The sequence below is a fragment of the Lontra canadensis genome, unplaced genomic scaffold (genome assembly GCF_010015895.1).
Source record: "Lontra canadensis isolate GAN:19392208 unplaced genomic scaffold, GSC_riverotter_1.0 scaffold26, whole genome shotgun sequence".
In the NCBI taxonomy this organism is placed as follows: Eukaryota; Metazoa; Chordata; class Mammalia; order Carnivora; family Mustelidae; genus Lontra; species Lontra canadensis.
The window spans coordinates 463,279-935,317 of NW_022631020.1; the positions used below are offsets into that span (position 1 = coordinate 463,279).

Below are 472,039 nucleotides of genomic sequence, written 5' to 3' on the forward strand. Positions count from 1 at the left end.
GGACGCCCGGCGCGTTCCACGCATGCTCAGTCTTTCTGGGCAGCCCCCTGAAGCTCGCTCCCCAGAGGACTGTTGACAGTAACTATCCGGGGTTCTGGTTCCCCCCCCCCCCCCCACGGTGCGAGAGGCCGCTCAGTCGTCGAGAGCTACGCCGTCCAGCCCTTTCCTGCGTCGATCCCTTGCGGAATCCCCTGAGGCGGCTTGAATCGTGCTCCCGGGACCCCACCCTTCCGCACCGCGCCGGCAGGTGGTCAGATCCCAGGGGAGGCGAGTCTATGGCTGAGCGACCTTGTTCCCCAAACTTCTGCCTTAGCGGCCTTCCAGACCGAGGCATTTCATTTTTTTCCCCCTCGCAAAATGAGATTAATCTTTACTAAGGCAAAGTCATGTTTTTTTTTAAATGAGTTTGAGCCTGAGAACTTTAATTTTATATTATGTAGTTATTAAAGAATACGTATTGTAGGGAAATCAACCAACTAGAAGGCTAAATGAAAAGGACAGGCTACACAGCTGTATGGCATACTTTGAAAAGAAAATACTTTTGGAGTGTTTGTAAGGGCCAGGCACTGAGTGAGCTAAATCTGGAATTTGTGGATCAATAAAACACAGTTCCTGCCTTGAAGGAGAGGAGGGAGTTACCCAAAATTTTATCACTGATTTATTGCTAGAGGACAAAAGCATAAGTGACTTATTTTCCTTAGGCTTTTATTTGTTTTACAGAAGCTATTGGTTGGCAACAAAACCCTTAGCCAACATAGGTCACTGGTTCTCAAAGTAGATGTGGCTACCCCACCCCAGTTTAGGGATTCCAGAAGGCCAGAACTATTTTCATAATTGTAGTGAGATATTTTTTTTAATACTTTATTAATTTATTTGACACAGATCACAAGTGAGGACTCCTCACTGGTGCCAAGACCAACGTTAATGATGCCCCCGTGCCCCAGCCAGTAGATTCCAGCCTCTCCTTTTATTTTTTTTTTTAAAGAATTTATTTACTTATTTGACAGAGATCACAAGTAGGCAGAGAGGCAGGCAGAGAGCGAGGGGGAAGCAGGCTCCCTGCTGAGCAGAGAGCCCGATGCGGGACTCGGGACTCGATTCCAGGACCCTGAGATCATGACCTGAGCCTAAGGCAGAGGCTTAACCCACTGAGCCACCCAGGCGCCCCCTAAGACATTTTTCTTTACTCTTATTCACTCAGGAAAATATAATGGAGTTTCCCTCTGTGCATTTGGAAGGGCTGTATAACTTAGTGAACCAACATTCTCCACTTGATCAGTGCATCCTGTTACAAAATCATGGGTGGGTAAGATCAATGCAGACTGCAAGATACACTGATAACCTTTTAGTGTAACAGTACAAAAAGCTCATTGATAGGGCTTCAGATTTCTCTTCCCAACTAATCTTTAAGAAACTACTGCTTGTTAAGTTATGCTGTAGTATCAGAAAAAAGTCCATATTATCTGAAATGACTATTAAGAAGCTTCCTTTTCCAACAACAAAATCCTGTGAGGCCAGATTTTCTTCATGTATTTCAATTGAAACAATGTATCACAACAGACTGAAAGCAGAAGCCAATAGGAGGATCCAGCTGTCTTCTATAAAGCCAGATCTTAGACATTTGCAAAAAAATGTGCAATAATGCTATTTTCCTCCATAATTTTTTGCTTGGGAATGTGCCACAATTTTCACAAAAATATATTAGTTATATTAATGTGCAGTGGGTCTGTTATTTTTAAATGAATTCCAAACAGTTTTTAAATTTTTCTGTCTCAATTAATTTCTGTTTCTAATAGATATTACTCATGTTAGCAAAAGCTCTGTAGTTCTCGATTATCTTTAAGAATGCTAAAGAAATCCCAAGATAAAATGTTGGAGAACTGCTGAAATAGGAGATAAAGCACTTTGAAGTTTAGAAAAAGACAAAAAAAAACCCATTCACTTATTTATATTCAATTCTGCAACGTTCTTAACTAATTGCACAGTAATTTAATACGGTACGCAGACCTTGCTTGAGAGTATTTTCAGGAATCTGTACCTTGAGTGTACTCTGCACTCGGAACCTGGACATATCAACTGGTAGAAAGCTGTAGGTTTGTCTTCTAAGAAGCAAGTATTGTCCTTGCATGGGCAGCCTCGGCTTCATCTGGGATCTTGTTTGGACTAGAAAGTGCCAAGCCCTATTCCCAAACTTATTAAAGCAGCATTTAGCAAGACCTTCAGGTGATTTGTATGCAAAAGTCTGAGAAGCACTAGTGCAGTGATTCTCAACAGGGGGCAGTCTGGGGACTCCAGAGGACACTTGCCAATATTTGGAGACATTTTTGGTGTTACAGTTATGAGAGGGGCCCACTAATGGCATCTAATGGGTAGATGGGATGCTGGTAAACATCCTACAAATACACAGGGCCGCCTCCCACAATGAAGACTTCTCCTGTGCATCTGAGTGGCCCAGTGGGTTACATATCTGATGCTTGATCTCAGCTCAGGTCTTGATCTCAGTACAAGTCCCACATTCAAGCCCAGTGTAGAGCCTACTTTAAAAAAAAAACAAACAAACTGGGCGCCTGGGTGGCTCAGTTGGTTGAGCAACTGCCTTCAGCTCAGGTCATGATCCCGGACTTCCAGGATCGAGTCCCGCATTGGGCTCCCAGCTCCTTGGGGAGTCTTCTTCTCCCTCTGACCTTCTCCTCTCTCATGCTCTCTCTCACTCATTCTCCCTCAAATAAGTAAATAAAATCTTTAAAAAAAAAAAACAACTGCCCAAAATATCAATAGCGTAAGGTTGAGAACTCCTATACTTGTGTGATTTAGCCAACGATTATCACACAATCCCAGAATGCTCAGTGTTTATCATTTCTAAAGTCCTTACCTGTGTTTCCACCTTGTCTCTTCTCTAGATTGTATTTTGGAGAACTAATTCTGTCAGTTACTAGGAATCATCATTTGCCTTGCCAAGTCTTGCTGAATCTGCTTTCTACATTGGGGTAGTAGTGGTAAGTTTGAAAGAGTAACCCGTAGCGGGCAGGGAATGTGTCTTACCAGATGTTGTTTCCTACCCATTTTGAGTCTACTGGTGTGAAGACATTGTCTTCCTTTCCTAAAATAAAACATAGCTTCTCTAAGGTTTTAGCATTAGAAAGCAGATCTCCAGAGGAGTCCTGGGGGAAGGTTGCTGACCAAGCATCCCTGACACAGCTTTTCCGGTAGATTTCAGCTTGCCTTTAGCACCATGTTTCTTTCATAGAGCAGAGCTAGAAAGAATTTTTCCTAAAGATTACTAACAGTAGAGGGGGCCAAGCACAACCAAATTAAGAACCGCAGACTTCCAAAGTACCAAGTTCTGATCATATGACAGCTATAGTACCCTTACCTTGTAAACCACATCCTGTTTCCATATTCTGGCTGAGGACCCCCTTTCCAAATTAGCAGGGATTGTAGTCAGCAGGAATCAGTAGATAATGACTAGGGTTGATGGTCAGTCCTTGGGTAAAGTAGCCTTTACACTGCATCAAATGCATTGTTAGCATATAATATCTACGAAACTAATAGTTATGAGGAAATAGGTCTGGAGGGTTTTTTTAGAGTACTTGCATCTTTGTACTCATTCAGTAATACTCATTATAGATATCTACCGAGCAGGGAGCATTTTGGAAATCTGTTAAGTGTATTTGGGGTTGTCACAATGAATTCAAGGAGCCTGCGTGGTGTCCAGTAAATGCCAGACGCAATCCTTTTACCAAAAAAATTTAATCGTTCTCTTTTCTAACTTGTGTTTTACTCTCCAACCTCATGTTTCTTATGTAGGTAAAAGTCTATTTGCATTTTTCTGAATCTAGAACCAATTTCATTTTACATGTAAACATGTACCTGGCAGAGTTTTAATTCATGCTGAATTTGCCAGGAATGCAACTAGTTACTGTTTCAGTTGTTATTTGGAACTTAATCAAGAGTTGTTCACCAGTTCAAAACACCATTCCACATGCAACAACTCTGCTTGTCTTTTTGAAGTCACCATCCCAATTTACACATGGGAACGATGCACTTAGTGATTCTGTATCTTTAAAAAAGATGTATAAACCTAGCCCTTATTGTAAAAAATACTATATATAATGTGAATATTAAGAAAAGGTGTTGAGACCCTGCCTCCGGCTCTCTGCTCAGTGGGGAGCCTGCTTCCCTCTCTCTCTGCCTGCCTCTCTGCCTACTTGTGATCTCTCTGTGTCAAATAAATAAATAAAATCTGAAAAAAAGAAAGAAAGAAAGAAAGAAAGAAAGGAAAAGAAAAAAGAAAAGGTGTTGAGAATACTCCGTTGAATATTTGAAAATATCCATATGCACAACATAGTTTTTTTTTCCAATTCATTTAGATGAATGAGCAAGGACCAATCCAATCCAATCCAATCCACCAAGATTAAGTGAATATTATATAAGGACACAGAGTTGGCAAAGGTAGAAACTTCAGAGAGAAAATTGTTTTAAAATACTTTGTTCTTTGATACTAACATGCAATTTTTGTTTCAATCAATGAGAAATACTGATATTGGAACATTACAAAGTGATTTGACATAGATATCATATGTACCAGAAATGTTTAAATGAAGCCTTTAAACTATAAATCAGTAAGATTAGGATTACTAAAGAAGAAGGAAGTATCATTTTTCAACAAACGTAGGTCATTTTAAGAGATGCTTTCTTGCCCAGAATTTTCACAGTTCCCGTATCTGTAGCAGATAAGACCAGGTAGGTCTAAAAGCTGGTTTGGGACTGTATTGCTAATGTTCATGCTATTTAAAAACGTAATGGTTAAGTCTAGAGATCAGTGTGGATTTTTAATATCAAATTAGGTGATTAATTCACTTGAAAATGATGCCACATATTAGCCAATTTGCAGGAAATGTTAATTGAACTAAAACATGATTTAGGGGGAACATCCTTCTTTAAGATTATAATATCAGAGTGTTCCCAACTGCATATTTAGATGCAAAGGGTTTCAGTGCAGTGGAACAATTCCTGCAGAAGCAGCAAAATGTAACAACATTTGAGATTTCTTTTAATAGAATTAGAACCTCAGTAAGTTTCATCAATTAATTAAAAAAATATTTCAGATGATCCCCATCTGTTTTAGCTTGGGTCTCACCCAAACAGACTTTGGGACAAAGTTTCAAGTTGTCTGGAAGCTGTCCTAGGAAAGACCAGTGAGAGAATGCGGAATGAGACAGGGAAAGGAGAGGCAGAAGCCAACAGAGGTGAGTTATCAAACAGATTAGCACTGTGGGCAAATGGAGCCTGTGCCCCCAAGTCATCCCACTGGAGGGGCAGGCGGACGGGGGGGCGGTGTCTTTCTTCACGACTCCCATTGGTCCCAGAGGGCCACCCGTGAGCAGTGCAATTTGTCCACACTTGTAGACCACCCCTGTGAGTGAGCAGGGCAAGACTACATGCTAAGAGCTGCATCTGGGGAGCAGGGGAGTGCCTGAGTGGCTCAGTGGGTGGAGCATCTGCCTTTGGCTCAGGTCAAGATCCCAGGGTGCTGGGATGGAGCCTGCATCTGGATCCTTGCTCAGTGGGGAGCCTACCTCTCCCTCTCCCCTCTACCCCTCCCCCTTATTCATGCTCCCAATCTCTCAAATAAATAATTAAAATCTTTTTTTAAAAAAGCTGCATTTGGGAAGTAAGACTCCACGGGGGCGGTGGGGGAGTAAGTCTTGAGCCATAGGGCTGATACCTTTCTGCCCGTAGGCTTCATGTTTTCGTGGCACACTCCTAAGAAAGCTGGGCTGAGAAATTTTCGTATGGAAATTATGGTGGGGGAGGTTAGGAAATGATAGGGTTGGTTTGCCTTTTACTTCTGGTCTTCCTCCAGTACCCACCCTAGTCTACTACCTTATTTCTCTAGAGCTTTTTCTTTTTCTGATTCAGCTCTGTTTCCCATCACATATCAAAGCATGGGGCCCTCTGGATCTGAGTTCTAGAGATGGAGTGCAGGCCCTAACGTGTGGTGGGATTTCAGAATAGGAGATCAGTTTTCTGTTGCTTCATCACTACCCATAAGGAAGTATTTTTAAATCATTCATATAGAACCTGTCACATTTGTGAGACTGTCACACTTCCTCATCTTCTCCACCCAGACCATCTGCTCTTTCTCGGAGGCTAAGTTAAGGTTACTTCTCTTGTGTCCATACAAACATGTCCCATCTGTTCATACCAGACAGGCACTTGCTTGTCCTGCTCTAGTTTTTACTCTGCTCTGCAGCGTCCTTCTGCCCTCTCATTCTTCTCTGCACCCTGCCTGGCATCACTTCTGACCTCCTTACTTCCATATACCACACAAACTAACATATTTATAGGTGGATGCAATCACTGTGCCTCTGAATGGACAGAGAAGATATATTTGGGACACCAGCAGCATCCACTAAAAGTGGGGAAAAGGAAGTGAGACCAAATTGCCAATTCCCATTACCCTATCACCTCTGATCTCAGCATAGGTCATTTTCATAGGGCCAACATTTTCCTCCTTTTAATGGATATGGCTACTGATTGGTACTATATAAGTGACTCCTCTCGGGGTAGCTGCCCTAAATCCTTGCCAAAGTGCAAGCTGGATTTTAGGACATCATCAAAACAGGAAGGATATGGGGTGCCTGGGTGGCTCAGTGGGTTAAAGCCTCTGCCTTCAGCTCAGGTCATGATCCCAGGGTCCTGGGATCAAGCCCCACATCGGGCTTTCTGCTTGGCGGGGAGCCTGCTTCCTCCTCTCTCTCTGCCTGCCTCTCTGCCTACTTGTGATCTCTGTCTGTCAGGTAAATAAATAAAATCTTTTAATAAAAAAAAAAAAAAACAGGAAGGATATGCAAAACATCATAATTCCATCCCCTGACCAGGCTGTGTCCTCTTCCCAAACCGCCCAGATGTCTCCTGCCCATCAAAGCAAGGCCAAAACCCACAGATCTCCTTCCCCCAGGGTTGTTTCAACAAAAGTGGGAGCCTATATCTCACTTGCTCACTTTTAAGACCTACTCAGAGATGTGAGAGATTATCAGCATCAATGTTGCATCTTGCTTGCTTGTCCATCTTTATGGCTGGTTCATGCTGACCAGTAGCACCTTGATTCAAACTGATTCAAACTCATGTATTCAACATAATGTTCCAAAGCAAAAGGCATCCATTTGATCTTTTATTTCTCCTTTTTCCAAGGTGAGATAATCACGAGAATATTATGTAGGAAATTTTTTATCATTCTTATTTCCATTATTGGCAGTATTTATTATTGTAAATCTGTAGAAATGCAACTGAACTGTGCATACGCAGGAAGAGTGTCACTACCACAGCAGCCAGTGAAAAAAGAACACATGAAAATATTTCAGAATTTCAGAATATAAGCTAGAAATACAAAGTGAAGTACTGAAAACTGATGTGACAATTCTATGCCACTTAATTTTGCTTATTGATGAGAGAGACAGCATGAACAGAGAGAGGGAGAAGCAGATTACCTGCTGAGCAGGGAACCCCAAAATGGGGTTCAGTCCCAAGGCTCCAAGATCATGACCTGAGCCAAAGGCAGACACACAACCAACTGAGCCACCCAGGCACCCCTGATTTTAGCCTTTCTATTTTTTATGGAGAAAGAAGCCCGGGGCTCTCTTTTATCCTCCTCAGTGTTATTAGCTGAATTGTGTAACCAAAAAAAATATATTGAGGTTGTACCCCTAGTGCCTCTGAATGTGGCCTTCTTTGCAAATAGGGTCATTGCAGATGTAACTGGTTATGATGAGGTCATTATGGAGTAGGGTAGGAGCTAATTCCATATGACTGCTCTCCTTAGACCCTTACAGACCCAGGGACATCACACTGTGACAACGGAAGCAGAAATCGCAGTGCTGTCCCCACCAGCCAAGGAACACCAAGGATGGCCAGCAAATACCAGAAGCTGGAAAAGGCAAGAAACAGTCCTGCCCTCCAGGTTTCCATGGGAGCACGGCCCTGCTGACCCCTGGATTTGGGACTGACAGCTTCTGGGACTGTGAGGCAGGGAAGTTCTATTGTTTTAAGTCCCCCAGTTTGTGTACTTTTTATGGCAATCCTAGGTGATCCTCGGCTTTCCTCTTTAATTCATATTTTAAAATTTCCTCTTCTATCTGCCATTCACCTGTTTCCTTTTGCATTTTCTTAATTTCTACCTAGGTCAAAGCTATATTGAGATTTTACTTCTGCCCAGCAACCATAGGGACTCGATTAATGGTGTTGTGAACCCCACTGTCCCAAAGGTGAAAATTGGTCCCAAAGGTAACAATTGATCTCCTATGTCATGTACTTGATGATAAGATAGGAACCAAAAAACTGCACCGGTAAAATCTTCCCACCCATTGTGTCCACCAAATTTAAAATTGCTCTGTTAAGGCTGTGGGTTTTGGTCCACCCAGCATCAAGGAGAAACTATCACTCGCTCACTCACCTGGCTCCAATCTCCTACTTCTCCCTGTACCAATCTCTTTCACAGTCATGACTCACTTTGTACTCCCTCTGTAGATTAATCTGTGGTCCAGTCACTCAGACCAATTCTGAAAGAAACCTGAGAAGTTCAGGTCTATTGCTCTGTGATGGCGGCTGAATTCCACACCCTTGGGCTCATTTTGCACGTTGTACATTGCATTCCTTTATCAAAGTGAATCTGCTCTACTTGTAGGTCATTGTCTAATCGCCTGTCTCCTCCACACAACTGCAAGCAGGACCTGTCTTTCATCTTTGTTTCCCCAAGGCTTAGCATGGTGATTGGCACATCGTAGGCCTCCTAGATATATATATTCAATTGAATGAGAGGAATGAGGGAAAGGCAGCATCAAGCCATCCTTGCTGCTTCCCCCTCTTTTAATTGGATGGCTTCAGATTGTCCAGCTATCCAGCATCTACATGTAAGTATAGACAAAGGATTTCCAAAACCACTACAAGATAAATTATGTTCTAGGGCACCTGGCTGGCTCAGTCGGAAAAGCATGCTATGCTTGAATTTGGGGTCGTGAGTTCAAGCCCCACACTGGGTGTAGACACGACTAAAAATAAATCAGTAAACTTAAAAAAAAAAGATAAGTTAGGTTCTAGGGAAGTTTCAGAAACTGCTGGTAGAACCACATAAACAAGGGGATTTAACATTCCTCTTTATGTTGTTTCAGTGCAATTATGTATGTGTAGGAACTGGGGTTGGTTCAAAGGTTAAAGTGAGGTGATTGTTCTGAATTGGCAATTATTTATGTCCTTCTGGACATAACTATGGGATTGGAATATTTATTTATAAGGGATTAATCAGCAGTGAGCACCCCACCAGGGGCCAAAAAGATATGAAAGAATAACAACCTGAGTTTCCTGAGCCAGCAAATAGTAGTCTGTCCTCATGTGCAGGCCAAGGAGGTTCTACCTCTGCAAACACACCAACCAACTTGGACTCAGATGGACCCTGAGTGAGCAAGCCTGACTCCAAGGAGGAAGGAACACTCGTAGAAGTGGTGGGATCCTGAGACTAACTTTGGATAATCCCTAGAACCCTATGTTCGTCTCGCTGAGTGTCCTTTAATAGACCCTGACTTGGTGCTCTTCCGTTCTTCCCATGAAAACATGCCTATTGTAGGTTACAATCCTGATCTCTGGTGCTGATACCTCTCCTTTACTCCATTACAGTTGATCTGCATAGTATCCGCAACCAAACCTGCTCCACCAGACACCAGATGAATCGAACATCTGTTGAGGATCTTCCTGATGTGTTATTCATCCCAGAAGTGAGTTTTTCAAACACCTTTAGCCTTCTTTTCTCCAGACTAAATATTTCCAGGAACTTTTCAACCCTTTGATTATTTTTTTTTAATTCTCTCCAATTTTCCATGTGTTCTTACACCATGAAGTTTAAATGGTGTATGAGAATCCACATACAAAATAGAGGCATCCAATAACGATCGTGACATATTTGTGATGATAACTGACGAGGCCTAATCTCTTATTCCAGACTTCCTAAAGGAAAGGAAAAGAGCTTCTAACACAGTCAGCTGATAAACCATTGAGCTGCACGGATAAGAGAAACAATTCACCTGATTTCTTAAGATAAAGTGTCATCATTTAAAAAATTATTCCATGCTCATTAAGAACAGAATGACTTTTATTCCTGGTAGTTCATATAAATGCCAGCTTACAGTCCATCATACCAAATATGAAAAGATCGGGGCCTCTTAGCAACAATTCTATTTAAAAGAAATGATCTGTATACTGTTACCAGACGTCACATGGAACTGTTGTGAAATGTGAACACAAGTATGTACATAAAATAGAGGTAGTTATGTTTCCTATGTTTTTTATGGCACCTTGCCATACTTCAAGTAAGACTCTTGGGAGAGCCGGAATTACGTGAGAGCCCGAGCCTGGCTTCAAATCCCAGTTCCATTCTCAACTACTTGTAGATGCCCGGACAGGCCCCCTTCACTCCCTTTCGTCTGCGAAGAGGGAAAGATGGTAATAATAACACCTGCCTCTAGGGGGCTTCTGGGCATTGAATAACTTAATACATTAAAACATAACTTTAAACATTAAAAAGAAAACTCTCTTAGAACAGGTCTTGCCCATAGTAAGTTCCTGCAGTGATTATCATTATAATTCCATAATTATACTCTGAACACGGGCAAGGAGGCTAAAACAGTTGTCCAAATCGAGCCCGTCTGTTTGTGCCAGAACTCTTAGGAGACAGTTCGTTCCTCAAGTATTAATTAGAAATGTAGGATGAGAACAGTGTACTCACGCCATTTGACAAAGGCCCCAGGAATTCAGGTTCTGGCTTCGCTTAGCTGCTCTCCCCATGGTGTTCCCAGGATGTGTGAATAGCACACAGGGGGAGAGGAGACCATCCTCCCCTTCCTCCTTCCTCCAGGACCCACCTTTGGCCCATTTATCACTGTGGCATCTCTCGCAGGCCTGAGATGAGGCCTCAGATGTCCACAGGGGCCCTCACGGAGAGAGGCAGCTGGGCAACCAACAGACACACTTTGCAGGTGCATTACTCACACGAGGACCATTCTCCCACTGACAGGAACAAAACCATTCTGCCTGTTTTTAAAGACATAGGCTCACTCGATTTATCTTTCATGTTCCCTCTTTTGATAGTGACCCAGATACGGAGAACTGTTTTGGGGGGGTTTGTTTTGTTTTGTTTTGTTTTCATAAAGAAGTTGACAATACGAGCATGTTAATAACAGCCCCTGAAAAGAGTTCGGAACAACAGGGAGTGATAGAGTCACGTAGAGCTGACCAACATGTGTCCCATCTAAGGAGTTGAGCCACTCCTAAGCTCTGCTTGGGATGTCATGAGGGACTGGGGGAAACAGAAATGCAGCCCAGAGCTTTGGACTTTCATAAAGAATTTCTCAGCTGTTAAACACTGGCTCGCAGTAACACATGTAGACGGATCAAAACAATGGTGTGGAGAGGTGATGGGTGCAGGGTGTCTGCTCCACGGTGCCTTGGGGTGCCACTAACATTATGAATTGGACACGATATCAAGGGTGACCCTGGAGCTGTGCAACACGGTGGCATGGATCCAAACCACAGTTAGCAAGGGACCTCTCTGTCTCTGAGCAGAGTCTCTAAGACCCTGGTGTCTAGACTTGAGCGTGCATGAAACCAGTGAGATGTGTGCTTCCAATGCGGAGCGCTGAGGCTCATTCCCTGAGCTTTTGAGGGGAGGCCCAGGAATTTGAATTAAGAAAATTTTTTTTAGTCATCTTCATTTTTTAGAAAAGCTTACAGGAAAATTGGGAAGATAGCACGAAGGAGTCCCATAAACCCTACATCTGCCTTCCTGTTATAACATTCTACATTGCTGTGGTCTACTGGTCACAATTAGGAAACCAGTTCCATCATGGTGAACTAAAGTCCGTACTTTATTTAGATAGCTTTAGTTTTTACCTACTGTCCCTTTTCTGTTCCAGGATCCCATCCAGGATGCCCCATTACATTGAGCATCATGTCTCCTTAGGCTCTTTTTGGCTGTGACGGTTTTATGACTTTTCTTGTTTTCCATGACCTTGACAGTTTTGAGGAGTACTGTTCAGGAAATGTGCAGGGTATCGCTTTATTGGAACTTGCCTGATGTTCTTCTCATGAGAAGACTGAAGCTATAGATTGTTTGGGAAAATACCCCCAAAGGTAAAATGCTATTTCATCACACATGATGTCGTACGTATATGTCAAGTATACGTACGATGAACCTGACTCATCAGTGCTTATGTTGACCCTGATCACCTGGTTGAAGCTGTTGTCAGTCACGTTTCTCCACTGGAAAATTACCTGCCACCCCTTTCATACCGTCCTGCCTAGAAGGAAGTCACTACGGGCAGCCCACCCTGGGCAGGCAGTTGTTCCACTTCTTTGAGGATATGGTATGTATATAAATTATTTGAAATTCTTCTGTACAGGAGATTTGTCTCTCCTCCCCCATTATTTATTCAACCATTTATTTATTTCAGTATAGACTCATGGAAATTTATTTTATAAATTATAAATTTTATAATTTGGGTTATCCCTTCATTCGTTTTGTTGCTCAGGTTATTTCAAGTTTGGTCTCTGGGAGCTCTTTCAGTTAGCTCCTGTTTCGCACTGACCTACCCCAATCAATGTGGGTTTTAAGCCAGCATTTTCTTTTTTTTTTTTTCTCTCTTTTTTAAAAAAAGATTTTATCTATTCATTTATTTGAGAGACAGCATGAAAGAGAGAGAGATCACAAGTAGAGGGGAAGGTAGAGGGAGAAGCAGACTGCCCGCTGATCAGGAAGCCCAAAGCAGGACTTGATCCCAGGACCCCAGGATCATGAGCTGAGCTGAAGGCAGATGCTTAACCAACTAAGCCACCCACTCACGCTTGAGTCAGCATTTTCAAAAAGGTCCCAAGTGATTCTGGTGCTGGTGGTCCAAGGACTGCGCACCGAGAAACGTGACTTGAGGGTGTGCTATGAGCTCTGCTAACCACAGAATCCCACCCATCCATTGATACCTTCAGCACCTCTCTACTGACCCATTCAGCGAACACAGGCTATTGTCCCCTGCCTCCTCCCTGCCAGGCACTGTGCTGGATTCTGGGAATGCAGAGCTTGTCCGTGAACTCAGACTTGGGTGGACATTCTATGGGGGGAAGTATGGATGTGGTTCACAAAAGAGGAAAAGGGTTCCTGCCAACGTTTTGACCCATCCTTAGCTTCCCAGACAGCTTTTCTAGAGAAAAGAACGTATTAAGAATTGAGAGAAAAACTGAGAGAAAGTACAAGGGATAGAGCAGAACAGGGGACGTTGGAGGGGTTGGGCTCAAAAACACCCATGCAAGAACAGAAAGAAATGCTTTATCCTCTGAGCCTGAGAAAAAGCAGTTGGCTCTAGAAATTTTTATAGATTGGCTGGTGTTGGGGGAGACATGTTTGAGGCCACCTAAATGACTTTAATTTTCTTTCTTCTTAAAGAATGATTTGTTTGTTTTAGAGAGACAGAGAGCTCGCACAAGCAGAGGGAGAGGGAGAAGCAGACTCCCTGCTGAGCAAGGAGCCAGATGCGGGACTAGATCCCAGGACCCCGAGGTCATGACCTGAGCCAAAGTCAGAGCCTAACTGAATGAGCCACCCAGGCACAGCTTTAATTTTCTGAGTGAAACAGGAGGCCAGGTCATCCTTACTAGAGGAAGGGGCCTGGAAACACAGAGGCTGGAAGGCATTAAAGTTTTGAAATAGTGGTTGGGGCTGCATCAGTTAGAATCAAGCCAGGAGACAAAACTACAATAATAACTATTGCGACAGTGATAACTACAGTAATAACTTGAAAAGAGAATTAAACACAAAGAATTGTTAATCTACTCCAGGACAACCCCAAGACACCACAGAGGAGGCAGCTACCACCTCTTGGGATAGGCAAACAAAGGGAAATGTCTGGAATAGTTAAAATATTTCAACTTAGAAGAGTGTTCCCCTGGGACTGGGACCCAGTCATCAGGGGACGGAGTGCTGGCCGGTTGGTGAAGGTCAGGAGCAAGATGTTGCGGATCTGCAAGTGCGGGACCACGTAGACACAGGGTTCGGCTCCTACTGCAGGAAGGCCCTGCCTCTCCTGGGGGGAGAGGCATTGCTGGGGTGTTGCTCAGAGGAATCACAAGCAGAAAGGAGGTCCCAAGGCCCTTGTTCTTCCTCCAGGCTTGTAGCCTTCCTGCGGCACCCAAACTGGTAGAGCCCGATGCGTGGTTTGCCAGGTCTCAGCCTAGCACCACAAAGCTAAGTAGAGAAGCATAGGTTTGGGATGGAGAGACGATGACGGTCACCTCTCAACCGTGTGAGTGACATTTAGGGACTAAATACACTTGCAGGTCTGTATACTGGCTGAATTTCTTTCCTCCCTCGTTGGCAAATCATTTCTTGTTCTCCTACGCCTCCACCATATTGGAGATTTCTTCTCATTTCCAGGGTCAACCGCTGATTCCCTTGGTTGTTTAATCCCTTCCAGAAAGTCTTGATGGACCATCTGGTTGAAAAGGAACCAAAGGGTTCCCCTCATCGACCCAACAAATGGAAAAACAAAAATGTGGTATATACATGTGAGGGGTTATTATAATCCAGCCATAAAAATGAAGGAAATTCCGACACGTGCTACAACGTGAATGAACCATGAGGAGGACATTACAGAAGCCAGTCATAAAAAGAGAAAGACTATATGCTTCTGCTTCTATGGAGGCAGCTAGAGTAGTCACATTTATAAAGACAAAGAATAGAATGTGGTTGGCAGGGCACGGTGGGGAGGGGAAATGGGGAGTTCATGTTGAATGGGTACCGAGTTTCAGTTTTGCAAGATTAAGAACGATCTCTAGGTGGTGGTGGGGGAGGCTTACTCAACAGTATGAAAGTACCTGATGCCATGACTGTATGCTGAGAAATGATTAAGATGGTGAATTTTGTATTATATGCATTTTACCACAATGAAAAAAAAATTTTTTTAAAAAGGACCAAAAACAAGGTTACAGCTGGAGGGAATGGGTGGGTGGCCCCTGGCCTGGTGGGTCACGTGTCTCTATTTGGTGAGCGGCTTTTTCCAGGCCTTGCTTCATAAGTTCCAATGAGCTTGTGTACTGCTTTGCTCTGCTGCACACACACCCCCGGATGTGTAAGCACAGAAGCAGGCCTCTCCCCTTGTCCCAGTGGCTGATACTACAAGCTAATACATATATTTTTAACCCAAATTGTCTTTTTTTTCTTAGAATTTTTTTCTAAGATTTTGTTTTGCAGGAATCTCTGCACCCAACTGGGGCTCGAACTCACAACCCCAAGATCAGGAGCTGTGCACTCCACCAACTGAGGCAGGCAGGCGGCCCCTAGTAGCTAATATTAACTGAGTATTTACAGTATGCCAGTCATGTGTACTAACCAGAACAAACTTCCGTTGTAGACAGTGTTCTCATCTCCATATTACAGATGGATGAGGAAACCAAAGCTCTGAGAGGTTGTGACTCGCCTCAGGTCACCAACTGTTAAGTGGAGAAGCCAGGACTGATCCCGGGGCCCAGGCAGAGCCTGCACCGCAACCACTGTACTCTACCGCCCCCTAGTGGGCCCTGGTCTCGCGGTGTTACCCCAACACAGCACTCAGGTAGGAGCCCCCCTGTGTCCCTCCCCACTGGGCAAGAAGGCATTTTGCAGTCCCTCCTCTCAGCCCTGGCACCACACTGGTTGTGTATGGCCAGGGGTAGCCCTGTAGCCCTGGCCTCAGGCACTCACCACCAAGAAGCAGCCGTGGGTGGGGTGCTTGTGATGAGTTGGTTACAATGTTTCATCCCTTCCTGCAGGAGCCTCTCTGATGTTAAGGTTTCCCTAAGTCTCTTTGGTTGTGTTGATCCTTGCAACCATGAGGAAACTCCTAGATTTCTAGATCCCAGCTATACAAAGTATTTTCCAAAGTCGACAACTCTCCCAGCGTCTCTCCTGATCTGAGTGGCACATGTGGGGTTGTGAGAGGGGGATCTACCCTTGGAGAAGCGCCTTTTCCACTGCACATAAGCCCTTGGGGGTGTCTTCGGGATTTCGGGCCAGGAAGTCCTGGTCCATTGGGCGACACCGATACCATTTGTTGTTTGATCCAGGATTCACACATCGCATTTGGTGGTTCTGTATCTTTAGTCTCTTTTAACCTAGAATAATCCTCCCTCCCACCTGATAGATGATTGTTTTGTCTCATGGAACTTTTTGGGGAGTCCTGGTGAGTTGTTGTAGAGTAGATGGTCTCCACATTTGTCTAATAGTTTCTTCATGGTTGGATTCAGGTTAAATATTTCTGGCAAGAATACTTTGTAGATGACGTTTTATACCTACTGTCTTTTATACTTACTGTCTTATATTGCGAGGCACAAAAAAAACCCTCATTTGGGAATGACACACTCAACAAGTATATATCGATGGCGTGTTGCATGGGGGTCGAGAACTCTGCTGGGCAATGAGGATGCCTGGGTGCTGCTGATAAGATTATGAGGGAAGAGATAACAAAACAAAGCAAAACAAAACCCCACAGGGGCAGGCTTACCAATTGGGAATCAGCTTGGCTACACAGAACAGAAAACTCAACTCACAGTAGGTAAACCAAACAGAGGTTAGGGTTTTGTTTTTGGTTTTAATTTTGTATTTTGTATCCTAGCAACCACAGGTCCGGCACTGATAACAATAGCTTCACCGTATTCTCTTTCTCTCTTTCTAATCTGCCATCATTAGGGAATTGCTTTAGTTCCCACGGATCCATGGCTTCTGACCGGCCACCCCGGACATTTGATCTTCCAGGGAGGAAGGAGAAAAGGGGCATGCCTACTGCCTGCTCAGCTTTGAAGTAGTTTTCCCAAAAGCAGGACCCGGTAATTCTGCCCACATCTCATGGGTTAGGACTGTGTCGCATGGTGAACCGGGAACAGGGCCATCCTTCACAAAAACAGGACTCCTGCCCCTGGTCGCTCAGCGGTTAAGAGTCTGTCTTGGGCTCAGATCAGGATCCCAGGGTCCACAGATCAAGTCTGGGATGGGGCTCCCTGCTCAGTGGGGGAAATCTGCTTCTCCCTCTGCCCTTGCCCCATGTGCGCACGCGCACTCTCTCTCTCTCTCTCCCTCTCAATTTCTCTCTCCCTCAAATAAACAAATAAATAAAATCTTTTTTTTTGTTTTGTTTTTGTTTTGTTTTGTTTTTAATTTTATTTTTTATAAACATATATTTTTTTTCCCCAGGGGTACAGGTCTGTGAATTGCCAGGTTTACACACTTCACAGCACTCACCATAGCAAATAAATAAAATCTTTAAAAAAAAACCAAAAAACAAAAACAGGGCTCTATTAGTAAGGAAGAAAAAGAGGATAGATATTAGGTAGGCAATTGGCAGTCTTTGTCATGGAGGATAACAAAGAGTTTTAATGGCTGGAGAGATAGCTACACAGATTAATCATGAAAATTGAAAAGTTCCCACCAATTTAGGGAAAACCTGATGGTTCTGTAGCCATGATAACAAGTAACCACTAGAACCGGTTTTATATCCATTCAGTCGATCAATGACTTCTTCTCCCAGTGAACCTGCTTTTACAAGTTAACCAATTAGTTCAACCCCTAGCTTATGAAAACAAGCCAATCAGAGATTGGCTCACTTTAATAAACATACCTGATTCCCAACCGATTGACAAGAGCTCAGCCAGCAACCACACTTCTCCAGCTGATGGTAACCCACTCTTGCCTCAGAAAGGCTCCCAACCCAGAGCTCACGTTCCCAGAACCCTATGTAAGTCAACATGGGCTCCGCACGGAGAGACTGAGTCTAGCCAGCATAGCACTTCCCCATTATATAAGCAATGTGCTCAGCTTTGTTTTATTTCACGTTTCAAGTGTGGTCCTGTTATAATAAAACCAGAATCGTATTCTTAAATTTGTCTGTGTCCTCCATGGAGGACGCATTCCCCAAGCAAAGCCTTTAAACATCTCCATCCATAGCCTCAGTGGACAGGGCTCCAAAGCCAGCAGACACGTCTGCAAACATCCAGCTGCACAGGATGACGGAGAAAGACAAAACAAAGACCCAGAGCACCTGGTATAGAGGAACCATCCAGATGGTTGACAGTTACAGGTGATCTGTTTACAGCACACCTCTCGCTTACTGTCAGGAAATAGAGGATGGAAGCAGGACACTAACTCAAAAGTTTAGAGCAGGAGTAGGAACGCTAGGGTCTATGTGCCAGTTGACCTCCCCTCCTCCCCACCCGCACCCCAGCGCCAGCGGTGTATTTAATATTTTTAAATGGTTTCATTTGGGGAAGAAGAATAGCCTTTTTGATGTGGTGGTTAGGGTAGCAAATGACACCTAACATAAAATTTACCGTTTTGACAGTGTTCATGTGTGCAGCTCAGTGGCATTAAGTCCGTTAGCAGTGCCGTGTGACAATCACCACGATCCACTTCCAGGACTTTTTCATCATCGTCTACAGAACTCTGTCCCCATTAAACAACAACTCTCCATTCCTCCCTCCCTCCAGCCCGTGGTAACTACTGTTCTACTTTCTGTCTCTGCCGATTTGCCTGTTCTAAGTAATTCGTATAAGCAGAATAACACAATACTTGCCTCTTTGTGTCTGGCTTGAGACACTTGGCCTAAAATATTATTTCAAGATTTATCCATGTTGTAGCATGTGTCAGACTTTCCTTCCTCTTAAGGCTGCATAATATTCCGTTGCATGGATATACCACACTTTGTTTATCCGTTTGTCTTATTGGGGAACACGGGTTGTTTTCACCTTTTGGCTACTGTGAATAATGCCGCTAGGAACACTGGTCCACAGGCAGAGGTGTTATGTTTTAAATTTATATTAGCAACTACATAATACTCTCTCTTGCTTGCCTCTTGGCAGTTCAAGTCTAACATAGCTACTATCTGGCACTCAGCAGGAGAAGCTTGCCCACCCCCAGTTTAAGGGAGGGCTTCAGGACAGAGAGTGATCCTGGCAGAAGTCCATTCATAGTGGCTTGTCGAATGAGGAGGAAGGAAGAGTTGGTATTTACTGAGAATGAATGTGTGGGGCTTGCATTTTTTTTTGTTAGGACTGCCCTAACAAAGTACCGGGTGGTGTGAAACAACAAAAATTTATGTCTTCACGGTTCTGGAGGCTGGAAGTCCGAAATCAAGGGGTCAGCAGGATTGGTTTCTTCAGGGACCTCTCTCCCTCCTTGGTTTGTAGATGATTGTTTGCTCCCTGTATCTTCACATGGTCTTCCCTGTGAGTTCCCGTGTCTTAATCTCCTGTTCTTACAAGGACACCGATCATCCCATTAAGGTGGGATTACGGCCCACCAGAATGACCTTATTCAGCCTCAATTACATCTCGGAGAGACCTATCTCCAAATATAGTAACATTCTGAGCCGCTGGATGGAGGTTACAGCTTCAACACGAAAATTTCGAGGGAACACAATGCAGCCTGTAACAGCCCACACTCCACCTGGGAGGTACCAGGCCTTTCAAAGACCAACAAATTCTTAACGCAACCTGGTAGTGATGGTGTTGGAAGTGAGGAAATAGACTGATATGCTCTTGCCTTCATAAATATTGGCTCAGAAACTGGGTAGGTCTGAGTCTGCTGGCGGAGAAACCTCACCACCATAGGGCTTGCTGAGGACAAGCGCAAAGGACTTCCTTTTTGACAGAATGTATTTTTGTAGCATTTCCTAGGTTTTTTTTTCTTGTGACAATAAAGAGTACAAAAAAAAAAAAAGAGAGAGAGAGAGAGAGAAAGAAAACCCATTATAATTTTAGCAGCAATTAACCTGAATTCGCGTAGGAGTGCTTCTGCTCCTCTGCAAGCCGCCTCTGCTGCGAAGGTGTCCAGCCCAGGTTTTCTGTTGGGAATCCTGCCCCCACACCCTTCTCTGCCCTGAGAACATTGTTACCACCGTCACCCCTACCCACAGTTATTTCTTCTCTATTTCAAAGAAGAAAAAAAAAAAGTCATGGCTGGAGGACACTTTAAAGGAACATGACCAGATAGACTTTGGGACCCAGAAGCGACCTGCCACTCATTGGACAGGTGGGGCCAAAGTCATGTCACATTTTTCTTTCTTCTCTTTGGCTCAGAGGCAAAAAATACTACAGTTTCTGACCTATGACAGGAAAAAGGAAAAAAAAAATAAAAGAAAGAAAAGAAATGAAACCCAGCCCACAGGTCCCCACACTTCAATCCCCCCACGGACAGAGCAAGAATAGACACTTTGAAATGTTTAGAACAAAAATTTTCACACGGACCGACCTTGTTTCATTGGAGGACACCGGAGCCGATTCCAGTCAGATGAATTGAAAGCAGCAGCAGTGATAAAAGATACAGTTGCAAGAATTAGCTTCATAAAACAATCCTTTTGAAATACCATGAAGCCAGCAAATAGTTCTAGTGCCCCCAAAAGTGGTTTGGAAAATGTAGAATGGTTTGTTTAAGGTAGTGCTTCTTGACATAAGGGAAGGAGCTACTTACTTCTGATCTAGATTTAAGCACAGTGGGTTAGATATTAAAAATAAAAGACTCAGGGGCGCCTGGCTGGCTTGGTTGGAAGAGCACGTGACTCTTGGTCTCTGGGTCCTGAGTTCGAGCCCCTTGTTGGGTGTAGAGATTCCCTAAATAAATCAATACAAATAAACTTAAAAAAAAAAAACATGAAAGATTGAGGCAACCAGTATATACTTTCAGACACTCGATGCCACTAGCAGACTGTGTGTTCTCCTTGGATGTGCAACACCCTCCTTTCCAGAATATCCTGTATTCTTTGTTCCCTGTAACTGCTGTTTTCAGCAGCATTTCCTTTGACTACATTTCCTTGGACTCTTCTGCTCCCACCAGTTTTTCCTTGTTCAGACCTCATTTGCTTCTCTCAACTTCCAGATTCTATATCATCTCCTATTTGAACCTCACATCCCCTGTGGAAGGAAGTACCAATGCCCCCAAAACTGAGTCCTAGACTTAGAGGCTGGTACATTGCTGTGGCTCATCTAGGTCCGACCCACAGAGAGGTCGCTCCCTTTGTCAGGTGACTTTATGCAATGTCCGTCATGTAGTTTGGATCTGTGCTCAGTACAGTTAGATTCCATTATTGCAGAAACAGACTAGCTCTAGCAAGACTTTAGAGGGTGGCAGTGGAGGTGAACGGGTATGTGCATCTCCAAGTCTATTAGGAAACACCAACTTGCTCCCAAATTGCCCCACAGCAGTTTACCAATTTATACACCCCCGAGCAGTAAGTGATATTGCCCATGATATACTTGTCAATAGTTGGCATTGTCAGATTTTTAGATTTATGCCAGTCTGGTGGGTATAAAATGGTATCTTTTGCAGATTAAAATTTACATTTGTCTAAATTACTGATGAAGTTGAACATCTTTTCATATGTTTATTGCTCATTCAGTCTTCCTCTAATGAGAAATGTCTATTTATTTCACCTGGTGATTTTTCTACTGGTCATGTGTCTTTCTCTTACTAATCTGTAGGAGCATGTGTATATATATATATATATATATATATATATATATATACACACATACACACACACACATACACACACACACATACACACACACATACAGGAGTGTCCTTCTTCTCTTATCTATCTAGATTTCTCTCAACATTCCCTTTCTAGATAATCTCATCCAAGTCCGTGGCTATAAATAACATCTGGATGTAGAACACCACCAACTACTTATCTTTACCCTCTTCATATCTCCACATGGCTCACTCCTTCTCATCTCTCGGGGTCCCCATCAATGTCACCTCCATAGAGACCATCTGATGCAAAATATCAGTACCTGTAACTCTCTATACATTTACCTTGCTTTATTTTATATCGAAACATCATCAGTCACCAGTCGTCTCCTGACCTTATATTAGAAATCTATTCTATATTGTTTGTCCAACACTCAAACATATATGGCATGGACTTTGAATTGTTTGCTGATGCATCTAAGTGACTAAGTACAGTGGCCGATGTATCCTAGATGCACCATAAACATTTGTAGTAAAAGAAGCAATGATAACCATCATTTAATGTAACACTCGATAGCCTCTAAAAATCCTTTATATGCATTATGTTTCTCCTAGCATCAATTTAATCCTCAGAGGCATGATTTTTTAAAAGATTTTATTTATTTGAGAGAAAGAGAGAGAAAGCACATGTGTGTACATTTGCGTGTGCACGTGCACGCAAGCCTAAGGTGGGGGGTGGAGAGAGAGAGGGAGAAGCAGGCTCCCCACTGAGCAGGGAGCGTGATGCAGGGCTCAATCCCAGGACCCTGGGATCATGACCTGAGCAGAAAGCAGACCCTTAACCAACTGAACCACCCAGGTAATCCCTCAGAGGCATGATTTTGCCTATATTTGTGAATATCCACAATAATATCTCTTCCTATGGAGGTCTCTTAAAATGTTTTACTCAGAACGCACGTTATTCCCAGTTCTATGCAGTATTAAGCATGTGACTGTCCCTTGAGGAGATTAAACTGTAACATCTCTTAGATGACTTCAGGCCATGACCTCTGTCATTCAGTTGTCCATATAAAAGGGATATAGTTGTGAGAATGCAACAAGCAATTCAAATGAGTATACCTTCGAAGGTATTTGAATGTTAAATCTCAAAAATTCCAGGGCTATTAGATGAGTGGTTCTCAAACATTTCTTTTCAGCCAGAATACAAACCCACGGGCTACTCCTTTATACAACCATAAACATTTTTTGTTGGAAGCAAAATACTAGAGTATTGGGATAATACTAGAACACATTTTTATTCACCGTAACTGCCAGAGTCCCATTCCCCATTGACATAGGGTTATCTAACAGACATGGTCTTTGCTTCAGAACCCCTCCAGGAGATATACAGACATTATCCAGACCTCTACCCACCTTACGTTACTGCTAAGCCAGTGAATCTATGTAGCTGAATCATAAAAGTACACATTTGGTGAGTCAGAGCCACCAGAGAAATGTACTCGCTTACTATGCCTACTGAGAGTTTTTGAACCTAATACACATGAATTTGGTCACTTCAGTCAAATTACTAGCACTCTGGCTCATTCCACAACACAAACAGAATGAATTTGTGCATATCTCTCCCTGAGGACATAAACAGGGAACTTGAGGCTGACATTAAAATAGATTTCTCATTCTCTTAGAACTCAGTGGGCTGTTTGTGTTATCGAAAGTTCTGGCCCCATGGGTCAGGCTCTCCTGGGTGCTGACAGCGGACAATCTTCAAAGCACACATTCAAGACAATGTGGGAAAGATTCTGGCACTTTGCAGAGAGGCAGCGAGGCTCTAAGGCCTGCTGACAGAGCTGTTGAAGGCGGGTGGCAAACTGTAAAGCAGGGAGCCCAGAACAGTCAAAGCTTCTTATCAGCGACACAGCTAACTGTCCTCACAGAAATCTCCTGCAGAGGTGGTTAGACTTAATGACACTGATAATGAAACAGAAACTGGATCAAGAGGAGTGCTTTGCCCTGGGGGCTACAAAAGCACAACACTAATCTTAAATAAATTCGAAAACAGTAGCTGTATCTAGTGCTCTGGATATTCAGGGTTTAGACTCGAGATACCTGTCACCTAGAAAGTCCCAGGAACTTTACCAGATTCTCAGAGGTATGATGTACATTAGTCAGGAGAGTCTCACTGCCATAACATGTAATAGGCAAATCTAACTGGCTTAACCAAGGATGAGTCACAATCCAAGATGGCAGGTATGGGGCAAAGAGCTCTGCTCCACATGGTCATTCAGTGACTAAGGCTTCACTTACGTGGGTCCTTCCATCTTCTGGAGCCCTAGACTACTCAGAAGATCGTCTGCATCCAACCAACAGACAAGGGAGAAGGGCTCTTGGAGAATCCAAGGAGAGATTAGGGACCACATTCTACTGGCCAAGACTAGTTACATGACCACCTCTACACAGTGGGGACTTGGGCGGTGCAGTCTAGCTGTGTAGCTGGTTACCAGTGAGCACCAGCAGCCTCGTTACACACGTTCGACGAATGAAAAGAATGAAACTCAGTTTTCCTTTTATTTTTTTAAAATATTTTATTTATTTATTTGACAGACAGAGATCACGAGTAGGCAGAGAGGCAGGCAGAGAGAGAGAGAGGAGGATGCAGGCTCCTTGATGAGCCGAGAGCCCGATGCGGGGCTCAATCCCAGGACCCTGAGATCATGATCTGAGCTGAAGGCAGAGGCTTTAACCCACTGAGTCATCCAGGTGCCCCTGAAACTCAGTTTTGAAAACAAACTTGTTAGCGGTGCCTTGGTGGCTCAGTCAAGTAAGTGTCTGACTCTTGATTTCAGCTCAGGTCATGATTTCAGGGTCGTGAGATGGAGGGCTCTGCACTCAGCACAGAGTCTGCTTGTCCCTCTCCCTCTGCTCTTTTCCCCCATTCTCTCTCAAATAAATAAATAAATGAAATCAAAAAGAGAAAGAAAGAAAGGAAGAAAGGAAGAAAGGAAGAAAGGAAGAAAGAAAGAAAGAAAGAGAAAGAAAGAGAAAGAGAGAGAGGAAGGAAGGAAGAAAGAAGGAAGGAAAGAAGGAAGGAAGGAAGGAAAAGAGAAAAGAAAAGATAAAAGAAAACAGATTTGTTAAATGCCTTCCTGGTCACACAGCTAGACTGTACCTCCCAAGTCTTTTTTGAGAAAAGCCAAAAAGGACTGAACTTCAAAGCAGATTCTTTAAAAGGTCATGTATTTAATTCAAGTAGTGCTATCTCTTTTCAAAAATGTTCTTTGGGCCCCCACTTTTGGAATTGCCTCCAGAAACAGCACAGAAGCTCAATTCCACATTGTCATCCTGGTTTAGGCCAATCCTCAAAAGACTTGAATTTATCCATCCTATGAATGATACCCCTCACTGATAGCCATCAATTTAATATTTGCGTCTAATGAAAATGCCTTCAATTGCTCAGATTTTACATAGCCGGAAAGTATAAATAAAATAATTCTCTGCAAGGTACGAATGAATAAAGATAGATTAATCTTCCCAGAATTAATCTGTATTCTTTGCGGCGATGTCAACAACATGGTGAAGTAGTCTTCTGCTGTCTTCTTTGGAAGGAACTCTGATTTTGACAGTGGCCCACGGATGAGAGTGCTTTTGGGGAAGTCTAGGAGTTCAGCAGAGAAGCTCTAGCACATCATTGAAGAAAAAAAATCAGGACTGGACACATGAAAATGGTAAGAGGAACAGTTTTCTTTTACCCACATTGCTCCTCTGCCAAAGGGGCACAGCTCAGTGACAAGAGAGACCCTGCCAGCTGGCTGGCAACTTCTCCCAGGGGGGAAAGTGAAGAACTATGTGGGTGAACGCCTGGCTTCCCCAGCTCTGTGGAGAGACCCGCTTCTGTCTCCCTCCACCCAGAACGCTGAGGTGAGCTGCACGACTGGGAAAGGCTAGGAGAACAGCAGCCTGGGCTCTCGGAGTGCAGCAGAGGGACAGGGATCCTACTAAGCCTACTAACTGCTTCTAGAAGTCCATCAGGAAGCTCACCCAGGAGCCACTGGGGACACCTCCCCTGCAGATCCGTACAGATACGGCAGCAAGGCCAAGATCGTTTCAAGTACTGCTGGTGTACAAAAAGCACCGGACTTCAAGTCCGAAAACCAAGGGTTAGCTCAGTCCTAAGGGACGCCAAGACCCACACCTGTGAAATGAGACCTAACCATTTCCTTTATTTCAACACAGCACATGCACAATGCTTGCAGATCAGTCATCCCCAAACTTCTTCAAGCCATGTTCTTTCACGTACAGGCTCCTTCAAGGGGTCCCTTTCCCTCAGAATCGGAGATCTCTATGCTCTGTTCCTCATCAGCCTTTCCAGGCTGAGCTCCAGGAACTCTCCTGCCATGTCCTGTGTTCAAATATACCTGATACTCTCTTTCTGTGCTCAGTCCTCACCGTCTGCCTCTGTGCTCTCCCTCCTCCCTCCTCCGAGAATGAACCTCACCACCCTCTCTCACATTCACCAAAGTCCTATCTATCCCTCAACGTCCAGGAAAAAGGCCTCTTCCTCTGTGAAAATTCCCCTGATCTGTCTGAATCTCCCTAACACTTGGGGACCCTCCCTTCTGCCATGTACTTCCTTACTTACGTTCTTTGTTTTCTCTGTAACCTTAGAAGAAGTGATGTTTCTCTTAATGCTGTTATGTATCTCCTTCAACTTTCTGTTCCCCCATACAGCCTAAGAAGATGACTTTTACCTAGGGAAAATATAGTAAGGATTTACATGGACTTAAAATGAAGCAAGTTAATGATATCATTATTTGTCAACAGAAAACAACTTTCACTTATAACACTATGTTTTAGACTCTGTTTTAAGAACTTTTCATGTATTATGTCATATAATTGTCATGTAGATATTTCTATATAAATAACATATATTTTCAGTTTGCTTGACTATTTAAAACTTTTATATTTGGCTACTGTAGGTATAAATTAATAACTCATCAACTTGTCACGTAGAAGTTGCCAAATTAAAATAAATTATCAGGGGCATGGGTGGCTCAGTAAGTTAAGCATCTGCCTTCGGCTCAGGTCATGATCCCGGGTCATGGGTTCAAGCCCATGTTGGGCTCCCTGCTCTGCATGGAGCCTGCTTCTCCCTCTCTCTTTGCCCCTCCCAACTGCTCATGCTTGCTTGATCTCTCTCTCTCTCAAATAAATAAATAAAATATTTTTTAAAAAATAAAATAAAATCAATTATCAGAGCAAGTACAATATAAACTTTCCCATTTAGGTAGGCCCACGTTTAGGAATTTCATATTTTTTTGGTTAAAAAAGGCTTTTTTTAAAATATTTTATTTATTTTGAGTGAGAGAGAGCAGACAAGCAGGGGGAGAGAGAATCCCAAGCAGATTTTACGCTGAGTGCAGGGCCAACATGTGGGGCCGATCCCACAACCCTGAGATTATGACTTGAGGTGAAATCAAGAGTTGGATGCTTAACTAACTGAGCCACCCAGGGGCCCCTGATTTAAGAAGGCTTTCATTAAAAAGTACATTGGTAGTGGGGCGCCGGGCTGGCTCAGTGGGTAGACACACGACACTTGATCTCTGGGTCAGAGTACGAGCCCCACATTGGGTGTAGAGTTTACTTGAAAAAGAAACAATACATTGGTTGTTAAAAGAATCAGTGTATATTAATCAAATGATAACACATAGGAGAGGGGTGACAATAAAATCAAGGAATGGATTTTTTGTGGATTGTACTCATAACAACAACAACAAAACCCAGTATTTTTTTTCATTAGATCATGACTATCCACTATTTTTTTAAAAGTGGCTTTTAAAGAAAAATTGTAGTGAATTCCTGCTCGTGAGAAGAATTCTTTTCCTGCCCTATGCTTCCCATTGCTAACATAGGGCACAGGCCAAATTTTTGACCTCTTGCCCTCGAAAGCATTCTCTTAATCACATTCTTAGTTATTCTGTCTGCAAGTCAGAAAATGGATTTCTATTTTATCATGCAAGCCACGGCAATACTCCTTGAAACTGTTGATTTTTATAGTCAGTCAGGCCTAATCACCAAGTTCACTGTCTGGTCATCGCCAAGGAGGTGGTGTAACCCCCTTGCTCACTCATTATGGCTAAATTTCTGCAGTAAATATTTCTTTTATTGTGGAAAAATATAGATGACAAAAAATTTACATACTAATCATTTCTAGGTGTACAATTTAGTGGCAGTAAGTACATTGGTGGATGGTTCTCCAACCATCACCGCCATCCACCCCCACGACATTTTCATCAGCCCAGACCCTGTATACCCATTAACCAATAACTCTGCATTTCTCCCTCCCATTAGGGAGCAACCTGGCACCCCCCATTCAACTGTGTGTCTCTGTGAATTTGACTATATAGGTACCTCACATAAGTAGAATCAAGCACTAAATATTTTTAAATGATCTCCTTCCTTAAAAACAAAATAAAAAACCCTCCCCAAAATGAAAAGCTGCATGTGTTACATAAATCTTAAGCATCTTTGATTATACCTACTTGGATTATACAGACTGGCTGAGTTTATTGAAAAGCCTAAATAAATCCCCTCTGGCCTGGGGCTTGTGGGCGGCTCAGTCCTTTGAGCATCCAACTCTTGGTTTCAGCTCAGGTCCGGTGGGTCCCGGGATCAAGCCCCACGCTGGGCTCTGCACTCAGCAGGAGTCTGTTTGGGTATTCTCTCCCTCTGCCCCCTCTGCCACACGTGCGCTCTCTCTCTCAAATAAATAAAATATTAAAAAAAAATTTCCTCCATCCCTCAAAATAGGATTTCGGATGAGGGATTAGTGAACCTATATGTGTACCAAAGCTTCATCAATGTAGGCTAGAGCTGCTTGGGGTTTCTAGAGAGGGTTCCCTTCCCCGTCCTAGGGGAGATAATCTCAGGAATTCTGGGATTTCCCCAATCTCTAGGAAAGAAGTTGATGCTTTTTAATTGTGAGAGTAAAAAGTTTTGGTTTTGTTTTTTCCCATCCATCCAATTTGGGAGAATATTTGCTGAGGGGAACATATTTTTTTCCCTCACATCAAATCAAATGAGTAAAGCTAACTGGTTAAAATTTCAGTGTTTTGTTTTTTTTTTTTAAAGGGATAACCCAGTTTTACTAAAAATAAATGATTGGTTTTTCTCAAAAATGTCATTAGAAAATGCGCAGTTATTTCCCTTATTTTATGGAACAACTGTTGGGATACAGGCTACCTTTTAGTTTCTAAATGTAAAGTTAGACAAAGGGAGCTATTTATTTCAGTTCGAACACCTTTTTTTTTTTTCTTCAGTGTTGAAAAAGAAAGCATTCTGTGCAGTTATCTGGGAGGCCTCATGAACTTGGCCCGACATCTTAGCTGTCCTTGACCTCCGAAGCCATTGCCCCAGAAACCAGCTGGCTTCCCGCAGCTGAGAACCGGCAGCCCCTGCCTCAGCTCCCCTCAGTGCTTCTTGTTTTCTGCTCTGAAAATGTCTCCTTGAAACTCAGGTGTGTGCAACCTGAAAGCATGGGGGGTGCCAGGGGTGATTTTCTATGTCAGTTGGTGGGACACCATAGTCCCTGATACTTGATCAAACGTTATTCCAAATGTTTCCATGAAGGTGTTGTCTGATGCAATGAACATGGGAAGCAGTGGACTTTGAGGAAAGCACATGGTTCTCCCTAATGTGGGTGGCGCTCCTCCAGTCCATTGAAAGCTTCAAGGAAAAAAGGCGGACTCTGCTCCATGTAAGAGGGAGTTCCGCCAGTTGGTGGTCCTGTAGGGGCCTCTCTTCCTAAGTCTCCACGCCAGCCTACCTCGCCAGCTTTCAGATCTGCTAAGTCTCCACAGTGTCGTGAGCCAGCTTCTTAAAACAAATCTGTCCATCTGTTGACCAGCCAGCTAGCTAGCTCCTGCTTCTGCTTCTCCAGAATCCGAAGAAAGGTGGGGAAGAGAAGTTAGCCCCTCATGGGCCATCCCTTGATCCAGCGGGAAACTGGAGCCTGGATAAATGCTCCCCCCTTATAAATGACTCCGAGGTGGTCAGTGTGGCTGCTTAGAAGTTCGCAGAGAGATCTAGCCTCGGTTGGTCACGAATGTGACCAGTAGAACAGCTTCCAGTTGGTTCTGCCTTCTCCCTGATTTCAGTCTTCTTAGTTGCTTGCTCTTGCCTGGGGGTCACTTCCCAGGACAAACCACCCTCACACAAACCCTTGCAGAGGGGCCATCTGTGTCTCTCGGTGTGTCTCTCTGTACTTCTTCGTGTCTCTGTCTCTCCCTCCCTGTCAGTCTCTCACACACATGCACACCTCTCCACTCCTCTTTCCTCTCTGCTGGTTTTACTCTTCGGTAGCTTAAGCTCACCTCTGCTGGAGTCAAGACACCCACAATTTTAGGCTTGTGTCTTCCTAACTTAGCAAGCCCCGAGTCAAGGTGAGCGTGTTGCCCCCAGTAGTGTGAGCAACATTTCTGGCTTGAGGCTTCCTGATTCTGATTCGCCGAGCATAAGTAGCGACCCTGCTCTGAACCAGTCGCTGGCTTCAGGAGCCCTGTGATGAGATCAGCCCCTCCCAACCCATGGACACTGAGAGCAGGAGAGGTATGCCCACCCAAGGGGGTCCATACTGGAAAGCAAATCCACAGACTGTGGACATTTTGTTCCCTTCAGCCTCCTCTCTACCTAAATTCATTCCCTCTTCCCCTCAAGACAGCCAGGAAGCATCCTCTTTCTCTCCTGATCACCTCCTGACTTAGCACCAGGGGCCAGTGGACACCGGATGTGGGCAGCTCTCTTACCTAAGTAGTAAGTGTTGGACTTCATCAAAACGGCTCCTTCCCCTCCATTGCATTACAAGCATAGGATTTCAGAACGATGGTGGCCCACTCAGTTCCCCCTCCCTTGTCATCACCCCGCTCTTCCTCTGACCCTTTGTTTCCCAACACCAACTGAGTGTCCTACAAGTCATTTCTGACACCAACTACCTAGAGTTAGCACAGACCCCACACATTAAGAAGGGCTCTATCCTACAAGACTGCTCCCACTTCAGACACCAGCTTGAGGTCTTGGGGGGCCCACTTGAATTTATGTCCAACTCAGCTACAAATTCAGGGGTTCTCATAATCCCCCCTCATGTTTGCTAATGTACTAGAACAACTCACAGAGCTCAGGGAAGTACTAGACTTGTAATTACCATTTTAGTATAAAGGATTCCAGTAAGCAACCAGGTGAATGGGGTACACAGGGTGAAGTCTGGAGGGGTCCAGAGTGCAGGAGCTTCTGTCCCTGTAGAGTTGGGAGATGCCTCCCAGCTGGTATGTAAATTGCTCACCATCCAGGAAGCTCCTCTACACCTTTGTGTTCAGAGTTTTTTAAATCAAGGTTTTCCTCTGTAGGCACAATCGATTACATCATTGACTATTGGTGATAGTCAAAGAGCCCTTCTCCCCTCCCCAGCTCAAAGTTCTGTCTAATCCTCTGCTTGGGTTTTCCAGTGGCAGCCCCCATTCTGGAGCTGTCTAGCTCCCACACCCACCCCAGTCACGTCATGAGCATAGCAAGGGCACACTGAGCTCTCAGGAAATTCCAAAGGTTTCTGAAGCTCTGTGCCAGAAACCAGGGACAAAGACCAAGTCTTATTTTCAGTATACCACACTCTTCCGTCAGGACTGCCTGCCTAGGGGCCCACCACTTACCATCTGGAGGAAGATTCTGGCTGCAGAGGGATGGGGCTGGTGAGTGCTGACTCTTGTATTGGGACCTCCGTTTTCGACCAGTGATCAATGTAATGATTTCCTTTCTTAAGGTGAATAAGCAGACACACTCATCAAAGTAAGCATTAGTCTTAGAAGCAGAAAGATGTTCATCTTTAGCCCAAAAGGCTGACCTGTAACCCGTATAATTTTCCATGAGGGTGAAGTAGGTGCTGGTTGCTACATTCTTAAATGATCTCATGACATCCTGTATGTCTTCTCCATAGTTCGTGTCAAACTGAATGATAAGTCCCAGAGAAGTCTCGCAGCAGTGGTTTTATGAGTAGAAATTGGAAGAAACATTTACGGTCTAATACTCTGTGCATGTCCCCTCGTCCTTGATCACTAAGCAGATGTCCACCAGCTTCATACAGGGGAAGTACCACTCTTTCCGCCCCCTGGTTCCTGTCTCCGTGCTACTTAAACTTACTAAGTTGCACCGTGGAACGGCTCAAGGATTCTTTCTTGACTGTTGCACTCAACGATCCCGGGCATTACTGACTTTATTACATGCATAAAAGAGAAGTATATTCTCATTAATGTGAGTTTGAGCTTGGTCACCCCTTTGTGCTAAACAGGAAGAGTCAAAGCCTCCTTCTACCACTTCAAGGAAGGACTTGATGCCCAGATGTGGGAAGTAGAGTCAGCAAGCAGCTTCTGTTAGTGTCTGTCTCGAGCACAGAGGGTCACCTCACCTCACTCGGCGCCACACCCTTCCTGGGCAGCTCCCAGCCAGTGATGAGTAACGTGACAATAAAGTCCCCGTCATTTTGGCTCAATGTAAGACAACTCTAATGGGCGGCATTCACTCCAGAGCCACTTGTCAGGTTGGCCAACGCCAAGGTTTTGATGGGTCTACGCTGCATTTCAACTTCTTCCTTCCCTTCCACCTGACCCGATTTTTTTCTCCTTGGAAGAGGTGTCAGACATACCTTGTCCCCCAGACTCCATCTCAGCATCTCCTTCTGGAGGACCAACCCTATGACACCTTTGTAGACCCTAAACTTGGTATACTAGTGCATCCTTCCCGACACTGGTTTCAAAGTGATTGAAATAACTGGAATGGCTCTGTCCTCACCATCTGGAGTTGGTGATCTCAGGTCCAATTACATTACTGTTGACCCCCAATGTTCTCCTTGGTTAGGATGAAACCACTCGAGATCATTGCCATTCTCTATAACCAGGATAATCTTGAATGGTTTTCCTTCCTTTGAATGGCTCTCCTTTCTTTTCCTACCCAATGTAGAGTTGCTTTTGAGGAAACCGGGTTCTTTTTTTGTTTGTTTGTTTTTAAATGATCAATTTAAAGGATTATAGTCTCCCCACAAACAAAAGTTTTTGGGGAGGTGTTTTCCTTGGAGACCTTCTCTTCCTTGGTTTCCCCTCTCACCTAAACACAGAAGCTCTTCATTCTAAAACTCTTGCCCTGGGTTACCTGGGTAGCTTAGTTGGTTAAGCGTCTGACTCTTGATTTTGGCTCAGGTCATGATCTCAGGAATGTGAGATCGAACCCCATGTTGGGCACTAGACTCAGCAAGGAGTCGCTTGAAATTCTCTCTCTCCTTCTGCCCTTCCCCCGTCCCATAAATAAATAAATAAATAAATAAATCTATCTATCTATCTCTTGCCCTAACCTTTGAAGCTCTTCAATCTAAAACTCTCGCTCTAATCTTTCTCGATAGGCAGTTGGCCTGTTAATCAAGGTCCATCTCCAACGTCATCACCTGTGGCACACGCATGTGCATTCTGTGTTCCAGCCAAGCCCATCTCTTTGATCTTTGAGCATTAGGCACATTTCTAAAACTTTACCTATATCCTGTGCTCCTCCCCAGGCTGCTTCTCTGCCTGGCCGCACTCGCTTGTCTTTTCCTCCCCACGTCTAGTCCCCTGCCCTCTGTGAAGGTTCCCGGCTTCACTTCTTCCTTTGGGCCCTAAACACCTATACTTAGGAGTCATGCAACCTTGAACTCTGTGTTACTCTTTCATGTAAATGAACTTTCTCCCCATCTCAACTGCATGCATACGCCTGTCTTCCCGAGAGTCTTAGGCTCACTATGAGTTTGTCACTTTGTCCGACTTCCTGCATCACCCTCATGGCAGATGTGTCCATCATTATTGCCGCATAGTGAGCCATCCACAGTCCTGCGGTTTGAGCTCAACAGGAAGTTCTCACGTAAGGTTTCTCCTGGCGGTGCAATCAGATAATCAGCTGAGGTCTGGGCCACCTGAGGTCCCCAGTCCCCATCTCCCCTGAATTGCAGCCTTCAGGAGATCCCTTGCCTGGTCTGCCTGCGGTAGGGCTTGCTGCCCGTGGTCACCCCTGCGAGTCACATGGCTACTCTTCTACGCAGTCTCGCTTCAGAGGCCAGCACATTTGATCAGCATGTCAGGAAGTGAAATGGGCTTCATGAGAACAACCAGGGACCAGGCAGAGCTGGCAATTCACTGTAGTCCTTGAATCTGGTTCTAGTTGCCTGCTGCTCTTTCTTGTGTCTGATAATGCCATGCACTAATTTTACTGTCAGAGGGATACATGAAAAAGACAAATTAAAAGACTCTCAGAGATTTCCTTAAGATCGGCTTAAATTCCCAGAGGAGATTGTTCTGTTTTCTTCCTTTCAGTGACATTTTCTTCCCATTGTACGCCGACACCCATCATGTGGCATAGAAGTGTTAATCATCCATGTGGAATTTTTATGTTTTCAAAGTCTCTGGAAAAAAACCAACCCTCTACCCTGCCCCCATCAACTGAGCTCACAGGCCATGGCCCTCTGGACATGCTCAAACCAGTCTGATTTTGATTTTTGTTTTGTTTTGTTTTGTTTTGTTTTGCTATTGGGTTACCAGCCAAGTTGCTAAACTGACTCGACTTGTTGGTTAAATGCCTGTGAATTCAGGGAAAACCAGTCAAACACATTTAGATCAACCCGAGACACAGAGTATGTCTATGTATGTATGTATGTATTGCATAGTGTGTGCTGAGGTCCCCAGCGGAGAGGACAAGCAGACGCTGGGTGAGGCGATGACATCGCAGGTATTATGTTAGTGCTCTGGGTCTCTAAGTCAGTACCTGTGAAAATATGCAGCGCGGTGATGACTGTTTCAGACTCGCCAAGTATATAGTTTGACTCAGCATTTCACTTTAATGGGAAGAACCTCAGAGGACAATGAATGGACAAGACTTGAATGTGTATCATGTTATGAAACGAGGCATGTGAAAGCATGTTTCCAAAACTGGTTAGAGACTTGCTCCCCCTACGATCTCGTCCGTCTCAGTATGCGGCATCACTGTCCATCCAGTTACTCAGGCCAAAGCCTCAGAGTCAACATCTCTTCCCCTCACCATACCCACCCCACGCCAGCTCCGCCGCCATATTTGCTGTATCTGCCAAGCTCTATCTTCACAATTCCTGTCCTCGCAAACCTACCACTCATCACCACATCCACTAACATCGTCACACCAGCTCAAGCCAGCAGGCCCTCCTACTTGAACAACTGCAGTAGGTTTCTACCTTATTCATAGATTCAACCAAAAAATACTTCTTAAATTTCTGCAAGACAAAAAAAAAAAAAAGTATCAAAATCGATCACAAATGACTAACAAGGAAAAAACCCTCTCCCCCACCAAAACCAACTTTAGATTCCTTAGTATATAACGAGTTAATACAGTTTATTATTATTATTTTAAAACATAGTTCATTACTTAAAAGTAATTATTTAAATAGAAAAATGGGCAAATTATTTGAGTACTTTGTAATAAAGGAAATATAAATAATTCATAAATAAATAAGATGCTCAGTCATATCCTAACAAGTAAAATGAAATTCAGTTTGATGAGATCCTGTTGACGCTTATAAGATCAGAAAAATTCAAAAAATTTATTAATGCCCTGATGCTGATGGAGGAACTGACGGTGGTAGGAGAGTAAATTGGTCCATTCTCTTTGGAGGACAATCTAAAAATGATAGCAAATTTTCACATGCATTTACTTTTTTTTGACCTTGCAATGCTACACCTAGAAATTTATTTTAGGGGTACCTGGGTGGCTTAGTTGGTTAAGTGACTGCCTTTGGCTCAGGTCATGATCTGGGGGTCCTGGGATCGAACCCCACATCAGGCTCCCTGCTTAGTGGAAAGCCTACTTCTCCCTCTCCCTCTGCCTGCTGCTCTGTCTACTTGTACTCTCTCTGTATCTCTGTCAAATAAATAAATAAAAATCTTTTTAAAAAATGCCAGGGACCTGAACCACCAGGTGAACCTAATCTCTCTGGGCTTCAGGTTCTTCATCTTAAAAAATAATAATAAAAAAATGTGTCTTACAGATATGTTTGCACATGAGCTTAAAAATGCAAATACACATTGCAGAAACAAAAAAACCCAGCCAAATGCCCACTGGTAGGAACCTGGTTGAATAAGTTGTGGCCTATCCATGGAGTGGAATACTATGCAACTGTGAAAAAGAATAAAACAAAATGACTTGGTATTGATAAGAGAAAATTTCCTAGAAATATTAAATTATAAAAAGCAATGTGCAAAAAAAGCAATATGCAGAAGAGCATACATAATATGCTATCATGTCTTCAAATATTGTGGGAAAATAAACACACATATTTTTCTTGCATATGCATAGACTGTTTCTGGAAGGATATATAAGACAGTGGTAACAGTGGTTGCCTCTGGAAATATAATCAGAGAATTAGGGGTAAGGGAGAGGAGACTTGCTTTTTACTCTTATTTACTTTATGACATTTGAATTTTTACTACATTAGATTACCTATTTTTCAAAAAACCATAATATATCATTTAAAATTTTTCCCATAAAAGTTTAAATAATAATTTTATTTTGGTAATATAAAATTACATTCTGAAAGATAAAGAGAAAACAACAGGTTTTATTCTGTCATTTTAAAAACATTAGCAATATTTTCTGGAAAAGTGTGAGATTTTACCTAGAGAAATAATATGAAATTTCACTTCTATTATGTCTTTCTGTTCTCAGAATTACTATGTATAAACTAATACTTCAGACAAAATAATAGCTAATATTAATACTGTTTACTGTGAGCAAATGCTGTGGGAAGTGCTTCAAAATTACAGTACTGGTTTCATCTCCCTGTTATAGATGAAGGACTGAAAGCTCAGAGAAATGAAATAACTAGCCTAAGGTCACAGCGCTAGGAAGTTACAGAGCTGATGCAAACCTACACAGTCTGACACCAGAGCCCACATTCTTAATCACTGTACAGTTTATTTATTGTGTTATTAATGACTCATTTGCTTCACACAAAACAACACTTAAGGGTACATAATTTCCAATTCAAAACAAATACTTATCTGAAAAAAGAATCTAGGGTTGCCTGGGTGGCTCAGTCGGTTAGGCGTCTGCCTTCAGCTCATGTCATGATCCCAGGATCCTGGGATCCAGCCCTATATTGGGCTGCCTGCTCAGTGGGAAGCCTGCTTCTCCCTCTCCCTCTGCCTGCCGCTCTGCCTACTTGTGCTCTCTCTCTCTCTCTGTCAAGTAAACAAACACAACCTTAAAAAAAAAAGCATCTAAACTTGACCAGGGACTAAAAACACAAGTGTTGTAAATTCATAAGTCCCATAAGTAAAGCCATAATATTGTTTCTGATTGTATGGTCAATGATTCAGAAAAATAAAAATTTCATATTTTAGGATGCTTGAATAACAAGTGGGAAATATGACAGCTGGGTTATACATACAGTACACATGATTTTTGAGTTTATATTCTTTTTTTGTTTTTAAGATTTTATTTATTTGAGACAGAGAAAGCAGGAGACAGAGCATGAGTGGAGGGAGAGGGGCAGAGGGAGAGGGAGAAGCGGACTCCCAGCTGAGCAGGGATCCCAGGACCCAGAGATCATGACCTGAGCAGAAGGCAGATGCTTGACTGACTCAGCCACCCAGATGTCCCTGTGTTTATATTCTTGACCTTCATGAAACCTTTTGTTTTTATTTTAGTTTGAGTTACTATTAATTTGTATCAATGTAATATTAGTTTCAGGTGTGCAGTATAGTGATTCAACAATTCATGCATCATCCAGTGCTCATCCCAAGCTCACTCCCTCATCCCCGCCATCTGTCTCACCCACCCCCCACACCCCCGCCCTCCGGTAACCATCAGCTTGTTCTCTACAGATAAGAGTCTGTTTCTTGGTTTCTCTCTCTTTCTCTCTTTTTCCCCCTTTGCTTATTTGTTTTGTTTCTCATGAAATCTGAAAGTAACAAAGAAAATGTTTTCGGTCAGTGTTAAGGATTGACTTGTGCTCCCCCCCACCTCCCATACAAGATATGTTGAAGTCCTAACGTCCTATTATAGGTTGAATTATGTTCCCTCAAAATTCTTATATTGAAGTCCTAATTCCTATTACTTCAGAATGTGACAGCATATAGGGAAAGGATCTTTATAGAAGTAATCAACTTGGGGTGGGTGTTAATCCAATATGACTAATACCCTTATAAAAAGAGGAAATAGGACACAGAGACAGATATGCACAGAGGGAGGATGCTATGAAAAGACACGAGGAGAAGACGGCCATCTACAAGCTCAGGAAAGCCTGAAACTGATTCTTCCTTCACGGCCCTAAGCAGACACTAGCCTCCCCGACCCATGAATGGGACCAAATTTGGAAACAGGACCTTTGCGGATATAGTCAAGTTAAAATAAGGCCATGTTAATTAGGCTCCCGATCCTATGACTGCTGTCCTCTTATGAACAAGAGATGACACAGACACGGGAGAACCCCTCGTGAAGTCAGAGGTGGAGACTGGAGCGATGTGTTTGCGAATCAAAGACTGATGAGGATTTCTGGCAACCCCAGAAGCAACGAGAAAGGTGTGGAGCAGATGGTCTCCTAGACCCTTCCGAGGGAGCCTCCACCTGCCCGGCTCCTTGGTGCAGACCTCTGGGCTCCAAAACTGTGAGAGAATTCACTTCCATCGTATGATGTCCCCCTGCCCCTGGGGGACTCTGGATTGTAACCAGTGCCTTAGGGTGAGCTCACCCTCGACAAGGGGGTCTTGAGTTCCTGTCCAAAACCCTACCAGGCACAGGTTTCAGACCACCCCCAAGGGACTTCACCTGGAGACACTTGGGATCCAGGAACAACGAAGGAATTCTCCATAAAAGCATGGCACGTGTTGCTTGTTGAGATCAGAAGCACCCCCAAAAAGGGGAAGAAAAAATGCAGTAAACAGGAATTCCAGGGGATCCAGGAAGAGCAACAACGTCATCCAACCTCTTGAATGATCTGCCCATGTTCTCTGGAGTCCAGAAGGCTAGCTGCTGACGTCCAGTCCTGCTATTCACTTGGGTAACTTTGACGCATACATTGGCATCTTGGATGTTAGTCGACTTTACAATTATTTTTTCATAACATGTTTGCTCTTCGGGGCTGATATTCAGATGGTGTAGCTACATTTTGGTTGCTAAAATATGAATGGTTCTGTATTGGGGGATAGCCACTCTCCTTACTACTTTGGTCCCCTCCCTGGAACCTCTTGGATTTCCCTACAACCCAGCAATGAAAATGCTGGTGCAGCTGGCCATCTCCCCAACATTATGGTTAGTGTTCTTTCTAATTAGTTGGCTGTTAAAGATTTTGACTGTTATCCCCAGATCAAACACTTGCTGTGTATCCAGTGATCGCAACTGTGGGAGATAGAAAAGAATTAGACCATCTCTGCCTTCAAAAAGTTTAAACTTGGGGTGCTTGACTGGCTCAGTTGGAAGAGCATGTGACTGTTGATCTTAGAGAGTATTTAAAAATAAAACCTTAAGGGGCACCTGGATGGCTCAGTGGGTTAAAGCCTCTGCCTTTGGCTCAGGTCATGATCCTAGGGTCCTGGGATCGAGCCCCACATCAGGCTCTCTGCTCAGCGGGGAACCTGCTTTCCCCATTCTCTCTGCCTGCCTCTCTGCCTACTGGTGATCCCTCTCTCTGTCAAATAAATAAGAATAAATAAAATCTTTAAAAAAATAAATAAAAATAAAAATAAAACCTTAAAAAAAGGTTACACTTAATTGAATTGGGAACAAACAGTGTTTAAATAATTAGGAATAAGTACATGCCAAGCTCTGTGTTTTCATCCGTGTGGGCTCCTATAATGAAAACACAATTGACTGGGTGGCTTAAACAATTATTTCTCATAATTCTAGAGACTGGAAAGTTCAAGGTCAAGACCTCAGCAGATCCAGAGACTGGTGAGAACCTGCTTCCAGGTTAATAGAAGGTTATCTTCTCACCATGTCCCCGCACAGTGGAAGGGGTGGGGTTGCCTTGGGTGGTTTGGGGGGGTCTCTTTTATAGGGGCACGAATCCTGGTCATGAGAGCAGAAGCTTCACCTCCCCAGGGCCTCACATCTTAATGCCATCACACTGGGCATCTGAACATAAACAGGTGAATTTTGGAGAGATGCATTCAGTCCACAGTATTTTGCAATTCTGACATAAAAAAGTGAACACTTTCTGGAAGAAAAAAATTGTCAAAACACAATGCAAGGGCACAGTATTCCTCTCCAACTTTCCCGACTGGTTGAGTCTAGCCATGACCCTCAGCTTTCAGTAAGGTTCCAGGATACTCAGATTAAAAATTCCTCCAGTCAGTGGTTTTGTTAATGCAGTTTCCATCACTTTTATTACATTTTTCACAAACTAATGAGCTCTTCTCACCATGTGTATATTGACACAGCCAGACTGAATACACAAGGAACCTGTAAAATTCTGTAACCAATGTTTTCTGTAACAGGATCTGTGGCACGTTACTTTCCAGCAGAAAGAAGCTTTCTCAGAGGGAATCTAAAATAGGCAGTGCAAAGACACCTGTGATTTCTCTCAGCGTATTCCGAGCCACACGGGTGCAAAAGGGGAAAGAAGATGACAGAAGATCCACCATCTTCCCAGGGCACGGCTTTGAAATGCAAATTCTTTTCCACTTGACCACAGACCAAGAAGGTGAGTGTCTGATGACACCACAGTGACTGACCATCTGGGCTGTGTTTGGTCCAAGTCCTCACCTCAGCTTCGGTTTTCTGAGATACAAAATATGACCCAACCCCCCCCCATGAACATTGCCTGACTGGTAGAGTTCTCAAGGCCTAGTGAGAACCAAAGATGGCAATTAGAGCCAGAGAGTGATGAGTTAGAGTCCAGGACCCTTCTGTTCTCCTTCTTGGTATTTTGAATAGGATTTGGAAAATAATTTGAGAAGACTATGAGCCTCTTCACATAATTTAATGTTGAGGTCTAATTGTTTCATCATAAATCTGACATTTCTGGAACATTATAAATACTGAATATTAGATTTTTTAAAATATTAAAATATTCTCAAATCATCACATCACTCACTTGAATAAACACAATGGAATCTAAGTGCCATAGCAATCTCATAATCACATCATTCATTTAAAAACACAGATCGTCTTTACAGCTGAACAATTCTCATTACTTCTGGTTGCCCTTCAAATTTCTTTCTTTTCTACCTCTTCCTTAGTAGTTTACCTTAATGTAATTTTTAAAAAGATTTTATTCATTCATTCATTCATATATTTTAGAGAGAGAGCATGACGTGGGGAGTTGGGGGAGAGGCAGAGGGGGACGGAGAAGGTGAGGGAGAAGGAAAGGGAGAGAGAATCTGAAGCAGATTCTGCACTGAGTGTGGAGCCTGATGTGGGGCTCGATCCCAGGACCCAAGGAGATCACAACCTGAGTGAAAACCCAAGAGTCAGATGCTTAACTGACTAAGCCACCCAGGCACCCCTTAATGTAATTTTTTACACTTGAAAGTTTTTCTGTTGCTCACTCTTTCATGGTGCTTTGCAATAAAAATATGTATGTAAATTTATTTATTTATGTATTTATTTTGAGAGAGAGAGAGAGAGAGAGAGATTGAACTGCACAGGGGTGGGGAGGGGAGGGCAGGGGCAGAGAAAGAGGGAGAGAGAAAATCTTAAGCAGGCGCCACACTCAGTGCAGAGCCCACCGCAGGGCTCAGCTTCATGACCCTGAGATCATGACCTAAGCCTAAATCAAGAGTCAGATGCTTAACCAGCTGAACCATAAAATTGAAAGTAATAAGAATTTCTTTTGTATTGAGTTGATATTATAATTACTTAGCCCACAATTGATTAATAGAAAAAAATATATCATACACTTTGACAAATGATCATTAAAGCACAGTTTTATTGAAAATGTTGCTCAAAACTGGAAACAGCCTAGACGACCATCGATAGAAGAACAGATCGACCAACCAACTGTAGTATATTTGTGCAATGGAATCTTACTTGGGAATAGAGAAGGACAAACTACTTATTCACGAAACAACACAGATGAATCTTGAAAGCCTTATTTTAAGAGAATCTAGACACACGAGAGGATGGGTTATATGACTGGCATTTATAGGAAGTTCTGAAACAGGCAAAACTAATCTACGATCAAGGAGCATCAGAACACTGGTTGCCTCCGGGGCAGATTTGGGGCAGGGACGGGCAAGGAGATGATATCAGGGAACTTTCTGGGTGATGATAAGGCTCTGTGTCTTGACAGGATTTGAGTGACACATGTATATGCATTTGTTGAAACCCTGAACATGGTTTCCTAAAGATCTGAGCATCTCATTGTATGTTTATTTTGCCTCAAAAGAAAAGGAAACAACTGCCAACAAGTATTGAATTCTAACCAATGACATGTATGCCGAAGAATTTCAGATGAGAATTTGGTGGTACCTGCAATTTACTTTGAAACACATCTGGATTGATAAATGGGTGGAGGGAAGGAAAGATGGAGAGATTCGTGATTTAGCAAGCTGAGCAAAATAATTCTAGAACCTAGGCAATGGGTATATGTACATTTACTGCAAAATTCTTTCAACTTTTCTATATGTTTGAAAATTTTTGTAGCAAAATATTGGAAAAAATTAATTGAAAATGCACCTCTTACTGAGCTGGGTGTAATATCTTTACCCATCTCTTCCCCTTCACGTCTCCAGGGAATATTAACTCTTGCGAGAATTAACACTACCTTTAGCATCTGCTTCATGCATATAATCCTCTTTTTTTTTTAAGGTTTTATTTATTTATTTAGAGAGACTGAGTGAGAGAGAGAGAGAGAGAGAGTACACAAGCAGGGGCAGAGGGAGAGGGAGAAGCAGGCTACCCGCTGAGCAGGGAGCCTGATGTGGGGTTTGATGCAAGTCCCCTGGGACATGACCTGAGCCCAAGGCAGATGCTTAACTGACTGAGCCACCCGGTGCCTCCATATTTTCTTTGTTTTAAAATGTAAGCACTATGAAAATATGTAAGTAGATGGGAAAATGGAGGCAGGTGGAGAGAAGGCATCCAGTTGAGAACAAAGAGGGTCTGACCAATGTTGGTTGCATGAAAGGGGAACCCTGATATTAGAGACACTGAAGAGGTAGAATCACATGGACTTAGGGCCAACAGAATGATCCAGAATCAGCGACCAAGTGCCTGTTTAGGGAGAGAAGGCCAAGCTGTTTTAGAATTTTCTAACCCCAGGGACAGTAAACTTGAAGATCCCAGCAGTGAAAGTAGAAAATACATTCTGGGAGCAGAGAGAAGTCATCTCTGAACATTTGTATCTTCAGGCACCAGAGGGATCCCCAGAGGGAGAGTCCGAGCAGGAATTCAGAAGTGTGTGTATGAACTTCAGAAGCAAGTTCGGGGACAAAGAAGTCGATTTGCACGATGGCTGTGTAGCTGATGTCACTGCTCTGGGGACCCAGCTCACGCTCACGAGGCATGGGGAGCAGATGGGGACTGTTGGCGTCACAGCATCACCTGCGGGCCCAGGAGGGAGGAGCTCAGGGGCAGCAGGCTCGGAGTCAGAGGAGATCAGCACCAAACCGAGAGAGTCTAGGATTCTACCTACGTGAGGGATGATTGACAAAGAGTAGACAGTGGAGAGGGAGGAGAATCAGAATAAAGCCTCAGTGAAGCTGAGAGAAGGAAGGGTTTACAAAAGGGAGGGGTGGTCAGATGATGACGTTAGATGCTGTACAGGTTAACTAGCAAGAGCCCTGAGACTGGGCCCCCACATGTTACCAAGACAACAGTGTCTGTCTCTCACACCTGGGAGGATGGTGGTCCCGGCATCTTTGTGGGGGGCACCCAGGGTTGCTTCTGAACATCCTGCAATGCATGGGACAGCCCTTCCTGTGACAAAGACTTGCTTTACCCCAAATATCGACAGTGCAGAGGGGGAAATCCCTGCAGATACCGCAGCCCCGTTGTCCAGATTTTCTGGGGTTAATCCATTTTCAGACATTCGTATCACAGCATTGTCTCAAATACAGGCCTTGAAGACGTGTTCCCCAGTGTGGGGAACCTTGAGGGGAGCCATCCCTTGAATTTTAGCCAGAAGGGTGAGACCTGTGTTCTACTTTATTTTGGAGCTCATATCCCATTGGCCGGCCTCTTCTCCACTCTCATTTCTTAAACTCTTAGCCTGATGCTCGAGAATGATTTGTAATCATCCATGATCTCCAGGGAACCGTGCTGCATCCTGTTTTCTACCTTTGCATGAAAACTCTTATGTACATACTTCTACACACACACGCACACACAGGTGTGTGCCATTTTGTACACATCCTTATCCTCCCTGATGTACCTAATTTCTCCTACTCATTGGGCTGGTCTAGTTGTTGCCACTTCCCTGCTCCTTCCCACCCCACGCTCCACACTCAGGAGCCACTGGTGTCCCACATATTCTAAGGTTTGAAAATTATGTGCCAGCTCCAACTCCTTGATGAGAATCGGAGTTGACAGTTTTCTGGAAAACAAACAAAATTCATTCCTTCTCACCTGGTCCTCTGTATCTCCTCCCCATAGGACCTTTCCAATGAATTTCTAAACTCGTTAAAATCTACCTGACTCAATTCCATATTCTTCACAGTGCTGACCTTTCTCTTTCACAGAATTCACTTTCCCGCTTTGGCTATGAGACCAGAGAGTCACACAACAATTTTAAAAATGAAAGACTGACATTAAATATCTCTCCCTTCTTATTACACTCCATGGCATGTCTTCATTTCCCCCCTTCCTCCACCCACCAGTTTCTATTGGCCAGAAAATCTCCCCTGCTTTTTGGCTCCAAGGCTTTGACTCTGCAGCTTTATTCAGAGTTGTTCTCATTCCGAGTTTTCCAGGGAATTAGGGGAAATAAGGTGCTGGTGGCCGCAGGTCAATTCTCCCCTGACCAATGTATCACACATACACTCTGAGTCTCCTTTGGTTTGAGAGCTAGGGGAACTGAACTTTTTATAATCATATGTTTATATGATTTATATACTTATATAAATTATATTGTATAATTATATATTATATATTTTATAATTATATATACATATATGTATGTATACACACACATATGTACATATACATATAATTATAAACCTGGCAAAAAGTACAGCAACAGTTTCTTGGGGACTTCTTATATGTTACAGTTTACCAAATCGATTTCCTTCCTCTGAAAATGCTCGAGAAAATAAAACAACAGTAACAACTGATTTTTTTCCAAACTGCTTTTGGAGACCTCAATCTGTTACTTGTAAGTTCACTTCCTGCTCTTCTTGTTACTACTTGAATGAGTTTGTGTTGATCAGATCAGTAAGGACTACATTTTTAATGATGGATATTTTATCGCCGGTCTCCTAGTGTGGTCAGCTTTAATTTTTAATCTACTGGTTTATTTATTTAGACATTGGCTGTTGGATTGTTTGTGTATTTGGTCTGTGACTCATTTCTCTGAGGCTGGTTTCTCGTAAAATGCTGAAGCACAAAGAAGGATAGTTATGTAATCAAGTGATGCTTTGATAACAGGCACAATGGGCATCGGCAGTGAAGGAGGCGTTCAGAGATCTGGCAGCAAGAAAGGGGAAAAGTGGACTGAAAATAAAAGTGTGCAGAGCTTCCGGGACCCGTGGGACAACGGCCATCTAACATTCGTGTCCCTGGAGCCCCCAGCCTTTGGCCAGGGAGAGACAGGACACCAAGGGGAACTGGAGAGGAAATTCCACTCCTTCCAGAAGCCTTTCTGAAATGCAGTAGTTTATATCCTGCCTGAACACATTCTGCAAGGCTAGTCTTTCCGCTTGTGCTGTTCATGAAGCTGAGCCCGCTCTGCATCCGCCCCTTTGTGACCGCTCTCCCTCCGTCCTGCCTCGCTCCTGCTTCTCTTCCGGTGCCTTCCCGGAGCACGCATCTCATCAGCACGTTAGCACAGGTTTGATTCTATTTTCTAGCAAACCCCTATCTTTTTATCCTTCTGGAATCCTGTTATTTCTGTTATTTCTCCTAGCTATGTCTTCCAAGTTTTTAATTTCTCTCGCGCGCGATTTCTATTTCTTTGTAGATTTACTCTGTCTTTTAATCTTTTTTCTTTCTTTTTTTAGAAAGTAAGAGAGAGTGAGTGTGCATGTTGGGGGAGGGTAGGGAGGAGGGAAGAGAATCTTAAGTAGACTCCGAGCCCAGCCCAGAATCCAACCCGGGGGCTCAGTCTCAGATCGTGAGATGAGATGGTGATCTGAGCCTAAACCAAGAGTCAGATACTTAACTGACTGAGCCACCCAGGTGTCCCTACGCTTTTTTTTTTTTTTTAAGATTTTATTTATTTATTTAGCAGAGATCACAAGCAGGCAGAGAGGCAGGCAGAGAGACAGGGAGGTAGCAGTCCCACTGCTGAGCAGAGAGCCCGATGTGGGGCTCGATCCCAGGACCCTGAGACCATGACCTGAGCCGAATACAGAGGCTTTAACCCACTGAACCACCCAGGCGCCCCCCAAGCTTGCTTGCTTGCTTGCTTGCTTTCTTTCTTTCTTTCGCCTTCCCTATCACCAAGTTGGGTCTTAACAGTGACTATTCTATCATTTATTTATTTATTAAAGATTTATTTATTTACTCGAGAGAGAGAGAGAGCATGAGTGGAAGGCACAGAGGGAGAGAGAGACAGACAGACAGAATCTCAGGCAGACTCCCCACTGAGCACAGAGCCTGACACGGGGCTCCATCCCATGACCCCGAGATCACAACCCGACCTGAAACCAAGGGTCAGCACTCAAGCAGCTCTGCCACCCAGGCGCCCAACAGTGACTATTTAATCTTTTAATATTTTCATTAAAAATGTTTTTAGTTCCAAAAAGTTTATGTTCATGTGCGCATGTGCTGTGATGCCCGGAATCTTCTTATTTTAATTCAGCTTTTGTCTGACTCCTCCAACAATTTTTTTCTCTATTTCTTTCTCTATTACTAGTATTCTTTCTTTTTTTTTTTTTTTTAAGAGTTGCTTATTTATTTGAGAGAATGCAAGTGCATGAGCAGGGGAAGGGGCAGAAGGAAAGGGAGAGAGAGAATCTTAAACAGACTTGTGGCTGAGTGTGGAGCTTGACACAGGACTCGATCTCACAACCCTACGATCATGACCTGAGCTGAAATCCAGAGTCAGACACTTTACTGACTGAGCCAGCCAGGTGCCTCCCTATCGTGAGTGTTCTGATAATTATTTCTCTGAGACCACCTGGTCGCTTTAAGGTACTGTATTAGCTTCTTACTGCTGCTGTAGCAAATTAGCCCATTACCATGTGGCTTGACAAGACCCAGATATATTGTCTTACAGTTCTGGAGGTCAGAGGTCTGAAATCAAGATGTCAGTGAACTTCATGACTTCTGGAGGCTCTAGGGAAAAATTCATTTCCATGTTTCCTGCTTCTAGAGCTGCTTAGTATTCCTTGACTTGTGGCTCCATCCTCCATCTTCTGTGATCATGTTACCTTCTCTGGCTCTGGCCCCCTGCCTCCTCTTATAAGGGTTTTTCTGATTATATTGGGCCCAGTGGATAATCCAAGATCATCCCCCTCTCAAGATCCTTAATCACGTCTGCAAAGTCCCTTTTGCCATGTAAGGTCATATATATCCCCAGGTTCCAGGGACTAGGACGTACATGTCTTTGAAGGGATATTATTCTGTCTACCACCTTACTTAAATGAAGCCACTCTGTGAATGAGGGAAACAAAATGGTGCCTGCCCCTGTGGGCCTGCAAGGGTGGCAGCGGACATGTCATCAGTTCTCTGTTATAACACTGGGAGGAAGGCTCCCTGACCCCTCCTCTTCTCAGCTACTCGGACTTATATGTTCTGGCCTTTGCATAAAAGACACATTTACCTCCCTTCCTCCTCTGCAGCTTCTTGGAACTCAGGAAGACCAGTAGGTTCCTACCAAAGTACCATAAGGGACCAGAATTACCCTCCCCCTGGGTTTCTATGATAGTTAATCTTATGTACCAACCTGACTAGGCCATGGAACCTTCACATTTGATTAAACTCCAGTCTACACGTTGATCTGAAGGTATTTTTCAGGTGAAATTACATCTAAAACAGTAGACTTTGAGTGAAGCAAAGTACCTTCCATAGTGTGGGTGGGTCTCATCTAATCCATTGAAGGCCTTAAGAGCAAAAGACTGAGGTCCCTCAAGAAAGAGGAAATTCTGCCTCTAGGCTGCCTTCAGACTCAAGCTGCAGCATCAGATCTTTCCGGGGTCTTCAGCTTGCTGGCCTGCCCCGCAGATTTTAGATTTACCAGACCCACGATGGTGTGCGTCAATTCCTTAAAATCAGTCAGTCAATTAATCAATCTCTTTCTGTATATTCATACACACACACACACACACACACACACACACACACACACACACACCTTATCAGTTCCTTTTCTCTGAAGAACTCTGACTACTCCAGGTCCATAGATCTCTACAGGCCAAGCCCTCTCCAAGAAGACTTCTCCAACCTTATTGTAGGATTGGTTGTGGGTCCCACAGCCCCTCTCTTATCCGATGTGGGAGGCTCGCGTGGGCCGACTCTCTCTGAGAGAGAGCCCAGAGGTCTCCTTCCACCTTCCAGGTTCCCCCAGAATTGTTTGGAGTTGGGAGAGGAGCAGACCATGGGGACATTTAAGATAACATTTTCCCAAAATTTTGTCAGGATTCTTTTTTAGCCTCATTTTATATCCAGACTTCTGTTAGCTTACCAGAATTTTATCATTCTCTTATTGGATTACTATGTATCTTATGTCTTGATCTAAGACACTGATAAAAACATAAAACAGAGGAGAACCAAAGATACCCATCCCAGAAACTCTCTCTTTAGGATCCAATTATTTTTTCATTTAATCCCTCATTCTTCTCAGACTCTGTTTTTAGGAATTAAGTTTACTTTTGTTCTCATTTTTGTGTGGGGAACTTGGTAGTCTTGTATCAGAGGTCCCAAGTTTAACTGTTGTTAAAGTCCCAAGTTGATTCCCTCTTAGGAATCAATGTTTTCCTTCCTGGGGATTACTTGCAGTGTGGCCTCCCAGATCCCCTGCCTTGGCTCCTGCCCCCCCAACCCTGCCTCCTAATGGACTAACAATCCCTTGCTAAGCTCAGTAAACAACTTCAAACCTTCCACTCTCAGCTCTGAAGCCAACCCTGCCTCTAGCTGTGGGGCATTTCAAAAGTGAAAGTCAATAGATCAAGTGAGTCCTGATAAAGTCTAATACGTTGCTGGGTGTTCTTGAACTGGCCCTTGTTCTAGAAGCCAAGTTCATTGCTACCACCTAGAACTCAGTTCCAGTGTTTCTGTCTCTCTGTCTTTTTAAAAAGATTTATTTATTAATTTTGGAGAGAGCTAGAGCGAGTGTGGGGAGGGGGAGGCGCAGAGGGAGAGGGAGAGAGAGCCAGAAATTTATGCAGACCCCATACAGAGCAGTGAGCCTGGGGGGCTCAATCCTAGGATCCTGAGATCACCAGGCGAAATTGAGTCCTACGTGAACCCACGGCACCACCCAGGTGTCCCTCCAGTGGCTCTTCACTTCTTAGTTTGTAGCCTGACAACCAGCAATCCCTTCAGTGGGTCCTGCGGCTGCCAGACTTGTGGGACGTTACTGCTTGTCCCTTTGGATCATCAGGTGCTACCCTCTCCCCACCTCCTGGTCTCAGGGGTCTGCACAGCACCCGGGTCTGCCTTCTTCTCTGGACTGCTGCGGTGCTAATCCCCACGCAGGCCGTTGCCAGCCACAGTCCTCTTGGCAGGGGATGCCCTGCCTGCTGGTGGATCCCCTTCCTCCCAGCATCTGTCTTTGCCTCATGACCGAGCCTAGACTTCTGACGCACACCCCTCCTGCCGTCCTGGCCCACCCACCCACCCTCCCCAACCCCAAGCTTCCATTCTGGTAGAAAAGATATGGAATTTGGAGACTCCCCAGCAGGGCAGCTGCTCCTTGGAGATGGGAGCAGGTGTGGCTGGGGTGGGGCGGGGTGGGACCTCATTTTGTCCGTGTTCAACTGTATTAAGCTCTGAGTTGTTATAAAAAAAAAATTGATTTTGCTTAATCCTATTAGACTCTTGATTGTTAAGGACAAAATGTGATTTTCACATTCTCATTGTACCTCCCCAAATATATAATATAATATATTAAATTGCCCTTCACCAACAGCTCTCCTATAGCTCACGAACTATAAGGTTTGGTTCTCTTATAAAGCTGGATGGGGAAGATGTGAGAGTGTGCGGCCGTGTTGAAAACCCCGTGTTAGCCTGAGCATAGGAAAAGAATGGTCAGGAACATTTTCTTCCAGCTCTTCTCAGACAGCAGCCGAGGAGCCTTAGCACGTTTTTGTTTTTTTTTACACTTTGGTGACTCATTTCCTCACTTGTAACACAGAAATCCTGAGGCAGTGCCAACCAGCCATAAAATGCTGTTATGAAAATTCCAGTCGTGGAGTAATTAAAACGTCGTTTCATATATGATTTTGACGTTATGCCTTTATAATACAATACTCCAGGGTTTGACTATCTGACATTATTTCTGGCTCTGCTTGTTGTGACTAGAAACTGTGAACTCTAGAGACCGGGATGGAAAATCACTCTCTGCCCAGCACCCCGGACCACGGTGTCCATAAAAGGCAATGTGCTGGCTCGAGAAATCACACGATTTCATAACAAACCTGTGATCCCCGCTGCCCCCTTCACATCCGAAAGCACACTGGCAGAGAATGGAGAAAATTCTCATTTTTTCACATGCTTCCAGCTCCTAGCTCCTTGCCCGAGTCTTGAGGTTAAAAAGACATTTATTTCCCTGTAGACCTATTATCGCTTCTGGAGGAAGAATATTCCATAGTCCTACGCGGTAGCCTCTCTCCTAATGCAGAAATCCCATCTACAAGATTCATAGATGACCTGCCAAGGTCAATTCATTCATTCATTCATGCCTCAAGTGCTTCCTGCATTGCTAGACATGGAGCTAGGGCCCCCCACCCCGCCGCCCAGCATCGGCAAAGACTGAGATGAACATTCATTCACGTGCGAGTAGTTTATTTGAGAGAGGGTCCTAGGAGATACAGGACGTGGTGACTGTGTGACAAGGAAGGGGAGGAAGGTGACAGAGCATCCATTACTGAGTAAGTTACCACTGTGGGCAAATAGAGCACAGTCCTACCAAGGAACCTGAAAACTGTGGCTCCAGAATTCACCCATCCGAGGGACAAGGGAGCTGGGCTGTTTATTCACCAGGTCTCTGTTTGTCGTCATGCTTTCAGGGGAATTAATTGTCCAACACATCTGACTTCCCTGGGTGCACATCCCAAGGCCAGAAAAAAACTTCAAGTGGATATTTTCAGGAGTCAGTGGTAAGTAGCCTTTGACTTCAGACGTGAACACCGAGGGGGTTGGCGTGGGGGGACACCCATAGCTTCTGCTATGTACAGGCAGACAGAATTCAGATCCCCTCTTTACCTCCCTCCTTTTGACCTGAAGGAGGGAACATGACATGGGCTCCTTGAACCCAGTAGCCCAGGATAGGGAGGGCTAGAAGGGAATAGCGGGGAACACCAGAGTAATGGGCGTAATAAGTCTGAGGGAACATATGCCCAATTCGAGTCAAATTGTGGTGAAGATGGGCAGTGAGAAGAGCCACAGCTTGAGATGACATCAGGCCATGACTGGTTGCCAGTTGTGCAAAGGATGAGACTGTCTGGAATGACACGGAAATACTAGCTTTCCCACAGCGTCAGGTGGTGCCCCGGGGGGAGAAAAACCTGGATACAGAGGGAGATCTTAGGCAGAGGGGTTGGAAGGAAGCAGGCGAGCTGGACAAGACCTCTAGCTCTAGTGGGCGGGGCAGGCTCACCAGGGGCATGGAAGGTGCAAAACTGGATGTTCGTGCTCTCACTGGACCTGTGCCATTTCCTGCCAGTCACCTGGGCAATGCAGGGAATGCCAAGACTGGCCCAAGCCCACCGGCTTGCTGTGAGGACTAACAAAAATCCAGCAGAGCTATAAGCTGTTTTGGCTGTGTGACATGGGAGGGGAGCTCCTGGATGCTGGGCCAAGTGGGGTTGATTTTCCAAGGTAAGGCAGCTTGGAGTGAAGCACTCTAATTTTTAGGATGTTTTCCTCTGGGTTGGACTGAAATTTGCCTTCTTTGAGCTTTTCCCTGGTCCTCATGCCCCCTTTTGGAATTCCTTGATCAGTCCCAAGGAAGTTTGTGTCAACACCATTCTGGGCCCATGGCAGCCAATAATAAGCCCCCTTTGGGCAGGTGCTTATGCTTTGTGAGATATCAGGAAGGTTATGGCAAAAACGTGCCTAATAGCGCTTCCCCTGGTTTCAGCTAGCCTGTTCTATATCAGATATTTCCATGGAAAGCAACCCTGCCGGGGATGCAGGTAGGGTCTGTAGTACTTTACCACCAAGCTCCTCATCCCCAAACTTCTGTGTCCCTTCTCAAGCTCGCAATTCAAGGCACTATCTCAAACAGCAATGTCCTTCTCCTTTCCTTTGGTCTGGCCTTATAAACCCATCGCTGGGATTTCTCTCCATTGTGGTGTTCATCCTCTTGCAGAATTTTAAACATACTGAACATGTGTTTGGATTGTCTCTCATTGAATGAAATATATCTTGCTTCTCTATGAACCTGCCATGTGGATCAGAAGGGCATTAATTTATTTTATGTGAACAGAAACCTAAAGCACAAGGAACTTGGAGATGGAAATGTTTTCTGTGCTAGGTGCCAAAGCAGGGTAACAATAAATAAGGGAGCCATCTCATTCAATCCAAACCAAAAGAAAAACAAAAAAATAACTATCATTGTTCTGGGCAGAGCAGCATCTTTAAGAATGAATAACAATGAAGCACACATATTGGCAAGTCTGCCTGTGGTCACTTTGGCGAATTTGTATAAATGATACTCTTAAGTCCTAACCGGGATTTGAAACATGGCTCCTTTTAAAACGGACACAAGCCTTTTGTTGTTCACTCTGCTTTATAGTAACGCTCAGCTACAGACAGCAAACAGTTGGAATAATCTAGAAGTTATAGAAGGAAATTGGAAAGTTTGGCTAAAAGGGCTTGTGTCTTTTGAGCCAAACACTTCCTATGTCATTGTAGTTGCCTGTTTATGGATTTCTGAGAAATTAAAAATAATGTGCCATTATTACAGCAGGCACTGACACCAAAGAGAAAGGACAAGCCACACCAAAGAGAAAAAGAACAAGCAGGAAAATTGCACAAAAAGGAACTCAGAAAGAGGGGTAGGATTGCTTTTTCTGCCCAACTAAAAATGATCAGAAGAAATGGGGAAATGGGGTTTTCTCAATCTAGAGAATAATCTTTTTTTTTTTTTTTTTTTTTTTTTTTTTTAGTTCACAGCTGGTTATCCCCAATTCTCTTCATTTTACTAGAATTTCTAATCACATTAAATATCTCAGCAGTGGGGAACCTGGGTGGCTCAGCTGGTTAAGCATCTGTGTTCAGCTCAGGTCATGATCCTAAGGTCCTGCGATGGAGCCCTGCTTTGGGTTCCCTGCTCAGCGGGGAGCCTGCTTCTCTCTTTTCCTGCCCCACCCCCACCCACACCACCCTCCTGCCCCGGTCATGCTCTTTCTCAAATAAATATATAAACTCTTTAAAAAAAATCTCAGCAGTGAATTATCATTAACAGTATAGTTTAAAAATTTCTACCTGGAGAATTTCTATACATACACTTACTCCAAGTTTAAGTATATATATTATATAATATTTTTATATTATATATTGTAAATATATTAACAGAAATATAGATATTTGACAAATACTTTTTTCTTTGATGTTATTGATGCTCTATCTGTTCATTTTATGCGAATGTATTTCTTTTACAAACCACCTTTCTTCCTTTAACATTTGAACTGGGAACTCCATTTCCATTAATTCCCATTCTACCAAAAAATAAACCCTTTTTAAAGTCAGGCTAAACATATTTTTTCTTTACTTTTGATCCTCTTAATAACTGACATTCAAGTAGGTTACGTCCTACTTCCAGAAAACGGCCTGTGCACACTGAGAAATACAGAGAACGGAGTTGATTTTTTAAAAAAGTCCTTCGTCATTCTCTATTTTTTAAAGTATTGAAAATATTAAAAATTGTTGCCCACACACGATTTTGCTTCTTCCAGAGTAAAGAAATAGGGATTTATGGTGAAACCTAACTCCTGGAGGAAAGATAATGACGATTTAAAAGGAAAAACAAAGCACAAGCAGAGTGAACTATGATAGCTTTGTAAATGAGGTCAAAAGAGAGAAACCTGTTGTCAGTATTCCTTTAAGGCACCTAGTAAACGTTTCCAAACTAAGGAAGTCTAAATTTTAAAAACTTGCTTTCTGAACTTTCATTGATAGAAGGGAACGAGATTAGAAATCCCAGCAAACCATTCCTGCCTAATATTTTTCCTCATTCTTTTTGGGTAAGGTAAGATTTTTCATTGATTTTCACAACACTGTCAAATAAATTTTACCTAGATTTTCTAAAGTAGGAGTTTAGCAGGGACAGAGGCCCAGAATAGAAGCATCGGGGAGCTTGTAGGAATGTTAATTGCATCAATTAACTCTAAATGCCTCCCAGATAATCCTTTCTTAATTCTTCTGAACAATACTATAAAGCATGTATTATTTTTCTCCCCATTTTACAGAGAAGGAAAAGTGAGCCTACAAGAGATTCAGCAACCTGCTGAAAGCGGAACTGGTGTTCAAACAGAGGTTCCCATGTGTCTAAAGCTAAGTACCAAATGACTCCCATGTGGGGTTGAACAAGCTGCTAGAAAGGTAGAGAACCTGATGAGGAGACAGGGCTGAAAATGGTGCCTTCAGAGTGAAATCTACATTCAGCCCTGGGAAGGGATTGGAACATGGCATTATTCCTTAAACTTCCTTGATGATGAGACTCACCTGGGCAATTGTTGGAAATACCTGGTCCTTCTCAGGTCTGCTGAATCCCTGTCTCCTCACAGAGGAACCTAGAGGAGTCTGATGATCAAAGAAACAGAAGCTCTGGACGCGGGTCACAATTCTGGCTTCCCATTAGAACTGCATGGAGAGAGGTACCTGGCTGGCTTGGTGGGTAGAGTGTGCAACAACTCTTGATCTCCACGTGGTGAGTTCAGTCTCCATGTTGGGAGTAGAGATTACTTAAAAACAAAATCTTGGGCGCCTGGGTGGCTCAGTGGGTTAAGCCTCTGCCTCCGGCTCAGGTCATGATCTCAGTGTCCTGGGATCAAGCCCTACATCGGGCTCTCTGCTCAGCAGGGAGCCTGCTTCCCTTCCTCTCTCTCTGCCTGCCTCTCTGCCTACTTGTGATCTCTGTCAAATAAATTAATAAAAATCTTTTAAAAAACCCATATTTTTTTAAAAAGAGAAAGAAAATCCTATGAAGAGCTCTTTGTAAATACTAATGCCTGGGCCCCACTCCTCAATTAAATTATAATCTGGGACAAGAGTAGGGTATAGGAGTGTGGATTATTAGGCTTAAAAAGGTCCCCCAGGTGATTCCCGTGGGAAGTGAGCGTAGGGGTTCTGGCTGGCTCAGTCAGAACGGTGTGTGACTCTTGATTTTGGGGTGGTGCGCTCAAGCCTCATGTTGGGTGTAAAGATTATTTAAATAGATAAAACTTTTAAAAAAAAGAGGAAGTCAGGGTTGCAATCACAGATACATGGTTAGAGATGAAAATAGATATTTCCCTTTCCTGGATTCATAAAGCTCATCAACGAAACTCTTTTACAGCAGTTTTTGCATGCTACTTGATTTGTAAATATTTGCATTATCTGTTTTGACAATGACATTGCATTGTAGCCTTGAAGGGCAGACACTTATTAACTTTATCACCCACATACTTGGGACTGTGATATTGAATAAACATTTATTTGCTCTGTGCATGTAGATATTCAAAGGATATCCTTGGCAATTCTGTTCAAGGACAAGATAGATTTTATATATATATATATATATATATATATATATATATATATATCATGGACACTACAAATTCACCTGAAGGGGACTCACTTCTCTTTCTGTTCTATGAATCAACAAGAGTCAATGCTTAGCAGTTTGTCCTCTGCCGGCTGTCCGGGGAGATTTGGCCCTCCAGGTCATTGTCGTGGCCAGTGCCAGGAATGGCTTGTGGGTCTTTTCGAACAGCGTCTACCTTGGCTTCCCCTGAGTCCAGGCTGGCCCTTGGTTGTTGTTTGGTCAGTGGAATGTGGCATCTGGGGCCTTCTAGTGCTAGGTCTTGAGAATTCTTGCAGCTGGCTTCTGGAGCTCTGGGACCATTCATGGAGCCTGACAACTGTGAGACCACCATGCTCAAGAGAACGCAGGGAGAGTTCCTGAAATAACAAGAAGAGACATCCGGCCAGCCCCCAATGCATCTCTAGCAAGAAGGTCGAAAGATTCAAAGCCCTCTTTAATTTGCCAAAATGCATTTCAGAAATGTCACTATGATGCCTTATCTATAATATAAAGAAAAATAAAACTTCTTTACAATAAAATAATACGTATTTCAATGTTGAATGCCTCTGGTAAAGCACAGAACCATAGGCAGAAGGAAGAGTGCATGTGGGTATAAAATCACGGAAGAATACAAAGCTGCAAATTCAGGCTCTCACAGGTGTGTGGCGTTGGCAACCGAAATGCCACAGGTAAGATCGATCGCCTTCGGTGGCTTTTGGAAAGAATAAATACAGTTGTGTACAGTTCTAAACAAAGTCAAATGCAATATTTCTTGATTTTTACATGTTAGGTGAATCCCTGGAAAATTCGGTATGTATTTAAAACAGTATTAAACTTGCCTTGGGTTTAGGAGTTCCGGTTTCGGGTAAATGGGATTACGAAAGGCCAGAATTGGAACTACCACCAAACTGCCAGGGAGTTTCCTATTTTTGTCCCTTCCAGTCCCCCTACCCGGACTCAAGGTAGTCTGAAATGTGGACGTGGGCCTCAGTCAGAAAGAGCTCCAGGAAAACCTCTCTAGCTCTGGCTGAAGCAACTGGAAGGGGGATTCCGAAAAGTCAGAATTTTAGGGGGAAACACCCTGTTTTCCTTCTTTCTCCATTCTCTTGAGCCCCAGGCCTCAGGCAAGCCCAGTCACACAGCGGCGGTGTGAGCCTCCCGTCAAGTATCTAACATCTAGGTGGGGGAGTCTTCCTCTGTAATCAGAGAAATTGTGATCCCAAGAGGGGGAGCAAACTTCCAGTGCTTTTTCTCCCTTTTTCCTCCCATCTCTTGGTCGCAGAGTTAGGCACCATTCTGAGAAGCGTGCGGTATAGGGGGTTACATTTGCCTCAGCTTTCAAAATGGAGGACCACAAATGGGAACTGTAGGGAACTAGGAAGTACCAGCATCATGGTGGGAAGGGAACATCTCGGGGGGAAAGTGTGTGAACTGCTGGGCTCCCCTCTGAGCTACACAGGCATGGATCTGACCCTAAACATTGTACTAAAAACTTTGAGAACTGAAATATGGGTTAGAAACCACCTAGGTTGCAGGCCAGCCACTAGGTGATGTATACATAGGACAGATCCAAATAGCACAGCAAAGATTTTGAAAACGGAAACTGACATTGGAAAAACAATGGAAGCAGAAAAAACAATGGAACAAAAAAGAGAGCTAATGAGTAGACTTCCATAAGTATGGTCATTTTCTGCAAAGAAGCAAAGGCAAGTCAATGGAGAAAAGATAGTAAGTGGTATTGGGACAGTTGGTCAGCTGTATGCACCAAAAAATAGAAATAAATAAAAATAACCTAACCTTCCCAACTCAGACAAAAAGTAGCTCAAAATGGATTACAAATCTAAATGTAAAACACAAACCTATGAAAATCTTAGAAGTCAACATAACCTTTGTGATCTGGAGTTAGGCAGAATTCTTTTACATGATGTCAAAAACCATAATCCTTTAAAAAATTAGTAGATTAGACTTCATTAAAATTCTACAAAAGGCCCTTTTAGGAGAAGGAAAACATGAACTGTAGGCTTGGAGGAAATATTTTCAAATTGCACATCTTATAATGGACCTGTATCCAGAATATATAAAGAAAATGAACAGCCCAAATTACACATGTGCCAAAGACTCGAATACTTCACGAAAGAGAATATATGCAGGGGTGCCTGGCTGGCTCAGTGGGTTAAGCCTCTGCCTTTGGCTCAGGTCATGATCCCAGGGTCCTGGGATGGAGCCCCTCACTGGGCTCTCTGCTCAGCGGGGAGCCTGCTTCCTCCTCTCTCTCTGCCTGCTTCTCTGCCTACTTGTGATCTCTGTCTGTCAAATAAATAAGTAAAATCTTAAAAAAAAAAAAACCTAGAGAATATATGCAGATGGCAAATGAGTAGATGAAAACCTATATATGTGTTAAAATTATGCATCCCCCAAATTAAGTTAATGTTAATTTAAAAAATACAATTAAAAAATACTTTGGTGTTTCTATGGAAAACAGAGTTAGAGTCTGGGCTTAGATAATTACAAACTTTGCCTAGTGCCTTTGTGCAGTACAAAAATTAACATGAACACGGGGCAGCTTTGACTCTAGCATCCCCGGCTCGTAACTTCAAAATGCATCCCCATTCCTCATGCCAAACAGACAAATTCAATACTCCATAATTTCCCAAAAAGGTCTTCAAGAGCTGCAGTGGCTTCCCTTAAGAACAACTATCCTAGGGGCACCTGGGTGGCTCAGTGGGTTAGGCCTCCGCCTGCGGCTCAGGTCATGATCTCAGGGTCCTGGGATCGAGCCCCGCGTCTGATTCTCTGCTCAGTGGGGAACCTGCTTTCCCCTCTCTTTGCCTACCTGTGATCTCTGTCAAATAAATAAATAAAATCTTAAAAACAAAACAAAACCAGAACAACTATCCTAGTCCCCTGGGACCTTATGCATAAATAATCACTAAGTCAGAAAGCTATTGCTTGAACTGAATCATGATAAACCTTTCTTTGGGTTACTTGCACTTTACCTGTAAAATACCCAGCTCAGGGCCTGGTACCCAGTGCACTTTCAATAAATAGAGGTTGTAATTATAGCACTAGGACACTGAGATGTTCTACAGGCAAATGGCATTGCCTGAAGAAGTAAAGAGCATTTCAGGCCAGTAGGAGCTAATTTTAAAGAGGCGAGGAGGAGCAGGGGAAGGACCGTCCCACCTCTCTGCAAATTCCATCACCACTTCCTGTAGGGTTGGTTGTACTTCTTTTCCTCTCCTCAATTTCAGAAGTGGCTAGAATCTATTATACACCAGCTTCAAAGGTCAACTCATCTTTGACAAACTGCAGATAATTGAATATTTGATGTACTGGGCCCCAGGGTTGATTTTAATCAAGTGCGTTTAAAGAGATAACATTAAAAAAATTCTCTCTTAGTAAGTTCACTGTAATAGCAACCCCAAATGAAGAAATCTCAGCCCTGTAAATGAATAATGATAACATACGTGTCGTGTAAAATACACATTTATTTATAATTATGTTTGTTACGTGCAATTATTCATAATTATATCTTGGACCCAGCAACACTTTTATTAGTTAAGCTGTAAGCGTTTTATGAAAGACTACATACCTTCTCTCCTTACAAGAGGGAATGCTCCCTGAATGGCTGCGTGTGAGTGTGTGAGAAGGTCCTGCTCCAGGATGCCTTAAAGGATGTTCAACTCATCCACATCATTCATGGTGCCTTAAAAAAAGGCACACTAGACCCAAATAGCCAGAGAAACTACTGAATTGTACATAACCCCACCTCAACATTTTCACAAATCTGAAATGCAAAACTGTCTTAAAATTATTGGCAAAGCGTTCGCAGTGATGGCCATTGTCTTCAAATATGTGACTTTGCTTATTTCTAGTTAAATAACTGGACATCTGCAATCCATGATATTGAGTCAGTAAGCCATTTAAGGTTCGTCTGCACAGGGAATATGAATCCTGGTGTGACCAGAAAATTTTCCATTGATACCGTACCTTATCAAGAAAGTGTCAGCAATGTCTGCATGGAGTGCGGGTTATGAAATTTTCCTTTTATGTATCATGCTTTTGATGTCAAGTATAAAAACTCTGTGCCCAGTCCTAGATCCCAAAGATTTTCTCTCATGTGGTTTCTAAACTTTTGATGGTGTTATGTTTTACATTTGAATCTTTGGTTCATATTGAGTTCATTTTATACGAGGTATGAGACTGAGGATGAAGTTCGTTTTTGACGATGTCCAGTTGCCTGTTCTAACCCTATTTGTTGAAAATACCATCTTTCCACTGAAGTGCTTTTGCTCTTCTGTTAAAAGTCAACTTGGCATATTTGCCTGGGTCTGATTCTGGGTTGACTATATTTCATTGATCTTTTTGTCTATCTTCCCCCAATTCCACAAAGCCTTCATTACTTACCTATATAATAAGTCTAAAAATTGGGTAGACCGATTTCTCCCATTTTATTCCTCTTTTTAAAAATTTGTTTTAGTTATTCTGGTTCCCTTGCATTTCTATCTAATATAGGAGCACCTGAGAGGCTCAGTTGGTTAAGCACGTCTGCCTTCTGCTCAGGTCATGGTCCTGGAGTCCTGGGGTCGAGTCCTGCGTTGGGCTCCCTGCTCAGCGGGGAGTCTACTTCTCCCTCTCCCTCGGCCCCTCCCCTGCTCATGCATGTACATTGTCTCTCTCTCTCATATAAATAAATAAAATCTTAAAAAGAAATCCTAAAATGATCTCATCTGCCTGTACAAAAACTTTTGCTGTTTTTTTTAAATAGGAATTTTATTGACTGTGTATATTGATTTGAGAAGAATTGATATCTTCACTGTATTTGGTCTTCTAGTCCCTGAAAACATTTATTTAGTTCATTTATTTCACTGGCAGTGTGCAGTTTTCAGCTTGAGGCCCTGCACGTGTCTTGTTAGACTTAGACCTAAGTGTTATATCTTTTTTGAGCAATTATAAATTTTTTGAGCAATTATAAATAGTTTTATATTTAAATTATTTTAATATAATATATTTATTATATTATATTATTATATATTATAAATAGTTTTATATTTTAATTTATTTTAATATAGTATATTTATTATATAATATAACAATATGTTATTATATTATATTATTTAATATAATATATTTAATTATTTTAATTTTGGTATCTATGTTTTCATTGCACATAGGAAGCAATACAAATGACTTGGTATATTTATTTTATATTCTGAGACCTTACCAGAATCATTTATTCTAAGGATATATTTGTAAATTCCTTGTAATTTTCTTTCTTTTTTTTTTTTTAAAGATTTTATTTATTTATTTTGACAGACAGAGATCACAAGTAGGCAGAGAAGCAGAGAGAGAGAGAGAGAGGAGGAAGCAGGCTCCCTGCTGAGCAGAGAGCCCGATGCAGGGCTCGATCCCAGGACCCTGGAATCATGACCTGAGCCGAAGGCAGAGGCTTTAACCCACTGAGCCACCCAGGTGCCCCCCTTGTAATTTTCTAAGAAGAAAATTATGGACCATGAAGCAGGGGGAGTTTTGTTTCTTCCTTTCTTATCTGTATGGCTTTTGTTTCCTTTTCTTGCTTTATTGTCCTGGCTAGAGCAACCAGCACCATGCCGAATGAGAGCGCTAAAAGTAGGCATCTTTGCTTGGTTCCCAGTTTTGTAAGGAAAACATTCAGTCTTCTGTCACAAAGTATAATGCTAGCTGTAGCTTTTTTGTCGATGTTCTTTACCAAGTTGAGGAAGTTCCCTTATATTCCTACTCTTATGAGAGTTTTTATCATGAAGGAGTGTTGACTTCTGTCACTTTTTTTTGCATCAAGTGGTACTATCCTGCAATTTTTTTTCTTTTGCATTCTGTTAACGTGACGGATTATATTGAACCATCCCCGGAATAGCCTTCATTTGGTCATGATGTCTCTGGATCCCTTTGCTAATATTTTTTTTCCTAAAGATTTTATTTATTTATTTGAGAGAGACATAGCGAGAGAGGGAACACAAGCAGGGGGAGTGGGAAAGAGAGAAACAGGCTTCCCGCTGAGCAGGGAGCCCAATGTGTTACTGGATCCCAGGATCCTGAGATCATGACTTGAGCCGAAGGCAGAGGCCTAATGACTGAGCCACGTAGGCTAATATTTTTTAAATATTTTGCTAATATTTTTAAAGGTTTCTTATATCTATATCAATGAGAGATAGTATTCTGTAAATTTTTTTTGTAGTGTGTTTATCCATCCTTATGCCAATACCACACAGTCTTGTTTACTCTAGCTTTGTTATTTTCAAGATTATTTTTGTTATCCTGGAGTCTCTGAATTTCCACAAGAGTTTAGGATTAGCTTGTCAATTTCTGCAAAAGCAGTAGCTGTAATTTAGATAAGTATTGTGTTGAAATCTGTACTGCTGCCTGTTTTTATATGGCCCATAAACTTGGAATGGATTATACATTTTGAAAGTTTAAAAAAATGTTATTTATTTATTTGAGAGAGAGAGAGAGATAGCAGGAGCAGGGAGGAGAGGGAGAAGCAGGCTCCCCACTGAGCAGGGAGCTGGATGTGGGGCTTGATCCTGGGACCATGAGATCATGACCTGAGCTGAAGGCAGATGCTTAACTGACTGAGCTACCCAGGCAACCCTGTTTTGAAATTTTTAAAAAGAAGAATAGTACTTCATGTCAAGTGAAAATTATATAAAATTCAAGTATCCAGGTACATAAATAAAGTTTTATTGGAACACAGCCATGCTCATTAATTTACATATTGTCAATGGATGCTTTGGCAATATAATGGCAAAGTTACAACAGAGTCCCTGTGACCTACAAAAGCTAAAACACTTACTGCACAGTTCTTTACCAAAAAACAAAACAAAACAAAACAAAAAAAAACCTGGGGAACTCCTGCTTTATTTCTTTATTTGTTTATTTTGAGATAGACAATGGCAGGAGGGGCAGACAAAGAGAAAGAATCCCAAGCAGGCTCCCGGTTCAGCATGGAGCCCGCCATGGGGATCAATCCCACAACCCTGTGATCATGACCCCAGCAGAAATCAAGAGTCAGAAGCTCAACCCACTGCTTTAGACTACAGCAAAGACTAAATAGTAAATATTGCCTGAAGGTTCCCCAAAAATTGAGGCCTAGGACTACGGCCAGGGGCTGGGATTTCCCATTTCCAAGGATTTTTGTTGAAACATGTCTACACCTGATAGAACTGGGTCTTAAACTTTTTTTTTCTTAATGTGCTATGTAAATACGGAAAGTGAAAGGCCAAGCCCATAGGCAGGAAGAAAGAAAGAAAGGAAAGAAAGAGAGAAAGAAAGAAAAAGAAAGGAAGGAAGGAAGGAAAGAAAGAAAGAAAGATAGAAAGAAAGAAAGAAAGAGAAAGAAAGAAAGAAAGAAAGAAAGAAAGAAAGAAAGAAAGAAAGAAAGAAAGAAAGAAAGAAAGAAATGGAAAGGAGAGGAGAGGACAGGGAAGGGAAAGGAAGGGAAGGAAAGAGAGAAAGATGAAAGACGAACATTCTGGGCATTGATAGAGCTGTATAGAATTCAAATTTGGAGGTGGAGGGACCGTAGTGATTCTCATTTTTACAGGTGAGGACAGTGTGATTCAGGAGGTCTTCCCCCAAATTACACAGCGTCTGATTCCTGCAAAAGACAGTGTGCTCATTTTTCTCCAGAAAACGTTCTGAGCGGACCCGGGGGACATGTGGAAGCTTAAGGAGAGAATAACGACCATCCATGAGCGGACTGCCTTTTGAAACTATCATTCCTGGCATTGCGGGTGCAGGTCTATTTTACACGCGCTGAAAACTGTAATTATGAGGCATTGATAATGCACCTGACAGTTTGGCTGTCGCCTCATTTTAAAGCCTGCGGGCTGCCGAATCTCCCGGTTTACTCTCCCGATTGCTCCGGTGAGCAGCAACGAGAGGTCAAGAGAACAGAGTTTCGATCTGGGGCGTTTGAAGTTGGATTGTTACTTTCATGGGTCAAAATATACTCTTTCTTTGTGTGAACCCAAAGGCGCGGTCCCCCGTTGGCTTTCCGCTGACTGCTCCCCGCGGCCCCGCATCCCACAGACGTCACCGCGGCAGCTCGGGGTCCCTGTGGTCCTGAGCGAAGACTCAGCACCCCGAGAGGATGACAGAGATTCGGCAGCTGCCAAAGGAGGGCCCGAGCATGAAAAACCTTTCCATCAGGCTAATGAAACCTGTCAGCGACAGCAGGGACCCAGATCGTGCTCTCCCAGAATGCACGAGGCGCGCAAGAGCCGCCAGCTGGAGGAAGGAGGGGGAGGCATGGGAAGAAGCAAAGAATTCATCACACCCGGCTCTAGCAGGAGGAGCGGGAGTCTGGGCTGGCTGTCAGGAAACCAGAGAAGATCGAGCTATGGTACAACCATTGGCCAGCTGCCAACTTTGTTGTCTGGTCCTTGCTTCTAGGGTGCCCCTTCTACAGAGAGGGGTGGCAGAAGCGTGTTTGCCTATGTTTCAGGACCCCTCTGTGCCCTGCCCTTTCCAGTGCCTTGGGAAGACCCTAGCAAGGTGTTCATGGGGCCTGAAGGTTTTTGAAACTCGTGGAAGGAGGATCCCTGAATGGCAGTCCATTAAGCCCACTGGGTCTCTCCACCTCGGCTTCCTTCATGGACAGTTTTGGGATTTGCTAAGGGAAGGTTGAGTTAGGAATACACCATATTAACTGCAATTTAGACAGTTGTTTTGGAACATTAAAAAAAAAACACACACACAAGAAACTATAAACTCTTATTTAGATGTCTATAAAGGGTAGCTTATTCTACATTCTTTAAATTCATTTATTTAAAAAAGGAGAGGGTGCCTGGGTGGCTCAGTCGGTTGAGTGTCAGCCTTGGGCTCAGGTCATGATCCCAGGGTCCTGGGATCCAGCCTACATCCGGCTCCCTGCTCAGCAGGGAATCTGCTTCTCCCTCTCCCTCTGTCCTTCCCCTCCCCCCTCATGCTCTCTCTTGCACTGTGTCTCTCAAATAAATAAATAAAATTTTTTAAAAAAATCAAAAAAGGAGAGAAAATTCAGTTAAACATTAATGGAATATGAAACCAGATAATTAAAAGGAGTGATTAAGTCAATAGAAGTTATTCTGACATCAAAAAGGAAAGCATGACTCAAAACTTTCAGTTCATACTGAATCCAGTCACTTGCTATGAGGAAGGGATATTCTACTGAGAGAAATAAATGGCATTTGGATTGAGAATCTGATCAATGAAGAGCTGTGAATTATATGAACTCATTGGAAAATAATTTTAAATTCTTATGTATTAAACATGAAATATTGAGATTGATAAGGAGAACATTAAACTCTTAATACTCCAATACAATGAGGGCACTGATGACAGACTGACTATTGAAGACGATCAGTTCAAAGACCTTGACACAAAGGAACCTTAAAATCCTCTGAAATCTTACAGTGCATGTATGAAAGAAAGTCGGTGCTTCCTCCAAATCTGATGAAATCCCAGAGAGTTCTAAGGCATGACTAATAACTAATTGCAAAGTTCAGAAAGACTTCTCTAAATTATCCATTATAAAAGAATTTCAATGAAGGATAGTTAAGAAAATGCTGAATTTTCTTTCTATTCTTGCTATAAAATATATCACAAAATCATTGCCATTTGAAGAGACTATCCGAGTGTATGAAGACAAAAACTATAGGGGAAAAAAAAGTATTTTAGAGATGCAGGAGGAATTTCATTAAGTGACAACATTGATATTTTTCTGAAATTTGTGATGTTTGTGTGGCATTTGGTAGCTTTTAAAAATAGTCCTTTGGTACCCCTGGGGAAAAAAATATAGTATATGTTTATAAAAAATAAAAATAAATAAATAAATAAAAATAGTCCTTTGTGTGATCCTTCCTTATACTAAATATTCACTCTTTGGCTGACATGATATAAATATAAATATTATATTTATATACCTTGAATATAAATTTATATTTATATAAATATATATAAATATAATTATATTTATATTTATATACAAGGTATATAAATATAATATTTATATTTAATTGTATAATACAAGGTATATAAATATAATATTTATGTTTATATATTATATAATATATATTTTTAATTTTTTTTGTTACATTGTATTCTTTGTTCTTTAGCATAGTTTTTTTGGTAATTAACATATAATGTATTATTTGTTTCAGGTGTACAAGTCTGTGATTCATCAGTCTTACACAACACACAGCTCTCACCACAACGCATAACCTCCCCAATTTTTTCAAGATTTATTTACCCGTTTAGAGAAAGGGAGAGAGAGAGAACATGCATAATCTGGGAAGGGAGGAGTGGAGGGAGAGAGAGAGAAAATCATCAAACAGACTCGCCACTGAGCACAGAGCCCTACAGGGGGCTCGATTCTAGGACCCCGTGATCACAACCCAAGCCGAAGCCAAGAGTCAGCTGCTTAGCCCACTGAGCCACCCAGGTGGCCCCCCCACCCCACCGATATGAAATTTATAATTTTGTATTCTTTTTCTAAAAAAGTACCTCTATAAGTTTCCCATATATATATATTTTTAAATTGTGGTAAGATATACATAACATAAAATGTACCATCTTCAACATTCTTAAACACACCATTCAGCGGCATTAAGTGCGTTCACACTGTTGTATAACCATCACCATACATCTCCAAAAGCCTTTTCATCCCTGCGAACTGAAACTCTGTACCATTAAACACTAACTCCTTATTCCTCCCTTCACCCAGCCCTTGGCCACTACCCTTCTATTTTCTCTGTCTGTGTGGATTTGACTACACATCTTACAAAGTGGAATTATGCAATATTGGCCTTTTTGGGGACTGGTTTATTTCACTTAACATGATGTCCTCAAGGCTCGTCCTGTTGTTACCTGTATCAGAATGTCTTCCCTTTTTAAGGCTGAATTGTATGGATACAGCACATTCTATTAACCCATTCACCTATCATTGGACACCTGAGTTGTTTCCCCTTTTGGCTATTGTGGATAATACTGCTTTGTACCCACGGCGGTACAAATACCTGTTGGAAACCCTGTTTTCCAAGTTTTTGGATATATACCCAGATGTGGAATTGCTGGATCCTAGGGTAGTTCTTTTATTAATTTTTCGAGGAACCACTGGACTGTTTTCCACACAGCTGTCCTACTCCCACCAACAGTACAATGAGGGTTCCGGTTTCCCACATCCTTGCCAACACCTGTTATTTTCTGTGATTTGGACAGTAGCCATCCTAATAGGTGTGAAGCCCTCAATATACTTTTAAGTTCTGGCTGGGATTTGGTTTTGTTGGGCCAACATTTCTATAGCATTATTGTTTCAGTTCTTTTCATTGCCACCGCCACGGTCATGGGTGGAACACAGCTTGGCCAAGCCTCTCAGGATGGCTGCTCGGTGCTTCTGAATAGTCTTGGTTTCTCCTTTTCTCCCTCTTGAAGTTCTCAGCATCCGTTTATTCAAACTTGCCTTTGGGTGATGTCATAGATCCCAGCGTTGTAGGTTTATTGTTTATTTCTGCTTTTAGAATTTACTGTATACACATGCATTTATCTATCCCATGAGTCAAGAGGATCTATTCTTTTCTTTTTTATTAACATATAATGTATTATTTGTTTCAGGGGTGCAGGTGTGTGATTCATCAGTTTTGCACAATACTCAGTGTTCACCACAACATATACCCTGCCCAGTGCCCACCACCCAGCCACCCCATCCCTGCCACCCTCCTCCCCTCCAGCAACCCTCAGTTTGTTTCCTGAGATTAAGAGTCTCCCTTGGTTTGTCTCCCTCTCTGGTTTCGTCTTGTTTCATTTTTTCCTCTCTTCCCCTATGATCCTCTGCCTTGTTTCTCAAATTCCTCATATCAGAGAGATCATATGATAATTGTCTTTCTCTGATTGACTTATTTTGCTCAGCATAATACCCTCTAGTTCCATCCATGTCACTGCAAGATTTTGATTTTTTTAAAAAGATTTTTGTTTATTTATTTATTTGACAGAGAGATCACAAGTAGCAGAGAGGCAGGCAGAGAGAGAGGAGGAAGCGAGCTCTCCACTGAGCAGAGAGTCCAATGTGGAGCTCGATCCCAGGACCCTGAGATCATGACCTGAGCCGAAGGCAGAGGCTTAACCCACTGAGCCACCCAGGTGCCCCAAGAATAGTCTTGATTTTTTGATGGCTGTGTAATAGTTCATTGTATATATATAAAACCCCTTCTTTATCCATTCATCTGTCGATGGACATCTGAGCTCCTTCCATAGTTTGGCCATTGTGGACATTGCTGCCATAAACATTGGGGTGCACATGCCTGTTCAAATCACTACACTTGTATCTTTGGGGTAAATACCCAGTAGTGCAATTGCTGGGTCGTAGGGTAGCTCTATTTTCAACTTTTTGAGGAACTTCCATACTGTTTTCCAGAGTGACTGCACCAGCTGGCATTCCCACCAACAGTGTAGGAGTGTTCCCCTTTCTCCGAGTCAAGAGGATCTATTCTGTGTACTTATTCATTCTACCATGTGCCAGAAGACTTTAAAGTCAGTCTGTCTAGTGTCTCGCTGACATGAAAGCTGGTACAGCTGGTATTAAAGGACCTGGTGCTAAAACATGGAACTTCGCCTTTGCTGGCTGATGAACAGCCGCCACCCGCTAACTCTGAGCCTACGCCTTGGGTCTTCTAAAGGGAAAGGGGCCCTCCAGGACTGTGCTTGGATGGACCCCTGGCTCTTGAAATTCTTTTGGAACAAGAGGCTCCCTATTTTTATTTTCCACTGGGCTCTGTAAACTGGAGCCAGTCCTGAACAGAGTACATGGATGATGGCAAATTGGGCAGCTAGTCCTCAACAGAATCATTGCCCTTTTAGACACTGAGGTTTTTTTCCCAAGTGAAAAAGGAATTTTGCCTTAAGATTTCCTCTGGGTCTAATTCAGGGATGCCACACAAGATTCCCTTTGGCTCTGCTCTTCCACTATTTATCCCAGCCAACATTTGTCCAGAACCCAAGCCTGAAAAAGGCATTTAGAGATCAACATTTTTCTGCTGTGAGAAGAGGTGTATTTTTAAGATACATAATCCTTTCCTAACCCCAATTTTCCTCCGATTCTCACTTATTTTGTTGTTGAAGATGCCCTCCCATCTGTTTAAACTCTGTATTTTTATTCTTACTTTTTTAAAGAATTGTGCAAATTGTGCTAAATTAATCTTTTTTGAGGGAAACTGGCTTTTAGATCCTATCTCCATTCATCAATTCAGGTAGACATTTAAAGATTAAGCAGAATTCCTTCCTTGATTTCTCCTGTTTTAGCTCATTCAAGAGCCTTCTCTATAATGGAAATCATTGAGGACAAAGCTCTAGTTACTTCCTCAGATATGGCCTAGAGACACCAGTCCCATCTTACCTGTTTGCAGAGATAATAAGTCACCTCGGAACACATCCTTATTTGTGTTTATACACTTCATCTGTGACATGAACTTTAACTTACTTATCTTGCAGGAATATTGTGGGAATTCATCTGATAAGGTCAGACTGGGCTTCAGCAACAGCCTTTTTAAACCAAACTAATGGGTATGCATTCACCCTTATTATATATGATCATTACGTGATTCTATCTACTATACCACTAATAGGATGTTGATAGTCAATGATAGTAAAGACAATTTTCATTCAACGTCAGCCACTGACTCTCTTTCATTAAGTGATGACACGAGGGGCTTAGGTGCAGTATGAGCCCTGCAGAGTGTTAATGGTATCCTGGATGACACATTCCAGACCAAGGATGAAATAAACAATGTGTTCCTTTGGCGTCGCTCAGTCATTTAAGATTATCAACAATGTTCACAAATAAAAGCAAAACTGCTGGTGATGAGCAGTTAAAAGAGGATGAAAATCTGAGGCTAATTCAAAGAAAAAATGAGGGACAAGTTACTGATGGAATATCTCCTGAGCCTTGGGTGGGTAGTTTCGCTGCACAATCTAGACCCTCTCTGTGTGTATAGCAGATAGCTCTGGTGACAATTTCTTCGAACACTTCCTAAATATTTAACAGCTAATAACTGTTGATCATTTAGCCCCTCCCTTGCTTTTTTTTTTTTTTTTTAATTACCTCAATACTTGCCTTTGCCAAATAGTCTCCCTTTTTGACTTACTGGACTTCCATATTGACTGTCTCCTGCACTAGAATAAAGGCTCCACAAGGACAGAAATTTTGATCTTTCAAAAATCATGCTATCGGGGCACCTGGGTGGCTCAGTGGGGTAAGCCTCTGCGTTTGGCTCAGGTCATGATCTCAGCTCTCTGCTCAGCAGGGAGCCTGCTTCCCCTCTGTCTCAGCCTGCTGCTCTGCCTACTTGTGATCTCTCTCTTTGTTTCAAATAAATAAATAAAATCTTTAAAAAAAAATCATGCTATCTATCCGGTGCTTAGAATTACACATAGCACATAGTAGATGCGTAATAAATGTTGACTGAATACATTTGTGTCAGTTAAAAACAGATGAGGATAAAGGTAACATTCTACAGAAATAGTTACTTCCTAATGCTATCCCTAATTATCATTTTAAGATTATTTCATACACATGACAATGAAAAGAGTAAACAATTTGTATTTTGATTTAGAAAATGACAGATCATTCTAGATGAACTAAGCAATATTTCAGTAACTCAGAAAAGAGTAAAAAATCAAAATAGGATGAAAGCAAAAAATCTGAAGGAAGAAATCCTACAGGTTGCCCCTTTACAATTTGTAGAAGTTGCTAGAAGAGTCATTTTACTAAAAATTCCTTACATTTTGTTTTTGTGTTATAGGTCAACTTCCTTCACCTTTCATGATAAATTTTTGTTTGTTCAAAAGGCATGTTGATGCAGATGGAATTTTTTTCTCTGTTGGGTGGCAGAAATTGGGATTGGGGTGTCAAGATAAGTGAAGAGAAGGTGTTGGTTAACACTTCCAGAAACCTGTAGTTTTGTGGAGAGAATAGGCTAGGACAAGAAGTTTGTTTATGACACTGATATCTCAGTGTTTTGCTTCCTCCATACCCTCACAATGCAACATAGTGGAGAAGAATTTGTGGGTTTAAAATTTTATAAAGAGAGAAACTACACGAGGTGCCAGATGTGTCACTGGGTCTACCATTGGGTAAACCACTGTGTTGAATGCAAGTACTTCAAAATAAATGTGTTTTAAACATTACAAAATACAACCGGTGGGGCGCCTGGCTGGCTCCGTCCATAGAGCATGTGACTCTTGATCTCGGGGTTGTAATTTTGAGCCCCATGTTGGGTGTAGAGATGACTTAAATATAAAATCTTAGGGGCACCTAGGTGGTGCAGTCAGTTAAACATCAGACTCTTGGTTTTGGCTCAGGTCATGATCTCAGGGTCATCAGATGGAGCCCTGCATTGGGCTCCAAGCTCAGTGTGGAGTCTGCTTCAGATTCTCTCTCCTTCTCCCTGTGCCCCTCCTGCTTGTGCTCACTCTCTCCCTAAAATAAATAAATATTTAAAAATAAACTAAAATAAATCTTAGAAAAATACAAGCGGTAAGATAAAAATATTTGGTCATATTTTCTTTCAAGGTAACACCCCTGTACTTCGCATGGTTACTGAGGTCACTCTAGCAACCAGCTCTATACAAATATTTGGTTGCAAATGGACACAGTCTGGGCAGTTTGACAAATACAACTCTAGCAGTCAGACTGTTCTCTGCAAGGTTCTTTTTCCCATCCTTTATGTAAAATATTCATATTTTCTCATTTGATATATGGAAATTTCTTTCCACACTTTCTTTCTTCCATTGTCTGTAGTGTTTTCACAGTTTGCACTTGTGGACAAAACTAACCCAAGCCCACACTCCTGATTGTCTTTGAAGAGCTAGGAAGCCCCATGTTTCAATGAACTCCGGCAAAAAGCTGCAGCTTTGATATGTAGTCGTGCTTGTAGTCTGTGAAGGGCTCCCACCCTGGAATAATGAACACAGACCAGGGCCCACATCCAGGTCCCCCAGCACGGCAAGGCTTCCTCGCCAGTCAGACCAGCCCCAGAGTTTCAGAAATCAGATAAGTTCACTCCAGTGGAATTCTTCTTTACTATCCACCACCCCCAGAAACACGAGGTACAGTAAATTTGGAGGAGCTGATAATGAACTCTGACTTCTTCTGAGTTCATTTGCCTACCCGAGGCCAGAACCATTTTTTCGTCAGGAAAGAAGAGGAAACTCTAAGCACTCCACAACAAGGTCTCTGCTTCCCTGGGGTCACCAGGATAACCCCCAAGAGCCCTGAACTCAGACTGGATTCATTTCTGATTGTTTATTGTGAAGGTTGAGGGCAGGATGTGGGACTTTTCTCACGATATCAGGGTAATAGATGGTTAAACTTAGGAAAACACATAGTTTGATACACTATTCTGTAAAGAGTGCTATAGAGTATTTTAGGGATTTAGAAGGAAGTCAGATAATATCTCTTGAAACAATTCCTACAGACTTTTAAAAAAAAATGCAATATGGATTCGTTGTCCTAGATAAATAATAGGAAACTATTGATGCTGTCTTTCATTTTATTTTTAAAGATTTATTTATTTTAGAGAGAGAACACACACACACATGCACACACATACGCAGATACACATGCATGAGTGAGGGGAGAGGGAGGAGGTGAAACTCAGACTGTCAGTTGTGTGTGAAGCCTGAGATGGGGCCCGAGGAAGGGGCTGGTGCAGGGTTCCGCCCAGATCCCCATCTTACCACCCATGAGAGCATGACCCATGAGATCATGACCCAGGAGATCGTAATCCATGAGATCACGACCTGAGTGGAAGTCACAAGACAGACGCTTAACTGACCGAGCCACCCAGGCGCCCCTTGATGCTGTCCTTTAAAGAAAGGTAAATAGAATGAATCTGGCTGGTGACAAATTCCGTCTTAAAAACAGGGGTTTTTTCCTTTTTTCTAGCTAATTTAATAGCCCCCTCTTACTTTATTATTAATTTTGTAGCAAAGCAACTATTTACTATAAAAAGAGTAGTTCAAACATGAAACAATGTTCCATGCTATAGTCTAAAACAGTTGAATTATAAATACTAATGATTATGAGAAATATAGGAGACAACTGGATATGGTCATAATAACTCCATATGTGAAAGGATGTTGAATGATATTCTTCTAAGGGTACATTATGTACATTCTGCCGCAATAAAAAAACCTCAGTCTGTTCTCCATCAGATTGTAAGAAGCTTCAGAATTTTATTATTATAAATATTGATCTCAAGTAGTGCCTTGTATACAACAGAGGCCAACATATTTTTTGTAAAATAAAGGACTCGACTTTTGTACGGAAAAAAGTACAACAATAATAGATACTTATTTTAAAAAACTCAATCGATGCAAGGATAAAATAAAAAATGATGCTCTAGGTGCTACAATCCATAGGACTCCCTAGTCTTTACAGTTGCTTTTTATCTATATCCAAAACGGACATGCTTCTTCAAGATGTAAGCAGGAAAAGAGTTTGAACTAATTATGGATCATTAAGGTACCTAGAAATCCTAAAAGCAAACCTAACAAGGGAATGATGCAGTAAGAGGTTATGATCAAAACACGGAAAATGCTTGAATTATAAGGATTTGGGTGTGGTAGTTATTCAGATGCAAATTTTCCAAACCGGCTGCAATTACATTTCATTCCTACTACCTCCTAGTATCATCCTCAACAGAAAGGAAACCTTTCTTCCTATGGCTTCAGAACAACAAACATGGGTCACTTCCTGAAGCTAAAATAGATGGATGTCTCTTCCACGAAACCAATACCAGGCGTCTCCATTCCACGCAGTGCCCTGGCCTGGAGGAGGCACTCACCCTTCTATAAGGGGTGACTCCTCTCTCATGAGAGTTAATGCAGTAGTAAAAACTTAAACAATTCTAGGTCTGCTCTGGTGGGGATTTAAAAAAAAGGAGCCTTGGTAAGTGTATTTATTTATTTATTTATTTATTTTTTGGTCAGTGTATTTATATCCAAGGATGGCCGTAATAAAGAACCACAAACTGGGTAGCTTAGAACAACAGAATGTATTCTCTAGACCTGGAGGCTAGAACTCTAAAATCAAGGTGTCAGCAGGACCGTGCTCTGTCCAAAGGCTCAAGAAAAGAATCCTTCTTTGTCCCCTCCAGCTTCTGGTGGTTGCCAACAATCCTTGGCATTCCTTGGCTTGTAGACGCATCATTCCAATCTCTGCCTCTGTTGTCACAGAGCTTTCTCCTTGTGTGTCTGTGTCTCTCCTCAGAAGGACATCAGTCACTTTGGTCTAGTATGACCTCATTTTAGTTATTTATTCAATTTTTTTTTTTTTTTTTTAGTAATCTCTATACCCAGCGGGGGGCTTAAACTCACAACCCTGAGGTCAGGAATCATGTGTGCCACTGACCAAGCCAGCTAGGCGCCCCCAGTATGACCTCATTTTAACTTGATGACATGCGCAAAGACCCTATTTGCAAATTGAGACCACATCACAGGTAGCAGGGTTAGGATTCCATATGTCTTTTTAGGAGATGCAATTCAACCCAGAACAGTAAGGAACAAGTTTCTGCTCAAACTTAAACATGAGAAATGTCCCGTTTATTAACAACACACTTCACCGGGGGAAAATAAAAGGCTCACCTTTGGGTTGCTGGGAAAAGCCGCATTCCTGGGCTTAGTTCACATAGTCCACGCCTCCTCCTTTGACTGCAAGAACTTGCGTTTGAGGGGCACCTGGCTGGCTCTGTCAGTAGAGCATGTGACTGCTTGCCTTTTTTTTTTTTTCTTTTTTAAAAGATTTTACTTATTCATTTGAGAGCGAATGTGCAAGTGAGAAAGCAAGAGATCACAAGTGACAGAGGGAGAGGGACTGGGAGAGGGAGAAGCAGGCTCCCTTCTTAGCAGAGAGCCCCAGGCAGGGCTGATCCCAGGTGACCTGAACAGAAGGCAGACACTTAACTGACTGAGCCATCCAGGCACCCTGAGCATGTGACTCTCAATCTCAGGGTTGTAGTTTCGAGCCCCATGTTGGGTATACAGATTACTTAAAAATAAAATCCTAAAAAAAAAGAAAAAGAACTTGTACTTGATTAGACATTGGGGCACCTGGGTGGCTCAGTCAGTTAAGCATCTGCCTTCAGCTCAGGTCATGATCCCGGGGATCAAGCCCCATGTCCAGCTCCCTGCTCAGTGGGGACCCTGCTTCTCCTCCCTCTGCTGCTCCCCCATGTTTGTGCTCTCTCTCTCTCTCTCTCAAAGAAATAAAGTTAAAAAATAAAAATAAAAAAGGCACTGTCAGTAACTACTGCCAGCACCTTACACTCTGCTTCCTAAATGAAAATCTGCCCAATCTAGAAGCTAACCAGTTAGTAAGCAAGCATGGAATTTAGAATTGGTAGAGACATGGGTGAAATTAGGAGAAGGTTTGGGGAAACCTTTCACTTTCCGGACATACGTGCTCTCTCTTTTCTTTAACTTACATGTTTCTTAAAACAAAAAGGGAAAGGAAGAAAAAAAGAAAACCTCACAACCGGTATGCTTTTGCTATTGTTTTTAATTAAAAAAAAAATTCATGATCGGTTTGCCTTATATGTTAGTATATACGCTTTAGAGAGCCAAGGTAACACAGTGGGGTAAAGGTTTATGCTGCCTGGGACTACTTCAGGAGTTGAAGCCCGAAGGGAAATCTTAATTTAGGATTCTCAGACCAGGATCTAATAGTTTAGCTAAGAAGGGAGCTGACGTACCCCTGGGCGGCCCAGAGGTGTAAATGCGGAACGTGCCTGGTCACACAAAACAGCGCAAGCACCCCCGAAGGGCAGGGAGATAGGGGCCTGCACCCGCCTCACCGTGTGGGGGTCATCCGGTTCTACGCTAGGAACACGAGAGGGCTGGGAAATGTCTAGGCTATTCCCTTAAATCGCTGAGGAGGAAATGGGTTAGTGTGAATTGTTTTTATTATCATTCATTACTTGTTTCGTGTATCATCCAGCCCGTCAGGCTCACTCAGAGCCACATCCTGCATTCCAACCTACTAAGGAAACAATCCAATCCAGCGAGCTTCTATTGAGCGCTAACTGCATGCCTAACCTCCAGTTGTATTATGCACCAGACCTGCCCGTGAAGGCCTGAACCGCGGTGTTCTGCTTCCTACATGAAGACTGGGTTTCCCCTACCCCTTTAAGATTCCGAGCTAGGCCAGTGTTTGGCTTTCTGGTGGGGTGGCCAGAAATGGGCGTCCTCCTTCCTTGCGGGGGGAAAAAGGCTTCGACGCCTCAGGGAACTTGGGCTGGAGCGGTGGCGGCGATCCCCCCGAAGGCCTGCTTCAAGATACCACCGCGAGCTGCGGAATCCGACCTGGCAGGTGAGGAGCTGTCCATCAGCAGGCAGTAGGCGTGGCCTGCACAGATCGGCCAATCCGCGGAGTCGCCTATCCCCGCCCCGGGAACCCGCCCAAACCCAGACGACTGAGCATGCGCTCGCAGCCCAGCTCAAATTCCTCCCCCCCCCCCCCCCGTACGCCCTCTCCCCGCCCGGGTCAGACTTAGGCTGCTCAGGGTTTCCTCAGAAAAGAGGGGAACAGGGGACAGGGTGGTGGGACCCCGTAGGGATGGGAAAGCGGCAAAGCCTGTGTGAGGAAGTTCCCGAGATGGGTGGCTGTCGCTAGCAGCCGCCAGCTCCTGGGTTGCGTTGGGCTCGCAGGCCGGCGCTTCTGGGTTTCCCGGGCTCCGAGCCTTGCGGTCCTGCCCGGCCGCGGACCGGCGGCAGGAAGGCATGAGGTGTCGCTTCAGCCTCGCGCAGGTTATTATTTTTCCTCAGTTTATAGTAGAAATAGGCGAGGCTCAGAAGTTTCGATCCCGCCCAAGGTGACGCAGCAGGTCGTCGTTGGGGGCCGGGGGTCTGCGTGACTCGCAGCGACTGTCCCGGCCCGCGCCGCTCCTCGCCCGGGGGCGATCCGGAGGCTCCCCGCCATTCGCGCTACGCCGCTGAGGGCTTTTAGGCCGAGAAGCGCCGCTGCGAGAGCTTGTGGCGCTCCCCGCCGGGTCCCGGACAGGGCGCTCCATCCGGCTCCGTGCTCCCTCCGTGCCGCATCAAGTCCACCTTCCCGAAACCCCAGAGCCCCGGCCGCACGGGGGGCGTGGTGCCACCGAGCCCGCTCCCTGCCGCGGAGCGTGGGGTCCCACTATACAGGCGCCGGTTCCGGGGACTTGGTCCCGCTCCAGCGCCAGACCGTGCGCCCTGTCAGCGGCGTGCGCGGCCTTCACCTCGGGTCTTCGGACTAGCGGCCCAGGAAGCAGAGGGGTCGGAGGGGGGCGCCCCACCCGTCCGGTAGCCCGCGTCCCGCCACCTCGCTCCCGCGCCGAGCAGCGCCCGCGGGGCAGACCTGCCGGGCCTTCCGTCCCGCCGCGCCGCCCCTCCTCCTCCTCCCGCCCCGCCCCGCCCCGCCCCGCGCCGGACACCCCGCCCCGAGGAGGCGGCCCGGCGAGCGGCCGCCGAGGGAGACCGGTGGCATGGGGGTGCCGCCACCGCCACACTCACGGTCGCCCCTCGCGAGCCCGGGCGCTACTCTGAGTGCGGGGGACCGCGGACGTCTCCGGGGGCGCCTCGGGGCGTGACACGGTGCGGAGGGCGCGACTCGGGTTGCGCCGCCAGGACGCGCGGCGAGGGGCAGGGGGAGCGGGCGGGCGGCGGCGCCGGGAGCTGCGGGCGGGCCAGGCCGGGCGCTCAGGGCGCACCTGGCGGCGGCGCGGCCGGGCCGGACCGCGGGAGCTGGCGCAGCGGCGGCCGTGACGGCGAGGATGTCGCAGCCGCCGCTGCTCCCTGCCTCGGCGGAGACTCGGAAGTTCACCCGGGCGCTGAGTAAGCCCGGCACGGCGGCCGAGCTGCGGCAGAGCGTGTCGGAGGTGGTGCGTGGCTCGGTGCTTCTGGTGAGTGTGGGACCACGGACGGTGGGAGGCGGGCGGGCGGCCACCTCCTCCACGCTCCTCTAAGTCGGTCGGGCCCAGGCCGAGCTGCACGGCTCTGCTGGGTCTGCAGGATTAAGAGGTGGTGGATGCTGGACAGGAGCGAGGGGAAGATCCTGGAGGGCAGCAACTTCCATATCCCCACCCCGAGTCTGGGGTCTTCTCCCCACTGTTGCCCCTTCCCTCCTGGGAAATTTCCTGGAAGTGAGGGGGTCATCTCCCTCAACTCCGCCCTCCGCCCCCCCCCCCGCAAGTTTACCTTCCTCTGCTAATTGGGGCTTTATACTTCCTTGCCCCCATTCCTCCCGCAGTCCCCGGCTCTTCCGGTATTCTGGAGGGTCTTGGCACCTGTGGTCTTGAGGGCTGCAGGGGAGTGGAGGTGAGGGCTTCTTTTTCCAGTCGGTAACCCGGGTGAGAGGTGGCCCTGCGCACCCTTAGGGTGGGCTGAGCTCCAGAAGGGAAGCGGTTCTGCCCCCTCCCCTTAAACCGGCTTCCTGAGGTTTGGCCTCCTCTTACAAGGGTTAGGGGGCGTGATAGAAACCCTTGGTAATTTCAGCGTTGGTGCAGATTACCAAAAAGTTTGGGGATTTGAAGCAAGTGAAACAAACAGCCCCAAGAGTAACCTGGTCGTAACAGAACATCTTTAAAGAATGGGCCCCTGGGTGTAGGAAGATGAAGTTTTAAATCGACTTTTCTGTAGCCAGGGCTGGCCCTGCTATACTTGGAAACACAGTACACCCAGATCACTTGGAAGGTGCAGGAGAGGAGCGACTTCTGACGGCAGCATGTTCTCTGGGGCAGCTGGAAATTTTTAGTTGCTCCTTGCATTGTTGTTGGTATTTGTTTTCTGGAAAGGGGCTTGTCTGTGGGTGGGAGATTTGTGGTGTTTGTTGGAATGATGCAAGAAGATGGGCCTTGGAAGTGATTCTCTGTGCTTTGGGGTGCTGTGTGTGAGATATTGTCCTGTTGAGTGCAGGGGCCCTTAACACAGGAGCCAAGGCATCATTCTGGTGGCAGATAGATGCCCTTCCTGAGCAGACACAGGATGACATGAATGATGTTTGTGGAGATTGGAGATGAGGCTTTGCTGGTTTCCATATCCAGCTTGCTTAGTTTGATTTTTCTCTCAATTGATAGCTCTGCCAACTCACCCCAGATTCCTTAAACTCCAGTCTGCCAGTAATAAACAGGGATTTTATTTTTTCTTTTCTATTGAACTTGATCAGTTGATGGAAAGAGTAGAGCAGAGTTGGGAATAGACCAGAACCTGGCTTCTCCTCCAAAACTCAAACTGACTTCTCTTCCTTTGGTCCAGGGAGGACTCCCTGCATCTTCTTGACTTTTGCCATTGGGTGTATGTTCAGGATAAGGCCTGCAACATCTGTGATGTCTTTTCTGTTGTTACCTGAAATTCGGTTCTTTTCACCGGGGGGCTAATGTCTTCATCAGGGATTTGAGGCAAAAGAAGAGTAAGAAAGACATGACTATGCCATGATTTCCAAAGTTCTGGCAGGCCTGACCTCAAGAGGAGGTACTGGTTTAATAACCATTAGGCTGGGCACGGAAGTTCCAAAATAGGCACACACTGCAACAGCTGTAGACGTGCAGCATTCCTTGAGTACCTGCCCTTCCTACTGGAGGCGGCCTACTGATAGTGACCTGGTAATGTCCATTCCCATGTATGACACACTTCTGTGTTACCTTATGACACCTTAATAGCACATCTGTTTTTCTTAGACACCTTCCCCATGAACAGTCAGATGCCTGGCTGGTGTCTCAGCTCTTAGTGTTGTCTGTCAGTGGTCACTTCTCTGATGAAACTGGTGATGAAACAACAAAAAAAAAATTGTAGGAAAGCAGGTGTGATCCCTGGGGCATTTGAGGGGCTCCTTGGCAGAGTGGGATGTGCGTGGCAATGGTTCTGCATTGCAGAAGGAGGAATTTGAGATAGCCTACAGATACTAAAAATTACCCGTCAGACAGGTACTCTGCCACCACCTGCTTCTTCTTGCTGCTTCCCAGTGTCCGTCAGGAAGCCACAGCAGGTGCACCTGCCACAGAAGTTCTGGTTTGGCTTTAATCTAGGAGGATATAAGGAGGTCCCCCTGATCCTTGCCGGAGGCCGAACAGCAACCCAGCCAGGGTTTGGAATTCCATGGTCTGTTCTTCCATGTTTGGATGGAAGTATTGCTCTGCTCTGTCTTGGACGACTGGGGTCAATGCTAATACAATGCCTACGTTATAGTAAAAACTCAATAAATATTCTTAACTAGCTGACCAATAAAGCAATTTTGCAGGTGGACTAAAATGAAAAATGAATAGGGTATGAATTTAACGGGCTCTTGACATGCTTCTAGCTTTGGTGAGTGGCTGGTAGTGAGATCAGAAACAACAAAATTAAATAGTTCAGTGGGTAATAAAGGGTACCACTTAAACTTTAAAAGTGAGATGTGCTCATAAATATTTTATTGTTTGATAGCTTCATTTTTCATAGGCTCAGGTTTGTGGGACTTTAAAAATGATTTTGTACTGGGACGCCTGGGTGGCTCAGTTGGTTAAGCAGCTGCCTTCGGCTCAGGTCATGATTCCAGCGTCCTGGGATCGAGTCCCACCTCGGGCTCCTTGCTCGGCGGGGAGCCTGCTTCTCCCTCTGCCTCTGCCTGCCATTCTGTCTGCCTGTGCTCATTCTCTCTCCCTCTCTCTCTCTGACAAATAAATAAAATCTTAAAAAAAAAAAATGATTTTGTACTAATTTGAAGAGCTCGAAAGTAAACATACAAAAAAAAATGGAGAGAATAGTATAATGAACCCTTATAATCCATCACACAGATTCAGTAATTATCGAAATTTTACCCAACTTTGTTTTAAGTGTCCTGTGTGTCTGTGTGTGTGTGTGTGTGTGTACGTGGGACATTGGGAATTCCAGGCCTTTGGTTCTTTTACCCCATATACCTAGTATGTGTTGTTAAAAATAGGGATATTTTGTACAGAAATATAATGCCATTATGATAAAATTAATAAATAATCTGTTGATATACTCTTCAGGTTTCCCAGATTGCTTAAAAAAATCTTTGATAGGTAGTTTGTTCTAATCAGAATTTAAACAAGGTTTGCCGACCCTTTTGAATGTGGTTCGCCCTTTGGTGAGGCTTAGAATTATTTGTTATAGAGAGGACACTCTCTGGGGTCAGGAGTCCTGGATTTTAATCCTAGAGGTTTAGTAGTTTAGACCATGGGCTCTGGAGTCCCATGGGCAGTCTTAGGCACATAGCTTATCCTTGCTGTGCCTCAGTTTCCTCATCTGTGGAGTGGAGATAATTCTGTACTTATTTTTTTTAGGATTAGTTGGGAAGATTAAATGAGTAATACAGATAAAGCTCTTTGACAGTGCCTGGCACATATTCTGCCAGCTACTTAAGTTATACTGGGCTGTCGCTTAACTTCTCTGAGCTTCAAAGTTCTATATATTTTAAAGATTTATTTATTTATTTTAGAGAGTGTGTGAGCAGGGGGAGGGCAGAGGGAAAGAGAGAGAGAGGCAGATTTCCCGCTGAGCACGGAGGAGCCTAAATGGGTCTTGATCTCACGACCCTGAGATCATGACCTGAGCCAAAGTCAAGAGTCAGATGCTTAACCAACTGAGCCATTCTGGTGCTCCAGGCTCTATTATATTAAATGAGGGGCTATACTAGATTGTTCCTAGAGTCCCTTTCCTTATCAGCATGCTTGAATTCTAAGATGCTTTTATGAGAAGTAAAGGTACTGCTACTAGTGTTCTTGACTGTAGGAAAAGTAATTTATGAATTTTTTTTTTTAGATTTTATTTATTTATTTGACGGAGATCACAAGGCAGAGAGGCAGGCAGAGAGAGGGGGGAGCAGGCTCCCCACTGAGCAGATTGCCTGATGTGGGGCTCGATCCCAGGACCCTGAGATCATGACCCGAGCTGAAGGCAGAGGCTTAACCCACTGAGCCACCCAGGTGCCCTAGTAATTTATGATTTTGGGTAATGAAAGAAGTATCCCCACAATTCCAGAATTAGCTTTCCATCATTTAGAATAGTCAGGAGGGCAGCACATTCAAAATAATACGCAAGCTCAGAAGAAAAACTTCCCCGAGCAGGGTTGAATTGTGATTGCTTTTGGAGCTCCCAAAGCATTTTACCTTGGGTCTTTCAGATTCATTAAAGATAGCATCATAATGGCCTAGATCTAACAGTATGTCACCCAAGGCTTAAAAATATCCTTTCTCTAAAAAATTTGTGTGAATATTATAACACAGGCCTTTGCATGGGTTTACCAGCCATATGCACTTGGATGTTGATGCCTAAATCACCTGGCTTCCGACTTCCTTGCTGATCTTAGTATGTTCAGCTTCTAACTCTCCTTCCATGCTCCTTGGAGATCCAGTGGTGTGAAATGAAACGAAACCAAGTTGGGTCACTCAGTTTCCTTTTGTGTTACTGGAGGGGAAGGGACAGAAGGTGTGGGATGATATTCTCCTGGACTACGTGCTTGGGGCCTTCGTCACCCTCCTAGGTCAGTCGGTTCAAGGTTCCAGTGTTATCTGAGACCTAAGTGGTGGTGGTCTTTGAAATCCTCAGGAAGGTACAACCTCATTTTGGCTGTAATTTTAAAATCAGATATGTTAGTAAATCGACAACTGAACTGGCCCGAGCATCACCTCACTGTCTTTCTCCACCCTCTGGTGGAGTCCGAACAAACAGAAATGTCCCAAAACACAGGAAGCCGGGTGGAGGCCCATCTCCAAGTAGATAATCAACAACAGGTTCTGTTTCTTCGGTTTCTGGTCCATTTGAATATTAGGAGATGGGAGGGCATTAGTAATGTCTTGAATTTGAAAAGGGAGGGAAGGAATTGTGAAATCCTGTGGATTGAGGGCCTTCTCTGTGCTAGGACTCTTTGCTGGGTGCTGAGGATGAGGAAAGTCCTTCCTCGCCTTGAGGGTTTATGATCTAAACAGGTGGACAGGTCTGTAGTTTACAAAAAGTTGGGTCACAGTATAAAGAGCACATTTAGAGGGTCAAATGGCTGGCCCCGTGAATAGAGGAAGAGGAGATGACAGAGAACTAGTGTCCGTGGGAAAGTGTTCTGAAGAACTGAATTGGACCTGGAAGATGTGGAGATAAGGGGGACTTTTTTGTTCCAGAAAAGAATAAGAGGTTGAACTAATGCTTAGAATGCCCGGGTAAGCCAAGAAGGAACAGAGCAGCTTGGGCAATGAGGGATAAGTTTTAGGAGGCAGGGAAAGACATTTTGAGAGGTACATTTCCTAACTTGGGGAACAGTTTCAGTGAGTGGCTGCGAGGACACCACAAAATAATTCTTTTTCTTCTCTTTTAAAATTTTTTTTGAGAGGGCGAGAGAAAGAGGGAGGAGGGACAGAGGGAGAGAATCTTAAGAAGGCTCCACACTTAGTGTAGAGCCTGACACGGGGTTTAGTCCCATGACCTTGAGATTATGACCTGAGCCAAATTCGAGAGTCAGATGCTTAACCTACGGAGCCACCCAGGCGCCCCTTCCTTGTCTCTTTGAGACCTATTTTAGGAAAGAGGTTCATAGCAGTCTGTGAATATATACTTCTTAGAGACATCTTCTCCTAAGTATATCTTGGGGGTAAATAATGTAATGAGTTTGTGTCATGTAGGCCCAGTGACAGGGAGAGAAAGGTCTCTGGCATGAAAAGAAAACCCTGAAATAGGCCTCAGTGTGTAAACATTTAGGGTATCATGGGAGGAGTAGTCATACATGGTGGGTGCACACCATTCAGGAAATGCTGCTGCAAAAAACCAGTGTTTATGCTAAAACCCAGCTTTTATACTAAAATAAATTATAACTAAATGTAAGAGTTACATGTGAAATAAATAAAAGAAGCGGGGATGAATAATCACGTAAGGGTGGAGTGGGATTTTTAAAGTGTTAAAGTAAAGGGAGAAACCAGTTTGGTCTGGGGCTTAGGAAGCAAGCTATGGCTTTGCCGCTGGTGAGCTGAGGCCTAGGAGCAGGTTACTTCACTGAAGCCTCAGTTTGCTCATCTGAGAGTTGGGATTATTAAACATTATTATCTTAGAGTTTTTAAAATAAAGATTAAATAGGGTCATGTATTTAAATCACTTAGTAGTTTTTAACAAATTTCAGGTCTTGATTATGTTAATAAAGGAAAAGATTGGTTATCTTGACTCAGTATATCTGGATCCAGGATTCATTGAGCACTTACTGTATCCTAGGACCTGTTTTAGGGCTTCACGCATGGGACAGTAAGTCATCACAAGGTGATACAGCTGTAAATGGAGGGTCTCGGTCTCGGACCACATGTTCCTCACCGTTCTGCCGATTGCCTTCCCATGTAAACCCTCAAACCTCTGTTTATGTGTAACAAGTAGTACCATAAATTTGAAAGTCAACAAATTTAGAAACACTAAGCACTCTATTTGTCTATATCCATATCTCAGTCACAATATTTTTTAAAAATCTATTGAGAGTTCTTACAAATCAATTACAAAAAGAAAAACACTCCCGTAGAATAATGGGAAAGGACGTTAATAGGCAATTTCTCAAAGAAAGGAGTATAATTAGCCAATAGACAGCAGACCAGAATGTTCAACCTTGTTAAAAAGTAGAGAAACATTAATTAAAACAAGCTGCCATCTTTGCCTGGTAAATTTGCAAAGGTAGAAAGGGTCTTTCAAGGATGAGTGAACCGGGCACTCCTGTTTGCAGGACTGCCCACATCCACAACTCCAGGGACTCCCATTTGCATGGCATTTCATGAGAATTGTGTCTCCTGGATTTTATGACATGATGAATGGTATAATCTTTTTGCAGTTGGGCTACATATTAGAAACTTTAACATGCTCCCATTCTTTGGTCCAGTGCTTGTGGGACTTTCTCTGTGGGAATTTCTCCTGAGGATTAATCTGAAATGTGCATGAAGTTCAGTTTCTGAAGTCATACTGCTGACTGTTCAGGGCAGAAAATGTAAAATACTGACCAACTGCAAACTATCCAAAGGTCTTGATAGTAGTCTAAATAAATTGTGGAATGGGGAGTATTTATGATGCCATTATGTTTTGTTTTCGAAGAGTAATGATGAGAAAATTCTTCCATTGCTTTTCTGGAAGGCAGGGGGCTTGTGGTTAAGTTCAGGGGCCTGGGCCTGGCTGTTTGGGTTCTGGTACCTCTTTGCTAGTAACTGCTGTGTGACCTTGGATTGTGCTCTTGCAGCCCGACTTCTGTCCTTGGTCAGGGGTGTCCTGTCAGTCCTCACCCTGTCAGCTTGTTGGTCTGTAGCATTTTAGGCCGTCCAGCTGCTCCAGTCCTCTGTCCCCTTGCTGCCCTCACCACCCAGGGGCATTCCTGAAGGGTCCCTTCTCCACCACTGGCTCGTGGAATTTAATCTCCCCCCTTCACCAAAAAGGAGTGCCACACCTTCTCTGTGATTTCTGAATCTTTACCTCAGTTTCCCTAGCCTAGACTTGCTTGTCCACTAACTTGCCTCACATGTGCACTTGGCTGTCCTGTCAGTCCCTTACGTTCAACATCTATGAAACTTAAATTGCCACTTTTCATCCCAAACCCATCCTTTTTGTGTTCTTTTCTTTACCAATAGGCATCACTGTCATGGCCACTGTCTTTGAAATCGCTCGTTCCTCCTTCCTCTCTTCTGGTTTTCTTTTGCCTTCCTCATTCCGTCATCACTGCATCCCCTATGCTCTGTTTCTGCTTCAGTCATTGTGGGCTGATGACTCCCAGAACCTCGAGGCTCAGAAAGGTTTATGTCCTTCCAGCGCTACCTCTCTGTCAAGGATGGCCGGGACATGTTATTTCACATCCTAGCACCTGGGTTGATGGGACAGCCACCATCTTAATTGTGGTGTGTCCTTGTGGAGGGCAACAGTGTGGAGACTTAGGCTTCCACACAGTCACTTTTGCTTCGGTTCCATTGACAAAAGGCACACCTAGCTCCAAGGGCAGAGAAGTACAGGCTTATCTGTGTTGTCTGCAAGGAAGCTAAAATCTTTGGTGAGCCTCGACCGCGCTCATGACTACAAACCTCTTATCCCTTTCCCTCTGTCTCCTGTCCTTATCAGTCCCTCCTGTCTTCGGTTCTTTGCTGCCTTTCTTTAATAGAGTCAAAGCCTATCCTTAAGGCTTTAATTCTGAAAACTTAACCCACCATTGCTTCCCACTGCCCTTGTAATAGGAACTTCTTCCCTTGGCCTGTAAAGGACTCTCCTTGTCACACACTTCTTGGCTGTTGCTCCCTGGTCTGGCTTTAATGGTCTCTGGATGCCAGGCTGTCTCGTACCCCAGGACCTTGGCAGAAGCTCTTACCTTTGCCTGGGATAATAATCACCTCTTGCCTCCTTCCTCATCTGCCAGGCCACTCCCCTAGGTCTTTGGAACTGTATTTACATGCCCTTGCCTCACAGAGGCCTTACCTATCCACCCAAACTGAAACAGGCCCTGCCTGTTCTCTTCCTCTGTTATGCTTAGCACAGTTTATATCTTTATTTGTGTGTATCTTTGTTTAATGTCTATTTCCCTCACTGAACTGTTTGTTCCCTGCCGTTTCTCCAGTGCCTGGCATATAGCGGGGCCTGGGGAATGGTTTATGGGTGAATGAATGACTACTGAACGTGGCGTCTTACAGTTCCGGTTGTTTATCCTTTTTTGATTCCCCATTGCCCTGAATTTCTCTCCCTGTACCTGGTTCTATTCACTTCATTCTAGCCCAGCTCCCTCTCTCCGATTAGATTTCCTAACCCTCAATTCCGTTTTGTCATTAATTTCTCATTGCCACCTGGTAATTTGGTGATATTCCCGCAGGGAAGAGTGTATCACCTCGGGGCTGGCCGTGTGTTCGCTTTCGTTTAGAAAAAGCTGGTCAGGTTGTCAGTAAATCTGTATGATCTTTGCATAGTTTTTGAAGGCAACCACGCATTTTGGTGCAAGTAAGATTCATTTCCTTTTTAAGGACCATTTGTTTTTATCAACTCTCTAGAGCTTCAGTGTGTAAAATAATACACTGGTCTAGTTCTTGTGTTAGGTATTTGGTAACTAACTCATCTGAAAACAAAATGAAATAAAACAAAAATCCAAACACCATTCAGTTGAATTGTGAGTTTTGCAAACCATCAAGAAGTATGTGGGGGCACCTGGGTGGCTCAGATGGTTAAGTGTCTGCATTCAGCTCAGGTCAGGATTCCAGGGTCCTGGGATCGAGCCCCACATCAGGCTCCCTGCTCAGCGAGGAGTCTGCTTCTCCCTCTCCCTGTGTCTGCTGTGCTGTTCCCCACTGCTTATTTAAAAAAAAAAGTATGTGGGTGGTGAAATTGTTTCTTTTGCTTTTTCTTTTTTTTGAAGTTGTTTCTATTATACATCTCTGTCACTTTTTTTTTTCCCTTCTAGGATTCCCAGAGTCCTTATCAGTGAATAGATAGCAAGGAGACTTACTATCTGATCAGAACTCTGTAATGCCAAATGGTGTGTTTGAATCTCCCCGCCCCCTTTTTTGAATTTGGCAGGGATATATAAAATTAAGATAGTACTTGGGTGTGTCTACTTCAGGACGCTGGCTGGGTTCTGAGCTTATTTTGGAGACTTGCCCATTTATTTATTATAGATTAACATTTATTGGATGTTAACTGGATTTGCTGAGAGTAAATCTAGAAGCAGATATCTATGAACTGCTTAGGGTCTCCATTGACCTCTTTATTCTCAACTTTATTCTGAAACTTTTCTTTCTTAGTTTGAGATTCACATGCTCTATTTTCATACATTTTGTCTTTTTTTTAAAGATTTATTTATTTGAGAGAGAGAAAGAAAGGAAGTCGGGGACGGGGGTAGGGCCAGAGGGAAAGAATCTCCCGCAATCTCCCTGCTGAGCACGGAGCCCTATGCAGGGCCCCATCTGAGGACCCCGAGATCGTGACCCAAGCTGAAGCCAAGAGTCAGACACTTAACTGACTGTGCTACCCAGTCGCCCCTCCATACATTTTGTCTTGACAGAAAATACATGTTCTATTGTGTGGATATTGTAATGTTCTATGGAAAGATATTTACTGTGTTAGGTTAAAAAAGCGATTATAAACAGTATATACAGAATTACTCACTTTTTGAAAAAAGTATAAGCCATATTTTGTTCATGAAAAAGTTTTATGATCTTACAGATGCTATAATAAGTCCTTCTCTCTTGTTTCAGAAATATGTTAAATATCAAATCTTTAGTTCCAGAATTCTAGAACATAGAAAGGATGGTGGTATAACCAAGTTTCTGGTGGTAGGGGGATTGTTCTTTCTAGGGATGGCGGTGGGATATAATGGATACGAACTTGGGTTCTGGACGTTCTTGGTCTGGAACTCCCCTGAGAAATTTTTACCCTGAGAATGGACATTATAATAGCACTTATCTTGTAGCTCTGTGATGATTAAGTGAGCACATGCATATAAAGCACTTAGAATAGGGCTTGGCACGTAGTAAAAACCCAGTAAGTACAAGCTTTTGTTATTTGTGAGAGCAATCTAAAAGAATATCAAATAACTCTTAAAAAAGTGCCACTGAGGGAGAATTTGTAACATGGAAAAATTACAGTTGGGTGAAAAGTAAAATATGGAAATGTGTATGATCACAACTGTAGAAGAAATAGCCTGTAAGAAACGTGTTGGAAGGAAATAGATGAAAAGGTAGGCGTGTATGATTTGTTCTTTATATATTCTGTTTCCTAACTGTTGTATTTTTGTAAGTGGATAGTAATAATCAAGAAAAAGGAAAACAGTGAATATAGGAAGAAAATTTTGGTGCTGCAAAGAAGACATTCAAATGAGGACTCTGAAAATTGTGCCTGTGTATCTTAGTGCTTCTGCAAGCGTGCAATGTGCTCCTGGTGAGGCATACATGCGCATCTTGGTAGCAGGAATATTGTCGATGTGAGATCCCTGCATTAAATGCTCATAGAAGAGGGAGGAGGCCCATGTGAAATAGTGAAACTTGCATTTGACAGCTTTATAAAATTCTTTCAAAAAACTGCCTTGCTTGAGCCTTTGGAGAATCCAGTCAGACAGGAATATATATATATATATTTTTTTTTTGATGAGGAAACTGAAGACTGGAAAATCAAATGACTCACTCAGGGTCATCTGGCTAATATAGCAGTTTTTCCTGAAAGGATAGCAGTAATTGTCTAAATGGTGTAATTTTAAAATTTGAGTTTCTTGGCAACTTTAAAAAAAATTAATTTTTTTTTTTTTTTTTTTAAGTACTCTCTGTGCCCAACATGGGTCTTGAACTCATGACCCCAGGATGATGGGTGGCATGTTCCACTGACTGAGCGAGCCAGGTACCTGGCTAGTTTCTTGGAAACTTTTAATTTGTTAACTTGAATGATTAATCTCCTTTATGGAAAGTACCATAAATTCTCTAGGTTGCTAGAAGTTTGTGATATGGAAATGAAATCATACTGTTTGGGAGGTGAAAGTTATCCTGAGAGGTTATCTGGTAGCAGCTTCCTAATTTTATAGATGAAGAAGATTAAGATCTACCATGGTTAAGCTATTTGTATGTCATCATACAGCTCGTTAGTATTATAGACAAGAAAAAAATTGAGTTTACTGGACTCCTGGTCCAATGTACTTTCCACTGACCACAGGAAGTAATTGAGTTTATTCTGTTTACACTTACATTTCATTGAGTATCTTCACAGACCATGGTAATCAGATAATATCAGAATATGATACATCCATTTGCACCATGGATCTCCTGCTTGTATATTTCATCAGTCCCAGACCAGTTGGTAGGAATTGATATTCGTTTTTCTACAAGCCAAGAATGGAGTTCTACATTTCTGTTTAAGGAGTTAGGAGAAAAGAGAGAAGGAATTAAAAAGCAAGAATTATAAGATTAATCTAAAAAAGATCTCAGTAGAAACTTATTGAGGAATTAAGAATTAACTTAGTAAAATAATGTTATTTAAGGGATGGAAAAATCATGAAAATCATGATTTTATGTGTATTTTGGTTAAAATAATTATGTGGCTTGAGAAAAACCTTTCCTGGGCCTATTAACCTAAAATTCTTTACTGTAGAATAAGCTCTGTTAATCTAGGTCATTTTACCTTCCAGGCTGCATTGCCTTAGCTAAAATAAATATTTAAGCTATAAATGGCAGTTTGGTTCACATTGTATTATTACGGAAAAAGGTGCGTTTCTAAAATTGTTTAGTGAATTTATTTACTCTGTCATTCTAATATATTGCTGTTTTATTAAGTAGAAAGCAGAGTTCCTGTGGTGATAGCAGAGATGCCATAATATTTATAGTATATTAGACTCATTTATAAACTACTACACTAGATAGAATTTGCAGGATATTTAATCTTTTAGGTTAACTTTTTTTCTTCTTATAATATGTTCATTTAGCCATTTTAATTTTCTTTATTCTTTCAAGAAAAACTTCTGAATGTTATTTTTTGTCCGAGAAGATCAGTTAAAACTCCTGCTATATGATTTTTTTTTTTTTTTAAACTGAAGGATGTGCGTGTTTTACTGGCTTCTTTGGAGGTGATTTTGTGAAAAACCAATTAATGTATCAAGTATTTAAAGGAACATAAAACTTAAAAGCACTTCAAACTGAGTGGGGCAAAGATTAGTGACACAGTGTTAGTTACTACATCAGGCTGATTTTAGTAAACACATTGGTATTGAGATTTCCATAACGGGTAAGAGGTAGTGTGGAGAAGAGGGATGACCAGTAGTAGCAGATGATGGTTTTGGGAACTGGGGACAGTCTTATTTTATAAATCACGTATCATGGTCTGGAGTTGCCAAGCTGGAGAGGAGGAATGAAGATTATGGGCTCTGGATACCCCCCAAGTTGGGTGGTGAGGAAGGCTCCTTTGGTAGACTTATGGGGTGCTCCCTCTGAGGAAGGGAATTTCAGAATAGCCTCTAGAATTTGAGAGAATCACAGATGTCTTTTTCCATAGCTTTTGTTAGAAATTGTCAAAAAGAAGCTTGGCTTCTGTCGTTACAATGCGGAGTTTTGGTGTCTTGGAGAGCCTCCACTTGGAAGGAAGCTCCAAGCCAGCCTTACTCCGTAACTTCCCAGTGTGTTCCTGTGAGCGTTATACTTCTTGTCTGGGGAACTAAGTCCTCTCCCTGTGACACTTACTCCTTTGTGTCCTGGCCTAGGGCCTGCCTCGTGTCACCTGTACAGCAGGGGTAGCTCTAACGGGCCCACAGTGGATTTAAGCTGATGGTTTCTGACCAAATCCTTAGGTTTGGAGCCTGGCCTGGTGCAGCCGTGGAGCTCATTTCCATCAGCAGCGACCTTTGAGAAGGGAGGGGCAGGGGCCTGATGGAGCCCAGTCTTTCTTGCGCCAGGTTTCCCTCTGATCTTCCACATTATCAGGCTAGGAGATCTTGCCCTAAAACCTCCTGAGAATTCACTGTCCTCTTGTTTATCTTTTACTCAGGATCTTAGCAGATCTTAAGGCATTTTTTGAGTTCGTAATGATGACATTAGCAGACAAAAATGCAGTGTTAAACTACACATTTTTAAAGCTTATGCTTCTGTTCAGTAGGTCCCCAGTTATTATCGGTTCATTGATGCAGTACATGCTAAAGGATAAACCTTTGATTAAAACACAGACTTCGGGACGCCTGGGGGGCTCAGTGGGTTAAGTGTCTGCCTTCAGCTCAGGTCATGATCCCAGGGTCCTGGGATGGAGCCCCGCATCAGGCTCTCTGCTCAGCAGGGGTCTGCTTCTTTCTCTCTCTCCCTCTGCCTCTCCCCCTGCTTGAGCTCTCTCTCTCTCTGACATAGAGATAAATAAAACCTTACCAAAAAAAGAAAAGACATCGACTTTGTCTTCAAGGAGGGTATAATCTAAAGGGAAAGAGGACCGCAGATGAGACCAGGCACCTTTTGGCTGGTGTTCCCCTTTGGGAGTCCCTTGGCTCTTTGGCGCCTTGAAAGGAAAAAGGAAGGTTGTGATCAGAGCAGATCATGATGGGAAGGTGCTGAAACTGAAGCCAGCTGTGTGGGAAATAGAAACATACCTCGGACTTCCACATCTACTACAGTGCTTTCATGAGACCCAGGAAACTTGAAGCTTATTGCACATGTGCGTGGCAGGCGTGGGGACAGAATGTTTCTCTCATGAAACTGTTGAGGAGGGACGGAGGAAACTCATATCAATGATAAGTCTACAGTGAGAATTGTGGGTCAGGGCTCAGAGGAACAGGCTACAGAGCTGGGAGGGAAGGCCTTTTGTTTTTATGGTAATGTAGCTGTTAACATTTTGCACAGCCCTAAAATTAAGATTTTTAGCTATATACCTGTGATTTACTTTGAAACCAACTAGGGAAAACAGGGCATTTAAGAGATTCATTTCTTTTGGCATCTAGAATGTATCTCCTAGGTGCAAAGACCCCAGATATGCAGGGATTTGGGTCTTGTTTATGTTCTGATCTAACAAGTAACGTGAGATTTAATAACACTATCATATTAGCCTTTCAAACTCACATTAGATAATAGGATAGTATATTATTGTACTTTGTTTTCAGCTATATAGTTGAGGGTGCAGGAACTATAAAACCCCTTCTTTCTTCAGAACTGAAAATGAAACCAATTTTTGTGGAGCTCCAGATTAAAAATAATCTGAATTGATTGTGGGAAGCGTGCATGAAAAGAAAATTCAGTTTTTTATGCAAAATCATCAGGGACTTTAGGCTCCATGGAACACAGATTTGCATGGCACTGTTATCTGGGTTTTTACTGATTGTAAAAGGTACTGAATGCTTAACAGGGGGGGTTTCCGGAAGCAAGGTGACATCCTGCTGATTGCAGTTAGGCTAATGATAGCATAACTGATATGGCACTAGTCCCTGTTTCAAGTGCAAAGAAGTATCTGTTCATAAAATACTAAAATTAGTTCTTACATTAAGGTGCATGCCTTGGTTTAGGCTTGATTTTGGTTTCATTTTATCTTAAATTGATTTTTTTGCTTCCTGCTATTAAGGACAGGTGTGGATCATGTTAATAATCCCCAGGAAAAGAAATGAGCAAGTATTTGATTGACAGGTAAATATGCATGCACATGTATATTATAGATGCTTCCACATCTGTATTTCCACGTGTATCTGAATAGATTTTTAATTTCACACATGCACCAAATTAGTTGAAATCGTTTGTTGAGTCCCCATATGTGCTGAACACTGTGCTAGGTGCTCTGGGAAACCAGGATGAGTAAATCAGGTTGTATCCTATGGTGTCGACAGCCTGATAGGGGAGAGAAGATTGCAAAATAAGCTTTATGCACATTGAAGTAGAAGATTGTATCACTGGAGAGTTATAAGTAAAGCCTTAAAGAGTCCTCAGGAGTTAGAGTACTTACAGTCCAGGGAATCAGAAAAAGCATAATGAAGGAGATGGTGTTTTGAGCTGAAAGTAGACTTGAATTATTATAGTTAGAGGGGTCTGCATGAGTGAAGGCCCCTGGAGAGGAAATTGTGGGGTGTACCTGGGGAGCAGTGAATAGTTAAAACTGGTGAAGTGTAGACAGTTAGGGGTACGCAGATTTGGGTCATGTGGGATGGTTGGGGATGATGAGCAAGGGCCAGGTTGTGGAGTGTTGACTTTTTTCAGAGCTAGAAGATGCCAAAATTAGAGTTCTGCTACAGGAATATGGTGACTGTGGTTGGAGCCTTGTGGGGCTGGGACATGGATGGGTGCAGAGAACTGGGGGTTTAGATACAACTTAGGAGACTTCTGCCATAATTTAGACAAGAAGTAATGAGGAGGGCATAAAATAAAGAGGTGATATGTAAAAAGTATTTTAGGATAAAGTGGATGGGTATTTGAACCTGAGTAGATTAGGTTACTTATTTATTTAGTAAATATTTACCAGTAATCTTTTGCACCACACCACAGTGAGCTTCGTATTCCCTGGCTTGGTGAGATTGTGAAGCTGAAGGTATTAACTATAGCCTTAGGTTTCAGCCCTTGGGAGACCAAGAAGGTGGTGATGCAGAAATCTGAGAACACACCCCTGTTTCACAGGCCTTGAGGGGAGCGTAAATTTATCTGGTCTCCTGCTTTCAGATAAACCATTGCAGACAGATGAGAATCTCCTCTCCCATTATAAGCCACCACCAGAGAAAAGGATTAGCAGTGAGCTGTTAGTGGCCTTCATTTTTTAGAGAGTGTTTAGGATAGAGCAGACAGCTTTAAAAACCATCTATCTACCTAGTCTTCTTTAAAAGACTCAGTCATGATCAGTGCGTGCTTAACCGCGAGACCCCGGCCAGCTGTCTTCTCTGCCACTGTCTGTAAGTCTGACATTCAGACTTTGTATCAGTTTTCTGGAATGACCTTCCCTCTCTCCCCTTTTAAGGGAAAAATTAAAGAAGCCTTTAAAAATGGTAGACTCATAAACAATTACTTTGAGTCAAAATAGGTAGTTAATTTTATTAACTTTTTGTGCACATTTCTATAGTTGTTTTAGGTCAGAGAAAATAAACATGACTTTTTTGTAAAACAGGACCCCAGTTCAGTTTTGGATGTGAGTTTCTCTAGCATTTCCAAATACAAAGTCACTGCATGGATTGATAAATTATAGATGGAAAAGAGCTCTCAGTTTTCCTCTTCTTGGATTTCTTTACTTCCTATGACCCTAGGTCTCTCTTCTTTGAAATTCCATCTTCCTTTGATATCCAAATACTGTTATTGTTACCTGGTTATTAATCATATGGTGACTGGCAATAATAACAACCGTTTTTTTTCTCTCTTTTAACCATTTTCCCATTCAGCTTTCCCCTGCAGTCATCCCCTAGGAGAATGAGTAGCTGATGTTTTCTTCTGTCCACTTTCCACAGAGTTTATCTGCTGTATTTCAGTGACTCATTCCCAGGTCTTTATTTCTAGCCTTGACCAAGAGATTTGTGAGGGTCAAGGGGAAGGCCGTTGGTGAAGCGATATGATAAAAGAAAAAGGAGCAGGGTAAATGAGTATCCCCCCCCCGCCCCCGCCATGGAAGAAGATCTTCAGGTCTCAGTGGGAGGCTTCAGAATAGAGAAGCATAGGAGGAAGGAAAGATGTGAAGGTGTTGGACCTCAGTTTCTTATGGTAAGGCGGTGTGACTTGATGTGAGATCCATAGACAGGGGTTTGTCTGTGAGCTGTTTATAACTGACCTATAAGGAGATATACATACAGAAAATGAAAATAAGGGTTTAGAAACCTTTTATAATTTGATAGGCCGACTTTAAGTCTGTTCAATCTAATAAAAATTTGGCACTTACATTTTCATGTCTTTGTTTTTTTATTTCATTTAACAGTTGTTTTTATAATTTTGTATTTTACAGAAGTACTAGTCCCAAATGGGTTGGGGGAGAAAGCGAACATTCACCACAAGTAGTTTGAGAAGGTCTGTTGTAGGTTTGTGGAGATGGTAGTTGGGGATGTTTTATTCGAAGTGCTTGGTTTGGGCAGCGGGAACGAGGGGTGCATAGGCTGGGAGCAGATGGGTGCTCATCTTAGCACCTGAAGAAAATGGGGCTGAGTGAGACAGAGTCTTGTGACTTTGGGGAGTTGCGGGGTAGAGGGTGGTGTTTGGGCATGGGTGCCCACACTCTAGTGAGGTCCAGCCCCAGCGTTTGGTAGGAATGTACATGTTGCCCTGATGGCTGGGCCTTCTAGGCTGGGCAGGGGTTTCCTGCAGCATGAGTAGGGGCTGTTGGACCATCACCAGTAGTGTCGTCTTTGGTTCATAGGACATAATTAGGGCGATGTCATCTTTGATGTGCTCTAGGCTTGATTTTCACCCTTTGCTCTATTCTCTCCTACCTTGACTCTGCCTAGATAGACATACTGCACAAACCTTAATGTTGATTCTTCTCTGATGTTGCGGAACCTTTAAAATTCTTCTAACATGAAGAATAATTCCTTCTGTTGGTAGTTTTCTCTGGACCCGTTGTATCCTAAACCATATACTTTTCCATAGGCCTTTGCCTAGTGCGGTGGCTTATCTGACAGTGGCAGTGTTTTCTCTTTCTGTGAAAGGTGGTGTCATGGTGGATGCCCAGAACATATTAACACCAGCAAAGCAGATTTTGGGGATCCTGGGCTGGCAACTTTATAATTCTTCCTATCTTTTCCGTCTGCTGTAAGGGACAGGATATTAAACCACTGAACTGGAGTGGTCCTCGGCTGCCTGCCAATGGAATATTTGGGGAAAGAATGGACCAGCTTTTGTTTCTCTTGCCTTCTGTGTAGCCTTGGGGTGGATACTGAGGGGATGTTCCCCCCCGCAGAACTAACCCATTTGGTATTGAGAAAGCAGGAAAGCGAGTTTTCCTGTTACTAGCAGTGAACAAAAAGCAAGCAGCGGATGGAGATATCCTGTCGGAGAAGGCTTGGGGGGAGTGAATGCAGACAAATGCACCTCATACTTTCCGTGTCTTTAAGGAATATGAGGAGATGGGAAGGAAATCAGTCACTCTGCATGCCAAGTCAAATGGTTTTCTTTTTATTTATGGTGCTTAATAAGAAGGCTGTAAGTGTATGCTTTGTGATTTAAAAACTTGTCAGATACAGAGATCTATATAGCACATGACAGATTAGAAAAATGAAACAGGTTTTTTTTTTTTTTTTTTTCGTTTCTCATAAGGTCATTTGAAGTTTCCCTGGAAGGGAACAATGAACTATAAAAGTAAATGTAAACTCTACCCAAGTTTTATTTATTTTTAGATTTAAAAATCACTTAAAAGTGTCAGATTCTTTTTTTTTTTTTTCAAAGATTTTATTCATTTATTTGACAGAGAGAGATCACAAGCAGGCAGAGAGGCAAGCAGAGAGAGAGGAGGAAGCAGGCTCCCTGCTGAGCAGAGAGCCCGATGCGGGGCTCGATCCCAGGACCCTGAGATCATGACCTGAGCCGAAGGCAGCGGCTTAACCCACTGAGCCACCCAGGCGCCCCAAAGTGTCAGATTCTTGATGAATTAGATTTATAAGGAGGTGTTAGGGAATCATTTGTTGGTTCTTTTTAAAAAGAACTAACTTGTCTCTTATTCTAAGGGCAGTACATGTTTATTACAGGAAAATTAGAGAACACATATGGGTGACTGAATGGTACAGGAATGGGCTGGAAAGACTTGGAAATGGAAAATTAGAGCAGTGTGGTGAAGGACAGAAGAGCAAGGTTTTCTGGGAGCTGTGGGGGGTGTGGGGACGTCGTCAGGGAAGGTCTTCCAGGAAACCCTCCATGGAAGCTGTCTTGCCTGCCTGCCACACATTCTACAGTGACTTTTTACCTTTGGGGCTGGCCTGCTCCTCTGCCATGGGTTTAGACCTGATCATTCCAAGTTTTTTTGGAGCTAGAAAACTGTAATGACCAGTTGAGAAGCTGGTCAACTCAGTGCATTTATATTTTGTCAGTCAAGGAGAAGGTGTGCTGGGCAAGTAAGATCTCTGAAGAGAGATTTGTATCAGTGAGTAGTGGTGGGTGCGGGGGAGAGAATATCTTTGAGAAACCTGGTTGTAAGAGAGATACAGATGTAGAAGAATACAATAAATTTTTGAGGGGGTATGGGAGAGGAAATGTACAGTGTTTTTTATTGTCTTCTTGACCTTCTGATTCCCTCCATGTCCTGTCATGTTGGTGAATGCTTAGGTGTTCTGTGGAATGAAGCTTCTTCCTTCATCTCAGTAAACATTTATAGAGCAGCTCTCAGTAGGTCATACTTTTAGTCCATTTTAGCTTATAAAGATAGTGCCAGAAATCCTTATAAGGCATGGGATTAAGTTGTCCTGGGCTTTTTTTTTTTTTTTTTTTTTTAAATCTGTGAAAACATATTTACCATGAAATCTACTGGCCATTTTATTCTGAGTTAGTATTATTACCTGTTACAGGATTTACAGGTAAAATGGAAGGCGTAGAGGCTTGAACTAGATAATCTGTTGATTTTGGTAAATTGTAGAACAGATACTCATTGAGTATTGTTACATAGTAGCCACTGGGCTAGAACTTGGAAAGATTTATATATTGGACAGACACAGCCCTTGATCTCACAGATCTTCCAGTCTGATCAGGACATGAATAGGTAATTAGACAGTTCCAACATAGTGGGATAAGAACTCTGAAAAGAGACATGTAGGATGTCCTGTGATGATGTGGGAGAGGCATCTGTTCTGGACCAGACAGAGTGACATCTGAATGATAAGAAGAAATGAGCCAGTTAAAGGGAGGTATTTTATTCTTTCTTTAGGGAATTGTGTGTGCAAAGGTCTGGAGACAAGAAAAAGCATGGAATCATTCAGGAACTAAAAGCTGATCAAAATGACCAGAGCCTTATAGTTTCAGATGAGGGTGTTGAGAGAAAGCTCCAAAGAGATAGTCTGGGGCCCAACACACAGAGCCTTCTAGGGCATGTGTGAACTTAGGAGTTCAGCAAAGATTCAGGACATAAAATCAATATAAAAAAAATCAGTTGTGTTTGTCTACACTAGCAGTGAACAAACAAAAAATGAAATTAAGAAAACAATTCCATTTAATAATAGCATGAAACAAATTTAACAAAAAATTATAAGATTTGTCTACCAAAAAATTGTTAAAAGAAACAATACTAGGTTAATGGAAAGGCATCCAATGTTCACGGGTTGGGAGACTTAATATTGTTAAGTTGGCCATAGTCCCCAAATCTGTCTACAGATTTGACACAATTTCGGCCAGAATCCTAGCATTCTTTTTTCAGGTATTGACAGGCTGATCCTAAAGTTCATATGGACATGCAAGGAGCTCAGAATAGTGAAAATAATCTTGAAAAAAGAAACACAAAGTTGGAGGACTTCTATTTGCTGCTTAAAACTTCTCATAGAGCTATAGTAATCAAAACAGTATATGATGCTGGCATAGGATAGACATATATATATATCAATGGGCTAGAATTGAGAGTCCAGAAATACATTCATACATTTATAGCCCATTGATTTTCAACAAGAGTGCCAAGCCCATTCAAAGTAGAATAGTCTTTTCAACATATAGTGTTGGGACAACTGGATATCTGAATGCAAAAGAATGAAGTTGGGTCTTTATATCATGCCATATGCAAAAACTAACTTATAATTGATTGTAGACTTAAATGTAAGACCCCAAACTACAAAACTCTTTGAAAAAGAACATAGGTTATAAATCTTCATGACCTTGGATTAGGTATTAATTTCTTGTATATGACATGAAAAGCACAAGCAACAAAAGAAAAATAGATAAATTGGATATTATAAAAATGAAAACTTTTGTGTTTCAGAGGACGCAATGAATAAAGTGAAAAGATAACACACAGAATGAGAGAAAAGATTTTTAAGTCCTATATCTGATAAGGGACTGGCATCTAGAAAGTATAAAGAACTCTTACAACTCAAAAGACAACTCTGTTACAAAATGAGCAAAGAATCAAACATTTCCTTAAAGGAAATATACAAATGGATCTGATCCACACTAGAAATCTGCTCAAGGAAATGTAATTCAAAGCCACAGTGAGATACCACTATATGCATACTAGGATGGCTAAAACATGAAGACAGGCAATAAGACTTCTCTGTTGTTGTTATGATGATGAGGATGTGCAGAGATTTGAGCCCGTATACATTGCTGGTGGGAATGTAAAACGGTGCAGTCATTTTGGAAGGTTTTTTTTTTTTTTTTGAAGATCTTTTTGGCAGGTCTTCAAAATGCTAAATATAGAGTTACTCTGTGACCCAGCCATTCTACTTCTAGGTATATAGCTAGGAGAATTGAGAACATATGTCCACACAAAAATTTTTACATGGATGTATTACTCAGAATTCTCCAGAGAAGCAGAACCAGAGGAGTTTTTCTTTTTTCTTTTCTTTTCTTTTTTTTTTTTTTTTTAAGACTTTATGTATTTATTTGACAGAGAGAGAGCAAGCACAGGCAGGGGAGCAGCAGAGGGAGAGGGAGAAGCAGGCTCATTCTGGAGCAGGGAGCCCTATGTGGTACTCGATTCCAGGACCTTGAGGTCATGAGCTGAGCCAATGGCAGATGCTTAGCTGACTGAGCCACCCAGGTGCCCCCAAAGGAGATTTATTATAAGGAACTGCCTCACAATTATGGAGGCTGAAGCGTCTCACAGTCAGCCATTTGTAGGCTGGAGACCCAGGGAATTCAGTGGTGTAATTCAGTCTAAGTCCGAAGGCCTGAGAACCAGGGGAGCCAACAGTGTAGATTCCAGTCTTCGTCTGAAGACCTGAGAACTAAGAACACTAAGGGTAGAGCAAGATTGATGTCCCAGCTTAAGAAATCAGGCAGGAAGGAGCAAATTCTTCCTTCCTTTGCCTTTTTGTCTTACTCAGGCCTTTAGCGAATTGGAAGATGACCACCCACGTTGGGGAGGGTAAACTGCTTTATTGAGTCCACTGATTGAGCTGCTAATTTTATCCAGAAACACTCTCACAGACACACCCAGGCTTAGTATTTAGCCAAATATCTGGGCATCCAGTGATCTAGTCAATATGACACATAAAATTAGATATCACAATGGATGTTCATAGTGGTGTGATGGATAATGGACCCAAAATAGAGAACCCAAATGTCCATAACTGATGAATAGATACAGAAAATGTAGTATATTAAAAAAAAAAAAAAGAAAAAGAAAATGTAGTATACTCATTCCATGGAATGTTCTTTTTTTTTTTTTAAACCAGTTAAGATACTGCTTTTATTTTATTTTATTTTATTTTATTTTTATTAACATATAATGTATTATTTGCCCCAGGGGTACAGGTCTGTGAATTGTCAGGCTTACACATTTCACAGCACTTAGCATAGCACATACCCTCCCCAATGTCCATAACCCAGCCACCCTATCCCTACCCCTCTACCCCCAGCAACCCTCAGTTTGTTTAGTAAGATTAAGAGTCTCTTATGGTTTGTCTCCCTCCCGATCCCATCTTGTTTCATTTATTCCTTCCCTACCCCCCACAGCCCCTGCCCTGCCTCTCAAATTCCTCATATCAGAGAGGTCATATGATAATTGTCTTTCTCTTATTAACTTATTTTACTCAGCATAATACCCTCTAGTTCCATCCACATCACTGCAAATGGCAAGATTTCATTTTTTTGAAGGCTGCATAGTATTCCATTGTATATATATACCACATCTTCTTTATCCATTCATCTGTTGATGGACATCTGGGCCTTTTCAATAGTTTGGCTATTGTGGACATTGCTACTATAAACATTCGGTTGCATGTGCCCCTTCGGATCACTACATTTGTATCTTTGGCATAAATACCCAGTAGTGCAATTACTGGGTCATAGGGTAGCTCTGTTTTCAACTTTCTGAGGAAAATTCATGCTGTTTTCCGGAGTGGCTGCACCAGCTTGCATTCCCACCAACAGTGTAGGAGGATTCCCCTTTCTCTATATGCTTGCCAACACCTGTCTCAATGGAATGTTCTTTTGCCATAAGAAGAAGTGAGGTACTGATACATTGCCTCGATGTGGATGAACTTTGAGAAACATGCTGAGTGGAAGAAGCCAGACACAGAAGGCTGCATATTGTTTGATTCCATTCTTGGGAAATGTCCAGAATCCACAGGGACAGAAAACAGTGGTTACCAGGGACTGGGGGGAGAGGGGGAAAGGAGAGTGACTGCTAATGGGTACAGGTTAGCTTTTTAGAATGAAGATCAGATTATTACAGTGGTTGCACAACTCTGGATATATTAGCATCACTGAATTGTACTTGTTAAAGGAATTTTGTGGTATGTGAATTACATCTCAGTGTAACATTAAAAAAATGTGAATGTTATCCTGAGGTGGGTTGGGAGTCCCTAAAGGATTTTGAACAAGGTGGTGGACATGGTTGGATCTCTGTTTTTGGAACATGATTCTGGAAGAAGATATTTTTGGAAGATTTGGGGATGGTAGGGAAAGTGGCCCAAAAAGGGCAAGACCAGAGCAGGGATCCCATTGTGAGGCTGGTGGTTTAAACTATGGAAATGGCAGTGCGAATCACAGGAGGTAGAAACTTCAAAGTACAAAGCACAGTGGGGTTTGGTGATTGGTGAGACGAGGGATTGAGGACGATACCTGTATGCCCAACTGAAGCTGTGTGTGGAGGGGGTGGGCAAGAAGGGTGACCTCCGTGTGCTTACAGCTTGACCTGCTGAGATGTCCTGGGACCAGGCCCGTGGAGGTGTCAAGTAGATAGCTGACACAGAGCTCAGAAATCCAAATATTCAGGGTTCTTGTTAAAAGTACAAATTATTGGGCTTCACTTCAGACAGATCATGGTGACCTACCAAGATTTGAGGCTGCTTGGGACGTGCTTGGAAACTGGAAGAGTGACTGGGATTCCCTAGGGAGATGGTATGGCAGAGATGAGAAGTGACCCCCATCGTTATTTACAGGCCCAGTGGTGGAAGAGGAGACCTTCCTCTTCCAGACCAGAGTGGTAAGAGGCATCCAGGAGGCCGGGGGGTATCAGGGAAGCCATGGGAAGAGTGTTTCAAAGTGGGGAGGTGTCCTATGGGGTCCTAAGCTTCTGAGAGGTAAGGTAAGAGATGCAAAGTGTGCTTTGGGTCTGCCAACAAAGTGGCCTTTGGTAAAGGCTGTGGATGGTGGAGTCATGTCTTTAGAGCACGGCTGGTTTTGGGCTGCAACATGGGGCCCATGGGTCCTCCCAGAGGTGGAGTCCCTTGAGCTGCCACCCTGCATCCTTCCCTTGGCTCTGCCCCATTCCACAGTCCCGCTGAAGCACACTTAGTGCTTCCAGAGCCTCCGCTGGGGAGAGCTGGGTGGCGTGCGGGGCACCCTCTGTGAATGGCCTCGGCCTGCAGGACAAGTGGAGCTGGGGCGGGGGAGAAGTGATGTGGGCTCAGGGCTGGGGTTCCTGGCACTGTTGACATGAGCAGATATCTTACCTGGTTCTTCACTTGGCTTAGCAGAGCCCAGTGCTCTGCTCTGTGGCCTGCACTGTGCCCCTGTAAACGTACCAGGTATCTCTGTAGGTCTGAATCGGTGTGGGCAGATTTTTGAAATTGGGGCCTTCCATCCTTTTCTTGGTTTGTGGGTCATCGTACAGTTTTGAGTGGGAGGATGTGTAAATACTTGGAAGTGATCGCCACCCCAGCCCGGATTTTGGCACATCCTTTTTGCTTTTGAAATATCGTCTATTAAAAGTTACGCAGTTCTCGTAGAGTTGTAAATGTTGTCTCAGCAGTTTTCAGTATAATGAATTACTGCGTGCTATCAGTGTAAGAATGATCAGCGTGAATGATAGTATCTTTAAACTCGGTTCAATGCGTGCCAGTCTGCCGTCGGAGTGGAGTGCCTGCGGACCTGTGTGGTCAGCCAGCCTGCCACTCCCAGCCTGCGTATCTGTGCTTTTGAAACTTCTGCACTTGAAGGAAGGCTTAGTCATTGTTTCAAAGAGCGCTAAGGCTGTTCCACTTACAAAGTTACAATGTGCACTTTTAACCTTTAGAAGTGTGGTTGCTTTTTCTTTACTAAAGGCAGCGTGTTAGTGTTAGGGACACATTTAAGTGTTGGAATCACTAGTATTGTTTTATTTGGGGGAATATTGTGCAACCAGCAAGATGTGGAAGTCCCCTAAATGCAAAACTGACTGTGAGTCAGTAGCCTAGTAGGGAAATCTGAGGTGAAATGAAAGCTATTATCCCGCTCAGCCAGGACTTTCCTCTACCTGTGTTTAAAAATTAGGATTTAAAAATATGTTTTGTTTTTTTTTTCTATTCCTTGTTACCTATTTTGTGCTGCAGGATTTCAGAGCCAGTGTGTTAACTCCTCCTGTATGTGTGTACACACACATACACACACACACACACACACACACACACACACATCTTTAAGCAATGGGGAGGGGCAGAGAGACAGGGAGGGAGAGAATCCCAAGCCGACTACCCGCTGAGCAGGGAGTCTGGGATGCGGGGCTCGATCTCACGGACTCCTGAAGTCCTGCCCTGAGCGGAAGTCAGGAGCCCGACGCTGAACCAGCTGAGCCACCGAGGTTCCCCATCACCTCCTCCTATTTTGAGATCACTTCTTTGCTGTGAATGCGAGAAATTCCATGTATTAATTTGGAATGTGGGTTGCAAGTCACAGAGACTGAATTCAAGTGGTTTAGGTAAAAAGCGGGGATGTACTGTAAGGGTGCAGGCTGCCCCCCAGAGCTCAAGGGCAGGGTGCGGCTGGGCATGCTCACGGGTTTCCCAGCCTTTAAGAATCTCTCCCTTACCTCTGCTCTCCTTAAGTTTTTGGGTCTTCCTCTACCTGGAGAAAGAGTTTTTTAAAATTTTTATTACTTACACATACATGTATGTAGGTACGTATGCACTCTTGCTTGCTGGCTCGCTCCCAGTCTCCGTGGTGGGAAATAGCACTCTGGTTGTACAGCTACCTGGCGAGACTGGTCGTCCTCTTAGGCCCCGCTCTAAAACCCCCGGGGTGGGGATCCGGATTGGGTCTGATGTTTATCTTAGAATCCTCCTGTGTGGCCAGCGCTGCAGGTTGTTATAGGAATGTGGCTTTTGGGAGCCCTACGCTATTCCTGTGGCTCCACAGGGCCACCCTCTTTTGTCAGAGCAAGGGACTGCTTCTGGGCCCCAGAGAGGAATGGGCCTGGGCCGCCTTTCAGCCTTTACTAAGTGAAATTTATTTAACTTAGGAAAACAGAATCAGGGAGGCGAGTTTGTTGCTCCCAAACACAGATCCATTCAGAAATAACATTTGGATTGCTCATTTCTTTGTTCTGGGCCACTAGGAGCTGGTTTTTTTCATTCAAAGCCGGAGCCACACCTAGTTGAATCATTATTGACAGAACATCTTTTTTTCCCCCAGAGTTAATAATGTACAAAATAATATTCATTATCTTTTATAGGGATATTAATATATCTTTAGAATACTTCTGAATATTTAGTATTTAAATCTCACCTTGATGTTTTCCCTTAAGATTTATCATTTTAAAAGACACGCTCAGAAACAACTTCATTGGCATCAGTTTTACGCCAGAACAATGCCAAAAATACAGTAACTGGCTGCCCAGGGAAGCTGGACTGCTTGTTGTTAGTGTGTGTGCAAAAACAGGTCTCACAGTTGCATTTTCAGAAGTATTTTTTACGTGTATATTCTAAAAATTACCCCCAAATATGTTTAGCATTAACTTCATCAGGGAAAAAAAACTGAGCAAACCAAAAAATGATTTCCAGGGAGATACTGTGTCCACTAAAGGGAAGAAGACCTTCTGGAATTTGAATTTGTCATCTTCAAAACGTTTGGTACAGACTACAGGAACCACACTAGGTTCTGTTCCATGCAGCTACAAAGGCACTTTGCTAAAATTCCATGTCCCTGTGACGCTAGCATAGCTGATATTTGCTTCTGACAGTGCTTTTGGAAAGTTTGGCTTATTTCGGAAAAAGCCCAGATGCCTTGGGCTAGGAATTTACAATAGGCCTCAGATCCTGGGTCTAGTCTCTGCAGACTTCTCGCGTCTGTTACGAGCTGTATGTGCTATCTGTTTTAATTTAATGCTGGACAGAGGCCGTACAGGCTTTTTACTAGGCGGTCCTGTTGGAAGCCTGGAGAAAAGCTAAGGACTCTGTGCATAGTGGTAATTACTATAATTAATCACATTATTTATGTCACCTATAATTGCATGTAGTCTTCCCAAAAAACCCAAATCAAATTCCTTGTGCTGCTTTTTCTGCTCTACTCTGTTTCTACTGGCCACAGCTGACAGAGGCTTTCCAGGCTTCTTTGTATCCTTGGCATTTATCTAACTGCGCTGAGAAGCCCCAGCTAGCTCTCTCCACCAGGGCAGGATGGCCTGCAGCCGCCTTCCTCCATCACGGGAGCATCCCCAGCCCAAACAAACATTCCATCTCCTAGCCACACCGAGTTTCCTCTTTTGGATTCTCACAGAGTCCAGTTTTCCTGCTTCTTGCTACATGGGGACACAGATTTTGCTGTTGGAAGTTTCTAGAAAGTCCCCCCGCTTTTTAAAAAAGATTTTATTTATTTATATGACAGATAGAGATCACAAGTAGGCAGAGAGGGAGGCAGAGAGAGAGGAGGAAGCAGGCTCCCCACTGAGCAGAGAGTCCAATGTGGGGCTCAATCCCAGAACCCTGGGATCACGACCTGAGCCGAAGGCAGAGGCTTTAACCCACGGAGCCACCCAGGCACCCCTAGAAAGCCCCTTTAATGATGGTCTTCAGTGGAAGGACTCCTACCCCCACAGAGAGGGCAAATTAATAATTTTTTCTGAGTCTGTTTCTGGAGCTTTTATTGAGTTTCAGGCTTACACACAGAAGCAAGAGTAGAATCAGAAAGTTCCATACTCTTTACCCAGATAATCTAGTCGTTGATGTTAGGGCAAATTATTACTTACCGTCTTCCTAAGAGCACATGGAAAAAGCAGGAACTAGATATGATTTCTTCCCTATTCTGAAATTCTATGTACTTTTAGGCCTTCTTTTACTCTGTCTCTTGTTTGTGGACTTATATCAAGCAGTATTTAAAGGTGTGTCCTTTGAAACTCCCAGGGCAGTCCTGGTGAGAACCTAATAACTCATTGAATGCGATTACCGTCTCCACCAAGTTTGGTTTTGCGAACTCAGTCATTCCATAAGTCATTTCTGTGCTTCGTCTGTGCCAGGCTGTAAGAACAGGTGGAGAGATTGTGGAGGGAGTGTCCAGGTGCTGCTTCTCTCCCTTGCTCTGTGTGGCCTGGGGTCAGGAATAGGGAGAAAGCTGAGGCACCTGCAGGTGGGTGAGGGAGACAGCTGGCTTTGCAGCAAGAGTGACAGCTTGCAGGTAGCCAGAGGGTGCTGACCCTCTCTCCTCCATTTGTTTTTCCTTCCATAGCTTTATCGAGGTAGAATTCACATGCCATGCAGTTCACCTATTTAAAGTATACAATTCAATAGTTTCTGACATTAATTTTTAAAAATTGTGCTAAAATATGTATAACACAAAATTTGCTATTTTGGTCATTTTTAAGATTTTTTAAAATTGTGGTAAGATACACAAACTATAACCTTTACTGTCTTAGCCATGTTGAAGTATATAGTTCAGCGACATCAAGTACGTTTACATTATTGGACGCTGTTACCACCATCCATCCGCAGAACTCTTTCCTCCTGCAAAACTGAACCTCTGTACGTGTTAAACAATAACTCCCCATTGTTCCCAACCCCCAGGGCAACCACTGTCTCCACAAATTTGGCTTTTGTACGTCCCTCACACAGGTGAAATCATACAGTATTTGTCCCTTTGTGTCTTGGCCTGTTCAGCAGAATGTCTTCAGGGCCCATCCATGTTGTTGCAGGTGCCAGGATTTCCTTGCTCCCTTTTTCAGGCTGAATAATCTTCCATTATATGTATATACTACCTTTTGTTTCTTCATTCACCTGTCAGACACTTGGGTTGTTCCTTCTGGTGATCAGCTCTTGTGAATAGTGCTGCTGTGGACATCGGATGTACAAATAGATTTTCAGGTCCCTGCTTTCAGTGCTTCTGGGTATATACACACAGAAGTAGACTTGCTGGCTCATGTGATAGTTCTGTTTTTAAATTTTCGAGGATATTTAAACAGTTTTTAAGTGTACACTTCAGTGGTATTAATTATATCCATTATATTCTGCAACCATTATTATTACCCATTTTTACAATTTTTCATTATGCCAGACAGAAACTCTATACCCATTAAATAGTAAGCTCCCCTTCCTCCTTCCCTGCCCCCAATAACCCCTGTTCTGCTTTCTGTATTTATGAATCTACCCATTCTAGGTAGTTCCTAATAAATAGAATCATACATATCTGTCCTTTTGTTTCTGACTTCTAGCATTTACGCACAATGTTTTTAAGGTCCATTCATGTTGTAGCTTGTATCCAGATTTCATTCTTTTGAACGGCTGCCATACCACACTTTCCCCCATTCATTTGTCAGTGGTCTCTTGGATCGTTTCACCTTTTGGCTCTTGTGAATACTGCTGCAGGGCACAAGGGTGTATAAGTATCCATTCCAGTCCTGGCTTTCTGTTCCTTCACGTATGCCTAGACGTGGCAGCTCCTCTTTTAACTCTTGACATGTTTTTTGTGTAAGTTAAACAGAACCAGGTAACTCACTGAACTCTCAAGTACGGAGTAATGGGCCATTCATTCATTCATTCATTCATTCTTCCAAGAAATTTTTATAGCAAAGGGGCACCTGGGTGGCTCAGTTGTTTGAGCATGAGACTCCTGATTTCAGCTCAGGTCATGATTTTAGGATTGTGGGATGGAGCCTCACATCAGGCACAGTGCTGAGTATGGTGCCTGCTTAAGATTCTCTCTCTCTGGGGTGCCTGGGTGGTTCAGTCAGTTGAGTGTCTGCCTCTGGCTCAGATCATGATTCTGGGGTCCTGGGATCAGGCCCCATGTCAGGCTCCCTGCTCAGTTGAGAGTCTGCTTCTGCCTCTGCCCCTCCCCTAGCTCGTGCTCTCTCTCTCTCTCTCTCTCTCTTAAATAATTAAAATCTTTAAAAAAAAGATTCTCTCTCCCTCTGCCCCTCCTCTTTCCCTATTAAAAAAAAGAGAGAAATTTTCATAGCAGAGGCTTTTTAAACAAATGATGAGAAATTTTCTCTCCCTACTTTGTAATAACAAGTCATAACTGTGATTTAGTTTCTCAGTCTGTAAAATGGGTGAGTGGAAACTTCTCTACTCAGCCGGGACCATAAATGGAGAAGGGTTTATATAATTCTGAGAGCATCCTTTTTGTCTTCTCTGTGGGATACTGGTTTTAGAAAGGGGTCATAGTAAAGGCTCAGATGCAAGATGGTTTGCTCTCTCCCTCCTCTCTCCTTCAGCCTCATCCCTTAACTTCAAGACGGTGGCGTCTTTGATGTGCTTGTTCTGTGAGTGGTGACAGTGTACCGCTTTCCCAGCAAAGGAGAGAGAACGTAAGTCACAAAGATAAAAAGAGGAGTGGGTCTTATCAAACTACAGTGCTTAACGCCTGGGGCAAAATAATAGCAACAAAAGTAATTTGGTGTTATCCCATGCCGGTGACTTCTCTCTTAGGTGCCCTCAGACCTCGCTCAACAAACCCAGTAAACGAAAAAAGCTCAGTTTTTAGGCTTGTCACAGTTAGGAATGTAACAGTTTTGTGTGGGTTTGTGTTGTGTCTCCATTTGTTCTGTAAAGTCTGCTTCATCATGATCTGTATCATTTCTGCTATTAGGAGCTCAGTGTCTGTGTCTGGTTTTTAGGATATAGTAAGGTTCTGGGTTCAGCTATCTTGGCCTAGAGCTCTAGGTGGTAGTGGGCCATGTGGGTCCACCGTGTCTCAAATTTTCAGCTAGGCTGGAAGGTAACCCAGAGGAAGCTTAACGGTCTCAGAAAATGCAGAGTGACATTTCTACATTATAATTACCCTAGAACTGAGGCTTCTTTTTTCTAGGTGAGAGCACTTAAATTTGTAAGTTTGCAGCCATTGGGTTATAAATAGATCTGGATAATCCTAATGAACTAGATTTCTGACCAAGCTACCAGAAGAGTAAAATCCTTCCACATGTGGCAAAGCATTGCAACATCTTTTTATGGCAGAAAAGGAAAAAGGTGATGTTAATCTATATAGAAATTCACCCCAGATTTTTACTTTGGCTTCTTCGTGATTCCCCCTTTCTTACTTAATGTGTGGGGCAGATAGTCATTGGGATGTGGTGTTTAAACTCTCAGAGTCCCCTCCCGTTGTGTGTTTTTTCAGTGCAGAATTAACCTTGTTCTCCAAACCACCTGGTGTTTTCTTGGAAGTGGGAAGGTGGCGGCAGGCGGGGGTGGGGGTGTGCATGCGGAGGGCCTGTGCCCGGCTGTCCTTGTTGGATAACTCTTTGGGTCTGTGCTATCTGTTGGGCGCGGGCTGCAGCTTGTGCATCTATCACCGGGACCAGGTAACGGTCGGAGGTTTCTTCATTACAGTAACTGATCCCAACCCTGGGCCCTGGCAGGAAGCAGAATCCTCTAGCAGTTACTGAAACTGGGACCCTGTTTTTATTTCTTTATTCTTTTGTACATGTATCTGAGTTACAGAGGTTTCTGTTTTTCAGAAAAATTCTTACCATTGGCCTTAAATAAAACCAGGTGACTTTCTTGGTTCAAGTGGCTTATAGAAAGAATACCTTTGAAAACAATTTAAATAAATTCATGCAATTACATTCAATTCGGTTGAATTTGGATAATTAAATTTATATTCTAAATTTTTTCTTAAAAGCATAATGTGTTATTTTGGAAATATGTACCGAGGTTGCTAGGGTTTTTCCCCTCTCTTTTTGACTTATGGGAAATTAAAGAACCCATTGCTGCAGTTTTGAACAACGTATGAGTGACAGAATTTTTCTTCTTAACTCTTCTTGCACGTTTTATGGGTGTGGGAATTTTTTTACTTTTTTCATTTAACAAACTCCTTTAATCTGTGTGGGTTAAGTTATTATCAATGTAATGCTTCCATGATTTTATAAGGAAGGATAGTAGGAAAGTGAACACAGTGGAGGCAGGGCAAGGGAGTGGTGGTGATGGCAAGAGTAGGAATCCGTGCAGGGGGAGGGCAGAGAGGGGCTGCTCAGTTGTAGCATTTTCAGGCTAGTTAGGAACGGGCTTCTGGAGACAGCCAAGAAACAGGGTTGTGGAAGGGGTTGGATTGAAGCAGTAATGGGAAAGACCTCACCCCACCAGATAATCCTTCCCAAGACCTGAAAAATCTACCATTCCTGATTCATTTGTTTGTGTTAAGTACCTGCGTTCTTGTGGTCATCTTATGTTGAGTCTCTTGGAGCAATTATGTTTTAATTCATTAATATCTTAGTGTGGATTAGTTTTTCTGTGAGATTTTTTAGCTAAATTTGCTATGAGATAACCCTCCTCCAAACCAGGTGGGGAATAAAAGAGGTAAAGAGCACAGAATAGGAGAGCAGCTCTGTGAGCTTCACCGTGTGGCTCAGGTTGACAGCTGAGTTAGCAGGAAGCCTGGGAAGTTCACGAGCGGGGCGGTTGTTTCTGGCAAGAATGGATCAGCAATGATCCAGGGCACCTTTTATCTGTCATTGATTTTATACTTCAGCCTGGGGGGACGTGAAAGATGATGTGTATCCAAGACCTGGCTTAAGCTTGGACACGTGCTAGGCACTGAATTTAGGAAGCCTCTTACACATAGTATATTATAGGTGCTTGTCAGTATGGTATAGTGATATCGTTTCTTTAACAGCCTTCAGAATGAAAAGCGAAGGCCTTTGAGTTAAAAAAAAAAAGTACAATAAAACCTATACTTTTTCTTTCTTGGCGATTGTGGCAAGAGGGTGAATGGAGAAACTGATACTTGGAAATGTCTTAGGACAGACTGTTTTGCATGTTGATTATGACTCCTTCAAGAGGTCAAGTAAGCTGAGTGCTGGCGTGTGTTGAACATGAGATTCCTCCCTCCTGCTTTGTGTGCACGTGGGTGGTAGGCACAGGTGGGGGTCCCTGCGGAGGAGAGGATGGTGTGCATGCCTTCCTTGGCTGCGTCTCTGCCCCGCCCTCGCAGTTTCCACACGGGCTGTGGTCCGGTGGGTTTGTGCCCATCACTCCCTGTGTTAGTCCTGGTTCTGGTGTTCAAGCATTTCCAGTGAGAAAACAGCCATGCTGAGATGCCAAGAGCTAATGCCTGATGGTTATTAAGGATGTTTTGAATCGGGACGCCTGGGTGGCTCAGTTGGTTGGACAACTGCCTTCGGCCCAGGTCATGATCCCGGAGTCCCAGGATCGAGTCCCGCATCGGGCTCCCAGCTCCACGGGAGTCTGCTTCTCTCTCTGCCCTTCTCCTCACTCATGCTCTCTCTCACTGTCTCTCTCTCAAATAAATAAATAAAATCTTAAAAAAAAAAAAAAAAGGATGTTTTGAATCTTTAAACAGGAATGGTACCTTGGCTGAATATCAATTTGGCTTCTGTTGCTCCTTGAATTTCTTCTCCATTTTCAAAAAGCCAGCTCGTTTCTCTTTCCTATGAGGTATTTCCTGTGGTTCTTGTGTTTTTGTGGGCAAATGTATGATGAGGGAAGTCAGTAAGTAGATTGTGAGTTCCTCCTTTTTTTTTTTTTTTTTTTAAAGCCCCTAGAGCACTGAAACATGTTCTTTATCTCTAAACTGGAAGCATAGTTTCCATTTGTTGGTTTTTGAGAGAATTCTTAGGTACTAAGAATCTACAAGATCATCCTTAGCAGCTTGGGATTGTTTTTGTTTGAGTAGGGTGGTAATTGCAGGGAAAAAGGATGAATATGGTGACGGCGAAAGACTGTCTTCTGTAGCTGGGCCCTCTCTGGGACTGCCTTCCTCATTCCCGTTTCTGTTTTCTTTGAACATAGGGTGCTTAGGAATTGTTGATTGAAGGGGACAGGAGAAGAAGGGAGTCATTCTAGATCATACTATTTCTCAGTGATTCAGGTTTCTGCTCTGATAATTCTGTTGGCGTATCACCCCAAATGAAGCTGTTATGTTTCCTTTTCTCCTATAGCCCTTGAAATGTGGGAGGAACTGTAGGTACTAGATTATAATTAAAGCATTACTGAGGTTTTATCTTCTGCTTTGTGACATATATAAGCTACACATTCCATGTGTATTTTGGTTTTTGGTTTTTACTTGCTGTCTAGTGTTTGAAATTTTAGACAGGATCCAACACGTAATCGGGTGTCATCTTACATTTGGAAATGTAAATATCTTCTATAAACTTTGAAAGCTTCATAGGTCATTTAAAATATATTCATATATTGGGTCACAATTTTTTTTCCCATCTACACCATAACTGTTGGTTGTATTTTTAGGTGTGATGTTCACCTAGTAGAGTGTCTGCAGCATTGATTGTCTTGAAAGATCAGTAAGTTCCTAATGAATTCAATTTTATGTGTTAGGGATGATTACCTGACTATGTAGTACGTGTCATGCCTTCAGAAATTTATCTGTTCCATCAGTAGCCTTTAAGCAGGCCCCTCAAATCAAATTTGCCTTTTCCTAGTATGTCATTATTCCGTGGCTACATTAAGCTTCCTGCGGCTCTGGGCTGGCCAGGGCAATCTCTGCTCTGAGCCTTTATCATGTGTTATCTCCCCTTGAATGCTCTGGGGTTGGAAAATGAGAGGGTGGGTAGAGTATGTAAGTTTGGAGGTATAGTCAACATATTCCGGTGAACTCAGTGTTATTGATGAATTTTTGCTTCTCATGTGGGCTTCACCTCCAAAATCCTTAAGTAATGGGAGAATTGAGTAAGAATAGCTATTGATCACACTGCCAGTGAGAACCAGAGGAGAGAGTGATTGATTGAAGCCCATATAATGCCAAGACATATTTTTAACTCTTCCCCGTCTTTCATTCATTCATCAGCTGATACCAGTGGCAGAGCTGAATTTCAGTGACGGGAATTTTGCTTGTTGGTACTGACATCTGTACCTTACAAAGTGGGAAGTCATGAGAAGCTGTCAGTGATGGACTGACAGAATAAAGTGTATTACTTACACAAGTAACGAAGGAGACCTAAAAGCAGTGACATTGTAAGGTTGGGAGTGTTGTGTATGTGCTGTCCTCATCTCTCATGGCATAGAGGTGATTCAAAATGTTTAGGAAATTTAGGAACTCTGTGTATAGAGATGTGGAGGGAACAACCAGGAGGAGCACAGAAATCACTGGAAGGGTTTGCCTCTGAGGAGCAAGGCTGGGAGTGGAGTAGGTGAGCCAGGCTACGCTTGTTCTTCATTTTAAGCTCTTTGGTTATACTTGTATATATAGTTATGTGCATATGGTACTTTAATAAACACAAAATGCACATTATTAAAAAAATCCATCTTAACCCCCCCGCCCCCATAGTAGGGACCAAGATAGTAGGAGCAGAGTGGTGGAATGACGCAGTGGGAGTGAGGGATGAATTTGGAGACGCGCACAGGCTCACTCCACATTTGCTTCTTTCTCCAAAACTCAGTTTGGTAAAAATCATGCCAGAGCTTTGAACAGTGAAAAAAACAAAGCAAAACAGTAAACTAAGAAACGGACAATGATGAATCATTTTTAACACCATACACAGCTCTTTCCAGCCTCGAAGCGCAGTGGAGCAAATTATCCGTGAGCATCAGCGTTGTGTTAATGCCTCTGCTGCTTTCGTGGTCCCTCGCGCTGCCCCAGGACCGGGGCCCTTGCCAGCCTGGAAATCTGTGTCAGAGCCAATCATTTGCCGAGTAGGAGCTCTGCTGTTGAGGAAACTATACAGAAAAGCAGGAACTGAGTTCCAAATAGGTGAGGAAGAGGAAGGGAGAGCAAAATGTTAATTGAGCTTGTGTCCAGGAAGACTTTGCAGGAAAGGCCGTTGCTTAAGGCTAACGCTTCTTACAGCCACTAATTCTGAGAATACGTGTGACTGTGGAGTTCGTATTTAATTTTTGGTTTGAATACATTCAGGCAGTACTTCAAGAGTGCAAATGCAACAAAAGAACCAAACTGAAAAAGTTTAGAAGTAGAAAAATAATTCCCTCATTCTTGTTGTCTAATTCAAGGGCCTTGCCAGAAACAGAAATGCTCATCTGAAACCTGAGTGTTTGGCTGGCAGGGATGTTCATCCAACCCCGTATTTCTCAGCCTGGCGGCTCTCGGCCCCTTCCAGGGAGCCCTGGTGCAATCACTGACTTGAGTGGAGTTCAAGGACATATACTTTTTGGGGGGTTGGTAGGCCATACTTTACTTCCAGGGTCAACTAGAAAGTGCCTGAACTGGCACATAATCTTGGGAAATGTTGCTGTTGAGGAAAGTGTACTAATGGGCCTGGTTTGTGTTATTTATTTGCCCCCTACATGTGAGTCCAAAACAGCCATCAAGAATGGCACAGACAACTGACTCTTTGTTATTTTTTTAAACAAACATTTTGTTTGTTAATGACTGGGGATATAAGAGATTAAACTTTGACTCATCTGACGTTAGCTCTGTCTTCATATTCGCCCTACGGAAGAGGAAATTTCAAGGTGGATTTTCACTTGAAGCCTAACCTTAGGGAGGGGCCTTTAAGAAACATCCAGAGTTACATTTTGTAGCACCACTGAATGCGTGAGATATTTCTGGGCATATCTTTAGGAGAGCTAGGGGTCAGGAGCTGGATATAGGAATAAAACAAAGTTAAGTGGTGGATTCAGGCAGAGACAGATGCCTGTATCTAAGTCTGAATAAAGCAGGTTTCAAGGGTGCATATGAAATACAGTCAAGGTATTTACCACAGCAGGGACACAGAATGGCTCTCTAACAGCCCCCCCAACCCCCCGCCCGCCATCATGGGCCCTCAGCCCGCCTGTCAGGTGCGTCTCTTAATAACTGGGCAAGTCCTATGGAATGTTTGCTGCCAGAACCAGACCGGAAAGTTGAGCAACCTTTTAATTGCTGTTTTCCAGCGTGTAGAGCAGAGGGGTTTAGCACCCTGGGTGTAAAGTCCTTCCTCCTTTTGAAAACCTCAAAACCAACAGACTACTTCCTCTCTTAATCTCTGATGGGGTGAGTGAGGAGGCTGAGACTTTCCTTATGTAATTAATGTGTGTGGCCCTAGAGGTCAGGATCCTCCTGCTCAGAATACAGGGCCTGCAAGACTTGTGCGCTCCAGTCTCCTGCCTGGCTCTGTGAGTCTGGGGGTGGTCGGTGTCAGAGCAGGAGTTCTGTCTTTTCTGTCTGCTTTAGATATTTTCTGGTTGTTTTAGTGACAGACACTTGACATGTTTATAAAAATGCCAATAAATGTAGTGAGGTGTCTTACGGAATGTCTGTCTACCTGGGTTCCACTAAGTGGTTGGTGGGTGGATATTTTCATGGCTGGAATCCTGTCCCTGGAAAACACAAGAAGAAATAAAGTAGCATGTGTGGTGTAAGCAGCTGTGTTTATAATCAGGGGAGAGTTCTTTTAGTTTTACTTATACCCATGGTTTTAAAAACCGTGTTATAGTTTGAGGGAAATGATGGCTCTTGTCTTCAGCCCATAGTCAATATGGAAACGATTTCTAAGGCAGCCCAAAGTGGTGTCTTTCAAGTTAATCCAGTTGGGTTTGTCCTAAGCTTTTAGATTTCCAAATAATTCCTCCTCTTCCTTCTCCTCCTTCTTCTCCATCTTCTTCTTCAGTGAAATTTACCCTTTCATAAAGGATCAGTGAGTAGTAATTGTGAATTACTTTTAAATAAGGAAGTAGGAAGTAATTCTGGTTTTTGTAAATAATGCTCTGTTGTTCCTTTCCAGTTGGCACCGCATGGTGGTCCTGAGTGGTGTGAGTCCTCTGGGCCCCTCGGCCAGGTGAGGGGACATTTGTCTTCTCTAGAGCTGGAAACATCGCAGCTATAGGAAGCATCTGCTGCTGCAGAAAACCTCACAATAAGCATTTATTGATGTCCTGCTGTGTACGAGGCATCCTGCTGGTTGCGGAGGGGACATGAACTGAGTTGCCTGCAGGGTTCTTGTTTCTTGAGTCAGTGATTGCAGCATGACATTTGCAGGAAGGCCGTCCAGTTGCTTTCAGTGTCTGTGTTTAAGGTCAATTTGTTTAATAAAACTCCGGGCAGTGAACAATCAGGGTTGGCGCTGGCTTTCTACTTGTGAATGTTCAGCAATGTTGCAGGAGCTGTTGAACTTGCTTTGTGACCGGCAAACCCCAAGTGAGTCCTCCTGAGCTATTGTTCGTAGATAACTTTATAGCTGAGTTGATTTGTCATATAAATAAGAATCACAATTGAGTTTACTATAATTAAACATAAATGATAAGTAAGTGCTCACATTTATGCATTCAGCAAACATTTACTAGTGGCCTCTGGTGCCGGGCAGTGTCCTGTGCACTCTCCCCTGCTCTGTAGAGGGATGGTAACACCAGTGCTGTGCATGGGGTAGAGGGGTGGTGACACCCCTGCAGTGCTATGCAGGGTGTCGTAGTCGAGGTACTGGGGCTGGTGGGGCAGAGGTGATTAAACACTGAAATCTGCTGTGTGTGCTCTTGGAGGGCTTCGGAGTGGGCTTGAGCTGAGTGTCAGGGGGCATATGGACAAGGTGATTCTGATAATTCAGTTCTCCATTATTATCACTGCCTGCCTGAAACCCCCAGTTCCCTCTGCGGTACCCTGCGCTCCCCTTCCTCGCTCCTGGTGGGTAAGGGATAGAGATAGCCCCTGGCAGTTATGCTTGTCTGCCTCATCCTGTTCTTGGGTCCTGTTTGTGTACCTGTGTGGCAGCCTCCCTCTCTTCCCCATGTACCTGGTGGGGTCTCTGGATCCCTTGTGCCCATGTTGTTTGTCATAAGCGATGGAAAGCCAGAGGGGCTGACATCTCAGGACATGAGACTGTAGAGAAACGGGACAGATGACCTTTCTACACTTGGGGAGAAGAGAACCTGTCCAGGATTGCTGGGACAGGGGCAGGGGGTCCTGGAGGGAGGTCCCGCAGAGGTCTGTAGACCACAGAGTGATGTGTGTAAGCCCCCGCCAAGGCCGCACACCCCAGGCACCTGTAACTGAGGGTGGGTTGTCCTCAGGCCAGCTCTAAGGGACGTTTGATTTCCAAGGCAAGACAAAGACAGGCTGATTTCCTCCCCAGGTTCTTCCTTTTGCCTCGAAGTCCTGTTGAGGTGACTATAGGAGGTTTAAAGGAATTAGGGAAGGGTGCAACCAGGAGAAGCAGTAGTAACACACAGACTTCATTGGATGGCTCTTGGAAGGGATTGTAAAAAACTAGCCAGAGGCTTACAGAAAGGGGCTGCTACTCAGAGGGAGAGGAGGCCTGGAGACAGCTCAGGTGTCTAGGTGACGTTGCTCAGCTACAGAGAGCTCCCAGGGGCCTCTCAGCATAGAGCCTTAGAATTCTAAGACCTTATCTTTTCAGTATCAGGTGAAGTTCATGAGATATGTAAATTAGGCTAAATGGCTAAACATCTGCTTGCTTGTGTTATTTAATTTTTTTAAAATTTAATTTGTGTTATTTAATTGGATGTGTAAAAATTTGAGTTTTGTGCCTGTGGGCTTTTGAGCTAACTGGTCTCAGCCTGCAGTGAAGAAATAACCTACCTAGGGGTCAGTGTATGGAGGCCATCTTCGGACCATTTATATAACAGTGACAGAGTTTTCTGTTCCACGGTTGAAAGTAAAGTGTCTAAAAATGTAAGCGCTTGGGGAGTAGTAACTCATTGGTGTTAACATATTTCAGTCAAACTTTAAAAATACCTCCAGATTCCTTCCTCATTTGACAGGGGATCTAGAAGTTTGGGAAACATCATTGCCCGGCAGGGCTGAGGGGGTGGGTAACCGATGGGCAGCAGGAGGAGGCTGGGCAGTGTGCAGCACTCCACATGTTTTGGATGGAAGCCGTGGTGATCCAGGAGAAAGACCACATTCAGTGGAGTCCGGGACACAAACTGCTTCTCCACCGTATCTTGCTGCGTAATCTCGAGCAAGTTTGCTTTTGGTGCATCCTGGCGTATTTGTAGAATAGAGAGAACACTTACCTTGGCAGTTTGTTAGAATGATGGACTGTGCGCCATCTTCTTGGAAACCTCTGCGCCATGAAAGCCAAGTGGAGGAAGCGGCGAAGGCATAGGCTGAAGCGTAAAAGAAGAAAGATGGGGCCAAGGTCCAAGCAGACAACTAGCTTGTGCACCCATGGAGCCACAGGAGCAGGAATAAGAAAAGTCAGAGGCCGGGGATGCTGGTACCAATTGTTGGATTGCACGCCTACTTTCTAGAGCTTGATTCAGGGGCTCTAGAACATCTGTCATCACCTGATCGCAGTGACCACCTTTGAGAGACCCACCTTGCTCATGCAGTCCCCCTGGGTCCTTTGCCCTGGACCTGTGACTTTTCGGTGCTCATTCTGTTTTCATTTGCAGCTAAATGTAACATGTGTACAATAAATGTTCTCTTCTGCTGTCTTAGCTGAAAAAAAAAAAAAAAAGAATTACTGGCTACAACAGAAATAAAGGTGCCTGATTGTAGAAGGCCACTAAAAGGTTACCAGGAAATTTTTAAAACCACAGGTTTTCCTGTATTAATCATATTGGTCTCTGTATTTGTTTCTAGGGCTGCCATAACCAATTACCACAAGTTTGGTAGCTTAAAACAACAGTCTCTGCCTCTGTCTTCATGTGGCCTTCCCCTCTATGTCTCTTGTCTTCTGTCTTATCAGGACACTTGTTATTGGATTTATGGTCTTCCTGGGTAACCCAGGTTGATCTCATCTCGGTATCCTTCATTACATCAGCGGGGACTCTTTTTCATAGGTTTTGGGGGATACCTTTCAACCTGTTACACTCTCCATCCGTATCCTGATGATTAGAAAGTGTACTGGGGCACCTCATGGCCTGCACTAGGTGTCCATCTTGGGGAGATGATGCTTTTTAGATATCAAAAAAGTTCATTCTTAGCTTATTATAGAACATTTGAAACTTACAGAAGAATATAAAGAAACCCGAGGTAAAATGCATCTGCTTACCAGAAAATATTCTTTCCATCATAGTGGGAGAAAGTGGCTTATTTTTGCCTGATGTCCTGCTTAAAAACCTTCATGCCTCCCTGTACTTCCTTCAAAGATTCCCTGGGTGCAGATGCTCAGTCCTCCCTGTTATAAGCTAAGATATGTCTCCACGACCCCAAATCCATATTTTGAAGTCCTAAGCTCCAGAACCTCAGAATGTGACTGTACTTGGAGATAAGGTCTTTAAGTCATGAAGTCAAAATGAGGGTATTGTAATGGGCCGTAATCTAACATGATTGGTGTTTTTACAAGAAGAGATCAGGACACAGACACACACAGAAGGAAGACCGTGTGACGATTCAAGAAGACGGCCACGTACATGCTGATGAGAGAGGCCTTGGAAGAAACCAACCCTGCTAACACCTTGATCTTGGACTTCCAGCTTTCAGGATTGGGAGACAGTAATTTCTGTTGTATTGGGCATCCTGTCCATGGTCCTTTGTTACAGCAGCACTAGGGGGCTAATCCCACCCCTCACCCACTGCCACCCAGCAGCCCCACACTCTTGCCTGATGGCAGTTAGATGCCTGTGGGCAGAGGGTTCTGCTGGGCCCACGTTGGGTGTGAGTTGAATGCCTGGGAATAGGAAAACCACCTCTGGATGGATGTCTGTGTGGGTTCCCAGACCAGTTTCCATTCTAGTTAGCCTTAGAGGAGTAAAGCCATCTATTGTTAACACTGCTGGCTTGGGGAAGGTTGTCTCCTGCAGTGATGGCTTGGCTAGGGGTGAGGGAGGACCTGGGAGGAGTAGTGGGGCAGGAAGGGGTTGGTCTCTTCTGATTGGGCCCTTCTTCTCTTTCTTCTCACCCTGTGTCATTATGGGCTCCTTTAGGGCTGGAGCAGGTTTTCCATCCATATATCCTCTCTGGAGCGGAGTCTGGAGCGGAGAAGGAGCTCTCCGTAAATGTTTGGTGAATGACTACTTGAATTCTGAGGATCCATGAATGCTTCCTGCTGTCACTGAGTTTATGGTGCAGTATTTTGGTTGAATTTTGAAGCAGAACACTTTATTTTACACAATCACCATATGTACCTTTTCCTGAAATGTATGTATTTCTGACTATGATATCTTTGGCTTCCCAGAAAGTGCCATCTGAAAAACAATTTCTCCTTCAGGACTCAGAATACTTGAGAGATCCCTCCTGCTGATTGTGCTCTAGAAAGTACTCTGTAGTAATAACGAGTGTTCATGAAGTACTCACTATGCCAAAGGGAGGTCGTGTTATCGTCCCCCATTAACAAATGGGAAAACCAAGCCTTGGAGAGGCTAAGCAACTTGCTCAGGGTTACATGCCAGTGAGACGTGTGGCTGGAACTCCTCATGCCAGGGCTGTCCGAGGCCAGGGCACCTCGGAACTTGAGCACCCTTTCAGGACTGTCTGAAAACTCTCACTCCCATGAGGCAATCCAAGCAGGAGTTTGCAGTCGAAGTATGACTCCTTAACAGTGTTGCTGTGCTGATCATTGAGTGAATATGGAGGAGGAAACCCTTAGAGTATGTTTCTGGGAATGGGCTGGTCTTCCCTCTCGTAGAAAACTTCTGTGCTAGACAGAAACTCTTGTGGGATTGAATTACTTCTCCACTAAATTTCCTCCACCAAGCATAGTGCTTGTTGAATGAACGCTGACCCAATGGCATCATTTGGCAGACTAGCTGTTATGCTTTGTTACTACTATTATCAGGATTCAATTAAAGTATTACATGTATTACTTTCTATTAAGGTTTCTTCTTTGTAACATTTTCCCACAGTTTCATTTAGAGTGGGGTTTTATTTTATTTTAGTAGTTAAAAATAAAGCAATTCCCAAGTGTTAAGAAATGAAAAACATTTTTTTTTCTTCCCATGAGTCATGGTTGACAATAATGTCATTTAAAAGTTAGATTGTACAGGCATTTTAACACCCATAAATTACAGGGCTTATTTTGTGAGCTGGAGATGTTTAAGATCCTGTCTTATGTATTGGAGAGTTTGTTAACATAATTATTATGTATACAAAACAATAAATTTTTTAACTTCAAAAAGTAAAATCTTTTATTCACTAGATCTGCTCAAACATTTTTTTTTTTTAAGATTTTATTTATTTATTTGACAGACAGAGATCACAGGTAGGCAGAGAGGCAGGCAGAGAGAGAGGGGGAAGCAGGCTCCCTGCTGAGCAGAGAGCCGGATGCGGGGCTCGATCCCAGGACCCTGGGATCATGACCTGAGCTGAAGGCAGAGGCTTTAACCCACTGAGCCACCCAGGCACCCCAAACATGTTGTTTTTTAAATAGTACATTATTTACTGGATCTATGGTCCAAACAGATGTTGTTTTTAAAATATGCATTAGGGGTGCCTGGGTGGCCCAGTGGGTTAAGCCTCTGCCTTCAGCTCAGGTCATGATCTCAGGGTCCTGGGATCGAGCCCCACATCAGGCTCTCTGCTCGGCGGGGAGCTGGCTTCCTCCTCTCTCTCTGCCTGTCTCTCTGCCTACTTGTGATCTCTCTCTGTCAAATAAATAAATAAAATCTTTTAAAAAAATAATGCATTAAAATTAATTTATAGAAGATGTTTCCTGAAAGGTTTTAGTACTTCATGCTAGATAAAGCAAATGCAATAGCACAGATTTTTATTTAGAAATAATCTAAGAAAGTAAGTAGATATAAATCGAATGGATTAAAAAGTTAAATTATTTTTGTGTTTTAAGTCATCCAGAGGGTGATGTGAAATAATAATTGTCATGTACCAGATGTGTATAGCTTCCAAGGTCTCCAATAGGTACTGTGTTTGTGAGCCTTTCATTGTGTTTGAGCAGTTCTCATGGTGGAATTAGAACTTTGGTTCATCTATTAATGCTCAGTAATTTCTAGGCACTACTTATCCTTTCCTTTTTTAATCCGCCTTTGAAGAATAGACACATGCACAGGCTTGAGTGTAAATGTGCTTTCCCATGGGAGAAGCCAAAAATGGCACCTGGGAAAACTGAAATCCTCTTAGTTTTCAAAAGACAGAGAGTGTGACATGCATTTTCTTCTTCCCTTTTCTCAGAAGTCAGTTTTGTTTTGAGTTAAAAGTGGCATAACATCAGCTCTTCAGCTTCATAATTAGTAATACCAGGGTATTTTGATAACTTTAGAGCAGAGTCTGAATTGGATTGATTGAAGCTAACAAGAGAGCATACATTTGAGTGAGTGAAAATGTTACCATGAAGACTTTTTGCCTTAAATAGCTTTATTGAGGATAATTGATGTACATTAAACTACACATATTTAAAATGTAAAAGTGGCTAAGTTTTGACATCTGTCAAATCATCACTGTATTCAAGATAATGAACATACCCATCACCCCCAGAATTCTCCTTGTGTCCTTTTGTGACCCATCCCTCTTGTTCTTTCCTTGGTCCTACATAATCTGAGATGTGCTTTCTGTTTCTATAAATTAGGTTTTATAAAAATGCAGTCATTAGTTAAAAACCTTTGTGCTCTAGCATCTTTGAGTCACATAATTATTTTGTAATTTATACATGTTGTGTATATCAATAATTCATGCCTTTTTATTGAGTAACACTTGATTATGTGGATATGCTCTGATTTATTCATTCATCTATCAGTTCCCTGGACATTTGGGTTGTTTCCAGTCTTTGATTTTTACAGTAAAATTGCCATGAATTTAGTGTATAAGCTTTCATACAGATGCATGTTTTAATTTCTCTTGGGTTAATATCCTAGCTGTAGAATGGTTGGGTCATATGGCTGGTGAATGTTTACTTTTAAGAAACTGCCAGAATATTTTCTAAGGTGGTTGTACCATTTTATTTAACCCCAACAGCCTATTTTTGTATTAGAGTTCCTTTCCTCCACATCTGTATCAACACTTGCTGTGGGTCTGTCTTTGATCGTAGCCATTCTAGTAAGCGTGGGTAGGTAGCTCATTGAGCTTTAAAATAATTTTTGCTTATTGCTAACAAAGTCCAGCATCTTTTCATGTACTGCCTTTTGTATTTCTATTATTTTAAGATTTTTACTTATTTATTTGAGAGAGAAAGAGTGAGTGAGAGAGGGAGCATGAATGGGGGGAGGGAGAGGGAGACGCAGGCTCCCTGCTGAGCAGGGAGCCCAAAGTGGGGCTTGATTCCAGGACCCTGGGATTATGACCCCAGCTGAAGGCAGACCTTAACTCACTGAGCCACCCAGATACCCCTGTATATCTTTTTTGGGGAAGTATTTGTACCTTTTGTCTGTTTTTAATTTTTTTCTTGAGTTTTGAAAGTTGTATATCTGGATAAAATTTTTTTATCAGATATATGACTTGAAAACCTTAAATCACTGAGTTAAAATTTGTTTCTTTTGCAGTTTTCTTTTTTGTAAACTTTTTAAATTTATATTTTAACTTTATACTGTATATATTTTTATTTTATTTTATTTTGTATTTGTAAAGTTTACTGTTTAAACATTGTTAAAGTGGGGTGCCTTGGTGGCTCAGTTGTTAGAGCATGAGGTTTTGGGATCATGAGTTTGAGTCCCACATTGGGTGCAGAGATTTCTTATTTTAAATAGAAGTGAAAAAAAGTTGTTTAATTGTATAGTTTGGTGGCACTAAGTACATTCACATTGTCTTCTTCTTTTAATTTTATATTTCAAAGTCTTAAAAAGCCGATTTGAGTGTGAGCTCTTAGAGGGCAGCAACTGTATCTTATTATCAGTTGTATTTCTAGAGTCTGTAATATGCTTGGCTCATAGTAGGTTCCCAGTAAATATTCAATGAATGGACAAAATGTTTTCAAGTTTGTAGTTGTTTCAAGTATTAGTTAAGATTTAACTTTAACAAAAACCAAAAAGCAGTGGCTTGTAAAGTTTAGAAATTAAGTTCTCTTTTACATAATAGTGCAAATATAAACGGTCCAGTCTTGATTGATGACTCTATCATTTTGGGACCCCAGGCTCCTTCTGTCTGGTTGTTGTGCTGTCTCCCACATGATCTTTCTTTTTTTTTTTTTTTTTAAAGATTTTATTTATTTATGAGAGAGAGAGAGCGAGCATAGGCAGACAGAATGGCAGGCAGAGGCAGAGGGAGAAGCAGGCTCCCTGCAGAGCAAGGAGCCCGATGTGGGACTCGATCCCAGGACGCTGGGATCATGACCTGAGCCGAAGGCAGCTGCTTAACCAACTGAGCCACCCAGGCGTCCCCCACATGATCTTTCTTATTGCAGCTTTAGATAGGCACTCCGGCTTCTGCTAACTGAAGAGGTGATGCTGAGGAATGGTATACATTCCTTCCCATTTAAGTCCATGACTTTCAACTTGCTCACATCACAGGGTGCCTGGGTGGCTCAGTTGGTTAGGCGTCCGGCTCTTGATTTCAACTCAGGTCACGATCTCAGGGTCGTGAAATCTAGCCCCAGTTGGGCTCTGCGCTCTGCAGAGAGTCTGCTTGAGATTCTTTCTCTTCATCTTTCTCTGCTTCTCTCTCTCTCCTTCTTTCTCTCGCAAATAAATAAATAAAATCGTTTTTAAAAAGTTGTATGCATCACTTCTGCCTAGATCCCATTAGCCAGAACCTGGTCAGGTAGCCATAGCTCCCTGCAACAAAGGCTGAGAAAGGTAGTCTTTGGCCGAGTGGTCATACGCTTGCAAATATTGCTAATATTAGATTGACAGGGGAGGATAGATACCAGAGTGAGGGAGGCAATCAGCAGTCTGACGGTGCTCATTCCTGTTTTGTGTAAGGTTCTAGTTAATAGTTTAATTGGAATTGAGGGTGTTTACTGCTAATATTAAATATGTTCACTGAAAACTGGGAGATTGAGAATGTATAACACAACAGAGGTTCATAATTGATGTCATTGGACTTGATCTTTCTTCAGCACTGAAACACGCTGTGGTGAGCACATACCTGAAATTTGTCATACAGACTGAAGTTGAGGCAGAAGACAGAAACCTGTATCGCTAGAGCTCTACTTCTTCAGGAAATGGGGTGACTTCAGGTTTTGCAGTGTGGGAAAGTGACAGATTGGGGTCAAGAAAGGATAGTCTGGTGGCTCCCCATTGACTTTTGGATGAAATCCAAACACATTAAACACAGCCTTCTTGCTGTCCCTCAGCTCCCTCAGCATCTGCCTATGTCACCTGGCTTCTAGGTATCCAGCTCCTGGACTGTTCCTTATTATTGTTATGTGTTGTGTATCTTCTAGCACCTCTGCTTTTAAAATAGAAATTTAACATAGAAATACCTTTTTAAAATAGAAATTTGGAGGTGAAGAAAAGGAGAGAAAGGGCCCATAGATTGGAGGAGTGAGCCCACGTAGGTCCACCTGTCGGTCTCTGGCATTTATTAGTGCTCGGTCCTCCGGCAGGTAGCTGAGGTGCTTCTCGCGGGTCACCTCTCCTCGTCCTCACCGCACCTGGCTAGGGATATATTATCCGTATTTTACAGACGAGGAACTGAGCCAGAGCTTAGGTGACTCACTTCAGATTGCAACATTCAGAAACTTGGCAGGACCAGGGATGTTGGCTGACATCTGAGTCTGGGTTTTTCCTGCCACATCTTGTTTTGTTCTTTGAGAGGAAGGTCTGCTCTGGGGCTTGGGATGAGGGTTAGTAACTGCACTAAGACCAAGAGGCTGTGGAATGTCCATGAGCTTCAGAGTCAGGTCTGGGTTACACCTGCTGGGGACGTGCCCACTGAGAGCTTTTACCTTGATTACCCGTGAAATGACCTACCTCCTCACTGGCATATATTGGGAAAAACTGGGGGAGGGAGGAGGGAGAAGGTTTGGAGTACAGTCCTAACGAGTTGGAATGAATTCAGCCTTGATTCCTGCAGATGAATGCTTCAGGGCTGTGTGAATTGAGCAGTATTAAAAATGTGCATTTCCCTCATCCTGAGGATCTTCCATGAATCCACTAGATGGAGCACATGGTTTGAATATATTTCATGATTTGACGTTGGAAGAAAAGATGTGGTCTTCACTTTGGAGCGAGGCTGTAGACCCCTGAAGTTGGCCACACATTTTGATCTGTGGATTTGTTTTTGTTTTATTTCCCATATAAGTATAAACGTTTCTTTTACTTAGTACTTCTGTGGGTCAGGAATGTATGAGGTTCTTTGGGGGCAGAGAGGCGTCGTGGTAGAGTAGGAAGAGGTCTAACCTGCAAGTCTGCAGATGAGGGACAGATACCCAGTACTCTGTGACTTTGGTCATCTTTAATCATCTTTGAGCTTCAGCATCGTCACTTGTAATGTTGTTGCACTAGGTATAATACGGAAGATGTACCTTACAGATGTTGGGTATATGGTGTCTTCCCTGCCATCCCTTTAGGTCACTGGTGTGACCAAAGACACACCAGCCCCCATCCTGCCTGACTCAACTTGCAGTCACAGCCAGTGTCTGTAAAGTGGAGAGCCCATCCTAGTGCAGGACCCAAAGCAGGACCCAAAGCGACCTTTGATGTCATTTGAGTTCAGTTGCCATCACAATGCTTCTGTCACTCACTGGCATTCCTGCTCCTGTGTGAGCGTACCCTGGGGCTAGAGTTTCATTTCCTCCCTGACAGCCTGTTCTATCTCAGGGCAATATTGGAGATGAGAGAATTTTTTACTATCAGTCCTGGTGTCCGTTCCAGAGCAGCCTGGATCTTGTAATCTAATCTGCTTTCCATATTCAGATTTTCTATTTAGAGCCAAGATGGAACATTTGTCTTCACCTTTTCTACTGCTGGGCCTGGCTGAATTAAATGATCTATCTTTAAGAAATAAAAAATATCATCAAAGTGTTTCCTAGTCCTTAGCTCTTACCTGTTGGATAGAAAAGCTGCCATACATATTTCAATTTGTCATCTGTGCCCAGATGTTTTAAAATATCACATGTCCTAAAATTTTTAGCTTTTATAGGGAGGAACTATTCTTTAAGAGTTGTTGACACATTTTTTCCTAAAAGCTAATGATATCTTAGACTACTGGAATCTGCTGTAATGTTTAATGAAGTAAAATGAAAATTTTTCCTTTTAGGCAGCTTTGAAGTTTCTGTGGGAGTGTGCAATTTCACCATTCATAATTTCTGTTAATTTTAAATTCTGCTGAATACAGACTTTCACATGGGTTGACAGTCTTGGTTGCTAAGTACAAAAGTTTGTGTTGTGATCTTTTGAAGCCAACTCTTCAGAATTCCTTTAAAATACAGGTTTGATATCCTCAATGGAGAAGCAACAAAACACCAAGCTCACTTTAATTTATAGCGCCCAAGTGAATATATTTTTATAGTATCTCCCCTTTTGGTTGATAAAAAGGGCATGGCTGCAGTCTTCATTCTCCCAAATAGAGGAGTTTTCAGGGCTCATGTATTTAGATGGGTTTTGGAATTGGTTTTAACATTAGTGTATCCATTGTATCTTCATTGGCACCAATAACCCATTAACTATATATGGCCATCTTCTCATTTACTGGGTAAGAAACTTCCTTGGACTGAGACCACTTAGTATAAGGATATACCTTGATCTCTAGGTGACCTCCAGCCAGTGACCTACATTGGTGACTCTGATGGGTTAAAAGAAGGAAATGCATCATTAGTTTTTCCCAGGAAATATTAAGTCATCAGGACATTTCTTTTGTTACATTATAGATATAATCGCGCTGTTGGTTATTATGAAGTTAAGAAGCATGTCTTCCCAGAAGTGGCCTTGAGTTTGTTTATTTGTGGAAGTCAGAGGCTACTAATCTCTGCTACCCATCAGGGGTGTGTCCTAAGCAGGTGGCTATGACACCAGCTCTTGAATCCTCTGGTTCTTGTCAGGAACAGTAGGAAGGAAGGAATCACCTTCCATACAAGTGAGGGATTTATGTTGTAAGTAGAACATGAAGCAGACCCTTCAAATGGGACGTTCCATTAGCTGTGCATGAAGCACCTTTGCTATTTTAGAAGTTTTGTTTGGGTCCTGGGATAATAAAAATGATATCTGGAGCTTCCTGAGTATCTTCTTGGATGCTCTTTGGGTCTGGAGTATGTACCTCCCCTTTCAGCTGGTGAAAAGGACCAAACCCAGCATCTGCTTTTCCCAAATAGAGGACCAGATCTATTTTAAGTAACGAATGTAACCAAATAAAGCACTAGAAGATATGTGCTTTTTTCAGAGTGTTACATTTGTAAATACCTTATAATTTTAAATTCCTCTGTGTAATCAATGTTATTATTAATTTATTATTATTATTTTTTACAGAGAGAATGTGTGGGAGTGGGGTGGGGAAGGGGTAGAAGGAGAGGGAGAGAGACAGTCTCAAGCAGACTCTACACTTGGTGCAGAGTCCGATGCAGGGCTCAGTCTCAGACCTGAGATCATGACCTGAGCTGAAATCAAGAGTCGGACACTTAACCAGCTGTGCCATCCAGGCACCCCATCAACATTACTCTTAACAGAGTTTGTGACATGCTGGGAAGAGCAGGGACTTAGAAGTCAGGGAGCTTTGGTTCGTATTCTACATACTGGCTGTGTGACTTTGGTCAAGTTAGTTTACTTCTCTGATTCTTGGTCTTACCATCTGTAATGGGAGAGTCACAGAGGCAACTCACTCTTCTGGTTTAATGGGTTCCTAGATAACATTTGAAACAATGTCTGTTAAATTCTGGTTGTATTTGCCTTAAGCACGATATTGCAAATTGGGATTGTATTGAAGAGAATATTTTTATTAAAAATTAATTAAAGCATCAAATATTATGTTTTTAAGTTATAGTAATAGGTATTTTTAAAAACATCAATTATGAAAAAGTATATTTATTTAAAAATCTATGTTATCATTATATTCCCTTTTGAGATATTCTAGATGGATTTTGAGGGAAGAGCCTTCTTAAAATATAAATAACGTGAACTTTGGGCTAAAGAGTAGTTCTTTGTAGCAAGCATAGACAACATCCAGAAATAAACAGATGTGTTCCAAAATCTAAGCCATTCACTTTAAGAAGAATTATTTGCCTGTCCAAATGCCTGGTCTAGTGGAGGGAGTGTTTCTATCTTTAGAAATCCCTTACTTTTACACTGTAATGATACCTGATTTCAAGCACAATTTCAGGGACATACCTAAAGTATTTGGTCGTATTGGTTGCCTATGGTCAGTCTGCTGTTTTGTAATGAGACATCATAAGCCTGTCTTCCTTAGCAATGGCACCATCACTATTAAGAAGCATTCCTTAAAAAAAAAAAAAAATCACATGCGAGAATGTGCTCAGCTTCAGAACAATATCTTCCTTTTTAATGGCATTAGCTACATGTGAATGCTGGTGCTGTCCCACTGGTTCAGTTTGTTTGTTTGTTTGTTTGTTTGTTTGTTTATTTATCTGACAGAGATCACAAGTAGGCAGAGAGGCAGGCAGAGAGAGAGGAAGGGAAGCAGGCTCCCTGCTGAGCAGAGAGCCCAATTGCGGGGCTCGATCCCAGGACCCTGAGATCGTGACCTGAGCGAAGGCAGAGGCTTTAACCCACTGAGCCACCCAGGTGCCCCCCGTTGGTTCAGTTTTGAACAAACCATCCTTCGCTCAAGCTGGGCATACCTTTAATGCTGTATACCAGACCTTTTCGTAAGCATTTGAAAGAAAGCTAATTCTGTTTGCTGAAATGGTTTGGTCCTTAGGCATGCTGTCTTTATCACATGCCATTATATGTGTGTCTAGACACAAAGGTTTCATTTTACTTCTCAGTGCATTGTGGTTTCTTATCATCATTTATGTATCATTTGCCTGTGACACTAGGTTTTCTTCTGATATTTTCCCTAGTCTTTTGTTTCACAGCTTCACTGAGGTATAATTTACATGCCATAAACTTCAGTCTAAATTTTAAATGTTCAGACTGAGGGTTGCTGGAGGGGAGGAGGTGACTGGGTGATGGACCTTAAGGAGGGTACGTGATGTACTGAGCACTGGGTATTGTAGAAGACTGATGAATCACTGAGCTCTACCTCTGAAGCTGATAATATACTATATGTTAATTGAATTTGAATAAAAAATAAATTGTAAATGTTCAACAAGTTTCAGTAAATTTGGACATTTGTGCAATCATCACTGTGGTCTAATTATAGAACATTTCTGTCACCCCCAAAAGAAATCTTCATGTCTATTTCCAGTTCCCACCCCTAGCTCCAAGCAACTACTGATCTACTTTCTGTCTCTATAGATTTACTGTTTCTCAGTAGTTAGAAGTAGAATCATACAATATGTGCCTTTGCGTCTGGCTCCTTTTACTCAGCTAATTATTTTGGAGGTTCAACCGTGCTGTGGAGTGTGTGAGTAATTCCTTCCTTTTTATTGCCAAATAGTATTCCATTCTGTTGTCTGGATAAAACAACATAAAACAACAATTTTGTCTGGATAAAATTTTGTTTCTCCAGGTACCAGTTGATGGACATTTGAGTTGTTTGCACTTCCTGGGTATTGTGAATATTGTTGCTGGGAACATTTGGATACATTTCTGTGTGACCATGTGCTTTTGTTTTTCTTGGGTGGATACTTAGGAGTGGAACTGCTAGGTTAGGTGGTAACTCTTTGTTTCACATTTTTAAGCGCTGTTAAAGTGCTTGCTGCGGTGGTTCTACCAGCCATGGATTAGGGTTCCAATTATTCCACCAGCCTTGTTGATACTCAGTATGGCCGGTCTACAGATTTTAGCCATCCTGTTAGATGTGTAGTGGGATCTCACTGAGTTTTAATTTGCATTTCCCTAATAATGTTGAGCATCTTTTTATGTGCTTATTGGCTCTTCTCATTCTTTGGTGATCCTAGTCTTTTAAAACTGTTCAGAGCCTATCATAGTATAATAGTTAGGGTCCAGCCAGCAAACAGAAATCGTATCAGTTATTTTAACAGAGAGAATTAAATATAAAGAATTGCTGTTAAGTATAAAGTTGTTAAGCTGGGCGAAGCCTGTGTGGCTCAGTCGGTTAAGCCTCTGCCTTTGGCTCAGGTCATGATCCCAGGGTTCTGAGATCGAGTCCTGAATCCAGCACCTTGCTCAGCAGGGAGCCTGCTTCTCCTGGCTGCTGCTCCCCGCTGCTTGTGCTGTCTCTCTCTTTCTCTGTCTGACAAATAAACAAATAAAATATTAAAAAAAAATTGTCAAGTTGGTAATTAAAAAGGTAAAAAGAGAACATTACCGTATCATAGAGGTAGTGGCTGCAGGAAGCAGCCGTGTGCCCTGGGACTGGGGGGATCAGGAGATGAGACTGTGTTACAAAATCTTAGAAACTTGGAGGGGGTGCCCACAGAGCTGAAGCCAAGACCTCTGAGGAGTGGAGGCTGGGCAGCTGGCCATGGTTTCTGAGGGTGGGTGTGATGAAGATGGGTCTGTAAGTGTTAAATGTAAGTGGCAGGCCCGTTTCAGGTGCTGCCTGGGAAGGCGCTGTTCCTACCAGGGTGCAGGAGCATTGCAGCGTGACTTGAGGAACCAAAGCCCCAGGAAGCAGGAACCAAGGAGCAAGCTCCCTTTCCTCCCCAAGCTTTGTAGTCTCCCTCTGGTGCCCCCTAGACGTGAGCCCCACAGGGAGCCAACTGGTAAAGCTTTCAGAATGTGGTGTTCCCAGCTAGCCCCAGGGAGCTGAGTGTGGAAGGCTGCCGCCGGAGCCTGGACACTGTAGCTTAATAACTGGCACCACCCACCCCTTTGACTGCTCTGCAAGCAGACACCCCCCCACCCCGGGATATCTGAACTGCCGTACAGCAAAAAGGACTATGTTTCAGCCTACCAGAACACAGATACCTTCAGTCAGAGGAAGGTGTTCTCACCAGGTCCTGGAGACAAGAAGTCACATATCATTAATCATCATATCTGTCTTTGGGGGGAAGGTCACATTTCCATTTCTGGACTTTGTTTATTAATTCTTAAATTCTTTTGCAATCTTGCAGGAATATATGCTACCTGAAGTCTAAATTGTAGTGTCAAGTTTCAGCAACAGTACTTGTGTAAAATAGAAGGAGAAGAATTTGTCAGCCCCTCTCCCAACCCCCAAGCAGGAGGCAAGAGGGAGATACGCAGTGCTGTTGTAGGGTTTACTTCTCTGACTAGCTGGTTGGCTATAGTTGATATTTATATCTTCATTCTTCTCTTTCTCTTATTACTGCTTCCACATTTCCTTTGTCCCCAGCCAGGATCTCAACTGATTAGAATTCTTCACCTGACTGTCTGAATTCTTGGCGGTCCCACCTTTCTTTTGATTGCTGTGGTTTTTCGTGAGCTTGAACTATTAGAAATAGAATTGCTAGGAGATGCTCTGAAGAACCACCCTGGATTTCTGACTCTTTGGAGGCAGCAACCTAGTTTCCTCTTACCCTGTCCGGTGGAGTCTCCTCTTTTGCTTCTTGGTTCAGTGGCTTAAGGAGCCCCCAAATGGCCTGGTGGCAGTCTGGCCTTCGGGTTCATTGTACACGGTGGTCTCCCTTTATGGAAGCTTTCTTCCCTTTAGAACCAGGATCTCCATACCAGCAGGGATGGAGTGTATTACTAGGGCAGTAGAGTGGGCTCCCTCCGAATTCAATCCCTTGATTCCTAGACCAGTGTCTTATGACCTGGGGAGAGACAGCTGATTGAGAGTGTATGCTGTGTATGTGAGGGAGAACAGCGTCCTTTCAGAGTGCTGTTTTACCAGTGCCCTCTTCAGTAGGCCATTTCGTTCTTCTCATGGGCCGGCTGCTTGTAGGTAAGGAGAGTATGTGGTAAAGCTGGTGAATTCCAAGTGTTGATAAGACCGTACGTAATAACTGATACGTGTGTTTTTTTCCCCCCAAACTGCAGGCCATAAGCCATAGTGGTCCTGAAAACAGTTCAGTGGGCTGTGTCTGGTTTCCTCCCTCCCTCCCTCCCTTCTTCTTTTCCCTCCAATGAGCTAGGATAGACTAGAGAGGCTGGAATAGAAAATAATATAGCACAATACATATTGTATGGGTTCCTGTATTTTTGGGAAAGCTTGGAAAGCTCTTGGTTTAAGGAGACATTTGAACTTGTGGGGTACTTATCTCTAACCCCCCATGGTTTTTCAGCCCTACTCCACATGATGTCAGTGTTGGTTGCAATCCTTCAGGGATCCTGTGAGGATGGGTTTCTGTGGAAATCTTCTTTACTTGTAACAAGGTCAAGGGGTAGCAATTGTGAGTGAGATCACTTATAAAACTTAACTTTTAGAGCTGATCAGAAGGTTAATTGAGACCTCATGACTGAATTCTGTCTCAGTGTCTGGCATGTTGTTAGATGTCCGTCCATGTAACATACCCTGTTAAGGATGTGCCCAATACTCTTTATACAATGTTTTCCTTTAAATTTTACATTAAAATTTACATTTAAAATGTTAGTCTATATAGTTCGAGTGACTAGAATGACCTAAATAGAGCCAACTCCATGGTCTGAATAAAATTTCAGAATCTCCTGTTAATGTTCTGTCAATTTTCATCTCTTTTCTGACTTTTTCTCTAGATGCTATTTTTTCTTGGACTTTTGAGAGCCTGTGGTTAAAGCAGAGATGAAAATTTTGTGGGAAAATATCTGTAAAATAAATTTCTTTATTTTTGGAATAAATGAATTGGGAAAGGTGGCCCAGGCCTCAGACCCAGACCTTGCAACACAATGAATGAGCCAGAGTTAGAGAGCAGACAAAAGGTTTCCCTTAAGTGCTCAGTAAATTTAAAGCAGAATAGCTTGCTTGCTGAAGAAATCATCTTGCCATTATCTTCTGTACTTTTGGGAATTTGTTGTGTTGGGAGTAGTGATACGTTTTGGAAAGATAACTGTGTTAAGGGTAGAGTGCTTTCAAGAGAAATTCAGCTTTTTATAGGTGTGCCCCTGATATGTCCTATGTTTTTTTAAAACAGCTTTATTGAGATACAATTCACTTACCATACAATTCACCCATGTAAAGTATACCATCCAGTGTTTTTCAGTATATTCACAGTGTTGTGTATCCATCACCGTAATTAATTTTAGAAGGCTGTTAGTACCTGCCCCCCGCCCCCATGAAATCCTGTGACCCTCCCATTCTACTTAACTCACTCCCCACCCCCAGGCAAGCACTGATTGCTTTCTGTCTCTGTTGGTTTGCCTGTCCTGGACATTTCATACCAACAGAATCATGTAATACGTGATCCCCATGACTGGCTTCTTTCACTAAGGTACATCCACATTGTAGCATGTATCAGTGCTTCATTTCTTTCTATTACGGAATAATATTCCGTTGTATGGGTAGACCACATCTTGTTTATCCATTTGTTAGTTGGTGGACATTTGGGTTGTGTCCACTTTGGGGCTATTATGAATAATACTGTTAAGAACATTCATGTATGAGTTTTTGTATGGGCATGGTGTTTTCAGCTCTCTTGGATATATAGCTAGGAGTGGAATTGTTGGATTATGCGGTAACTCTGTATTTAACTATTTGAGGAATTCTCAGCTTGGTTTCCCAAGCAGCCTCCCTATTTTACATTCCTACAACAGTGTAGGAACAATCCAGCTTCTCTGCGTCCTTATTGTCTTTATTTTAGCCGTCTTCATAGGTATGAAGAGCTGTCTGCCGAGTTTGATTTTACGCTTTTCTGATGAGTTTTCATTTGCTTATTGGCCATTGATACATCTTCTTTGGGTCCTGTTTTTAGGTGGCATGGAGGCATGGCGATATCTTCGATCTGTCCAATTCTTAGGTGGAAATTAGTTTCCCTGAAAAGTTTCTTGCTTCTCTAAGTGAAATTCATTTACACACCAGGAAGTGTTCTATTCAAAGTAACATTCTTTTAAAACACAGTTACAGTTAAGTCATAATCCAACTAGAGACTGTATATAAAAGTGAATCTTAGGAAGTCCTGAATTTTTTGTCCCTTAAAAAAAAAAGAAAACTCATAAGGGCTCAAAGAGTGGAGTTTTCTGAGTCTTATAAGCAGGGGCACAGACCCAGTCTCTTCTGACTTGACAAGAAGTCTGGACAAAGGAGTACATATTTTATTTTGAGTCTGTTTACTCTGGTTCTTCAAAGCCATAGGAATATTTTGAAAAGTTGTGTTTTCCTTCCTATAATTTGGGGGAGCTAACCATTGCAGTATCTTCATTTCTTATTTGCCTTTTGATTAATCTAACTGAAAGTTCAACTATATTGAGATAGTTTTTAAAATGGCAAACTCAGATTTCATGTTTAATTTTTCCTTTTTACCCTCCAGAAGTTTTTATTCATGTCGGAGGCAGTTTTTCTGCCTTGACACAATGACAGTGAAAGATTAAAAGTATTCAGCTGCTGAGATGTGAGATGCGAGTAATTGAGGTGTGTAGGGTCTGAATTTTAGTCTTTTTCTTCACATGCAAGAACAACTTTCCAACAGCTCTACCTCCATATTTGAAGCACATAAACTGTTTCATGAGTGCATTTGTACACCACTTACACTGTGTGGTGTCTTTTCAGTTGTTTAAATTCGGTATGCCTTGCTTCTGAGTGATCTTCTCAGATGTTGGCCTAAAGTAGAATTTGCCTGGAAGAGGCTGGTGGGGTCCAAGAGGACGTCACTCTGAGTTCTGATTTCCTCGTGCCTGTGTGTTTGCTCGCCTTCCTTGTTTCTCACTCAGTGTCTCGTCTACAGTTGGTTGTTGGTGCTTAGTGCCTGTCCTTTCCGAGTTCTGTCCTTTCCGAGTTCTCTATGAAAGAAGTGGTAGGTCTATGAGCCAAGAATTTGATTTCCCCTCCCTTGTTTCTGTGACAATATGTAGCTGGAAGGGTTTTTCTGTAGGGGTTTTCCATTCCCAAGTGGAATGAGGAAATGAATATAAATATAAAGCCTGTTCCTGGGTTTTTCTGCCCTTTCTGCGGGCCAGGGTCAGACAAGGGAGACAAGTACCCTCCTGACTTTCTGTTATTTCACTTGTTCCTGGAAGTCATAGGAAAGTAGTCTAGTAACTGTGTCGTCACCCCCCCTTTTTAAAAAAATAGTGATAAGATATATATAACATAAAATTAACCATTTTAACTATTTTGTAAATATTCAGTTTAGTGATATTAAGCACATTCAGCACCTGGTTCACCATCCATGTCCGTCATCCATCTCCGGACTATTTTCATCATCCCAAACTGAAACTGTACCTACTGAATAAGAATTCCTCGTTCCCCGTCCCCCCAAGCCCCTGGTAACCACCATTTTGTTCTCCATCTTCATGAATGTATCTATTCTAGCTATGTCATTTAAGTAGAATCATACAGCATTTGTTCTTTTGTGTCTGGCTTATTTCACTGAGCATAATGTCCTCAACGTTTATCATCCATGTTGTAGCAGGTGACAGGATGCCCTTCCTTTTTAATGCTGAATAATACCCCATGCTATGTACATAGCACATTCTGTCTGTCTGTTGGTGGACACTTAGGTTCCTTCCACCTCTGGATAATTTGAATAATGCTGTTATGAACATGGGTATGCAAATATCTCTTCAAAACTCTGCTTTCAGTTCTTTTGGGTATCTACTCAGAAGTGGATCATATAATAATTCTTCCTTTAATTTTGGGAGGAATCACCATACTCTATTTTACAGTGGCTGCACCATTTTATATTCCTACTAGCGAGTTAAGTTCATATTCTTAACCCCAACTCTTCTTCCTTTAGGAGTTCTGTTTTATTTTAAAGGCTTTTTAACCCAGTCTTCTGCCTATAAAAGGAAGATTCTCTAGTTTCGTTTGAGAGACTCTGGTCATCTTGGGAAGACCTCCATGTGCATGCCGGGTGTTCAGAGCGCCTCATGGGGACTGCTTGCCTCCCTGATATTCTACCACCAACATGGAGACACCTGTCTCTGCTCTGTGTCTCTGCTTTGGAGAACATTTAAATACCACTGTTAGCAGCAGACTTGGCTCAAATATTTTATGTAGTTACGACTTTAGAGATACATTTTTAGCAAAATTAGTTTCACCAAGCTCTCTGAGCATGTGTGTGTGTGTCCAAAACTCCCGCCTGTGCCCTGGTCCCCTCGGTCCACCTGCCATCTCTCTACATCTCTAAATGATGGATAAATTTAGATATGCTATAAGTCTGCCTTCTCTCCCACAAATTTTGAGGTTTGTGTTCCTGAAATACACAATGGTAGGAGAGTTTACCTTGTCCTTATTTTTAATAACTTATGTATATAATAACATTATGTATATAATAACATTATGTATATAATGTTATATACATGTATATAATAACATTATTATGTATATAATAACATTAACTTAATTTTCCTTACTTAAAACAAATATACTTTTTCTAATGGTCATTGCGAAAACCTCCACTCCATTCCACACCAACTATCTTAACTCCCTTTTCTTGTTCCGTAACCCTCCCATTTCTCTCTTTGAATCATTTTTTTAACCAATATAAATCATTTGGAGTTTATATTTATTAGATCTTAAATTCTCATACGCTTGGGCTTTGTATAAGAAATGCTTGTATTTTTAGAAGAACTACCTCACTTTATAGTAGGAAAGATAAAAATTTAATTTGGGGAAAGATGGAGGAGACCAACATTTATTGGACATGTGGTATGTCCATGCTAGGCACTCTACTTCCCTTTGATTATACTGATGGAATATATAATGAATTAGGAGTTGACAAGCCAACTTAGATAAGGTTTCTTTGTTCAGCAGAATTCATTGCATTGAGAAACGTAGTATGGACTGTCAGGCATGGAAATAAGACACCCTAATGGCACTTACATAGAATGTGATGTATCATCATCATTATTATTATTATTATTACTATTATTGTGTGAGATCTTCATTTCAGCCACTGCAGAATGGACAGATTTCCACTTATTTCCTGGCCTCCTAAGGGAGGACCCAAGGTCTAACCTAGGTAGAAGACTTGTATATATCTGAGATAGAATATTACTTGCAGTTTGTAGTTCTAGATTTTTTTAGGTGTTACTTCAGATTCTAATTTATGCATACTTTTCTGAGAGAGTATGAAGTAAATCCGCTAGTCAAACTAATTTGGTCCTTAGAACATACTTAAAACAGAAGAACAGTTGGCAAGGAGAAAGCTGCAAATGGGAGTGGCAGCTCTGGATAGATATGCTTTGGGACGTGGAATCAAAGCTTGAGACCTATTTGCTGTCGTCTCTGTGGCCCAATGGCTGAAGTTTGTCATGACCCCTGAGTGGGGCAGCAAGTCACTGTAAACGTACTGTTTGTACAGGTTTCCTGGTGGTTTGTACAGCGAGGGGCCCCTTTCCTAGGTTAAAATGCACACCCCAAGGGCAGCCACAGGTTCTCCCAGGGTCTGTGGTTTGTGTATTCCCATGAAGTGGGCCAGAGCAGCAGTCCAAATTGTAAATTCATTAAGCAAGGTAGCTGTTTCGGAGCTACTCAGTAAGTCCTTTGTGAAGTATAAAACAATAGTTACTGACATGTTTATCGCAATTTCTTGATTGAGTTCTCCCCTGTTACTTTATTTGAACTTGACAAATGGGCAGAGTAAAAGGCTGTCTTCCTCCCCTCTCCCGTTTTTGAAAACAGTGTTATTGAGATATAATTCACTGTTGGGGCCACTCCACAGAAACAGGATGGCCCCTCCTCCTGCCCCCTCATACCTCAAATTTGCTTTGGTTGTTGAGGCTGATGACACCGTACTCATGAGAAGGGTGTGGAGAGGTTAGTTACTCATGTAATGAGTCTCTCTGAGGAGAGCAGGGCAGCTCCCAAACAGGACCTGAGCCTGGTTTGGGATTTCTGTGGTGGTTAGCAGGTGGGGCCAGGGTGAGGGTTCCTGAGTGGTTTGAATTTCCTCCAGGGACCCAGGGAGGGAACCACCTGGAATGTCCTTTCAGTTTGGTCAGATATGGGACAGGAGGGGAAAGAAGCTGGGGAATGCTTAAAACTGTTGGTAGTAAAACATCAATAGTGGAGTCAGGCTCTTTATTCACAAATTGTAGAACTCACCTGTTTAAAATGTCAATCCAGTGGTTTTTAGTGTATTTGCAGACTATACACTGTGTATGGATAGCATATATGTGAGAAACACTGACCATTTTTAGTACTCCTAAAAGAAGTTTTGTGCCCGTTGGCAATCACTTCCCATTCCCTGGCAACTACTGATCTACTTTCTATGTCGGTGGATTTTTTGGACATTTCATTTAAATCGAATCATATAAGATGAGGTCTTTTGTGACTGGCTTCTTTTCATTCTCTGTTAACATTTTGAGGTCCATCCATATTGTAGCATGTGTCACTACTTCCTTCCTTTTTATGGCTTAAAAGTATGACATCGTGTGGACATACCATTCCAGTTTGTTGTATTAAAAGATGATTGATTTGGAACATCTGAGGGTGAGGCGGTGATAGGAGATGCAGGTACCCTTCTTAGCAGGGAGGAAGACATGGGCTTGGGGCTCAAGACGAGTCAAGGGCAGAAATCCAGTCTTGGGAATTGTGAAAATGAGAGGTCACATTTAATAAGAGAGTAAGTGTGATTTCCAGATTGAAATACATACGCGGTAGGTGACTGAACTGGTTGCCAATAGATACCACCCGTCTCCATGTCTTCTGATGGAATTCACGGTAATTATCCTTGTAGACTAATCCAAGATCATTCTGATGCAGAAAAATCAGTGAAACCAAGAAACATTTGAATGATTCATTTTGTCATGCTTCTATTAGCATGAAACCCGTTTCTGGCCTTGTTGACTCCTTTGCTCCAAATATTTTCTGTTGTTTTCCTTGCCCACTAATTTTTTTGCCCACTAATGATTAACATTTAAAATTGATACAAGCTGCTTAAATGCTTGTTAGTAGGTCCCTAGGAAATGTTTCTTTTTTCCTCTGAATGATTGTTAGGAAGTTGTTCCATGCTGTCCCACTGTTTTAAATACTAACTCGGGAGTTTTTAACATAAATAGAATATACTAGCAGCTTCAGATTTTGCTTGGTTATCATTTATAACCCTTTGTAAAGTCCAAACATGATCTTTTGTATTTCAAATGATATTTCCTGGCTTCTGCACCCAGGATGTCTGAAATAGGTAGTAACAATAGTAAATTAAGCTTCAGTTTCTAGGTACCATCTTTATATTCAGTAAACTATTATTTTTTAAGTTGTTTTCCTTGCAGTGCAGAAGTTTAGATGGTGACCTTTCGGAATTCTCAAGATAGATAATTTAACCCATGTGTTGGGTGTTTTGTAGTCTACAGTGTTGTGTTTCCATGTTATTTATCTGCCAGTATTGTGATGTCACATGAAGACTTGGCTCTTCTGATGTCAGGACTTGGGTGTAGTCTTAACACTGTAGCTCTGTTGTAACAGAATTGCTATTCTGAAAGCTGAACACTGTAGACCACAGATAGTTACTCTTTTTTTTTTTCCCCTGTGGCCAGGATCTCTACTCCTTTGATCTCTGTGGCTGTTAGATAAACCTTGCATTAAAAATGCTGGAGAAAGGAGAAGCCTAGGTTTTTGCTTATCTATGGGGCCTAATATGTAAACTCACCATAAGAACCAGAAATTTTGGGGTTAGGTGACTACATGGTGTTCTCTAAAGATCTGCTTTTATTACATTATACAGGTCTCTAGTAAGCAACTCACAGGTACTCAATCATTATAATTCACTCTAACTTCGAAATCTGTAGATAGAAAATGAAAACCATCTGCTGCCTTGTGAAATAAGAAAGAATTCAAAACAGATCTTAAAAGAGCAGTAACTTTTTTCTAGATGCAATTTATGGAGAGGAGGGGTTTTCCTGTGTTCATCATAGTGATTTTATGTAATTTACTTTTCATTTTTTAGAAGGAAAATGCAAGAATCAACTTAGTGTTCTGTCAGTGACATGCTTCCCTATTAGCCCTCACCAAAGACACACAGAGGTAGTAGAGAGTTACTGCGTTCATTCTGCAGTGGAGGGACCTGGATTCCTTCTGCATCCCAAATAATAACCCTGTTGATTGTGGGACTTCAGTGCGTGTTTAGCATCATGTCCTAGAGCCCTGCTTCAGAAGGTGTATGTCCCGCCCGATCAGGTCACCCTTTATGCATGTTCTCATTTGCATCTTTGGGTACCAGAGATGGGAGAATCCTATTAAGCAGTGCAAACTTGCTAGCCCTCTCTCTGGCAGAGTGGAAGTGGGCAGAAGTCAAGATTGACACAGCAATTTTGTGTTCCCCTGGGATTTGCTGTCAGCAAGCTGTTACCCACACATGCAAAAGGTTGTTTGAAGTGGGCTTATACATGTTTCCATAGCAGCAGTCATCTTAGTGATTTCTCTCATTTTGGGGCTTTTTTTCCATTTTGCTTCTCTGTTCCTCATGGATACAGGATTAAACAAACAGCATATTTAGGTCAAGGAAAGAGGTGTTTGCTAATATAGATGCTGGGCTGAGCATTCTGGGAGAGTGATTTCTTGCAGCAGATGAACATTCTTTGTGCCTTCCAGCAGCATCTGCAGCAGGGTGGCTGTCTGGCACCATTTTTCCATTTTGGGCAGGTTCTGAGATTCAGAACAATCCTGAGCAAATCACGGGAGCCGGCAGTTTTCCAGTAACCACATGTAAATCGTCGGCTTGTTTGTTCTTCGGTATTAGCAGGGAAGCAATCTACTGGAAAAACGACTCTTTAAAGATTTTGGTGCATCCGAGGTGTGTCATCTGGTTTTTGCACCACCCCTCCTGTTTGACACTCGGAGCCGGGATTTTTTTTTTTTTTTTTTTTTTTTTTTGTCAGGCAGTTGGGCAGGAGCAGATTCTAGTGCAACAGCTCAGAGCTTCCCTTCTGTTCTGGTGCCGGCAACTGCCTGTCATGAAGATGGTTCAGTGGGAGCCTGCTCAGAAGAGCCAAGGAAGATGATGTGGAGATGGAGTAGAGATTGCTAGAAATCGGAACATCCACACCTTGGGGATGGGTTGCACTACTAGTGTCATTCTGTTTAAAGGCATCCGCACCGTTTTTGAAAGAAACTGTGCTTATATGTGCAAACAGCAAGGAGAGAATAATGCCCTTGACTATACAGCATACCATTGGACAAAAGAAGATTCAGAGCTATTGATCTCCTCCTGTCTGGTAAATGATGTCTTGCTTAATTAACAAGTACTTTGATGGTGTTAGAATAAACTTGTCTTTACTTATAAAGCAATGTATTATTTATTGCAACATGCTTACATATTTCTAGCCTGGGTGCCTGAATGGGTAATTAAGTGGCTTTAAGTTTAATTATGAGGTGCCTGTTTGTATGTGGGAGCATGCCATGCATTCACCAAAGCTTTAGTATGTACAGAGAGAGGAGCCGGAGTAAGCTAATTGATTACAGATTAGTTTTCTAAGTTAGCTTGATGAGCGTCTATGTTCTTGGTATATAGTCTCAGAAATAATGTGTGGCAAAGTGTGTATTTAGGGTTTTCTATACTGAACCCTCTACCAGTGATAGTGAATTATTCAGTACCTTTACGTCTTCATCTTTTCCTTGGCGAAATTTTCTTGCTAATGGCTTGTGGTCAGTCCTCCCATCAGAGGGAGAAATTTAAAGGGAGTCTGAAAGAAAACTGTAATGGGCGTGAGAAAAATATTTATAGTTTTATTGTTTTAAGTCTGGCTATTTATAACGTTTTTGGGTGAAGGCTCTCGAGACCGCAAGGAAGCTTAGCTAACACTTGTGTGTTCTTTGCTCCCCTTATGATGCTCAAGGAGGTGTCAGGTCGCAGCTGGGTGTGCCCATTCGTGGCCTTCTCACGAATACCGAGCTGGTGAGGAAGCTGCATATGGGTCTCCTCTTCCCTCAGGATGCCTTGCCATTTTCCCTTCTGTTCTTATCACAGCTTTTTGTCAAAACGAGTGAGAATAACACACGTGGGAGTTTCTGTGTGTGAGTCTGGCCAGCAGCCACTCGGTATGGTGAGGGCGAGGTGTGTGGAAACCCCGAATCCGTTCCTGGTCGTTAGGCTGCCCTCCGACAGGGCAAGGGGTTGCTGGCGGGCCACAGGCACGCCGGGATCAGATCAGGTCACCCCGGCCTTGCAGGAACCCAAGAGAGGATGCGTTTCGTAGAGGGTCTTCTGTGAGATTAGCTTTCCGAACACTTGGGAGGAAGGGAAAAGAGCATCATTTGAGCAGCAGATGCATTTTGGAAGGCAGTTATAGGTGTGGGTTTGGAACTTAAGTGGGGCTGTATTAACTATTAAATATTTTAGACTCTAATGCATTTTGGAATAGGCTTTTGAGAACAACTGGTGTCAGATTAGAAGGACTAGCTCATTACGGAGTCTGCCCCATTAGGTGTAATCCATAATCCTGACAGCCTCAGGACTGCTGGGCCAGTAATGGCAACATCTCTCCCAGGCCGCCCACTTCTGCTCCCTCAGGTCACACTGACTTGTCTTGGGTTAACCCATCTTTGAGAGACTCTGCTTGTTTTTATTTTGTTGCACGAGGGAGTAATAGCCTGCCAGGGGCTTCGTTGTCATGCCGGGACTGGAATTTGAAGGTGCTCCTGTGGTTGGGTCAGGTGCCCGCTGCCCTTGCCTTCACGCATGTATGTGGCCGAGGCGCTGTGGGTGGAAGGTTGCACCCTCTCCCTCCCACTGCTCTCCCTGCTTCTGTCCTTGACCCTTGACCCTCCCCTCACTCAGCAGACAATGGCCCTTTGAAAAGGAAGGTCTGATGGTCACTCCTGTACTCAGAATCAGATCCAGAATCCTTCGTGTGGCCTCCAGGTCCATCCTCACACCTGTCATCCCTGCCTCTCCTGGCCACCCCCATTAGCTTCTCACCCTCTCCTCATTCCTCATTTCCCTTGCTGTTCTCTCCTGCTGGACCCTCCAGCCAGGCATTACCTGGTACACCTCTGGCCTACTCCAGGGCTAGCTCCAATTTCCCTAACCAGTGAGGCTTCTTTGACCCCTGGTATAATCTTATAGCACCCCCGGCACACCCTTCTCTGGTTCCCTGCCATAGTTTCTTCCTAACATTTATCTCCACCTGACATACAGTTAGTCAAGTAGAGTAATAGTAGTTAGTAGTATTACTTATCATACTTACAGTAAGAATAAGCTTTCTTTTTTTAAAAAATTTCAAACTTTATTTTAAAATAATTTTAGACAATAAAATAGCAAAAATAAAACAGTGGTCTCATATTTCCTTCACAGAGCTTTCCCTAATTTTAACAAATGACAGAACCATAAAGAATAAGCTTTCTGATGGCTGGGATTTTTGTCTGTTTTGTTTGCTGTTCTGCCCCAACAGCTAGAACAGTGTCTGATTTGTATTAAGTGCTCAGTTAATAGGTGAATTCCGATGAAATGGTTTTATGATCCTGAACTTGAGCTTCGAGAAGGTGTTGAGAATTTAGGTTACAATCACTTATCCTAAAACCAAAAGCCTTTTTTCCAAACATTTTTGTCATTCCCCCCAACCAATGACTGGCTCATTTTCAGTAATGTCCACTAGAATTATACTTTTCAACCCTCTGTCCTGCACCTGTACCAAGAAGTTATGTGGTCCAAGGCCATTCCATGGGTTTGATGTGGTCATGACTGACAGTTGATGCTATGATCTTTGGACAGTGTCCAGACTCGTTCTGTTGAGACCTATCCCAGGGCACAGGCATTTCAGGGCCTTCTCATCCTTTGGTTTGAGGGAGCCCAACACTTCTTAAGGGAGCTCTGCCCGATGGTACTCCCATGAGCCCCTCCACCCAAAGGTAGGCTGGCCTGCTCTTCAGGCAGATGTGGGCCTGCCGACCTTGGTTGGTTAATAGGGTGGCTGCTAATTGTCCTTCCTCCAGCTCAGGTGGCTCCCAACCTGTGGCTCTGCTTTACCTGTCCCCAGGTCAGAGCGCTGCTTCACCTGCTCCAAGGGCATAACCCCCAGCCTGGCACCTCAGTGCATGCTAAGTCTTGTTGAGGAAGAGGACTGGTGTCATGAACATTAGGACTTGAGGCCACCCAGTCTTCGAGAGACACTTAAATAGCCCACATGTCTGTCCATGTGTCAGAACCCCACGTGGGCGGACTGCCTCATTTTGGCATCAGTGGAATTGCTGCTCCTCAACTAAGCTTTGTGCTTTCCTCTTGGCCTCATGGAAGGGCATCATAGGAACATCCTTATGAAAGTGATGTCTGCCGTGAGGGTTTTGCTGAGGGCCTCGCTCATTTGCTTTTGGATCAGCCAGCGGCATGGTGGGGGGGTGTAGCGGTTAAGTGTGCTGAGTCTGGGGCACCCAGCTGGCCCAGTCGGTGGAGCATGCCGCACTGGAGGGTTGTGAGCTCGAGCCTCGTGTTGAGTGTAGGGATTACTTAGAAATAAGGTCTTAAAAACAAAGAAAGGGGGCCTTCCCTGGAGCCATCCTGCCAGGCTTAAATCCCAGATCCATGACTTGCTAGCTGTGTGGCTTTGGGCAATTTACTTGACTGCTCTGTTCCTAAGTTTCATTATTAATGAGTAATGAAATGGATCTGCACTTAATGAAAAGCAGATAACAGCAATATTTTCCTCATAGGGTTACTGAATGAGTGAATACATCTAAAGACTTTAGGATAGTGTTTTGTATAGAAGTTAGTGCTAATTATTAGCTATTATCATAATTATTTCTATTTTTTTGGTGTTCTCTCCATGAGGGGCCCAGAAGTAAATTTCTTCTCTCTATACTCTGAATGGTTGTGCTTTTTTTGAGGAACTGCTTTTATGTATTTTATATACATTAAGATTCATGTAACTGATCCCAGCTCCCTCTTCAGTTGACTGTGAGAGAAAGCTTCGATCCAAACATGTGACCCAATCCTAACAGATATATAGGCTCTTTCAAAATTATTTTTTTTTAAAGTTTATTGGGGAGAAGGAGTGAGAAAGTGGGGGGGAGGGCCAGAGGGAGAGAATCTCAAGCAGACTCCCTGCTGAGCCCAGAGCCCTATAGAGGGAGAGGGTCTTGACCTCACGACCCTGAGATCATGACCTGAGCAGAATCCAAGAGTCCGACGCTTAACTGACTGAGCCACCCCGGTGCCATGGTGATTTTTTTTTTTTTATTGCCCTTAAACTTTGCTTCTTACTTTTCTATATTACTATTTTATCACCATCTGCTTTTTCTCATCTGCTTATTAGTTTTTAATTTATTTTTTATATTATTATGTCATTTTAAATCCTTTTGCAACAAGGCAGAGTATGAATTAAGAAGTTAATAGAGACCTTTATAGTGAAGAAAAAGTATTTTTAGGATCACTAAGGTTGGCTCTGAAGCCAAAATCAGATGTCTGTAGTGTAGACTTTAGCTTTGTAAGACTGCAGCTGTGGGATCTTGTACAGGAGGTTCTTTTTATATCTGAACAGCATGAATCAGCCCCATGGTGGGTAGGACACTGGGAAATGGGCTTATCTGGCTTCTTGGGACTGACTGAATTTCAGCTGTACCACACTTAAATATTGACTAGTAATCCTACCACAACGGAGGGCAAGTCTGAGTTAGGATAGTCTCTATTTCCCAAGTATAGATTTTTCCTAACATCTTCTTTTTCTAAGTAACTGAGTGTATCAGTTCATATCATTCCAGACACAACTTTGAATGCTTCTGTGTGCTGAGCACTGGCGTTCGAGGAAGCTCACGTCCCTATCTGGGAAGGGCCCACAGAACTCACAGGGCCTGTTGGGCAGGAAAGGGGGTAGGAAAGCACAGCTCAGCCCAGTCACCTTCCGTGAGGAGGGGCGGCAGGAGCGGACACTAAATCCCCTTTTTCCTAGTCTGTGAGGGTCTGTGATGGGTCCAGCCTTATTGACTAGGACTTGACCTGTTTTACTCAAGCCGGTAATCTAACACTCCCCTTTTTAACATGTCGGTGGAAGACCCGAGGAGCTGTGGGGTTATTGCGTACCCTGCTGTCTTTTTGCCCATTAGAACTACAGTGGAAGAAGTTGCTCAGTCGTAGCCCTGACGGCCGCTGGGACCCTGTCAGCAGCCCCATAGAGAGTGCTCGTGAAGGCAAACTGCCGAAAGTCACAAGGGGAGAAAACACACTTTCTGTCTTCCATTTCTTTGGTGATACGATGGGATATAAGGGATAATTTTACCCATTATAAATTAAAGTTTACTCTTTTTTTTATCTCCTTAAAGCTGTGAAGTTTTTCATTTTTTTTTAATTATAAGATTTGCTATACATCTTCAGTGTGTTTTCAGCCTTTATTACAGTACAGAATTTTATCAGACCACTGCAGTCTCCCCAGGCTAAAGAGTCCTCCCTAACAGAAAATACCTCTCGGCTCTGAAAATCCTCTGATTGATCACATGAGCACTGTGCAGAGAGAATGGAGTTGAGGGTGATAGGTTGTCTCGCTCCGAAGAGCCTGCAGTCCTGCTAGTGCATGTTTGTGTGTCTGGAGGTGGGGGGAGAAGGGGGGACATAAGTTGTGAATCTGTGACAAGTGATAAAAGAAAAATTGTATAATACCTGTCAGCTTGAGGCAGTGGGAAAAGTATAGGCTGGATCTTGATGATTTTAGATGTGCCCTCATAACTTTTTCTTGCACTGTGAGAACAGTCTTGAGGTATAAGAAAGCAGAAACCTGCTTGGTGGCCTTCCAGAACATTCCTTCAGTTCTCAGTCTGATCACTGGACTATGGCTTTGGGTAGGATGTGTTTGCCATCTTATTTCTAATATCCTTTCTAATGATGCACAGTGATTTTGTTTTTGTTGCCTGTTTGGAACATAGCAGTAAATTGGAGATGTTTTCAAGGAACAGTCAGTCTGCTCTGGTTCCTGGATCCATTTCCTGCATCCGCAATTGCACTGCTCTGTTGATGCTGCTTTTTGTGAGTGAAGCCAGCGTGACTAGCGCGAAAGCGTATTGCACCTTTCCCCGATGGCTTATTAAAATTTACTATCTTATTAATATTTATTAAATTTTAAACAGGTAATTAACATTCATTGTAGAAACTAAGCATGCTGATGTTCAGTACATAGAGGTAACCACCGATTTAAACATTTTGAGGCAAAGCCTTCTAGAATTTCATCCATGTACAGCATGGTTCATAAAAAATACATAACTGTTTAGAGTTGCTGTGGACTAAATTGTGCCCCTTCCAAAATTCAAATGTCGAAGCCCTAATCCTCAGTGTGACCGCATCTGGAGATAGGGTCCTTAGGAAGTAATTAAGTTAAATAGAGTCATAAAGGTGGGGCCTCCATCCAACAGGGCTGTGACCTTATAAGAAGAGTCAGAGATTCCTAACTCACTGCCATGTGAGCACACAGCATGAAGGCAAGCTGTCTGCTGCAAGCCAGGACAAGGGTCTTCTCTAGGTACTGACCTTGCTGGTATCCTAAGCTTGGACTTCAGCTTCCAGAACTGTGAGAAAATAAATTCCTATTGAAGCCACCTGGTCTATGCTATTTTGTTAGGGCAACCCAATCCAGTACATGGGTATAATAAGGATGTTGTTTTGTCCCATAGTCTATAACTAGCTTTAGATAATCAGCAATATATCCCGATGTCTTTCCATGTTAATAAGTATACATTTATGTCTCAGTCCTAATGGCGTCATTTCTTTGTGTGAATGTATCTTAGTTCATTTTGGACTGCTGTAATAATATACCATAGACTGGGTGTCTTATAAATAAAAACATTTATTTCTCCAGTTCTGGAGACTGGGAAGTCCAAGAGTCAGGCATCCACAGATTTTCTTTCTGGTAAGGGCCCGTTTCCTGGCTCCTTGAGAGCTGTCTTCTCACTGTCACCTCACATGGAGGAGGACCGTGGATATCTGTGAGGTTTCTTTTATAAGAGCACTATAATTTCTTAGAGATTATAAAACAGCTTTACTTTATTTTTTTTAAGATTTATTTATTTATTTATTTGACAGACAGAGATCACAGGTAGGCAGAGAGGCAGACAGAGAGAGAGGGAAGCAGGCTCCCCACTGAGCAGAGAGCCCAATGCGGGGCTCCATCTCAGGACCCTAGGATCATGACCTGAGCCCAAGGCAGAGGCTTAACCCACTGAGCCACCCAGGCACCCCATAAAACAGCTTTATGAGGGCTGAACCCTCATGACCTAATCACTTCCGAAAGGCCTCACCTCCACATACCATCCCATGTGGAATTAGGTTTCACCATACTCGGTTTGAGGGCACACAGACATTTACAGTGTAGAATGTGACATTTTGTTTAACCAGTACCCACTGTTTTACTTCCCTGGTTTTTTTTTTTTTTTTTATTGTCTTATGTTTTTTCTATCCTTGCATATGTACTTTAAACATTGGTCAAATTGTTTTCTTACCACAGATTTCTAGACCTGGAATAGCTAGGTCACAGTATATTTGGTTTTTTAAAGGGTTTTGATAAATCTTTAGCCAAATTGGACTCTAGAAAGGTTATTTTGAGATTTTTAAAACTTGGAAGACAAGAAAATTTATTATTTTTCCTTGGGATTGCAAGCAGTCTGCCTTTCTTACTGCTCTTTATTAAGCCGCTGATGGCGTTATCTATGAACAAAATAACATCGCCTTCGATTGCTGTATAGTTAGGCCAATAACATGGTTATACAGGGGTTCAAATTAGCACTAATTTTGTCTCAACTGCTGGAAACTGGCGTTCTTACATACCCCAGGGGAATTCTGAAATGTTCCATTGTGGGGGCTGGAATGTATTGTTCTGGGAGGTCTTCACCCTTTCAGAGTTGGTAGCTGTTTCTTAGATATTAAAAGAGGAAAGCAGCAGAAATACTGAGTAGAAACAGATGAGTAAAGCTGTTGTTGCTTTGCACAAGTCTTTTTAGATATTCAAAGCAGCTGATGTACATTTCCTTCATACATTTAGTGAGAAGCAACAACTCTTTTGCTTTTTAAAAGTAACATTGTCTTTCATAGTTAGAATATATAATTATTAGAGAAAATTTAGAGACTACAGAGAGGAAAAAGTAAAGAGGAAAAGAAAAATCAACTATAATCCCACAACCTAGAAATAATTACTGCTTAACATGTACTGTGTGTGTCCTAGTATTTTTCTCTGCTTATGCAGTTATAAAAATGGTATGCCATTTCATAAATAATTCCTGATGCCTTTTTTTTTTTAAGAATTTTTTTTTAAGTAATCTCTATACCCAGCATTTAAACCCTGAGCCCAAGAGTCACATGCTGAAAGCACGCACCGACTGCATCAACTGGGCCAGCCAGGTGCCCTTTCTGATGCTTATTCCACTGATTTTCTTATGACCATTTTCTTATGCCCGTAATGTTCCACTAAAATACTAGTATGTGCTTAATATTCCATTGTACTGTATATTCTAGAATTTATTTAAATGCTTCTTTGTTATTAGTCACTTAGGTTATTATACATTAAAATTACAGAGGACATCTTTACCCAAAAATCTAATATTTTCAGAGGCTAGATTCATGAATATGAATTTACTAAGGCAAGAATGAATTTTTAGAAGTCCCTTTAAGGCATATTTTTTACTGCTTAATGATTGATCGCATTTAACGTTCCAGCAGTAGTGAATATTTGTCTTGTTATTTTTTTTTTTTTTTTTAAGATTTTATTTATTTGAAAGAGAGGGAGAGTGTGTGCTATGTGTGGTAAGGAGCAGAGAGAGAGGGACAAGCAGATTCCACGCAGAGTGTGGAGCCTGGCTCAGCGCTTGATCTCACAACCTTGAGATCATGACCCAGCGGAAATCAAGAGTTGGCTGCTTAATCAACTGAGCCACCCAGGTGCCCCTAGTCTTGTTTTATAAATGATTGCCAGCGTCATTCTCTACCATTTTGAGAGGTAAAGATAGAACTTGAAAGCTCCAAATCCTTTGTCATATTTATTTCAAGTATTTCTCCATTTTGTCATTTCCTTTTGATTACTTTCTTTATACTACTTGTTTTACTAACACAAATTTAAATGTATATGGTAAGCATAATCGTCTTATACTCAATATACTCATCTTATACTCATCTCATACCCATTGCTTTTGTGCTCAGAAATTCTTGCTTATCTCAAATCAGATATTCACTGGTATTTTCTTTTGGAATTATTTGTTTGTTTACTATTTGGCTTTTTTGGTCCAAGGATCCTGTCACCTGTTTTTGTAAATAAAGTTTATTGGCATAACCACACATTTTCATTGTTGTCGATGACTCCTTTCATAGCGTCATGGTTGAGCAGTTGTGACAGAAATCTGTAATAGTCAGTAGCTGGCTTAAAATGCTTATTAGCTGGCCCTTTACAGTTTGCTGACTCCTGGATACATGGTTTAGTTGAGGCCTTCATTTGATTCCCTCCTTACCTCCAACTCTCATTTTTCCCAGTCCTGTTCGTTGAGTTCATTCATTCCTTACTCACTGATTTGTGATACTGCCTTTATTATATTTTATGTTCTTTTATATATTAGCGTTTATTTTGGTACCGCCCTGTGTCTATTACAGAGGGAAAGTTCTTATCCAGCTGCCAGTTCAGTTATAATTTAATAACAATAGAAACAAGGGATTTAGAGGGAGAAACATAGATTCTACATTTTTAAGGTAGAATAAATAGACTGTCCTCTCTAAGTTGCTGAATTAAATAGTCTTATAAAGCATATATTAGTAAAGCTTCAGGAGCGAAGGGTTAAGGTTTGAATGTAGAGTTAAGTATATTTGTAAATCTGTTTCCTTGTGAACCAGCCTGTTCATAAAGCAGATCAGACTTGTCTTTGTAGGGACTCTCTGGTGCATTTTGATGAAAGAAAGATTCCAATGTAGCAGCTGCATCCTCAAGTAACCTTGATTTGAATCTACATATTTTCTATTTCCGGTCTTTGCTAACAAAATGAGTCCCAGCAAAATATAAGCAGAGATACTACTGGAGTTTCCAAAGCAAGTGTATTCGTGTCTACAGGAAATACATCTGTGTCTGAATAGATGGAGAATAGATTCTAGCTTTCTCGTTACATGTTACGTGAATTCTGAAGATAGTTTTCCTCCTTACCCCATGTTACGTGTGTGCAAAGGTTTGGGTATGTATATGGCTGTGTGTGATGTATGTGTGCTTGTGTATTTGTATATGCCTGTGTGTATTTTTTTTTTTAAAGATTTTATTTATTTATTTGACAGAGATCACAAGTAGGCACAGAGGCAGGCAGAGAGAAAGGGGGAAGCAGGCTCCCTGCTGAGCAGAGAGCCCGATGCGGGGCTCGATCCCAGGACCCTGAGATCATGTCCTGAGCTGAAGGCAGAGGCTTAACCCACTGAGCCACCCAAGTGCCCCGCCTGTGTGTATTTTTTTTGTTACCACCATCCTGGGATACTGGATAAAGGAATACTTTACTTTTTTTCAAATGTCAGTGAACAATCAGAGGCTTTATCTGAGGGCACATTTCAATAAACATTGGTTTCTCTGCCAGGGAAACACCCGTATCCTAGGGACTGAGGTAGATGTGACCTGTGAGCTGAAGCGGAGGGAGGATGTGAGCTAGTCGCAGGCTGATGGCTTTCCTCTTCTTTCTGGAGTAGGTTTGGTCCGTGCAGAGTCTCTGTGATGAGAGTTTGCGTACAGAATGGTAAGATATAGAGTTGGTGACAGTCCTGTATAGCATGTAGTTTGCCTTGTGCACGTCTGATGTTCCTTGTGTGTTTTCTAGACGGATGAAGTAGGCGACGGCATCGTCGAAGCCTCCGTGTTACACGCTGCTCTTACTTCTCTCGGCGTCCTTGATGGTGGAAGAGCAGTCAGAGAGAACCCAGAAACCTTTCCTTGTTTCTTCCTTCCCCTGGAAAGAACTATTTCCTCTCCACAACACCTCTGACAACAAATGTGTGCTCCCCCCAGCCCCCCACATTAAACAGTTTGGACACTAACTACCTAGAGTGAGTACAGACTCGGTGTTTGAGGCCGAGTCCCAGAAGACTGCCCCCCTCTCAGTGGCTGGTCTGAAGTCCCAGTTTGTCACCTCTGCATCCAGCTGGCCGGCTGTAAATCTGGGCTTCTCAGGACCCCTTCCTTAGGTTAGATAATTTGCTAGAAATGCTCACAGAACTCAGGGAAATACTGGTTATCACCGGTTAACTAAAAAGGATATAATTGAGGAACAGTCAGATGGAAGTGATGCATAGGGCAACGTATGGTGAGGGGGTGACGGGCTCCCATTCCTTCTCTAGGCCCATCACACTCCCGGCCCTGCCGTGTGTTCACTGACCCAGAGGCTCTCGGAACCTCTCCATTTAGGGTATTAATGGAGGCTCCATTATGTGGGCATGATTGATTAAATAATTGGTCATTGGTTATTGAACTCCATCTCCTGCCCTTCTGTCCCTCTGGGTCAGAGGGCTGGGCTGGAAGATCCAACCCTTTCATCACTTGGTTGGATCCTCTGGCAGCCGGCTTTCACCTTATTAGCATAAAGTCAGATTAGGTTGAATGGGGCTTATTACAAGTAACAAAAGATATTCCTTTGTCACTCTTGAAATTCCAAGAGTTTTAGAAGCTTTGTACCAGGAACAGGAGCAGAGACCAAATATGTTTTCTTTTTTTTTTTCTTTTTTTTTTTTTTAAGATTTTATTTATTTATTTGACAGAGAGAGAGAGATCACAAGTAGGCAGAGAGGCAGGCAGAGAAAGGGAGAAGCAGGCTCCCCACTGAGCAGAGAGCCCGATGTGGGGCTCGATCCCAGGACCCAGAGATCATGACCCGAGCCAAAGGTAGAGGCCTAACCCACTGAGCCACCCAGGCGCCCCCAAATACGTATTTCTTAATTTGTTATGCCTCCTCTTCTTTTCTTTAATTTTCAAACATTCAGCAGATGTCTGGGAATACAGTCTCTGCTTCGAGAGAGCCCGTAGGAGCTCCTAAGCAGGATGCAGGCTGTGATGGGCGGGATGCTGTAGGAGCTCCTAAGCAGTGATGGGCTGAAGCATCCCTACCACACGAAGATCTCTGAGGCACGCCTAGGACAGAGTCAGGGAATGCTCCTGCTGGAGGTGATGTCTAAACTGAATCTTGAAGGAAGAGAAGAATGTACTAGGTGGAGGGGTAGGAGAGGGACATACCGACCAAGGAAGCCAAATCTGGGGAGGGAGAGCCGAGACCTCCCTAGAGCCGCTAGTAATTCCACAAGGCTGGAGGGGCCTTATGGAGCTAGAGGACAACTGTGGGGGTACATTGGTGACCAGTGGGCTAGAGAGGTAAGCAGGGACCAGATCCTGACGGGTCTTTGGGAACTCTATTCCAAATCGGAGGGGAGCTGTTTACTGAAAGTTTTAGACAAGGAAAGACATGGTCAGATCAATGTTTTAGCAAGATCACTCAGACTGCGGAGTGAATGATGGGTTGGAGAAAGGAGGCAGGGTCTGAAGATAGGAACACTGATGAGGCGGGTCCTTGCAGCAGAGTGACAAGTGATATTGGCCTCGTTAAGGTAGATGGTATTAGAGATGGAGAAAAGTATCTGGATTTAAGAGATAGTTAAATCTAGACGAGAGGGGGAGTTGGGGAAGGGTCAGGAGTTTTCAGATGTTTGCCTTGGGCACCTCTGGGCCATCTACTGAGGGGAGAACCATTTTGAGGGAATGAGTCTGAGGGTGTTGGGATGGAGAGGAGGATTTTGGTTTGGGGCATCCCTAGTGTGAGGTTAGACACGTCAGAATGGAGACATCTGTAGATCAGTGGGCCATGACTGTTGAGGCTGGAGGTAGCATGGTGGGTTCCAGCAAGGGAAGGATGGCATGGGAATGGGTGAGGTCCCCTGGTGAGAGGGCCCTGGGAAATGCAAAGGACAAGGAGCTGGAATAGCTCTCCTGAGTTGAGTGGTCGGGGGTGGGGTGGTGGATGATAGCCTGGTTTGCATTTGGAAACAGAGGTATAGCCCTAGATTGAAGAACTTGGCCTGTAGGTGGACCTGCGTGTGCCTGTTGCTTCCCATGCCCCAATAGCATCATCTTTATTATTCCCAGAGGCATGTAGGAGACATGTGCAGTGTCCTTCTCCGCATAGCAGGGTTTCAAGTAAGTATCCCCTCAGCTGTTCGGAAGGGGCTTATACAGTGGAGTGGGACGACAGTGGGTCACTGACTAAAGCCACCCCCCACCCCGGCTGGAAGAGCTGAGACTGAGTATTCCCTGCTTATCAGCCACGCTTCTGAGCTCCTTATGTCTGTTGACTGACTTACTCCCGAGGACAACCCAAGAGGTAGATACTCTTGTCACCTTTATTTTATGGTTGGGGAACTGGAGCCAAGAGAAGGGTAAATATTGTCTAAAGTCACATAAGGAGTAGCACAGCCAGGATTCAGACCAGTCACTTAGTTCCAGAGCCCTGTGTTCCTCGCCGTGAACCAGAGCGTCTTGCCTTTCAGTGTAACAAACATAACTGTTAAGGCAAAGCCATGATGGGATTTGGGAAAGTTCTCAGAGATGAAAGAGCCCCTCGGCGGGAGGGGAGTGAGAAGAAGACGAGGCAAAGATGAACAGGGAGCCCGGGCTAGCTTGGGACACAAAAGTAAACATTAGTGGACAAAAGGGCTAGATTCCACCAGAGTCAAAGGGTGATGTGAACCAGTGACCAGGGTCCGTCAGGAAGGGTGGGGGGTTCCGAGCTTAGCGTGAAGGATGAACCCCAACGGGGTCAGGGTCTAGGCCGGGCTGGGGTGGATCTGTGTTGGTCTGAAGGGAACAGCGCGGTCAGAGGTGTGCAGGGAAGGCAGAGAAGCTCCTCGCTGGGTGTGCGATGAGGTGGCCAGTTCCTGAAGAGCTGCCTCATGTGCCCAGCCCCGCCGCGTTCCGTCTGGAAGCCCGTGGAGCCATTGCTGGGCATTTTAGACCATCCTCATGTCCGAGTGGGGTCAGAGTCAGAAAGGAAGAGGAGAGACGTCGGGGGCCAGGAGTGAAAGTTCTGAGGCCTCAGGCAAACCCTGTGATGGAAGGGGATGGGGGAGAGGGTTAGACTGGAGCGGAATTTTATGGAGCTAGAATTCGCTCGGCCGTTGCGTGCTGGAAGTGGGTGAGGGAGCGGGAATAACACCCGGTCTCCTGACTTGGATGGTGGTGATGCCATTAATCAGACGGCCCCGCAGGGGCGGGGCCAGGTTTCAGCGGGGCTGGTGTGCGAGCCAAGACAGGAGAGATCAGGAGTTCACTTGGGGTCTTGCTGAGTTTCCAGTGCTTGTGGAACCTTCAGTTGAGAGACAGATCCAGCTTTGGGAGGGCCCCGAAGTGCCTGCAGGGTAGAGCCCCTCTCTAAGAAAATGAATAGAAAATTACAAATAACAAGTTAGGTGCAGGACCTTGGGTGGGACCCCTGCCTGCCAGGGAGGGTCCTGAAGCTTAAGCCGTGTTAACTTCTGCAGAGCCTGCTCCTGCTTCATGCAGATATCTGAGGCTCCCTGAGGTCCCCTTCCCTGTCCCTGTCTTCCTGGATGTCAGGAAGTCCCCAGTTCTTCTCTCCAAGCTGTAGGCTGGTTGTCCCATTAAAGTTAATCCAGGGTTTACCTTAATGTGGTGTTTAGGAAGATCCGTGCTGTGCCTTCTGACTTTTCTGCAGAAAATGTACCTGCTTCTCCTGTCTTCCTATCAGAAAGAGACAGAAAGAAAAAGCCACGAAGTGCTTTTATTAGACGAAGGGTTGGATTTATTATCCCTATCCATGACCAAAAGAGGATAACAGTATGAAAATATATTCTACTTGGATTATCAACAGGAGTTCGGAAGCCGCGGAGACAATGACCTGTTAACACTTCCAGCTTTTCCTGCAAAGAAAGAGTTTTGGGGAGCTGTTTTACCTGTAGTCTCTTACTTAGAATAAAACCTTTCAAACAAGTTTATGTGGTTTCCTAATAGGGATTGAAAGTGGTTTCATAATAGCGGGTAAATGTAAGGCATAAGACAGCACATTTAGACAGTTCTCCCAATAATACTTACAAAATGAGTTTGGTAGCAGTAAGATGGGCATGGAGAGCAGAACCCTAGATTCTTTGTTTAGTCTGCGTCTTTGATAAAACTCCAGCTGAAAAAAGCTTTTCCTTGCAGGGAGGTGGTCGGCGACACTGCCAAGGACAAGGTTATATTTGGGCAAAATATTGTCCGCCCTCGCCCTGCTGCACATAGCCTGTGGAACCCCCATGACAGCCCTCATCCTGCGGTGGCCCCTTGCCCACCCTAACTCAGTGTTCCAGAATCCACCCCACTTCCTTTTTCTGTCAGTCTCTGTGTGTGAATGATCTCAGCTAGATGTTGGGCTCTTATCGGATTAAAACATTCACACGTGGTATAAATAGCTAACAATTACATCTGCCAGAGGTATTTGCATTTCAGAGGGGAGTTTGCTCACTGAGGGTGGCACTGGAGGTGATGATGGAAGATTCGGGAGCAGCTTGTCATTTATTTCCAAACTGTGGAGTGAATGGGATTTGGATGCCAGTGAGTCTCAGAGTTTGGGCTTTTGTTTTGATTATAGAAGGAGGGTATTTTCGCCTCATTTTTCTTTCTTTCCCAAGTAGGTGAGTTTTTTGTGTATAGTTATCTAAGAGCAGATTTTATTTATTTATTTAAATGTTTTTATTTCTTTTCAGCGTAACAGTATTCATTGTTTTTTGCACCGCACCCAGTGCTCCATGCAATCTGTGCCCTCTCTAATACCCACCACCGGGTTCCCCCAACCTCCCACCTCCCGCCCCTTCAGAACCCTCAGATTGTTTTTAAATGTTTAATTGGGGAGGGCACGAGATTTTTAGTGGGGGCCTATTTTGCTGTGTGTTGCCACTGGCAAGCCCTCCAGTTCCTCTCCCAAGCTCCCAGAAAGATCAGCTTGGGCACCGAGCATCTCACTTTGGAAAGATTGGCTCCTGTTCTTGTGCACTGAGAGTATCTGCAGATTTCATCATGGGCCTTGTAAAGAAACAGCACTGTGACGTTACTTTCTCATTCGAGTCCATGACCTGCTCCTGCTCTGGGTCTATGTTTAGAACTTAGTGCCACATCTTAAGGAGGACATATCAGGGCAGGAGAAAATCCAGAGAGGGATTATTAAAAGGACCAGTACATATTTATAACAAAGTTGGTGGGTTGCCTCTTCTATGTGTGTTCCCTCCCAGAGCCTTCCGTCAGACCGGGTCATCCTGCTTTTATAAATCTGATACGGGTGTAGGGAATTGGGTGGAATGGGGATCAAAGACGGGCAGAGCCCTGAACGTTTTAGCCAGACCTGGAGAGCGGTCATCATTGTCTGATTTTTGGCTTCTCTTTTCCACCAACCAGAGCAGGATTTCACCAGCGCTTCTCTGCCAAATTGATAAACGCCTTTTCACTTTTCACCCTTAGAATTCAGCCACCTTTTAGAATGGCTGTTGTGGAACAGAAGGACGCAGGCTGCTTGTGACCGGTGTAGTAGAAGAAGCAGAAACTCTGATGGTTTCTGCAGATGCGTGTTTATCAAACATGCTGGGCACTGTCCAGAGGCCGAACAGGCAGTAGTGCTCTTAATTTTGAAAACAACCTGTAGCTGCATCAGAACATTCAAACCTTTTTCATTTTTTATAATTTCTAATCAACCTCTGTTAAGAAAGAAAGGAAGGAAGGAAGGAAGAAATGTAAAGAAACATATTGAGGATAAGCTTTAAGACTGCTTATGTTGTTTGAAGTGCAGTCCCAGACACGTACTTGGCTGGGCCCAGGCAATTAGGAAAGCCACACAGTCTTGAAACAAGCAAGAGAGTTCATCACGTAAGAATTCCTTCTATTGGGAAATGAATTTTTAAAAACGCTTAAAGCTATTTTTGCTTTTCTTATTAAAAAGTGTTGTTTTGTCATCTTCTCTTTGGCCACCTTCTAGCATATGTGTGTATTTATGTGTGTGTGTTCATAAGCTGCTCCTACAAACCTTGTTCCAGGCCGCATACCCACCCTCTGAGTCTGTGAACAACAAGAGTAATGAGTTGGAAAGATTGTTGAAGGAACTCAGGGAATTGCCACATTAGGTTTTCAGAGAGTACTTAGGCCATTTATTTCCAAAATATACAATATAAGAGCTTCTAATGCCAAACTCTGAGTTTGAGGTAGGTCTTCTTATCACAAAAGTGAAAGGGGGAGTTGATGCATGTCTTTCTTTGACTTCCTATCTACCCTGTTTGTTATCTGTGGTTAGATGATTTATATAAAAAAACTGTGATTCCAAGACTGCTTCCCCTTTCCCTCTTTCTTCCCCCTTCCCTCTCCCTCCCTTTTCACTCTCCAGGGACATGGTGGCCGTCTTTCTCTACCACCCACTCACTGTGTGTTTGAGATTATAAACTAATTTTACTAAGAGCCCTGAACATTAATCTGGTTGCTTAGGTTCATGAGCAAATACAGATGGTTTTGGGTTGCCCAACATGATGGACAGTCGGCCCCATCACCTCTCCCCTTGTACTCTTTTGTAGGTAACATAGAGTAGTCTGAATGATCTAAAGGAGTTGTGTGCCCCGAGTTTCACCTGGATTATTAGAAGCCCTGGAACTTCCCTTCTGAGGGTGGTGTTACTGTATTGGGTAAGAGAGAGACTGGGAAGAGCCCATTTGGAAGGGGGTTAGGGAGGTCAGTCTAGAAGGAGGCAGTGCTGACCAAGACCATGTTCTGAATCACACATCTCCCTCCTTTATGGATTTTACCAAGTCTCTTGGGTTGGAAACTCTGAAGTATTTTGGCAGCTGGGCTTGGGACTCTGCCTGCGTGATTCAGATGGAAACCGAGGCCAGGAGAGCTGTAAGTGCATTCGAGGTTAAAAAGGGCCTTCAAGCTCTCATCACATAATTGGTGACAGGCTTTTTCCATTTGTCTGTCTGCCAGGACAAATGATCAGCTCTTAGTTGATACCCTGAGGGGGAGCACACTGCAACCATGAAGGTGGGGCGGTTCCTGCCTTCACGGGCTTCTGCTTCATTTAGTGAGGTGAGACTTGTATGCCAAGGTGTGTGCGTGCCCCGGCCTCGCCACACCCTGGGTGGCTTTTCTCTTCATCCTGTGTGACACGTCCCCTCACCCCTGCCGCGTGGCTCCACCATCCACCCAAGTCCCGTGTTAGCTGTTCTCATCTGTGACTCACTCCCAGGAGGCCAACCGTGTGTGAAGGAAAAGCAGAGTTTGTCAGGGTGGGCACATCCTGGGTGTTTCTGGTGTGCAGCACACCTTGGAAAAGCAGACCGGCATCTGCCTCCCAGCCTGAGAAACTCCTCCCGGACTTTTGCAAAGAGGATTGTGGGGATTTAGCAGGGCTTTGTGGTGTTAGCAGAGGGTGGGCTGGGCGGCCACCACACCCAGGCGGAGCGAAGCCCCGTCTAACTGTGAGGTTGGAAAGTAGTGTGCTTCCCAAATGGACGTCTTTTCTGTGATGGAACGAAGATGCACGGAAAGTATTCCAGACAGCTCAGGACTTGACACTGTGTCCCGCTGAGCTATAGGTCCGCAAAGCACAGGGACAGGGAGAGCGCATTCCCTGGAGGCTGAGTGTGGCCGACGGTGGAAAACTGTAAGGGCAGAGCGGTGGGCCGGGCGGGTGGAGGGCTGAGAGGGTGATGGAGGGTGTCAGAGGAGTGGAAACTGCCTGTGTAACAAGTCAGGAGTGTGGAATCATCTCTGGGGGGCCTCAGCCAAGTGTTGCTCTCTGTTCCCTAAGTTACCCAGACAGGTGGCATCTCAGACAGCATGTGCAGAACCCCACTTCCCCGCCTGAAGCAGGTGTATTCTAGAGTAAGTGCCCCATGTGGGAGCACATGTCTTTCCTTATTTGCTTTCTGTTAAGCCATCTGAGAAATGGGTACAGATTGGGCTTAGCACAGATGGAGTTTTGCTGGGTTTCAGAGCGCTCAAACATTTTTTTGTGGAATATTTGTGCTGTTAGCTTTACCATTGGCAGCGCAGTTTATTTCCAAGTTATTATTATGATAAAACATAAAAAAAACATTTACATTGGAAATTAGGCAGTATGGTCATAGTCATCCGTCTGTAACAAAACAGCCTGTGACCAGCGTGGACAGACCTTGACCAGATGAATGAGCTCCCTTTTCCTCTTGTGGAAAGGAAGATTTGCATTAGATGATCTCTTCCAAGTCAGAAATTCTTTGGTTTTGAAATAGATTGTTGGAATATACATAGATCATTAAGGAACTGTAAAGCACAGTCCAGTTGGAGTACGGGGTAGAACTAGATGTAAAGTTAAATAAATAGGTAATATTAGTCTTGGTCTTCGCTCAGGATGACTTTAGAAGGTAGAAGTCAGCTGTTGGCAAATTGCTTTCAGTACTCACGATCTGGAAGAAGATGTGGGACTACTGTGTAGTGTTGGTTTGCACCATGGACACAGTGTGGGTGAGAAGGGGGTGTGGTGATTGTTACTATCTCCTGTGTTGCTCGAGGCTCGGTCCTGGGGTCCTGGGCGAGCATCTTCTTAGGTGGTGTCGTTCACTTTGATTGTTTTAACTACCATCTGCCGTTTCATGGTCTCCTATCATACCTGCATCTGAAACTCCGTTCTCATCTCCATGCTCCTATGGCCATGTGACATTTTCTGCTTAAAACCCTTTAGTGGTTTCCCATTTAGTTCAGGCTAAAACACAAAATCCTTGATACATCTATCAGTGTATGTGCACTCTGCTTATCCTACCAGGTTCAGCATGTGCTGTTCTCCCCTACACTTCTGCACTAAAACTGAGTGGTTTTCAGCTCCCCAAAAGGGGCAAGCGCTTTAGTGCCCCAGAGCCTTTGCATATACTCTCACCCCCAATTCATACTAATTCAGCCATTCTTTGTTCGAATTCTTTCTTCCTTCTAGCCACAGCTTAAGAGTATCTTCCTTAGAGAAGGCTTTATTGATCCCAGATTGGTTAACCATCTTCTCCTTTCCATCTAGTGTAATTCTGTTGCCAGTTGCTTTCTGGATTGATTCCGTTGTGAGCTTTGTGTATGCTGGGCAGTCAACAGGTTCCCCTGATCTCCTTTCTCTTAGCCTACGTGATGGCATATATGATGAACCCCTGTAATGTTCTCACTTGAAACAGTACCCTGGCATTAGCTTTATATGAATGAATGATGTTAGTATAATGTCCACAGATAAAGGTCCCCCCGGGAAAAGATGTTTTGTCATGGTTGGACTTGGTGTCCTTGATGGTGACCTGCACATTGTCCCCCCATGGTAGATGACCATTGCCCATCTAGTAGATAGACTTCTAACAGCATGATTCAGATTCTAGTGACTTTTTTTTTTCTATGCATACATTTCTTTAGAACACCCTAGGTCGTTTACACAGTTTCCTCTTGGTATAGTGGTAGCAACTATACCTTAATAACTTCTTACCATTTTATACTTGCTTATGATTTAAAGTGAACAGAAACATGAAACAATGTTTAATATTGTTGGGCTTCTAGAATATACTATTCTAAACCATAATAATGATATATTTTTGACACTTAAGAAGACTCAGTTACCATGCATAAGGTCTGGGTTTTTGCTAAGCATGTTCCTAGTTTTTTTCCCAGAAGTCCTGCAAAAGAAGGTATGAAGAGAACAGGGAATAGGAACTACCACTTGATATATAGAAATTAGGCACACAGTTGAGAGGAAGGAACAAAGATCATTAATTGACCTTGATAAGGGACAGAGTTGTCAGTAGTCAGTATTTATGTGAGTGTGTATGTGTGTGTGTGTGTGTATGTATAAAATATACACATGCATATATGATTATAAGTAACCTAATTATGATTGTATGAATATACGGAACTCTTGGGAAACAGGTCTTCTTGTTGCAGAAGGAGGTCTGTCCATTTGAGAAGTAATTCCTCTAAGAGAATTGGTATAGGTTTTTTTTTTTTTTTTTTAAGATTTTATTTATTTGTCAGAGAGAGAGAGAGCGAGCACAGGCAGACAGAATGGCAGGCAGAGGCAGAGGGAGAAGCAGGCTCCCCGCCGAGCAAGGAGCCCGATGTGGGACTCGATCCCAGGACGCTGGGATCATGACCTGAGCCGAAGGCAGCTGCTTAACCAACTGAGCCACCCAGGCGTCCCTGGTATAGGTTTCTTAGTCTCAGCACTTCGAACATTTGGGGCTGGATAAGTCATTGCTGTAGGGGCTGACTTGGGCATTGTAGGGTATTAGGAGAATCCCTGGCCTGTACCGACTGGATTCCAGTATCAAACCCCTTTTCCACAAGGCGTGAGAACCAAAAATGCCTCTGGATTCTGTTGCGTGGCCTCCACAGGAGGGTGAAATTGCCCGCATTTGAGACCCACTAGATTAGAATACCTGATGCTTTGGGTTCAGTCTGTAGTTCGAAGGGTAAGTGCTCCAAACATGCCCGGGATCGGCAGAAGCGGGTGCCTGTCTATATCAGAGTTTCCATCGAGGAGATGGTGAGAGCACCCCAGCTTCTCTCGAGACTCATGCCAACAGCCCTTCACCTGCCTTGGGCATCTCATTTTGGATGTCTCTGAAGTAAATGAAGTCTGGCTCATTGATTTTTCTTTTTAACTTAAGTTTGAAGCACCAATCCAAGTTTTTTTTTAAATTTAAATTTAAATTTTTAAATTATTATTATTTTTTTAAAGATTTTTAAATTTATTTGACACATCACAAGGAGGCAGAGAGGCAGGCAGAGAGAAAGGGGGAGGCAGGCTCCCTGCTGAGCAGAGAGCCCGATGTGGGGCTCCATCCCAGGACTCTGGGATCATGACCTGAGCCGAAGGCAGAGGCTTTAATCCACTGATCCACCCAGGTGCCCCTGAATTTTTATTTTTTTAGAGAGGCCAGGGAGAGGGTGTGAGAGTGGGTGGGGAGGGGCTGAGGGAGAGGGAGAGAAAGAATCTTAATCAAGCTCCACACTGAGCATGGAGCCCATTGTGGGGCTCAGTCCCACAGCTCTGAGATCATGACCTGAGACACAATCAAGAGTCGGATGCTTAATCGACAGAGCCAGCCAGGAGCCCCAGCACCAATGCAATTTTTAATGTGTTTTTTTTTTTTTTTTTTTTTTTTAGTTTTATGTTTATAGGAGCTCTGTGTCAGAAAGGGGACAAAGACCAAATACATATTTCTTATTATAAATAACAGTATCACAGTTGACTCCCTGGGCTTCAAACAAGGAACCCTTGTAAGAAAACATTCATAAAGGTCAAAGGATCCTGGCACATTATTAGAATCTCGTTCAGTCATCAATAACTATCTAGGCCATCAGCATGTCATATGAAATGTCTTCCAGGATGAGGCCACTCAGGTTTGCAGGCCTCTATTCTTGTTACGTTCCAAAAGCAGGAGTGGTGTCAGCAATATATGGCTTCCCCCTTTCCAGCATCTGAACTCAAGAACGGCCAGATGGAAAAGATGTACAGGGTGAGATTATGGGGAAGGACAAGCTACGGGGAAAGGGGCACAGAGCTTCCATGCTGTTCCAGCCTGCCATTCTCTACACTTCTTCACATGTTCACCAGCCCGAAAGCTTCCTTAATTTTACTTTCAGAGCCAACACAAACCCGCCTTCGCAAGGAGCTAGGCGATCACCCATGCAGTCCTATGAGCATTTGTTTGCTTCCCTCATAGGTTCCCAAGTGCCTGGTACTCAGATAATGACAAAGCTGTTTCAGATCTGTGCAGAAATGAGGAAAATGGAGTGAGCTCCTAAAGATTAAAAAAATTTCTTTAAACATGTATTTTTTTATTTTAGAGAGAGAGGGAGAGAGAGAGAGTGCATGAATGTGGGAAGGGGCAAAGGGAAAGGCAGAGAGAGGGAGAAAGAGTATCTCAAGCAGACTCCCCACCGAGTGTGGAGCCCCATGCGGGGCTCTATCTCAGAACCCTGAGATCATGACCTCAGCTCAAACCAAGAGTCGGATACTCAAGCAACTGAGACACCCAGGTACCCCAAGATATAAAAGCTTTTAAAAAAATTCTAAGATTGTGGGGCATCTGGGTGGCTCAGTCGGTTAAGCAGCTGCCTTTGGCTCAGGTCATGGTCTCAGGGTCCTGGGATTAGGCCCTGCACTGGGCCCCCTGCTCAGTGGAAAGCCTGCTTCTCCCTTTCCTCCCGGCTTGTGCTCTCTCTCGCTGTCACTGTCTCTGTCTCTCTCTTTCTCAAATAAGTAAATAAAATCTTAAAAAAAAAAATTCTAAGATTGCCATTTCTAGTTTCAAGTATGTTTGTGTGTGTATTTTAAACAGCTCTTCTTTAGGAAGCATCAGTAGCGATCAATGTTATTTAGGTTTTGTATTTTAGTATTTGTTACCTGGCACAACAGATACTGGAAACCTATGACAGTGCCCTGATAAAAATAAAATTGACAATATATGTGAAACTTCTTTGACAAAGTTGTGAATTAAGGGTGGCAAAAAAGGTTATCTTCTCATTTTGCAGCTTGATGGTATTAAGGAATATTGCTGAAAGTAATACCACACTTTTTTTCTCTTTGAGGTAAAAGCAGTTGACTCCCCTGCAGTTTTGACATAAGCAAATTCCATGTATTATTCATCTAATTCTAACTACAGTGAGAAAACATTTAATAAACTGTTTTTTTTTTAACAAACTGTTTTAATCACTTTCCCCCTCTGAATGATCGCAAAGGGACCATTAGATTTCTATGTTGAGTAAAGAATATATTTAGCTCAAACAGAACTCCTTGCACTGTTAGAAAGAAAAACACTTACTAAAATCTATTCCCCAGCATTCATTTGGATGCAGTACAAACAGTGATTTAAGAGGTTGTCTCTTCCTCCGCCATATTTTATAGCTACTCAGAGGGTGCCAACATCTGGCTTTTAATCCAGTTGAGTGAGTTAGGAACTGTTTTGTTTTGTTGTTGTCTGTCTTAAATATGGAAAGGAGGGCACTCAGAATTGTACTACTGGAGGGCGCCTGGGGCGCTCAGATGGTTAAGCATCTGCCTTTGGCTCAGATCATGATTTCAGGGTCCTGGGATCGAGCCCCATATCGGGATCCCTACTCACCAGCGAGCTTGCTTCTCCCTCTCCCTCTGCCGCTCTCCCTGTGTGTGCTCTCTCTCTCTCTCTCTCTCAAATGAATAAATAAATAAATAAAAATCTTAAGGGGGGCGGGGAGAACCGTGCTACTGGGAAGGATTCCCAGTGAAGTTAATGTTGTTCCTCATGGTCGCTGTCTTCCTCCGTGCTGTTGGTCAGCTCCGGTTGCTTCTCTCCAGGACAGTCATTTGCATCTTACCAGGTTGAGTAGTGCCTGGTTAAAATAATAGACATCTTTTCAGGTAAATTATATACCTTTTCCTAGAACATGTTTTTTGTTTGTTTGTTTGTTTGTTTGTTTTTGTTTTTTTGTTTTTTAAATTCCCACATCTAATCTCGCAAAGGTTTCTGTGAAGTAGGTTGAAGGCAAATGTTCCTCTGCTCATAGCACAACTGCGGCAGCTATCCCGTGGTTATCTCATTTCTTAGGTCACATAGCAAGTTTATAATAACTAGGTGGTTGACCCAAGAATTAGGGTTTTGGAGTTATCACACTTGGCCCACAGTGGTCAACTTACTCTACTGTGCCCCTGTCATTTCCTCGGGAATTTTGTAGGAAATTGAAGTATTAGCAGATACTCATATTTACTTCAGTTATTTTTATTGCTGCATATGCTGTGGGAAGGGAAGTTCTGCTTTATAGTTATCGTGTAGGGAGTATTCAAACTCCTGACTGCGGGATGTAAGTCTCTACTTTTCTAACCCCCCAGCCCTCACTTGTTCCCCAGGTGCTTCCTTTAGGACTCTGGGTTTCAAGGTGTGTCCCCAGACTAGCAGCCAGAGCTGTGGGTGCTCAGACACCCTCCCTACCTGCTGCAGGGGAGGGAGCTGCGGGGCAGGGAGGGGCTGACGCTGACCAGCCCCGCCCCCTTCCTTAACTCCATCCTCCTAGAGAGGATTAAAGAGGCCCGGCAGTCTATACTGCAACCAGCGCTCTGAGTGGTTCTGACCCCATGGAGTGGGAGAACCTGAGGTTTCTGCCCCTTTCGCATGCACCTAACCTCCCAAGCTTATCCTGAGAATTCTTTTTTTTTTTTTTTTTTTTTTAAGATTTTAAAAAATTTACTTGACAGAGAGATATACAGTGAGAGAGGGAACACAAGCAGGGGGAGTGGGAGAGGGAGAAGCAGGCTTCCTGCCAAGCAGGGAGACTGATGTGGGCTTCAATCCCAGGACCCGGGGATCACGACCTGTGCTGAAGACAAACGCTTAACCGACTGAGCCACCCAGGCGCCCCTATCCTGAGAATTCTGGAGCACGTAGTCATCCCTCAACTTTTCCTGTAACCGAATGGCAGTAGCATAATGCTCTAAGTATTTGTACTTGTCACTTGTGGCAAGATCCCGTTGGGTGTACGTTGGGCGGTCTTCTCAGTGACGATTCAGGAATCTGTGGCTCCGCATCCGTGGCTTCCCCGTGGCTTCCCCGTGGCATGGAGCCTCCTTCGGAGTCTGCTCTCAGTGGGCCCACGAGGAGAATGAGCTGGGACGACTGTGCACCTTGTTTCGTGGCGGCACCTAGACTCTGCTCCCTCATATTTCTTACATTCTTTTGGCCAGAACCCAGTCACATTGTTTCCCCCAACTGCTGAGATGGGGAACTGTGGTCTTTGTGTCTGCCCAGCAAGACAACCCCGGACTGGGGCGCATCTAGCCCAGCAGTGTCTGATTAAAATACAGTGCCAGTCACATGTGCAGCTTTACATAAAAAAAAAAAAATCGTAAAAAGAAACAGGTGAAATGAACTTTAATAATATTTTATTTAACCCAGTCTATTCAAAGTATTTTCCAACATGCAATCAGTGAAAACAGGATATTTTACATTCTGTCTTTTCATAGAAAGCCTCTGAAATGCAGTGTTTATTTTATACGTAGAGCTTATCAGTTTGGTCGCATTTCAGATACTCGGTGGCTGCATGGGACTAGGGGCAAGCATGTTGGACAACACGAGGGTTACCTGTTTCTTCTGCCACTCATGGTATTGAAGTTACTTGTTTACAACCTTTCATCTTGGTTCCTCACTGGATTATCTGTTCCTCACCTCTCAGTCCTGCCCTGAGCCCCCTGGTTTTGAAAAATGCCTGCAGAGCATTGATGGAGCAGGCAGGAGAGTTAATGCACGAATCAGCTCGCTCACAAATGGATTAATGAGTAAATACGGAGAGCGTTCCATTAACTACTTTAGTGAATGTTCCTTGGAAGTTCTCTTATGTGGTGACTGCTGGGTCACACAGAATATGACAAATGTGGTGTCACACAGAAGGACAAAGTAAGCCCACTTAGCTGCAGTGGTAACATGCATCACTGAGTTACAGAAAGTTGGAGCCAAAAAGAACTTGACCGTCGATAGTTTGGTGTCCTCATTTGATGAGCACCTGTCCCCGGAACCAGTGGGGACTTGGAGGTGGCCTATCAGGTCTGGGGAGCTGCGTCTGCTGAAACTTTTGGTCGACTTAAATATAGTGCAGTAAATCTAGAAGTTCTGTGTTTCCCCCAAATTAATGTGCTGTAGTTATTTCAAAACGGAATGTTGGGGAAAGTGTTAACGCGGTCTCAATTTAAAACTGTTGTGAAACAAAACTTCTTTAAGATTTTTTGTTTATTTTACTGCCTTCAAGTCTTAAATCAGGGACTGAGAAGGCTCATGAAAGTTGTCATCAATCTCATGTACATATCTGAGTGAGAGATTCTCTTTAAAAGGAAAATAATAGTACATTAAGCCTGTAACTGGGTGAGGAGTATTTTTGTTTTGCATTACTGGCCTAATTGCAGTGAGTTGTGGAGGATACATATGGAGGATGTCACTTTGGCATCTTATTCCTCTTATGGGGTAGGGAGGAGGTTGCCTTTCTCTAAATAGATTGCTTTATTGCTTTTAGTTCTCAATCATAAAGGTCACACATTTGAACTTGAATGAGAGCTTGTAACTGAGCTGGCAAACAAGGTGTTTGTGAAAGGCTTCGAGGCCACAAAGCCCTAGGGTGGGTTTTGTTCTGTATTCTCTTCAGGGAGGTATTGTGCTAAGCAAGTGTTTCAGTATTTGATCACATCTTGAAAGCATTGGAGAGATGTATGAAGCTTGTACTGCTCTGTAGGGCCTTTCTTACTGGCTCGGAATTGAAAGGCATGCCATTTTGGCAGGGATGGGGGGAAAAGGAGAGAGGAAGGTGGGTGATGGTTAATACTGGTAGAAGAATCTACCCACAAAGTTGTATTTTCCCCCAAAGTCCAGCAGTCATTAATGAGTCAAAACCTGCCACAGTGTTTTGATGAGCCTAGAGTGTGTGTTCCGTCCTACAGAGAATATGAAAGTTTTTTGGCCTTATCCTCACACCTCCCCTTACTTGGAGCCAAGTGCGGTTGTCCGCCTCTTACCTTTGCAGAGACCTGTCTGGGAAGCCATCCGTGTTTTCTTGTATTGGATCTGCATTTAAACATCATGGATGTTCTTGTCTCTTTTAAGTTAATAAATTAGGATCAGTGATTCTCAGACATAGATGGATGAGAAAGCCTTTGGCGTAGGTGATGTGGGGAGCAGAAGCAGAGAGAAATGTTGATAAAATTAAATTTCCTTATAACCTGCAGCCCATTGACAAAAACTCAAGGCAGGCAGAGTATAACATTCCTCCAGGAAAACTCCCAACTGTCTTAATGTTAGTGCTTTGCTAGAGGCAAAAACAACATTAGCTTGACAAAAGTCAGGTCTCCTTCCATTGCATCTGTGTTTAAACATTGTGGGTATTCTTGTCTCTTTAAAGTTAATAAATTAGGATCAGTGATTCTCAGACATAGAGGGATGAAAGCCTCTAGCGTAGGTATCATCTGGGTGCTGTGAAAACACAGCGCAAGATTCCAAATGCCGAAGTTTTAGGTGGTTTCTGGAATCTGTATAATACAGAAGTCAGCAGACATTTGACAGGTTAAGATTAGGAGGTGTTAAGGGAACATTCCAGATTAACAGGCAGCATTTCTGGAGGTGTGAGGAGGCAGTACAGACACTCAGTGGTCTTTGTGCTTAAGGTTGGGGCAGGCAGTGGTGAGGAGGGCAGGGGAGACCACGGAGGCCACATGGGGAAGGGGTGTCACTGGGGAGTCATCCCAGTTTAGCCCTGGAGAAACTGCTTTGCTCTGGGAGCTGATCTCCAGGTCATACTGTTTGTTTCTAACTTCCTTCCTGTGGGGAATTAAAATGAGAGGAAAGCCTTTGCCCTCACTCTGTTCCATACTTTGAACCATTAGGAGGTTTCACTTCTATATGAACAATTAAGTAAAATAAAAGAGGTTTTAGTAGAGTGAGGTTTTGGTCCTTTGCCCAAATAGCCTCAGTATTCCTTAGTCATTTTAGGAAGAAGAATGTATGTTGAGCTTGAGTTTAAATCTTTATCTGACAAGCCGGTCACTTGTAGACCTGTTTTAAATATATATTTTTTTAAATTAAATTTGACAGAGAGGGAACGAGAGAGCACAAGCAGGAGGAAAGGCAGTGGGAGAGGGGCTCAATCCCAGAACTGTGGGATCATGACGTGAGCAGAAGTCAGATGCTTAACCAGCTGAGCCACCCAGGCACCCCTGTTTAAACATAGACGTTGACTTATTTTTACAGTGAAGAAAAGTAAAAATTACCTTTTATTAATCTGTTTAAAGTTGTTTAAAGTTGCTTTTCCATGTATCAGTTCTGTGACCTTGGACCAGTTCTGTGACCTTGGACTAATTCCTTAACTTTTGTGCCTCAGTTTCCTCATATGTAAAATAAGAGTAACTGTCTCAGGGTTGACCAAGGAGTAAATATACTGTGTATCGCTGTGCCCGGCACAGAGTAGCGCTTGCTAAGTGGGGCCATATTGGAGCCTGACGCAATCACGTTCTGATCCCATCTGCATTTCAAGTTTTGTTTATAGTGCTTTTTTTAGCATTACTTTTGATTTTTACCTGAGAATTTCATTGAGTATCATCAATCTTGATTGCTGAGTTTTTAGTGCTTTCTTAGATTCTGCTCTGGAATTGTATGCCTCACTAACCTTCCCCCGTCCTGCCCCTGGAGGAGCATGATGCATTACATGATTTTTAAAGATTTCCCAAATACTAATAAAAAAGTTTTAAAATATAAATTTAAAATTTTAAAAAGTTTGAAGATGTATTTAGTTTAAAATAACTCATGCTTATTATGAGGAAAGTTTTAAAAATACAGGTAAGTAGAAAGAAGGGTAAATAAAAGCTTTTGTTCTGTATTTCAGACACAACCGCTATTAACATTAAATTTCGGTGGCTCCCCTAAGATGTGTGTTCAAAAGGGAGATGAAGTTATCTATTTGTTATCAGGTTTAAGATTAATTTTGGAGCATAGTAACAATGCAAACTTAAGTTATTTACCTTAAAAGAACACCAGTTTCTACAAAGAAAAACGCCTAATATAGTGTTACTATTGTAAAGGTTAAATCGAACTGAATTAAATGAGGATATATGTCAAGGGCCGAGCACATAGTAGGGACTCAGGCAATGTTTTCCTTGCCCACCTCTGCCATCTCCCCAAGCCACTCATGCTCTTCCTTTTCCTCCTCTCTTCTGTGTTGAAATTCTTGTGTGACAGTTACAAACTAATAATAAGTGAGTATTGACTTATAGATTTAGGTCTTGGCAAAGCATAAATGGAAGTGTGTGCCTGGAGGGCTCCTAAGTGCTTATTGGAAACCTTGTTTGCTTTGTGTTTATTTTACTTTCTAGTTTTGAATGAACAGAGGGGCTCTAAGATCTGGGCCCTCATTGTGGAGGGGCAGTGGAATATTCACAACCACTGGTGTTCAAGTTTTCAGAGCTTGATGAACTATCACCTTCTCCCTTTTAACTATAACTTTTCCCGGAAGCGTTTTTTCCCCCCTTGTTTGAGAGGGGACAGCTGAAGCCCCTTTGTGCTGCATATATAAAACTTCAGGAATATAACAGAAGTAACAGGACTATTCAGCAACCTCAATAAAGGACCAAAGGTGGCCACAGCTCCATGACCGTCACCACCACCGCCACCACTGGTCTCTAAGGTGGTTGTGTGTGTTTTGATTTGGCAGTGCAGAGGTGGGCGTTTTGTCATTGGCCCTCCCCACGCACTGTGTTTGTATCTCCCGCTCTGGTCCCTTTATTTGTAGCATATCTACGAAGAAATTCATTAAGATGAGTTCCATATTTTTACAAGCTCTCATGGGGGAAAGTTTGACTTGTCAGGATGTGTTGTCCAGGAATAACGTTTGAGCCCCCTACAACTGGCTTTGTTTCCTATTCCTTGGCAATCTCTTACTTTTACATAGGAAATCCATCACAATGAGCTTGGAAGAAGTGGAAGACCAGCTTTAGGTGGCAGGATGAGAAGGGACACATCATCTTCGTTGCTGATGAGTTTATCTTATGGAAGGGACATAATCTACCGCTTTTTAAAAGCAGGGACTTTCCAATCATTGTTGGGGAACAGGGATGATTGTAAATGGTCATTGTCTTTTAAATGCCAGTTTAATTAAGCCAGAAGTCCTAGGGGGTAGTCCGCAACTCTCTTTGCCAGATTTCCTCCTGGTGGACTTCCCCTTGAAGCCTGGGGGTGTTTTCAGTTTTGCCAAAGTAAGTGTCCAGCTTTTGCCTGGAGGTCTGTCATCTCTCCTGCCCCCCCGGGGTAGGTAGCTGATGGCCATGAACTGTGACACCTGGGAGTGACAACCCTGTGCCCCCTGCCAGCTTGCCCCATCTCCATCATCCGTCAGTCACGGGGGTCCACCAGTTTTGTACCGTACCAACACTGATGGAACATGTGTTAAGTAATGTTAACATATACAGAGATTTTACGGAACCCATAAACTTGGAGGGTGGTTATTTGTGGTTTTCATTAGGTTGCTTTGGGAGGTGCACATATGGGGAGAAGTGAAGGAGTGGATATTTGTCTTCTGGTGATAATGGAATGAGGCATTTAATTTAGAAAGAAAAACTTCAGTGCTAAAAAAAAAAAAAATCTTTTGGTTGTTTTTCTCACTATGCATATGTTTCCTAGCCCTTAATCTCAACCGTTTCATGTAGTGAGGAAAGTTAGAAAATCCTTCATTTCAACTCCTGTGAGGCGTGGGTCTATGACAAATCAAACCAGAGTGAGGCAATTTATCATTTATTTTCTAAGCAAGCATTTATGGACTGCTTTCTCTGTACACACCACATACCCCTGCCCATGCTGCAGTGCTTAAAGCTGACAGGGGGAGATCAAATGTGCTGGGATGGCCCCGTCAGGGTGATGCCTTGCTCAGGGTTGACGCTGTGTGGCGGGCGGGGTGTTGGTAACTCAGGCTGGGAGTTTCGTTTCCTGAGAAAAATCGGGCACGTGATGTTTTCCTTTGCCTTTGTAAGTTTCCATCTCTAACACAAATCATTGACATTGTTGGCTGAATTATCATTATCGTGTTTAAAATAAATTGACAGTTTACAGAAAAAAATATTGGTGTGCAGAGCATAAAAGCTCTTTATCCAGACTGCCAGGATCCTAACTCTTAAGTAAATTCATCCAAGAAATATTTTTTAAGCAACTACCCTGTTTTAGGACCTAGGAATAGAGCAGTGAACAAAATAGACAAAAATCTCTGCCCTCACAGAGCATCTTCTCTTTCTCTCTCTTTTTTTAAATTGGGTTTAGACAAATAAGGAAAGTAGAATGCAGAATGCCAGATGGTGATGGAGGCTGTGGAGAAAGGGAAGCAGGGAGAGGGAATGTCTCCGGTTGGGGTGGGGCTGTCTTCAACAGAGAAGCTTCTGGAACATTGTGGCTGCATGCAGTCTGTGTTCCTGCACGACATGGGACATATCCATGATCCACTTGGGTCTTCGGAATGCACAGAATCTAGTTAGAATGGTAATGGTGGACATCTGGTCCCTGTTTTCCAGAGGAGGGACTTGGGGCCCCCAGGTGGTGAAGTCGTTATGCTGAATTCACAAAGCCAGTACCAGGGAGCAGTCTCTAGAAATGGAAGCACTATCCTGTTTTAATTGCTTCACCTGGAAACAGAGCCTTCTTTAGGGCCTGTGCCCTGCTGTCCCAGCACTGTGAGCTTGCTTACCCCAGAGCTGTGTAGAGAGGGCAGCCGGGCTCCCCTTGCTCCCACTCCTCGCCCATAGAACATCCCATAGTCCTTGTCATCTGTCAGCCTCTCAGCTCGGCCCCTGCTCCCCCAGAGGAGGGTCCTCCACATTTCAGACATCTTCCGTTGAGCATCGGACACGTTTAGAAATAGAGCCACTGTTTGGTCTTTGTGGTTTTTTTGTGTGTAGTGGGGAAATGTGATTTTAAAATGTTTATCATTCTGTTGGGGTGGTTTGTTTTCCCCTACATCTCATCAGTAAGGACAGTTTTAGTAGTTCATGTAGACATGTAGAGCTGGAAAGATTTTTAGTGTACGTCCTTCGCTTTATATGTGAAGTTTGTGGGACCCAGAGAGGTCAAGTGTTAGCACACAGCTGTTGAGTTATAGTGGGGGCCAAAACCTTGATGTGAGCTTTTTCTATACCATTATTTTGCAATACAGCATATTTGGGTGATTTTTTTCTGAATATAGAAGTAATAAGTGCTTTTGAAGAAAATTTAGAATGTAAGATTTTAGAGAAAAGTAATTCCTAGTAGTCTCACATACCAGAGTTAATCAGCAGTCACATTTTTTTTTCAGTCTTGTATGTGCATGTTATTGTGGGCATTTTCTTAATGTCATTAAAAGGTCTCAAAAAACACAATTTGTATTGGTTATCGTATTTTCCCTGTTTTGGAGGCAGACTTTCTTGGCCTTGGGTTGTCCATCTGGCATTATGTTTCCTATGATGGCCTGTCGCTGACTTGGCCTTTACTGAACAAAGGAGTAGCTGCAGGTGTTGACACGGCTGATCCCCATCAGTCGGCTTGTTTATTTAACTGGTGCCTGGTGTTTAAATTGCTGTTGTTGCCTCAACTCAAATAGAATTTGAACCTGCTGAAGGGAAGAGCTTCGTATCCTCAAGCTTTGCTTGGCTCTGTAGGTCATTTCTCTGGACCCGTTTCCTTATTCTGTGAGTGGGTGATCTTCCCTTGGCTCCTTCTCTGAGTGCTAAACTCCACCGACCTCTTCCCCCACAAAAAAATCACAAACACACACAACATTTTGAATGTAATTTCAGAGGGTTCACAGACCACTTTCCTCCCAAGTTCAGCCTTGGAGTCTAGGCTCTGAACCACTGGGCTAGATGATAATGCATTTTTCATTTCTGTGATCATTTGATTATTTCTCTGATGACAAGAGAAATAGGGGTGAACATCAGACTTTATGTCAGGTTTTTTTTTTTTTTTATATTAACTATTCAACGAGGCCTCAAGGGTCTAATGCAGAAAACCCCTTCGTTTCTCACTTCTGCCTGCCCCCACACCTATTTCTCTTTTTGTCACAATCTCTCTCCTCTGCTGTAGCTGTTTATCACTTTGCCCTCTGCATCTGTGGCCTCTAATCCTATTCTGTCCTGTTTTGCTACTGCTTGTGCCTTCTGTTTCTCTATGTATGTTTTTCTCAGAAGGCCAGATCATTTTCCTGACACCTCTTCTTTTCTTTGGCTAGCAAGCTGACTAGTAACAAGACACTGTGGAAAATCATTAGTCATTTGTTCCTTTTTGTGATTTTTCTTAATAATTTGTACTTAACTGTTTCACATTTTCCCAGACCAAGAGAAAAGAGATGATCACTTTGTAGTAGATACGTGTTTGTGTGTGTATACAGTTATTTAATATTTAGATACATATATTTAATATATAGTGAAGTCTCTACCTCAGATGGGTGTATGTCTCTATATGTAGAACTTTATTTCAATATGCTTTACATATACTATAAAGGCATATGTGTGTGTGTGTATATATATATAATATATATAAAATTTAAAGTCTCTGATCATATTTATCTATCTATCTATAAAGTTAATTGTTAAGTTTTAAATATCCTTCTGATAATGGTGGGAGTCCCTAATTAGAAGAGTGAAAATTTTGTTGAGGTAATTGATCTTTATTCCTTGTATGGGTTTTAGCTGCAGCAAAATGCAGTTTTAAATTTTATATAATTCCTTGCTAAAAACAATTTTATTTCTACTTCTTCAAGGTTCACTTGTACTGTTTTCAAGTATACCTTTGTCTGAAAAATGTCTAGCAAGTTTTGCAGGATAACATTGTCTTAGCTGGGAGAAAGGAACATTTTAATTATTAGTAAATGGTCCATTGTGTTTCAGTTGATGAACAGTTGAATGCTTCTGCCTTAATTTGGGCCATTAGCAAATGAAAATGTTGGCATATTTCTGCAACTACCAAATTGTATTTTAGAGCTAAAGATAACCAGAGACACAAAACTGACATAAGCATTAAATTCAGCAAATGTGTTTTGAGTGCTTGCAGGACTTAAGATACTGGAGGTGCAAAGGTGGTTAAGATCTAGTTCTTGCCCTCATGAATTTATGGTCTCATCGAGGAGTGTGACACGTACAAACTTAATAAAAGGAGGACTGTGAAAAGATCCAGAATAGAGGTGAATAAAAGAAATACCCAGATGGTTAGCAGAAGAGGAGCTAGTCAATCCTGGCTAGGAGGATCAAGCTAGCATTTACACTGCGTCTTAAGCCACGTGTAGGAGTCCTGGGTCAGAGGGTCTTAAGCTCCTTGTTTTTCAGAATTCGATGGAACTTCATGATGGGGGCCGTAGAGTCTATAGCTAGCCTTCCTTACAGTAAAAAATCGCTCTTGGAAAATTCCGTATTTTTCTATACAGATTTCATGGTTTTGGGTACCCAACCTATATAAGTAATTCGTGTGAATATTAAAACTTGAAAATTGAAACTCATATACAGAAGCATTCATTTCATCCTTCTCCCCTCAAAGGGTTTACTCTATTCTGTTTAAACGGTAAAATTCTGCATATCTTTAATACATGTTAATAGGTGTTTCTGTTATTGTAAGAGTTGTACAAGTTAATGTGTGAAAGAACTTGAGGTTGCTAGACAGTAGGAGCTCAGTAAATGTTGGTGGACTTGAACCCAGAGGTCCAGGAAATACCTTGTTCTTTGAAATGCTGCAAAGGAACCCTTGGCCACCTACTTCCCATCCTTCTAAGATGGCATTTCCTCTTGTGATTGCTCTGGCCAGATGTCCCTCTCATGTTCTCAGACACCGGTCTCACAAACCCTTTAGAGAGTTAAATACTGTACATGTGACTCCCCTAGACTGGCAGACTTCTGAAGGGTTGGTTGTCCAGAGCACTTGACATTGCCTGAGAAGTTCTGTAGCAGGAAAGCTGGCAATGGTATCTCCATTCTTCTCCATCCTGAGAATTTCCTTCTCTCATGAGCTGGACCATTTGAAGCTTGTAGATTACATGATCATCTTGCTCTCAGAATTGCTTTCCTTTATCCAGGATTTAAGTATAATGCTCTCAGATGGTGGTGAGAAAGCAGTGTGAACTTGGCTGTTGCATATCCTGTAAACACGTTGAGAACTAGTACATGAATCAGTCCCTTTTTATGCAAATCTCTGTGTGAGAAATTTAAAAAAATTTGTTTTTCTTTCTTTTTACCTTGGAGTGTTTTCTTCTTTTGGTGATATGAATTAGGGAACCTAACCTCTGTCCTGGCTACCTGGAAGCTCAGAGCCAATTTAAAGTTTTTTCCTCGTTCACAAAAGAAATATCAATTCATTGCTAAGACTTTGAAAAATATAGGAAAACCTTAAGAAGATGCCTGGTTTGTGACATGAATGCAGGGGTTCAAGGTCACTGTTCAAAGGCAGCTATCATAATCAAGCCGCGAACCGGAAAGACCCGTTGTTTTGAAATTGCCGAAGCATTTTGTGGTGTCCTGTCCCATGGTTGGTGGAATTGTCATTGTAGTTCACACAGGCAAAGTCTGGAATTTAAGATAAGGGCCAATTTCTTCAGCTGGGAATAACAAGAACAGTAACAGTAGTTACCTTTTAAATGAATACCTTACTATGGACCTAGCACTGTGCTATGCCATTTTTACCTTTTTACCTCTTCACCAAATTACCTTGATTAAACCCAGACACTGCCTTCACCTTTAGCTGCCGATCAGTAGCTTTTACATACTTTGTATTTTTTAGCAGTTGGCATAATTGGAGCAGATGACTGGTTCATCGAATCATGGTAAAGAGTGTATACACTGGATCCATATTGCCGCTGCCCGCTGTTACCTTTTGCACATGTGTAACCCTTCTGTGCATCAGTTTCTGCATCTGTAAAACGGGGAGAACCATGTTACCTCCTTGGATGCTACAAAGATTATGTAAATTGTCCATGCTGGGCACTTGCAGTCTTCATACAACAAATAACTTTTTAAATTACTTACAGAATGGAAGTTATTTTGACCCAATAAACAGAACAGCATTTCTCTCAAAGTCCTGACCTGCTGGCGACTTAATGAAAATGAGGAATTGAGGAAGAATTGGGATATTTAGAACTTCTCAAGCTATTTCAAGAAGTTGTTCAAATTGTTGGTTATGCTATACTTTACTGAGGCTCAGTCTGTCTGTTTAGTGTGTGGTTTCAGACTTTCTTGCCTCCTCTGATTTATAGGATAATTCTTAAGTTTTGATGTAACTGCTACTTCAATTCTGTATTTATGTAACTGAGGCTCTTTTTTGTTGTTGTTGTTGTTGTTGTTTTTCTTTTTTCTGGTCCGCTTGTAATTTTATGAAGATAGGTTTTTATAATCGATATATCATACTGTTTTAGAACCTAGATTTGGCAAGTGAGTTTATATTTACCCTGAAAGATTACCCAAGGTTCAGAAATGGGCTAGTTTAAAAAAAATTATTGTAGAAACTATTAATTTTTTTAATGGCCTAGTTGAACCCTTGTGACTTATTACACAGTTAATATTCATACCCCGGATTCCTGGTGCTTGAGTGACAGAAGGGAGAGACACTGCCTTACATGTTTACTGCGACCCTCTCAGTATCTCATCCTGGGCTCATTACCGACACACCTATTGATGCATTCACAGTAATATTCTGTTGAATAAGTGCGTTTACTATGATAGGTAGAATCCCATGAGACTGTCAATGACCTTGTCTTCCTGCCATAAAATAGTTGCTAAGTCAAGTTCGTTGTGCTGAGGTCTGTCATCCAGGAAGGGGAGCTTTCCTTATACCTGCACCCGTGAGGTGGGACCCCTCACTCTTTGCCCTTCCCGCTTGGCCCATCAGCCAAGCATTTGGTGTTCTGCCGTCACATGAAGGGAAGCACCCAGAAACTACAGGAATTTTAGAACACCCGGACAACCTCGCTGTCCCTTCAACTCCAGGAGGTTCAGACTTGAAATAATCATGAAAGAGTCTAACTGTGACTGATTTCCTTTAAACACTGCACTATTTGGACTTGGCTCCATTTGGCCCACGCCTTGTGGAACAGACACAATGAGGCCGGTCTCTATCAGAGAGACAGCACACTGTGTATTGTACAGTTTGGGTTTGTTTGCCTTTGGCCGGCGTGTGGGAGCCTCCCATTCTCGGAGCACTAGTAACACCCCTTGGGGCTGGCCCTGGCCTGCATGCCCTCCCACCCCGCCGGCTCCACCGACCCAGCCTTCGGGCTGACCACTTGTGCTCGGGAAGCCGGCTTCCTCTCTGTGCTCCGGCCAGGGGCATGCTTGTGCCTTGCACGGCCAGGAACTTGCAGCTGTGGGGGTTGCAGACTTTCTGACTTGCGTTTTCTGCTGAGAATGCAGGCTGATAAATGCAGGACAAGTAGCAGAAGTGTCAAGAAGGAGCTGGTGATTGAACCCCCCCTGCAACGCAAGGATGCAGCCCAGGGCGAAGAGGAAGCAGAGGGCGCGGGGCCAGTGCTGGTGAGAGCGGTCGCCCACAGCGTTTTGTGGTCTTCTCCACCAAGGGCTTTTATTGTGTGTGTGTGTGCTGAGCGCCTTCTGGCACTCCGGCTTTAAAACTTGCTCTGGCAGTCTCTCATGAGCTCTCCTTTCTTCTGTAGATTCACTTTGGTTCCACTTTGGTTTTTCTTTGGGAGGAAAGAAATGTTGACATTCTGTGGATGACTGTGGTTTCCAGGAGGCTGCTTTGTCTAGCAACAACTTTGTATTGTTCAAAATTCTGTCCCACCTAGCTGCGGTGTTGGCCGGACATGAACCCAGGGAGGCACGTTTCAGTCGCCTTCTCTGGAGCTGGCAAAGAAGTCCTTTGCAAGACGAAAACATTTCTGCATGATGTACTTCTGTTACTGTGAAAAGTAGGATGACACTGGGGGGTTTTAAGGAACAGGACTGTTGAAGTTCCGTGTGTTCTCACTCACTCATTTTAATAGGTTAGCCTTGAACAAAGTAAGAAATAACCTAAACTTTGAACCAGCTGATGGAAATGTTTTCCTTCTTGTCATTAGCTGAGCTCATAGCAGTTGGGATGAATTCAAAGAGCTCTGATAGACTTTGAAAGGGAGGAATGTGAAAAATGGTTGTGTTGTTATCATCGATGAGTAGGTTGTGCTTCTCTCTTGGAATTTCTTTAGTACAATAAAGGCACATAATTTTTTAAGCAAACTGCAAAAAAAACAAACAAACAAAAAAACCACCAACATGCACTACAAAGGGGACAATTGAGCCTTTCAAATGATCTGTTAGAGGGACTGGTAAACTAGTAGTTAGTGATTTTTTTATATAATGATTTCTTTAAAACATAGAGGTTCAGTTGCTATTATAAAGTGGTTAACTAACTTAATTTTTAATTAGTGTCTTTAATAATCTGAACTGAAACTTCCCTATAATGGATTGGATTTGAACTAAATTGTTTTGCTCAGCGACACGTGAGGCTGATTCACATTGTTTTGCCTTCAAAATGATATTGCTACCTGTGAACTGAGAAAGTCTTTAAATATGATGGGCTTTTTCACTGCAGATTTTCATCCGAGTGATTTAGTTTTCTTCCCCCTGGTATATTGTGTAGAGATGTTATTCATTATCTTGGATTCCTTTCTGCTAGCACAATAGTGCATTTATCCATTGAGTAGCTAGAGCCCCTTGCATGCCGTGTAGATTTAACTGGTTTAAGCTCCTCGCTGATGTAACTTAGGATTTCTTGGAGGAAGTTGTGTGGTTTGCGTTCCCTTGTGAATATTCTTAAAAGTCTTTGTCAGTGTTTCTCCAGATGTGTAGAAATATTTATCCAGAGGCTTAAATACACTATAGAAAGATGCTGCGTGATTTTTTTTTTTTTTTTTAAATCACACAAGTGACTTTTAAAATATTTCCTTCTCAGGGTACCTGGTTGCTCAGTTGGTAGTGTAGTGCATGTGACTCTTGTTCTTGGGGTCATGAATTTGAGCCCCACGTTGGGCGTAGAGATTAGTTAAAAAAACAAAACAAAACAAAACTAAACTTCCTTCTCTTTCTACTGCTCAAAACATCAGCTGCTCGCATCCCAGTTATTTGTTTCTGTCAGTCTCACCCCGGGCCGGTCCACGGGGAGTTCCTTTTTCTGCTGTCCTGGTTGAGGCTGTGCTGGCAGCCGCTGTACCCGCTGGTCCAGAAGCTGCATGGGGAGCTCAGGCCCTGAGCATCTGCAGGGACAGGTGTGAGAGAAGGGTGAAGGCAGCAGGGACACACCTGAGAAGCTTTCTCTTTTTCTTTTCTTTCTTTCTTTCTTTCTTTTTTTTTTTTTTTTTTTAAAGATTTATTTATTTATTTATTTATTTATTTGACAGAGGTCACAAGTAGGCAGAGAGGCAGGCAGAGAGAGAGGAAGGGAAACAGGCTCCCTGCCGAGCAGAGAGCCCGACTCCGGGCTTGATCCCAGGGTCCCAGGACCAAGACCCTAGTCAAAGGCAGAGGCCCTAAGCCATGGAGCCACCCAGGCGCCCCCTGAGAAGCTTTTTCTTATCTGATACTGTTTCTCTTCTTCCCCAGGCGGAAGCAAGAGAATACAGAGCTAGTAACGGGTAAGAGAAGCAAGGATATGGCAGCAGGGCCTCTGTCCAGGGCAGATCTTCTTACTTGTGATTATTGCTCCTTACAGCAAATGAGAATCCAATAAACTGCGGGGAAGACAGCCTTTTTTTCCAAGGTGATTTTTAAAAAGTATGCCAGCACAGTCATGAGATCTGTTTGTTAGTGCCGTTCCTTATTATCTCCAGTAGCCCAGGTACTTGGTGAGAGTACGTGTGTAACATTTAAAGGTAAGGAACTTCCTTTATTCAACAGGTAACATTTTAAAGTTAAGTTTGGCTGGTTTTAGTTACGTGCACAGTCCTTGGGGGAAATGTCATATAGTTTAGAAAGCATAAAAATAATAAATGTGTGTAAATATAGTGTAGAAATAGGGAAACATAAAGTGCCCTTACTTTTACTCCAAGTGCCCACAATTAGTTATTTGGTGGATACACTTTCTTTTTTGTTTTGTTTTTATTTTTTTTAAGTAATCGCTACACCCCACATGGGGCTTGAACTCACAACCCTGAGATCAGGCATTGCATGCTTTTCTGACTGAGCCATCCAGGTGCCCCTGGTGTATAGTATACACTTTCAGACTTTGTCCTGTGCATATAAAAATATAACTTCTTGTGACGTCTGTGTTTGGAAAATGTACTGTACTATAGATTTCTGCATTAAATTACTCCTAGAACATATCAAAAACATCTTTCTTTATCACCATAGACTTATGTCATTATTCTTAATGGTTGTGTGATTCTCAGTTTTATGGCAGTATCATAATTTGATGGTTATTTAATGTGTTTCCAATTCTTTGCAATTAGTACAATAGACGGTCATTGAGAAATGCCTTTGTGGGCTGTGGATGACTAACAGTGCACTTACTAGCAACTATAAGTATATCTTAAAGCACTTAATGTAAGCCAGTATTTGTTCTGTAAAACGTCGATCAGAAGTCTCCTCTTGCTGCTTTTCTTGGGCATTTATGTTTCTTTCTCCTCTGCCAGGACAGCGGTTGAGGTCTCCCTGAGCAGCGGCTGATTGTTCTGTGCCAGGGAAAGCTCGTGTGTCTTAGAAAAGTAAGTGGGTGGACGTTCTGAAGTTTCAGGGGCTGCTGGGTTCCACTTACACTTACCTTCATAGATGGGTCTTGTCCCCTCATTTTGATGGTAAGCAGGGGACGCTGTGCCCGGTGAAACTTCTCCATGCCCATCCAGGCTCACTGCCAGCCCCATTGAAAAATGACTTTGTGGGCTGTGAATGACTAATAGGGGAACAATCAGGATATTCTTGACGTCTGCAGGTTAGTTGCCCTGTTTACATTTGAATACCTATTTTTGCCCCCCCCAAACTCTAAATTCCTGGAAATAATTTATTCTAATTGTTATTTCTCAGCAATTTAGAGGAACAGGGTGTGGCCTCAAAGAGTCAGGAGTGGCTGGGGTATATATCGTTCGTGTTGCCCTTTTGTTGGGTTATTTTCAACAGGCATCGGAGAACTGTAGTACAGGCCTTATTTTGGGACTTTGGAAGGTTGAAAGATGTGAAGATAAAAAAGAGGTGAATTTTCATGTGTTAGATATACTCGTTAGATGTTTTTTGAAGAGTTTCTTTATATAAAGATTTGAGAGAGAAAGCAAGCACACGCGTCCGTGAGTGTGAGCAGGGGCAGGGGAGAGGGAGAGAGAACCTCAAGCAGACTCCCTGCTGAGCTCGGACCTAGATGCAGGGCTCGATCTCATGACCCTGAGATCACGGCCTGAGCTGAAATCAAGAGTTGGACACTTAGCCCCGCTGAGCCACCCAGGGGCCCCGAAAAGTTTAGTTTTCGAGACACCATTTCTCTTTGCTATTTTTCTGGGATCTTTAAGTGGTAAAAATTGAGTCTGAATTCTTAGTTTGATAATTTCAATGAACACATGTTTAGCTAAATGGCTACATGGGAGGCAGTACCTGTGGCGACATAGTAACGGGCAGGAGACCTGGCTTCTGGCCGGACAAGGAGGTGCACTGCCTGGGAAAATCTTTTCTCTCTCTGAAGTTCTATTTACTCTAGAAATAGAAAAAGAAGTGAATTAAGACACAAACCCCTAAGTGTAAGGTTATGGGCAATGATCATGTTGTTGTGTAAATCCTATAAAACTTTAGATGACTGTGATTGAGTTAATTAAATTATGCTTATAAAGCCCTTTGGCCTTGCAGATTTTCCGGCATCCCTATAGGCATCTTTCGAAGTAATTAATGATATTAATGACATTGGTGGTATTTAATAAGTAGTTTCTTTGTGTTTTCAAAATACTGAGTGGTGCAGGAAATTTCCTGTAAGCTTTCTAAAGAGACATATTCCCAGGTGATAAAACCAGGAAAATTCATTTATTCAGGTCCATAAATCTTCACTATGCTTGTTGGTTTTCCCCTTGATTTGTTTATTTGTTTTCTTATTCAACCCACGTTTATAAGCACTGAGACTTACCAGACTTACACTTACTAATACCCTTCCTATCCACAAGCAGCCAGGTCTGGCTAATGAAGGGCTCTCATATGGTGTTTATTAGGAACAAGGAGTGCTAATCTCACCCATCCTTTTCCACTTAGGCAGACAACACTTAAATCATAGTTCCAGCAAGGACATGTTTTCTCAAATTTTTAGCGTCCGAAGCAGGCCCAGCCCTGCGTTACAGAAGGCACAAGGACCCCCGACCGTTCATATAAACAGTTTGCGTGAATGAGGCCCCCGAAGGAGCACACGTATTTTGTGATGCTGTCACTGGAAGGAATCTTTGGGGACTGCATGCTTAGATGGGTTGGGGTGAATTGACTAAGCCTGAAGACATGGGAAACTGTCCCAGAGAAGGGACTTCCACAACTGTGTCACTACCCATTACAACCCAGAGCCACTCTCTACTTTCTGGGATTCTTGCTCACATAGAACAGGAAAACGCATCCAGCTCCTGTGTGCTGCTTTCTCCTGTCGTTCATCAGTGGGGAGGTGGGAGGGTTGATCGCTGTTTTTTTTTTTTTTTTTTATGGCAAGATAATGCCAGTTGCTTTCTTTTTTTTTTTTTTTTTTTTTTTGGTTTTTTTTTTTTTTTTTTGGAGTACTACAAAAATATATAGTGCCTTGCTCTGTGCCAGACACTGTTTTAAGCCTGTAAAACAGATCATTTCAATTCTCACAGTTCTAGGAGACAAGTGCTATTATTGTTTCTCTTTTTTACAAATGAGAACACAGCACAGAGAGGTTAGGTAACTTGGTAGAAGTTACATCTTTAGTAAGTGCCAGAGCTGGGGATTTTTGTCTTCCAGCAAGACGATTTTCCAAAATGCGTACCTGGACACTTAACATACAATTCATGAACAAATACGAACATATTTGCTTAGGGTTAGCGTTGGTATTACAAAGATGAAAGAGACATCTTACTCTCTTCCCTAGATGTATTTTTTAATGAATTTACAGACCCAGGATAACCCTGAAATGCTTATTCCCTAACCAGTAACATGGGCACCTTGGTCCCTATTGGGTTTGGAGAAGGCTGCTGTTTGCTCCAAGGGCTCTTTGATGGGTCGTGGCTGGGTACGGGGCAGCTGAGCTATGTCACAGGCGCGGGTGGTGTGGGTGGCCTCACAGAAAGCCCTTTGGAGACCGGAGACATATTTTTGGTCCTAGATCTGCCTTGCAGCCCCTGCTGATCATCCCCCTTTCTTCCCCTCCCCTGCCCTAGCCCCGGCTTCAGCAATTTTCTCATCTGTGAAATGAGAAGCGCGTAGTAAATAATCTGAGTTCTCTTCTGGGGCTAAAGCTCCACGGTTCGGGGTTATTAGCTTTGCTCCCAGAATAACCTGGGATGGAGTCAGGCCAAGAGCCTGCAGTTTTAGTTTCAGGTTCTGTGTTCAGTTTACTCAAAATTTTGTGGGTTTTGAGTTGTAGGAGCTACAAAATAGGGGATATTGGATTGCCCCCCAATGTAGTGGGTAAGACGAGTGAAATGGGTTGGCCAGCCTGGAAGTAGATAGAAGTGGCAGCAGAATTTGGGATTAGCAGGGAGAACCATGCAGGACAGTCACAGGACAAGCCTGCAGATGACGTATCACTGTGAGTATAATTTTAGAAGCAAGAAGGCTTGGAAATTATAGTTTATCCTCCACCTTCCAGAAGTTTGAAATATCCCTGTAATGTGATATAGCTAGTCCTAAGGTTCTCTTAGAGTGACCTTTTGAGGCTTTAGAAGTTTCTAGTGCTCACTTTGCATTCAAGAGTATGCACCACCTCCCAGTGGAACTCTGAGGGTTTTAGCCAGGTTCTCGGGGAGGACCAGGCTGAAGTTCTGTTTTGGGATCTCCTTGCTGTGGAGCAAGGGTGAAGCAGAAGTGACTGATGCAAGGAGCCCGGCGCTCAGGCATAAGACCTGGGTCCTGTGTCTTTTAAACCTACTTGACATTTCCGAGCTAAGTCTGGGCTTCTATCAGATGGAGATAGTAGTAGTGACTGCCCTCCAGTGAGCTTGTCTCCAAATGTTATCTAGACTGCCCCGGTCAACTTACCGCAGTGAATCAATCTTTGCTCTGAGCTGTGCTCGGACATGCTGCCAGACTGCTCTTTCCGAAACCCAGATAAACTCCTTTTCTAACTTTCCTTTGCAGAGAAGGCAAAGCATGACTTACTTGATCCTTGGAGGCCAGCCCTGAACTGGCTTGCTGGCCTCCTCTCTCACACCTTCCAGAATGCATCCCGACCTGGCCCCACAGCTCCTCCTGTGCCTGGCATGCCTCACTACCAGACCGTCCCTGTCTGCCCTTCAAGTCGCAGCTCACGTGCCGGCTCCTCCAGGAAGCCTTCCCTAACCCTCTCCCCAACATTTTCCCACAGGCTGTGTGCTCCTTGTGCTCTGTGTGCTCCATGGTGGCATCACTCTTCTAGAACGTTCAGTTATTATACAGCTCTGCCGCATTGTAACTAAGGCTTATACCCCAGTTTTCCCCACTAATGGCCGGGGTTGCGGGGGGGAGCTTAGGCCCCAGTGGGAACCATGAGTGTTTTGTTTTCTTTGTATTCCATCTCTGACATAATATCAGTGCTCCCCCGCCACTTCTTCTGTTGTTTTTGGCGTGGTCCTGGTCACTCTTTGAGGACTGTATTGGCGAAGAATGGGTTACAGAAAGGACCCTCCAGGAGAGACTGGATCTTCTTCAGCCTTCCCTCTCCCCCTTCAAAGGTTTAGCCACCAATATCCACAGGGGTTGTACTGCCAGAAGTAAAAAGGGCTGCACCTAGAGGAAGCTACTTGACTAAGTAGGCTGTGGGTATTATGCCCTGAAACTCTCCTGTGCTTCTGTTATTTTTGATCTAAAATGCCAACCAGCATTTTATGTGAGTGCTTACTTGAGTACAGAAGTGCACTTTTATATGAACAAAGTCACAACTCTTTTCTGTCTTCCTCTTAGCCAGTACCCTTTTGTTATCTGTACTACTTCCTGTCACCCGTTCACCTTCTATGGTTATAGTACATTTGGAAAAAATCATTGTGTGACCTCAGTACCAGCATCCCATGTCTATATGTGGAAAAGGTAATGGAGACCCATAAGATATGGGGCAAGGAAGATACCTCTTCCTGTGGGAGAAAGACAGGAAAGACAGGAAAGGTGGGGCGTCTTAGCATTAACAGTGCAGGTTGCCTCCTTTACTTGACAAAGATGAGACCTGTCTTGTCTGTAATGCGGGATGGTATTTTTCCAAAATCTTTCTTGTCCCCACAAGTAACAGTTTCAAGAAGTGGTTTGTCCTTTGTTTTGCCTCGAATTTTAAAAAATTACCTGTATGTTAAAGTTTCATGCAGTCTAGAATAGTACTGTTTAATAGAAATACAGCATGGGCTACATATGTAATTTAAAAATTATTGGTAGCCAAATTAAAATTTAAAAATAGGTGTAATTAATTTTAATAATGTACTTTTAACCCATTATTGCCAAAATACTATTTCAGCATTTAATCCTTACAGAAATATCAAGGCATTTTATGTTCTTTTATTCCTGCTAAATCTTTGGAAATTTTATGCCTCTAGTTTTTCTGAATTCAGAATAGCCACATATGGCTGGGGGCTACTGTGTTGAACAGTGTAGGTCTGTAGACTTATGTATTCTGTAGCTTACGTACCTCCAACCAGAAAGATGTTGTTTGGGGCGGGGGGGTGAGTCATTGGATGGGGTACTGTATTTGTGACCCCGTGGAGGGAAAAGGCACGATTTAAGTGTGTAGTTGGGCTTGCCTCATAAAGATGACCCTTGAACTATTTATTGGTTAAGTAGATTAAATACTACCCGATGACATTAACATATGTCCCAGCATTCAAACCTGGTTCTTCAGGAAGACTTAGTATCTTGGGGTATGATTTTTAATATTCTTGAGACTAAAAATGAGTTTTTTTGTTTTTTGTTTTTTTTTTCATGAAAGGACTCTGCCTTTTCTCTTTCCCTTGGTGAAATCATGGAGCAGGGAGGGAGTGTGTGTGTGGGGGGGGCGTTCAGTGCCTAGGACTGGGCGGAAAGCCTCAGACTTCTGTCCTCCCTGGAGATGTGGTGGCTGAGGCATCATAGTGTGCAGTGGTGCTGTGCAGTTGTCAAACAAAGGGAAGTGGAGATATTGGGGAAGCATTTCCTATTCTAGAACACTCACGTTCCATCGTGCTTAACGCAGGTGGGTTATGGGACGGGTCCTGGGCTTGCAGCCAGGAGATCCCAACGGTCACCATCTGTGTGACCTTCACTCATTTATGTAACCCCTCTGAGATTCAGTTTCCTCATCTGTGAAATGCTGATGATACATACTGATTTGGGATGAGGTTTTGTGAGATAATGTGTGTGTGGTCCCGCAAAGGCGTATGTGTTTGGTAGGCACCAAAGTTTTCTGTGTCTGGGTGACGCAACTTTGTATGATCCTCATGACCACCATTTCATTCCTGCCCCGAACAGGTGCTGTATATTGAACCTTTTTTTTTTTTTTAAAGATTTTATTTATTTGACAGAGACCACAAGTAGGCAGAGAGGCAGAGAGAGAGGGTGAAGCAGGCTCCCCGCTGAGCAGAGAGCCCGATGCGGGGCTCGATCCCAGGACCCTGGGATCATGACCTGAGCCGAAGGCAGAGGCTTAACCCACTCAATAACCATGAGATGATGACAGAGAACTTGTTACTTTTCCCATTTTCTGATGTAGATACAGAGATTTAGTAACCTGTCCCAAGGCCACATAGCCAATAAGCAGTTGGAGCTAGGATTTCCTAAAAATACTTTTTAAATATGAAATTCTCAAACATGCATAAAAGTAAACTAGCAGAGGGCTTCTCAAACTTGGTTGAGCCTCAGAATCACCTGGCTTTGTTAAAAACCCAGACTGCTAGGCTCCACCCCCAGAATATCCGATTCAGTAGGCCTGGGATGAGTTTGCATTTCTCACAAGTTCCAGATGATGCTGGAGCTGCTCGTCTGGGGTTGCACCTTGAGACCCCTTGGACCAGTGTAATGTACTCCTATCTGCCCTGTTTTGAAATCTGACTGTATTGGACCTTTTAAAGCCTTTTAGCTTAATTACTTGACCTCTTCAGTTCAGATTTCCAAAAATAGTTTTTATTGACATAGGAGGAATTAAGAATTTCAAGCAAAATGCTAGAAAGAAAAATTGTTGGCTGGAAAAGGATCTGTTGTACAGATTTAAGACAGAATTATTTATACAATTATCTTGGTGCATCTTTTTATTTTTTGCTTTCATTATTCCTTTATGCTTGTGCAAAAATGGCAGGCAGAATTGGAAGCTGGGATGGATGCGTGAGAGGCACACGCTGAGTCCCCCGACAGGCTCTCGGTCTGTTCTCTCTCTCTCTCTCCTCTGTACACCCTCCTTTTCCCTCTCAGTGCACGCCCCGCGTCAGGGGAGAAGACCTTCAGACGCGGTCTTTGCAAGGACGACATCCCCATGCCACTCAGCTCTCTTCTCGTGTGCCTCCTGGGCACCGGGTGTGGAGGAGTCCCCCTCCATCCCTGTCTGGGCTTCTCTGATTACCATTCTCTGCACATCCCCGTTGAGCACAGCTGACTAAATGCAAGGAGCTCTATGGGTTTTCATTAATTGGTCGTATCTTTACTACCTCAGTTTGCATCTTTATGTGTCTCTTAGACCGTTTTCTAGACGTTATTGATTTGGTGGTTTTCACAGAGTCTTTAATTCTGTTTATTTTAGTAATAGGATAATAATTTTTGGAAAACCACAGTTATTTATAAAACTGACAAATACAAAACCCAGACTCTTTTCCTTCCTTCCATCAAACTGATGTTGCGTGTCCCAAGTTTTGCTAATGCTGAGATGCCTCATTAGATAAAATCTTCATTTAGTGACAAGTCCTCTCATTTGAGGGCTTTTTTAAAAGTTCTGTATAAAAAGGGAATTCAGCATCTTATCAGTGTTTATAATATAAAGAATGGTATTCACAAGCGCGTCATTCTTTTAGCCTGCTCTGAGGACAGCACCGCACTTCCATGTGAGAAGTCCATTTAATGTCTGAGGCTTTGGTGTCCGCTATGCAGTCTTCTAAACATTCACCAGTTAATTAACCGTGTGGGAATGCTCAGGTTTGAGCTTGCTTCACAGTCCAAGCTTAGATAAGGTCTCTTTTTCCTCCAGTTCCTTGTATCACGTGCTTGTGCACACGGTTTATTGAAAGTGCAAAAGTCAAAATGTAGAGGCCGCGGGGAAGAGCATGGAGCAGGGGTCAGGAGATCTGGGATCCAGGCCCATGCTTGCCGGCAACTCCCCGTGGGCCTGGGGACAGTCACAAAACTCCCACACTCCTGGGTTTTCCTATCTGTAAAACAAGAAGGAATCTCAGGTTCCGATGTCTGCACATCGTAGTTCTAGTGTTACCAGACCTTCTGCTCCTTTTAAACAAGCATGCTTCTCAAAGCCGCCAAGGCCATTGTTCCCGCACACACTGAGGAACAGTCTGGAGAAGAACATGTGTTATTGGAGGGGACGTGATCATATTTTGATTATATGATCTCCTTAAGTTTTCGAGTCCCAAGTCGAGGGAAGGAAGAGCATGTGTGTGACAAGGCAGTGGGAGGGCGCTTTCCTGGGTGAGCATGGCACGGGACCTGGTTCTGTGCCGCTTAGCCCCTTTCCTCCTGCACCACTTTCCTTCCTCGGGGCCCATCGCAGTCTGGCACACTTGCCACTCTGGCCTCCTCTTCCAGTGGAGGCAGTAGTCCAGGGGTGGTTCAGAGACGTGTGGGCACCCCAGGCCAGCCAGTCATTTGTACCTCCTCAGACAGATGCCATTCAAATTGCTTACTGTTTATTTATGTCTTGTTTGTTTGTTTGTCTGTAGGCGCTGTGCCCAGCACAGAGCCCAGCTCGGGGCTTGAACTCACAACCCCAAGATCAAGCCCTGAGCTGAGTTCACGAGTCAGACACTCAACCTACTGAGCCACCCAGGTGCCCCAGTTGTTTACTATTTTAGATGATGGACAAGTTAATTGAGCTTGTTTAGAGGGTTGCTTGGGGCACAGCCAGTCCTCTCCGACTCCAGCGCTGCCCGCTGGACCAGGGAAAGCAGGGTCCTACAGTTAAGCATTCTGTTTCCCTCGCATGTCCGTTGCAGAGCCCCTTGCTCACCTCGGGTCGCTTACTCCGTGTTCTTGGAGCCACATAGGGTGCCCTTTCAGAAAGGAGTTCTCATAAATGTCATTTCCTCTCTCACGTTGGGTTTCCAGAGATGTTGTGGCATCCCCAGAGACTGGCTTCCCAACCCCTTGGCCTCTTGGCACCTCCGTCCCCTTTATGCACCTCTGCCCGAGCTGTCCTGAAGAGATCGCTGTTTCTGGAACTCACAGTGCTGAGAGGAGGATTTCTCTGGAAGCTAAGGATTCTTGTTTCCAGATTCCTGCCAGGGCCCTGGGAGGGCCTCCAGCAACTTTATATTCAAAATTTTGTATTTTTTTTTAAACCCATTCCCCTTTCAAATATGCAAATTTCAGGCCGCACAAAATCTCGTTCCATCCAGGAACGTGCTCCTTGGTGTCTCCATTTTCTCTGCAAGGACTCCCCAGTCCACTCCGAATCCTGGCTGGCCAACTCCTCTTTTAGACTCGGATCTGAAGCCCCCCACATTGTCAGGTTCCGTCCCTCATCTGACACATATTCATCGGGTGCCCACACTCGGCCAAGCCTTGTTCTAGGTGTTGAGGGAACAGTAAATAAAATGGAAATCTTTGCCTCTGTGGAGCTTGTAATCTAACTGGGGGGGGGGGCAGGTGCAGGGGGAAGCCAGTTCATTCTAAATGGGGTCAAATGCCACATCTGTCTGTCTCCCCTCTGGACTGTGAGCTCCCTAGAATGGGGTCTGTGTCCTTATTATCTTGGCGTCCCAAAGACTTGGCACAATGCGTATGGATAGGGACAGGCTCAGTAAAAGTCTGTGGAGAGAGGGAGCACATAGCTGCTAATAGCATTTGCATGTGAGGAAGGGATGCAACTACTAATTATAGGAAAATGAGGATTTTCCCTTCAGATTTTTTAAAAAAATATTTTATTTATTCATTTGACAGAGAGAGAGATCACAAGTAGGTGGAGTAGCAGGTGGGGGAGGGGGTAAGCAGGTTCCGTTCTGAGCAGAGATCCGATGCGGGGCTCGATCCCAGGACTCTGAGATCATGACCTGAGCCAAAGGCAGACTCTTAATCTACTGAACCAGTCAGGCACCCCTCTCTTCAGATTTAACCACTTCATGAAGTTCCTGGTGGGCAGATGCAGTGAGTCATGTGTAAGAAAGGAGCAACGGGAAGGCTCACTGGGCAGCCCTGATTGACTTCTGGCTTCGGAAGGAGCTTCTCGTTGCAGAGCTCGTTGCTGCGTGCTCCCCTCCCCGGTGACAGTGTTGGGGTCCTGTTGGCAGCGTCAAGAAGTGCACCATTTTGAAAATGGACTAAGTTCCATGAGGAATTTTTATCTCAGCCAATCAAGTAGCTTTTACAGGCATGCAGATAAATCAAGGAAGTTTTAAATTCTTTATAAGCAGAAACAATAAATTTCTCTTTTCTTAAAATAGAAAGCTCCAAGAGTTGCTGTTTCCTCAGTTTGCTATTTCAAGAAGCGGTATTCAGGATTGAGCTTGTGTTAACATTTAATTACCAGAGACACAAAGTCCAGAAATGACTAGAAAGTTCCCAGGAAGCTATCCTGTCAGAGGGAGAAGCAGTGAAATCAGTAAGCCTGTCTGCTGAGCTCTTCCTGTGGTTTTCGAGGCTTCATACATGATTGGCTAAAATTGAGCTCATCTGTGCGCCTGTACTCTCCAGCTATCGTGGATTCCAGAGGAATCTCATTTTCCTGGCATCCAGAGGAGTCCCTAGCTTCTGTTTGCCTGTGGATCTGGAATTTCAATTTGCATGGATGTTTGGCAGCCAGACCCACAGCAACAAATGCTGGAGAAAGGAGTGAGGTCGGAGAGCTTCAAAGGGAGGTTAATGGGGAGGACACTGCGGATCATACCTTTTGGCACCTGTGACAGCCACAGGATCCCATCAGGGGCTCACCATGCTGCCCCTGCTTCCACCAGTGGATGGGGACTGGTGGGGCCGTGGTATCAGGGGCTAACCTGTACCCGTGTTGTTCCTTGAGATGCAGCTCCTTCTTCCCACTGTCCTGATCACATGGCTTTGGCTTCAGACCTTGCCCATAGATCTTCAGCAAGGAAGCCAAGATTTCTATTCATGTTATGAGCATGTCTGTGGGCTCCGGGCCTCCCAGACTCTCCAGCAGTGTCTGCCTCCGCTCCCTGTCCCCTGAAGGGCCACTTAGCCGGCTGTGAGCAGCGCAGCATGGGGCTCACCACCTACCCCTCTCGCTGCCTCTAGAATCTTCAGTCCTGCTGCTCTCATGGCCCTCCCCTAGGGGAGTGGGTCTGAAGTGCTTCTGTCTACACCCGAACCCCCCAACTGTTGTTCTTCTTGGTCTTGCCTGACACAGGCCTCATCAATACTCCATTCAGTTTTTAATGGAAGTGTCTATTGATATTTATTTAGGGCTCAGTCCCTGAATCCCAGTGTCATCGCTATTAGCACACAGTTTCCTCTGTTTGGCCTTTTGTATTTCCTTCTTTGTGCGTGCTCCTACCATTGTTGTCTGTTGAATTACATGTCCTTGGAGCGTGCAGGAAAGTTTTTGTGAACAGATTGGTAAAACTGAATGTCTGTGCAGCCTTCACCACTCCCCTCCCCCACCAAAAAAACAATCACTGTCACGCAGGCAACACTTTTTTTTTAAGATTTTATTTATTTATTTGATAGAGATCACAGTAGACAGAGAGGCAGGCAGAAAGAGAGAGAGAGAGAGAGAGAGAGAGAGGAGGAAGCAGGCTCCCCGCTGAGCAGAGAGCCCGATGCGGGGCTCGATCCCAGGACCCTGAGATCGCGACCTGAGCTGAAGGTTGACACTTAACCCACTGAGCCACCCACGTGCCCCCAGACAACACATTTAATGGTAATAATGCTTATAATAGTGAAAACGACACTTTCATTATTTCAAGATCATTTTATCATTTCAGTAGTGAAAACGACACCATTTATCACGTGCTTCCAGCTTTCGGGCTCTGTCAAGCATTTCACCAGCACGCACCCAGCAGAGCCTGATAACAGTCCCGCACACCTGTGCAGGGAGATCGGTGTTTAGAGGAAGGATTCTGCTAAAATAGGACATTTGTCAACGGCAGCCCACAGGGCTGTAGGCCTGTGACAGGTGCAGAGGTGTGAGCAAGTGACAGGAGCAGGCTGGAGCTCCTGTAACAAGTGGAGCCCCATTGCTTCTGTGCTGGGCCTGGGGGTTAGAGACACAGCGAGAACCCGCATCGCAGCCTCCACAGGACAGCTGCACGTGGGTTAAGGAGTTCAGAACTTTGCCTACCTGAAGAATTCTCAGTCTTCTCCAGCACCTTGAGGCATCACTTCGGTGCTGAAGTGAGGAAACGTTCCTGCCCCTGGGTGGCAGTTGGCTCAGCCTCCTCCCTTAGCTCTGCATTTAACTTCTGCCAGCACCTCCTGCTATATTGAATTATGTTTACAAACCACCTTCTCCCACTGTCCAGAATGTCCTCAGCTCTGTTCCATGGCTACTCTCCAAGGAATGACAGCCTTTCCCAAGAACTGTGTATAAAATTTTGGAAAATAATATGTATACACATTTTGGGGAGAGTGGGCCCAGGTTCTCAGAAGGGTCTATAGCCCTAAAGAGGTTAAAAAGCTCAGCCCTGGGCTTGTTCCTTGTCCCTCTCTGAATATTTAAATTCCAGCCCAGTTCCTGGGACATCAGAATCCCTGAGGGAGCTTGTGCCAACGCAGATACCTAAGTCCTACCCGTAGAGTTTCTGATTCAGTTTACTTTTGTATCAGCTTCTCAGGTGCTGCTGCTTGTTACTGGGACCCCACTTTGAGAACAAGTAGACTTTTGTAAACTGAGAGTACCATGGTCCTCTCCCTGTCTGATTTCACAATAACCTAAGAAGCAAATGTTCATAAATGAGGACATTTAACTTCCACATTGGGGACAAAAGCTAAAGAAGTAGTACACATAGATTGATTTACAGTTTTCCCTTGCTACAGAAGCAACATAATCGCGCCCTGTACAAGTTCAGAATGTCACAGGCTCAAGAGCTGAACAGACCCCCATCGTGCTTAGCGAAACACAGCATCTTTGGCTAAAGTCCAAACCGGTGTATTCTCAGGTTTTCAAAACATGGTGATTCTGATGGCACTGGATTAGCTCCATCTATGACCATGGGTTGATATGGGTAATTCTGGGCTCAGAATCTTGCTTTTGACCATAGAAAATCAAGAACTTGGCTCTTGTACCTGTGTACCCTGGGAAGGATTAAACTTCATTGTGTTGATGGCTTTGAAAACCAAGGTCAGGAGCCAGATCTACCCTAAGCCTCTTTCTACTAAACAGGAAATGGGTACTGGCAGTCTGGTAATTAGCTAATTTCATTTTGCTGTTAGTCATTCCTGTCACCAGTGATGCTATAAGCCAGTCAGTTCCCTACCCTAGTGGGCTGTTCCCCACTCATGTGACCACTTGGAAAAGCTCAGTGATGCTGAAGAACAGTGAACAGCTGTTACCACTGAATCATCCTTTCAAAGAAGAGGAGAAAGTGGGCAGTTAGGCCCTTAACCCCCAGTTGAGTAGGCCCAGAGGTATGACTTCCCACGGGCCCACTGTCCTTTGTTTGTAGCTGCCACTTCAGTCTTTATCTTCCCCCTTGTGTTTCTTCCACTTCTGCGGCTCCTGCCTGTCTTACCCCGGGTGTTGTCCCCTTTGGTCTCTTCCTCCCCCACCTCCACCTTGTCTCTTTTCCTGTTCCCTCACCGGTCTCCATTCTTACCCTTTCTCCTCCTGAGGCCACGTGAGGCATGGTGCGGGTGACTTGTTATTTGTATCTGAAGCAAGAGCTTTTGTCTTGTTCTTAGGTAACAAGTGAGTCACTCCCAGTTGACCCCTTTTCCTTGGGGTCAGTGGTTCTGTCCTGGAAAGCGCTCCCTGCAGCGGCTGAATACGGCTGCTCCGTCAGGGCTCAGTGAGTGATCTAAGGGTCTGTCCATGTGTCAGATCTTCACAGTCCTTGAGACCAAACAAGACATGACATTCTTCCATGAAGATTTCCCTGATACTGAAATCAACCTTGTGGGCTTTCCTGTTTACAGGCATCATCATTCCTTAATAGTACGTTGGCTTAGAAACCCTCCCCATGTTTACTCTGCTTGAGCGCTGGTGCACACAGACCGGTTAAAGGGTGGTCTGGAGAAGGAGTTCTGTGTGACAGAGGCCATGTTCTGACCCAGTCTGTAGGTTACCTGGGACACTTCCGGCTACTTGCTCAACTTGTCATCTACCTCAGTAACACGGAATGATGTTTCCATTCCTTTACCTTATACTGGCTCTAAGTGATGTTAAAAGATAAGCTGAGGTATATTAAAGCATTGGTAGAGTTTGAACAAAAATCATTTTGAATCAGGTGGCACCAAACCGGAAGTTGTTAGGAACAGTTAGGAGCTTGGAGAGACTTACAGAGAGAAAGAGCAGAAGCAAAGGGAGGAATAATTTTGTAACCTTGAGGCATTCCCCAGTTGGATTTTGGTTGGCTTATAGATGCCACCAGGGCAGTCGAGCCCCCTCAATGACGCAGCCTCCTTGTTTAATTAATTTTCCAGTGGATGAAGTGTGATCATCTGTGTGAAGCCTTCCAGCTTACACAGAGGCACCCAAAGCAAGGTAATCCTGACAGCCACAACCTTACATTGAGTCATTAGCTACTTCCAAGATACAGTCAGGGGAAAACAGTAATCCATGCAGTTAACGAAAGCATATCAGAAACAGGCAGAACTGACTTGTGAATATTTTTAGAGTTTTCACTTATAAAATCTTTTAAACAATCTAGGTTTAGTCAAATGGTGAGAGAGAATCATTAAATACATTTAAGAACATGTACACGTTGGGGTGCCTGGGTGGCTCAGTGGGTTAAAGCCTCTGCCTTCAGCTCAGGTCATGATCTCAGGGTCCTGGGATCGAACTTCTCTCTCGATCGGGCTCTCTGCTCTCTGCTCTGCCGGGAGCCTGCTTCCCCCTCTCTGCCTGCCTCTGCCTACTCATGATCTTTGTCTGTCAAATAAACAAATGAAAATCTTAAAAAAAAAAAAGAAGAAGAACGTGTACATGTATTGTGTGTATCAGCCCAGAGACAGGAAACATATCAGTTAATTGGAAATAGAAAATTAATATAAAGAATTATTAAATTGGTAAAAGGGGATTAATTACTAAGGGGTGAAGGAAACTACAGCATAAATCAGCAAACGGTGACTCTTGGGCAGAATCTGGCTGTTGCCTGTTTCTGTAAAGTTTTAACACCACTCTGTCCATTTGTTTATTTATTGTCTGTGGCTGCCTTTGTGCTCAGAGTTTAGTAAACAGTAAGCTGGTGAAGCCTGAGATACTTACAGCTCTTTGCAGGAAAAAGTTTGCCAATCCCTGCTCTAAGAATACAAGAATAGCTACCTAGAGAGCTGTGCTGTAGGAGCAAGGCAAAAACTCCCAAACATCATTGGCTAGGAAAAGACCCTTTCTCAGGAGGTCCCTTCAGCACCCTTTCTGACTAGGGCTGACATTGTAGTACTGTTTTCTGACAAGTAGACTGACCTTGCCTTGTGGCCTGAAGGACTGCACTGGTGGCCCTTGTTGGAAGGTATAGGAAGGGAACACACCCAGGGGTAGCTTTGGAGGTGCCCAGGGCTGGTGTAGAGGACCAGGTCACCCCCTCGGAGCTTACCTAGTCACCGTCATGTGCTGGACAGCGTATGGAATAGGGGAGAATGCAGTGTCCATCTCATCCTGCTGGATCTCTCTCTCTGACCTCTCTCTAATGTAAGTGTAGCTGTCGCTATCTAGAACTCTGTCAGTGTGTAAAGCTATGAGCATCTTTGGGTTTTCTTAGGAATATAGTCCTGATTCCCAGAGACAGTGTTGCTAATCATGACATCGATCCATTCTGCCAACAAACACTTAAGGACTGATTACTGCATGCAATGTAACAAACTAAAGTAAAGAGCACATTATTTAAGTCAAATTAAAGTATTTTGGAGAGTATTTTTATTGGTTTCTGTGGCAATTCTTTCTTTAAAAACACTTTGTGTCAGTCTCTCTCTTTTTTGAACATCTTCTGAATGTAGAAACAGTTCAACATTATGAATATCTTTTAGGAAGAAATTACACTCCTATTAGGATAGCTTTAATTTTTTGTGTATATTTTTATTTCTGTCTGTAAATGTATATTTTGCTAAATTATAACACTGCCCTTGTTTGGTCATTGCATTTCTTTTCTTAGCATGTCCAAACATCTTTGTAGAGTCTACTTTTAAATCAGGCAATTGAAGTTAAAATAGGCATTTGTATGTATGTTAGCTGGAGTAAGCCGACAACCGCTTTAAACAACTCCAGAATCTCAGTGGTTAACACAGTAGGTGCTTTTGCTCCTGCTCACGGATATTTTGGCACCTGTTTTCAGGAAGCAGCCTTCCGTTCGGTGGTTCATCTCCTCAGGCCTCCTGAGTCCTGTACATGATCCTGGCAGGGGGGAGAAGGGAGGGAGGCTGTATCAGTCACTTAGGGCAGCTGGCACAGAATATAAGCAAGCGGTGGGGGGGGTGATTAAACAACATATTTATTTCTCACAGTTCTAGGGGCTGGGAAGTCAAGATCAAGGCACCAGCCAGCTTGGGGTCTGGAGAGAGCCCACTTCCTGGTTCATAGATGGCTTTCTCCTCACAGTGTCCTCACACGGCAGAAGGGAGTTCCCAGGGGTCTGTTTTATAAGATTGCTAATCAATTCATAAAGCCTCTACCTTCATGACTTAATTGCCTCCCAAAGCCCCCACTTCCTAAAACCATCACACTGGGGATTAGGTTTCAGCATGCGAATTTTGGAAGGAATACATCATTCAGTCTCTGGCAGAGAACTTTTACGGTCCAGGCTTGGCAGTGGCCATACTCCTTCCCCTCACCTGCCATTGACTCAAGACACATGGCCATGCCTAACCCCGGGGAGGCTGGGAGAGGTGGTCCCACTGTACCTAGAAGGAGAGGAGAAGTTTGGGGAACACGTAGCAGCCTCAGCCACAATTCCCAATGTGATGTGACGAACCGGATGTCTTTCATATGTTTCATTTGTATTGTCATTTGAATAGACATAAAATGTTGAGATTATGTAATCAGATGATTTTTATTAATAGTTTCAAAAATAATTTTGTAGGAACTATTGATATTATGGACTTAGCTACCTCTGAGAATGTGTGTGTGTGTGTGTGCGCACGTGCACACTCACGTGCATGGTGCCTGTTTTATTACTTGGCATACTGCGATATAGGTGTCTTTCTCCTTGATCTAGCCCACGTAGTGCCTTCCGTGTGGGTAGTGATTAGTAAACACCATGGCAATGCCTGGCAATAGATAGAAGAGATTTTTACTGAGAAAGAGATTTTTACTGAGAAGGCTAACTTTGGAAATAGTCAAACAAAGCATATTCTCTCATTTCTTTTCCCGCTTGCTTGTTGCCTCTTACTTCTGCTCAGTGCATGGTAGGGATGGTCTTTCCTACCTGCTGAGGTTCATGCACAAGCCCTGGTTTAGGTGATACCATTCTCTCACTCCTCATAGCTCACATTTTTGTGTGTTTCAGTATTATATAATGAGTATGTAGACATTTCAGGAGACAGGGAGATATTTTGATACTCTGAGAAGAGTTCTGTGGAGTCTTATATGAAATAGTGAGCCCTGTGGATGCTTTAATCCTGGGCCAAGAAGGGTGCCACTGTTGGCATCCAGCCCTCACTACCAGCCCACAGTTGGACGTCTACACAGGGCAGTTCTGGAAGAGCCCGAGGCTTAGATGGGGACTGACCTAGCCAGGGGTGACCCAGGACACGACTGGACATTCTGCCAGACTTTGTAGCCTCCTTTGCGCTTTCGTAACTAAAAAAGCAGAATCGTAGACAGAGTACCAGGAAGCGTCTTCTGTTCCTTTGAAAATAACTTTTCTGTCTTGTTTCTGATTCTCCTTATAGTAAAATTGACATAATGTCACTGAAGAAAAGTTGGAAAATGCAAAAATAGTACAAAGTTTTAATCATTTATCTATAAGAGTGTTTCAGTTACTTTTTTTTTTACCTTTTAGGCGAAGCCAAAGCTGATTGAACCACTCGACTATGAAAATGTCATCGTCCAGAAGAAGACACAGATCCTGAATGATTGTTTAAGGGAGATGCTGCTCTTCCCTTATGATGACTTTCAGGTAGTTAACTTTCAAATAGAGCCATGTGGTTGGTCTTTACAAATAATTGTTTTTAATCTACTGATTTATTATTTGATTATTTAATTTTAGGATTTTTAAAAGATGAAGATGTTATTTAAGAGAGAGAAGTTACATCGTTGCATTTTTCCATGCATTCCTTTATGGGTTGATTTTTAAAAATGGTATTTTTGCATATAAATACATACAGGTATGAATATGTGTTATATATGTTTATATATGCATATAGGCATATGCATGCCTATGCATACATACACACATGCATGTAATACACGTAGGACATAAGTATTTTTTGTGTGTGTTATACTTTTAATAAAAGTGCTATACTCTGGGTGGATTTAATGGACACAAGCACCTCCTGTGTCTTACGAGCTTCATTTGAAGAGAGATTTACGGTTTCTGCCCGTGCCTCGGTGCTAAGGAGAGCATTTGCTGGGGAGCACTGGAGGAATTTGTCGTGTGTCCTTTCAGGGTCACATTTTGGGAAGCCACCACGAGAGAACCCCTGAACCGCGTGTGGGCTCCCAGGGAAGGGTTGGGGTAACCAGGAATGTTCTGACGTCTGCCTCTCTGGTGAGCGACACATGCTGTTCCTTGGATCTCGGGGTGGGGGCTGCCAGTGGACCCCTTGGCCCGCCTTCTGCTGGGAGCTGCTCTGAAGATTGTTGCTTCCGGTCTCAGGTCGCGAGAGCCTGTGGCCGAGCCACCCACAAAGAGCTGTGAGGGCAGTGAGGAGTGATAGTGGGACCCCCGTGGTGTTAGAGGCCTGGCCGCCTGCGGTCCCTGCGGGCTGTGTGCAGGTTTGGGTTACTCTCCTTGCTCTCTGGAACCTGCCTCGTTGTGTGCTTCTTATCTGCCTCGAAGCTTCTTTACCTGGTGCTGTTATCATCCAACGCCCTGTTTTCTATGAATTGAGCTGTTTTTTTTTTTTTTTTAAAGCTTCATTCTTTGTGGGATAATTTGAAAAGTGCTATGGGAGCACCAGGGTGGTGCAGTCGGTTGAGCCTCCAACTGTTGATCTAGCTCAGGTCCTGATCTCAGGGTCATGAGTTCAAGCCCTGGTTTGGGCTCCACACTGGCTGTGGAACCTACTTAGAAATGAAAGTAAATTAAAAAGTAAAATAAAAAGCACTACCTACTTGGGACACCTGGGTGGCTCAGTTGGTTGGACAACTGCTTTCAGCTCAGGTCATGATCTCGGAGTCCCGGGATCGAGTCCCGCATCGGGCTCCCAGCTCCACGGGGAGTCTGCTTCTCCCTCTGACCTCCTCGCTCATGCTCTCTCTCACTGCCTCTCTTTCAAATAAATAAATAAAATCTTTAAAAAAAAAAAAAAAAAGCACTACCTACTTGTAAAACAAAACAGAATAGATGCTGTTGAAATACCTGATGTTGGGCGCCTGTGTGGCTCAGTGGGTTAAAGCCTCTGCCTTCTGCTCAGGTCATGATCCCAGGGTCCTGGGATCGAGCCCCACATCGGGCTCTCTGCTCATCAGGAAGCCTGCTTCTCCCTCTCTCTCTCTCTGCCTGCCTCTCTGCCTACTTGTGATCTCTGTCTGCCAAATAAATAAATAAAATCTTAAAAAAAATAAAAAGAAAAAGAAATACCTGATGTTAAAAGCATTCCCCCACCATTTTCTTTTAATCCCACTGCCTTAAACATAACCTACCACATACAGTTCTGTGCCTACTGCATTGTCTTTAGAAACTTCCATGTTGATAACAATTTTTATATTCTTTGAAGTTTTTTTTCCCACCAAATTTCTACCAGTTTACAACAAAGCTGGGAATTCTCACAAATGTTCACTTTTTTTTTTAAACTTCTAAGAGGTACATGTGAAGAAAATGATTACTCTTTAATTCCTTCCTGAAAAATAAGGAATGCTGTGGAAGTGGCATTGGCCCTGAGTGTGATTCTGCTGCCCAAGTACCTTCCACTGATAAGTGGTTTCAGATCATGCCTCAAAATAGGATGTTTTTGAAAACGTCGTTGCATAGTAGACTACTCACCTAAAACATAATGGAAGCCTCAGAATGATTTCTTTTGCCTGTGATTTTGGCAATAAGTTTATCAGCATGAGAAGTTAAATCAGGTGATTACAAATTAGGCTTCATGTTGACACATGTTTCCTGTAGTGTGCTCCGAGGAAACTAAAGGTTATCTCAAGTTTCTCTGAGCATGAAGTATATGTATTCTTCTTGGTATAGTAATAAAGTTATCCCAGTGTTTGCAACCTGGAATGCAAAGTTGTGTTTGCAGCCCGAGATAAAATTACTCACGATGCAAACAAACCAAAGAAACAAGATACAGTTAATTTAGTATCATCTTTTACCCCAGGGACAAGGAACCTGGGTGTTTAAGCAGTTGTAGAACCAGATGATTGAAACTCTGAGAAAAACTCCTTTGTCCCCTTTTCTTGTAACGATTTCCGTGGAGACACCAGGCATAAGTTTTCTAGGAAAGGCAAAGAACTCACTGACATTTTGCTGGCCAAGATTGAATAAGGAAGTTATTTTCTGTTTTCGGGAAGTTTTTCCCAAAGATTGAGGAGCTTGAATTTCAGCTTTGATCCCCATCACAGCAATTATCCTGGGCTCCATTTAAATTTGGAAGCTGTTATGTGTTTTCCTGGAGATTCTTATGTTCTAGGTAAGGCCATTTACACTGTGCTTTCTTGTTAGATTGTCTTGGTGATTTTAATAACTGTCTACTTAGTTGAATGAGCAAAATGTCTTAGAAGTGTCACAGATTCCCTCTGTCCCTCTATTTTTAGGCAGAATAGAATTCCTTCTATTATTAGAGGCAGAGGGAAGAATTAGATCAGGGAAAAGTATTTCATATGGAAAAAAACCAGCAAGATGGTTAGGAAGTGGGTCAAATTGTGAGCAAAATGCATGCTGGGAGTTAATTTGCAGGATCATGCTTACTAGTTAAACAGTATTAGTTAACTGTTAAAGTAATAGAACTTTGTGCAAAGCTCTGTCAAATGCATTCGCAGTGATAATTGACTAAAATCTAAGTATGGATAGTGATGAAACAATTGTACGGTTTTAGAGCAGGACATACGTTAATCTTGGTCAGGGTTTTTTTTTTTTCCCCTTAAGATTTATTCACTTATTTTAGGGGGATGAGAGTCTGAAGGAGACTTCTGCAAGTGTGGTGCCTGATGCCTGGTTCGATCTCACAACCCTTAGATCACAACCTGAGCCCAAACCACGGCTGGATGCTTAACTGAGTGCGCCATCTGGGTGCCCTATAGCGATCAGCTTTCAAGGACACCTGTGTTCTCTGAACACGAGTCTTATGTATAGAAAATTTTTTTGGTCAAATGTATTTGCTGAGGGGTGGGAGAAGAGTTTTTAAAAGAAACAGGCATTTGGGTGGCGCAGTTGGTAAGCATCTGCCTTCGGCTCAGGTCATGATCCCAGGGTCCTGGGATAGGGTTTTGCATCAGCTGGGAGCCTACTTCTCCCTCTGTCTGCTGCTCCCCCTGCTTGAGTGCACGCTCCCCATGTCACATAAATAAATAAAATAGAAAAAAAAATAAACAGACAAAATAACCTGAGAGACATGGAGTCACTGTGGATTTTAAAAAAGGCAGAAGGGGCGTACCTGGGTGGCTCAGTGGGTTAAAGCCCCTGCCTTCGGCTCGGGTCATGGTCCCAGAGTCCTGGGATCGAGCCCCACGTCGGGCTCTCTGCTTAGCGGGGAGCCTGCTTCCTCCTCTCTCTCTGCCTGCTTCTCCGCCTACTTGTGATCTCCATCTGTCAAATAAATAAAATCTTTAAAAAAATAATAATAAAGAAATAAAAAAGGCAGAAGGATAGTTCTCGTACTCAGAATATTTATGAAGTTGAGTTTTATCTGCCGCGGGTGGGGGGCAGGGGTGTGAGGCTCATGCATCCCTCACTGGCTGACTGCGCTCCTTTTTCAGAATTAGCCCCCTGCTTTGGGGTCTGTTCTCTTCTGTCTCTGTGTTGGCTTCATGGTTCTCCTTGTTGGCGATACCTTCTTTTCTCTTCCATCCTTCTAGAATCTTCTTACCCTTCTGAGGCCACTTCACATCCCATGTCCTCTGAAGATGTTCAAGTCCACAGGATTTTTTCCCCCATTCTCTTAATCCCTTTAATACTTACTGTTCACACTGTAAGTATTAAGTTATTAGATGTAACTTACAGCTAATTTATGGTTTTACATTTACATCTAAGTACATTGTCTTGGGCTTTTCCCTAACGGTTTCTTACACCTTTTGTGGTCCTGGGTCACCCACCACCTGCGCTGTGGCCAGGATGAAGGCTCAGGCCTTGTGTGTGTGTGTGTGAATCTCTGTCCTCCCACCCACCTCACACCCACCTAATCTCTTTACTGTTAGAATGTTTTAGATCAAGAAATGTAAGTTGACTTTTGCTGAAGAAATGACACATCTATGCACGACTGAAAATAATGTCCAGGATTGCTCCCCTTCTCGTCAGACACATAGAGCCTGATGTGGGTCTGGCCATTGACTTCCAGTCACGGTTCTCCTTCAGGCAGAAGTCCTTTATTGGGTGATGCTGGTAGTTTGACATTATTATTTTTTTTTAAGATTTTTTTTTTTATTTATTTGTGTGAGAGAGAGAGGAGTAGGAGAGAAAGAAGAGTACAGAGAGCAGAGTAGGGGGAAGAACTGAGGGAGAAGCAGGCTTCCTGCTTCGGGAGCCTGAGGCAGGGCTCAATCCCAGGACTCTGGGATCATGACCTGAGCTGAAGTCAGATGCTTAACCGACTGAGCCATCCAGGTGCCCCATGATTTGATGTACTTAACTGTTGCCATTACTCCGCTGAATCTGTAGCTTGCTTTGGAGCTCCGTGTACCACGTACCCTTGTGCCCTGGCTTGTTGCATTGCTTACTAATGTGTGTGCAGCTCTGTAAAGTGGTAGAATATGGGAAAGGTAGTAATTAGTCAGAAACGATGCTGGTGGCAGTTTATGGATATCATGTATATATCACAAAAACTAGTGTTTGGTGTGTGATATAAACTAACAAGGATAGAATTTGTATGGAAGAGCAGAAAAGAGCGTATCGTGTTTCGCTCCCAGAGATGTCCCTAAAGGAGTCGAAAGCAGAGACTTAGAGACACTTGTGCCCCCATGTTCATGGCAGTGTTAGTCACAACAGCCAAAAGACGGAAACAACCCCAGTATGCACCAGTGGATGAATGGGTAAACCAGATGTGGTCTTTCCATAAAATGGGATGTTTTTCAACCTTCAAAGGGAAGGAAATTCAGCCGTGGACCACAACGTGGGTGAGCCTTGAGCATATTATGCTAAGTGAAATGTGACATTTGGAAAGGACAAATTTTGTATGATTCCCTTAGAAGAGGTACTTAGATTAGTCACATTTATGGAGACAGGAAGTAGAATGGTGGTGGTCAGGCGCCCGGGGAATGGGGCGTTAGTGTTCGAAAGGTACAGAGTTTCGGTTTTGCAGGATGATAAGAGTTCTGTGGGTGGATGGTGGTGATGGCTGCAGCACAATGAGAGTGTTCTTAAGGCTCCTGGGCTGTACACTTAAACATGGTTTAAATGGTAAACTTTATGTTATGGACATTTTACCACAATTTGGTGCGGGGGGGTGGTGGGAAAGAGCACATGGTTGCAGGATTTCTGTGCTCCATGGATGTGAAATGGCTGTATCCTTAAAGTTGTTCCAAGTCAGGGTGAGGAGTAATTTCTCCAGTGTTCTTCCTGCATATTTCATGGTTTAGTATCTTCATGTTCCCTAGCAAGAGAATTTAAAAGGAAAGACAGGCACACCAAGGAAAGATTATTAGGAATGAGCAATCCTAGAAATTTTCATTTTTGGCAGTGTTTAGATACAGGAGAATCCTAGAGTGTTCTCAGCATTGTATAGAAAAATGTGGTTAATCCATTTCCCTTTAAATAACATCCTGATTTTTATTTTCCCCCTGTTTCTTTTCCTCTTCTACTTAACATGAGACTGATAGTGATCTATAAACCAGTGACCTGAAAAGGAAGCCAGGCCCTGTTGCTTACAAAGGGCCTGGAAGTCCCTGATCTCATTTCCCATCTGTCCTTTTGAAAAGAAAAAATTCTTTCCACACTGTTTTGTCCTCACTTTTTATTATATGCTGCCAAAAAAATAACCTCAGTACTTTGTTTTGAGCTTTTTATTGAAAAATGTTCTTTTGATAAATTCCTCGAAATTTTTATCAGAGGGAATTCAGTGGCCAACAGTGTAACTTTCTGTGAACATTGTGGTTTCTGGGATATTAGTTCATGTCTAGGACTGAACCCACCTCAATAAAATCTGGATAAGTAATATTTTGAAATTGAAATTGGCCAGACCTTCAGGACATGAGAATTTTAATTCTAGTTAAAGTAATGACTTTTACAGAAAACGGGGATAGATCATATTTTTATGATCAAATATGTCTTAAAAGCTTATATTTTGGATGGAACCGATCAGCTCAATTGAAAAGTATATTTGTTTAACTTGAAATTGATAGTTTTAATCCTTGTGCAATGGGGTGCAGCCTAGTGAGATGCTTAGAACAGGAGACCCGGCTCTTGCTTTCAAATTGCTCAAAATTTAGAAGAGATAATGACCTAAGGTTTCTAAAAAGAAGGAGAATGTGACTATTAGCATGAGAGAGATTGAGTCCTATGGGAGTTTATCCTATTAAGTTGGAGATAGTGGGACATCCAGGTGCTGAGAATCCTTGAAGTGGTTGGAAATGCAGAAGTTCAGTCTGAGAGAGGGGCAGGGGTTATTGAACTGGGCTCACCCATAGCAATGTGAGCCAGTAGCCCGGAGGCCTAGAGCATGGGGGTACCTCCATGGGGACTGGATCTTGGGTGTGCCTTCACTGAGGAAGGAGGGAGGTAGGAAGCAAAGACAGACAGCTGGGAAAGAACCAGGAAACTGCAGGGTCCTGGAAGACAGTGAGAGGACTTTGAAGAGGATAGGCAGAAAGGGCAGACAGTCTTGTGCTCCTCCTGATGGGGTGGGGGAGTTGATACCGAGGATGTCTTGACCAGTGCAGATAGTTTCTGGCCAGGGCTGCCGTGAGCAGGTGGGTACAGAGGTTAGTATTACATGGTAGTAGAGAGAAGGCATCATTGTGGCTCAGAGTAAGAACAAGAGGCTTTAACAGGATTGGGAAAACGAGAGAATGAGCTAAGAAGGGAAATCCAGGAATGGGGAAGACATGAAAGATGCCAGTGTTATAGGGATGTGGTTTGAAACAGGCTCTTCTCGGGGGCACCTGGGTGGCTCAGTTAAGCGTCTGATTCTTGGTTTCAGCTCATGTCATGATCCCAGGGTCATGAGAGCGATCCCTGCATCAGGCTCCACGCTCAGTGGGAAGTCTGCTGGAGAGTCTTTTCCTCTCCCTCCTCCTCTGTGTCCCCCTCCCTAAGCTCTCTCTCACAAATTAATAAATAATTTTTAAAAAATAGATTTTATTCATTTATTGGATAGAGCAAGAGAGCACAAGCAGGGGGAGCAGCAGAGGGAGAGGGAGAAGCAGGCTCCCTGCCGAGCAGGGGCCTGATGCAGGGCTCAATCCCCAGACCCTGAGATCATGGCCTGAGCTGAAGGCAGACGCTTAACCCACTGAGCCACGCAGGTGCCCCATAAATAAAATTTAAAAAAAGAAAAGAAAAAAGAAACAGGGCTCTTTGGGGATCTTGGGGATTGGGGGAAGAAGGAGGAGAGGGAGTTCCATCTCTGAACAGTGAGAGGATTGGCTATTGAGAAATTTAGAGTGGATTGGGCTGAGGGACTAGTGACTGGCTCATTGGTGGGGTGCTGTGAGAAGGGTTTGGAAACCTAGAGAATAGGATGAAGAGGGGGTGACAGTAAGAATCATTGATTGATTAATTCCTCCACTGCTGTAACCGTGGCCACAGCCCTCACCCTTTCATGTCATGCTGTGGTTAATGCACGAGCCTCCTGTCAAGTCTTCTGGATCCTATTCTGAATGCCTTTCAGTTTATTCTAACAGAGTAGCCAGAGTTATTGTTTAAAAATAAGTTTAAAAGGTAGGTCAGATGGTATCACCCCTGTGTTCAGAGCCCTTGGGTGAAGACCTTATCACGACCTCTCTGACTGTCTTCCTACTCTCAGCGGCAGCCACACTGGCCTCTGCAGGGCGCCTCCTTCCCTCCGGGCCGTCTCCTGCCTTAGGGCCCTTTCTCAGGCTTTCCCCTGTGCCAGTGAATTCTTTACCCAGCTGTCTCCCACCTCCTACAAGCCTTTTGCCAAATCTTACCTTCTCAGTGAGGTCCTCGCCCACTGCCGTGCTGCCCGACCCCCTCTGGCCTTCTTGGCCCCATTTACGTTTCATTTTTCTCTCACCACATTGCTTATCCACTTCCAGCGTACTTACTGGTTTAATCGTGAGCTGTGTGGGGGCAGCGGTCTTGGTCTTATGCACTGATGTTTCCAAGCACCTGGAAACACATGGCACAGGGCAGGAATTCACTAATACTTGCTGAGTGGGATGAATGAGTGAGAGGGAGAGAGAAAATGAGAAGGTATGAATCACCAACCAAGAGTGGGCCCTTCCATCTAACATTTTGGTGAAAACAGCCTTTTTGGGAATGTCAGTACTGGAGAACTGAGAAGAGAAAACGGGATGTGGGTTGTAGTGGCAAGATGGTGTGTGGAGGTGGGGAGTAGCGGCAGGCCCCAGACTGAGGTGCTTGAGGTCCTGACATGGCCTCCCATGGACTGTTGGCCGTGTGTGGAGGCCCTAGAGGTGGATGTTGGGCTGAGGACCTCGTGGATGAATGAGCAGAAATGCTTGACTTGGACATAAAGTTGGAGGGATATAAAGTAGCCCTTGGAGAAGGGGCGTTTTCATGTTTGCATCACACAGGGGGTCGTTTGCTAGGCAGCATGGATCACCGGGAAGGGTAGGGAAGGGAAGTAGCCTTTTTTCACTGAGGCAGATCTGTATTATTACATGATTTTTATTAGAAATACTGCACAGTGGGACATGTGGGTCACTCAGTCAGTTAAGTGTCTGCCTTTGGTTCAGGTCATGATCTTGGGGTCCTGGGATCACGCCCCATGTTGGGCTCTCTGCTCAGCAGGGATTCTGCTTCTCCCTCTCCCTTTGCCTGTGCCCCCCCGCACTTTGGACTTGCTCTCTCTCTCAAATAGATAAATAAAATCTTAAAAAAGAAAGAAATACTTCACGCTGCTGAGGAAAACTTACGATCAAGTAGGGAGTTGAGATTAACTACATAAATAACTAGATGAAATAGAACACACACACACACAATCATCTGCATCGATGGATCTAAGATTTGATTCTCTTATGTTGAGTAAAAGATACTGGATAAATCTCATAGTCCAGCACTGTATGCATGTGCTCCCCGCCTCAGGCCACACTCCCTCCCTCCCTCCCTTCCTTCCTCAGGTCTTTTTCTTTGCTTTTTTAGAAAAAATAATGTTTAGCTCACATTTTAAATAGGTCAGAGAGAAGGGTAAATGTCCCACAGTTGGTAAAAAGGTATAAGCACAGACCATCCTTGTAAGCACTGAGGGGTAGGAGGACAGTTTTTTGTATGCGATTAATGTATTTGTCTTAGGTTATTAAATATGAATAACAGACATGCATAGACGAAGTTCTAAGTGAAGGTAATATCTTAAGACCATGTAAGCACATGGAGATTTATTTATACTGTATCTCTACATTCATTGACTATCCAGTCAATCTTTATAATTGTTCGTAACTATAAAACTGTCTCAAGGGGGAGACCAGGGGAGTAGAAGAAAGGAGATAGCGTAGGATTGCATGCAAAAACAAGAACACAGAGTCCTTAAAGAGAAAATCTAGGTTTTGGCCTCAGAATCACCAGATGTCATTGAACGTATTAGTAAGTTCAAAATCTCTGTGGTTGCTGCAACCTGAAAGGTTCCTGCTGTGTCCATTGCTCCACCTCTTCCTGCCAGGGCCGCCTGGCAGAGTGTGTCCTGCTCGGAGTGTCTGACCGCGACCTGAGTGCGTGTGTGCGTGAGATCCAGAGAGGACAGAGGAAAGAGGTTCAGTGAAGTCCCTTGATGCTAGAGGTCCTCGAGTCAGGACTTCCCCATCTGCTTAGCGTTTTGTCAGCAGAGCAGAGTCTCAGCTCCGCCGTGTTTAAAATAAGACTTTGGATGTCCTCCCAGGAGCTGATGTGCTGAGGCCCGATGGTCTGGGAAGACCAGTGTGGCGGTGGTGTTGCCGGCAAATGCATGGAGGGATTTGAGGGCAGTTGCCCTTGGTGCGTGACTGAAACTGCTCCTGAGTGATGAGGAGAACCTGAGGGAGTGAGCCTTCCTGGGAGGGAAGCTCAGCAGGATGTTGGAATATCTAAATAATGGCCATGGTGTAACACGAAGTGTATTCACCATGCTAGGTGTTCATGCAAAGGTATGGTCTTTTTGGCAACTGAAATTACATTCTAGAGAAAGACATATGGAGCCACACGCAGAGAAGTAGAAAACAAAAGAAACTGTGCTTGCTTATATCTTCTTCAAGGTTTTGTTACCAAATGGAACGTAAATCAACCAGAGGGAAGATAGGCACTCTAGACCCAAGATTTAGTCACGTGGCCAGAAGTTTAGGCCCTGGTCTCTCTGTTACTAATCTGGGTGTTGGGGTAAGTGAGAAGCCTTCTTAAAACTCTTTTCTTAATTTATAGTTCAGAGATAACATTTGCCCTAAAATTTGGGTTCTTGTAGATGTGCAAGAATCCAAAGCGACATTGCATGCAGGAAAGCTCTTTGTAGCCCTGGCTGATATCCCTCAGTTGGCAGGGAGGGAGCTGAGGGTCTAGGAAGCAGCCTCTTTCCTCTTGAGGGAACATCCGTTCATTTCTGAGGATTTGCAGAGTCATGTGATGTAGAGCAACTTGTGGGGAAGCTGGACCTGCCACTTGTCCCCCAAATGACCAAAGGCTACTCCTCGTTTTCTGGATCCCCCTACCCCACGCTGTTTTCTCTTGTGAAGTGGTATTTAAGAGTGACTAAAACCAAGCTTCGTTGTAACACCAAACCCAACATAAACCAAACAAAATCTCTAAAAACTGAACTTAATCGATGAGTCTGGTTATGAAGGGTTGTGAACATGAACTTATTTATAGTTTACTGCATTTGGAAAGCTATGTAATGTATGATTTGGGGTGTTAGCAGCATGAAATCGTTATGACTCTCAAAGGTCTACTGACACCTATAAATGCATGTGACATTTTAGGAAGCAGGACATGATGTGGTGACAGAGGCTACCTGAAGGCTCACCAGCTCTGAGACACTGTCTCATCTGGAACGCTGAATGATCTTACAGTTGAGTAAAAGCATCCCCATTTTAAAATCTCAACCACCCATTCACTCAACAAACATTTATGTTGTGCCATGTGTTTTGCTGGGTGTTGGAAAAGCAAAGACGAGCAGGAGAGTCGACGTGTCTCGAGGCTGGTTGGGGACATGGGTGGTGGGAGCAGCCCGGCAGTCAGGTGGATGGCCTGGTGCATGAGGGAGTCACAAGTCCCCGTGTGCTGGGGGGCTGAAGATGGCCAGGGGAGTCCAGAGAAGTCATGAGTGCTGCTCAGCCAAGGTCTTTGGTTGTGGTAAGGAGCTTGGACTGTGTTCTGGTGGAAATGAGGAGTCATGGAAAGGATTTAAGCTGAAGCCTGATGCTAGCAGATGAAACTTTGAGAGATGACTGGCAGAGAAGAGGTAAGAGGGACGAAAGAGGGGAGCTGGGCATACCAGCGTGGGTGCCACTCTGGGCTGCACGCAGGTGCATGGGGACGCCCAGCAAGGAGACAGCGATGTCACACAGGGCGGGACTCTGAGCAAACAGAAGAGGATGGTGCGGGAGGGGAGCCTGGGAATGGAAGCCTGGGGGAGCTCATAGGGGCTGAGGAAGAGGAGCTGTGTGGGACAGGTGGCTGCCAGCATGGCTTTAACAGGTTCCTTGAGAGTTATATTTTGTAAAACCCCTCCAGAAACCTAAATGGGATTCCTTCTCTAAACGTGTAACCTGTCCCATGCCTTGTCCATTTTTTTTTTTTTTTTTAGATTTTTTTTTATTATTATTTATTTGTCAGAGAGAGAGAGAGAGAGAGAGATCACAAGTAGGCAGAGAGGCAGGCAGAGACAGAGGGAGAAGCAGGTTCCCTGCCGAGCAAGGAGCCCGATGTGGGACTCGATCCCAGGACGCTGGGATCATGACCTGAGCCGAAGGCAGCCGCTTAACCAACTGAGCCACCCAGGCGTCCCGCCTTGTCCATTTTTGTAATTATCACTGAATTCGACATGGAGAGCTCTCAGGACACAGGAAATGGGATCTTCTGATGTTAATAGAACCCCATGGGTCAGTCTCCAAGACATGATCTCCGCAAGGAGATGTGGGAAACAGCCAGTTTCCAGCCTGGCTTGGGACTGAATCCTCCCAAAGCAAGTCAGCTGTTCTGGAACAAATGCCACTGCCAGACGTTTGGAAAGGTTCCACTATGCTGTGCTCGAGAAGTCACAGTCGAGTCCCTAGAGTTTCTTGTAGTAATGTTTCGGGCGCAGACAAAGGCAACCAAGGCCGGGGTCCAGCACATGCTATAAGGGGACCTAGCTCCACAGACACGTGAGGTTCCCTGCAGTTTGGCTCAGGCCTAGAGACGAAAGGAAGGAGGTGTCGAGAGCTGCCCAAGAGGGAATAGTTGAAAATCCAAGATAACTTTAGAACACTGGAGTGGACTCTGTCCATCTGGCCCAGCGGAGCACAATATAAATTCAGCCCAGGGTTTGCTTGCTTAGTAACAGAGGTGGGCCAGGCTGAGGGACGCCAGCCCCAAGAGCTGTCTTCCCCCAACCGCCTGGGCTTTGATTTCTGGCGGCATCTACTTCCCTCCCCTCACTGAATGCTGGCCTCCTCCTACCATACCTCAAGGTTGTCCTTCTCCTGAAGGATCAAAGTACTCTTTCTCTGCAAGTGCACTGAGCCCTCAAAAGTCTGAAGGCAGTTCTACTACGTGAATTAAAACAAACACAAAAATGAACACAAGTGCAGGATGCTCTGTATGGAATTACAGACGGGTGGGGGTTGACTGCTAAGCAGAGGGTGTCCACACTTTTGCCTCAGGGTAGATGGGAGCTGACCCTTGCCCTGAGACCTGGTGGGCATCCCTGTCCAGCCGGCCACGGGCATCTTGGGCCCTCTTCTCTGACTTCAGGCCCTCCGCAGGCCTCAGAGCCCATCTTAGAGGTCTGGTGGCACCGGGGACATTTCCCTCACTCTTCCACATTCTGCAGCCGCGTGCCTAACTGAGCGGTGACCGCCTCCAGAAGACCTTCTTCACCTGTTGTAACTCAGTGTCTCAGCCGCTGTAGGGTGGCCTCCCCTCTCTTCAGAGCTGTTCCGTGTAGAACGCCAGCGGAGCCGTCTCTTCCTGTTTCAAGGCCTGCCCTCCCTTCTGGGCTGCTTGTGATGTTTGTTTTTCCATCTCAGGGAGGACACTCCCAGCCCTGGGCTCCTTTGAACAGGAGAGATGGGGAGACGTCTGTGAGGGCTGCATTCAGCTGGCTCCCAGGCAGCCCACCCACCTCTCTGGGATCCTGTCTCTCCCTCATTGTTCTTACGGCCCCCGGGGGGAAGGGTGGGCCTTTTGTCTCAGTCTTTTAATTAAAATCTTATAAAATAGGATATTTTAAACAGCAGTGGCTATGCATGCTTCCCTCTAGGAATTAAGACGGTTGTTTTGTTACAGTTTTAATGCCCATTGTAAAGTGATTAATAAAAAGTCCCATACCGTATGGGTTGAGAGGGTTAGAACAGTAAAGAAACAATGACACGAAAGCACGTCTGTTACTACTCACCCTACCTTTATTTAAGTCTACAAAGCGACTCTTCCCTCCCTCAAATCCTAAGATTCCTTTCCTAAAAAAACAAATGGGGTAATCAATCAAAGCAACCTAGTATTCCTCTTCTTTTTTTTTTGGATGTCCTTTAGTCTCTCTCAAAGCACCTCATAGCACTCAGATAATAAGCCATTTGAGAGCGATAGACTTAGAATTCCATGTTCACAGAACTGTGGAATTTTTAAATGACACAGGAAGCCTGGAGATCCTTAGAAAACTCTCTGTTTTAAAAATGTGGAAAGTTAAAACTTTCCTTCAAGATCACACAGCTCATTAGAGGCCACGCTCACATGAGAACTCAGGTTTCTTGGCTCTGCATTCAAACCCCTTTCCAATATCAGTCCTCAGATTCTTCCATAGAAAGTTGAATTAAATTATTCACCTCACATTTCTTGCGGTTTGAAACATGAGCTTCTCGGTATCCCGCTTCAGTGGGGTCAGGATGGCGGGTTGGCCGGCGCTGACGGAGAGAAGTCAGAGCCAGGCTGGGGTCAGGAATTCCATGCGTAGAGAGAGATTCCAAGTTGAAGGTGAAGACCATCAGAGGAACAGCTGTGAGCAATGAAGAGGAGGGCCAGGGAATGCAGGAAGCCCAGGACTGGCCCGTATGGGGAGACCTGCTGTATGGTACATCTGTCTGTCCCTTCAGGTGACCCACAGCCCTGCCTCCCTGGGCCAGCCGCCCTGGGCGATGGCTCATAGGTGCTGAAGTGACCCCTGTCTTTGGGGGGAATAATTTCAACCAAGAGAGAAAAAAGTTTTTAAAATAAGAGAGCATCTATTTGAAATTTGTCCTTCCAGATTAGACTTGGAGGTAGTTACAAGTTCTGCTGTTTCTATTCAGGTCTGAGGTGATCTGAACTCCTTCAACTCATTCCATTAAAAAAAAAAAAAAAAAAAGTCTCCTGAAGATTGACGTGGGCTCTCATGTGTCCTTGTATCATCTTCTGAGCCCTTTGGGTGAGGGCTTCACCCCTTTCTCTTCCTGTAGCAGTTCTAAATGTTTCTTTTCAGGAACTCCTGACATTTTTTGGACTTCCTTGTAAGACTCCTGTCCATAGTTGGCCAAGGTAATTAAGGATCTCTTTGTGTCAAAGACTACCAGCGTTTAACCTAAATAACAGTAACTGAAAATAATTTAGACTGTTGTAGTAGCTAGAAGAGGGCATTTATTATTATTTTTTTAAGATTTTTTTTTATTTATTTGAGAGCGAGAGAGACGGTGGGGGAGGGGTAAGGAGAGGAATGGAGGGAGAGGGACAAGCAGACTCTACTGAGTGCAGAGCCCGATGTGGGGCTCAGCCTCACAACCCCGAGATCATGACCTGAGCCAAAATCAAGACTCAGCTGACTGAGCCACACAGGTGCCCCTAAGGCTTTTATTTTTAAGCTGTGCTTTGTGCTATGAGATTTCTATCCGAAGTGGTTGTCATGCTAGCTGCATTTATATTTAATTTGCAGATCTTACCACACTTCACAGTGTGAAATGTTTCTTCCCTTCCCCTTGCAAATGCAGAAAGCTACTTAGAGACTCTGCCACTAAGCTTTCTTAGTAGAATGGAAATAATTTATTTCTAAACACAGGAATGGGACAGACATTCTTTGAATGTCCATCTTGATGTTGATTTATATAAAGTGGATACAGACCCATTTTTTAGCAGGGATATGATTTTAACTGATAGAAAAGTAGAAGAGAATACCACAGCCCTGAAAAAAAAAATTAAGTTTGCTTTTGAGGAGCACTTTCGTGTTCATTGAGTATAAATCTCCAGGTATTGATTGGGGCTCTGTTACAAGCCAGATCAATAAAACTGCAGAAATTTAATGTGAATCGATTTGGCGTACACAGTAGACTATCACCCAAATATGACTTTTAGTAAACAAAATCTATGGAGAAATTAAAGTAGAGCACTCACTCGTGCTGTAGTCTTCAAGGGAAGACTTCAGTTTTTATAATGGACCAGAGAACTCTTTGTAAGAACAGAGAAGAAATTATATACAAGTAATGGATGATTATTGGTGGAGTCCTGTTTCTGTGCCCCTTGGCTATTTTATTCATTCATTTTTGAAACATTTCTTGGGTACTTAGCACAGAGATACAGATAGGGGGATATGTCTCCTGCTCTCGGAGGAATCCACAGTCCGATAGGAGAAAGTGGGATGTGTTTTGGATAATGGAGTCGCAGAGTGACCAGCTGCTATCAGACAGGGCCTCATGGGCTGTGGTTTATAAGTCACCAAGGTCTGGGATCAGATCTTAGCTTTGCAAGTCCAGAAACTGAGTTTCTTCAGTGTGACCAGAGTTGTTTGGGCTCAGAGAACTGACTTGCAATAGGCAACCCCACGAGAGAACAAACCAAATGCCATTTAATAACGGGCATTGAGAACTAGAATTGATAAGCAGATCAGAATACATTCATTGACTGTGTCTGCGCTCTCTCATTAGGAAAGACTAAGTGGGAATCACATTTTAAATGAGTGAATTGGTGAGGCTGGACTCAGCAGTGAGTGGGAAGACCTTGGGAACTGAGGACATCAAGTGAGGACTCCTCACTGGTGCCAAGTCCAATGTTAATGATGCCCCAGTGGCCTAGCCAGTAGATTCCAGCCTCTCCTTTTATTTTATTTTTTTTAAAGATTTTATTTATTTATTTGACAGACAGAGATCACAAGTAGGCAGAGAGGCAGGCAGAGAGAGAAAGGGGGAAGCAGGCTCCCTGCTAAGCCGAGAGCCCAATTTGGGGCTCTATCCCAGGACCCTGGGATCATGACCTGAGCCAAAGCCAGAGACTTAACCCACTGAGCCACCCAGGCACCCCCCAGCCTTTCCTTTTAAATGAGGATAAAGACACTGACAAAATTGCTCTGCTTATGCAAGACCTGTTTTTTCTGTTGGCTCATTCTTTCCCCAGATGAGTTAAAACCGTTGATAAGGCTGTAGGTTGGTGGGGTTTTTCATTCCTCAGTGTTTTTTTAATTCAAGTGTAATTAGAGTTCTGGGCAGTTTTTCCTTTGGCGTAGATTATATTTGTAGTTCTAGGATTTAATGGGTCTCTTTTGTGTGTGCAAAGAGCTAATCTAATTCATTATGTTTTGATTTTGCTCTTTTAACTCGAGTTTCTGCTCCCTTTGTACTGAATACAACTTGTGCTCAACCTGTACAATTTACTTAAGTGTCTTTGCCTTGGTGCACATCTTCTTGATGTCCTTTTTCCCTCCCAGTTGGATTTAGATTCCTCTATTCTTTCCTCTCATGTCAGCCTGTGCTTCTATGCCCCTTTCTCTCATACTCTTCTGTAGTACCTGTAGCACTCCGATAATTTATTTCCTCCTCTTCCTCTGTCATCAGACTATAAGCTTTACAGGAGTAGCAGGTACACGTTATTAAACTTGGTGTCTCCAGCTGCTACTTCTGTGTCTGGTGGTGGAAAGTAGTGACTCAGTGAATGGATGGCTGGATAGACGTGTGAAATGAAAATGATATTTATGCTGAGCCCTAAAATGATCAGTACAGTGATCTGGGGGAAGAAAAGCTATTGATATCTATTCTTAAGGTGCAACAGACATTTTTCTCTATCTTACTTGTCCACTTTTAGGACACTGACAGATGTCCTAGGAAAGGTGAATATGGAAATCAGATTGCAGCTCAGTGTGTCTCCTTAATGCTTCTGTCCTAACTCTATATTGTGATTAGTACTTGAAAACATGTTCATGAAAACAGCAGTATTCCTCAGTACACGTTAATTAGGACATGCTCCTAATCTCTTACAGTCTTGTTACAGTTATTTATTGCTGAGTAACAAACCACTCCAAAGCCTAGTAATTTAGGGCAATAATACATCATTCTCCCAAATCTGAAATCTGATGAAGGCTCGGCTAGGTAGTTCTGATTGACTCGCTATGTGCAGGGGCTGGAATGCTTTCCCATTTACACTGGGGCGCCTCTACCAGGTTGGCTAGAACCAGCTGTGGGCTGGTGGGGCATCTTTCTATATCTGGCCTTTCCAGATGGCTAGTTTGGACTTATAGCAAAGGGGTCTCCGGTAGTAGAACTTTTTATGTGTCATTGTCTTCCAAGAAGGAAGAACAGAGCTGCTAGTTTGCTAAGTTCAAAACTGGCAGAATGCCACTCCCACCTCATTGGATTGGTCAAAGCCAGCCTAGATTCAAGGACAGGGAAATCATCTCGATCTCTTGGTGTGAGGAACAGCGTGCATATGTAGGGAAGGATAGCAGCCATCTAGCTAAAAGAGATCATCTAAAACATCCAATTTTATATACAATAAGAAATAGACCTAAAAACAACATTGCAGCTAGATATGTAGTACAGAAGTATGTCTCATTTAAGTGAATGGTTTTTAAGAAATGCATTAAGTTTCTTTGGATAACATCTCCAGGGGAGCGAAGGGCTCTTGTTGGAAAACTACGCTTGGTCAAAATTGGATCTAAGACTTGATTAGTTAGTGGACTCAAACCTAGTACTCTGGTCCTGGTGGGTAGTAAATAACCACACAGATGGTTGTTTAATTATGCCAGTGCTGTCTTATCTGTTAAGGGTCATGTCTCTCTTTAATGATTAAAGTTGCTTTCTTCTTAAAGTGAGAGCATACCAGCACTCACTCTGATCTACAAGAATCAAAAAGATCTGGATCTTGTTTCTCTCGCCTTAGAGGCGTTTGGAAAAGTGTCACATAATTAAAGTTTCTTGATAGTAATTCTACTGGGAAAATGTAATAAATTTTCTCTTTTGACTGTGCTGTGATAGGAAATGGGCTGGAAATGCCTCTAATAGTCCCATTTCTAGACGTGAGCATTTCCTGAACATTTTGAAATTATAATAATTAGTTTCAAAAATCTTGATAAACCCAAATACATCAAGATAAGTAGGGCTGTAGAGTGAATCCTTCCTTGAAACATACACAGTTTCTTGAACAAGTCCCCTTTTCTTATATTACTGATTTTTAATAGTTTTGACAACCTCTTAGAATCACTTAATACTTAGAAACTTTTTGAATAGATTTGCCTCTTCAGTGCTTATTGTCATATATCTCTGTGGTATTTCATGGGAACAGGTGGAAAATAAGGGTTACCATTTGTGATATTTGTAAAGAAACCAAGAGCAAGGGCCTACAAAGCCCTTTTGGAGACTGAATGAATTAGTAATTCACCCATGAAGGCCTTCAGTGGAATCACAAAAGACCCTAAGTAGCCGAAGAGATCCTGAGAAAGAACAAAGCAGAAGGCATCACATACCCTGTTTCAAGCTCTACTTACAAAATTGTAGTCATCAAAACGGTGTGGTACCAGGTAAAAACAGACACAGGCCAATGGAACAGATCCTAGAGCCCAAAATAAACCCAAGCATATTGCAGTCAATACTTGACAAAGGAGCCAAGAACACTGAATGTAGAAGAGATGGTATATGGTGCTGGGATAATGGGCTGTTTCCATGGGAAAGAAATGAAACTGGCCCCATGTCTTAACACTACTCATGAAGATGAATTCAAAATGGATGAAAGACTTAAACGAAGACCTGAAATCATAGAACTCCTAGACGAAAACACTGGAATAAAGCTCCTTAACATGGGTCTTGGTAATGACTGTTTGGGGGGTTCCGATATCTTAAAAAGCAACAAAATAAAAAGTAAACAGGTGACCACACCAAACTCCAAAGCTTCTGCACAATAAAACAAAACATCAATACAGTGAAGAGACAGCCTATTGAATGGGGAAAAAAAATTTGCAAATCATATATCTAGGGGTTAATACCCAAAATATATGAAGAACTCATGGATCTCAGTAACAAAAAAACAAATAACCCACATTGAGAAGGACAGAGGACCCGAGTAGACATTTTTCCAAAGAAGGTATACAAAAAGCCAACAAGTACATGGAAATATGTTCAATAGCACTAATCATTAGGGAAATGCAAATTAGGATCACAATAAGATATCTCTTGGGGCACCTGGGTGGTTCAGTGGGTTAAGCTCTGCCTTCGGCTCAGGTCATGATCTCAGGGTCCTGTGATGGAGCCCCGCATCGGGCTTTCTGCTCAGCGGGGAGTCTGCTTCCTCCTCTCTCTCTGCCTGCCTCTCTGCCTACTTGTGATCTCTCTCTGTCTGTGTCAAATAAATAAATAAAACCTTAAAAAAAATGATATCTCTTGTGTCTGCTAGAATGGCAGTCATCTAAAAGATAAGCGATAACAGAAATGAATAAAGCTATTTGTGTAACATGTTAAGAAAGAAAAAAGAGATAATAGTTGCTGGTATGGATGTGGAGAAAAGGGAACCCTTGTGCATTGTTGGTAGAATTGTAATTTAGTGTAGTCAGTATGGAAAACCGTATGGAGGAGCCTCAAAAAATTAAAAGTAGAACTACCATATGGCCCCCAATAATCCCCCTTCTGGGAATATATCCAAAGGAAATTAAAACATTAATTCAAAAATGTTTATAGCAGCATTATTTACAGTAGCCAAGACATGGAAACAACTTGAGTATCCATTGATAGATGAGTGGATAAAGAAGTTGTGGTATATATTTACAACAGAAAAATATTAAGCCATAAGAAATGAGGAAATCCTGCCATTTGCAGCAACATGATGGACCTTGCTGGCATTTTCTAAGTAAATAAGTCGGACAGAGAAAAGTACTGTGTGATCTCACTTATATGTGGAATAAAACAAAACAAGATATAAGTCATAGAAAAAGAGATCAGACTTGTGTTACCAGAGGTGGAGGGTAGGGGGAGGAAGAATTGGAAAAAGGAGGTCAGAAGGTCCAAACTTTCAGTTATAAGGTAACAACTAGGGGTGTGGTGTACGACACGATGACAGCCGTGAATATAGCTGAATGATAGATGGGAAAGTTCTTGCGAGAGTAAATCCTAGGAGATTTCAAGGATCACAAGGAGAAAGTTCTTTTTACCTTTCCTTTTTCTTTTTATTGTATTTATGTGAGAAAAGTGGATGTTAGCTGAACCTGTCATGGTCCTCATTTCACGAGAGATGTAAAGCAAACCATCATACATACTGTATGCCTTAAACTTACACAGTGATGTCTGTCAATTGTTTCTAAATAAAACTGGAAAAGAATATGTAGATGTGATGAGAGTTGCACAGCAGTGTGAATGTACTTAATGCCCCTGAACTCTACACTGAACATGGTTAAAACAGAGTGCCTGGCTGGCTCAGTCCATGGAGCTCGAGACTCTTGATCTCAGGGTCATGAGTTCGAGCCTATATTGGGTGTAGAGTTTATTAAAAAAAAAAAAGCTTGAAAAAAATGTTAAAATTGTAAATTTTATGATATGTCTGTTTTACACTAGAAAAAGGCGGTTAAGACAAGCAAAAGGCAATGTAGTGGGACTAGATCAAGCACTTGGGGTTGCAGAGTATTAGGGATTCTGAAAGGGACCCTTACTCTTCCTGGTGGGGAGGAGCAGAAGGGCTCCCTGGAGGGGTCACAGGGTCCCCGACCGGGAAAGAAGTGGGGGCCATTGCCCTGCACACAACTCTGAACTTTCTGGTACCCAAAGGGATCTGTTGTATGTGACCCAAGGAGGAGGAAGCACAGGGCTGGCAGAGACCGGAGTGACTGTGTCCCTGTTGGGCCCTGCTGCACCCTGAGGCTGGCTGGCACCTTTCCATCTTGGAGTAACCAAACCCTCTGCCTGCGCTTTCCCCCGTAGACGGCCACTCTGAGAAGACAGGGGCGGTACATGTGCTCCACGGTTCCCGCAGATGCGCAAGAGGAAGCTCAGAGCCTGTTTGTTACCGAGGTAATGCGCCGCAAACGTCACCGTAAAGCCACTTTTTGCTAACACTCCCCGTTCTTTAAATTTCAGTGATATTTTCAAGAAAGTCTCAGAGACATAACTCCATCTGTTTAGTGGAAGTTAAAATAGGAGACTAATATGGGATTTTCAGACCCCGAAGCTTGGACAGAAATGTCAGCACGGGTCATTTCTGACGGCTGTTTAAAACATGAATTCTACAGAACTTACTGGTGTAGAAAAAGGGGTCACTCTTAGGAACTCACTGGAAATCTTTGGCAGAGATTTTGTTACTGAGATGATTTTCAGGGAGACTCAGCACACGTTTATGTATTCATTTACTTCATTTATATGTTTACACTTGTAACTTATTTTCAAGACTAGTTCAGTGTTCATGAAGTGCCAGATGGTCATGAGCAGACCCTGACTATCTCTGGTCAGCGTACGATTATTGTCACTCTTGTTTGAACATGCACATGATGATTATCTTGTTAAAGAGCAAAGAGAAAGCACTGTGTTTAGAATTGCTTTTTCTTCCCCCCCTCTTGAGGTGTTTTTTTTTTTCCCCAGGTGCTTTTAGGTAATATGAACTCATTAAGTCTTATAATTTTGTTTCTCAAAGTGCTCATTCATTTAAAAATAATGAATTTTTATCCCTATTTTTCGATTGAATTTCAGATGATACATAGGCCCATCAATAATTTTGCCTACCACAAGGAAGTTAGGCTTTTAAAAGTGAAGGCCGACTAAAATAACAAGATCATAGTCACAATATTTCGTTTCCATTGACATTTTCGAAAAATTAAATGTGTTTAAAATTGTAAAAGTAATGATCTCTCATCCTTCTGAAAAGAACGTCCTGTCTTTCTTCCTTTGCTACTATATTCGGAAGATCAATTCCAGACAAATAGAGCCAGATATGTTTATATAGTCTTAAATGTTTATTTTAAAGCAGGATGTAGACAAACTGGGACGGACCCATAGGCAATGTCTGGCCTGCAGCCTGTTTTTGTAAATAAAGTTTTATTGTAACACAGCCACACCCCTCTGTTAACAGGACCACTCTCACATTAGAACTCAGAACTGAGCGTTTACAGCAGCGACCCTGTGACCCTCAAAGCTGAAAATACTATCCGGCCTTTTGCCGAAAGAGTTTTGTTGACCCCCTATTTTAAGACATGGAGCACTTGTTGATTACTAATTCAGTTCTCCCAGTTGCTTAAAAAATACGATTTTGGAGGGATAACTCTCCACTTCTGCAGTCAGTGCAGGTTGAGCAGTAACAGCTCCGAGCTCTCCTGCCGGAGCCAATAGAACAAAGGCCTCTGGGGACCCTGGCACTAGGGTGGAGTGAAACAGCACTTCCTCTCCATCCTCTGCTCCAACTGAGAATGACCTCATGACTTTCTTTTTAAAACAACTTCAAAACCCTTTCAGTATTAACTCCAAAATATTATTGAATTTCATGAGTTTGAAAGGGCAGTCACGGAATCAGCCAGTCAGATCTTTCTGGAGTTACAGGTCTCTGGATGTTGATTTCTGATGTAACCTCATCTCCTGGGCTTTCTACATCTCCGGAGGGGTGGGGTTGCTTGCTTTCAGGGGTTCTGTGCTCTCAGCCTTTGAATTTAGCATATCTGCTGTGTGCACTGTCAACGAGGGCTTATTAAATGAATGACTGTCTGGCTATTTAACTGCTTAGCTGTGTTTTTTATAGTTTCTTATAATGCAAAATATTTAAACACAATAATTATCTTTCTTACCCGGTTTACCTACGATACTAAAGATCTGGGCACTCAGGTGTTACATTCATAAATTCACTGCTTATGTACAAGTGTGTGCTTATTTATTTATTTTTTACCTGGGCAGATACATGTCATACTTGAGTGGGTTTAATGTCCTGCTGGAGACTTTGGTGATAGGCTTTTAGTTGCCGTGCTTGTTCAAAAATCTGAACAGAATAGGAGCCCATGCGCAAGCCTGTGTCACACCTGGTCAGACCTGACTTGGCTGTGCTAATGGACCTAGAGAGAATAGTGGGAGAACCCAAACCTATAGGTAATTCTGAAATCACACTTGCTTTGGAATGTAACTTGGAGTGTGGATGTCAGATGTTCTCAACGTGAAAATGCTTTGAAAGTATTTCTGAGAAGCATTTACAAGAATAAAAGAGTATCATTCGTTAGTACCTGGCAAAGAGATTGAAAAGTTGTTCAGCAACCCCATCTGCCTCTGTTCCTAACCCTTCTCTGCTTTCAGAATGTAACATAAAAATCTTACACTGCCTGCCCTTCACGACCTTGCCTGTAGAGGGCTTCGCATAGAGTCTGGCAGGACTTCTAATCTTGAGTCTTCGTACCCCTTAGTGGGTCATCCTGGATAGATGAGTGAAAGACACCATGCTGGTCCGTTGAGTCTGTTGGGTAGCGAGGTAGTTTAATGCAATGTAGGGGATATAGAAACTTACTTTTCTCCCCCCCCCGGGGTTTCTTCTAGTTGGCATAGGAATTAAATTGATATAAGAAATATAAACAGGGAGAAAAAACCCAAAATTTTATTATGTGGACATGGAAGTCCAGTGATGAAACTAAAACCCCAAGAAATGAAGAAGGCAGGCAGTTTTTACACATTTTAGACAAAAAGAGTAAATTTGTGAGGCATTGACAGGATAAAGAAGAGAGGTATTTGGGAGTTTTAATTAATAAGGAATTCTAAGCAGAATTTAGGCTGAAGTAGTAGGTGAGAAAAAAATGAGGAGGCTTATTTCTGTAGCTTTTTCAACTTTCAGGTCTCTACCTCTGATAATAAGGATTTTTTTTTTTTTTTTTTTTTTTTACTTCTTAGTACAGGAGAGACATTTTCATAGGGGAAATTTTTTCTGGTTTTCATGGGGACAGAGGAAGATCTCAGTATCCTTTGAGCGGGTTGACTCCCAAGTAGCTTCAGTTCCTAATAAGCCATATGCTATTGTACGTTTGGGGACAGCCCACTCTGGGCGCCACACCAGTGTGTTATGCTAATGTCAAGGTAGGGGTAAAGCTCCCTACCTTGGTTCGTGCATGTGAGCACGCATGGTGATGTCGTGGTGCCGTTGTGAACTGGAACCTGAATCTTTTCTCCTAATAACCTCACTCTGGCCCTTACAAATAGAAGGAAGAACTGAGGGCAGATTTATATTACACTTAATAACAGAGCTAGCTGTGACGTTAGTAAACACCCCAAAAGGGTCTTTAGGGTCACACTTTCCATCCACTTTCATGTTCTCATAGAGGGCACATGACTTATGAAGAACCCAGGGCTTTGAAGTCAGAAGCCGCACATAGTTTGTTGTGTTAATGCAGCAACTGAGGTGAGGTTTGTCCCCTTGCAAAATCCGCTCTCTGATCATGAATGATGGTCACTTAAAGTGACCTCGTTCCGAAGGGTAATGTTTTAGTGATTTTTAAGCTTTACAGGATCCTCTGACTGTGGAATTTCAGGCACAAGAGGGTTGAGGTGAAAGGATTCTTTTTGATGTTTGTGTGGGTGTGCATTCGTAAACCTTCCCAAACATCCTCCAAAAGCCATCACATATCTTTTTTCTTTTCCTCTTATGCATTTTTTTTTTATCTGCCCCCTCATAGTGCATCAAAACCTATAACTCTGACTGGCATCTTGTGAACTATAAGTTTGAAGATTACTCGGGAGAGTTTCGACAGCTTCCAAAGTGAGTAAATGGTCACACCACACAAGGTGGGGTTATACACATGGGCAACAATTTTTTGCACTTGAAATGCTTAGAGAGGTATATAATATGCAACTTCATATGCAATCAGAGTAATTGGAGAAAATATTTCCAGATGGTTTATATGTATAAAGAATAGCTGTGATTTTCAGGGTATTCAATAGTAGGGCTCAAACCTCACATTCTGGGATTGGTACCTGGTTAAAAAAAACACATGGTTTATTTGTGTCCAGTGGTTCTTTTCAGGATATGGCTGACAAAGCACAGCAGGTAATGTACTGTCAGTGAGAAATAGAAGACCAAGAAAACGTAAATGCTACAGTGTGTTTTATCTTTGAAAGAATATTTTGAAGAGACATAAGCACTTTATAGTGAATAAGTTTTATGTTAAAAAAAAAAAAAAGTAAATCAAAGAGCAAACATTTCCCCCAGACTTTTTTTTCCACATTCTTTAAAGTGTTAACGCGTTCTGGAATACACCAGAAACAAGGGTGTGTGTATAGATTAGTTGTCATTAAAGTGAACCACGGGTAGGTTGGTCTTGCCTTGAGAGATTATGTTACCAAATGGTAAATCGTGAAATGATGCAGTTGGTAAATTTAGGTAGAGCTGATTATGAAACCCGAAATCAAAATCAAATAACGATGGGTTGTATTTCAAAAGTAACCATCGCCAATGAAAATTTTACCTATAATGGAGACCCTATTAATATACGTCTCCTCTTTGTTTTGTGGCATCTATGAGTTTGAACCATTGGAACTATTCCCAGTGGACCCTGCTGTTTGTTTTTCCTATTTGTGTGGTTCAGCCACTCCTTAAGAGTGCTCCGCCAACTTCCTGACGGACTGTTTTTGAACCTCAGCTCAAATCACTCCCTTCCCGCATTATCTTCTCCAGATGGGTATGCTCCTTAGTTCTATACTTACCCAGTACTTACTTGGGGCTTTTTAAGTTCTTTCCATTTGATTGGATAACCTATCTTCCTTGCTAGTCTGGTTCGCACCATTCTCCTGGCTGTTGTAGAACAGACTATGAGATGTAGTGAACTTCCTGGAAGGGACCCTTTCACCACTGGTCGATTTCATCTTTGGCATTAATAATTTTCCAGTTGTGTGGTAAGAAAGAGAGGGAGGATTCTAACAGTTATTAAGAACATAGATTCTGTACTCTGTCTGCATCTTCTGCTCACTCTGCCCTCTGTGAATCTCGGTCTTTTTGTCTATTAAATTGTCATGACACCAGCCCCCATCATGTAAAGGACTGAAGGAGATAGTACATGTGAAGCCCAGTGCTTAGATCATACTGTTTAATACATGCTGGCCACCATTACTGTGCTTTTGTTAACACTGTCGTCATCAAGACAGGGCCTCCCACTCTGAAGGCCATGGCCCCATTTCCCATTTTCTCTTATAAACTTCATTTTGAAAGTAATTCTACTGGGGTGCCTGGCTGGCTTAATCAGTTAAGTGTCTGACTCTTGATTTTTGGCTCAGGCCATGATCTCAGGGTTGTGAGATCAAGCCCCAAGTTGGGCCCTGAGGTCAGCGTGGAGTCTGCTTGAGATTCTCCTTCTCCCCCTTCCCCTGCTCGTGGTCTCTCTCTCTCTCTCTCTCTCAAATAAATAAAATAAATCTTTTAAAAAAAATTTATTCTACCAAGTCTTATTTATTAATAGATTTCAACTTTTTTTTTTTTTTAAGTAGGCTCCATAGAGCCCAACGTGGGGCTTGATCATGACCCCAAGATTAAGACCTGAGCTGAAATCAAGAGTACACACTCAACCAATGGAAACACCCAGATGCCCCTACACTTTCCCATTGTCAGTATATTTATGCCAGCTTTTCTCCATGGCTTTTGGGGGTTTTTTTTATCTCTGGGATCACCCACTTTGCAAAGCAGTAGTGCTGGTTCTTTCTGTTCTTCAACTGAGTGGGCCAGCTTTGGATTTGTTAAATGGTGGTTCCTCTGATGGGGGAAGAAATGCATGGATTATTAAACAAATTTATTTCTTCTCTTTAAAGTAAAGTGGCCAAGTTGGATAAACTTCCAGTTCATGTCTATGAAGTTGATGAGGAGGTTGACAAAGACGAGGTAGGTGATCGCTTGCAGATTTAAAGTTTGATTTTGTTTATAGATTTGCAAGATTGGTTGGAAAATTACCAGCATTTAGCCAAAAGAGGAGTTGGAATGTTTCTTGAAACAGGGGAAGAATTTTTTTTAAATGTATTGTTGGATTGATTGAAATAAAGTCTCCCTTTCAACTTGACTGCTTAGTGGTACAAGTTCTTCTTGTCTTGTTTATTTGTTCTGAGATCATTTTCAAAGGCCTGGATAAGATTTGGCTACATTGTTAAAAAATATCAAGATTACTTAGACCTTAAGTTTAATTTGTTTTTCAACAGAATATCTTGAAACAAACCAGTAGACTTTAAATGGCTTTCTTCAGTAATGGCTTTGAGTGAAGTATATGGTACCAAGAAGCTTTGCTTTTTCTGTCTTTTCTTTAAACAAGCCCACTCCCCCTGCTCTTGGAAAAGTGCATAAAGAGAACTGAGCATTAAGATGACTGAACAAGGGACCTACTAAAAAGTTGATTCAACCTGTTTATCCATTTCTCATTCTCCCCATTAGATGCCTCATTGTGAGTTGGGTGGAGGAGGTGTCCTTATTGATTGATTGATTCATTGATTATCAGCTAAACCATAACACCAGCCATTCAAGAATGTTAAAACATCCATGGTAGCAAATTATTTTAGAAACCACTCACAAAATAATTCTCAGAAGAGTAAGTAGTCATCCAAAATGAAAAGATACCAAAGAAAAAACCAACAAAACTTGATGCTGATTAGTAGTTAAAAAAAAAAAAAAAAAAAAACTTGAACCAATTGAAATAATGCATGTGAGGGCACACAACAAACAGTAAAATCCTGGACAGGTAAGTTATTTCTCTTATTGCTAATAATAAGAACATTAAACCACCAATATTAATATTGAGATGGACTAAAACAAAACCTAAGATGGGTCTTTCTGCAACTGTCTTCCTGATTATAGCAATAAAGATGATTCTTAGAGACTAGTCTTCGGAGGTGTGAGCCAGGTAACGTGACTCTTTGTGGCCCTCTCTTCCCACTGACCGTACTGAAGTGTCCAGTGGCCTCTGCCTTCGAGGGGTGAGGATACCGCAAGGGAGCCTCATGAGAGAGAGTGTGGAGGGCCCTGAGTCGGCATGCAGCAGATTGGCCACACCGTGTGTGTGTACACATGTCATCTGTCTGTCTGATGTACGCGTGAATGCCTTATGTATTTTCAGCAGCACCTGGTGGCCCCACGCTCACCTCCCTACACCAGAGCCCACAGCTCAAGTCAATCTGTAGCAGAGAGTCTCTTTGTTTTTCTAGCTATGTCCCTTTTCTGACCCCTCCTCCCTGTTGTCTCTTTGCCCTCTTGTCTGTCTTTCCTTCCGTGCTGTTGTCCCCTCCCTTTCTTTTATCCCTTCTTTCTCTCTGTTGCCTCCTGTTTCCTTTCTTTCTTCATTCACCTTCCCCTGAACTGAGCCTCTGGGAAGTTTTCCAGGAATTTGCTTTTGTCCTCCAATTATAGGGGAGTATAATTTGAAAACATTTTTCCTGAAACCAGGCGAGACCTTACAACCTGAGTGGTCAAGTATGGTATGTACTTTCTGTGGCTCATTAAATACTTAAAAATTTGGATTGGAGCTAGCTTTGCCTTTTAATGGGCTACAGCTTTTTCAGGAATTTAGGCTTTTCCCTCTCTGACTGCCAAGTGGACTCTAAGGTGACTTGTAGCAGGTGGTGACTCTAGGGAAAGGGCAGGGTGGGGCAGCCTGGCACGGATGGAATGATTTTCCTGTTGACCAAACTCACAGCAAGTAGGATTAGTAGTAGTAGGAGCTTGACTGTGGTTTGCCTTCTCTCCTAGGATGCTGCCTCTCTTGGCTCTCAGAAGGGCGGGATCACCAAGCACGGCTGGTTGTACAAAGGCAACATGAACAGTGCGATAAGCGTGACCATGAGGGTAAGGCGGCCTGTCACCCCGCACTCCCTGCTCATTAAGCCCTTTCTGCTATAGGTCTTGGGAATAAAGCTCAAAACAAATGGGTATGCTGTTCTTCCTGACAACAGTGACACTGGCTGCTTAGTAAGATGCCTTCCTGGTGCTCAACCCCCGTTGGTACTGTCCCATCTCCCCCCACCTCTCTGCTGCCCGCTCCGCCCACCTGCGTGATGAGACCATGATTGGGCTGGTGGGACGGTGCAGTCACCAACATGGGCTTTTTTCCATGGGTGCACAATGAGGGTGTTGCAGGGCTCCTCCAGGCCTGTCACCCAGGGGCTAAACCTAAGCCCTTTGGGGAGTCTACTGTGACAAAGTCAGAAAGGCAAAACTTGAGGAAGGGAAAACCGTTAGATTCGAAGGGGGTTGCAAAGAGAAGTGCAAAAGTGGTATAAAAAGCCACTCAGGAGAGAAGTAGGACCAGAGAAAGACCAGGATAAATCATAAAGAGGGGAGAAATAATGGAAGGGAGGATGGACAGGGAGATGAAAAAGAGTTCACGGGAACTGCTGACCGTGGTGATCCTGAGGCTGGAAAAGCATTCAGTGTCACGAGGCAGAGAAAAGTTCCTGTTCTGTGTGAGCAAGAGACCCTGGGGAGTTGAGAAAGTTTCCATCCTTCTGTGCGGCATCCCAAATTGGAACTCACTGCACTGCTTTTGGGTGGTTATGTAAAAATATCAAATTCTGTGGGTGAGAAAAATGACCCATGCATGTTAAGTGAACCACCGCCTCAGAATTTAAATGTACTGAAATTATTAAATGTGATGGAGAGTCTTAACTCACCATTACCTGGGGCGCTGGCCAGAATTGGGTTGGTTTTGGAGAGAACAGAAGTGGTTTTTACGTATGTATACAGCTGTAAGTTATCGATAGACTTTGGGATTCTTTTCATTTTGGAACAATAGCTGTGTGTGTGTTCTTCTCTCAGTCATTTAAAAGACGGTTTTTCCACCTGCTTCAACTTGGTGACGGATCCTACAATTTGAATTTTTATAAAGATGAAAAGATCTCCAAAGAACCCAAAGGATCGATATTTCTGGATTCCTGTATGGGCGTGATTCAGGTAACTGTGATTAGGGTTCCGTCCTGGAGTTTTCTTATCTGTTAAGAGTGCCATCTGTGAATGCGCAGAGTTAAGCACACGCTTCCAAGAGTGGCAGTGTTTGGGGTGGGAATAAAATAGCTCACTGTCAGGTGAGTAAAGACTTGTTTTTCAACATGATGGAAGCTGGCACAGAAGGCCAGCCGAGTTCTGTTGCAGTGGGCCTAGCGCCCTGGCGTGCGAGTTCCTGTGTTTCAGACGTGGCTCAGCCTCTTTGCAGCTGTGTGACCTGGGACAGGCTGTTACCAAAAGTTTCTTCATATGTAAAATGTGCATAATGATTGTGTGTCCTTAATAGGGTACGTTGAGAGGTCTGGATGAATTAATTCGGAAATAGCCAGAACAGTTCTTAGCCTCTCAGTGGTGACTTTTACCACTACGGTCATTGTACCAAGAGTGGGTGGTCACAAAACACTGGCTTTCAGATAAGACTGGTCAGATCCCTGCTCTACCACTTACCGGCTGTGTCATCTCAGAGACATCATTGATCCTCTCTATGCCTCAGTTTCCTCATTTGTTAAACACGGATAATTGTCAAATACAGTTACTGAGAGGATTAATTAATGTACATAAAGAGCTTTAAAAAAAAAAAAAAGGGACGCTTGGGTGGCTCAGTTGGTTAAGCCACTGCCTTTGGCTTGGGTCATGATCCCAGGGTCCTGGGATCGAGTTCCACATTGGGCTCCTTGCTTGGCGGGGAGCCTGCTTCTCTCTCTGCCTCTGCCTGCTTGTGCACTTGTGCTCTCTCTCTCTCTCTCTGACAAATAAATAAATAAAAATCTTAAATATATATATATATATATATATATAGAGAGAGAGAGAGAGCGAGCTTAGAACAGTGCTGGCACATGGTAAGAATTCAGCCAGTATTAGATATTTTTTTACTACCGCACTAATGCAGTTGTAGGCTTACTCTTTTTTTTTTTTTTTTAAGATTTTATTTATTTATGAGAGAGAGAGAGTGAGCATGAGCAGGGAACCCAACGCGGGGCTGGATCCCAGGAACCTGAGATCACTACCTGAGCCAAAGGCAGACACTTAACCAACTGAGCCACTCAGGCACTCCAATTGTAGAGTCATTCTTAAAATTATTTGTGATCACGCATAATGCACTCCTATTATAATGTACTCATAAAAAAATATCAGACTGTGCAGATAAACTGAAGGTTCCTCCCCATCCCAGTCTCTCCATTTCTCGCAGAGCTGCTGTTACCAGTTTGATATAGGTCCTTCCATACCTAACCGAATTGTCTTTGAAAGCAAGCTGCCAGTTTCCCAATCTGCCCACCCCTCCACCTGCTCCCCGGCCACTTTCCAGGAAGATCTAAGGCAGTAATGTACAAGGATCCATGAAACACAGGATCCTGTGAATTTGAAGTGGGTTTGAAAGCAGGAAGGTGAGTAGGGAGGAGATGAGAGGAATTAGCTAAGAAAAAAAAGCAAAGGTGTTAAAGAGACCTGACACCTGCTGTGGGTGGGTGGCAAACTAGCCTCTGTGTTTTCTCCCTGGGAGACCCGCTTAGCACAGTGCACACAGTTGCAAACAGTCCAATTAGTCAGAAGCTGTCCGAGCCATCCCAGAATGAAGATCATTCAGACATTTCTCATGGGGGCCCTCAGACAGAGGGCTCTGTGCGATTAATGAACAATCTCCTTGACAACTCCTCACAATAGAAGCAGTCACCATTATCAGAGAATTCATCCTAAAAATGACTCAATGTTGGCTGATGACATTGGCCCGAAGCTCGGTTCTATAAGAAAGGTGGTTTTGTGGGGCCAGTGTGATTGAGGTTGGAGACACAGCTGTCTGGTTTGACTCTCTGGTGTGTGTGCTTGTGTATGTACTCACATGTGTAAGATTAAATTGCATTTTTAGCCCAGTAATGCATTCCTCTGGGTCAAACAGTCAAACAGTGCAAAAAGGCAATATGCCGCACCCACTCCTCACTCCCCTGAAATGATCACTTTACCGTTTTTGCTCTTCTTCCTGGGGCTGTGCCTCCTTAATGCGGGATGAGGCACATCTGCTGGTTTTTATTCCACAGTTGTGGACATTTTGTGATGGAAGGTGGCATTTTAGCTCCCGCAGGCCTCCCTCCTGCTCTAATCTAGACTGATTGCTTTCTCAGCCTCTGGAGAGCCGTCATTCTGAACACTCTCTGCCTTCGTCTCTGCATTGGATTCCCTGTTTTCGAGATCCCGTGTCTTCTTCAGTCTTTTTTGACTTTCTTGTTTTGGAGGCACACATCCTCCAAGTAGCTCCAGAGAAATCACGTCTGAGTTGCTGGTATCTTGAGCGTTAACTTACCTGCAAATATTTTTGGTTTTGCGTTCATATTTGATTGAAAGGTGGAAATCCAAGGTGAAATTCACCTTAGAATTTGAAGACACTCCATTATCTTCTGGGTGCTCATGTTCCTTTGGGGGTCTGCTGCTATTCTTAATCCCTATTCTTCTCCATCTTCTCTTTACCGCTAAGGACCTGAAATTTAGGTTAGTTTGTTTCATTTTGATTTTTTTGGTAAACTTTTTTTTGTTAAGGCATAACATGCAAATAGAAAATGTACACGTGATGTATGTGTGCCTCTGTTTGCTACTAAATTGGGGTTTCTTTTGTCTTATGTGCTACGAACTGTGGGAGAGCTCTCATTCTGGAAACTGTGTCCTGTATCTTGGTCTTCTTGAACTCTGGTCTGTCTCATTAACTTGGGGAGACCGCAGGCCTCTTCCAGGTTCCCCCTCCTGGGCCGCAACACGGATACCGCCTCCAGTGGAACGCTGAGGTGCTGCTTGGGCTCACCTCATTTACTTCCCGTCCATCAGGGATCCCCCGCCTGCCCTACCTGTTGTCAGATATCTGAAGACAGTTGTTTTCATCGATTCTGCTCTGTTTTCTCGTAGTTAACGATGGGAGAATAAATCCAGATCCTGTTATGTCATCAGGCCAGCAACAGAAGTTAGGGGTCCAGACTCCGATGTCTGCAGGAGCCAAGCAGGAGAATTAAGTAAAAGGAGAGGCCTGAGTGTAGAGTAAGAGGGAATGCTGAGAGAACCATGACAAACAGGACCACAAATGGCCCCGTCTTGTGGGGCCTGTACCTCTTAGCTGTGGCTGATGCTGCTGGACAGAACTACCAGCTCAAGGTTGCCAAATGATCTGTTTTTTTTTTTTTTTTTTTTTTCCTTGCCCCAAGAAATCCAGAAATATAAAATTTTACTTAAACCCCGGTATTTTTAATTATTGGAAACCAGTTTAAAAACAAAAAACCCAAAACACTACTCAGGAGATACCCCCCTCCAAATGATGGAATCCACGAAGGTGTATTGGGGCCTTAGATCAAGGTGATGGCACCAGATAACAACGTTCACTGAAAATCACCTTTGCGTCAACTGCTCACTGGCACGTGGGTGACTCTCGGCCAGAACCGCCCCCCCCCCCCCCCCCCGCCCCCCCGCCCCCCCGCCCCCGAGCTGAAAGCAGCTTTGGTAGAAACCAGATTGTATCAAAATAGTTTATTCACAGTGTAAAGTAGGCGGTACCAGAGTGAATTGTCAATGACGGTGAATTAACTTGCGTGGGATTTTCAAGTAGGAGTTTCATTTGTATTCTTGAGTTGAGAGACCTTTTAAGTTACTTTTCAGTTAGATCTTCTGGCATTGACTTTTAAAAGAAGTTTAAAACAAACTAAATCTATTAAGAGTTTGGTCACCTGCGTCACGGAGGTTAGGCGATGCGTCCCACATCCCTGGGCCGTCACTCTGTCCTGCCGCGGCCTTTGTAACCTTAGCTTCTGACTTCAGGGGACATCGCTTTCTTCATATGCTTTTTGTAGACGTGGCCAGTGGTGTTTAGTGTTTAATGAATTGTAACCAAGACTTCAGAAATGTTAAGTAATTTGTTTTTTATCCAGATTTGTTTGTAAGCTAAGTTCCAACAGTTTGTGTGTGTGTGTTTAAATTGTTTTCGGACATCGTAATTTTAAAAAAGTAGCTGATGAATGCTGTCGGTCCAAAGAAATGCATAAACTGGAATTTCCCTGAACGAAATCCCAGTGTAGAATCTTAAGGCCTCAAAAGCATTTTCAAACCTTGAAGTTGATTAGACTTATTTTCAGATCAGGATGCTGAGGCTGACGTCTCCCCCACTTTTAACTTATTTTCATGGCTGTGAGTGGAACAGAAAACCCATTTCACAGCCAGACGTTTGACTCCTGTCTGATTCTGGCCCTGACATGAAGGGAGGCGCCCACAGTGGGCAGGCTGTGCAAGGGAGTTTGACCTTGCCTGGTGTGGTATCATGCTGTGTGTGTCTGAGAAGTACGCTTCCAAAGAACACAGCCCGCCTTGGGGAGGGTCAGCCCATCCCTGCCACCTATGCTGAGCAGCCCTAGGGGACTGCAGCTAACCTGTGAGCATCTAGTGGGCCTGGGCTGCTCTGCCCCCTACAGGTTGTCCTCAGTTTGTGCATGCAAGGACCTAATCACAGTCCTGGGCTGAGCTGCCATCTAGTGCTGTCCCTTGGTGGGGTGTGTGTGTGTGTGTGTGTGTGTGTGTGTGTGTGTGTGTGTGATTTTGCTCACCAGGGGAGGTTTGTTACTATCTGGAGACATGTTCTGATCTTCACAACTGGGAATATGCTCCTGGAATGTAGTGGGTAAGGCCAGGGGTGCTGCTAAACATCTTGCAATGCACAGGACAGCTCCCACAGCAAAGAATTATCAGCCCTGAACGTCAGTAGTGCCAAGGTTGAGAAACCCTGACATGAGGCACATGCATTCTCATCATTTAAAGCATGTGGCTTCTGTTTTTGTACTTGGAGCTGGGCATTCTTTTATACATATAAAAACTGGAGGCAAGAGGGAAGGCTGTAGACATGGTATCCAAATACCTTTGGTGACTCAAAAATGATGGGAAAGTTCCAGAAAAGGAAGTCAAGTATATCGATAGATAATGGTTTGTTTTTTTTAAATTGTGGTTCACTTTTAAAAATATACCACACACTGTTTCATCAAAATTTAAAAAAATAAAAGGGAGCTGGAGGAGTTGAAAATTTTCAGTGAAATTTCACTCATTCAATAAATATTTTTTCAAGTGACTGTTGTGTGGCAGACAGTATTCCAGAAATACAGCTGTAGCCTTGAACAAAAGAAATGTCCGTCCTAAGGAGCTCTCGTTCCATTTGAGGAGACAGACAACAGATAAGATAAATATGTAAAATGCATAATGTGCCAAATAGGAAAATAAAATTATGGAGACAGTAAAAGCAGGGAAGGTATAGATGGTGATGGGGTCTGCAGGGAAGGGGTTTGCCCCACATGCCAATGAGGCAGCACCCTCCAGCGAATAATAAAGAGAAAACATTTTAAGGCCATTCCCCTTCTCTTGAAATGTGACTCTTTTACTCCTTTTCAATTCCAGAACAACAAAGTCAGGCGGTTTGCTTTTGAGCTCAAGATGCAGGACAAAAGCAGTTACCTTTTGGCAGCAGACAGTGAAGCAGAAATGGAGGAATGGATCACAATTCTAAACAAGATTCTCCAGCTCAACTTTGAAGCTGCAATACAAGAAAAGCGAAATGGAGACTCTCATGAAGGTACGTAGATGCGCTTTCTCACAACAAAGTTGATGTCTTTAATTTTGTCATAGGGCACAGAAGTAGACATATGCACAGGTACGTGAGCAGTGGGACAGATGGGAGCTCTGCAGAGAGCTTGTCAGTGAGGGTTTTATTACATTGGAATTTACAACCCTGACAACATTTTTATCAGGAAATCATGTAATGGGAAGAACCATGGCTTTGGGGGCAGAAAGGAAGACGGGAGTTCAAATCTCAGCAATACCATTTTTTGGCTCTGAGACCTTGGGCGAGCTACTTCCATATTCTGAGCCTTGGTTTACCCATCTGTGAAATGGGAATAAAATGGAACTTGCTGGTTGATGGGAGGATTTAATAAGATTATGTATCTTGAGTGCCTGGCATAGAGTCAGCACTTAAAATACTAAGTATAGTTATTTCTATTACCGTTAATCTTAACCCTTTAGAATTTTAAAGACAGAGTTAAGATGGGCAATTTGGTGGGAAAAACCTGGCTATGTTCTTGACAATTCGTGTTTTATTTCAAGCCCTTAGACACGTGATTCTCAACCCTGGCTGTACCTTAGAAGTTCCTGGAAACTTCAAAAAAAATTCTGTTTCCTTTGTCCCACCAGAGACTCTGATTCAGTTGGCCTGGGGTGGGACCTGGGCAGGCCTGACTTTTAGTGGCTCTGATGGATGTGGCCATGTGGGCTGGTGCTTTGTTCTTTCTAGACAGTGTCCATATTGTATCAGTTATTAAATGTTTGACTCTCAATCCTGGGCATCAGTATTTTTTTAAAAAGCTCTGAGGTGTTTTTAATTGGTATCCAGAGTTGAAAACTGCTGTGTTCAAGGGTGCAAAGGAGAAGTGGCCTTTGACTTCCTGCTTTAAATAAAATACATTGAATTACAAGTGACTCAAATAATTTGTTTTGCAATTTCAGATGATGAACAAAGCAAATTGGAAGGGTCTGGTTCTGGTTTAGATAGCTACCTGCCTGAACTTGCCAAGGTAATATCATCTGCTTCTTCTGCTCTTTATAGATTGGTATTGAAATATTTCTCATTTCCTGAGTCTGTCCAGGATAGAATCTTTTGAAACGATCAACAGTTACATTGTAGTAAATCATTAAAAAGATGTTGTGCTTTCTATTTTCTGAGCTGAATATGAAGTGAGGTTAAATACTGACCTGAGTCAAATTTTAGTCTGTTTTCCAGAAATTGCCTTATAAATTATTCTCTTTTTATTATTCCTTGTTCCTGCCCCTCCATAATATTTAATACCAAATCACAGGTATTGAAGAAATAACAAAAATGCACAAAGGTTCCCGTGTTTTGTTTTTTAAAGATTTTATTCATTTATTTATTTTAGAGAGTGTGGGGAGGGTGTGGGGAGGGGCAGAGGGAGAGGATCTCAAGCAGACTCTGTGCTGAGCAAGGAACCTGATGTCGGGCTCAATCTCATGACACTGAGATCATGACCTGAACCAAATCAAGAGTCAGACGCTTAACCAACTAAGTCACCCAGGTGCCTCTATTTATTTATTTTAGAGAGAGAGAGTAGGGAGGGGTGGGGGGGCAGAGTGTGAGGGGGAGTCTGTAGATCTCAAGTAGACTCCGCACTGAGCAAGGAGCCTGATGCCGGGCTTGATCCCACGACTCTGAGATCATGGTCTGAGCTGAAACTAAGAGTCAGACGCTTAACCCACTGAGCCACGCAGGTGCCCCAAAGGTTCCCATGTTAACCTGGTACTCACTGTGTTCCTACATGTGCTCCCCTTTTTCAAGTCAGCAGACACACTTCCAAAGAGGATGGTCTGTGGCAGTCTTGCCACTAAACCAAAGAGGGGTTGCCTGAGTTTGAGTTTTATAAATTGCTCCTGGGTCACTCTGAATGAAAAAAAAAGTTATTATTTGTTTTTAATAATTTTGAGAAATGTGGAAGTTACCGAAAAGCACAAAGAAGATCAAAACAACCGTTTGTATTCCCACGACCCAAATTCAATGCTGTTACTCTATTGTCCTTTTAGCTTCCGTATTTTTTAAAGAAATGAAACACCAGTTGTGGTTGAAGTTTTTTTTAAACACCATTCTTCCTCCCCTGCAACCTCAACTGTTGACAGTCACTATTATAAATTTTCTGGGATTACTTCAGTTTTATTGCTTTATCTTCACTAATGTACCTATCATAATGATACATATGGTTGTGTTTCATGTGTTTAAAAATGTCATATGAATGCTAACGTGATGCTGCACGTGCTTTCTAATTCAGCGTTGTGTTTGAGATCCATCAAAACTGGTTATAGACTAGTTCATCCCTTTTCTTGTGCCATGTAAGCATTTCATTTTAGCTGTTCTCTTCCAGTTTTTTCTGTTACGAACAATGCTACAATGAATATCCTTGTATTTGTCTCCTGATACGCATCTATGAATGATTCTCTTTTAAGTGAGAGAAATATCTTTGTTTTCTCTGGCCATTTATATTCTTGCTCTGTTACTGCCATTCTATTCTTTTTCTTTGCGACTACAGTGTAACAGAGACCCTACACACCCACATCTTAAACACTGTAATAGAAAACATGGTTTATCTATATACGATTATAAATAGACTCGCATTCAGCATTGACCTTTACTTTAAGACAACATGGCTATTCTAAAATGTAAAATCTCCCTCCCTGGCTAGGACTTGAGAGTATTGTTTTTCTTCAAGACTTGACTGTTACCGCAGTATCTTTTTAGCACCTGCCTATTAAAGCTAATTTTAGCACCACCATTGTAACCTCCTACTCAGCTGGGAAGGGTTTTGGCCTGTGTGTATGTGTTTTTGTGCTGTGAACTTCTGTGTGTCATATTTTGCATGGAGATTTGCTTTTTTGTTTCTGGATGTTTGGGGGCTCATAATTTCTCAAAAGTGTTTGGACTTGTTTTATGAAGCAGCCGACATATGCACTGCAATCCAGAATTCGAGAAGTAACTTCCTACACTTACTGGTTGAACACAGTGGACACCTAGGAGAAGACTAATGTTGATTAAAAATCTATACTTTTCTTTTCGCCGTGAAGACATACAGGAGTTGTGCCCTCCTTTCTTCTCTCACTTCCTACCTGGGCCTGGTCAGCATAATAATTCAGTATTTCTCAGTCCTAGGACCTAGGAAAGTTTTTAAAGTATATATGAGAGAATATAGAGATAACATACCTACATACGTATTTGGGACTATTTTCAGACTGTGCATAACCACAAAACAGAATCAGTTGGTTAAATCTGTTTAATTGGTTTCAGCCCCCATCTCTTTTTATTTTGTTTTCTTCTTCTTTTTTATTGAAGTAGAACTTATAAGGAGCACTAGTTGTATCACTCAGTGGATTTCACATTTCTGCACCTGCATAACCACCACCCAGGCCCACACATAGCACATTTCTGGCTCCTCAGCCGACGGTCTTTCCCACCTGTCCCAGCTGCTACCCCATTGCTTTCACCTCTGTCTCTGTGGATTAGTTGTGACTGTTCTAGTTCTTCTTATTAGTGGATTGTATAGTACGCGTCAGGCTTCTTTAGCTCAACATTATGTGCGCCAGATATTTTAAATACAAATGGAATAGAACTGAATTTAAAACATTAACTATGCTGCCCTCAATAATGACAGGTACTATTAAAATTTTTTTTTTAATTACGTAATCTTTGTGCCCAGTGGGGGCTCAGATTCACAACCCCAAGATCAAGAGTCAAATGCTCTACCAGCTGAGGCAGCCAGGGAGCCCAGCGATAGATAATATTTTTAAAAACGTACATATGTGGTATGTGTGTATGTATTGGGTTGTGATATAAACGTATTTCTCACTGTGGTCATGGTCAAAGCCCAAAAAAAAGTATTATCAGGGGCTTCACTGTTGTTATTTTCCCCCTTAGCTCTTAAGTGTTTAAAAAAAAACCCCAAAAAACTTCTATTTAAGAAGGTAGATAAAGGGCAGCATGTAACTTTTCAAAGGGAGAAATTAAAAGAATAAAGACACTGAGGACATGCCGTCACGCAGTCCACATGCTGCTGTCCCGCTCGTGATGCTCGGGTGCGTGTGGTAGTGGTGTTGGGGGGCAGCTGGGGAAGCCCCGGCCTGACTCTGCCCCCAGCATAAGGATAATTGTAGCCTAGTTTATAACCCTCTCCAGTGTTTCAGGGTGGGGGCCTTTTGTGCCTGTTAAGGAAGCAGGGAGTTGACTAATAATGGGTCCTCTTAATCTTAGGAGGAACGGTTCCATAGTTGCAGAATCCGAAGTTGACATAGAGGGGGAAGGGAGGGGAAGGAGAGCCTGTGTGCACACCTAGGCAAGGGAGGGCAGTGTAATCGGGATGAAGAGGCAAAGAGGTCAGCACTGGGAATAGAGGGGTAGGGAAGGGTCCAGAGGGAGACGAGAAGTAAGCTGCAGAGAAAGGACTCGAGCCGCGGCAGAGGGCAGGGCATGTTGGTGGTGGGAGTGAGTGGCGGGCTCCTCTCTGCGCAGCCTTCTTTCTGCTTCATTCATCCTGTTGCCCCGGCTTTTGTCTTCCAATGTGACCCAGACAGAACAAACAGGATATGAGTGACAGGAAGTTGTTTTAGTACAAAAATAACTGAGGTCTCATTTTGGAATATAATGGAGGGGCCCTTGACGTATGGCAAGGGCGATATGGGCTTAGGTTTTCAGAATATGTTGTGTATTCTTGGCCCTTGTGTGGCTTGTACATTTGGTAATGAACATCTTTATTGTTTTCTTATTGAAGACCCAGTGTATCTGCCCTGAAACTTGTTCTTTTCCTCCTATTGTCTAATATGGAACCAAATACATGTTCGTTGTAAATGTAACAGCATTTGTAGTATCAGAGCATGTAGTCTTTTTGTTTTGTTTTTTAAGGTTTTATTTATTCATCTGACAGAGAACAAGCAGGGGGAGCGGCAGGCAGAGGGAGAGGGAGAAGCAGGCGCCCGCTGAGCAAGGAGCTCGGGACCCTGAGATTGTGACCTGGGCCGAAGACAGCTGCTTAACCAACTGAGCCACCCAGGCACACCTCAGAGCACATAGTCTTATCAACATTTTTATTAAATACACAAACTGTAAAGTTACCTAATTGGTTTCTTCCCTATATAGTCAAGGGTAATATAATCATGTTGTAAATCCAGTGGCTACTTATCTAGTAATTTCTTTCTGTGGTTATCTTTATATCTTTATACCTGTCTTCGGCACGTATATATCACCTCCTAAGGAAAGTCAGAAGAAAACCCTCGTGCTCCCACTGTCTATTTTCCTTCACAGCTTTTCTCTTTTTGTGCTGTTTGGTACTCAGAGAACAGCAACTCACCTTCCCTTGGCCTCCCCAGGTGGCTCTAAAAGAAGAGCTCTGTTTACTGTTAATGCGAAATTGCTCGTGTTCAGTTAGCTGGTAACTTCTTTTTAGTGAGTGAACTTCTCTTCGAGGTCAGTCGTCCACAGCTGAACACAGGATGGAGTCCTAGTTCTCCAACTTCATAGTCTCACTGAGGTTGCGTGAGGGTGAGGCAGCCAGCCAGTTTCGCAGATACCTTCTCTGACTTTTTTAAGCCACATCTGGAATAGATGCTTCCTTCCCTGTATCCTAATCCAGGCAACGATGTCCTTGTATCATGACACAAGGCCGTTGGCTGGGGCTTGTGCTTGTGAGGTCGGGAGGCATTCCCTCTCTTGGGCCGCCTCCTTTTTTTTTTTTCTTTCTAATTTTTTAAAAAGATTATTTTGAGAGAGAGAGAGAGAGAAAGTGCAATTGGAGGGGAGGGCCAGAGGGAGAAAATCTCCAACCCGATTCTGTACTGAGCGTGCAGCCCGACATGGGGCTCCATCTCACAACCCTGAGACCATGACCTGAGTTGAAACCAAGGGTCCAATGCTTAACTGACTGAGCCACCCAGGCACCCGAGGCCTCCTTATTCTAGATGCTTTATTATTGCTTTGTGAGGCAGAGGAAGAGGTAATGGCTGTGGGGAGTTAGATATCTTGGAAGTAGTAGAAACAAGTCCTGACGGCTCTTTAAATATAGATTCTGGCCTCCAAGGAGTTTGCTAAGTCTTCTTGTTCCAACCCATTATGTTTAACTGAACCAACAGTCAACACAGTGTTTTTCTGATAACTCGTCTTCAAAATAAGATGCTGCTGGCCATGGTTATTGGATTTTAATTGTTTTGCTTGCTCAGAGATAAATTTAAGACACAGAGTATGCAAGCCTACAGCAGTCCTTCTGGAAACCCCTTGAATGCATGGTCCATAATCGCTGCTGCTGCTGCTTTTTAAAAAAGATGTTATTTATTTATTTATTTATTTATTTATTTATTTGCGAGAGAGGAAGAGAGAGGTGTGAGTGAGGGCAGGGAGCAGAGGGAGAGGGACAAGCAGACTCCACGCTGAGTATGGAGTCTGACAAGGGGCTCGATCTCATGATCCTGAGATCATGACCTGAGCTGAGATCAAGAGTTGGACGCTTAACCAACTAAGCCACCCAGGTGCCCCCATAACTGCTTCTTAGACAAGGAAGAAAACATTGTGAGGGTGGGCTGTTAGTGGTTAAACTTAGGGTTCACAGGATTGAGGGGAATAGCCTTTGTTTTAGATGAGTCATTCTCTTTGACTTCTGAGCAAGTACCAGTTTTCACAGAAAACGGCTCTGTCATTGTCCATTTTCTTCATGTTTTCCTTTCTTCTGAACCCATAGTAATTAGATGGGTTGTGAGCAGGACAGCAGTGACAAGGTCTGGGGAAAAGCCAGCCCCATTCTTCCTACCTCCACAACATTGGACTGACCATGGATTATTTTAAGAGCAGAGCTGGTTTCTGTCACTTCAAGAAGCGCTGAACAAGTAGACTGTGGGATAATGTTTTTTTATGGCTATACTTTGTGGGCCCTTAGATTGCGAAAGTACTCATTATAGGAGTTTATTTTATTATCTTTACTAAAATTTAAGTAAAAATAAAGGTGTTTGCTATGATAAGTAAAAATATCCAAAGCTGTATAGAGTTACTCTTTCCCTTCATGGTCCATCCCCACATCCTGGAGAACACAGAGTGTTACTAATCTGTAGTAATTCCTGTTGCATCAAACTGATTGCTCATGGAAATACACACACGTATATGATGGTTTTAGTTTTTTTAAAAAAATGTGCGCATGGTATATACATTACTCTGAAACTTGTTCTGTCACTTAAAAATCTTGTAAAGATGCCCTTTGGGGGCCATAAAGGTCGAGTTTACTTGGTGTTCATAGCTGTATAATATTCTAAATGTGGATATTTTGAACTTTATTTACCTCCTTCATATTCATGAACATTTGGGTTATTTTCCTTTTTAAGCCTCTATAAACAGTACGTAATAAACAACATGACACATTTTTAAAAAGATTTTATGTGTTTATTTGAGAGAGAGAGCATGAGCAGGGGGCAGGGTTAGGGGAGAGAGACTAGCAGATTCCCCACTGAGCAGGGAACCTGACAAGGGACTTCATCGCAGGACCCTGAGATCATGACCTGAGCTGAAGTCAGACACTTAAGCGACTGAGCCACCCAGGCTCCCCACAACATGGCATATCATAAGCTTAAATACTCGTTTTCTTATTTCAATAGGGATGGTCTGCAAAATGGGATCTCTAGGTCAGAGGTCATTGTGTTTTTAATGCTTTAAATATTGCCAGGTTGCTTCCCAGAATGTTATAACAGTTCACATTCCCATTTTTTCTATGTCCTCCCCAGGAGAGTGAGAATGGTATTTCACTGCTTTCATTTGTGTTTTGCTGCTTAATAGTGAGATTTTTCGATTTTCAGATGTTGTGTTTCTTCCTCTCTGACTTGGCTGTTCATATACTTTATTCTTTTTCCTTGTCGAATAGTTGAAGAGTCTGCCTTAACGCCACACAGACTCAGAAGTCAGGCTTCTATTTATTGTGTTGAACTCTTTTTTTTTTTTTTTTCTTATACAACAAAAATTTATTGTCCCACAGTTCTGGAGGCTAGAAGTACAGGATCAAGTTGTGGCTGTTTGTCCCTCTCAGATCTGTCAAAGTTAAAAGATCGTCTTGTGGTTTGCAGGCAATCTTGGGTGTTTTATTGGCTTGTAGATCTCTTCCTCCATCTTTTTTTAAAAAATTTTTTAAATTGTGTTGAATTCCTTTTTTTTTTAATTTAAGATTTTATTTCTTTATTTGACAGAGATCACAAGTAGGCAGAGGGGCAGGCAGAGAGAGAGGGGGAAGCAGGCTCCCTGCTGAGCAGAGAGCCCGATACGGAGCTCGATCCCAGGACCCTGGAATCATGACCTGAGCTGAAGGCAGAGGCTTTAACCCACTGAGCCACCCAGGTGCCCCTATTGTGTTGAATTCTTAAGCAAAGTATTTATCCCTTGTGGCTCAGTTTCTCCCCTTCTTCCTTCCTTCCTTCCTTCCTTCCTTCCTTTCTTTCTTTCTTTCTTTCTTTCTTCCTTTCTTCCTTTCTTTCCTTTTTTTTAAGATTTATTTATTTATTTGACAGAAATCACAACTAGGCAGAGAGGCAGGCAGAGAAAGAGGGGGGAGCAGACTCCCCACTGAGCAGAGAGCCCAATGCGGGGTTCAATCCCAGGACCCTGAGACCACAACCAGAGCCAAAGGCAGAGGCTCAACTACTGAGCCACCACCCAGGCGCCCCATCAGTGTCTCCTTTTCTAAACAGGGATCATACTAGGACCCGCCCCCCGAGGTTGTACAAGTTTTACATGTGCATTTGGGATATTAGCGTGGAGATACTGGCTCTTAGGAATATATATTTGCTTTTTATCATTGTGACCCTTCCAGATAATTGTTATTCCCTGGCTCTGGGGCAAAGCCCTGCCTTTCCTGAGCCACATTTTCTTTCTGCCTATGTTTTACTTGGTGATTCCTTCAAACACTATTTATCAGGCGTCCCCTCTGTTTAATGCATTTGTTGTAAGCCTTGGGAGGAATGGGAGGAACTTTTAAGGAGCTTTGAGTTTGCTTTTAATCAGTGACATAGTGGAGCTGTCAATGTATCTAAGGTAGATGATAGGCTTTTAGGTCATTTTTGCTTCTGACGTTGTCCCTTCTTTCCCATTAAATGGCTTCTCTAGTGAAGAATCTGTCCCTTGGATATTAGTGGCAACATCAGGATGCTTTGAGTCTATTTTGGCTAGTTTTTGTTTTTTTTTTTCTTTTAATATGTCTGCATCCCTGGTTGTCCTCTATTGTACGGACCTCATAGCAGTCATCTGTGCTGTGTTCATTTCTGATCTCAGATACAGTCAGCTTTGACAGGCGTCTTTGAGAAACCCTCTAGGAACTGTATCTGCGTTAAGAATCCATCGCTCTGTTGTACTGTCTGAGATCACAGGATCTGCCTTTGTTGAAGACTCGAGCAGGAATTCAGAAGTAGAATGCGTGACTGGTGGTGGTGGCTTGCAGCACCTAGTACTGACATTTTTGGTAGGAAACATCATGGGTTGTATACAAAGTAGAGCAAATTCTTTGGGTCCAGCTAAGTATATTCTGCACGCACATGTTCGGCTCTTTTGATGTGAAAAGTTAGGAGCGGTGATTGGCAAGATGGAGTCAAAAAGTTGTCCGTCCCGTGTGTGGAGAGAGCCTGCGTCAGCTCATATCGAACGATTTGTAGGAATGTAGGAATGCTCACCTCTAGAAGCCTTAAAGCTCCCGCTGAGAAGATCAAGATAAACTTTGCTGTGCGAAGAGACTCCATCCGTCATCTCATTCAACATTTTTACTTAGAAATGGAAGTGGAGTTCAGAGAGGTTAAGCGGCTTGCTCACGTTCACATAGCTAGGTGACAAGTGAGCTAGAACTAGGACGCAGTTTCTTAGTTGGTATTCTGGTGGTCCTTTCATTTTGCTAGACAGAGACAGCTGGTTTTCAGATCTGGTCGTGGTAGAGTTTGGGTCATTGCTGAGAACCAACCTCTTGTGACAGCTTCATGACTGAGAATTTTAGGAAGCTGCTCAGTTTCTCATGAGCTGAGATCCAGCAATATAATTAATAGATCAAGTTCAGCCACCAGCAGAGAGGACAGGACACCTTCCCCACCCTCCCCACGGATGCGGCAGTGGCTGTCACTGGCGCATCACAGGCTGAGATGTGAGTCGGTCTGTGGGGATAGAACAGGTAAGTGAGGGCATCCTATTCCGAATCTGTGGACTTAACCATGGAGATTGAGGGTAATAGGAACAGGACACAGATTTAGAGGCACCGAGTATGAAAAATAATGTGGTTGGCAATGACTTCCATCTTGTGAATGTCTTCGAAATGTCTTTCTGTTCCCAAATTCCACTTCTCCAGCTCCTGTCTCTGCCTCCCTTTGTCCCACTTCCTCTGTGGCTTCTCTTCTCACCATCCCTTCGGTGTCGGGGCCCCGGGGCTTCTGTCTTCAAACCCCTTCAAATTCTCCCCCAGGGAGTTTCAGCCACTCTGAGGCTTCTCTGTCCCCACCTCTAGACTGATGTTCTCCAAGTCTGTAATTTCAGCCTTCCTCCCTGCCTCATGCTTATGTGCCATTTCTCTGTCCACAGGCATTTATTTCCGTGCTCGGTCACCTCCAAAAACCCCTTCCTCCTGACTTACCGATCTCAGTTAATGGCTACCCACGTGAGGACTAGGCTTTGTTATAGGTGGGCTCTGCTGTGGGATGGGGGGGAGGCAGCTGTGATAAAGAGCCCATTTGGGCCTCTTGGCCTTAACCCTTATAACCCACTGCCTCAGTCCTGCCCAAGGGGTTCTTTTAAAAAGCAGAATCTGGTTATTTTATTCCTTTGCTTAAAAATAGTGCATTTGGATTTTGTGGTTTCTGAAGAAGATCTACAGTCCCCAACCTACAAATCCCAGATTCATTTCTCTTTACTTTTCCCGTCATGCCCCAGCATTCAGTCGTAATAAACAACTTAACCATTGCTCAGGGGAGACTGTAGCTTTGTACCTACAGGAACCTCCTCCCACAACTCCCTTCTTTCCTGCCAGATGTTCTTGGATTTCAAGGTGGGCCTTCTTCTGGAACCTCTTCCCTCACTGCCATCCCCTGGGCCAGGTTAGCACTCACTGTGCCGTATGCTATCTCTGCCATTCTTATCGCCTGTTTATAATCTGTCTTCTTCGCTGGTATTCCTTGGGGATAGTTGCTGTGTTGCATTCATGTTTGTGTCCCTAGTGCCTGACACATTAGAGGTTCTCAGTAAGTCTTTATTGAATGGATCAGCAGTGCCCCCTCCTGCCTGCCGTAGACACCGATGGCAGTCATTCAAGATCTGTCAGTTTCTCTTTCCCACCATTCAAAACATACTCCCTTCTGGGCTTATACCTCAGTCTTCGGTGGACCCAAAATTCTTTCTGCCATCTGGGCTCATTTCCATTCTTTGTCTATCTGTGCTGTGCAGCCTTTTCATTCAGCCCCAAATGCTCATGTTTTCCTAAATTTTGTGCTTCAGAGCCACCCCTTTATTCAGAGACTGTCTCCTCTTCCTTGGCTTTACGGAGCCTTTCGTAATAGTAATGCTTAATTATTCTCTTCCGCTTTCTTTGATTGTTTTTGACCCTCTAGGATCAGGTCTTCTCGTGTGCTGCCCACTTGACAGTCTGTCGCTGTTCCTTGATGTGCCGTTGACTCTCCAGAATGAGAGTGGAGTTGTCTGGTGGCCTCGCTCTTCCCGATGGGACAGATATGTTCAAACACCTCTGTAAGAAGAGGGTTTTTTTTAATGTGATTTTTTTATTTTTTGTTTCTCTTGTTGTCAGAGTACCAGAGAAGCAGAAATCAAACTGAAAAGTGAAAGCAGAGTTAAACTTTTTTACTTGGACCCAGATGCCCAGGTACGAACTATTTTTTAATGTTCACATTTGAAAACTAAGCCAGGGAAAGAAAATGTTTGACAGATGATATGTTTCATTTATTTATGTGTTTGCATGTTTGTTTACTTTGGATTTATAAGCAACATAACAACAATATAGGAAATTCAGGGGAAAAGGGAAAATAAAAAACAACCATAATCTCATCACCATACCACAATGACTGTGAGTGTTTCATATTTAGTAGATTGTTGAAAACTGAGCGATCTATGCAGGATGTCCTCGAGTCCACAAAGAACATATAATTTACCCCATAAAATGACCGTCAGAAAATTATAAGCATCATTGCAGATTCCCTGCAGGCAGTGGTGTTTCCTGACTTGTCCAAGGCACATACGAGCCACATCTGTGACCCCAAAAGTCCAAACCCGGCGTGGTAAGGACCTCCAGAGCTGCCCCCAGGGCATGACGGTTCTGCTGTATTTTTCCCCCTTTTGTTTGCAGTCTTCGTGTCTGGATTATTGAGCGTGGTGTTTTTCAAGGTCCATCCATATTGTAGTGTGTGTCAGAATTTCCTTCCTTTTTAGGGCTAATACTCCACAGTATGGGCAATAAACCAGATTTTGTTTATTTATTTGTTGATGGACACCTAAGTTGTTCATAACCATAATTTCTAAGCTCTGTATAATAACCCATTGAGTAGGCATACCATCATTTATCTAATCATTATTATAAGCTATATAAACTTACAAAACAGTAACACTGTTGTGATTAAATGAGTATGTATATATATGTATATATATATATCTTTTCCATATTTTACAGCATTTCCTTAGGATGTGTTTATTAGGAGTTTTTTTTTAATGTGAGCATAATATATTTTTGTACATTTTCTTTTAAAGAAGCTTGACTTCACATCAGCTGAACCCGAAGTGAAGCCATTTGAAGAGAAGTTTGGGAAGAGAATTCTTGTCAAGTGCAATGATTTATCTTTCAATTTACAATGCTGTGTTGCAGAAAATGAAGAAGGACCCACCACAAATGTAATTTTCCCTTTAAAAAAATTTTTTTTTATTTCTTAAAGATTTTTATTTATTTATTTGACAGACAGAGATCACAAGTAGGCAGAGAGGCGGGCAGAGAGAGAGGAAGGGAAGCAGGCTTCCCGCTGAGCAGAACGCCGGATGCAGGGCTTGATCCTAGGACCCTGGGATCATGACCCAAGCCGAAGGCAGAGGCTTTAACCCACTGAGCCACCCAGGTGCCCCTGTAATTTTTTCCCTTTTAAAAAATAATTTACAAAACTGTTCAGAGGTCACCAATGTGCCGATTGCAGTGTGGTCTGGACCGAAAATCCTAGTTCCTGATGGAGAAATGCAGTGTTTAGGTCAGGATGCCGGGGGTTGTTCAGCCTCAGAGTTGGGATGTTCATGACAAAAGATAGGGACGGAGCCTTTCTCTTTGATAGTGATTTATAGCAACCCTTACAAATAGGTTGAATAATTTCTTCTTCGATAGCAACGCTCTTTTCCCCCGAGAGTTGGAGCCGTAGTGATGGTCTGGATGGTTTTGTTTTGTTCAGGTAGAGCCCTTCTTTGTTACTCTGTCCCTGTTCGACATAAAATACAACCGAAAGATTTCTGCCGATTTCCACGTGGACCTGAACCATTTCTCCGTGAGGCAGATGCTGGCCCCCACGTGCCCGGCTGTGATGAACGGTGGCAGGCAGAGCTCGCCTACCCTTCAGGACATCCTTCATGAAGCCTCCATGCAGTATCCGAAGCAGGTGGGGGACTCGCGCCCAGCAGTGGTCCTGCTGTGACTAACCTCGCACGTGCTGTGAACGCGTGGCGAGACGCTGCAGTGCACAGCTGGGTCGAACGAGACTGTGGGGTTTATTGACTGCGTATGTGATTAGCTGAGAGGACAAGAAATGGCATTTGACTTGTCATTTCTTTTTTTCTAAACTTTCTGCTAGTTGCTCCCCCCGCTGCCATATTGCCTTCTTTTAATTTAATTTTTTTTTTTTACTGGGTTGGGGGAGAGCACAAGCAAGGGGAGCAGCAGGCAGAGGGAGAGGGAGCAGCAGGCCCCCTCTCGCAGCAGGGGGCCTGATGCGGGCCTTGATCCCAGGACCCCGGGATCATGACCTGAGCCCAAGACAGATGCTTCACCGACTGAGCCCCTCAGGCGTCCTGCCAAATCGCCTCTTTGGTCGGACGATGACCTAGTGACAAGCACCAGGTGCCCCTAAGGGGCTGTACTGTGTCCGCCCTCTTTGCTGCTTTAGCAGGTTTAATGTTCAGGGGCTTTGTTTAACGTGGCTGTGACATTGACCCACTAAAGAAAACCGTTTGTTCCCTAGGGGATATTCTCAGTCACGTGTCCTCACCCTGATATATTCCTCGTGGCTAGAATTGAGAAAGTGCTCCAGGGCAGCATCACGCACGGCGCCGAGCCCTACATGAAAAGTTCAGACTCTTCCAAGGTACGGCTGACTTTCACGCTTTGTGATGATGAAGAGCAATTGGAAAAAAGGTCTGTCTGTCAAAACAGAAATGCTTAAAGAAATCAGAGTTGGGCTGTATTTATATTCTGGAAGATGTACTTCCTTACATAGATTTACTTACATAGATTTACTATTCCACCTAACCTGGTGTGTCCAGTTTTCAGTGAAAAGTAGTATGTATATAAAATGTTTCAGTTGCCCAGACATCCTAAAATAATTGCCAAAGCTGTTGATGTGCCTCTTGGATTCTGGAATTCCCTTTGGGTCCGTTTATGCTGAAATGTACATGGAGGCTGCACGAGGGAAGGGTCTGGCGCAGGTGGTCTGGCCAGTAAGGCCAGTGCTTCAGTCCCCTGTATGGTCCTATGGGACAGGTTATGGTGGCAGAGGTGGTGTGACTCCCATAGAAGAGGGAAGGGAAACACGCAAGATGTGTTTTTGGTGTGTTTCCTTTCTTTGGTGTGTGCTTCTTAGTTGGAGAGTGCCTCGCTGTGGACACATGCAGACTTGAATCTCAGAGGTTATCTAGTCCCAGATCTCCTTTCAGGCATCAGAAAACTGGGGTTTACCAAGGTTTAGTTACATGCTCAGTGTCCCACAGCTCTTGTGACCAAAGGCACTTGCCTGTCACCTTCTAGCACATAGAGCTACCTGGTAGAGTGAGCATTTGAGTGCCATCTGTGCTGGTCTGACATTAATTTTTACAAGTGGTCCGTCTGAGAGATGACCCTGCTCTGTTGTCAAGGACTGGTCCACAGCAGGAGGGGACACTCCCCTGGCTCTGAAGGACAATGACCGAGTTGCTTCAGAGCTTCCCCTCTTCCTGTCTGCGGCCCCCCACACAGCACAGGGGTGTCCCCAGGATGGAGGGCGGTTGTTAAAGAGCAGGTTCTAGGAGTCAGAGACCTGGGTCCTGAGTGCTAACAAGGCTGGCTGCTTTGGAGAAGTTGTGTCACCTCTCTGGGCTCTGGTGAGCCATCTGTACTTGAAGGATGATACTGCTCCCCGCTCAGGTCGCTCTCAGGAACAGTTCTGGGACTGCGCAGATAACATATGAGACATTGCCGGCGAGGCTGCAGATCAGTGACATGCACTGGACACCATTATCACTTGTCACCCTCAGCCAGGGAAAGCCCAGCTTCCCGGGCGCACTGCTTCCAACAATATGCCTTTCTGGCTGATGAAAGCTGAGTAAAGTTTAGTCCCTGGAAAGAAGCTATTTTATTTTTTAAATCAAGTTTGTAAAACCTTGCATGAGAAGCTCTTTTAGCTCCTGTGTTTGTTTATTTGTTTTTTTATTATGTTACAGTACATCATTAGTTTTTGATGTCGTGTTCCATGATTCAGTGTTTGCGTAGAACACCCAATGCTCCATGCCACCTGTGCCCTCCTTGATATCCACGACCGGACTCACCCATCCCCTCACCCCCTATACCTTCTGAAACCCTCAGTTTGTTTCCCGGAATCCACTGTCTCTCGTGGTTCGTCTCCCCCTTTGACTTCCCCTGCTTCATTTTTCCCTTCCTTCCCCTAATGTCCTCCATGCTGTGTTTTGGTTAATAAGCAGTGAAGGCCCAAGTAAGGTCTACGCCCCTGTGTATGTAACTCATTTCCAGGGCCTACATGCACCATCTTTGCTCTTCTGCCTGCCACGTGCACAGTTTGAAATTTGGCAGCTCATGTTCCTGCAAAATCACATTCCCTTTGGGCTCAACTTTATGCTCTACTCACGCTTCCCAGTGTCCGTTGAGCATCTGTGCAAGTCTGCTCTTCCTTCTTTACTTACGGAACGGAAAGCTCAGCCATGTGTGCATTATTCCACGCATTCACACCTCCGAAGTATTAAGGCAGAGATTAGCATTTTATATCAGAATAGATTTTGTATCAACCATTTTATATCTGTTTTATATCAGCCATTTTTTATCAGAATAAAAGTTTTGGCAGAGATATTACTGAGGGATGGCTTTCTAATGTGTGTCAAAATTACTTATTCCTGTTTTCCAAGATGGTCTGGAACATCGTTTAGATTAAATTTTGTCTTGGAGGAGGAAACTTTTATGGAAAGTCTCCGTAGGTGTCCGCCATGAATAGATTAAAAGAGAAGAAGGAAGAAAAAGAAAGAAAGAAAGGAAGGAAGAGAGGGAGGAAGGCAGGAAGAGGAGGGAGAGTAGGAAAGGGAGGGAGGGAGGGAGGAAAAAAACCCTAGAGGGCAGAAATGAGTGTTTCAGTCTTTTGCATACCTCATGTTCCATTTGCACCCCCAGTAAGTCTGTGAGCTCAGACCCTGTTTGCTGCAGGGAACAGTGCAACTTACTTGAAGCCTGTGTTTTAGCTTTAAATTTTATGCAAATATTACATTTTACTTCACAGTGTAGTCCGTATTATTAGAACCTAAAAATGATAGTTTCTGTCCGAAAATGTTTGAGTGAAATTACCCCTCCAGGAAGGTAGGCCATTTTACCTATGGCTGTGTACCCCAGATCCCCACAAGAACGTGCCCATTTGGAAGAAGGGGAGGAGCTGGGTGAGCTACGGGCGTGTTTCAATCAGGACACGTTTCTAAGTCACTCATAGGGGCGACGATTCCCACCACACAGTTATGGTGGAATCATGATGTCTGGGAACTGGGAGGGGTAATGAAAAGTATTATGGCCCATGCCCTTCTGTCTTGAGGTGGGGAAAGTGGAGCCCAGAGAGGTTTAATGGCCTGGGGTCCCACAGCAGGTATCAGTTTGACTTCGAGACAAACCGCTCTTTTCTCCTTCCCATCTGGAAGATGAGCCCTCGTCAGAGCTGGTGCGCATGGATCCCGGGGGTCTGCTCAGAATGCAGGTTCTGACCTGGCAGGTCTGCGGTGGGGCCCGAGACTCTGCATTCCTGGCAAGCTCCCTGGTCATGCCGAGAAACAGTCCTCATTCTTTGAACATCACTGCTAACGACTGCATTAAACAGAATGCTCTGGACCTCGTATAAATCCAGCCATATTCATGAGCCGTCACTGTGCTTTTCCAAGCATCTGGTACTCTGATAAGAGCTTGTTTAATGAACATGGGATGATGGCTCTTTAGACCACAGTCCTGGCAGTGGGATGCAGCATCTCATGGCTTGATTCTGATGTCTTCAAGGTTGCTCAGAAAGTGCTGAAGAATGCCAAGCAGGCATGCCAAAGACTAGGCCAGTACAGAATGCCATTTGCGTGGGCAGCAAGGTAAGGACAACATCTTCTATACGTTTGATATAGATACAGATATATGAAGAGAGGTATATAGATCGATAGGTCTATTCTGTTTATTGTTAAGAGACAAAGAGGATTTAAATGTGTAAAACTGAAAAATACAAAAGGCCCCTCCCTATCTGAATAATCCCTTAGTGGAGTCGCAGAGAGGAAAGGTGCTGGCTGGAGGAGAGCTGTGTGGGGACTGGTATCCCGGGCTCCCTCCACATGTCCCGAGGTCAGCTTGGGCAGCGGCCCGGGCGGAGGGAAGGGAGTGGGCTGTTGTGGCGGGGCGGGGTGGGGGGTCGTCCCTGCAGATCATCCTTAATTGTGAGCTCTGCTTCTGAAGCATTTCACTGTGTATGTTGTTCCCTAAGCACGAGCCATATGCTGGAAATGTTTTCTATGTAAATTGAGTTAGTTGTGTTCATCCTCATAAATGTCTTCCGTGTTTTTAGATAATGAAATTTCTGTTAGCTACATACAGCCAATGGAATAATAATTGGTCTTCACGTGGAAACCAAAGTTAAGTTGTGGATTTATTTTGGCCTTTTGGAAACTCACTTAAGAAATGTTGTTTGGCTATTTCAGGACATTGTTTAAGGATGCATCTGGAAACCTTGACAAAAATGCCAGATTCTCTGCTCTTTACAGGCAAGATAGCAATAAGCTCTCCAATGATGACATGCTCAAGTTACTGGCAGACTTCCGGAAGTGAGTCTCAAAGCCTTTCTTGTTATTTTCACACCTGAGAGACAGAAGGTGTTTGGTGGGGATGGGGCGTGGGCTCCGCTTGAACGTCATAGGGCCAGTTGGGGGAGCGTGGAACTTTGCCTCGTGTCCTTGGGAAGGAAGAAGAGATTTAAAATTGAAGGGTATCCTGGTTAATTTGAATTCTTCAAATGATGTTTTTGGTGGTGCTGTGGAGGGTGGCATGAGGGTAGAGGTGAGCCTTCAGAGGAAGGAGACAGTGGAGGGACCACTGGCAAGAGATGGGAAAGGACTTGGCAAAGCTAGGATAAGTGGCAGAGGGAGAAGGGGACTAATTGGGGTCACATCAGGGGACCCACCGTTCCTCTGTCTGGGGTTTCCGATTGGGAGAAGGGTGAAAGGAGAGAGCAGTGGACAGGTAGCAGTCTCAGATAAATAACCCCCAGGTTTCCGACCTGCACAATGGAGTGACTCAGGTACCATTACCTGAGTGGGTGATGGAAGGGAAGGACAGTACCCTACATAGTGCTTCCTGATTACAAGCATTGTTTCAATGCTTTACCTATACCCATGAGCGTGTGAGTTTCCTAGAGCTGCCAAAACAAAGTGCCACAGACTGGGTGGCTTAAACCCACGGAAATGTCTTCCCTCGCAGTTCTGGAGGCTAGCACTCCAAAACCAAGACATTGGCAGGGCTGCACTTGCTCCAAAATCTGTGGGGGGAGGATCCTTCCTTGGTTCCTTCATCTCTGATGACCCCAGGCATTCCTCAGCTTGTGACGGCATCCATCCAGTGACAGCCTCAGGCTCCCCGTGGACACCTTCCTGTGAGTTTCTGGTGTGGTGTCCTTCTTCTAAAGGAATGTGTCATGCTGGATTAGGGCCAACTGCAGTGACTTCATCTTCTCTTGATTACGTCTGGAAAGACCCTGCATCCATAGGTACCAGGGGTTAGGACTTTAGCAGATGTGTTTGGGGATGCCGTTCAGCCCACAGCAAGGTGGAGAAGAGAGGCCAAGCAGTGGCTGGGGCAGCCCGGCTGAGAATCTTCTATCACTGCGCTGTTTAGTGTTCCATCATAATGGGTTCCTTTTGAAACTCACAAAACTGATTTCCTTTGCTAAGGACATTTCCTTTGCGAGGGACATAAAAACTTCGGACGTTTTCTGGGAAAATTCTGTGAATGAGAAAGAACTGAGGGTATTAAAAAATAATGAAATGAAAAGAATGGCCAAGAGCCAGCCTCTAGTTATTCTGTATCAGAGGACCTTTACCATCTTAGTTTTTTATTTGGGGGGGGAAGAAACTCCACGTGTCAAAGTAAAAATGTCACTTTGCTTAGAACTCAGGACTGGCTGTTAGAAGTTCATTTTTGCCTTATTCTTACTTCTCTTCCTTCTGATTTTTCAAAATTCTAAATAGAGCCGTAATTAGCATCTCTTAAAAATGATTACTTACTAATAGTGAGTGTTATCATATACAACATGTCATCATACAGTAATTATTGTCACGTTTCTCCCTTGCTTGTAGAATAAAAAGTCATCTTACTTTGTTTCGCTTTTTGAAAACTTTAGTCACCTTTAGTTAAATAGATGACAGTTTTCTTGCACTGGACTATCATGTAGTTCTTAATAATCACGACGTCGGTCCAAATGTAATCACTTAGGAAGGTGTACACACTATATTGTTAAGGAAGTGAAAGTGTATCTATGTGACGTCATTTTTGAGAAGAAAATATTTTATATATTTCTTTTTGTGTATAAATGAAGAAATTGATAGGCAAATAGCTAGCCAGATGGAAAGAGAGGGATATACACCAAAATGGCAGCCATGGTTGTCTCTGAAGGATGGCTGTATAGGTGGCTTTTCTCTTCTACCATATAGCTTTCTGTGATTTTACTTGGGCTTTTTTTCTTTTTTAACTTTTATTTTCATATTCTGACAAACAAACAATGGAGTTTTTTATGTGTGATGGAGGTTAGAAGCCCTATCAGAAGTTACATCCTACACTGACTAGCTTGAGATGGCCCTGGCCAGTGGTGGTGCTTTGGTGGTAGTCCCAGCTCACAGTTCTGGTCCTCAGTGGAGGACCAGGGTAGGACCCTATGGGGTCTTTAATGAAAGAATGATCTGAGCCAAGAGGCCATAGCCAGGCAGCAAACAGCACAGGCCTTCCCTGGTTCAGGGCCCAGCAGTGTTCTCCCCGGCACTCCGGGCCTTCATGGGCGTGCTCACGAGGAAGGCTCTTGTGGGAGGAGCATGGCCAGTGGGAGACTCAGAAACTGACAAATAGGGGTGTGATGCTATCAGCATCCGAAGGTGCAGCTATCATGGGGGGGGGGGGGGCTTTGTCTTTCCTTCACAGCAAGAATCTGGAGAAATGCCCATGTCCATTCCCTCTGGTTTCCACAGTGGAATTAGGGAACCAGAGGTTTCCTTTTTCTTTTTCCTCTTTTTTTTTTTTTTTTAACCTTAGTATTGCTCTTTTCCTTTCCTATTTATTTATTTATTTTTACAAAGAATAATCCTGTGTCACTGGCCTGGGCACTAGCTTGGGTACAAAGCTATTGTTTGTGTTCCCATGATTGTCTCCAAGTGTCATTTAATAATGGATGGGAAAAATTTTCTCAAGCTGCTCCAGTCTTTAGAAAACAGCTGTCAAATCTCATAAGCCACTTCTCCCTTCCCCTCCCAGTAATTACCAAGGGCTGTGTTCCAAGATTTAGTAAGAAAATGATTCTGTCAGATAAATGGTATTGCTGACATATATGCTTCCAGAAATATTTGTCTAAGAAGAAACACTTGGTATTTTATAATTGACTTGCTCATGGTGGTGCCTTTTCTAACTTCTGCAGGAAATCTGAAGGCATGAAGGTAAAGTATAAAAATAGAACGTTCCTTTTTAAATGTAAACTTTTTTTTTTTTTCTGGTGCGAAAAGGTGTTTTTATTAAAACACAGAGACAGGGCTGTGGGCAAGAAGAGCTGCCTAAGTATAAACATTAGTTAATACTACCATATTGGGTAGTTTAGTTAATAATGTTACTAGGGTTTGTGCATGAGACTTCATATATGTCTTCATCTGTACCTTTGTGTGCTTCGTGTCCAAATTTGACATTCTGACCTCCATTTCCCTCTGGTGACACTGCACTCAAGCCAGGTGGGGCTACTTGCCTTTCTCTTAAGCGACTGGGCACTTTCACCCCACCACACTTTGCCCTCTGCCTAAATCATGTTCTCTTCCACTTTGGCTCTCCGAGGGACCCCTACTCCTCTTTTGGAGTTCAGTATGTAACTCATGTCCATGTCGGGGGACCTGGGGCAGGTCATGCGCCTTCTCAGCTTGAATCTCCTCTTCTTTTTAAGGGGGAACCCTCATAGCCCTTGTAATCCTACAGCTGTGGGGGGAATAAAGGAAAACCGATGGCAGGGTGATTTCTCTCACCGAGAAGACTCACGTCGTCCCTTTCCTTCTCAGTACACTAGACATTGGCCTTCCCATGGAGGTTTGCACACTCTGGATGGAAGTGCTTCTTAACATGTCTTGTTGAGGATGGGAATCATCATACCATGTTTGTGTTCTGTCTGTGGTGCTCAGTTGAGCATGTGTTGTACCACCATAAGCACTTGGTAAATGGTTATTGAACTATCTCATAGACATCAGTTCAGTGATTTCTTTTCAACAAAAATATCTCAAATTTCTTTTAATGGCATATACATTTTTTAAGTGACTCCAAAGCTTTTAGGGACTACGGGAGACCCAAGCACGCCTGTATTGCCGGTCAGTCACTTTAATGAGTCAGGACAGACAGTAGAGAAGGGGGAACCAGGCAGCGGAAACACAGAGGTGAGGACACCCAGCCTGTTGGCATGGGATGACTGCTGGTTTGTAATACTCTCCCTGCCTCTGGGGATTGTCGAGCAGTTGTATGGGCAATGGGAAGAGAAAAAAACCTTTTCTTTTCCTAAGAGCGAGAGTGAGCCTCATTCCTAACTTCATATGTATACAAAAGCAGTTCCCAAATTCCAGATACCCTACATGTGTCTACTGTATACATTTTTTAAATGAAGTTTTAGGATGGGTTTTCATGCTCAAGTATTTTAAGTTTTACATGGAATATATATATACTTTACAGATCTAAACAAAATCTAATCCCAGTCACAAGAGAATCCGCTTTGTGTAACACCCACACACCCACCACCACCACTTTGCAAATGCATGTAAAAAAGGCAGTAGAATTTCTGTTGTTTGTAGGTTTTGATGTCTGATAAGCCACGTTCAATAAAACCCCTAAACTTCTGAAGTAAGTTGAACATTATATTTAAAAAACTAAGCTTCCACAAAGCCCATGTGCCGTGTGGTGTGGAACTAAGCTCAGATCTGTGCTTTCTTGGAAATGCGTGGACATAATGCCTCTGTAGAACTAGCAGCCAGAAGCAGAAGCTCTCGGCAGAGGGAAGAAACCAAATGAGGAATAAGTATAGTCAGACAGAGAAGGAAATAACACATTATACAGAGAGTTCCAGCAAAGATTGTTGAATTGAAATTTGTTGCTTAGCAATCCAGTTATCACAAGTTCATATGAGGATGATGTCAGAGGGATAGAAAGAGTAGTGAAGAAGGTACTGACCCATTTATGGGCGGAAGTAACTGGGAAGGGGTGAGAAAGACGACATCCCTGAATACTCATATTTGGAATATTCTTTGTAATAAACAGAGTACTTGTGACTCGAGGACGCAGCTACAGCTTCAGCGGTATCTCTGAGATTTGTGGGACACCGTGTGTTGTGGTATGTGGGCAGCGTTGAGTTGTTTGGAGGAAGAGGGGGAGCAAGGCAGTATATGTCAGGAAAATTTAACACTGCACAGAAACCCATTGGTCTCAGGGTTGGTGTCCCTTGAGGAGCTTTGTGTAAAGCTGAGAGGGGCTCCGACAGTGTATCATCTGGGGAACATGCAGTGGGTGGGAGACCCGCGACCGCTCCCAGGAAGTTGATTGTCAAAGGCACAGTCTTCCTGCGAGTAGCAAAGAATATTGTGTTTTTGAACAAATCACACAGTGGGCACAGGGGCAAGCTGTAGGGGTGATGCCGGGCTATCCCTGGACATCTTTTGGCCAGAACTCATTTTAACTGAAGGCGGAATGTGTGGGAAGATTGTTGACTTGCCTTCCTGATCGTGATCTCTCTCAGGATTTCAAGGAATTGCTCATTTAAACTCAGATATAAACAAAAGACAAGCGGAAAGGAGAGAAACACTAGGAGAAAGTGATTCTGGAAGTTGGAGCTGGCAGTGGGCAAAGATGAATGAGCTCAGCATGGTCTGTGGTCATAAGGATAAGAATTTAAGACTGTGGGGGGCACCTGGGTGGTGCAGTAAGTTAAGCATTCAGCTCTTGGTTTTCGCTCAGGTCATGATCTCAGGGCTGTGAGGTCAAGCCCTGCATCAGGCTCTGCGCTCAGCGAAGCGTCTGCTTGAGGTTCTCTCTTCCTCTCTCTCTGCCCCTCTGCTCATGCGCATGCTTTCTCCTCTCTAAAATAAATAAATAAATCATAAAAAAAAAAAAGAAAGAAATGAAAGAATTTAAGACTGTTAGGAAGTCCTGGTGCAGGTGAACAATATCCCAGGATAGACAAGACACGTTACCTGTGAGGCTTCTTACCAGGTAACAGGAGCTAGGATCGGAACTTTTCAAAAATAGGAATAAAACGAAATGCAGAATCTGTAGGCCAGTGAGCTTTGATGTTTTCTGGCAGCGTTTAAAAAGACCTCATTAAACAGGTGGCTTACGAAGAACCACGAGGCAGCATTCTGTTTTCTAGGAATAAGCCATGTCATGTTGAACTAGTCGTCCTAACCACATTTCTGCTCTTCTCTTTCTAATTGGGTTGCGGAACTGATACCATAGAGGAGTGCAAAGCCTCTGACAAGTATGTATTATGCTGACGTCCTGGGAACCAGTTAGAGAAGCGTAGCATGCATGAGTGGACAGTTCCACTGCTGGAGTAACCAGATGCCAGGACGGGTGATGAGTGGGCTAGTGGTGAGCTTCTAGAGGCTTGAGAAGGAACCTGTTCTTGGCCGTATTCTGTGCAGTGTCATCCTCAGTGACTTTTTGAGAATGTAACTTGCTGATGAAATGCCTTCATGACATCAAGCTATTAGGAATACCTAATACACGAGATGTTAGAATCTGGACTTAGGAGGGTTTGATCAACTAGACATGGCTCAAATGTAAGAGTGCAATTTCCTCAAGGCAAAAAATCAAATCCTGTTCTGAGTTCCCAAAAAACATAATTGTATGAATTCAGGATGGAGAAAGATAGCATGATAGTAAAGCATATGGAAAAAGATTCTGGGATTTTGGGTGATTTAAATGTAATGTATATCACCAGGGTGGTGTGACTACCACAAAATAATAGTATTTGGCTACATGAGTAGAAGCATGTATTCAAAACCAGACAGCTGCTCAGTCCCCACCTGGTCAGACCTTCCTAGGCCTACTTTGTGCAGTTTGGGCACGTTGATATAAACAGAACATTCTTCTAGGGGGAAATGACATTGGAGGAAGGCCCAAAAGAGCTGGAAAATGGTGGACGTCAGCAAGGTGTGGTTGCTGTTTGTAGATGGTTGAAAGGCGTTACATGGCGAAGTGTAACCAGGTCCCTTGGAGAGGGGAAGTTCCAGAGAGGCGAAGTGAGGAAGAGCAGCCTGGGTGTCAAAATGGCTGTGTCGAAGTCTCCTTCCACCTGGGAAGGGTTGATGCGGTAGGAGTTCTTGTCAGGAGCGTCACAGAGGGCTTTCTGGGACTGGACTGTTAGACCAGATACAAACACCAGCCATTTCCCTGTGCATCTACTTTGTGTCCCGCGTTTCACTGGACACGGGAGCCTAAGACGGCTTCTAGCTCTGTATTGTCACAACTCGAGCCAAGAATGGGGGTGAGGATGGAGTGGTTCACAGAGATGGTAGATCTTGCCCATATTCTTACCTAGATTTGTGCAGCCTAACATGGGAGCCACTGGCCACAGTGGACTACTGAACACAAGAAATACAGCAGCTCCAAACTGAGACGAGCTGTGAGTGTAGAACATTCTGGATTGAGAGAATTAGAATAACGTCTTATACTGATTATCTATTGAAATAGTAACACTTGGGATAAATTGGGTCAAATAAAATATCTTCTTTTTTTTTAAATTAATTTATTTATTTTTAAAATTTTTAAATTTCTCGTCAGTGTACCAGAATTCATTGATTTTCTTAAAACTAATTTTACCTGTTTCTTTTTACCTTTTAAGATGTGGCTTCTAGAAGGTTTAAAATTACTTTTGTGGCTCATGTTATATTTCTCTGGGAAGTGCTGCCCTGGGATTTAGGTTTTAGAGCTAACCTAACTTACAGACATGTGGTTTTTCTCTTCTTTCGCTCCTAGACCTGAGAAGATGGCAAAGCTCCCAGTGATTTTGGGCAATCTAGACATTACGATCGATAATGTTTCCTCAGACTTTCCTAGTAAGTGTAAGTTCTATGTAACAACCAGAGAAAATGTTGCTTGACTTTTACTTCAATTTGTTTGTTTTTAATTTTCCAGATTATGTCAATTCATCGTATATCCCCATGAAGCAATTTGAAACCTGTAGTAAAACTCCAGTAACATTTGAAGTAGAGGAGTTTGTGCCCTGCATACCCAAACACACTCAGCCTTACACCATCTACAACAATCACCTTTATGTTTATCCAAAGTACTTGAAATACGACAGTCAAAAGTCTTTTGCCAAGGTGAGTGCAAAGGTTGAGGTTTCCGTTTTGGTATCAAACTCTCTCGGGTTTTGGCTTCTCCTGTTCTCTTATAAATACATATTCTGGCTTTTTGTTTCATTTTCTTTTTCCTTTTTTCTTTAAATATTGCTGCAGGCCAGAAATATTGCTATTTGCGTTGAATTCAAAGATTCAGATGAGGAAGACTCTCAGCCTCTGAAGGTTTGTTTTTTTATGTATGTTTGCATTTTTCCATTTTATTTTATTTTATTTTATTTTTAAAGATTTTATTTATTTATTTGACAGAGAGAGAGAGAGAGAAAGATCACAGGTAGGCAGAGAGGCAGACAGAGAGAGAGGGGGAAACAGGCTCCCTGCTAAGCAGAGAGCCCAATGCGGGGCTCGATCCCAGGACCCTGAGACCATGACCTGAGCCAAAAGCAGAGGCTTAACCCACTGAGCCACCCAGGCGCCCCCAGTTTTCCATTTTTTAAAAATGGACCTGCATGGTATTGTACAACTAAAGGAATTTAGCACATTATAATCAACAGACATAAAAATATTGTGATTTCACAATATTTAACCACATTGGCTGAACTTTATAGACTGTGGAGTAATTGTGTTCTTGCTCCTCATTGACTGTTTCTGTTTAATTACACTCTTTAGGGATGAAGGTTTCTTATGTATGTTCAGTTCAGTAAACTTATCATGTCTTACTATGAGCCAGGCTTTGTGTGGGTGCTAAGAATTATATTAGTAAGATTGGTAACAGAAATAATAATAAAAATAGATTGATATTTATTATTATAGTATAGTAATAATAATAGTAATAAATCTTTGGTGGTGTTTACTGAATGCTTATTATAGTGCAGTCTCTGAACTTAGAGCCTTATAGGTATTAAACTCCTTTAATTCTCCTAACAGTATTTTTTAGATGAGACTAAAGCACAGAATTTAAATAAGTTGCTTTCGGCGATCCATTAGTGGAAGCACTGTGCAAACCTGGGTAGTCTGGCTCCACGTTCTTAAAGGACTATGTGGAAATGACTTTCCAAGAAGGGAAGGAGACAAAGATGCAAAGAAGAATATAATAATAGTTTTTGCCCTCAAGAAATTCACGGCTTAGGGGGAAAGGTAGTCATGGAGAAAAAGCTCCTGGCACATAGAAATGGTTTGTTGTCCAAACTGAATAATTAGTACAAAAAATGCTGAGGGGACACAGAGGATGGAATTAATCGTTTCTTGATGGACACATGGGAGTTCGGTGCCCACGGAAGGGAAGGTCATTCAGACAGAGGATTGTATGAGTGCGGGTGTGGAGCTGTGAAAGGGACCTGTGGACAGGTTACCACAGGACAGGTGTGTGTGCTGGGGGGAGGGAGGTGGTACTGGCGGGTGGACTGGGGGGTGGGTTGGACCCAGGAGAAAGGGGGCTGAAGGTTCTGGAGTCTCCTAGGTGGAAGAAATCCACAACACGCCAGAGTTTAATTTCTGACTGTGTTCATTAAATACTGGTGTCTTTCTTTGCTAACTCTTACTTTAGTGCATTTATGGCAGACCTGGTGGGCCCGTGTTCACAAGAAGTGCGTTTGCTGCGGTTTTACACCATCACCAAAACCCCGAATTTTATGATGAGGTAAGCGAGGAGGTTTTCAAGGGAAAACCCAGTTAACCAGTCTTAAGGAAAACTCTAAGTTCTTTGCTTAGTAAAGTAAAAAACAAGAGAAAGTGCATACTATACTGAAATTACAATGCTAGAACTAAAGATTGGAGCATTTATTTTGCATCATCTTTTCTAATTACAAATGTAACATTCATTCTAAAAACTTGGAAAATGCAGATAATAGAAAAGAAAAAGTCAATATCTCTGCTCTGTTACTACCACAATTAATATTCTGATGTATTTTCTTACAGATTCATACTTAAGTGTAGTTATGTTTGTCGGACCTGAGAATCTTTCTTTCTCATTATTGGGTTTCTTTATGGTAGAATGATAGGGTAGCTCATTGAAAATAGCCTATGAATCTTTCTTTGAAATGTTCTATCCTGGTTTTTCATTGTGCCTTTGCTGTGTTAAGCTAATGTAGTGGTTGATGTCATGGTTTCCAGTTCTTTCTAGAGTTGAAATACTAACTCTTCCTTCTGTTTCTGGTTGGTGAATGTTTTTGTCTGCTTGGGCTACTGTAACGAAATACCACAGACTGGGTGCATGGTAAACAGCGGATGTTTGCGCTCACGGTCCCGGAGGCTGAAGTTGTAGGTCAGGATGCGAGTGTGGCCAGGTGAGGGCCATCTCCCTCCCGGTCACAGACTTCTCAACTGTACCCTCAAATGGTGGACAGTTGGGGGGTCCTCTGTTGGATCTCTCGTAAGAGCATTCATCCCACTCATGGCCTAATCACCCCAAAGACCCCACCTCCAAATACCATCACCTTGCAGGAGGGGTTAGGATTTCAACATATAAATCAGAGGGGCACACATTCAGCCTGTAACAGTGTATTGTGGATCCATTTCTTTAGCACAGTTTCTGTTCTCTCACTTCTTTAACTGCAAATGTTAGTATCAGTTCGGAAACCAAACCGACGCTTGTGCTTTGGGTGCCATGTGTGGCTGCTTTCATCAAGAATTTTCATTTTAAGATATTAAAAAGGTGGTTATTTTGTCTTCCTTGCAGATTAAAATAGAACTGCCCACCCAGCTGCACGAAAAGCACCACTTGCTGTTCACATTCTTCCATGTCAGCTGTGATAATTCAAGTAAAGGGAGCACAAAGAAGAGGGATGTTGTCGAAACACAAGGTTTGGGATTTCATCATTACCTTGATCATTCATAACTTATGTATTAGGTTCTCAAGTTTTATTTTGATTCTGAGCCCTCATCCTCTTGAGGAATTTTTATTTTTATTTTTATTTTTTTAGGATTTTATTAATTTGAGAGCCAGAGGGAAGAGAGAGAGTCGGGGAAGAGGGAGGGGGAGGGACAAGCAGGCTCCCCACCGAGCACGGAGCCCAGTACAGGACTTCCTCCCAGGACTTGTAGATCTTGACCTGAGCGGATGTCAGACGCTTACTGAGTCACCCAGGGGCTCCCCTTTTCGGAGTTTTTGATGAAGTTTGTGAAGGTAGCGTATATAAATTGTTTTAAAAGATCATTTTAGAATTGTAATCCCAAAAAGGCCGAAGTACATTGTAGACAATGTTCTGCAGAGACTAGTTCAGGGCCTTAAAGATCCGGCAGCTGAGTAGCACTGACTTTCCTTCATACGTTTTCGAATACCTACAGTGAAGTTTCTTGTGCTTTGTTTCAACAGTTGGCTATTCCTGGCTTCCCCTCCTGAAGGATGGAAGAGTGGTAACAAGTGAACAGCAGGTTCCCGTCTCAGCCAATCTCCCGTCCGGCTACCTTGGCTACCAGGAGCTTGGGATGGGCCGGGTATAGGACTTTAAGATTCATTTATCCCACTACTTTCAGAAAACGTGAAAAATCAACGAAAGCAACAGTAACACAAAAAAGCACACAGTGTTTTTGCTGGTCCCAACACTTTGGTTTTAGTTATTCATTTTCAAGTAAACATAGGCCGGTGGAAGGCAGTGCTCTCGAGAGCACAATTTAGAATTACGGCTTGGGCATTGTAGAAGCCCTGAACTAGCAGCATCTCAGCAGGGCAATGGAGATGTGGAGATGCTGGATGACGTAGGAGTTTTTCACTGCAAACTGGCCATGCTCGAACAGGGATGTGTTTTGAGAGTCACGCCAAGTATTAGGAATTGTCTCTAGCTTGGAGGAAGTCAGGGTAGCCCGTTCTGATACATTTCTGATTCAGAAAAGCCTGGATTTTCTTAGATTTCTCTAATTGGTTAGTTGGTTTTGCATTTTTTAAGCCATCTTAAGTTTTATAGACTTCAGTTTTATAACAAGCTTAGGTAAGTTTTCATTTCATTTTAAATGGCTTTTAATGTTTTTCCGCATTTAAGTAGTGCCAAATTTGGGTCCATGTTATGGACAAATCATCAAAATATTCCGAAATCAGGGGAAATCATGTAAACTTCAGTTAAAATTGCTAGTCTGAACAAGAAAAAAATGGAGGTTTCAAAAATCAAAATAAACACACATAGACGATTGGCCCTTTACCCACGTTAGGACTTCTTCTGCTGTCCTATTTGCTGGATGTGCCATCTTCTGCCATCACTTTCATGGTCCTGAGCTCTGGGTTGGCTGAGTCATTGGTGAAATAGGATTCTTTCCCTCTCAAATGGACAGTAATTCGACAGCCGCAACTAAGCAAAAGATAACTTGGAAAATCCAGGAAGGAGGGCAGTGTCTTTGGGGGAAGAAAGTGGGGGGAAATGAGCACTAGTTGCATCTCTGCTGTTAGCCAGCCGTAACTCTTGAGTCACTGATACTGTTTGGGCCTGTGACTCCTCTTCAGACCCGTCCGTGACCATGGTGTTTGAAGCCAAGGTCGCTGATTTGTTGGGATGGTTTTTTTCCCCTTCCCTATCTTTCAGCATTATGGTCCAGAAATTAAATGGGTAGATGGAAGCAAGCCACTGCTGAAAGTTTCAACTCATCTGGTTTCCACAGTGTATACTCAGGTATGTGTTATTCCAGTAGTGTTGGCAGTGATGGCTGAATGAATGAGTTTGCACTATTTTTTGGTAAAATGAAATCCTAATTGATAATGTCATATGGATATATTTTTACTCTAGAGGTCCTTCATTGAAGAAAGTGCATTATAAGGTGCTCTTATGTACTGATATAAATGAATAATATAAGTAACATTTCTCAACAGTTTTCTTCTTTTGTTGGAGGATCTTTGAAATCTTTTTTAAAATTTATTTTTATTTTTATTTCTTTGATATTTTCATTTTTATATGCTCAGTTTCATAGTTTAAATAAAACATGCATGCGGCAAGAAGCAGATACTCCTGTTTCCACAGCATTATGCTAACAGGCTTGCTTTCTTTCTCTCCTTTTTTTTTCCCCCCCAGGATCAGCATTTACATAATTTTTTCCAGTACTGCCAGAAAACTGAATCTGGAGCCCAAGCCTTAGGGAGTGAACTTGTAAAATACCTTAAGGTATCAGGTCACTTTCTTAGTAATCCCTTTTTAATGAGTTTGGGGTAGGTTGGGTTTTCATTTTGGTGGCGAATATTGTTCTTACCCACTTGCGAACCTTGGAAGGATGCTCTCAGCTAGATACTCTCACGTTGATAGTCTGTGTGGTTTTACATGGTGGCAAGAAGTGGACTCAGAAATAGGACAACTCCAGAACACTGTATGTTAACTCTACTGGAATTAAAATTAAAAACTTAATTTAAAAAAAAAAAAAAGAAGAAGAAGCAAAGAAATAGGACAACTCCTGCCTTCATCCTCATCCCACATATACTGTTTTTAGGCCCAACCCAAAACACATTGTTCTCTGCATAGAAAATCACACACTAGCACAGGCTATCAGTTGAGTGCTCCCCAGTACAGAGCACAGTAACAGGCACATAAGAAGCAGTGGCTTTAGTCCCACTGTTAAGTAATTTCTAGTTCACTGTAGGTGATAATGTAACCTTGGAGAATGTGTGCTAAGTGGGGGAACCCCCCCAAAAAAACCCAACCGGAAGAACCAAAGAATGCACATACCCGACCCCAGTGTTGTGCTGGGGTCGGGGTCTCCCAGCTTCCTGGAACAGCGAGAGCAAGGTGGGGTTTATGTAGGGGAGCATTATCCAGAATGTGGTTCCATGGGAATGTTTTTTTAAAAGGAGAGTAGCTAAAAGAGCGCCCTGGGCATGAGGACAAAACATAAGAAATGTGAGAAATGGGGGCACCTGGGTGGCTCAGTCGGTTAAGTGGCCAGCTCTTGATTTCAGGTCAGGTCACAATCTTGGGGCTCTGGGATTGAGCCTTATATCAGCCCCCATGCCCAGCGGGGAGTGGACTTGAGATGCTCCCTCTCGCTCCACCTTCCCCCTGCACGCTCGCGCTCTCTCTCAAATAAATAAATCTTTAAGGAAAAAAAAAAAAGAAATGTGAGAAATGGAGTATGAGTTTGTTTGACTTCAGCAAGGAACGTGGAATGAAGAGTTCTGAAATCACTGCTTGGCCAAGTTTCCTTTCAGGTATCTCACAGAGAGCCTTAGGAGTTTAAGAAGAATCTTTGAATTAGTTTTCTGTTGCTGCTATAACAAATTACCATAAACTCAGGGGCTCCAAACAACACGAATTTATTTTCTTACACTTCCGTAGGTCCGAAGTCAGACACAGGCCTCACTGGGCCCAAATCAAGGTGTTATTAACATGGCTGAGTTCCTTTCTGAAAACTCTGGGAGTGACTCTGTTTCCTTGTCCTTTCCCAGCTTCTGAAGGATGCCCTCATTCCATAGCTAGTGACCTCTTCCTCCATCTCAAAGCCAACAGCGTTCCATCTCTGACCATTCTTTCCTTCGGCACGTCTCCCCTTCTGCCTCCCTCTTCTGACTTTAAGGACCCTTGTGATGATGTTGGGTCCACCTGAATAATCCAGGACAGTCCCCCTACCTTAAGGTCAGCCTTAATTCCCTTTTGCCATGTAACATATTCATAGGTTCTAGGATTAGGATGTGGACATCTTTGTCCCCTATTCTGCCCGCCACTGCCTTCCACTGTTCAGATAGACTTCTTCCATCCTTGTTTGGAACTGATTGGAAATTGCTTGGGGTTAGGCTCTTTTTAAAAAAAAAAAAAAGTTTTTTCCTTTATTTGAGAGAGAGAGAGCAAGTGAGTGTGTGCAGGGTTGGCTGTCTTAAGGTCACACAAGGGCCGTTGCATGTCCGCAGAGCCTGCATGCGATGGAAGGTCACGTGATGATCGCCTTCTTGCCCACCATCCTAAACCAGCTGTTCCGCGTCCTCACCAGAGCCACCCAGGAGGAAGTCGCCGTCAACGTGACACGGTAAGAGGCGGGTAGGTGGATGCCTCCTTTCCTTTCAGTCTGTCCACATCTGGAGCACGGTCATACATATCTGGGATGCTAGTATGTGTTGACCATTATATTTAAGAAGTTTCTTTTGATCCCATGTGTAGGGACCCCCATCTAATTCCTCGTTTCCTTGTTGCCTGTGGTGCCAGTAGCATCATCGTTGTTCTGCAGCTACTATGTAATAATGAAATTTTCTCATTCCCACATTACTATTCATTGCTTTGTTCATTTCTGTGGTGTGTAGGGTCATTATTCATGTGGTTGCCCAGTGCCATGAGGAAGGATTGGAGAGCCACTTGAGGTCATATGTTAAGGTATGTAAAATAAACGGTCCCAGTCATGTAAATCTGTGGCTCTCCAATTTTCCTTCTAAGGACTCATTTTTTTTTTAATCTAGTTATTTTGGGATGAAACTTAATACCTCTGCTTTCTCTTCCATACCTGTAGCCAGTGCCTTGTACCTGAACAAGAGGAAATCCAAAGAGAGGCAGCCATTCATTTATTTACTTAATTTTGTTTTTCAACGTATTTCTTATAATGGGTTTTGCAAATAATAATGACATGGAATTTTAAAGAAGACTTTTAAGTGGCTCTTGGTAGGCCTTTGGTACAGCCCTATTATTTTCATTTTTCTTTTTCACAACTAAAATTTGCAGTAGAACTGTTTCTCCTGAGACAAAAAGGTTAGTGCTAGCCACGATAAATTAGAGAACTATGTGGGACAGCAAGAGATATCACTAGGAGGAATATCAACGGGTTCTTCATTTATGTAACACTATGCCATAGACAGAGTGGCTGTTACCATTCTGAAAAGTTACACACGTGGTGTTTAGTCTTAGACACCTCTATAAATTATAGCTATGGAATCAAGTCACCCAGTGTCGGGTGACACATTCCTTGAAGTCCTTGGGAGGTGGAGTTGTGGGCTGGAGGACCACTGACCTGAGCCAGGTGGTTCCTGAATTGTGATGGGTTCCCTGAAATTATCCTGGGCTCCCTCTTTGTGTCCCCCTTACCCCCTTCTGTTTCTAGACCTTCCTCTCCCACCCCGCACTTGTACCTCAGTCCCTCACCGCCATCCCTTGGAGCCTCTCCTGCTTTCAGCCCATCTTAGATAACCGGGACATTAAAATATTTTTCCCTTTTCTTCAAAGTATGCTTACAAGGCTGAGCCGTACATCGCTTCCGAATACAGGACAGTGCACGAAGAACTGACGAAAGCCATGACCACGATTCTCAAGCCCTCTGCTGACTTCCTCACCAGCAACAAACTACTCAAGGTATGTTGCAGGGCTGAGCAGGGCGGCTTTCCGGCATGGAAATCGGTGAGAGAAAATCCGAATGCCGTAGCCCAATCTGCTCACCCTTCTGTGCACGTTCACAGACCGCCACCACCTCCAGCAAAGGGGTAAAGAGTTAGTTCTTCGGGACCAACTTTGCTGCTTATACTTGTGCTTCTATCAGACCTGTAGAGTATTACTGTATTTAAAATATAACGGGCTCTTAAGTTTTAAGAAGTCATTACATGCGAATGAGTGAAGGACATGGAGGTGGTGATTATAAAGGCGGCATCGGCAGGGGAGGCTCAGTCAAGAGGAAAATCCCAGATGTAATCCAGCGGTGCCGCTTGTTGGCTTGTGCCGTGCCGAGCGTGTGCGCCGAGCTTCTAAGTGGGAGGCCGGAGAACAGCTGCCTTGCATGTACCTCTGGTCCGATGATGTTTTGCCCAGTGGTTGAGCCCTGCTTTGGGGTCACCCCTGTTTCGTGTCTGTAACATTGTCAGCCTAAGAGAGTAAACACCTCGCCTCCTAATTATTGTGTATCTCACCTGGATCCTTTTTTTTTTTTCTTTCAGTATTCATGGTTTTTCTTTGACGTTTTGATAAAATCCATGGCTCAGCATTTGATAGAGAACTCCAAAGTTAAGGTATGTCACTTCCTATCAGGGCTGGGGTGGTGGCTCTTAGGGGAAAGTCTTTTCTGTGCTTTGTCGCTCACATTTATGAACGCTTTCTGTTACCAGTTCCAGCACAGTTCTAGGTGCTTTCCAAGTATGAAAGCATTTTATTTCAAGTACTAACGCCACAGGACTGTCATAAAATACTACCCCGCATTTTATAGAGGAAGAAACTGAGCCCAGAGCGAGTTCCTTGCCGAGGCCGTGCTGCTAGTGAATGGAGGGGGCCGGGTGTTGAGAACAGTCTGGCTCCAAAGCCCACTGTCCCGAAGCATGTGTTACTAAGTCCAAAGAAAACTCTGTTTTCTCCTTTGTATAGCTTGGAAGTCTTCAAGTCTGTTGAAATGAGAGTAACAGTTTAAGCATTTAATTTAAATGTAATTACCGAGTCTTGAACGTTGTAGACCTTTCTCAGGGCCTTAGACGAGAGTGTCTGATGTTACTTCACGTCCTCTGGAGGCAGTGAGGGGACTCTGAGATAGCTCCTTGCTGAGGGGCCTGGGTGTGTGTGACACTGTGGGTCCCCATGCTGAAGGCATCCTAGGGATACCTGTAGCCTGTCCCTTCAGTCCTCTCTGGACCCATTCCTGTCTGGGTGTGACTGGCTACTGCCGGCCATCTGAGGCTCAGTGTAGATACATATTTGTAAGATTCTAATGAGGTGAACACAGCGGTCAAGCGACAAAGCCCCTTTTGAGATATGCATACTCTTGGAGTTGCCATCACGACCCTGAAAGCTCTCTGCATTGCGTTGTGCAGGGTCTTGAGTCTCGTGGAGAGCAGGAGGCCCGAGTGCAGGGAGCAGGTCATGGTACCCAGCAGTCTTTCACAGTGAATCAAGGGAGGACAGGGGAGCCACGGGGAGAGAGGGTAAAGGTCCAGGCTCCCTGCACCGGGGATCGGACTCTGGGAGAAAGCCTTGGGAAAGGCTGCTGGGTTTTGTCAGGTGGAAGGTTAGAAGGTTGGCAGCTCAGAACTGAAAGCCACACTTCCTCTAGTCGAGCGGGTGCCTGACCAGGTGGTTTCCTTTTTCTTTTCTTTTTTTTCTTCTTTTAATTCTGGTTTTAGTGCACAGGCAGATGCCAGATGGAGGTGGGCCCTGCTTTCCACAGAGTAACACGCCATCTAAATCATGCCCAGATAGCCTGCCAAGTGAGAAACCTAGCAGATTATCCACTTGGCAGTATGCAGCTAAGTGTGAGGGCGCGCACACACACACACGCACACACGCGCACACGCATGCGTGCAGGTCACGTGGATGTAGTACTTTCATGTTACAAATGTCATACGCAAGATAAGCTGTGGGCTTGCCTTGGTTCGCTTGGGCTACCACAGCAAGTACCACCGCCTGTTTGGCCTCAACGATTGTGATTTATTTCCACACAATTCTGGAGGCTAGAAGTCTGAGATCAAGGTGTCTTTGGGGTTGGTTTCAAGGCTTCTCTTCTTGGCTGGTAGATGGCTCTCTTCTCCCCGGGTCTGTGCATTGTCTTCCCTCTGGCATTGTCTGTGTCCAAATCTTCTCCTCTTGTAAGGACACCAGTCTTGGTGTCCTTCATGGCCTTGTTTTAACCTGATTACCTCTTTAAAGACTTTGTCTCCAAATATGTTCATATTCTGAGACTGTGGGTTAGGACTTCAACATACGAATTTTAAGGAGACAATTCAGTCCATAACAAGGCCCCAATGGGTTTTTCATTGTTTTTGGCTCTAAATAAATGTAATCACTCCAGAAAGATTGGTGACTTGAATATATTTAAAAATATAACTGTTTGTTCAGAAAGTATTCATTGAGAGCCTTTTATTTATATGCAGGCTCAAGGGTTGCAAAGTTAAATGAGGCATGGTTTGTGCCCTCACAGAGTTTAGGTGGGAAAGTGCATGACTAGACCACAGGAGCAATGGTCAGAGGTAATGAACACTTTCGAAACACCCACAGAAGTCTAAGTATCGGGCTCCTCAGTAGCTCAGTCAGTTAACTGTCTGCCTTCAGCTCCGGTCATGATCTCAGGGTCCTGGGATCAAGTCTCACATTAGGCTCCCTGCTCAGCTGGGAGTCTGCTGCTCCCTCTGCCTGCCACTCCCCGTATTTGTGCACTTGCTCTCTCTCTCACTCTGCCAAAATAAATAAAATCTTTATTAAAAAAAAAAAAAAAGCAAGTATAAGTATCAATAACCTCTCTTTCCGGGAACCATGATAGAAAATTTAAATAGAGTAATTTAACTGCCTGTGTTTTTTTCTCAAGATGCTAAATTAAACCATAAAAATATAGGGATGGTAGGGACCTGAAAGCTCCCTTCTGGTCCAGCTCTGCCCCTGTGCCACAGAGGTCGAGATGGGTATAGACCCGTGAGGTGCCCTGCCCGGGGTCACACAGCAGAGCAGAACCTCGAGGTCATGCTAGAGTCGCAACCGGCTGCTCCCAGGTAATCTGCCCTTTCCAGCCTTATAACTTAACTCTCCAGCACTTCCAACACTTTGTTTTTCGAACTTTTTAGGACAGACTGCTCAAATGCTACCCTGCACAACCTTTTCTGTACGTTAATTACATCTTGGTCCTGAAAGAATATTCAGAGAGTTTTTGGAAGTGGTTTATTTAAAAATTGTTATCCAGCATAAAAAGAAACACTCTAGCATCCAAAAGGAGAAAACTTAGCCATAAGATAATTTACTATAAAAAGAGATTCAAAATACCTACTTGCCACTTTGGAGAGTTTAACATTTCACTTTTAGAGGGCTCCCCTCTGACTTCTTCCGTGTCACCCGACACCGTGCCATGCCTTCCCCGAATCACATTATTGATCTTCTCACATATTTTGAAGGTTTTATTCATTTTGCCTCATATCTTAGGAGTAATGAGTTTTACATGTTTGGGTCAGTTATTTTTAGGTCTGTCTTTATTTACATCTTAGGAAGTATATGTCCTCGTCCCTTATCCCAGGGTCCTGAATTGAGAGAACAAGTTCATATTCACCATTCCTGTGCCATTTGTGATTTCCAAAATCATGATCAAATTCCCTGAGAGTTTTTATACTTTTAGACTGAGGATTATTAGTACATGCAATGTGTTTATAATCTTGACCTTGATTTTTTTCCTCATTGGTGAGTCTTTCTTAAAATGCCATGGCCAGGCACATATCTGTATAGTAGGGGCACCTGGGCCACAGGCTCATGTAAGAGCCATATAATGCTCTCAGTGCAGATGAAAGTGCCCTTTCCAAGACTTTTTAGCATAGACCAACACTTGGAGGCCAGTCTATGTAGAGCTGGGGCCTTGGGTGAACACTCTTGCTGGTAATGGGGTCATTCTGTCTACTGCATATTTATGTAGAAGGAGATGCCCTTGAAGCAGGTGCATGCTGGTAGGTCTATTTCTAATGCTACACTCTTGAACATGGCCACATGTGTCCACCTCCCCATCCCAGCCAGTCCAACTACACTTTGTGCCATTTGCCGAGGAAAGCTGTAAATCACAGTGTCCCTTTGAACTAGCATCTAAAATAAGCAATTTCCTTACTACCGCAGATGGACCTGGAAGTTTGGATTGATTACATGTGATCATGCCAGACCCAAGTGTTTCATAGGTGACATGTGCTTGGAATTTACAATAAGCAGTTTTTGAGGAAAATATAAAACTGACCTTGTCAAGGCCTACTAAGGAGTTCCCAACTCTGAACCCCACTCAGCCTCTATGCTCAACACATTTTAGGTGTTCCCTTTCTATCACTTATATTTAGCAGCTATAATTTCAGCAGACTCTTTTGGAATTTCCTCTCCTCCCACCTTGAGTCAAGCCAAATTGCTAGCATTGCACAGGTGTACGTCTCACAAGCTGGAAAATGTGGCCTAGGATGGGATGAATATATAACCTTAGGTGTTTAGCCATCAACCATTTCCTGACTTAATTGAGCAAGGAAAGAGTGCTCAAATGAAAAGTAGGGAAAGGATGGTATGGTTCATGTTTTAAACGGACTTCCCGTTTAAATGGATTCCCCCCCCTCTACTATAAATGCGTGATGGCAGAACGGGAGCGTCCATACTTCCATCCCTGAGCACCTGTTTGGAACAGTCACTGGCAATGCACAGAGCACGGAGAAGTGATGCAAATGGCATAGATGGTGCATCGCCAGCCCCGAAGCTGATGCCGTCCTGGGGGAGAAGAAGACATTCAGCTGGGCACAGTTAGAGAACAGAGCAGAAGGGGTCTGTGTGAGCTCCAAAGTGAGAAATCAATGTGGAGGTTGGTGGGGAGCTTCCACATTTGGGGAGAAGACAATGAGCACGAAGCAGGAGAAAGGGCTCATAATCCAGGTAAGGCCAGGAAAATGAAGTTTATTAGCTAATAGGCTTATTTATTCTATCTTAGGGAGCTGTAACATAGTCTCAGTGTCCTCTCCTTCGAGCTGGCATGTCTATACTCACCACCCTGGACAGCTGCCCATTATCCTGGATCATTTTCTTTCAATTCAGTGGATAGTAGTCTCCATAACAACATCTAATTATTGTGGTCTTTATCACCTTTAGAGGCGTCTTACCTCACTGTTTTGTTGCCAGATTAGGGCTCCTGATAACGTGTTTGTGATTTCAGTCTTCAAGGCACTGAGCTGACGTCTGATCACAGAGCAGCTTCGTTGCTCCGTTGGTGTGTTAATTATCCACTGTTCTTCACGACGTTTTCTTTCTTTCTAATGAAAGCTAATTATTGCAGGATTTTTTAAATAAACATAAAAGGAAAGAGAAAAGTTGAATGAACCCCATGTTTGAGGCTCTGTCACTCATCTTCCGCAGTTACTGGCATGCTGCCCTTACGACTTCATATGTCCACCATCACACTGTTTTTAGAGCATTTTAAAAGCAATCACTGAAGATTTTATCATTTCATCTGTAAAATCTTGAGTGTGCCCTCTCTAACAGATAAAGCCTTTGAAAGAGATGGAAGCACCATACCATAATGACCCTCAACAAAGTCAGTGGCATCTCTTCGTTACCATTGGCCACACTGTCTGTATTCAGTTTCCCCAGCTGTTTCAGAAATGCCCTTTTACCATTGCCTGGTCCGAGTCAGGACCTAAACACAGTCTGCACATTGCATGTGGTTGATGTGTCTCTGAAGTTTCCTGCATTTTCAAACTGTTCCTTCTCCATTTATTTGTTTTTTAATGCAGTGTATTTGTTGAAATGGGGGGACCATTTGTCCTGCGGAATTTCCCACATCGTAACCTCACAGTGTTACGTGGCATGGTCCTCTGTCCCCCGTGGTTCCCGTAAACTTGTATGATGTTGAAGCTCAGTTCGATTTAGGTTTGGTTTGCTTTGGGGCAAGAATACTTCATAACTGGTGCTGTTGCATCACATCGGGAGTCTTAAAGTATCTGGTTGTTCCACTTTTAGTTTTGATAATAGTGACTAATAGGTTAAGTGGTGCCAACCCCAACCATCCACTTTCATGGTTTAAGCAGCCATCGACTAATTCTGGAGGCGTCAGGTATTTCTGGAGAGACCTTTTTTCAGGAGTAGCCAGCTTAGGTAGCAGGCAGGCATGCCTGGTGGTCTGAGAGGTGGCCTGACCTGGGGTCCAGGAAGAGATCATCTATTGAGGCTGACCCCTCAGGATATAGAGTTAATGGGTTGCATATATAGAACAAAATCCCTTTGGCATTTCTAATTTTACAGTTCTGTTTTTGGAAGTGGGGAAACTTCAAACACTTATTATTATTACTTGATCTTCCTTCACTGGGTTCTTGATTTTGTAAGTTTGCAAAGATCGTTTTATTATTGGTTTAAGAATTGAGATTATTGTAAAGCTGGCATTTCAAAATTCATAATAGGTTCTGATATTTGATGCATGAAATAATGCATGTAGAAATCACTAGATTTCAGTTCTAGTTTTAGAAAATACTGTTTCTTGATATTGGGATATGGGTTTGGCTGTTGTAAAACAGATCAAAATAATGGTTTAAGTAAGACAAAAGGTTCATTTCTCTCTTTCGGAAAATTATAAGCCAGTAGATAGCTCTGAGAGTGGGGGGCTTGTTCCCCAGGATCATTCGAGGACTCAAGCTCCTCTCCAGTTATCCAGCCCAGGTGTCACCCTCATCCACATGGTTAAAAGCTGGCTCACCCCCTGCGCCACATTCCAGGCAGTGGTGAAGAAGACTTGGAAGGCAATCATCCCATGGACAGGGCTGGGAAAAGCATGGTCTTCCTCTTAAAGCCCATTGGCCAGAACTCAGTCACATGGCCTTTCTCTGGCCTCAGGTTAGGCTGGGAAATGTAGTCTCTAGCTGGGCAGCAGCATGCACCTGTGAAACCCAGGGGTTTCACCACTGAAAGGGAGAAGGAAAGTCAGTACTTAGTGAATCTCTCTAAGCTTCAGTTTTCTCATTTGTAAAATGTGGGTGAAGATAGCCCCCTGTTGTGGCTGTTAGAATCACAGGCATGAGTGGATAAATGTCATGGAACATGTAATTCAGCTCCCTTCACGTTTCAGGAGTCCGTAATTTTTCTCATTTATTGGCAGGCCTTGGACTCGGGGTGGATCTGGGTTTGAATCTTTGTTACTTGTTAGGTTTTTTTTGTTTGTTTGTTTGTTTTAATTTTATTTTTAATTTTTTTTAAGATTTTTATTTTATTTATTATTTTTTTAAGATTTTATTTACTTACTTGACAGACAAGAAGGCAGAGAGGCAGGCAGAGACAGAGAGGAGGAAGCAGGCTCCCCGCTGAGCAGAGATCCCGATGCAGGGCTCGATCCCAGGACCCTGGGATCATGACCTGAGCCGAAGGCAGAGGCTTTAACCCACTGAGCCACCCAGGCGCCCCTACTTGTTAGTTCTTGACTAAAGACACATTTACCTGAGCTCTCCAAACACCTGTGAAATGAGGGTCAAACCTTATAAGAATTTAATGGAAAAGCACATAAAAACATGTACCAGTGCAGTGCCTGATGTGTGGAAGATACACCGTCCACGACAGCTAACTTTGAGATCTGTATAATTTCGTAGGTAAGCATTCCTGATGGGGAGAAATTATTATATAAAGTAAATTTGACTGTTTCCTTTTTAAGTATTTTATTTATTTATTTGAGAGAGAGCAGAGGGAAGAGCAGAGGGAGAGGGACAAGCAGACTCCCTGCGGAGCAGGGAGCCCAATGCAGGGCTCGATCCCAGGACCCCAGGATCAGGACCTAAGCTTAACAGATTGAGCCACCCGGGCGCCCCTGAAGAGGACTGTTTTTAAGCAGTTTGAGCCGGTGACATACAGTCTCAGATCTGTGTACTTTCCATTTGAATTCTTGAAGCTTAAACCTGAGCCACTGTTTTCTAAAGAGTTCTCTGAGAGGTACAGGCATTGAGGCCACCAGGAGTATCCAGTAAAAATGCAGCTCTGATGAGAATCTCTGGGAGAAGAGGGACATCTCCACATTTTTACAAGTACCTCCGAGAGCATCTTTCTCAGGCTGAAGTTTGGGGTCTCAGGTCTAATGCACACCACTTACATCAGGTATCAGAATACCTGTACAGCATTTTGAGAGAAGAAAAAAATCATTTCTCTTGTCTCATTTTAGATAAATAAGATTGGAGCTCTGGGTTTTTTAAAAAATGGACTTTAGGAATGAAATTTCCCTCCCCACCCCCCAGAGGGTCACCACTTTAAAAATAACACAGGTTTGTTCTAAATTCTTTTTAGTTATTACGAAACCAGAGATTTCCCGCGTCCTATCATCACGCTGTGGAAACGGTTGTGAATATGCTGATGCCGCACATAACTCAGAAATTTCGAGATAATCCGGAGGCGTCTAAAAACGCAAATCACAGCCTTGCTGTGTTCATCAAGGTAGGGACCTCAGGGCATGCAGGGTGTAAGTCAAGTGGCGAAATGTTCATTGTAGCAGTGACTAGTATACAGTTGGTGCCCAGTCAATGCCAATGGTGCATTTTTATGCTATAGGATAAATTTATGAACAGTAAATGCTGATTTCAACCCAACTTAAAAAAAAGAAAAAATACTGGGGCCTAAGTATTCCCCTTTGTGGCTTGTTTCTCTGCAGAGATGTTTCACCTTCATGGACAGGGGGTTTGTCTTTAAGCAGATCAACAACTACATCAGCTGCTTTGCTCCTGGAGACCCGAAGGTAGCGTGTGTGTTGCACACTGGTTTTTGTCTTCCTGATTGACATCCAGAAACCCGGCTGTTTCTCTGGGCTCATGTCACGGTTTCTTTCTATCCCAGAGGCATTCTTGTCCCCTCTTTTGGAGATACTTGCTAGTACTTGCGTTAATGTGTAAGACATTAGGGATGCAGTAGTTCTGAATGTAAAATAAGCATACTAACTAATTTTCTCATAAATAACTGAAAAGATTTCTCAACTACAAAATTAAAAGTAAATGTGTTGTGAATCATGGTTTATTTAACATGGAGATAGAAGTAACCATGTAGGCTTTCTCTGATAGAATTATCTATCTCCTCCCTAGCATGTCTATTTTAAAGCTCTGCCTTACTCATTTTTTTTTATTGTATTAAGTCTGTGTCTATAATTACAAGCTGCCTGAAATTCTTTTTGAAGTAGGAGGAACATAAATAATAAATGTTCTAAGAGTCAGTGGAGGACATTGTTTGATGAAATGTGTTTCCAGTTTTCAAACAAGTGCCTACAGCCATTCTGAAAATCTGACGTAGTACAGAACATACAGTTGTAGGAGGGTCGACGCTAACAACTGGTTGTATGATTTCTAATAGGTTTTTAGGATGCTGTATAAAATAGTCAGTGAGGCATTTAACTGTCACTAACTGTCGTTTCCTGCAGACCCTCTTTGAATACAAGTTTGAATTTCTCCGTGTGGTGTGCAATCACGAACATTATATACCTTTGAATTTACCGATGCCATTTGGGAAAGGCAGAATTCAGAGATACCAAGGTAACCTATCTTCACATATGTCAATCTGGGTCTTTTCACAAAAAGCCATTCATTTTTAATAAAAGAGAATTGATTGAGATATGACATTAGAATTTTCTGGTTTTTTTTTTTTTTTTGTTGATGAATTCATTTTTTTCTTGTTAAATTTTCATATAAAAAACTACTGCTAAAATGTAGTATAGGAACTTAACTTGTCTGCAAACTTACTAGACTACAGGTCATGTCAGTGTGACTCTTTTTCATTGAAAAATTCCTTTGCTTAAATAGAAATCCATTTTACTTACTGTAGTTTATTTTTATTTGTTTCACTTTTCCTTTTTTCTTATGAATTAGCTTTTCTTTCACCAACTGTGGAGTCAAATGACACTCCTGTAGGTAGGTGTGGGGTGTGATGCTTGCTTTCTTGCATTTTCCTCCTTTAAAAGAAAAAGAATGCAAGTCATTGCTGAAATGCTTACATATGCTCTTCGTTTAGGCATTTGCCATATACTCGGATTCGTTTTTAAGTTCGCGATAAACCAGTGAATTTATTCTCACTGTAGCTAAGATACTGCTGTTAACACCCCTGGGAGGGAGCCGGGTTTTGCTCCTGGGATCTCTATGTCTTCTAGGATATCCCTTTAAAAGGCACAACAGACAGAATGCCCTCCTTTACTCCAAAAATGTATTATTCCACCATTTTCATGGTCCTTGTCTATAGTGGTGGCAGTAACCTAATCACAAGCAACACGGCTTTTCACGTGCATTTTATGTTTGCATGTTGAGTCTTTAACTGTTCTGTATCTTAAAGTTTGAAGAGAGTAAACGCATAGAGATTTCCTTGTCTTCACTAAGTCATACGAATCAAATTAGTGTGTCGGGTCTGTCAGGTAATACTACCGAGGTTAGTGCTGTGTGCGTACACGGGGATTGATTATTTATACTGATAGAAAAAGCAGAAGGACGCCACCAAACTATTAATGACACCCTAAATCAACGGCCTCTGAAACTCAAGAGAGAAACACACAGAGGCATTGGTTCAGAGACACAAATGTCTTTCTCCAGGAGCGACTTGGACTGCCTTTTAAGGAGCCAGAGGGGGATTGGGGCCCTGGAGTTGGCATTCGTGCATTCAACACCTATTTACCTGGCACCAACCGAGTCTGGGCACACGGGACTTTGGGAGGCGGTCGTGGACGACAAGGATGAGAATCCCAGGCTGTTTTCCCTGAGTGAAGTGTGTGCAGTGTTAGCGATGAGGTCTGAGGAGAGAAAACTAAAGTGGGGCACGTAGGGGTATGATAAGAGCAGCAGGGCACGTGGGAGAGGGTAGCCAGGAAAAGCCTCACTGCCAAGTAACTTGGGGGTGATAATGAGATGAAAGCTAGGGATTGAGCATCCTGGGTCGAGGGAATGACTGGGTATTTGGCATCCCGAATCCCACCTGTCTCGTCTTACTCCCCACTGTTGCCCACACTTCAGACATCCCTGCCAGCTCCCAGCATCTCCGTCATGGCGTGCCCACCCCGACTCTCCTCCGCCTCACACAGCACCCCTCTGGGGGAATCGCCCCTTCCTCCCCAGAGAATCAGCGCCTCTTCCATGGAGCCTGCCGCATCTCCTCCTGCCCCCTCCCAGGACCCCAGCGGCGCTCTAAACCTTGTCTCACTCCCCTCACCTTGCAGTCACTAACCCACCTGTACTTGGAGACCGTGACCCTCTTCCTTCCTCCTGTCAGGGTACCGGGGGTCATCCTTTATACCCCGTGGCTGGGCAGCGAATGTGAGCTGATGCCCGCCTTGCCTTACACTCCCTAGGGCCCTGTTGTTTGTCCTGCAGAACGGAGGGACGTGAAATCCTTCAGGTGCCCGGGAGACTCATACACGCTCTCAGTCGACCGTCAGGGTATTTGGCGCCAAGGGGGCCTGCCCTCGGCAGGTGGCTGTGGGTGACCTACGGATAATGTCCTTATGGCACTGATAGGAGTCCGTGTTTGTAGCATTCCCCTCCTCTCCCTTCTTCCCCGTTCCCCCCTTCCCTGCATGCACGCGCATGCACAGTTAAACTGACGGTATCTTCCTAAGGGTTTTGTGTGAATTCAAGCTGTGCGCTGTCCTTAGGGTAAAGAAAGTTTAAAAAACCATTCAGTGGACATGATTATTCTGGAAGGATGAATATTTTCCCTTGCTTCTGCCTAGGACTTGGGGCAGTATTTTGGGTAGGTTGGGAAGTAACTAATAGGGAATCAAAGTCAAAGAAGGTGTCTGTAGATTTTCCTCTAGTGATGGATTCAGTATGATTTCAGATCCCAGCTACGGCTTACTGACAGGCATATTTCAGCTTTGGAGGGATGCGTAGCCGCTTTTACTTTCCCTCCTTCAGTAGATTTTGTGTTTCCTTCAAGCTGTTCTCTGGAAGAGCTTTCCATTTGATCATTCAGCTTGCTGATGATTTACTGGTTTAGTGTGGTGCTTTCAGTATTTCAGTGTTAGTTTATGTTCGTTTTTTTTAACTTGCTTTTAGAGGTGCAGAAGTATTGAGTATATTTTTTTAAATTGTGTTAAGTAAGTTCTTCATTCAGGGACAGCAGAATAGAGGTTATATGCTAACTTGTTCATTTTAAGCACATTGGGTTTTAATGGGAATGTATAGCCTTTCATGACCAGGAAAAGGATTAATGAACTCAAGTAGTAAAGAAAATTTTAATAGACCATGTATATCTATTCTTTGTTAATTACATGCTTGTTATGTACAGATTACTTCTCTAGAGTGTCAGTTAGTAACTTTATTGTTTTGGTAACTTTATTTTTTACCTTCTTGTCAATAACATAATTTCATTTGTAATGTAGCATGTTGTTGTATATTCTAAAAGTTGGTACTAAAAGTATTCACTAACTTAATATTTATGCAAGATGTCGTGTCTTCTAAAATCAAAATCTGGTACAGTTATCTGTATTTAAATTTAAGAGTCTGATGTGGTAAGACATGGAGCAATATTTTAGATAATTGACCTTTGAATTACACTTGAAGCTAAGTCTAATCATCTCTTGACACACAGGGTGGGCTGAATGCAGAGGGTGGTTTTGGCTTTTGTTTTATTCAAAGTGTGTGATGGCCTCTGTAACTAAAGCGGTTTCTATCCTCATTTCAGATCTCCAGCTTGACTATTCATTAACAGACGAGTTCTGCAGAAACCACTTCTTGGTGGGACTGTTACTGAGGGAGGTGGGGACCGCCCTCCAGGAGTTTAGGGAGGTCCGGCTGATTGCCATCAGCGTGCTGAAGAACCTGCTGATAAAGCATTCTTTTGATGACAGATATGCTTCGAGGGTGAGTGGACTCCAATGGAAGGAAATATGGATTGATAAATGTCCTTTATTTTAAGTAATATAAAGAAGGTAACCTGTCAGAAAATTTAGTGGTAGCAGCACTGAGAATCTTCTCTGTTTACACACTAAAATCTAGTAGCGGTATTTATTTATTTATTTTTAAAGATTTTATTTATTTATTTGTCGGAAAGAGAGAGACAAAAGCAGGGGAGCAGCAGAGGGAGAGGGAGAAGCAGGCTCCCCACTGAGCCTGACTCGGGGCTTGATCCCAGGACCCTGGGATCATGACCTGAGCTGAAAGCAGACCCTCAACTGATAGCCACCCAGGTGCCCGCTAATAGCCGTCTTTATAGGAAGGATCCAAATACAGGAGTTGGCCCAGTGCCCACTCGGTCCATCATTAAAGGCTCAGAGCCATGGGATAAACTTGGCCATGTGGGTTTGTTTCAGAGCCATCAAGCAAGGATAGCCACTCTCTACCTGCCTCTGTTCGGTCTCCTGATTGAAAATGTCCAGCGGATCAACGTGAGGGACGTGTCGCCCTTCCCCGTGAACCCCGGCAGTGTACGTAAGCATACACACCTGGCCGCAGCCTGCATGTGTTTCCTGCGGCTGCTGTCACCGAGCAACACAAACGGGGTGGCCAAAACCAACAGATGTTCATTCTCTCGTAGTTGGGAGGACAGAAGTCCACAGTCAAGGTATCCACAGGGTTGGTTCCTTCTGGAGCTCTGTGTGCAAAGTTTGTCCCGTGCCTCTCTCCTAGCTTCCGGTGCTTGCCGCAGATCCTTGCATTCTTTGGCTCGTGGATGCATCATGACAGTCTTGGCCTCTGTCTTTATGCGGCCTTCTTCCTTGTGTGTGTCTTTATCATCTCTGAAGTCGTCTCCTTTTCTTAGAAGAACACTGGTGATTGGACGCAGGGCTCCTAATCCAGGAGGACTTCATTTTGCCTTCTGTCTTAATCACATCTCCAAAGATCCCATTTCCAAATAAGGTCACATTTTGAGGTTCTCAGAGGACATGAATTATGGGGGGGGATACTATTTAACCCAGGACACACCCATCCTTTTTTGTTTGTTTGTTTGTTTGTTTTACCACTAAAACCATAATAATCCATAGTACTCTTGATTAATCGTGTTTCTGGCTAAGATGGGGCCAATCAGTAAACCTTCAACTCTTGGGATAAAAATCATTATTAAAACCATGCTTTTCTGATGGACCATACCTTGTAAGACATAAGGACCATCTCTGAATTCAGCAAAGATTTACAGGGAGAGGAGGTTAAAAAGGAAAGCGTAGTTTTAACCTGTGGACTCTGAGAGCTCAATGCCAGCTTGTTCTCATGGTAACATGCTACGCAGCCTTGGAAGATCCACATCATTGGGCTAAAGTTTCTCTGTGTCTGTAAAATTAGAAAGTCAGACTTGATGTCAGGGAGGCCAGCAGGAGTGATGTACGGCCCCACCTTCAGAAACTGACCACTATAACTTATATCATCTTCATGTAGTCACTGGAGGATGTATTGGAAATTAAGTTGCCTGAAGGATGATCCCAGAAATGATCTCAGTATGTTTGGGGTGGAGACCATCTGCCATTCATTTGCACACGTGCTACCAGTGTAGTAATTTCCTTTTTTCCCTTTTGTTCTGGACCCACGAATGAGCTCGGTTGTTAGTCTTCCCACACTGTGATTGTTGCATACACTTGGGAAATTTTCATGTTGTGTTTCTGTCCCTTTGGCCCCACAGGGATGCATTGTCCTGTTTTTTAATGCTGTCTCTCCACCTCTGAATACATGTCCTAAATAATGTCACACTGAGAAGCGCCTTATGTGTAGAATGTGTTTTGTAGTTCTGAAGGACACTCATCTCACCCCATACAACATTGTATTTCACAAGTGTACTCTCTGAACCTGTCTGCTTTTCTGATCTGACTAAAGAATTCAGGGTATAATGCTACCTCTTTGTACATCTTCAATCCTGAGAAAATCACCAAAGAAAAGCCCCTTTTATGACAGAACTTCAAAATTAACAATTTCTCCACTGCCTGAGAGTACACACGAAGCTGCAAGCTTGGACAGCTTTTCCGTGCTGCTGTTGTAAGTCACTGCTGCTCATTTGGGAGGATTTCTGATGTGAGAGAAAAACCAGTGTTACATTTAGAAAGAGCATGGGAGGCTTTGTCTGAGGGAAAAAACAGTCTGAGGAAATGTTGGACATCCGCGCTGTGGAAGGGGAACATGCTAGACCTTCTGGGGCAACACACAGTGACTTTATGGACCCAGAGTGCTCTGCCCACACACTTGCACCCTGTCCATTCCCCGACCCAGGCCCTCTGTCCTGCTCGCTGAGCTCCCGCATCCCCACGCAGCACATCTGACTGGCCAGGCTCTTGGGTCCTGTGCCCGCACGTCCCCGACCCTTCCAAGGACAGCTGCTGACTCTTTGAAAGTCATCTTCGGTTATCTTTTCTCTCTCTCCCCTTGGACAGACCATGAAGGAGGACTCGCTGCCAGCCACGAACCCGCTGGTGACGCCGCAGAAGCCTGGCCTTGTGCTGGACAACAGCCTGCACAAAGACCTCTTCGGAGCCATCTCCGGCATCGGTAAGGCTCGGCGCTCCGCTCGCCTCCCTCTGCTCCGATTCTGCACTGCCTCCCTCTTGCAGAGTGGGAGCCACGCCGACTCTCACAGGAGGCCCTCGGAGCCTGCGCTTCTGCCTTGCCCGGTCTTTTCCTGCTTTTCATATTTAATGATGGAAACCCTCGACTCGACCCTGAAATACAGACCCCACCCCCCAAATTCTCATGCATTGAAGATTCCAAACGCCTAATCACGCGTTTGTGCTGTTTGCTTTTTGTTATGCTCACATTAATTTTTCATTTTAAATGTCCAAATTGGATTTTCAGGAAAGGAGTTTTTAGAAAAGGAACATCTTTGCAGGAGCATGTTGGGGGATGTGGGTAGGATTTACTTGTGCTGGTGGTGATTTTGATGAAATGTGATCGAGTAATTGCTGAGGAGATGGTGGTCTGTGGCAGGAGTACAGTTCTAAAATTGGTTTTCTAAAATCTTCTTCCCTAGAATATTTTTCTCTCTGACATAATGTAAGAGCAACCTCCATGGGGAAGAAAACAGATGGCAAAAATCAAGATTCAGATTGAGTAATGCTTGGAAGAAAATGCCTGAGAAATGTACTTATTAATATTCTGACTAATTGAGCACTTTGCCAACTGCTTCATAAAGATAGTGGTACAAAAAGAAAGTAGATGTGTCTTCACAGAATTGTCACAAACACTCACAGATTTATTCTGTCTTTATTTCTGTCTTTTACTACATTTCGAATAAATGAAGCATCTGGCTATGCCAAATGCTTGGGACACCCATTGGGTGGACTTAGGTCATGGGGCAGAATAAAGGGCTCTTAGCCTTTTAATTTGCAGGATTATTATTTATTCTGATTGTGTCCTTACCTCCTTGTTTTTCTTAATGTCAAGGTGCTGTTTCACGTAGGTGATGAAAGTGAGCAGAATGTAGAATCAGAAACCCCACACCAGTGTCCACATTTATCCTACAGTACCAGTCTTTAATCATACTTATGCTTACATATATTTTTCAAAGCCATGGTGGTCTCACTAGATATTGTAAAGGTTAAGTGAGTAAATGTGTGCAGAATGCTCAGAGCAGAGACTGGCTTGTGGTGTTCGTATTTGCCTTTCTCCTGGGGCCCTCGTCCTGTCCTCTTTGCCCTGCTCTGCCCACACACCCAGCCACTGCTCCAGGGCGGGAAAGGGACTCTCATGGGAAGATATTGTCTGCAGAGCTCAGAGCTTACAACACTGGCTTTAAGGTCAGACAGAGGTGGTTTGGGATCCAGACTCCATCAGTTACTGACTGCCCTGAGCAGCGTGTCTCTTCTTGTCACCCTCAGTGTCCACATCTCCAAAACAGAGTCAGGGCAAGGAGTGGAAACCTCATACAGTGTGCACAGTGTCCGGCATGGTGACAGTATCTGACTGCCATTATAACAAGCACAATTCTTCAGTGTTATGCATTTCTGTGACGTACTCTCAGTAGCCAATTTCATGACTCTTGGGGCCCAGGAATGTGTAGAAATCATAACTCCCTCACTAGTACTCTGTAGGATTCAAGACTCTGGAAATGATCAAACTAGAACGAGGCAATACTTTGACTCTGACTTTATTTTCCAAATTCTGCAACACCTTGTCAGGGTGTGGGTTGCCTTGAGAACGTAAAGATGAACCGCTGGGTATCATTACCAAGACTCGAATGGCATTAATGACCTTCAGTTGCTCTGTGTTCGTGACGAAGTTATGAAAAGTATCTGAGACTGATTTAATCCCTTTTTGCGCTCTTAAATTTCAAGATCTGAATCCACTTTCCATAGGAATTCACCCTAACAGACCTTCTCTATCCTCCAGCTTTTTCTTTCCTACCCCCATTGAAAGACTTTTTCCCTTGTTTCCTTTTAGGAATGCCTTCCAGAAAAGCCCCCACCCTTGAGTTGGGTTTGCTCGTTTTCTGGTAGCTTGAGCAACTCTTCTTTTATTCACTGAGGAGTTTCCAGTTAACTTGAGTCCTGGTGCTTATCCTTCAAGAGCGGACTTTCTCCTTGCATCTCTATTTAGTAGAAATCTCGTTTTCCCAGAATGTACCTTCAGCATTTTTAAATGCCTTTGGAACATGGTGCATGAAGATTTCTAGAACTGATTTGCTGCCTGGATAAATCTGCTCCAAGATTATGTTTGTTTTTTTAAAAAGCACACATTCTTAAGCCCAGGATTCTCTTTTCCACCTGCTCAGTATTTTGCATTGGGCTGTCTACACAAAGAAGACAGAGGTGAACTGAACTTCTTTTCATTTTACTTAAATGTTGTTTAAGATTTTTAAAATGCACTGGCCTGAGACATTAAGTACAAACACACACACACACACACACACACACACACACACACAATGGGAACCCAGTTCTACTAAACATGTTGATTTTGACTTACTGCATTTCCATCTGTTTGCCTTAGATTAGGATTCTGTTTCTGGAACTGAGCCTAAAACCCTGTCAATTTAAGGTCTAATTTTACTTCACTGAGGACCTCTTTTTCATGATCATTATGTTTTACATTAAATATGAAGTCTGGTTATATTAGGAGGACTATAATTATACTTTGGTCATAAAGTGTGTTTTATCTCTAAGTATAGAAAGAGGCTCATAGTTTTTTCATAGGTTTTTACCTGTTCCCCATGACAATCCATCACACAGTTTCTCTTCTGGAATGAGGCATCCTGGGGCCAGTGGTTTACACGTTCCAGCCATCACTTCCGTTTTCAAATTCCCCTCATGCTTCTTTTCTTAATTTTAATATGCTGATTCAGTTTCAGGGACGTTGGTGGTGGATAAACCTGAGTGTTAGGTAGAGGGAGGAATTAACTTAGAAGTGTTTCAGGGGTGCGTGGGTGGCTCAGTGGGTTGATCATCCAGCTCTTGATTTTGGGTCAGGACGTGATCTCGGGGTGTTGAGATCAAGCCCCGCATTGGGGTCTGTGCTCAGCAAGAGGGGCTTCTGCTTGGGATTCTTTGTCTCCCTCTGCCCCTCCCCACAACACACTAAATGAATAAGTAAGTAAGTAAATAAATAATCTTTTAAAGAGAAAAGAAATGTCTCAGTCCATGGCAGCTGATTTGCATCCTAACATATGAAAATGGTGGCCTGTTCTGAGGTGTTGGGGAATGGCGTCTTCCGTGTGGGTGTGGGAGGCCCTGCTTCCAGCTTGCTGGAGCCCAGACCAAAGACTCTTCAGACAGCGTGCACAGCCAGCCCAGCCTTTCAGCTGGAGGCAAGCCTTGTGGTTCAGCATGGAAGGTACAAGTTTGATGATCGTTTTAAATCATGTAATATACTGAAATCTTACCGAAGCAGGAAGTCAGTCTACTACTTTTACTTTAAAAAATTCCATAGTTCTGGGGCGCCTGGGTGGCTCAGTGGGTTGAGTCTCTGCCTTCAGCTCAGGTCATGATCTCAGGGTCCTGGGATCCAGCCCCGCATGGGGCTCTCTGCTCAGTAGAGAGCCTGCTTCCCCCTCTCTCTCTCTGCCTACTTGTGATCTCTGTCAAATAAATAAATAAATAAATAAATAATAAATAAATAAATAAACCTTATTTTAAAAAAAAAATTCCATAGTTCTGAGGTGAGGGCTGATTCCTGACTTACAGTGCTGCTTTTTCACAGATGTCACACATTTTAAGTTTCTTTTCTGCTCGTAACTCTTTGTAGCAGAGATTCCCAAGCATTCTCCGTTCACAGCACACTTTTGGTCATAGTAATTTGTTCATTGAGTCCCCAGAGTAAACAACCAACTGTTCTGTTTATTAGGTACTTGGAGCCACATAACCTAGGAAGTTCATCTATCTGAACAACTTCATCGGCATTAGAGAAAAATACACATAAATTTAAAGAAAAATTATTTTTAATAACCACACCCATTACCAATGGGATGTGTGCACCTGTTAGACATTGCCCAGCAGCTCAAATTTGGAATCTGATTTCTCACCACCGTCTTCATTTCCCATTCCACAGTGATTTTCACCCAGTACGTGCTTTTTATCATAGCAGCCACCAAAGACCTAGCTTCACAAAGATACAACATCATAGAGAGGAACATAGCATGATCTCACATTGAAACTGCAGTTTTGGCAAATGTTAAGCACCATCGTGTTTTTCTTGAAAATGTAAAATGTCCCGAGAGGCCCCGTGAGTTTCCTAGGGCACCTCAGCATACAGTTTGAATACTGTGGCTCATTGCAGGGTTTCATTTTTTGATTTGATAGTTGTAGGTGGATTTATCTTTTTAATTTTTTAACATCTTTATCGCATTCTGAAATGGTGTGTGTTCCTTTCGTCTGAGAAATCCAAGGTGGCCTCACATAAGTGAATTCACGGTTGTGTCTGAATGTTTCGGATTATGGCGAGGTGGTTGAGTGAAACTTTTGAGCCCATTTCTTAATAACAACAAAAACAAGTGCCATAGAAGCAATTTCCCTTAAAGTTCCATACTGATCTTCATTTTGTTGTATCTCACCAAGTCTTTGGTCTTCGCTTGATTTCTGTTTAGCTTCTCCATATACAACGTCAACTCCGAACATCAATAGTGTGAGAAATGCTGATTCAAGAGGATCCCTCATAAGCACAGATTCGGGGAATAGCCTTCCAGAAAGGAATAGCGAGAAAAGCAATTCCCTGGATAAGGTAATTTCTTTTCATACACCTTAAGTGTTTCTTACAACTAATGGATTTAGCCTAAAGTAAACCGTGCTGCGTGTTCTGGTGTTTGTTAAGGGTAACTATTTTTTTTTTTTAATAACTCAGTTAACCTGGAGTTATTATCAGAGTTGTGATCAGAGTATTGTCTAAGGATGGGGCCCATTTCCTGAAATCTCGCCCATTCTTGTTTCCAAGATTTTACATCAGGGCAGTGTTTACAGTGGAGGACCTTGAGCAAATAGTCTGGGCAGGTGGGACAGGTAGGGACATCAAAATGCCTCTCATTTAGAATCCCCATCGTCTGTACACCAGAGAATACCATGTATACAGTTATCCATGCAAATGGGTGTTGGGTCCAGAGCTTGCTCCAGAAAGATTAATTGATCATCTAGGTGATTCAGGGATGAGACTTTATTTGAAACCAGCTCACACTGGTACCTCCAACACAACACATCCTCCTTATATTTAACATTTTTTTCTTGAAATAATCAAGGGTCAGACTATTTGGAGCTTTGTGGGAATGGCTAAAGCTTGAATTTAAACCTGGAACAATGATAGATTAGTGTTGCCTTGGCCACTGTTTTCCTGAGTTACTTCAAGTTCAAGGCAAGCACACATACCAATCAACAGGTGAACCACTTAGGGATGTATTTCTAGTTCTCCAAAACGTGTAGAATGTCCTTCAGCGGTAGGTTGGTCATCGTACCTTCCTTTCTGTGGCTGACAGTGACACGATTATCCTTCCGTGCGGTTTTGGTAGAGGTGGGAGCGTTTCCATGTGGGTGTGTGTCATGACGTTTTGAACTTTCCCCTTGACCGTGACTTGCCTTCATATGTAGAGCGAGAAGCTGCTCAGGAGGCATTCTGCTTGCATCATACGCAGTGCTGGAGAGGAGGAAGAGAGCTGCCAGTCAGCCAGGAAAAACCGGGTCACTGTGGATTTTTCCCTTCTAACAATCCCACCTTTGCCAGAGGAAACTTTGCATGCTGCACCTTCCCTCCCAGTGCAAGAAGCACTGGGTTCTCCCAGCAGCCCTGGCGAAGTGGGTGGGCAAAATGATGCATTCCACCCTATGGTTTTGCCACTAACTGCACCTGTATTTCTTCTATAATAAAAAACTCATGTATATTATTAATTAAACCTGTTTGTCATATACTTTTTTCAGTTGCTGCCCCCAATACCTTGAATGAAAGATTTTTTTTAAATTGGTCTTTCTGCTTTGATATTTGCCAAAAACATAAAAAATCCTGCTTTTCAATTGGCAATACAACTTTGATGATTTCAAAATCTCCCGTGACTTTTTAAATCAGGAGATGAGATTCTTGTTCTTGTACTTTTTTTTTTTTTTTTTTTAATTTGAACCCCTTGAACATGTAAATGTGCTGTCTAGTGGCAAAACTGCTCTCACCCTGCGCCCTGCACTTTCTGAAGTTTGCGGTGTTGAACTAAGCCGCTGAGGGAATGGTCTCATCGGTTTAGGGTCTTTGAACAAGCTCTGCTGAGGTGTCCCTTTCTGTTCCTGTTGGGTACCTGCCTGTCGTTTTCCCCCCAGCGGTGCCCCACGATGTCAGCTGAATGACAGGGACTCCGCCGCAGGCTTTTGTGGGGCACACAACAGGAGCATGGATTTTATTTCCTCTTTCAGACACTGGCCTTCTCCTGAGGATATGGTCGGTTCTGCAGTGTCTTCGGACTCATCATTTCTCTTTGATCCAAGCCCACATCCCTTTTTTGCATGAGACCGTACTTGGCATTTTAGAACTGAGCTGATAGCTCCAGCTGTGGTTACCCAGTTTGGAAGGTCTATGCCTGCTGGCTTGTCTCTTAGGATAGCAAGCGAAGGAAGCTGACAGAGCTTCTGTGGACTAGGCGCTTGTGTGTGTATTTGGTGAAGGTGTGCCTGTGGTTTTCGACCCATGAGTTATACCTTCCAGTTTGCGTGATTTGACTCAATTCTAAGAATCTTTCTCTTCCAAGGGAGAAAAATGAACCTAATTTTGTTTTACCTGGAATAATGGATTAAAAAAAAATCACCTGTATTTCCTTTTTTTAGCACCAGCAGAGTGGCACTTTGGGAAATTCTGTGGTTCGTTGTGACAAACTTGACCAGTCCGAGATTAAGAGCCTGTTGATGTGTTTCCTCTACATCTTAAAAAGCATGTCTGATGGTAGGTGAAAGTGAAGATGTCGGTTTTACTTTGTTTCAGTATTTGGTTTCTTTTTTAAAACTTGCAATTGCTTGAAAGGATAGAAGGGCTTAAAAAGCTTTTCTTCCTCATTGGAAATACATGTTAATGTACTAAATGTAGCAGAAATAAAAGTCTTAATTTGGAAAAAGGGTTTTTACTAATTGTTCTAAAAAGTGAGTTCTAAAATGTGCATGGGCCATTAAAAAAATTTTTTTTTAATTAAACTCGGAACTACCATCATAATCCAAGAAGACAGAAGCAGATAAATGAGGTAGCCTTTGATTTTTTTTTTCTCTAAAAAAACAATTGCACTTGTCCTAACAAAGTTACTGGCAACTTGCATAATTTTATTAGTCAGACTCTTGAATTGGAATATGTAATGTTGGGGGATCTGAGCATCTCTTCCATTTAGGGTATGTGTGACATTCCTGGCTTTAACTGGAAGTGAGATGTGATTTTTTAGTTTTCTGATGGAGTTAGTGGTATCCTAGTAGATTAAGTTTCTCATAAAGGGTTTGACAACCACATTTTTTAATAGAATAAAGCATGTAAACATCCATGATAAGACACTTCAACCCCAGTTTTGTAATATAAGCAATCATTTGAAATCATGCCATGGTACAATGTCTTGTTTCTTCCTTGATCAGAAATCTTGTCTGACTTGCTGCAACATATCAGAAAGTGTCCTGTGAAGTGTATTGAGTCAAGGCAAAGTCTTCTGAAAACAAAATGCTGAAGGCCTCTCGTGCTGCCTTTGTGTAGTGGCAGTCAGTATGGGCCTTAAACATCCAGTGGAAGGCATTTCTGCCTGAGAATAATGTTTCTTTTATATTAGGCTTCCATATCTGCCTGAGAAGAATGTTTCTTTTGTATTAAGCTTCCATTTCTGCAGCATTAATAGCTAGACCTTAGTACCCAGATGGTAGGAACCACGTACCTGTCCCTAAAATGCTTCAGGACTCGGTTATTTTTTTATTCTGTCAATTTGTTACTTTAAAGTAGCTTTTAAAAACACAACAAACAGAAAATAATTTTCCTTGAGTGATGACCAGATAGCAAAGCACTGGGCACTTACTCAGGTATTAGGGTTATAAAGTTGGAATTCTGCCCTTAATGTCAAAAGTTCTGAACTTTACATCATGGTGGTAAGTTTTAGCCAGCTTTGTAATTCTGTTTTTCCTTTGCTGAAAGTGTTCCTTAAAATATTTTAAGTTTCAAATAATAAATAAGATCTATAACTAGACCATAACTACCTTTTTAGAGACCATAAATATTCCAGAAATTTTGCATCCTAGTTAAAGTTATCCTTTAAAGGCAGCCCTTTGGAAGGCCATGCACATGATTTAAAAATGCAGTGACCTCTTCAAAACAGTTTTAGAGCTTCTCTTTAAAAAAAAAAAAAAAAAAAATTACCTTCAAGGTATCAATTTCCTTCCTTTTGTAATTTGAATTTTTGTGTCATGTTTAAAAAGTCTTCACCTATCCCCAGAGTCATGAAGATACTCTTCTTTATCCTCTTTAAAATAGTATTACTCAAATTTTCACATTTAAATCTTAGTATCTACCTGGACTTGATTCTTGTGTATGGTATGGGGTGGGAGAGAAAATGCCTTCAGAGTAGTTTAGCGGATAGACAACCAAAGTCAACTGTGTAACTGTGTAGCTACTCTTTCCCTTTTCCTACATTCAAGGAGCACCTTCTACGCTTGGGCCCCTCCCTCTCTCATAGAGGTTAATTGTTTTCCCCCCCAACCCCCCAGGTCAGTAACCTCAGCCTCAGCCAATAGCCAAGAGCAAGGAAAGGCAGCTTGGTGCTCGTTGGCTGGCCAGCCGGCTCTGTCTGATTCGTGCTGGGGTGACCACAGATGTCTGCAAGTTGGCCCGGAGAGGTCCTCTCATACTCACTCGGCTCCTTGGGTGCTCACCCCATGAGAATGGCCAGTCTCAAGTAACCCGAGTCTGTTCCTCCGGAATCTAAACTCAGAATTCCTGAAAGATGGAAGCCCACTGACCCACCCATGTTACTGGTCTAATAAACTAAACGTGGCTTTTAAAATCAGGTGTACTTGATTGAAGTCCCCATTCCACCATGATTCTTTAGCCTGATGATGGGGAGAACTGCTTGATTTCTCTGAGCCTTTATTAGCTTATCTATAAATTAGAACACTGTCTCTGATCATGGTGGCGATTAAGATATGACAAGTGTGCAATCGTGAGACTACCTAGCACAGTGCTCACTCATAACAGATTGTCCATGTAGAGCTCATGGCTTCCCCTGCCCCTCACCATTCCGGACAAGCATGGAGTGAAATGTCCATGGCCAAGCACCTTCACGAGCCATTGGCATCACTGCAGACCGCTCTTACTCTCCTCAGGCCCTCGAATTCAGTGGAATTTCTCTCTGAGAGAAATCTCTTCACCGGGTTTTCAACCTCAGTATAAAATATAAGAATGCAAAAATGTTTAACTATCTGGTGGTAGCACTTTTGGGCAAGTCTAAAAGGTTAAGGGTCACACACACAGAATGATTCCTGTAAATGGACTTGGAGGATTTGCCTTTACTGAAAATATGGCCGGTCATCTTGACGCAGAGCAGATGTGCGGGTGACTTCCTCTTGGAGACAGCACCACATCATCACGCTGGGAAACAGGAAGTTGCATACATTGCCTGTTTGGAAGACTATTTGGCAATATCTGTCCATAACATTTGACGTGGCTGTTTCGCTTCTGAGAATATTTGTCCTATAGATGTAGTTGGACAAGTGTGCAAACATCCATATAAAAGGATAGTCTTCAAAGCATAATTTAATAGAGCAGAGCATTAGGGGGGAAAACAAGTAAATGTCTGTCAGTAAGGGACTGGCTGACTCGGTTATACCGCATTCATGGAGAGGAGTATCAGGCATCTTGGAGAAGATTGGAAGAGATGCAAGCTATATTACTGAAATAAAACTCAAAGGAAAAACAGTGTGTGCAGTATGTACGCATCCATTTCTGCGTGTGTGTGTTAAGAAGAGAGGACTTAGGTACATGCAAGAATTTTCAACAGATTCCTTCCTGGAGGGCGATTCTGTATGAGGCAGAGAGAGAGCCTAACTTGAGATTATTTGCCTACTTATATTCTCTGAAATCTCTGAGCCACTTAAGAGCATGTTATATGTAAGTTAAAATTGTACTATCTAGTGTTAGGTGATGCATGATGAAATTAAAGTTCAGGTGTTCAAATGCAGCTTCTTGAAATTGAATATGCACATTGTGTCTGTTACCAATAAAGACTGGTCACTGTGGTTGGTTCTTTGATCAGCTATAAAAGGGTTTGAGGGTTTATTCTCCAAAATCTTTTCCCCATCCCCTGCTGTATATAATGCACATCATGATTCTGACCAAATTAATGTTTACTTTCTAGATGCTTTGTTTACGTATTGGAACAAGGCTTCAACGTCTGAACTTATGGATTTTTTTACAATATCTGAGTGAGTAGTTTTGCTTTGCTCTCTGCCTCTTGATTTTTCTTGGCTAATTAAGAGGTGTGAACAATGCTATGGGGTTGAACTAGGAATGTAGTATATTCACATCCACCGTTTTTAAGCTCTTTCTCCTGGACCTAGCCCCAACACTTGCTCTCGGGAGCACATGACTCAGTGGCCAGTGACCAATCCTAAATTATTAGATATGTGGTTATCATAGATGAGAGCTAACTGCTTATGTGTATAAACTATCTGAATAAAATGACACAGTTTATTAGCTGAATTGGGTGAATGCTGTTTCAAAGATGAGTCTAATGTAGCTTAAGCAGATGTAAATACTGAGACAAAAATAGCTATAATTTTTAAATGTAAGTGAAATCTTACATTTTATCTATATTACCTCCTTGTAGCTCTTCAGTCATTCCTTTAAGCTCTTTGCTTAAAAAAAAAAAAAACAAAAACAAACAAAAAAACAAAACCCACCACGAATCCACAATCCCCTGTAAAATTTGCTAGGGCCAGGGGCACCTGGGTGGCCCAGTCAGTTAAGCATCCAACTCTTGATCTCAGCTCAGGTCTTGATCTCAGGGTTATGAGTTCAAGCCCTGCATTGGGCTCCACCCTGGGCATAGAGCCTACTTAAAAAAAAAAATCGCTGGGGCCAAATGATTTTCCAAATCCAAAATTTTTTAGATTTTTTAGATTTTTAGAAAATTTACATAGAGAATATGTTCTGTAACATCCAGCAAGGTCTTGGACACCCCACAATCAAACACATTATTATTTCTACAGTACTATGATTGTTCATAACAACTGGATAAATTATAACTGTAAATAGCTTTATATCTGGTAATTGGGGTCATGATTTTGCTGTCAAATATATTTTCCTAAACTCAGGCAAAAACCCGTGATCAGAGCTTTTTGCATTTTGAATTACGGTCTTGGTTCCTAGTCATGATCATTCTCTCCGCTAAGTTACAAGTGGGAGAGATTGATGAGATTCCTCACCAGAAGAACTTACTGGACATTATTGTAACAACTTCTTATTAAATACATGATTTTTTTAAAAAATCAACATTGTGGATATATTAAAACCAACCCAAAAATTAGACACTTGATGTCTGTAAGGGACCAGTCCATTTAGAAAAGCCAAAAGAGGGAGCTCCTTTCCCGGATTGAATGAGGACAAATAAACAGCTGGGAGAGTGCCCCAGCCCTGCGCTTTCCCCAGTGCCTGTGCTGAGGCACACTGAGTCAAGGGGCAGTCCCGTTTGTCCCAGGCCTCCCAGTGGCTTCACCGCCCAGCACAGTACCGACAGCCCAGCATGGTACCTCCCCTCTAGGTTAGTGATTTTCTCTGGGTGAGAAAGAGCCTCCTAAGAATTTCTGAATACCAGAAGTAAGAGGCTACTGGTAGATGTAAGAGTTTATTGAATGTGCTATTGCTGATGGGTTGAAATAAAGCAATGTATTGGAAACCATTTTATTTTCCTGTTTCCCTAATAACCTTTCATCCTGTCTGCAGAGTCTGCTTACACCAGTTCCAGTACATGGGGAAGCGATATATAGCCAGGTACTGTGGGGGTTTGGCTCGAATGTGTATCATTCTCTGTATTACTTGGCTCTGAATGTGTGGAAATTGTCATCCGTGATGATTGGCAGTTGGAATTCTCATAAACAGCTGCGATGTCTTTGGACTGCTACCGTCAAATCTGGTGGCATCTTTCGCCTGCATTCCCACATTCCTTCTGTCTCATTTTGCCTCTTGCATATCTCTTGGAAGGATTTCCCTCTGTGGCCTGCTGCTTCACTGGTGTGCTTCCTTCCAAATACGCCCCTGTGTTCTGTTCCTTCCCGTCCGCTTTCTCTTCTCCCAGCTCCCCCAGGTGTGTCTTCTCGCTCTTTTCTCCTCCTCCAGTGGTTTTGCTTCCCCTGTTTGACTTTCAAAGGTCACTTTTTACCATTCCTTCTCCCAGCTACAAAGATAATAATTTCTCACATAACCATTTTTCCTTTCTTCTTCATGAAAGAATGCTTTCAGTCCATCTCAGATTTGTTCAAATTTCTTAAAAACCGTCTCTGCAACGGAGCCTTTTCTCCTTAGTCCAGATAAGCTGTCCATGCCCTGCTCTTATCTGACCAGAACTCTTGATTGAGTTTCATACATCCTCACGGCCCTGCCCCACAACATACTCTCAGATCCATGCTGAGTTCGAGGGGAGCCGGAACCTTATTGCGAGGGGCACTCAAGCCTCTCTTTCTTGGAGGCATTTCTTCAGAGCACATCTTGTCCTTACCACGTTCCCACTCCTGTTCTGCGGCTGCTCTGTTTTGTCTGTGTTATGTGTCCCGTGATAATGTATTTACAGGTTTGGTCTAAGTATCCTATTTTTCCATTGTTATTGTTTATTTATAAGTAAACACATTTATATTTTAGGACAACTTTAAAATTTAGTAGTGATTGAATTTTTTCTCTATAATTCTGTTTTACAACAATGAAACAGGAGAGAAATTTTTAAGATTATTTGAATGTGGAGATTTTTACTTTTTATGTTAACTGTTCTTTTCTTGGGATATTTGAGACATTTGCAGAATTGTGTTTCATGTTCAATAAGAGTTTGTGGGTTTTTTTTTTTTTTAAAGAGTAAATTTAGAGAGTATATTTTACACTTTCATCCTATTCGTATTTATTTTTAACTGAAACGCGGTGGCACTTGAAGTGCTCTCATTTTAACTGTTATTTTTTATCGTAACAGTCAATTATACATTTGCACTTTTGAGTACCAAATGCAAGTATATACAAGGTGACCTTATTGGGTAACACCTCGCAGCCGGACTTTACTCCCTTTGACTCTGCCCTGTGGACATGGGGATGTGGTATATTTGTAACCGGAAGGCACTATGCCCGGCAAGCTTCCCAGCCTTCTCACGGTAATTGTCACCCACAGCACAAGATGGCATTTGGAGAGCGTTGTGCAAATTAGGGTGACGTGCCGCAGAGCTGAACATGGTGCATGTGGGAAGCTGAAGTTTTCTGCCCAACAAAATATTTTAGAATTGGGTCTTGTCTAACTGTGAACTTATTTTTTTTTTAATGGCTATAAATTTAATTAAAAAAAAATCTTCTGACTTTATAAGCACCCTGTATATATTTGCATGTAAAAGTGTGCTTGCTTGGGCCATCCTAAAAAGGGATGGGCATAGGAGGGCAGGAGTGGAAGGTGGTGTTGCTTGTTAGGTGTGTTGTGGAAAGATGTGCCCTGCTTCATAGAAAATTCCTGTGGTTTCTGCTCCATGTGACAAAGATCCCGAGCGGAGTCTGAACGCTGTCGGTGTATGCCCTCCGTGGCAGTCCCGGCTGAGGAATACTGCGTCTTCTCATTGTGTCCCTCTGAAATCACCCAGCAGCATGTTGCCCGATGACAGTCCATGCATGTTCTAGAACTCCTGTTCTCCTGCACACAATAACACAATGAGGGAGACGGTTGGCTACGGGCCGGGGGACAGGTGTCATTCCAGCACGGGTCTCATTTTTCATCTGCTCTGGTGATGGTACACAGTAGGAAGTTAGCTGTATGATTGCTAACCCAGATCACTTTTCTATTTTCTTTACTTGACTGCTGACAAGTTTAACAAAGTGTGTGGCTCTCCTTCCTGCCTGGGTAAGAATAAAGGTGTTAAAACAGCCTCATATAATCCCTCTCATTGCATGTTTGTTCTCTGTTTCTTCCAATGCATTGTTTTCTTTAAAAAAAAATTTTTTTTTTGCTCTTTAATAACGTGTATAATCTGAAAATACTCATGGTGTTTGGCAGTTGTCCAAACGCTAACCTTTAGCGCCACGTCGGACTGATGCCCTGACTTTTAAAAAGCAGCATCTCTAAAGTCCATTCCAAAACTGGAAAGTTCCCTGCTTTAGCTTGCTTTTTGCTTCGTCATCATCAGGTGCTTTGCTATGAACTCAGTTAAGAGCTGCCGCCTGTGTGTGCGTCTCAGGCCACGCTGCTCTGGTCGGCGTGTGGCCGGTCCCCTTGTGCTGTGTCTTGGCCTCACTAACCCTGCTCGTCTCGCTGCAGTGTAACAAGTCTAACTTTTGCTTCTATCCCATTTCACTCATGTTGCAGGAACCAGGAGGGGTTGGGACCCATAGTTCATGATCGAAAATCTCAGACATTGCCTGTTTCCCGTAACAGAACAGGAATGATGCATGCCAGATTGCAGCAGCTGGGCAGCCTGGATAACTCTCTCACTTTTAACCACAGTAAGTCCCATGACATACCATCGTAACAGCCAGCCATCTCATGTGACATCTCAGAGGGGAGAGCCCCAGGCCGCACCACACATCACCAACCTGACTTTTCTTCCAGCTCAGAGCAAGTGGGATGAAGAGCTCATGGCGAAATTCCCTTCTTTGGAGGAGAGTGACACAATGTGGAACGTGGTCAGCTACGGCACCAGACCTAAAAGCCTGGACCCTTTGTCCCGACCCCCTCCCTTCAGTATTTTTAACGTAAACATTTTGACAGCCAAACATTCTCTGATACGTTTAATTGAATATTTGGATTTTCCGTGTGCAAGTCCTGGGGACATCTGGGACAGGTTCCTTTCGTTCTTCCGATGCCATGCGTGTAATTGATCAAGTGTCCACATTTTGACATTCCAGCTTTGAATGTATGTTACTCCTTAAACTGCTGTGAAAACATAAAGCCCATGATTCAATTTGTGAGGGTGTGGAAAAGCCAATAACAAAGTGACTTTTTCTGTGTTTTCAGTGTGAGAAAGATATCAAGTGTGCTTGGAATTTCTGTAGACAATGGTAAGATTTAATCAGGTTGAAGTCTGCTTATGAGGCCGCTTCACTTGCAAACCGAGACCTTTTTGTTCATCTTGCCTTCCTAACTTTGGGGCTTTCTAACTTCACAGTAGAGATTCTACCAAAAAGTGGGGGCATATTTTTAATTTACTTTTTTCGTATCACCAGAGGAGACATGACATCATGTACTGTTTCTAGAAACTTAAGTGTTACATCTCCTTAAAAGTTTTCTCAAAACAGGAAACCTAAAAGATATCAGCCATGCAGCATTTTAAAAACAAATGCCATTATTTATAATAGGTACCATTTCTGTTAGTGTTGTGTTCTCTGAATTGCTTCATCTTTTCTCCAAGCATAACATAGCTAGTTACTATTTTACATATACAATTACTTGTTCTCATGCCAAGTGATGCCTTTAATGTATAGCTATTAATATCTTCTCATCATTTCTAATCATAAGAATTCCACTCACTGTGATCTTCCTACCTCTTTCTTTATATAGGCTGGGAGTAAAGACAATATTCCCAAATGCTTTAAAATGATAATAGTTCCGAGTAAGAAGGCTGAGGCATCAAAATACAGCAGCTGTCTACTCTTCCACCCCAACGTTCAACCTAATGGGTATAGACCCTCTTTATAAAATTCTAAGCTTAATTTAGATCAGTATGACATTTGCCTGCCACACACGAATGTACGTTCGTGACACATCTCGGGCTCCAATACTGGATTTTTCCACATCTTGTCTGTTAGGGCTTCTTCTAGTTCTGCAGGCAAGGGGTTGACACAAAAGAAGTTTTGTTGTTTTTAGTTTTCATTTCCTATTAAGCAAACAGAAATTAAACTCTCATGGTTCTCCAGGACTTGCCCACACTGCCCCTGCCCAGACAGTTTATAACACAGGCATTACCTCTCTGTCAGTTAGCATAAATACCTAAACTTTAAAGCACTTAAAAAAAAAAATCAGTAGACCGAGTCCCCTACTCCAAAGATAATCGTGTAGGAAATAGAAAATAAACAAAAGTGAAATGAGTGATCAACACATGAGTGTATAACCTTAATCCACCAAGACAGACAGCCGCTCCTCCCGCTGCAAACAGATTTTGCGATGGTGGCTTGAACTGGAGGAGAGAGACAGCTGGCTGTGTTTTGCAGCCAAGCAGCATATTGCGAACATGGTTGACTCCCATTCTCTCTTCCGGCTACCCACAGAGAGCCTGTCCTTCCTGCCTCTCTCCTCTTTCATCCTGGAGTTTTTGCTCTAGTCAGTTTTCAGTGACACCATCCTCAATCAGCATTTCTCCTTCTGCCTTCCCGAGAAACAGTGTGTAGCTGATTTCTTTTAGCCTCCTCCTGTCTGCTCATCCCAAATTGGTTCTGGTGTCTCACAGTCCTTGCATCTCCTCCTGGAACTCGGTCTCCATTTATGTCTCTAAGTCTGATGATGTATCTGGGTGGCTTCAGCCTTTTTGAGCTCCAGATTGTCCGTGTGCCCAGAAGCCACAGAGAAGGCATGTATACATACACATGTATGTATACATGTGTATATGTGTGAGCATAGATATGTATGTATACATACGTGATTTCTTTACACCGGTACTGAGGTATTTTATGGGAAATTTGTAGTCATATGTGTCTTTATTAAAAAAGTCCTCTTGAACAATGAATACAGTACCTTCTGTTGGACCAACCAATATGACATAAATCCAGCATGTGAGAGATTTGCAGGTTGCCGGAGTCTAAAATTTATTTGAGAATTTATTTTAGAAAAGAAAAAATATAGGAAGAGGGCCCCCTCCCTATATATACCACCTGCATTTTTTGTTTTGTCTTAGTTTCAGAGGAAAGGCTTTGTCAGGTCTCAGCTTGACCAGCTGGGGGCAGCAGAGGACTGCCAGAAATTTAATCCAGTGGCGTCCAAGTTTCAAGCCCCCATTAGTAGGACAGGGGATATGACACCATGCGCACCTTACATGTGACCATGGCGGGGTCTTACCTTTATTCTTGGATTTTGATAGGAAATAATGAAAATGATAAGTCCCACTGTGTCCAAATAGCCTTCACTATTCAAAAACACTCAGAAGATAGAGGTTCATTATGTTTGGGTCATTACCCAGGCATGTGAAAAGTAAATGTTTACAACATTAAGACATTGACCTTTTTATTGTAAAGTGCATCCTGTTGTGTATCAACAGAAGCTATTTGTGTCAAATGGAATATTGAAAGTGAGAGCTACCTGTAGAATATTTTACATAAACCATGCTGTTGGGAGGGAAGCTAAGTCAGACATGTTTGTAAGTAAGCGATACATGTGCAAAACACATAAAATAACACTTTGCATTTACTTTGCTGTTATATATTGCTCTAGGAATATATTAAATTCATTTGCATGATAATTCCTATTTCCTGCTGGTACCGTAGAGCGAAAAGCCAGACAAGAGGTAGAAACACTTAAAGAAAACCTGCATTTTGTATAATTCAGTATAAGAAAGAGTTCAAGGTCACTGGATTAAGTTGCAGAGAATGCGATTTCAGGTCATTATGGAAAAGCGTTTTCTAACTGAATTGCCCATTAGCTAGTGTGGGCACTGGGAGTTGGAGATGTTGAAACAGACTGGGTGAGGACCCCCGGGGGATATTGTTCAGGTCTCTTAAACATCACATTGGGAGGTGAAGAGTTAGATGAGATGGTTTATAAGACCATATCTAACTCTGAAATTCTTTGCTATCTATGAAGTGCAAGCAAGACAATGAGTATCAGTGATCATTAAATTCCCTTACTGTGTATAATACTGAATTAACAGGAAAAATGCAGAGAACACATGTATTCTTTGAAGTAAAATTACTGTTTTGCAGGTTTTAAGCATGACAATATATCTCTTAAAATGGGTAAAAAATCGACTTAGATGCTTTAAAAAGTATATACTCAAGACAGTAAATGAAATGTTTATGAAGTTCCTTTTTTTTTTTATTCTGAAGCAGGTTTCCTTGATTTAGAAATACATTTTTGCATGTTTCATAGCATTTCAGTTATCAGGCTATAACTCGAAGTTATAACTGACCTACCTCACACATGTGCCTCACATATTCCATCCACTATGACAGGCAGTCATTGGCACTTCTTGCAATTGATGGGGTTTCAGAACTGAGAAAGTCTGGCACGATGCCTCTTTAAAGTCAGGACATGTTTACATTCTTAATAACCTTAAAAAGGACTTTAAATTACAATGCATGCTTAAACCAAGTGTTTCCACAGTCTGGGCTATATATCCCATGCAATGTACTATTTCCAGACACAGCTGAACATTAGATTGAGGTTTTCTTCAGAGAAGAGAAAGCAGATGGCATCACCATTTCCTCAGGTATAAACTCTGAGATTACAGACTCATTCCACAAATCATTTTTGAGCATATTAAGGTTTTTGTATGAGTCAGAGGACAGAAAGCAAATCACATCATTTTTGCCTTGGAATATTATTCCTCATTCTGCGGTCTACTCTTCGCTCATTTGTGAAGAAAATATTTTTAGCAATAAAAGTGGGATGGAGATGAACAAATAGATAATAACGTAGAGGTTGATCAGTCTGATAGTTTGCAAAAGTATATGCAGTTAGTAAAGGCTGACGACCGTGAATTAATATATCTAGAGGACTAGGTCTTCCGTGCTTGGGGCTTTCTTTTAGCAGAAGATTTCATATCATTCAGTAGCATTTACTTTTTTCTCATTTCTCACAAAATGTATTATTTTTCTGGATTCAGATTATGTGGGCCAGAGGAAAAAAAATAATAAAAATAAGGGTAAAGGCATCTGTTGAAAGGAAATGCCTCCTGTTAGAATATGTATCTGACTTCAAGCCCAAACATCCTCTGGCATTTGGAAAAGGCAAGTGTTTTTGTCCCTCCCAGCACATCCCCTCTGATGGTGTGGCAGTGGGGAGTGAGAGACTGTTTACAGATGTGGTCAGCATTATTCAGTCAAACTGTTCTAGTAACAGGAGTTTATTATAAACAGAGTAAGGTTCATTAAGACTAACGTAACAGATGACATTAGAGGGGAAAAAAGTCTCATCCTTTGCCTCTGTGTGTTTAGAAGACTTGGGGATTTTAGAATAAATCATTTATCAGAGTTATAACAGAATGAAAATTGTGTCAATGTGAGCAGTGAATCCCAACGACGCTAAAGCAATCCATGATGTGTGTGCCAAAGATGGCACATCGAGGAAGTCCTCCTCTCTCTGATCAGCCTAGCTGAAGGTAGTCAGTGCCCTGTGCCTCAAGGCACCACGCTTCCGTAGGGGAAATCAATAGGGTTAACACAGCATTCCTTACTTGCCCTGGTGAGAATCTGCTTAATCAGCTTCAAAGAGTTGCTGACCGATACTTGAAGAAATTGCATTTTCTCTTAAGACTCCTTTTTGGATGTACCAAGTCAGTTTCATTTTCCTGGGTTGGCCTGTAACATGGTGACCAAGGACTAAAGCCTTGCCTCGTGCACAACTTAGTTCCAGGCATTGAGACAGGCAGTTTCCATGGGAGTATCCCTCGGTGAACTGTCCATGCGTCTGTGCCACTTAAACAACCTCTCCACGCTGCCCTTTATTTTTAGGGACTTTACTAACACTGGCTCAGGAATATTGCTGACTTTTTTGAGACAGGAGTTTAAGGAGAAGCAAAATTATAGCCAGTTGTGGCTCAACTGGATCATTTCTTTGATTCTTCGATGATTCAGACACAGGCAGACAGATTTCTCTATGAATCTGACTGTGATGCTTAAGGAAATGAGATACACAATGTCGACACTCAGAGAGAGTCTAAGAGCTTGGAGAAATTTTGTCATTGTTACATTTCCATACATATATACATAATTTCATTAAAAACTTCATTAGTGTGGCCATTGATTCTGTGTTTTAAAACAACACATTGCCAAGTTCCAGTCCTGAATGGGTCCAGACCTTCCAGTTGAAATTAAATGGTGTGGAAATTCTTCAGGGTGTAGGCAATTGTGTCTATAATGATCACACCTGCATACATTACCTTTCCAGAAAAAGAAAACGTCAGTTCTTTGCCAAGAAAAATATTAAAATCATCACCAAAACAAGTTCCTTATGTGATTTCCCCTGGCCATAAAACTTCAGCAGCCCCCAAAGGGTCTTTTTGACCTGCGATAATTTTGGTTGGTCTAATAAAAGGTGCTATATTCCCCCACACACCCCCGCCCTGGGTTTGTGATCACTTAGCCATAATTAACAATCTGTTTTCCTCTTTCACCATCTCTGATCTTACCAAGCAAACCATGCCAAACGAGGGGATGCCCTGGCTTACGACGGCAGTGCAGTGAAATTCGTACCAAAGTGCATCCATCTCTCTGTCTCGGGGAGACCTCTTACGAGAGAAGCAAACACAGAAAGAACTAGCATGGCACCGGGTGTTACAGAGCCCCTCTCAAGGCGCACTGACTCTGTTGCAGTGTGAAAATCATGCAGTTCACAGACACAAACCTTCAGAACTGCCCTTGCAGAGCAACACTGGGTGAAAGCACGTGATGGTGTTTTTAGCCTATTTTATGAGCAATGCAGCAGTTTGGAAAACCTCTTTCATAGTCTTCTAAAAATCACTTTGTAACTCTGATGTTTATCAAAGTAAGAATAACATCATGCTAGTTATTTTGTCCTAATAATACGTACTGGGACACAGTGACCTGGATAAGGAATTTGGAGTGTAGTTTCTAGGTTTCTTTGGGCTTTTTTCCACCCCCATTACTGGCCTCAAGAAAATCCTCTAGGTTTTCTCTACTTCATTTTCTTGATCTGTATAGAAAATGTCCTGCTCTTTGGAGTATAAAGAAAATTATCTACATAGTAAGTATTGATTTGTGTTTGCTCCTTGGAGTAGGACATTGTATGACGTTTCATTATATTGCCATCTTTCTTTGTCCTCTAGATCAGTACTGTAACATCTCTGCATCCCTACATGTATTTCTGCTAATGCATATCATTTCATAATTTAATATCTCAAATTGTATGTCACGCTACATTTATGTCCGTACTAAATTGGTTTTTACAGCCACATATAGAAGATATCGGCTTGTATTTAAATTATGATTCTTCAGGTCCTTTCCTTTTCTTAAACATTCCTTTCAGACATGTACTGGCTTTCGTGCTTTTTGATAAAGCAAGTAGAATACTGTTAGCAGTGCAGTCAACTCTTGGTTATTGTTCATTATTCTGGCTGATCGTTTAGATCTTTACGTTATCGATTCACTATTTACACGGCCGTCCACCATGTGCCAGCCGCTATTCTAAGAACTTTCCAGATCTTAACCAATTGCATGCTCACCACAACCCTTTGAGGCAGATGCTATTACTATCCCCATTCTACAGATCAGGGAACTGATGCATAAAGAGGTCAAATAACTTGCCCAAGGTCACACAACTAGCAAGTCGCTGAGCTGGATTCAGGGCCCGGCAGCCTGACTCTGACTCATTTTCTTAAAAAACCTGTGCTGGGCCGCTGCCTCTGTCTCTGTGGGAAGCTTGGGAAATCTCTGCTTCCTTCGCCAGCTCCTCCCATCCTAAGAGCTCAGCCTGGTGACTCAATGGATTGGCTCCCGTCTAGGTGCCTTCCTGGTTCTGCTGTTTACTAACTATGGGACCTAAGACAAGCTGTTCAACCTTTCTGTGCCTCAGTTTCCTTCTCTGCAAAAAGGGTTTAAGAATGTACATGCTTCATAGGGCTGCTGTGGGATTAAATGAGCGAAAACACTGAAAGTTCATAGAATTACGGCTGGCACATAGCCTGCACACAGTAAATGTTTGCTGCTCTTGTTACCCTTCCAGAATTGTTCTAATTGAATGGACACATTATTCATTATGTACCCCCAACCACTGCAAAAGGGAAACAAGACCCCAGAAAAGCCTTCCGTAAATAATCAAAAGTTGACTGCAACTACACTGTGCCGCCAGCCTCTCCGTCTGCGGTTGCTGGGCAGTAACCTTGTGTTGTAATCCACACAGGCTACGGCCACTCGGACGCAGACGTTCTCCACCAGTCGCTGCTGGAAGCCAACATCGCTACCGAGGTGTGCCTCACGGCCCTGGACACACTCTCTCTGTTTACACTGGCATTTAAGGTTCGTACTGAATAGCTGGGCCCGGTCAGAGCTTTACCTTTTAAATTCATTCTGCTTGTTTAGTTGAACCAGCAAGAACTTCCTGTGTTGTATTTTTTAATTTCAGCAACTGTTTTTGCCCCTGTAAAGAAACCACACATCCTCAAAATTCCTTAGTGAAACCATTTCATGGTTAATGACTTGAATTCCTTGAAATAAAATAAAGTTCAGCTGGTCAGGGTGTGCTGCAAATGATGGAAACAGTCCCAGGAGGTGGTTGCCTCTCGGCCAGAGGAAAGCATCCCCCTGGAGAACATGGTATGCTGTGCCCTCGAGGCTGATTAATAATGGGAACCTCATCAGACATTTCTGCCTCGACTATCTGAGAATATCCAAATGTAGCAGCAGTTAAAATTAGCTACTTATATGTAGAAAAGCAGTAACTACAAACACATTCACCTCTTACAATTTTAAAAAAATCTGTTAGTAACTTCAGTGATAGAAGCATTTCAAGGATAGAAAAGAAAAGATTGTTTTGGTCTTATTTTTAGGTTTCAGCAAGTACTGTTCAAGTAAGTGGAAATGGTCTCATAAGGCATTCACTTGATTCTAGGGACCTAACACTTCCCAGGCTTGCTAATTGATTGCTTCCATTTCCAGCATGGAAGAAGGAAATTGAATTAGAGTTGATACATGATGATTATTGAAACAGTGCCTTTGTTTCCAAGGATATTTGGAAAAGATAACCAAAGTCATTTTCTGCTTTACTTATCTTTGATTCTCATAAGGTGCATTTTTTTTTAATTTGGATAAAAACAAGTTACCCTGATATCATGTCACTTGATTGTATACTCTACCTTTATTCTTCTCAGCAGCCATGCTACTCACATCCCCACAAAAAGTCATTGCTGGGAACCCATTGAAGAGATGAAACACAGACCCTAACTGAATGAGCGTGGGGACAGCCGTGTCCTAGTCCACGGAGCCTCCACTCTCGTGGCTCTCAGAGCACAGTCCCCTGGCTGGCAGCAGCTGCAGACCCGGGGAGCTTGTTCGAAGTACATATTCTTAGGCCCTGATCCAGACTGGCTAACGCAGAAAGTCTGGGGATGACCTGAATGCCATGGCTGGAGAACCAGAACCATGTCTGGAACCTCTTTCCATTTTCTTTTCCGCGTTTTTAGTTAAAAAATGTGTTGCAATCGGCAATGACATTTTTTTTTTTAATTAAGATTTTATTTATTTATTTGACAGAGAGAGATCACAAGAAGGCAGAGAGGCAGGCAGAGAGAGGGGGTGGTAAGCAGGGTCCCTGCTGGGCAGAAAGCCCAAGGCGGGGCTCGATCCCAGGACCCTGAGATCATGACCTGAGCCAAAGGCAGAGGCTTAACCCAGCCACCCAGGCGCCCCTCGGCAATGCCTTTTTTTTTTTTTTTTTAAGATTTTATTTATTTATTTGATAGAGATCACAAGTAGGCAGAGAGGCAGGCAGAGAGAGGAGGAAGCAAGCTCCCCGCTGAGCAGAGAGCCCGATGCGGGGCTCCATGGGATCAGGGATCATGACCTGAGCCGAAGGAAGAGGCTTTAACCCACTGAGCCACCCAGGCGCCCCTCGGCAATGACTTTTTAAATGTGACTGCCGTGTGTACCTTTATCACTGCCAGCTGAGAATCAGTAAGTTCAGATCAGGACTGTTCAGAACAGAAGCTTACAGAATCTGTAAGTTCTACCCTCTGCTGCACTCACCTTGCCCGTGCCCCTGAGACCCTGCTGCTACTCGGCAGGCGGAGCCTGGCACACTGGCCAGGCGGGAGGACAGGTGCACCACAGATGTGGTCTGTCGGGTCTGTGAGAATAGTGACAGTCTCTTTACTGTGCAGCCTACGGTTCTCACTTAGCCCCCTGAAAAACACTTGCTTCGTATTAAAGAAGCAACCTGTTCATCAAGGTTCCCAGGTCCCCAGTGTCTGGCCACGCCACAGGCTCTGTCTCTTGAGAAACAACACCTGATGGTGCCTGATTTGTGACATTTATTGTCTTGAAGGTCTTTGAGGAGATTGCTTCATGTCTCTGGACCTAAGATTTCTCATTTGAAGATTAGAAAAAATAGGATCTGCCTCCTGTGGTCAGGGCTATTGGAAGTTTAAAGATGACCTTTGAAAGGACCTGCCGCTTTCCGGGCATAGATGAGACTTTACCTCCCAGCTCCACTAGGAGCCAGATTCTAAGCCTCGGGTGTCAAGCCTGCTTGACATCTGGAAACCCTGATTCCCTTTTCTAGAACATGGTGATTATGCCTGCTATATGATGGACAGATACGAAGTACCCAAAGACATCTACCCTGTGTTCATGCCTTCCTGGTCCTGTAAGAAAGGGTCTAACTCCTGAGACCCAGGGGGAAGGTAGAGCTTGAACGCTGAGGTGATTCTCTGTCAAAGTCCATATGCCTGTGAGCAAAAGCATGTAAAGCCCAGTGCCCCCATGCAGAAGTGGGAAGATGGGCGGGCGTTACAGTGGGACAGATGTCACGCCTGGAGGCAGGCTTACCTGGCCTAGATTACAGGTTCGTGAGGGGCCCTGGCACAGCAGCCACTGGGATCTTCCTTTGCAAATCTTTTACTCAGCTGAGGCATCATTTGGAGCATATCAGAAAAATTAAATTTTTACATTGAGTTAGTGGATGTAATTCGAGAAAAATCAACTTCCACAGATAAAAGCCCCATCGTGATCAAGTCTCTGAGTTGACCACATCTAGTAAATTGCCAAAGGTAGCCAAGAAAACACATTTTTAATGAGAGAAAATGTTTGAAAAGATTTCAGCCCTGCTAGTTATTGAGTGCCTTTCATGCCTCAAGCATTAATCTTCACAACAGCCTGGGCTGGTGGATATTCTTGTACCCCATTTTACAGATGAGGAGACTGAGGCCAAGACAGGGCAGAAAATTTGCCCAGGATCACTGCACACCTGGCCTGCTAAAGCCCTTGTTCTCCATCCACTAAGCCAGGTGTGGTGGGGAGGTGGGACAGAGGAGGAGGGGACGGACAGAGAGAAGAGGTAAGCTGAGGGACGTCAAGGTAGTTGAACGATCCCGTACAGAAAAAAGAGGAGAATATTACCAAGCACTTCCCAGATGCTGGTCCAATGCTGGATGCTTTCGCGTATGTTCTCGCATTTAATGCATAAAAGGGTGTGTTTTATAAACCAAGGTAGTTATATGCAGAAAAATACGGTTCTGGCTATTTTACAATGCCTGTGATTAACACAATCCCAAGTCAACTCTGGCCTTTGCATAGTTGATCATCTTTTTTAATGTGTTTACACGTTTAACCTGAGAATGTATTTTTAGCAATCCCACCTTGTGCCTTTTCTTGATTTGAGCTGCCTGGTGAGAATCTGTATGTGATGGTGAGAATCTGTACGTGACAGAGAAAAGCACTTGGATAATTGGGTTCTTCTAGGGAGTTTGTGCTCATGTAGACCATGAGCCTGGTCTGCAAAAACACATGAAATGAGGTTACCTTAGTGACTGGTAAGCATTTGCAGCTGAAACAGTCCTTCACTAAGGTGGATTCTTGAAGCGATGTCCAAGTAAAACTAAATGCCTTCTGCCCAGGAGAGGTAGATCTGTCTTAAATAGCACAGTTCTAGACATCTCATTTTGGTGCCCAGGATTTTAAGTTCATTGTTATCCTATTCCTAGATCTTTAAAAATTACTGATGTTGTGTCTTCATTCTCTGAAAGGCTCATTTCCCTCAGGAGAATGTGTTACAACAATCAAACCTGCCTGCACACATCAGACACTTCTGAGATGGATTTATAACCTATTCTCCACCTTGTTGCTAGAGAGAAGCTGTGCCTTTCATATTGTTCTAATGTCTCATTTACTTCCCGGAATAAAATTTTCCTTTCCTCACTACAGGTCTACAGGGATAAAAAAGTAGAAATGAGATACACTCTGGTGTTACCTTGGTGACTTCTGAGTGAAGTGAAGGGTGGTTTTGTTTTTGCTTCTTCCTTCTTCCGCCATGAACCTTTCTGAATGTTCAGGATTTTTAAAATATATTTTATTTTTTATGTATTTTTTATATTTAGTGTATATAACTTTTTAATAAATGAAAGAGAGAGAGCAGAGAGGGGGAGAGAAGAAAATTGACTAGAAGATTACAGAAGGCAGCTGGTACAATGGGGTATGTCTGGGGTAAGAGATCCTTTACCCCTTGAAATGAGGGGCTACTTATATCTTAGTGTGAGTGACTTTTAACTGCATTCTTGCAAGCGGGTTTTGGGATCAGAACCCAAGAAGACTAAATCCCGAAAATGGGAAGCGAAGCCTTGACCAGAAAGAGTGAGGCGGGAAAATTTAACTCCTGGGGTAAGAACTTGGAGACAGGCCAGTTCCAACAGCAAGAACAGGGCTCCTGGCAATTTTTGTACACACCGTCTCATCTGCATGTCTCCGGCAGATAGTGCTGAGAGAAGGAAAGCTCATCCAGATCTGTGCAAACCTTAATCTGGCCATAATTAGGGAGAACAGTGCCCCCTGGGAGAAGTAATGTTCACAGACAACAAAAGTAATGTTCACATGCAAGCAGTTCCAAAACACTGGAAACAGCCTTCCCCGCTCTCCCCACCAGTTGGTGAACAGCTGCTCATGGTTGAGAATTATATCATATTCCGTTAATTAAGTCCCATTTTCTGCTCATTAAATGGCTCTCTTTCACATGATGGAATTCAATACTGTGCCTCAGTGTTTCATGTTATAAAGATCCCTGTGAATTCCAGGTGTCCTACCAGCTGTGAGTCACTGGACCTAAGAAAACAAAACTTATTCCTTGAGTAAAATTTTTCTCCAAAAGTAAGATGAGGTAGATCTTAAAACTAATACTCTAGCTGTACTTTGCTGTTTAACAGAATTACTTGGCCATAAGCTATCTCCGGTCATTTGGCACAATGGTAAGATTGGTTTGGGATACTGGCCTCCTGATGTTTTTTTTATTATAATCATTTTTGCCTCGTGCAGAACGCAGATGTGCGCCCTCGCTCTCGCACACACACCTCTGTGTGTCCTTGATGATGTAGCCCTTTAGTGTCAATGCGTGTTTAAACACAATGGCTACATGCTGGCCTCTGGCTCAGCAACACATCTGTCTACTTGTGTGTTAGGCAGTCCGTGAGAGTTTTAGCCATCCAGGTTCACAGGCATTTAGTTAGTATGAATTAACTGCATTTGCGAGAAAGTCTTGCAGAATGGTGAGAAGTAGTCTTGTTTGCTTTGTCGAGTAAAACCCATGACGTGAAAGTCCTGCTAGCCACCACTTACTGAGCCAGACCCACGAATGCATCAGATGCTTTTTGTACTTGACTCATGTGTTCACAGTAGCTGTGCAAGGTCAGGTCCAAGGTCGCCATTTTACAGACGAGAAAATAAGACTCAGTTTACCTGTGCAGATCCGTGCACGTGATAAATGGGGCCTGATCAAAGCCTCTGGGTTTCCCGCCTTACCAAGCTTGTCTGGTTACTCATTGCTTAACAGAGTGCCTGAGAAGCCTGAAAAAAAACAAATTTAATTTTGTTTTTTTATTTTTTTAAAGATTTCATTTATTTGAGAGAGAGCGTGAGCAGGAGCAGAGGGAGGAGCAGAGGGAGAAGCAGACTTCCTTCTGAGCCGGGAGCCTGACACGCACCTCGATCCCAGGACCCTGGGACCATGACCTGAACTGAAGGCAGACATTTAACCGACCGACTGAGCCACCCAGGCGCCCCACAAACTTACTTTTGGAGGATCTCACTTCCTATACCTCACTTCAGTATTTTTTCCAGCTTGTTAATCAGCTGACACCTGTAAGGGCACTTCTTTGTCAGAATTGAGCTATCACAAAGACTGCCTCTGTACTGGTTGCTGGTATACAGTAAAAATAAGTAAATACATAGAAGCCCAATCAGTACTGAGGACCACTAGCCCTTCCAGCCATGCTACAGTTTGCTAGGCCGTTTTATGATTAGTCCCTCCCCTGATAGGAAGAAGCAAGCGGTCCCTGGGTGGCTCAGTCAGGTAAGCATCCAACTCTAGATTTTGGCTCAGGTCATGATCTCTGGTCGTGGGATCGAGCATCCAGTTGGGCTACATGCTCAGCTTGTCTCTTCCTCCCCCGCTGCCCCTCCCCTCCCTCATGCTTGCTTTCGTCTCTCTTAAATAAATAAAATAAATAAACTCTTTAGAAAAGAAAAAAAGCAAAGTCTCCACAGAATTTAGTTATAGGCTTATTTGTACTCCCTGAGGGTTCTCTGCCTTCATGGAGATTGATGGTAGAGTTTGTTTAAATTACAAGTTGTCTTAGTACCTGGGACATTGAACCTTTGAGTCTGAAAACTGGATGCAGCCTCGTAGGGGTGTCTGGTGTGTCTCACTAACCAACCTGTCCTTGTGTGTTTTCAGAACCAGCTCCTGGCTGATCACGGCCATAATCCTCTCATGAAAAAGGTTTTCGACGTCTACCTGTGCTTTCTTCAAAAACATCAGTCTGAAACAGCTTTAAAAAATGTCTTCACTGCCTTAAGGTCATTCATCTATAAGGTAAGAGGCTTCCTCGGGGGAAGCCCTCGCTGATGACCATCCTTGTGTGCTTTGGCCCTGGAGTCGGGGGAGCACTGATGTCCACCTGCCCTGCTCTCTGGTGTTTGCCTAGTTCCCCTCGACGTTCTACGAAGGGAGGGCCGACATGTGTGCCGCTCTGTGCTACGAGGTCCTCAAGTGCTGCAACTCGAAGCTGAGCTCCATCAGAACGGAGGCCTCCCAGCTGCTGTACTTCCTCATGAGGAACAACTTCGACTACACTGGAAAGAAGTCCTTCGTCCGCACACACTTGCAGGTGCGCATGGGTTCGCTCGCCGGCGCTGGTGGTGTGTTCTGTGGGATTCTGTGTTAGCAGCAAGGCTTCGCCACATTTACCGGTTTACCTAGTGTAAGTCGGGCAAGGTCTGGCCTTGAGATGGAGGACTGGAAAGTCACATTTACTGGTCTGGTTTATTTCATTCTCCACGTGCTAAGATTTGGGCCCAAAGTGCATTTCTGTTTGACTCAATATTGGACTGACTGAAATTCCGTTGAGTCATCATCTGCTAGAGTCTGTGAGAGTGAGCGTGACTCACAGCAAATATCTTAGAAAACACAGAAAGTCCAAAGTAATTCTTTTTTAAATTTTTTTAAAGATTCTCTTTATTTATTTGAGAGAGAGTGTGTGTGTGAGAGAGAGCAAAGAGGTAGAGGGAGAAGCAGACTCCCCACTGAGCAGAGAGCCCAAAGCGGGGCCCAATCCCAGGACCTAGAGATCACGACCTGAGCAGAAAGCAGACGTTTAACTGACTGAGCCACCCAGAGGCTCCTGAAGCGGTTCTTTTCTGTCTTCCATCTACTGACACACCTGCCATCTCTCCAGAGTTAAAATGTCCCAAATCCTCTACGCTGGGAGCCATGCAAGATATGGAACAGTCTTATGTATTTTTGTAGGCTCTCTTCTTCCTTGAACTCATGTAGGAGTGTCCTCTCCATCTCCGTATTTATTCCTCTTTTAAACAAATAGTTGCTGTTTGCAAACTATGTGCTAGGATTCACGGGTACAACCATGAACAAAGCACAACCCTCTCCTGGCCCTCACGGAGCGTGTAGTCTGCTGGAAGACACACAGAGCCCAAAGCTCTTCTCCATACACTGTCCCCAGTGCTGTAATAGAGGAACTCGAGTGCCCCGAGGAGGGGAGGGAGGTCTGGCTGGGGCAGGGAGGCTTCTAGAAGCTGTGAAAGATGAATAGGAGATAGCAGGTCTAGAGGCTGAGCATGTTCCAGGTGATGGATGCACAAGGGAAAGGGCCTGTCGGGGAACTGGAGAAGGTCCTTACAGTGAAGTAAAAGAATGTGGGTGAGAACAACTGAGAAGATGTCATGCATATCTGGAGGGATCACCTGGACTAGTGCTGAGAATGGATCAAGGAAATCAAGGCCTTAGCTGGAGAGACTTTGGGGAAACCATGGTCAAATCCAGGCCTGAGAGGATGGTGTCTTGGACCAGGTATGGTGAGGTTAGAAGAAGGAGAGAATGAGTTGACAGTGCTTAGTGATGGATGGCTTCTGGGGTTGGTGAAGGAAAAGGAAGGAAGAAAGATGGAAGCCATGTGTTAGCTTGAGTGACTGGGTAAACGCAGAGCACGACCCAAACCCCAGTAAAGACAGATTCCCCCCACTGCCATTGCATAGTTAACGTGTATATGTTTTAATAAAAAATGCAAAGGACTATCCACTTATTGAAGATTTAGTGCATACACATTCAGACCAGTAACCAAGGAGGTTAAGTGATAAGGTCTCCCTGTTTAGTAGAGAAAGTAAGTGACTATCCAAGGGATAGAGGCTTTATCTGATTCTCATGCCTCTACACTCTCTCAATGAGCATTTTGCTATGCAGACAAAATACTCAACAATAGCAAAATCACCTGAAATGATTCTTGGAAGGGGAAAAGATGACTCAGACAATGTTTCCCACACTGGAATGATCTGTGCTCAAAACTTTGCCCTGTCCTGAAGACAGGAGCCAAGTCTGGGGAGTCATTTGAAGGTGAAATGATTTTCTCGTATTTGTGTGTCCCTAAGGTCATTATTTCCGTCAGTCAGCTGATAGCAGATGTTGTTGGGATCGGGGGAACCAGATTCCAGCAGTCCCTGTCCATCATCAACAACTGTGCCAACAGTGACAGGCTCATCAAGGTGGGTGGCCCCCAAGCCTGCCTCATCATCTAGGACGCATGCAGACAAGGCAGAGCACCGCTGAAAGCCATGTGTCCTTCTCCCACCCTTGTTTTAGCACACTACCTTCTCCTCGGATGTTAAGGACTTGACCAAAAGGATACGCACGGTTCTGATGGCCACCGCCCAGATGAAGGAGCACGAGAATGACCCTGAGATGCTGGTGGACCTTCAGTACAGTCTGGCCAAGTCCTACGCCAGCACTCCCGAGCTCAGGAAGACATGGCTGGACAGCATGGCCAGGATCCATGTCAAGAATGGCGATCTGTCTGAGGTAGCCCAGCAAGCCTCTCCAGCTGGGTTTTGGGGAAAACTAATTATGTCTCACTTAGTAAAAGAAGCCAATTTTAAGAAAAATTTCCCACTAATCAAAAGAAGGGATACTTCATCAGCGTTAGGCTTGGGGTTACTTCACGTCTCTAAGCATCTCAACCGTTTACAACCTGTAAGGGAATGTTTCTGTCACAGGAGAGGATTGTCTGAAAGCCCTTAGAAACCGTCCACAGTCACATAAATGTGCGCTGATTCAAGCACGCTTAGTTTCTGCATCAAAACTCCTCTCTAGTTCTAAAATTCAGCTCTTTGATGATGGAATTTAATGTTCCTGTTATTACAGTAATGATAGGACATCGCTTTTTCCTTTTGGAGGTAGTCCGTTGTCATCTGCGAATGTGGTAAGCCTCAGAGCGCTGCCCGTGTACAGAGGGTGTTTCCATAAGGAGGCAGGGTGTGGGCGGGGGGTCAGGTGTGTGGGCCCCGGACACAGACCAAATCCAACATTTAATCAGTCTGTGACATTGAGCCCATTTTTCACCTCTCTGTGCTTTGTGACATCACCTGTGAAAGGGGAAGATATTAAGGAAAGCAGTAGGCTGTGTGGAAGGCTCTGTGTTCCTCTGAAAATTGTGTTTATAATTTGGACCTAAAGCATTTAGGTATGGTCAACAGTATTACCAAAGAAGCATAATTTTTTACTTTTAAGCTACTGTAATTGCCTAAATTAGTACACTTATATTCTACATCTGAAAATTTTAGGTAACAATTTTTACGTATTGATTATTTAAGAAGTCCATTCTATTTGACCATAAATTTAATCTGAACTACATATTAGCATAATAAAAGTGAATTCCATTTTACTACTAGTAGTAATTTTTCTATCATTCTGACAAAGAATCAGGGGCTCAGGCATCAGAATCAGGTTCATTTCCAACAACTATTTTTTTACACAAAACTGTGGCAACTTCATAAAAAGAAAAGAATTTATTTTGTCTTTATTGACATTAAGTTTTAATTTTGGTTTAGAGTTCTGTGTTGGGAAGCAGTTGCTACATCTTTTTTTAAGTTGAGAGAAAACTGTTAGCTACTGACATTTGAACAAATCTCTCAGAATCTAGAAAGATACATGCCTTTTCTTCAAATGGTCCTCTTTGTACCTTAAGAGAAGTGATACTAGAGTAAGAAAAAAAATGCTTTTTTATCTCTTACATTAAAATTTTGTAATTCTAAACAGAAATGAGACTTACCAAACTTATTACCATTTGTCTCCATTTACAATTTACTTCAAAATTTCAGTTTATATGAATTGTTCTAGTTTTTCTGAAAGGTAAGACAGCAGCTATCAGGAACCCTGTTTTCCTTGAGATCTAATACAAGTCCACACGCTCACTGGAGCTCTGTCCGGAAGCACACCGACGCGCTCTGTACGTGGTCATTCTGAAGTGTGTGTCTTTTATTTTAGGCGGCCATGTGTTATGTCCACGTCACAGCGCTGGTGGCAGAGTATCTCACACGGAAAGGTGAGGAAGGAGTCCTGTGTTTTGTGAAATGAATATAAAACTATACAGAGCAGCAAAGACGAGTGAGAGCCATTCAGAAAGATCTGGAAGTGGGGGAGGGGGATGGATTTGTGTGTGTGTGTGTGTGTGTGTGTGCACTGTGTTCATTGTTTTATTCACTGGTAAGACATTGGCTTGGCTTGGTGGGCATAGCAGAGGCGCCAATATAAAAAATAAAACTAGGTGGCATATTATTGTATAACCTTTAACTAATGGATCTATCTTGCAAAGACTAGTTAATGAGCTTTGCATCTGGGTGTCCTTGAATGGCCTGTGTTGAGCCGACAGAAGATTTATCTTCCTTTAGTTCCCCCGTAACAGTTTTATCAGTCAAATGACAGTTTTAACAGGAGATTATCGGACAACTTTTTTTAAATTTTAGAACCACAGTCCACTTGGCTTTATTATTTGGGTAGGCGGCCTAGCTGGCCAGAAACCTTGCCTCCCCAGGGAAGGAGAGGGCAGGGGCGTGTGAGTGCTGTTCTTTTGTGGATTATATGTTTGTTCCCGGTTGAGCAGATCACGAATCCTTTCATGGGTTCTTTTGGTTAAATACCACTTGCTCGTTTCCATTTCAAAATCGAGAACACCGAGGTTTTTAGAAAAGCTGCTCATGTGTGCCCGTGTCCCGGAGCACAGCAGTACCAGATCTGGCTTCCATGAAGTACATTTACAGAGTGAGAAATGGTATAAAGTCAGATGCCACAGCCGGGGAATTTCTGTATTTCCGGTACAGCTGGCTATTTGGGATGAAATTGAAGGGAACCGAGGCTTGTCCTACATCAGAGCCCCAGAGAAAAAGAAATTAAAGAGGGTTTCCATATTCTCTTGCTACTAGCATGATTTCCTGTTGAGACCTTTTGTCAGGTAATACATTTCCTCGTGTTTAGAAGCAGACATAGCCCTCCGTCCGGAGCTGCCCCTCTTCCCCTCCAGCCACAGCACCAGTCAGAGGAGGCGCCGGGGAGGTGAGCCTGAGGGTGGGCCCAGCCCCCAGAGCCCCAGCTGCCCCATGACCTGACACTTAGCGGTGTGGGGATTTTCCCTTGCAACTCTGCATGGATAGTCTTGGCTCTCCTTCCCTTCCTTCTTTTCCTCTCCAGTTCCATGGCGGTCTGTCCCTGTGCACGGAGGGGAAGCACTTGGGCTGCCCTTGTAGTTACCCTGCTGGAGCTGAGGTGTATATTTTAAATGTGCTCTCTAGCCAGAAGCCTGGGTGGTTGGCTTCTGTAATTTTGCTTTTTTGTATGTTAACCTATCCTCAAGCTCCTAGATTAATACTTGTCATGGGGAAATCTTTTGTCTCAAGGCTTGGAAACCTTGACCATTGGGGAGCTAGAAAAATCTGTGCCTTCACAAATCTACTCTTTCAAGACATGCTTTCAAAATACTCTGTGTTCTTCTTTTTCCCAAAATATGGGAGGTCTCAATTCAAGTTTTGAGTTTCGTTTTGTTTTATTGTAAACAGTGGTCTCAGAATAGAGTAGCAAGATGTTTCAAGGCCTTCTGTACTTGACCATTTTTGCCCAGCTGACAGTGTCCGACTGACATAGGACTTTTCCCCCAGTGACTGCAAGATGAGTGAAGGCCCCAAATGGGCCATTATTGCTTTAAGGAGGGTTATCCTTTTTTTTTTTTTAAAGATTTTATTTATTTATTTGACAGAAAGAGAGAGGGAGCACAAGCAGGGGGAATCCAGGTAGAGGGAGAAGCAGACTCCCCGTGGAGCAGGGAGTCTGATGTGGGACTCGATCCCAGGACCCCAGGATCATGACCTGAGCCAGAGGCAGACACTTAACTGACTGAGCCACTCAGGCGCCCCAGGGGTTTATCCTTATCCAGATTATTTATCCCAGCACCAACCTCACAGCATTTCCCCTAGAGAATCAGAGTGCTTGGACATCTGCAGTATTCATACTACCCGTGCTCCTGGTCTCTGGTGGTGAGGAGGACAGGAGACCCATCCTCACCCCTCAGGCAGCAGATAGGGAACCAGCTAAAACAGCCTCTCAGCTTATGGCTGCGGCTGTTGAGTGACCTCCTGGCAGACTGCTTCGTGAAGGAGAAGAGTGAGTTCTCATCTGAGCTCCGGGTTACCCTCAGCCACAGTGGGGGACATGACGCCTTGAAGGAAACAGTTCTGTTGGAGGCATGTGTTTCTCTTTGATTGGCTTTGGCTTTATTTTTCTTGGTATCTGAGCACGGGTCACCGTACCCACTCAGATTATTGCTGCTATTTTTTAAACTACTGATTTGGACCCAGCCCCTGTTACAGTTTATTTACAGGTTATTTAAAGATTTCATACATTTTAATAAAGGCGGGTAACAAATTAAAAGGATGAGGAAAGAACTGAGGGAGGAGAAGGCTAGGTACGAGGAGGCAAATGAAGAAAAGCACACAGTGGGTCCCTGTGAGAATGGTGGCCTGAGGCATGAGAGACTTCAGAGTCCCTTGTCTCCTTCAAACACAGAAGCATGGCGGGCTGGAAGAACCCTCAAGGTCATCCCACTTAAGGGTTACTGACTGGCTCTCTCCCCTGCTGTGTCCGTTCTAGGCATGTTTAGACAAGGATGCACAGCGTTCAGGGTGATCACCCCAAACATAGACGAGGAGGCCTCCATGATGGAAGACGTCGGGATGCAGGATGTCCATTTCAACGAGGTGAGCGCCGTGCCTGTGGGGGTCTTCAGTCTTCAGTCCGCCAGTGTCTCGGGGACGGCTGTGCTCTGCCTCCACCTCACACGATGGTTTTCTCTCAGCAGCCGCTGCTGCCCACTTCTCTCTGACTAAGCTCATGCTCTAGGCGGCCGAAACAGCAGTGAAAGCTCCGCCAGCCCCCTTTCTAGGAATTCCTCCTTTGCTCTGGAAAGAGAGTTTGAGGAGCTCGTTAGGAGGGAAATGAGGCCAAGAGCTCAAACACGTGTGGGAAAAGGTCCAGCATTTTGACCATAAGGTTTCTCATTCTTTCCAGCCATTAATTTCTCCAGCTCATGGGTTTTATTACTATTTTAATCTTTTAGCATCACACTCTAACCAGCTGAAATGACCAGCCCCTCAGACTTTTAAATCGGTGTGCCCCACGCTGACTTCTCTCCCGTGTCAGCAGACATGCAAAGCCCTGAGCGGCCAGACCGGGCCCAGGGGCTCAGAGCTGCCTGCCTGGCTCCCTCCACTGGTGGGCCTTAGTCCAGATTTTTCTCACCGGTGGTGAAGGAGAATGCCCAGTCCCGCCCCCAGCAGAGATCAGAAGGTTCCGCGTTAGATCACGGTGACAGTTCCTGCTACTTTCTTGTGGAAACAGGATCACCTTGCAGCCACTTACCTGGAACGAGGAAGTTTTAAAATAAAGCTAGGAGTTGGAACAAATGCCAACTTTCTGGCTCTGCCCTTAATTTCCTCTTTGGTCACTGTCTTTTAGAGGGGCTTTCCAAGTGTGCCTGCGTCTCCTCAGCTCAGAGCAGAATGGAACAGTCATGGGGCAGCTTGTCAATCCTGCCTGTCTTTTAAATAAAAATAATATTGTCTGTTTCTTCATGTGGAGAGAAAGAACAGAGAAAGAAGTAAATACCTCTGCCTCTGTTGTACTTGTTTTTATGATGTGGAGGTCCTACAATTAATATTGTGACTTTTAATCACATTCTTGCCAGTAAGTAGGGCCACGAGCACACACCCTCCATGACATTAACCAGTCCCTGAATCAGTTCAAAGTGTGGTCCAGGAAGCCTGGGGATCCCCGAGACCCTTTCAGGAAGTCTTTGAGGTTCCTCCTTTTCCAACCGGATGTCTGTGGAGGGCTGGACTTCCTTTGTTTATATCATCCAAAACAGCATGTCGAACAGATTGAGTGCAGAAGCAGATATGAGAATGTCATTTTCTCCTATGATGTCAGACATTAAAGAAAGCTGCAAAAATTTAAAACAATTCTACTCTTTTCCCTAATTTTTTTTGAAAATGTTTTTTCATTTTAAAATGTTATTTTTTCATTAACATGTAATAGGTTCATTGTTATCTTAATTAAATTAGTAAACCTGTAGCATTTACCAGTTGCCATTCCTAATATTATAAATACTGAGACATAACACCCATATACATGAAAGTTCTCAGTAGTTTTTAGGGAATATTCAATCATTTAAAAAAAAATATATATATATATGTGAATATATATATTCTCAAGCCACCCTAGTTTAAAAACCACTGTCATAAATTGTCTAGCTCAAATGCCCTCCTAAATTAAAAAGTGAACATGAGAAAGAAGGATAATATATTGAGTGCACTTCACATTTAAATATTAAAGTAATTTTAGTCATGATAGATGAAGATTTCTGAAGTCCCAAAGATGGGGGGAGGACCAGTTAGTTATGAAGTGGCATTAACAGTTCAGGTCTCTCTCTACCTTGAAACGCCTGGGCAGATAGTAATTTTTAAGTTTTGCTCTGAAGTTTAAAACCCGTCACTGAGACCATAAGGCTTGCATACTCTTGACCTTGAAGTTTTCCTTCAAGGCAAGCGTAACTGGGTTTTTCTCTGAGAAGAGGATCGAATGTATTGTCTCCTTGCAGAAACCACTCATGTCCAACCCAGCACCTACACGGACCTCCAGAGTACAGGATTTTATTTAGAATTTGATAAGGAAAGTAGTGGTGCCAAGAACAACTAAAGATTTGAAAGTAAACAGTTCTCAGTATCCTGTCCTTCCTCAGAAGATGCAGTTCAGGTTTGCTCATCTGATTAAGGAATAGGCTGGAGTGATCACGGCAGCCTGGGGCATCAGCCTAGGAAATCAAATCAGGCTTTATTGAGGAAATTTGTGAATGGCACCCAGCCTGAGGGATAACTAAACATGTGAGAGGGCAACTTTATCAGTGATTTCCAGAATATGGATTTTCCATCCTGTCCTTGAAGCATAAAGTTGGTAAATGTTTAACAAGGTCTGTAGTATGCGATGACCTGTAACCATTAAGATGTTACATGGTGGGTTTATCAAGTCCTAAGCAACCCCTGCCTGGCAAGATTGAAACTAGCGGGGAGTTGAAAGAGGAGCGTGTTCCAGAAGCCAGGCACCAGAAATTGCCACCTACATTTTTGCTTTGGCTGTCAGGATGTTTCAAGAGAAAGGGGAGTTGAACATCTCTCTCCCAGAAGGAGTTCTGGAGGAAGCTGTTGGGACTAGGGGTATAACACATAGCCTGATAAAAATCATTGCCCTTTTAATCTGCATTATTAGATGTACTTAAATGCCTTGTGCTCTCCTAACATGATTTTCGTGGAGCTGCATAAGAACACACACTTTTCCTAGCAGCAGACCTCAGATGGGTTTTCATTGATAGCGGTTCGTCTTTCCTGGCTCTGATCTAAAGAGCAGACTCCCTCCCGGCTGCTTTTGATTAGATAAAAAGAAACATCCCATCCCTGTTTAAAGTTCTGTTATGCAAGTTGGAGACTGTGCAGACTGAAGAATTTTGAGTCCCTTGTGGTGTCAAAACTCAACATAGAATGGAAGTTTTGCGATCCCTCCTTTAGGATCCTGTGTAGAAACGGGCAGCACACTCAGGACATTGAAGAAAGGCTAATAAAGGGACTATTTTGAAAGCTTGGACAGGGTGTAGGGAAACTGACAAGTAATATTACAGTACCCTTGAGGTTAGCAAGAGCTGGGGTACTACCTCTCACCCTGGGCTAGGAGAGGGGAGAGAGAGCAGCTCCACAGAGGGGCCACCTGAAGATGTAGGGGAGAGCTCAGTCCCGTACCCTGGCAGGAAGGGGCATATGCATAGCCACCCCGTCCTCACTCTCTGCCTGCCCTCCAGGCTCCTGCTGGGCCTTTGACTGGCTGAACTCAGCCAGGAGTCAGAGGACAGGGAGCCCACCCTGCAGGCCAGCAGCCCTGATGCATCAACCTCCCAGCACACAGAGCTAGGAAGGATGGGCCAAGAGGGACCCTGGAAGGGGAAATAGAAAATACAGTTCATCCTCACTACTTGCCCACTTGCTAAAATTTCTTTGTAACCCCAAAATCGACATCCGTGTAGACATTTTTGTAGTCATGCAGGTCATTGCAATAGTGACTAGTGAACTTCGCCCAGGGAGCTACTCTAAATGGTCTCCCCTTGGCTCATACCAGGACATACTGGCCCTCTTCATGTTGCAAATATTTACTGAGCTTCCTTGGCACTGAACTAGGTGCTGGAGATAGAAATGCGAGTGTGATATGGTCTCTGCCCTGGCACACTGTACTGCGTCCAATGCTTTCTTCGCATTGAGGAGAAGCACCAAAACCATTGTCCCTTATAGTCTGAATTGGAAGTTGTCTGACTTTGTGACCTGGAAATTTCTATATTTACGTACATTGATTCATCCCCTAAGCTAGCTGTATGCCGAATGCTGGCTTGGGGATATATAAGTGATGTGTCTGCCTCAGAAGGTGACACCTGGTTCAGTAATCCTCAAATTTCATATGCTTAGTTAGAAATTACTTAGATTCCTGTTACAGATAGATATTTCCAGTCTTCCCGCTCTGCCGGTCCCCCAGGTTGGTTGAGTGTGGTGCCTGGGAATCTGTATTTTAACAAGCATCTCAAATGATTATTTTGCTGCAAAAGGTTCTCTACTCGCTCTTGAAAAACAATAATGTGGTGGATATGTGAATTAAGCCATAAAGTATACCATTCCCCAAGCATTTACGTTTACATTATTATTTTTTTAAAGATCTTATTTATTTATTTAAAGTGAGCACAAGCAGGGGGAATGGCAGGCAGAAGCAGAATCAGGCTCCCTGCTGAGCAAGGAGCCAGATGTGGGACTCGATCCTAGGACCTTGGGATTATGACCTGAGCCAAAGGCAGACACTTAACCAACTAAGCCACTCAGGCATCTGTGTTTCTGTTATTTCTAAATGGCAGATAATAGGGACAACATCTAGCTTCATAATCAATGCTAGATGGAAAAATTGGCATATAAATAAAAATGTTTAAATCCCCTGCACATACATAGGCATTTTTGTGAACACACACCCCCACATACAACATTAGTGTGCTATTTCCACAGACAGGTGCTTAGTGACCTCAGTCGCATGGCTGGGGCACACTTAAAAATTAAACTGGCTGCTGACATTTTAAACAATGGTCTCAGTGGCTCATGAGCTTGGTACACCTGAGATCTTTTTAGGATCAATCTAGTAACGTAAAATGTGAGCTTTGTGGATTAGTTCATTGAGGGTTTTGTTTTTTTTTTCTTCCCCAACCAGTAATTACTTACAGTTCTTGGCATATATTGGCAATTTAGAAAATATATCTTGGCATTTAAATTTTAAGCAAGGTAATAAAACCATCAAGCTTTCTATATAACAACCGTTCAAGGTCATCACTCTCTGACCATTGTCTGGATTAGCTCTGGTTTTCAGGTGCAGTGATTGCTGGAAATTCTAAGTAAATTAATACATGGGATTTCTGCCAAGGGTATCATTCGTATATGCCCCAGAGTTTAGTTACTATGATATCATAATTCCTATGACTCTATAATTTTGTGTTCACACATGGTCCCTCAAGCTGAACTCTTTTTGATTATTGGTTCTTTTCTTTTCTTTCTTTCTTTCCTTCCTTCCTTCCTTCCTTCCTTCCTTCTTTCTTTCTTTCTTTCTTTCTTTCTTTCTTTCTTTCTTTCTTTCTTTCTTTCTTTCTTTTTACTGGTTATTTCTGTTCAAAGAATTATTACTTGATGCACCAGCTCCAAATGTCTAGGTGTATATAGAGTTGACGTTAACCTGAATAATTTACCTTACTAAGTTAAAATTTGGTGTTCAGGAATCCATACTCTACTTTTATGAAAGGCCTTATGTTTTCTTATAGAAGCTATTTTTAGTTTGGGTATTTTTTTTTTCCCCCAGAGATTTGTGTATTTGAGAGGTGGTGGGGAGGGGCAGAGGGAAAGGATCTTCGAGCAGACTCCCTGCTGAGCACAGAGCCCAGTGCAGGGCTCCATCCCACCATCGATAAGATCATGACTTGAGCGAAAACCAAGAGTCTGACACTTAACTGACTAAGCCACCCAGGCGCCCTTAGTATGTTTTTTAGTAAATCTACATAGACATTGATTTTAGTAGTATATATTATCATTTCTTTATATTAATAACTGATGATCAGACTGATAAGCTATAGGTCTGCTCCTGAATCAGAGAAAAAGGTAAAAATAATGTCGAGTAGCATAAAAAAGTTGATGATGTGTTATTTCCTAATTCCTGATTGCCATCAAATTGCAATACTTATTTCAATTATTTACTAAGCTCGATTGGCTTTATCAAATGTTCTCATTTTCCAGCCATTCTGGAGGATTTTCCCTGGTCAGAGTCCATCTTTCTGAACCAAATATGACCGATTTTTCCATAATTAACTGAGTTGCCTATGGTATTGATATGTTACTTGAATTCACGTTACATTGTTATTAAACTTTCCACACGTTTCAGGTTTGACTGAACAAGAGTAAGAATAGTATTCAAATCCTAGACTCCCGGTTTGGGGCATTTGGCCTATGAAGTCTATTTAATATATATTTATTAAGTCCCAAAATCTAGGGCCACTTAAAATATACCTGAAAGGCTGCTGTAAAGATACCTTACATAACTAGACAGAAGATCATTTCAAAATCAAGTAACGTCTTCCTTATAGAATACTTCATCATTGTGGTAGTTGACATATGCCTATATGTATTTTCATATCTCAAAATTATCTACATTTAATTAATTTCTTTTTGACATAAAAAACTTTGAGTATAGCTGGTTAGTCTATTTAAATCCTTTCCACACCATCACCCTGCAGCCTCATACCTTGCCACTCCCTAATTCAGATTTTATACTCTGAATAACCCCTCAGTCTACTTGTAAATTTCTCACCCACCATGCTGCCCTCCCCTCCCGTATCTTTTGCCCATGTCGGTCCCTCTCCCTGGAATGTCTCCCCTCTCTTTCTTCCTACGGCCACCTTTTACCTTCACCTTACTAACTCCTGATCATTTGTAAGACTCAGTCACCACTCTCTAGAACACTCTGCGTCTCTCCTTTCCCACAGCACTAGATGGATACCATTGCTATCTGTATCCCTGATTGCCTACATGTTTCTTTATCAGCACTTACCGCATTTTTTGTAATCTTTTTATGGATCAGTCTTCATACTGGACTCTTTGAGAGCAGGAAGTGCTTTATTCACTGATCATTGGCCTCCCCAGGATTCACCCAGAGACACACTGACTACTGTTAAATAAATAAACCCCTACTGCTCTCAGTTCAGAGCATCTACCCTTGTGACTTGCAGTTTGGGCATGTATTTGGAATCACTGTTTTCCTCGACCATGGTATCTTGACATGTACCTTATGTCTTCCAGTTGGTCATAAGTCTCTAGGACATCAGTTCTAGCTGCTCTGAAGGATAACCTGTGTGTCTTTGAAGGCCGCCTCTTCAAAACAAATGTCCTTTATGTGACATAGCCTAATAAACCATCTAAAATCTGCCTTCCATATTTATAGAAAAATCTATAGAACCATTTTTATAAAATACAGAAACTTAATTTTATTTATATAAATTTGTTTTATAACCCCAGTGTCAAGCACAGTGCCTTGCACATAGTAGATGCTTGGTAAAATGTCTGAGTGAATGAAGGAAAGAATCAGGTTAACAATGCGGTAGTGACTACTCCTAGTTTCCTAAGTCTTTGAAAGGAATTTTCTGTTTTCTGTGAGATTACATTAAAACGACTCCAGATGCTTATTGTGCTGTAAGTACTAGAACATGGAATTAAGAATCTATAGGTCTCTGTGGTCCCATCCACAAACAGGGCATCATCATCATGTATTCACACCTGTAATGTGGATTATCCTATACTAGTGGAACCAGTTATAAGTTTTTACAGAAAGTTTACATTTCTCTTTGAACAAAGCCCAGTATCAAGAAAAGGGGTCAAATGAATAGTCTGTAAATTAAACCTAAGGATAGTTTTAAAATGGGTAAAGTTCCATTTGACCTCCATTATCAGAAGAATGTCTTGGGTGTATAATATTCTCATCCCTGATGGGGAATTGACCCTTCCAGAAGTCTTCCACCTCTACTCATAATCCCTCAGCAACACTGAGAGAGAAGATGCTCAGAAAATACCCAGTAACAATGTCTTTGACCTAAGGTGTGCAAGCAGTGCAAGGCTGTTAGCTCACTTCCTAACAGCAAAGGGCAGCTATGAATAATATTGTTATATTACCAAGGAATATGCAGACTAATTCATTCCTCCAAGAAATTCCCAACTACTGAATATGTGTTAGCACTGTGGGATATTACATAGCCCAGTGGAAGTAAGATACCATTTTTAAAAAATCACTGCGAAGTAAAAAGCAAAGATTGAAATAGGAGAGATTTGCTTAACTGGCCTGTGAATTTAACCTAACACAGCATTTATAGTTTTCAGAGCATTTTGGTGGGTAAAATTTTATTTAATCCCCCTGACCACCAAATTAGATTAGACCTTCATTATACCCCCAGTTTTACTGATATGGAAAGGTAAGTATATTGATACTGACATTATACAGGTTTTATCTAGCTTTTTATAATTAGCGGACAGGGAGAATAATCATAAACATTCGTCATGCTTAGCCTGGGCAGATTCTCTTATTGGAAAAGATTTGAGACAAAACTAAGAAAGATGTACATCTTTATAGTAATATACATGCATGAGGAAAAGAGATGGTATTAGAACCTTTTCTGATTTCTTCTTTGTCTATAGCTGTTATGGTAGTTACTATGTAATGTTTAGTGTTTACACTTAAAAGACCAGCAATAAAAGTATAAGACAACTGGTATACCTCTTTATAAGCTTTGGCTCAGAGTGTAGTCATACTGATGATGATTTTATGATTTGTATGTTGTAAACATGACAGAAGAGTTAAATGCCTTACTTCAAAGATCTTTTTTTTTTTTTTTTTAAGTCAGACAGTATTTTCTGGTAAATTGATTCACAACTGCTTTAGAAATGTTTACTGTTGGGGCGCCTGGGTGGCTCAGCTGGTTAAGCATCTGACTCTTGATCTCACCTCAGGTCTTGATCTCAGGGGCATGAGTTCAAGCTCCGCATTGGGCTCCATGCTGGGTGTTTAGACTACTTAAAAATTCAACATTAGAAAACCAATTAATATAATCCACTCTATTATTAAAACTGATTTACAGATTCAGAGCAGTTCTGATCACACTCCCATCTGGAGTTTTGGTAGAAATTGACAAAATGAATTCTAAAATTTATATGGAAAAGCAAAGGAACTAGACTAGCCAAAACAGTTTTGAAAAAGTTCGAAAAGTCATACTATCTGACTTTTAAGGTTATTATAAAGTGTTGGTTCTCATTGAGATGATTTTGCCCCCATCCCTTGGGGAACTTTTGGTAATGTTTGGAAATGGTTTTTAATGTCACAGTTTGGGGAAAAGGGGAGAGGAGAAGGTACTGATAGTGGTGTCTTGTCGTAGCAGGTAAGGGTGCTGCTAAACATTCTATAGTACATGGGACAGACCACAGGACAAAGAGTTGTGTGGCTCTAGATATTATTAGTGTCACTGTGGAGACACCCTTCTGCAAAGCTGAATCCAGACAGGGTGGTATTGGCACAGGTTAGACATCTCTTATCAACGGAACAAAATAGAGAAGCCAGAAATAGACTCACACACATATGGTTCGGTCGATTTTCTTCCCCAGTCATTCAGATAATACAATTTATTTTCTTTGCTTTAGTAGAACACATAGTATATTTGATACCTAGAGAAGATCATTTTTTAACACTTTTCTTGTCTTTTTTTCTTTTTTCTATTTTTAATTTAAATTCACTTAATTAACACATAGTGTATTATTAGTTTCAGAGGTAGAGTTCAGTGATTCGGTGATCATCAGTCTTATATAATACCCAGTTCTCATTACATCACGTGCCCTCCTTAATGTCCATCATCCAGTTACCCCATCTCCCCCCGCCACCCGCAGGAACCCTCCTATGATTAATTGTAGGTTCAGCTGATTTTTGACAAGGATTCAAAGGCAGTTCAGTGGAGAAAGGATAGCATTCATCAAATGGTATTGGAACAATTGGACATTCATTTAAAAAAAATTGACTCATACTTTACACTATATTCAGAAATTACTCCATGGATCATAGACTTAAATGTAAAACTCCTGGAAGAAAACATAAGGAGAAAATCTTTATGGACTTGTATTAAAGATTTTTCTTAATATGTAAAACACAACCCAGAAAATAAAAACTTGATAAACTTCATCAGAATCAAAAACTTCTGCTCTTCAAAAGACACTGTTAAGAAAATCCAGTCACAAACCACAGACTGGGAGAAAATTACAAACTGTGTGCCTGAAAATGGACTTTTATGCAAAATATGTAAAGAACTCTCAAAACTCAATAAACAACCCTGTGGAAAAGTGAGCCAAAGATTTGAATAAACACTTCACCAAAGCTATAGAGATGACATAGAAGCACATTAAAATGTGCTCAATGACATTGATGAAATCCCACATAAATGGGCTTCAACAATAAAGGTTGAGTAAATTGGCTTCCATTAGGAAATCCCAGAAAGACAGACAGCAATAAGTGTGAATGTTTAACAGAGTTATCCATGGTGCAGCTGCTTTGGGAAGGAGGGGGAGCTCCACTCTGTTAGTAAGGCACATGGGTCCCTGGCTGGCTCTGAGATGGTTGTCGGCCCCAGTCAGGCTCCTTGCTACCTGTTGAGTCTGGGCCAGTGAGAACACTCCTTCCCAGTATTCTGGGACAAGATCCTAAAATTCACCCTGATGGGCCCGTTCAGTTCACATTCCACAGATGATGAAACAATGACTGAGGCCAGGAAGTAGATTCATGCTAATTAGTTTATACCTGAGCCACATGCCCTAACCCCTGAGTCATGGGAAGTGTTAGCTCCTCCCAAAGGTCCTCTCAAGTCCTCCCAAGGACTTTTATAAGAGGCGGGTGACTACCCAAACTTCAGCAGATAGAAACTTCCAAGGAAAGGTTGTTGGTGAGGCTGGCATCACGCCTTCCATGTGCCATCGCCAAATTGTTCCAAGATCCTTGACATGGCTTGAAGTCACACTTAGTAATTTCATGTCTCAGCATTATCATTGTTTCTCAGAAAGGAAAAAATTAAAATTTTTTCTTTTTTTTTTTTTTTAAGATTTATTTATTTACTTTAGAAAGAGAGCAGAGAGGAGAGGAGAGCGAAAGAGAGAATCTCAAGCAGGCTCCCTGCCAAGCGTGGAGCCCAACGGAGGGCTCGATCCCACAGTCCGCAGATCATGATCCAAACCAAAATTAAGAGTCAGACCCCAACCGACTGAATCACCCAGGTGCCCCAGGAGGAAAAAAAAATTCTCTTAATTATAATTTTAAGAAGAGAACCAAACACGGATTGAGAGCCTATGTGAAGCTATCAGTATCCACTTTTTCCCATTGGTATATAACTACTACGCAGGCATATAATGTGACCCTTCATTTCCACTTATAAATGTTTGGAATGTGGCTCATTAAAAAAGAACGTAGTGATGAGCTATTTATTACAAGTGTGGAAGTTAGTGTTTAGAAGTAATGTATTTTGAAATTTTCCTCCTAGCCATCTTAACTGGTTAAGCATTCTGCAAAGAATACAATGTCGTGTTTCCTGTAACACTCTTCTCTGGCCCGTGGCCTTCTTTCTTGATCAGGATGTGCTCATGGAGCTTCTAGAGCAGTGTGCAGATGGACTCTGGAAGGCTGAACGCTATGAGCTCATTGCTGACATCTATAAACTCATCATCCCCATTTACGAGAAACGAAGAGATTTCGAGGTATCAGAGTGGTTTGTTTTTTCCTGTTTGAGAGGACAGTGGGGTGACACATATACCCAAACCTTCTTACATGAAAAGAGAACAAGCAGGCCATGGTCAGAGGTGACCTGTGGTCTCTGACCCTCTGTGTGACGCTGGAGGTCACCACCTGCCGAGCCACTATACATGGCCCACACGGGCCCTGCCTCCGTATGGACCCCAAATCTCAGAAAACAAGGATTGGCAATTGTGGTACCCCAGTTTTGAAAGGTTGCCAAGAACCAAGTTTTACAATCACGAGGTTCCTTCTTCCTCAGAACTCCTCCTTGCTCCCTCCACGCGGGAAGCTATTGTCCCTGCCACCATTCCTGGGCTGGGGAGGTGGTCCAGCTTCTCGTAGCTTATCAAAGAAAGTAGGAAAAGCAAAGACTAAAATCGTGATGTGTAGGACTAATTTACCATCTCTGACATTTGATGTTAACTTGAAAACAGAGGTTGCTTCCTGCAACTTGGAGATTTAATGGATCCTCAATATGCAAAATAGTTCTTTGGGTGGAAAATACTATAATTGGAAAGTGGTCATTACCAATTATGCACTCGAGACACTCTTGTTTTGTTTTTTTGGTTTTTTTTTTTGCATTTTGTTTCTTTTACTCAAGTCCAAGGAATTTTTACCTCTGTGATTTCATTTAATTGTTTTAAATCTGATTCTACTAGTTGCAAGTGGGAGGAAATGGGTTTTGTTCTGCTTTTCAGAGGCTGGCCCATCTGTATGACACACTACACCGGGCCTACAGCAAAGTGACTGAGGTCATGCACTCAGGCCGCAGGCTCCTGGGGACATACTTCCGAGTGGCCTTCTTTGGACAGGTAAGCCCCCTCTCTGTTCTGCAGCTCTCCTAAGTCCTTGTTTTTGTTTTGTTTTTGCTTTTTTAATTCTATGAAGTTATGTTTTATAAATTTTCTATTTTCTATAAATGCTGATTTGATGAATTTGTCATATTTAGTATGATTCTTATCTTCCTTGGCAGTAAACTCTCTGCTTTTTTTTTTCTTCCTGTCTTTTCTTTATTACTTTCTTAAGGCAGCGGTAAGTTCTCCCTCCGTAAGACATTTTTAGCACACCTTTGGTACTTCAGTGTGGTTTGCAAGTTTCCTTTTCCAGTCTGTATGTATATCTGTCCGGTCATTACAAACTCCAAAAAAAAAAAAAATTAACATTTTATTCCATTTACAGAAATAAATCACCTGTTTCCTTATACATCTATACTGCATGTTTTAAAATGAAAATTAAGACTTTTCCAGTTTCCTGTGTTCCATGTGCATCTCTATCTTTTGTAGTATAATATCTCCACAAGTTTATTTACCCTTGTCATAGTTCAGAAACCCTGTGGAAAAGGGTTCATTTAAATTTAACTGCAAGTTTAACCTCCAAGTCTCTAACATGATTAAATGGCATTAAGTTATTATAATTTATTTAGGGCGTGTGGTTTTCTTTGAGCATTATATAACCTTCGATTTACTCTGTTATTGTCTTTTATAACTTTATAGCAATACCAGTTCACAGACAGTGAAACAGATGTGGAGGTAATTATAGTAAATGCTTAAAAAGCAAGTAATGTAGTGAAATTACTGCATCTAAACTTGTAGTTTGATGTGGGTGTTATTTGTCTCATTTAGCCTGCATTTTTTTTCATATACTGTGTATTTTGCACCATTTTCTCTTTTATTTTAGATGAGAAACTTTTTTTTTTCATTTCTTTCAAGTATTAACCCCAATCTGGACTTTAAAATTTTCAACCTTTTTCACTTCCCATGCAATTCTAAGCCTTTTTGTATTCAGACATGATGGGTGCTGAACCACCTGCCAACTGGTGAGAGCGAAACTGTTTTCTGATTATCGTTCCCCAGCCCTTTCATATTTTTCTCATAAATAAAGCAAAACAGAACTTACACACCCTTCAGATAACTTTTGTGGAACCTGCTCCAGACTGGAATGTTTTTTTTATGCCGAAAAGTCCTGTGTAAATGGGGGAGGCCAGTGAGGGGAGAGTATGTGCATTTCCGAGGCCCGCCCGGAGCAGGCTGCCCGGAGCAGGCTGCCGAACCACTCGTTAGTGAGCTCTGCTTCTTGGGAATGTGAAACAGGCTTGAATCCATCATTCGATCCCGAGAAAACAGTCTTGAATCCCTGATCCTCCATTTCTCTCAACACTTAATGACAGCATTCTTGAATGAGTTTGCAGTTCTGTGTTTTCCTTTATCTCTGCAGCCTGACTTCCCATTATTATCATTTTCCTTTCCTCTTCAGAAAGCCTGTTGAAGTAGGATTTTGTTTTAGACTCATCCTCCCCACCCCTGCTTTTTTTTTTTTCTTTTTTTTTTAACCCATATAACACAAGCATCCTTCCTGGATGGTAAACCTAGGGCTTATAGTTGGGACTAGCTCTAATTGTGCTTTATGTCACAGGGATTCTTTGAAGATGAAGATGGAAAAGAGTATATTTACAAAGAACCCAAACTCACGCCTCTGTCAGAAATTTCCCAGAGACTCCTTAAACTTTACTCAGATAAATTTGGTTCTGAAAATGTCAAAATGATACAGGATTCTGGCAAGGTATGACCATGTTTGGGAATATTTTATAGCAATATAATACTGTAGTATTGATGGATTGATGATGCGTGATTGGTCATATGTATTCATAAATGTGTATAGTGGGGGAGAAACAGGAAAAATTAAGAATGGTTGGCCTTGAGTAATAAGTGTAATTTTTTTCTTCTTGACACCTTTCTGTGATTTCTGACGTCCTTCATTAAGTAAAGATTTCATTATTTTAAAAGATTATTTTTTTACAGATGCCTAGGTATCTCAGTCAGGTAAGCATCTGCCTTCGGTTCTGATTATGATCCTAGGGTGCTAGGATTGAGTCCCACATCAGGCTCCTTGCTCGGTGGGGAGTCTGCATCTCCTTCTGCCTACCGCTACCCCTGCTAGTGCTCGCGCACTCTCTCTCTCCCTCTCTGACAAATAAATAAATAAAATATTTAAAAACAAAAGATACCTTTTACAAAGTAACATCTGAAAGGATATACCACTTTCAGCCTGATGATGGACAGATGGACAGACTGACGGACAGACTAAGGAAGGAACTAACTAGCCAGCATGTTTGTAGGAATGAGATCTAGGATTTCTGTTTAAAGCAGGTGTCCTCTGCTGTATCGCTCTTAGGAAGACCTTTTCTGAAATTATACATTTCTCTGTATATTTATGTGTTCCACTGTCTTCGGGACATCTCCAGGAAGTTGGGTATCCCTTTGTTTTCTGAAATTCAGGCCGAGATAGATCTCCTGTTTTTTGCCTTAAAAATGTCCTCCTGCTAAATAAAAAGCCAAACAAATGAATAAACAAACACAAAGCAGAATCCGACTATAAATACAGAGAACAAACCAGTGGTTGCCAGGAGGGAAGGGGGCAGAGCGATGGGCAAAATGGCTGAAGGGGAGTAGGAGATGTGGGCTTCCGGTTAGAAGCACAGCGCCAGGAATGTGGTCAGTGCTACTGTAATAGTGTCACGTGATGACAGACGGTAGCTGCATTTGTGGGGAGCACGGCTTAACGTATAGAAATGTTGAATCACCATGTTGTACACCTGAAACTAACGTAATATTGTGTGTCAGTTACACTTCAGTTTAAAAATAATAAAAATTGGGGCACCTGGTTAGCTCAGTTGGTTAGACATCTGACTCCTGGTTTTGGTTCCGACGATGATCTCATGGGTCATGAGATCAAGCCCTGTGTGGGCCTTTGTGCTCAGTGGGGAGTTGGCTTGAAGATTTTCTCCCTCTGCCCCCCGCCCCCAGCTCATGCATGTACACATGTACTCCCTCTCTCTAAAATAAATAAATCTTTAAAAGAAATAAAATTAAAATAATGTAAATAAATAAATATTAAATATTAAGCAAACAAAAATGTCTTCCTGCTCAGTTTCCAGGAGTGATAAGCTCTACATCCTTCTAAATTCACCCCTTTGGGGAATCCCTAGTTCATTTTCCATCCTGAGCCCTGCTTTGGAAATCCTAGTCTCTGAAATCTGTTTCCTTGAGGCCCTTTTTTTCTCTAGGGAAACATCTTCCAGTTTCCTGCCCAACTGGTAGATTAGGGACAAGGAAACAGGTAATTCTGGATTCTGGATGCAGGACCTGAGCAAGGGTTGAAGGTCCCATGTTCGGTCTGCAAGCTTTGACCTGCTCGCCCTGTGTTCTGCTCTGTACCTTTGCCCCTGCTTTCTGCTGAGACTGGTAAACCCACTTAGACTTTTCCCAGACCAGTTTCTCCAAGGGGCAACCCTCTTCTGTCTTGGGTGGGGATGAGGGAAGGGAACCTGGAGTTTGGCCACTCCAAATAGACTTTGGCCACTCGTCTTGGTTTCCACCTTACTCCTCCCCCAGTCACCCTAATCCTATTGCTGGTCTTTCTAGACATCAGTCCATTCAGGCAGCTGTAACAAACACCAGAGACTGGGCAGCTTATAAACAACAAAAATTGCTCATAGTTGCTGTGGTTGGGAAGTCCACGATAAGGCATCAGCAGATTCTGTGCCTGGTGAGCTGCTTCTTCCTGGTTCACAGACAACCGTCTCCTCTCACTGTGTCCTCACATGGTAGAAGGGGTGAGGAAGCTCTTTGGGGCCCCTAATATAAGGGCATGAATCCCACTCCTGCGGGCATCACCCTCATGACCTAATCACCTCCCACCTGTCAGCACCATCGCATTGAAGGTTAAGATTTCACTCTGAGAATTTGGTGGGAGGATAGAGGGTTAGTCCATAGCAGCAGGCTTCTGAGAGGGGCTCTGACTCACTGGTTACCCCTCTGTGTGGGAACTTAGACTAGAACTTCTATCGTGACTGAGTGCTGTTTTCCTCAGGACTCTTCTTTGTCCCACCTGCATGGGAAAACAGGGACTCTGCCAGGTTGGGTAGCACACCTCCGTGCAAGTGCCTTCTAGAAATTCAGTAAATGCTCTCATCCACTGCTGTCTTCTCTCCTCCTTCTTTGCTCCTCACAGGTTAATTCTGTACTGCATTTGAACAGAGTTGCACGAAGGAAAGGGATAAACACACACTGTTGGTCTGTTTTTAACCAGAAACCTCAACACGATCTTATGAAGACCTCCTTTTTTCTTAGACCAAATTACTCACATCCAATTGCCTCTTTTTTTTCTCTGAAACCGAAATCTTTGTCCAGGTCAAACTGTGCCTTTAACATTGTAACCTCATCTCAGGGTTCTCATGTGTTCTTCTGCCCCCAGACACCAATCCTCTGCTCTTCCTGCTGATATTGACATGGACCTACAACTTTGGAAATGAAGTCTAGGGAAATACCCTTGAAAAAATAGGCAAGCATGTGGTTTCCATTGCTTTTAAATTGGTTCTGCTGAGGAGAGTTACATTTCTAGGTTTGAGTATAGTTACAGGGATTGGCCAGATGGCTGTTTCTAAAATAGAAGTAATAACTCATGACTTTTTGATTTTCTTAAATTCCAAAGTCTTAGGCACATTTGCACCTATTTCTCATTTCTCTTCACACACATCCCCATTGAGAGGACAGTGGTGCCTGGTAACTTGAGACCCACAAAACCTCATTCGTTTGTTGGCCCCAGTTCCAGAACTGTCTCCAAATTCTCTGCAGTCATTTCTGTCAGACCCCTTTTTATTGCTCTGCAAGCTTAAATACGATTCATATGTGCAAAATTGATTTGTCTCCCTAATAAATTACCTGTTGTGCTTGTATAGGAAATGCCTATGTTTCGTATTCTGGTGCGTCCCAGATGTTAGCGATGCAGTTCTAAAAGCATTTATGTGCAGAGTCAAACAGGAGCTAAACTTACAGTTAGATGAGTCTCAGATTAGTCTGTATGTGTGTTAAAGTAATTCATCCACATCTGGTTACATCTAATCTCTCTACAGATTAATTATAATTTGAGGCTCTAGGTGTTAAACATTATTACTAAAATAAACACATGTAAAACTACAGTTCAGGAACCCAGCAGAAAAATCCACGCAGGGAAGTCATTCACTAGCATGATGTCTTAAAAAAATTCAGTGTCATGAAAAAGAGGTGGAGAATTCTAGATTAAACATGATCATCGACTAGATTCTGGTTCAAACACAAAGAGCCACATTTGAGGAACTTTAATGGAGTGCGTACTGAGTGATATTATGGGTTAAGTTAATTTTACTAGGTATAATATATTATGGGTCATGGGAGAGAATGTCCTCATGTTTAGGAGATGCTGGCTAAAGTGGCATCATGGATACCACTTACTTTGAAATGGTTCAGCTAAAGCAAAATGTCTGCATGTGTATGTGTAAGTATCTGTCCACCTGTGTGTATGCGTGTGTGTGTTTGAAACAAAGCATTAGCAGTTGTTCTAAGTGGTGGGTGTGTGGCTGTTTGTTGTACTATTCCAGCTTTTCTAAATTTTTCCAGATCTTTTATTTCTTTATTTTAAAAGATTTTATTTATGTATTTACTTGAGAGCACGTGTGTGCGTGTGTGAGTGCAGGAAGGGGCAGAGGGACCAGGACAAGCAGATTTCCTGCTGAGTAGTGTGGAGTGGAGCCCAGCCAAGGGATGTGGTGAGGGGGTGGGGTGGGAGGGCTCAATCCTGCAACCCTGAGATCATGACCTGAGCCAAAATCAAGAGTCGGACATTTCACCGACTGAGCCCCCCAGGCGCCCCTCCAAATCTTCTATTAATAAAAAGTGGAAAGACAAGCTTTGGGATGCTTGGAAGGAGTCTTTCAAGTAGTACCAATCTCCCATTTTGTTTATTCATTTAAAGGTCAACCCTAAGGATCTGGATTCCAAGTACGCATACATCCAGGTGACTCATGTGATTCCATTCTTCGATGAGAAAGAATTGCAGGAAAGGAAGACGGAGTTTGAGAGGTCCCATAACATTCGCCGCTTCATGTTCGAGATGCCCTTCACTCAGACGGGGAAGAGGCAGGGCGGGGTGGAGGAGCAGTGCAAAAGGCGCACCATCCTGACAGGTACGGTTCCCCGGCTTCTTCCTTGAAGAATCGTGTCCAGACATGAGCCTGGACACCAAGATGAAGAGCTCTTCACAAGGGATCCAGAAGCTTCTAGAATGAAGGGCCCTTCGAGCTTCGTTAACTTTCCCGTGTCCATTTCAGTTTAATATTTATCTCGTGCTTACTTTGGAGGACTCCTGACACTTTTCTACTTACCTGTGAGCACCTCCTTCTTTGTCTAGAGCAGAAGTTCATATGCAGAGTCAAGTCACTGACCCTTTTTAGAATCTGGTGAAAATAATGGACCCTTATCTCCTCTGAGTGAATACGCACAGGACTTGAGGTGATTCACACACTCCTTCTGAAACCCATGTGGACCCCACTCTAGACCTCTCTAGGCCCAGGGTCCCAAGAGCCCTTGCACACAGTTCCGTGTCTCCCTCACAGGAAGGGACCCTTTGTGTATCTTTATCACACAGGTCCCAGCACGAACCTGCTCGGGGATTGTAGGCTGAGTGAATAAATGGGATATGAGTCTGGAGCCCTTCCACTTCATCTCCGAGAGTGGCTGGCCAACCTCAGCTTGAATACCTCTACTGCCAGGAAGCTCTCTGCTTTCCGAGGCTCTCCGCTGGGCTGTGACTGAGTTTTCATAGATTCTTGGACACTGTGTAGCCATCGAGAACCCAACCTCAGAAATGTGTTTTGCATCATTTCCCAGTTCCTGGCGGTGTAGAATCATCTTGGGCATCATTTTTACCTTCTTTGGGGGAGCCTGATCCACCCACTTGTGGGTTAGGGTCAGCAGCATGACAGGGATAACCTAAAAGAAAATACTTTCTTGACTCTAAAAAAAAAACAAAACAGAAAAAATCAGTGAGGAGGCCTGCTCAGAAAGCCAGGTATGTCTACACCCAGTGTTTCAAAGAGCGGTCATTAAGCTCAACCAGGAAGGTCCCTGTCGCTTGTCCTGAAGTCAATGTTGCAGGGGGGTCCGGCGGGTCACTAAGACAGAACCCTGTGACGCCGAGTGCAGAGAGCACCGTTAAGATGCCGCATTTCACATGGGCCTCTGCTCTGTCCACTGATTTGGACACTTGGAGTGGGTGAATTTGTATCTCAGTAAAGCTATTACCATAGAAAGACGATGACTCATTGTGAAATAGCTCAGAACAGCGTATTGGGGAATCTACTACCCTTCTTAGGAAAGAACTGAGATAAAAGTTAAAATAAAAAACGGAAAGCCTCCATTCTTAAAGAGCCCCTACTCCTGCTTTTACAGTAAAGACAACCTGTAAAACACAAACAGCACGGTCCTCGACAGGGGTAACCCCTCCCCAGCTGGAAGTGATTTGTTTTCTAATGCACACAGTTGCGGATTTCTTCTTAGGACAGCTCCCTTTCTGGGGGGAGCCATTTTGCTGGCTTCGGCTGTTTCTCTCTCCAGCTGTCATGACTAAGTCAGCGCTTATCACACTGGTCCCGGACCGCAGCATCAGCATCACCCAGGAACTTCCGAGACATGCAGATTCTCGGGCCCCGCCCAGCCCCACTGAATCCGAAACTCTGGGTGTGGCCCGTGTTGAACAAGCCCCGCCCCCGCTAGGGGATTCTGGCGCCCCGTAGTTTGCGCGCTGCTGCTTCAGATATGCCAAGTTCGCTGATGAGTCAGGGTGAGGCTTTTTTTATTTGGATGAGTCCGCTCAGGTAGCGTTACTGATCTATAAAGAGTTATTACCATAGGGTGTTTCCTGGCCAGATTCCCTTCAGCGTTACAGTTGACCATCTGGTCACAGAAATATTTTTGAGTCGCTGAACAAGAGCCAAGCTCCCTGCCTGCCGGGACGGAGGAGACACAGAGTCTGAGCACTGCAGAGAGAGGTGAAGGAGCCCCCTGGGTTGTCGGCTCAGCTGTGAGGATGAGAACGTGTGGGCGGAATAGAGCCTGGGCCAGGGGCCTGCCGCTCCGGGTCTGTGCTCAGCCGTGGGATCTTGGGCAAGTCACTTACCCACTCCCCGTGCCTCAGTTCCCTCATCTGTAAAATGAGGGTTACGCTATCCATCTTGTGTTAAAGAACTTTGTAAATTATACCCAGGGGGGGAAAGAATGTACTCTGTTTTGCTGGATTGTGCTGGATCTTAGCTGCCTTTGAGCCCCTTGCCTTTTGAGGCTGCTGCTGCGCCAGAGGGGATGACAGTACAACAAAACACCCCCAAAAGTATAGTTTTTATCCTGAAAGATCTCAAAATATCACAAGCATGGTCGGGCATCATAAAGATTTAAAGAATGGGTTAGGAAAAAATGGTACTAAACACTAAAAACACATAAGCTAGGGGCGCCTGGGCGGCTCAGTCAGTTGAGTGTCTAACTCTTGATTTTGGCTCAGGTTGTGATCTCAGGGTCATGAGGTCGAGCCCTACGTCGGGCTTCACGCCCAGCAGGGAGTCTTCTTGGGAGTCTCCTTCTCCCTCTGCCTTTCCCCCAGCTTGCTCAAGCTCGCTCTCTCTAAATAAAGATATGAATAAAATCTTTTAGCACGTAAGCTCTGTATCAACTTTCAGTTAAAGATACACCAGTATATTCTGAAGACTTTGAACTTGAGAGTTTTCCCTTATGTTATTATTTCTTTAGGTTCTTAATTCCATTGCTTTGCTTCAAACCAACCTTTGACCGTCCAAGTTGTAGGGGAGCCCTGGCCCTCCCTGCCCTCTGAACCCGGCAGAGGCTCACTTCCCTGGATTGGTCAGTCTGCTGGAATTGCGGGATCATTTGCAAAACCTAGTGATCACCCTGCAGGCCCCTTTGCTGTACCTTTCTGAGCCTGCCTCCCAGCTTGATCCCCTCCTACAGAACTCCTGCTGTGGACATTCTTCCCAGTCACTCACTATTCCAGAATCTTCCAAATCCTGTCAAGAATCCCAGGAGGGGCAGAGGTATTGTCCGGCTCTTCATGTTCTACTCAGTCTCACCAGACTGTACAGGCACCCACCCCTCTCAGCCACCTCTTCCCCATCCTCCCACCCAGTCAGTCCTCGAATTTGCCACCTTCCAGGCCACTTCGTTCTTTCATTTAGCCACTTGGGCAGTAACACATTCATGAATTCAACAAATGTATGGGGCGCTGGCAGTGTTCCAGCCTGCCATAGTGACAAAACAGAGATCTCTGCAGTTTACCTTCCAGGAGGAGGAGACAGACAACAAGCAGTAAACATTCCTGTACTGGAAGTGAATGTGTGTTCTAGACAAACGCAAAAGGAGATCAGACATGCGAGGTTGACTGGGGAGGGTGGCAGTTTAAATGGCGTAAACTGGGGAGGCGACACTCAGTCCAGACTTGAAGGAGGTGAGGGGTAGATCATGCAAACGTCTGGAGAGAGAAGGAGCTGTCAGGGCCAAGGCCAATGGCACCGGTGCTTGTATGCGGCAGATTCAGGGGACAACCAGCGGGCCGGTGTGGCTGGAACTGAATGACTCTGAGGGAGAGTGGGTAGATGGGGCCAGCAAGGAAGGCAGGGGGAGACCCAGCTACACAGGCCTGCTGGGCTCAGGCACAGGCGCTGCGTTTTCTGTGTTATCATACTCTGCTTTGCTCCTCTACGTCTCCAGTTACCATCGCAAGACTCAGGACTTTCACGCTGAGTGAAATCCATACAGTCCACGGACAACTCACACATACCCTTGGAATTCGTTTTTCTCTAGTAAGCAGTGCCATTGTCACAACACAGCCCTCAGAAATTCTGTGATTTGACATGGCCGTTAGCCTCCTGAAACACTTCCATGGGACTTGGTACAAACCCACTGCAGTTGCGCTCATCTGTAAAGCGCTTTCTGTCCACATCTCCGTGCTCCCTGGTGGAAAGTGGCAACACCCGGTTCTTGTCACACTACCAGAGGAGTGTTAGGTTCAAGGGGGGGGGGGGTATCAATCCCAGTGGCTGCCACTCAAAACTATCTACAAGGAATGCACAGGAAATAGGAGACAAGACCTTTGGCCTTGGATTGGTTAAAAAAAACACATTTAGGGACTAGAACAGGCCTGTAAGGGTGTGACAGTTGAGGCTACGGCAGGCTGAACACCTCCGGCTTTTCTAGACTCCAGATTGTCTATCTGAACTGTGTGCTCCATGGTGCTGGCCCTGTTTTCTCATTTTGTCCTTTCTACGTAAACTCTCCCAGCCACTTACTAAAGAGCAGTGGTCCAAACATAACGCTTCCATCTTACCTTTGCTCATTAAAAACTAAACTAAGCTGTTAAGCATATATATTCATGTCTCATATATTAAATAAAGGTACTATAGATATTTATACATCACGTAAAGCAACAAGTTAGAAATTGAAACAGACCCAAATTGGAAACTGGCTGTTTTTCTCTTCATTTTTAAACTGTTTGGTGTTGATACATTCTGATAGCTTGTTATGATAAATGAAAACAATACTGATTGGCTTTCTTGTAGCAAAAAAACTATAAGAAATAGTAAATGTTTTTATCTCTGTTTTTTATTCATTTATGTTTCAGAATATCTTTATCATAGTGTGACTTCAGTAGTTGTGAGATTCTGGTTCCTAAAATTCTTTGCTGGGAAATATAGTCTCACTTGGTCTTTTTTGTGGATTTCTCTGATTTGTGCAAACTCAAGCATGGGATTCAAAGTTCTATAGAGAAATGAATGTTCTCAAGGATATGTTTATTGAGCAATTTTCTGGGCTTAAAATCTGTTCTGTGAAATCTCAGAATGGTGTACTGTTCTTTATATCTTCCAAGCCATCTTTTACATACTAGCTCTTTCAGATCTCACAGCTTCCAAGGAAGGGAAAGCATTTATGGTTAAGAAAATTGAGCAGGGAATGATAAAGTGATTTTTTCAAACACACACTTCTCACATTAAAGCTTAACAAGGACCCAGCTCTTTTGACGTCACAAGATCCAGCTTATCATTAAACATATGCGGTGATAAAAGAAAATAGTATTCTGGTCCCACAAAATCCTAGTCTCTGCCTTGGGCAAGCTTTGGGTTCCTTACCTCTAACATGAGACTACTGAGTATTTCTACCTCAGTAACTGTAAAGATGGTGCGAGCTGCGGAATGATTCTGGGACCCATTCCTCCACAGCAATACACTGCTTCCCTTACGTGAAGAAGCGGATCCCCGTCATGTACCAGCACCATACCGACCTGAACCCCATCGAAGTGGCCATTGACGAGATGAGCAAGAAGGTGGCCGAGTTCCGGCAGCTGTGCTCCTCAGCTGAGGTGGACATGATCAAATTGCAGCTCAAACTGCAGGGCAGCGTGAGCGTTCAGGTGAGCCAAGCGCTGGACACAACAAACCCAGGGCAGCAGGTGCCAAGGCTCATCTGGACCTTGGTCAATTTCAAGTCCAGCCAGGTTGAGTGTAGCTCCTCTGCTTACCTGGTGATCCCGCTTACCTTCCAGGATCTGTGTAGTTTCTCCTGATACCAGAGGGGGGCGGTAAACTAGGGACCCCACCTAACCCCACTTGTAGAGAGCATGCCCCCTGAGCTGTCTGCTAGGGCCCTGAGACAGCTCTCCATATGAACCTTTTTTTTCCCCCCATTTTTTTCAGTTTTTTCAGTTTGGGGAATTCGAGTGGCCTAACCAGAAGCATTAAGACTCTTCTAAATATAAAGAAGCTGTAGGTTTCCTTATAAAACTGTTGTTTTTTGGTTTCTATGAATTTATAATCTGGAAAAGTACCTTAAGTTTCACTCTCTTAATTTCTGATTTACAGAAATTCTTTATTTTAATATAACTCAATTAATTACTTTTTCCTTAAGTGGTAGCATTTTTGTGTCCTCTGTAAGAACTTGGTTCTTAAGTCTGTCTCTAAAATGTTCTATATTTCCTTCTTTTGTTTGGCATTCCTATATTGATTTGCAATCCATCCAGAATGGATTTTTGTATGCAGTAACAGATAAGGGCAAGATACATTTTTTTCCATATAGCTGTCCAGCAATGTGCAGCATTTATGGAAAAGATCATTTTTGTTCTAAGTACTGATTATACATATATGTTCAGCTGTGAAAATTTAACAAGCTATACTCTCATATATACCTTTTGGTTTGTATATAATACTTCAAAATTACTGGTTTTTAAAGGGTATCTTACGTGTTTTCCTAGGAAATTGGTAAATGTTAAATCACCTCTTTACAGTGATTAGTATGCTTCTTGACTTTATTGATTTTAAGTATATATAAATAATTCTAGCATATATTACACACACTCACACACACACATATATACACACACATATATCCTCATAGCTAATTCTTTTCTCTTTCAGAAAGGGTACATTTGGGCGCCTGGGTGGCTCAGTTGCTTAAGCGACTGCCTTCAGCTCAGGTCATGATCCTGGAGTTCCAGGATTGAGTCCCACATTGGGCTCCCTACTCAGTGGGGAGTCTGCTTCTCCCTCTGACCCTCTCCCCTCTTCATGCTCTCTCTCCCTCTCTCTCTCTCTCAAGTAAATAAATAAAATCTTTGGGGGAAAAAAAGGGTACATTTATGAAAGTTGCATTTGGATTGTAATAGCTAAGCTTTAGAGGGTTTTTGGTTCATTTTTTGGAATGAGTTCTTGTCACCTTTTTATCAAATCCACACTGGGTTGTTGCCTAACATTTTCTAAATACCCTTCACCACAGGAGTCATTACAGATGTTTGAATCTCTTCCCTTATGACCTGAAAGACTTAAGTGCCAAAATAAGTTATCAGGTGAATTTGATAAATATTCCAGCAATATGAGTGATTACATAATGGGGTCAGAGATCACAATTTTCTGCAGTTAAGAAACAAAACTGTTCACTCAGTAACATAGCCCGGGAACATCCAGCCGCTATCAGAACACCAGCAGGGGGGTGTGGGCGCCAGTAAAGGGTGAGCCTGGACAGGTTGAGCTTTCTAAAGGGCAAAATGTGCCCTGCCATTTGACAGTAACCTCAGAGCTTTATAAATACCCAGTCATCAGGGTGCCTGGGTGGCGCAGCTGACTGAGCGTCTGACTCTTGGCTTCGGCTCAGGTCCGATCTCAGGATCTTGAGATCAAGCCCCACTGCAGGCTCTGCACTCCATGAGGAGTGTGAATTTCTCTCTCCTTTCTCCGTCCTCCCCCGCCCCCGCACATACACATATGCACACTCTCTGTCAAACAAATAATTCTTAAAAATATATATAAACACCCAGTCATCTTAAAAAGCAAAGATGATTACCCCATGATGAGGAGATTTTTGTACGTGTGTACCCACCAAGGTAACAACAAAGTTGCAGCTGGAGGAAATTAACTTTACCGTTTTATTTTTGTATTTCTGTAATTCTTTCACCAAGAGCCTTGCTGGGGTTGCTCTTCTGTAAGACAGAGCAATCAAGTGGCTTGTGTGACTCTATTCTCCAAGGTCTTGCTTCGTTAGGCCTTAGGAAGTCTTATCAACTTTCTTCTTTACGTATCCTTAAAATTGAGTAGATTGTGTCATTTTGGATAATTGGTCATTGCCCAGGTCATTAATGTAGGTCCCCACACAACACCTGCAGTTGCCTGCAGATGACACCTGCAGTTGCCTTTAAGGGTTAGCTAGTTGCTCCTGTCTCTGAGGGCCCACTTCCCACCACTGTGGCCCTCTGTCTCCCTGTCTCTGGTTCTCCTGCCATTGCTGCGCAAGTCCTGACCACCATGGATCAGAACTGCAGCCCAGCTCCTTTGCCAACAGTGACAGAGCAGACAGAGAGCCCGCCCTACTTAACTTACCTTCTGAGCCCACCACACCTCCCAGGAAAATGATGCAGTAATCACATGGTCAGGTTGTTTCTCACACTGTCTCAGAGGCCTGGGACTTTCTTCTTCCCACCCAGTGGGTCTAATTAACCTTCCTGCTCTCCACATTATCATGTATCCTAACCTGCCCAACTTCAGAGAACTTTTCTTGGCTGATTGAGAGATGCAGGGTTCTGGTTCACTCCTCCTGTTGTTAAAGGCCCCTAATCTTTGGCATTCAGCCCATTTCACATGGTTACTTCATTTGAAGGTAGCAAGGCAGTTTGCTCATGGCCGTCTACACAGTTCAAGGAGGCGAATGGTTGGTTTTTAAAAACCAAAAATATACTATATTCTTTGGCTTTTCGCTAAACTCACCAGATGGACATTAGTTCAATGTAGAATAGCACAAATACCAGTTGGAAGACTTGGGCTCTGATCTTTTATTTATTGGATGTTCAACCTTGAACAGATGGTTCCGTTTTCCAAACTTGGCTTCTTCGTTCATAAAATGAGCCATCATCTCAAGTTCCCTGATGATGTCTGAGTTGATAAAATCAAATGACATAGAACAACATAAGCTTTGTCCATGGTTTCCTCGTTGGGCTGTCCGTTCCTGGAGGACACGGATCATGACTAACTCAAATGGCATTTTTAGAACCTGCCGACTGAAACCAAATCAGTGATAATGGTCATTTTTATTATAACATCATTTTAAATATTTGTTCTTTATCCAGGTCAACGCAGGCCCACTAGCATATGCCCGAGCTTTCTTAGATGACACAAACACAAAAAGATACCCAGACAACAAAGTAAAGCTGCTTAAAGAAGTTTTCAGGTAAAGCGCACTGGAAATGTCTTTCTCTCATCAAATATCAGTCATTTCTGTGCTCATTCAAGAAAAAGATACTACCAGTTGGACTCACTCTGTGTCCTCAACTTATCTTTATTTCCCTCTCTCACACCATTTTAGGCAATTTGTGGAAGCTTGTGGTCAAGCCTTAGCAATAAATGAGCGTCTGATCAAAGAAGACCAGTTAGAGTACCAGGAAGAAATGAAGGCCAACTACAGGGAGATGGCAAAAGAGCTTTCTGAAATCATGCATGAACAGGTAGGTGCCGTGCTGGGGTTCTCATTTTGAGCAAGCATACATTAGTTGGGGTCTCGGATATACCCTGTGATGGCCTAAACCTTCTAGAATTTTGATATTTGAAGAAGAATGTAGCATGCTATCTGCTGCTACTTTCTGAACACAGGTTACTTGGGGGAACAGCTAATAATTCACCCACCTGATACCAGCCAATACGACCAGAGGAGGACAACGCCCACCTCCCTTTTGTCTCGCTCAGAGTTGGCCATGGTTCAAAGCTCTGTCCCTCCCCACACTAACCTCGTTTAAAACCAAAACAAAGCTCTCACAAGAAATACCTGTAGTGTTCCTAGAAATTTTTTCATTCACCCAATCCTTTGAAAGACCAGGATTTACCAGCCCAGTTTAAGGAATATTCTGTTGCATTAAATGATTTTTGCCACTTCAAAAAATAGAGTTGTTCAGTTTTTGGCTATTTACAGCTGACCTGGGTGCCCCAGTGGATTCTTCACAGCTGCTCCTGTCATGATGGGCATCCTTCCCAGTTACGTTGCTGCTATCACCTTCCTGTAGGGGTTCCTTCCAGTAGGATTACTTATGTGGGCTCAGTAGTCAGAGAGGACAGCTAGCTGGGCAGCCGACTGAATGTCAGAGAGCAGCTGCCGCAGCATGGCTTTCTCAGGGGTCCATTTTCCATCAACCATAGCGATGACCTCCGAGTCATGGTGCCAGTCTTAATAAGCAACATTAGCACCTCCATCGTATGTAACGACTTTTGACTGTTCCCTCATAATGGTCTCTCAGTCTTGCAAATGGAAGCCAGGCCCACTTGTGTCAGTTAACATATCATGTGATAGTCTAGTTAGGACATTTCTGTCATGGGAAACTAATGTAAATGTCTAAGCTCTCACTTGTGTGCTTTTTTCCCTCCTCCATGCTGACACAATCAGATGGGATGGTAATGTCATTTTTCAATTCTATTTTTCTGAACCTCAGTAGACTGCCTTACATAAAGTTAGGACTGTGTTTGAACAACTGTAGACGTTGGCATAAGGACAGTCTGTGTGCAAAAGGAGCCACCCTCTTCTGGACTTTTAGGAAAGTAGAAAAAATGGAAATGATGAAAGAAAGAAATGTATGAATAATTAAGCAGAAAGGGATGGTCTCGTGGAAGCAAGTTTTTGGAGAAAGCTCGAGGTCTTTTCCACAGAGCTTGCAGATTCCTGTGTAACAGAGTTTGATCAGTTGGTGTCAGCATTTGGCACCAGAAGAGATGAAAGTAGGAAAAACATATGGACTGATAATGTTGACGTAAACTCCCATGTTATTTGGACATTTAACACAGGGCTGTACTCTAAGAAACTGCACCTTGAACTTTCCATTATCTCAACAACTAGGAAGAGTATACTCTTTTGAACCCTCAAGCAAAAAAAGGTTATGACCTGGAGTAGACTTGCTTTGGGATTTTCCAGGGGAGCCTCCGAATATGTATGTTCTTCTCAGTTGCCGCCTGGTGGTAGGTCAAGTCTTGCCCTTAGAATTCTCCCCTGCGTTACCGAATGTGAAGAGAGACTTGTTCCGGGTCAGACGGGCAGCTGCTCACTCCTTCCCAGGATGGAAGTCCATAAAGCCCTGAGAAAAGGAGCCAGTAGAGAAACAGATGCTCAGGATTCATTTTTTAAAAAGACTTTTCCAAGGGACAGGACTAGGTCGTGTCCCTGCTGAGTATGTGTAAGACAGGCTTCACCGCCTTATAATCTGGCGAGTCTAGAAGGTGAGTCTAGAAGGCTCCATTCACTGATTTGTAAAGGAAACAAAACCTGTCGTGCTTGACTTTCTCTGTGTGATCCTGACCTGACAAAGGCCATTTGCTAGTTGAGCTGACACAGTGCCTCCACAAAGCACCATCATTCAGGGAAGCAGTGACCATCAGGGAATGAATAAATGTTGTCATTGAGAAATGTCGTTAGGGGCATGACACCTGGGTAATGTTGTGTTTCTGTGCCTCAAGATTTGCCCGCTGGAGGAGAAGACGAGCGTCTTACCGAATTCCCTTCACATCTTCAATGCCATCAGTGGGACTCCAACAAGCACCATGGTTCATGGGATGACCAGCTCGTCCTCAGTTGTGTGACTTTGCCTCATGGGTCACCTGTGGGGATTTGCTTTGTCATTTGCAAACTCAGGTTGATCTCCAAAGCTAATCACTGGGCTCATGCAAAACATGGGGATGACCGAGCGCAAGGAGACGTGAAGGGGAATGGGAGAGAAAGGAAATCAAGAACTGTGTTATTTCGTAGCAGATTTTCTAGAGGAGTCATAGGAGGGTACACATATTTTTTTAAATCTTGCTGGCAATATTCAAAGTTTTCATTCTGTCTTAACAGAGGTGTTGGTGGACTCTCTTAAGCTGGAGTGAAATTTTATTCTTCCTTACAGAGTAGTATTAAAATAAATGGCCTGGAGTAAACAAGTGTTCTGGAATGTACTTAGCAGGGACGGTAGCGCTGAAATGGAGGCTGGAGTAACGTCCACCTCTAGGCAAAACTGGAAAATCTTGAACATATTTTTTTTTCCTGTGGCACATTTGGGTTGAATACGAGAACTATTTTTGTGACTAGTTTTTGATGACCTAAGGGAACGGACCGTTGTAACTTTTGTACCAGTGAGCCAAGGAGGGTTAGTGCTTTTATACTCACCTACTTGCATTTAAAAGAATATGGAAGCTTAGGAAACTGTGTGAGCTTAAAACTAGTCAAGCAGTTTAGAACCAAAGGCCTCTATTAATACACAAAACTATGCTAAAAATTTAAAAGTAGTACAGTATATAGTTATGTACATACTCTGTCCATACAGTCTCCGCATTCTGTACATACACATATGACATTTCTACATTTTTAATCTCCTCACATCAGCTTCTGCATTAAGTTCAGTTGTGACAAACTTGTTCCTCTCTTCGCGTATGCAACACACTTGACCTTTCTGTTTTATCCTTGTACATAAAGAAGTGCAATATGGAGATGTACACAGTCTTTGCTATGTTAGGTTTATAAACTGTTTTAAAAAAATTTCATCCTTTTGCCAAAGTGGTGGAGTGTGTCATTGGTAAATCATAAATCCTGTGGTGAATAGTGGTGTAATTTTAAAGCTTTCACCATGTTATATTTTCTTTTGAGACATTAATTTAGTAATTTTATATTTGGAAAAATAAAGGTTTTTAATTTTATTTAACTAGAATCTCTGCCCTGCTGTAATTAAACATTCTGTACCACATCTGTATTAAAAATAACATTGCTCATTTTCCAGTAGTGAATATTGGGTATTTATTATTTGACAGTCCCAGGAGGGGCAGGATATTGGAGTCCTTGGGGGTGAAATAACATGGTTTATGAAATTTGCTTTAAAATACTTGAGAAGAAAGAAAGAGTGTGGGTGGATGAAACAAGATTGACAAGTGTTGGTAATTGTCGAAGCTGATGTTGGGTACCTGGGGAATCGTTACACCAATTTGTCTGCCCCTGTGTGTGTTTCCATGATGCAGATTTCAAGAGGCAGGTCTAGGCATCAGATCTGCCAGAGGATTTGCCTAAATGCACTGTTGTGCCACAGTCTGGCTCTGAATTCTTCTAGTTGTTGCTAAATATGCATAGACACCCCCTTGCCTCTGGATTTTCCTCTTCAGCTCTATCAAGAGTTCCATCAGCTTCCTCGCTTATTTTGAGATGAGTAACTTGGAAACAAGGTGGTCTTCCATCCCAGCAACGCATTGGCAGCCGAGTGTCCACACACTCTCCGTGACCCATGTTGTCCCAAAGAAAACCAAGTCAAGTGGCAGCTCTCGCTGCAGGGGCTGGGCCTGCCTCTGGGGTACCCAGCAACTGGCAGGTGAGTTCATGGTCACCAGCCCCATATACTTGTGGCAGTGGAAGGAGGAGGAGTCTTTCCACAAGAAATAAAATAGCTGCTTTTCCTACTTGAAGGGTTTTAAAGGCTGCTTTTTACATAACCAGTTGAGGGGAAAAAAGGTGATGCCCATCTTGAACATTCTCGGTCAGTGGAAAGGCCGTGTTTTAAAGGTGGATACAAGGTCATGAAGAAGACAGGGTGAGGTGTATTGGTAACTCACCAGAGTCGACAGCCCATCAATTAGTGGATCCAGATTTAGGGCTTAAGAAAATTACCTACGTAGGTTTGCCCCAAGTCTCTGACCTCCCCAGCGCACTGTAATAAACCTCGACTCTAACATCAGCAGGAATTGGATATAACAGTTTGTCTCCTTTGTCACTGAGCTGGATTTCCTGGTCGTAAATGCCTCATTTAGAAACCATAAAATTCCCAAATCACTGTGTGGCAAGATAAATATAAGTCTGGAAAGTGCTAACTTGCTACCTCTTCATTGAAGTCGAAGAGCAGTTTGTACAGATGCCATGTCAGATACGACTCAGCTTGGAAGGTGACCGGCCCTCATGTCTTAGAGCAGTGGAGAAAGGAGCCATCTCCCCACTGCAGACATCTACAACTGACCCTGCAAAAAAGCACATTTGTACCAATTAAAAATCTCATTTACTTTATGTATGAAAGTTTTATTTCAGTATAAAGTTACACAGTAAAGTACTGGGAACATGTTTTTGACATTCAAAAATCTTTATTGCTATTTTTAGTGACTTTTTTACTGTTTCCATAGATCTTTTCTCATTGAGGTGAAATATACACATAAAATTTAACATTTTAATTATTTTTAAGTGCACAGTTCAGTGGCATTACGTACAGTATCATTATGTACAATGTGTGCCGCCATCACCACCATCCGTCCATAGAACTTCTTCCTCATCCCAAATAGAAACTCTGTCCCTGGTAAACAATAACTCCTTCTTCTCCCTCAGGAAAATTTTTTGAAGTAACTTCGGAATTAAAACTGTAGCTCGGTGACTTCTGGGGGGCTCGGTCTGTTCAGGTCATGACCTCAGGGTCCAAGGATGGAGCCCTGCTGTCGTGGGGCTCCCTGCTCAACAGGGAGTCTACTTCTCCCTCCTCCTCTGCCTCACCCGTCTTGTGTACACTTTATCTCTCTCAGTCCCCGCCCCCACCAAATGAATAAGTAAAATCTTGAAAACACACACACACACACACAATCTCTAGTTAGTATCTTATCAGGAATATTTGCTTCCTGGGACCTAACAGCTCTAGGAACCATACTAGAGCCAGCCCCTTGCACAGAGAAGGCTGCGGAGAATGGGTACGTAACTTGAAAGGTCCCCCCTTTCAAGTTATGCAAATAAGCAAAGGACTTGCTTAACAATGTGACAGAGTTACTCAGTATAGAAACTCCACTGATAAAAGCATTTAATTTCCATCAACTGGGCATCACTTGCATAAATTATGATACATTCACACAATAGAGTACTATGTAGCTATAAAAAGGAATTAAGAATATCTCCGTACACTACTATGGAATGATTTTCAAAATAAGTAAAAACCACAACACAGGAAAAAGTGAATTATATGCTCCCCATTATTTAAGAAGTGAAGGATATATACATAGGCAGATTTTGTTTCTGTTTTTTTAGATGGGAAGACAAACAAAAAAAAGCTTGCAATTATTACCTGTAGGAGAAGAGAGAGAGTGATATGTAGGGGATAGGGTTAGAAGATAGACCTATCCAATTACAATTTGCTTTATGGATTGGACTCTAGAACCATGTGAATATTTACATAATTATTAAAATAGTTTTTAATTCTTTAAAAATTAAAAGCAAAATGAAATGAATGAACATAACTGTATATCAAGTTGGTGGCATAAACACAAAGGAATTATTTCAAATGACTTTACGATACAGGAATTTCACTGCGCATTCCTGGTGGCAAATACCCAAAGGCTAAAAATAGTGGCAACTACATCAAAAACTAATGATAATACTAAATGTTGGCTAATGAAACATAATAATAAGAAATAGTAAAAAAAAAATAAACCAGAAAAAAAAAAAGTAGCAACGAATAAATGAATGACTAAAAATCATTTTCAGTAATTATTGTGTTTGTGGAAGTGGTGTATTGTTTTTGTGAGATTGTACTGTTATTCTGAGACTCTTGTATGTTTATTACTGGAGAAAGTAAGTGAGTAATTTTGCTGATATCATGGGGAACCAAGCTTTTGGCATAAGAGGAAACAAGTTGCATCTTTAAAACCAAAGAGGTTAAATTAAAACTCATTTTGCATTTGATGTGAAAATGCCAACTTGAATTCATGATACATGTATATATATATACATATATATACACACACATATATATACATATATATGTGTGTGTATATATCTTAAATGCACACTTATAATACACTTATTTCCTAGCTTGGTTTACAGAAAAGGTCTAAAAACAATGAACAAGCCAGTACCTGGTAAGCGCCCCTCAGAGCCCAAATTGTGGCCTCTAAACACCTTTCCTATAAGAAGGAGGCAGAGCTCCCCAAAGGACGACTGGTTCCAGATTTAGGGCAAAAATAGCCCAAGATGAGTCTGGAGCATCTTTTCATACCAAACATCCAAAGGATTGACAAAAACACCTGGGCCTCCGTCAAAAGAAATACAGAAGCTCCCTCAAACTAGTAGCTAGACCTGTGGTGGACATCAACAAGAATACTAATAGCAGTGGATTGGAAATACATAATCAAATTCATGAGCTTATCACGATACTAGAAAAAAAATAAAAAAGGAAAACTGGTAACTACTGAAGGAGTAATGTCACCAAAATAAGACAAAAAGGTATCACGTGCACACCCCCCATGATGGAGTCTTGCCAGAAACTCTCCCTTGATTTGATAAAGTCTCTAGTCTAACCATCAGTATCCCCAGGACATACCGGGCACAGAGGAACATGTTAAGTGATAACAAAGGAAATGCAGTAAAATCCAATTCTGTGGAAAGCTTTTAGGACAAATAACCTGGTTTCTTCAGTAAATTTTAAGAAAAAAAAAAAAAGATGGAGAGAAGACCTGTGTATTTAAAGATTCAGGGTTCTCTTGATATGGTATATCTACTATAAGAAGTACATAGACTTTTCCTATTCCTTCCTCTAAATACAACTAAAAATCTTAGTTGTTAAATACATTTAAAAGAAGACCACAGAGGCACCTGGGTGGCTCAGTGGGTTAAGCCTCTGCCTTTGGCTCAGGTTGTGGTCTTGGGGTCCTGGGATCAAGCCCCACATTGGGCTCTCTACTCAGCCTGGAGCCTGCTTACCCCTCTCTCTCTGTCTGCCTCTCTCACTACTTGTGATTTCTCTCTGTCAAATAAATAAAATCTTTAAAAAAAAAAAAAAAAAGGAAGACCGTAAGACTCTGAAAGTTACAGTGAGGAAAGCAGCAGACCAGCTCGGGACCTTGGGACTCAAAGAATAATACAGTGTTAAGTTCTCCAGTTTTGTTTTGCCTCCTACATCTCATACTTGGAGCCAAAGAAAACAGCAATGTGGAAACACCTATAGGCAGAGACCAAAAAAAAAAAAAAGACCAACACCACTTTGCACCCATCATCATAGCTATTATACCCCCCCCAAAAAAAATGTTGAAGATGTGAAGAAATTGGAACCCGTTTGCATTGCTGGTGGGAATGTGAAATTGTGCAGCTGTTATGGAAAGCAGTATGGTGGTTCCTCAAAAATTAAACATAGAATTACCACATATATCCTGCAATCCCACTTTTTGAGATATGCCCAAAAGAATCAAAAGTAGGGACTTGAACAGATGTTGGTCCATCCATGGCCAGAGTAGCAATCTTCACAACAGGTGGAAGCAACTCAACTATCCACAGATGGACAGATGAATAAACAGTATGTGATGTACAACAACATTATTCAGCCTTAAAAAAGGAAGGAAATAATGACACATGCAAGAGCAGGGACAAGGCTTGAGGACATTGTGTTCAGTGAAATAAGCCAGACACAAAAGGACAGATACTGGAGGATCCCACTTACATGAGGTGTCTAGAATGGTCAAATCTGTGGAGACAGAAAGTAGACTGGGAGTTGCCATGGGCTGGAAGGAGGAGGGGGAGTAGTGTTGCTGGTACTGCGTTTCCGTCAGGTAAGATGAAGATGTTGCGGAGACGGGGGGTGGCCACAGAACCGTAGGATATAAAATGGTTAAAACGGTAACTTCCATACTATGCATAATTAACCACAATTTAAAAAGGAAAAAAAGAACAATAGAGGTCTGCCCTGTCTAGCCAAAGGAAGAAGGAAAGGGCAGCCTACCAAGACAAGTTGTTTTGAAGATTTTATTTAGAGTGTGTGCGCACAGGAGTGGGGGGAGGGGCAGAGGAAGAGGGAGAGAATTTGAAGCTGACTCTGCACTGAGCATGGAGCCTGACACAGGGCTTGATCTGAGGACCCTGAGATCATGACTGGAGCCAAAACCAAGAGTCGGACGCTTAACTGACTGAGCCAAGCTCCTACCAAGACAAATTTTTCAAGCAATGGCGGCCCTACACCAGCCAACGCCATAGAAAAGACTGCAGCCCCACCCACACTCCACCAGCGATGGCAGAACAGGGAGCGAGGCTCAACACCTTCGCCGGGTTTGTGTCAGCAAAGGCCTGAAAGGAGCCAGAACTGTCTTCTGGGCTGGCCTAGGGACGGTCCCACCCCTGGAGTGCCGGGGGTACCAGTGGGCAGCCTAGACTTGATAGCAAAGCCACGATCCATAAAAGGACAAACTGATAAATTGAAGCTCATCAAAAGTAAAATCTTTTGCTCTGAGAGAATTCTGTTAAGAGGATGAAAATACAGACTGGGAGAAAATACTTGCAAACTAAAATGTATCTGACGAAGGACAGCACCTAGAACATACAAAGAACGCTCAAAACTCAAAAGTAAAAAAAAAAAAATCCAGTGAAAACATGGGGAAGAGACTTGAATATTTCCCTGGAGAGGACATGCAGGGGGCAAATAAGCCCATGAAAAGATGATCAGCAGAATTAGCTATTAGGGTAACTCTGATCAGAGTCACGATGAGAAATTACCGCTCACCTGTCAGAATGACTAAACTCAGGCACAGTGACACCACCAGGTGCTGGTGTGCATATGGAGAAACTGGATCCCTCATAAATAGCTCTTTAGTTTCAGCTCTAAAGTGCTCTTGGGCATTTGTCCCTGAGAAATGAAACCTTACATTTACACAAAAACCCGTGCACAAATGTTTATAGCTGCTTTATATGAGAGCCCAACACTGGGAACAACCAGGATGCCCTCAGCAGGCAGGGGACTGGGTGGTGGTGCGTCCGGGCAGGGAGGGCTCCCCAGCAGGAACACAGAATGAGACCCGGACACCCATGACGGATAACCTGTGAATCTCGGGAATTACGCTGAGGAAAAGAGCCAATTCTGAAGGTTACATGCCATAGGATTCCATTTATGTGATACTCTAGAATTGACAAAATTAGAGAAATGGAGAACAAGCAGGTTCGTGGTTGCCAGGAATTAAAGGGCAGTGTGGGGAGTCCCCGAAGCACTGTTCTGTCTCCACCCGGCCAAGCGCTCCCTCTGCCAGGACAGCCCGTCTTGCCTGTAGCGGATTGTCTGAGCCAAGAGCACAGCTGGCTATCAGCACAGTGTGTGTGTGGCGCTCGAGCTCCAGGACCAGACTCTGCTTAGAGTTGTGGCCTCAAATGCCCATCACATGTTGCAGTGAAGCTTGATCCCGCGCAGAGCAAGTGGGCCTCACAGTGGTAGGAAAACAATGACATTAGCTTCTCCTGACTCAGTCTTTGGTCGTCTTCCTATGTGCACAGGGACCACATGCATGTCCCGATTCGCATGTCTGTCGTAACCCGTGCGCCAAGTCTGGAGGCACAGAATTTGGATGTCACGTTTGTCATTCCCTTGGCACTCGTGCAGTTTGCAGCCGTGTCAGTGCCATCTGCCCTAGCAAGTTCCTGGGTATTGCCGGCCTGGGGACAGAGCCTGAGAACCTGCCCTGTCGTCCACACGATCCCCCCAACCACAGTGCCTGTCACTTCCCATTCCACCTTAGCAACCGATGGGGTCAGAGGCTAGATCGTTAGTACTTTAATACTGTGTGCTGCTCACTGTTCATGGAAATCCACAGCCTCTCCGTTACTTGGTGTGGGAGGCTGGAGTAATAGCCCCAAGGGGATGCTGTCCTGGCTTGTCCGGTGGCCAAATGTAGTCAGCGGGTCTTACAAGAGGCGCGCAGCGGGAGTGAGAGGGGAGAAGGTGTTAGGTGACAGCTGCAGACATGGGGTTAATGGCCTTGCGAGATGGAGGAAGATCCCTGGGCCAAGGAATGTGGACAGCCTCTAGAAACTGCAAAAGACAAGGAGACTCTGGAAGGAACCTGCCAAGGCCTTGACATTAGTCCGATGAACAGATTCGGACGTCTGAACTCCAGAAGTATGAGATAATAAATCTGTGTTGTTCTAAGTCTCTAAGTTTGCAGTGACTTGTTACAGCAGCAATGGGACACTAGTCCACCTGGTATTGTTCTAACTAGTGCTCACACAAAACTAACCAGAGAATTACATGAGTCCTACCTCCAGAGACAGTGATGTTCTGGAAAGCCGTTTTCTCTTCCTGGGGTCCCCAGTTTGCTCTGGGAGGCCTTGCTGGTATCTGCATAGACTGCCATTTCAGTCCTTGGAAATGACCCCATCTCCTCTGCCCAGGGATGTCACCCCAGTAGACAGACAACATCTGTTCTAGGAAACTCCAGCACAGACCTGAACAGCAGAATCCATGCAGCCCCCCATGGTTCAAACATAACCACCTCATTGTGGTGGGGACCATTTGCCCTTCCCCTGTGTAGACCTCACCTCTAACCTCCAGCTGGACCCCAGGACACTTTTTATTCCCAAGTGCAAGGAGAACAGCTGCGCCCAGTAGAAAACTCAGGCGGCACAGAAATGTATCAAGACAAACCTGCAGCCGTTCATCCAATGAAAGAAGCCTTCTCTCTGCGTCTTTCTCTACGCATGGCCGTGTGGATCGCCGTATGTAATTCTGTGTTAGTGAGACCTGCTCATTCATGTCGTTGCTAACCTGTTTTCATCTCCCACGTCTTAAATAAGCCTCCAAAACAATTAAACTAATTCTAAATCTTAAGGAAAACAAAAACAAAAACACCTAAATAATGTTCCAATGAGCAGGTCCTAAAACAATTTTCTTGATCAGTCCACTCCTCTGAAACTTCTGGGTTTATAAGCAATATTGAAGGAACAAATCCTTCCTTTACTCAGCTTGTGTGTGTGTGTGTGTGTGGGCAAGGGAGGGGGGCTTCTGCTTCTCCAGGCACTGTTTTAGGCTCTAAGGATTCAGCCATGATGGAAACAAAGTTCCACCTCAGAGCCTGTGTTCTAGAGAAGGGAGACAAACAACGACCAGGCACTCACTGGGCTTGTTGGAGCCGTGAGTGTGAAATGAAGCACGGGACAGGGAGAAGGGAGTGCGGGGCCGGGGGTGACTCTTCAGCCTATGGCGGCCAGCAGAGGCCTCTCTGACCAAGGCCTAGTTGAGAGACCTGAGCGAGAGGCCAGCATTGAGGGGACAGAGGGTCACCGGGTGCTGGGGACAGGAGGGACAGGAGTGTGTGCGGCCTATTCATGGAGCAGCATAGAGGCCCTGGGGCTGCTGCAGGGTGAGCCAAGGGGAAGGAGGAGAGGAGGGGACAAGAGCTGGGTCCTACAGGGCCCAGTTGGCCTCAGGAAGACTGCATTTTACGCTAAATAGGAAGCCGCTGGGAAACTTTGGATAGAGACTCGATGATGACCAAACTTAGACATCTTCTGCAGATCCCTATGGCTGTTCTGTGAAGAAGAGGTGGTTGAAAACAGGCAGACCCTTAGAAGGCTGGAGCCTCGACCTAGGGAGGCCTCACGGGGGCATGACTGGGTGGGAGCAGGACAGGAGATGAGAGGCAAGTGGATTCTGAGGGTCCAGGGGAGGGGAGCTGACAGCGCTTGCTGACAGACTGAATGGGGGTCAAGAGAGAAGGAGGGGGACCAAGGGGGACTCCAGAGTGAGAGGCCTCAACTGTGGGGTGACCGGAGGGGCTGAGTGGGAAGACTGAGGGGTTCTGCTGAGGACATGCTGCGTGTGAGAGGTTTTTGTAAGTGAGGTTTGCAGGGAGACGCAGTGGGCCATGGCATTTGAATTCGGGGTTGGGAGAGTCCTGGTGGAGGAGACATCACTGTCTACACAATAGTTAACACCATGAAGGCTGGATAAGACCATCCAGTCAGGTGGGTGTAGACAGAGAAGCCCAAGGACTGAGCCTTGGGGCCCTCCAGCGTGAAGAGTCCCGGAACTAGGATGAGCTGAAGGCACAGACCGTGACGGGGCCCCCAGGGTCCTAGGAGGACCAGAGAATGGGGTCCCAGCCCCTTCCAGGAAGGAGGGTGCAATAGGCAGGGTCCCGCGAGCATCAAGTGAGGCCCAAGAACTGGCCGTGGAATTCGGCAGAGTGGAGGTGATTGCGCCTTGATGGAGGGTACAGACCAGCTGATTGGAGTAGATTCGAAAAAGGTAGAAGAGAGAAATGAGAGAGTAAATATGAGCACTTACTGCATGTTTTGCATGAAAGGAAGCGGAGAAATTGGATAATAGCCAGAAACACCAGATTTGGGGCCCACGAGGGCTTGGGGGCTTTCATGGCACAAGAACAATGTGTTTATGTGCCATGAAAATAGTCCAGCAGAGAGGAGGGATGTCGATAAAGAGGGACGCCCTCAGAGAGAGGAGGAGGGGTCCCAGGCATGGAGGCGGGGCTGGCGGCAGAGGCAGGTCTGGATGGAGGCCCAGGCTGGTGGGGTGGAGGTGAGCCTCGGTGTCCTTTTGTGGCTGCTTCTGTTTCCTCAGGGCCGTCCCCTAAGAGAGAGGAGGGAAAGGCGTCAAGGTTTTGGAGAGAGAAGACACATTCGTGATTTCATTTTTGCACATGTGTATCTATCTCTGCAGAATGAGATCTGAGGAAAGTCGCTGGGGCAAAGGCAACACGCACTTTAAATTCAGGCACCATCAGATCGCTGTGCAAAAAACAGTGCCAGGGAAGGGCCATCTCATTTTGTGTCCCTTACAACCTAGCCTCTTTCTCGAATGGGTGGTGGCATTTGAAAGTTTTCTGACAAATGCTCCAACTACAATCACGTTGGATTTACAGCCTGGTATAGCTTGATGGGTTTTTTTGTTCGGTTTGGTTTTGGTTTTGGTCTTTTTGAACTCGAGCAAATAGGAAAAGGCAAGGAAATAAAGCCACTAGAGGTGAATTGTGTCTAAATTCAGCTCTTTGGCCTTGAGAAAGTGGCTTAACTTTTGTTTGCCTCAATTTTCCTCATCCTTAAAATGGGGGCGTAATAGTTCCCAACACTCTAGGTGGCCCTGAGGATCCATCAGTTTGCCACACACCACCCCTGGCTCCTCCAAAGCTCTCAGGAAATGTCTCTCTTAGAGTTAAGCAGATTCTTATTACAGTGCTTCTCGGGGCCTCTTTTATGGACTTTGCTTTCAAGACAGGTCTTGACTGAGGAGAATTTCCCCAAATGAATTGAGGCACTCCGAGGATCAATGTCCCACAGAACACACTCTAGGAACTGATCCTTTAGACCACACGAGACCTGTCCTCTGTCCTGCTTTCTCTCTGGTCCATGTAGAGGAGCGGCTCTGATAGGCTTGGGGTCACCTCCTTCTCCCGGCAGCCATCAGCTGCTGCCCTTGGCCAGATGTGGAGAGCAGGACACACAGTGACTGGAGAGGGGAGCCCCTCCCAGATCAGCCAAGCCCATGCGCTTGATGGATGAGGAAACTTGCCACAGATGGGTCTGGTGTCCAGCAAGGGTCTGAGGCTTGTCATGTGGCACAGACATTGAGCAAGAGGCTTGGCACCAAAGTCTGGAGCTGGCTTGTCCTTGTCTGCATGTGACTTGAGCAAATTCATTTTTCACTCTCTCTCCCTCCTTCTGCAGGGACACAGTCCAGAGGTGAAGCCACCTCACCCCTGCCCCAGGTGAAAGTGATATGCACATTGTGGGGGACCATCCATGCTGAAAAGAAGCACCTCCCTCGTGTTTGGAGGCAGTAAGAGCAATGGTTACAATAGTTCCTTGAAGTCAGTGTCAATTAGAATTTGCTGGAATGTGGACCCACTGGTTGGGATGGGCTGGCGACACCTACAGGAATGCTAGTGGTAATCACTGGGAATTTACCTAGTGTGTTAGGGTTCTCTGGAGAAACAGAAGTAAGAGAGAGAGAGAGAGAGAGAGTGTGTGTGTGTGTGTGTGTGTGTGTGTGTGTGTGTGTATTATGTACATAAAGATATACATACATACAGATACAGGTCTAGACATATAAATACATATATAGATTTATTTTAAGGAACTGGCTCGCACAATTATGGAAGCTGGCAAGTCCCAGGATCAGCAAAGTGAGCTGGCAAGCAAGAGATCCAGGAGAGCTGATGGTGTAGTCCTGCTCTAAAGGTCAGTAGGCTTGAGACCCAGGAAGGGCAAATGTTTCATTTTGAGTCCAAAGGCAGGAAAAAGGCTGATGTCCCAGTTCAAAAGGCTATCAGGCAGGAAGAATTCTCCCTTATTCAGGGGAGGGTCAGTATTTTGTACTAGTTGGCCTTCAGCTGATTAGATGAGCCCCACCCACATTAGGGAAAACAACCTGCTTTACTGAGTCTATTGATTTAAATGCTTTAGTAAGGGGAGGTATTGGAGGATGGGGTAACTGGGTGATGGGCATCAAGGAGGGCACATGATGTGATGAGCACTGGGTGTTATGTGCTACTGTTGAAGTATTGAACAGTACATCTGAATCTAATGATGTACTATATGTTGGCTAATTGAATTTAAATAAACTAATGTGGTCTGAATATGTGAAAAAAGTTACATATCATTACAGAAATGAACGAATAGGGAATACTTTTTTCTTATTTTAAAAACTCACTCATTTTTGTGAATTTGGGAGGATAGTAATTCAAATTGAAAAAGAAAATATAGATGAAACAAAAAAATAAATGTTTTTTTAAAAAAGATTTTATTACTTATTTAAGAGAGAGACAAAACATTAAATGGGGGGAAGGGCAGAAGGAGAGGGAGAGAGAATCCCAAGCAGACTCCCCACTGAATAGGGAGCCTGACACAGGGCTCGATCTTATGACCCTGAGATCATGACCAGAGTTGAAACCAAGAGTCAGACCTTTAACCAACTGAGCCACCTAGGTGCCCTGATTTCAGTGTTAATCTTTCAAAAACACCCTCACAGACACACCCAGGATAATGTCTAGCCAAATATCTGGGCATCCCATGGCCCAGTCAATACATAAAATCATCCATCACACCTGTGATTTGTAAAGGGAACCATGACAAAAAATGGAAAAAGAGGCTCAATTGTTAAACCTTAAAAATTAGAGCCACATCACCCCAAATCAAGACCTAAACCCACCATTAGGATGTCAAAGTCACCAGGCGCCAGAGAGGTTGAGAAAAAACTTTCTTTCTTTGGACCTTAGACACGGAGTTGAGCTGTGAAAGACACCCAGTGGGGGAGGATTTATTACTGGGTGAGGAGGCCCAGAGATGGTCACGGGCAGACTTGGTTCTCGGGGAGACCGACCCGTCAGCTCAGGGGTGGGACAGGCCTGGGTCTCGTTGTGTAAGCTGGCAATTCGCTCAGTCGTCAGTCACAGCCTCCTTTCATTCAGCCCCTCCCACGGGGCAGCACTCTCCAGACATTGTTATTCTTCATACCAACCCAGTTAGGTAGGAGGTGGTTTCATAGGATGAATCCCAACCTTGGAGAGATGGAGGAAAACTGTCAAAGTCACATGGCAAGTGGTGGCGCTGGGATCCTAGCTGAGATGGGTCTGACCCGGGAGCAGGGGCAGCTGCTGGCGCAGGAAGGGTGGGGATGCCCGGGGCCACCCTCCGCAGAGGCCGTCGCCCAAACCAGGAGATGGGAGGGTAAGCACAGGGGCTAAGTGCTGCCCACCCCCCAAACTCATATGTTAAAATTCTCACCTCCAGTACTTCAGAATAGGACCTTATTTGGAGATAGACAGAGGTAATGAAGTCAAAACAAGGTCATTAGGGTGAGCCCTGATCCAATATTAGGGACATCCTTACAAGAAGAGGTTAGAACACAGACATGCACGGAGGGAAGATGGTAGGGGAAGAAGACGGCCATCTATGAGCCAAGGAGGGAGGCCTCAGAAGAATCTACCCCGGCAGGCCTCTTGATCTCAGGCTTCCCACCTCCAGGAAATAAGTTTCTGTTGCTTCAGCCTCTGCAAGTCCAAGGAGACTAACCCAGCAAGCTGCACAACAATGAGGGAAGAGAGCAGAGGCCCTCCCCAGCCATGTGGAGAGATATGGGAAAACGACAGTTTGAACAAAAACGTCACCAAACCAGGGCAAATGAGGACAGCCCATCTTTGGAGGAACTAGCCCTTGCTTTGAAACCAAAGATTGAGAAATATTAATTGTCCCCATTTTCTTTGGCAGTCTTGTGGGACTGGTTCGTAACAACAGGCTTCCTAGGAGCGGATCAACATTGACGTGGCCTTGAGCCCTGGCCACCCACCTTCCACCCCTTCCAGATGGGGAATGAGCCAGCATGGGAGGCAATAGGCTTTTCCTGTCACCTTCCCTGACAAGTGGTCATGAAGAGTCATCCTCAAGCCCTACTACTTAACTTGGCAGTGGAGGAAGCACTGCATATGGAGTCTGAAAATTTAGGTTCTAGTTCAAGGGGCTCAAGCATGGAATTACACCACTGTCTCTGAGAATCAGCCCCATCGTCTGTAAATGAGAAAAACTCCTGTTCTTCGTGATGTCACAGAGGCTTTCTCTCAAATAAGAACATTCATTATTTTTTTAAAAGATCTTATTTATTTATTTCAGACAGAGAGAAACAGCATGAATTCACAAGCATGGGGGAGGGGCAGAGGGAGAAGCAGGCCCCCCGCTGAGCAGGCACAGCACCCCCCACCCCACCCATGCAGGACTCAATCCCAGGACCCCGGGATCGTGACCTGAGCCAAAGGCAGATGCTTAATGACTGAGCGACCCAGGCGCCCCAAGATTATTCATTATTATTATACCCCCCATCCACTCCCCAAAAGGACTGGAGTGGGCTTGATATAAAGACAGATAAAACAGAATCATCTAAGCAAATGTAAAGTAATTGAAACTAAGAAATGGAGGGAGGAAATGGTTATGTATTATAATATGTCATCTGGACTAAGCCCCAAATTTGGCTCTGAGGATCCTGGCAGCCAAGAGAAAAAGTGGAACACTTACAAAAATAGGAAGAAGAAAGCTGTGTAAGATGCTACTATTTCACTTATTGTACTCTTTTAAAGTAAACATTATACAATATTTAAAAGGATTGTTCAGTTTCAGTGTGCAGGTTCCAAACATGAACAGAAACCACCCAGGTTCTAAACTCGGAATTCCCTGCGATTCTAAACATTTTACACCTTCTAGATTCATTGAGCTTAGAGCAGATTCCTTTATCCCTGTGGTGTCTTCCTAATCTCATCTTCTAGATGAATCCAATAGCTCCTAGTAGAAATGTATACAATAGTGAAAAACATAAATGAGAATGAAAATCTCTATTGTCCTCCCTGTCCCGTCCCTTCCAGATAACTGTCACCAACATTTCAACGGACTTCATTCCAGTATTTTCTCTGTGTCTTTGACTCTCTCATTATTTCTTGACCCTCGAACTTTGGCTTGCCTTTACCATAGAAATTTTCGTACCAGATAAACACCATGTAGGAGCCTCTGGAATTACCAGCTAATCAACCTCTCCCAGTCTTGGAGCTTGTTTCCTTTAAAGGAAAAGTGAGCAGCTTGGTCCTGGTACCGGCTCTGCTTCTTCCCACCTGGGGAGCCTCAAGGCAGCAGCTGCCCCCACGGGGCTGAAGTGTGGACATCACATCGTGAGCGCATGGCGTGACCAATTCCCACTCCAGTGTGGTTCTGTCCTGCAAATTGTCAGCAACCCCAGTCTTATAGGAAACCTGGTTCTAAGCCACTACACATTTACTTGCCCAATATTCCTTTTCCTTGGTGAAACTTCCCTTCCCAAAGGCAGAGTGGACTTTGAGAAAGGGCTTCTCATCACTATCCAGCTCCATTTAAAACAAACAAACAAACAAACAAACAAACAAAAAAACAAACAAAAAAACCCCACTGCACCATTCTGAACTTTCTTGCCCCTCCCCATTTATATTACTGAGGTATAATTGGCATAGAACATTGTATCTGTGTCAGGCGCACAATACAATGATTCGATATCTGTATATATCGTGAAAGGGTCACCACAGGAAGGCAGGTTACCATCTGTCCCCATTTGCCCCTTATGTTACTGGTTGAAATTCCAAATGCATACAAACTAACACGCATCATTTGAAAGCCCCACGCCAAGACAATCTGATCAGCCAGTCTCTGAGAAACAGGCTGTCCTGTGATTTTCTCCCCACATGTGATTCTCACCAAAGGGAGGAGGACTGAGGGCAGGGAGTGAGAGAAGTCATTTGAGAACTGAGTCCAGGAGACACTTGTGTACGGCTGCCTAGCCCGCTGCAAGGGATTTGTCCCTGGGGAGTATGGGGTCCCTATTGGTATGGGGAGGCGGTGCCAGGGGTCCTGCCCGTCTCAGCCCAATGTCATGGAGTCTAGGGCTCCAGCTCCCTCCCCTAGTCTCTGTTGAGAGCCCCTTCCTTTAGATTCTGCTGGAAAGAGAGGGACTGGGCACTTGTTCTTCCCGAGTTGTTCTCATGCAGTTGCCTGTCCTGGGCCCCATGCACTCCCCTGGGGTCACTGCCTGGGCCTCTCGAGACCATGGCGCCGACAGGAGGCCTCTCCCTCCCGCTGGTGGAGAGTGGGGGTGGCCGTGGTGCAGGTCCCTTCACTTTCCGCCGCGCCACCGAGGCTGCACCCATCTAGGAAAGGAGCGGTGGGTATGGTGGGAACAGGCCCTTAGACCTCGTGATAGCACCAAGAATCTGGGCCTGTCTTGTCATGAGGGCCCTCTCGGGGAGGTACCCCACTTCTGACCATGCTTCTGGGACCTTGGGTCTATCCTCCTCAAGCAGAAATGAGCCCTTTTGCAAAGCTCCCTGGAGATGCTCCTAACCGTTCTGTCCTTCCTCCAAGGTCAGAGCTGCCACTGAGGGGTGATTTGGGCTCAAGGCACAGGTTACTAGAGCCCCACCAAAGCCGCTCTAGTCGAGTCCTCCCGTTCCTTTCATGTTGCCTAATCCCATGGCCAAGCTCAGTCCTCACCTTGCCTGACCACCAGCAGCTTTGGATACAACGGCCACTCCTTGACTCACCACCTTCGCTGGGCTTCCAGGATACACCCCTCTGTTGCCTCACGCTCCCTCCTCGGTGCCTCTGCCGCTCCCCAGCCTCTGCTCAGAGCACATCACTTCTTCAGTTTGCCTTCGCTTGTCCCCTTGGCGATCTTGACCGGTGTCCTCGGTGCTCGCTACGTGATGACTTCTGTCGCTGACATGATGACTTCCGTGCTTATGTCTCCCATCCCCAGGCTCTCCGTTCACCCGTCTGCTTGACAGCTCCACCCAGAAATGGATTTGAATCTGAAACTCAACGTGTGCCAAGTCAGAGTGCTCCTGGCCAGAAGTGTCCCTTGGCCCAGTGGATGTCACCGTCATAGAAAAGTGAGGTATGAGTCTGAAAATGGGGTTTTATACACATTGCTATATTTTTACTTTCCCAGGGCTGGGGAGAGTCTCTTAAAAGCTAATCAGCTCTCTAGATGGCTTTGGAGCCATGCAGGTCTGTGGGTTCAAAGACCAGCTCTTCCATTCCTAACAGTGTAACTTTGGGCAGGCGACCGACCCCCGCTCTCTGCCCTGCCAACCTCAGGAGCTGTTGCAAGGATCCAGTGATGCTTGAACCCATAGTAGGCCCTTGGGAAAGGTCCCTTTCCATCCTGTCCCTGCACTGCCCTGACACATGCTGGAAACCTATGGAGTTCTTCTCTGTCCCCACTGTGCCCAGTGAGCTCTCAGGTGACCTCGCAGGGCTCTGCACTTTTGCCTTTGAAGTGACATCAGCCTTGGATGGCCGTGGCTCTGCCACAGCCCCCTCTGCAGGCCAGCCTTCCGTAGTGAGGCTGCTGTTAGCCAGTGTGGCCCACGCCCTGCAAAGCAGAGGCAGCACCACATGGTGGTCCGGGCTCCTCGGTTGGCAGCCGTCCATTCAACCGGCCTAGCACCGCGCTGGAACCGACGAAGCCGTCAGAGGACACATAAAGGGGGGAAGCTAACGGGTCTCTAGTGCTTATGTGGCCACTGCTCTGGGGCTCTTGCCAGCCCCTCTTCACGGATGAGGGACGGAGAGCAGGAGGGGAGGCCTGGGTGGTGTAGGGGCACATCGCTAGGCCAGGGCAGGGCTGCTGTCTGAAGCTCTGCACTTGGCCCTGGAGTCCAGGCTCATCCCCATCCTGCGGCCAAAGCAGAGCCTCCCCGAGCCGTGCTCCAGGCCCCAGGCCCACGCTGCTGGTCAGGAGGCTGCTACAGGGAGGGAGCCTGAGAGGACTTCGGCAGAAAGGCAAAGGCACCTTCTCCTTTGGGGCCTCTAGTTTTCCTACACTTGACTTGCATCTGTTTATTTGTTACTTTTCTATTATGGAGAATTTCAAGCATAGACAAAGGAGACGAAATAGTACAATGCCCCGCCCCTACCACGAACCCGGCCCCCCAGCGTCAGCAATGGTTAGCTCACGGCTGGTCTTCCCTTCTCATCCACTTCCCTGCCTGGGTCATTTAGTTTTTAATTAAGTAGGCCCTACACCCAGCGTGGGTCCTGAACTCAGGACCCCGAGATCGACAGTCGTGTGCTCTACCGACTGAGCCGGCCGGGAGCCGTCACCTCTGTGTCATTTAGAAGCACATCCCAGACGCTGACTCACCGCATCTCCGGACACGGCAGGACGTATCTCCGAAAGATAAAGATGCCCTTAGTATACCTTAGCATTAAGAAGTGTCCCTTAATATCATGAAATACGATACTAAGTCATATCCGTCAGTGTTATTTCCAATTGTCTCATTCATGTCATCCTTACAGAAACTGGTTTCCTTCATCATTTTGAGAAGCAGATGCTCCTTTTGAGCCTTTTTCAACAATAAGTTTCCACCCTACCTTTTAGTTCCCGAAAGTCTAGGTGCTGGTGAAAAGTGGGCCATTCGTCCTATGGAGTTTGCTGCTGGATTTTGCAGAATATAGCCTGAAAGTCTCCCTTAACATGTTTTTCTGTCCTCCGTACTGCCTGTCTATGGGTCATGACATCTAGAGGCTTGGATCACACTTACATCTGGAATTTTTTTATTTTTTATTTTTTCACTGGACTGTTTCATGGGGGGTTGTGTATTGCACTATCCAGAGGCAGGTAGTTAACATCTGGTGGGGCTGTTCTGATACTCAATTCCATTCATTGGTTCGAGGTTGCAAAACAGTGATGTTCTGTCTTCATTGACTAACTGGGGTTCTTCTAAGAAAAACTTCCCCTCATCTGCCATTTGGGCGGCACTCAGTACAGTTTGTGTAGGAAAAGAGGGTGGGACACTGAACCGTCTTCCTGTGATTACCGGCTTTCAAAATAATGATTTTGTTCACTTGCATCCTCCTACAATGGCTAGTGTATTTTTCTTTTCAGGGTCGTTATGAATGCCAGTGTTAAACATATTTGGTGTTTCACATTGCAATAATTATTCTTTTTGCTATTCAGATGGGCCCATCTTGGCCGGTGGGGGGTTCTCCAGGCTGCTCCCGAGCCCTGTTATCGTGACTCCCAAGTCTTTAATATCTTCCTTGCTGTTTGACATCGTCAGATATCCCAGACTCATCTGGGATATCCCAGGATCAGCCCACTCTCCAGGAAGCCCTCAGGGGTTTGTTTTTTTTGTTTGTTTGTTTGCTTGCTTGCTTTTGGTTAGAAATTTACCAACCAATAAAAGAAAAGAAATCTACAAAGCACAGTCTGGACACTAGAGATCATACTCGTTCTGGGTTGGTCATTGGTTTTAGTCCTTTACAGTGGAAGAGCTAGGACGTACACATCTATGAAGTACTTCCTAGCCCAGGAGCTCTTAATGCTGCTTTCAACTCATATTGGGAACTGTAGGTACTCATGTACCCTCTTCTGTTCCATTTCTATCCCCTTTCTTCCACACTGACAGTCCTGGTTTTCAGAACATCAAGAATGGTAGAATCAGGGTGGCTCAGTCAGTAGAGCCTGGGACTCTTGATCTCAGGGTCATGAGTTCAGGCCCCATGTTGGGGTACAGTTTACTTTTTAAAAAAATGGTAGAATTAGAATGCCACTAATTACCTATTTGCTTTATTCCACATTATTATATATCTGACAGCCTCTGAAGAACAATACCCGCACTATTGCAAAAAAAAAAAAAAAGACTGAATAATACTTGTATTGTTTTGTTTTCAGTTTCTACAGATCGTTCATTTCAAATTTAATTTTGTTTACCACTTGGTAAAAGGTTCACGTAGCACAAAAAGGCATGGAAGGAACTCAAATGCGTAGTGAGAAGCAAAGAAGCCAGCCTGAAAAGTCAGTGTACGGTATTATTCCAACTCCATGACCTTCTGGAAAAGGCAAGTCTGTGCAGATAATAAAGAGATCAGTGGTTGCCGTGGGGCTGAGAGGTGGAGGGATGAAGAGGGGGAACACAGAGGATTTTGGGGTTGGTGAGACGTTCTGGATGATACTGTCATGGTGGGTACACATCATTATACCTGGTCAGAGCCCAAAGAACGTACATCACCAAGACCGAACCCTAATGTCACCTCTGGACTTTGGATGATAATGACATGTCATTGTTGGTTCACAGAGTATGACAAATGTCATGCTCCAGGACAGGATGCCCACAGTCGGGGAGGCTGCCCTGCGTGGGGGTGGGGAGGAAGTCTGTGCGGTTCGAACTCTGTACTTTCCCCTCCATTTTGCTGTGAGCCTAAAACTACTCTACTTTTAGTTCTTCAGTTGTTTCCAGAATCAAATATTTAAGAAAAATGGTGCTTTTAAAGAAGTTTAGCTTCTATACTCTTTCCTATTTCTTTTTTGTTTTTTAAGATTTTATTTATTTATTTGAGAAAGAGAGAGCTAGAGAGAGCACAAGCAGGCGGAGGGGCAGAGGGAGAAACAGGCTCCCTATTCAGCAGGAAGCCTGATGAGGGTCTCGATCCCAAGACCCTAGGGTCATGACCTGAGCACCCCTCTTTCCTATTTCTTAAAAAAAAAAAAAACAACAATTTTAAGTGTTTTGGACTATCCTTCTGTTTTCTCAGTATCTCTCTCTCACACACACACACACACACACGTGCGTGTGCGCACCCGCTTCCCTCTCCTCCACTTCCTTAGATAATGGCATCGAGCTACCCTCTGTCAGCCCTCTCTCTGGAGGTTTCCCCATAGTGGTTATATATGTGACTTTCAAACCTAAGAGTTTCTGTCGCTTGTGACAGCAGTCGTTTGTCCGACTGCTGACGTGGCCTCTCGTTCTTCTTCCAGAGCAATAAAAGCTAATAGTGCATGTTCAAATCCATGGGCATCCCATTGTGCAGTGGCCTTTCGCAGATGGCCCTCTTTGCTTGTTCTGTCTGTGGCTTTCCATCTCACTGGTTCCCCGTCCCGGGTAGGGGCTCAAACGCCGGTCCCTTGGGTTAGCATTGGACTTCTGCCATTGTCCCGATGTGCACTGACTCATCTGCGGCTCATCCAATCCCGTTTAAAAGCCCTCACACACTCCCAGGACCCACAGATAACGGGAGCAAAGTCCCCTTGTAAAGAAAGGGATGCATTCTGCTGATTTAGATGAATTTTAACCCTTTTGCCTCTCGGGGAAGGCTCTGGTGCTTGTCCCACCCGGATGGCTCATGCTCATCCTTGTCGTGGAGAACCAGCGTCCCCTCCCTGTCACCCCCACTGCAGTCATGTCACCCACCAGCATCCCTTTGAGGATGCAAATGCCACTGCACCCGGCCTTTTGGGCGAGCAGAACATGCAGGGTGGCCTTGCCGCAAGCCAATAGTTGCCTGACTAAGCCAAGCCTGGGTGCTCGGGGCCTCGTGCTTATCTTGTTGTCCTTCCCCACCTCCCTGTGAGCGGCAGGACAGGCAGGGAGGCTCAAAGGGTGCAGTGATTTGCTGGCAGATTAGGACCAAACTCCAAGTCCTCTCCAGTGTTCACCGAGCTGGGCCGGGCAGCAAACTGGCTCGTGGGTGGCCTGAGAGATAAGGCAGGAAGAGACAGGACTTCTCGTCTTCAGATTAAGCCTCCAGTGTGTTTAACCAACTGCTTTATGTTTCACATGGTCCCACAAATAATTTCAGGAGATCGTAATGTCGAAAGTGGAAGATGGGGGAGAACATAAACTAGGGGCAAGAGAGGGGCTCAGACAAAAGCATCTGTAACCAAAGACCAGGATGTTTGCTCACCTTTGCTTGTTAGTTGCTTGTGGAAAAGAAACTCGTTTTTCAATCATTGAGTCAAACAGCTGCTGAAGGAAAACGCAAATGGTCCTGAAACCACAGAAGGACGAGAGCGTCTCCTTATGGCCTCTGAACCAGGGCGTCTCAGCCACAAGCTTCCTGGGGACCATGTGCGTCAGGGCCAGGGGCAGCAGGTGAAAGCGCATGGGTAGAGCTGGTGTCCGACGCATCGGCCCGTGGTCGGACCCCAGTCCCTGCAGGGCTGCTTCCTCGGGGGGGAACACCTCAGTCACCGAATCCACCCCCAGATCCGGCCGCCACCTACCTCCCAGCACCCAGCTCCTGGCCTAAGGGCCAAGAGTCTGAGTCTCCCAACTCCTGAGGACAGCTCTTCCATAACTGCACATCTACCCAGGGGCTCCCGCACCCTCCTTACTGGGAGGCCAGTGCAAACTTCGGCGGGAGACGGGCATCAGAGACATCGAATCTGTGACTGGATATGAGCTCTTTTTACCTTTAGTCATTCTATTCCGGTGACACCGTGGCTGGGGCCACTATGAGATGCGCGCCCTAGGGCTAGTGCATGGTAACTAACAGGACAAGTTTGCGCCGTTTTGGGTAATTTGGGGAAGCCTGATACTCTGATCAAGGCCAGAGGAAGCACTCCTGAAGCCAATCTAGTCTCTTCTGGCATGTCTTCCTTCTTATCAGCCTCTCACAAAGGAAACAAGGAAACTAGTAGAAGCAAACAACCAGGGTCATCCTGAGATGAAACCACCCACAGGGGAGCAGTCACAGGTTGACCACACAGTTACATCAGAAATTAACCCGAGTCCTCTTGCTTGTTAGCCTAATGCATCCTGGCCACCTGCCATGTGCCACACCCTGTGCTGTGTTTTGGGGACCCTCTTGTGGCAATACCATGTTCTCAGTGTCTAAACCAGAGCTGTGTCCGCAGCACCAGGGATGGTCAGGCCAACTTAACAGAGAAAGACATTTCCAAGTAGGGGAGGGTATTTCAGGCAGAGGGAGCAGCCCATGCCGTTATAAGGATCTAGAAAACATGGTTGTGTGTGGAATCTGAGGTGACAAGGACCAGTGCAGGCCATAAAGCAGGCCCTGGAGAGTGAAGGATCTTACAGGCCACACTGGAGTTTAGAATTTATCCTGTGGCCACGGAGAAGCCCCAGAAGGTTTTGTTAGGGTGGTGCATGGGGAAGAGGGAGACGTGACCAGCTCCAAGCCACCAAGCAGAGGTGGGACCTTAGAGAAGAAGCTGGATTCACGTGATATTTAAATCATCTTTCCTGAGTCATTTCACGGAATGGCTTAGTTGTTTTTAATAAATAGCCAAAAGATACTGTGGTCATTCAAAAAGTAAAACACTTTCTATTCCAGAGTGTGTGTTATTTTCACACTCACTGATCCCTCTGGGGTCCTTTTAGGTTTCTAGAGATCACTCACCCAGTCAACTCAATATCCAGTGAAGAAATACTCCTGCTTTGTGCTCGAAAGTGACATGTAGGGGTGCCTGGCTGGCGTAGTTGGTGGAATGCGTGACTCTTGATCTCAGGCTTGAGGGTTCTAGCCCCACATTGGTTGTAGAGATTGCTTAAAGTCTTTAAGAAAAATAAATTGAAATCTAAAGCCTCTTTCCATTTGAAATATTTTATGTCGCTCAAATATTAGAAGGTCTTGAACCGAGCCAGCAAAAATGCTACAGCAAATGGAACAAATCTGTAAGTAGTAGGACAGAAGTTTCGGAAGTCAGCAAAACGGAATGGAAGGCTACATATTGCAGAGTATTCACTGGGCTCCTAGACCAGGGTAGTCTGTCTTAAAAGCAAGAGGACTCTCGTTCAACTCTCTGAATAAAGAGCACCTCAAGAAAACTTCAGGCTTCAAGCATTGCTTTCATGCTCCCAAGATCAGCTGTTTGTTCAAGAAGTTAAGTGCTCAACTCCTCTGTGCTAAGGAATGACTAAAACAGATGTTCATACAGTGCATGTTTCTTCGGCATGGTTATTCTGGAAGCCTAGGCCAGAGTTCCCTAAAAGCTAGCCTGTCGTATGTGCTCATAATCACATACGTATATACACAGATGTGTGTACACACATATACACATGGGTATAAATTTTGCCTCAATAAATGTGGAGTGGGAGAGGACAGTGTGGTCTTTAGAGGGGTCTCGACTGGCTGTTCTAACAGTTTTTGTCCTCTGTGTGCCCCTGGAGGGTGGAGATGCTGACTCCTACCCCCCCGGGCAGCTCGTTGGGGAGGGGGAGGTGGAGGTTGTCTATGAAACCACTTGCCGCAGCACCCGTCCCCATGGTGGACTCTCAGAAACTGACGACCGCACACACAGAGGTTGGGAAGACACATTTCCTCCCTAAGAAATTTTCAAAGACTGTTTAGACCAGTGCACGTTTAGAAACCTTGCTCTGCCTTTACCATGTCTGTTGGGGTATGACATTTTCTGTCCTGGTCTCCATCTGCTGGGCCAAGAACAGGACAGAGACATGGCTGCCATGGGAATTCTTCATTGTACAATATCGCCACTGCATAATTCCAGAACATTTCTGTGACTTCAAAAAGAAACCCTGTAGCGCTTAATGGTAACTCCCCACTCCTCCATTCCCTGCTCCTGGCAGCCATTCATCTGTTTTCTATCTCTGTGGATTTGACTCTTCTGGACATTTCTATGAATGGATTCATACATACATGATCTTCTGTGTCTGACTTCATTCACTTAGCATAATGCTTTTAAGTCTCATCCATGTTGTAGCATGGATCAGTACTTCGTTCCTTTCTGTGGCTAAGTAATATTCAGAATGATATTCTATCACATGGATAATATTATTCAGAATGTTAATATTCTGAATAATAATATTCAGAATAATATTCTGTCGCATGGATAGACCACGTTTTGTTCCTCCATTTATCAGGTGATGGACACTGGAGTTGTTTCACTTGTTGGCTATTATCAATAATGCTGTTATAAATATTCGTATACAGATTTTTGTGTTTTCAGTTCTCTTGTGGTTTATCTAGTAGTGGAATTGCTGGATACAATGTTGAATAGAAGTAGCAAGAGTGGCCATTGTTTCTGATCTTAGGGGCAAGCTGCCTTGATCAAGTTGAAGAAGTTCCCTTCTGTTCCTGGTTTGTTTCGTGTTTGTAGCATGAGAAAGTGTTGGGTTTTGTTGAATGCTTTTTCTGTGTCTCTTGAAATGATACTGTGGTTTTGTCCTTTATGAATATGAGGTATTTCATTGATTTTTGGTATGTTAAATCTTGCATTCTTGGGATAAATCCCACTTAGTCGTGATGTATAATCTTTTTCATACGTTGTAAGATTCCATTTGTTAGTACTTTGTGAAGAAATTGCTTCCATTTCCATTTCCATAAGGGATATTGGCCTTTTCCTGTGATGCCTATCTAGTTTTGGTGTTTGGGAAATGCTGGCCTCATAGAATGAGTTGGGAAGTGCTTCCTCCTCTTCTGTTTTTTGTTTGTTTGTTTGTTTGTTTGTTTTCCCAAGAGTTTGTAAAGGTTTGGGATCTTTTCCCTCTTTTTTTAAACGTTTGGCAGATTCACCTATGAGATCCCCTGGGCATAGGCTTTCCTTCAGAGGAAGTTTTTGATTACTAGTTCAATCTCTTTATTTGTTATAGGTCTATTCAGACTTTATATTTCTTCCTGAATCAGTTTCAGTAGTTTGTGTTTTCCAGGAATTTGTCCTTTTCATTTAGGTTATCTATTACTAATTTGTATTCTCATATGATTTCCTTGTAATCCTGTTAATTTCTGCAAGGTCAGTAGTGGTGGCTCTCTCTTTTATTCTTGATGTTAGTGCTTTGAATTTCTTTTTCTCCCTCTTTCCCTCTCTCCCTCCATCAGCTAAAGATTTGTTCATTTTATTGCTCTTTTCAAAGAACCAACTTTTGATTTCATTGATTTTCTCTATTGTTTTTCTATTCTCTTTCATTTTTCTCCCACGCTAGTCTCTTTTTCTTTTCTTTCTTTCTTTCTTTCTTTCTTTCTTTCTTTCTTTTTTTTTTTTTTTTTGAGAGAGAGAGAGAATGAGAGAGAAAGAGCATGAGTGTGGGGGGCAGTCAGAGGGAGAAACAGACTCCCTGCTGAGCAGGGAGCCAAATGTGGGTCTCCATCCTGGGACTCCAGGATCATGACTGAGCCAAAGATAGTTGCTTAACCTACTGAGCCACCCAGGTGCCCTCCTCCACTCTAGTCTTTATTAATTCCTTCCTTTTCCTTGCTTTGGATTCAGTTTGCTCTTCTATTTCTAGTTTCTTAAGGGAGAAGTTTAAGTTATTGATTTGAAATATTTTCACTTTTTTAATACAGAAATTCACAGCTATCCATTTTTCTCAAAGAAGTGGTTTAGCTGCATTCCATGGAGTTCAGTACATTGTTTCCATGGGCTCTTGAGTATTTTGATTTTGTTGGGTGGAGTGTTATTTAGATATCAACTAGGTCCAGCTGGTTGATAGTGTTGTTCCAATCTTCTATATCTTTACTAACTTTCTTCTATAGATGATTGACTGTGGGACATTGAGGTTTTCAGCAATACTTGTTGAATTACCTATTTTATTCTGTTTTTTTTTATTTTTCCTTCATACAATTTAGAACTCTGTATTACGTGTGTATACATTTATACTTATTATATGTTTCTAATTTATTGATCCTTCTATGCAACAAAATATCCCTTTTTATCTCTACTAGTATTTTATTTTGTCTGATATTTATATAGCCACTCCAGCTTTCTTATATATTTTTTCATTTTCCATGTCATATATTTTTCCATTCTTTTCCTTTGAACCTATTTGTGATTTTAATCTGAAATGTGTCTCCCCCCCCCACCTTTTTTTTTTTTTTTGAGTGAGCTCCATGCCCAGCATGGAGGCCAATGTGGGGCTTGAACTCATGACCCTGAGATTAAGACCTGAGCTAAGACCAAGAGTCAGTCAACCAACTAAACCACCCACGCACCCCAAAAATGTGTCTCTTCTAAACAACATATAGCAGGATCTTGCTTTTTTTTTTCAACTTGATAATCTCTGGTCTAATTAGTCAAATCCCATTAATATGACTATTGATGTGGTTGGATTTCCATCTGCTCACATATCTGCCTCATATAGCCAATGATTAGAAAGCCTTAGGTCTTAGTTTAACTATAGTGTATTTCTTTGTCTGATCCATGCCTATCTCCTGCAGTAGTTGGTATCTAATATTTGATGAAATGCAGTTGGCAAAAGGGCAGGCAGAAGTTCAATTCCTCTGAGAGCTATTGCTGAATTCAATATAGATTCTAGATTCTACACTGGATTTCTGGACATTCCAGAGTCACTTGACTAATAATTATGATTAAAAACAGTAGCTATAAGGGCACCTGGCTGGTTCAGACAGAAGAGCATGGAACTCTTGACCTCGGGGTTGTGAGATCAAGCCCCATGTGGGGTGTAGAGATTACTTAAATAAGTACAATGACAACAATATCAACAACCACCACCCAGTAGCTATAATTGAGGAGGGGAATATAGCAGTGGAGTAGGAGGACCGTAGGCTCACTTCATCCCATGAATACAACTAGACAACTACCTTTTCATCCCAAATACCCCAGAAATTGATCTGAAGACTGGCAGAACAAACTCCATAACTAAAGTTAGGAAAGAGGCCACGTGAAAGAAGGTTGGAGGTACAGAGACACAGCTTGGGAGAGAAAAGGATCATTACCACTGCCATGGGGAGGGAGCAGTGGTCACAGACACAGGCAAAAAGAAGCTAACACACAGGGGATATCATGATATTTTCGATATCATGATATTTTCAGGAAAGAGGAATCCTCATAGCAGTTGGTTTGGAAAGGGAGAGGGTCTGAATTTCATGAGTTCTTTCAACCAGTGGGGCTTACAGCCTGGAGTTTTAAAGGTCAGTGTGCTTGGCTCTGGCAGAGCTCAGAGGACATTGCAGCTTCTCGTGGAGAAAATGCAAGGTAAACGGCCTGTAGACACACAGCAGAGAAGCAGCAATCTGAAAAGTGCCTAGGACACACAGTTGGGAGGTTAGTTGCTCATCTTCGAACATACCTTGGAGATGTAGTGTTCATGGAGAGACCCCCTCCAGGAACAAAAGAAATGGACAGTACCATTTCCCTCCCCTGCCCTTCAGCATAAACACAGAGCCACCTGTGGGAACCAGCACATCATCAACACTCATTATTGACTTGCTAACACCAATCTCCATCCTCCACTGAGCTCCAAAAGAACTGCCCTTCCCAGTTACAGTTGTTTCAGTTCCAGTGGATTGAGCCCCTCCCCCAGAGGACCATCCCAAATCCCTGATGCCACTGCATTTCCTGTCCCAGGAGTTTTGAGAGGCCTTGGTTCTGGTGGTGGCAGCAATGGTCTCATTTCATAGCAGACCAGAGCACATTTAGTTAAAACACACCACTTCAGGCCAAGGACCAAACACTGCCCACAACAGGCAAAGAAAGCTCCTCAGATGACTGTCATGAAGCGTAAAGTGGCCAAGACACAACAGCAGAGCACAAACAGCACAACTGGAGACACTTCTGAGCACCATGTGCCCTGGGGAATGGGAGACTACACTGCAGGGCATTGCAGGACCTTGTCTTCATAAAGCCATTGCCCTCAAGACCAGGAGATGTTGCTGACTTTCCTCAGATGGAGAAATGGGCACAGAGACTTAGGGAAAATAAGAAGATAGAGGAATTTGTCCCAAATGAAAGAACAAGGCAAGACTATAGCCAGAGCTCCAAGTGAAAGAGATCTAAATAACATGCCTGATAGAAAATTTAAAGCAGTGATCATAAGGATACTCACTGGACCTGAGAAAAGGGTGGAGGACATGAGTGAGATCACTAACAAAGAGCTAAGGAATAACCTAGAAGAGAAAAAGGGCTCAGTAAATGAAACGAGAAACATACTTGACAGAAAGAACAGCAGGTTGGAAGAAACAGAGTAATGAATTAATGATCTAGAAGACAGAGTGATGGAAGGTAATCAAGCTGAACAAAAAAAAATATAATTATGCAAAGTAACAATAAACTTAAAGAAGTCAGTGACTCCATTAAACATAATAATATTCACATTATAGGAGTCCCAGAAGAAGAAAGAGAGGGAGGGACGGAGAAAAGGATGGAGGAAGGCAGGAAGAAAGAAAAGGGGGCAAAAATTTATTTGAAGAAATAATAGCTGAAAACTGCCTGAATCTGGAGAAGGAAACATATCCAGATCTAGGAGACACAGAGAACCCCCATCAAAATCAACAAAAGCAGAGCCACACCAAGACATATTGTAATTAAATTGGCAAAATATATGGCTCAGTCAGTTGAGTGTCTGACTCTTGATTTTGGCTCAGATCATGATCTCAGAGTCCTGGGATCAAGCCCCATGTTTCAAGCTCCATGCTGAACATGTAGCCTGCTTGGGATTCTCTCCCTCTCTCTCTCTCTCTTCCCCATTGCCCCTCCCCCTGCTCACACTATCTCTCTCTCTAAATAAATAAGTGTGCAGAATATAGTGATAAAGAAAAAAATATCAAAAGCAGCAAGACAAAAGAAGACAATAACATATAAGGGAAAACCCATAAGGGTGGCAGGGCATTTTTCAGCAGAAACTTTCCAAGCCAGAGAGGAGTGGCATGATATTTTCAAAGCACTGAATGGCAAAAATCTGCAGCCAAGAATACTCTTTCCAGCAAGGCTATCATTCATAATAGAAAGGGAGATAAGGAGTTTCCCAGAAAACAAAAACTAAAGGAGTTCTTCACCACTAAACCAGCCCTGCAAGAAATATTAAGGGGAACTCTTTGAATGGAATAGAGACCAAAAGTGACAATATAAAGGTAGAAAACACAAAAGCAGTAAAAATAATATTTCTGTAAAAAATAAGTCAAGGAACTCACAAGATAAAAGGATTTAAAATATGACATTTACCTAAAATGTGGGAATAGAGGAGTAAAGAATAAGTTCAAATTTAAAAGACCATCAACTTAATATAGACTGCTATATGCAGGAGAGGTTATATACAAAGCTAATGGTAATCATATATCAAGAACCACTAAGAGATTTGCAAAGAATAAAGACAAAGAAGTCTAAATATATCATTAAAGAAAGTTAGCAAACCATGAAAGAGAGAAAAATAAGAAAGCATCAGAGAAAATCTTCAGAAACTACCATAAAACAAGTAATAAAATGACAATTTAAAAAAATAGAAAATTTGAACAGATGGATTACCAGCAAAGAAATTTAATCAGTTATCAAAAAATTCCCAGCAAAAGAAGTCCAGGATGAGATGGCTTCACAGGTGAATTCCAGCAAACATTTGAAGAAGAGTTAATACCTATTCTCAAACTATTCCAAAAATTAAAAAAGGAAGGATAACTTCCAAATTCATTCTATGCAGCCAGTATCACCCTGATACCAAAACTAGATAAAGACCCCTTGAAAAAAAGAAACCTGCAGGACAATATCTCTGATGAACATAGATGCAAAAGCCCTCAACAAAATGTTAGCAAACTGAATCCAACAATACATTTTAAAAAATCATTCACCATGATCAAGTGGGATTTATTCCTGGGATGGAAGAATGGTTCAATATTTGCAAATCAATCAATATGATACATCACAGCAATAAGATAAATGATAAGAACCATATGATCATTTCAATAGATGAAGAAAGAACATTTACTGAAGTAAATAATCCATTCATAATAAAAACCATCAACAAAGTAGGTGTAGAGGGAACACAGCTCAACATAATAAAGGTCATATATGAAACACCCACAGCTAACATCATCCTCAATGGGTGAAAACTGAGAACCCTTTCCATAGGGTCAGGAACAAAACAAGGATGTCCACTCTCACCACTTTTATTCAACATTGCATGGGAGGTCCTAGCCACAGCAATCAGACAACAGAAAGAAATAGAAGACATCCAAATCAGTAAGGAAGAAGTAAAACTTTAACTATTTGCAATAACATGATACTGTTATAGAAAACCTGAAAGATTCCACCAAACAACTGTTAGAACTGATAGAAGAATTCAGCAAAGTCACAGGATACAATAGCAATCTACAGAAATTTGTTGCATTTCTATACTCCAATAATGAAGCAGCAGGAAAAGAAATTAAGAAAATAATTTCATTTAAAATTGCACCGAAAATAATAAGATACCTAGGAATAAACCTAACCAAAGAGGTTGAGACCTGTATGAAAATCACTGATGAAAGAAAGATGATACAAAGAAATGGAAAGAAATTCCATGCTCACAGATTGGAAGAACAAATATTGTTAAAATGTCGATACTATCCAAAGCAGTCTACACATTTAATGCAGTCTCTATCAAAATACCAAAAGTATTTTTTACAGAACTAGAACAAACAACCCTAAAATTTGTGTGGAACCACAAAAGACTCCTAATAGCCAAAGCTATCTTGAAAAAGCAAAGCAAAGCAGGAGGCTTCACAATGCCAGACTTCAAGTTATATTACAAAGCTGTAGTAATCAAAGCAATATGGTACTGGCACAAAAAAATGGACATATAGTTCAATAGAAAAAAATAGAAAATCCAGAAATATACCCACAATTATATAGTCATTAATCTTTGACAAAGCAGGAAAGAATGTCCAATGGAAAAAGACAGTCTCTTCAACAAATGAAGCTGGGAAACCTGGACAACAAACATACAAAAGAATGAAACTGGACCACTTTCTTACATCATAGACAAAAATAAATTCAAGATGGATTACAGATCTAAATATGAGACCTGAAACCATAAAAATCCTAGAAGAGAACACAAGCACTAATTTCTTTGATATCAGTTGTAGCAACTTTTTTCTAGGTATGTCTCCCAAGGCAAGGGAAGCAAAAGCAGAAAATAAACTGTTGGGACCACATCAAAATAAAACACTTCTGCACGGCAAAGGAAACATTCAACAAAACTGAAAGCAACCTACTGAATGGGAGACAATATTTGCAAGTGACATATCTGATAGAGGGTTAGTATTCAAAATATATAAAGAACTTGTATAGCTCAACGCCAAAAACCCCCCCACATAATCCAGTTAAAAACTGGACATAAGACGTGAACAGACATTTCTCCAAAGAAGACATCTGGATGGCCAACAGATAAATGAAAAGATGCTTATCATCACTTATCAGCAGAGAAATGCAAATCAAAACTGTCAGAATGGCTAAAATAAAAAACGCAAGAAACAACAGGTGTTGGGAAGGATGTAGAGAAGAAGGAGCCCTCTTGCACTGCTGTGGGGAATGCCAAATGGTGCAGTCACTATGGAAAACAGTATGGAGTTTCCTCAAAAAGTTAAAAATAGAACTATCTTATGATCCAGCACTCACATTACTGGGTATTTACCCAAAGAATACAAAAACATGAATTCAAAGGGATACATGCACCCCTATGTTCATAGCAGCATTACTTACAATAGACAAGATATGGAAGCAGCCCAAGTGTCCCTCCACAGATGAATCGATAAAGAAGATGTGGTGTATATACAATGGGATATTATCCAGCTATCAAAACAAATGAAATCTTGCCATTTGCAACAACCTGGATGGAGCTAGAAGGTATAATGCTAAACAAAATAAGTCACTTACATGTGGAATTTAAGACACAAAACAAACAAGCAAAGGGAAAAGAGAGCGAGAGACAAACCAAGAAACAGTCTCTTAACCATAGGGAACAAACCCAGAGAGGAGGTGTGGGGGATGGGTGAAATAGGTGAAGGGTTGGGGCGCCTGGGTGGCTCAGTGGGTTAAGCTGCTGCCTTCGGCTCAGGTCATGATCCTAGGGTCCTGGGATCGAGCCCCGCATCGGGCTCTCTGCTCCTCAGGGAGCCTGCTTCCTCCTCTCTCTCTGCCTGCCTCTCTGCCTACTTGTGATCTCTGTCTGTCAAATAAATAAATAAAACCTTTAAAAAAAAAGAAATAGGTGAAGGGCTTAAGGGGTACACTTGTGATAAGCACATGGTGATTAAAATAAAACATAAATAAATAAATAATACAGTAGCTATGGTCCAAATATTCCATATACATGGCCAATAGGCCCATGAACAGGCCAGCATCACTAATTATTAGAGAAATACAAATCAAAACCACAATGAGATATTATCTCACAACTCTCAGATTGGCTAGTATCAAAAAGACAAGAAAAAAACAAATTTTGGAGAGGATGTGAAGAAAAGGAAACCCTCGTGCATTGTTGGTGGGAATATAAATTGGTGTATCCACCATGGAAAACAGTATGGAAAATCCTCAAAAATTTCAGAATAAAACTACCATTTGACCAATCCAGAACTATTCCACTTCTGGGTATTCACCCAAAGAAAATGAAAACACATTCCAAAAGATGTATGAACCCTGATGTTCATTGCAACATTACCTACTGTAACCAAGATATGGAAACAACCTAAGAGTCCATTGAAAGATGAAGAGATAAAGAAGATGTGGTATATATACAATAGAATATTATTCAGCCATCAAAAAAGAATGAACTCTTGACGATTTGCGACAACATGGATTGACCTCGAGGGTATTATGTGAAGAAAAATATGTCAGACAGATGAAGACAAATATTGTATGATCTCACTCCTATGTGGAATCTAAAAAAAATCCAGAACAAGTGAACAAACAAAATAAAACAAGTTCAGAGATACAGAGAACAGAGTGATGGTTACCAGAGGGGAAGCGGGTGAAGGGTGGGCAAAATGGAGGAAGAGGGTCAACGGTATGGTGACAGGTGGTCACTAGACTTGTGGTGGTGATTGCTTTGTAGTGTATACAGATGTCCAGTTATAAAACTATACTCTGGAAATATATATAGATATAGTTATGAATATAGATCAGAGAGAAAAGTAGCTACACAGCCCTCCCTGTATGCCACACACTGAACAGAGACTACCTCTCCTCTGTACAATAACCCGGAAAGATAATTTTCTCTGTGTATGGACAGAAAACACTGAGGGTTAGAGATACGAAGTAACCAGGCCTGGCTTCCTTGCTTCCCTTCCAGCCCAGTGCGTGGTCCATCCGCCCCTCTCTTATATAAAAACATGCTTCGGGGCCTGAAGGGTCCGCATGAATTCCTCCTGAGGCCCTTGCCTCCATGGCTTCCCTTCCTCAATCTGACTCACAGATCGTTACAGCAAACAATGTCCAATGACTAGTTCACCAACCATCCCACTACCAGCCCAAGAGCCGGATTTGAGGGCACGTGCTTTGCACAAATCATTATAAAATACTATATGGGCTGCGTCTTCAGTGCAAGGGGAGAGCAGTAGATTGGCACAAGATCAGATATCAGAGGATGGGATCAAGATAAGAAGGAAGCGGGCAGATGGCAGCATGAGCCCCACCTGGCTCCAGAGCGGTTCCTCCTCAGAGGAGTGGATGTGCGCCTGCGCACGGTGGCCAGCGGCCTATAATACACTGCGTGGGCCATTCTTGTGGGTTCATAGCAATTTTGGGAACAGATCCTCTAAGATAGTAATGACATTGAGTATTCTCCTTATGTTTATGAGATTTCTTTTTTCTTATTCAATACATGTGGCTAGTTACTTGCTTACACTGCTGGGGAGAGAAAAGTGTTTCCAGAAGGCAACTTGACAATGTGTATAAAGAGCCTAAAATTGCCTTCATACCCTTTGACCAAGAAAGTCCAAGTTCTATACTAGAGAAATCCCTGGAAAGACACACAAATATTTCTGTACTAGAATGTTTATTGTCATGCTGTTAAAATAGCCCCAGAGAAGAAACCAACCTAAAACCCATACCCCCGAAGGGAATAACTTCACTCTGGTAGCTATTCACAGCGAAATACTTGCAGACGTTAAAATCACTTTAAGATGACTTAGTGATATGGAAAAATGTCCATAAGGCTGAGTGAAAATAGGTTATAAAATATGTATGATATTGTTCAGTGTTTGTAAGTTTATTAACTTACATGTAAAGGAAAAGTCTGAGAAGAAGTGCCACAAAATATTAACACTAGCTATCTCTAGTGTTTTTTTATATATATATACTTTTGAGAATTTTCCAAAAAAAAATTCATAGTGCAAATTTATTACTTTTACATTCGGAAAAAAAAAAGCTATCAAAAACAATTGCCCACTTGATTTTGATGATAATGTGGAAGTGACTTTCTTATCTCCAGGAAGGATGTTAGCTCTTCTCGGTTACTAGGTGTAGAGAAACAGTTGCTGTGATTCAAAAGAGAATTTCCCAGTGCACTTAAATGTGGAGAGCAAACATGCCTCGCTAATAGGCTGATGCAGGGAGAGTTAATGCATATCTAATCTCGGCTGACCCACTCCGTTCTCACTGACAGGAACACACTGCGATCTTAGGACACAGTCTCCCAGACGATGAGAAATTATTTGGTCTGTTTTACAGATAAGAAAACTTCCGTACAGAGAACTGCTGTTTTCCTTTGGACATACCAGTTCAATAAAGCCAAGAGTAAAATGTATTCTTTGAGTTTCTGGCAAATGTGTTGGTTGGTGGCTTATGCATAGGATATTCAGAGAGTAGAATTCCTAACGTAAATAGACTACTCTAATGTTTGTTCTGGAAAATCGTGTTTTCAAAGATCAGGAACACATTAAGTTAACAGAAGCTGTTTTTCTTGTCTAGTCACAGACTCTTGAATGGAAGGGAAAGTATGTTGTATGGTTTTATATTGTCCCCACTGAAGTGACACAATTCTCTTTCCAGAAGAATATTTTGGGGGTGGGGGGAACATTGTTCCCATGAACCTTTCGAGAACTGTAAATGAATGGCGTGTATTCACCAAAAGACACCTGGGCCGATATGGCAGAGGAACCAGTGGTGAGCACGGGATATATTGGAAGACAAAATCAAGTCTACCACCCATGTGAGAGAAAAGTGACAGGTCAGAATGTATGCGTTTTGAGCCTTGAGAAGCTAGAAGGACACAACGGATAATACTCATCAGGGACCAAGGGCAACGTTGTGGGGAGTAAGGAAGCTTCTTTTTAATGATTCCCACCTGCGGCTACTTGGCAAATGGAACAGTTTACTGAGTAGCAACTGACATTCGATGGCCTTGATGCTTCCATATATAATATCTCAACGAAACTTCTCTGTGACTTGATGAGCTAGGTAATATTGCAGTTGTACAGATAAGGAATCATACTGACTCACCAAGTTCATGCAGCTGTTGCTCGAGGAAGCTGGATCCAGACCTCGGTTTCTGGGCCTGCTTGTCCCAACTCTTAAACACTGTGGGAGCAGGTCATCAACACGCTTATGCAAACTATTCTCTCTCTTCGTAATAGAAATCGCTCCCATTTTTTGAACGCTTCCTTATTCAGCAGGACTCCTGGAGGACTAGACATTTTCTCTATTATGCTTTCATGCCCACAACATCATTGTAACCTAAGTGTCATTATCTGCATCTTCTCACTTGGGGCTGCCCACCAACACACACACTAAGCACCAAAACAGATGCTGGGGCACTTGGAGGGCTCAGGGGGTTAAGCGTCTGACTCTTGATTTCGGCTCAGGTCATGATCTCAGGGTCATGGGATCGAGCCTTGGGTTGGGCTCCACACAGTGGGGAGGGAATCTGCTTCAGGATTCTCTCTCCCTCTGCTGGCTCCTCCAACCCCCTCACCCTCCCCATGCTCTCTCTCATTTCTCTGAAATTATAAATAAATCTAAAACAACAACAACAACAACAAAAGTGAGATGCCAAATCAGGTGTGTCTGACTCCAGAGCTTGAAGGATTTTCAGTGTGTTACTCACAGTGGTGTTAGTGGAGCTGGGACAGGGAGAGCATGAAAGAACTTCAAAGAACTTAAACTGAACCATTGGCCCTAAACATTGGCTTCAGGACAGCCAATAAAACCAGAGCTGGCTTAACGGTCACACAACCTGTGCGGTCACCCAGGGCCCTGAGCTCAGAAGAGCCCTGTGTTTCATTGAATGCTCTGCTGTCACCATCTTGAGATTCTGAGTAATTTTATCTTTGCACTTGTGTTTTCTAAGTGAAGTTCACCGGGACGCTGGAGCATGCGCACGAGCGTGGAGATACACCCATGCCCTCCGTCTGGCACCATCTGCCACCATTCCTTGCTGCTTTTTGGCTCAGAGAGTTCATGAGGCCCCAAGAGCACAGAATTGCAGCCGACCCGCGATGTGTGGGAGTCCAGTGAGGCCCACAGTGAGCACAAGGTAAGGAGTTAAGGCCATGAACTAGGTAAGCAGGGCTGCTGAGAGCCCCAAGAAGCCACACTTCCCACCCAAGCAGAAGGTACTTCCAATGCAGAAAGAAGGCAATGGTGTTCTAAGAACCTACCGCATCCTTCCTTAGACACGTGCTCCTTCCCTGTGTTAGCCAGTGGCTTACACAGCAGATAGAGCTCCCCACAGTTCCTCATCCTTCCAGACCTCCTTCCTCACCCAGAAGCCAAAGCTGAGAGTGTTGGCAGAATGAGCATGTCAGGAAGTGAAGTGAAAACAGTTGCGTTAATGTCACCCAGTGTTTCCACTGCTCTGGTGAGAATAAAACAGATATACAATTTATCAGTTATGAAATACAAATTATGTGATTTTCAGGACTCGGCCTGTGAGTTAAATGTGCTTGCATTTGCTGATGTCACATAATATAAAGTGAACAATAAAATTCAGGCTAGTAATTACTTTTTTTCTTTACTCGCAATCACATTAAATAGCAAATGAACAGTATGAGGAGTCAAGAGAGACTCTGGGGGGCGCCTGGGTGGCTCAGTGGGTTGGGCCTCTGCCTTTGACTCGGGTTGTGATCTCGGGATCCTGGGATCGAGCCCCGCATCGGGCTCTCTGCTCAGCGGGGAACCTGTTTCCCCCTCCCCCGCCCCCTCTGCCTGCCTCTCTGCCTACTTGTGATCTCTCTCTCTCTCTCTCTCTCTCTGTCAAATAAATAAATAAATAAAATGTTTAAAAAAGAGAGAGAGAGAGACCTTGTGGAAGAAGGAAAAGGCAGTATGGCTCAGGACCTTCCATAGTGCTTCAGTCCTGCTTTTTGAACAAGGGACAGTGTCTTTTTATTTTGCACCAAGCCCTGCAGCCTATATGGTCAGCCTGAGTATAACAGACACACACCCATACACACGCACAGACGTGTAGATACGTTTTCTGAGGAACGGCTCTCTCATGCATTTGCCATGTAAATATTTTGAGGTCTGGAAATTTCAGTCTCTTCTCCAACTTCAGAGAAACACCAGCCCCCCAGTCCTCATCAGCTCAGCTCAAGTCCACAGTCACACAATCATGCACCTAGCATGACGTTTCCTTGCCCCTGATGGAGTCTGAGACCACCTCTACCATGACAAATGTGGCAACCCCTGTCACCTTCACTGGGGTGACAGCTCAGTTGCTGTATGTTCCACCAATGACTTTGCCCCCAAGAAAGTGTGGGAATTAGGGGTTGACCAGTAAGATTTAAAAAAAAAAAAAAAAAGGATATGAATGTAGGTGTGGTAGGTAGAGTAATAGCTTCTCCAAAGGTAGGTCCTAATCCCTAAAGTTTATAAACGCTGATTGTATGGAAACAAGGTCCTGGGAGACGTGATTGAGTTAAGATGGGCCTGGTTTACCAGGATAAGTCCTCAGCGCAATCACACGTATCCTTGTAAAAGGGAGGCAGAAGGAGAGTTAGGACCTGTAGAAAAAGAGAAGGCTCTGTGAAGACAGAGGCAGGGGTTGGAGTGCTGTGCTCACAAGCCGAGGAGCCCTGGCAGCCGCCAGGGCTAGAAGAGAAAAGGGAGGATCCTGCCTTGAGCCTCCAGGAGGGCGGAATCTGCTGACACTTTGACCTCAGACTCCTGGTCTCCAGATCTGCCAGAGGTTAAATTTCTATTGTTTTGAGTCACCAAGTTTGCAATCATTAACTTACTCCTTCAAAACACAAACAGAGAAAAACAAAGAAAACAAAACCTTGCTCTTAAAGGTAGAAAATTCAGACTCTCCCAGCAGTTTCTCACATATAGAAAAGTTAAAGGAAATTAAAAGGCCTGAAGGAGACTGAAAAATCCAGTTCACAATGGCCTTGTCTCCTCCCTTCCTGTCCACAAAGCCCATGCACCACATGTAGCAGAACATGAGAACTGATACAGTTCCATAAATGTGTTTCATATATAATTTTGTGATTATGTAATCACACATTTAATTCTGTGGCTTATATACTCAGTAGAAAGAAACGTGTATCATGAACCTTGTAACAAAATAACTCTTCCTATCACATTACTCATTTACAACCTTACTTCTGCTCAACCTGTTTCCTTACCAGATTTCAAAATTTATTGTAAAGCTACAGTAATCAAGAGAGTGTGGCATTAGCATGAAGAATAGAAATATAGGGGGCCCTGGGTGGCTCAGTCTTTAAGCGTCTGCCTTCAGCTCAGGTCATGATCCCAGAGTCTTGGGATGGAGCCCCACGTCAGGCTCCCTGCTCCGTGGGGAGTCTGCTTCTCCCTCTGCCCCTCCCCTACCACTTGTGCTCTCGTTCTCTCTTTCTCAAAAATAAATAAATATTTTTTAAAAAATAATAGAAATATAGGTCAGTGGGACCAAAGAGAAAGTTCAGAAATAATCCCTTATACTTATAAGAAATCACTTTTTGACAAAGGCTCCAAGGCAGTTCAGTGGAGGAAAGAATAATCTTTTCAACATATGTGGATGGGACAACTGAATATCCACATGCAAAAAATAAACTTTGACCTTTACCTCACACCATACACTAAATTAAGCAAAATGTGGATCATGGGCTTAAATATAAGAGCTACATAAAAATTTTAGAAGAAAACATGATAACAAATTTTGTGATCTTGGGAAAGGATAAGAATAACTACGAATAGCTATGACAACAAAAGTATGATCCATAAAAAATTGATAAATTAATTTTATCAAAACTTAAAACTCACTTTTCACCATTAAGAGAATTAAAAGACAAACAACATACTGGGGAGGGATATTTGTAAATCATATTTCTTTTTTTTTTTCATTTTATTTTCTTTTATGTATTTTCAGTGTTCCAGCATTCATTGTTTATGCACCAAACCCAGTGCTCCATGCAATATGTGCCCTCCCTAATACCCACCGTAATACCCACCACCAGGCTCACCCAAGCCCCCCCCCTGGCAAATCATATTTCTAATAAAGGACTTGTATTCAGAATATATAAGGAAATCTTTACAACTCAACAACAAGACCAACATCCAATTTAAAAATGGGCAGATTGGAATAGACATTTCCTCAAAGAGGATATACAAATGGCTATTAGAGTACTGGGTGTTATACATAACTAATGAATCATTGAACACCACATCAAAAACAAATGATGTGCTATACAGTGGCTAAGTGAACATAATAAAATTAATTAATCAATTAATTTTAAAAAAAGAAAGGAAGTGTTCCCGGGTGGCTCAGTCAGTAAAGCATCCAACTGTCTCTTGGTTTGGGCTCAGTTCATGACCTCAGGGTCCTGGGATGGAGGCCTGTGCGGGGCTCCATGCTTAGAGGGGAGTCTGCTTCTCCCTCCACTTCTTGTCCTCCCTCCCACCCTGCCCCTCGGGTCAAGCTCTCTCTCTCTCTCTCAAATAAATAAATAAAATCTTTTTTTAAAAAAAAGAGAGAAAGGAGTGCAAAGGTCTAATATCCTATCCTATAAGTAAGGAAATACTATCTAAGACAAATAACTAATTACAGATTTACTTAAAGATGTTGAGGTAACCAATTAAAGAACTAAAATAAAGTTTTTAAAGCTATTCTGAAGTTGAGGAGAGGAGGAGGAGGGAGCTATGATAAGAGGGGTATTATAAGTGAGCTAAATTCTCATTTTTCATGTTGGGAGTCTATAATTTAGAGTTAATACGTCATGAAACAGACATATAATCATTTTCTTTATAATTATGGAAGTTAATTTCCAAAAAAGCCACGAAAACATAAATGGCTACAAATGACGACAGTGAAAGGAGCCAGTTACAAAGGCCCACACCTTGTATGATTCTATTTAGACAGAATGTCCAGAATAAGCAAATTCATAGCGACAGAAAGCAGTCTGGGAGTCACCCAGGACTGAGGGGAGGATAGGAGACTCAAAGAATGACTGCTCGCATGTGCAGGATTTCTTTTGGGGCTGATGAAAATGTTCTAAGACTGATTATGGTGATAGTCACATAACTCTGAATATGCTCAAAACCAACAAAGTGCGCACTTTAGAATTATACGACATGTAAATTACATCTCAGTAAAACTGTTATTAAACAAAAGTCTGGGATACATGGAAAACAGTATGGAGGGTCTTCAAAAAGTTAAAAATAGAATTGCCATATAATCCAGTATTCCCACTTCTGGGTATAGTTCCAGAGGAATCGAAAACCATGTATTTGCGCACCTGTGTTCATTCAAGCATGATTCGCAATAGCTGAGAGGTGGAAGCAATCTGAATGTCCGCTGGCGGACGAATGGGAAAGAAAACGTGGTGTATCCATGCAACAGAGGATTGTTCAGCCTTAAGAAGAATTGAGTCCTGACATAGGCTAAAACATGGATGAAACTTGACGATATGATGTTAAATGAAATAAGCAAGTCCCAAACAAACAACTAATGTATGAATCTACTTATTTGAAGCGCTTAACATAATCAGACCCATAGAAACAGTAACAGAATAGAATGAGGGTTACCAGGGGCTGGGGAGGGGGAAAAGGAGAGCCGTTCAATGAGTAGAGCATTTCAGTTTTACGAGATGAAAAAGTTCTTAAGATCTGTGACGCAAGGGGTATGTAGTTAACACTATTGTACTGTACACTTAAAATGTATTAAGATGGTAAGTTTTTTTGTTATGTATTTTTGTAACACAATGGAGTAAAGTCTGGGGACTAGACAGGAATTAGAGCAGCAGACTTGGTCTTCTCATTGTAACCTGTTCTGAACTGCTGGGTGGGTTTTGCTTTTTAGAATCTCTAAAACTTAATTTTTTGGGGTGCCTGGGCAGCTCAGTCATTAAGCGTCTGCATTTGGCTCAGGTCATGCTCCCTGGGTTTGAGCCCCGCATTGGTGTTCCCTTCTCTGCAGGGAGCCTGCTTCTCGCTCTACCACTCCCCCTGCTTGTGTTCCCTCTCTCACTGGCTCTGTCAAATAAATAAATAGAATCTTTTTTAAAAACTTAATTTTTCATTAAAACTAACAAATAACATTACCAAAAGAGGTTGGACATAGATTTTTCAAGTACCTCCTGTAATATTTTAATTATTGCTCTTGAGTCTGTAGCAACTATGGGTGCTGGTTTCATATCTTGAAGTACATTGCTAACAAGCTCACATATCTTGGGGGTTATCTATCCTACATGGCAAAGCAAGCAGTGAGATCATAGTCTCACCAATTATTTGCTGTTATATTTTCTATACATTTGTAATATAAATTTCAGTCACACAGATGAACCATCTGGATATACATTTCATCTGTTGAAGTCATTTACAAATGCCAAGTTAAATTTTATGTTGATGGCACACAAATTATTCCTATAAGCTTGTATACTTATATATCCATTATAAAATTATTCTTTATATAAGAGAGAATTATTTACAGACCTTTGGTTGATCTAATTTGATTTTCGCTAATTTTTTCCCACTAATATCCTTTTTTTTCTTTTTCAGAATCCCACATTGCCTTTAGTTGTCATATGTCTTCAGTCTCCTCCAATGTGTGACAGTCCCTCCATTTTCCTTGCTTTTTCACAAATTTCACATTTTTCAAGCATTCGGGTCAGTTATTGTGTGGTGTTTTGCTCGGTTTGGGTTTGTCTGATGTTTTCTTGTGATAAAGTTATGTATATTCGGCAAGAAACCTACAGAAGTGATGTTGTGCCCTTCTCAGTGCATTGTATCCGGGGTACATGATGTTGATGTGTCTTATTCTTAGTGATCTTGACCTTGATCTCTTGATCAAGGTGGTAACTGTTGGGTTTCTCCACTATGAAGCTACTATTTTTCCCTTTGTAATAAATATCTTGGGCAGACGTTTCAAGGTTAGATGCAATTTCCTTTGATTGCTCATCCCTATGGGCTGTTAATTTCTTAACATCCCAAGTAGTTTGTTGGGTGGCTAGGTATTGACTCTAAATAAAAAAGGATATAATATATAAATATCTGTATCATAGTATTTAAATATTCTCCAGGTTCCCCCTTACTTCTTTCCTAGTGAGATTTCATACTCTTTCTAACCACACAAAGAAAGTTAATGAAGTGCTATGATTCTCCCCATCTGAAGGCTTATATACACTTAGGACTTTTATACAGGACAGTCAATGCTCAGGATTTTTTATATATTCCGTTGCTCTTTCCATTTGTTTGTTTCATGCATTAATTATGAACATGAAGAATGGATTTGATGCTATCCAAATATGTTTATCTTGTTTGCAATCCTGATTCCTTCTAAGAAAATATTAGCTCATGCTAGCAGGATTCAATTAAATGTGTTACCCCATTTAACTAGTATTAAGAAATGATCTGGGCTTCTCAATCACCATGGTATAAGGCAATATTCTAGCCTTCTTACTACTCATGGTGGACAGCAAAATGCCCTCCACCAGCACAAAGATGTCCATGTCCAAATCCCCAGAATCTCAGGGAATATGTTATAGTGAATGTCAGAAAGGACTTTGCAGGCGTGATCAAGTTAAGGATCTTGAGATGGGGAGATTATCCTGGATTATCCAGGTTGGTCCAATGTAATCACAAGGGTCTTTATAAAACAAAGGCAGGAGGTTCAGAATCAGAGAAGGACATATGATGAGAGAAGCAGAGGGGAAGGAGAAAAAGAGTTGGAGGTACCATGCTGCTGGCTTTGAGGATAGAGGAGGGGCCCCAAAACAAGGAATGCAGTTAACCCCTAGAAGCAGGGAAAGGGCAAGGAAACATTCTACTCTAGAGCCTCAGAAAGAACTGAGTTTTGCCAGCACCTGGCGTTTAGCCCCTTATGATGACCCTTTTTGGATTTCTGACCTCTGGAACTATAGTAAATTTGTGGGGTTTTTTAGAAGATTTATTTATTTGAGAGAGGGGGGTGCAGAAGGAGAGGGAGAGAATCTCAAGCAGACTCCCTGCCTGACACGGGGCTGGATCTCACAATCCTGAGATCATGACCTGAGCTGAAATCAAGAGTCAGTCATTTAACCGACTGAGCCACCCAGTCGCTCCTAAATTTGTGTTGTTTTAAGTCACTAAGTTGTGGTGATTTGTCACAGCAGCAATAAGAAACTAATACACTGTTGCAGAAAAAAATGATCTTTCCTCTCTTTTTTGGCTACTGATATAGTTTTGAGTGATATAAGGTTTGAAAGATAAATTCAGTGATGTGTTATAGAAATACCTGAATTTTGAAAATCTGTGCCATCCGTGGCATTTGGAGGGATGAAATGTTTTTATGAATTCTAGAAAAGAAGTTTGAATAATTATATATGAGTAAATCACATGTCAAGAGTGTGTATTTACTCACAAGGAATTTCCAGACTCCACCATCTATATATATAGTATTTCAAATGTGTAGTAATTGAATAAAGCAGATTATTAAAGGGGGCACTTTGACAAATTCTGGTTTTGTATTATTAAGCCTGAAGTAGATAAATGGGGTAGTTGTGTCCATATTACTGATACCAGACGATAAATAAGTTGTCATATTATTGGCACATAAACCAATAATGCATAAGACATTACAAGTCTTATGGCTTGGCAGTTTGGGATAATTTCTGAAAGCAACTACTAATGAGTTTCTTAAAAAAAAAAAATGAAGAGAGTACATGAAGAATTGAAAGTATCTCTGCTTCCCTTTTTATTTTGATATGTCCCGGGGATTTTATATTCATTGGAAGAAATTTTTCCAGAATACATCTTTTGAACACTTTCTGAAATAGAGACATTCCAGATAATGAAAAGTTCCAGCATCTACTGCTGGGTACAAGGAATGCTTTTCCATTCTTTTCTAACTGCCTAAGGAAGATAAACTATTTGAGAATGACAAATGTGTTAATTAATTATGTCATTTGGTCTCATCACATATGGAGGTGAAGAATCATTTGATGGCCTTTATTCCACCTCCCCAAAAAGTGATATGTTTTTATATCAAAAATAATTTGATCTTTTTGTTGTTGTTGTTCATTTCCTTCTTATTTGAAGGAAGACAGTTGTGTACTCCTTGGGTTGTGACAAAGATAAGACTGTTCAGCATTCCTAGGTAAGTACCCACGTTTTCTCTCTTTGTTGGGCTGAGTGTACCAGTTTGGGATTGTACATCCTCACTTCTCAGGCTATGCTGGTGTCCCTAGATGCTCTAACTTTCCTCTCAGCAGCTGGTAGAGCAGGCTGTGTAGTGAAGATGAAAGAGGAAGTCAAGGAGAAACTAGGACTTGAGCCATACCTTGGCCGCTCCACCCAATGTCATGGGGCCTGCAAGTCTTGTTCATATGAGGTGGCTGTTGTGCTATCATCTCCTACACGCAAGGAAGGAACTCTAGCTTCTAAAGACTTCTTCCCTTCTCTGGATTATGCAGTTAGAGTTTCCTTTTTTTGTTTAAATAGGTGGCTTTCCCCCCACTCTGTTCAAATGCAGATATTCCGAGAAAAATTAACACTAAGGCTTATCAGGCATTTATTTTGTAGGGTGGGTAGGTTTCCAGGTCCCTTCCTGAGAGTAGATTTTGAGGGAGAGGGAGAATATGAAGACTCCAACAGCTGAGGAACAGGAGGCATTTGTGGGAGGAAAACAAAAAGAGCAGGCTGTTCTTAGAGAATCAACATTTCATAGATTATCCAAAAATGGACCTTTTGTTCAAATAGAATGATCTGTTCATTCTTTATCCTTCATCATCTGTAAATATGAACGATGCCTTCTCCACCCCCATGACCACTTTCTCCCTCTTCTTCATATTCCCCAACCCCCATGCTACCCCCAAGGAAAGGACATAACCCAGTAACTAACACAGATGTCCACACTTGCATTACAATTTGGGGAAATGGAGGAGCCCACCTTGCTCTAAAGAAAACATGTTGAAGAAATCTTTCAAATGCTTTCATTAACATTAAAATATATTAAGTATGCTTAAACTTTTATGTAAATACATGAAAATATATGTAAAGATATTTTAAACTATTAAAAATAAGTAACATCCTTTCAATACCCGTTAGGATGGCTATAATCCAAAAGACAGATGATCACCGGTGTTGGTGAGGATGTGGAGAGATTCGAACCCTAATATACTGGTGGTGGGTCGTAAAATAGTGCAGCTGTTTTGGAAAACAGTCTGGCAGTTCCTTACATGATTGAATATAGAGCTCCCATATGACCCAGCAATTCCACTCTGAAGTATGTACCAAAAAGAAATAAGAATACATTTCCACACAAAAATTCATACACATATTTTCATAGTAGCAAAAAATTCATAATTGCAAAAAAGTGGGAAGAACCCAAATGTAAAATAAGAAAGGAAGCAAGCAAGCAAGCAAACAAGGAAGCATGGAGGAAGAAAGGAAAGAAAAAGAGAAAAAAGAACCCAAATGCCCATCAAGGCATCCCTTGATGGGTTAAACAAAATGTGGTCTATCCACACTATGGCGTACATTCAGCACACGCTACAACGTGGACAAATCTTGAGGACAAGATGCGGAGTGAAAGAAGCAAAACACAAAGGACCACATGTTGTATAATTCCATTTATATGAAATGTCCAAAGCAGGCAAATCCGTAGAAAGAGAAAGTAGAGTAACGGTTGTCTAGGACCGGGGAGGAGGGTGACTGTTCATGGCATACTGGGATTCTTTTCAGGGATGATGAAAATATTCTAAAATGTAGTGTGGTGATGGCTGCCCAGCTTTGTGAATATACTAAAAGCTGTTGAATTAAACACTTGTAGTGTGTGAACTGTATGGTATGTGATTTAAATCTCAATGGTACTGTTACAAAAAAAGAAAGAAAGAAAGAAAGAGAGAGAGAGAGAGAGAGTAACATGACCACAGAGGCTAGAATCTTTCCATGTACCATGTTGAGGAATTTACAAACCATTTTCATTCCCTCAGGAACTCAGTCAACCCAGAGATGCTGGGCCCTCACTCTCGCTTTCTCCCCCATGGTACCCCAAGATTCCAGGGAATCCAATAAATCCAGGTGGCATCTTGCCCAGGGGCCTGTGACCACCCCCATCCTTAGGTGCAAACGTCATGGACTGCTGGTGTTAGGGCTGTTGCTGAAGATCATCTTGTAAGGTTTTTATTAAAGAGAAAAGTTTGTATTTACAGCTGGTACATCTTATAAACTATATATATACATATATACACACATATTTTTTTAATATGCATATATATCCCCCTTTTTTATTAACATATAATGTATTATTTGTTTCAGAGGTACAGGTCTGTGATTCATCAGTCTTAAACAACACACAGCACTCACAACACATACCCTCCCTAGTGTCCATTACCCAGCCTCCCCATTCTCCCACCCCACTCCCCTCCAGCAACCCTCAGTTTGTTTCCAAGATTAAGAGTCTTTTATGGTGGATGCCTGGGTGGCTCAGTGGGTTAAGCCTCTGCCTTCGGCTCAGGTCATGATCTCAGGGTCCTGGGATGGAGCCCCGCATCGGGGTCTCTGCTCGTCAGGGAGTCTGCTCCTCCCTCTCTCTCTGCCTGCCTCTCTGCCTGCTTGTGATCTCTCTCTCTCTGTCAGGTGGATAAATACAATCTTTAAAAAAAAAAGAGTCTTTTATGGTTTGTCTCCCTCTCTGGTTTTGTCTTGTTTCATTTTTTCCTCTCTTTCCCTATGATCCTCTGCCTTGTTTCTTAAACTCTGCGTATCAGTGAGATCATATGATAATTCTCTCTGATTGACTTGTTTCTCCTGGTATATTACCCTCTTGTTCCATCCATGTCATTGCAAATGGCAAGATTTCATTTTTGATGGCTGCATAATATTCCATTGTATATATGTACCACATCTTCTTTATCCATCTGTTGATAGACTTCTGGACTCTTTCCATAGTTTGGCTATTGTGAACATTGCTGCTCTAAACATTGCGGTGCAGGTGCCTCTTTGGGTCACTACATTTGTATCTCTGGTGTAAATACCCAGTAGTGCTATTGTTAGGTATTAGGGTAGCTCTATTTTACACGTATGTATATTTAATATCCACGTATATTTTTTTTAATGTGGAAAGAGGTTGATCCACAACATTGTAAGAATGAGTCTGTCGGTCACATAGCAGATATTTGTTGAGAATTTACTAAGTGCCTGTAGTGGGGGACACAGATGACAAGAAGGCAGCATGAGTATTTCTGACAATGATTCAGATCATAAATAATTACCTTCCAACAGTGACAATAATCTCTCTTTCCCACAATAAACCCAATACCACAATCAGCCTCTACTTTGGAAGAACCTTCGTGAAGAAAATGAACCCAGTTTTAGAGAAGTCTCTCTGGGTGACAAGAGAGGAAAATAAAACCCAGCAAGGGAAGGCAACTCACTCAAGGTCACGTGGGTGACACCATTGAACCAACAACTTTCTCAAATCAGTTGTGAGGCTCTTAAAACCCTGGGAGTGAACCACTCCCTGACCCACGGAAGATGCTCAGAGAACATTCTATGTTGTCGTCTAAGCCTTTCTAACTACAACACGAGTCCACCTCCCAACCTCACACTAGGACGTCATCGAAAACTTGGAGTTGCATTGCCCTCTCCGCCGGCTCTCCAGGCTGTGAGCTCACATCCAAGGCGCCCACACCCTGAATCGGGAGTCCATCATTCCCTCACTTTAGGAAAGAGTTTGACCAGATCTAAATACGTCCAGCTAAAGCTGTTCTGGAGCATTTGAAAGAGAGGCATGTTAAAGGAGAGGAAATCATCCTAGATTTGTATGTATCCCCATGTTGCCCAGCAGGGGCATTGCAGCAGAACAGGTGCTCAGAGCTGGGTGTAGGACGCTCCTTTCCAGCAGACGTGAAGCAGACGGTCTCCAGACAAGCACCTTGGAATGAATTTGGCCCAGTTGCTCGTTGTCTTCTCCAGGCACTTGTGGTCTGAATGGCTTTCCGTACCTGTTCATATTTCAGATTCCTCCTTCCCCTGCCTCTTCCCATTTCTCAGAATCTCTCTTCTCAGATAGATAGATGGCCGTGGGACCCATTTTTGGGTTTTTGTTGTTGTTGTTTTTGCTGGGGTTTTTTTGTTTTTTGTTTTTTCTTAGAGTCTGCCCCTTAACCATCAGCATCTCTAGATGCTTGATAGGTAAGGAAACTTCTACTCAATTTTCCTCTGAGGCAGAATTAATTAAAAAGTCTTTACAGCCAAGCAATCTGAGGGATAGAGCTGGAGAAAATGATACTTTATTACTCCATAAAGTTCACAAGCTGCCTTTTGAAGGCAGCATTCTTACTAGAATAGAGTACTACAGAACTTCGTACCATTTAAGTGCTTTGGTAAGTAGAAAATAAGGAAGGGTCTAGGTGTGGACGACTGTCCCTGCTGCCATCTTGTGCTGATCTCATCATTACCACTAACATTCACTTCTCCCCAGAAATTTCTCATAAGGCCTGTCCTCTGAGGCCAAACCACAGTTCTGTTTCTCTAGGACCAGCTTGCCAATTCTGCATATTCTTGGACGTGGAGCCCTTTGGAAAATGTCGTGGGTTCAATGGTGCCCCCTCCCCCCCCCCAAACATTCATCTACCTGGAACCTATGAATGGACCCTACTTGGAAAACAGAACTTTGTAGATGGAATAAAATCTCTTGAGATGAGATCATCTCACTTTAGGGTGGGCCTAAATCCAGGGACAGGTGCCCTAATAAGAAAAGAGGAGACTCAGGTGGCCGGGGCCCGGGAGGGAGGACCGAGAGGAAGCGTTCCGTGGGCAGAGTTTGCGTCCGGAGCGAGGATAAAGCCCCGGGGACGAGTGGTGGTGGCGGCTGCACGGCGACGGGAAGGCACCCGGTGCCACTCACTGTACACTTGGCAGTGACAACGTACGTTTTCCGTGTACTTTGCCATGATTTGAAAAAATAGAAACTCCCTTCATTTTCCCTTGTCATGTTCCCTCTCAGTATTTGCAAAGCACAACCCCGCTTTCCCTTGAGTCAGACCAGGAAACAGAAATGATCAGGAGATCATGGCCCTATTATCATTTTTGTTCTCGTTATCCTTAAAGGAAGGTGAGGTAGAGTCTTCCAGAAACTCTTTGCCGGGTTCACACCCCAGGTAAAGCCCCACACGCGCGCGCGTGCACACGGACCACGGACCAGGGTTGCACCCAGTTTTGCTTCCTCACACAGAAGTGGTGTTTCCCCAGCCTAGTGGTTTCCAGCGTGGGGTCCCTGGAGCAGCAGGGGCATCCCCTTAGAACTGGTTAGAAATGCAGATTCTCAGGCCGCACCTTGCCCTACCGAGCCAGCCAATCGGCGGGGAGGCCGGGGAACCTGCATTGTCCCAAGCCCTCCCGGCGGGGGCCCGCTGGGCGCCCACGTTGGGGCGTCTCTAGCCCGGGTTTCTGGCCGCTGCTCCTGTCACCGGCGCTGTGCCCTGGCCTGGGGCGGGACGGGGGAGCCCCGGGGCTGGCCCTGCCGGCTGTCCCCTCGCTGGGGCTCAAGGGGCGCTCACCTCTGCTCCCTGTGGGCCCCCGCCTCCGAGGGTGGAGCCTGGCCGCCCCGCCTGCACACCTCCAGCTGCACAGGTGGATGGGCAGGGCCTGGAAACAAAGTTATAAGAGCAACACCTTAAAAAAAAAAAAAAAGTCCTCTCTCCTGGACTGCCCGCTCGCCAGTCGTCGCCGGAGCCCTCGGAGCCGCCACCATGGGTAGGTGGCGCGGCCAGGCGCGGGGTCTCCGGGGAGCGGGGCGGGGGGGTGGGGTGCGGGGGCTGCGCGCTGGGGTCGCTGCACAGGGCGCGCCGCGGGGCTCGGCTCGGCTGCAACGCTGGTCCCCGCTGTCGCCGGCGGCCGGCAGAGGTGCGCGCGGAGCCGGGAGGCCTGGAGCCGCGGACGGGTGCACGCCGCGGGGGTGGGAAGCGACCAGGGGTCGGGAGAACCGGGTCCCTCGGGCTGCGGGGAAGTCGCAGGCCCCGATCTCGGTCTCTGCGCGAAACCGGGAGAGCCCGAGGCGCCCAGACTCAGAGGTGGAAGGAATCGATACCGTCACCTTGACCTGGCCTCCTGCTGGGAATCCCGGTCCCCGTGTTCTCAGCCTGTGGCTGGGTTGGGCTTGAAACTGGACGGGGTCGCGCACGTGATGGCAGGACCCCAGACCCTCTAACCAGCGGGCGGGCGCTTAGTGGCTGCCTTGGCACCTCCCTTGCCCGTGGCTGGCCAGGCGACCCCGCAGCTCCCTGCCTGGCCCCAGGGGAACTGGGGGCCCTCGCTGGCCCTTCTTAACCATCTTGCCACTGTCCTGAGGCTTCAGCAGAAGGCCCTCAAGGAGAGTAGCTAGTCCCCGCGGGCGTGGAGTGTCCGCAGCACCTGGAGGAAAGATCTTAATCCCGCCTGCTTCAGAGCAGACCCCGGGGCAGGATGCAGAAGCAGAGAGCGGAGCCCATCGTCCCAGCCCTCTTCTCCCTTAAAGATGGAGAAAGCAGATCAAGGGACTCCCCCAAAGTCATGCCCTGGATGAGCCCAGGCAGGTCCAATGTGGTCTCAGGCATGGCTGAGAGAACCAGGTCTGGCTTTGACCAGCTCGCAATTCTGTTCCCGTCTACCGTGTGCTACCTCTATGATTTGGTGACAGTAAATTAAACTCTTCGGGCTTCGACTTCCTCAGCCACTAGAAGTATTGGTAGCAACCTCCGTGGTTGTGTCAGGCTGTGTATGAGTGTGGAACCAGGGGGTGCGCCACTGTGACAAGCTCAAATGTCTCGCTGTACTGAGATGCGTCTCGGTTCACACTCCGGGCTTCTAGTGGTGGCCACCTGGCCTTTTCCAGAAAGATGCTACAGCCGCCCTTGGGGAGGGAGAGGCTGTCAGTGGTGTGTGCTTCGCCAGCTGATAAACTCCTGGGCTGGAGTTCTGAATCCTTACCTCCCCCGTCATTTGCTTGTCACTCCGTGTGACTTCTCCGGGAGGTGCTCTGAGTAATTATTCGATTTTTAGATACAAATACCTGAGAAGCATCTGTGCTAAGTTTGGACTTTCCTAAAATACTTCTGATCAGGCTAGCTGTGGGCAGCCTGGTTACCTGTAAATGAACACTGTTAGCTTCTGAAGTGTCGTCCTAAATGAATTCTTTCCAGTTTACAAATCGGTCCCTCAGTGGTGGCTTTTTTTTGTTGTTGTTATTCCAACTGAGATTGGTGTAGCATGTGAGTAGCATTATACCCACACACCAGTTTTATGTTTACTCAAGTCCTACAGTTTCAATATCTAAGTTTAGGTAATAAGTAGAACAAAGGATTTTTTTAAAGGATTTTTAAATAAAAGGTAGCAGTAACCTCTCCTCTTGAGAATAGATCTTTGGCACTTGGATCGTGCCAAAGTTGCTTCAGGGCCCCTCCTGACTGAAGAGGGAACACCTGGGATGCTTGGTGAACCCGTGAGGCGGCCGGGGATGGAGTGGGGGAAGCCAGGCAATGGGGCTTAGAAACACTTTTGCTTCCAGCTGATTCTGTCCCATGTGAAACTGGAACTAGTTTTCACAGCAGGCTGTTTGGCTGACCCCGGGAATGGGGAGCAGAAGTTGGGATGAAGTAGGAAAGTGAGGGGTGCAGTGAGAGTCAGAATTATACCATTTGTTAGACTCAGTAACCCAGTGGCAAGAATCCACAAGAATAAAGTGGGTGAAAAGTCGCTTTGGGCATCTCGATGCAGAGCTAAGCCTGGCTGCAGTCTCCAGTCTCCAGTTAGAATCACGGACTGCAGATCCTTTGCTTTAAAGAGGGGTTGGCAAGCTTTTCCTGCGAAGGGCCAGATAGTAAATGTTTTCAGCTTTAGGAGGTAGCCAGTCTCTGTGGCGACACTCAATTCCACCCACGAAGTGCGAGATATATATAAACACACAGGCAGAGCCGTGTTCCAATAAAACTTTACTCACGGGCACGAACATTGGAATTTTCTGTAATCTTTGTGTGTCACGAGATAGTTTTTAAAAAATTGTTCTTCAGTCATTTAAAAACATGGAAACCATTCTTAGCTCGGGAGCCGTAGAGAAGCAGGTGGCGAGCTGCATTTGGCCCATGAACCATTGTTCGCCTACTCATGCTTTAAAGTCTGGGTGTGCTTCTCAGAGCCAGGGATGGAGAGGAGGCCGCCCTCCGAGAGCCGTCTCGTGAAGTTAGGCTTCTGGCTGGCGGAGAACCTCTCAGATGAGGCGTTGTGGGGCTAGGGATGCTTCTGCTGAAGATTTCCCATATCCTTCCCTTCCCCAGAGCTGAGCAGGAGTCTGCACTGAGGTTGCCGCTCTTAACTAACTACTTCCCGTATTTGACTTTGAGAAAATGAAGTATGAAGAGGCTTCAGGTTCTATGAAGAAAGCTCCTGCCAGATCCCCCAGGCCGTTTTGAGGAATTCATTCACTTAATGAAGAATGGTTGGTTATAGTCCCGTCCCCCCACCCCTCAGCCTCCTGCTGGCCTTGTGGGATTCTGATGAGCTTTTCCAGTCAGCTTTCTGCCTGGGCATCAAATGGTGGACTGGTTTGTTCGTTTGTTTTTAAGATTTTATTTATTTGACAGAGATCACAAGTAGGCAGAGAGGCAGGCAGAGAGAGAGGGCGAAGCAGACTCCCCGCTGAGCAGAGCGCCCGATGCGGGGCTCGATCCCAGGACCCCGAGATCATGACCTGAGCCGAAGGCAGAGGCTTAACCCACTGAGCCACCCAGGCGCCCCAGTGGACTGGTTTTGAAGGTGCCACAAACCTGGTCACTTTAAAGTTCTTCCACGTTCTTGCTTCTTTCTAGAAGGTCTTGGGTAAACCAAAGAACGGTGCTGAAGTCTCAGGGAAGCTGGCAACCTGCTGTGGGCTGTAAGTGTCCAGCTAGAAGCTGGAGTTGTTCCCAAAGGGGGCCCTGGGCATCGGACCCTTGGGGGAATCATGGGCCCCTCAGACAGCAGGAAGAGAGAACTTCTGACCCGGGGTTCTTTCAGGCTGACATGTCTGTAGGTCAGTGGTCTTCAGTCTTTAGTCTACATCACAATCACCAGAGTGAGGGCTAATTCCAGCATGATGCCGGGCCCCAGCCCTCGAGTCTCCGCTTCTGGGATGGCGCTCAAGGATCAGCATCTCTACAAGTTCCCATGTCCTGCTGCTGCTGGTCCCAAGATCCCACGAGGAGAACCACTGCTCAGAACAACTCTCGTTGACAGGCTCTGTTTTTCTCAGGCCGCACGCATGCCCAGACATCGTTGCTGTGCCCCGCAGCTGAGATCATGGCAATAAGATCTAGTGCAGCCTGGCCTCTGGCTTGGCGGTAAATTAGTAGCTAGAATTTGAAGATTAGCATGTGCAGGCTAAGACTGTAGGGTAGGAAAGCGCAGGAGGGATGAATCCAATGGCTGCTGGGGGGGGCCGGTGGTGAACCTGCATTCCCAATGATGCCTGATGAGTTTCTTAAAGAAACTCATAGTTTCTGGGGCAGGAACACAAGCCCAGAAACAAATTTTTCCATACTGTGGGGCTTTACTAGTCAATGAAAACAGCAGCTAATGGTGTCTCGTCAAAGCTGGAGGGTGCGCTGTCTTCATGCTGAATTTTTACCCAGTCCCTCACACCTCTATAGAATGCCCAGGGTAGAATTATTCCACGTTTGATGTATTTGGATTTTTTGATTAATACTTTTCCTGCTGCCCTTTGAGTTACTGGAGAACAAGGAGCCCATGAGGGATTCTTTAGCTGGCTAGTTCACTAGCAAGAGGGACCGCCATCTGTTCTCCAGGGTAGAGTTGTGCACGGCAGGAACCAGGGTGGGGCCAGGGTGGGGGTGGGGCACGGGTCACTCAGCTGGTCACCCTCACACCGCTAACACCTCTCTGTGCTGTGGCTGCTCTCTGACCCAGCGGCATCTCGATCCTATCCCTGGCAGCAGAGAATGTGGGTGGGTGTCCCAGGTGAGCTGATGAAGGATATAAAAACAAGGGTGGACTCTGAGGAACATTCCACATTCTTCCGTGATGATAGTGAAAGAATAAGAGCAGTATTATCTGCAAACGAGTGAGAACCACTGACTCAGAATCCTGGGTTGCAACATAAAGAACCCGGGAACCTCTGTTTTGTAACGTCGTCTCTTGTTTTCAGAGCCCAGGAATGTATCACCTGGATGGTGGGTCATCTCATGGGGTTGCTGCAAAGGGGGCCGGGTCAGACGGACCATGCTGTGCCTCTGCTCACCCCCATGCCTCTGCTCGCCGCCAAGCCTCAGAACAAGTGCGGCTACCATCTGTAGGTGGTGCAGAGTTCAAGGACAGTCTCAGCAGCTAGAAAGTGGCCCCAAGGGGGAGGGATAGCATCTTCCACAAACTTTCTGGAGAAGGAGGAAGACCTAGTTCCTCTGAGCCTGGACACCAGCCAGGGCCTCCCATGGGGCTCCTGAAAGGAGCCTGTCATTGGAGAGGGTGTAGAGCCATCCAGTTGTTGTGTGGGGACATGTGAAACTGAGCACATACCCCAAGGAAAGCTTGGTTCACGAATCAGTCTTAAGACTAGAAAACTCGTAGAATGTACTCACATAAGAAGACCCATTGAAAGCTCACAGACCAGGCTCTTGAAACTTCTACATTCTGCTTCAAGGGGCAAGATATTGTAAGCTCTAGCAGGACACATCAGAAAGTACATTTGAGATGTTCTTGGAAGAGCAAACCTTTTTCCTCAGTTCATCAAAACATGTCAGCTCACACGGTGTACGAGTTTTTGTGTTACAAAAGTATCACAAACTGGATTGTTTGAAACAGCAGAAGTGGGGCGCCTGGGTGGCTCAGTCCGTTAAGCAGCTGCCTTCGGCTCAGGTCATGATCCCAGGGTCCTGGGATCGAGCCTTGTGTCGGGCTCCCTGCTTGGCAGACAGCCTGCTTCTCCCTCTCCTTCTGCCTGCCACTCTGCCTACTTGCGCACTCTCTATCTCTCTGTCAAATAAACAAATAAAATCTTTAAAAATAATAATAGCAGAAATGTAGTCTCACAGTTCTGGAGGCTGGAAATCAAATTCAAAGTGTCTGCAAGGCCATGTGCTCTCTGAAGGCTATAAAAAATCTACTCCATGCCTTTCACGTAGCTTTGGTGTTGTCCACAGTTCTTGGTGTTCTTTGGCTTAGAGATGGGTCCCTCCAGTCTGTCTTCATCATTACGTGGCCATTTTCCCCCCACGTGTCTTCATGTCACCTCCCCTCTGCGAAGCTCTGTCTTCACAAGCCTGTCTTCTCTTAAGAACACCAAACATGTGGGGTTAGGGACCCACCTTTTTCCAACATGACCTCATCCCAACTCATTACATCTGGAAAGTTCCTGTTTTCAAAGAAGGTCACAATCTGAGATTTGAGGAAGGACATGAGTTTTGGGGGACACTATTCAACCCAGTGCATGCGGTAATAAAATATTGTTCTGAAAGATGTATGTCGCTTATATATGACTTCAGGCAGGAAGTATTCTTCATGTGTAAAGAGGACGCCACTGTGGTCTCCATCTTCAGCTAAGGTGCTACATGTAATGACTAGTATCTTTCCTAGCAAGACAGGTGGATTTGGGGGTATAGCGCTAGTCAGTCCTAAACAGCCATTTATTGGGGCATGTGGGTGGCTCAGTCATTTAAGCTTCTGAGTCTTGATTTCAGCTCAGGCCATGATCTCAGGGGTGTGAGATCATTGGGCTCCACACCCAGTGGGGAGTCTGCTTCTCTCTCTCTCCCTCTGCCTCTCCCCTCATTCATCTCTCTTTCTAATAAATGAATAAATCTTAAAATGCACATATTTTACCATTCCAGAAATTTCTTAGAGATATTCTCATGATAGGGATGAAGCCATGTACAGCCTAAATATCACTGGGGGGGGTGGGGGCAGTGGAGGTGCTGTAGATCACTTTGTAGCCTAACTTCACACTTCCTGTGATCATAAGCATTTTTTCCAGTCATGAACTAACATCTAAGAGAAAAACAAAAACAAACAACAACAAAAAAACCCACTTTGTGTCTAAGATTTAGGATCTCAAATAAGTAATGGAATTTAGGGTCCCTAACTGAATGGCCTCCAAAACATACTCCCCAAAAGACCATGAGGTTGGTTCCTTCTGATTTGGTGACACTTGCATGCCTTTGGCATTGTTCTCACCTGTGACGACACACGGTATTTCAGGGCTGATGCTGCGGACTTGTTTTAGTTACTGTTGGGCAGTTTGCTGCTGTTTCCTGTGCTTCCCACTCTTGCTTCCGCCCAGAGCCTGCTGGAACTGAGTGACCTCCCCTGCCCATGCCTGAGGCAGAACTTGGGCCTGGCCCTGGGCGCTTTCTGTTTCGCATACCAGCTTACTACACATTAACCTGTGGCACTCTCCGGCCTGGGGGAACTTTTCCTTCAATTGGGAAGTAAACAATCTTTGAACCCATCAAAAGTCAGGAGGCTTCTGGGGCCCAGAGGGGTCATTTCTTTCTGAAGGAGAATGGGAACAGCCCTCAGGGATGCATGTCTGTAATTCTGGAAACTAGATGCTAAAAGTCACGGGTTATGTATAAAACCACCAGAGGCGGCCACTGTGGCCTCTGAAGCCTATGATTTTAGACAGTCCCGTGTGGAAATCTTTTTTAAAAGGTAAAAGGGTGCCTGTAACCTACAGCAATGGGTGTGACCCTATTTGGAGATGGGGCCTTCACAGATGTAATTAGTTCAGACGAGATCATCCTGGAATACCAGGGGGCCCCCAATCCAATACGACCGGTGTCCTACCAAGGGGACATTTGGACGCAGGCACACATGCAGGGAGAAGACGGTGTGAGGATGGAAACAGAGGTCTGGGTAGAGCTATCATGAGCCAAAGAACATCTAAGAGGGTCCGTAACCCCTAGAAGCTGGGGAGAGGCCGGGACAGATTCCCCTCACAGCCTCAGAAGGAGCCACCCGGCTGACACGTTGGTCTCAGACCCCTGCCTCCTGACTGTGGGAGGACACGTTTCCATTGTGTAAGCCACTCTGTTTGTAGCTCATTGTCATGGCAGCCCTGGCAAGCTAATGTGCAGACCCAGGGCTGCCTCCCTCTGACCCAATGGCGGGACCCCCAGGCTGAGGGACGAGGTGGCGGAGGCACGGCGGTCAGCCACGCCCAGGACGACACAAAGGTGAGGCTCGGCTGCTCATCATCAAAGATCCGAGGCCAACCCGCCAGGGAAGCCCGGTCCCAGCAGTCCCGTTCCCGCAACAAGGGGGTTGTTGACTCAGTTGTGAACACATACAGCTAAGCAGTTCTCGACTCTGCTCCTGTCTTCTCACCGGCTGGGCTCATCGTGCCTCTGGCCCGTGTGGCCTGTATGGAAACAGGGACACCAGCACCCCCAGACTGAGCTGGTCCCCTCAGTGGCACCCTGCCAGCGTCACTTAATGAGACCTATATGCTCCCATCAGCCTGGTTTCCCCGTGTTTAGCTTCATATAATTCGGGTTTAGTTGACATTCCTAGTTCTCAAAGGAGCAATAACTCATTTGCTTTTTGCGGGGGTAACTTGGTTGAACTGGCATTCTGGAAACCGACATCCGTGTGTCCTGGTGGTGTAGTCGTTTGCTGGCGGAGCAGAGGAAAGATAGATTGTCCTTTAGTGGGGAAGACCGTATTTGTGGAAAAGAGTATTGCTACTAAAAACAACAACAACAAGAACAGAATAGACGATGGGCAGGACCTGGCCATCGACGTGCAGGCCGTACCCTGTGTGAGGGCCCGTGGGGCTGGAAAGCAGCCCGTGCTCCACCCAGGGACACCTTTTCTTGTTGGACCCAAGCCACAGTCCACCAGGCCAGCCCTGCCTCCCCGGGGCAGCCTCCGGCTTAAATAATCACGGTCCTCTCACAGGCACACAAATGCCAGATGGAGCAGCAGGGGCCCTCAGGGCGGGAAATGAGGTGACAGAGCCAAGTAAGAAAAATAATGATCAAGTCGGGCAAGAAGCAACCTCAGGATGGATCACTCCAGAAACCAGGGCCTGGACGACAGGCACAACACTTGTCCTAAAGCTAACCTGACCATGGTCCGGGACTAGCCCATTTCAGAAAAGAAGAGTGCTGCTTCTTAATCAAAGTTGATTGATTTTTGGAAAAAAACAAAGGCCAAGTGTGCCACACAAGGCGCTCAGCCCCTTCCTGCCTGCCCCCAGCCCCCATGCCTCCTGTCACCTCAACTCAGGTCCACCGCAGTGACCCTGAGCCTACACCCTGCTGGGCTCTTTTTTGAAGTGGTGCACACTTGATTTCCACACCGGAAGGGTGGGCAGGGATCTCTGGTATGTGAGGCTCTATGACTTCTGTTGGTTCAGAAGTCATAACAACGGCGCTCTGTCAGGGCAGTTGTAAAAAGACTAAAGAAATCTAAAAGGGGGTACCTGGGTGACTCAGTAGGTTAAGCATCTGGCTTTGACTCAGGTCCTGGGATCGAGCCCCACATCAGGCTCCCTGCTCTGCTTCTCCCTCTCCCTCTTCCCCTCCCTCTTACTAGTGCTTCCACTCTCTCTCTCTTTCTCAGATAAATAAATAAAATCTTTATTTAAGAAAAGAGAAATCTAAAAGGAAGAGAGAGTATCTGGGAGGCCAAGGGGAGGGGTGAGATGCTAACTGCCCTAATGGCAGCAGAGGCTCTGAAGGAGCCTGGTGTGGAGAGAGAATGGAAGTCGTGCAGCCTGACGGGCAGGGTGGGGGAAGCTGGAAGTCGGATGCTGGAGGGCTGGTTGTGCTGTGCCAAGCGGCAGGTCTGACCTTACAGGCACCAGAGAGCCATCCTGAATCGCTCCGTCTGAGGACGCTCAGGTCCGCTGGGGTGGAAGGGAGACGGGGAAGGTTGGGACAAGGCATCTGCTCGTCACAGCCAGAATCACATCAGAGGGGCCGATCGCCTGGCCCCGAGCCGCCACACACCTTCACACCGGACCCCTTCCTCGCTTGCTCCCCAGCATCGCTCTGGAGCAATGAGGGGCTCCCAGACCGCGGCAGGCCTGATCCTATACAGATGGTGGGGCCTTCCCCGGGGATTTTCGGGTCGGGTAGGTCTGGGATGGACCTGAGAGTGTGCACTCCTGATGGGTTCCCAGGAGCTGCTGCTGCTGGGCCAGAGATCACACTTTAGAACCACAGCAGCGGGGAATTAAACAGCATCCCGAAACCCCTACAGCCACACGCACGTGGCACACCGTAGTGCCGCTTGTTCAAAAAAGCAGCTTAATTGAAGATCAGTGGTTGTTCCTGTGGCTTGTGTTTAAGAAGACTGGCTTTCCCCTGTCCACAACCTGCTAATCCCCGTGGCCTCGTTTCCCAGGACAGTGTCATAAGGACTGCCTCTTTCTTTGAGGGCCCTTCTCAGCCCTGCCAGGGGTCCCCATCGCAAGGTCTTGCCCATATTTTCATCTTATATCAGTCCCTGCCACACATCTGTCTTTCCAGGATGCCGTGAAGAGCAAAGTTCATTTCATTGCTGCAGATCTGATCTTACCAACCAACTTGCAAAGACTGCGTCAGCATCTCTCAGTGAAGGAATGGCGGGCCAGAGGTTGACCACTTTGAATCCGTAAAGCCACACCATTAGGAAGGGTGTCCCCAAGCAGAGGCTTCCCTCTCACTCCTCACGGCCCATGCCCTTCCACCTGAAAGAATCCAGTCTTGATCAACTTAACTCATTTTCCTCCTGGTTTATGAAACCATTTTCAGACCGCCTCCTTCTTTGCAGTGGCCCTGGAAGGCGGCATCGTCTATACGGCCAGCTTGTGGAGAGTAGACCTGCAGATCTTAGAGCAATGAAGGATGCTACCAGATCCCATTGAACAAGCATGGAACGGGACTCCTGAACCCCCAGATAGAAAATGTAGCTAAGGGAAATAATTATTTGAAAAAAGAGCACTTTGCAGGCAAATAAGACTTGCTGGAGGTTTGAGTCTTAGTTCTGTGTGAACAGTGAGGGATTGAGCGATAAAGACCTCCATGTACAGAGCTTGCGGCAAATCCTTATTTATTTCCTATCAGCTGTTGTCACACACTACCACAAAGTTAGTGACTTAAAAAGGACACGGATTTCTTATCTCGCAGTTCTGGTGGTCAGAAGTCTGTATGGGTCTCACTGAGCTAAAATCTAGGTGTCCGTAGGGCTGTGTTTCTTCTGGAGGCTATGGGGGAGAATCTGGTTCTTTGTCTTTTCCAGCTTCTAGAAGCTGCCACATTCCTTGGCTCATGTTGGCCTTCTAGAAATCACCATCGCTCCAACCTCTGTTTCCTTCTTCACATCTCCTCTTTTGGCTCTTTTAAGGACCCATGGGATTACACTGCGGCCCCCAGATAATCCAGGATAAACTCCCCATCTCACAGTCTTTAACTTAGTCGCATCTGCAGAGTCCCCTGGCCGTGGAAGGTAACACATCACTAGCTCCAGGGTCAGGACACGGACATCTTGTGGACCACTGTTTCTGCCGGCCACACCATGCAGGAGTTTCATTCCTAAATGCAATATGTAGCTTACTCCCTCAATTTCGTTCTTGGTGGTGGTGGAGAGGAGTTTCCTCTCTGCCCAAAGGTAAGAGCTGCTCAGACAGGGGCAGCTTCTTCATTCCTTCCAACCTCCCAAGTCCAAGTCCTAGAAATGCACTCTTCACACCCATCATGTTGCTGAGAGAATTCTTAATTTCTTAACATGAGCCATTACAGTTAGAATTTCCATCCCTAAATGGTCCAAAATACGGAATGTGCTTTGTTACATAGTAAGAAATGAAATGAAGAGATTTCGTTAGGTAGTGGGAAATTATTAGTAGAGTGTCTTTCTTGGTTTTGCCTCCTCTCTCTCTAAGCCAATAACCACAGAAACATCTAATGCACACTTATTAAATTCTTTAGCCAAAAGAAAGACAAAAGCACTGCTAAGCCTTGAATAACAATAGGAGCCAGAGCGGACTCTGTGCCCGGTCCTGGCATGCCTGATTCTAAGCTGCTTCATTGACTCCGATCAACATTCACATCCAGTGACCCTCGGATGATGCCAGCACCGCCGGCCACTCAAACTCGCTGATTAGATGTACTGTCAGGATACGGACGGATAAGGCTCCCCGTCCACGCCCTTGAGCTTTCTCAGAGAGCGACCCTGTTGACACGGATGTGAGATAAGAAATGCTGACTGCAGTGTCCATCCACCAGGAGCCCTGAGTTCCGCAACAGAAGAGGTTGGCAACCTCTGAACCCCAATAATCAGAGTTGCTCTTTGGAATGTGAACCTTTCAGAAAATAACGAGCTTCCTGGGCGATGGCTGGGTACGAAATCTCAGGTGTTCACGGGGGTGAACTTAGGGGTTTCACCTGCCATTTCGTAGTTCTGAGTGTGATGGTTGCTGGAACAATAGCGAAGCTCTCTTTTCCATAACCGGTTATGTTTGAAGTAGACAAAATCTTTAGCACCCACTGTTTGCCAAATAATAATGGTAAACAGTATTTTTTTCCCAAAAAATGATAGGTGTGGGGCACCTGGGTGGTTCAGTTGGTTAAGCGTCCGACTTGGTTTTGGCTCATGTCATGATCTCTGGGTCGTGGGATTGAGCCCTGCATCGGGCTCCACGTTCCACGGGGAGTCAGCATAAGGATTCTCTCCCTCTGCCTCTCCCCTCATCATCTCTCACTCTCTCTAAAATAAATAGATAAATCTTGAAAAAATATTACAGGCGCTGCCGTGTCCTGAGAAACCGCGAGGAAGGAACAATTGCAGGGAAGCTCCGGGCTGTCTCTGTTGGGTTCGGGTCTTTGGGCCTCCCTCCTGCTTTTCTGTCAAGGCCTAAGGCCAAGGACCTGTCTGAACCTGGGGCAGGGGTGTTCAGCTTGCTCCGTCCGGTCTGTGGGGAGACAGTAGTGAGAGCACGTTATCGGGAGCAAAACCAGGCAGCGCATCTGCGGTTTCCTCTAGAAGACGGGGCTCTGCCGCAGTGAAGCCGGCCTTGTCGGTGGGCATTGGTTCAGAAGCGCGTGGTCCTGACAGGGTCTTTTATTCCACTGGCGAGTGGCAGTCCCCAGGCTGGCGACGAAAGCTGGCTTGTGGCCTGCCGCAGTCATGGTCCCATCCAGACACAGAAGGCACACTCGGAATAGGAGGGATTAGTCACACCCACCCACCCACCCACACCCACACCCACACACACACACATTTTGGAAAAGGCTGGGGGAGGGGTACAGGGAGCCATCGATGTCCGTGCAGGTGCCCGGAGTAGTGGTCTCAGGGACCACCCCCAGGAAGTGGTTCAAATCTGTGACCAGAGCCTGAAAAGAGGGTTGAGTGAGGAAGGCCTACTTCAGAGGAGCCACGACTGTGTCTTGCGGGTGCAGCTGTCTGAGGTGATTTCTGGGGAGGAGGCAGGGACCCCTCTGCTCACCCACAAGGGCTCCCCACTGGCCAAACCCTGTGGGGATCGCAGGGACGACATGCACGTGGGACGGCCTCACAGGCAGAAGGAGGCTGGGGCCAGGATCCGAACGTGGGACGCCATGATGGATATGACTGATCCTCTGGAATACTTACTCATTCAGCAAACACTCGATTTCCACCCTGTGGGGCGCTGAGGACTCTGAGGTAGCAGCATCTTCCTGAGTGAGGCACCAGGCCTGGGCTGGGGGCTTCGCACTTGGAACTGTTACACCGGTCCTGTGAGGGCCAAGGTGTTGTCTGCCTCTGACAGGCGGGCTATCTGGAGGGAAGCTGGGCTCGTCCCCGGTCACAGCTGGAAAGCCACACGAGTGTGATTCAGCCACACGTCCTCCCCCCAAGCCCACACACTTCACCTGCCGCCTCTCCAAGCAGCTCCTGCCCACAAGGAAGTCTGACTGGGGAGACAACCAGGCTATTCGTGTTGAAGAGTCTCCTTCCAGAACTTTATAGATGGCAGGAGTGGGGTCTGGGGCCCCGGGTGCCCAGGACAAGTTCTTCCCCGCCTTAGGACAAGGACTGAAGGAGCACCACTGCTCTCGAGAGGGCAAAAGCAAGACCTTGTGGCATGAGGCCAGGGGCCACGCAGAGCTGGGGAAGTGCTGGTGCCCACAGCGCCGCACGACCAGAATCAGGAACCAGGCCCCGGCCCACAAGGGGGGTGGCTGGGGGCCTGGACCACCGCCGGGGTCTGGGCCAAGCGCAGGGTTCCTCACGTGGAGTTGCGGTTTTGTTTCATGGGGGCTGGGGCTCCGGGCGGGCCCATAACGAGAATGCGAGGCGACAGGCCAGCTTCTGTATTGGCTTCCTGCTCCGTGCGGCAGGCACGGGGTGTCTCTGCCGGGCTCGGGGCGGGGGAGGTAATAAAGCGGACTTCTGCGGGTCAGTCAGGCAACAGCAGCCTGTGGGTGGTTCTCCGGCGCGGGGGGTGTCTCTGAACCAGTGGGGACATCACCTGTGGGACTTGTGACACATGTAGACACCAGGGGCCGTCCCCCACCCCAGAGTCAGCCACTGAGAGTGTGGGGTTTGGCAACCTGCTCTCACAGGCCCCCCTGGTGATTCTGGGGCCCACTGAAGTTTGAGGACCATTCCGTGGGGTCATTGATGCGTAACAGAGGCAGGGAGCGCTCAAGGGTTCCCCGAAACAGAGGATTCTAGGATCCGGGGAGGGGCTCTCTGACAGGCACGGGTAGCTGCAGGACCTTGCTCTGAGGCAGGGAAATGCCTTGAGACAAGGTATGGGTCAGCTGTGGTCAAATTTCAGGGGAGACCAGAGCAGGGGCTGGGCCGGTGGGCATGATGGGTACGCCTAGGATCTAGAAGGTCGAGTCAACAACGCTGGGTTTGCACTGGCTCACTTGGAAGCTCACGTTTTTTTCCTTCCTGCTCTTCCAATTCCCTCTTCGGACAATAAGGCCCTGCTCTGTGGTCGGCACTGGAAACGATGTCGGGGGTGGGGAGATGGATACCCCTAGAGGGAAGCCAAAGATGTAAACCACTGAGCTCTGGGAGCACAGGGAGGCAGACAGGGCTCTGTGAAGGTCCTCTATGGCCAGGTGGATGACAGGTGTAGGAAGGGGCCGGGGCTGACGCAGGAGTTACGTACGGTCTTGTGCATTAAGGACTCTGGGTGGGCGCCCCACGTGCTCAGCAAACTGAGAGCTGGGAAGAGCAGGAGGCCGATCTGCGTGCCGAAGGGGCTGGAAGGAAGGCCGTCACAGGTAAGGGGAGAGCTGGTCGAATCCTCGCTGTGTTAGGCCCCCTGTGGCATTTCATATTTCCCTCACTGTATCCCCACCAAACCCCACTGACCGCGTGAGATCATGAAAGGCATGCAAAAAGGTTTGGATTTCATCCTCTGGCCAATGAGCAGCCTTTGAAGTGTTTCAAGGAGGAAATGGCTTTGGCACCATTCTCGAAGCCTCTGACTTTCAAGTCTGACCACAATGAGAATGGCCTGCAGAGCTAATTAAAAGAAAATCCGATGCCAGGCCCCACTTGCCAGAGAGAGCTGGAAGGGTCTGGACAGCACATCTGTCTGCCTGAGAAGTCAGAGAGTCTGAGCGCGGCCTTAGGAAAAATATTTTAATTACCTAATAGTGGTGTTTTGGTTTTCTTTCAGGGATGTCAAAGTCTCGGGTGAGTATCCTTTTTTTTCTTCTCTGCATAGCTTCATTTGGCAAATTCCAGTCCATTCTGCTCGGGTAAGTTCACAGCTGTGCTCCCTTCACTTACCAGATGTCTATCATCCACATGAATCAGTGCAGAAACAGTCCTGAGTTTCTGTGTGAAATTTCTTCTCTTGAGGAAATGCTAATGTCTAGTCCTTCTCGAACGAACGAAAAAACTAGATGCTTTATTTCACTATTGTATCTGTGTGGCGTGTGAGGGCATAAAAATTTCTGAATTTTAGATCCACTTCTGGTTAGTCAGTCAGTGCCAAGTTACTAAATATGCATCAACTACTTTTCATGCCGTTAGCTTTGTCTGTGACCATGGCCCAATGAAGAGCATGTTTCAATCTTATACCGTTTCCTTTTGTCAGGGCTGCTTTGGTTATCCCTTGAGCATCTTCTTCATCGTGGTCAATGAGTTCTGTGAAAGATTTTCCTACTATGGAATGCGAGGTAATGATTTTCACCCTTCTCCCCTTGAGCAAAGAACCTGAGTTACCACAGTTCCTAACTTTGTCTCCCCTCCCACTCCCCTTGCCCTCTGCCAAAAGCCCTCCTGATTCTGTACTTCAGACGGTTCATCGGATGGGATGATAATCTGTCCACGGCCATCTACCACACATTTGTGGCTCTGTGCTACCTGACGCCGATTCTGGGCGCGTTGATTGCTGACTCCTGGCTGGGAAAGTTCAAGTGAGTGTTTACAGCTTCCTTGTGAAGAAATAAGCCCAAAGGAATGATAAGCTTTGTGGTTTAGAATGATGGATGGTGGGAACAAAGAATCAAGGCACATCAAACTCTTAGGAGAGCCTGCTAGGCCGTGTTTTGGCTTAGATCCTATCCCCAGAGTCTAGTACAGTGCCTGGCATTGAGCAGTGAGAATGCAGGTAACGCTGGTGAGTTTTTCCCCTCCTCCGAACAATGATAACATCTTTGTCTCCACTTGAAATAGTAGCAGGGATACTATCCATCATTAATCATGTGTGAGGCACGGAATTAAGGTCTAGAGAACACGGAAGTTCCCCGATGTATATGCTTGCTACTGGAAGACTCACATGGCTCACTGGGCAGAGGACGTGGGGCGCTCACCCAGATCTGGAGGAACAGCTCCAAGAGTGTACCCAATAGATAGTTACCGAGAAGTCTCTAGGACTTAATGAGCGAGGCAGTGGAGGCTCTTGTGGGCCAAATTCACGGACTATCTCAAAAGAATTCAATACAATACAAAAATATCCCATGGCCCACTCCAAGCCAAATATTGTTACCAGGCACAAGGTAAGTCTCTCTTACTGTTTAATCATAGATGTTCTCACTTTAGCAGTCAGGTAGAAGAAAACATTGTGTTTTTCAAGTAGTTCAAAGATGAAACAGACCTTTCCCCCTTCCCCTGGCTCCAACCAATGTTGCTGGACTCTTGCCGGCTGAGCGACGGATTGTCCAGCAGCCTGCCTTTCCGAGAGTTACCAGCCTGACTCAGGGTTGAGCAACGAGCATACGCATGACTGGGCTCTTGCGTTTTGAAGCAGGAGGACTTTCTGTGGGAGAAGAGGAAGTGGACTGGTCTTGCACAACTAACTTGGATTCTCTTAACCCGTTTCAACACAGGACGATTGTGTCGCTCTCCATTGTCTACACCATTGGACAGGCGGTCACCGCAGTGAGCTCAATTAATGACCTCACGGACTTCAACCATGATGGAATCCCCGACAACCTTTCTGTGCATGTGTGAGTTGACGTTACTTGTTGCCCTACCCCACCCGGCCACTGGTGGCTTCCTTGGTGCTCGAATGTTTGGTCTTTTTCCTTGAACTTCACCATAAGTGTAAGGAGGTCTTTCCTCCCTCATGAGCAGAGAGAAAGCTGTTTAGTTGACTAAGAGTTGGGTCTTCCAATGTCACCATCCTCAAAGTTGTCCGGGGTCACGGCTCGCTTGACGGCTTGCTGTCTCGGGTCCATCTCAACACGAGACAATGGTCAGCGTACGGAATACTTGGGTTAATCTTGATCTTCCCTAGAGGGACATAACTCCCACGAACCTGGATCCCTAATTGTGCCAGGTTTCCTCGAGACTCTGTACCTTTGGTTGTCTTCTCCTACCAAACTTCTGCTTATTTTTCAGCAATTTGCTTTTGTAAGTATTTGGTCCAGCCCTGTTGTTCTGAGTTCTTGATAGAAAGGGCTATTGACAAATGCTCCTCTGGGAGATTAATTTCCCATCACTGCAGTCTGGCCCAGTAGACAACTTATAAGGATTTATTTTGCTTCTGGTTCTTGTGCCTCAGTTCCTTGATCTATGACTAAACCATCTTATGGGTTGAGAAAGTAGTCACTGAAATTCAAATTAGTCTCTGTAATTCCTACGCTTCTGGTCTGTTGTTAGTCAATCAGATTACTGTTTAGACCAGGTCCCTTGTGGCAACACCCGTGGTGCCCACAGGACACTGTGTTGGTGGAAGGGAGTGGCTTCATGCCCAGGTGGGCAGCTCGGACTTCCAACATCTGATGCCCAGCTACCCACGGAGGAGCCGAAATTTCCGGGCAGCCCATCTTCCTCGTGCCTCTGCTTTCTCTTCTATAATATCAATTAACAACAGGGAGTTTGGAGCCAGGCTAAGTGGGTTCAAATGCTGACTGTGCCTTTTACTAGCTGTGTGAACTTGAGCAAATTTCTTTTTTTTTTTTTTTTAAGATTTTATTTATTTATTTGACAGACAGAAATCACAAGTAGACAGAGAGGCAGACAGAGAGAGAGAGGAGGAAGCAGGCTTCCCGCTGAGCAGAGAGCCCGATGCAGGGCTCGATCCCAGGACCCTGAGATCATGACCTGAGCTGAAGGCAGAGGCTTTAACCCACTGAGCCACCCAGGCGCCCCCTTGAGCAAATTTCTTAACCTCTATGCTCATGTCTTCTCATTTTTACTGCTGCCTACCTCACGTGGGACACTTGTAGTCCAGGTGAGCGCCTACACGTGGCCTGGCAAGTGAGAAGTGCTCAAGAAAGCTTAGCTACTGGGTGTATTTCATGGAGTTAGAATTACGGCATGCCTACAAGAGTGCAGGGAGTATCATATCCAATTGGTTGTTTTTGGTTGTCATTTAAAATGCTTGAAGTGAAGAAAACAAAAAAGAAGAAAAACACGAAATAAAAAAGAATGCTTGGAGTGACAGCACAGAGCACAAATTCTATTAAAAGGCAAAGGAAAGAAATCCTTCAATTAATTCAAGTAGACAAGCATGATATTTTCAAGGGCCCTTTCTATGTGCAGTATCTTTCTTGACTTTCTCTGTTCCATGAAATATTTTTTAGCATTTTAAAGCCATATTTGCAAACAGGAAGGTATGGAATAAATACTTATAAAACCTGTAATTTGTAGCACATACTATAAATCCAACAAACATGATAAAATGAGGGTTGGTAAATTCTATGAGTGATTTTTTTCTTTTTCAATTCAGGAGGTAAGATACTTACAGATAGCTTAGAAAATAACAAATTAAAGTAACTAACGCTTGGGGTGCCTGAGTGGTTCAGTTGGTTAAGTGTCTGGCTTCGACTCAGGTCATGATCCTGGGGTCCTGGGATCAAGACCCACGTCGGGCTCCCTGCTCAGCAGGGAGTCTGATTCTCACTCTCCTTCGGCTACTCCGCCTGCTTGACTCTGTCTCTCAAGTAAGTAAATAAAATCTTAAAAAAATAGTAACTAACCCTTAATCTCTTCTGTTACTATAAATAATCCCTTTTATTATTGTAAAAATTATAGTCATAAATCTTGTGCTCTACTTCTTTCCTGTCTTCTGTGCTCTGTAAACAGATTAAGCTCATCTATAGTACCTGATATTCTGCTTTGTAATAAGTCGTGTTTTCCAATGTCTTCTAATGACTATTATGAGTCTATTATGACTGTACGGGAGACAGTGCTTAAATATTTCACTTACCCGTTCTTTTAGTGAGAATGATAAGGCTACAGAAGAATCCCATACATAAATCCTTGCTCAGTATTCAAGCTACTGCTCTGCATTTCCGAAATAGTAGGTAATGGTATTAACATGAAGGCCCATGAATTCAACTTTCATTCACCTGTCAAGACTACAATCCTGTGAATCATCTTCTCAAACAGGTTGAGCCCCTTTTCTGTTTAACTACTGTGAGAGTGTGATTTATCATAAAAAGTATATATTTGGTCTTCCCTGCTTGGGGCACAGACCTCCTAAGACACTTGGCGGGGCGCCTGGGTGGCTCAGTGAGATAAGTCTTTGCCTTCGGCTCAGGTCATGATCTCAGGGTCCTGGGATAGAGCCCTGCATCGGGCTCTCTGCTCAGTGGAGAGCCTGCTTCTCCCTCTCCCTTTGCCTGCCTCTCTGCCTACTTGTGATCTCTCTTTGTGTCAATTTAAATAAATAAAATCTTTAAAAATAAATAAATAAATAAATCCCTTGGAATTCACTAAGTGAGGAGAGGGACAAAGTGTCTCTTGTTATGTTGATGAGGTAACTTTTGGTCCCCACCTAAGGATGGGGTCTGGCTGCCCAAAGAACCAATCACATGAGGGGTGCCTGGGTGGCTCAGTCAGTTAAGAGGCTGGCTCTTTTTTTTTTTTAAGATTTTATTTATTTATTTGACAGAGAGATAGAGAGAGAGCATAAGCAGGCAGAGTAGCAGGCAGAGAGAGAAGGAGAAGCAGGCTCCCTGCTGAGCAGAGAGCCCGATGCAGGGCTCGATCCCAGGACCTGGGATCCCATGATCAGATCATGACCTGAGCCAAAGGCAGCTGCTTAACCAGCTGAGCCACCCAAGCACCCCAAGAGGCTGGCTCTTGGTTTCCATTCAGGTCATGATCTCAGGGTCCTGGGATTGATCCTTGTGTTGGCTCTGGGCTCAGTGTGGAGTCTGCTTGAGATACTCTCTATCTCTCTATCCCTCCTCGCTCTCTCTCTCAAATAAATAAGTAAATGTTTTTTCTTTTTAAAGAACCAATTATGTACCTACCACCAGGCTCACCCAACTGGTGGTGGGTATTATGGAAGGCACGTATTGCATGGAGCGCTGGGTGTGGTGTATAAACAATGAATTTTGGAACACTTAAAAAAATAATAAAATAAAATAAAAGCATTACATTCTAGAAAAAATAAAGAACCAATTATATGATTAGGGGATTGGAGCTTTCATTCATATGCACACCACTCCCCAACCTCCATGGAGGAGAAGAGGGGCTGGACATTGAATTAATATCCAGTGGCCAGTGATTTAATCAATCATGTCTGCGTAATGAAGCCTACATAAAAACCATAGGACTAGGTAGGGAGAGCTTTCATGGTGAGCAAGTTCAGGTAGAGGGCAGGAGCGCCCTGGAGGGGGCATGGCAGCCCTGTCCCCCTTCCCACCTACCCTGCCCTGTGCATCTCTTCCAGTTGGGTGTTCCCAAGTTCTATCCTTTCATAATAAACCAGTGATCTAGGAAGTAAAGTATTTCCTGAGCAATGTGAGCAGCTCCAGCAAATTCCTTGGACCCTAGGAGGAGGTCTTGTGAATCACCAATTTGTAGCCAGTAGGTGAGAAGTACAAGTAACAACCTGGACTTGTGAGTGGCATCTGAAGTTCAAGGAGAGGGTCTTTGGAACCTCCAAGCCTTATCCATCAGTCAGAAGCCCAGGTGACCACCTAGGTTTGCACCTGGTACCTGATGGGGCTTATTGGCGGGGGGGGGGGGCAGTCTTTTTTTTTTTTTTTAAGATTTTGTTTATTTATTTGACAGACAGAGATCACAAGTAGGCAGAGAGGCAGGCAGAGAGAGAGAGAGGAGGATGCTGGCTCCCCGCAGAGCAGAGAGTCCAACGCGGGGCCCGATCCCAGGACCTGGGATCATGACCTGAGCCGAAGGCAGAGGCCCCAACCCACTGAGCCACCCAGGCGCCTGGAGGGTGGGGAGGACAGTCTTACGGGACCAAGCCCTTCACCTGCGGAGCCTGATTCCATCACTGGGTAGATAGTGTCAGAATGGAGTTGAATTGTAGGACACCCAGCTGGTGTCTGAGAAGTGCTTGCTGGTGGTGTGGGGAACTCCCTCCCTACATTGGAAATCGGGGCCAAGAACCCAAAAGCCACTGTGCCTGGTCTTCTGAGGGACATTAAAGGAAAGAGAGGCTCTTGCTTTTAAGAATCTCATATTTCTGGGGCACCTGGATGTCTCAGTCAGTTAAGCATCTGACTCTGGATCTCAGCTCAGGGTCTTGCTCTCAGGGTTGTGAGTTCGAGTCCCACGTTGGGTTCCACGCTGGGTATGGAGCCTACCTTAAAAAAAAAAAAAAAAAAGAATCTTACATTTCTGCAATAACCCCTCTCCTTCCCCTAGGGCACTGTCCATGATTGGCCTGGCCCTGATAGCTCTGGGAACGGGAGGAATAAAGCCCTGTGTGTCTGCATTTGGTGGAGATCAGTTTGAAGAGGGCCAGGTAAGATCACGCTCCTTCATAGAAACTACATAAATGAGTTACAAACGTCTAGGAATCACATTCCCCTGACACAAAGTCTGTTCTCCATTTGATTCTTTTCAAGGACATTTGAAAGTAGGATACTGACCAAAACTAAGTTAGAAGTGAAGACAAATCATCAATTACATTTTATCCATTAATACATAACCAGAGTCATCTTGTAACTTTTTTCCTTCTTATTACAGGAAAAACAAAGAAACAGATTCTTTTCCATCTTTTATTTGGCCATTAATGCTGGAAGCTTGCTTTCTACTATCATCACTCCCATCCTCAGAGGTAAAAAATATATATATATCTGAAGAGGACTTCTGTTTTTCTCTTTTTCATTATGGAGAGAAAGTCAGGTGGAAAGCTTAAGTCCGTGTTCCGTGTGTTCATTTTGTCCCTCTTCTCCCGTTACACTTCCACTGTGGGATACACACTGTTCACTTTGGAAATTCAGAAGATGAGCTTCTTGTCTTTTCTGATCTTTATTGACCCCCTGATCCCAAGGACCACTGAAGAACCTAAAACATCCCAAGGATAGCAATCAATTTTTCTAAATTATTATTAATGCAAAGTCTTTGTTCACGGTCAAGAATGAGACAAGAGGTGCAGTTTGGAAACCTCACCTGGATGGGTCATTGTTGACATTTTTGCTTTTCAAGCTTTGCTCCTGGTGACGTTCAGCGAGCTAGGAAGAATTTAATGGGCAAAGTTTTATTCTTTGTGTTCCTCTCATCTCAGCTATTTCTAAAAGAACTGCCCAGGAAAGAGAATGAGACAGCGGCTATCAACAGCTCGCACATTTTTGTGCTGGCTGACACGCCACCGAGAGTTTGTGAATTTCCCACATGGAAGGAGGGGATATTCACGGAGAGACTGGACCCAAACGACCTCCTGGTAGACACCATGCAAAACAGATTAAATGATGAAAGAAAACATTTTATGGGGATTTGTGTATTTCTGCAAGGAGTAGTAATTTGACGATGACACTTAAACCCCATTCCAACTTGTTGTATATAAACATTTACTAGCTTGCATTCTTGCATTACGTTCCCTCCCCTCCCCTCTCCTCCCCTGCCTCTACTTTCCACTAGAATACGTACTATGCATGCCTGAATTGCAGAATGTGTGGAAGGATCATTGAAAAGGTAAAGTCGTGGCTCTCATACAAATGTGAAAGCAAGTGCTGAGATTTTATAAGGAGGAACTGGAATACTGCCACGGTCAACCCAAATAAGCATTTGCCGGACGGAGACTGATACTCTTAACCCTTTTGCATTGCCACGAGCTGGAATCATTTGTACAGCTATGAACGAGAAACATTTGCGTGACTCGATTTTCTACGAGTTAACTTCTTTCTCTCCGGAACTGTGAAACAGCTAGTCAAAGACAGAGTCAAACCCCTTTTGATCAGATTATTCCTGGAGGCTTCGTTCCATGGAAGGAATTCCCAATAATCTCTGTTGCTCCTTCCAAAGTCTGTATTTTCCTCCTACCAGCCCTAGGATCTCAGAGCTAAAATAAATCTGCAGTCAGGGGTTAGCAAACTATGGCCAAGGGCCCAGATCTGGAAATCTGGACAAGACCATCCATTTGTCTATTGTCTATGGCTGCTTTCATCCTACAAAGTCAGGTTTGGGTAGTTGAAACAAAGACTAAATCATCCACAAAGTCTAAAATATTTACTACCTGGCTCGTCACAGAAAAGTTTATTGACCCCCACCCTGGGCCATCTAATTGCTTTCTAATTAGCATGAATTCAGGAACACACAATCTTGATTTCCCAGGGTACTTTTGGTTTTATTTACCGAGTCCCCTATCATAAGTTACTCTATCCAGGTCACTTCTATCTCCCCCACTAAGCAAATCCACTTAAGGGTTCCCACTGATTTTGGCTTGGCTAATACCAGCATCTATTTCGGGTCTAAGATTAGAAGCTGTGTTCAGCTCCTACTCTTTTTACTCCAAAGCTGTTTGGCTCAGTGGGCAATGAAATCAATGAGGCAGATGGATGTGTCTAGAACATTAAGTGAAAACAATATGTAATAACCAGGTAGGGATTTTTGAAAAGGTAATCATATGAGCATTGCCAATGCCATCATGGATTTTAATCTTGTAATTTCTCCTCAGTTCAACAGTGTGGAATTCACAGTAAACAAGCATGTTACCCACTGGCCTTTGGGGTTCCTGCGGCTCTCATGGCCGTGTCTCTGAGTAAGTAGAAATTAGTTGAATTAATACAATCCTATGATCAGGTCAGACCCTCCCGTTAATTATTGCAACCAATTTGTGGAAGGTCATGGGACAAATCATACTAAGAATTCCTGGGCTCTGAGAATCAAAGTAGAGCTAGAGTATCGTTTCAGAGGGAACAAGGTGAGAAAAGGGTCTACAGGAACCGGGATCGCTTGAGCTGGGCACTGAAAGGTTTGATACTATTTAGGCAGACTAAAGTAGAAGTGATGGGCTCCATTAGACTCGACAACCCCGGGGCCGAAAGCATTTGTTCTCATCCATGTGTGCTCATCTCTAGCTTGCCCAAGACCAGGCAACCTGGTCCAATTCCTGCTTAAATACTTCCAGCGAGTGTCTAGATTTCCATAAAGTATCGTCTCAAAGTGTTTCCACCAGAGGGGACGCCTGGGTGGCTCAGTCGGTTGGGTTGTACTTTTCTCTGATATTTTTTAGTTTTTAAGACCACTGTGTGTGCCCACTTTAACCCTGTTTGCCCAGCTTGTAGCCATCTCTCTTTATCCATGCACCTGTGTCAGAGCTCAATATTTCCCCCTTTCCTGTGCCTATTTTCTTCCATAATTCCAAACAGTGCCCCCCTCCCCTAAAAGGCTCATATATACCTTCTCCTCTCTGATGCTGTGTAAGGAGATAGAGAGGATTTCAAAAACTACCGTTCTAGGCCAAACATTGTATTCAGTTGGCATTAGGTAAATTTTCATTTAATCCATCTGAGTCATTCTAATATCAAAGAGTATGTTCTAGTAGTAATAAGCTTCAGTGTCTGTGTATGAGAACACAAATACAACATTGCTTGGAAACTCCAGCGAATGTTAGGACCCAAAGCACTTTCTAATCGGGGAGATAGGTAGGCAAGCCTATTCTGTGAGTAATCTCAGTATATCCAAAACAAGGTTATAACTCAAATAAAAGCACATCTTCTAGGTCCCAGGTAGTTCTGTCCAATGCCTTGTTAACATGTCTTCTTTTCCTTCCCAGTTGTGTTTGTCATTGGCAGTGGAATGTACAAGAAGTTTCAACCCCAGGGTAATGTCATGGCTAAGGTTGTCAAGTGCATTGGTGTAAGTATTTCGGTAGTTCTCTCTCTCTCGAAGACATTTAGTCACCCCAGAACCTTCTACTGCCTTTAAAGTAAAATGCAATGGAGCACTGACTGTTCTTTAAACATTTTATTATTGTTCTTAGCTGTTGCAATAAACTGAAGTTTCTTATAAAACTCGCCAAACGGAAAAGGACACAAATGGAACTCAAACAGGGAGGGATAGAAAGGGATTTTGAACTGTTCAGTTAGATGGGTGGTCAAAGAAAGGCAAAGCAGAGCGACTCTCAGCGATCAAACAGGCAGTCCCTGGCTGATGTCGGTCAGGAAGGCGTGAAGCCGAAGGTGGGAGTCATGGTTTCATGCTGTGTGTCATGGATCTGAAGTATGTAAAGTCTCAGGAATTAAGGCAAAGAAAATAAGTTTTTAAATGAACACACTAAATGGGGGCACCTGGAGGGCTCAGTTGTTTAAGCATCTGCCTTTGGCTCAGGTCATGAACCCAGAGTCCTGGAATCGAGTCCTACATCGGGCTCCCTGCTCAGTGGGGAGTCTGCTTTTCCCTCTCCCCTGATGTGCTCTCTCTCTCTGGCAAATAAATCAATAAAATCTTTTAAAAATGAACAGATACACATATAAAGATTATCACTCTAATATTTATAACAGCAAAAATTCATAACACCAAATTCCTGGAAACAGAACAGTGCTGAACTCATAGTGCATCTGTCCATCTTACGTAGCCATCGGAAGCCTTGTTTTCAGACTGTTTGGTGACAGGAACATGCAGGATATGGTTTGTTCTGTATGCATCTATGTGGTATATGTCCATACGGGTATACTTAAAGGCAGAAAATAAATGTTGAGTGTAGGGAATCTTTCTAAAAAGGAGTCAAATAACTCTCCTCCCTATATAGTCTCCATTTTTTTAAAAAAGATTTTATTTATTCGACAGAGAGAGACACAGTGAGAGAGGGAACACAAGCAGGGGGAATGGGAGAGGGGGAAGCAGGCTTTCCGCTGAGCAGAGAGCCCGATTCGGGGCTCGATCCCAGGACCCTGGGAATCATAACCTGAGCCGAGACCTTGGGACTCATAACCTGAGCCAAAGGCAGACACTTAACGACTGAGCCACCCAGGCGCAGCTATAGTATCCATTTTTTAAATATATAGACCATTGTGGAATCGGGGGAAATGTATCACTTATCTATTTAAAAAAAACCCCACATGTGTGGATAGTCTTGGGTGAAAAGACAGGCTTAAAATAATTTTAGCCTTTTATTTGCCCTTTACTTGGCTTTATTGCATTAAATTATACATGTGTACGTTACGTTGTGAAATAAATGTGTCCTATCAAGGTCGGAAAACCTCTCTCCTCTTGTAGCTGTTCCTCCTGTACTTTCCCCTCACATGAGATCAATTCCCACTACAGATGTTTTTTTCTATGCTAAAAGCAGATCTTACCAATTCTCTCTCCAAGTCCTTCCTTAACAAGGACTTGACAACTTAAACAACGAAAGAACAAGAAGCTATTTAGAGTCGCAAGAATCGTACTTCCCAGTGTTCTCAAATCAGCCTGTCGCTTTGAAAGTCCCTGCACTGCGGTCACACGTGTGTCCCTAGCCACCTGGGGCATCGCTTTCTCTTGCTGCCTGTTTGGTGGACCTGCGTCCTCAGCCTGGTAGCCACCAGCCACAAGTGGCTGTCCCATGTTTGAAATGTGACAAGTGCAACCAGAAACTGAGTTTTAAGTTGCATTTCATTCAAATTAATCTAAGTTACGTAACTTCATATAAATTTATTTCTGGATAGTGGGTTCTCAGTCTTAAATTTTAAAACCGTTGCTCCACTTAGTGAGTGGAATTAAGTATCTTTGGAACAACTTAGGTATATAAATTGACATTTCAAGACATAAATTTTATGAAAAGTAAACCCAAATCTAACATTTCTGATAAAAATTGAGCATCCACATTGGGATGTTCCAAAAGTGTAAGATATACCTTGGATTTTGAAGACTTGAAATGAAAAAAAATGTAGAATTTCTCATTAATTTTAATATTTGGTAGGATTAATAATTGTTTCCATAATTATTTTATGATTGATTTACCATTACTATTAATTTATTACCTATTAAGGCCATATTTGGGGTTTATTGGGTTAAATAACTGAACATATTTAAAATTAATTTCACCTGTTTCCCTGTTACTTTTTTTACACTTCTATATATTTTTATTTTAATTATTTTAATTCTGGTACAGTTTTTTTAAGATTTTATTTATTTAAGAGAGTGAGAATGAGAGATTTTATTTATTTATTTACTTACTTATTTGGGAGTGATCTTAGAACCCTGAGATCATGACCTGAGCCAAAGGCAGATGCTTAACCGACTGAGCCACCCAGGTCCCTAATTCTCGTATGGTTGAGGCACTGTAGTATATCAGTTTCAGGTGTATCTGTGTATCTTTTTAATATAGCTACCAGAAAACTAAAATCACAAATGGCACACATGATATTTCCATGGAATGCTCCTCTCCAGAGGGCGTGGAGAGTAAAGTGGTAACAGTGTGACTTTGTTTACCCCACTCATAGTCTCATAGTTAGGAAGAGATTAGAAATAAATGCAGGTTATGCCTTTTTGTGTCATCGTTACACTAACATATACAATTTTATATCCGTCTTTTCTCGGGAACACAGTTTTCCCTGAAAGGCAGTTTCATTGAAATGCGTTTTCCTGGTAAAGAAGTTGGTTCTGTTTTGAAATTTGATTTCTCTTCCTTCTTTCAGTTTGCCCTCAAAAATAGGTTTAGGCACCGGAGTAAGGAGTTTCCCAAGAGGGAGCACTGGCTGGACTGGGCTCGAGAGAAATACGATGTAAGTGGTCAGTCCTGCCGTGGTGGCTCCGGGTCCCCCTCCAGAAGGCCAGCAGCCTGGGCGCGATTCCTGTGACTCAGGCCACATGCACAAAATAATCAGCTGTAGCCTTGTAAACTCGATTAGGGTTTTAAATAAGACTACGCAAGAGTGTTTTTTAATTTGGAGCAGAGCTTGATAAACAATGGGTAGAATTTCTCTGGAAACCATGTTATCTTTTCATAGTTTTTCATTTGGCATAATCTGTCATTAATTATACGTGACTGTGATCACACAACTAGTTTGAAAACAGAAGAGTCGGTGGAGGGTGGGGTTTTCATTTCTTGGAAGTACATTTAACTTCTAGTAAAATGCCTTCTAAGCATTTTTAAATAGCTGAGGAGTTTGGGGTTTTCTCAAAAAAAAAAAAAAATCTGGGGTAGGATTCCTTGGAACAACTAGTCACCTCCCAGCTTGGCTCTGGTTGCAAGTAGGTCCAGCCTAAGACAACGTCGCTGATCACCGTGAGCGACGCAGGTTATGGCTGATTTGTCCTTTCCCCACTTCATCAACAGGAGCGACTCATCTCTCAAATTAAGATGGTCACCAGGGTGATGTTCCTGTACATTCCGCTCCCAATGTTCTGGGCCCTGTTCGACCAGCAGGTAGTGTGACGTGGTGTTTCTGTACAAATATCTGTATTTAGCCGAGGTCCCGTGGGTGCTACCACGGACGGGGCAATAGCTAGTATTTACCTCCTAGAGACATTCTCTTCTGGTTTCTTTTTTATACTTCATTTATTTTTAGATCACACTGAGTTTCCTTTTTTTTTTTTTTAAGATTTATTTGAGAGAGACAGAGTGTGTATGTGCGTGTGCGCACGTGTGCCCGTGCAAGTAAGGGGAGGGTTAGAGGGCGAGAGAGAGCTCCAAGCAGACTACCTGCTGGGCATGGAGCCCAACCTGGGGCTCAGTCCCTCGACCCATGAGATCGTGCCCTGAGCCAAAATCATTAGTCAGATGCTCAACCAGCTGAGCCCCCCAGGCACCCCACACTGAATTTCTTTAAAACAAAACAAAACAAAAAATTCTAGATGGTTCTCTCCACATTTCCGTTGCAAAACAATGAAGAAAATTAGGTGTGTAAAGGAGACCTGGGTAAGATTTGATCAAGGTATGTACAACTCTTACCCATCAAACTAAGAATAAAGAATTAGTTTTTCTGAAACAGTATGCTCAGAGGATGTACAATATTGCCTTTTATGGGATCCATAGAATATTTAAGCTGAGAGGGGCTTGGTACCTCTCGTGCTAAAATGGAACGCGTAAGATAGCAGTGCTTTCCAGGATTGGAGATGATTGCCCAAGCCATTCTGACCAGAGCAAGGAACTGGAACCCAGCTCACCACCTTGTCGCCCTGCTCTTGCTCCAGCAGATGTAGAAATTTCTCAGATTTGGATTAAACAACTCAATGCATGGTACTCAGTAACCAAAGTTATAAGATATTATTTCTTCTAGAAACTGGAGCTTCAAAAAAATTTATAAGGTTTTATTGTGCAGGAAGGATTATTTTTTTAAAGATTATTTATTTATGAGAGAGAGAGAACGTGCATGAGCAGGGAGAGGGGCAGAGAGAGAGGGGGAAGCAGGCTTCCCACTGAGCAGGGGGCCAGACAGAGGGCTCCATCTCGGGCCCTGAGCCGAAGGCAGTCGCTTAATCAACTGAGCCACCCAGATGCCCCCAAGAAGGATTATTAGAAGGGCAAAACATCTCTTGGAAAAAATTTGAACAAACACACCAATCTCCTTATTGCAAGTATGGGATTTAGACCAGCATCTTACGCACAGGGAGGCAAATTTGCATGTCGAGTAAAAACCAGCTCTTGGAATCAGACCTGCACTAGAAATACACTCATCGCCTTTTAGTGGTGTGCCGAGGGGGGAGTCCATAACCCTCCTGGAAGGTTAATCACCTGTGACAAGGCTGTGGTGATCAAATGAGAGACTGTGGATAAAGCAATCCATGGCTGGCATCTGTTAAGAACTCAAGTATGGGGCGCCTGGGTGGCTCAGTGGGTAGATTCTTGATCTCAGTGTCCCGAATTCAAGCCCCACGTTGGGTGTAGAGATTACTTAAAAAAAAAAAAAGAATTCAAGCAGTGGCCTATTTCCTGACTTTCCATGATGCCTTTTAAATGGAGTTGACAGATTATGTTGAAACCCATATGTGTTCAGTCCTCCGTGGAAATAATCATGTGTATGTGAACAGTCCGGAGTCTCCTTTATACAAAAATAGGTTGAACGTAACTAGGCTGCCCAGGTTGAAATCCATCGCCCTCTGGAGGGATTTCCACTGAGGACAGCCTGGACTGTCAGAAATGGCCCTTAGGCAATAATGATGTTCTTGAAGCTGTGATGCCAGTGAACGGAGGCCTCCTCCACCTTGCAGGTGACGTCATGCTTTCCAGCAGGTCTCAGATGGACTTCTTTGTGTTTCCTAAGGATAGCTGCATCTCAGAGTAGTGCTTTGTAGGTTCTTCATTGGGGGCAGTGTGTGGGGGGTGGGCAACTAGATGTCATGTTACTTTCTGCAGCAGAAACACAAGGGGTTTGGTTTTACCCAGTGTTCCAGTGCAGCTGGAAGATAAACTTGATGTTGGAAAAAACATTTGAATCCCATAACACTCCAGACTTCATTCTGGATCTGGAAAAGACTCAACCTTGGCTTGTAAAATGTTTAAACCCCCGTCCCCAAATGATGCATTGAACGTATTCGTTTTTCAGGGCTCCAGGTGGACACTGCAAGCAACAGCCATGAATGGGAAAATTGTAAGTCCCGGGTATCAAGCTTCTCTACCTCCCCTGGTCACTGCTCCTTTGCTCCAATCCCTTCGCCCCCTTTCCCCGTCATGACGTTCTTCATCCCTCCCAGCTGATCCTCTGTGGGAGCCTCTCAGTAAGACTTGTCCCCCCTCTTTTTAGGGAGCTATTGAAATTCAGCCGGATCAGATGCAGGTAGGAAGAAAATACTTAAGTTGCCTTCTGAGTTCAAGTCACCTTTGAGACCACGGCTAACAGTTCATTTCCGCTCCCCCCACAGACCGTGAACGCCATCTTGATTGTCATCATGGTCCCCATCATGGATGCCGTGGTCTATCCTCTGATTGCAAAATGTGGCCTCAATTTCACGTAGGTGACTGGCAGGTTGGGGGTGGGGTGAGGAAAGAATGTGTCCCCTCCCACCACACCACCTAGATGATGGGGTTTTTAAAGAATTATACTTGAATTAGGGGCTGGTATGCTGATGTTTCTGGAAATTTGCCCTTAAACTGAAAGTTCTATTAATGGCAGCCAGAAAATCCTCTAATTAAAGTGTTTCATATATGTAGACAATGGACATGTTAATGTTCATCCCAAGTATCCCCTGAGCTACGGTTTCTAGAAATTAAATGTAAAAATGCAAATTAAAGGCTATATTACCTTTACCCCTCTTAGTCTTGATTATAAATAAGACAGCATGAGACAATTTCATTTGGTGTTTCCTAGGGAAGCTAGTTTTGTATAGGTGGGTGGTGGGAAAGGAGTGTCATCGTTCGCTCGCTGGTATGAGGCTGGCGGAGAGTCATTCTTCCCTGTGTCTCCCAGCTCCTTGAAGAAGATGACAGTTGGAATGTTCCTGGCTTCCATGGCTTTTGTAGTGGCGGCAATTGTGCAGGTGGAAATTGATGTAAGTTGCCCTCTGATTCCCCAGGGGACTTTCCTGCAGGTCGGGTGGGGCATTCAGAAGGCGTCTTTCTCCGGGACCGCAGGGAGGCCAGGGGCTAAGGCAGGGAGGTCCTGGAGCTAGGGACCATGTGGAGATGCCACAGGGGCAAAACGGTCCCTCCAGGCAGCGTGCACCATGGGTGTTCCGCACTGTGACAGGGCAGCCGGGAGGAGGGTCGGACGGGTGTGCTTTGGCAGGGGCAGGGGGATGGCAGTTACACGGGGAGTTTCTGTGGACACTGTTTTTGTAATGGGAGTTGGAGTTTGTTTCTTTCACAATCTGAACGCCTAGGAAGTCTGGGGAGAGGGTCATCCCTGTCAAACAGGCAGCCTTTTTAAATGTTTCAGCTGTCTTCGGGAAGATGCCTTTTGTATTCTCATGTTTCTAGTGATGTTAGTTCGTTCACACGCCGTGGTCTTCAGTCTGCCAGATCCGCAGTGGCACCAAACCAGCTCCTGGTGTCCTCAGTGTGAGAGCAGGCTAGAAGCGGGTGTTGTGTAGTGTGTGAGACAGGAGGTAGACGCTCTCCTCCTGCTTCTCCCATTCTCCTTTCTCTGTCTCCTACCCTCAGTCTCTGTGTGTGTCTCTCTCTGTTTCTGTCTCTCTCCCTCCTTCCTTCTAATTTTTCTTTTTAAATTTTTAGGTGTGATAACATATAGGGAACAAAAATTTACCATCTTACCCATGTCTCAGTGTACATTCAGTAGTGTTAAATGTGTTCACCTTATTGTGTGACTCATCTCCAGAAAACTTTTCATCTTGCCAAACAAAAACTCTGTGCCCATTGAAAAACAACGCCCCACTTCCCCTCCCCACCCCCCACCAGCCCGGCACTCACCATTCTACCTTCTGTCTGCATGAGTTTGTCTGCTGCTGGTACTTCCTGTAAGTGGATTTGTAGAGTGCCTGTCCCTTGTGATTGGCTGATTTCACGGAGCCTGATTTCCTCGAGGTTCATCCATGTCATAGCAGGTGTCAAAATCTCCTCCTTTTTTTTTTTTTTTTTTTTTTACAGTGGAATCAGTCTACTGTTGGATGGACAGCGTTTTGTTGGTCTGTCTGTTGATGGGCATTTGAGTTGTTTTCACGTGTTAGCTACCGTGTGTAGGGCTCCTGCTCATGTGGGTGTACTCGTTTGCTCCTGAACTTGGCTAGCTTTGTGCCAAATGCATTGTGAAACTAGGATAGACTTTAGAATGGAATAGGTTGCTTTAGGGACCCTGGGATTGGAGAGAGAGAGCACTGTGGGGAAAAGGCAGGAGCCCTGAACAAGTGTATGGAGGCAGGAGGCATAGATCACTTGCGAAAGGAGGTTTAGGGCACGGTCAGGCCGTGGCCGTGGCTTCCAGAGTTAGAGGGGACGACGCTGGCCTCCCAGGAGAGCAGATCTCCCATGCTACAGCAAGATACACACTCATTTGGGTTGTGTTTGCTCTGACCCTCAGATAGGAGGCTTCCTTTCCTGGCATCCTTCGGCCTGGAGGTGTTGGGACCAAGGGCAGCCTCTCTGTGATCACTTCCCTGTTCTGTGTGTTCCTCTGGGTGCCGTGAGGCGAGCGATGGGAGACCTCGAGGGGGTGTTTGATCTCTCTGCCGCGACAGCTTTCCACGGCTGGAGGGTGGGGGCGCTGGTGACGGGGCCAGGCTCATCTGCAGTCAGCACGGAAGACATCACTGCCCGCTTTCCCTTCTTTTGCTCAGAGAACTCTCCCAGTCTTCCCCAGGCCAAATGAAGTCCAAGTTAAACTGTTGAATGTAGGGAACAGTAACATCACGGCATCTTTTCCTGGAATGGAAGTAACACTTCCGCAGATGAGTCAAGTAAGTAGAAAGAAATGCGACTTTCTCTTTTCTCTTCGGACCTGAGTTATAATAGGCTTGGGAAACACTGATCTTCTTGATCTTTATGTAATTCCTACAAGTATGGAAGTGAACTGCCTTAGTATCTCGGTCTCTTTGGGCTTCGCACTAGACCAGTGTGCCTCAGACTTTAACGGGCATGTGAATCGCCTGGGGAATTTGTAAAATTTTGCATTTTTAACGTGCTCTCAGGGGAGGGGTGCCACGGTTGGTGTGTGGAGTCACACTTTAAATAGCAAGGCTCTGTCTGTGGTTCTCTACCATTTGGCCGCCTCAGGGACATCTGGCAATTTCTGGAGACAGTTTTCAGTGTCACAACGGAGATCCTGCTGCTATTGGCATTTCAGAAGGAGGAAACCAGGGAGGCTGGCGCACAGTTCCACAACCTAGACTTATCTGGTCCCAAATGCCAGCCCAGCCCAGGCTGGAAAGCCCTCATCTGGATGGTCACTGGTCTGAATTAGAGGTTTTTAACCTGAACTCCACGTTAGAATCACCTGAAGAGCTCTGAAAATTCCAGTAACCCAGGGGTTTGGATTTACCTGGTCTCCTTCCTGTTTAGCCACAGTGGAGAGCTGCTCCCTTGGAGTTTATGAAACTGATGATCTTATAGAAAAAAGAAAATGTGACTTCTGGTGCCTGGAGCAGCTCGGGACTGATTTCCTCCCAGGTTATTCTTTTATCCCTGATGCTGTTCTCTGCCCCATGGTAGAGATGATTTCCAGAACATGTATTTTCAGAAAAAGAAACAAAAAGTAAAGTGCTGTGCCAAAAGCCTAATTCTTGCATAACACGAGACAACGTCATGATGGAGTCCGTGGTGGGGGAGGGGCGGTGCTGAGACAAACCAACACCAGCTCCCACAAGGCATTTTTCGATGCGTGTGAACGTGAACCGAGGCAGAGCCAGACTCTGTGGTATTAACTGTGACTTCTTCTCTCCCAATGCAGACAAATGATTTCATGACTTTTGCTGGAGACAAACTGACAAGTATAAACATTTCATTTCCTGGTTCACTAGTCAATGTGGTGACTTATAACTTTGAGCAGGGCCATCGGCACACCCTTCTAGTGAGGGCCCCCAATAATTTCCAAGTGGTAAGTCGTTGGACACCTACAGCTGATTCTTTACTGTGTGTGATGTCGGTGACAGAGCCTTTCAGTTGTGTGCATTGCTTTAGCCCAGGTGGTATTGTGAGAGTTAGTCCTCAAGTTCTTCCTTCTTTGAAGATACAAGTCATTTGACTTCGAAGAAAACATTGGTGGGTGGGAAGGGTTAATATTCATTTAAAAATTAATTTAAAAATTTAAAAAGAACTTTTGTCGGGGAGGTGCCTGGGTGGCTCAGTCAATTAAAGTGTCCGACTCTTGATTCTAGCTCAGGTCGTGATCTCAGGGTTGTGAGATTGAGCCCCGCATCAGACTCCATGCTGGGTGTGGAGCCTGCTTAAGATTCTTCCTATGCCTGGCCCCCACACCCTCCCTCCAAAAAAAAGAATCTGGGGGCACAGTGGAGGGTGTGTGTGAGAACATGCAAGTCACACAAAGTACATAGGTGCATTCTTAGCAACTTCTTGAGATAAAATTTTACATACATCTTAAATTATATTGGTTAAAAAATCACACTGGGTAATTGGAAAATTAAAACAGTCTCTGAAAAGAATTTAGTGAAAATATCAGGCAAAAGCAATAAAAATATGTATGAGATATTTCATGACAAAATATCAGCATCTAGATGGGCCATGGAGCATATTAGGAAACCATGGAAGTAGAGTTGAACTGAGTGGAGGAGTGGAAGGTGTTCTGTGAGGTGACCTTCTGTGACCTTCTAGAAAACTGCCATATGGAATTAAGACTTCTTGGTCGTGTATTTTATTAGGGAGCTCTTGAGTGATTTGTTCTCAATTCTTGGATAGTCATGTTCTGTGGAAGCACTAGAAAGCAAACATCAAAAATTGTAGAGACTCATTTCACCTCCAGGAGAATGGGGACTGAAGGACGGAGCTTTGCAAATGTTATCATACGCCCTTAGCTCCTAGGATAAATGTCAACATCACTCTCCTTCTCAAGCGCTGAAATGGTCATCTAAATTTATTCTAATGGATTAGATTTGAAAATGCTTTCTTTCTCAGGTAAAGGATGGCCTTAACCAGAAGCCAGAAAAAGGAGAAAATGGCATCAGGTATGTACTTTTCTTTAAAACTCAAGTCTTATCAGCTTCTTATGGAAGTAATGCCTTCCCATAGTAAAGTCCCACTGCAACAAGGCTGTAAAATGAGAGTATAGGAATTTACCCCAACAATGTAAGGCGGTTCAACATTCTTAAAAATATCAATCGATATCATCTATCATCTTAATAAATTAAAGAGACAAATCCGTATCATCATTTCCATGGATGCAGGAAAAACATTTGATAAAATTCAGTGTCCATTCATGATTTAAAAAGAGACCTCAGCAAACTAGTAATTGAAGGGAACTTCCTGACTCTGAAAAAGGATGTCTAAAAAACCCAAGCTACCATTATAATGAATGAAGAAAGTCTCAATGCTCTTCCCATAAGATTGTCCACACCCTCCACTCCTTTTCAGCATCCTTCTGGGCACCAGTGCAATGAGACTGGAAAAAGAAATAAAGCATTTTAACTGGAAGGAAAGAAATAAAAACTATTCCTACTTACAGATGACATAAGGACCTGCACAGGTCCCAAAGACTCTACCAAAAAAGTTCATAGACTCAATAAGTGAGTTTAGATATGAGTGTAGAAATGTTACAAAATATAAGATCAACAACAAAAATCATATTTCTATGTGCCAGCAATGAATTATTGGAAACTGAAAAGTTAAAACTATACAATAGCTCCCCAAAAAGACAAACTAGTAGGTACAAAGCTAATAAAAACATATATGAGATTTGAGAACTAAAACTACAAAAGGCTTATGGAAGAAATTGATGACGAGTGAAATCAATGGAGAGATATGCTGGCTTCGTTGATTAGAAGGCTTAATACAGTGACAATGTCAGTTCTCCCCAGATGGACCCATAGGGTTAGTGCAATTATTATCAAAATCATAGTGTTATTTTTCTATGATTTTTTCCAGTTTTACTGAGGTATAAATGACAAAATCAATTATATTTGAAGTGGACAATATGATTCAATGTATGTATCCACTGTGAAATATTTACCAGAGTCAAACTAACACAATCACCTTATAGTGAACTTGTGTGTGTGTGTGTGTGATAAGAATGCTTAAGACCTAAAAAAAAAAAAAAGGAATGCTTAAGATCTAACTGCTTAGCACATTTGAAGTATACAATGTAGTATGACGTACAGTCACCACGTTGTACATTAGAACATACTCATCATGGAACTAAATTTGTACCTTTCCCACAACGTTTCCCTGCTTCCCACCCCTCGGGTCCTGGCAATCACCAGTCTACTCTTTTTTTCTATGACTCCAACTGTTTTTTAGAATCCGTATGTACGCGATACCATGCAGTATTTGTCTTTGTCCGGCTCGTTTTCACTTACTGTTTCTAGGTTCATCTATGTTGTCACAATGGCAAGGTTGCCTTCTTTTTAGTGCCTGAGTAATGTGTCCTTTTAATATATACATATAGATATGTAGACGTAGGTGAATTCGATTTCATTCAAACTGAAAACATTTATTCTGCAAATCTCACTGTTAAGAGAATGAAAAAGGTAAGCTACATGCTGGTATAAAGTATTTACAAATCACATATCTGACTAAGTCTCTGCATCCAGAATATATAAAATACTCTCGAAACATAATAGTAAGGAAATAACCCAGTTTAAAAAGAGCAAAAGATTTAGACATTTCACCAAAGATATACAGATGACAAAGAAGCACATGAAAACAGGCTTGACATTGTTGGCCATTAAAAAATATAAATTAAAACCACAGTGAGTTGCATGACATACCTATTAGATGGATTTAATAATTTTTTTTAAACTGACAATACCAAATGCTGTGGAGGAGACAGGGCAACCAGAACTCCCATGCTCTAGCTAACGGGTGTGCAAAATGGTATAGCCACTCTGAAAAACAGTGAGGCAGTTTCTTATAAAGTTAAGGGTATACTTACCACACAACCCAGCTAGCCAGTTCTCAGGTATTTATCCTAGAGAAATGCAAACTTATGTCAACATAAGAACCTAAACATAAATGTTCATAGAAATTCTATTCGTCATTGCCAAAGATTGGAAGTCACCCAATGACCTTGAGTGGGTGATGGATCAACAGACAATTGACTATAGACTATACTACATCCATACAACAGAAGAGTCCTTAGGAAAGAGGAACTAGTGATACAGGCAATATAAATTCATTTCAAACGTATTGTGCCATGAAAGAAGCCTGTCTCAAAACTTACATAGCTACTGTGTAATTCCGTTTATGTGACATTCTGGAAATGGCCCCCCCACCGACAAAAGATAAGAATGTGGGAACAGATCAGTGGTTGCCTTGGGTTAGGAGAGGAGGAGAGGTTTGGCTGTGGGTCTGCATGAGGTAGATGCAGGGGCCGATGGAACTGGTCCATATCTTGGCAGTGATGGTGCTTCTCTGAATCCAGACATGTGTTCAAATTCATAGAACTGTACACCAAAAAGCCAATTGACTGTAAATATGCTTTTTAACAAAGATTTTATTTATTTATGTGAGAGAGAGCATGAGGGGGGTAGGGTTAGAGGGAGAAGTAGACTCCCTGCTGAGCAAGAAGCCCGATGCAGGGCTCGATCCCGATCTTGGGACTCTGGGATCAGGACTTGAGCTGAAGGCAGACACTTCACCAACTGAACCACTCAGGCAAACCTGAAAATACACTTTTTAAGTAAGATTAGAAAATCTGAATAAATTGGGGGAGAAACGAGGATAGGGCTCCTATTGGCCTCAACTCTTACAGCCAATCTCTGTTTCCCTGTGACAATCATTAACAATTTCAGATTTCAGCTTTTACCAGTTACCAGTAAAACATGAACTAGTGGAGGGAAAGTATGATTAGGAGGATGAATATTAACTTACTAATGGAAATTGTGAAGAAATGGAATTAACTTTTCATCTCTCTTTACCTCTGGCTTGTTTCACATTGTTAACATTTGTAATGTTTATCTTTGTGTGTTCTCCATGTGCTACGTCAATTCTACAAATGATTAATAAATAGGATTTACAAGTTGAATATCAAAATATTAGTCACAATGCACTAAAAGCCTGAAAGGGAAGGAAATGTAACTTTATATCCTTGAAAATATATCCTTAAATGGAAATGTTCTGAATGTCAAGGTTAATTGGAATAGCCTATTACATACCCTGAATTGTTCCATGGTTCTACATCTTTAAACCAAGGTTTTCTTGCACAGCTTTTGGGTTTTCCTGTGACTCACTTGGCCTCTTGTTGACAAAAGCATATGAGCCTTTACCTCCTGGGTGATCCAGAGAATGGACCCAGGGAATTCACCTTCCTCTTTGAGAACCAACTCTTCAGCATGCCCTTTGATGTAACGAGGGCATTTTGCTCTGTAGTCCTGTGATGCCACTGTCCTCACAGAATTTTTACCATTTGTCCAGGTTAGTGTCTTTCTTTCGTGAATTCTGGGTCACCTTTCTTGTTTGGCTGCAAACTTGTGCTCGGATATCTGACCGAGAAAATCTGTGAGGCAATTTGCAAGTCCTTGCTTGCCCAAAAATGCTTTTCTGTTCTCCTGCTTAGTCATAGGTTGGCCGCCATTTTCTTCCCAGAGTCCTGAAGGCTTGTCTCTATTGGCATCCAAAACCCAATTGTGCTCAAACACACACACACACACACACCATCTGCCACTCTCTGTAGTTGATTTAATTTCCCCCTCACCAAGCTTTGGGGATCTTCTTTCTCCTTGATGTTCTCACATATCTCTGTAGTAAAACTACATGTGAATAGTAGCCAGCACTATGTTCTTTTGATTTTTGGTTCCTTCTCATTTTCTTTGTTCTCTTCTGTATGAGTTTGCTAAGGCTGCCATCACAAGGTACCACAGGCTGGAAGGCTTAAACAACAGAAAATTATTTCCTCATGATTCTGGAGGCTTGAAGTCCAACATCAAGGCATTGGCTAGATTAGTTTTGTCTGAGGCTTCTCCCCTTGCCTTAGAGAGAGTTGCCTTCTTTGTCTTTACATGGTCTTTCTTCTGTGTGTCTGTGTCCTGATCATCTCTTCTTCTAAGAACACAAGTGATCTTGGATCCCTCATGACTTCATATTACCTCTTGAAAGGCCCTGCCTCCAGGGGCTCCTGGGTGGCTCAGTCAGTTAAAGCATCTGCCTTTGGCTCAGGTTATGATCTTGGGATCCTGACATCAAGCCCCACGTCAGGCCCTGTGCTCAGTGCAAAGTCTGCTTTTCCCTCTCCCTCTGCCCCTCCCCTGACTCACACATGCATGCACACACATTCTCTCTCTCAAATAAATAAAATTTTTGAAAAAGGAATAAAGACCCTACCTCCAAATAGAGTCACATTCTGAGGTCCTAAGGGTTAGAATTTCAACATATGAATTGGGGGAGGGGTGGAGATACAATTCAGCCCATAACATCTTCTTTGTGTCTTCTGGATTGTTCTTCTGTCCTGCACACATGCATATACGTACAGCTGTCCTAGCAGACCTGGAAGGAAATCCTCTGATGCTGGTCATCTGGCCCTTTCCTAATCTTTGCATCTGAGTCTCTGAGCTGGAAGTACCTCTGGGTTGTCCTCCGTGGCCCAGAACCATCATTTTGATTTCTTCAGAAATGTCTCCAAAACTTTGGAAACTTCGAACAGTCTAAATTTTGGTACCCTTTCTTGTTCTCGTGCTATGCTAAAGCTTCATTCTTCTTTAAAATTTTCTTTGTTGAGATCTTGGGAAAGGACACATCAGATCAGCAACATTTTACCCCACCAACCCACTCATGTAGTAAAAGATAAGCCAGAAACTTTTTTCTTTTAATTGGCATCATCATATCTTCCGTGGATCAAAGACTGATTATTTCAGCAATGTCCAAGAGACAATCCATAAAATAGGGAAGTTCTGAAAAACCAATGTCAGAAACTAACTGATAAATAGAACAACTTTGAGAAAGTCAGGAGGTTGGATTTTGGAATAATATATGAATTAAAGAAAGAGTAGAGAGAATTTTAAACAAAGTGGAATCGTTTTAATTATGTGGTATCACTAAGTTGCAAGACTTCCGTGGACTACCTTCAACAGGGTCCTTTAAGTAAAGCGACAGGGGCGTCTGGGTGGCTCAGTTGGTTAAGTATCAAACTCTTGATTTCAGCTCAGGTCATGATATCAGAGACATAAGATCAAGGCCTGCACTGTGCTGCACGTTGAGCATGGAACCTACTAAAGTTTCTCTCTCCCCACTCTCCGTTTGCCCCTCCCTCCAATTACACATGCTTGCTCACTCTCTCTCTCTCAAAAAAAAAAAAATGACAATACTGGGGTCAAAATTGGTTGAGAATTTGATTTTGATCTTTCTCATGAATTTTTTAACATTACATATTGCTATATATGATTATATTTACAAACAATGTTCTTGAGTATGTTTTTAAACTTAATATATTATGGTCCTGTGTGTGTTCTACAATATTATATATTATAAAGTATAGTATAAAATATTTTAATACTTATCCATATTTCTATAAGTATCCCTTATCCACTCACACAAACCACTATATAATATTCCATTGCATGTACATACCACAATTTATTTACCCATTGTTCAAGGAAATTTAGGTTGCTTCCATTTTTCCAAACAGTAATCCAATTCCCATTCATATATGGTTTTTTTTTTTTTTTGTCCCCATGTACAAAGTTTCTCTAGAGAGGTGGCCTTTAAAGCTTTTATCATGGGGTGCCTAGGTGGCTCAGTTAGTTGAACAATTGCTTTCGGCTCAGATCATGATCACAGAGTCCTGGGCTCGAGTCCCGCATTAGGCTCCCAGCTCCATGAGGAGTCTGCTTCTGCCTCGGACCTTCTCCCCCTCATGCCCTCTCTCACTTTCTCTCTCTCAAATAAATAAACTAAAAAATCTTTATAAAGCTTTTACCACATCCAATAAAAATATTTAAGCATACACCTATAATGCATGAACATGGTATCTGTTAAAAATTACATATAATTATTATACCAAATTAATTTGAGCATTATAAGTAACTTAAAAATATGTTAAGAGAATGAGGAAAAATTTTTAAATTTTACAAGTATTTTTATTCATTGGTGGTACAAAAATCATTAATGTAGATGACGTGATTATATATGCTTCATTAATTTCTAAAAAGCTCAATTTCAGGTTTAGAAAAATCTAGGCATAGGCTTGGTTTTAAGTTCAGTTCATTTCAAGACTTGGTTTCCATGACTGTCATACTGAAAAAGATCCTTCAAGGAGGGAGTATGGTCATAAGTAGATTAAAGAGAAATCTTCATTTAAAGGTAGTTGTGGGTTTATTAAAATCATTTTGGTACTGAGACAACCAGATACCCACATGCAGAAGACTGATGTCAGACCCTACCTGAGACCACACACAAAAAGGTACGCAGTAGATCATAAACCCAATATAGCTAAAACAACAAAATTTATAAAGGAAAAATAACAATAAATCTTTGTGACCTGGGGTTAGACAGCAGTTTCTTGGATACGAAGCCAAAAAAAAATAGTCACTTGGGCTTTGTCACATGGAGAGCTTTCGTGCTACAAGTGATACCATCATAACAATGAAAAAACAGCTCACAGAATGAGAGAAAATATTTGCAATCATATAATTGATAAGAGATTCTGAATACAGAAAGAACTCTTCCAGCTCAAAAGTAAAAAGACAAATAACCCAATATTTTAAATGGGCAAAGCAAAGAAACAAAGAGATGTTTCTCAGGCGCCTGGATGGCTCAGTGTGTTAAGCATCTGCCTTCAGCTCAGGTCATGATCTCAGGGTCCTGGGATCAAGCCCCGCATTGGGCTCGCTGCTCAGCAGGGAGTCTGCTTCTCCATTTCCTGCTCCCCCCTTCTTGTGCTCTCTCTCTGTGTCAAATAAATGAATAAAATCTGTAAAAAAAAAAAAGAGAGAGAGAGAGAGAGAGATTTCTCCAAAGAAAACACAGAAAAAGTCAAAAAGTCTAGGAAAGATGCACAACATCATTAATTATTGGGGAAATGAGAATCAAAACCACATTGAGGTACCACTTCACACTCACCAGGCTCTAACCAAAAACCAAAACAAAAGCAACCAAAAAAACTGGTAATAACTTGAATCCTAAGTTCAAGGATTTCAAGTGTGGTGGGGATGTGGGCAAATCAGAAGACTTCTACACTGCTGGTGGGAATATAGAATGATAAAATGATGCAGACAATTCGAAAAACTGTTCCTCAAAACGTTAAACAGAGAGGTACCCTACGAGCCAGCCATTTCACTTGGAGATGTCCACCTGACTACGCGACTCCTGCTGGCCTGGGTCAGGAGTCCGTTCTCGGTGAGGCACCTGTCACACTACACCAGGTCAAATGCCCAGGGACTTTAGGGCCTGAGCTTAATTCAGAGAAATGTTGTCCCAGTACCTAGAATTTGACCAATATTACTTGTCGCCGCAAAGCCGATGAAATGTGGCCACGTTTTAGTAATGTACAAGTTAAATTGTTGTCTGCAGTCCTTGGGTGTACAATCTTATGACTGCCCATCCTTTAAATTGGATAATCTGCTGAAAGCTTTCCCTCAGCTGTCCAGGAAAAATCCACTAGTCGCATTGGGGGCAGCACCCTTCTGGCTGGTGTGCCATAAGAGCGTCAGGGTCTCCTATAGCCTGGAACACTAAAGGAAGGGATCCAATCTTCTGTCCACACTGTCGCCATCTTTATGGTCCTTTGAAGGCAAGCCACTTAGGCATAGAGGATTTTGCAGCCCCTGGAAGCCTTGAGACCCAGCACCAAGGCTGTGGGTGCTACACTCCCATCTGAGCTCTAGCAGAGCACTGGTCACCATCGCTCCAGGTCCTGCAGACACAGAACTCCCTCTCGGAGGTGAGCTCCCCAAAAGTGTCTCTGGTTGCCAGACCGACTCTTTTCTTCCTCTCCACTCTTTGGGGCCTTGCCCTGCTCAGGCTCCTAGAGGTAAAGGACAGAAAATGGCCTTCCATCCCCAACCCCCAGAAAGAAGCCCGGACGGAGACTGTTCGGGTACTAAGCAACTTCTACTTCAATCCTTTAGTTCTAAAGCTTCTGAGCAAGGAACACAAAGCGTTGCCTTCTTGAACACAAACCAGTTCCTGTTTCCATCCAGGCTAATATCCCAACATACCATTGAACTAGCTCCTAGTTACCAGGAGCTCAGAACAGGTCCAGCAGAAGACTGTGGTCAGCTCTTGTGGGTGTGTTCTCATGAGTGTGTGAACAATGACAAACCTGGGGTAGCTTCCTTCTGCCTTTATAAGTCTAGAACTCTTCCATAAACATCTTAAGTCCTTTCCAAAAGAGATCACAGTCCAAGTTCAGGGACATATACTGTGACCTAAATAAAGTACCCCTTGGTCCAGTCACAAGACGGATGGTTTTCTGTTTCAGATTTATAAACAATTTTGATGAGAGCTTCAACATCACCATGGACGACAAGGTTTATGTGAATGTCACCAGTCACGATGCCAGCGAGTATCAGTTTTTTCCTTCGGGCATGTAAGTACCTCACTGGACACTGTGCTCCCAAGTTCAAGGATTTCAAGTATTTTTCCTTAAACACTACATTGAAGCTGTTAATACCAGGAAAGTTAACCTATATAATTCTTTCTTTCCACAGAAAACACTTTACAATAAGCTCAACCCAACAGATTCCGCAACAGTGTAAAAGAAATTTCCAATCATCCAACCTTGAATTTGGTAGTGCGTTCACCTATGTCATTGGAAGGACGGTCAGTGAGTCATTCTGTTGAATCAGAAGTTCTACTCAAACATTTAGGACCTGGTCATGACTGAAATGGAGGAACATTAGCATCTGTGTTTTAAATGGGCTTCGAATTCATTCAGTTGGCCACTAGTTCTTTAACTTACTGCTGACTTCAGTGTGCTGTTATTTTTAGAATAAAAATAAACAGACGACTGAGGCTGACTAAAAGCCCACGTTGACCAGCATCTGATGCCTCTTCCTAGACTATTTACATGGACTTACAAACTTGAGTTCAAAGAGATGGCAATGTTTTAAACAAACCCTGACTTCCACTCTACTCTCTGATTTAAGAGAAAAACGCTAGTGAACAGATTTTCAAAACCAAGGCCATTTCATCATGAGGACAAAAGGCACTGTTGCATATTTAAAAAGGGTATAAGCGCTCGTATTGCATAGAGCGCTGGGTGTGGTGCATAAACAGTGAATGTTGGAAAACTGAAAAAGATAAAATTAAGATGTTAAATAAATAAATAGATAAATAAATTAAAAGTGTATTTATTTGACAAATTGTATGACATGGTTCTAGAAGTCCAAGCTCCATTTGCCTGTTTGAGCAATTTTTATTCTAGAAGCAATTTTCCATTTTAATATCTTCTCTCTTCTGCCTTATTGGTTTAGGATACTGGCTGCCCTGAACTGCACATCTTTGAGGATATTTCGCCCAACACAGTTAACATGGCTCTGCAGATCCCACAGTATTTCCTCCTCACCTGCGGCGAGGTGGTTTTCTCTGTCACGGGACTGGAGTTCTCATATTCTCAGGTCTCTTGGTCATTGTTTCTACCACCCTTCCCCTACCCCCACCCCTGTTGGGACCTAACTTCAATAAGCAATATATTTATAGTTTAAAAGATTCTGGGGGGAGGAGGGAAGGTTCTAGAAAGCATTATGGTATCTTCCATCAAACAAGGTGTTTGAGATCCCCCAAGTCATGTTTTTATCAAGTAATAATATGATTCTGTTTAACTTCTTGGGTGCATGTATCATATGACTCTGCATTCCCACATCCTATACTGGAGATTTACAGCCCTGAAGGGGGAAAGCTGTATTAATGATCGTGACCAGGGCCACGATAGGCAGCAGAGTCTATGTTCTGAAACAACTAAATGATATCAACTGTTCATTATGGTGTTCATTTCTGGGTTGTGTCCTCATAATCGTTAAGGCTCAGGTGAGATTTCTTCATAGCTACCAGTAAACATGCTGGTTAAAGACTAGCTTTTAAAAGTTAAAAGATGTTGCTTTCAACTGTTCAAGATGAGACTCATGAGGTAAATTCTGCTGATTAGAAGCTAGTTTCTCAACAATTTCATCAAAATACAGTTAAGGTCATTGTGACCCTACAACACCTAGCACCTTTAAGTCTTGCGGTAAAGATCATAAATATGAGTTGGACAGTCCCTTTCTCTGATGACCTCACAATCGAATAAAATTACATATCATAGGTGACAAGAGGGGTGTCATGACGTGACAGGGAAGCTCACAGCAGAGCAAGCTCCTGGCCCAGAGAGTAGCCTCCATTTAGGGGAAAGAGAACGGGATGGATGGCTCTGCTTGGAAACTCTTCTGTAGACATAGAATTGATTCATCTATAGATTTGCCCATTTAACTCAGGACAACAACGTTGTGAGGATGTGGAGAGTGGGAAACAAGGAATTCTTGTATGTTCGTACATGAGTGTTTGGGGTGTCTTGTTATCCAAGTGATAAGCCTTTTTATATGTGAGCTCACATATTAATGCGAAACCCACTTTCGATGCGCATTTTTAGGGCGGACTGCCCAACTGAATGCATCGGTAAGTTGTATGCTCCAGCTGTGCCGTTGCCATCTAGAGACTGACTGTGTGTTGTTTCCCCAGGCCCCCTCCAACATGAAGTCAGTGCTTCAAGCAGGATGGCTGTTGACGGTGGCTGTGGGCAACATAATTGTGCTTATCGTAGCGGGAGCAGGCCAGTTCAGTGAACAGGTACGGGGTGGGGAAAGAGACTGTGTGTGTCTGTGGTCATCACGACGACTCTCCCTCACCACCTCTGTATACACATGGTCATCTAAGCTAATGGTTGAATAAAACCAGCCAGAGAGGGTGATGACCAAATGCATTTTTGGCCAAATGTGTGCCAATTCTTTGTATTTCTACTTGGTTGTGTACAGTTAGATATACCAAGATTTGCCTTAACATACCTATAACCTAATGTGGTTTACTATCAAAGGAAAGATCTTTCCTAGCTTCTGTGAATATTGCATAATGGCCCCAAGCCAGACATGTTTTCCAGAAAGTTTCATGTTACCTAAAGTTAGAGCCCTTCTGAGGGTAGTTGTAATTTTTCCAGCTAACATAAAATGAGAGCGTCTCTGAAACTGAAACCTTCTCCTTTAGCATTTCAGTATTTGTCTTGTAAGGGGGTCGTCCCTTACCCTACCAGTTTGTTCACTTCACCCTCCAAGTCCCATCAGAGCACGCACCCCTGCTGTGAGCTCGTAATGTGGGGGTCTTAACTTAGAACACTTCTCTGAATGTTATTTTTTGCTCAAGAGTACTGTATGCTGTTCTGTTGGTCCCCATCCTTCTAGAGGACAGCTCTGTCCCTTAACATGGGTTTTTCAGAAATTTTCTCTCATCCTCCCAGAGTCTTGGTTTCTGCCCTCCCATGCGGTTCCAAAAAAATGTCATCTTTGTACTTGGGCATTCAAGAAAAGCCGGCCAGTCTGTATCTATGGTAGTCACCTACCAATTCTCCATCACAGTTCAATTACAGAGCACCTCCTACCTAGACATAGCAAGAAAATGTACTCCCAAAGCACACTGTACCATAACCTGTGTTGTTTTTGTTTTTTTCTTGCTCCAACTCTAATTCCTTCCAAGTGGGCTGAGTACATTCTATTCGCATCATTGCTCCTGGTGGTCTGCGTGATATTTGCCGTCATGGCCCGGTTCTATACTTACGTCAATCCAGCGGAGATTGAAGCCCAGGTTGATAATGAGGATGAGAAAAAGAACGTGGAGAAGATGAATATATATTCCACGATACCTCCCGTCTCACAGACTCAGATGTGAATGTCAGGAAGCAAGTGGAGGATGGACTGGGTCCAGAACATGCCCTGACTTCTGTCCCCTGGTGGCAGGACACTCTGATGGGGAAGACTTTGGAATTGTGAACCAAGAAAGCTCTTTTCCAAGCAGCCAGCAATGAACCTAAACCTCAGGAAGAAGTCTTTTTCTTTGAAGAAAAGTCATATTTAAAGCATGTACGCATACACACACACATACACACTCATTTCTACAATGGCAAATCCATACCCTGCCTTTAACTCCTTTTCTACCACATAAATGAAGTTGTTTTGGACTAACTAGTCATTTTCTGAAAGAGTGGCAAAGTTGTATATTGTTTGCATTCTAACTCTCTTTGGAAACACTGTTAAGTGAGGCAGGAGCCGGTGTGAAAAGTGAATTTACATGCTTTAGAATGGCATGTGATAAGCACCAGCTAGTATTAATGGATAACTTTACCTTTTGTTGTTGTTGTTTTTTTTTTCCATGCCCTACCTCTTCTTAAATTTTGTGTGACTCAAAAGACCACTCAGGTAAATGGCCAGTAATGATTTTTTGGAGTTTCAAGGATGAAATACATTCCTGTTCTTACGAATAGGAGTCTGTAAGTTTTGGGGGTAGGATAAGAAATCTGTGTCCCGATTCTAAAAGTTGTGTGCACTCAATAAAATGGCATCAGAAGTTGGAAAACAGTATGAACAAAAGCAATGTCCACATACAATAAATTCCAGGAACGTGAAATATCAAGGTTTGTTTCTTTCTGGTCCTCTTTTTTCCCTGGGGAAATAGATACCCAAGATTCTCTTCAATTACTTAGAGTTTTGTATGTGCATATGTTTGTCCCACCTTAAAGTGTTTTTCTCAATACAACCATTTTTTCTGCTCAAAAAAAATTCCTTTTTAAAAAAACATTTATTTCTTTTGCGGGGGGGGCACACATGGAGCGGCAGAGAGAGAGAATCTCAAGCAGATTCTGTGCTGAGTGCAGAGCCTGATGCAGGGATCGATCCCATGACCCTGAGATCATGACCTGAGCTGAAATTAAGAGTCGGATACTTAACCAACTGAGCCACCCGGGCACCCCTCAAACAAAAATTCTTCTAAAATAGTGTAAATTATTCATGCTTGATTCGTCCTATTAGTACTTCTTCCAGGTATCAGACCCAGAGTAGTTCTACTTTGTCCCTCTGACAAAAGCAAGCAGCGGTTCTCAAACTTTTGCACAGCTCTGAACACCGGAACTTGCTCGTGTGATCCATCAGGAGGAAGGGCCCGTGGTGGACTTCCAAGATGCTTCATGCACAAACTCTTCATCACACTGTGGACGTGGACTGAAGGGGAGGCTCCAAACCCAGAGTGAGAAACACGATGTGAGTCAAACCCTGCTGAAGGCCTTTCCTACCCTTCGGATCAAGCCCTCCTTCCTTCACTGAGGTTTACAAGACTTTTTTTTTTAAATTATTTATTTATTTATTTGACAGAGACACAGCGAGAGAGAGAGAGAACACAAGCGGGGAGTGGGAGATGGAAAAGCAGGCTTCTTCCTGAGCAGGGAGCCCGATGCAGGGCTCGATCCCAGGACCCTGGGATCATGACCTGAGCTGAAGGCAGACGTTTAACGACTGAGCTACTTAGATGCCCCAAGGCTTTTTTTTTTTTTTTTTTAACTCATAACACATCTCCTTTCTCTCTGCTCACGCGGATCAGAACAACAGTGACTTTCTTCTGGAATGCATCAAGTTCTCACTTCCAGGTCAGGAGAAAAATCAAGTCCTGAGACACATTCTCTACCAGCTTTGACCACCCATGCCGCCTGGCTGAGTTCTCTTCACTTTCAGGCTTAAGGCCTCTTCCCCAGGGAGGCTTCCCATCCCCCAGCCCGGCTGTCCCACTCCCTACGCCCGGGTGGGTCCTCACTGTCCAGCTCTGTCTAGGCTGAAAGCTGAAAGCTTGTGTCTTGTTCTGTGGAACTCGGCGGGCCTCGACGTGTCACATGAACACATAAACTTTGGGCTGGGAGGGGTGAGATGGAAGATGATGGGGATGAGCCTAAGGAAGAAGTCTGGCGAGCGTGTACCGCTCCCATCACTGTGCCCTCTCGCTTACATATCACGCCTCTGACGGGGCAAACCAGGGCTCCAGTGCGGAGCTCTCGCTGGCCGTGTCTGCTCTTGCCTGTCACTGCAAGAGAACGGATCCTGGATCCTCTAGAGATATTCTCATCCTACGTGTCCATGCAGCGGCTGCGTGACACCGGGCGAGTCTTGACCTTTCCGATGTCATTTCTCCTACAAGGCAAAGCATACCACACACTCTGAGGTTTTAAAAACCCTCTGTTTCAGGGTGGCTGGCACACAGTAGGCTCCCAAATAATTTGAATGAACTCCCCGCTCCGCTCTGATATTAACACTGTGGTACGTTTTGCGTATGAATGGAAATGATGCCTACCTGATCTGCGCTGGCCTTCGAACCATGTGAAGGGAGCACGAAGGGAAACAGGTGCACAGAGGTCATCCTCCCTCTGGCTATTATTTGACCCCTTCGTCCAAACATCATCAAGAATGACAGGTGCCCGCATGGGTGTTCCAGATGCAAGACATGGACAGTAGCAAACGTCATGGGTCGGGACAATGGCGGGGACACGTGCAGCCAAATCAATAATTTGGGGTCTTTCGAGCCCTCATGTTTTCCTGCTAGTTTTGCTTTTCACCCATTTTTTTTTTTTTAAAAGCAAAAATCCTCTGTGGTTTTCTTTCTGCGAGCAAAAACAGGTACTAATGTAAGTCTTCTCTAAGAGTCAAACGGCATAATGTGAACTTTCAGGAAGTGGGGAACACCTGTACCTAAGAGGCCAACTATTTCGAGGCGCCCCTATAACATACATGTGAATCTTTCTCCTATTGGCCTATTCTTGTTATGCTTCCATATTTCTCTTGGTATTTAAAAAAAAATGGTAGATGTTTTTTCTTTCGGGGTACTAAAATATTTATCTTGCCATCTATTTTATTTCTTATTTATTTATTTTTTAAGATTTTATTTATTTATTTGAGAGAGCGAGAATGAGAGAGAGAGCACAGTGGAGAAAGGTCAGCAGGAGACGCAAACTCCCTGTCAAGCAGGGAGCCCAATGTGGGACTCGATCCCGGGACTCCAGGATCAATGTCGTACACAACATTCACTGGGCGCTCTGTGTAGTCAGAGCGTCCCACACGCTGTTGCATGAAGTTTACAAGCATCAGTGCTTGCGACAACCCTATAATGTAGATTACTGCAGTTATTTCCATTCCACAGAGGGGAACACAGCCGCAGAGTAACCAAGTAATCTGCTGAAGGTCACGTCCCCAGTCTGGTTCCAGAGCCCAGGCGGCGGGCCATGCCACAGACCTGTCAATTTCATGGACAGCGTGGATTAACTCCGTGTGAGCCTTACAACAATCCAAAAGAAGGCCTTATTTCTCCCATTTCCGAGATAAGGAAACTGAGGAACAACCAGCTGAAGTTACTTGGCCCGGGGCCATCTCCCCAGCAGAGGGCCAAGCCAGGGTTTGAACGCAAGCCAGTGGGAGCAGAAAGGCCTGCCTGCTAAGCCCCTGGGCTATTCTGTGTCCTTCCGCAGAGCAAAATGCAAACACGTGATGGGGCACCGGGTGAAGGGGGTCCCAGAAAGCTTTGGAGAGGCCACCGTTCCCTTGAAGCCCAAGATGGACAGCCCAGGGCGGGGCTAGATGGACAGGACGGGCCATCTGTGGGGAGGAGAGACTGAAACAGAAAAGATGAAACACAGTTTACCATCGTAGGAACGGGGCCTCCTCTAAGGCCTGGGTGATATTCTGGAAACACCAGAAGCCGCTCCCAGGGGTTGCCAGTGGGAGGCCCAGCCGTGGCTCCTGGGGGGTGGGCTTAGCTCTGAAGACCGCCTGCTGCGGGGCAGTGGCCTGGGGGGAGGGGGCAGGCCTGAGCCACAGAAGGACTGGTGGCCCGCGACAGCACAGGGGAGAAAAGGAGACAGGGGAGTCACAGCAGGCAGAAGACAGCAGAGAATGTGCAAGCTGTCCTGAGTATTTTTTTTAGTTGCGATAAAATACACATCACAAAACTTGCCCTGTGGCCATTCTTAAGTGTAGAGTTTGGTGGCGTGAAGAGCACTCGCCTCGCTGAACAAGAACTCCCCGTTCCCGGATGCCAGGCTCCGTGGGTTAAGTGTCTGCTTTGGCCTCAGGTCATGATCTCGGGGTCCTGGGATCGAGTCCTGCATCAGGCTCCTTGCTCAGCCGGGAGCCTGCTTCTCCCTCTGCCTGCTGCCCCCCAGCCCCCGCTTGTGCTCACACACTCTCTCTCTGACAAATAAATAAATAATTCCCCATTCCCAATCCTCCCAGAAGCCCCCAGAAAAATTAAAAGCAATTCTTCCACCTGCCTCCGCCCTGTGGTGTCAGGGGGCCTTTGGGCTTTCTAGAGAGAAGCCCACGCGTCAGGGGCCTCTGACTCCAACCTGATCAAAGGCAGTGGAGAGAGGGCCCGGGCTTGGGGCTCTGAGGTCCGCCTGCAGGGACACAGCCCCACTCCAGCCCCAGGTTCTCTCATCCTGCTAACCCCTGCCAGTTCACGCCCCGATGGAGTTTTTGCTGGATGTCAGCTCTGGTTCGCTCTAGCGAGACTTGGCGGCTCCGTGGGGGTGAAAGGAACCGCTGGTTGTGTCGTGCTGCCCTCTCCGAGCCCCTGGAGCACAGCCAGGCGCATCTTCGAGCCTGGTGGGAGTCGGAGGACTGGTCCCCAGCGGCCAGCCTGAGTGCTGAGCCGAGAAAGCGCTTCCCTGAACCATCTCCCTGAACCGCTCTCAGGAAAGAGAGAAGGGAGCTTCAGGCCACCTGTCGCGGAACTCGGTTTGAGAGCTTTCCCCAGTCTTGCTGTCACCCGCAAAAGATGCCGAGAACCCTTTCCTAAGCTGGACTTTGGGGCCCAGACGACTGCTGTTCAGCTGGGATTTGGGTCACGGGTCAAGCTCCGGCAGGACTTGAGCTAACCTTGGCTAAGTCATTAGACTTACTGGAGCCCTTGGTTCGGTTTACAAACCTGGAAGGAATTCTTAACACATCCCGCTCGGCTACCCAGAGTCACACTCAGGTGTGTCCAATGAGCATTAAGGACCTACAGCTGGCGTCCCCGGAACCAGGAACCAGGGAGAGCTTCTCGGAGGAAGCAGTGTTCTAAGAAGAGGAAGCGGGAGATTTCTCTCTCTCTCTCTCTGCTCTCCCTCCCCCCTCTCCCTCCTTCTCTCCCCACAACCCTTTCTGTTTTTCTCTCTCTCCACACAGCAAAAAGGCAGCTATCAGGGCATCTGGGTGGCTCAGTCGGTGAAGCGTCTGCCTTTAGACAGATCTAAAGATCAGTCCTGGGATCGGAGCCCCAGGTCGGGCTCCCTGCTCAGTAGGGAGCCTGCTTCTCCCTCTCCCTCCGCCCCTTCCTTCCCCACCCCCATCTTGTGTTTGCTCTCTCTCGCTCGCTCATTCTCACTCTCTCAAATAAATAAATAAAATCTTAAAAAACAAAAACAAAAAGGCAGCTGTCATAAGGCAGGAAGAGTGGCCTCACCAGAAGCTGACCCTGACGGCACCTTGACCTTGGACTTCCAGCCTCCAGAACTGTGAGAAAATTATTTTCTGTTGTCTAAGCCCCCAGGCCTGTGGTATTGGTCATGGCAGCCCATGCTGACAAATTCAGGGACCAACCGTCCCTGTTGGTCCGGGTCTAAGAGAGTTCCAGGGCCAGCCCTGGGAGTATCCTCACGATGGGTGAGACTGGGTATGGAAAATGCCTGGGTTTCATACAGTGCAAGGTATGCAGTAGGTGCTCTATAAATGCTAGCAATTATTATTTTATCCCTTCAACAACTACTTAGTAAGCACCTGCTCTGTGCTAAATGTGCTTTAAAATACTGGTGGTTACAGGGTGGCGGGGGTAGCTTGCGAAGGTGTCATGGCTGCTGCCGTTGAGCTTAGTCTCTCGAGCAGTGGTGACAGGAGTCTGGAGCGGAGCTGCAGCCCCAATCTCTCCCAAGAGGTGCTCTGCGAAATCTTTCGCTCTCTGCATAGCCTGGTGGGACAACTTAACCTCAGAGATGATGTGGTGAAAATTACAATCGATTGGAACAAGCTCCAGAGCCTCTCGGCATTCCAGCCCGCTTTGCTCTTTAGTGCACTTGAGCAACATGTTTTATATTTACAGCCTTTTTTAGCAAAGCTGCAGTCTCTGATTAAAGAGGAGAATACAACTGTTGTTGGAGAGATAGAAAAAACAGAAACGGGGAACAAGAATGAAGTAAATGCCAAATTTCCCATTAGTGACCTACAAGAGGAAGAAAAGCACAAAGATTGTGATTTAGGAGATGTGAAAAAGACACAGATCCATTATGATCCAGAAGTAGTTCAAATAAAGGCTGGAAAAGCAGAAATTGACAGACGAATATCTGCATTTATTGAAAGAAAGCAAGCCAAAATCAATGAAAACAACGTCAGGGAATTTTGCAATGTTATTGATTGTAATCAAGAAAACAGTTGTGCAAGAACTGATGCTGTTTTTACTCCTTACCCGGGATTTAAAAGTCATGTAAAAGTTTCTAGAGTTGTGAATACATATGGACCACAGACCAGACCTGAAGGAATTCAGGGGTCAGGTCATAAACCTAACACCTTGCTCCGAGATTGTGGCAATCAGGCTGTTGAAGAACGACTACAAAATATTGAGGCTCACTTGCGATTGCAGACAGGTGGTCCAGTGCCAAGAGACATTTATCAGAGAATTAAAAAACTTGAGGATAAAATCCTGGAACTGGAAGGAATCTCTCCTGAATATTTCCAATCTGTAAGCTTTTCTGGAAAAAGAAGAAAAGTTCAACCACCTCAACAGAACTATTCACTGGCTGAACTTGATGAAAAAATTAGTGCCCTCAAACAAGCCCTGCTCAGAAAATCAAGAGAAGCAGAATCCCTGGCTACTCACCACCTTCCATGAAAAACTCTTCTCATTCTTGTCATTTGACTTTTTTATATACGTGTAACTTACCCTGCAGTTAATTCAATGGCTGTGTAGTCATCGGTGTAGCTTCCCTCTGAAGGCAGTGTTTCTTTTCGTGTGAGTCCATGTGCAGCACGTTACCTTCAGATATTCCAGTGGATTTTGAAATGGTTAGGCATTAAAAACAGCATTGTCAGTATGTGTTCCCTTCTGTTTTAAAGGAGGTATTCTGGAAATTGAGAAACTTAAATTGAAAGCACATCTGTGTGTGTGTGTGTGTGTGTGTGTATACCACAGAAAGCAAGATTTATTTTGAATAATAATATTTAAAAGGACTTTATATTTGTAACATCAGCGTTAACCAGTTCATTAGTTTAAATCCAACTTTGTACATAAGAGGATTCACAAAAATTTATCAACTGAATATTAAATGAATGCATACACTTTTTTTAAATGTCAGTTTTAATGTAAATAAACAGTAGACCCAAAAAAAAAAAAAATACTGGTGGTTACAAAATAGACAAATAGATAAACTTGGGAAGTTTACACGCCTTTAGTTACCTGGACCAGGTCACAGGGGTCTCGGTGTGACAGGGTTCATAGTGGAAGCCGCGTCAGACTAGGAGAACAAAGGCCAGGTAAGGTGGGGCCCAAGGCAGCTGGCCCTTAGGCACTTCCCTCAGCTGTCCCCCAGCAAAAGCCACCAAACCGAACAGTCACCTCCATTGCTTCCTGTTTCTAAAAATTGGGAGCCTAGGAAGATTGGTAGCACCAGGGCCTGGTCAGATGGGCACAGTGTTTTGCCAAATGGCTCTGGCCGAACCTGTCCAAACCCAGTTGCCGGGAACTTCCCTTCTGACTGAGCCCGGGTATGACGCACGGTTTGTCTGGAATTGCTGCAGCTTGGCCACAAGGTGGCGGACGAGAACACGCTTGGCAATGTGTGGCGCCAACAAAAGGCTTTTGTAAATGTCAGAAAGGCTTATCATAAATTTTTCATGCATACACATCAGAAGGTCTCATCAGATACCGAGTGTCTGTTTCTAGAAGCTTCTTTCTTGGGACTGGTGCTAGTGGACTTCCATTCTGTCTGGGACTCGGGTACAAATCCCAGCGGGGGTCGCTGTTCCTCAGGGTGGCACCAGGCAGTATAAGGAAGCAACTGGGCTTTTTTGAGCTGGGAAGCAAACTCAGAGCACTTCCTTCATGCCCGAGTTTGCATGATTTTATGTATATCCTCATCCACTCACCAATTCATTCAACAAATATTTATTAAGCTTCTGCTGTTTCCCAGGCATTAATGTCAGCCAGAATAAATACAAAACATAACAGCGGATGTTGATAAAGTGCTCCGAAGTAAGGGGACAGAGACTGGGGAAGGCTGGTATTTTAAATGGAGTGGCCAAGGAGGACCTCTCTGAGGAGGTGCCATTGGAGCACAGACCTGAATGGAATGAGGAAACCAGATAGTCAAATGTCTAGGGAAAGAACATTCCAGAAGGGGCCCAAAAAGGGCGTATGTCCTGAAATGGTAATACGGTTGGTGTGTTTGAGCACAGCAAAGAGGCACCTGTGTCTGGAGTGTAGTGAGCAAGGGAGGAGGGAGGGGTGACCCAGATTGATCGTGTGGGCCTTGTGGGCCACATTGGGGACTTGCATGCCTGTAGGAAACTCTCAGAACAGTGGTTTCTCAACACTGGCTGCTTCTTAGAATCACCGGAGAGTTAAACCATTCTTTAATACCAATGCCTGGGCCTCGCTCTAAACCACTAGAATCAGAACTCTGGGATTGCAGGCCGAGCACCCCTTTTTTTTTTTTCTGGATGCTCCCGGGGACTCTAACAAGCAACAAAGGTTAAAAACCACAAGTGTTTGATATTGTGTAAAAGCACAATAGAAACCATGAAAACAGGCCAACACTATGATTAATGATAATATGTGCCTTTCTGGAACAACAACTTTAGATCTAGCAAGTGTGTGGGAATGTAGTATGGGTCATTAAAGACAGCTACTTAAACTATGGACTTTAGGTTGGAACTCCCGCCTCCCATCAACCCGAAGGAATCCTTCCTGGGGAAAATGCAATTTCTAAAGCATCATGGGTCACTAGAAGCTGCAATGATGGGTGTTGTAAACATAGTGATGGAGCTAAAACATGGGCCTGTCTCTGTTCTACAGACCTTCTAGGTTTGTGTACGTCTCACCTTCCCCAAGCCAAGGTCTGAAGTTCCTCCATGCTCTTGTAATAACGAGGGTCACAAGATGGTGGTCATCATACCTCTGTCAACCACAACCCCCCCCCCCCATCCTTGCCCTTCCTCTGGGCCCTTTGCTCTCTGGGCCTGTTCAAATCAGTCCGTGATCCCTGAGAATCTATGGAAATCTATGGAAAGGAGAATGCTAATTGATTTGAGCAAATGTGTGTTGGCTTTCCTCTGTGGGGGAGATGTGTGTTGGGGGTTCCCTAAGAAGCCCGCTCAGTGGTGCTGGGAACCCCTGGTGCAGACGGTTCTCATTTGTACATCATTTTCTCCAGCAAGGCATGCCAGCCTAGGTCACTGTGCCTTTTCTTCCGTGTATCGCAGAACAACTGTGAATATTATATACAGATGCCCTGCCTGGGCCTTATTTTGTCACACAATAAAGGTGTGATGTGATTCCCTTCACGCCTGAGTGAGGCTCCCCGTCTTTGCCCTAGAAAGATTCCCATCTGGTTAAAATACTGCCTCCATTTGCTGGAACTCCCTGCAGGCATTTTCCTGCACCCCCCATGCCCGCCGTCTTGGCCGTTCCCTTTCTGACCTTCTCCTGTCACGGGGCCAACCACATCGGCCCAGGCCCATGAAGCCTTACAGGTAGACGGCGTTGACGTGTACCATCTTCAGGCTGAAGGTTGAAATCCATGTGGATAGAAACCAAGTCTCAGTTGGGTGTGGCATCTATCAGAGACTAAAGTGCATAGGAAGGCTTTTGACTGGTCTCTGAAATTTCTGTCTCCTTGCAGTTAAATCAACAAACCACAAAGAAGGGCAGACCCTACAGCAATATGGTTTGGGCAGCAGGAATAGGAACGAGCACCTAGTGCGGTGTGACGAGCAGTCAGTTAACTGACAGTCTGGCAAGACTGTGCAGAGGCCCGGACCCTACTGCCTCAGCGCTCCTTTTACAAGATGGCGGCGAAGGCAGCCGGTCGCCTTCTGGAGCTCTGTGCGCATGTCATCTCTCTGCTGCCCACCTCAATCAAAATGTCTGTCCAAACTCAACCCACCACCCTGAATACTCTGTATGAATATAGCGCATTCTGAAAAATTAGTTTTTTATCCTTTATCGATTCAGTACGAGCAAAGTCTAAAAAGGCAAAGATCTCTACAAGACTTGTCTTAAAAAACAGCAATCCTTGGGTTTTCGTGTCCCACCAGGTTCCCACTCCCTAGGGGCAACCAACTTGAGCTCTTGCAACTAATTGTTTACCTCCAAATAGCCTGCTTGTTAGCTTTCCATATTAACTTCCTACTGGAGAGAAGGCGTATTTGTCCTTGACGCACACCCTGTCGTTCACACAAGGGCTACAAATGCACACTTGCGTGAGGCGAGGACGGGGTCCCCATCGTCTCAGCACAGCCACGTGCTGATTTTAATTCGATCACTATTCATTGGTCCATTGTTGTGCTCGCGTCAATGTGATCTTCACATAAGCCACACCATACACTGGGATTAGTTTTCCCCTCCATGTTTTCCCTGGCCTGTTGGCCCTGGAGTTAATCATTCCTCTCCGAACTTGCTTATTTTTCTACAGATCTTCACAAATTCAAACTCCAGATCTTCCTCGGCTTCGTGAATCTCCTCTCAGTGTGATCAAATTCACAACATGTCCTAGCAATTTCTTCATCATCTTCAAGAGGTTTCTTCTGGAACCTACTGAGAGATTTGTTAAAGAGAAAATCCTGGGTCCAGGGTGGAGTCACTTGTTCCCAGGACAGCAAACCAAGACTTAAAGGCAGGTTCAACCTCTGCAGGAGTAGAATTTTAAGCCAGTGAATCTGGAATTTTCTGGTTAGCGTCTGTGAGATGGTCTTGCTTGGGCCCTCTCCATCCCCCAAAGGAAGAGGAGGTCTTCTTCACCTGCATGGTAAGAAAGACCCCCAGCCCCTCCCGCAAAGGAAATCCACCCTACCAAAAACAATCCTTTCACTTCTTGAGCTAATAACTTCTTGCCGCCCTCCCCTTCCTATTAAATGCTTCCATTTTGTATGCCCCCCTTGGGACACCCCACCCCTCCTTGCCAGATGGGATGCTGCCTGATTCCAAATCACTTAAAGCAATTAGATCTTTAACCTTACTTAGTTGAATTTTTGTTTTGTTGTGTTTTGTTGTGTTTTAACAAATTCCAATCTGGAGGCAAAAAAGATCCTTATAAAATAATCTTCAAATCCCCATCACTTCTTGACTTTGGGACCTCCCCTAGTGTGTATTTTATGCCCTCTTCTCCCTTAGTTATTCCTGGTTTTGGTCAGGCACTTTTCTGTGGTTGATTCCTGAGAAGTGGACATGGGGGGTAAATTTTTCTAGGATTTTCCATGTCTGACGGGTTTTCATTCTAGTCTCCCATTGGCTTTACATTCAGCTGTATGTAGAGTTCTAGCTGGAGGCCATTTTCCCCGGGAATTCTGAGACCATTCCCATAGTCTCTGAGCTTTTCAGTGTCACTATTGAAAAGCCCAAACCATTCTGATTATTGATATTTGCTAGGAAAATGTTTTCTCTAGAGGCTTGTAGGATCATCTCTTGGCTTCTGGGAATTTGAAATTTCATGGCGATGTAGGTTAGCGTGAGTCCATTTTTAAAAAAATTTAATTCCAGTTAGTTAACATGCAGTGTTATATTAGTTTGGGGTGTATAGTACAGTGATTCAACACTTCCATACATCACCCAGAGCTCATCTAGACAAATATATTCCTTAATCCCCATCATCCGTTTCAGCCATCAGCCCAGGCATGGGTCTATTTTTATCTGTTGTTCCCCTGGGTGGCTCAGTCCATTAAGCGTCTGCCTTTGGCTCAGGTCATGATCTCAGTATCCAGAGATTGAGACCAGTGTCACGCTCCCTGCTAGGTGGGGAGTCTGCTTCTCCCTTTCCCTCTCCCTCTGCTTCTGCCCCTCCTTCCCCCCACCCCGCCCCTGCTGGTGCTTCCTCTATCAAGTAAATAAAATCTTCTTAAAAAAAATTTTTTTAATGGGCGCCTGTGTGGCTCAGTGGGTTAAAGCCTCTGCCTTCGGCTCAGGTCACGATCCCAGGGTCCTGGGATTGAGCCCCACATCGGGCTCTCTGCTCAGCGGGGAGCCTGCTTCTCCAACTTTCTCTGTCTGCCTACTTGTGATCTCTATCTGTCAAATAAATAAATAAAATCTTCAAAAAAAATTTTTTTAATTAAAAAATAAAAATTAAAAAATCATCTTCCCTCCATTTCTTTTGCTCTCTAGACTCCTATTATTTAGTTATTCCTCCTCTTTGACCGGATTTGAAATGTTGTATTCCTTTTTCCCTTCCTTTTTTCTGGTTTGTTTGATTTTTGAGAAATCCTCAATTTATTTTCCAAACTCGCTAACGTATTTTTTTAAATTTCTGCCATCATATCTTTATTTTTATTTTTCTGCCATCCTATCTTCAATCCAAAGAGTCTTTCGAATTACCTGAGTCCTTACTTGGTCACATCCAGCTTATGTCTCGGGCTCCCCGCTCTTCTGACTTCTAGACCATCGCTGAGGGTATTTTGAGGTCTTCGTCCCCTGTGTTGTCTCTGTTCCTTCTAAGCTGTTTTTAGCTGAGTCGTTTGCTTCTTAATCTGTTTCTCAAATGGCACATTTCCTCAAATATCTTGGGATTCTTGGCTGTCTGCTCGGATTTCAGAGGAGGGGTCTACAGAGCTGGTTGGAGGCTCCGTGCACGAGACCGTGGTCCACAGATAGGGAAATCTGGGTGAACCATTTTAGTGCAGAAACCCAGAAGGTGGCATTTTTAGATGTTCCCTTTAGCGGATCCAGACCAGAGCATGGAAGCATGAGGAGGAAGGGGGAGCTTACAGCCAGCGTGGAAATCTTCCTTTATGCCTACCTGTTGCTCTGTCAACCAGCACCTTACCCCCAATTGTGCCAGCTGTCTCCGGAGCCTGCAACCCCTGGTTTTGCCCTCTCCAGAGAGGAAGCCACCACTGAGATGGTGGGGCAGAAGCACCCAGCTGTGCAGTGGGGGGAGGGCTTAATGATGGAATTCCCACCTGCTGCCCCACCTTCATGCCTACGTCCTAACCTCCTGGTGCTGCTGATTTCTGAGGGGTGTGTGTGAGTGTGTAAATGTGTGTAAATGTATGCATGCAATTCGAGTTGTTCTGTCGCTTCCCTACTACTACTGGCTTGGGATCCAGCTTTCTGAAGTCGGGTAAGTTACCATTCATCTATCTGCTGTTCAGCTTCCAAAATTGTCAATATTGTCTTCTCTCCAATTCTTGTGAGTGTCTACATTTAAAAATATATATTTCACCATCTTTACTGTCATTTAGTGAGTTTAAGGAGGGAATAGATGTAAATATTTGTCTTCAGTCCTCCTCTCCATCCAGAAGTCCTAATTGCAGCCTTCTTTTTAATGAATATGCTTTCTATCTCTATTCTTTCCAACAGTCTGGTCACAGTGCTTGGAAAGCTGCCTGCTCCCCCTGGTGTGGTTCCCTGACCTGTTTTCTCCAAACCCAGGGTTGTCTGCCAGACCCTCGTAGGTCAGCTTGCCACGTGAGCTCCTTCTGCCACAGCCAGCCACGAGCCTGTTGGCGCGTCCACTCAGGACAGACCTAATGGGGCTGAGACCCCAGGGATCTGGGAAGAGTGGAAGTGTCTCCTGTTGACATCCCGACACTGAGAACCAGACAACCTCAAGTTCTGGTCTGGCCATCTTGCATCCAAGAAAGTGGTTTTCTTATTTGTTTTGTGTTTAATCATTTTCCATCTGCTTAGTCGGTTAGAAATAAGAAACGAAACAAGAGGAAATAAAACCCGGATGGTACACTTGCCTTTGGCTGCAGGTCACAGAAACCCCAACCTAAACCAACTCAGGTAACGAGGACTTGGTTGCGCTTCCGTGATTGGAAGTCTGGCGCGGGCCAGCCTTCAGAGCTCATCGATCCAGCTGTTCTGTGATGTCATCTGTGACCAAATCTCTTCATTTTCTTTCAGTTTCCCATCCACATTATTTTTGTCTCATTCTGAAACCAGTTCCTCCTACAGTTATAGGAAGGCAATACCCGTAGCAGAACTTCCTTTGTCATGGTCAATGTGAATGTGTGCTCTTGAGACAGAGCTAAAGGGATGGAGGGAGAGGGGCTCAAAAGAAGGAGACTTTCCCCCAAATTCCTTTCCTTCATGATTGTGTGGACACATATCACATGTTAACAGAGAACGCCATGCAGAGTTGATGCTGGTCTGGGAGGTGAGGAAGTCAGTCAGAAGACCAGAACAGGACAAAGAAAATGCATGCCTTCAAACTGGAGTGGTGGCTGGGGCCCCCAGCTGGCTCAGTCAGTAGAGCATGCAACTCTTGATCTTGGGGTTGTGAGTTCAAGCCCCACTGTGGGTATAGAGATTACTTAAAAAAAAAATCTTGGGGCACCTGGGTGGCTCAGTTGGTTAAGCATCTGACTCTTGATCTCAGCTCAAGTCTTGATCTCAAGGTCAGGAGTTCAAGTCCCATGTAGGGTTCCACTTGAAAAATAAAAAATAAAATCTTAAAAAAAAAAAAATTGGATGGGTGGCAATGGGACCAGGACAGAAAGAAGAGTTTTGTGGGGTAATTGGAAAATCCAGTAGGAGAGCAACTTGAAGAAAGTGAGCCCAGAAGGAGGCCTAGTGGAAGAGACCAGGGGGCATGGGATGCTGAAGGGAAAGAAAAGTCCCCTTGGGGCACCATATCAGTTGGGCTCTATTGTGGGTTGAGCTGTACCCTCCAAATACATATGTTGAAATCCTCAACCCTTATTCCTGTGGATGGGACCTTATTTGGAAATAGAGTCTTTGCAGATGTCATTAAATTAGCATAAAGTCACACCGGAGTAGGGTGGGTCCTTGATCCAATATGGCTGGTGTCCTTAGAAGAAGAGACAGAGAGACACACAAGGAGAGGTGCCAGCCCTGTGAAGAGGGAGCAGAGATCGGAGCGACGCACCTGTAAGCCAAGCGCCACTGGCAACACCAGAAGCTGAGAGAAAGGCCTGGGGGGCTCACCCTAGAGCTTCTAGAGAGCTTGTCCTGTTGGCAGCCAGCACCTTGATTCTAGAGTCCCAACCTCCAGATCGTAAGAGAACAAATTTCTGTTGTTTTAAGCCGTCTGTCATGGGTATTTGTCACAGTGGCCCCAGGAACCTAACACACTCTCTGAGCAGAAAACATGGCACAATCCAAGAGGGGAAATGAGAAGTGTCTTTAGAAACATTGCATGTGTGGGTAAAGCTTCTGGAACCAACATACCGAGAGTAAGCACTGGGGTCTAGTAAAGACTCACCAGGGCCAGACTTCACGGGCCAAAGGAGGGAGCCATTGCTGAAAGCCAGAAAGAGCTCCTCAGCTGTATGGAATGCAGCCACCCAAGCTAATCTGGAAGGAGGGATTCTGGACTTCCTTTTCCTCCTGCTTTTCCTTGGCTGAATCCAGCCAGAAGCCAGAACAAGGGAGACATTGACTCTGTTCCTATAGACCAGCGTCCTGGGACAGAGAGCAGAGAGGAGATGGGTGGAGACCAGACCTGGAAGGGCCTGTGGAAAATATCCCTGGGGAAAAAAAAAACAAAAACAGGAAATGCGGTTTCAGTTAGAATGTTCTTAGAGAACCAGTCCACACACTTAAAGCTTTTTTTAAAGGTAAGGAGGTATCTAAGAAACAGAGCCAGTGAGCGTGACAATAAGGGATGTTAGCCGTATTTCCTTGTATCTATTTATGCAAAATTCATCAGAACACAACAGGTCTGGTTCTCTAAACTACTAAAAGACTGGGAAGGGGGGGCGGATACTGAGGCAAAGAGAAGATTGAAACCAGAGCTCACACCAGGGCTAACTTTGATGTTAGTGCCTTTCTCCAGCTTGTCTCCGTAAATTCTCATGAGCCATATTTCTTCCAGAGAAATGTGCTCATTGGGTTTTCTCGTCCCGGCTAACCAGCTGACGGTAACATGCTTCTTGGTCTCTCCAGTTGGAATGGCGCTTAAGGAACCATTAGAATGGGGTGTGGGTGTTTCGGCACTGGGAGACCATGCCTCAACCCTCAGCTGGCCTTGCCCAGGTTTTGTTCCTGTCCCTGGAAAAAGGTATCACGCCACCAGGAGCTTGTTCTTAATAACTCAGGACTCCATTCGTTTCAGATTTAGGCCAGCATGCTAGGATGGAAATCATTCAGGCACTGTATTATGGCACAAAAGACAAGACTTTTAATATCTAAATGAATTAATGAGAATCAAAAAAATATACCTTCAAATAACCAAATTGCAGTTAAAAACGGGATTGTTGTGCCTCCTATCAGTTTAAGTCTATGGCCCAAACATTTCCAAGGACAGAGGACCCAGAATTATCATAATGATTCTGATACAGAACAAAACCATCCATTACTATCTCTTCTTGAATGAGCGGGGCTTTCATCCTCATTAAATTGTAAAAATGATGAAGTAGTGGCCTCCATGAGAAATGTAAAATGTTTTCAATTAAAAGATACATTTAGGGAAAGGATTTTATTTATAGATGATCATTAGCATATTAGTCAAATTAATGTATCCATGTCAGCTAGATACCTAATAAATCATATCTCCATATTATAAGAATTATCTTGAGTTTCCTCACCATACAGATTTGCACATATGAAAATGGTTGGAACTGGGATTTTTCTGACCACATGAGGTGAAAGATCACTGCTGCAAAAAAGAAATAATTATAATAACAATCACTACCATGTACCAAGTTCTTTCCGTGCTTGACCCACATGTATGAGTTCATTTAACCTTCAGGAAAGCCCTATGGGGTGTTTTCGATTTTGATGACCATGTTTTGGCCACTATGCTTTTCATACTAAGGTTTAAAAGGGGTTTTGTTTTTTTCATTTATTTAAAGCAAAGTCCAAGATTTGATTTTTAGGAAGTCCCATAGTTCAAGCGTGAATTGATGACCTGGATTACAAGATTGCCCATAAGACCACAGAAAAGGGAAACCCTCCCCAATGAAGCTGTAGACTCTCTTGAAATTGATTTGTGAAATTAACATGCTTCACATAAAATATAATTTTTGTTTGATTGATTGACTTTGAGAACTAGATTAATTCTAGAGGTTACCAGGACAAATAAGCACTCAAGAGTACCAGGAAAACTCTAACCAAGAGGAGTATTGAGGAAGGACTCCCCTACAGAGTGATGTCAACAACTGAGTCAGAGATTTTACTCTACCTGTAAAGTAACAAGTTAGCCTCCCACTGTTTCATGATATGGTAGAAGACACCAGACTCCTGGCTAAAGCAGAGTGTCAGTATTATCAGTGTTTTCCTGGATGGGTTCCTAAGCTCTAATTCCCACAGGTGACACAAAGAGGACGATGCAGGTTGCATGACAGGGGAGAAACCCTAAACTTAGGGAGCCCAGATCTTTTATGATGGATGGAAGCATGCCTGCCATTTTCTTCCAGGAGATACGATCTCTATCTTCCACAGCTGTTTGTTACACACATATCCTTAAAAGATAGCTCAGAACAAAGGCAACTTCAGCTCAAAAGAGGTGCAAAAATGCAAGAACCCCAGAGACAATTAGCACAACATATTACACAAGCTTTATAATTAAAGCAGAGATTATGGGCTGTGAAAAGACAAATAAGCAAATGGAATAGAATATAAACATCAGAATGGACCCAAGTTATATGGGAATTTAGAATTTGATAAAGGTGTCACAGCAAATCATTGGAAGAAAATATGGACTTTTAACAAACGATGATAAGAAAATAAGGTCAATATCTGGGAAAAATTTAACTTGGCTCCATATGTCACAATGTACACAGAATAAGTTCCAGATGAAGCAAAGATTTAAATACTTAAAAAATGAAACTATGTGGCATTGATGGTGGACTGTTGCATCAAAATAATTATACCCCCTACCTTGGGGAAAAAGTGGAAGAACTTAGCTTTATCTGTGATATTCTGGGTTGTTTTAAAGGGCTAATAAATGTAGAAGGAATTACAGAACATTGCCTTTCAAACCATCATTGTAATGATCAATTAAAGCTAAAATTATCAGTGGATGCTCAAACCATTAGATAAAAGTTTGAAGAGTGTGATGATTAATTGTGTGTGTCAACTTGGCTAGGCCAGTCTAAATGACACCATGAAGGTATCTAGCATTCAAATCAGTAGACTTGGAGTAAAGCAGATTGTCCTCCAGAATGTAGGTGAGCCTCATCTAACCAGTTGAAGGTCATAAGAGAAAAAGTCTGAAGTTCTCTGAGGAAGTGGCAATTCTGTCTCCAGCCTGCCAGCCTGCCAGCCTGCCCTGCAGACTTTGGACTTGACAGCCTCCATGATTGCATGAGCCAACTTCTTAAAATCAATCTTTCCAGGGCACCTGAGTGGCTCAGTGGGTTGAGCCCCTGCCTTCGGCTCGGGTCATGATCTCAGGGTCCTGGGATCGAGCCCTGCATTGGGCTCTCTGCTCGGCGGGGAGCCTGCTTCCCCCTCTCTGCCTGCCTCTCTGCCTGCTTGTGATCTCTGTCTGTCAAATAAATAAATAAATAAAATTAAAAAAAAAAATCAATCTTTCCTCCCTCTCTCTTTCTCTCCATACATATAGGTTCCGTCATATTGGTTTTATTTCTCCAGAGAACCCTGACAAATACAGTGGATTATAGGCTATTTACATATCTCAAATATACTCCCACAGTTAACTTGTTAATTGCAAAGGGGAAAAGAGGACCTTTGTGGTGGAGCTATCTGGAGGGTACTACCTTATCTGAGTGATCTCAATAACGGGCTGAGCCAACATCACGTGCCCTCTGATGCAATGCACTGAAAATGAGCCGACATTATTAATGTAGGAACCCTGCCAAAAATGAGCCAGCTGATTCTAATGGAGAGGAGAGCTTATTGTGAGCATGAGGAAACAGTCAAATCTAAAATGGATGAATGGAGGAGCATCACACAAAGCAACTGACCCCTACTCTTCAAAACCAAATGTCAATGTCATGGAAAACCAAAAAGAAGAAGGAAAAGAAGAAGAAGAAGCCTGAGGAACTGGTCTTGAACAAAGAAAAGAAAGACATAACAACTAAATATGAAATACAATCATGAATTAGATTGAGAGCCAGAAAAAAATTGCTTATAAAGGATATTACTGGGCAAATAGTTAGACAAGAAAATTGAATTATTATGAAATCCCCTGACTTGGACTTAGAGTACCATAGTTAGGTAAGAGAATGTCTTTGCTCTTATGAGATCCTGTGAGTGAGAGAAAGGGAGGAAGGAGGGAGAGGGAGAGACAGAGAGGAGGGAATGAGAGGAAAAAGCAATGCATAAAAATGACTAAGATCAGTGAACTCAGGGGAAGGGTATATGGAGTTGATTGTACTTATTTGTGGCCTTATAACTTTTCTGAGGTCTGAGGTTTTTTCAGAATAAAAAGTTTAAAAAAGAATACATAAGCATTGGAAATTTCTTTTTAAGATTTTATTTATTTATTTGAGAGAGAGAGAGAGAGAGTGGTGGGAGGGGCAGAGGGAGAGAGAGAATCTCAAACAGACTCCCAGCTGAGCATAGAGCCCAATGTAGGGCTCGATCTCATGACCTAAGATCATGACCTGAGCTGAAATCAAGAGTAGGATGCTCAGTCTTCTGAGCCACCCAGGTGCCCCAAGCACTGGCAATGTTTAAACCAAATATATGTATGTAACAAGTATGCTTTGGAAAGACAGGCATGGAAGAATTTCCAATTCATGTGATCCTATGGCACATTTTTTTGGACTACTCCCCTGTTTTAGACGTAGAATCACGGTGAAGTAAGATACCGCAGCAGTAAGCTATCCACTTGCCCTCTCCCATGATCTGGTATGATTCTTCCTGCGGTCCTTACTCCCCGTTAACTTATAAAATGAGTATCATTTCAAGGTCAGGTATTAGGTGGCTTGGTACAAGAGCTATTTTTTTAGATGTCTGTACCTCTGATATGTTTTTCTTCCTTTACCTATTTATTCCAAAGACTTCTTAAATTCCAGTTTATTGTGTCTGAAAGCTCCGATCGAGCACATTTCTCTACTTAATAGTGCGGCAGCTGTACCCCTGTTATGGGGTCTTGGCTCATGCGGGTCAGGAGCAGAACCAGACCATGGGAGCAGGTGTTGCTCAGCTCAGGAAGGGGCGTGTAGCAGGGTCACGGGTAGACTGTGAGACGTGGAACCCAGCAATGGGCATTAGGGACACAGCTATAAGCTTGGGGTTTCAAGAGCAGGCTTTGGGGCCCTTCAAGACTTAGGGGACAAGGCAAGATCCCAGTCCTGGAGAAACCAAGGGATGAGGACACAAGAACTCAAGAGTCGGAGAGAGGACAAGATGGGGTTCAGGTGCTAAAATGCTCATACCAAACAGAACATTGGTCTCCAAAAAGAAATGCAGACACCCATTCTTTGAGAAGGAATTGGAGGGGGTCAGTGTAGGGTGAGGGCAGGATCCATGTTATCGCACACAAGCTCCTGAGCTCGTAACTCCTTCAGCTGTGTGGTTACCCTAGATCTTTGCCTTCGCTCTCCTCATTCACCGCCGACTTCCGCATGGACCAGCCATTTAGAACTGTGTAGACTGAGCACAAGGCTGTCCTCTGTGACCACAGGGGCCTTGAATGCTCATCTTGGCTGGATGGGAAGACTGACCGTTACAATTGGTATCCAGCTGACATGGAAGCCAGATAGTGAAGACTAAACTTAGCTAAGTCTGAACTTGTGGGCTACTAGAATAAATCTGAAATATCGCCAAAAGTTATTTGATTATCACCGCAGTGGTATCACGAAAAAAAACTTAGAAGTCAGTTCTTATATTTAACATTTCACTGTAGAGACAATAATTTCTCTTGTGATCACTAAACCACTTTACGAGATTAGCCGCTCACGGTCAGCTGAACTCAGTGGGGAGGTGAGATTTTTTTGGCTTAGCTTTGCCAGGGCAAGGACCCATGTTGCAAATGTTGTCACTGTGGGGTCTCCCGATCGGATTGGGGGCCCACCGTATGTGGGGTGACCCAATCGGGTAGAGGCCAGGGGCAAGGGCAGTGAGAGAAGTCCCCCAAGGCAGGACAGAGGAGATGGAAGGTTGTTGACTACACCAGAAGGGAGTGATGGGCAGGATAGCAAGGGAGAGGCTGTCTGCCACAGGGTGGTGGGGGGGGGGGTTGCCGTCTGCAGTTAAGGGGGGAGGTGCAGAGGTAGGGACCCTATGGAATTTTCCTTTTTTAATACCGTGTCCTGGTGTAAGTAACGCATTCATTGGCCAGGGTTTACGGATATTTTGAAGTAGGTCATCTAACGGACCTGTTTGTGTTCAGCCAGGGGGCTGGGGCTGCCTGTGGCCCTTCCCACCTTACTCAGACTTCCACCGTCCACACTGGTTGCCTAAAAGTGGCCTCAACAGTCACCACGTTAGGAAGCTTCCCTTCCCCTCCAGCGGCAAGTTAACTCCTTGACTTCTTTAACTTAAAGTTTTTTTTACTTTTCTTATTTTATTTTTTTAAAAGATTTTACATATTTGTCAGAGAGCAAGAGACAGCACAAGCTGGGGGAATGGGAGAGGGTCAAGCAAGGAGGCAGATGTGGGGCTCCATCCCAAGACCCTGGGATCACGACCTGAGCTGAGGGCAGATGCTTAACCGACTGAGCCACCCAGGCGTCCCCCGAACTTAAAGATGGAGCAGTGGTAATAATGCAAGTTCTCTGAAGCAGTCCTGCAAGTGAAGACCCGTGCCATGCTTTGAAACACACTTCCTGAGAGTATTTTTTTTTTTTTATTACACATCGATGTTTA

The 472,039-nt window shown here is 43.7% G+C and overlaps 3 protein-coding genes and 1 long non-coding RNA gene across 37 annotated transcripts; all 4 read left to right on the forward strand.

Moving 5' to 3' along the window:
* Positions 1 to 45,418: 45,418 nt before the first annotated feature.
* Positions 45,419 to 54,634, forward strand: LOC116871439. 2 transcript variants are annotated; one of them, XR_004383404.1, is made up of 3 exons: positions 45,419 to 45,539; positions 50,881 to 50,970; positions 54,286 to 54,634. It is a non-coding gene; the product is annotated as an uncharacterized LOC116871439 (long non-coding RNA). The 2 variants fall into 2 exon arrangements; XR_004383405.1 differs by lacking the exon at positions 45,419 to 45,539 and adding an exon at positions 50,618 to 50,742.
* Positions 54,635 to 77,311: 22,677 nt separating this feature from the next.
* On the forward strand, positions 77,312 to 352,720 carry DOCK9 (dedicator of cytokinesis 9). Of its 32 annotated transcripts, XM_032864100.1 has the most exons (58): positions 141,838 to 142,161; positions 200,740 to 200,856; positions 222,477 to 222,566; positions 226,184 to 226,266; positions 228,306 to 228,375; positions 230,224 to 230,319; positions 231,289 to 231,423; positions 236,881 to 237,055; positions 237,985 to 238,052; positions 248,820 to 248,894; positions 249,773 to 249,913; positions 250,453 to 250,656; positions 251,236 to 251,358; positions 254,505 to 254,587; positions 255,185 to 255,307; positions 262,737 to 262,816; positions 262,896 to 263,083; positions 263,219 to 263,284; positions 264,606 to 264,698; positions 265,737 to 265,860; positions 266,373 to 266,494; positions 267,571 to 267,657; positions 268,054 to 268,143; positions 269,874 to 269,989; positions 270,261 to 270,330; positions 271,171 to 271,296; positions 271,872 to 271,943; positions 279,664 to 279,810; positions 280,025 to 280,108; positions 280,781 to 280,892; positions 281,226 to 281,267; positions 284,023 to 284,201; positions 284,651 to 284,764; positions 286,694 to 286,808; positions 291,334 to 291,467; positions 293,537 to 293,651; positions 297,079 to 297,145; positions 298,665 to 298,712; positions 301,264 to 301,400; positions 308,962 to 309,077; positions 315,496 to 315,633; positions 315,746 to 315,928; positions 317,700 to 317,813; positions 317,911 to 318,126; positions 319,591 to 319,648; positions 320,578 to 320,655; positions 322,243 to 322,349; positions 333,411 to 333,533; positions 334,269 to 334,382; positions 334,597 to 334,602; positions 335,064 to 335,099; positions 335,983 to 336,129; positions 340,360 to 340,570; positions 345,665 to 345,855; positions 349,054 to 349,154; positions 349,290 to 349,428; positions 350,358 to 350,365; positions 351,419 to 351,531. In XM_032864100.1, coding segments are annotated over exons 1-58 (6,360 nt in total). In that variant the 5' UTR covers positions 141,838 to 141,999; the 3' UTR covers positions 351,420 to 351,531. The 32 variants fall into 32 exon arrangements, with proteins under 32 accessions (XP_032719978.1, XP_032719983.1, XP_032719994.1 ...); XM_032864087.1 differs by lacking the exons at positions 141,838 to 142,161; positions 350,358 to 350,365 and adding an exon at positions 77,312 to 77,542 and having other exon boundaries at positions 351,419 to 352,720; XM_032864085.1 differs by lacking the exon at positions 350,358 to 350,365 and having other exon boundaries at positions 141,839 to 142,161; positions 351,419 to 352,720.
* A 50,010-nt stretch (positions 352,721 to 402,730) lies between these two features.
* Positions 402,731 to 450,709, forward strand: SLC15A1 (solute carrier family 15 member 1). Its single transcript, XM_032864117.1, has 23 exons — positions 402,731 to 402,795; positions 417,668 to 417,684; positions 418,091 to 418,172; positions 418,271 to 418,412; positions 419,325 to 419,444; positions 424,066 to 424,165; positions 424,390 to 424,480; positions 426,320 to 426,403; positions 427,421 to 427,503; positions 430,263 to 430,349; positions 430,904 to 430,993; positions 433,113 to 433,157; positions 433,311 to 433,343; positions 433,429 to 433,517; positions 433,974 to 434,055; positions 435,796 to 435,915; positions 436,905 to 437,051; positions 438,086 to 438,135; positions 446,538 to 446,645; positions 446,767 to 446,878; positions 447,532 to 447,675; positions 448,772 to 448,879; positions 449,777 to 450,709. The coding sequence occupies exons 1-23, from the start codon at positions 402,792 to 402,794 to the stop codon at positions 449,966 to 449,968; spliced, it is 2,130 nt and encodes a 709-aa protein (XP_032720008.1). The 5' UTR covers positions 402,731 to 402,791; the 3' UTR covers positions 449,969 to 450,709.
* Positions 450,710 to 455,919: 5,210 nt separating this feature from the next.
* On the forward strand, positions 455,920 to 457,290 carry LOC116871445 (MAP3K12-binding inhibitory protein 1-like). Of its 2 annotated transcripts, none has more exons than XM_032864118.1 (2): positions 455,920 to 456,022; positions 456,068 to 457,290. In XM_032864118.1, exons 1-2 carry the CDS (start codon positions 455,939 to 455,941, stop codon positions 456,971 to 456,973), a joined length of 990 nt encoding a protein of 329 aa, XP_032720009.1. In that variant the 5' UTR covers positions 455,920 to 455,938; the 3' UTR covers positions 456,974 to 457,290. The 2 variants fall into 2 exon arrangements, with proteins under 2 accessions (XP_032720009.1, XP_032720010.1); XM_032864119.1 differs by having other exon boundaries at positions 455,920 to 456,736; positions 456,829 to 456,885.
* The last annotated feature ends 14,749 nt before the right edge of the window (positions 457,291 to 472,039 follow it).

Excerpts from the sequence above, each read along its gene's own strand:
- DOCK9 (XM_032864085.1), top strand. The coding sequence starts at position 142,000 with ATGGGTTGCACTACTAGTGTCATTCTGTTTAAAGGCATCCGCACCGTT. Across the intron at positions 200,857-222,476 it reads TCCCTTATGATGACTTTCAG|ACGGCCACTCTGAGAAGACA; the intron begins GTAGTTAACTTT and ends TTTCCCCCGTAG. Across the intron at positions 286,809-291,333 it reads CGGAGCCATCTCCGGCATCG|CTTCTCCATATACAACGTCA; the intron begins GTAAGGCTCGGC and ends ATTTCTGTTTAG.
- SLC15A1 (XM_032864117.1), top strand. Across the intron at positions 430,994-433,112 it reads GGGCCCTGTTCGACCAGCAG|GGCTCCAGGTGGACACTGCA; the intron begins GTAGTGTGACGT and ends TTCGTTTTTCAG. Across the intron at positions 433,344-433,428 it reads TTCAGCCGGATCAGATGCAG|ACCGTGAACGCCATCTTGAT; the intron begins GTAGGAAGAAAA and ends CTCCCCCCACAG.
- LOC116871445 (XM_032864118.1), top strand. The coding sequence starts at position 455,939 with ATGGCTGCTGCCGTTGAGCTTAGTCTCTCGAGCAGTGGTGACAGGAGT. Across the intron at positions 456,023-456,067 it reads GCCCCAATCTCTCCCAAGAG|CTTAACCTCAGAGATGATGT; the intron begins GTGCTCTGCGAA and ends CTGGTGGGACAA.